A 473,335-nucleotide genomic window follows, 5' to 3' on the forward strand; every position below is an offset into this window, starting at 1 on the left:
CCCCCTTGGCAACCACAAATCTGTTCTCTATGTCTGTGAGTCTGTTTCTGTTTTGTAGATATGTTCATTTGTGTCATATTTTAGATTCCACATACAAGTGATATTATATGGTATTTGTCTTTCTCTTTCTGACTTACTTTACTTAGTATGATGATCTCAAAAGGCATTTTTAAATGCATAAGTTTAATCTGTGACATATCTATAGTTATTGGCTACCAGTTTCTTGAGACCCAGTGGAAACTCCCCAAGCCCTGATGGAGCTTGCCCAGCCTGGTGCCACTGGCTCTGAGCCATGTCTCCAGGTGGCCCCTAATCTCTGCCAGGGGAAAGCTGCATTTGAGGAAAGACCTTGATTTCCTTTAGATCAAGAACATTTCTGGGCTTCCCTGGTGGCACAGTTGTTGAGAGTCCGCCTGCCGATGCAGGGGACACGGGTTCGTGCCCCGGTCCACGAAGATCCCACATGCCGCGGAGTGGCTGGGCCCGTAAGCCATGGCCGCTGGGCTTGCGCGTCCAGAGCCGGTGCTCCGCAACGAGAGAGGCCGCAGCAGTGAGAGGCCCGCGTACCACAAAAAAAAGAAAATTTCTGATTGTACGAGGTTATCTCCTGCTTTATGCTTCTGGGCTTATCGCGTCTTGAGGATCTTAGAAGCAAACAGGTGATGCTTGCGGGATCTTAGTTCCCCGACCAGGGGTCGAACCCGGGCCCCAGGCAGTGAGAGTGCTGAGTCCTAACCACTGGACAGCCAGGGAATTCCCAGGATGGTGTTTTGATATAGGAAATTCTTTGTAGAAAAGGCAAAAACCTGTTAGAAGTATAACTCAGCCTTACACAATTCGCAGCGTCTTACAGCACTATGTATAAACAACTTTTTTGTTGATTAGCCTAATTTGAGACTATTTTTCTACACATCCATATTTCCTCTTCATCTTTTATGCACAGTAGTTCTGAAATATCATAAGCTTCTCTTGCTTTCATGGTTTAAATATTCTCTTCCAAATTCCAACACTTTTAATTGATTTGTAAAAAGACCATGAAGAATTCAAAATTGGCTTCCTTTCCCATTTAAGAAGCACCTATAACCTTTGTGGAAGACCTACTTTGTGTGAGGCATTTTACATATCAAGTTCCTTTTATTTCTCACAACAGCACTGTGAAATATTTACCATTAACCCCATTACACAAATGAGAAAACTGAGGCACAGGGAGATTTAAAGATTGGTCCCATAACCAGTCAGTGGAAGGGCTGGGGGGCTGAACCCCAAACCTGTCGGCCTCCACACTCATGCTTGTCTCATAAGGTTTTTCCACATCAGCACTGCTAACACTTTGGGCTGGATAATTCTTTGTTGGCAGGGCTAGGGGTGGGGGCAGTGTGGTCGTTATCCTGGTTACAGCAGGATGTTTAACAGCACTGCTGGCCTCTACCCACTAGATGCCAGCAACGCCCCTCTCCCGACTTGTGCCAACCAACAATGTCTGCAACATTGTCAAATGGCCTCTGGGAGGCAAAGCTGTCACCAGTTGAGAACCACTGATGAACTAGAGGCTTTGGCTGGGCTTCTGGGTGCTGCCCTATAGCAGGGAGACAGGGCTCTGCCAGGTGCTGGCTGTCCGAGAGTCCTGCTCTGGCCGCCTTCCAGCTGCTGCCCTCCCCACAGGGTAAGGAGTCCACGGAGCCAAGGAGACATGCCCCCCTGGAGCAACCCCACCCTTCTGGACCATGTTCTATTCTCCAGGGCGCATGAGGACTTACTTCTAGTTCTCCCGGCAGATGGAGTGTGCAAGCCTACCCCCGAGAGGTGGCCCAGCATGTCGGCTGAGTGGGGAGCAAGGCATCCTAGACGTGCAAACTGTGTGTTTTGGACACAAACATGCACACAAGGCTCCTCCGATGAAGGATGGTGGTGGAGGTGGGAGGAGAAGGGTGGTGGGCTATGGGCAGGGGCCTCCCCTGGAATCTTGTGCAATCAGCCTGCAGATGTTCGGGTGGCCTCTCCAGACCCCAGCTGCTGGTGTAGCTGGCGGGCGGTGTGGTCGTAGGTCACACAGTTTTGACCCATCAGCTTGAAGACCTCAGAATCACCATGTTTGCCAACAGAAAAGGGCTCTTAGGCTCCAGCCTTTCTCCTGAATTACATTTTCTGTAGAGAAATTTTCACTATATTTCTTCCTCACTTGGTGGTCACTTCTCACCAAGAAACAGCGTTTTTCTCCTGTAAAAGCAGAAAGGAGTCAAACCAACAAAGACACACAGAGAGGTGGGGCTCAGCTGGGCTGTCTCACCCACAGCAGGCTCCTAGGGGGTACAGCCAGCTCTGCAGAGGAGAGATGATGGCTTGGAATGATGGCCCTGCCCCAGTTCCCCCAAAATGGATCTATCTTGAGGAATTCACACTGAGATGACCTCCAGGTATACTTGGTCACAATTAATACAGGGGTGGGAATGTGTTAACTCATTTGGAATTACTTAAAGTACAAAGCCTACCTATAATCCCCATTAATGGATATTTATAATGTTTTCAATTAAATTTTTTTATTGAGATATAATTGACATGCATTATATTAGTTTTAGGCATACAACACGATATTTGTGTATATTGTGAAATGATCATCGCAATAAGTCTTGTTAACGTCTGTCACCATACATAGTTACAGAATTTCTTTTTCTTGTGATGAGAACTTTTAAGATTTATTTTCTTAACAAGTTTCAAATATGCAATACAGTGTTATTAACTATGGTCACCATGCTGTACATTACATCCCCATGACTTATTTTATAACTAGAAGTTTGTACCTTTTGACCCCTTTCACCCATTTTTCCCACTTCCCACCCCCCAACTCTGGCAACCACCAGTCTGTTCTCTGTATCTATGAGCTGTTTTCAGTGCTTTGAACATTATAAATAATACATGTCTGTCAGTGGAGGACTGGTTATTCATTTATAGTATATCCACAGGCTGGAAACCAAGGCAACCATTACAACCAGTGACAAGGTTTAAAAGACCAGCTGAGATTCATGTCTTCATTTACCCATGTAACAGATATTCTGAGCACATAGCATGTGTTGGTGCTGGGTTAAGCACTAAATAATAAAGAAATACATGTTTTAACTTGCAAAGATGTCCATAATAGAAGAGTAAATTAAAAAACTCCAGCTCACAGTGTATAATAAAATCACATATATGCTATCATGTATTTGTATAACCATAATAGTAACCATTTACTGAATGCTGGGATCCATTATGCCTGAAATACTAGGCTAAGAACTCAGACATGATAATTACATTTAATCCTCATATGGATGAGGACTGTATTATCCTATCTATTTTACAAAAGAGATAGCTGAGGCTTTAGAAGTTTAAGTAACATGGCTAAGGTCCTCCGTACAACCTTAAGCTGTAGAGTTGGGATCAGTTCTGACTAAAGAGCCTGAAACCTCTGCCACTGTGCTTTACAGCTTTCTCAGAAATGTATACACACGTAAGATGATCCAGTAAGACCGTGGAAAGAAGTAATCTGTGCTGTTTAGGATCATGGGCAAATTGCAGATTACACTTCCTTTCTATATTTAAATGAATTATATAATAAATTTGTCAAGTTCCAGAAAGAAATTTGGGATTTGGCTTAAGATTGCATTTAATCTATAGAATACTGTGGATAGAATTACCATATATAACAGTCAGAATTCCTATCTAGGATTATGGTGAACTCTCCCATCTATATTCAAGTTATTTCTGCCCTACACTTAAATTAGGTGTGATAATTTAAAATGCCTGGACCTCACATCTTTCCTGTTAAGTTTAATCCTAGGTAATTCATGGTTTCTGTTGCTGCTTTAAAATGGACTTTCCCTCCAGTTTCCTTTTCTAACTGGGTATTTCTGTTCTATGTCAGGGTAACTGATTCTTAGGTGTTAATTTTCCATTCAGCCACTGTATCGAAACATCTTATTTTTTAAATTGATGTGAAATTCATATAAAATTAACCATTTTAAAGTGAACAATTCAGTGACATTTAGCACATTTACAGTGTTGTGCAACGCCCACTTCTGTCTAGTTCCAAAACATTTAATCACCCTGAAATCAACCCCCATGCCCATTAAGCTATTATTCCCCATGAACCATATTATTTTTTTGAATTGATTTTTAGGAACTGGGCTGTGAAACCCATGGATGTCCTAGGCTACGTGTCATTGCCACCTGGTGGAGGTGGTAGTGATGGTGCTGTGACGAGAGAGGCTGTGGATCTCCTTGTCTCCTAAAGTGTGCAAAACCCCACAGATGTGGAATTTTTTCCATTACAGAATCTCACTCGGATTCCAACCTTCCCTCCTTACAGCTGGCCCTCCCCAGTGCCAAGATAAAGCTGAGGCCCTGCTGATCTGCTTCCTGGGCTCTGCACTGCCTCTCCTGTTAGGACTAACTCCTCAAACTCCATGGAAAGCCCTGGACATGTGGTTTGGGATGAGCCAGGTCAGGAAATGAAACGGACCTAACGTTTCTCCAAGTCTTAGACTAAGCTCTAGGCCCATTCTAAGTCTGCTTGAAAATAAATTGCTCAAGAGATTCACACTGAAATGACCCTCAGACCTCCTTTGGCCAGTCACAAGCCTGGGTCTTGCTGCCAAGGATAATCAGTGCTTCCGCACGGCTGGAGCTGAGCTACGTGCTGCCAGGCTGGCCAAGAAGCCCTGGGGGCTTGGTGAAGGTGGAGGTTTGGGAGTGAGGGCAAATGCCTGGAAAGCCTGTTCAGTTTGTGATTGTCAACACTCAAGGAATATTTGCATGATGTCTCATTTGTATAAACTGAAATTTATTCTCAGTTAAATCTCCCACATTCTTTAAAAAAATTATGTTTAATGACACAAATAATACATGAAAACCTTCCAATGTTTTTACTGTTATTGTAAGTCTGTTTCCTATTCGACTTTTCATCCATCACTGGGTCCAGGTTGCTCTGTGTGTGTGTGTGTGTGTGTGTGTGTGTGTGTGTGTGTATTGATCTGGGTGCCATGCCCTGTGCTAGGCTGAAGATATTAAGACAATGTTTTTAATGAGCTTCTTTTGGGAGGACTAGATTCCCAACTCCCTTGGCTTCCACCTCCATCCCATGTGACTTTTCTCTCTTTCTTCACATGCAGCCACAGCTGAGGTTGTGGGACTGGATTAATTACATCGAGCAGAGATGAGGTATGAGGTGAAGTAGGCTCACAAATGAAGAAGCAGCTCCCAGTGGATCCCAGTAGTGCCGGGAAACTTGTGACTCTTAGTGAGTGTGTGGAGACCCTGCGCTCTCTCAGCCCCTGCCTTGGGGTTTGGTGTCTGTTACAGACTGAATGTCTGTGTCACCCCCAAATTCATATGCTGAAACCCTACCTACCCCCAAAGTGATGATATTAGGAAGAGGGGCCTTTGGGAGGTGATTAGAATTAGATGCGGTCATGAGGATGGAGCCTCATGAATGGGATTAGTGCCCTTTAAGAGTCATTAGAGAGACGGTTTCCTGTCCCTGCTTTCCACCGTGTGAGGATACAAAGAGAAGCTGGCAGTCTGTAAGCCAGGGGAGGACTTTCACCAGAACTCAGCTGTGATCTCAGACTTCCAGCCTCCAGAACTGTGAGAAATACATTTCTGCTGTTTATAAGCTGCCCAGTCTACAGTATTTCTGTGTTCATAGCTCAAATGGACTAGGACGGTATCTAATGCTGGTATTCCAGCAGTACCATGGGCTTGCATCTAGGCAGCAGTGGGTGAAGACCCCTTCTGGGTGGGGCAGGAGACTGATCCTAGAAGACCTTCTAGATTACGCCTGGACTGGCTGGTTCAGTTTTCCTTTCCATCCCCTTCCTGGAGCAACCTCAGAGTCTATGCTGATGGCCCCTCTACCTGCTGGTCTCACAATTCCTACCTTACCTCTCCCATCCCCTCACTTGCTCTCTTTTTCAGTTGTGTATTTTCTTCATGGATAATTTAACTTAAATTTTCTGAGAGATTTAATGTGTTGAGTAAATTAAGCATTCAATAATTTGCCAATGATCTTACTGTATTGAGGAAATAAATATCAATGGTAAAGTTTTCGGTCATAGAAAATAGACTGAAACAAGGTTTAAAGTGGAATCAAGCAACAGAGAGCTGCCACGGAGGCAAAATGATCCACAAAGGTGAGCATTGGAACCCAGGACTCAGGTCATGAGATCTCAGTTACACCTGTTACCTCCTATGTTATGTCTAGAGTTCTACCTATATGTAAGTCAACAGAAAAATTTTGTGCCGGCCTTTGTAACTACCATGGCCAGTAGAGTATGGTGGAAAAGATGCTATGTGACATCTGAGGCTGGTTCTTGAAAATGCCATGAACTTTTATTGGTATGTTTCTTTATATTTTTCTTGCAAATGTTATAGTTTCTTCCTTATGAATGTGGTTGTTGTATATTAATAACTTTATATCTTCATGGTGAATTATAGGCTTTAGCATCATACAATGCTCCTCTTTGTCCCTTTTAATGTCACTCCTCTTGTTTTTTACATTTATGTATTCCCTGCATACCTTTGTCCATTTAAAAATTGTTAACCCATCTGAATTTCTTTGTTTTAGGTGTGTCCTTTGCACATAGCGTCCGTAGGTTTTCATTTTGCTTTGCTGGCCAATCTAAAAATCTTTTTCTTTTCACATGTGAGTTAAAAGGAAAATGATATGATCAATATGTTTGGCTCATTTCTGTCATATTATTATGACATATGTCATATATCTCTTTTATCTTTCATATGTTTTGTCATATAACTTTCACTATGCGAACTTTTACATTCTTTCTCTCTTTTTTTTTTTTTTGCGGTACGCGGGCCTCTCACTGCCGTGGCCTCTCCCGCTGCGGGGGACAGGCTCCGGACTCGCAGGCTCAGCGGCCATGGCTCACGGGCCCAGCCGCTCCGCGGCATGTGGGATCTTCCCGGACCGGGGCACGAACCCGTGTCCCCTAGCATCGGCAGGCGGACTCTCAACCACTGCGCCACCAGGGAAGCCCCCAAATAGTACTCATAAGGCAATCAGCATGCTTATTCAACTTTTCATACCCACTCTCCATTCTTATCCAGTTTATGATAGTTGCATTTTATTTACATTGTCAGAGCATGTAAGCATCACATGCTATCCTGTCTCACTTATAACCATCATTTGGTCTTAATTTTACAGATAAATATACATTTAGTGCCTACCACCAGTGCTCGTGTGGGTATCTTTTCAGTCTTTTTGTTTGTTTGTTTGTTTTCTAAAACTAATTTTCTAGTAGATCCTTAGGAAAGGATCATGGGAAAATATTCCTGAGTTCTTGCATGTTATCAAAAGTTTTACCTGTGGCCTTTATACTTGAAGGTCAGTTTGGCTGGATATAAAATCCACAGCTCACACTTTCTTTTCTTGAGTGTCTTAAATATGTTAGTCCATTGTATTTTGGTAAAAAGCATCACTGTCAGAAGGTCTGATGACAACCTCATTTTCTTTCCCTTGTAAGTGATTTGGTCTTTTCGCCTGGATGTTCAAACAATCCTCTTTTTTTTTTGTGGGGGGCTTGTCATGTGACTTGCAGGATCTTAGTTCCCCAACCAGGGATTGAACTTGTGCCCTTGGCAGTGAAAGCACTGAGTCCTAACCACTGAACCACCAAGGAATTCCCAAACAATCCTTTTCTGTTACTACTATTTTTTTTTTTAAAGTGAATTGAGTATTTTTGGAGAAAATGTTGAGTCAAAAGAGTTTTGTAGCTTCTTGGTTCTAGAGCTCCTTCTTCTGTTGTTCTTGCAAAGTGATAAAAAATATGGTCTGGCATTTTCTGACGTTTCCTCTACTTCACTCTCCTACTTTTATCTGACTTTATCCTTTGCTCCTATTGTCCAGTCCTGTTCTATTTGGATACTATTTCCAGCACCTCCTCTTCAGTGTGGGGCTTCCTCTGGAAAGAAGTTTTGGCTTGTTAGTTTTGAGAGTTCACAGGGCCCAGCCTGCTCTAGCACCACCAGCCAACACTGCATTGTGGTGCCCTTGTCCTGACCTGTGAATGGGTCCTGCAGAAGACCCTCTAGGTTTCAGCTACTCATCTAAGATCGACTTGCTTCATTTTCCAGTGAACTTTTAGGATTTGGGGGTACTTAGTGGTTTGGGGGGGTACCTTGTCACTTAATACTGTTGTAGATGTTGTCTGGGGCCTCTGACTTTGCTCTCCTGAAAACTCCATCTGTGTATGGGAGATTAAAAAACTGTGCCCCTGCCACTGTTTTCTCTGAATCCATTCTTACCCCCACTTTTTAATAATAAACTGTATATTTGAAGACAGTTTTAGATTTACAAAAATATTGTAAAGATAGTACAGAGAGTTCCCATATATTCTGCCTCTGGGTTTTTCCTCTTATTAACATCTTACATTAGTATAGTACATTCATTATAATTAATGAACCAATATTGATGCATTATTATTCATTGAAGTCCATATTTTATTCAGATTTCCTCACTTTTTACTAACGTCGTCTCCTGTCCCAGGACCCCATCTAGGACACCACATTACCTTTAGTCGTCACGCCTCTTCACGCTTCCCTTGGCTGTGGTGGTGTCTCAGACTTTCCTTGTTTTTGAGGAATATCGGTCAGGTATTTTGTAGAATGTCCCTCAAGTGGATTTGTCTGATGTTTTTTCTCATGATTAGACTGAGTTTACGGGTTTGGGGAGGAAGACCCCAGAGGTAACATGCCATTCTCTTCCCATAGTAGCAAGGGTACAGGCTGCCTCAGTTTCCTCGCTCGTTCTGATTCCTCGGCCCAGCTTAGAGAATACAAGATTTATTAAAATTGCATAATATCCCAGAGGTAGAAAGTGGCAGAATCCAGGAATCCAACCCAAACTCAGCCTGCTTTACCTTGGAGCCTGTACCCTTAACCACTCTGCCATGCTGGTTCTAGGAATTAAGTCATTAACTTAGCAAAGGCCTCACACCACCGTCTCCTTTCTAGTTCCTGCACTGTGCCCTCTCCCCAGAGCCCCTCTCATCCAGGGGACATGCCTCCCCTCCTATCCTTGCTTTATTCCACTCTTCCTCCCTACCCAGGGGCCAGGCCATTTCTCCCTTGCCCACCTCCCCCCATCAAGCTGCCAAGAGGCCCAGTGATGAATGGGAAGGGAAAGCGGAAGGGGAGGGAGGGGGGGAGGAGGAAGAGGGGGAGGAGGGGGTGCGGAGCAGGCAGAGTGGGATGGAGGGGGGGCCAGAGTGGCAGAGCCACAAACTCTAATTTAATCACAGGGCCCATGCTCAATTTAACAGACACAAGGGCTCAGAATGGGGTCCCTGTGTGACGGAGGGGCAATCAGCCCGCTGCGGTTCCTGGGAAAGCATTAATTGCGGATGACAATGTGTAAACAGTGGGGATGAATGGAGCGTGCAGGTGTGAGCGGCTGGGGCCAGCGGGGTTGTTTTCACACGAGCTGCAGCCCCTCCACTGCTGACCTGCTCCCCAGAACAGGATTAGTGGCAGCAGTTGGGGACCGTTGAGAGTGCTGGAGTTTGGCACAGAGCAAGTGGCTGAGAGCAGAGGGGAAGCGGGGGAGGGTCTGGGAGGGCAGAGGCCTGGGACGCGCGCGTGCGCGCGCGCGCACACACATGCACACACGCCTGACCTACCCCCCAGCCAAGCCACCGGCTCTCTGCAAAGCAAGGCTGACCTTTAAGTAACAGCTGAAGGTGTCAGGGCCCGTCCACCGGGCCTGGGAAGCTGGAGAGAGGCCCCTGAGGTCTTGAGGCCTGAGGGTCTGAGGGCCCAGAGGTGTCTTGGGGAAGACCAGGCAGTGCTGGGGCCCCGGAGCAGCTGGGCCCTCCTGAACCAGCATGAAGACGCCCAGAACATCTGGGTGGGAAAGCAGGGGTGCTGTGTGGAATTGGAGAGTTGCTGAGAAACAAGTCCAGAAAAGCCTTGATATTCAAACATCTTTCATCTCAGGATCCCAGAGCTCCTTTCCAAAGCTGTCTCCACTTGACAAAGGTAAAAAAACGTAAATTCCCAGAGTGTGCAGGATGGGGGTGGGTTCTCTGTCTGGCCACAACTGGCTCCTGGAATCTGCCTGCTCCACGTAGAGCAAGCACCTCAAGATTTTGACTCATAATATCCTATAACAATAATAGCGCTCTTTGTTACTATTACGGATTCTGCTTAGTGAGCTATGCACCAGACCTTCTGCTAAACACTACTTCTATAAACCTCTGGGTCTGCTTCATGGACAGCTTCCGATGTGTCTCTGGTCTTCCCAGTTCTGTTGTGACTTTCTGGGGACAAAAGCAATGCCCCCCATTTCTCTCATCTCTCCCACAATTTCTAGAACTCAGCTGGGCTCTCAGGAATCCCAGGAGTGCTTCAGCCTTTACCCGGTAGGCACTGGACGTCCATGGCCTGTTTCGGGTAATTGTCATTGGGTTTCGGATGACCCTGGCCACCGTGATGACTGAGAGGATGGAGGAATGACTTGGAGGTAGACAGGATGCAACAATTATTTTGTGAAGAAACTGTGGGCCCAGTTCCACCAGGAGCTTCTGCAGCCTCCACAAGGGTGTCTATCCAGAGAAAACTATAATTCGAAAAGATACACGCACCCCAATGTTCATCGCAGCACTATTTACAACAGCCAAGACATGGAAGCAACCTAAATGCCCATTGACAGTTGAATGGATAAAGAAGATGTGGTGTATATATACAATGGAATATTACTCAGCCATAAAAAGGAACAAAGTTGAGTTATTTGAATGTGATGGATGGACCTAGAGTCTGTCATACAGAGTGAAGTAAGTCAAAAAGAGAAAAACAAATACTGTATGCTAATGCATATACATGGAATCTAAAAAAACAGTACTGATGAACCTAGTGGCAGGGCAGGAATAAAGACACAGACATAGAGAACGGACTTGAGGACACAGGAAGGGAAGTGTAAGCTGGGACGAAGTGAGAGAGTGGCATGGACATATATACACTACCGAATATAAAATAGATAGCTAGTGGGGAGCAGCCGCATAGCACAGGGAGATCAGCTCGGTGCTTTGTGACCACCTAGAGGGGTGGGATAGGGAGGGTGGGAGGGAGACGCAAGAGGGAGGAGATATGGGGATATATGTATACATGTAGCTGGTTCACTTTGTTGTACGGCAGAAACTAACACAACATTGTAAAGCAATTATACTCCAATAAAGATGTGGAAAAAAAAAAAAAACCCAACACAGTGAGATACGACTACATACCTACTAGAATGGCCAAATTTTTTTAAAAAAGATGATACAAGTAGTGGTGAGACAGTGGAGTAACAGCAACTCTCATACATTGCTGATGGGATAGCACAAGGGCACAAGTCATCTTGAAAAACACTTCAGCAATTTCTTAAAAAGTTAAAGATACACTTATCATTCAGCCCAACAATCCTACTCCCAAGAGAATTTAAAGTATTTACCCAAGAGAATTAAAATATATGTCCAAACAAAAGTCTGTAAGTGAACGTTCAAAGCAGCGTTATTTGTAATAGCCAAAAACTGGACACCCAAATGTCCATCCACCGGTAAATGGATAAACAAATTACAGTACATCCATCCATACAATGGAATGTTCCTTAGCAATATAAAGGAATGAACTCTTGATACATGCAGCAACATGTATGAGTCTCAAAAGCATGATGCTAAGAGAAATAAGGCAAGCTCAAAAGGCTACATATGGCATAATTACAATACATTATATGACATTCTAGAAAAAAGAAGACTGTAAGGGCCGAAATCAGATCAGTAGCTGTCAGGAGATGGGGGTGGGAGAAGGGGCTTGACTACAGAGCAGCACAAGGGAACTTTTTGGAGTGATTAAAATATTCTATATTTTGATGAGGATGGTGGTTACATGACTGTGTGCATTTGTCAAAATTCATCAAACTGCGTCCCTATAAAGAGCAAATTTTACTGTGAATAAATTATTGTACCTCAATAAATCTGCATTTAAAAGAACAAAAAAAGATGTGGTACATATATACAATGTATATAAAAAAGAATGAAGTAATGCCATTTGCAACAACATGGAAGACCCGGAGATTATCACACTAAGTGAAGTGAGCCAGACAGAGACGAATATCATATGACGTCACTTATACGTGGAACACCCTCACTCCACACATGATGTACGTGAACTTATTTACAAAACAGAAATAGACCCATAGACATAGAAACAAACTTACAGTTATCAAAGGGGAAAGGGGGTGAATAAATTAGGAGCTTGGGATTAAGATATACACACTACTATATATAAAATAGATAACCAACAAGGACCTACTGTATAGCACAGGAATCTCTACTCAGTATTTTGTAATAACCTATAAGGGGAAAGAATCTGAAAAAGAATATATATATATATATAGATGGGAATCACTGTGCTCTGCACCTGAAGCTAACATTTACATTTACGCGACATTGTAAATCAACTACACTTCAGTAAAAACAAAGGAGTTGCAACAAACCAGATGAGGGGTGAGGACAAGTGAGGCAGTGGCATTGTGGAGGAGCAGGCAGCATTGACGGACATGGAGGAAATGAATTCCCAGGACTCCAGAGCTGGTTGACTATGGGGTGTGACAGCCCAGGGCGCTGGTTTGAGTGACTGGCAGGGCATACAGACTGAAGTGTGGGTTCATAGTGCAAGATAATGAGTTGGGTGTAGAATGACTTCCTTTCTGATGATTACTGTGGACTCAAGGTGAGTGAGCATGAACTGAAAGCCAAAAAAGAGTCCCATGGGCATTTCCTGGAGGACAGTCAGCATGCTGGGTCCCCACATCTCCTTTCAGTCGAGAGCCCTGGAGCAGGCTGAGTCCCCAGCAGGAAGGTTTCCTGCCTGGGAATGCCAACCTCATTCTGAACACCTGCTGGGTGGCAGCCAGTAACTGGGGAGCCAGAGCAGGGTGAATTGATTATACAAACTGACGACAGGCCAGAAGAGGAAAAGAAAATCAAGCTGGCTCTAAAATATCTCATGTATAACCGAAGGAATAACACACGCAGATGTGAATTGAGTTCAGGACCTTGAACCTGCGCTTTTTTCAGGTAGACTGTGCCCTCCCTCCCCACCTGTTTGTTTTTATTTCCTTTTTTAGAGAAAGAGATGAATTATTTTTTTCCCCTGCAAGGCACCTGAAGTAAAGTGACTTTCCAGCCAAAGGAAGGTCACTGGTAATCCAGGCCTAAAATACTGAGTGTGAGAAGCTGGATACTGAGCCCTATCTGTATTTTGGGGTCATTTTCCTATTTTAGTTTTTAAATAATGGTTTCTGGTATAGTGGTTCTGGAGTCAGAGCTGGGATCAGATCCCAGCTCTATCACTTGCCAGCTGTGTGATTTTGGGCAAGACTTAAGCACTCTCTGCCTTAGTTTCCCCACCTATAAAATAGGAATAGTAATACCTACTGCATGGCCCTACCGTGAGGACCACGGGAGTTCATGCACATACTTGCTGAGGAGCGTGTCTGGCTCATCCTAAGTATTACTAAATATTATTATGACAACGGGGGGTTTCTCAGCTTTTCCTGCTTCAGCCCAAGGAGGACTCTTCTCGGGGACCCTTCTGGCTTTTCTGCTCCATCGGTCCCTGTACAGATGGTGCATCAGCTTCTGGGGCCCTCAAGATGAAGTCCTAAAAGGAGGTCAGGGCGGTCTAGTAATTCATCATTCCCACTCTCATCTGAGATGGTTTAGCTCCGTGGGCCAGACTTGAACAGTGGTTCCTCCATGTTGAGATTTATTAAATCAGATTTTAAAATAAAAACTGATAGATGGATATAGAGTATTAACTATTTGGGGAAGTGGGAATATTAAAGAAAGAATAATCATCATTTCATGCAGGGACATTTTAGCCCCGAAAATGTTGAAAGGGAACTTTGGACATTGATGAGTTTTGACCACCAAGCATCCATTTACCTGCTTTAGGTAACAGCCCCTATTTTGGTATGTCCATCTCTCCCCAACAATCAGCCCCTGACTCAGAGCTGAAGCCTGGGACAGGTGTAAGCCCATCAGGGCTTCTCTCACCTCGGGCCCCAGCAATGCGGCTCAACCAGATGCAGTGAGGCACAGAGACTGACCAGCATTCTGGGGAAGAAGCAGCTGCTCCTTTCTGCTGAGCTCTGACCTGAGAGTACCCAGCGTGGAGGTGGTGCCGCCATATTGCTAGCTTGGGAGCCTGAGGCCAACAGGCAGGAAGGCAGAGTCAAAAGGTGAGCATGTTATTGGAGCTCCAAGTCCAGCCACACCTGAAGCCTCTGGATTTTTGTTTGAATATAACCTTTTTGATTTTAAAATAGTTTTAGATTTACAGAAGCATTGTGAAAACAGTACAGAGAATTCCCATAGATGCCATACCCAGTTTCTCGTATTATTAACATCTTACATTAGTGTGGCACATTTACCTCAATTAATGAACTGATATTGGTACATTATTATTGAATGAAGTCCATATTTTATTCACGTTTTCTTAGTCTTCCCCTAATGCCCTTTTCTGTTTCAGGGGCCTTACTTAAGGAATGGTTATATTTATTCTTTAAACACTCTTTCAAAAAATCTTAAGGATGCCTCACTTTACAATGGCTGGACACTGTCAAATTATTCTTTTATCGCCCTTTCCATACTGTTCCTTTTAGAAGGAAGTCAGTATGTGCAGCCCATGCTTAAGGAGTGGGGATTTGTGTTGCTTCTTTTTGAGGATGGAATATCTACATAAATTATTGGGAATTCTTCTGTATGGGAGATTTCTCTTCTCCCCCATTTATGTATTCATCATTTATTTATATAAGTATGGACTCTTGCATATTCATATTATACTTTGGGATAGAATCCAGTGCTACTTTATTTGTTTTGTTGCTCAGACTACTCCAGCTTTGAGCACTGGGAGGGTCTCTCAGTTGGCTTCCATCATTGTGGTCACCTGGGCTTTTCAGTGACACGAGCTATCAATTTCTATTTAGTCTAAGTCTTTTTAGTCTTTTTATACTTTTTAAGTCAGTTTAAGTGAAGGTTTCTGTCGCTTATAACCACAAGATTCTTTTTTTTTCCCCACTCAGAACCTTGATATGTTTATTTAATTAATTTATTTATTTATTGGGGTATAGTTGCTTTACGTGCTGTATCAGTTTCTGCTGTACAGCAAAGTGAATCAGCCATACATATGCATATATGCCCTCTCTTTTGGATTTCCTTCCTATTTAGGTCACCACAGAGCACCGAGTAGAGTTCCCTGTGCTATACAGTAGGTTCTCATTAGTTATCTATTTTATACACAGTAGTGTGTATATGCCAATCCCAATCTCAATCTCACAGTTCATCGCCCCCCTTCCCCTTGGTATCCATACGTTTGTTCTCTACGTCTAGCGTCTCTATTTCTGCTTTGCAAATAAGATCATCTATAACCACCAGATTCTTCACAAATCTTAAGAGAGAGTGCTTAGGTTGTATTACTTGTTGAACATTTCACATGTTGCCAGTCTTTCTCTTATGTCAATGTAGCTGAATGACCATTTTACCCTGGAAAGAACCAGTTCTCCCTTGGGCTGTGGCGACCACTTCGCTGAGCACTGTGATAATAGCAGGAGGCTTGGGAGACCGGGGCCACGTGTGGTTCAAGTTTCAGCCTCGTGCTCATAGACAAGTCACGTAACCTCTGAGTTAGAAGAGGGGCACAGAGATGAGAGGGGATTAAGCGACATCACACCGTTGTGGTGTCATCTGGAGGCCAAGACTGTACCCCTCATCTGCTGAACTGGCTGCTGGGGAGTATGAATGAGGCTCCCCCAAACTAGGTTGCCAGATGAAATACAGGACACCCTGCCAGCTGTGAATTTCAGACAAGTAATGAAGAAGTTTTAGTACAAGTATGTCCCCAATATTGCGCAAGTATATTGTGTATAAGCACAATATAGTTATACTAAAAAAACTATTCACTGTTTATCTGAAATTCAAAGTTAATTGCGTGTCCTGGGCCCCTGCCCCAAATGCCCTCCCATGTTTAGACTCCTCAGGGCGTGTACTCCAGGAAGGTAACTCTGCAACTTCAACTTGACCACATGGCTCAAGCTATGTGGTGTCCTGGGAAGTGTAAGACTTTGTCAGACTCTTATGAGTTCAAATCTCACTACCCCCTGCTTTGAGCAAGCTGCTTGACAATTCTGAGCTCAGTTTCCATACTCCATTGTGCAATGGGCTGATACTTCATGGATGCCGTTATAACACTTTATAGGGTTTCTTTTTCTCTTTATATATATATATTTAATTAATTAATTAATTTATTTTTGGTGCGTTGGGTCTTCGTTGTTGCACATGGGCTTTCTCTAGTTGCGGCGAGCAGGGGCTACTCTTCGTTGTGGTGCGCGGGCTTCTCATTGCGGTGGCTTCTCTTGTTGTGGAGCACAGGCTGCAGGCGTGCGGGCTTCAGTAATTGTGGCATGTGGGCTCAGTAGTTGTGGCTTGCGGGCTCTAGAGCACAGGCTCAGTAGTTGCGGCGCACGGGCTTAGTGGCTCCACGGCATGTGAGATCTTCCCGGACCAGGGATTGAACCTGTGTCCTCTGCATTGGCAGGTGGATTCTTAACCACTGCACCACTGGGGAAGTCCCTTTATAGGGTTTCTGTGTGGATTAAATGGTCTGACATTTAGTGGGCACTCAGTCAATGGTGACTGCTATTGATGTTACTCTCATCTGGACAAGCGAACAGAAAGTCCTGAGAAGGCAAGAGAGGAGATTCAAGGTCATGGCAAGTCAGCCTCCTCACTCCTAACCTGTCCCCCTTCTCTGAGCCAGAGGGCATGCCGAATCCCAGAGGCAGAGGCTAGGGGTGCAGATGCGGTGAGGCTGCTCTGTGAGAACTTCTCTGGGGCCTGGGCTCTGTGCTGGAGCTCTGCATCCCATCGGGGTCCAGCTTTCCAAGACATTGGGATCCTCCAGGTGGTGCTGGGCTTGAGGCTGAAGGCAGGAGTCTGTGTTGATAGGGTTTGCAAGGGGCTAGTCCTGGGGGACAAAAGAGGAAACTGCTTCCTGGGGAAAGCTGAACTTTCTTTTCATAAGCAGGGCAGGTACACAATAATGAGGATAGCTAAATTTACTGAGCACTTAGTATGTGCCAGGTACTGTTTTAGGCACTTTTCTTTCCAGTTCTTTTTTTTTATCAGCTTTGAAATTTATTTTTAAAGGTGTTTTGCAGTATGCTGTATTATGATTATTTCCAATTTTTTTGAATTTTATTTTATTTTTTTAATATACCAGGTTATTATTAGCTATCTTTTTTTTTTATTAAAGAAGATGTTGGGGGTAGGAGTTTATTAGTTAATTTATTTATTTTTGCTGTGTTGGGTCTTCGTTTCTGTGCGAGGGCTTTCTCTAGTTGTGGCAAGCAGGGGCCACTCTTCATCGCGGTGCGCGGGCCTCTCACTATCGCGGCCTCTCTTGTTTCGGAGCACAGGCTCCAGACGCGCAGGCTCAGTAGTTGTGGCTCACGGGACTAGTTGCTCCACTGCATGTGGGACCTTCCCAGACCAAGGCTCGAACCCGTGTCCCCTGCATTAGCAGGCAGATTCTCAACCACTGCGCCACCAGGGAAGCCCTTAGCTATCTATTTTATACATATTAGTGTATATATGTCAATCAGAATCTCCCAATTCATCACCCTCACCCCACTTGCCCCCTTGGTGTCCATACGATTGTTCTCTACATCTGTGTCTCTATTTCTGCCTTGCAAACTGGTTCATCTGTACCATTTTTCTAGATTCCACATATATGTGTTAATACAGGATATTTGTTCTTCTCTTTCTGACTAACTTCACTCTGTATGACAGTCTCTAGGTCCATCCACATCTCTAAAAATGACCCAGTTTCGTTCCTTTTTATGGCTGAGTAATATTTCATTGTATATATGTACCACATCTTCTTTATCCATTTGTCTGTCGATGGGCATTTAGGTTGCTTCCATGACCTGGCTATTGTAAATAGAGCTGCAGTGAACATTGGGGTGCATGTGTCTGTTTGAATTATGGTTTTCTCAGGGTATATGTTCAGTAGTGGGATTGCTGGGTCATATGGTAATTCTATTTTTAGTTTTTTTAAGGAATCTCCATACGGTTCTCCATAGTGGCTGTATCAATTTACATTCCCACCAACAGTGCAAGAGGGTTCCCTTTTCTCCACACCCTCTCCAGCATTTGTTGTTTGTAGATTTTCTGATGATGGCCATTCTGACCAGTGTGAGGTGATACTTCATTGTAGTTTTGATTTGCATTTCTCTAATAATTTGTGATGTTGAGCAGCTTTTCATGTGTTTCTTGGCCATCTGTATGTCTTCTTTGGTCTATTTAGATCTTCTGCCCATTTTTCAACTGGTTTTTTTTTTTTTTTAATATTGAGCTGCACAAGCTGTTTATATATTTTGGAGATTAATCCTTTGTCCATTGATTCGTTTGCAAATATTTTCTCCCATTCTGAGGGTTGTCTTTTTGCTTTGTTTATAGTTTCCCTGGCTGTCAAAAGCTTTGAAGTTTCATTAGGTCCCATTTGTTTATTTTTGTTTTTATTTCCATTACTCTAGGAGCTGGGTCAAAAAAGATCTTGCTGTGCTTTATGCCAGGGTGTTCTTTCTATGTTTCCTTCTAAGAGTTTTATAGTGTCTGGCTTTACAGTCTTTAATCCATTTTGAGTTTATTTTTGTGTGTGGTGTTAAGGAGTGCTCTAATTTCATTCTTTTACATGTAGCTGTCCAGTTTTCCCAGTACCACTTATTGAAGAGACTGTCTTTTCTCTATTGTATATCCTTGCCTCCTTTGTCATAGATTAGTTGACCATAGGTGCATGGGTTTGTCTCTGGGCTTTCTATGCTGTTCCATTGATCTATATTTCTGTTTTTGTGCCAGTACCATATTGTCTTGATTACTGTAGCTTTGTAGTGTAGTCTGAAGTCAGGAAATCTGATTCCTCCAGTTCTGTTTATTTCCCTTGGCTATTTGTGGTCTTTTGTGTCTCCATACAAATTTTATGATTTTTTGTTCTAGTTCTGTAAAAAATGCCATTGGTAATTTGATAGGGATTGCGTTGAATCTGTAGATTGCTTTGGGTAGTAGAGTCATTTTCACAATATTGATTCTTCCAATCCAAGAACATGGTATATCTCTCCATCTGTTTGTGTCATCTTTGATTTCTTTCATCAGTGTCTTATAGTTTTCTGCATACAGGTTTTTTTGTCTCCCTAGGCAGGTTTATTCCTAGGTATTTTATTCTTTTTGTTGCAATGGTGAATGGGATTGTTTCCTTAATTTCTCATTCTGATCTTTCATTGTTAGTGTATAGGAAGGCAAGAGATTTCTGTGCATTAATTTTGTAACCTGCAACTTTACCAAATTCATTTTTTAGCTCTAGTATTTTTCTGGTAGCATCTTTAGGATTCTCTATGTATAGTATCATGTCATCTGCAAACAGTGACAGTTTTACTTCTTCTTTACCAATTTGTATTCCTTTTATTTCTTTTTCTTCTCTGATTGCCAAGGCTAAAACTTCCAAAACCATGTTGAATAATAGTGGTGAGAGTGGACATCCTTGTCTTGTTCCTGATCTTAGAGGAAATGCTTTCAGTTTTTCACCATTGAGAATGATGTTGCTGTGGGTTTGTCATATATGACCTTTATTATGTTGAGGTAGGTTCCCTCTATGCCCACTTTCTAGAGAGTTTTTATCATAAATGATTGGGTGTTGAATTTTGTCAAAAGCTTTTTCTGCATCTATTGAGATGATCATATGGTTTTTATTCTTCAATTTGTTAATATGGTGTATCACATTGATTGATTTGCATATACTGAAGAATCCTTGCATCCCTGGGATAAATCCCACTTGATCATGGTGTATGATCCTTTTGATGTGCTGTTGGATTCTTTTTGCTAGTGTTTTGTTGAGGACTTTTGTATCTATATTCATCAGTGATATTGGTCTGTAATTTTCTTTTTTTGCAGTAACTTTATCTGGTTTTGGTATCAGGGTGATGGTGGCCTCAGAGAATGAGTTTGGGAGTGTTCCTTCCTCTGCAATTTTTTGGAAAAGTTTGAGAAGTATGGGTGTTAGCTCTTCTCTAAATGTTTCATAGAATTCACCTGTGAAGCCATCTGGTCCTGGACTTTTGTTTATTGGGAGATTTTTAATCACAGTTTTAATTTCATTACTTGTGATTAGTCTGTTCATATTTTCAATTTCTTCCTGGTTCAGTCTTGGAAGGTTATACCTTTCTAAGAATTTGTCCACTTCTTCCAGGTTATCCATTTTATTGGCATAGAGTTGCCTGTAGTCAACTCTTAGGATGCTTTATACTCTGTGGTGTCCGCTGTAACTTCTCCTTTTTCATTTCTAATTTTATTGAGTCCTCTCCCTCTTTTTCTTGATGAGTCTGGCTAAAGTTTTATCAATTTTATTTATCTTCTCAAAGAACCAGTTTTTAGTTTTCTTCATCTTTGCTATTGTTTTCTTTGTTTCTATTTCATTTATTTGTGCTCTGATCTTTATGATTTCTTTCCTTCTACTAACTGTGGGTTTTGTTTGTTCTTCTTTCTCTAGTTCCTTTAGGTGTAAGGTTAGAGTGTTTATTTGAGATTTTTCTTGTTTCTTGAGGTAGGATTGTGTTGCTATAAACTTCCCTCTTAGACCTGCTTTTGCTGCATCCCATAGGTTTTGGATGGTCGTGTTTTCATTGTCATTTGTCTCTAATTAGTTTTTGATTTCCTCTTTGATTTCTTCAGTGATCTCTTGGTTATTTAGTAATGTATTATTTAGCCTCCATGTGTTTGTGTTTTTTCCTTTTTTTCCCCTGTAATTGACTTCTAATCTCATAGTGTTGTGGTCGGAAAAGATGCTTGATATGATTTCTATTTTCTTAAATTTACCAAGTTTGATTTGTGACTCAAGATGTGATCTATCCTGGAGAATGTTCCATGTGCACTTGAGAAGAAATTGTAATCTGCTGTTTTTGGATGGAATTCCTATAAATATCAATGAAATCTATCTGGTCTATTGTGTCATTTAAAGTTTGTGTTTCCTTATTAATTTTCTGTCTGGATGATCTGTCCATTGGTGTAAGTGAGGAGTTAAAGTCCCCCACTATTACTCTGTTACTGTTGATTTCCTTTTTTATAGCTGTTAGCAGTTGCCTTATGTATTGAGGGGCTCCTATGTTGGGTACATATATATTTATAATTGTTATATCTTCTTCTTGCATTGATCCCTTGATCATTAAGTAGTGTCCTTCCTTGTCTCTTGTAACAGTCTTTATTTTAAAGTCTATTTTATCTGACATGAGTATTGCTACTCCAGCTTTCCTTTGATTTCCATTTGCATGGAAAATCTTTTCCCTTCCCCTCACTTTCAGTCTGTATGTGTCCCTAGGTCTGAAGCGGGTCTCTTGTAGACAGCATATATATGGGTCTTGTTTTTGTATCCATTCAGTAAGCCTGTGTCTTTTGGTTGGAGCATTTAATCCATTCACATTTAAGGTAATTATCGATATGTATGTTCCTATTATCATTTTCTTAATTTTTATGGGTTTGTTTTTGTAGGTCCTTTTCTTCTCTTGTGTTTCCCACTTAGAGAAGTTCCTTTAGCATTTGTTGTAGAGCTGGTTTGGTGGTGCTGAATTCTCTTAGCTTTTGCTTGTCTGTAAAGCTTTTGATTTCTCCATTGAATCTAAATGAGATCCTTACCGGGTAGAGTAATCTTGGCTGTACGTTCTTCCCTTTCATCCCTTTAATATGTCATGCCACTCCCTTCTGGCTTGTAGAGTTTCTGCTGAGAAATCAGCTGTTAACCTTATGGGAGTTCCCTTTTATGTTGTCGTTTTTCCTTTGTTGCTTTTAATAATTTTTCTTTGTCTTTAATTTTTGTCAGTTTGATTACTATGTGTCTCAGCGTGTTTCTCCTTGGTTTTATCCTGCCTGGGACTTTCTACGCTTCCTGGACTTGGGTGGCTATTTCCTTTCCCATGTTAGGGACGTTTTTGACTATAACCTCTTCAAATATTTTCTCAGGTCCTTTTCCTCTCTCTTCTCCTTCTGGAACCTCTATAATGTAAACGGTGTTGTGTTTAATGTTGTCCCAGAGGTCTCTTAGGCTGTCTTCATTTCTTTTCATTCTTTTTTCTTTATTCTCTTCCATGGCAGTGTATTCCATCAGTCTGTCTTCCAGGTCACTTATCTGCCTCATTTATTCCGATATTGATTCCTTCTAGTGTATTTTTCATTTCAGTTATTTTATTGTTCATCTCTGTTTGTTTGTTCTTTAATTCTTCTAGGTGTTTGCTCTTCAATTCTTCTAGGTCTTTGTTAAACATTTCTTGCATCTTCTCGATCTTTGCCTCCATTCTTTTTCTGAGGTCCTGGATCATCTTCACTATTATTATTCTGAATTGTTTTTCTGGAAGGTTTCCTATCTCCACTTCATTTAGTTGTTTTTCTGGGGTTTTACCTTGTTCCTTCATCTAGTACATAGTCCTCTGCCTTTTCATTTTGTCTGTCTTTCTGTGAATATGGTTTTCGTTCCACAGACTGCAGGATTGTCGTTCTTCTTGCTGTCTGCCCTCTGGCTGATGAGGCTATCTAAGAGGCTTGTTTATCTAAGCTTCCTGATGGGAGGGACTGGTGGTGGGTAGAGCTAAGTGTTGCTCTGGTGGGTAGAGCTCAGTAAAACTTCAATCTCCTTGTCTACTGTTGGGTGAGGTTGAGTTCCCTCCCTGTTGGTTGTTTGGCCTGAGGTGACCAAGCACTGGAGGCTACAGGCTGTTTGGTGGGGCTAATGGCAGACTCTGGGAGGGCTCATGCTAAGGAGTACTTCCCAGAACTTCTGCTGCCAGTGTCCTTGTCCCTGTGGTGAGCCACAGCCATCCCCTGCCTCTGCAGGAGACCCTCCAACACTAGCAGGTAGGTCTGGTTCAGTCTACTATGGGGTGACTGCTCCTTCCCCCTGGGTCCTGATGTGCATACTACTTTGTTTGTGCCCTCCAAGAGTGGAGTCTTTGTTTCCTCCAGTGCTGTCGAAGTCCTGCAATGAAATCCCTCTAGCCTTCAAAGTCTGATTCTCTGGGATTTCCCCCTCCCGTTGCTGGACCCCCAGGTTGGGAAGCCTGACGTGGGGCCCAGAACCTTCACTCCAGTGGGTGGACTTCTGGGGTATAATTATTCTCCAGTTTGTGAGTCACCCATCCAGCAGTTATGGGATTTGATTTTATTGTGATTTCGCCCCTCCTACTGTCTCACTACAGCTTCTCCTTTGTCTTTGGATGTGGGGTATCTTTTTTGGTGAGTTCCAGTGTCTTCCTGTTGATGACTGTTCAGCAGTTAGTTGTGATTTTGCTGTTCTCACAAGAGGGAGTGAGAGCACATCCTTCTACCCCGCCATCTTGAACCAATCCCGATTTCCCTGTTTTACTGAGATATAATTGACATAATATTGTACTCGTCCAAGCTGTACTACATAATGATTTAATAATTGTATCTATTTCAAAATGAGCACCACAGTAAGTTCAGTTAACATCCATCACCTCCCAGTTACTATTTTTTTTTCTTGTGATGAGAACTTTTGATATTTATTCTCTTAGCAACTTTCAAATCTACAACACAGTGTTGTTAACTAGAGTCACCATGCTGTCCATTACGTCCCCAGAACTTATTCATCTTATAACTGGAGTTTATACCTTTTGATTTGTTTCACCCATTTTACCCACCCCCTACCTCTGGTAACCACCAATTTCTCCTCTTATCTATGAGTTTCTTTGTTTGTTTTTAGATTCCACAAATAAGTGAAATCATATTTGTATTTGTCTTTCTCTGTCTGATTTATTTCAGTTAACATAATACCCTCAAGGTCCATCCATGTTGTTGAAAATGACAAGATTTCATTCTTTTTTACGGCTGAATAACATTCCATAGTAAAGGTTGTTTTCATGTCTTGGCTATTGTAAATAATGCTGCAATAAACATGGGAGGGCATATAACATTATCCTGTTCTTATCTTCCTTTGGGTATATACCCAAAAGTGGGATTCTTGGATCACAGGGTAGTTTTAATTTTTTTAAGGAACCGCCATATTGTTTTCCATAGTGGCTGCACCAATTTACATTCCCACAACGGTGTGCAAGGGTTTCCTTTTCTCCACACCCTCACTAGAATGTGTTATCGGTTGTCTTTTTGATAATAGCTATTCTAACAGATGTGAGGTGTTATGTACTTTTTATGTATGACTTCATTTAATCCTCACAACTTCCTATTTTATTGGTGGAGAAACTGAGGCACAAAAGAATTAGGAAACTTGCCCAAGGTTACACACTTAGTAAATGGGACAGCCTGGCAGCTGTGTCCTAGCCACACTCTGTGCCCTGTAAGCCACAGGGTGAAGCTTGCCCTACATTCCCCTGCCAGCCCCACTAGCTTGGTGGGAGCTGGGCCTCAGTTAACAAGGAGGGATGTCTAGGTGCTAGCCATCCGGGAAGCCGGTTGCATATCTTGTTTCATTTAGTTCTCACAACTGCCCTCTGAGGTCAGTAGGATTGTATCTTTATTGTGTAACTGAGGACTCTGTGGTTTATACAACTTTCTTGGGGCCATGACTTCACACGTGAATTTCCAACTTGGAGATGTCAGGGAGGGGAGGAGGAGGCCAGTGATGACCTTTCCCCTTCGCGCCAGCCCTCAGAAGAGGTGGAAGAACGTTCCTTATGCCTTTGATTTAGAGTGGGGCATGGGGTTTCGTTCCACTGTCAACTTAGGAAGCCACTTGAAGATTCTATTAAAAGAAAATTGCCTTGTAATTTATAATAGTGTGTGTGTGGGGGAAAGAAACCAAAAGACAAACCCCAAGCAAAGAGGAAAACAATTTAAATGATCAACAATGGGGGAACCCCTTCACTCAATTATGGTACAAGCCCTTGATGGTGTATTTTGCAGCCATTTAAAAATATTTTCAAACACTATTAACATAGGAAAATGCTCCAGATAAAGTAAAAGCAGGAGATAAAAACTTTCTACCACATACCTGAGTAAACGATGATAAAGTTATATGTGACTTATTTTTTTTTCTGATACATTTACTTCTAATCTTTTTTTTTACATTTTATTTTTTTAATTTATTTTTTTACATCTTTATTAGACTATAATTGCTTTACAATGGTGTGTTAGTTTCTGCTTTATAACAAAGTGAATCAGTTATACATATACATATGTCCCCATATCTCTTCCCTCTTGCGTCTCCCTCCCACCCTCCCTATCCCACCGCTCCAGGCGGTCACAAAGCACCGAGCTGATCTCCCTGTGCTATGCGGCTGCTTCCCACTAGCTATCTATTTTACGTTTGGTAGTGTAAATATGTCCATGCCTCTTATATGTGACTTATTACACACAGAAAAAGGCCAGGAGAAAAGACTCTGTAATATCGATAGTGGTTCTCTCTCCGCTGTGAAATTAGCAGCAATTAAAAATCTTTAAATTATATTCTTATGTACTTGCCACATATTTTACAACACAGAGACCACTGGAGTTGAAAGGCATCCAGGTGGCATCCAACCACGGCATTTTAAAGGTGGGGAAACTGAGGCCCGAGCCTGGGAAGGTGGTTCAGGCTGGCGGGGAAGCCAGGCTCCTTGCCCTGAGGCCCTGCCCGGAGGGGGTCAGCCTGCACCTCCAACTCGCCGGATGGGGGCGACTGCGTGGGGCGCCCCCTCCAAGGGGGAGGGATGGAGCACAGGGGAGGGGAGGAGGGAGGGGAGAAGGTGGGTGGGGGCCCGCTGGAAGCGAAGATGGGGGACCTTTCAAAAAATGGAAACCAGATGAGCCGTTCAAAGGGGAGCACATTCTCCACGGCGCGCTCCTTTGTTGAGAGCGTGTGAGGCGGTGGCAGCTGCGCGCCTCACCCCCGGCCCACGGCCCGATGGGGCGGACACGGATAACTGCATTAGATGCACTCAGCTCTTTTCAATAAAACGCTCTTGTTGGCGGCACAATAGGGGGAACGAGGCAGCAACCCCAGGCCGGGCCCGGGGTGCCCTGCCCTCCCCGCGGAGAGCCCAGAGAGCTCTCATTTTTCAGGGCTCTGCTAATTGACGTTTGGTCGCTGTGGGTTCAAAAGAAAAGGCCGAACTCAAGTCCACTTCCACCGGAAATGAGGCCGCCCTCCCCGCCCCCCCCTTGGGTCAGTCTCTGGGGGCGCAGCTGGGGGCCACAGTGCAGCTGGCCACAGGCGGCGTGGGAGACGCGCACCCTGCAGAATCCTTTCCCCAGTGTTGCTTTGATCGGAAGATCAGGTGTCCAGAAGGTGTCTCCCCAAGGGCTTGGGCGCCCCGCCTTCTAGTTTCTGTGGGAGAAATACATTGGAGAAGGGGGCTGGTGACAGCTGCGAGTGTAAAAGACAGTTTCGAGGCTGGAAGACTTCATTAGAGTTCACCAAATGCCACATTCTTTTAGTGATTCTAATAAAGATAGCCCAGAACATTCTTTATAAGTTTAAAAAAAAAAAAAACGGAAAGAATGAGTACAATGCTTTATCTAGGAGTGAGGTATTTACCATCCCTGTTTTACAGATGTGGAAACCAAGAGGTTATTGACTTGCTAAAATTGCAATTAGGAAATGGCCGAGCTGGAGTTTGAACCCAGGTCTGTTGACTTTAAGGCAGCGTTTCTCAACCCTGGCACTATTGACATTTCGGCCTTGATAGCTCTTTGTTGGGGGACTGTCCAGTGCACTGCAGGATGTATGGCAGCACCCCTGGCCTCCACCTTCTAGATGCCAGTAGCACCCCTTCCTGGTCATGGCAACCAAAATGTCTCCAGACATTGCCAAATATCACCTAGGGGGCAAATTCACCCCCTGTTGAGGGGCAATGTCTTAAAGCAACCCCTGCGTGCTGCACATCCTGGTATGCTGGTTTACATTGGGCTCAGTATTTCGTCTTTTGGGGAAACCGATTGGACCAGCAATGTGGGATTCTCTTCATAAAGATCAGCTGTGTGGTTTGCAGATGGTATGGCAGAAGAAGAGTTGGCTGAATCAGACAAAGGCCAAACTGTCTGGACACCAGAACCCAAAGCTATGTTGAGTGCTGGGGGTATTTTGAATTGGGTGTCTGTCTGTCTGTCTGTCTGGAGTGGCCCTCAGACCCTTCAACTGTTCTCTCCATTTTTCTCTGCCAAGACAGTTCCACAGAGGGTGAGCCAACCTCCCGCCTCCATTCACTCTGTCAAAGAGCAAACGTAGCCTTGTCCACTAGAAGGGCTAAAATTTTAGGGAATGCAGTCTGTGAAGGCAGCATGGAGGAAGGTGACATTACCCGTGCAACACAGAGCCTGAGCTTTACTGTGAAATAAGAGGACCTTGTTGTGGGCAGCCAGCTGCTCTGTTGGCTCACGATGATGGGAAGGGGCTTGAATCTGACTTTCGTAAGTAAGTGCTCACAACATTTCTAGCTGCAACTTACGTGTGACCCTTCCTCCACTTCCTCGTCCTGCTGTGGCCCGCTGCTCCTTTAGCTTACTCAGTGGTTCCACTCCCCAGTCCCCAGAGCTGCTTGGGTCACTCCAAAGCCAACCCCAGGCTCTAGGGCCATACTGAACTGAGGCCTGTTTCAGTCCAACTGCCTCCTTCTCACTTAAAGTTGATTGATAACTGAGCTCCATCATATTTGTTTTTCCAGTTCTGACCTTCCTACCACCCAAATGGCTGTGTTGACATTTTACTGGAAATGCCATTTACAAAAGACCCTCTGGGAGGAGTGTCAGGTCCACAGGGAAGTCAGAGACATCAGGGCCTACCAGCCTTTACCCTTGTCCCCAGTACCCTCCCGGGCTGCAGTTCATGGGGGGGCGGGGGTCGGGTGGCTCAGAGACTCGGGGATGGGGTCTTATCTTTTTTGATGGAGCCCTGTCAAGAAAGCATAGAGGATAAGGACTCAGAAGAGTTAAAAAAGAACAGACATCTGGATAGAAAGGAAGTGGAAGATTGGGATAGTAACGAGCAATCAACATTTCAGATAATGAAGGGTTAGTACTTTCAATAATTGAAGTTTGTATCTTGCTCTTCCTCTAACATGCCCATATGCCTTTGGGGCAAGCATAAAAACGTGTAAGCTGTCCCTCAGGATTGGTTCCAGGACACCCCCCCACCACACCAAAATCCACAGATGCTCTAGTCCCCTATAGAAAGTGGTGTACTATTTGCATGCAACTATTCACATCTTCCCATACACTTTATACTTTAAACCATCTCTAGATTACTTATAATACCTAATACAATGTAAATGCTACGTACATAGTTGCCAGTGCAGCAAATTCAAGTTTTGCTTTTTGGACTTTTCTGGAATTAAAAAAATATATAGATTGCGCTCGGCGGTTCCCCGGATCTGTCTCTTGCTTCAACAGTGTTTGGACGGAACAGACCCAGGGTCGCCCTTTCTTCCAGCCTCCGACCACCCTCCAACCTTCGGAGTCAGCCACTCATCTATCCACCCTCCAACCTTCGGAGTCAGCCACTCAGCTGTCCTCGGTCACCGGGACCAGCCAACACCATTTTTTGAGCCGAACTCCTTATTACCGATCAACCATGAGCTCCCAGATTCGTCAGAATTATTCCACCGAGGTGGAGGCCGCCGTCAATCGCCTGGTCAACATGCATCTGCGGGCCTCCTACACCTACCTCTCTCTGGGCTTCTATTTCGACCGCGACGATGTGGCTCTGGAGGGCGTGCGCCACTTTTTCCGCGAATTGGCCGAAGAGAAGCACGAGGGCGCCAAGCGTCTCTTGAAAATGCAAAACCAACGCGGCGGCCGCGCCCTCTTCCAGGACGTGCAGAAGCCATCTCAAGATGAGTGGGGTAAAACTCAGGACGCTATGGAAGCTGCCATTAAAATGGAGAAGAACCTGAACGAGGCCCTTCTGGATCTGCATGCCCTGGCTTGTGCCCGCGCAGACCCCCACCTCTGCGACTTCCTGGAGAGCCACTTCCTAGATGAGGAGGTGAAACTCATCAAGAAGATGGGTGACCACCTGATCAACCTCCGCAGGCTGGCTGGTCCCCAGGCTGGGCTGGGCGAGTATCTCTTCGAAAGGCTCACCCTCAAGCACGATTAGGAGCCTCCGTAGCCCAGTGGCCTTTGAGGAGCCCCTCTGGTGTCAGGGCTTCTGCCCGAAGCCCCTCTCTGCAGCCAGTAGGCAGCTTGTTAACCACACTGGAGCCCTCTCCCAAGCCTTGGACCAAATGGAAACAATAAAGCTTTTTGCAGTAAAGTAAAAAAAAAAAAAATATATATATATATATATATATTTTTGATCTGCAGTTGGTGGACTCTGGATACAGAGGGGGCAGACTGTGTGTGCATCTCACACACACACACACACACACACACACACACACACACACACATCCTTAGTTTAGTTTGGCCCAGGACTCACATCTTTTCTGTTTCCCCTCTTAGCCAATAATACAGATTCGGTGGCCACAATTTCCTTCTAAAAGGACCATGTTGAAGAAGGAAGACACGAAAATGAGTGTCTGTGCGCCTCCACCATATGTAACTGCTTTTCGCTGCTCATTCCCCCTCCCCTGGGTGGCTCACACTGGCCGCCCTTTTGCTGAGATAATTTGCACTCTCCACCTTCATTAGTTGCAACCCCATCCTGCCTGGGACAAAAAATAGGGCCAAACTGTTCAAAAGAACACATGGAGACCCCATTAATGCGGGCCCTAATTGTGCCAATTCAACCCCCTCAAGAACTCTAATTAAAACCTGTCTTGTGCGGGGCACTGAATGGCTACACAGCTGTTATTTCAGACAATCCCATGACAGAGCTATGAAAAAAAAAGGGCTGTAGATGCAAATTTTGGGTGGTGGTTGTTATGCAAAGGGTCAGTGGAAGAGGATTAAGACAGGGGTGCAGTGGGTCTGGGGACCTTGAAAAAGTCTTCTCTGTCAGGTCACAGTTTGAAATCCAAAGACCTTTAGCTTTTCCCGCTGGCTTCCCCCTCCTTTTTCTCCCCCCGGGGCAGGAACACCTGCACACTGACTAGAAGGGGCCATGACCACCAGACACATGGATGCCACAAGTTGACTGAAACATATGAAAGAAAAGGAAAAAAACAAAAAACCAAAAACCCAGCCAACAAAGTCGCACACCCAAACCCCAGAAAGAGCTTTTTTCTCTGCTTCCACCCTTGTCTGTTAGGACCCAGCTGCACTTTGCTGGGCACCGTAAATAACTCTGTAATTACATTAATTGGTTGCATATTTGTTGACACTGAAGGAGCAGCCCTTGAGGTTGGGGGAGGTGGGTTCTGGCTGTCACTTAACACTCTCCGCCTCCGCCCTCCCTCCAGGTCTGATCTCCAGCCACCCCGTTGGGTTTTTCTGGATGGAGGGAAGCAGTGGCTGCCAGGCCCATTTCTGAACGAGCTTTGACAGCCCCCAGTCACCCTTATCTGCTGGCTGTCCCTGGATCTGTTTGTCAATCCACTGGGTTTAGAAGTTACATCCCACTGTGGGAGAACTGAGAGATGGGTTCCTGGCAACACTCGACAGGGTTTAATTCCCTTTGGGGGCAGGGGGTGTGGTGGGCTTATTGTTTGGATCAAATGAGAACTGGCTAGACCTTTGTCTGAATCCCCAAACCCATCTTGGATGCTTCCAACGGCTTGGCCCACCCTATGGAGTCTCTTGAATTCCATTCCTTGGGAAGCAACAGAATCTTAGTTACCTCATTCACTCTACCTCAGTCAGTGCGCAAGAGCAGGAGAGTTTTGATTTTGATTTGAAAACCAGCTCTCTGTTATCAGGGAGGATTTCACAGAGTGCGGAGGAGAGCAAGGTACTGAGCCCCAGCTAGCAGTTCAAAGTTGGCTGCGGACCAGAAACTCGGGACTCATTCTCCTTCTGCCAGAACCAGAATGGGAGGAATTCCTCTGGGGTCCTGGCCTGGGGCTGGAGGGTGGGTGAGAGTACATGTGACACCCTGAGGATGTGTGTCTTGGAAGTGGCCCTGCTGAGTGATTGGAGCCATCCTTGGAAGGAGAGACTGTGTCTGTCTTATTCATCATTGTATCCCTACAGTGGCCAGCGTGAGCCCAGCACACAGGAGGCTCTCAGCTAACACTGGATGGATGGATGAAGATCTGAAGTCTGGTTTCCTGGTGCTCTGTGCTCTTAAGAAGGAGGGAATTACATCAGTCTGAAGTCATATGGTTTACTTTTACATGGCATGACGGAAAGCGCATAGGCTTTCGAGCCAGCAGACCGTAACTTTAAAATCCCCACTTTTCAGAGACATTGTAAGGATAAATAAGGTCAGGTAAGTAAACACAACAAAAATTACTTCCTTTTCCTCTCTCTGTGAAACCAGCGAGCAGAAGAACTTTCTGAATCGAGGTCTCTGATTTCCTCACTGTAAAATAAGGATAATGTGGTCCTGAAAATTAGCAAAAGGGAAATCAGGCTTGAGAACCTGAAAGGCAGGCCGACCTGGTCTCCAGGCACACTCTCACCATTAGGTCTTTGTATTTGCCATTCTCTCCCCCCGGAATGCTCTTCCCCCAGATCTCTGCAGGGCTCTGCCCCTCACTCCTTCAGGCCTCTGCTCAAATGTCACCCATTCAGAGTGGTCTCCCTCTAACACCCTACCCAAAATAGCACCCCTCTTGCCCGTCACTCTCTAGCTCCCTTACTGCTTTATTTTTCCTTGTGGTGCTTATCACCCCTGTCATATTACATATTAGTTGTTTTGTTTGTTTTCAATCTTCTCATTACATTCTTAGTTTTATGAGAATAAGAACTTGTTTTGTTCATTGCTGTATCCATGGTACTTAGAACAGTGCCTGGCACCTAGTAGGTGCTCAGTTAGTCTTTATTGAATGAATGGATGAGGGGATGGTGACAGTCTCTGATCACCTACCAGGAAGAAAATACTTGGCCCTAAATATTTGCTGGGTCAAGTTATTTCATGAGAAATGCATCGTAAGAAGGTGGTGCTTCTCTCTTTGGTTTCCAATCTGGAGTTCCTAGAGCAGTGGTAAGGTCACGGCCTTTGGAGTCAGGTAGCTCTGCATTCAAATCTTGGCTCCAACCCTCAACAGTAATTCGAACCTGGGATATCACCCAGCACCTCTGAGTCTCAGTTTCCTCCTCTGAAGATAGTAATAATAGTCCCATAGGGCTGTGGGGTGAATTGAGATAATGTTTGAAAGTGTTTATGACGATTCTTGGCACAAAGTATGTGTACAACATATGGGGTACCATTGTCGTCATGGTCATCTTCATTATCTTGACGCTGAGATGCTTCATAACTGAGAGTGGGGCTGGTCTAAGGCCTGGCGATACCGTGCGGGGAGTGACGAAAGGCAGTGTAGACTGCTATTTCGAAATCCTCTCCCCCACTAGTCACACTTAGGAGGACGCACCAGGCCGTGTTTTGTTGCCTCTATTCCTCTGTTCTCTTATTTTTAAAACTTGCACTTGGTTGCCAGTCACTCAGTCACGTAGATGCAGAGGGACCATAAATTCCTCCCCGAGTTTGTTCCCTCCAGCTTGGACAGCTGGTGCAGAAGGTCCCAAATGGTATTTGGGCCATTATCACCTTGACAAGAAATTTGATTCCTCTTCAAACAAGAACAGTTTTCTATCCAAGGCTGGAGTAAATGCCCATCCCTCCAAAGAGGCCAAACAGATGAGTCAGAAGCAGACAAATCTGTTATTTTTCAGTGTCCCTGGGAGGTTATGAGTGGGCATACCCTCATTCCTTACCGGCCACCAAGAGCTGGTCTCAGGTGTGGGCCGAGGAGAGGGTCTGCTCCAGGGGCTGTCAACCTGTCAGTCCGTGTTTGGACCTATGGCTTTTCTGGGACATGTCAGCATTTCCCTACTCAGTTCCTTATGTACCCATTCACTCTGTATTCAACTATACTGCACGAATAGATATGTACGTTTACGTGCACATAAGGAAACACACGTTATACATGCAAACCCTAGTCACTCCCTTCTTTTGGAGAGCTGGGAACAGTGTGGGTTTTGGAATTATCTAGACCTCAACTTCAAATCCTAGCTTTGCCATATAGTAGATTTGTGACCCAGGTCAAGTCACTTACTCTCCCTAGAAGCGGAACTGGTTGAAAGGTCCTAGATGGAAAATCCAATGCAGTTCCACCTGTGTGAACACTTTATACATTAAAAGGAGCTCTCCTTATTTCTCCTGGCAGGAGAGGTGGGGCTGCAAAATCTAAGCAAAAACTGGGTTCCTGGGGAGGGGAAGAGGGGAGGGGAAGGGGACAAGTACTGTGGAGAAGGGAGCGACCTACTGGGTGTGGAGAGTGGGGATGAAAGAGCAGTGGAGAATCATTCCCCAGAGCAAGACTCCGCCCCCACTCCGGCTCACCCTGTGAGGCTGGGGTCGGCGGCCCAGCTGTGCCCAAGGGCACTAAGTGCTGCTCACCCCAGACAGCATGGCCCTTCGTGGTGTGCAGACCCCAGTGCAAGACATGACCTTGGCTCAGCTCTCAAGCAGGGCGCGCTGAGCAGCAGCAAGTGGATTGAGGAGCAGAGAAAGATTCCTATTACGGAGACACTGGAGCATCAAAGAACTTTATTGATAAGGAGATTGCAGTTGTTGCTCAAAGGTGGCCCCAAGACAGTTTTCTGGACAGTCGGAAGAGAAGAGTAGAACTTCTATTTGTAGTCTTCCTAAAGACAAGAAACCCAAGTCCTTATTAATGTTCAATCACAGAGTGGCTCTTATTCCCTCCATCAGTCCATACATCAGATGCTTTGCGCCATGCCGGCTGTGTGAGTGGAAAGCTATGTATCAGGAGGGAGTGCCCTCATCCTTTTCCATGCTTCTAGCATGCTGTGATATATCATAGTATGCTTGAGCCTGTTAATAATCATTTACGAAGTATAATATTCAGCTTGAACTAATAGCTACCCTCACAAAGTAGACAGTCAGCCTTAAAAGATTCCTGCAAAAGAAAACTATTTTAAAGATAATATTAATAATCTAATATGGTTTTGCAAGCAAAAACAAACAATGACAATGGCGGAGCTGAGACTTCTCTAGCTTTTCTTATAAATTCCTCTTTTCAGCCACATTACGAGGTAAAAACAATGATCTGGCAAGAAATCAGTGACAAAAAACAAATGGAAATTATCTTAAGTCTACTTGAAAAATGGATTTAAGCAACAGTGAAGAGTCTTGTCCTAAGAAAATATTTTGCCTTGAAATATTAGTGAGTGATAAATTGAAGCCATTATGGTTAATAAAACATAAGAATACCATCGATTTCACATTTATTTTATCGTTTAAAATTCTCTGTATGTTGTGTCTGGAATATATCAGTACAAACAGTACAGTACAACTAGAAATACGTATAGTGGGAATGAATGCTCAAAATGTTTTTACTGAGAGAGGCATACAATAAAAAAAGTTTGGAGCCCACCCATCCAGACTGCCCTTCTGGTTGTAGAGATGAAGTAATTGAGGGGAAAGAAATCAAGCCATGTGTTCAGACTCTCACTGTAAGCTAGTCCTGGGTACCACGTAGGCACTCGGTCTCTGGTGAGTGCCTGTCTAGAGCTTTTTAGCTGTATGGGATTTTGTTGTTCTTAAGGATATAGCACCTCACAGCTACTTACTATGCAATCGTGGAAAGAGTGTAGGGTGTTTTGTTCTCTCTGCAGTTCAGCTACATCTATAAAAATGAGGTGGTGCCACTGACCAGATTGTGTCCAGAAAATGTCACCTCAAGAATAAGGACCTTTAATGGTAACACGTGCACGCTCATAACCAATATACAACTTATATTTAATTCATATCTATTAAAGACTTTGAGTGCCGTTGTCCTGTAACTCTTGGTAGGTAGTGTATATTCTATTTATTTATTTATTTTTGGCTGCGTTGGGTCTTCATTGCTGCGCGCGGGCTTTCTCTAGTTGCGGCGAGCGGGGGCTGCTCTTCGTTGTGGTGCGCGGGCTTCTCATTGCGATGCCTTCCGCACGGGCTCTAGGCATGCGGGCTTCCATAGTTGTGGCACGCCGGCTTCCATAGTTGTGGCGCACGGGCTTAGTTGCTCCGCGGCATGTGGGATCTTCCCAGACCAGCGTTCGAACCCATGTCCCCTGCACTGGCAGGCAGATTCTTAACCACTGAGCCACCAGGGAAGCCCAGGTAGTGTGTATTCTAGAATGCAATAAAATCGAATTTCTTTAGACACTTTCCATTCACCAAGTATTTGGAAATATTCCATTCATCAGGGTTTTGAGTGATGGGACTGCTGTTCCTCCTTTGGGGAAGAAAGAGAAAATTTTACTGGAGCTCAGAAAAGTGCTGGGCACTGAGGGGAAGAGGCTGCTGCGAGTGAGCTGGACAGAAGGTATGAAAGGGAGGTGTGGGTGGCAGCACAGCATGGAGGGAGAGAGAAGAGTGAGTCTAGGAAGAGAGAGCTGAGCATGGTGGAGGAGCAAGGTGGAGAGGGGCCGGGAAAGGGTGGGGAGGGGGACCCTGGGGAGGGAGGGCCACTGTAGTGGGCTCACTACACTCCCGGCTTCTATTAATCCAATTAAAGTGTTGAAAATCAGATCACATGTGAAGCTTTTAACATGTCATTATGTCATAGGAGGGGGTGTGTGGAGGAGGGAAGTAGGAAGCACCAAAAATCGTCACATGGGGATGGGAAGGCCTCCTATCCTCTCGAGGACACTCAAGCCTGTGTGACGCTGGGCCTCTGGTCTCCTCCCTCAGGTACCTCTGCCCTCTCTTCCTTTCCTTTAACCTCTGACCGCCCCATTCTGTGGGTAGGGCGCTTGGCAGAAATGGTATTGGTGTTGCTGATGACGACACTGGGTCCCAAAGGCAAAGGAGAAAGGAGTAAGATACCGATGCCTGATACCATATATTGAACCCCCATCTGCTTCAGGACTTGGTGTGAGAAAAATAGCTCAGGAACCCCAAGCACGCAGAAATGTCCCTTCTGATCCTGGGAAAACATCACAGGAAAGAGAAAAGGTTCACTCAGGTGGGAAGGGCAGCTCTCCTTTCCCTCGGCGGCTCCCCTACCATACTTTATGCAGGCGACTAAAAAACATGTACAGGCCAGACTTGACGCCTGGCACTGTGCTGGCTGCCGGGGCTCCAGCCCTGAGCTTGCAGCATCCTGTTGGGTGAGACAGACTGTGACCAAGTGAGCAGACACGTTCCTTCAGATTGTCCTGCGTGGGACGAAGGAAATAACCCAATCACACATCTCACTGGTTTCCGGTCTTGCTTCATGGCCTCCCTAGTTGGAGAGCAGGCAGAGGGCCAAGCTGGGGTAGTGGTCCCAGGTCACCCAGTGAGCTGGTGGAGCCTGGATGAGAACCCAAACTATGCCTCCTTTAGGTTCCCCCTCGGACCCTGGATTTCCCTCCAAATTAAGTTTGTTGTGTGGTAAATAAATCTGGTAAATTAAAAACAAGTCGAGAGGGAAGTCACATCTGGCCACGTTCAGTGTGGTGCCCTGATCTTTCCAGGGAACTGGCCTCTGCGCCCTCCCGGGTCTGATGGAGGGATGGAGCAGGGCCGTGGTGAGGTGAACGAGACCCTGGTCACTGGGTGGGCTCTTCCCCTTGAACTCCCTGCTCCAGGCTCCCTTCCCCTTCTGTGTGAGGGTGGGGCACCCTCCCCGCCGCATGGGGTTTAATCTCCGCCAGGCCTCCGAACGCTGGGCCTGCTGCTGTGTGGTCTTCCACACTGATGTGCCCCTGCAGCTGGAACTAGTGAGGAGGGAGGGGATCGTGAGCTTAAAACCCTGGCGCTTCTCAAAACAAAATGAATGACTCCAGCTTTTAATCAGTTTAGGGCTGAGGCCGGGGAATTGCATTTGGTTTTACATCGACAAAGCCCTTTTTTAGGTCTCTGCTGAAACTTCAGAGGAATCTTCAACTGCCTTTTCTGCAAGTGGCCACAGCAGCCTGGGCAGGAGATGCTGGGGCTGGTTCAAGCTGGCCCTGTGGGGAGGAGGCCAGACCCTGGGGCCCAGGGTGGTGATTTGGCCTTTATCAATGGGGCCCCTCTGTCTGCAGTGCCCTCTGGTATGCGTGATCGCCCCTCCTGATCTCCGAAGCCAGGAGAAGCACAGTTTTTGGGACCGTGGCTGTCACTTTGACAGGTGGGCGCCTTCAAAAGTGGGGCTGTACATTTAAGTTTTTTTGTGTGTGTGTGGTACGCGGGCCTCTCACTGCTGTGGCCTCTCCCGTTGCGGAGCACAGGCTCCGGACGCGCAGGCTCAGCGGCCATGGCTCACGGGCCCAGCCGCTCCGCGGCATGTGGGATCTTCCCGGACCGGGGCACGAACCCATGTCCCCTGCATCGGCAGGCGGACTCTCAACCACTGCGCCACCAGGGAAGCCCCTGTACATTTAAGTTTTAAAAACGAATTTCTATGTTAAGACTGTTAGAAGAGCTTGCTATTTATCAGAACTCAGCTGTGAAAGAATATATTTGTAAAACAAAGAATCCTGTTCCATTCTCTGCTCTCCCACCCGCGGCCCTGTCCAGATTTTTAGATACCAGGATGTTCTAGGATCTGTAATCGTGGTAAACTGACTTAGTGTAAAGTAGTGAAGGATGAGTGGTACCCCTGGCCTAGGGTTGCTACATTTAGCAAATAAAAATACAGGAAGCTCAGTTGAATTTGAATGTCTGCTAAACAATGAGTAAATTTTTAGTATTAGTATGTCCCTTGCAATAAAACACGGTTATACAGTATTTGGGACATACTTATTGCGTTGTTTATCTGACATTCACGTTTAACAGGGCAGCTTGTATTTTTCTGGCAGCTCTGGTCTGGTCCTCTTTCACATGAAGCCCTGCAGAGCTTTTTCCCTCCTGATCTCTTCTAGGGCCTCTTCTTTATATCCTGTGGTGCTTCTGGGACTTCGGCCTCCCTGGGGCCCTGTTGTCCCTCTACCTTTTGGTGTGGTTGTAATCCCCTCACGTCTTAGTCTGGGGTTTCTCTACTCATCTCCTCCTTGTTCAGTCCTACTTGTAGGCATTGGGCTGGTCAAGATTCAGTCACGGGTCTTGAGGACTAAAACCAGTAATGCCAATTTAGTAACCCCGTACTATGTGCCGGCACTGTCAGCTGTTTTATCAATGTTAATCCCTTTAGCCCTCACAATAAAACTACAAGGAAGGCATTCGTGTGTGTGCGCATGTGTGTGTGGTAACAAATATATATAACATAAACTTTTCCTTTTTAAAGAAATTGAGGTATAATGGGCACACAGCATTGTATTAGTTTCAGGTGTATAACATAATGATTTGATATTTGTGTGTGTTGTGAAATGATCACTACAGCAAGTCTAGTTAACGTCTGTCACCATACATAGCTATGGAATATTTTCTTCTTGGGATGAGAACTTTTAAGATCTACTCTCTTAGCAACTTTCAAATATACAGTACAGTATTATTAACGATAGTTGCCTTGCTGTACCTTACATCCTCATGACTTATTTATTTTCTAAATGGAGGTTTTTATCTTTTGACTCCTTTTACCCATTTACCCACGCCCAACCACCCATCCCTGGCAACCACCCATCTGTTCTCTGAATCTATAAGCTTGACTTTGTTCTTGTTGTTGTTTTAGATTCCGCATATAAGTGAGATCATATGGTAAGTCAGTTTTTGCATCTGACTTATTTCACTTAGCATAATGCCCTCAAGGTCCATCCATGTTGTCCCCATATGTCAAGATTTCATTCTTTTTTATGGCTGCGTAGTATTCCACTGTATATAAAATTTACCATTTTGACCATTTTTAGGCATATAGTTCAGTGGCATTAAGTATATTCACCTTGCTGTGTACCCATTACCATCATTTATCTCCCAAACTTTTTCATCTTCTCAAACTGAAACTGTGTACCCACTAAACAGTACTTCCCATTTCCCCTTCCGCCAGCCCCTATTTTCTGTCCATGAATTTGACTATTCTAGGTACCTCATATAAGTGGAATCATCCAATATGTGTCCTTTTGTGTCCCACTTATTTCACTTAGCACAATGTCTTTAAGATACACCCATATTGTAGCTTGTGTCAGAATCTCTTACCTTTTTCAAGTAGAATAATCTTCCACTGTATGTACACATACCACACTTTGTTTATCCATTCATTTGTCGACGGACCTTAGGCTATTACACCTTTTGGCTATTGTAAATCAGGCTTCTCTGAACACGGGTGTACAAATATCTGTTCAAGTCCTTGCTTTTGCTTCTTTGGGGTATATGCCCAGAAGTGGAATTGCTGAGTCATATGGTAATTCTATGTTTAATTTTTTGAGGAACCGCCATACTGTTTCACACAGCAGTTGCATCATTGTACATTCCTAGCAGCAATGCACAGGGTACCAGTTTCTCCACGTCATTCCCAATGCTTATTTTCTGTCTTTTTTTAATAAAATAATGGCCATCCTGATGGGTGTCAACAAGGAAGGCACTTTTAATTACAATATCACAAATGAGGAAACTGAGGCTCAGAGAGGTAGAATGACTTGTCTGTGGTCAACCAGCAAGTCACAGAGATGGAATTTGAACCAAGGTTTGTCTAACTCCCAAATTGGGACTCTTAACTGTTATATTTCCTACCTCTAATACATGCTTCCAAATGCAAGTTTTTCTGTCTTTGTGCAGATGTCTAATTGTGCAAGACATCTGGTAAAAGCACAAACGTAGGAATGAAATACGTCCAAGGAGTTTTTACATGTTCTTATTGGAAATACACCTCTCACTTGGGAAAACGGTAATAGCAAATAACTTCTCCTTAATCTGCATTTCATTCTAGTCAATTTTCAAATTATTTATTCAATTTGGCCGCCCCATAGCCCTTTACCTCAATGTCATGTGGCCATTTAACAGGTGTGATTGAGCATGGATTTTGACTTTGGGGGGGGTAAGGTGGAGAAGCCAGAAAATAGAAGATACGGACTCCAACCTCGAGATGTTTGTGATCTAACTGGCCAGAGAGATGCGGCCACCTGAGAGGCATTATCCAGCAGCACAGACACAGGGCCACAGGAAGTGGTGGGCTGCTGGGAGGATGAAATTCGGGAGGGCTGGGGCTGATTGCAGTGACCTTGTGGACAGTCAGGGAGTGCTCCTGGCCGAAGGCAGGCTGCCTCCTTGGCTGGGTGCAAAGCCTGGCAGACAGTTCATACTACAGAAGGTGGCTATGGTTGGTGTTGCCCTACTTTTCTAGACCCTTCCTGAGTGTACAGAGGCCATCACTCCCAGATTGCACCATTAGCTTTGAACCTAGGTCCCATGGAGACTACATGGCTCCTGCCTCTGGCGCCAGCCGGGCTGTTCGACTGCCTCATAGGAAAAGCTCCATCTGGTTTTCCAGTTCTTCCAACGCAGGCTAGTGGTGATGAGCATGGGCTTTGGGGTCAGACATGTTCAGGTTGAAAACAACTCTGCCACTGTAGCTGTGTAACCACAGGAAAATGTCTCAGCCTCTCTGAGTTTCAGTTCCCTCCTCTGAAACATGGGAATTATATCAGGGATAGTAATGTTGTCATGAAGATGAAATGAGATGTTTGTAAATTGCTTGGTATATCGTAAAAGTCATTAAAATGCATATACATGTAAAGTGGAAAAAACCCACTAGATTTATATTTATTTCTCCCTGTTGTTGGACAGTTTTGTCACTTTAGCTACATCATCACGGCCAACCTCAGTGGGAGGAAGAGGCCAGCTGACTTGTGGAAGAGGAGAGAAGATGGTCTAGGTGAGGATGGAGGCTGACTTCTCTTCTGATCTTGCTGCTGGTGCAGGTGCTGAGATGGGCTGCTGCCTTCTCCCCGCCCCTAGCCACACACAAGCCACTGGGCCTCCCCTAAGACCTGAGCCCTGGGGCCCAGCTCTCTGCCTGTCCTGGTTCTCTCACACAGACACCCCAGGGTGGGAACAGCTCCAGGAGTTTTGTGAGTCAGAAAGGCCCCAGCCCTGTCACTGCCCAGACACAGAACCGGGGTCCCTCTACTTCTCCAGTGGCCAAATTCCTCTAAAGGAGCAAAGCTGCTTATAGCACGAAAAAGGGCTTGCTATTCTCTTTTTCCCAGGACACGATGCCTACTGACCCTTCATTTACGTGACTAGAGGGGACTGGAGTGACTCTTCGGAAACAAGGCTATCTATTTTGAGGTGGGCGCCTGCACCCCAAGCTAGCTGGCAAATTACCTTGCTAAAGAAGACGAAAACCACAGAGCATTCTACTACAGTGCACGATTTTATTTATTACTCCCAGCAGCTCTGTGAAGACTTTACGATCCCTCTTTGGTAGAGATGGAAATTGAACTCCCAGGGGCCTGGATTGGAATCCAAGTGCTCCGTCTCCACCCTCAGGACTATTCCACTGCCCTAGGCAGTTTCTTAAATGAGATCAGACTGTCCCTCTGCCACCCCGGGAGCCCATTCCAACTTTCTGTTAAACGGAGAAAGCATTTCTGATGGTTTTAGACAGCTCCTTATTCTAAAGACCTCTAAAAGCATTCTTTCTCCTAAACTGCAGTCTACCGTCATTAACTAGTCTCCTCTCTGGCTTGCTGGCATCAGCCCACTCTGCTGTTCTGCGCGAGGCCTCCAGGTAGAGCAAGAAGAGCCCTGAGATTGATGTCTGGAGCTGCAGTTACTTTATCGTGATGCGGTTTCAACTTGTGTTTTGGTTTAGAGTCTCCAAATGGCATATTCTTTTTTGCTTCTCCCCAATAGCAGATTCTAAAACAAGGAATTTCAGTGCAAGTAGTTTATGTGGAGGGGATCCAAGGGAGCACGGTAAGGCAGTGGGGAAGTACAACAGGGAAAGGAAAAAGGACAATTAATGGTTCATTAATGAGAGGGCTGCTGCTGTGGGCAACTAGGGCTTAATCCTGTTGGGGGCCCACTGACAGACTGTGGGACACACCTCAGAAGGACACACCTTGCTGGGGGCGGTGAGGAAGTTGGGGAATTTACCCACTAATTCTGGTTCCGCATTGGTTGAGGGTTGCACCTGGGGGGTGGGTGGGTGGCTATTATCTTCCAGACACTTCCAGCTGCTCTCTACAAAGGATGAGCTGGTACCTATAGCCAAAGGAAACCCTCAGGCAGAAGTCAAGGGGATGTGGGTCGGACATGAATAGTATCTGCTTCAGGTCCTGTCACTGGTGCCACTTCTCCCAAATCTACTGGGTTAGTTATATTAATACCATCCAGGTTCCACTGGATCCAATTTTGTTGATTTTCTTAAAGCACTTGTATCTTTTATAAAGCATTTCTTGTAAGTATCTTTTCTTGACTTTTATTCTTTTAAAGATATCTTCCAAAGCACAAAGATAAAATTAACTTATTTTTAAAAGATAGAATAAAACTCATTCTATCTTGCAATTATGATATGGGTACATGGGAACTCTTTTATAAATGTAAGATACATTATGAGATCTTAGTGATCTTATTTTTTCTTATGTTGTGAAACATTTTGCTATTTTATCACCCTAGGACTTATCTTACCATTACTCATCAGTTATTCCCAACTATGCTGAAAAAGACTAAAAATAATACGAAAACTGAAGAATGATGGAATTACCTAGAAGAATAGTGCAATAGTGTCATAAATCATCAGTATTTTATCATCCTTCAGGTTTCTTAATTCACTACCTAAAGTATTACATCATCTTCCAAGAAGATGTAAAAGACTGGAGACACCATCTTTGTGGTCTGCACTTACCTTTCATTGGAAACAACTGAAAATTCTGACTTTTCATTTTCTACTTATACAGGCAACAAGAAAAAAATTGATAGAGGAAGAGGCTTCAAAATTATTACATAAATCAAAAGATGAATGCAAAGAGACAGTAGCGTTCTAGAATATAAGCAAATGATAGTGAAATTGATTATGTAAGAGAAATCTTAGCCTCTGAATCTTTAGATGATAATATCCTAGATGATTTTTCTCAAACTCAATTATCAGTGAATTAAGAATATATTTTAAGGACAAAAAGGAAATATGGTACTTTCATCCATTTATTCACTCAATAAGATAGACTTAATTACACAATATTTTATGACAAGAGCCTGAACCTTCCTATTTTGCAAAAACGACGTATGATGATATTCATTAATCTTCTAGATTTTTGTGCACCAAGATTTACTTGTAGTGTTTTTTTAAATGGACAAATGTTGAAGGCAGGTGTCTATGCAAAGAATAAACAGATGATGTAGGAATGAAAATGTTAATTGGATTGAAGATTTTAAATTATGTTTCTGAACCTGGAAATGAAAATGTTTTGCAATTATGGAGCAAAGAAGATGGCCATACTCTCTTCAACAAAATTATGAGCCACCAAAACTTTCAAAAGTACTGTTTTGATGATGCAAATGCAGACAGAGGAGCCATAAGGAATGATAAGCTAGACCAATTAGAGATACATTTGAAATCTGGAATCAGTATTTACAAGATGAATATGTTCCAGGCTGGTGACATTTGATGGTTTCAGTCAAAATTTGTTGTCTACTTCAGGTATGTTACCTTCAAAACTAGGAATATATGGAATACAATTTTGGGTTTATTATATTTAAATTCTTGTTAACAGTTCTGACAGAGTTGTTTTTCACTATCTGTGGTCATCAGTCTCCAAGACGGCTCCCACTGAGCCCCGCCTCCTGGCATTTACACCCCTAAAGTCCCTTCCACATTGTACCAGGTTGGCCTGTGTGACCAATAGAATATGGCAGAAGTGATGGTATGGCACTCTGGAGATTAGGTTATCAAAGCCTGTGGCTTCCATCTTGGGCTCTCTCTCTTGCTCTGGGGAGAAGCCAGCTATCTTGTGAGGACCCATGTGGAGAAAAATGGAGGTATCATGCCAATAGCCAGTGAGGAACTGAGGCCTGCTAACAACTGTGGGAGTGAACTTGGAGGTGGGTCTTCCAGCCTTAGATGACTGTAACACTGGCTGCTAGGTTAACTGAAACAAGAACCAGCTACATAATTGATGGGGTCCAGTGTAAAATGAAAATGGGAGTTCCTTGTTAAAAACTTATTATAAATTCAGCAACCACAGAATATTAAGCTAAATGTGGAACCTTTTTTTTTTTTTTTTTTGTCCGTACGCGGGCCTCTCACTGCTGTGGCCTCTCCCGTTGCGGAGCACAGGCTCCGGACGCGCAGGCTCAGCGGCCATGGCTCACGGGCCCAGCCGCTCCGCGGCATGTGGGATCCTCCCAGACTGGGGCACGAACCCGTCTCCCCTGCATCGGCAGGCGGACTCTCAACCACTGCGCCACCAGGGAAGCCCTAAATGTGGAACTTTTTATGACTGCACAGCTTGCACGCTTATGACGCTGGCCCTGGCTGTGACCTCAGAGACCCTGAGCCAGAACTACCCAGCTGAGTCCCTCCCAGACTCCTGACCCATAGAAACTACGAGATAATGTTTGTTGTTTTAAACTAAGTTTCGGGGGTAAGTTGTTACATAGCAATAGATAGCTAATACACTATCCCTTTATTCCTACCTCTGTAAATTATTTGTAAAATGACTTAAAAATATAAAACGTAAAATGAGTCCATCAGACTCAGATGGTGAGTGGTGGTAACTATCTTTTCTGGGATACTGAGAGTTAAAGGGATAAGAGTGACCAAGTTAGTTGAAAATTTACTGCTATGTTTTCTCTTGCCTCTGTGCCTTTGCGCATGCTGTTTGCTATGCCCAGAATGCTCCCCTCCCCCAATCTTTGTACAGCTTAAAACCATACATCCTTTAAATCTAAACTTAAACATCACGACCGCAGGAAAGTTGACTCTCCAGACTGAGTTAGGTGCCTTTTTTTTTTTTTTTTTTTTGCGGTACGCGGGCCTCTCACTGTTGTGTCCTTTCCCATTGCGGAGCACAGGCTCCGGACGCGCAGGCTCAGCGGCCATGGCTTACGGGCCCAGCCGCTCTGTGGCATGTGGGATCTTCCCGGACCGGGGCACGAACCCGCGTCCCCTGCATCGGCAGGCGGACTCTCAACCACTGTGCCACCAGGGAAGCCCTAGGATGCCAAAACTTTTGATGTGCAAGCCAAATTTCAAGACTACCCTTGGTAAAGTAATCTACGTGGTTAAGCCTCAGTCCTTCATCTGCACAACGGGACTAATAATACTGACTTCATATGCTGAGCCTGAGGGATGAGATCATGTAGGGAAAGTGCTTAGCAAAAAATTCAGCTCTTGATGGAATAGGGTGGATTGGGCTCAAGTTCCGATTCTGCTATTTGTTTCTGGCTGAGTTACATAACCTCCCCAAGTTTCTGTTTCTTCATTAACAAAACGGGGGAAATGATGGTACCTACCTTGTAGAGTAAATGCAAGAGTGTGTGTTAAAGTCTTTGTGTTACTGCTGTATTAGTGATTTTGAAACCAGGTCACAGAAAAGTAACCAGGTGAAAAGAGAGATTTCCCTATAGGTGGATGAGGGAGGGAAAGAAACAGAAACAGAAGAATACAGACCACAACCAAGAATATTTTCACAAAGATAGCATTATTCCCGATGGTCCTAATTGACTGCTGGTCTCTTCAGGGGGCTTCTTTCTTGCCACCCTGACACTACGTGGCTTGAGCTTCATCCAAGTATGTTCTCAGATCCTCCCACTTGAAGGTGCCTAAGAGAGGGAAATACCAGAAGTAAATTTTTGTGGCATCAAGAGTCTGCATGTCTGGCCCTAAGGTTATTAATGTTTTGAGCATGAGGGAGCTAGATGTGCAGAGCTAGAGGAAAGCCACAACTAAACACTCTGGACTGCATTGCATTGTCCATGGTTCCTTCGCTTGGCAGCTCAAGATATGTTAATGATGATCATGATGTTGATGATGTTATGTTAACAAGGATGGCCCCTACTGCCAGATGGCCCCAGGATTTTCTCCTTCCTTGGTAACATAAACCCGGATTTTCAGCTGGATACATCTGGCCACCTTGAATTAAGAATACAATTTTTTTTTTTTTTTTTGCGGTACGCGGGCCTCTCACTGTTGTGGCCTCTCCCGTTGCGGAGCACAGGCTCCGGACGCGCAGGCCCAGTGGCCATGGCTCACGGGCCCAGCCGCTCCGCGGTATGTGGGATCTTCCCGGACCGGGGCACAAACCTGTGTCCCCTGCATTGGCAGGCGGACCCTCAACCACTGCGCCACCAGGGAAGCCCAAGAATACAATTTTTTTAGCCTTATTTGTAGCTAGATGTGGTCATGTCACTAAGTTCTAACCAATGAGATATAGTGAAATGTGACTGCTGGGAGTTATCCTTAAAGAGAGGGGCATGCTATTCTTTTCCCCTTTTTCCTCCCTGCGGGCTGGAAAACAGATGTGATGGATAGAGCTTGAGCAGCCATCTTGGACTATGAGGGAGAAGCTGCTTATTAAGAATGACAGACTGATACTAGAAGGAGCCTAGGTTAGAGAGCGCTATCCTAGACTTTGAAGGGAGTTTGTGTGCAAAAGAGATAAATAATCTTCTAAATTGTTTGTCATTCTAATTATTTTTGTCTTGTATATATATATATATATATTTTCAGCTTTATTGAGGTATAACTGACAAAATTGTAAGATATTTAAAGTGTACAATATAATATATATACATTATGAAAGGATTCCCCCCAACGAGTTAATTAACACATCCATCACCTCACATATTTACTTTTGTTTGTGTATCAGTTGTCATGTATATTTAAAGTGTAAGGACTGACCTTACACAATCTCACCTGCATAATGGGACTAATAATAACTACCTCAGCCCAATGTTGGTGTTACAGCAAGTTGTCATAAATTCAGAAACAGACCCCAGGATTCTTGATGTCCCAGGCTTCTGAGCTCAGTAGGATACTTGAAAAGAGTCCTGAACTTTAGACATCACTCACCTTTCTCTGTCCGTAGTGGTGTCACAGGTGAAGCAAGTATGAATCAAGGTATGTTTATATTATAGAAGCACTTTTTTCCGAAGCACTATTAAAGACCTACCTTCCTGAAACCTTCCCTGCCCATTAGGTTTATAGTGGGTCCCTGCTCTCTGAGTCCCCAAAACACACTGCAGTCTTTGTTCTTAAATACGGTCTCCAGGTATCTGTTTGCTGTGTCTTAAATTAGATTATAACCTCTCAGAGGGCAGGGTGTACATCCGAAGATCTCATAATAATGAGCATTGTGCTGGGCACAGAAGGGGATTCATCAAAATGCTTGTTAAAATGAATAGAAAGATTCGACTCTGAATATGAGACAAGACTCCTGGAGTGGGGCTTCCCTGGTGATGCAGTGGCTGAGAGTCCACCTGCAGATGCAGGGGACACGGGTTCGTGCCCCGGTCCGGGAAGATCCCACATGCCGCGGAGCGGCTGGGCCCGTGAGCCATGGCCGCTGAGCCTGCGAGTCCGGAGCCTGTGCTCCGCAGCGGGAGAGGCCACAGCAGTGAGAGGCCCGCGTACCGCAAAAAAAAAAAAAGACTCCTGGACTATACAAAACATATATTGAAATGGGCGTTCCTAGCTAGTACTAAATATTTGAGGCCCTCAGACTTCAGTATGGGATATAAAGTATTATTTTTCTTCACTGAAATATCCCCTTGCAAACAGAAGTCCCACAGGACAAGGAGCATGGCTGAAACTGGACAGACCAGATGCCAGGAGAGCTAGATTTATTTTTGGACCATAAGCTTGGCCTCCAGGGAAAGAAGGAACTTGTCAATTTCACTTTTTTGCTTGGATCAGACGATTGAGCCTGGCAGAGAGACACTCTTTGGGACTAGTAGTTCTCTGGAATTTCTAAACTTCTCTGGGCTTGGGAGGAGTTGGGAGAAGAAAATGCATCATTTGAATGATGGCCATGGTTACGGCAGGCCTCGCATGCCAACCAGAGGGAAAGAAAATACTTGCTGAGCAAAGTAACTGGAAAGCAGTTACTCATATTTTAAACTAGGCTACATGGTTGAAATCCAGAATAATGTAGACTTTTGGACCAGCGACTACTTGGAAATAAGCTTTCTGGCTGGAGAGCAGCCTCTGGTGTTGTGGATGGAAAGGACTATTGCACTGTCTTTTCCCTCGGTGCTTTGTGCTGCCAGATGCTGGGGGGGGGGGGGCGGCATGTCAAGCATTTACTTACTCCAGTAGATGTCTCAATAATTCCAGCAACAGAAAGGAGTTGACCACTTTGATGGGGGTGCATGTGGCCATGTGGTAGAGTCAGGACAAACCCGTCAGACTGCTGAGCCTGAGAGTGACATTTTCATCCCTCCAAGATCCTGGTGGAGGAGCACTTAGGCGGACACAGGGAAATTGATGTAAGTGCTTCACAAGGCACAGGCGAAATGGACAAGTCCAGCTGGGCAAATTCCCAGGATGCCAGATCATAAGGGCTGTTTCCAGGAAGGGCTGACCCTTGCTGGAAGGGCTGACCCTTGCTTTTCCCTGAAGCTCAGTGATGCTAAGAATCTCAGCTCCCTTGCAGGCCACTGAAAAAATTCCCAGTAAGCCCACAGGAACTGTTGAACCCTACAGCATTTGCGATTGCAATTATCAGATGATGGAGGAAGAATTAGACTCTGAAAATCTGGGCTTGAATCTTCCCTGTCATTTACCAGCCAAATGAGGCCAGGCAAGTCCCAATCGCATGGAGTATCCGTTTACTTACCTGTAAAGTTGGATCTCTCTGTCTACTTCACAGGATCGTTCTGAGGATAAAATGAGATGAGGCATTTGTCCTGCCCTCTTCATATGCCAGATGGTGATATTTATAACTTAGTCATCCTAAGGGCTTTATATACTCCATCTCCTTCAATCCTGAGAACACCTCATAAGGTGGACACTATTTTTATCCCCATTTTACAGACAGGAAAACTGGATCCCAGATTAAGTAAAGCGACTGATGCAAGGTTACACCACTAGGTGGCAGACCCAGGATTTGAACCCATCCTGACTGGCTCCAGAGAGCATGTCAGACTGTTGCACTATTTCCCAGCAGAGGAAGACAAGCGATTCTCTTAGAGCAGTTCTTCATTTTTGTTTGGAGAACAACCAGTACTTTGTTATTGTTTCAGCATCCAGTCAGGGCTTTCTGATCTGAGGGCTCTGGGGAAAGTTGAAGCCTTTTAAGCTTCAGGTCTGCTTTTTAGAAGGATGGCTAGCTGCCTGGTGGAGGCTGGATGGCAGACAAGGGGAGTGGGCAAAAGTGAGTGCAGGAGTTGGGGGAGAAGCTTGTTTCTACAATCCAGGAGAGCAGCAGTAAGGGAAAGGAGTTAACCTTTGTCTGGACCTCTCAAGCCCACAGGGAGAGGAGTTAAATTCTGCCACTGCTTCCAGGCTGGCTGGAGAAAAGTATCCCTCCCCTTGAAGTGAGTGGTCCATAGCAATGAAAATAAACACTAAGGGCTGTATTCCACATAAGAAGGTAAACCATGGTTCTCTTGGGTTGAATGCAGCGGACCACCTGGTTCCGTTGAGAAGCTGGTGTGATGTGTCTGTGACCATTCCCAAGATGAACCCCTGGGGAGTGCCCTGGGCAGAGCCTTTCAACATCCTACGGGCACTCAGGAGAGGTCTCCCTCCCTCCTCTGACCCATCTCTGGGGTCTTTGCACCCACAGACTACCCCTCCTACCAATGTTTTTTCCTCTCTCTCCCCCCACCAGCAAACCAGCTCCCCTCTAACCTCTCCTCCCAGGGCTCCTAGGCCACAGAGAGGCTGCCTGTTGGCCTTCCAGTTCCAGGCAGGGAGCCAGGACGCTTGGGTTCTAATCCCAGATCCACCACAGGGCCACGGGTCGGCATCATCCCATACCCACAGGGGCCCTCTCCAGCAAGGAGATGCCCAGCACGTGCTTTCTCTCTCTTCTCGACTCTGCTCCCGGGGCAGCCGCTGTAGGACCTAAGTGTGTCACCCGCTGGAATCTTGTTTGCAAGCAGCGAATGCGCCTAATCCCCACGCCGAACCCCGGTCACAGCCAGCGCTCTGTGCAGATGACCTGGCGACTTCCCAGTTGTTCTTGGTGTTGTTGCAGCCAGGAGGCAGATTTCTGAACCCCTCTGCGCCCTAGTACCCTCATCTGAAAAAACGAGGCGAGGAGTGTTTTCCCTGCCTATTTCATCCGGCCGACAAGTCACGTACTCGTGCAGAAAACTGTACATGCTTAAGGTGTTATCATTAGCCGGGCGGGCATTCTGGTAGGTTCAGGCGGCTGGAGCTCTCGGAGGCTTCACCAGACCCAAGGGCCAAGAGGAAGTTCCTCTTTATCCCGCTCTCTCCTGGAGCCCACTTCGGCCAAGCCACCGAGAGTCGTTCCTCAGTGGGGACGACCGCGAGCCGCCCCTCTTTCCTCTCTCCCATTGGCTTTCACCTGCCAGAGGGGCGGCTGCCACGGGCCTCTCTGCCCGTCAGTCAGGGCCGTCGGGCTCCGCCCCACCCCTCCCGGGGGTTTATAACGGGAATTCCCATGGCCCAGCTCTGGCGTCCAACCTGCTGCCGCCGCGGCCCGGCCGAGCGGAGAGCACCACACGCAGAGCACACGCTCGCGCTCAGCTCCCCTCCGGGGCGGTTCATGAGCGCGCGCTCCGACCGCAGCCTCCGCGAGCCCGCGCCGCACCGCCGCGGCCCGCCGTCGCCAGGGCCGCCCGGGGGAAGGAAGGCAGGAAGGCCGGCGCGGCCGTGCGCCCCGTGGAGCCCGCCACCCCTGTCCGCAGCCGGCTGCCCGGCCCGTCTGGCACCATGCTGCCCGCGCGCTGCGCCCGCCTGCTCGCGCCCCACTTGCTGCTCGTGCTGGTGCAGCTGTCCCCGGCTCGCGGCCACCGCACCACGGGCCCCAGGGTAAGTGAGCCCCCAGCCGCGCGCCCACCTGCGGAAGGAGACCCAGGTCGCTGACCCTCCTCCTGGTGGTGTGGTGGGGGGAGGTGGCGGAGAGGGGGAAGGGAGGCGTCAGACCTCGTCCCCCTCCTCACCTACTACCCAGTCCCCCGTGGGCTTCTCGGCGAAGTTGCTGAAATAAAAATTTCTCCCATTGTTCCCCCCGCCCCCCACCCACCCATTCTTTCTTGCAGCACCGATTCTGCCCGCTCCCTCCTGCCCTCCTCCCCCGCTGTCACTGGTGCGTTCTCTCTCCCAGTCCCTTCTCCCAGGGCCTTTTGCTCCAAGACCCTTAGAGGTGCCTTCCGCCTCCGAGGTGCCTCATGCTGCTCGCGGTCCCGTAGCGCTGGTGCTCTTGGCAGGCGGCGGTGGGGGGCAGCTCTGCCTCCAGGGTTTTAGGTTACCCGAGAGCCACACAAGGACCTTGTGTTGTTGCTGTTTTAAAAAGCGATCGCTGCTCGTAAAACCCGCAGCAGATAATTTTAATGCTCCCTTCCGCTAGGCACAGCGGCGGAGGAGGGGTAGAGGTGGAGGCTGGGGAGAGCTGGTGGAGAGGAGCTGGCAGTGTTCAAGGGTCTCTTCCCCTGCGTTCGGGCGCGGGAGGTTGAACTACTTGTTGAACCTTGGTCTGATTGGAGTTCCTGAACGATGTGAAACGTGCCAATTCTGTGCACAGGACAGGCTGTTCAAGGCATTCTAAAACCTCCCGGAACCGACAGCATTGTGTGCATTGCTGGGCTAGGTTATTGCTCCCATGCGCCCAATCGGTCTAATGAAGGATTCCACTGGCTTGAAAAGTGTCCTCTTAAACCACTTAGGTGTTCATTTGATCAAATTTATCCAGACAATCTCTGGCCGAGGATTAACGTATGTCAGGGCAGTTGTCTATGGAGATAGCTGCTTGCCTTCGCCAGGCAGTGGGAGAGTCCATGTGGAAGTAGCTGGGATCTTTGTGAACAGGTGGGCTCCTTAACCAACTCACGCTTTCCTGGGTATTGTTCGGCCTAGCCTGTTGCCACCTGTTCTGACTACAGGTTCTTTATTCATAGCTCTTGCTACCACGAGAGTCATCTTTATAGCTGTCGTGTGTGTGTGGGAAAAGCCTTGCCAAGCTTGATGAGCCGTAATGACCGCCCAGGTGCTGGCTGATTACATCGGAGCCCGGCTATCACTGTGAGATCAGATTTGCAGCCACTTAGGAAAGAAAAGTGTTTGTCCCCGTGTTGGGCCGGCCCTTGCTTTTATGACCAGATGTGCAACAGCAGCAGTTAAAGTGCGGCCGATTAGATCCAGGGCGTGTCATAAATCCTCGACAGCAGGCGTTCCCAAAGCTGGGGCAAGTCAGGGCTCCAGGAGTGACTTTTATGAATGCAGATGAGCGTGCCTTTTAAATGAAGCTGCTTGGTTTGATATTAGGACTCACAGCTCTTAAACTCTGAGGTCAGGAGAGCCACGGCGTTCCCTTCAATAATTAGGAACAGTCAAGACAAGAGACGCAGACCAGAGCACCCCAACTGAAATCTGGATGCCCGCCCACATGAGAGGCCCGGAGACAAATGGCGGGGGGCTCATTTGCTGCCGGGCGGGCCTAGCGTCTCAAGCCATATGGCTCTCCTTCCTTGCCTCCTGAATCTGGGGGAAGCAGCTCTTAGGGGAAAGCTAGGGACTTCAGGGGAAAATAGAGACATTGGTTCGTTTTCCCTCCAGCTTCTTTAGTTCATTAATTTGACAGAAATGGTGGAACACAAACAGGAACTGTAAATAGGCTTGTGTGTCCCAGCTGCATTTCCTCTCTCTCTCTCCTTTCCTCTCTCTTTCACACACACACACACACACACACACACACACACACACACTTAGAAAGCACCAAGAGGAAGCTACCGTCTTGAGTGTGTGGTTACCTGGATGCATTTATAGGCCCCATTGAAAGCCACCACTTATGAGTTCTTGAGCTGGGCACTTTCCATGATCACTTATGTTTATAAGAACAAGAAGATGGGTCTTTTTAGTGTCATTTTGCAAGTGAGACTTAGGGAGGCTAAAAGCCTTGCTTGAAACACTCATGGTGCAGCCACAGCAGTGGGAGCCAAATCCCAGTTTATACGGCTGTGCAGGTCGTGTGCTTTCCATACCACCCAGAAGCCGCGGGGAGCGTTCATCCGACTAGTCATGCCGTTCCTGTTAAATGGGCATCAGGCGAGTCTGTAGGAAAGCATTACTGATACTTTTGGGTGTCTGTATCACTAAAGGGTGATGTCTTTGAGTTTCAACCTATTCCAGAAGACTGCAGTTCTCTTCTCTGTCTTCTTGGTGGCCTCAGAAATGTGGCCCTGGTTGTGAATGGCAGTGTCACAGGAGGAGCAGAAACATCTGGCTGTTGCAGTATTCCCTTGGGCATCCCTGGGTCTCTTCTGCTAATCTTTTGAGTGACAGAGGCTTAAGGATTGGCATCTTTTCCAGCTGGCTTTCTAGGAAACCGAGAGCATGCCCTTTCGGTTTAACTATCTGGCTCACTAATTGAGCTCCCCCGAGGCCTAGACCCCAATCCTTGCCCCTTTATTTGTTTCCTGCCTTCATAAAATGCCTGACATTTGTTTGACTCTGGAAACCAGCAGCTATCAAGTATCAGATTGGAGGCTATTATGTAGGAAGCACCTGATTTCTTGGCCTCTCGGCTCTGAGCAGCCGCGTGGCTACCTGGGATGCTGGCCAGGAGCCTTTTAATTACGGAGGAGACAGCCATTTCTTTAATCCTGCACACTTTACTGAAAATCTTTCTGGGGAGGATTGAATGGGGGAGGGGCTCTGCCAGGCTGATGGAGTCTGACTAATGCCTGTCTTTGTCTAAACCTCTGTCTGCCCGGCAGACTGGGAGCTGGGCGAGGGCAGGAATCGTGCCCGTCTTGTCCATCGGTGTATCCCCAGAGCTCAGCACAGGGCCTGGCACTTGTGAAATGAACAAATAAATGCAGATAATGCATGTTTAACAGTGATTCACAGGTTCCACCTTCCTGGTGCAGGACTGGAGGCAGGAAAGCGCGTCCAGAGCCTGTGCTCCGCAACGGGAGAGGCCACAACAGTGAGAGGCCCGCGTACCATAAAAAAAAAAAAAAAAAAAAAAGTTTGAGAAATAGGAGAAAAGGTCAAGAAGTCTAAGAAATTTTATTTCTTAATTGTTTTAGCTATATTCTTTAACTGTCCTCTCTCCTCTCACATACTTGATTCATCCTTTAAAACCTAGTTCTAGCATCACTCTCTGGGAACTTTCCGGCAAAAAGCCATTTTGCTTAGAATCAATCACTCTCACCTTTGTACAACTTCGGTATCTCTTTCACTTGTCTTCCAGCTTTTGCTAATTCTTCTACAGTGAGCATCTTGAGATCAGACCAGCATCTTCATCTTCTCAGCTCTAACTTGCCCCTTCGGCACTCCACGCATCATTCTGTCTTGTTAAGTGAACAAGCTCACAACCTCTTGAGGGCAGAATAGAGATGTTATTTGTCAGTGTGCTGGTCACACTGCAAAGTGTTCTGTAAATATTTATTGAAATGAATTCGACTGTACTGTGATGTCCATGCTGGACTCCCTGCTCTCATTTGAATGTGAAATTGGTTACTTAACAAACTATTATTTTTTTTCCATTTTAGGCTTTTGTTCCTTGTTTAAAAATAAGCATGTGGAGGGGTGGAGGAGGAGAGACTGAGCAAGCGGACTTGGATGGGCGAACAGGCTTTGACTCCACCTAAACCCTTTTTAAAAAATCTTGCGTTTGCCAAATGTGAAGCAGCTTGTAGACAGTTCCCTTCTATTTTACTAACCTGTCTCAGTGTCTGGACCAGGGTGTGTCCTTGTGTCTGCAGAGATGCCTTTCTTATTGTCTGTGTTCAGGACAGAAACCTTTTTTTTCCACATGGGGGTTTTAGCTGAGGGGCTACTCAAGGTGTTAGACCAAGAATTTCATTTAAATATTTTGATAGAGCTGACATGTGAAATTTAAAGAAATAAAACTGAGGAAGACAGGAAGAGGAGACAATCATCTTAGAAACTCTAGGAAATTCAATCAAATGGAAAACACTTTGATATTATCTCCTTATCTCCTAAAGTTGAACATTCACTTTTTTTTTTTTTTTGGCTGCCCCTCTTGGCTTGTGGGATCTTAATTCCCCGACCAGGGGTCGAACCTGAGCTCTTGGCAGAGAAAGCACGGAGTCTTAACCACTGGACCGTCAGGAAATTCCCCGAACATTCATATTTCTTACAGCCCAGGGATTCCACTCCTAGGTGTATATGCCCAAGAGAAACTCATGTCCAGAAGGAGACATATGCAACCGTGTTCACACTATCACAAGCCTGGAAAGAGCTCAAATACCCATCAGTAGGAGGGTAGATAATAAATTGTGATGTATTCACACAATGGAGAATTATAGTCAGTCAAAACAAATGAACAACAGTGACATGCAAAAATATGGACGCATCTGGGTAATATGATATTAAGTAAAAGAAATGCACTGAAAGATGCAGCGTGACATCTTTTATAAATTTATAAATAGCTAAAATTAAATAAAAACACTTTTAGGAATACATATAGCTGCAAGAAAACTATATGAAAAGAAAAACAAGGTACACAGGATCGGGGGAGGTTAGGGTGAAGCAGAGGGTTGGATTGGCCAGGAAAATCATATGGTTAGTGTAAGTTAGTATCAATACTTTACCTTCTTTTTTTGGGGGGGCGTGAGTTTGAAAGTATTTGTCCATTGGTAAAGATCAATAGCTTATTTAATAAAAAATAAGAGTGGCTCCTGCTTAGACCAATGTTGAGTGTGTCACGAGCCAAAGATTATGTTTAATTCCATTCTTTGCACCTGAGGTCAGGCAAACACAAATTCCCTTTGTAGAGACTCCTTTCTTGCCTCCTCTGCTCCCTCCTCCCCCTTTCCAGATGTGCATCTTAGAAAACACCACGTTGGGGAGTGATGATTGGTTTTTCTTTGAATTCTTGGCTGGTTAGACCAGGGGCCCCAACCCCTGGCGGAGGAGGACTGGTAGGGGTCCGTGGCCTGTTAGGAACCTGGCCGCACAGCAGGAGGTGAGCGGCGAGTGAGCGAGTGACGCTTATCTGCCACTCCCCATTGCTCCCCGTCGCTCGCCTTACCGCCTGACCCATCCCCGCCCCCCATCCGTCCGTGCAAAAATTGTCTTCCACGAAACCGGTCCCTGGTCCCAAAAAGCTTGGGGACCGCTGGGTTATACCCAGAGCCGGCCCAGGCTCCGGCGTAAATATCTACATCAGCTGGCCAATGAGCTCATTTGTAAAGCTGAGCCCGCGGTAGGCAGTCTTCTCTCTCCCTTGCTCAGGGGGATCAACCCTGTACATCTGAGTCCCCAGCCCTGCAGAGTAGAAAAGTTCACCAGCTGACGCTTGGGCCAGAAGCCTTATTTGCCAGCGGGGGTGAGGGAGGCGTGTTTCGGGCTGATCGCTGCCTTCATTCCAACCTCCTCCCTCGCCTGCCTTGGCAGAGGCTGGGGAGGGAGCATGGCCCCGCTTAGCAGGTACAGGGCACCCTTTCTCTCCCGACCACATAGAGATCTATTGTTTAAGCAGCCAAGTTCCTGGCATTGCTGGGGGGTGGGTATGTCCATGTGGAGGGCCCCTTCCTCCTGAGCTTGTCACCGCGGAGCAGTTTGGGAGAGGACAAGGGTTAAGCTGCGGATGGGAAATCGATCGGAGCTGCTTGTGAGGCATGCCAAACAGGGTTAGCATTGTACATATGTGCCGTGCAGGAACCCTGAGTCACTGAGGGGATAGGAGAACTGGATCTCCACCACCACTCCCAACGGCCTCACAGAGACGCCAAAGCGACATAGGTCAGTATAGCAATTAATTGGATTTCCTTCTGCACCTGACGTCATTCTAAACTCAATCGCTAGATCACAAATTAATCTTACCTTTGTCAGACATCTAAGCACGTTAGGTGTGGAGCTCTATGTACTTCCCAGCCGTTGCCTTGATTGATTTCGGCCTCCTTTTTCTGGAGCCAAAGTAGGGCAGCCTCTACAAAGCAGGAAAGGCCACTCAGAAGAGCTGGAGCCTCAGAAGAGCCCCTGCCACCATCACGGAGGACCGGGATGGAGCCAGGTTCTGGGAGATAATGTGTCAGGTGCTTTGAAACCTGACAAGTACTCTGCAAATGTGAGCGACTGTGTCCCTTCCCCTAAAAACCATTTCTCACTGCAGCATTGATCTGATTCCATTAGATAAGGGCCAAATGTTTTTTGTTTGTTTGTTTTCAAGTATTGGCAGTGGAGAAAAACTGGACCCACTTCCCAGAATGGTTCATTTTTAGGACTAGATAACACCTCTAAGACAGTACTGGGAGTTAAAAATATTTTGGGGGCATGTTTATCATGCATCTCTTCTTGAAAAATTCTGCAAAGGCCCAGGGGAGAGGACACAAAAGCAGTAACAAGTAAGAGGGTGAGGTGGGCAGTGTTATAAAAGGACATTGAGCCTGCTTTCACGTGCACAGTGCCCCTGACTGGCTCAAAAACAATGACTCCAACGACTCCCCTTCGTCAGTGGTGCTGTCCGATAGACCTTTTCGCTAGGATGGAAATGTTCTACATCTGCACTGTCCAATATTAGACACATGTGGCTATTGAAGGGTTTTTTGTGGGTTTGTTTCTTTGTTTTTGTGGGGTTTTTTGCTATTGAATTTTAAATGTGGTAAGTAAAACTGAGGAACTGACTTTTGAACTTAATTTGATTTCAATTAAGGGTAAATGTTAATAGCCACGTGTAGCTAGTGGCTGTCATACTGGACAGTGTCGGTCTCTCACTGAGGTGCCCAGCCTTACCTCTCACTGTATATCCCCACCCTCATGTGCCCCAGACTTTGGTTGCACTGAACTGCATTGCATTTCCTGACCTCTCCTTCCCTCCTCATCTCTGTCTGTCCGAATCCCGCTCATCATTCAAAAGCCTCCACACAGTCCTCCCAGCCTCGCCCCAGGAAGGGTTCTCTCACCCACTGTGCTTTGCTTACTTACCCCTAGGGTAGTGCGTGTCCCCATCTGCCCTGTGTTCTAGCTGACCGTAGAGGGAGGGTAGTGGGGCAGCCTCAGCACAGGCTTTGGAGGTAGACAGATCCAAGTTTGAGTCTGTCTCTGCCACTGTGAGCCTGGGCTAATAACTTAACCTGTTGGGTCCTCGGTTCCCTAGTTTGTCCAATGGAAGGCATAGCATCTATGTTCCAGGGTGGAGGAGGATGAAGTGGGAAGTCTTAGCTTCCTATTCCTGTTGTAACACATAGCACGAACCTAGTGGCTTAAGCAACACAAATTTTTGGAGGTCTGAAGTCCAAGACAGATGTCACTGGGTTAAATAATCAGCAGAGCTGAGTTCCCTTCTGGAGGCTTCAGGGGAGAATCCATTTTCGTGCCTTTTCCAGCATCTAGAAACTGCCTGCATGCCTTGGCTTGTAGCCCCTGTTCACCTTCAAAGCCAGCAATAGCTGGTCAAGTCTTTTTCATGCTTCCATCTCTCTGGTTCTGACTCTTCTGCTTCTCTCTTCTCCACTTAAGGACCTTGTGATTTCTGACCCCTGGGCTACCAGGAGAGCCCAGACTGTTCTCCTTATTTTAAGGTCAGCTGATTAGCAACCTTAATTCCTCCTTGCCATATACTGTAGCACTACTAGGATTAGGACATGGGCATCATTCGGGAGGCCATTATTTTGCCTACCACATTCATTAAGGGTCTGATACAGTGCCTGGCTCATAGAGGGTGCTTGATAAGTGGGGGCCATTATTATGACCTTCATCTATGAGTTTCTTTCGTTTTAGCCTGGGAGTCTTGCAATGGTGGTGTTGCTTAATTTTCTTTATAGACTCCATCCTGTTCAAGAACAGATGCTTAGTAAATATTTATTGAATAACAGAATTTTTGGTAAATGTAGATTATTTCTTTCCTTGTAAAGAAATATTACGCAGTAAAAAGAAGTAAAATGCAACCCAAAATACATAATCCCCTTTGTGCAAAAAAAAAAAAAAAGTTGGCTTATGATTTTTTACGGAACTAGAACAAAAAAATCTTAAAATTTGTATGAAGACACAAAAGACCCCGAATATCCAAAGCAGTCTTGAGGGAAAAAAACGGAGCTGGAGGAATCAGACTCCTTGACTTCAGACTATACTACAAAGCTACAGTAATCAAGACAATATGGTACTGGCACAAAACCAGAAACATAAATCAATGGAACAAGATAGAAAGCCCAGACATAAACCCATGCACCTATGGTCAACAAATCTATGACAAAGGCAGCAAGGATATACAATGGAGAAAAGACAGTCTCTTCAATAAGTGGTGCTGGGAAAACTGGACAGCTACATGTAAAAGAATGAAATTAGAACACTCCCTAACGCCATACACAAAAATAAACTCAAAATGGATTACAGACCTAAATGTAAGACCAGACACTATAAAACTCTTAGAGGAAAACATAGGAAGAACACTCTTTGACATAAATCACAGCAAGATCTTTTTTGATTCACTTCCTAGAGTAATGGTAATAAACACAAAAATAAACAAATGGGACCTAATGAAACTTAAAAGTTTTTGCACAGCAAAGGAAACCATAAACAAGACAAAAAGACAACCTTCAGAATGGGAGAAAATATTTGCAAATGAATCAATGAACAAAGGATTAATCTCCAAAATATATAAACAGCTCATGCAGCTCAATATTAAAAAAAAAACAACCCAATCGAAAACTGGGCAGAAGACCTAAATAGACATTTCTCCAAAGAAGATATACAGATGGCCAAGAAACACATGAAAAGCTGCTCAACATCACTAATTATTAGAGAAATGCAAATCAAAACTACAATGAGGTATCACCTCACACCAGTTAGAATGGGCATCATCAGAAAATCTACAAACAACAAATGCTAGAGAGGGTGTGGAGAAAAGGGAACCCTCTTGCACTGTTGGTGGGAATGTAAATTGATACAGCCACTATGGAGAACCGTATGGAGGTTCCTTAAAAAAATAAAAATAGAATTACCATATGATCCAGCAATCCCACTACTGGGCATATACTCAGAGAAAACCATAATTCAAAAAGACACATGCACCCCAATGTTCATTGCAGCACTATTTACAATAGCCAGGTCATGGAAGCAGCCTAAAGGCCCATCACCAGATGAATGGATAAAGAAGATGTGGTACATATATACAATGGGATATTAGCCATAAAAAGGAACGAAATTGGGTCATTTGTTGAGACGTGGATGGATCTAGAGACTGTCATACAGAGTGAAGTAAGTCAGAAAGAGGAAAACAAATATTGTATATTAACGCATATATGTGGAACCTAGAAAAATGATACAGATGAACTGGTTTGCAGTGCAGAAATTGAGACACAGATGTAGAGAACAAACGTATGGACACCAAGGCGGGGAAGTGGTGCGGGGTTGAAGGTGGTGGTGTGATGAGTTGGGCGATTGGGATTGACATGTATACACCGATGTGTATAAAATTGATGACTAATAAGAACCTGCTGTATAAAAAAATAAATAAAATTAATTAAAAAATAAAAAAACTAATACTAAACTTTCTTTGGGTTATTTGTATGGAAATATGTTAATATAAATGTTTCAGATATTACATGAAATTCCTAAAAATCTTATATGTTCTGGTATAATGTTATAAGTCATAATTCTAGTTATTATTTTAAAATGTATATCTCAGAAATAACTAAATTTCTTGTCAATTGCATTATTATGAACTTTCATCAAATCTTTAACCGTGGTCATTTTAAAGTCTTTTGTCATTTACAGACAGTTCTGGGTGTACTCTGATGCTTTTGCAAAAATGTTCCTATAAAAGGGTTTCATCTTCAAGGAATTCATGGAAAAGACTCTGACAAGTACACGTTTCTGGTAACTGACTATACTGCTGAACTGAATGAATAAGCATTTTCAGAACTCTAATGGAAAACTGATGAATTCATAAAAGTGCTAACAAAAGATCAAGATGAAAAAAAAATTAATTACATGGGACTGAGTGAACTGATGAGGATGATTATAATTTTTGTGACTTTCTGTTTGAATAAAAAAAATTGATGACTAATAAGAACCTGCTGTATAAAAAAATAAATAAAATAAAATTAAAAAAAGTTGGCTTATGTATAGAAAAATTGTGTGGATTATATGTCATGCTGTTAATGGTGTTCATCGGGGGATATTCCATTTCTATGCGATGCGTCTTAGTAATTAAAATAATTTTGTTTACAATGAGCATATTTTAATCTTAGAGGAAAATAATGAAGATTAAAACATGCATGATTTAAAGAAATCCCCAAAGCTGTCTCAATCCAGCCCAATCCCCATCTACATAAGACACAGCCAGCTCGTGTTCGTGTTGGGTTGATTTTTAGGGTTAGTAACTATTAGTACCAGGCCTCCGACTCAATTTCTGCATGCTTTGAACTCAGTCTGCTTTAAAGGAGAGTTTTCAATTAACCTCAGCAGGATGTAACTGTAAAAAATGCATTTATTGATGCTGGTGGGAATATAAATCAGTCCAATCACTTTGTAGAATTACAGTTGAAGTTGCACACACTCTTTGAGCTTGTAATTCCACTCCAGCATATACTCTAGAGTAACGCACTGACATGTATACTAAGAGACATGTTTAAGGATGTTCACAGCAGCAATTTTTGGTAGTAGCAAACATTGTAAACCAGCTAACTGTCCGTCAACAGGAGATGAGAAATAGAAATTTTGGTATATTCAAATAATAGAATATTACACAGTGCTGAAACTGACTAATATAAAGCACCACTCATTATTATGGATCAATTTCATAATCAAAATGCGGGGTGAAAAAAGGCAAATTGTAGAATACATATGTTATGCTGCTATTTATATGAAGGATGAAAGCATGTGACAACTATACGTATTTTATTTAGGGGTGCAAACATATGTAAAAAATGTATGAAGGGGCTTCCCTGGTGGCGCAGTGCTTGAGAGTCCGCCTGCCGATGCAGGGGACACGGCTTCGTGCCCCGGTCCGGGAAGATCCCACATGCCGCGGAGTGGCTGGGCCCGTGAGCCATGGCCGTTGAGCCTGCGCGTCCGGAGCCTGTGCTCCGCAACGGGAGAGGCCACAAGCAGTGAGAGGCCTGCGTACCGCAAAAAAAAAAAAAAAAAGTATGAAAATTGAGGGCGATGGTAACTCTGAAGCTCAGGTTATAGTGGTTACCTAGGGTGCGAGGGCAGGAGGGAGAGAAACATCGGTTGGTAATGTTTTATGTTTTTAAAATGGAAGGTGAGTGCACAGATATTTAAATTCCTTTTTGTATGTATTACATAATACATCATAAAATTTTCCATAAAAGATAAAAATGCATTTGGATAGATCACAGCAAAGTTTTAAGAGCAAATAATAAAAGTGTTGCTTCTGCACGGGGTCCTCTGCTCCAAGCCGCTGTTCATATTTTTCCTTTCCCCTGAAGACAATGCTCAGGGCCATTCAACCAAACTTGTGACCCCATTGCCTCAAGTGCTGGCTACCTCCCTCCTGCCCTCATGAGGCCCTAAGGTCATGCCTCCTCCCCTGAGCTCCAGGTGGGCCAGGTGGGTGCAGGTGCAGTGTCCTTCTTCCACCCCTGCCTGGTGGGACCTCTGCTCTTTTTGCTGTATTTGCTCTCCCTTGATAATTAGAGCTGAGGTTGATCATTTTCTCAAATTTATTGGCCATTAGTTAGGGTTGCCAGAGTTGGCAGATGAAAAGTAGGATTGCCTAAATTGTAAATTGCGTAAATTGGAATTTAGATAAACAACAAGTAGTGTTTTAGAATAGTATGGCCCAAATTATTTGTTACTTATCAGAAATTCAAATTTAACTGGGTATCCTATATTGTATCTGGCAGTCCTACATTAGTTCCTTTTCTTCTGGGAATCATCTGTCCCGAATTTTTGCTGATTTTTCAAACAGGAGTGGTAGTTTTTTTTTTTTTTCACCTCACAGACTGACTTGGGAAGAGGTTTTTTGTTTTTTTAAATACTAAGATATTAATCTGTTTTGCTCTCATGTCTGGCAAATGCCTTTCATTATGAAAAGACACTGGTTTCAATCTTCTAAATTTTACATCTTTGTCTAACTAATCTGTCATTATGGTTTCTGTCTTTGGTGTCAGGATGAGAAAGGTCTCTCCCTGCTAAGGTTATGGAAATTAAGGTGAATAAGTTTATGAAGGCTCAGATTGCACAAGCAGCAACAAGTACAATACACAGGTCAAACATTGATTTAATGTTTGATATGAATTTATATAGTATTTTCTGTGAATTAAACTTCTTAATGTAACCCTGTGGGAGGAGTGCTTGTCCTGTGTTTCAGAAATTCTCAATAACATTTGGAAAGAAGATGTGTCAACCAGAAGTATTCTGCAAGGTAATTACTTGGGGAAATTTATATAGAAAGTGTTACTTTGAGTGAACAGGCTTTCTTGGAAATGACACTAGGACTTTGGCAAAGAGCTTAGACTCTCCTTCATCTTTGGGTCCTTTCCCTTCATTAAAAAAAACATTTCTTTGTTATGAAAACTTCCAAATAGATACAAAGAAGCAGAGACTAGCATTAGTGAATTCTTATGGAACCCTCACACAGCTCCAACAGCTCGATTCTTCCCCCCGTCCTCTAGTCCTCTGATCATATTATTTTGAAGCAAGTTCAGACATTATATCTTATCATCCATAAATATTTTCATATATATCTCTAAAAGAAAAAGACATTAAAAAACACCTAACCACAAAACCACATCACAACCAAAGAATATTAACAACCATCCCTTAATATAGGGATTACAATGTAGAATTCAATCAACAGTCAAATCTCCCTGATTATGTCTCAGATCAAGATCCAATTAAGGTCCACGTATTGGCTTCTCTGTATCTTAATCCTCTTTTAATCCACGAGTTTCCTCTCCACCTCCTTTTAACTTTGTAATTTATTTGTTGAATAAACAGGTGTTCTAGGGTTTTCCACACTAGCTTTGGCTGATTACATTTCCATAGAGTTGTGTAACATGTTCCTGTATCCTTTATATTTCCTGGAAAATGATAGTGAGATCCAGAGGCTTGATCAGATGTAGTTTTCATATTTTTTCGGGCAAGTATGTTTCATGGCAGTTGGTGTGTACTTCCATCAGGAGGCACATAACATTTGTGATATTAGCACCCAGCGATGGTCATTTTGGGACCCATTAATTTGTTAGCTGTTGTCACTGATTTTTTTTTTTTTTTTTTTTTTTTTTGTGGTACGCGGGCCTCTCACTGTTGTGGCCTCTCCCGTTGCGGAGCACAGGCTCCGGATGCGCAGGCTCAGCGGCCATGGCTCACGGGCCCAGCCGCTCCGCGGCATGTGGGATCTTCCCGGACCGGGGCACGAAGCCGTGTCCCCTGCATCGGCAGGCGGACTCTCAAGCACTGCGCCACCAGGGGAGCCCTGTCACTGATTTTTAAACAAGTAACAGGTGATACTGAAAAGCACTTCTACCTTTTGTGTGGCATTGCCGTCTTTCGGTCTCTGTGTTGGCATGGAGGGGTACAGAGGAAGGGGGCCTGGGGGCCAATGTTCCCTTCTCAGCATTGGCCTCCCAGTGGGGAGGCTGCACGTGACCCCAGCACTGTGAGAGAAACTCTGCCTGAATTTTTGGTTGGTGGCCTAGGAAGGGAGTCTCCTTGGTTTCTGGTGGAAATAGTTAAGAGCATGAGGGAGCTGGTTTTACTCTCTGGTGCTAATCGGGAGGCCTTTGAAGTGTAACTGTAGATCAGCTTTGTGTGTGATCTTTGGTACGTACACATTAGTTGGGAATTTATCTTGTAAGAAACAGATACCATGTTTTGAACTGGCTTATCCAATGAAGGGGATTCATTGGCTCAAGTAATAGAAGGTACAGATACAAAGTAGGTTTCAAGATTGGTTTGATTTGGTGACTTAACGGTGTTATCAAACACTCAGAGCATTTATGTCTCTTCCCTCCGCCTTTTTGTGGTGTCTGTTTAATCTGAAGCCTAGCTTTTCCTGGTGGCAGAATTGCTGCAGTGGTTCCACGCTTCATAGCTAAACATCACACTTTCTAGGGGAGGGAAGAGAGAATTGCCTTCCAGTCACCCTTTCCTAGATACTCTCAGAAAACTTTGGCTCTTAGCTTATTGATCTAAGTTGAATCAAATGCCCATTTTTAACCAACCCCTTTGGCCAGGAGAGTGCCATGCTGTGAGTGACGTAGGCCTAGATTCCTTAGACTGATCTCTGTGCAGGGTAGGAAAGAAGATACACATTTCTGGAGCTGGCAGTCAGGTTATTTTTCCTACTTCCTCCTGACCACATGGCTGTATAAGGTGGAAGGGTGGAAAGGATGCTGGGCAACAAGCACAGTATCCATCTGGGGATCTGTCACATTCGTAGCCCAGCAGAGTGGTGGGTGGGACGTGTGGTGAGAAGTGTGCAGACATTCATGGTCAGAGCCCAGAGAGGGAGATCTCCTGTTACTGTGTGACCAGTTCCCTCATCATTACAGGAAGAATAAGTGACCTCCAAGGTGACCACCAGTGCAGACATCCCAAGGTTAGGAGCTGATAAGAAAAAGCGAAGGTAGGAAAAGTTTGGATACTTTCAGAGTAGAATCGGCCAAATGAAGATGATTCCAGAGGGCCCCCAACATGAAGAGAACATGACCACATAGTCCCATAATTAGAAGGAATCTCAGGGGTCCTTCATTTTACATTAGGTAAGGACTGTCCTGAGTCCACACAGCTAACTGGTGGCAGAGCCGGAGCCAGAACCCAGGTCTCCACTCTCCATTGCTCTGTCCCTGACTTTTCCATTCAAAGATGTCCTGGAGAACTTGGGAAAGTGGCAAAAATCTGGCCAAGGGGAGGAAATAGCCTGAATTTTAGGAGAAGATTATATTTCTGAGTTGCCTTTGGCCAATTCACCAATGTACAGTGGTTGGAACATGTGGCCAAAAAACTCAGGACATGCAGAGTCTTCACCATCCATGTTATTATACCTTCCATTTCATAGGGTTCTGGTTTCTCAGTCCCTAAAAGACATGGATTCCGGTTTCTGCAAATTCTGAAGGTTTCAGTTAAGAAATGTGCAGCTGAGCAAGTAGAACAAGTAACCCGCGATAGATACAGTTTGAAGTGAAGGTAGATCTTGGCGTAAGACTCTCCATGCTTGTCAATAGCAATGCAATCAGTGCAGACGTGCCCAAATTAAATGGCAAGTGGTCTAGAGCACAGGGAATGTGTTTTTTGGTTGGCACAATATTTTCCTGGGAGACCTTTTCAAATCAATACTCAATTTGAGGGTTGAAGTGGAAACCCTTTATGTTTGTTGAAGAGCGTCTGAAAATGTCCAGGGCTCTCCTCTGTGGATGGTTTTTCCCTGCCTCTTGGGGCAGATTCACATCTGCACTGGCCCAGGCAGCCTGAAGTCAGGAGCTACACAGAGGACAAGATGCATCATTTCCATCCTTCTCATCTTTTCCTTTGCTTTGAGGATCACGTGCCCTCTCCTAGTGGGTGTGTTATTGTACTTTCTTCTCCCGTCAAGAGAGAGGCTTAGAAAAAGACTGGGCCCACATCTGTTGCTGATTTGCAGTTTGTATCTTTTCTTTCATTAAAGCTGCATTTACCTGGAGAATGAAATGCACCTTCCGTCTCACTGTTGGGTGACGGGAGAAGTCTGAGCTGCTACCATTTGAGGCTTTCTTGCCCATCCAGAGTCAGTGCAGAGTAGTGGTGTGGGGGCCAGAGAGGCCTAAGATTAAGCTACTTTCTGCGGGCTCTGCTGCTTTCTAGCTGTTGTGTCCTTGGGCAAATTAACTAACCTCTAAGCTTCAGCTTCCTTATCTGTAATTTGAAGATATTATGTACCTCATTGGGTCATTGTGGAGCTTAAATGAAGTAATGGCAGGAGGCTCAGTAAATGTTAACTATTCATAAAAAGAACAGAGGTAACAAGAAAGATGACTCCTATGAGAACCAAACTTTTTTTCCTATAGTTTTCCCCCTTGGAATTAAAGCTCAAAAGCTCATCAATATGTGGAAGATGTCTAATTTGTGGTTCTGTTTCCTTTTGTTTAAAACAAAGCTAGTTTTTTTTTGTGCAATAAATCAAATATCTCCCTCCTCTTATGCCTTTACCATGAGGTCAGGAGGACCCCCTCATGGAAACGTGTGGAGGAAAGGTGCTCTTCGGCGAGGTCTTCCTCCATATGCCATGTGGCCATGTCTTCTCCAGACAACTGTACACTGTCTCCTTCCTGAAGTCTTCTTTCATTTTCTTTCTTTCCTGGCATGGTAGGTTGCTGGTAAGAGGTGACCAGAAGGCCCTCCTCATTATTTCTGAGCTCAGGGTCGTAAGGGTCAGGCTGCCCAGTGACTGCCCAGTACGTGCCCAGATCTGGTCCCCAGGCAAATTCCATGGAGCTAGAGGAGCAGCGCCTGGTTTTTCTAGGCCTCCTCCTCCGCTCACTGGATGCCTAGCTTTCCCTTACCTGGAGTTGGAAAGCCAGTCCCATCAGAGCCTGTGGGTGGGCCTGCATCTGATCTCCAGGCTGCTTTTAGAGCATTTCAGAAACAAAAATCCTTGCTGTTAGCATGACTTCCTGGAGGGCTATTTCCAGATAAGGTGGCTTGTGCCAACCACATGCACTTTTTTCCATCTAAATACTTTTAATTGCTGTATTTAGACCATTGACATTTAAAGTGATTATTGATATCTTTGAATTAATATCTCCCATATTTGCTACTGTTTTCTATTTGTTGTTCATGTTCTTTGTTCCTATTTTTGTCTTCTACTTTTTCTTCTGCTCTTGTGTTTTTAATTGAGCATTTTACATGATTTCATTTTCTCTCCTTTCTTAGAATATCAACTCTCTCTCTCTGTCTGTATATATATATATATATATATTTTTTTTTTTTAACTTTTTTTGTAGGTGCACTAGAATTTGCAATATACGTTTACAACTAATTCAAGTCCACTTTCAAATAACACCATACTGCTTCATGGGTGGTGCAAGTACCTTATATAATAACAAAGTATTCCTAATTCCTCCCTCCTGTCCCTTGTATCATTGCTGTCATTCATTTCACTTATACATAAGCTATCATCATTGAATACATTGTTGCTATTATTATTTTGAACAAATTGTTATCTGTTAGAGCAAATAAGAATAAGAAAAATAAAAATTTTTATTACTTCTTTAATGCTACTCCTTTCTTTATGTAGATCCAAGTTTCTGACTTAAGTAATCTTCTTTCTCTCTGAAGACCTTCTGTTATCATTTCTTATAAGGCAACAAATTCCCTCAGTTTTTGTCTGAGAAAGCCTACTTCTTCTTCATTTTTGAAGGATAATTTTGTAGGATACAGAATTCTAGGTTGATTTTTTTTTTTCCTCTCAACACTTTAAATATTTCATTTCACTGTCTTCTCACTTGGATGGTTTCTGAGGAGAACCCCAATGTAATTGTTATCTTCGCTTTTTTATAGGTGAGGTGTTTATTTCTTCTGACTTTTTAGAAGATTTTTTTCTTTATCTTTGATTTTCTGCACTCTGAATATGAACTGCTTAGGTGTAGTTTTTTGGAATTTATCTTGCTTGGTGTCCTCTGAGCTTCCTAGACCTGTGGTTTGGTGTCTGATGTTTATTTGGGGAAAATTCTCAATTTTTGTTTCTTCAAATATTTCTTCTGTTCTGTCTTTTTTCTCCTTCTGATATTCCCATTACATGCATGTTATGCCTTTTGTAGTTGTCCAATAATTCTTGGATATTATGTTCTTTTTTCTTTTTTTAGTCTTTTTTTTCTTTGCTTTTCAGTTTTCTGTTTGAAGTTTCTATTGCTATATCCTCAAGCTCAGAGATTCTTTCCTCAGTTGTGTCCAGGCCATTAATAATCCCATCAAAGGTGTTCTTAATTTCTGTTACAGTGTTTATCTCTAGCATTTCTTTGGGATTCTTTCTTAGAAGTTCCATTTCTCTCCTTACATTACCCATCTATTCTTGCATATTGTCTGCTTCTTCCATTAGAGCCCTTAGCATACTAATCATAGTTTTTAAAAAGTTCCTGATCTGATAATTCGAACATCTCTGCCATATCTGAGTCTGGTTCCAGTGGTTGCTCTGTCTCTTCAAATCATGCTTTTTCCGTTTCAGTAAGCCTTGTAATTTTTAATTGAAAGTCAGACCTGATGTACTGGGTAGAAATGACTGTAAATAAATAGACCTTTAGTGGTATGGTGGTGAGGTGCAGGGGCCAGGGAAGTGTTCTACAGTCCTATGATTAGGGCTCAGTCTTTTAGTGAGCCTGGGCCTCTGGACTGTGAACTTCACAAGTGCTTCTCAGTGTGTTCCTCTCCTTAGGTGGGTAGGATGGCTAGAAGGGGCTGGAATTGGGAATTTCTCTTCCCCCAGGTTGGTTAGGCTCTGATAAAACCCCAATGAGTTAGGCCCTGGTAAAATAGTTTCTCTGGAGGGCCGGCCTCGTTCACAGCATGAACAGAATGCTCTGGCTCTTTCCAAAAGGCTGCTTCTCCTCCTGCCGGAAGCATGAAGGGATTTTTCTCTGATGTTTGTTGTGAGACCCTGGGACATATTCTTGCCTGTCCCCAACACCCAAAGGCTCTCCCCTTGTATTACCTGTGAAAAACCTGATAACCAGGTATTCCCCAGAGCTAAAGCAAGTCAGTTGTGCATCACAGTGTAGATTGCTTGCCCATACCTGTCCTAACCAAGGCTGGTTGAGCTCATGACCATATAACCCCAATAGCTTGGTCCAACTCATGGAGCGTTTAATTTTGCCAGTTCTGAGGAGCTGAGACCCAGCAGATAAGAATCTTGTTACATCCTGTAGATGTGCAGTTCTTAAAGAGTATATTTCCTAAAGTATAGTCTGTAGCTCACCTGAGATGCTGCAGGGTCCAGGAATCTGCATTTCTAAAAAGTACCACAGGTGATTCTCATGCATACTCTAGTTTGAGGCTTCTTTAGGCTAAAATTTTAGAAAGGAATAAATGGACTGGAATCCATGGCCTAGGCAACCTGTGACTTAAAAGAACATAAACAAATGTAAATTCCATTTGCTCTTGCCAGTAGTTACTTACATATATCAAGACAAGCTCCCTGGAAGGAAGGGAGCTTCTTGAAGTCTCTGGCCTCTACACTTCCAAGTGTTATGTTCATGTTTGAGGGTAGAGGAGCATCTTGTTTGGGGTTTGGAGCCATTCCTGTACTGGCATGAACTTGAGAATCTTATGTGGGCAGCAGTTCTAAAAGGTTAGTGTCCCATTCCGTGGAAGACAAGTCTTAAGGGCCACATGCAACTGCCTTACCACGTGATAAAATTTAAAACGAAGATTGCTTTTTCCAGTTCCTTGTCCCGTACTCAGGAGAAGTCCATGAAGATGAGAAGATGAAAGCTCCAGGGTAGATTAGTACAGCAGAGTCCAAGAGCTTCCAGAGAGACAGACTGGTTGGATTTCTCCATGACCATCTTTGCTCCCTGTACCCGAGGGCTTTGGATCTGAGCACAGCTGTAGTTAGGGAGGGGTATTTTGATTCATCCTCTCATTCATTTATTCATTCATGAGTTGGCCCTTGATGGGACCGTGGGAGGCAAAGGGGAGATTGTGTTTGCATCTGATCCAGAAAAACCACTGAGTTAAAAGACAAAGCATTCTGCTTCCTACTAGGGAGGGGCATCTTTGGGAGCAATGTGACAAATGCCCAAGAAAGGACATCTTTTGCCAGATGGAAGAATTGTGCAAGTGCATGGCGCCAAAGGCTGTGTCTGACGTCTTTGTTTTTCAGATGTGCAACAAGTCATTCAGTGGTTCACATACTACCCCACTGGGAAACGGGCACTTTTCAGCTGGCCTCGTTGCATGATGCATTGGGAGAGAGCCATTCACTGCATTCTGTGGGGACTCTGCCCTGTGACCTACTGAGAAGCCTATTGTAGTAAACATCTGAGGTTTTGGTCTGCTTACTATCTACTCGCTCTTTCCTGGTAATAGAATCTCTACCTTCTTCTGGGAGAAACCTCTCCCTTACTCTCAGTCCCCATCATCGAAGTGCACTGATCCCCCCTCCCAGTTGCCGGGTGCGGGTGTGACCTGGGCTTGGTCAATGAGTGTGTGCTCTCTCTCGGGTCAGGGATGGTCACGAGACCCAAGCTGGGCCCATGAATTCAATTCTGGGACTTTTTGTTGCAACTGTTGGGGAAGAGAAACTCTTGGTTGGGCTGGGACACTGTGAGGACGTAGGCCTAGAGTGGTTGGTGGTCACTTGGTCCTGACGAATGAACAGCTTGCCGGAGAATAAAGCCAGCACAGAGCAAAACAAACCTGAGAGAGGAAAGAGACAGATTTCTGATAATATGTTGTGAGCATCTGGATACAGCTAGGCTTAAAGCTCCCCTGTTTCTCCCATTTATATGTGCCAATAACTTTCTGTGGTGGCTAAAGCATGGCCACAGTTTTTTTGTGGCTCCTTCCATTAAGAGGTGGAGCCTATGACCCCACCTCTTGCATCTGGGCTGGCCTGTGTCTTGCCTTGACTCATAGAATGTGTTGAGAGCAACCCTGTGTGAGCTCTGGAGACTGGGCCTCAAGGGGCCTTGCGGCTTCTGCCTTCACCCTCTTGGACTTTTGCCCTGAGGCCACCATGTAAGAAAGTCAGTCTTTCTTACATGAGCGGCCATGTGCAGGAGAACAGGAGTGCTCCAGCCAACTGCTGGTACCAATTGCCCACCATGTCAGGAAGGCCAGCTTGGACCTTCCAGCCTAATGGGCATGCCAGCTGAATACAGCTGCATGAGTGAAACTAGCAGAGGAAGATCCCAGTCAGCCCACAGAAGCATAAATTATTTCAAGCCACTAAATCTTGGAGTGGTTTGTTATACATCAATAAATAGCTCATATACTTTTTTGGCTTAAGTCAGTTTGATGTTAGTTGCTGTCATTTTCAACAGAGACTGATTTGCAACAGTTCTGACTGATGTAGTTATGTCATAAACTAAGCTCTACAAGAAATGAACCTTTGTGGAACTTCTTCCCACCTCTGCCGTCGAGGCAGTGAAATCAGCTGTCTCCGTCTAGATCTTCACTTGTTGGGTGTGTGCATGAACTCACTTGTTGGTGGAATGCATTTCTTGCTCGTGTTAGGAAACTTATCTGAATGATAAGTGCCACTGTCTCCAAAAGGACAGATTTCTCCAGCACATGCACCTGAGGGGAGACCACTCAACAACTCTTTGAGTCCTTCATGGAACAGAGAAAAACTATCCCCACTGTGCCGTTTCTGGATTCCTGACCCACAGAATCTGTGAGCATGGCAAAATTGTTGCTTTAAGTTACTGAGTTTTAGAGTGTTATGGATTGAATGTTTGTGCCCCCCCCCACATTCATATGTTGAAATCCTAACCCCTCAATGTGATGGTATTAGGAGGCAGGGTGGCATTTGGGAAGTGATTAGGTCATGAGGGTGGAGCCCTCATGAATGGGATTAGTGCCCTGATAAAAGAGACCCCAGTGAGCTCTCTTGCCCCTTCTGCTCTGTGGGAACATAGTGAGAAGATGCCATCTCGGAGGCAGGAGTTGGGTCCTCACCAGACACAGAATCTGCCGGTAAGGACAATGTGCCACTAATTCAGTGACAGTCAGTAAAAATGAGGGTGGATAAGACAGAAACAGAAGAGAAGAGTTAAGAATGAACCTAAATAGAAAGTAGGTAAGTTGTGGCATAGACCTGTGGCACAATCTATAAAAATTGTGCTTTGTTTTTGACATGGATAAGTTCACAATGGATTTAGTGTGGGAAAAAATGGAGGTCCATACATGGTATATAGTATTGTAGAGTCCCATTTTGTAAATGATAAGTATGCACAGAAAAAGAATACACATTAAAATGTTGATAGTTTCCTCTGAGTGGGGGGGTCATGGAGATTTTCGTTTTCCTTGTTTAAAAGGAAGTTGCAGTTCTTGTGTATAAAAACAGTTAATAGAAATGGAGCCGCCACTGAAGCTGCATGTCTGTTCATTGCCAATGTGAATGTTGACCGATAGGATTGCACAGTTATCTACAGGCAGGAAGGTAAGGGCTGGCTGTCGCCTTTCTTGACGTTTTGTCCCCTCGCATGAAGCCACGTTACACCTTCTTGCTGGCTGCTGCTCAGAGGATGGTGGGAACCAGGACAGACTGGCACCAGGACAGGCTGTGTTTAAATGCAGAGAAGGAAAGAACACAGCTAGACCCCTGAGAGTTTGCTAGCCAGACTGGGAGGGCCTGGGCCTCAGCATCCTTTCTGCCCTCTGTCTCATCTGGCCTTTCTCCCGGTTCTTTGAAAAATATGTGTATCTTGGCTGCTTCTCTAACTCTGACGGTGCCTTGGGTTCTGCGGGTGGCATGCTGGCCTTCCAGTGCCCTCCGACATTCTTCCTGTTAGAGTTGGGGGCTGGAAGAGGGGACCATTTTGGTCTATTGCAGTAACCTCCTCAGGTACAGTTAGGACTTGGGGCGGGCTGGGCTTGAAACGGTGCAGGGGAGTGGTTTTTCGGTTTTCTTTCTCTTTCCTTCCCCCTTTTCTCCTGTTCATCTGAGGTATTGGTGTGTGTGTGTGTGTGTGTGTGTGTGTGTGTGTGTATTTTGTGGGAGAATTTTATTTGGGAGAATCCAACTCTGCAGACTGTTTCTTTGAAGTGCCCCTCTCTTCTACCTCTCTGTCCCCCAGCACTTTACACACTCACCTCTGCTGAAGCCCTCGATGGTGACGGATCGGTCTGTTTGCTGTAATTTGTCTTTTTGCCTCACTAGACTGTGGGCTCCTTGAGGGCAGGAACCCCATTCCCAACTATGTCAAAAGAACTCAGAAGACAAGAGACCTGTCTTCAGTTTCTATATTTCCAGGCTCAACATTGTATCGGGTGCTGAATAACCACCTATCGGTAACGGTACCAACCAGCATTTCATCCTAAGTGTGTGAGTTTCTTGTAAGTCTGAATCACAGTGCATGTTTACTCTGTATGCTGCGTAATTTAACTAGTGTGTGAAACATTACCTTATGATCTGAACAGGTAATAAACTCCATCCGATAGCAGGGATTGGGTCATGCCCTTCTCTATTTGTTGGAAACTTCTCTAAGCAAATGCATCTCTGTTGGACTTCACATTGATTTTATAGACTGATACATTGAATTCCAACTTAGGAAATTCCCCTTGCTGTGTCTAGGTGGTGGAAAGTGTGCCTGGGGAGAAAGACAGCTTTCATTTCAGAGTGTAGCATTGGGGTAACATGATTTCTGGTGAGGGTTTGTGTAAGTTTTTCAAAATTGTGACTGTATCTTTCATGAATGTTCATTCTCTTATTTTTGTGAAGAGCTATTTTCCATTGGAAAACAATTTTGGGTTTTAAGTTATGCTGTGTAAAAGGTTTCCAGAAAATGTCAGGGCATTTTCCAAGAGTACCCTAGGAGGTAGGAGCAGTTAAAATACATTTAAAAATCTGTGTTCTCATGGACCTTGGCCATTTAATTTGTTTTTCATTGATTCTTGGGCCAAAAAGAATTCCACCTGGGTGTGAATGAGGATGGGGGGATCGAGAGACCAGAGGTTTATTGGTCTAACACTCCCTAGGAAGGGACCCACGTGATTATTAGTCAAGGTGACACATCACTAATTATTAGAGAAATGCAAATCAAAACTACAATGAGGTACCACCTCACGCTGGTAAGGATGGACATCATTAAAAACAAATACTGGAGAGGGTGTGGAGAAAAGGGAACCCTCCAACACTGTTGGTGGGAATGTAAGTTGGTGCAGCCACTGTGGAAAACAGTATGGAGGTGTCTCAGAAAACTAAAAATAGAGTTGCCATATGATCTAGAAATCCCACTCCTGGGCATATATCCAGACAAAACTATAACTCAAAGAGATACATGCACCCCTATGTTCATAGCAGCATGAGTTACAATAGCCAGGACATGGAGACAGCCTAAGTGTCCATCGACAGATGAATGGATAAAGAAGATGTGGCACATATGTACAATGGAATACTACTCAACCATAAAAAAGAACGAAATAATGCCATTTGCAGCAACATGGATGCAAATAGAGATTATCATTACTAAGTTAAGTAAGTCAGAAAGAGAAAGGCAAATACCATATTATATCACTTATATGTGGAATCTAAAATGAACCTATCTATGAAACAGACACATAATCACGGATGTAGAGAATAGACTTGTGGTTACCAAAGGGGATGGGGGTGGGAGAGGGATGGATTGGGAGTCTGGGCTTAGCAGATGCAAACTGGTATATATAGAATGGATAAACAACAAGGTCCTACTGTATAGCACAGGGAACTATATTCAATATCCTGTGATAAACCATAATGGAAAAGAATATGGAAAAGAATGTATATATATGTATAACTGAGTCACTTTGCTGTACAGTAGTAATTAACACAACATTGTAAGTCAACTATACTTCAATTTAAAAAAAAAGGGGACACAACTGGAGACCAAGTTTCTTTTTCTTCCCTCACATATCAGTTACCCCTTTGAACTGGGTTCCCTGACTTGGAGCAGATGGTTTGCTCCTGGCCTCTGATCATTTGCCTCTGCTTTCTGTGTTAGCGATGTTTTCAGGTTGACGTGGGTTAATTCCAGATAGAGGCAATTACCTGGGGGAAAGGATTCTTAAGTGTGATGAGCACGTTTTATGAGTCAAGTCTATGTTAGATGTTTTACATAGACTCTCATTTATTTCTGTCAACAGTCCTGCAGAGGGGACCAGTTATCCCCACTGATAAGTGCACAAGCTAAGGTTTGAGAAAAGTGCTCCGGCCCTAGGAAGAGACTGGACTTGAATCCAAGTCTGTCTATTTATTACCAAGCCCTTGTGTTTTCCAACACACGACTCTGCCTTCATAGCACATCAGAGTGGGCTTCAGGTTACCAAGCATAGGTGGGTGGAAAGAAACAGTTGGGAAGAAATCTTTCTGTGAAGGTTTTGACTGTATTTCAAGCATGTAGGGTGGAGTTTATGATGGCCAGGCAGGAGGCCTGAAGCTGGCGAGCTACTCTGGCACCTTTTGCCCACAAGACAGGCTCTGTTTATTTCATGCCAGCTAATGTGGAGGGCGCCATAAATGATTTATGTTCGAAGGGTTTTTTTTTTGGTTGACAAAAGTTCCCCTATTGCAATAAGTCTCGGATACTCAATTTTTAGTAAACCAGGCTTAGTAGCTCCATAAGGTTAAGAGAGACACACTGTGTTTATACAGAGGAGGTGTCTAGTCAAGTGCGCCCCTGGTCGGAATCCCTCCTTAGCTGATGGATTTTCCATGGCTTGACTCTCACGGATTAACCCTGGACATTCAAAGTTTTAGGGTACAGTGTCCTCTGGGAGGTCATCAAGGAAAACTGTTAGGAAGCCTGAAGCTGGGGGACTCCAGTGGGAGTGGGTCTGTTGTCTGTATTATTACCAGGGGGTTTCCAAGGATTGAGACCGTTATGAGCTATAGATTTAACTGACATATTGAACTGTATCCAGACTCCACGTTACCCTGGGCAGATCCTCAAGTCCTGGCAGTTGGGCAGCTGCAAAGGCCAGTAGCTGGGAGTCACCATGGAACTTGTTGCTAATGTTTATGCAGTGGCTTGTATGGGGCCGCATACAATATGGCTATTGTTCTGAGTTTCAGGGGTGCCAGTTAGTGGCTGGTGTTAAAATGTGTCCAGGATTTGGCAGAAAATCCTCTCTGCCTACCACTGTATTAGATGCGGGGGAGGGGATGTCCAGACGGTGTCTGGGGTGGGGACTGGGGATAGAATAGATTGGGGCGGACGTTGAGGCTGGAGCTAAGGAGAACATCCCAGGAAAGCCATGCCCAGACCTATTTCCCTGAAGGGCATTCATTTAAATTTTTTAAAGATTTATTTTAAAATTTACATAGAGTAAATGAAACGCTTTTTGGTGTACAGTTCTATGACTTTTTGGCAAATGCACAGAGTTGTGTAACCACCACAATAAAGATACAGAGCAGTGCTACCACCCCCCAGAATTCTCTCATGTTGCTCCTTTTAATCGACCCATCCTCCTTTAACCTTTGACAACCGCTGATCTGTTTTCTGTCCCTGTAGTTTTGCCTTTTCCAGAATATCCTGTAAATGGAATGATGTGGTCTTTTGAGCCTGGCTTCTTTCATGTATTATTATAGTGCATTTGAGATTCATCCATGTTATTGCATGTATCAATAGTTTGTTCCTTTTTATTGCTGAGTATATATCACGGTTTGTTTATCCACTCACTACTTGAAGGACATTTGGGTTGTTTCCAGTTTGGGGCCATTTTGAACAAAGCTGCTAGAAACATCCACGTACAGGTTTTTGTATGCACATGAGTTTTCACTTCTAAGAGTGGGATTGCTGGGTCATAGGGTAAGTGTATATCTTACTTTATGAGAAGCTGTCAAACATTTTTCCAGAGTGGCTGCACCATTTTGTATTCCCGTCATCAGTGTATGAGGGTTGTAGTTGCTCTGTGTCCCCGTCAGCACTTGGTATTGTCATGATTTTTTATCTATCTATATTTGTTTTCAGCATTCTAGTAGGTATGTGGCATCTCCTTGTGGTTTTAACTTGCATTTCTATTTAAATGTTTTGGATATTGCTTCCAAATGAGGTTACAATTTTCAGGATTGAAAGAGGTAAATAGCACAATTATAGTAAATTGCATTTTATGTGTGGAAAAAGCCCATTCATTTGTCAAGTGTATATATTTAAAATGTAATACAATTTTGGTAACCTTGTTTCAGTATATCTTTATATTTTGATATACCCTGAGCCTCTAGTGTTTAGGAGTGGTGTCTGGCTGCAATTAACAGAGACTCAACTATTGTCAAGGCTTCTTTCTATCTGGATTTATTCACTCACATAAAGGAACTCCAGATGTTTGGTGGTTCTACGTGGTTCGACATCATTAGGGACCCAGGTTCTTCTGTCTTTCTGTACCATCATCCTTACACTGTGGCTTCCTTTCGCAAGGTCGCAAGATGGTTTCTAGAGTTCTGGCTGTAGCCTTACCTTCTAGGCAGAAGAGTAGGAATGGGAAAAGGCTCTCTCAGCTTTTTCTCCTTGACTTATCCCTTCCCTGTTAAGAGAATTGAAAAAAAAAAGAGTTGTGTGTCTTTTTCTCGAATAACTGTTTTTACAGTTGAACCTAAAGTTAGAACAGAAAAGCTCAAGTTTACTACAGAGTCATGAATAAGATCTTCATGAGATGAGCACAGTAGACCAATGTGGACATATTCAGGGTTTTTTCTAAACTAGTGGTTCCCAAAGTGTGGTCCCTGAACCAGCAGCACCAGTATCACCTGGGACCTTGTGAGAAATGTAAACTTGGGCCCCACCGCAGACCTATTGAATCAGATACTCTCAGTGCTGGGCCCAGTAATCTGTTTTTTTTTTTTAAAGATTTAATTTTTTATTTATTTTTGGCTGCGTTGGGTCTTCGTTGCTGCACACAGGCTTTCTCTAGTCGTGGCGAGCAGGGGCTACTCTTCATTGCGGTGCATGGGCTTCTCATTGCAGTGGCTTCTCTTGTTGCGGAGCACGGGCTCTAGGCACACAGCTTCAGTAGTTGTGGCTCACGGGCTTAGTTGCTCTGCGGCATGTGGGATCTTCCGGACCAGGGCTCGAACCTGTGTCCCCTGCCCTGGCAGGTGCATTCTTAACCACTGCGCCACCAGGGAAATCCCCCAGTAATCTGTTTTTAACAAGTCCCAGAAGAGGTTGTGATGCATGGTAAAGTTTGCAAACCATTGCTCTAAATCAGAGGTAGGCAAACTTTTGGGTAAAGGACCAGATAGTAACTATTTTAGGCTTGCGGGCCACAGGGTCTCTGCTACTCAGCTCTGCTAATTGTAGTGTGAGAGCAGCTACAGACAGTAAGTCAAAGAGTGGGTGTGGCTGTGTTATAAAGTCAATACAGCTTTGCATTCACAAAAGCAGGGAGCTGGACCAGATGTGTGGAGTAGTTTGCTGACCTCTGCAAAAACTACGACGCCTTCAGGGTAGTCAGCCTTGCTGTTCCTTGCCTCTTCTATGCATTGACAGATGTGAAATGCTCCTAAACAGGCAGTCAGAAGTGGGAGGCACCAAAGGAAGAAGGAAGAAAAAACAAACCAGGGCTGCCTGGGTCTGGTGAAGTAGCTGCTGTCATAAGACAAGGCTCCCTCTTGAGGGGCCCAGTGACTAGAATGTCTTGGTCCATCTGTAAGTCTTACCCTGCTTCCAACTGGAATGCTCACTGATGAGACCCTTCTGACTGTTCTCACTGAAATTTGTTCCTATTTATCCCAAGGGCTACCTGGCAGTCCTGTTCTGTGTCTCTAGCCCATTCAATCTCCCTTTGTTCTAGAAGACTAGTGCACACTTCTCCTCAAGGACACACATTCTCCCCTCAACCTGCAGCACATCCACCTCCCTCCTCATCCTCAGGTCATGGCCTTGCTTCTTCTTTCACTGAGAAAATACAGGCAAGAGAAAAGAACCTCTGCAGTCTGCCATTCCTACGTCTCCAGACCTAGAGGCCATGCCCATCCCCAGAGGCTCCATCTGTCCTCCCATCACGGCGGGTGAACTGCCCTTGCATCTCTCCCAGGCAGGCCCTCCGCTCTGGCACTAGATCTCATCTCCCTGCACTTATGAGGACATCATTTTAGCGTTTGCCTCCCTGCGTTCTGTATCACTATTTCTCCCCCTCTCTACCGGACCATTTCCTCCATGTCCACCCTGCTATAATTTCTCCCATGTGTCCTTCTTGCTACTACCCTGTTTCTCTGCTGCCCTTGACAGCAAAACTCTCTGGAAGGGTTGTCTATTCACACTTTCCCCAAGTCCTTGCCTCTGTCTTCATTTTGAACTCACACCTATCAAGCTTCCCTCTTCACCTCTTCTTTGAGACTTGTCAATGTCACATTGACCTCCAGGCTGGCTAATTCCACGGTCAGTTCAGTCCCCATCTTACTGGGCTTTCAGCAGCACTTGACACACCTGTTCTCTGCCTCCTTCATGATACACTCAGTTCTCATCTTACCTTCCCGGATGTTCCCCATCCGTCTCATCTCCAGCTCTTCCTCATCCCCTGGTTCCGCCTCTGAGTACTGGAGCTCCTCAGGGCTCGGTCCTTGGAACGCCTCTGTATCTGTACTCGTTCCTTTGCCGATCTCATCTAATTGGATAGTTTAAACAGCATCCGTATGCAGAGCGATCTCAAACCTATGTCTCTAGTCTGGATACAGCCATACACCCACGTCCTACTCAACGAATCTCCACGTGGATGTCTAACAGGCATCTGAAACTAATAGTGACCAAAACCAAATTCCAGATTTTTCCCACCACCCCACCAAACAAACCCATTTACCCTGTCCTCTTCCAAACTCAATCAGTGACAAAGCCATCTTCACACTTGTGACAAAACCATTGAAGTCATCCTTGATCTTTCTCTTTCTCTCACCCCCCAATATCCGTCAGCAGATTTTATTGACTCTAAAGTGTGTCCAGAATCCACCCACTTCTTACCTCCTCTGCCACTTTACCCCGGTGCACGCCTATTACTCTTAACAGGATGACTGCGATAGCTGCCATGGGGTCTCCTTTCTTCAGCCTTTGCCCCTCTTCACTGTCAACACAGCAGCAGAGTGAGCCTTCTGTGACCAGAATCGGCTCAGTCACTGCTCTGCTTCCCATCTTCCCATCTTACAGCGGCTTCCAAAGCCCCGTGGGATTTGCTCTCTGCTGCCTCTCTGATCTGACCTCCTGGTGCTGCCCCTTTGCTCCAGCTGCTACGGCCTCCTCGCTGCTCCCTGAGTACTCCAGGTACACTCCCTCCTCAGGGCCTTTGCACTTGCCATGCCCTCTGTGTGAAATGGTCTCCTCCCAGAAAACCGCAGGCCTCGCTCATTCAGTTTCTTCGGGCCTCTGCTCATGTGTCACCTTCTCAGAGATTCTTCCCTGACCAACCTGTGGCTAAGAACTGACATCCTGTGTCTGGCTTTGTTTTTCTCCCTAGCAACCTCCATACCTGTTAGATTAGAGATTTACTTGTTTATTAGCTATGTCCTTCCACTAGAATGAAAGCCCAATGAGGGCAGCGACCCAGTGCCTAGAACAGTGCCTGAGATCTAGAACATGCTGGCAGCATGTGGAATGAATGGTTTCACTTCTCAGACTTAAACTGCATTATCATAGGGCAGTGACCTTCAAACTTTTAAAAAGCAAGATAATTCTTCTTCCAAAAATTTTGGAAGGAACTTCAATCTGCAGGACAGATATCAGTGATATTTGATTGGTTCGAAGTTATCTGATTTTTATCTTGTTTTTGTTGTCTTTTTGTAAAGTGTTGAGAAAATTTGGATTTACATTGCAGTAGCAGAATGCTTTTGAGTTAAACTGACCCAGAAGTATGAAGGAAGGATAGTAAGATACTTTTTATTTCAAATTACTAGTAGCATTTAACAGCTGTTCATTCTCCCCCCTCCCCCCATACGTCAGCCAGGGAAGAAGTATCCAGGTTTATAATAGAGTCTCAAACTGTCAACAGCGGGCTGTTATTATGACGTGTTAAGTTACCCATTCATGGGTTCTCAAGCAATTGACCCAAACGCTTTGAGGAGAATACTTGCTGAGTATACGTGCCTGCGCATTTGACCTAGTGCACATGTGCTGATGGAGTGACCTTTACTTGTTTCTAGAATTTCACATGAACAGACATGTGCAGCCTGAATGAAAACAAAACACAGACCCATAGTGTCTTAATCAATGAATGACACATTTAGGAAGCATCTAAATATTGCACAGCAATAACCTGGGAGAAGTTCTGTGACTGAGTGTTGAGCAAAAGCCTCGTGTACAGCATGAGACAGCACGTTTGCAGTCTTCTGTGTGTTAACATTTGGACTGCAACACATCAGCCCGTTTAAAGAATGGCTTAACACAGCTGTACTCTTCTGACTTATTCTCTTTCTTAACCCTCTTTTTTAAAACGGCAAACACTGTTTTTCTGGTTTCTACATGAACAAAATCCTCTGAGCAAAGTGCAGTAGGCCAGTGAACTTGGATGTCTTTTCCAAAGGGCTTTTAGGGACGATTCCAAAGTCTAAGCACACAGTAGACGCTCAGTTAATGAACGTTAGATGTTGAATGAACACAACGGAAGTCAGAAGGAGAGACAACATGAAGTGTCCTCTTTAAAAGACAAAACCTTACCTCACCTTCCTTCATGCCCGTAGGATGTGGCTTTGACCATGAACCCTAGCGTCAGACTGGTTGGATTCCATTCCTGGCTCCATCACTTACCAGCTGATGACCTTGGCCAGCGAACAGAACTTCTCTGTGCCTCAGTTTCTTCAACTTTAAATTCTGTAAAAAAATACCTGTTCCACAGGACTGTTTTGAGGGTTAAATGAATTAACACATTAAATACCTAGAACGATGCCTGGCAATAAAAAATGTTTGTTTTTATTATTATTACTATTATTATTCTGAGAGGTAACACTTTTCATAGCTGCCCAGCTGGCAAAGACCGTGGGATATTGAGAACAAAGTTTCTCTGTCCCTTCCGACATGTAGCATTTTGTGGTGCCTTGGGTAATTCTCAGGGCACCAAACACACCCAGGCAAATGATACAGGGATGAGGACACGTCCTCTTTCCATTAACGTGGATATCAAGGGGTGGTGATTGTGGTACCCTTGATTCCTGCTTCTCTAGGGTTTAAGCTGTATGTTTTCTTTGCTGCTGCCTCTGGGGGCCCACACCCTTGAGGTGGAGCAGTGCTGACTTAGGGCTATTTTTATAGAAGGGGGTAGAATCTTTTTTCTCATGGAGCCGGCTTCCCATTGGGAAACCCTGTTGCTGCCTGGTACAGCCAGGTCAGGCCCATGGGAAGAACGGAACTAAGCAACTCTCTCCCATCCTGGGGCAGAGTGGACGCTCAGAAACCCATGTGTTCCTACGGGCTGAAGAGTCACACCCAGCCCCCTGGTGTGGCCCTCCCAGCCCCTTCCTCCCATGTTGGACTCTGCCTCCCAGCATTTCATGTCCCTTGTCCAGCTTGTGTTCCAGCCCCCGGGGGGAGTCACTGTTCCCCACACATACCCTGAAAGCTTTGCATTATGTACTTTCAAAAATGATAATGATTATTATTTCAACCACAGCAGTTATTACTGCTAATACTTACAGAGACCTAGGAGGTGCCGGGCACATGCAGTATCCTCGCAGACCTATGATGGACATACAGAGGAAACTGGGGTCCTAAACTTGACCTAAACCCAAGAGCACTTGGCTTGTGAATGTGAAACTGGCCTTCAAGCTCTTATGGCAACTTCAGATTTCATGCTCTTAACCCACCATTGTCAGACTGAAGTTGGGCTCGGATGGACCTAAGACCCACAGGGAGTTCTACTTCATGCCGTCTCCTGGCTTTGAGGAAATCAGTGGAAACCTGCCAGAAGTAGATTTGTCAAAAAGTATGTTTTTATTATATAATTATTCAACATAAATTTGGAGGATTAGCCAATATAGAATTAACACAACCATCTGGACTCAACTGTCCTATTAAGACAACACACAGACACACACAGACACACAGACACACACACACACACTCCTGGAGTGGAGGTAAGAAGCAAACATCATACCTTAAGACCAGCGTGGGCGCCTGCCGTACTCACCGTCTCCTGGGCGGTGTGGGTGGGCTTCCCCTCTCCGCAGTGGCTGCCGACGCTGTGGCTGTAGAATGGATGCATTCTGAAGGATCTCATCAGAGCGAGGCCCAGAGCCCTGATATTCTGTTGTGGGAAACTCCTTTCATGACTGGTGTCTCCAGGGCTTTGCTGTGATTGACTCTTTGTTAATGAATGAACCCTAATGTGCTGATGAGATTAGTGCCCAGGCCGGCTCTGTCCTTGCCACCCACCTGGCTGTAGGTTTTACCAATATGCAAATTAGGCAGGTGCCGATGAGAAGGGGGGTCCTTCCCTGGGAGCCTGCGGCCCCCGTGTTAAACATTGGTTCATTGATTGAACCAATGATTGACAGCTGTTGCCACAACTGGGTCTTAGAGTCATAACTCAGATGCTCGTGCATCATGGCCTCTTCCTGCCGTATCAAACTATTTGCTCCACCCCAAACGCCATTACTCTGTCCTTCCAACCTTATTCTAACGTTCGTCCAGCACATTCACTTCTGCTCTGTGCCAGGCTCAGCCCCAGGTGGGGATGCAATGATGATGGTGAAACAGACGTGGCCCTTGGTCGTGGAGTTGGTGTCTAAGTCAGGGATGCAATAGAATAATCACAGAAACAAAATACAACTTGCGCGTGGTGAGAGCTACAGAGGAGAGCTGCTTGGCCCCAGAGCTGTGACCCTATCTGGAGGGTCAGAGGGGCAGGAGGGCTTCCCTGAGGATGCGCTGCTCCAGGGGAGGTCTGGAGGGGGAGGTGGACTTGCTCAGTGAGGGGAGGGGAGGGGAGCGCTCTAGGCCAAGGGCAGGCGTGGGGAAAGGCTTGGAGGCTGGAGGTGGCCTGTTGCAATTCCACCCACCCTTTAAGCCAGTTCACAGTCACGGAGCAGATGGGGAGCCCTGCTCTGTGCTTTTTAACACTGGGTTCCTTAGGGTGTTCGACACACCCTAGGTCCTTTGAGACAATTCCTAGGGGCTGAGAGCCCACACTTCGTTGCTGGGAATGGGCCCTGAGCTACCCCTTTCACACCAGCTTCCTGCCGCAGGGCTGGCCAGATGCCTCCTGAGCTCTGCTTCCAGCCTGAGTCACAGCTTGGGGAGGCCAGGGGCAGGGGGGAAGTGAGCTTGACTCTGCGGCCCGCAGCGCCACAGCCTTCTGCCTTGGTCACTCCATCGTGGGTGAGATCTTGCAGGCTTGGGGGGAGAAGGAGTGGCCTGAACAGCCCCTCGCATCTCACGCAGTGTGCCTGGACTTTCCCAGGGCACGAGGCTCACAGCCCGCCCTGTTTTCCATTTCCACTTACTCACCGCAAAATTTAGAGCGATGCGTTCTTCTCTGTTCTGGGCCAAGTTTCCCAGTAGAGCAGAAGGAGACATCAATTCATTCAACAAACATTTATTGCACACCCCTGATGCGTCATGTTCCGGGTCTCTGGGCTCTGGGTCCCGAGGCCTCAGAGGTGAACAGGCTCCACCCGCTGTCCTCTGGGTCTCCCATCCTGGTGACAGTGCCAAAACCCTCCCCCTCTCTGGACTTGTCTGCGAGGTGGGTGAATGAAATCCCATGTCTTTGCAGGGCTTTGTATTCTGGGAAGGGAGACGGCTGACATAAATCCCAGGAGAATCTTATTAGTTTTCTGTTTCCAACGAAAGAGCATTCCCAGGGGCTGGGCTGGGGCCCTAACTTGGGTGGTCTCACTGCGTCGTCTAGCTGGAAAGTGAACCAATGCTTCTCATGTGTTTCTTTCCTTTTATAAAACGCTCCGTCAGTCTTGAAGCCTCCAGTACTTTGTGGTGAAAACCAGAAACATCGGGCTAGGCATCAGAATGGGGAAAAACGGGGGCCGAGGGAAGAAGGCCTCCTCTCTACCCCAGGATCCCTGAAGTGCGCCTGGTGAATTGGGCTGGTCGTGGTCATGGGATGCCCCACCAGGCATACTGCTCCTATCTGCCCGACCCCCTCCCTCCCGGGACCCAGTGCTCTGTTGCAGAATCAGGCAGTGCCCAGCGCAGAGCGACTCCATTAGCTCCACTAGCTCATCAGATGTCAGGACGCAGAGTGCAGGCTTCCGGGTGGGACTCCCTTTGTACCGGCTGTGCTGTCCTGGATGAGTAATTTAACCTCTGCAGCGTTCGTAAGATATAAGTGCAAATACGACAAGCTGTACAAATAGACTGAAAAAGGCACTTCATGTCCTTCGCACGGGCCTGGCATAAAGTCAGCGAACTCGATAGACAGAGGTGGATGTGGCTACCTGCTTCTTTTACTCTTCCTGTCATGCTTCAGGCTGTCAAGATTCTGCACATCACCGTGTGCTCAGGCACTGTACGTGCTGTTGCTGGAAATGCTGGAGTAGGGCCCGCGGTTAGCTGAGCCCTGCCTGCTGCAGGAACAGGCTTTTCTGGGGAAAATCATGGCGCAGGTTGACCTCCTGCTGTTGCCTTGGACCCTTGCTGTTGGGTGGAATGTGTTCTCTGCACCCTTGATGCTCAAAGTGTGGTCCCCAGCCAGCATCACTGGCATCCCCTAGAGGCTTATTAGAAATGCAGCATTCTGGGTCCCCTCCAGACCCACTCAATGAGAATCTGCATGTTTATTGGCTCCCAGGTGATGCATATCCCTTAAAGGTCGAGAAGCACTGCTCGACATTGTTTCAGCTCATGGGCATAGAGGGCTCACTCTGTTTTGGGTGTGTGGAGGAGAGGGTACCTCTGAGAAGAGGAGGGGAGTGGAACGAGCAGATGAGATAACTGAAAGCCAACAGAACTTGACCCATGACTTTCTGCATCCCCTCAGTTGTCACACTGAACCTCGCTTACCTGCTGACTCTCTCCTCCCCTAGGTGAGCTCCCGGGGCAGGGTCTGTAGTCTTTTTTTTTTTTTTTTTTGCGGTACGCAGACCTCTCACCGCGTCCCATGCATCAGCAGGCAGACTCTCCACCACTGCGCCACCAGGGAAGCCCAGGGTCTGTAGTCTTTACACCCGCCACACTGGCTCACTGCCTGGCTCACTGTGGGATTCAGTAAATGTTTGAGTGAACACAGCAATTCTATTTCCGCGGAAATGTAGTTTCCTCTCCTTGGTTCTGAAACCTGGGTGCAGATGGTGGGTGTGGTGGAAGCGTATGGGGACTTAGTGTGTACTAGAAGGAGCGAGAGACTTGCTGGCCCTCCTGTGAACTCGCTGGGTTTTCCTTGTCAGTCTCCGTGGCTGCCTCCTCCCACCCTGCCCCTTCTCGGTGTGGGGTTGCCCCAGGCCTTGGTCCTGGACCCTCTGTCTCCAGCTATATTCTTTCCCCCGATGATCTCATCGAAGCCCATGGCTTTACATCTGTGCCCTGATGACTCTCAAGTTTCCATCTCTAGCCCTCACCCCCAGACTCCTATGGGACATCTTTGTTTAGGCCTTGTCTTAGTTGTGTTCGCTGGTTTCAGACAGAGCCTGAGATAGGGATTCTGGTGCAGGATTTATTGAGAACATGCTCTCTGAGGAAAGGGAGTGAGGGAAGCAGGATAGGGCCGGGAAGAGGCTAAGCAAGGACGTGGTGCCACTCCCTTACACGTGGAATCTGAGAAAGTCAAACTCATAGGAACAGAGAGAAGAATGGTGGTGGGGTTGGGGGAGGGTGGGGAAGGTGGGGAGAGGTTGATCAAAGGGTACAAACTTCCAGTTACAGGAGGAATAAATTCTAGGGATCTACTGTACAGTATGGTGACTATAGTTAATAATAATGTACTGCATACTTGAAAGCTGTTGGGAGAGTAGATCTTAAGTGTTCTCACCACACAAAAAAGGTAACTACGTGAGGTGATGGATGTGTTAATTACCTTGATTGTAGTAATCATTCCACAATATATATCTTTTCCAAAACGTCATGTAGTATACCTTAAATATATACAATTTTTGTCAATAATACTTCAATAAAGCTGGGAAAAACTGATATGGTGCCAGGAGATATCTGGCTTTGGCCTGAACTACTGGATGGGTTTTTTCTTAACCACCCACATCTGGTTCATCAGCAAATCCTGTTGCACTGCATCCCATCTGCAATGACTTCTTGCTCTCTCCACGTACACCATCCTGCTCTGAACTGATAACCCCATCTCTTGGGCCTGGATACCCTCAATAACCTCACTATTTTTTTTTTTTTTTTGCAGTACATGGGCCTCTCACTGCTGCGGCCTCTCCCGTTGCGGAGCACAGGCTCCGGACGCGCAGGCTCAGTGGCCGTGGCTCACGGGCCCAGCCGCTCCGCGGCACGTGGGATCTTCCCGGACCAGGGCACGAACCCGTGTCCCCTGCATCGGCAGGCGGACTCTCAGCCACTGCGCCACCAGGGAAGCCCGATAACCTCGCTATTGATCCCCTTGCTTCTTATCCTTCTTCACATAGCAGCTGGGGTGAATCTTTTAAAAATTTTTTTAAAGACTATTTTTTAGAGCAGTTTTAGATTTTCAGCAAAATTAGAAGGAAGATACAGAGATTTCCCATATACTCCCTGCCCTGACCTACGCACAGCCTCCCCTATTATCAGTTTCCCCCACCAGAGTGGGACATTTATTACAGTTGATGAATGGACATTGACGCATCATTACTACCCAAGGTCTGTTGTTTATATCAAGGTTCACTCTTGGTGTTGTACTTTGGGTTTGGACAAATGTTTAATGGCATGTGTCCATTATCATATTTTGATATGAAGTATTTTCACTGCCCCCAAAATCCTCTGTCCTCTGCCCATTCATCCCTGTCCTGCAACTCCTGGCAACCACTGATCCTTTTTCTGTCTCCATCGTTTTGCCTTTTCCAGAATGTCCTATAGTTGGAATCATACAGTGTGTGGCCTTTTCAGATCGGCTTCTTTTACTTGGTAACATGCATTTATGTTTCTTCCATGTCTTTTCATGATACCTCATTTCTCTTTAATGGTGAATAATATTCCATTCTCTGGATGTACCACAGTTTATTTATCCATTCACCTACTGTTTCCAAGTTTGGGCAATGATGAATACAGCTGCTACAAACATCCATGTGCAGGTTTTTGTGTGGACGTAAGTTTTCATCTCCTGTGGGTAAATACCAAGGAGCATGAGTGCTGTATTGTATAGTAAGAATATACTTAGTTTTGTTAGAAATCACCAGAATGTCTTCCAAAGTGACTGTACCATTTGCATTCTCACCAGCAGCCGGCAAGAGTTCCTGTTGCTCCACATCCTCACCAGCATTTGATGTCAGTGTTCCAAGTTTTGGCCATTCTAATGGCACGTAGTTGTATCTCATTGTCGTTTTAATTTGCATTTTCCTGATGATGTGGAGCATCTTTTCATGTACTTATTTGCCATCTGTATATCTTCTTTGGTGAGATGTCTGTTAAGGTCTTTGGTCTACTTTTTTTTTTTTTTTTTTTTTTTGCGGTACGCAGGCCTCTCACTGTTGTGGCCTCTCCCGTTGCGGAGCACAGGCTTCGGACGCACAGGCTCAGCGGCCATGGCTCACGGGCCCAGATGCTCCGCGGCATGTGGGATCTTCCCGGACCGGGGCACGAACCCGCGTCCCCTGCATTGGCAGGCGGACTCCCAACCACTGTGCCACCAGGGAAGCCCTGGTCTACTTTTTAATTGGATTGCTTTGTTTTCTTATTAGGGGTGAATCTTTTAAAAAAAAGTTTATCAAATCACATCATCTCCTTGTGTAAAACCTTTCAATGCCTTTCTACGGCACTTGGGATGAAATTCAAACTCCTCAACCTGGGCTGTGTTGAGTCCTACATAATCTGACTGTTGCCCCCCTCTCCCCTCCCCCACCATCTCCCACCTCCTGCATCAGCTATAGGATATGGTAAGGTAGGTAAGGTGGGATGTGTCTCCTGTGTTTGTGCATCTTTTCTCCTCTACTAGACTGGGAGGCTCTTGAGGGGAGGAGCCCTGGTCTTCCCCGGATTTTGTGCGGGCAGCACATTCTTGACATGTAAGTCTGTGCTCAAATGTCATCCACCCTCCAGTCTTGCCTTGACCACGTGACCCAGTCACTTGCTGTACCATCAGCTGTTTTATTTTCTGCAGAGAACAAATTCCTGGCTGAAAGAGTATGTCCATTGCTTAGTGTACGTGTCTGTCTGTCTCAGCCCGCTAAGAGGTGAAGCCCATGAGAGCAGGGGCCTGCTGTGTATTTTGCCCACCACCGTATCCTCAGCACTAACAACAGTGCTGGGCACACACTAGGTTCAAGTATGTGTTGACTGAATGACTGAACACTGGGAGGAGTGAACCAAGAGACATGAGGGCTGCGAGCTCTCTGGGAATCTATCTCCAGGGGCCCATTTAAGGTCAGGCAGCTCTATCCAGAAAGTTCATTGTAGGTTAGAAGTTGTTCTTTTTCCAGCTTTCTTCTTATCAAAATAAGCAGAGAAGGGAACGCAACCCAGTTTCCTGCTTATACCTCAGACCACCAGGAAAGACAGATGGATCTGGAAAGAATCTGAGCACACACAGAAAGGGTGTCCCGGCTCCTCCCAAGTGAAGACACACCTCCCCAGGGATGGCTCAAAGGGGCTTGTCTCAGGGACCCTCTGGCACTGAGGCCTAGGAGGTGGTTAATATCACAGCCTTTTTGAATTTTTTTTCCATCTCCCGACTTGGTATTACCAAAACCCTGACAACGTCTGGAAGTCGCACGTCCAGAGAACAAACACACATGAACTACGTTCTCCAAATGCCAGCTTTGTTTGAAGAGCAAGAAACAGGACTTTTCTGATGGGAGAGCCTTAGGGTCGTAATGAAGCTAAGCCGGCCAGGCCTCTGAATTGTGTTCTGAGGAGAAGTTCCAGAAGGAGAGGCCTCGGTCCTAGGACCAGTCAAGCCCCTGCAGACTAGGTTGGATTTCAGTATTGGATTTTGTGCCAGGGGCTCAGGGAGGACTGAGCCAGCCTCCCTGCTTCAAGCCGCGGGTCAGGCCCTGGGGCAAGAAAGGTCCTTTTTCCTCTGAGAGCATGGGGAAGGGGAAGTGGAAAAAATAGGGCTCCAGTGGCCGGGCAGCGGATGCAGGAGAGATGTGGAGTCCTCCTCTTGCTGTATCTCTCTCTCGTGACCTCCAGTCCTAGAGGCTCTGCCGGGGACAGATGGCTTTTTCTTTTGAGGCAGCTGAGCCCCGCTCTGTCCCCCAGCCGCACCTCTGACCAAGCCTGTCCAACTGCCCCCAAACCAGCGTGCTCTCTTCACACGTTCTGCTCCTCCAGGGGGCGTAGTCGGGGACCACGTCTGCCTTGCTAACTATTGTAGCCCCTTGAGCGGAATGGCGCATAGGCGTCAAGCATTCCTGGATGTTGAATGGTGGGAAATATGTTGGAGGAAGGAGACCTCACTGAAAGCTCTGTTCTAGCCCTTCTTTCCGTGGTGACCTTGAGGAAGTTGCTTGACCTCTCTGAATCTCCGTTAATCTCTGCCAGGTTGCTGTGAGAGCCTGAAGGTGGTTATGGTGGTGACAAGAACAATGGTGAACATTTACTGAGAGCTGTCTGACGCCAGGCATGATTTTACATGTCTTCACTCGCATTTTTTTTTTTTTTTTTTGTGGTACGCGGGCCTCTCACTGTTGTGGCCTCTCCCGTTGTGGAGCACAGGCTCTGGACGCGCAGGCTCAGTGGCCATGGCTCACGGGTCCAGCCGCTCCGCGGCATGTGGGATCCTCTCAGACCAGGGCACGAACCCGTGTCCCCTGCATCGGCAGGCGGACTCTCAACCACTGCGCCACCAGGGAAGCCCTTCACTCGCATTTTATTTTGCTTAAGAAGTATCCTGATGTGGTGGTTCTATTATCACGTGCATTTTACAGATGTGGACTACGGCACAGGTACCTTAAACACCATGTCCAAGGCCACAGACCAGAGCTAGGGATTGAACCCACGCCTGTATTTCACACGACCAGTTGAGGTAGTACGTGCAGGACGTGCTTTGGCAAGTGCTGGCCAACTTCCGGTTGCTTTGGTATTACGTATCCAAGGAGGCCTCGCAGGGTCCAGGCCTTGGGTTTGGTCTTGGAGGTCATAGACAGCTGAGCATGTGCCGTGTGTGTGCTGGGCCTGATAAACGCCAGGCAGGAAGGGCTCTGCAATCACTTGAGAGTGAGAGGGGGCCGGCAGGATAAGGAGCTGGACTCAGTAAGGTGGTAAGCGGAAACCTCTTCCCCGTGCCAGCGAACCTCAGGGGAGGTGCAGGATTGCTCGGGGCCAGGCTGCTTCTACAGCCATTGCTCTGGTTTTCTGGACGGAGGCTGGAAGGGCCTGGTCCTTCTTGCTCGCAGCTGAACCAAGCAGTTGGCAGGACTGCTCAGCCAGCAGGACCTGCAAGCCACCTCGGCCAGGGGGAGTGGAGCAGAGTTCCTTTCTGTCCTGTAACATGAGGTTAAGAGAGAGCCCTTGATGAAACGAGAAGGGGATTAAACAGAGGCAGGGGTGAGTGTGGGGAAGAGAAGGTGACCGGGAACCGGACAGTGAAGTCAAGGAGGGCTGCCGGGCCTGGTGCAGTGGGATTCCTGCCAAAGAGGAGAGATGCCTTGAGTAAATGCAGGAGGCTTCAGACCCGAGACCCAGATGGGAGAAGAGACTTACCCAGGGCCAGGCCTGGAGGAATGTCTGTGGCTGGCACCCAGGTCGGGAAGCAGGAGGTCAGGTTGACCTCGAATAGGCCTCCTCTCCGGGAAGCAGGCTTTATCGTGCCCGTGTGCAGCGCTGATTCTTTTCGAGATGTTCCTCGTCTGTATCAGAGATGATTTTTCTTGGCAAGCTGCAACTTTTTCAGAAAGCAAGACTGCAGTCTCCTCATAGCCTGGGTCAGGGTAATCCCCTGTTTCTGCAGGCTCAGTGTGTTTGAGGCCAGAGCCAGAGCCAGCCAGGGGTGAGGGTCCAGCCCAGGCCAGACAGCTTTCTAGCTGGATTTACAAACTCCAGGGCGGCCCCAGCTCTGGATCCTTCTGATCTTTGGTGCACGTAGTCTGGCTGGGTCTTGGGTTTTCTATGTGCCCTACTTTGTGGTGCTCCTTGGTGGGCCCTTTTTCTGCTTCCTGGGACCTTTATTTCAGAGTGCAAGTGAAATAAGAACCTGCCTCACGTAACACCTTGGGAGGAGAATCTAGATTAATTCATTTTGCCCAATTCATGTGTGCATCTGGGTAGAGTGATTTACATTACATATATTCAGAGCCCAAATAGTTAAACCACGCATATAGATGCATCCTATGCTTGCATTTATTCTTGTTTTCCACCTTTATCATAAACTCTCCAAGAGCGAGTCAGGAAACATAGCTCTTGAACCAACAAGTGGTAGATGGTGTGAGTGCTGGGATACTTGACGAGGACAGAAGCGTTTCTGGACAGGGAACCATCCTCTGGAAGTCCCTCTACACTGGAGCAACAACTCTCTGGAGGGTCTGGATCTCTCAGGAAGACCTCTTTCAGGGACAGGAGCCTCTTCAGGAGAGACAGGTTCTCAATGATCACAGGAAGAGGCCTTTTTGGGGCCAGCATCCGCCACCTCTGAGGTTCCTGGAGGCTCTATGCTGACCCTTAGCAGAGGAAGAGGAAGGAGCCAGCTGGAGCCACCCATGTGCTGCAGTCTTTCTTTTCCATTCCCTACTCCCTATGCCTCCCCGGTCCTGTTTTGGTCTGAGGGCAGTGGGGTGGTCCTAATAGGCATAGCTACTGTTTATCAAGTGTCTACAGTGTGCCAGGCATGTGCTGAGTGCTTTATACGCATCATTTCACAGGTCCTTGTGACAAATCCATGGAAGGGTGTTATTCTTATTTTACAGATGAAGCAGCTGAGGATCAGCGAGGTTAAGTGACTGTGCCAAGGTCACACAGCAAGTGAGTGGTGGAGCTGGGTTTTGAAATTCTGCTCTGCCTGATTCTAAAGGCCATGCTCTTAAATATTGTGCTGCACTGGCCACAGAAATGCCTGAGAAACGGAGTGCCTTCTGGGATATTGGGGTGAGTGTTTTAGAGAGATGTTCTGGAAGCCATTTGAGAGTTAAGTCTGGGACACAGGGTACTGAATCTTGGAGCCTTCTTTAGGAACCTTAGCTCCCAGAGAGGGAGGGCTGAGAGAAGTGGTCTCCAGGGGAAACTACAAGCCAATCAAGAGCTTCTTGGGTCTGGATTAAACACAGGTGGGACTTCTTAGTAGTACTAATCGGGAATTTGGCTAGACTCTGTGGGGCTTGTTTCTCAGTGTGGACACGGAAGGTGACAGGCCCAGGGGTGTTGGGCGGGTGAAGGAGGAGAAAAGTCTTTTTACGAGGAAACCTCTTTGAGGTATCTGGACCGAGCTGGACACAGTCTGTCTTTTGGAGGTTCGACCAGGGTCTGGTGCAGAACTTGACAAGGGCCCACTCAGCTCCGCACCCACAGTGATCCTCCTCTAAGGAGGTCGGTGGGCGTGGGGTGGGTGGCCAGGGGATGTCGCAGGCCCTGAGAGAGGACCCCGACTCCCAAGTCCACCTTAGAGACTGGGCTGCGACATCCACACATGCTTCTGCTGCCCTTGCTTCTGGATCGTTCCTGGCTCTGTTCTATCTTCTCCCTCCCACCTCCCCTTGGCCCCTGGCGACCGACACCCCTGGCGGAACCCTTCCCACCTCTGCAAGTCTCCAGTGGGTCCCGAGAGGCAGCTGCTGGGCCGCCTCACTCAAGAAGCGCGTGTCGCACTGGCCTTGTACCGAGGACATTTCTGAGAGCAGACGGATGTGTCCTTGGGGCGAGGGTCAGGGGATACCCAGTCGTCTTTTGTGGGACATTAAATTGCCTGAACCAAACTGCGGCTTTGGGGAAGGTGTCTTTTTCCCTTTGGTGGCCGACAGGGTGCAGAGTAACACCACCCAGCCACTTCCAAAGACTTCAGGGTGGGAGCCAGCAGCTGGGTCCCCGGGCTAGCGTTTGGAGGGCCTGAGGTCTGACGAGGGTCCCCCAGGACACTAGAGAATGAGTCAAGGGCCGGAGTTGCTGGCCTCCGGGGTTGGGCTTTGGAACGGTAACTCTGGAGTTACCGTTCTGCGGTTTGGGGGAGGGGGTTAGGGTTTTTTTTTTTTTGTTTCTTTTCTTTTTTTTCTTTGCTTTGCGTTAGGATGCTCTGATCTGGCTTATTTTTGTTTTTGTTTTTGTTTTTGGGGTTTTTTTTTGCGATACGCTAGCCTCTCACTGTTGTGGCCTCTCCCGTTGCAGAGCACAGGCTCCGGACGCGCAGGCTCAGCGGCCATGGCTGACGGGCCCAGCCGCTCTGCAGCATGTGGGATCTTCCCGGACCAGGGCATGAACCCGTGTCCCCATCGACAGGCGGACTCTCAACCACTGCGCCACCAGGGAAGCCCTGATCTGACTTTTTTGATATGAACACAAAGTGCTAGATGCTCTTGTTGACTTCCAGCAAATGGGATGGGGGAAATATAGCAGTTCTTGGTAAATTCCTTTATAATAATAGTTTGATTTTTTTATTTCGAGAGAATCTTCTTTTCCAATGTATGCTTTTTTCCTTTTTGCCCGGGCGGCCCTGGAGGGACCGTTCCAAGAGGAGCCTGGCTGGAGAGAGGGCACTTGTGAAGCTTGCTCCTGACAAGCTTACACATCCTCCAGCGCCTGAAGCAGCTCTTGGCCTGGAGCGGGGAAGGCAGGAGGTGACCCAGTTGCATCGCATTTACTGAAGTGGGCTGGAAGCAGCAGATGGTGATAGCCATTTCCAGAATCTTGCTCTACACCGTCTCCCTAACTGATTCTTTCTTTCCATCCCCCTTGCCACTGGGTAGCCCAGATCCCTGTCAGCACCTCGGGTCTGGTTTTCTGCCAGTGCCTCTTAACGGTCCATTTTGCATTTATTCTCTTTCCCCTTAAGTCTCTTCTACCCACAATGGCCAGAATGGCTAGCTGAAAATACCATTTTTATGAAGTGACTTTCCTGCCCAAGCCTCCCAGGGTTCCTTCCGGCCCGTAGGACCGAGGGAGCCCGCCCCGTCCTCACACAGACATTCTGCTGCAGCCGCTTTGGTGTCTCCTCTGTCCCCTGCACATGCCTGGTCATTTTGCTCAAGGTGCTCTGCCTTCCTTCTCTCAGCCGTGAGCACAGATCACATCTGCCCTCCAAGGAGGTGCCCACGTCCTCTGCTCTGTGTGCAGAGTCCCCTCAGCTGCCCAGCTTGTACTTCTCCTCACCCTGTAGCCCGCTTGCCATCACTGGTCTTGGCAGTTAGGGGATGAGGCAGGCAGGGTCTGGTGCCTTCCTGTTTGTCCATCTTTTCTCCTCAACCAGAGCACTGGCTTCTGGAAGGGAGGAGCCAGATCAGGTTCTCTTGTAGCCTGGGGTGGCCCTGGGTCAGGCCTCTAAGGGCGTACTCGAGAAATACTTGTTGGATTAATCAATAAGAAATATTAACCAATAAGAAATATTGCAGTTTAAAAAGCTTAAACTGCAGTGTGAGGGATTTATTTATTTATTTTTAATATTTGTTTTTTTTAAATTTATTTATCTATTTGGTCGCGCCAGGTCTTAGGTGCAACCGCAGGCTTCTTAGTTGCAGCATGCATGCGGAATCTACTTCCCTGACCAGGGATCGAACCCAGGCCCCCCGCGTCAGGAGCACAGCGTCTTAACCACTGCGCCACCAAGGGAAGTCCTGTGAGGGATTTAGATTAGACTTAAGGAAGGCTTTCTAGACGGCAGTTAGATGTTTCAGATGTTTCGAAACGATGACTGGGGAAGGCTGTAGCAGTACTAGGTCTTATAACGTTTACGAAAAATAAGAGAAAATTCTCCTGCGAAATGCCGTCAGGGTATGTGGGGGCAGTAGTGGCAGCAGCAAAAGGGGATGAGGAAGAACACGGCCATGTCCGGTCGTAAGCCTCCTGTTTACAGAGGCTCTCTGCCTCTTCACTGCCCGCTTCTTGTCATCGGCTCAGGGCTTTCTTGGCTTTTCCCTCTTGTTACCCAGCCTTGGTGTGGCCGTAAGTGAATTGGATTCAAGGGGTGGGGAGAGAAGGGGAGAGGAGGCCGGTGGGGGGCAAAACCTGGCCAGGGCCAAAGCCTCAGAGCCATTTGCATGTTCTGGGCGTCCCCAACCAAACAGTGGCTTTGCCATCCTCTCCCCTGAAACGTGAGCTCTTCATCAGCCAGCAGCCAGGTGTGCAGCCGTTGGAAGGTGCTGGCATGCTCAAAGGAATGGAAACACCACTCTTCACCACTATCCCCGCATTTCCCCAAACTCAAGTTGGCCATCAGGGAAGTGGGAGGGCTTTGGTTTGCCAGAGATGTGTGGAACCATGGGTTTAGCTCGACAGTCAGAGCCTCTCAAAGGGCCTATTTGAGGAGTAGGTGTGACGTATTTTGCAGTAGAATGCATGCCTGCCAATCTAGAATAGGCTGTGCCCCAGGGGTGACCTTCCTCTGCTGTTCGGGCTGCTTTCGGAGCACACTTTCAGACTACTGCCTGCTCCCCCTGTCCCCAACCCCGTGCTCCCCTGTCGCCCCACGGGTGGGCTGGGGGGCACTGAGGGAAGGGAGTGGGAGACGGGAGAAACAAAGGAGTCAGGAGGAAAGGGGTAGTGGAGCCAGAGGAGCCTTTCGGTACCCATTTGGGTTGTAGACGTAGCATTGTTCACGTGGGTGCAGCCCTTTTTCCCTGCTCGCAACGGCCAGATTAGGTGCGTCCAGTGGGCCTCTGCTGCTCTGTTCATTCAAAGGCCGTTCTGTGGGTCTGGGAACTGATCCTTCTGCTTTGGGAACCCCTGGGCCTGAAGATGAGAGATGCTGGCTGGCAGGGCCGTGTCGGTTGTCTCCTGGTGACCGCAGGAGCTGGGATGGGGAGGATGGAGGGAGGGGGCAAAGGTGCTCTGTCAGGCGGGGCTGAAAGATTTGGGGAGACGGGGATATTGGTTCTCCTACTGTCACCTTCTGTTCACCCCACAAGGAGTTCTGAGCGATTGTGAGATGAGCCACATAAGACCAGACCAGCCTAGGGCAGCAGTTCTGAGACTTCTTGGATACATGGCACTCTTACATTAAGTCAAACCATATTTTAGTGTGTATAGGGGGACACACATTATGATGTACAAAGCGAGACTTTAGAAGTGATATGCTTCTCTGACATTCATGTTGCCACAAAGCTGTACCCTCTGCGCAAGCAAAAAAGGATACAGTTTTGTTGCAACATGAATGTTTACGTTTTTATCGTACTCTTCAAGCCAGTGACCCTTACTGGAAAGAGTGAGGTCTAAATAGTGTTTGGAGGAGTAGTATTTACTTATTGTGGGAGTCAGATGGCAATTGTGGGTTTGTAGTAATATTATTCTCCCATTGAAAACTATTCATTGTTGCCCTCTCCATAAAGACATTTTGATTATAGTTAGTAATTGTGGCACTGTTCTTTAACTTGAAACTTTTTGGAACTTAAATATTTTCCACTTCTTTTTGCCGTGGTTCTGGATGATACTGCTGTGAGTTGAAAATCACTGTACTATAAAATTAGAAAGAAATGCACTCACACAAATGGAAAATACAAAGAAAATGGGCAATTTCACAAAATATCCAAAGTTTACCTTTGTTTGCCGAACAGTCCCCAAGGGTCTTTAGTGAGAACATGTGAAACTCAGAATGCAGTTTGGACAACCCTGATTTAGTTGATAATAGAAGTAATAATATAGTAGTAGCTAAGATTTATCAAGAACTTTTAAGATACCAACCTACTTTTTTTTTTTTTGCGGTACGCAGGCCTCGCACTGCTGTGGCCTCTCCCGTTGCGGAGCACAGGCTCCGGACGCGCAGGCTCAGCGGCCATGGCTCACGGGCCCAGCCGCTCCGCGGCATGTGCGATCTTCCCGGACCGGGTCACGAACCCGTGTCCCCTGCATCGGCAGGCGGACTCTCAACCACTGCGCCACCAGGGAAGCCTACCAACCTACTCTTTTATTCTCAGTTCTACTTTTTATAGAACTGCTACATTTCCAGTCTTAACAGATGAGGAAACTGAGACTCATTGAGTATCTTGACCGAAGTCCACAGTCCAGGGACTGGATCCCGGGACTCAAAGTCTCTGCCTTTAACACCTGCATTTTCTGCCGGGTACAGAGCACTTTCCAAATAGAACCTTCTTTGCTGTGTCCTGTGAAAGGCTCAGATCTGGTTGCTATTACAAATGTCACAGCTGCCTGACAGTTGGGGTATTGAGTTAGTTTGTCATCCATCTTCCCCCCGACTCATAAAGAAGGACAACCCCCTTTCCCCACATCAGAAATAGAATGGCATTGACTCTGAACTTCACCTCCGTTATTTTCACCTGACTGTGTCAGAGAGCAGCTCCCCGAGAGAGACAGAGCAGCCCCCAATCCAGCTGGAGGAGCTGGGAAGATGGGACTGAGCTAGACCACAGGGGTGGGAAGTGTGGGGTACTGGGAAAAGTGCCTCTGGGGACCAGCTGTTGCGGCCTGTGAAGGATCCAGAGTCTTTGTTTAGTCCTACTCTTCCTCACTGCCCTCCTGTCCCATCCTTTTATAAGGGGGTGGGTGGGACGCAGTGAGACTGTGGTGACAGGGTATTAGAAGTCTACGTCTTCTTTACTCAGTTATCTGTGAGGACATAGCCACGTCAGATTGCATTTTTCGGATTGCTGAACATTTATGTAGACCAAGGTTAGATCAGGTAACTCTTGTGGGTCCTCAAACGGTTCTCTGGTCCTTGCTGGCTGTGACATTATGGAGTCATATCTGTGGGCTTGGATTCTGACTGTGTAACCTTGAGCAGCTGCTTAACTTCTCCGAGCCTCAGTTTCCTCACCTGCCAAGTAGGATGCGAAGTATTATCTCTTGGGTTGTCAGGGTCACTGAAAATAATTTACGCAAGATGCCTTGCACTGTGCCTCGCACATAGAAGTCAATACAACAGATGAGAACCCCCTCTCTCTTTTTCCCTGCAAGTTATTTCTGTTATGGCCCCATCCCCTCCAACTTTCCCTTAGAGTGCTTTGAAATTTTAGCTGTGCAATTAGGAGTTTTATAGCCTAGGTTAGATAAATATAGTCTTCTTTTTTGGAACTTCCACACTAAAATATAGGGTTTTTAGGCAGTTTTCTGGTGGATACTGAGACCCCAACAGATTTACATCTGGCATGGAGAATCTATTTAAAGTAAAGATGCTTCGACTTTAAGCATCTTCTTCAGAAATGTTTTTTAAATGCGTTAAGACTTGGGAGGACACACTCTATTCAGGTAAAAAGGGGCAGTTGGGAAATTGTCTTTTTCTGCTTTCCCTACGAAGAACAGTTTCCTCAAGTGCTCCAGCACGTTACCTTAGCCCTGTCTTTTTGGAGACCAGGCTGGGAGGCAGTCCCCCCTGGATCTTGACACTGTCTGACCCTGAGCAACGTCAGGACTTGGTCTGGGGGCCTCATGAGTCCCTCTAATAGCCAGTTTTCTGGGCTCTCTTTAGGCCCGATCTGTTTCTCTGGATAAGCTCAGGAATGGCACTGTCTTCTGTGTGTGGGATCAGCCGTATTAGGGTTCAGACCAAGAAGAACCTTCCCCGAGGAGTCTGTTACGTATGGGTGGCATGTCCTACTTTGGCTTATTCCGACTCTGAAACCTGTGCCTGAGTCTCGACTCTGTAGGGCTTGGGGGTACCTAGGATCTAGAAGAACATTATCTGTATGTGAACTGTGAGCAGGAGGGTTGTGGAGACTCAGCACAGCCCTCGAGGGCAGGGACCATGTCACTGTGGCCCTCACTGCACCCAGTGCCCAGCACCAAGCCGGGTCCATAGAAAGGTTAGTAAATATTTATCCCATGAATGAATGCGGCAATTTGTGGAGCCAGCATACAGAACTACTTTGCAAGTTTTGATTCATTTTGCAAGGAAGGAAATGCAAGGACATTTTTGTTCTAAAAGGCATCTTGCAGGAATGATGGGAGAGCAGATGGCCCTCTCTTTCCCTCCCATACCTGAAGCCACAGCTGCTTGTCCCCCCAAGGCCTCATTTTTAGCCATGGATTTTCACTCCTCCCCCATCCCCACAGATGACAGCATACTCACCACCCGTCATCACCCTGCAGTGTGATGGTTGATGCCAGCTACGTGTGTGCCTTTGGAAGGCTGCTGAAGGCTGCTGGCAAACCCTGTCACTGCATCACTTTGGACTGGAAGATTAGAGTTCATTCCGATGGGTGAGATTCAGTGTTCCTTCAGTCGGGAAGGCTGGAGACTGGCTGGGCCACCTGAGCTGAAGCAGGAGATGACGTGGTGACAAGGCTGTTGCCTGGAGGGATGCTGCTCTGGGATCATCCGGCCCAGCATGACTCCCCGTGGAAAGGATGCTGAGTTGTTCTGTGTCTTCTTTACGAGAGCTGTGTGTGTGGTGCAGGACAGGAAATCTGATCAGACGCCAGGAGATAAAGAAGCCCAGAGGAAGGCACCCTGCCCTCCCACTCCCAGCTAGGGCAAGTTTCTCCCAGTGCCTGGCCTGGGTGGACCTCTGGCTCTCAGGCTTTGATGATCCTGAGGTGACACCAGAGCTTGGGCTAGAGTTTTGAAGGCAACTTTGCTTAAGGGGCAGGCCTGGGTCAGTGGAGTTTTGTGTGTGCTTCCCTTTCAAACTCCCTTGAAGCAAGCATATTGTAGGAACCTTGGAAAATAAAGAAAAGTGAAAAGGAAAATACCAATCAAACACATCTATATTCCCAGCATTCGGAGATAGCCACTGTTAACATTTTGGTGTATTTCCTTCTATCTTTTGTCCTCTCTCTTTCTCTCTGTCTCTCTGGAGTGGAAGGAAGATATACCTAAGTACACTTGTGTACATGTATGTATTATGTATATGCATGTATGTATGTATATATACATGCACGTTTATCTATCTCTCTAGTATTATCTGTCTGCACACACATATATATGTTTGATATTCTACTTTGGTTTTATTTCACTTTATATTGTGAGCATTTCCTTGGCCTTGAGACCGCCCTTGGGGCCTGGATTAACAGTCTTTAGTGCGCAGTCTTTGTGGGCACTGTACCTCACAGCACAAAGGAGGAGTCCCATTCCCTGGGAGTGGGCGGGCTTGCTCTGTGGGCCCTGCAGGCTCTGCTGAGTAAATCTAGCCTGCCCCTTGCTGCCTCGTTTCCACAGGATTGCTTACCTGATGGGATCTGCTAAGTACAAAGGTAGATGTCCTCTCAATCAGGTCACCTCATCCAACATTTGAGGGAGATCTGAACTTAAGGGTTATAAATGTCTGGACTAAAAGAAAAAGGTCCTCACAAGTCAAATACAAGTTTTTATCCTTAAAAGAAAGACTTTCTCTGTGCCCGAGACCTAAAAGGGTTGGAAAACGGAAGAACCATTCTTTCGGTCTCTCTCTCTCAGGAATGGGCTTGTTCTGGGTTTCCACTCAAGACCATCCCTGCCTGTAGAATTTGACATGGTTTTATTGACTTTTCCTTGGCCCAGTTTGGGCAGGATTTCTCTCCTGCCCAGAACAGCCTCAGACTTGTGTGAAGTAAGATGTGAGGCCGGGCTCTGGACAGCAGTAATTAATCCTTGTCTGAGCTACGCAGTGGGGATTTTCAGCCCGAGACAATGTGACAGCATCAGGTTTAACGTGGCACATGGCAGTCCCACATGGGCCCACCTCTTTCTTCTCTTTTGTCTGTGAGTGACTTTAAAGGCATTGGGTGTGTGCGTCTATGCTTGTGCGTTTGGTGTTTGGTGATCTGGAGGCCAGCATACTGCAGCAGGATCTCAAGATGACAGTGGAAAGAGCAATAAAAGGAAACACACAGTTTAAGCACACACAGCCCCGACATAATTCGATGACATAGCAAGACTGGGATTTCCTCTTCTGTTTGTTTTAGTCTGTACTTGCTCAGCTCTCATCCCCAGGGCTTAGTGCTGTAAGGGAGTGGATTTCCTCAAGTGCTGTGGATAAAACGTTTCTTCCTCTGTTATCTCCCTTGTCAATATAAATTGCTCCACTGTGTAAGTAGAGACGAAGATGCGCCTGTGTGTATATGCCACAGTATCTGGCCCAAGCGAAATGGGCATTAAAATGACATTTTCCTCCGCGATAATCCCGTGACATTGAAAGTATACCAGTTTCTCCATTTAGTTATCGTGGAGCCATGGAATAATTCCCAGGGGCTGGGAGGGTGTAATACTCCTGCCTCTCCTTCCCGTTATGTTTATACTTTGTGTGGAAGCCTTTTATCTTGGGTGGGCTGTGGTGAGGCTCTTTGGGGCCCTTTTGTGGTGATAAGGGGAGCAGTAAGTGGAAAAGGCTGGAGGACTCACTGCAGAATAGGCAAGTGGACAAATATCTTCTAAGGGCAGAAAACTAACAGCAGCAGCATCAAGAATCCCAAGTGGCGGATGGTGAGGGCTAAAGGTGGCCCTCTAGCAAGATGAGGAAGGGAACACGGCCAAGACGAGGGTCTGTTTTTCAGGTTAAGGGGTTCAGTCCCGAAGGGGGCTTTGGGGCCTCTCCACCACACAGGATGCTGCGGGCTCTCGGTGTGAGGGGTGTGGACAGGAAGCATGCTGGTTGGGGATCTCACCTGCACAACTCACCCATTGTCAGGGGGAGGGGACCAGATCGTGACCTCTCTGGGTGCAGGAGTGTCTGATCGTGACCTCTCTGGGTGCTGTGGGGTTCAGTAAACAGTGTCCATTCCCCTCCTATGGGGAACATTTGGTGGTGTTGAAGGACTTACAGCTGACAGCACAGAGCAAATCCACAAGGAGAGGAAAACAAAGACTTCCAGAGTCATTGTTTTTGCACGTAACTTAGCTAGCAGCTTTCTCCCCTAATGTTCTTCACTCTGCACTCTCGAACCAGAGGTGGTAATTGCGCCCCGCAAAAGATTACTTGCTAAGGGCTCTTAGTAAGTGTGCGAGTGTGTGCACACACATGTGCGTGTGTCCGTACAGTGGACACACTCAGGTCTTAGCTCACGAACAGGTTCAGCTGCCCAGCCCTTTCATTTGGGGGACTACCCGACTCCCACCCCTCTGTTCTGGGCTGCGTGTTAGTCACTTTATTTTAGCCACATAATGAGGTACTGAGGCATTTTGTTGACCAGCCTGGGAGCCTGACAACCATATCCAGTGTTGCCATTTTGGAAACTGGATTTCTGGATGCTCAGCTGGCCTTTGCAAATTCTCCTTAAGTTCAGGCTGCTTGTTTTGACTTCTGCAGCCTGCTAAGTGGGCCTGCACTCCTTCTAGCGTCTTTCTTAGAACTGGTATTTCCAGGTCTCTTCTGTCTGTTGAGGACAAAATGGTGACACATTGACCTTTACTCCCAAGTTGCAATGACTACAAGACCCTCATCTACTCAAACGGCAATTCCTCTCAGTCCCTTCTTTGGGGTGCTTTACATATTTCCACAAACTAGTCATAATTTTACCCTTTGCCCAGAGGAACCTCATTGCTGGCAGTGCCCATAATGAGAACGCCCGAGTCTGTGGCAGTGGAACTATCTCCAGCAGCTGCCAGAGCTGTTGGTTCAGTTGCCAGAGCAGGGCTGGGTTTCAGGCAGAGATGGGGAAAGGTCCTGCCTCATTTCTGGGTCTCTTTGTCACCTAGGCCCTGAACTAGCTCTGTGTATGCCTAGAATCTCTCAAAGTGACCTGGAACCTCTTGAACACACCCTTTTCAGATTCTGCGTCTCCTACTTTTCCCAGAATCTCACCCAGCCTCCTGTGAAAACAGTTCTGTTTGTGGACCTTGTCCTTCCAGCCAGAGGGTCTCAGTCACTGCCCAGCACCCAGCTGGATCAGGACCAAGCCCAGTCATCTCTCACCATAGTCATTACCCCCAATCCTGACCAGTCTCCTTACTCATTCCCCTGGTTATAAACCAAATGTCACACATCACAAGGCATAAAATGCTACTAGTGAGGGTGGGACTGAGGATGGTGGGGCAGGGCCAGGATGTGCAGGGGTCGTGTCTGGGCCCCATCGCCACTAGCCAGGATGCTCAGTGATGTGTGAGATAGTTCCGTTCTTAGTAATACCTGCTGGAAACTTGAAGCATGTCCCTGGGCAGAGCCTGTGGGAGTGTCCAAGGATAACCTTGTAAGGAACCACTAGCCTTGGTGGAATAAATTGCTCTTGCCAGGTAGAGAGATAGTGCTAATTTAGCAAACGCTGACTGCCAGACGTGTGTGTCATTGAGATGAATTGGCACTTAGAGCAAAACAGGTACTTAGGAACACCTTCGCTGTCCTCTTTGCTTTGCATCCCAAGTCTGAGTTCTCTTGTAATCCACCATCTCTTGGATGTACCCTGAGTACAAGACCACTTTGTTGTTCCTTGTTAATATCATCAACGTAACCTTTATTTTTTTCCGGGGCTAATGGGCTGAGAGAACTGAAAAAAAAAAATCTGGGTCCTGGAGAGCACTCTGTTTATTTGATTTGGAGAGCAAGGTGTTTTTATTTACACTGGTGGCAGAGTTTGAGGGATGCGGGGTGGGGGGATGGGCCAGTGACTTTCTCTATGCCCTCGCTTCCTGAGTTCCATTGGCTAGAATTTAGTGACTGGGGTCTTGCAAGCGGGAAACAAAAATAAATGCTTTGTGCCTCTGATCAGAAGGCTTGTCGCCCTGTCGGTGAGAGGAGGGCTAAAACCTAAACGGTTTTTAAGCTAAGGGATTCCGCTCGTTCAAAGAAATGTTTTCATCTCTACCTGTTCTCCGTGTCTCCTTCTTCCTTGCCGACACGTGTGCTTGTGGCATCCCCCTGCCCCGACCCCCCGGCCTTTCCCTTCCTAGCCTCGCGGAAGTCCCTCCGGGCTGTGATGGAGAACACAGAGCATCTCCACCGGGCCGCAATCCCACTCCCCACAGACAGCTGTTTGGTTCTTGGTGCTTTTATCTCACCCAGTTGTCTCACTCAGCCACTTCCTTGGCTCATGTAGGCCCCCTCTTCTCGAAATTCCTCCTGCCTTTATGTTCAGCTATAGTAACCCCCTAATCAGTCTCTCTGTTGTCTTTCACATCCCTGCCAGAGGTTTCTAAAGCTCACGTCTGATCTTGTCTTTTACTTTTTTCACTGGCTTCCAATTCTTTAAGGAAACAAAAGGCAAATGGGAGTTTTAAGACCCTCCATGATCTCACCCCAAACCTGGCCCTAAAGCCTTATGGCTTCCATAAATGGTCATTTCAAAACTATCTTTCGAATTTGCTTCTTTACTTTTGTGTACCTGTTGCTGTTGCTTAGAATGCCCTTAACAACCCTTCCTGCTTGTCGAAATCCTTTACCACCCAGTCACGGCCCCTTTTCTGAGAAATCCTCCTGCATCCTTGCAGTCTGCATTAACCTCTCGCTCTGACCCCTCAGAACATGGGGCCAGCTGCTCTGTCCCCAACACTCAGCATAGGTGCTCAGTCATTCTTTGCTGAATGGATGCCTCTTTTTCCTTCCTCTCCTCTCTCTCTTAAAGAGTTAGCCATCTTACATCTTGGACTTCCTGGCATCCCATTTTCAAATAGTCTATCCTTTTGTCTGTTTGTGACTTAGGCTTTGATTCCTGGTTGCTGGTTTTGAAAATGATGTCCTGATGGAGTTAGCTGTACACATGTCCGTCTTGGCAACCGGATCCACTTTTGGGGGCAGGGCCTTTGCTCTTGTTTATTTTCATAACCCCCAATGCACCTAGCCTGATGCCTGGTCATTGAAGGGGGTGGGAGGAGAAATCTCCAGAAACCTCTTTGTGTACCTATGGGAGGTCTGATGTTTTTCTTTAGTTTTGTGCTTTTCTCTTTTTTGTTTATTGAGATACGATTTATACACAGTACACTTCACCTTTTTTTTTTTTTTTTGCGGTACGCGGGCCTCTCACTGTCGTGGCCTCTCCCGTTGCGGAGCACAGGCTCCAGACGCGCAGGCTCAGCGGCCATGGCTCACGGGCCCAGCTGCTCCGCGGCATGTGGGATCCTCCCGGACCGGGGCACGAACCCGTGTCCCCTGCATCGGCAGGCGGACCCTCAACCACTGCGCCACCAGGGAAGCCCCACTTCACCTTTTTAAGGTGTACACTTTGATGGTTTTTAACAAATTTTTGTAGTTCCATCACCACCATCATACTCAAGATAGAGACTACTGCCACCTCTCCCATTCTCTCATACTTCTCCCCCTACCTCCAATCCCCGGCAATCACAGACCTGATTTCTATCCGTATAGTTTTGCCTTTTCCAGATTGTCACATAAATGGACCCAGACAGTATGTAGCTTTTTGAGTCTGGCTCCTTTCACTTGGAAGAATGCTTCATATTTTGGAAATCTGATGACCTGGGCCCTAACCCACACTTGATCTGTGCCCGCCTTTCTAATAGGCTGGCATGGGGCATGGTTTGGGGGTGTGGACAGGGTCTGTGTGAGTTAGAAGCTTTACCTTTGCAGCCTTGTTAGTGCCTCTTTCCATCCAGGGTCCCAGCTGCTATGTCAAACCCACTGACCCTCCCCCACCCCTCCCCCACAACGGCACCTGATGTAAGACAGCCTTGTCCCCTGGGTCCTGCTCCATCATTCCTGTACTGTGGGGGGCGCAGTGGAGGAGGGAAACTGGGTGGACAGGCTGGGGTGACCACGAAATTCCTCCCTTGGGGAGGGGGTGGGGCTGGGGTGACAGGGGTCAGGCCTCTCCTGGCTAAAGCAACAGAAGTGGTTCCAGCTGCCAAACAGCTGGAGGGGGACGTCTGCTTTCCCTCAGCAGCGTGAAAAGCCCTTTAATCGGGCGTGCTGTTGTCAGGCCTCGCTCGTGGAGGTGTGGAGAAGAAGAGCAGACGCCGCTGATACTGCAGACCTCCCCTTCCCTTTGACCTCCCTTATCTCCCCTCCTCCATCTCCGGGAGCCCCACTCTGAGGCCGGCCCTGATCGAGGCCCTCCTTTGCACCTGTGTAAATGCCGTGGCTCTGGGGTCAGGGAAGGGTGAGAGCGAGCTGGCAGAAATGGGGATGTGGATTTTCAGGGCAGATGATGGATTAGATAGAGGGTGGGTGAGTGATGTTCTCATGTGAAACGGCTCCTTGTTCCCAAAGACGCGGTCCTTGGAGAAAAAGGCCAAAGTCTGGTTGTGAGGATGGTGAATCCGGTGACGGGAGGCGGACAGTGCCTGATTGGAGAGTGAGCGGCCGAGCTGCATGCAGCTAGACGTCTGGAACGTGGTTCTCGATTTTTTTTTTTTTTTTTTTTTTGCGGTACGCGGGCCTCTCACTGCTTTGGCCTCTCCCGTTGCGGAGCACAAGCTCCGGACGCGCAGGCTCAGTGGCCATGGCTCACGGGCACAGCCGCTCCGCGGCATGTGGGATCTTCCCGGACCGGGGCACGAACCCGTGTCCCCTGCATCGGCAGGCGGACTCTCAACCACTGCACCACCAGGGAAGCCCCTGGTTCTCGACTTTTTGTTCCAGGCACTGCTATTCCCCCTTTCAAGAGCAGACGTACCTCCCAGAAACGCTATTTAGTGCCTGAGGTCTAAAAACTTGAGCTGGACTTGGACTTACAAACATAACGGGGAAAAAAAAATCCCTCTTTGTGGAAAGCTCCCTTTGCTTGCCGAGTCCTCCTCCTCTGCTGTCCACCAGAGGGGCCGCCGCTAAGACCCCAGCCACTGATGCCAGAGCTAACAACAGACAGCCCCCAGCTCCACCCTCTGGGGCTCAGCGCTCGCCATCCTGCCTTGAAGGAGGCAGTGAGGTGTAGCAGAAAGAATCTGGGCCACTGAGTCAGACTGAGAGGCGTGGTCTACCACTTACTAGCTCAACCTGGCCAAGCCTCAGTTTACTCTTCATTTATTCACTCAATAGATATTTATTGCATCTATTGGGCGAGGCCCCTGCTGGGCACTGGGGATCCAGAAGGGTGACACCCAGCAGATTGTGGTTCCTGCCTGCAGGGAGCTTTCAGCTTAGTGGGGAGGAGGGGCAAGGAACATATAATTAAATAGTTGGTTATTTAATTACAATCGTGACCCAGGCCACAGTGGAAAGTGCAGGGTGTGTGGAGGCTTATCACAGGGTCCTGACTTAGCAGAGAAGTCAGATGCCCTGAGGAAGCAGCATCTGCACTGAGATTGAAGGATGAATAGGAGTTTATGAGGTGGAAGCACAGTCCAGGGAAAAGGGCCCACACGTGCCAAATCCCGAGGCAGGAAGGAACAGCACGAGGGGGCCAAGGATTTCCACCCAGTTTGGGGGGCTGGCACTGGGGGCCTTGACCGTGCCCGTTACCTACTCAGCAGGCACACGGGGTAGGGCTCCTCCTTCTCTTCCTTCCAAGTAGACATTAGCAGATTGGGTTGGGACACTCACCATTATTTATAACATTGATTCTATGGAAAAAATAAATTCAGGGTGTCAAAAATATGATTAATAAATGAATCAGGCTGTTGTTCTTACTCAAGTACGTGCATATGGTAGCTCAGAAAAACCAGAGTGCTAATCACATTGGCTGTTAAATTGTCAGAGTTTCCTGCCTTAACATAACTCACTTCAGGCTTCGCAACCTTGGGCATCTCAGATGACTGCCAGACTTATGGGTGACATGACTTATCTGCAGGGTGGTGGAAAGCCTTCCAAGGCTTTGTGAGGAAAATTCTCAGGCTAAGGCCAGTTTCACTGGGAATGAATTCTAGGGACAATTACTGATGATATCTTATGATGATACTGTGGGTATATGGTTACTGTCTCAGCCGCTCAGCTACATTCTCTTCAGTGACTCAGGGATGTTTTTTTCCTTTCCTTAAATTCAAGGGGAAAATCCAATGGTTAATGTATGGCTTTCTTTATCTGATAGATTTTTCTTAAAAGAAAAAAAAAAGGGACCCAACAGCTTCCATTATTCTATGCATTTGAGAGTGTTAAGCTTTTGGCGGTGGTCGGACAAAGAATATCTCTTTTTATAGTAAGTGATAGAAAAAGGATATCTTTTAGGTAAGGTTTGATATTCACCCATTCATTCTTCAAACATGTATTGAACAACTGCATTGGATCAGGCACTGGGTTAGGCCCTGTGTATATAAAGAAGAATAAGACACAGTCTTTTCTAGACATGTACCTACATAAATGATAATGAAGTATATCAAGGGTTTTGATAGGCATATGAACACAAGGCAGCAGGAGCTCCAAGGAAGTTAACAGTAGTGTTTAAAACATGAAAGCATTTGCTTCTTAGGATGATGACTTCAGTGGCGGTGTGGAATTGGAACTTGGGAGAAAGTTTGGTGGCAAAAAGTCAAACATCTATACATGAGATTTAGGATTGAAAGAAGTCATCATGGATAATAGAAGAAAACCTGCTGGAGAGAGAGGCCCAGCCAGGCTCCCTGCCACTTCAGGCACTCCAACTAGGCACCAGTGCCTGAAGTCACAGTGTATGCTCCAGGCCCCAGCCATGCTCCCAGATGAATGCAGCCTGGTTGTTATCTCAGCTGAAACCATGTGGATCAGAAGAACCTCCCAGCTGAGCCCAGCCAACCCATAGAATTGGGAGAAACGATGAATAGTTTGAAGCCACTAAGTATGGGGGTGGTTTGTTTTCCAGCAATTGATGAGTGAAACAAAAAAGTTAAAAGCGAGTAGCCGAAGCTGTGTTACGAATGAATTTATTTTAAAAAAACCCCTCAAATTATTTGAGTTTGGCCTGTGATTTTTAGTCTGATATCATAAAGGGAATGCCACTGGCTCCTCCAACTTGTGGACCTCACACTTCCAAACCATTGCCCTGGTTGTAGAGTACAGTTCCTGCCCCCTCTTCTATACCTGGGAAAAATATAGATATAGGCATGTTTCCAGCAAGATGCCTTTTTAGAATTTTAGATGCTGGTGAAATCAGCATGGTACAGGTGGAAGTTAAGGCTGTGAAACCAACTCCCTATTATAAAGAATTGAACATCTCCTCCCAGATGGAACTTTAGGCTGCCTCTGTTGTTCCCTCTATTGTCATGGAAACTTGGCAGTCTGTCAAACCTAACACAGCTTGTGGTACTGGAATGGTCTCCCTGAACAAAAGCTGTGGCAGGGTTTACATTCTACTCTTCTGGAACCTGAGGGCAAGGATCAACGTGTGCGCATTTCAGACAGAAGGGACTGTAGGTCTAACATTGATTTCATTTACCCCCATCTCTTCTCTGGTGAACACAGCCCCCATCGGCAGCTTACTTTTCCAGTAGGAAGGATGGATTGTTTTTATGTATTTCAAGTGCTTGTCCTACTTTACAAATGTGAGCAGAACACAAAATGCTGTGTGTTTGCTTTGGAATCGCTCACTCCCCAAGGAGAGAGGGAGGGAATAGGAACCGTCTGCAAATGCACAATTGTCCCGGCCCCTTTTGTTTGGTTTCTGTATTACACAATCATACTTAACATAATTATTTTGTTTTTGTTGTCTTTTGGTGAGGAAGAAGGAAGGGAATGGATGTGAGGATTTTTATGAAAATACTATTTCCTCCCCAGAGGGAAATGGTTTAGCGTCTGCCTCGTCGGGGAGACAGCTTGCCTCTGCCCAGCACCAAAAATTTCCACCAACTCTGATTGCTCTTGAGCCCACAACAGACTTCTGTGGCCCGGGGGTTCAGTTCCAGCAGGGTGACTCAGACCCTTCAAGCTTTGTCTGTGGGCCGAGAGAAATGACCCAGTCATGGGAGGTCCTGGGTACTTGCAGCCTGTCCCTCTTGTCTCCAGAAGAGAAGAAAAATCTGTCTTTGTGACTGCAGGTGGACTGTGTTGAACTCCTGGGATGTTCTGCTGTTGAAACCCATAATAACGAATTCATGATTTCATGTCCAGTTTCCAAATGCAGATATTATCGCAGGATCTGCTTCTTGGTCCAGTCTGTCGTAGCTTGGCTCAACTAGGAGAAACTCCAGTGAGGGTGAGCCATTCTCTCCCCACCCCCCCGCCCCTCCCCACAATAGCTGTGCTCGTCAATCTGGCAGCCACTAGCCACATATGGCTATGCAAAGTTAAGTTAACTAAATGCAACCAAAGATTTAGTCCTTCAGTTGCATTAGCTACGATTTAGTGCTTCATAGCCACACGTGGCTTGTGGCTTCCACACTGGATGGCACAGATATAGAACATGTCCATCACTGCAGAAAGTTCTTTTGGACTCTGTGGCTTTATAGCATTGCTGAGTCCCAAGAATGAAATCTTCTCTTGGTCCTGTGGTATCCTGTTCCCTTGCTGCACGATCAGTGTCAGGTTGCTTGTTCTCTCCACCCTAGAGTGCAAGCTCGTTGAGGGCAGGACTATGCTGGCTGTGTTCTGCTTCCCATGCCTTGCATGCAGGGGGCATCGTAGTGCTTGCTTGTTAAGTATAAAAGTGGATCAGTGGATGGCTGAACAAGCAGTGTTTGTGGACCCAAGTAATGCCCTAGGGTCCCTGGAGGTTTGGGTGAACCTATTAGGGCATAGTCATTAATGGACAAAGAAGATGTGGTGTATATATATATATATATATATATATATATATACACATACATATATATAATGGAATACTACTCAGCCATAAAAAAGAATGAGATGTTGCCACTTGCAACAGCATGGATGGACTTGGAGGGTATTACACTTAGTGAAATAAGTCCGGCAGAGAAAGACAAATACTGTATGACATCACTTATATGTGGAATCTAAAAAATACAACAGACTAGTGAATATAACAAAAAAGAAACAGACTCACAGATATAGAGAACAAACTAGTGGTTACCAGTGGGGAGAGGGAGGGGGAGAGGGGTAAGATAGGGGTAAAGGATTAAGAGGTAAAGACAGCTATGTATAAAATAAATAAGCTGCACAATATAGCCTTATAAATAAGGCTATATTGTACAGCACAGGGAATATAGACAATATTTTGTGATAACTATAAATGGAGTATAATCTTTAAAAATTGTGTATCACTGATGGTACACCAGAAGCTTATTCAAAATGGTAAATCAACTATACCTCAAAAAAAAAAAAAAACAAACCTCCATTTTATAGAACTCATTGTCTTTTTTGGTTCCTAAAATAGATAAAAATTAGTCACCACAGATGATTGGAGATGGTCTTTAGCAACGGTCCTGGACTGTTTCAGAACTTTTTCCCTTGGCCTTGGGGGACAGTCATTTCTAGATGGACCCTTTTGGGAGCTCTTCTGAAGCTGGAAGGATCTCCATGTGTGGAGACAGGTGGGGCTTCTTCTGAAGCTGCCTTTAACCTGTCTGTCTCCACGCAGTGTTCCCCTAGTTATGAAGCTGGTCTCGGCAGAGCTGCCATGGCATCTCTGTTGGCCCAGGGCAAACCATTTCCAAACCAAATTTATGGCCTGTTCTTCAACACCACAGGGATGCCTGCAGCTCCCCTCTCCCATGAGCTGTGAAGAGACAACAGGGCAACCTCTTTGAGTTTGAAAAGAAACCGTGTCTTCCACAATTCCTCTTTTTTGAAGGTGAACAAAGCTGTATGAGGAGCTTCTCACAGTAGGTTTAAAGTGCCTGGAGGGCAGGGCTGTCTTATCTGGATCTTCAGCAGTTGGTGTCTCACATGGAGTAGGCTCTTGGTAAACAGTTTTTGACTTGGGAATCCAGTTGTTCGTTTGTTTGTTGTTTTTCCATTATAGTTTATTACAAGATATTGAATATAGTTCCCTGTGCTATACAGTAGGACCTTGTTTTTTTACTTTTTATATAGTAGTTCGTATCTGCTATCCCAAACTGAATCCAATTTTGCCATTGGGCCAGAGTTTCCGTTTGCAGTGTTACTCTGTAATAATTCAAGGCAGTTCAGTGTAGTGGTTAGGAGCATGGCTCTGGAGCCAGGCCCTGGGTGTCAAGTTCAGCACTGACGCACACTTAGCGTACCCTGCCTCATAGGGCTATTGGGAAGGTTAAATTAGTTAACGTATCGTAAGTGAGGTATGATTATCAGCACTTACTATTATCACTCTTCAGACTTAAGGTGTGGCAACCAGATCCCTCTGTGACCAAGGATGAGTTCCTTGATTTTCCCAGGTGTTAGAAGATACGGATATTTCTCTCCTTGTGTGATCGTGAGAACAAAGGGCATGCTGTTCCCTGGCTCCTGGGGATTGACATGGCAAAATAACTAACAAATAGGTCTTAAAAGCAGGGTCTGACTTCATGTAAGTAGCCCTGACTTCCACGGACCAGGAGAGAGTAGCGTGACAGCAGTGTTTGATCTGTTCTTGGACAACTTTGAGGCTACTGGTTGGCCTGCAAGCCAGAGTGTGAGAACACTGATCCCAGCCTCTGGCCGGCGCCTGCTGCTCACCAGGCAGAACTACAGAGCCAGGTCTGGCTGCATTTCTAGGCTGCAGACAGATGAGGAATGAGTCTGAGGGAAGAAGAGAGACTTCTAGTCCAGCTTTGCTGGTTGCAGCCACCTGGGTCCTGTGCGCATCCAGATGCCCACAGCCAGGGCTTCCAAGCCTACATCATTCAGCTGGACCTTTGGGTCCCAAGTTTTCCCTGGTGCCCAGTGGGTCGGAGGCTTAGAGGGCTGTAGTGGCAGAGGGGCCTGGGTTGGGGATGGAGAGAGAAGAGACCCACCTCTCAGCCTCAGAGAAACTTATGTTCTGAAGTGGAGCTAGGGCAAGAAGCTGTGGCCCACCTCTGCCCACCATGTAATGTGAGAGGGAGGGGAAAAGCTTAGAAAGGGAGATGGGGGGTGGGGTAGGGGAGTGGCCCAGTGATCCCCGGGGGTGGCAGGAGCCTGGGAGACCAGGCCTGTCACGTCACACCAGCTGGTTTGGAGGTAGATGCTGTGTGGGAAAGGCTGCTTCAGGGATGCGTTCATCCCACAAATAATCAAGTACTCCAGCATTGTGCTGGATGCTGGAGATGTATTCACAGACAGAAGAGACAGAATCCTTGTCTTCTTGGAGCTCAGAGTGGGGGATTCCATTGCTAATCAAATCACACAAATCAATTCATCATCAAACTGTGTTACGAGCCCTGAAGGAAAAGTGTGGGGTGGGTGAGAGGTTATTAGAGGGAGACCTGTCCTCACCTGTGAGAGTCAGGGAGAACGTCCCAGATGAACCCAAATCTGAGTAGGGGTGGGAGGAAAGGGAGAAGGAACAGTGTGTCTAAAGGCCCAGGGGTAGGAGCAAATGTAGCCCATTTGGGAACTGGAAAGTAGGCCAGTGTGCCCGACCAGCAGGGAGCAAGGTGGGGACAGAACAGGAAGAGCTGAGGCCAGAGAAGGGGCCCCAGTGTCAGATCTGCCAGGCCAGGAGACCATGTGAAGGTCCCCAGGGACAGAGGGGCACACTCAAGGGTTTTAAGCAGGGGCAGCCTGAGGGAAGTTGATCCTGTGCAGGGGTGAGTTGTGGATTGTATTGTCCAGTTATTGTTTTCCAGCTGTATTCTGCAGTTGTTAACAGAGGTTCACTGGGAAAGGGGTTCATGGTCAAATAAGTTTGGGAGATACATAATCACATATGCTCTTGATCTGGTTATCTATTGCTGTGTAACAAACCACTCGAAACTTAATGCCTTGCTGTACACCTGAAACATTATAAATCAACTGTACTTCAATAGAAAAAAAATTTTTTAACTTAATGGCTTAAAACAACAACTTATTAACTCTCACGGTTCTGGCGAGTTGACTGGGCTCAGCTGGGCGGGTCTTGCTCAGGGTCTCTCAAGCAGTTACTCCTTTTCATCTCTGTTAGTTGCAGTCAGATGATTGCTGAGGTTAGACTCATCTGAAGGCTTCCTCACTCACATGTCTCTGTGCCCGTGTTGGTTGGGCATTTCTCTCTCCACTTGGTTTCGCCTCATGTTAGCTTGGGCTTCCTCCTAGCATGGCAGTCTCAGTGTTGTTGGGCTTCTTACATGGTGGCTGGTTTCCCCCAGAGTGAGTGTTGCAAGAGGCCCGGGAAGAAACTGCAAGGCTTCATGTAACCTTGCTCAAAAGTCCCAGAACATCACTGCCACAGCATTTTATTGGTCAAGCAAGTTACTGAGGCTGGCGCAGATTCAAAGGAGGGGAATTAGACTCCACAGCTCAACAGGAAGAGTAGCAAATACTTTGCAGTATCTTTGGTATCTTGGTATCTTGATATCTTTGGTATCTTTAATCTGCTCTACCTCTTGGAGATTCATAATGCGTACGAATGTACCAAAGGCGTCTGGGAAGTTCTGCAGTAAAGAAAACTGTTTAACTCCACATTTCACAATCTGATGATGATGATATATTAAATCAGGAAATTCCTTTCTCATAGAAAATTGCTTAACTTGTATTCTGCCAGAGAGCAGTGGGCAGAATGGAAAGGTGATAGATCTGGGGGCTCAGTACTACTTTCTAATCAATAAAACTTTCCAGAGATGGAAAGTAGAGATTGCTAGCGAGTTCCTGGTTTGGGGAGGTACCCAAATAGAGCCAAGTGCAGAGACCATCAGCATGGACCAGGAGACCAACTGTCCCAATGGTGAAAGCTTGGATTTGACCTCTGACCAATCTAGGTTCAAATTCACCACTTAGAGCTGTGTAAAACCCGGCAAGTTACCTCTCTCTAGCCTTCAGTTGCCTTATCTACAAAATAGGTAGTTCCTATTCCATAGGGTTGTGAGGATTAATGAGATCCTGTATGTGAATTACTGAGCACAGGATGCCTTCCTTGGTTAGAGTTTGTGGCTGCTAGTTTCCTACCACTTCTAGGGCTTAATAACTTTCGGTTTATTCTGGACTTGCTTCCCCAGGGCAAACTAGTATTGTAAGTCATAGACTCATCCTTACTTTTCTTGCAAAAGTAACCTCTGTACCCTTTCACTTTTTTTCCAACCTAGTTTCTCATAAGTGACCGTGACCCTCAGTGCAACCTCCACTGCTCCAGGACTCAACCCAAACCTATCTGTGCCTCTGACGGCAGGTCCTACGAGTCCATGTGTGAGTACCAGCGAGCCAAGTGCAGAGACCCAACCCTGGGTGTGGTACATCGAGGTAGATGCAAAGGTGAGTGTGCACGTGCCCAGCAGAGGAGAGATACCTGAGCACCATGCTCCCTGCATGGGGCACTCCCCATAGGGAGAGCTCAGAATGAGTCTATATTCATTTCACTTGCCAACCTCTCCCCATGTCCCTTCCACCGGGCAATGTGGGAAGGAGGACTGGCCCAGTGAAGGATGAGTACTTTTCTGGCTTTTAAACACCGCCACCAGGGCTTAGAGAGATGTGCTATTTGGCTAGTGCTTTTATTTTTTATTATTATTATTTTTTTTGTAGAGGTGCTTAAAATGGCAAGACATTGTGGCTGGCTCCTAAATAAGGATTCCACATTGTTGGCCAACAGATGTATTTTGTTTGGTCTGCTTGCATGTTTAAAAATATTTAAAACATTTGAGACAGCATTTAAAAGTTGGGAAATTCAACCTAAAAGTCTGGATTTTTGTACTTCCCATAAAAAATTGGAAGCTCTGGTGATGTTAGGTCTGAGTTCCCTCCTTCAAGGCAAACATGTGGCTGGAGCTGAGTAGTAGCTACGTCCTCCCGTTTTCCAGTTTGCCACAGTCCTCAGCACTCCCTATGGTGTTGCCAAGCTGAATGCCGTTCTTCACACGCCCAGCCCCTTCTCTAATTTATATCACTTTCCTACGCCCTGTAGGTATTTGAGTTTGTGACCCCTGGACTGATCAGAGCTATTATAGGAATTGTGGGAGGCTAAGCCAGCTGCTCTCGAATTCTGATTTCCCAAAGAAAGTGCTTGCCGTTCTTGAACTACAAAACATCTTTGAGACTCCTTGGGCTTGCGTGTTTTTGAATAAACCCAGTGAAAAATAATAGAAGCAGAACATTTTTTTCCCTAGGAGGGCCTGGGGATACTTGGGAGAAAAAGAATAAACAGACCTTCGTATAAGTATGACCACCCCCCACCCAACTTTTCTGAGTACCACTAAGAGGAAGGTGAGGCCACGTGGCACTCACCAGCCCCTGCCCTTGTGCCCTTGGAACAGCCAGCTGGCTGTGTGTGGGCCCCCTGCACGGCAGAGTGCTTTTCCCCCAGCATTTCTAGAACCAGCAGCTGCTTTGTCCACGGCTCCTGTGTGGGATCCAAGTGAATCTCAAATGCACTCCTCCCTCTTTTAGACGCTGGCCAGAGCAAGTGTCGCCTGGAGCGGGCTCAGGCCCTCGAGCAAGCCAAGAAGCCCCAGGAGGCGGTGTTTGTCCCAGAGTGCAGCGAGGATGGCTCCTTTACCCAGGTAGGCCTTGGCCACGTCTCTCAGGCCTGGGTCCTGGGCTGAGGCTGGGGGGAAGGGCCTGGGAGCAGGAGGGCCCTGAGAGCCTCGCTTTCTGGAAACAGCTGAGGACTCTCTGACACCCTCCATGTTGCTTTCTGGGGCCGGCCTCCCCATCCTGGGCCCCATGCCACCCCTTGCCAGCTGGCAGTGGGTCCTGAAAGGCTCATGCAGGTACGAGCCAGGAAACTGGCATTGCTTGGTCCCCATCCTCCCTGCTGGCCGTCTTCATTTTTCTCTTCTGTCAAATGTAGGCTGATTATTTTTTCTTATCCTCGCCAGTTTCCATGGGCAACCCCCGTATTCCCTTCACTGTTTATTACTACCCGTTTTATATGCCCCTCCTTCCCACCCCCAAACCTCTAACAAAGCTCTGCTCCCTTTGAGTGTAAAGTGTCTGGGGGTTGTGGAGTGTGAGTGCATGTGTGGGTGTGTGGTATCTGTGTGTGTGTGTGTGTGTATCTGTGTGTGCGTATGGTGTATGTTGTGTGATATTGTGTGCATGTGTTGTGTGGTTTCTGTGTGTGTGTGAGGGTTGTCTGTGTGTGTGTGCGTGTGTGCGGTGTATGTGTGTGTTGTGTGGTATCTGTGCATGTGTGTCTGTGTTGTGTGGTTTCCGTGTGTGGGCGGGGTTGTCTGTGTATGTGAGTGCCTGTGTATGTGTGTGTGGTATATGCGTGTGATGTGTGGTATGTGGTATCTGTGTGTGTGTGTGGTGTCCGCATGTGTGTGCATGTACACTCGTGTGTGCATACACTCAGATTCTAAAATTTCCTTTCAGGCAGTCCTACCTCTGATCCTGTATGATCTGCTGGCTAGAGCTTGTGTAAAAGTAATGCCGGCTATGTTGAAGTTGGCACAGACTGAAACACGGGCAGCATGGGACAAGGGGTGGTGAAGCTTTCAGGCTGCAGGTGGGGACACAGTCTAGGGGCGGAGGTGTCTAAGAAAGTGGGGAGGACCACTGCTCAAGGGTGGGTCAGCACTTGCTTGGGACGGGCCTGGTGCCCAGACTCCCTCTGTGGAGTGGAGTAGCGTCCGGGGACCTACTACCTGAGGGCTGCAAGCAGAGGCCTCCGGACTTACACAGCTTCCCAGTAATCCCGAGTCTTGGGGCAAAGGCTGTAGGCTGGCCTCTGGTCCACTGGGTTTCAGGTTTCATTTCGGGGCTGGGCCCAGGGGATTGCTGATTTCAGACCGAGGGCAGGTGGAAGTGGAAATGGGAGGGGTGGTGAGGTCAGGACTCCGTATTTTTTAAAGTTTCCCCGCTGATTCAAGTGTTCAGCCAGTTAGCCATAAAAAGAAACGAAACTGAGTTATTTGTAGTGAGGTGGATGGACCTAGAGTCTGTCATACAGAGTGAAGTAAGTCAGAAAGAAAAAAACAAATACCGTATGCTAACACATATATATGGAATCTAAAAAAAAGTCATGAAGAACCTAGGGGCAGGATGGGAATAAAGACGCAGACCTACTGGAGAATGGACTTGAGGATATGGGGAGGGGGAAGGTGTAAGCTGGCACAAAGTGAGAGAGTGGCATGGACATATATACACTACCAAACGTAAGGTAGATAGCTAGTGGGAAGCAGCCGCATAGCACAGGGAGATCAGCTTGGTGCTTTGTGACCACCTGGAGGGGTGGGATAAGGAGGGTGGGAGGGAGGGAGACGCAAGAGGGAAGAGATATGAAAACATATGTATATGTATAACTGATTCACTTTGTTATAAAGCAGAAACTAACACACCATTGTAAAGCAATTATGCTCCAATAAAGATGTTTAAAAATAATAATCCATAAATAAAATTAAAAGACAACCAATAAAGTAGAGTTTTAAAAAAGAAAAAAAAAAAAGTGTTCAGCCAGGATCGAGAACCACAGGGTTAAGCTGACCTTGGCTGCCCGCCCTGTGAGAGGTGCTTTTATTCATTTTCTCACTTAAGTCTCACCACAAGCCTGCCAGGTAGGTGTTAGCGTCCTCATTTACAGAAGATGCAATCACAGCGGGTCGCAGAGTGGCCAGGGAGCTGGGAGTCCAACTCAGATCCCTCCAGCTCCAAATCCCTCAATACTCTTGCTGTTCTCTGAACTGGCAGCTTTAAAGGAGGCTCTGAGTGCTCGCTTCGGCAGCACGTGTACTAAAATCGGAACGATACAGAGAAGACGAGCATGGCCAGGGGTGACACGCAAATTCGTGAAGCGTCCCATGTTTTATCGTGACTCCACCCCGTCTCAAAATTCTCCCAGAAATGTGACTCTTTAATGTGTAGCTATCATAATAAATAAAATAAACGTATGGTGCAAAATTTTAGATGAAATGTATAAAAATATTAAAATTCATATCTATATAAAAAACAAATATGTACTAAAATTCCATTCTGAGAGGTTTAATCAAGTTCTCTCCTTTAACTTGAATATTATACTGGTTTGTTTCTTTTCTATAGAAATAAAAATGCCTATTAAAAAAAAAAACAAAGGAGGCTCTGAGGTGGAGACTGGAGGAAGGCAGTCTAGTGCGGTAGTTAGCACGCTGCTCCTGGAGCTAGGTGGCCTGGGCATGAATGCTCGCACCACCTCAGGCGCGTCGCTGAACTTCCCTGGGTCACAGTACCCTTATGTGAAACATGGAGACTGTGATCTCCATTATCGTCCTATGTGGTAATAATTATTATTATATTATATGTGTTACATGTTACTATTATTATTACTATTATTGAGTATTACTGTAGCTTACCTCATAGGGTTGTGATGAGGATTAAATGAGTTAACACATGTAAAATCTTTGGAACACATAAATGCTATATGAATATCTGTCATTATCATCATCATTATCCCCATCTCTACTCTGGTTCTACTGCTCAAATCTTCCCAAGATGTTATAGATGATGTCACCTAAGGAAAAGAAAGTCTTTTGTCGAACCTTCCCCCCCATCAATTCTTTATCATTTTTTCTAGTGAAAAGAGTGCAGGTGATCTTTGTGCTGAGAATTCATGTATGCGGGAGAAAATCAAACCCCTCACAGCTGAGTTTGGGGCTGAGACGGGGGTAATAAGGAGGAGGCGGAATCCTTTCTTCTCCCTTTCTCTAGACCTCTGTAATTCTGAGTGTGTTACTTATGAGAACGGTTGACCCCTGCCCCCTTGGTTCTGAAGCGTTTGCTGCCTCGTGACAGACAGCCGCTGGCCAGCTTTTGTTTCGGTGAGGCCAGGCTGGACCAGGTGGTGTTTGCCGGGGAGGGGAACTTCCAGATTAGTCCAGGCAGAATTGCTAAGTGAGGGGGCCCCTGAAGTGCAGCAAAGGGTGGATAGACAGTCAAGAGCCCCCTCATTTGTTTGACACACTAAGCACTGCCATGTGTCTGCAGGCTCGAGGCTGGATCACCCCGGTGGGCAGCCAGGAAGCCAGACAGCTGGTCAGTCCCCGTTACAGGGATTGAAATGGATGTGCCTTTTCCCTTGATCAAAGACACTGCAATAACTTCACAAAATGAGTCTGCCTCTTTGAGTGTGCTTCAGTTGTACTGACAGGCTGCCAAAAGGCTAGGAGAAAAAAAATGCTTTTCTCCCTCCTCCAGCCTCCACTGGCTCTTAGCTGGACTTCTTTGTTTTTGTTTCTTTTTTAAGACCAAAACCCAGAGAGCAGATACATTGTTTTAATATTGTTTAGAATATTGACATGCATGCATCCTGGTGTTAATAACATATTTTAGTCCTGTGAATTATTACTCAGTAACCTGCTCTTGAAGTTTACGGAGGGAGTGAGAGGACCCTAATGGGACTGGGTTTGTCTGGCATGGGACACAGCTTGGGACCACATGACTGGGTTGCCTTTAATGGGGTTCATGTGGGATGCAATGGTCTCTGTTCTCTAATTTGTTTCCCCTTGACCTCTTCCCTCGATACCCCCCAGCCCAACTCACACAGCAGAGTGGTAAACATTACAACATTAGGTTTTTAAAAACCTTGATATCTAGTCCACATCTCAGACCATTAAATCAAATTCTGGGAGAGGCACCCAGACATGATTATTATTTCAAGCTCCCAGGTGATGCCAGGGTTCGGTCCAAGTTGGGAATGACCTGCTGTTGTAAGGGCTTCATCACTCCTGTTCTTGGTTGTGTCACTGGAATGTGGAGTTAAGGCTTTTTGCTGACCTGTTGAGTAAGGTTGGAAGCTACTGGTTTTGTCCTTTGATGTGGTCCTATCTGTTTTCCCCCCTGGGTATCAGGAATGTAACTCCTGACATCTGGTCTACCGAGTCCTCTGCCAAGCTGTTTTCTGCTGCCCAATATGCTGAACTGAAGTCAGAGCCGTAGTAGCGATTTCAGCAGTGAAGGGTATGGGATCACCACCACCAGGATGTTGGCTAGAGCTTGTCAAGCTTATGCAGCACTGAATAATAATGATGGCAACTCTTTATTGAGTGCTATTTGGTACCAGGCACTGAGTTTTACACCCATTAATCTTTACTAGGACCTTTTGAGGTAGTCATTGATACCCTTATTTATACTGGAAAACTGAGTTTCAGAGGGGTTGAATAACATGTTCAAGGTCACTAAGGATTTGTGCCTAATTTCAAGGCCTGTGCTCTTGACTTTTTTATGCTACAGAAGTGTCCTTGATGCATATGTAATTCATTTTCATTACCATTGTTATTCCAGAAGTCCCCTCTCTGATGCTGTTGACCAATCAATCAAGCAGACATAAAAAAAAAACTCCTTTTGCTTATGGAAAATTTCAAACATACAAAAAAGTAGAAATAATAGTATAATGAACTCCATGTACCTACCTGTAACCCAGATTCAACAATGATTAACATGTGGCTGACTCTGTTTCATCTTTACCCTATTTTCATCTCCCACCCCACACTGGATTGCTTCAAAGCAGGTCCCAGACACAATATTTTTTCATCTCAGACATTTTGGAGCTCTGCTACGTTCTGGGTTGTGAGCTGGTTGGCTATGGTGGAGTCAAGAAATGTCACGGTCTGTGCCTTCAAGGAGCTTACATGCAGGAAAGATATGAGAACATATTGAAGTAGCTAGTTAGTATACAAGACCCTGTATGTACAACGGGGTATATTTCAAATGCCCACTTACAGTTCAGTAATTTGGAATTCTGAGTGATTTTATTGTTGAGAAAATATATACAACTTAAAAATTTCTGAACATAAAAATTGCCTTAAACAAAGCAAAAAAGGCAAATGACGTATTTTAGCCTTAATGACAAAAGGCTAATATTAGACAAAAAACTCTTACAAACCAGGAAGAAAAAGATCCTAGTAGAAAAGTGGGCAAGAGATATCAATAAGCAGGTCACACAATAATAACAAATAGACAATAAGTGGCTATGAATGATATTTTCCTTAGTAATTAAAGAAATACAAATAAAAATAACGATGTGTCATTATGCTTACCAAATTGTTCACACTTGGAAAAGAGATAGTAATATTCAGGCCTGGGTGAAGGGAAAAGGCTACCTCCACACTGTACTTGAAAAGGTAAATTGGCACTGACATCTTATGAGATAATTTTGCAATATGGGTCAAAAGTCCTTAATTGTGCCCACATCTTGAGCCTGAAATTTCACTTCTAGGAATATATTCTAAAGAAATAATTAAAGATACGTGCAGATATTTAGCCACAAGGATTTCCATCTAAGATCTGCTTATAGTTGCAAAAATTTGGAAGCAATCTAAGTATCCACAGTAGAGAAGCACTTAAACAAATTACGGCATAGCCATACTTTGCAGCTAGTAGAGTGACGTGTTGTAGGTGCTTATTTTACATAGTGTGTGTATATATGTATATTAGAGACTTAATCAAATAATCAAAAGAGAAATATTTTCATTTTTTTCTAAATAGAAAAGCTATATACACTTTGTAAAAAAAATTCCAACAATACAGATGTACGTAGGTAGAAAGGTAAAGTCAGTGATTTCATCTCTTTGAAGTAGTAACAATTAAGTCTATAACCCACTAGTTTTTTTTTTTCTTTGTGTACTTATCATTATTTAGGACAAAAATGATAAAATGTCATATATCGTTATCTAATGCTTTCTTATACTAATTATATTGTGAACTTATTTCCAGGTTAATTACACATAACTCTACCTCATTTTTTTTTAAATGGCTGCATTATATTCCATTGTATGAATGTACCATGAATTCTGGAAATTTGGGGATTAAATTTATGGAAGTTGAATACGGGGTCAAAAGGACATGCACTTTTTAAGGCATTTGATACATACTCCCAAATTGCCTTCTAGTGTTGAGCAATAATGTGGTTGATTAGCGGTTGTTACCAAATACATTCCCAATCCATTTTAATTTTTTTGTGTAGATGGATTGTAGTTCTAATAATATTGTACAATATAAAACACCATTCATAATGTTACTGCTACATGAAAAAATGTACTATGTTTCCCACTTTGAGCCCCATGTTCCAGGAACAGCCTTTCTTGATATAGCTCTGTTTGGCACCCACACTTTCCCCATTTTTCCTCATTCTTTTTTTTTTTTTAACATCTTTATTGGAGTATAATTGCTTTACAGTGGTGTGTTAGTTTCTGCTTTATAACAAAGTGAATCATTTATACATATACATGTTTCCATATCTCTTCCCTCTTGCGTCTCCCTCCCTCCCACCCTCCCTATCCCACTCCTCCAGGCAGTCACAAAGCACCGAGCTGATCTCCCTGTGCTATGCGGCTGCTTCCCACTAGCTATCTACCTTACGTTTGGTAGTGTATATATGTCCATGCCTCTCTCTCGCTTTGTCACAGCTTACCCTTCCTTCTCCCCATATCCTCAAGTCCATTCTCTAGTAGGTCTGTGTCTTTTTTCCTGTCTTACCCCTAGGTTCTTCATGACATTTTTTTTTCTTTCCATATATATGTGTTAACATACGGTATTTGTCTTTCTCTTTCTGACTTACTTCACTCTGTATGACAGACTCTGGGTCTATCCACCTCATTACAAATAGCTCAATTTCGTTTCTTTTTATGGCTGAGTAATATTCCATTGTATATATGTGCCACATCTTCTTTATCCATTCATCCGATGATGGACACTTAGGTTGTTTCCATCTCCGGGCTATTGTAAATAGAGCTGCAATGAACATTTTGGTACATGACTCTTTTTGAATTATGGTTTTCTCAGGGTATATGCCCAGTAGTGGGATTGCTGGGTCATATGGTAGTTCTATTTGTAGTATTTTAAGGAACCTCCATACTGTTCTCCATAGTGGCTGTACCAATTCACATTCCCACCAGCAGTGCAAGAGTGTTCCCTTTTCTCCACACCCTCTCCAGCATTTATTGTTTCTAGATTTCTTGATGATGGCCATTCTGACTGGTGTGAGATGATATCTCATAGTAGTTTTGATTTGCGTTTCTCTAATGATTAATGATATTGAGCATTCTTTCATGTGTTTGTTGGCAGTCTGTATATCTTCTTTGGAGAAATGTCTATTTAGGTCTTCTGCCCATTTTTGGATTGGGTTGTTTGTTTTTTTTGATATTGAGCTGCATGAGCTGCTTATAAATTTTGGAGATTAATCCTTTGTCAGTTGCTTCATTTGCAAATATTTTCTCCCATTCTGAGGGTTGTCTTTTGGTCTTGTTTATGGTTTCCTTTGCTGTGCAAAAGCTTTGAAGTTTCATTAGGTCCCATTTGTTTATTTTTGTTTTTATTTCCATTTCTCTAGGAGGTGGGTCAAAAAGGATCTTGCTGTGATTTATGTCATAGAGTGTTCTGCCTATGTTTTCCTCTAAGAGTTTGATAGTTTCTGGCCTTACATTTAGGTCATTAATCCATTTTGAGCTTATTTTTGTGTATGGTGTTAGGGAGTGATCTAATCTCATACTTTTACATGTAACTGTCCAGTGTCCCCAGCACCACTTATTGAAGAGGCTGTCCTTTCTCCACTGTACATTCCTGCCTCCTTTGTCAAAGATAAGGTGACCATATGTGCGTGGCTTTATCTCTGGGCTTTCTATCCTGTTCCATTGATCTATATTTCTGTTTTTGTGCCAGTACCATACTGTCTTGATTACTGTAGCTTTGTAGTATAGTCTAAAGTCAGGGAGCATGATTCCTCCAGCTCTGTTTTTCATTCTCAAGATTGCTTTGGCTATTCGGGGTCTGATCATCTCAATAGATGCAGAGAAAGCTCTTGACAAAATTCAACACCCATTTATGATAAAAACCCTGCAGAAAGTAGGCATAGAGGGAACTTTCCTCAACATAATAAAGGCCATATATGACAGACCCACAGCCAACATCATTCTCAATGGTGAAAAACTGAAACCATTTCCACTAAGATCAGGAACAAGACAAGGTTGCCCACTCTCACCAATCTTATTCAACATAGTTTTGGAATTTTTAGCCACAGCAATCAGAGAAGAAAAGGAAATAAAAGGAATCCAAATCAGAAAAGAAGAAGTAAAGCTGTCACTGTTTGCAGATGACATGATACTATACATAGAGAATCCTAAAGATGCTACCAGAAAACTACTAGAGCTAATCAATGAATTTGGTAAAGTAGCAGGATACAAAATTAATGCACAGAAATCTCTGGCATTCCTATATACTAATGATGAAAAATCTGAAAGTGAAATCAAGAAAACACGCCCATTTACCACTGCAACAAAAAGAATAAAATATCTAGGAATAAACCTACCTAAGGAGACAAAAGACCTGTATGCAGAAAATTATAAGACACTGGTGAAAGAAATTAAAGATGATACAAATAGATGGAGAGATATGCCATGTTCTTGGGTTGGAAGAATGAACATTGTGAAAATGACTCTACTACCCAAAGCAATCTACAGATTCAATGCAATCCCTGTCAAACTACCACTGGCATTTTTCACAGAACTAGAACAAAAAATTTCACAATTTGTATGGAAGCACAGTTTTCCTCATTCTAATCACTCTTCCCCACACCAACACACATGTATATATGCTTTTTCATTTCCCGAGGTCTTTTTTTTTTTTTTTTTTTTTTTGCCATAGGGATCTGGGGAGCTGTATTTTCTTCTTGATGATGCTTTGTTCAGAAGTTGGAAGTGCAAAGAGAAAGTTCTGTGGTTTTTTGGCAAAGACAGTGGGTCCCCCTCGTCAGCATTTTTATAGCTCTTTATTGTTGCATTTTCTAAAACCTGGGGAACTGCAGCTTGTTTCCTAAGTACTGGTGCCTGAGCTGTGAAGCAGGTCTTGAGGTTCCTTTTTAGCACCTCCTCTCCCCACCCCCATAGTACAGAATTGCACGTCCTGAAATCACCCCTGCGGGCTGAGTTGTGTGACTAGCTTGCCTTGGAAACACCTGGGTTTACCATCTGGGTCTCCCTCTTCCAGGTTCTCAGCAAGTACTGAAGGTAGGGATGTTTTTCATCAATAGTGAACCTTTGCTGACCTCAGCTGATGAAACGTTGGTAGGCTGGAGCGCTGAGCATCATCTTAGGGGAAAGGATTTGTCCCATCTTTGATGAGTCCAAGGGCTACGTCTTTTTGTCATGTGGAACTATCTTACCTAGAGCAATAGTGTGGATGTCTCTTCAGACAGTGCAGAGGGCTCTCTAGGTAAAGTACTAAGAGCCTGGCTGCATCCGTAGCTGGAATGTTCTGAGCTTCTCCAGCCATAACCAGTTCCTTTGGATGTCTCCAAACACAGCCAGTTCTGTATGTCTTAGTGGACTGTGCCAACTTTTTTTTTTCTTTTTTTCAAAGGAGTCACACTGTTAAATATTTAAGTCCATCCTTTATACAGATGGCATAATGGCCAAGAGACCCACTGTTGGGTCAGCTGTTGCTTTTCTTTGTCCTTTTCTGTTAAGGGACAATTTGAACATCTACTGTGCCCAGGGCATCTTACTACTTGTTTTACATGTGTTTTTCATTGAATTGCTTTTGTTCCAAACAACCAGATGTTGCGTATGATAATTTACATGAAAATGCCCATAACACAGCACATACTTGCTGTTCAGCAAGTGTTAGTTTTCTTCCTCTTTGGTCTCATTTTGCTCAACCGTAAAATGGGAGCGCTAGTTGGGCTCTTCCAGAGGTCGGCAAACGGTGGCCTGTGGGCTGGCCACCTGGTTTTGTTATTTAAAATAGCAACTCTATTAAGATAGAATTCACGTGCCATAAAATTTATCCCTTTAAATGTATGATTCAGTGGTTTTTAGTGTATTTACAGAGTTGTGTAACCATCACCACTGTCTAATGACAGAATATTTTCATCACCCAAGAACAAATCCTTGTACCCACTGGGGGTCATATGAAAGTAAATGTTTAATTTTGTAAATGAGGGCAGGGACAGGGCCTGATGCCTCCACGTGCAGGAAGGACTTGTCTGGTAAGTGACTCATCTGATCTCTCACACGTGGTGAGAGCCACCACTGTCAACTTTTCAGTGAGAGAACTGGCACCCCCTGGGTCACCCACAGGTGCAGAGGAGGGCAAGATGAGGGTGGATGGAGCTCCAACACTGTATCCATTGTGTTCTGTGGTGACTTGCCTACCCCAACCACTGCTCCAATGGCCTATGGCCACTGAGCATCTTCTCTCAGATTGGCTGGCATCATTTGCTTTGGAGCAAGTTGCAGGGTCTGGGTGCTCCCAGCTGAGCATCGGACCTCTGCATAGCCTCTGGTGAGTCTGTCCCTACAGTCTATTGTGGAAATGAAAGGAGCAAGCTCTGGGTGGTATCTGCAGCTGCTCTTCTGCAGAGGGTTGTACTTGGGAGGGAGGGAGGGAAGGATGGAGGCCTGCTTCTCTGGCCTTCCTGCTGCTTATGGAAAAGGGGAGACTCAGTGAAGGATGTTTCAGTCACCCTCTCTGCTGTTCTTTTCTTTTTCAGATAATCACACCACCACCTGTATAGCACTTACTATGTGCAAAGGTGTTTTATAAGTGGCTGACACACATTAACTTATTCCATCCTCACTATGACCTATGAGTAGACACTATTATATTCTTATTTTATAGCTAAGGAATCTGAGCTACAGAGAAGTTGAGTAGCTTGCCCGGGGTCATGCAGCTTGCAAGTGGCAGAGTCAGGATTCAAACCCAAGCAGCCTGGCACCAGGGTTCTTGGTCCTAACCACTACTCTGTACTGCCTCTTAAAGGAGACTGCCATAAAGGAGATTGCCAACTTTCATAATGATATTGCCAAACTGGAGCATATCCAGGAGGATAACTAAGGTGAGAAGGTTAGGAAATTATGTCACATGAGGAATATTCAAAGGAGACAGAGGTTGGTTTCAAGATAAGAAGAACCAAAGGGTGAATGGGAAAGAGGTGACCACAGGGCTGCATGAGAGTTGTTTCAAACTTTGTGGATGACAATAGCTTTATCTTGAACAGTCCCACAGAGCCAACCCAGGCTCACTGAGTAAAATATTTGATGACTCAGATTCTGACTCAAACTACGAAACTATTTTCAAGAGGAGGAAACCATAGATGGACTATTTTACTCAAACAGAACTTAACTTTCCATCCCAGGAAGAGGGCAGGCAGGACTGAATGGGCATCCAGCAGGGCTGCTGTGGGGCAAGGGGGTTAAACTGATGACCTCTGGGAATAACCTCCACACTTTTTAGAGTTTATGTTATGAGACTAATGTTCAATCCGGTGGTTAGGCACATAGTAGGCCCACAGCAAACACTTATTCAGGAACCTTTTCAGGCAGAGCCATGAATACACACACATTCAGGGCTAGTGCCACTCCGCTATGGATGCATATGACACGCTAGGAGGTGACCCTGCAGGTCAGTCAACTAAACTCTTCTCAAAAATGAACAGGATCAGAATTTTTTTTTTCCCTGTCAAAGTAGGGAAAAGTAAAAGGAACATGGAAGCGAGGTATGAAGGCAGAAAATTTTAACTAAAAGTGAAGTCAGATATGGGAAACAAGAAAGAGCCCCCACTCCTGTAGGCCACTTTTGTCCCACCACTGGCCAGATTGTCACAGTTCTGATGTGAACAAAGCTCCTACACAAGAGGGACTTTTTAATTGGATATATTTTTAAACATCTTTGTTGGAGTATAATTGCTTTACAATGGCGTGTTAGTTTCTGCTGTATAACAAAGTGAATCAGCTATACATATACACGTATCCCCATGTCTCCTCCCTCTTGCGTCTCCCTCCCAACCTCCCTATCCCACCCCTCTAGGTGGACACAAAGCACCGAGCTGATCTCCCTGTGCTATGCGGCTGCTTCCCTCTAGCTCTCTATTTTACGTTTGGTAGTGTATATATGTCCATGCCACTCTCTCACTTTGTCACAGCTTACCCTTCGCCCTCCCCGTATCCTCAAGTCCATTGTCTAGTAGGTCTGTGTCTTTATTCCTGTCTTACCCCTAGGTTCTTCATGACATTTTTTTTCTTAGATTCCATATATATGTATTAGCATATGGTATTTGTGTTTCTCCTTCTGACTTACTTCACTCTGTATGACAGACTCTAGGTCTATCCACCTCACTACAAATAACTCAATTTCATTTCTTTTTATGCCGAGTAACATTCCATTGTATATATGTGCCACATCTTCTTTATCCATTCATCCGATGATGAACACTTAGGTTCTTTCCATCTCCGGGCTATTGTAAATAGAGCTGCAATGAACATTTTGGTACATGACTCTTTTTGAATTATGGTTTTCTCAGTGTATATGCCCAGTAGTGGGAATGCTGGGTCGTATGGTAGTTCTATTTGTAGTTTTCTAAGGAAGCTCCATACTGTTCTCCATAGTGGCTGTACCAATTCACATTCCCACCAGCAGTGCAAGAGTGTTCCGTTTTCTCCACACCCTCTCCAGCATTTATTATTTGTAGATTTTTTTGATGATGGCCATTCTGACTTGTGTGAAATGATATCTCATTGTAGGTTTGTTTGCATTTCTCTAATGATTAATGATGTTGAGCATTCTTTCATGTGTTTGTTGGCAATCTGTATATCTTCTTTGGAGAAATGTCTATTTAGGTCTTCTGCCCATTTTTGGATTGGGTTGTTTGTTTTTTTGATATTCAGCTGCATGAGCTGCTTATAAATTTTGGAGCCTTATCCTTTGTCAGTTGCTTCGTTTGCAAATATTTTCTCCCATTCTGAGGGTTGTCCTTTCGTCTTGTTTATGGTTTCCTTTGCTGTGCAAAAGCTTTTAAGTGTCATTAGGTCCCATTTGTTTATTTTTACTTCCATTTCTCTAGGAGGTGGGTCAAAAAGGATCTTGCTGTGACTTATGTCATAGAGTGTTCTTCCTATGTTTTCCTCTAAGAGTTTTATGGTGTCTGGCCTTACATTTAGGTCTTTAATCCATTTTGAGTTTATTTTTGTGTATGGTGTTAGGGAGTGTTCTAACTTCATTCTTTTACATGTAGCTGTCCAGCTTTCCCAGCACCACTTATCGAAGAGGCTGTCTTTTCTCCATTGTATATTCTTGCCCCCTTTATCAAAGGTAAGGTGACCATATGTGTGTGGGTTTATATCTGGGCTTTCTATCCTCTTCCATTTATATATATTTCTGTTTTTGTGCCAGTACCATACTGTCTTGATTACTGTAGCTTTGTAATATAATCTGAAGTCAGGGAGCATGATTCCTCCAGCTCCGTTTTTCTTTCTCAAGATTGCTTTGGCTATTCGGGGTCTTTTGTGTTTCCATACAAATTGTGAAATTTTTTGTTCCAGTTCTGTGAAAAATGCCATTGGTAGTTTGATAGGGATTGCATTGAATCTGTAGTTTGCTTTGGGTAGTATAGTCGTTTTCACAATGTTCATTCTTTCAACCCAAGAACATGGTATATCTCTCCATCTGTTTGTATCATCTTTAATTTCTTTCATCAGTGTCTTATAATTTTCTGCATACAGGTTTTTGTCTCCTTAGGTAGGTTTATTCCTAGGTAATTTATTCTTTTTGTTGCAATGGTAAATGGGAGTGTTTCCTTAATTTCTCTTTCAGATTTTTCATTAGTGTATAGGAATGCAAGAGATTTCTGTGCATTAATTTTGTATCCTGCTACTACTTTACCAAATTCATTCATTAGCTCTAGTAGTTTTCTGGTGGCATCTTTATGTATAGTATCATGTCATCTGCAAACAGTGACAGTTTACCTCTTCTTCTGGTTTGGATTCATTTTATTTCTTTTTCATCTGTAAATGCTGTGGATAAAACTTCCAAAACTGTGTTGAATAATAGTGGTGAGAGTGGGTAACCTTGTCTTGTTCCTGATCTTAGTGGAAATGGTTTCAGTTTTTCACCTTTGAGAATGATGTTGGCTGTGGGTTTGTCATATATGGCCTTTATTATGTTGAAGTAAGTTCCCTTTATGCCCACTTCTGGAGGGCTTTTATCATAAATGGGTGTTGAATTTTGTCAAAAACATTTTTTGCATCTATTGAGATGATCATATGGTTTTTATCGTTCAATTTGTTAATATGGTGTATCACACTGATTGATTTGCATATATTGCAGAATCCCTGCATTCCTGGGATAAACCCCACTTGATCATGGTGTATGATCCTTCTAATGTGCTGTTGGATTCTGTTTGCTAGTATTTTCTTGAGGATTTTGCATTGATGTTCATCAGTGATAATGGCCTGTAGTTCTCTTTTTTCTGACATCTTTGTCTGCTTTTGGTATCAGGGTGATGGTGGCCTCATAGAATGAATTTGGGAGTGTTAACCCCTCTGCTGTATTTTGGAAGAGTTTGACAAGGATAGGTGTTAGCTCTTCTCTAAATGTTTGATAGAAGTCGCTTGTGAAGCCATCTGGTCCTGGGCTTTTGTTTGTTGGAAGATTTTTAATCATAGTTTCAATTTCAGTGCTTGTGATTGGTCTGTTTATATTTTCTATTTCTTCCTGGTTCAGTCTCAGATGGTTGTGCTTTTTTAAGAATTTGTCCATCTCCTCCAGGTTTCCATTTTATTGGCATATAGTTGCTTATAGTATAATCTCTTATGATCCTTTGTATTTCTGCAGTGTCAGTTGTTACTTCTCCTTTTTCATTTCTAATTCTATTGATTTGAGTCTTCTCCCTTTTTTTCTTGATGAGTCTGGCTAATGGTCTATCAATTTTGTTTATCTTCTCAAAGAACCAACTTTTAGTTTTATTGATCTTTGCTATCATTTCCTGCATTTCTTTTCCATTTATTTCTGTTTTGTGTGTGTGTGTGTGTGTGTGTGTGTGTGTGTGTGGTACGCGGGCCTCTCACTGCCATGGCCCCTCCCATTGTCGAGCACAGGCTCCGGACGTGCAGGCTCAGCAGCCATAGCCCACTGGCCCAGCCGCTCCGCGGCACTTGGAATCCCCCCAGACCGCGGCACGAAACCACTTCCCCCACATCGGCAGGTGGACTCTCAACCACTGCGCTACCAGGGAAGCCCTCCATTTATTTCTGATCTGATCTTTATGGTTTCTTTCCTTCTGCTACCTTTGGGGTTTTTTTGTTCTTTCTCTAATTGCTTTAGGTGTAAGGTTAGGTTGTTTATTTGAGATGTTTCTTGTTTCATAAGGAAGGATTGTATTGCTATAAACTTACCTCGTAGAACTACTTGTGTTGCATCCCATAGGTTTTGGGTCATCGTCTTTTCATTGTCATTTGTTTCTAGGTATTTTTTGATTTCCTCTTTGATTTCTTCAGTGATCTCTTGGTTATTTAGTAATGTATTATTTAGCCTCCACGTGTTTGTATTTTTTAAAGTTTTATTCCTGTAATTGATATCTAGTCTCATAGAGTTGTAGTTGGAAAAGATACTTGATACGATTTCAATTTTCTTAAATTTATCAAGGCTTGATTTGTGACCCAGGATATGGTATATCCTGAAGAATGTTCCATGAGCACTTAAAAAGAAAGTGTATCCTGTTGTTTTGGGATGGAATGTCCTATAAATATCAGTTAAGTCCATCTTGTTCAATGTATCACCTAAAGCTTGTGTTTCCTTATTTATTTTCATTTTGGAGGATCTGCCCATTGGTGAAAGTGGGGTGTTAAAGTCCCCTACTATGATTGTATTACTGTCGATTTCCCCTTTTATGGCTGTTAGCATTTGCCTTATGTATTGCAGTGCTCCTTTGTTGGGGGCATAATTATTTACAATTGTTATATCTTCTTCTTGGATTGATCCCTTGATAATTATGTAGTGTCCTTCTCTGTCTCTTGTAATAGTCTTTGTTTTAAAGTCCATTTTGTCTGATATGAGAATTGCTACACCAGCATTATTTTGATTTCCATTTGCATGGAATATCTTTTTCCATCCCCTCACTTTCAGTTTGTATGTGTCCCTAGGTCTGAAGTGGATCTCTTGTAGAGAGCATATATATGGGCCTTGTTTTTGTATCCCTTCAGCCAGTCTATGTCTTTTGGCTGGAGCATCTAATCCATTTACATTTAAGGTAGTTATTGATATGTATGTTCCCATTAATACTTTCTTTTCCTTTTTTTTTTTTTTTTTTTTTTTTTTTTTTGCGGTACGCGGGCCTCTCACTGCTGTGGCCTCTCCCGCTGCGGAGCACAGGCTCCAGATGCGCAGGCTCAGCGGCCATGGCTCACGGGCCCAGCCGCTCCGTGGCATGTGGGATCTTCCTGGTCCAGGGCACGAACCCGTGTCCCCTGCATCGGTAGGCGGACTCTCAACCACTGTGCCACCAGGGAAGCCCTCTTTTTTTTTTTTAACATCTTTATTGGAGTATAATTGCTTTATAATGGTGTGTTAGTTTCTGCTTTATAGCAAAGTGAATCAGTTTTACATATACATGTATCCCCATATCTCTTCCCTCTTGCATCTCCCTCACTCCAATCCTACCCATCCCACACTTCTAGGTGGTCACAAAGCACAGAGCTGATCTCCCTGTGCTATGCGGTTGCTTCCCACTAGCTATCTATTTTATATTTGGTAGTATATATATATCTATACCACTCTCTGACTTTTTCCCACCTTACTCTTCCCATTCCCCGCGTCCTCAAGTCCATTCTCTAGTAGCTCTGTGTCATTATTCCCATCTTGCTCCTAGGTTCTTCATGACCTTTTTTTTTTTTTTTTTAAGATTCCATATATACATGTTAGCGTACGGTATTTGTTTTTCTCTTTCTGACTTACTTCACTCTGTATGACAGACTCTAGATCCTTCCACCTCACTACAAATAACTCTATTTTGTTTCTTTTTATGGCTGGGTAATATTCCATTGTATATATGTGCCGCGTGTTCTTTATCCATTCATCTATCGATGGACACTTAGGTTGCTTCCATGTCCTGGCTATTGTAAATAGAGCTGCAATGAACATTGTGGTACATGACTCTTTTTGAATTATGGTTTTCTCAGGGTGTATGCCCAGTAGTGGGATTCCTGTGTCGTATGGTAGTTCTATTTGTAGTTTTTTAAGGAAGCTCCATACTGTTCTCCATAGTGGCTGTATCAATTTACAATCTCACCAACAGTGGAAGAGGGTTCCCTTTTCTCCACACCCTCTCCAGCATTTATTATTTGTAGATTTTTTGATGTTGACCATTCTGACTTGTGTGAAATGATATCTCACTGTAGGTTTGTTTGCGTTTCTCTAATGATTAATGATGTTGAGCATTCTTTCATGTGTTTGTTGGCAATCTGTATATCTTCTTTGGAGAAATGTCTATTTAGGTCTTCTGCCCATTTTTGGATTGGGTTGTTTGTTTTTGTGATATTGAGCTGCATGAGCTGCTTGTAAATTTTGGAGATTAATCCGTTGTCAGTTGCTTCATTTGCAAATATTTTCTCCCATTCTGAAGGCTGTCTTTTCGTCTTGTTTATGGTTTCCTTTGCTGTGCAAAAGCTTTTAAGTTTCATTAGGTCCCATTTGTTTATTTTTGTTTTTATTTCCATTTCTCTAGGAGGTGGGTCAAAAAGGATCTTGCTGTGATTTATATCATAGAGTATTCTGCCTATGTTTTCCTCTAAGAGTTTTATGGTGTCTGGCCTTACATTTAGGTCTTTAATCCATTTTGAGTTTATTTTTGTGTATGGTGTTAGGGAGTGTTCTAATTTCATTCTTTTACATGTAGCTGTCCAACTTTCCCAGCACCACTTATTGAAGAGGCTGTCTTTTCTCCATTGTATATTCTTGCCTCCTTTATCAAAGATAAGGTGACTGTATGTGTGTGGGTTTATATCTGGGCGTTCTGTCCTCTTCCATTGATATATATTTCTGTTTTTGTGCCAAGTACCATACTGTCTTGATTACTTTAGCTTTGTAGTATAATCTGAAGTCAGGGAGCATGATTCCTCTAGCTCCGTTTTTCTTTCTCTGTATTGCTTTGGCTATTTGGGGTCTTTTGTGTTTCCATACAAATTGTGAAATTTTTTATTCTAGTTCTGTGAAATATGCCATTGGTAGTTTGATAGGGATTGCATTGAATCTGTAGATTGCTTTGGGTAGTATAGTCATTTTCACAATGTTCATTCTTTCAGCCCAAGAACATGGTATATCTCTCCATCTGTTTGTATCATCTTTAATTTCTTTCATCAGTGTCTTATAATTTTCTGCATACAGGTCTTTTGTCTTCTTAGGTAGGTTTATTCCTAGGTATTTTATTCTTTTTGTTGCAGTGGTAAATGGGAGTGTTTCCTTAATTTCACTTTCAGATTTTTCATAATTAGTGTATAGGAATGCAAGAAATTTCTGTGCATTAATTTTGTATCCTGCTACTTTACCAAATTCATTCATTAGCTGTAGTAGTTGTCTGGTAACATCTTTAGGATTCTCTGTGTATAGTATCATGTCATCTGCAAACAGTGACAGCTTTACTTTTTCTTTTCTGATTTGGATTCGTTTTATTTCTTTTTCTTCTCTGATTGCTGTGGCTAAAACCTCCAACACTATGTTGAATAATAGTACTGAGAGTGGGCAACCTTGTCTTGTTCCTGATCTTAGTGGAAATGGCTTCAGTTTTTCAGCATTGAGTATGATGTTGGCTGTGGGTTTGTCATATATGGCCTTTATTATGTTGAGGTAAGTTCCCTCTATGCCTACTTTCTGGAAGGTTTTTATCATAAATGGGTGTTGAATTTTGTTGAAAGCTTTCTCTGCATCTATTGAGATGATCATATGGTTTTTATCCTTCAATTTGTTAATATGGCGTATCACATTGATTGATTTGCATATATTGCAGAATCCCTGCATTCCTGGGATAAACCCCACTTGATCATGGTGTATGATCCTTTTAATGTGCTGTTGGATTCTGTTTGCTAGTATTTTGTTGAGGATTTTTGCATCTATGTTCACCAGTGATATTGGCCTGTAGTTTTCTTTCTTTGTGACATCTTTGTCTGCTTTTGGCATCAGGGTGATGGTGGCCTCATCGAATGAGTTTGGGGGTGTTCCTCCCTCTGCTCTATTTTGGAAGAGTTTGAGAAGGATAGGTGTTAGCTCTTCTCTAGATGTTTGATAGAATTCACCTGTGAAGCCATCTGGTCCTGGACTTCTGTTTGTTGGAGGATTTTTAATCACAGTTTCAATTTCAGTGCTTGTGATTGGTGTGTTCATATTTTCTATTTCTTCCTGGTTCAATCTTGGAAGGTTGTGCATTTCTAAGGATTTGTCCATTCCTTCCTGGTTGTCCATTTTATTGGCATATTGTTGCTTGTAGTAATCTCTCATGATCCTTTGTATTTCTGCAGTGTCGGTTGTTACTTCTCCTTTTTCATTTCTAATTCTATTGATTTGAGTCTTCTCCCTTTTTCTCTTGATGAGTCTGGCTAATGGTTTATCAATTTTTTGTATCTTTTCAAAGAGCCAGCTTTTAGTTTTAGTGATCTTTGCTATCGTTTCCTTCACTTGTTTTTCATTTATTTCTGATCTGATCTTTATGATTTCTTTCCTTCTGCTAACTTTGGGGTTTCTTTGTTCTTCTTTCTCTAATTGCTTTAGGTGTAAGGGTAGGTTGTTTATTTGAGATGTTTCTTGTTTCTTAAGGTATGATTGTATTGCTATAAACTTCCCTCTTAGAACTGCTCTTTTTGCATCCCATAAGTTTTGGATCATCGTGTTTTCATTCTCATTTGTTTGTAGGTATTTTTTGATTTCCTGTTTGATTTCTTCAGTGATCTCTTGGTTATATAGTAGTGTATTGTTTAGTCTCCATGTGTTTGTATTTTTTTACAGATTTTTTCCTGTAATTGATATCTAGTCTCATAGCAATATCTAGTCTCATAGCATTGTGGTCAGAAAAGATACTTGATACGATTTCAATTTTCTTAAATTTACCAAGGCTTGATTTGTGACCCAGGATATGATCTATCCTGGAGAATGTTCCATGAATGAGCACTTGAGAATGTTCCTGGAGAATGTTCCAAGAATGAGCACTTGAGAAGAAAGTGTATTCTGTTGTTTTTGGATGGAATGTCCTATAAATATCAATTAAGTCTATCTTGTTTAATGTATCATTTAAAGCTTGTGTTTCCTTATTTATTTTCATTTTGGATGATCTGTCCATTGGTGAAAGTGTGGTGTTAAAGTCCCCTACTATGATTGTGTTACTGTCGATTTCCCCTTTTATGGCTGTTAGTATTTGCCTTATGTATTGAGGTGCTCCTATGTTGGGTGCATTAATATTTACAATTGTTATATCTTCTTCTTGGATTGATCCCTTGATCATTATGTAGTGTTCTTCTTTATCTCTTGTAATAGTCTTTGTTTTAAAGTCCATTTTGTCTGATACAAGAATGGCTACTCCAGCATTATTTTGATTTCCATTTGCATGGAATATCTTTTTCCATCCCCTCACTTTCAGTTTGTATGTGTCCTGAGGTGTGAGGTGGGTCTCTTGTAGACAGCATACATACGGGTCTTGTTTTTGTGTCCATTCAGCCAGTCTATGTCTTTTGGTTGGAGCATTTAATCCACTTACATTCAAGGTAGTTATCGATATGTATGTTCCTATTACCATTTTGCTAATTGTTTTGGGATTGTTATTGTAGGTCTTTTCCTTCTCTTGTGTTTCCTGCCTAGAGAAGTTCCTTTAGCATTTGTTGTAAAGCTGGTTTGGTGGTGCTGAATTTTCTTAGCTTTCGCTTGTCTGTAAAGGTTTTAATTTCTCTGTCGAATCTGAATGAGGTTCTTACTGGGTAGTGTAATCTTGGTTGTAGGTTTTTCCCTTTCATCACTTTAAATATGTCCTGTCACTGCCTTTTGGCTTGTAGAGTTTCTGCTGAAAGATCAGCTGTTAACCTTATGGGGATTCCCTTGTGTGTTATTTGTTGTTTTTCCCTTGCTGCTTTTAATATTTTTTCTTTGTATTTAATTTTTGATAGTTTGATTAATATGTGTCTTGGTTTGTTTCTCCTTGGATTTATCCTGTATGGGACTCTCTGCGCTTCCTGGACTTGATTGACCATTTCCTTTCCCATATTAGGCAAGTTTTCAACTATAATCTCTTCAAATGTTTTCTCAGTCCCTTTCTCTTTCTCTTCTTCTTCTGGTACCCCTATAATTCGAATGTTGGTGTGTTTAATGCTGTCCTAGAGGTCTCTGAGACTGTCCTCAATTCTTTTCATTCTTTTTTGTTGTTGTTTTTTGCCATTTAATATAATGTGTTTTATTTATTTTATTTTATAATAAAAAGTTTGGTTTTTATTTTTAAACCACCATAAGCAAAGTTAAAAGACAAACTGGGAAAAACAATTTACATCTCGTATTATGAACAGAAAACTAACATCCACCAAATGTAACAATTAGCTCCTAGAAACTGCTAAAATTATCAAGAAGCCAGTAGGAAAATGAATTGCCACAGAGTTCCTGGCCCTTCAACAAATTAGAAGACTCACTCTTGGAAAGATAATGGCAGGTTTTATAAACCTGAATGGTCTCTTGAAAGATTTCCCTTGAAAATCTAGGTCCGATCCTTTTTACTTTCTGGCTTAAAACCTGCCAAGTGCTGCCCATCTACTCAGGTGTGTGTGTGTGTGTTTTATCGATGAGTTATCATTCTGTCCTGATCTGTTAGCTGTGTATGGTTTTTTCCTCCATCAAAATCACTTGTAAGGATATAGTGAAACTGAAGCACCTACCTCTTGTCCTTCCCTGCCACTAGCTGTGCAATATTTCATCCTTTAATGAAAAACCACAGCTGATTTATGCATCAGGTTGTTACAGTTGTTCAGTGATATGAACTAACCTAACAGGTTTGTGCCTTCCTGACATGAATACGTCCTGAGACAACACAACTCTAGAAGTGGTTTCATAGTAGTGACTTTCAACATTACTCACTTTGCCTCTTCAAACTTCCCCACCTAACAAAGTTGGAAACATGCAGACCAGAGAAGTATTAAGGAGGGAGGAACAGCTGGGGTGGGGGGCAATCTGTGAAGGAAGAAGGCCTGAGATAATGCAGCCACATCAAAGAACAGCTGTGCTCACTGCCTTGCTTCTGTGGTGGCAGGTCAGGGAGCCCCGGGCTCCACTGCTTGAGTTTCTCCTGCAGCCCCTGGAGCTGGCTTCGACCCCAGTCGATGCGGATCTGAAGGCTGGCCATGTCTGCAGCCAGCTGCAGACCCTCCCAGAAGCTGGCTTGAGCTTGCTGTAGACTGTGAGGAGCCAGGATTCTAAACCAGTTCAGAGGGTCCTGGGGAGCTGGGGAGCGGTCTGGCTCTGGGGTCCTCGTGAGGCCCTTGCGCCTGTGCAGAACTGCCTTGTGGGGTCCCACGTCCTCTGGAGTCTGGGTGCCGGCTCTCACATTCAGAACCTCTGGAGTCCGTCCTGGGCCTCGCTGGTGCAGACGTGGACCTGGGGCTCCATGTGGGAGGCATACTGCAGAGGCCTTACCGACTTGGCACCCATGGTGCAGCGAGCTTTGGAGAGTGAGAGCCAGCCCTCCACCCGGGCATTCAGTGCCGCCCGCTTTGCCTCCAGTTCCTCCAGGTCCCTGAGCAGCTGCAGGAGAAGCGAGTCCAGCTCGGCTCGCAGATACCGCGCCACCGTGGGCTCTGCACACATTCCTCTTTTCATTCTTTTTTCTTTATTCTGCTCTGTGGTAGTTACTTCCACTATTTTATCTTCCAGGTCACTTATCTGTTCTTCTGCCTCAGTTATTCTTCCATTAATTCCTTCTAGAGAATTTTTAATTTCATTTATTGTGTTGTTCATCATTTTTTGTTTCCTCTTTAGTTCTTCTAGGTCCTTATTAAACGTTTCTTGTTTTTTCTCCATTCTATTTCCAAGATTTTGGATCATCTTGACTATCATTACTCTGAATTCTTTTTCAGGTAGACTGCCTATTTCCCCCTCATTTGTTTGGTCTGATGGGTTTTACCTTGCTCCTTCATCTGCTGTGTGTTTCTGTCTTTGTATTTTGTTTAACTTACTGTGTTTGGGGTCTCCTTTTCACAGGCTGCACGTTCGTGGTTCCCGTTGTTTTTGGTGTCTGTCCCCAGTGGCTAAGGTTGTTTCAGTGGGTTGTGTAGGCTTCCTGGTGGAGGGGACTGCTGCCTGTGTTCTGGTGGATGAGGCTGGATCTTGTCTTTCTGGTGGGCAGGACCGAGTCCAGTGGTGTGTTTTGGGGTGTCTGTGAACTTACTATGATTTTAGGCAGCCTCTCTGCTAATGGGTGGGGTTGTGTTCCTGTCTTGCTAGTTGTTTGGCATAAGGTGTCCAGCACTATAGCCTGCTGGTTGTTGAGTCAAGCTGGGTCTTAGTGTTGAGATGGAGATCTCTGGGAAAGCTTTTGCCATTTGATATTACATGGAGCTGGGAGGTCTCTGGTGGACCAATGTCCTGATCTCGGCTCTCCCACCTCAGAGGCTCAGGACTGACACCCAGCCGGAGCACCAAGGCCCTGTCAGCCACACGGCTCAGAAGAAAAGGGAGAAAAAGAAAAAGAAAGAAAAAATAAATACATAAATAAAATAAAGTTATTCAAATAAAAAATTATTATTAAAAATTAAAAAGTAATACAAAAAAAAGAAGAAGAAAACAATTAAACCAAAAAACCAGTCCACCAATAATAACAAGCGCTAAAAACTATACTGAAGAAAAAGGAAGCTGCCGTTTCTTGGTGGCTGCAGCAGCAGCCTTAGCATTTCATGCCCGTCTCTGGGGTCTTTGCTGATAGCCACAGCTTGCGCTCGTCTCTGGAGCTTTTTAGGTGGTGCTCTGAATCCCCTCTCCTCGCGCACCGCAAAACAAGGGTCTCTTGCCTCTTAGGCAGTTCCAGACTTTTTCCTGGACTCCCTCCCAGCTAGCTGTGGTGCACTAGCCCCCTTCAGGCTGTGTTCACGCTGCCAACCTCAGTCCTCTCCCTGGGATCCGACCGAAGCCCGAGCCTCAGCTCCCAGCCCCGACCTGTCCCGGCGGGTGAGCAGACAAGCTTCTCGGGCTGGTGAGTGCTGGTCGGCACCGATCCTCTGTGCGTGAATCTCTCCGCTTTGCCCTCCGCACCCCTGTTGCTGTGCTCTCCTCCGCGGCTCCGAGGCTCCCCGCCTTTGCCACCCGCAGTCTCCACCCGCGAAGGGGCTTCCTAGTGTGTGGAAACCTTTCCTCCTTCACAGCTCCCTCCCAGAGGTGCAGGTCCCGTCCCTATTCTTCTGTCTCTGTTTATTCTTTTTTCTTTTGCCCTACACAGGTACGTGGGGGAGTTTCTTGCCTTTTGGGAAGTCTGAGGTCTTCTGCCAGCGTTCAGTAGGTGTTCTGTAGGAGTTGTTCCACGTGTAGATGTATTTCTGATGTATTTGTGAGGAGGAAGGTGATCTTCACATCTTACTCCTCCGCCATCTTGAGGGTACCCCCATTGGATATTTTTAAAAAGTAAAAACGTATTTGATATCTTCCCCCTGAAATGGAAATAGAAGTGAATGAACAAGAGGTGTCATATTTGCTGTTTACAAAACCTGGGCCATTTTAGGCACCAAATCGGAGGGCAGAAGTCAAGAAAGTAAAGTTTTTTGTGTCTCTGAAGCCCTAACACTAAGATTTTAAAAAATACTTTTATGTGTGTGGTGGAGGGGATGGTGTTCGCACTTTTTGGAAAATACAAAAAATGTTTTTCATCATGTATTTGGAAAAATGGTCCTAACACTGACAATTAGGTACCAGTTCATAAATTTCCACCTTACTTTTAACCAGCGAAAGTTCAACTTAGGGCACAGTCGTAAAATCACAGAACTTTTGGGTCACAGGGGACCTCAGATGTATCTGGTTCATCTCCTTCCTCTCCCTGACCCACCACATCCAGGGACAATCTCTCACCAAGCAGTCATCTATCTTCTGCTTGATTGCCACCAAAGACAGGAAACTTATTACCACCAATGACAACATAATGCATTTTGGGACAATTTAGTTGGAAATTCCTTCCGTACATTGACTTGAAAGTTGTAATTTCCAACAGCTGACCCCCATTCTAGCTAAGGAACTTACAGATTCCATAGAAATCACACTTCCACAGAAAGATCTGAAGACAGGCACCATTATGTCCTTGTGAAATCCTGTCTTATAGCCAACAAATATTTCTTTTCACCCTGGCAAAGATCTTTAGTTCTATCGCTCATTCCCATATCACAGGGTTTTATGTCTCTCTTTCCTCCTGGCCTCTTTCCTCTTAATTCAGTTTGCTAAGGTGCCCCTTATAGAGTGTCCTTCCCCAAACTGGACACAGTATTTCAGATGTGGTCATAAATAGCTTGGGGAAGAATGGGATTATCTCTTGTTCTAAACACACTACTGCTTGACTAATATCACGTTGGCAACCACATTACACCATCGACTCATAAAAAACATAGTCAACAAGGACTCCCACATTTAGGAGGATTTGAAATTGAGGGATTATCTTCCTTCCTTGCATCTTCTCCATTAAAATCTGGAGGACGAGGCAAATACTCTAAAAGGAAAATCCCTCATTCCCCAGCAGACAGTCCTCCCTAGACTTGGCATAGAGCAGGAGACAGTGTCTACAGCCAGCAAGAATAGCAGTGCTTTTAAGTTACAACCTACATCCTCTCTGTAAAACGGAAGGGGAAAGGGATGAAATCTGCTTGTGCTGAGTACATACTCTACACATGACACTATTTTAGATGCTTTGTATATCTTGTCTCATTTTGTCTTCTCAGTAACCTTCAAGGTAGGCACCATTAGCCTTATTTCATAAATAGGCTCAGAGAGGTTAAGTGACTTTGCCAAAGTTACACAGAGATGGTATTTAAACCCAGCTAATTTTGACTCCAAAGCCATGGTTTTTTTCTTCTGCATCCTGTTGCTTCTCAGCCAGACCTGACTAAAGATGAGGGGGAAGTTTGTGGGATAACCTCTTCTAAACAGAGGGAGAAACAGCTCATGCTAGCCAGACCAAAAGGATTACACCATCCCTCCTGTCTCCCCTGCTCGTCTCACTGCAATGAAACTTTCTTCCATGTGTGAAATCACCCAGAAGATTTAATGCCACGAATCACTAGACCCATGAATTAAAAGACCACATGTCATCAGAACAATGGGAACAGAAAAACTTTGGAGAGAAGTATTGTCCCAAGGCCCCTTGCTCCCAAATTCCCACCTAGAAAAGTATTTGTTTCTTGAGTAGTTCATGATAAATGCCAGAAAGGATAGAGTGACGAAGTGTCTTTTAAAACACTGGTTCTTGGAGTGTGGTCCCCGAACCAGCAGCAGCATCCCTTGGGGACTTCTTAGAAATGCATGTCACCCAGATGACCCCAGAACTAATGAATCCAGAAATTCTGTGGGTGGGGCCCAGGAATCTGTTTTCATAAGCCCTCCAGGTAAATCTTACTGTGAATGCAATAAACAATGTTCTCCTGCAGCTTCTGATGGAGAGAGAGGTTCTAGGGGGATGAGTGGCAACCTCAGATGGCCCAGGGACTCAGTCATCCAGCCAGGGTACATGGCACCCATGGAAAAACAATTTCTTAGAGGTCCTATAGAGTATGCAGACAAAAGGAAAATGTGCCTGCTAAAAATACTGCCCTGAAACAAAGTTATTGGGTGGATCTACCGCAAGATGCTTAACTATCACTGTGCATTAGCTTAATCCAAAAAACCTACTAACTGATTTGGAGCAACTGGAAGATTATAAAGAAAAAAAAAAAAAAAGGTCTCATACTCCCACTGCCAAGGAGAGTTAGAGAAATAGCCACATGCCTTCTGCTTTTAGTTTAACTTTTTCCCACTAGGAGATGTTCCGGTACATGATAGTAGTCATTTCATTACAAGTTTGGTAGTTGCTAGAAGAATGCTGAATCAAGCCTGTCCCTTTGCATATGGTTCACATTTTTCTATTTTACAAAAGAAGTGCAAAGAAAAGGGGTGGGAATGGGGTGATGTAGCCGCAGGGTAGAGGTGCCTTGGAGGGGATCCCAGTTGTCAATGAAGGTCTAAGGCAATTCAGGATGGATTTCTTAATAGATAGGGCATGAGAAAGCATTACAGAAAAGGAGGTGGGGATTTGCCAGAGGAAAATTGTTTCAAAAAAGAGTAAACTAAATGAAAGCCTGATACCTGGATAGTGAGAAAGTATGACTGGGAAAAGCAGAGAAATATAGCAAGGCCCTGCACTTCATTATACTGCTTTTTGTTTTCTTTTTCTTTCTTTTTTTTTTGAAAAAAATCATGTTTCAGAAAACACTAGTACTACCATGGAATGCTCCCTGTGTTACCAAACCAAACTTGGGTCCATTTGCCCTCACCCATGTGCAGCAAAGCCAATCCACTGATACCAGGTTATGGTGAAGGAAAGTAGAGCATTTATTGCAGGGTGCCAAGCAAAGAGAATGGGCAGCTCACGCTCAAAAGACCTGAACTCCCTGACAGCTTTCAAGGAAGGGTTTTTAAAGGCAACATTTGGGGTGAGGCTTGCAGCTCATGGACTTTCTTCTCATTGGTTGGTGGTGAGGTAACAGGGTGATGTTTCAGGATCTTAATCAGCAACTTTCTGGTTCCAACCAGTCTGGGGTCCACATGCTTCTATTCAGCTTGTAGTCACCATCCTCTGCAGAACAACTCAAAGACTTGTGTCAGATTGTTATGTATATCCCTTGAGGAGGAACTAGGACTCTGTTTTACTATCACTGAAGTATTGTTTAAGCTATCATTACTTTTCTTGCCTGACTGCTTTTCCCTTATTTCTGTACTCTCTCACTTCCCTAATTAGTAACTGCTTGAGTCTGCTCTTTGGAACTCAGGGAAGGCCTAGGAGACTAAAGCCTTTAGTTTAGTGTAGTTTTCTACAAATAAGAAATGGGGCTTTGGTACCTGGAAGGGCCCCGCAGGGTCCTGCTTGGTTTCCCCCTTTTCTTTGATACTCCTCAATCCTGAGGGGAACAAGGGTGGGACAAGAAAGGGAATAACGCTTTAGATAGAGAGGTTAAAAATAATAAACTCAGTGTTAGGGGGATTCGGTTTCACCCACACAAAGTTAAGGGAGGGTCCCACAGTTAATTGAGTTATGGATTGCTGCAAATGATATCTTCCTCTCAGAGCTGAATCATGAACTGATTTAAGGCTCTGAGAAGTTCTGCAGTCAAGAAATCTTTTAATTTTATTTGACCCAATATTCCAAAATTATTTCGGTAGAGAACCCTTTCATCTCCAATAATTCCTAGTCACACCCAATAGGACACCAACTGTATTCATCACTGTATCAAAGTGACAGACGTAAAGGTGGAGGAAGAGCAGCTTCACATTCCAGGAGAAGGGAAGGAAGTGGGCACACGCAAGGAAGACCATTCTCCTAGGGAAGCTGGTAGGAAAACCAGCAAAAGTCCAACAACAAAGAAGCTACTTTAGGATGCAAGATCCGACCCCTGTCTGAGACGCCCCCCAAGAACAGCCAGAAGAAAGCAGGCTGGCCGGGGGGCACAGCAGAGGCCCCCATGCTATTGTCCGAACTACTCCAGATATGGCCTCTCACTCAAACTGGAGCAAAAGACTCTTGATTTGAATATTTATCTTACCTCCTCTCCCTCTCCCCCAAGAGAGTTCCATCTGCCAGAGAATTACAGGGCACAAAGACAGTTCCCTCAGACACCAGCACTGGGACCCAGGCCTTTCTTCATCTCCCTTCTAGGTCTGGGGGGTACTTCTGTCTGCCAGGACTAGGTTCTGGCCATGATGCTACCTCTCTTGTCTCTGGGTCTCAGTTTCCTCATTTGTAAAGCGTTTGGATGAGACTGGTGATCCCTAAGGCTTTTTCCAGCTCTGTCAATTCTGAAATGTTATGAGAGCTTGGAGATCGGTATCTGAATTCCTGTGCTGTTATGAACTAGCTGTAACATTTGAACAAGTAACCTCTGCTCCCTGTACCTCTCCTAGGAAAGATTGCACACTGGGTGACCTTGAGACCCAAAAGAGATAATGTGTCTGTCATGGTGGTGATTGGAAAGTCACTGTAAATGTAGAAGGTGTTGTTTTCCATTTGGGGCGTGGCACCTGAGTGATCCTTGTCTCTGTACATGGTCCATTGTCTCCCTTTTTCCTCCAAAGCCCCATTGGCTTTGCCCTGTGAGCTGGTGTTTGCTCTGTTCTCCTCTGCTCATCAGTCACTCAACTGCACTCACTGGGAGTGCTAGCCTCCCACGTTCTTCCAGGTGTCTACAAGTTGACCTAATGTAACAGGCTTAAAATAATTTCAGATTTGCCTTAATTTGGACAGAAAGGTTGACCTGAAGTACACCGCTGGGCTGTTTTTGCAAAGGGCTTCTTGCCCAAAATATTTAAGTATATGAGTCAGACATGAAATTTACCTACCTAAGAACACACTGTTTTTAAAGCACCTTTAGGAGTACCAGATATATATGCACAGCGTAGTTACAGTACAACCAGAGAGTAACCTCACTTAGGTTGATGTAAAAACACTTTTTGTCTCTTAAGGAAGACCCATCAATTTACCTTTTAGCCTTCCCAGAATATTCCAGAGTGGGGTAGGCACAAATGCCATGGTTTGTATCTGTACCTTTGTGGCTAGAACACCCCTGAGATTTGAACACTGCACTAGATGCTAGACACTAGAAATAGTCAGCTGCCTTGTCAGCTCCTCTTGGCCCATAGATTAAGTCTGAGAGTTGATTAATTTGAGGCTGGTGTGTGGGCTGCAGGACAGAGATAGAGCAAAGGGGATTACTTACTAATTTAAAAGAATAAATACATTTGCAAGGGAGAAGGTGAAACTAGGTAGGATTTACCTCTTGGTCATGTATATATAAACCATCGATTCCATAGAATTTACATCCTGATTGCTTTTCTGCAAGAAACCTGACTTCTCTCATCTGACAGTAACAGAACTATTTCTATATGAAAACAAGCTTCCCCTTCCTTTACTCAAACTTGTTCACACTTTTTGCTGATTTCAGATCACCCCTTCCCTTGGGGCTGGTCAGAATAGAATGTTCTTTAGTTTCTACCAGAGAATCTGTGCTTTTTTTGAGTGTACAGAGAGTTGGCTAAAAAATAACATAATTATAATAAAAATAAATAGCTAAGTTTAACTGGGCACTTACCATGTGAACTGAGTGCTTTATTTACATTATGTAGTTTAATCCTCCCAGCAACTGAGTGAGGGAGGTATTATTATCTCCCCCTTTTTAAATAGTCATGGACAGGCCGAAGCTCGGTTTGACTGTGAACCTTTCCAAAGCTGCAGAGGGCTGGAAAGTTCAGTGGTTCAGTTAAAATGAAGCGGCAGAGCTGGTCAGTTAAGGAAGGTGGGCTGCAGTCTGACTCCGTGACCATTGCTTTCCGTCTCCTTGTAACTTCTTTTTCTTCAAGAAGACATCTTGGAAACTCCCCAAGACAACTTACAAACAACCTCTCAATTGAGAACCATGGGTCCATTCACTCAGCGCTCCTTCAGCAAAGGGAAGTGACCTTGCTGGGCACTCCCAGTGCTTCCTGCAGGCAGAGACCCTGCCTGCCTCCTCTGGGTCTTCTTTTGTTCACTGTTGTTCCTTCTCCTGCAGCACACCTGGGGCAGGTGTGCCCATAACGGTGGATTCCAAGCCTCAGAGGAACATGGCAACAATTCCTCATTCAATTCCGGTTATAAAATGCTGAAGGACTTGGAAGCAGCTTTCAGCCTGAGGATTTTGTCATCTGGAGTCTGTTCCTTGGAGCCTGGCCTGAGGAAAATGCCGAGGGCCCTGGGGAGAAAGGGCCCGTGTTTGGGCCTGTGGGCCTGGCTGGGGGCTGGGAGGCAGTGGCCCCGAGCCCATACGGATGCAGTGGGCACTGTCAGTGAGCATGTGGCCCTTGGGACCTTCTGAGCTGCGAGGTCAGATTAAATCCGCCAAAACAAAGCTTTGGTCTCAGTCTCTTCCGCAGGCATGTGCTCTGTCCCCAGCAGCCTCGGCTGGGACTCTGCAGGCCCAGGAGGAGGGGCGCTCCGTGCAGCCTCGGAGCTGGACTTGGGTGGGGTACCATCCTCACGGAAAGGGAGGCTGGCCTTGGCCGTGGGAGCCAAGGGGCCCGGGGGTGAGTCGGCGTGGCCACCTGGCCCCAGAGACAGGCTTCCCCAGAGGTGATTATTGGCCAAGGAGGAAGAAGCAGCAAGCCAGGCCCCATTAAAAGGCTGCCACTGGCAAGGAGTCATCCCTCAGAGCCATCCCCTGTGGGCTGGACAGAATCTGAAGGGGCGAGCTCCAAGTTTCCAGCAGTACTTCCCACCTGGACCTCTGGGGGTTCCCAGGGGAGCTCTGGCCCGCTAGGAGGCCGGCTTGCCAGGTGTTTCTGACACAGCTGAGAGCAATCATTGCCGCAGCCACCGGCCACCGGCCGTGCCAGGCACTGGACTCACACTGTTTTCATTGTCAGAGCCCTTCAGGTTTGGCGCTGGTATCCCCATTTTATAGATGGGGCTCAGAGAGCTAAGTAACATGCCAGCTCGTAACTGGCTGGATCAGGATTCAAACCCAGGTCTGTCTGGGTTTCTTTCCACTCCACCCTTAGGCTTCCTCAGAAGGTAGCACTAACCTGCCTTAGGACATTGACCTTGGGTGAGAATCTGGGGTAGGAACCATGGCCACGGGGTTAGGGATTGGCTCCACGAGAGGAAGCAGGAGTGAAACATGGTCCTGGGGTAAAGGCATTGACTACAGTTTCCCTGCATGGACAGTAGAGGTAAATAAAAATGCTCATTTTTTACTGGTAGGAACAAGATGCCCTACATCTTGTTCTTATCCTGATTTCTATGGGTAGGTCTCAATGAAGCAACTAGTTTTGGGGGAAGCTGCGATGTTTGGTACCCACACGAGAGCAGAAGCCTTTTCTGTAGCTTTTCTGTCTTGCTGATGACTTCTGGATTTTACCCAGGCTGTCAAATCTCTCCTTTACCCCTGTACCCCTTGTATCCCTCACCACTTGGTTTGTATGCTGTTATTGTCTATCCTCAATTCTAATGTGTCCTTGATCCCAAGAGGCACCTTTTCCGCACAATTTAATGCCTGTACAATTGGCACACATCTTGTAATTGAGGTCTACATTAATGTGGCAGGGCTGTTTAAATTGTTGTTATATTTTTAGAATGGATGGAGACCAAGAATTTAGGAAATATGGTAATTCATGCATTTATTCAACTCATCAAATGCCTACAATAAACGTCAGGCATTGCGCTAGATGCTTGGAATATAGAAATAGCCAGTATTCAGTCCCTTGCCTTAGGGAGGTCACAGTCTAATGGGGGAGATAGACTAGACAGATCAGCAGTTAAGCTCATTGTAATAAGGGCTCTGAATTTGGGGAACCAGGGTGTGTGGAGGGTCGGAGGAACGAGGGAGAGGAGGTGGGGAGGCTGGGGGCACCTCAAGGAGAAGGTGCATCATGAATGGGGTGGGAAGACAGAGGGTTTGGGAGTGTGCTGGGATGGGTTGGGGAATGGTATTCTGGGCAGATTGACCAGTTGGAGCAAACAAAAGTTCAGAATCATGAGACACTAGGATGTGTTTGTGAGCCTCAGAGGCTCATTCCAGCTTGTGGCTGGAATGGTGGGTGTGGAGACCTGGGAGTAGAATGAGGCTGTGGGGATAGGCAGGGGGCAGATCATGGGGGCCCTCAAGCTCGTGCAAATCGGCATCATCTCCATCCTGAGTACAATGGCCAGTCATCGAGGGGTTTTACGCAGGGGGATGATGCCCTGATTTGTGTAGAAAGTGGGTGGGAAAAGGATGGTGGGGCGGGGTGGAGGACGTGGACAGAATGACAGCTATTGAGAGAGAAAGGAGAGTTACTCCGAATAAAGCCACAAGCCTCATTCCTATTTACTGTTCCCAGGCAGCGTGGACCTGGTCACGGAGACTTGAGGAAGATCACACAGTGGTGCAGCAGGGCATCTAGAATCTGCAGGCACAAGTGGCCTTGTTTTCACCTTAACCCCATCACATGTGCCCTTTTCTCAGGAAAGCCATGTGATCAATAGGCAGGCTGACTGTAGGAACGGATGCTGGGAAAAGCTAGAAAAAGAAGAAAAGCTTTTCCCTTGTCTCTGCTTCTTACAGAAGGGTCATATCAACCCACAGTGGTGACATTCCAACTTGTACTTGCCAAATTAGTTCACCAATCAATTTTTTACAAATGGATGGAATACGCAGCGGACGTATCCGAGTACGGTATAAGAGATTAAGCATTAAATGTCGTAAGGAAACAGTAAATTGCTATGGTTGCTCCTGGGGGGGTCACACAGAAAATGTAATCAATGTTGTCTGGCCAGCCTTCTAGGGACACTCGGGGGAGGGATGCTGGGTGAGAGGTAGAAGGAGTTCTCTGCTATGCTGGGGATGCTTTGAAGGAGGTGGGAGGTGATTGTGGATACTGTGACCCAAGACTTACGGTTCTTTTCCCCTTCCCACTTCCCCGAACAGGTGCAGTGCCACACTTACACGGGGTACTGCTGGTGTGTCACCCCAGATGGGAAGCCCATCAGTGGCTCTTCTGTGCAGAATAAAACTCCTGTATGTTCAGGTACCGTAGGGAAGGGCGGGAAGAAAGAAAAGGGTGGGAGAGGGACCCCTTGGATGGTCTCCTGAATCTTGTGGGTGCACTTTTGAAAGATTGGTGGTGGTTATGAGCCCTCTTCCAGGTCAGGGAGGAGTCTACCCAAACATGCTTGCTCTGTTGTCAGCTGGGTGATAGGGTCAGTGTATGTCTGTGTGTATGTATTTATTTTGAGTTTAAGTTTCTGGTTCAATGCTCTTTTCTCAAGCATCGGCCATAACCTCTAGAGAGCATGGCATATAAGTTTGTACCTTGTGTGCTCTTGGTTGGTAGTGGCCCTGGGTGCACACTTTATTGAGATAAATTTCAAGACTGCATTGGAGTTCAACATCAAAGGCTGTGACAACCAATTAGGGATGTCTTTCACGGGTGCAGGAGAGGAGAGTGGTGGTCTACGTTGCCATATGTTTGCAACCCCTGAACAATGTAACGTATGGTGATGGAAAACATTCATAACCGCGGCCCTCAAATCTGGCTGTCATCGGCAGTGCCTAGGGAATTCAAAAAGAACCAGGTGTGGAGGCTTCTCCTTCCGTGTTCGGATCCAGTGGTCATGGAGACTTGGAGTCCACATGTTTAGGAAGCTTCTCAGGTGGTTCTCATGATGAGACAAGTTAGGGAACCACTGCTTTGTAACAACCCTCTGGGTGAGTCCGTAGGAAAAATTAAGTCCTTTTTATTTCCAACTTTATAGGCATAGAGAAATTTTGTTCTTAGTTTTGTGGGATTGTGCATTACGGATTTAGGCAAGCTTCCCACTTCCCACTTCCATTCAGATGGGAAGGGACTTCAAGACGCTCCCTTAATTCACTATGCAGCTCAGCCCACGTTAACAAAAAAAAGGCCTATCCCATCCACCAGCTGCTTCCTATTTCTCTGTAATCTGTGTATATGAGATTTTATTTATTTACTTATTTTTAATTTTTAAGTGCAAGCAAAGTATAAAACATTATTCTAAAACCTCTGGGAAATTCCAAAGGCAGTCCTGCTGTCCTAACGTTTTCCTTTTTTCCCCAAATTTATTCATTTTTCAACCAGCCCTGCTATATAAGGGGAAAAGTGAGTGGAAAGGGCAGTAAGTATCTACATTAGGAAACCAAAATGTGCAGGCCAAAAAGGAAAGTTTACTTTATTTGTGGTTTACATGGAAACTGGAAACCTTAATTGAGCTTGGTGTGGGGAGGGGGAGGAACCAGGCCTCCTTGCAAATGACCTGGAAAGTTTCATTTAAAGCAAACAAATGTGCTAGAAACAAGTCATGCAGGGAAATATAATTGAATTCGCACAAAGCTAGTATACGGAGAAGGGGTTGGATACGGATTGCGATGTGTTTCTCCTCTTTTGTCGCGGGGACTTCCACAGATGCCCTGGCGTGCCTCGGCTGGCTGTGCCCCGCATGTGCGGGGTTGGGTGTCATGGGAAAGGCAGGTGCAACAGGGTCAGGACCCTCGGATGGCGGCACAGGGCATCCGAGCACGTGCAGGGCAAAGCGTTTGGCCAGCCCCCCAGACTGCCCCCTCCTTGAGGAACACGCTGCATCTAGAAAATTGTTTCCATGCCTCAGACTATTTTGGCCCATTCATTACAATTGGGCCGACAATTTTCTACTTAATGCAGATGGAAAATCGCCGATTTCCTGCCCTAACCAGCAAGGGATGTCAGTCATTGCGTTTGCAGTGAGAGGGGTTTTCTTTGCCGTTGGCCCCCCTGGCTGGATAGGGCTCAGAACATGGAGTTGGTGGGAAGTGGAGGTGAGGGGCAGTCCGTGGAATGTTCAACAAAGGAGTTATGTGGTTGTGGAATTTTGTAAAAATCTGGTCAAGACTATTGCCAGGGAGCCTGGAAATCATTGTTCATCTCAACAGTGCTGTGATATCAGTGACATTGATGTTAAACAAACGCCAGTCGCATGTGTGTATGTACTCACTTTGTATATAATGTTCCTAGATGTGTATACAATATATATGTATACATAACCACATGCTCATAACATCAGGCTTTACCAACTCTTTGAAAGAAACCAATCGCGACGCATTCTGAATGTCTGTGTTTTTGTTTCCCCTCTCACCCAAGGTTCAGTCACCGATAAGCCCGTGAGCCAGGTTAACTCAGGAAGGAAAGGTGAGTGGAGTTTCACGCTTTATCTGAATGTTTGCTTCTAAAGCCAGTCCAAGCAGGCATTCTTAGACAAGATGGAAGGAGCCTGGGGTGAAAGCTAAAAGTGCCCTGCAGAAAATTCCCATTCTTATTCTGTGTTTCCTCCCAGAAGCCCGGAGGTAAGTAAGGCTCGTACGGCGGTGGGGACCAAGCTCCCAGAATTTCTGAGAGAGGTGAGCAAGTGCAGTGCACAGAGCTGGCAGGGACCCTGAGACTCTTGGTTCCTGGGAAGTTCAGTCAATAAGCTACCAGTGTAGCCAGCATTAAACAGAAAAGCACAACGAAGGCAGGGATGCCCAAGTCTGCCCTGACTCTTTTATTTTGGAAACCCATCTGAACATTTTCTCCTCCTTGATTTTCCTTGATAATTGTCCCAGCACATCCAGATTCTTTGCACTAAGACTAGATGCTTCATGGGCAGGTGACTTATGCAGCTGTTATCTTGAAATTCTTAATTATTTTCCTTTGAACTTGGGTTTTGTAAGTATAGTCCAGTGGGACAAAGAAGTGTGTGTGTGAGCAGAAGAGACACGTGTACTATGCCTACCTGCTGCAGCCTCATTGGCAGAGGGCTCTTGTGATGCAGGCTACAGGGCTTCCATAGTACGCTTAGAATTTTCATTTTTCATTACCTAGAACAATGCTAAATAGCAAATTAAGAAACATCGTGACAAGTCAGGAGAGAGACTGTGGAAGAGAGGATAAGGCTTGATATTTTAGTGTCTTTTGTGGCACCTTTTCCCCTGCTTTTTGAACAAAAGGCTTTGCATTTTCACTTGGCACTGGGCCCTACAAATTGTGCAGCTGGCCCGACTAGGGCATTTGTCTGAGCGCTGTTCAGTGGACCAGCCGACATGAGGAATAGGTCCTTGGGATGTGCCGACCATACTTTCCAGTGTGCTGACACTAGGCTTCACCGCTTCTTACTTCTAGGACAGCATACACACTGGTAGTTGCATGGAAAACAGGTATCAGTTTTAGTGTCCATGCAAGCACTTCAGAAGCCCCATTTTGTGTCCTCGGGTGAAACTCAGACCGGAGGTGTCGACTGAGTTTGAGCCCTCCCACCTGAACCTGGGCCTTGGGCACTTCAGGCTCGTAAGAACCCGTGTGGAGAGTTGGGCACGCAAGGATCAGTGTGGGATGTACAGGCTTATCCTCCACCGCGGTCACAGGGAGACCAAGGCCAAGCCTTGGACCTTGCCCCAAGTGCTTATTCCTTGGGGACCAGAACAGGAGGCAGAGTCCCACTGCCTGAACGCAGGAGCCGAGAGTCTGGAGAACATGCTGTCGCTGCATGCTGTCCCTCCAAGAAGACATGGAAGTGGAGCTTGGTGATACCACCACCCACTAGAAACCACGGACCAAGCGACCCGATGGGCTGCTCCCTTCCAGCGAGCAGGAACGAGTAAGTGGGTGAAAGGAGGGAGCAAGCACCTTTCCAGGTCCTTCCAAGCACAGGGGGAGACAGCCTCAAGTGTGGGTAGTTCCCTCCTAGGAGGGAAAGGAGGAGAGCGAATGAACGTTTCTTTCTGCAAAGATCTGAAATCATCAACACTGTGAGTGGCGTGTCTGCCTGTAATTTATTGGGGTTGGAAAAGGGAGCTGCCTTCAGTTTTGCTTGTTGCAACTGAAGTCTTCAGGAGCATAGCCTTTATTCCTGGGCATGAGGTCCTGGTGGTAGGGAAAAAAAAGAGCAATCGTGCAAAACGGACCACCCAGACTTTCCCCACCAAAGGGAACGGAGTGCACGATGCTGAATGAGGCACCTGCAGCAAGAAGGGCCAACCAGAGGGTTTTGGTTCTTCAACTGCACAGAGAAGTACTTCCCGCTTGTCCTTTCCAGTTGGTTGTGGCTTTGTACCCTGCGGATAACAGTAAGAACCAGACCTGTGGTCACGGCGGGCTCTTGCTGATCCAGTTGGAAGAAGGCGGGGGAATCCAATACCTCCAAGGATGATGTAGGGAACAGGGGGGTAGAGTCTGAAGCCTCGTGTCAGGGGGATAAGTTTCCAGCAGTTTCTAGCTCTTTGCTCCCTTACCCCGGTGGGTTCCTCCCTCCTAGATGGTTGTGTGGAGGCTTCCTTTTTGGTGCAAAGGGCTGGCAGAGGGGTGGGGGAGATGCTAGGGCTGACTCGCCCCTGGACACTTGACTTCCGCCCAGTGGCCTCTCTTTCCTTCTACTTCAGAGGGTCCACAGAGGTGTTGAATCTCTTCTGTTTGTCTGCCATGGGCAGTGCAGTGAAAAGCAGGTTCGGGCCACCTGTAGGAAGGGCCACCTGAAGCCACACCTGTCCAGGAAGCTGGGGTTTGAATGGGAACAGGGTTCGAGAGGGCATTTATAATATCCTGTGTCGGCCCCGCCGAGGTCCCTTTTTCAGCTGCCGCTTAAGAATGGAATGTGCTCCGGAGGGCAGCAGGTGGGAGGACACAAAGGGCCGTTGTCTGAGCTCATGCCCACATGTGGGGTCTCCTAGAAGGCATCTCCCTGGAGCCGGAGCTTGCAGCCCAAGACCTGCCCAGAAGGATGCTAGGCCCGGAGGATGGCCAGAAAGGGGGCGAGGCCGGGGGTCTGGGTGTGTGTGTTGGGGGGTTGGTGGTGGTGGGGAGGAACGGACCCAGCTCCTTCTTTCCCCACCCTCTTGCCTTTTTGAACATGCTCCACGGATGGGGCTTGGAGGGATCAGTTCTCTCCACCGGGGAGGAATGAAAAGGCGTATTGTGCGATGGAGGGTCTGGTTGCCAGCCAGGAATCAGTCCTCCAAAGGAGAGGAGGAGAAAAAGGAGAAAGGCAGAGCGGGAGGAGGCTGGGGGAAGAGGCCCAGGGAGATAGCGGGAGGCAGGGGAGAGGGAGAGAGGCCAGGCGGTAGCAGGGCACAGCCGTCTGGCTCGCAAGGAGGTCTGGGTCGCTCCTGATCCTGGGTCCACAGGTGTGGGCCTGAGGGGAGAAGTGGGGGACGGAGGGAGGGAGGTCCGGTTATCTTACCCAGATGCATGTGCTCCGGGAGGGGAGGAGGGTCAGAACTTCAGACTATTTACTTAATCCCTTGGAATGTCCTTGCCTCGCTCTGTTCTTTGGGCCCCTTGTGTTTCACAGACTCCTTTATGGGCACATGTGTGGTAATTAACACGTGCAGGGTAGGTCCCGGGCCATGTGTTTGAGTTTCAAATATCCATTGATCTGGGGCACTCCCATCCTGCTGCCCCTCCCTTCTCCGTCGATCCTCGCCCTTGGAGAGAGATGGAAGGAGTATGTGTGTGTTTTGGGGGGTGGAGGGCACACGTGCATCCACATGTGTTTTATTGATGCTACAGAGGAATATCAGAAGAGAGGAAAGGACCCCCAGCAGCCCCTTGAGCTCTGACGATCTGCTGCTAAAACAGTCGAAAGCTGCAGAAGTTGAGAGACAGAAAGGAATTTTGGGTTTCCATTGAAGCAGGAAAGTGGATGGGAAGCAAAATATGTTTAGAGATGGTGGTTTTACCCTGAGAAGCTTTTCCTGGCCCCCCAAGGCTTGTGGATTTTCCTGAGGTGCCTCTTTTAGGGGTCTTGATGCTAACAAGTGTGGGTGAGTTGGGGGGTTTCCAGGATAACCAAACACAAAGTCAGGGACTGGTCCCGAGCTTCATTACTTATGAGGTGTGGAAGGAAGTTCTCAGCCTCCAGTGGGGTGTCGGTGGGGCGGGTGAAGAATGATTAAATGGGAGAATAGCGGGAGAGCACCTGGGCAATGATTTCTGGCAGTTCTCTGGGAACTTTTTCTCCCGAGCGCCCAGGACCTTATAGATCCCAGGGTGATGCTTCGATAGATGGCAAATGAAAATTTAGGGTTATTGGGAGTTTTCTGCAATTTTCTCTTTTCCTGCTTCTTAGAGGTCTGGGAGTGAGCAGTGTAAGGAAAATGAGAGAAGAATAAAAACAATAGCAAACTGCTTACACTTTCTGCATGGGCTTCTGTGTTTGTCAAACCAATCTTGGAGAGAAGTGAAACTTCCAGAATCCAGCCTACCTTTAATTTGCTGAAACTTCTTTTATTCCCCCACTGGCTACTCCGTGGTCTGTGTTCCAAGTCAAGAGTGAGTCACAGTTATTTCTCCAAGGTCCCTCTCTGGGTCTCAGTTTTTAGAATCTCTCCTGACATCTGGTCTACAGGTTGGTGCCAACGTGAAGACCTTTGTCACTCAAGTGACGGAGCTAGCGGCACTCTCACTCAGGGCTGAGGGAGGTGCTTAGGGCAGGGATGGTGGACGGTGGGTCTCCCAGATGAAGAGGACCAAGCAGCCTCTAGCCTCCACCCTCATGGTGGTTAAGCACACCTACAGAAGGTTTACTTCATTGCCTCAAGCCTGGCTGAGGTGTGCCAGGGTGGCTATCTCAGAGCATTCTACACGTGGAGCGTCACCCCTGTTCACGTGAATTTAACCTCTTCCCAGCTCCTCTTTTTTCTCTTCCCCCAGCACAGAGGGGGAGGCTGGATCCATAACTGATCTGTCAGCCTTGCCATCAGATAGCTCAAGTCCGATTACCTACCAGCCTGGGCTGGATTTATTTTCTTTCTTTTTTTTTTAATATATATATATATATATATATATATATATATGTGTATATATATATATATATATGTGTGTGTATATATATATATATATACACACATATATATATATACACACACACATATATATATATATATATTTGACATCTTTATTGGATATAATTGCTTTACAATGGTGTGTTGGTTTCTGCTGTATAACAAAGTGAATCAGCTATACATATACATAGATCCCCGTATCTCTTCCCTCTTGCGTCTCCCTCCCTCCCACCCTCCCTATCCCACCCTTCTAGGTGGTCACAAAGCACCGAGCTGATCTCCCCGTGCTATGTGGCTGCTTCTGGGCTGGATTTGAATGGAGCTGGGCAGCTAATGACCTCTGTGGGTTGGCCTCGGCTCACATGGGAATTCCCTGTGGAGAAGCATTCATTCTGATACGTGCCTACTACAAACTGTGCCTAAGCAGCTCCAGGCCCATGAGAGGTGGCTCTTTTCCTCTCTGCATGCACGTTACTGCTGCTTTCTGGCGTCTGAGCCACCCTGGGCCAAGCCTGGCTTATCACTATATCAGCTTTGAAGAGATGGGTTGTAGAAGGAGTGTGCGCGAGGGTGCTTGAGTGTTCATGCATGTACCGTATCTCCCTCTACCCACGCTTAATTACTGCCCCAGCAGGGCTCCGTCTACGCATCCCCCGCCCTCCATCTCAGCCCCTATTGTGTGGTCTCCAAAAGAAAGTTTATGCATGGAGAATGCTAAACGAAGAGTGTGGATCCTTGCCGTATCCTGATTTCCAAGGACTAGAGAGGAGATGGGGTTTAGTGACCTGGAAAAGCCTTCTAGCCATGGATTCTAATGAGTCCCTGGCGTTGTTAGTAACCATTAGTGTTTTCGTACTTGGCTCTTTTATTCTTTCATTCAACACATTTTCATTGAGACCTTACTAAGTGCCAGCTTTGGTAGTTACTGAGGATCCAGTGACAAGTGAAACGATAAGAGCCCTCGCCCCGTGGAGCTCACGTTCTAATGGTTCTTAGCCTCTTCTTGTAGAGGGTGTCTTCGGGTGGAGGTGAAGCCTCCCAGAGGGGCACAGACCTCTAGATGCTGGGATGCTTGGAAGCAGGGGAGGGAAGGCAGGTGGCGCCTGCAAACTCCCTGGTCGGCAGCTCCCACGGCCAGAGCATCTAAGGAAAGACCCTTGAGGAGGCTGCCTGGGATGAGCATGGCCCACCGGCAAGTTCTTGATTCCTATGCCTGGTCCCTTTGTGGTGCCCCCAAAGTCCAGGTGAGACAGCCCAGAGCTTGGCAGGCCACTGAGAGTATGTCCATTTGCTCACTGTTCCTTGGATGAATGAGTTCACTTCCAGCTGTGGCCCAGCCAGCTGGAGGGAGCCAGCGATTGCAGCCTGTGGGTGGACAGGCCTCACGGCCACATCCGAACTACTTCTCCAGCTCTAAGCGCCACGTAGCTCCTGTGGTCAAGGCCGAGGAATTGTCACTCTTCGGTCCTGTTGCACCCGTTGAAAGAAAGCCATGAGTTTCAAGGGCTGTTTATTCTAAAATTGATGTGGAAAGGCAATGGAACTAGAGGAGCTAAAACAATTTTCAAAAAGAAAAAGAAAGTGGGAGGAATCACTCTATGTGATTTTTTTTAAACCAAGAGATCTTTAGTGTTTTATTCCCTTCATGACCCTTTATGAATTTTCAATCCATGCTTCCGTTTGATCATCTGAACAAATGTGGTGACTCCACATCTTTTTCAATGTTTATTTTATTTCTTTTTGTTTTTTAATGACTTAGTTTTAAATTTAAGAAGAAGGTACAGAAATTTTCCATATACCCCCTGCTGCCACACATGTGCAGCCTCCCTCACCATCAATATCCGCCCCCAGAGTGAGTACATTTGTTACAACTGATCAACCTAAATTGACACATCATTATAACCCAAAGTTCACAGTTTATATTAGGATTCACTCTGGGTGTTGTACACTCTGTGGGAACAGACACATGTGTAGTGATATCCACCATTATAGTATCATACAGAGTATTTTCACTGTCCTATTGACCTAGAGATCAACGGAACAGAAAAGAGAACCCAGAAGTAGGCCTACACAAGCATGGCAAACAGATTTTTGACAAAGGTGCAAAAGAAATTCAGCGGAGGAAGGATAGTCCTTTCAACAAATGGTGCTGTAGCAATTGGGCTTCCACAGACAAAAACAAAAATGACTCCCCGAGACCTTCCCTAAATCCCACACCTTATACACAAACCAACTCAAAGTGGATCTTGGACTTAAATGTAAAATCTAAAGCTATTAAAACTTTTAGAAGAAAACATAGGAGAAAATCTTCAGAACTTACAGCTAGGTGAACCTTGAGCTTGGGTGTCTGAGAACGTCAAACACGTGATGCAAAAATTTTAAAAATTGATAAATTGGACTTAATCAAAATTAAAAACTTGCTCTTGAAAAGATCTTGTTAAGAGAATTAAAAAACTACAGACTGGGAGAAAATACTTACAAACCACCTATCTGACATAGGACGTGTGTAGAAGATACAGAGAATGCTAAAAAACTTAACAGTTGAAAAACAATTTAATTTAAACATGGCAAAATAAATGAATAGGCATCTCACCAAAGCACATGTGCAGAGGGCAAATAAATACACAAAAAGTTGTTCAACATCATCAGCTATAAGAAAGTGCAAATTAACCAACAAGGGCCTACTATATAGCACAGGGAACTATACCCAATATGATGTAATAACCTATAAGGGAAAAGAATCTGAGAAAGAATATATATATATATATATATATGTACACACATATATACATATATAAAAAACTGAATTGTGCTGTACACCTGAAACTTACATGATATTGTAAATCACTATACTTCAACAAAAAAATTTTTTAAGTGCAAATTAAGACCATGATAAGATATCACTACATACCTATTAGAAGAGCTAAAATAAAAATAATGACAATACCAAATGTTAATGAGGCTGCAGACGAACTGGATCTTTCATACATTGTTGGTAAGAATGTAATATGATACAGCCACTCTGAAAAATACTTTGGAAGTTTCTTAAAAAACTAAACAACAAAACATATGCTTACCATATACTCTAGCAATTGCACTCCTGAGCACTTATTCCAGAGAAATGAAAACTTATGTCCACACAAAAACCTGTACACAGATAGTCACAGCAGCTTTATCTGTAATGGCCAAGGGTGGAAACAACCCAAATGTCCTTCAGTGGGTGAAACAAACTGAGGTGCGTCCATACCATGGAATACTACTCGGTAATGAAAAGGAACACACCATTGACACATGCAGCAACAACTGGGTGGATTTCAAGGGCATTATGCAAAGTGAAAAAGTTCGACCTCCAAAGGTTGTATACTGCATGATTCCATTTATATAACATTGCAGAAATGACAAAATTATAGAGATGGAGAAAGGATTAGTGGTTGCCAGGGGTGAAAGACGGGGTGGAGGAGAGGAAGTGTGATTATAAAAGGGTAGCACTTGGGAGATCTTTGTAGTGATGGGCTAGTTCTATATTTTGATGGTGGTGGTGGTTGCATGAATCTGCACATGGATAGAATTGCATAGAACGACACACCACCCACCCACCCACCCACAGACAAATAAGTACATGCAAAAACTGGTGGAATGTGCATAAGGTCCCTGGATTATACCAATATCAATTTCCTGATTCTGATATTATACTATTATGATGTTATCCGTATCACTGGGGGACACTGGGTGAAGGGTACATGGGGCCTCTTTGTTTGCAACTACCTGTTGCAAAATCATTTGTATAATCATTTCAAAATAAAGAGTTTTTAAAAAATTAGCCCCGTCTCTGGGTGAACCCAGCCCTGAACCAAGTCTGCTGCTGCCAGTGCCACCTCTCCCCTACTTCTCCACTTTGTCACCACGCCCCCTTCTTCCATCTCTGGTCTACCTTTTTCACCAGCCTCTTGTTTCCATTCTTACACAAGAAAATGTGGAGCTTGACGGTGTGGGCAACTGCTTGCAAAAAGACAGCTTTAAGCTTTTTTCGGGAAGGAGTGTGCAAGTGGGTAGATGGAATGTAAAAGATTCATCTCTTGCTCTGGAAAGGACCCGAAGTACCCAGATAACTTGTGTTCTCCAAGGTCAGGATCAAGACAGCTCACAGTATATTTCTGAGCCTCGCTGGTCATGGGACATGCATCTCAGGAAAGGTTGAGGTTAACTAACATCCCATCCTCCTCCTGGTATGATTCAGGCCAGGTTCTTAAGGGACATTTTTGCAAACAGGCACCACTGTCTCCCTGTGAGGCCCAGAATAAGTCATCTTGACTTTCACACTGGGTCCCTGAGTCGCATGCTGAGGGGGATGTGGCTCTGGCATAAATGTGGTCCCTTCAAAAGCAAGAACCTTCCAGCACTTCTACCAGGCTGAAGCGTATCTCCATGTCTTGGTAAAAGACGGCCAATGGCAGCCTAAATGAATACCAGAGGGAGGGTGGCCGGTGATGGACATGGTTTGGGCAGAGCCCAAGAATTAAAGGGGACTTGGGATCATTGAGAGACCTTCCGAGTCTCAGGACGGGGGTGGTGATTTCTTTTTCTGTCATTCTCCAATGTTCCTCAGTCTCAGAGACCCCAAGAGATGCCATTAATACAGATTCCTCCTCTGGCCCCTTTGACACATTTGCTTTTGAAGGACCTGGAAGAGAAAGCTCTTTGTATGTGGTCAGAATAAACTCATTGTACACCCAAACAATTAACTCCTCAATGGACTTGCCAGCCCCTTGAAAGGCCCGGCCCTGCTTCCTTGGACCTCTTGGGCTCTATTCAGTCCCATAAGCACACCAATGTTTTGGGGGTTTTGTTTTGTTTTGTTTGTTATTCTGAAAAGTCTTTCCCTGAGAATAGTCAGAGCCGGTCAACATTGTCCTCAGCCCCGCATTTATCTCCACTCGCCAGCGAATGTCAATCAGGAATCAAAAAGCCAAACAGAGGAGGCTTTGAACGGTGTCATCAGGGGTCGAAGTGACTTCCAGCTGTCTGTGCGTGGGCCAGGCCTTCTCGCAGGGCAAAGAATTGTGCTGTCACACAAACCCACTGTCTGGATAGGCTCGAAGAGCCCGTGCGGGGGCTGCGGCTTTCTGGGGCTGCACCTGCAAGGAGAGGCGTGGTTGGGGGCTGGGGGATCTCGTGCGGCCAGATGCCCCGCTCTGGGCCTGGGTGGTTTCCAGCGCCGCTTGCTCACTGCCTCTGGAGCCTTGAGCAAATCACTTTCTTGCGCTGAAACTCAATCTCTTTTTATCTGCCTGGTGACTTCCTCTGCCCTGGCCGGTGGTGAGAATAGATGAAGAAAGCCACCTGCCAGAAACTCTGAGTGTTGCAAAATGTGGTAACAATTATTATAGTTGATCTTGACATCATCCTTGAGAAATTCTCTCAGATTTGCCTTTTTTTTTTTTAATGTTTCCTAATTTACTTTTTTCTCCCTGTAAAAGAAATGGTCATCTTTGAATCGGGTTTTTTCAGTATTCTATGTTCTTCTCGGTCTGAAAGAGTATTATGGTATCAAAGAGAAAGAAAGTCTTACTATTTGAGGTCTAAAAGAATCACCAAGATTAAATATACACACACATGAAATCATCATATGCACTCATGTAAATTGAGATTCAGATATAGTTTTCTTTAAGATATACAGGAGAGTCTCCCCCCAAATTAAAGATTGCTCAGATAATCTAGCTACTGCCACCTGACGATTTACCTGTGATGACTTTGGTACTCCATCCCCGCTTTGTTTTAAAAACTTTATTAAGGTATAATCACATACCATAAAATTTACCCATTGTAAATGTACAAGTTAATGAATTTGGTACCGTTATAGAGACGTGCGGTCATTACCAGAGAACGTTTCCATCACCCCCAAAGAAACTTTGTACCCATTTATAGTTATACCCCACTCCCTCCTCCAGGCAACCATGTATCTGCTTTCTGTCTCTATAGATTTATCTTTACTAGGCATTTCATATGAATGGAATCAAACAATATGTAGTATTTGCACATGGCTTCTTTCATTTAGTAAAATGTTTTTGAAGTTCAGCTATATTATTACGCATATCAGTAATTCATTCCTTTTAATTGCTAAGTAATATTCCATTGTATGGGTATATCACAATTTGGTTATCTCTTCACCAGTAGACGAACATTTGGATTATTTCCAGTTCAAGGGTATTACGAATCATGCTGCTATCAGTATTTGTATACATGTCTTTGGGTGGATATGTCTTTATTTTTCTTAGATAGAGTCCCAGGAGTGGAATTTCTGGATTGAATGGTAAGTTTGTGTTTAACTTTTTAAAGAATTTGCCAGACTCTTTTCCATCATGGCTACCAGTTTTACATTCCCATCAGCAAGGAATGAGGGTTTGAGTTTCTCCACATCCTTGTCTCTTGATAGTGTCTATTTAAAAAATTTTAGCCATTCTAGTAGGTATGTGGTGGTATCTCACTGTGGTTTTAATTTGTGGTTTCCTAACAACTAATGACATTGAGCATCTTTTCATGTATTTATTAGCTGTCCGTGCGTCTTTGAAATGTCTATTAAAATATTTTACCCATTTTAAAATCAGGCTGTTTGTCTTCTTATTGAGCTGTAAGGTTTACTTTACTTTTTATTTTTAAAACTTTATAGAATTTTAATTCTACAAATCCAGTTTTAAAAGCAAGCAGTTGGATAAGATGATTTAACACTCGATGATTTAATACCTTCTTTAAGAGGCCTTTAGAGTCTTTTACAGCTACCCAGTGTCCTGAGGCTAGGAGTGCAGCCATCCTTCACTTTTAGAAGAGGATATCACTGCCCAGAGAAGAAAAGTGAGGGGTTCAGGTTACCCAACTTAGTTGGTTGCAAAGCCGGTATCTGCACTGTGACCCCACTGGAGACCGGGAGGCCAGGGGCACATGCGGAAGCTTTTCTCTCTCCCCCGGGCCCAGTGTAGGTACTGGTGTCGCCCCAGGGCTTGCCAGGAAGCAGGCCTGATGTGGACCTTGGACCCAGGCCTTGGACCTGTGTTTGGTAGAAGGGTGCGCTTGTTTGCTGGGTTGGATGCCAGGTGCCCAGGTGCCCGGAGATGATGGTCAGAGGGTCCTATTGGCTTTGGCTTGGCTGCCCATCCTTGGGGCATGCTGGATTTCACAGGTGGCTCTCCTGGCAGCAGGGCACTTTGTCTCTTCTCACTTCATAAAGATTTCCAGCTAGGGCCTCCATGGTGGCAGTGCAGCTGTATGTCTTCACCCTCGGTGACCCTACCCTGCAGGAAGATTCACTCCCTGCACGTGGCTTCACGCTATGTGGGCTTCTGGGCCTGCATCTGGGCAATTGTGGAGGTCCTCGACTTCCCCGGGGAGACTGGAAACCCTCCTTCCTCTCCTTGAGCAGCAGATTTCTTTACTGATTGCTGGACCAGATGGGCAGTCCCAGACTCTCATGTGGACGATGGGAGAAGTAAACAGAGTATATTCTGTCGTCCTGCTCCAGAGGGAGATACAGCTCTTGGAGTACGGGAGGATCTCAATTGAATATTAAAATATCTCATAAGCCATTTTTCACTTGGCTTGTCATCGCCGTCCCTCTGAGAATGTTTGATTTCTCACTTTCCCTTTGTTCCCTTTAAGACTCCTGACATGAAGCCGCCCTGTGTGGAGGGGCTGAGCACACTGTGCAGGTCTATTTAGACTGTGAACTCTGCATCCGGCAGCAGCAACCAAATGTGCATTGCAGCTGCCAAAAAACTTCATTCAGTGGTTCACTGAATTCAATGGAAAGAGGTGTTAATAGAGTCAGGGAAGTGATGCCATTTTTAAAAATGACACTGTGTGGCTCTGCTCTGTGTTTCTTCTCCCTCAATGACTTCCAGATCAAAAGTACACAGTTTGGCATCAAAAGATGGCTGTCCTGGATCCCAGTTTGAGGCAAATAAGATATTCAGCCTCATTACTCCTCTCCTCCTGCCACGTCTCACGTCTGCGGGTGATTGTCGGATAGGTCAGGATCACCCTGGCCGCTGCGGGAGTTGGGTCTTACGTTGGCACATGAGAATTATAGCAGGGTCAGGTGTCACACAACTGCCAGGTTGCTGGCCTCAGCCTCAAGCGAGGGTTAGGGTCTCCATAGCTATTGAATCTTAAGATCCCAGAGGTGGGGTGTTGGCGTAAGAAAGGGATCAGGACTCTGTTCTTTCTCTCTCCCATGATAAGATGCAGGGAACTCTGCCGAGAGTTCTGGGAGCTCCAAATGGTGAAGGCTGTCATTATCGATGATCTGACTGGCGTTGCAGGCTATATGAGAACTTGCATTCTCCATAGTTAATGCTTGGAGAATAGAGCGTTCAGTCCTAAAAGATCTCTGGGGGTCTTGGGAAGAAGGGATTGTGTAACCATGGTGTCCGAGACCACGGTGCTCTTCTTCCCTCCCCCTCCCAAGGGAGAAAACAGAAAAATCTCGGAAGTATGTGTTCTCAACACAGGTAAAGATGCCTGCTCCCAGCTTTCACCAAGGAGGTGGAAATTGGTTCTTAGGGCACAAAAGAGCACTTGCTCTTTTTCCATATAAAGCACAGATATACATACAGTACACAAACAGGTATGCAATGTATCTTTGTTATTAACATTTCACTAGGAAATTAATTAGGAGAAAAAGTCTAAAAATACTCTTTAGATGGGCAATAAAAAAAAAAAGTTGAGAAACACTGTTCAAAATTAAGCTTTTGGAATCTTGATGAACATAATTCAGAGTCCTGAAAGGTAAATAAAGTCTGAACTTACTCTGATCCGTAGAGGTTTTTGGTCTACAGAGAGAGCTGCCAACACTACTAGGACCATAAGTATTAGAACTTTGTTACTGAGAACTCCCTGCTCCTATCATCTGTGTTAGAAATTTCAAAGCAAACCCAGGGTGCAATTACTCATGTTTTCTCCCATTTTGTTTGCCCCCACCTCTCTTTGGGAATTGGGGTGCATGCTGTTTCAAGAGTTCAAAGTGTTCTAAGGATTCCCCATTCTTTGTAGTTCAGCATGCTGGAGAGAGAAATGTCCTTCTTACCTTCACTTTGCTTTTAGATGAGGATGGAGAAATAGCTGGGACTTCGGGAGGAAATGGCACCATGTTGTCTTGTTTTCCTTAAGCTCTTCAGTGAAGGCCACTAAAAAGGTACCGGCTAGTACCTTTCGCAAGAGGGCAGGAAGGAGCTGGGGACATCAGAATTTGATGCCACAAGTGTGCCAACATCTCCTAACACTTCTGGCCAAAACTCAGGGCTGCTGGTGAAGATAGCCCTCCCAGCTCTCCTGAGGAAAGAGCAAGGGCTGACGGAGTCACGCTGGTACAGAGTTATGAGAAGGGGCCCTCCAGAGCCATGACAACTTGGGTCCCTTCCCTGGAATGGCAAGCACACACCTGGATTGTCTTACTGTTGGTGTCTGTCTGTGATTCTCTTTTCCTTCTTGTTCTTTTCTTCTTTCTTTTCCTTGTCTTTGGTCTGTTCACTGGGACTTGGCCGGGCCATGTGCAAACCCCAACCATTCAATAGTGCTGGAGAGTAGATAGTATTTACCTCAATAATGGTAGTCTCTTTTCGATTCTTTTTAACCCTCAATTCAGATGATGGGTCTAAGCCGACACCCACGATGGAGACCCAGCCGGTGTTCGATGGAGACGGTAAGCTCTTGTATTACTTCAGATTCGAATTCTCCCACCCGTTTTCAGATTTGGGGAGGTCTTTCCTTCGGTTGTTTGTTTAAGCTTTACTATTATTGTTTTTTTCTTTTTTAATTTGAATTTTTCCCAGTTTAAGCCAGGTTGTTTTAACCTTTAAAAAAATGCAAACCCTCCCAGGAACTAGTACACCCTCCACTTCTGGAAAGGCCCTCTCTTCTTGCCAGGCTTCCTGCCTGGCTCTAACGTCCAATAATAACACAGCCTGGATGGACCCCGCGGGCTGCCAAGACCAAGGAGCCGGGGCTGAGAAAGACAGGCCGGCAGCATCCCTTTTCTAAATGAATCAGCACTTAACAAGTTCCTGTAGTGCTCTGTGCCCAGCATTGTGGGAGGCCTCTGGGGGACAAAGGAGAAGTAGATGAGATGGAAGCCCTTGCTCTCAAGAGATCGGCAACTATAGGAGAACTTTCTGTATGGAACTCTATGGTCTCAGTTGTTTGTTTGTTTTCTGTAATAGACACGTATGGAAGAAAGAGATCACAGTGGTATGGGAAAAGATTCTGTGAAGAGAGGGAACGTGAGCTGGATTTTGGAAATGTGGGAGAGGAATCAGGGTGTTCCAGGCAGGGGCACTGGCGTGGGCAAAGGAGAGAATATGGTGGAGATGGGATACAGTGAGGAAAGTAGCAGGAAAGAGACTGATGTATGGAGCTGGTCTGGCTGAGTCGTAGGGACCTTGAGAGTTGAGTCGAGACATTTGGGAGAGGAGAAATTCTAGGTCAAGAGAAATAGTGGTGGTTGGTGGCAAAATAGAGGTTGGATATCTCTGGAGGTATGAGGAACGGACAGGAGGAGCTTGGGTGCAGAAGACTGGCTTTGATTTGAGTTTGAGCTGCTCAGGGCCTACATTCTTCCGTGTACTTTGCTAAGTACTCCAGGCTCCCATGAGGAGGGGCAGGAAACTCGGCAGAGTGCGGTTTCTAGAAAGTCTGACAATGAGATGTGGAGCTCAGTGCAATATATGGCAACCTTTCAGCAGCTTTCAGCCGAGTATATCCAGGCTTGGATCCTAAGACTGGACAGTGAGACAGAGGAATAAAAAGAAATGATGCCACTGGTTGGTTCTGCGACTAAGGATGTCTCTAGCCCAGGCTCAGCTTTAGATAGAAACGTGAAATATCCTTTGCAACTGGTCATGGAGTGGAACATATGTGTGTGTTCATGCCTAGAAGTTAAAATGTTTCTGTGATCCACAAATGTCCTAGATCATTGGTAAGTCTGGGACCCTGGAGGATTGACTGGGGAGGGGGGAGTGGAATGGAGACCATGTCAGCTTGGAAGACCTTCCCAACACACTCATGGAAGATCTCGTCACTCTACAGTGTGTTCAGGGTCATCCTCAGACTTCCATGGCACCTGTCCACTGGGTGACCCCACCCCTGGAGAGCCTGGAGGCACGCTGGAACTCTCTGGATGGAGGAATTCAGCCTCTGTTCGATGAGAAACTATTATAAAGGGGATTGAAGCACACATTAGACCCATTACTTTCTTCCCCATGTGAAGCAGAATCTCAGCAAGTTAAAACCTGCTGCGGCTCAGCTGTTTCCTCTAAAATGGTCTCTGTGGTTTCTTTGGCATTCGTTTGTTGATTTACCCCCTTTAAATCTTCTTCCAGGGAAGCAGCTGAGAAAGGCTTGGCTTGGCGCGTGTTCCTCACCTCCTGGGATAATATTTTTATTCCTGGATGGAGTGGCTCAGTGCCTCTGGACTCTGACCACTCGGCTTCCCAGCACAGGAGGCCCTGGTTGGCTCCTATGAGCTGATGGGGAGATGATCTTCCATAGAAAGGAAGCAAGAGGGTGTTGGGACAAAGTGGATATGGGATGAGGGAGATGGCTCAAGCCTTGATGCCTCAGGCTTTTAGAAAAGCTGTTAAAAAGTCTGGGGGTTACACTCCAAGTTACATACTCTCTTTGCCCAGACATTATTTTCTCTCTCCTTCTTTTTTCAGAAATCACAGCTCCCACTCTCTGGATTAAGCACTTGGTAATCAAGGACTCCAAACTGAACAATACCAATGTAAGAAATTCAGGTAAATAATCTGCCTTGGATTATGTATTGATATGTACTTGATCTGTCCACGGGTGCTGTATGGTTGCTTCATGACTATCACTGTGTGGGCTTGGGCAAGTCATTTAACAAGTTTGGCCTTCAGTTTTTTCCACAGCTGTAAAATGCGGAGATGAGATGGGATTATTCCCTTCCAACTTTGTCTTCAATTAATAGTTTAGGGATCGTCTTTCATGAGTAGCTGATCCTTTTAGCTAAAAAAAAGTTTGATGGTATGTTTTAATATTTTAATTGACTTTCTATATGCCATGCAGAAGAATTTGAAAGAAGAATGGCTGGGCATAGAGAAGTTGGACTTCAAACCTTAAGAGCCTTGGATCTATGTGTTTTTAAGGCTCTAAATAGCTGCCTCCAATCTTATCTTTCCTGGTTTGATCTTTTGAGGGTCTTGTGAGTGTTCAGGTTTTGGTACTGGCTGAACCCTTGTAGAAAGGTGGTAATTTCTGAAGAGTGGTCAGATTAGAGTTCATTTACCATCAATGAAGACCAAAGTTGATAAAGTTCATTTACCATCAAAAAAGACCAGATGTCCATCGACAGGAAAATGTATTAACAGATCCAATCTGTATCTCTGTCCGGGGTGGGGATCATCCTTCTTTCAGCCTCAGACTTCGTTGTGAGAAACGCTACTTGGCATATTTACGCCTGGTTGTTGAATTTAGCCATATCATCATTTCCTGATAGATAGCAAGGACCGTAAACTAAAGATACATCCCTTTCGCCTGGCAGGCAGGGTTTTGCATGACCATTAATGAACGAGTGTGCTGTCCTTGCCCCCCTTTTGGTTTATCTATATAGTATGCCAGCCTTGTCCTAAAGGTCATGGGGACTGGAGTGCACGGAATGGTTTAGACCATGAGGTGAAGTCACATAGCCCTGGGTGATTTTTTCTGCTGAGTACCTCGGCATGTGTCTGGTTCCCTGCTTGATAGAAGCTGGAGGAGGTGTGGGATGCTGGGGTGGGAAGGAGCCCATGTGACGTCCCGTGGGCCAGAGTCTTTGACAGAACAGTGCCATGGTTAAAACACAGGCTTTGGAATCAGCAAACGGGTTCTCGTTCTGGCTCCAACACTTGGTAAGTGACCCAGTCAAGTTAAATGCCTGCCCCACCCCTGCCCCGGCCACGCCCACAGAGCCTCAGTTCTCAGCCAGGATCATAATCTCTCCCTTAAAGGACGGTGAGTAAAGATTAACTGAGTTAGTCTGTATGGTACTTAACCAATGTCTGGCTAAGTGATAAATAGTATGTGCATGATAAATTGTAGGTACAATTGTATTTATTATTATCATCATCATTGGTAGGGAAAATGGGACTATTAACGAGACTTCTTCTAGTGAGAATTCTTCAATCGAAAAAGCATTTGTGATTGTCACCTTAAGCAAAAACATCTATTAGGAAGCTTCTTAGATCCTTCCTCCACTCCCCCTTCACTGTTAGGCAAATATGATAAGTCAAAGAGAAGTGGTTTTGGTGCCTGTGGTATCTGGAAGTGGTATCTGCAAAAGGTCCCCGCATTCCCTGAGCCCCCAGCAGGTCTGCAGAGCCCCAGTAAGAGGCTCAATTCTCATACGGTGACCAAGAGGTAGGTAAGAGGGAGAGCTCTCTCTGAAATTACACAGCACCTTTTGCCTGAAGCATTCGTTTGACATTTAGCAACTGCTTCCATGATTTTTTTCCGCCTACCAGTGGTTAATTTCTCTACCCAAGTTATACCCTGTGAAGGCAAGGGCTTTACTGCCTGTCTGTTGTATCTATTAGCGAATCTAGCTCAACGCGTTTGCTTTGGAGAAGGATGAGGAGAAAAGATCATCATCAGTAAAGTCAGAATCATCAGTGTCCTCATAGCTAGTCCATATCAGTTATGTGTTATCTCATTTGAGTGTCACCATAACCCTATAAGTATTGTTATTATGCCCATTTTACAGATGAAGAGTCAAAGGATGAGAGAGAGGAAGTAACTTGTCCTGGGTCACAGCTAGTAAGTGGTGGGGCTGGAGAAAATGATTTATCTTTGGGAATAGAGCGCCTATCTTCTTGGGCTGCATTCTCTGTGTATAGTAAAGCGGCAGTGTCAAGTTTGGTGATGTTTCTTCCGCTCAAGTCCTTCCCCTTCCCACTCATTCTTCCCCTGTGTAGTTTCCAATTGCATGAGCATGGGATCATATTGAAAAATGGTTTCCAGGCAGGTACAATCCCCTTCCTTTTGTGAGAGGCACCCAGCCACCTTTAGTTTTTCCTGGTTTGCCCCAGTTATGTCTGTAAGTTTAGCATATAGGACAGGATAGTTGGAGGAGAGCTAAAGGTTCCCTGGGAGTAACTGAGACCAGCAATCATTATCAGAGGTTGATACCATAGGCATTTTCTAATAAACTAGGGACACTCTCCATCATGATCAGGTGGTAAAAGTGACTGAGTGCCTGTCAACCTTTTTGATGTAATTAGGTGTGAGGGACACTGTGTCACATAGGCATGTAACAGGTTGGCAAATGGCCGCTTGCCTGATTTTGCAAACAAAGTTGTCTTGGAACACAGCCATGTCCATTTCTTTACATACTGTCTATGGCTGTTTCCGTGCTGCGACCATCGAGTTGAAGAGTTGTGACAGAGACCGTCTGGCCTGCAAAGCCTAAAATATGATCTGATCCTTTACAGAAAAAAAGTTTGCTGGCCCCGTTATATAAGATTGAAGTAGAAGCATTTGGATGGGAGCGTGTGTAGGGGGGTGTGTCTTTCTCAGGTTTTGGGGCCCCTTTCCTAGAAGTAGGGACTGTGCCTCCTGAGATGTTTCCTGACATGCCTGGGGAAGCCTGCATCAGCGCAAAACTCTTTAGGCAGCTCACGTTGCACTCTCTGCTCTCACGTGAGCTTTAACATCCTGTCCTGTGTGTGCTCTCACAAGTGGGTTGCCCAGGAAGCATCCTGAGGCTTGGCCTTCACAGGTGGGGGGTAGGGAATCTTTCGTACGTAGATGAGATCAACCACGTAATGGTCGAAGCCTGGGCTTTGGTATCAGGCAAACCTGTAGACCTGGCTTCTGATGCTTGCTCCCCACTGAGAGGCTGGGTTACCTTGAGAAAGTTAATTAACTACCCCGAGCTTTGATTTCCTTACTTATTAGTTAAAATCATTAATGCCTTGCAGGATTTTTCTGAGAATTTAATGTATCTAAAATGCCTGGCACATAGTAGGTGTACGTGAATTATTGAAAACAAACTCAATGGAATATCCTGATGTATTGTGCTAGCCACTTTTCACATGATCTCACTTGGTCTGATGAGAAGTCAGTAGACTTGTATGTTAACTTGGGTCCGGGCGGCTGGTTCTGGTATGGACTAGAGCCTCTGAGTCAGGCCCCTGGGACACTTTCCCATTAGAGTTTAATGAAAGATTCTGGGTCCAGGAGAGCTTCTGCCCTTGCCTCTGGGGAGGTTGGAGTGGGACTCTGAGAGCCAGCTGAGTGAGAGCTCTTCTTCTCAGCTTTCTCTCTCTCAGAGGCAAAAAGGCATCCCAGTTTCTTTTACACCCCAAACATCCTTCTTTCACACTCAGACCCTGTGACGCCAGGTTTGTCTTCTGGCCTGGGGACTGTTGATGTTGGAAAGGTTCCACTGGGCAGCTGAAGTGTTGCAATAACATGACACACATGCCTGCAGACTTATCCTGTCTCCTTCCCTCCTCCTGGAGGTTTTGGCCCTCGTTTTTAAGGCTTTGTCATGTGTTCATCATGGTCAGTGTCTCCTTCTGAGTATGTGGCAGGGTCAGCGGCAGCAGGTTTGCCTGTTGGACTTCTGTTTGATCCTCGCCTCCATTGTACCAGGACTTCTTCTTGCAACCTGGCAGACAGCACACCTGGCGGCGAACATCCTAGAATTTGAGAGACAGCATCTTCTCCTATGCAAGCTGGCCAGAGACTCTGTTCTGCTTTTATAAGAAAACAGGAACTCTTGCTGAGTTTTTGGTATCAGGGGCTAGTGACGAAGGCATTTCTCAATATAACTAGAATTTCAAAACATTGTAATCATCTATAATACATCTTAGAGAAGAGAGTAAAGAGATTAAGGAAATGACAATAATTAGGCTTCATTTCATCCTTCATCCGTATCTTACTGCTTTGGATTTTACTACATGCCGGCACCTTCCCACAGCTGTGATTGATAGAAGTCTTGTTTTTTCTCTCTTTCTGTATGACAAAACTCTGTGCTTTCTCCTCTGGGAAAAGGCCATCTCCCAGGAAATGTGGTCGCGTGAGCCTTCACTCTTTTCTTATCGCAAACCATGCCCTCAAGGCATGTACGAAGGCCCCTTGCCTCTGTCTCCGCCTGGTTCCCTCCTGTGGCCACCCTGAGGTCACTGGACTTCCCTTCTTCCCCCCCATTTCTTTCTTTCCTTTCTCTCCATCTTTTCTAGTTCACTTCCTTCACGATCTGATCTGGGACTCCAAGAAGCCCTAGAACCTGGCCCTGTGGGTTAAATCCAAAAGGACCACGGCTTTCCTTCCTTACCTCCTTGCCCAGCAGACCCTCCTTCTGTAGATCTGTGAATGCAGCGGCTGGTGGTAACTCTGCTCCCTGCAAACAAGCCATCAGCGGGGACACAAGGTGGAAATGCATTTCTTATAAGTTCTGCCATGACAGTGACCCCTGTCCCCCTGGTAAGTGAGAGTGTTTGCCTCTCTCACCATCTACATCACAAGGAAGCTGTTTACAGGCTCCTGTCCTGACCTGCCAGGCTCGGATCGGTGCTCTTCTAGGCCTGCTTTCTGGGCCCATTGGTCACATTTTGTATGCTCCTCCCTCACCTGGAAGCTCCTGCTGGATTAGCTGCTGCTAGGACTGGGATTTGGGGTCACAGAGGCAACAGCACCTCCTGGCTGGATCCCCCACCCCCCAAACCAGTGCTCTTGGCCTGCCCAGAAACCGCGGGGTGATGTAATAACCTTAGGCCTGGAAAAATAAACAGTTCTCAGGGAAACCAGCGGTAGCTGTTGTAAGCAAATACCTCACAGCCACCTGGAGCCTCACACACAACGTGGCTGGAAGGAAGAACGAGTCATCCACGAACGTTAGCCGCCGCGGATGGGGCTGGGCTCGTGTGCATTTAAAATACCTGTATAAAAACAGATCCTTGGTGTTTATGTCTATCACTGGCCTTCTGGACGTCTGCCCATCTATCTTATGCAGGTGTCTTGGTCCACCAGGACCAGTAGAATAGAGTCGGGGACAGGCGTGGGTGGCCATCCCTATGGCTTTCTCCCTGGCAACAAAGGCCTTTCTCAAGTTCTCCCTTTGCCAGGAGGAGCTGAAACACGTCTGGAGGCCTCAGAGAGCCTGGCTCCACAGTCCATCTTAACCTGGTTTTAAAATTAGTTTTCCCTGTGGCCTTGCTCCTGCACCCCATGTTGTCTGCTTGGAACACAGAGGTGCAGTGGTGGCTGGAGGGGTCTGGAACTTGCTCCACCAGCAAAGATTTTATTGAGTATGTATGCTTTGTGGCGTTAAGGGCAAACCCACCACATCCCAATGTTCTCCTTTGGCCTCTGCTGCTAAAAAGACCTAACTGAAGGCCCTGCCGAGGTATTGTAATCGGCTTCTGCCACTTTGCTAGAAGGCAACTACTATCGCTGCTTTGGTCCGAGGGTCCTCATTCTGTGTTTATTTGTAAAATGGCTTTGGAAGTAAACAGGGTATATATCTTACTAACACACTCACATGTGCAACATTATTGTTTGGGGGATGAAGTGTGAAGTTATGATACTTTATTTGACACATTAAAATATATCTCTTCCATCTCCCCGCCTTGGCCCGTGACCCCTCCTTCCTTCTCGCCTGAATTTTTATTTGCTAGCTCTTGTCCTTAAAGGACAGAGCTTATCAGGTCAAGGTCAACAAAGTTACTGAGAAAAACTAGAAAGACGCCAGCTTGCCACTTCTCAGTACTTGTCCCTGAGAAACCACTCTGAAGCGTTTCGTATTCATTTTGGTGGAAGGGTCATATGAGCTCACTTAATGGCATGAGTCAGTAGAGGTGGAGCCTTTTCTAAAATTTGAGTGGATGTGAGTCAGTGATGCTTTGGGGGAAAAGTTTGAAAAAAAATGCCTATATACTATATTGGGACAATCCATCCTAGAAGAAATATCTTGTTTTCCTCCACTTCTCTGTTTCTGTCTGTGTGGGAAGGACGAGGTCACTGCTTCAGACAACAGTGAACAGTGCATGGCCATTTTAGGTGCCCCAGGGAGAAATTATTTAGACAGGCTGGTTGGTTTGTAATTGTCCCTTACACCCCCTCACCCACTACACTTCATCCCAACACTGTGCCCTATTTACAGAGCCCCCTGCAAACGTTCCTGTGAGTGGGTGCTTCGGGGACGTGGGGCAGGCGTTGTTAGTTTTGTTCTGGGGGGAGCCTCTGAGCCACAGACGGCTGGACACAGTATGACCGTGGAGAGGGGTGCCAGGCATGGGGGCGAATCTGAAGGCCCCCAGCAGCCTTGCGCCTCACTCAGCCACTTGCTGGTGCTTGGGCTCCCCTGGGGTGGGGGAGGCTGAGCTGGATCCCCCTCTGAGCCGTGGGGAAGCTCTGGGCTATGGGAACCGTAGCCTCTAGTACCACCGCTTCATTTTATTTTTTACATCTTATTTTTACATTTTATTTTTTACATCTTTATTGGAGTGTAATTGCTTTACAATGGTGTGTTAGTTTCTGCTTCATAACAAAGTGAATCAGCTATACGTATACATATATCCCCATATCCCCTCCCTCTTGCGTCTCCCTCCTACCCTCCCTATCCCACCCCTCTAATTGGCCACAAAGCACCGAGCTGATCTCCCTGTGCTATGCGGCTGCTTCCCACTAGCTATCTATTTTATATGTCCACGCCACTCTCTCGCTTCGTCCCAGCTTACCCTTCCCCCTCCCCGTGTCCTCAAGTCCATTCTCTATGTCTGCGTCTTTATTCCTGTCCTGCCCCTAGGTTCGTCAGAACCATTTTTTCTTTTTTTTTAGATTCCATATATATGTGTTAGCATACGGTATTTGTTTTTCTCTTTCTGACTTACTTCACTCTCTATGACTGACTCTAGGTCCATCCACCTCACTACAAATAACTCAATTTCGTTTCCTTTTATGGCTGAGTAATATTCCATTGTATATATGTGCCCCATCTTCTTTATCCATTCATCTGTCGATGGACACTTAGGTTGCTTCCATGTCCTGGCTATTGTAAATAGTGCTGCAATGAACATTGTGGTACATGACTCTTTTTGAATTATGGTTTTCTCAGGGTATATGCCCAGTAGTGGGATTGCTGGGTCATATGGTAGTTCTATTTTTAGTTTTTTTAAGGAACCTCCATACTGTTCTCCATAGTGGCTGTATCAATTTACATTGCCACCAACAGTGCAAGAGGGTTCCCTTTTCTCCACACCCTCTCCAGCATTTATTGTTTGTAGATTTTTTGATGCTGGCCATTCTGACCGGTGTGAGGTGATAGCTCATTGTAGTTTTGATTTGCATTTCTCTAATGATTAGTGATGTTGAGCATCCTTTCGTGTGTTTGTTGGCAATCTGTATATCTTCTTTGGAGAAATGTCTATTTAGATCTTCTGCCCATTTTTGGATTGTGTTGTCTGTTTTTTTAATATTGAGCTGCATGAGCTGCTTGTATATTTTGGAGATTAATCCTTTGTCAGTTGCTTTATTTGCAAATATTTTCTCCCATTCTGAGGGTTGTCTTTTCGTCTAGTTTATGCTTTCCTTTGCTGTGCAGAAGCTTTTAAGTTTCATTAGGTCCCATTTGTTTATTTTTGTTTTTATTTCCATTTCTCTACAAGGTGGGTCAAAAAGGATCTTGCTGTGATTTATGTCATAGAGTGTTCTTCCTATGTTTTCCTCTAAGAGTTTTATGGTGTCTGACCTTACATTTAGGTCTTTAATCCATTTTGAGTTTATTTTTGTGTATGGTGTTAGGAATTGTTCTAATTTCATTCTTTTACATGTAGCTGTCCAGTTTTCCCAGCACTACTTATTGAAGGGGCTGTCTTTTCTCCATCGTATATTCTTGCGTCCTTTGTCAAAGGTGAGGTGACCATATGTGCCACCACTTCATTTTAAATGAGGAAAAGGAGCCGGGACTAGCAAGGACCTTGCCCAGGGCCACAGGCCCATCAATAGCTCTCGTGTGCCAAGGCCTCTACTTGGTGCTAAGGGGGCCAAGGAAAGAAACAGAAGGAGCATCTAAGGAAGGAGCTGACCATCAGGCAGTGGTGTGTCAAAGACAGGGGCGGAGGCGCTGTCCACCCCAGAGGGGAGGGATATTCTCTCACAGACATTGTTTTGAGTTGCTGACATAGTGATCTTTGAAAGTAGACTGGTTCTTAGTTATGTTATTATTTTTTTAGGTAAACTAAAGACAGTGTGCCCCTCATTGCCTGTACCTAGAGCAGGTCATCCCTGCAGTCCACCTGAGAGACTGGTCATTCACGGGGATGGGTCAGGAAGGCCGGGTTTGCTGTACATTGACTGAGGACACTGCTACCCTAGACCAGCTAATAACCTACCACTTATCAACTACCTGTGGCCCTGGGTTCAATGCTTTACATATACTATTGTGTTTCATCCTCACAATGGCCCTGTGAGGCCTGTGCTGTGGTTACCCTACCTTTACAGGGACTTGAGAGCTAAAGTAAACAGAGCTAACAAGTGGTGGAGGCTGATCCATCTGGCCCCAAGCCCGCGCTCTTGATCACCGAGCTCTTCTGCCTCTATTCTGATCGTTGTTGACTTCCGTGAGCAGTGACAGAAACTCCCACGTGCCAGGCCTGGGCTGGAGTGTGCAGGGACAGGAGTGCTAGGCGCTTACTCTTGTTCTCAGCCTTGGCGAGGAAGCCCAGGTATCCCCATCTCACCCTGACTCCTGTTCCTAGAAGCTCTTCCCTCTGACGGCTGGAGTTCCCCCTGGTGTTTGGGAACAGCCATCTGACTGAGCTTTCACACCATCCTCATTTCTCCCATGACCAGAGCTGAACAGCATCTCTTCACTTGGCCAGTGAGTTCATCAGAAGGGGTGCCCTTCTCCAGACATGTGGTCCAAGGTCCCTTTGTAGGTTAAGATTGGGTGATGATGTTATCTTTTTCACATCATTTGCCTGCCTACTCTATGGGGAAAAGGGCCTTCAGATTAAATTAAATGGAGAAACCCATTCCAGTGGAAGAGGTGACATTTTAAATTTGTGCATATTCTGTTTCTGTTCTCACTCCCTCCGCCCCTACTTGATGCACACCTGAGCACAATTTCAAGGACTGACTTTGTTCTGTTTATCAGGGAGTCTGCCTCTTCCCTGCCCTGACAGGACCTCTGTTTTCTTGACCGTTGTCTGTTCCAAAGGGAGCCCTGAGGAATGGTTCTTTGAGGTCCCCTCCTCTTCAGGGTTTTCTCAGAGTCCCTGGAGGACTCTGAGACTTGGGGATTGGTGATGGCCAAGGGGCAGCTTGGTGCCAGACATGACGGGAGGGCAGAAAAGCAGTGTTCCAGGGGATGGGTGCTGAACCCCGTGTGGCCAAATGAACAGAAAGGGCTGTTCAGTGATGTCCTGTGAATCACTCCCCAAGATCATGCACTCTGCAGCATCTCCTCCTTGGAGACCACGTGTCCAGTCCCTGGGCCAAGCCCTCAAAAAGAGGGGAGTCAGTGCCTTCAGGCTGGGTCCCCCTGGTCCCTCCTTTTGCTCCTGCAGTCTCCTCTTCGGCCAGATTCTCTGCAACTGTCCCGACAGCGCACGCCGCTCACGCCGAGCCAGAGGCTCCCGAGGCAGGAGCCGTGTGATTTCTTACGCCTCTGGAATTTCATGTTGTGATTCAGGAAAAGTTGTTTTTAACAGAAGCCTTGTTATTTTGGGTTATCCTTCAGCATTTCATTCATTTTTGATAAGAGGCTAAGTGGGTGTGAGGTATTTGAAGGGGCTTCAGGGTAACTGTAGCCGACACAACGCTAGTGTTTCCCTTAATATTCTTGGCCCAGTGGGATGATTCCTTTTGCAACGAAACACAGATAAGCCCCTCTTGTTTTTCAGGCGGGTAACTGTGTATCGATTTTTCCCTTAAGAAAATCTAGTGCCGGATGGTCTGAGGATTGAATGTGGCATTTCCCAGGATGAGTCAAAGGGACACATTTTCTTTTTCTGGCCTCTGTGGTCTCATCCCCCATGACTTGGCCTTGACTCAGAGGTGGGTGGTCCCACCCTGAAGTGTCAGAGGCTAGAACAGAATCCTGTGGCTCGAGATGGAACAGCAGAGATTCAGCAATAGAGGGGTTCTTGGGCTAAATACTCTGTGGATCCTTTATACCCAAGACCCTGTGGTTCTCCTATGAGTGAGGCGCCGCAGGTCAGGGATGGGTGTGGGGAAGGATCAGGAAGTATGCGATAGCTTGCAGTCTTGTTAAGTCCTGGTGCTAAGGGTGAGGGGTCCAGGAGGGGAACAGATACTCAGACTCAGCAGAGAGAGGCTTTGCTCTAGGTGGGACCCCCAGGGAAAGCTTTGGGGATGGAGGAGGCCCGGAATGAGGGTAAGTTAAGATCTTGTGGTTAGTTCTTTCTTCTTGCTACGTCTGACAAAACTTTTCTGACCTCTCCAGAGCCTGCCATGGTACCAGCGTACACCCAGTACCAGCCTGTGTGAGAGCCTGGGGCCAGGAAGGCCCCTGACCCCCTCTGCATCCTCTCTGTTGGCCTTATCTCCTCTGTTACTCAGGATCCCACGTTAGATCTGAGACGCCAGGAGTACCATCCTCTCTCAGGACATTGCCCTCAGCCCTGTCAGCATCCCACTTCCCTTGTCTGTAGTATAGGCAATGCTTAGTCAGGGCAGCCCGAGAAGCTGCCCTTAATTAGCAACTGAGCCGCCACTCAGAGAAGAGCCTCTGGTTCTTTCTCTGGGAAGATGGCATCATTCATCAAGGCATCTTCCCAATTCATGTCTCTATGACCTATGACTCTTCTCAGCTTCTCTGTGTATGGTTTTCTGTAAGATTGGGCTTTTTTCTTCGTCTCATTTTTCATAGGGACCTAGTGATGGTTAATTTTAGGGGCCAACTTGGCTGGGCCACAGTAGCCAGTTTGGTCAAACACTAGTGTAGACGTTGCTGCAAAGGTATTATTTTAGATGTGATTAACATTTATAATCAATTGACTTGAAGTAAAGCAGATGACCCTCTGTGATGTGGGTGGGCCACATCCAATCAGCTGAAGGCCTTAAGAGCAAAACCTGAGATTTCTTGAAGAAGGAATTCTGCCTCCAGACTGTAACATAGAAATCCTGCCTGAGTTTCTAGCCTGCTGGCTTGACCTGTTGATTTTGGACTTGAGACTGCCCCATCACTCTTACCTGAATTTCCAGCTTGCCAGCCTGGAGCCAATTCCTTAAAATAAATCTCTCGCTCTCTCTCTCTTTTTTTTTTTTTTGCTCTACGCGGGCCTCTCACTGTTGTGGCCTCTCCCGTTGCGGAGCACAGGCTCCGGACGCTCAGGCTCAGCAGCCACGGCTCACGGGCCCAGCCACTCCGCGGCTGGATCTTCCCGGACAGGGGCACGAACCCGTGTCCCCTGCATCGGCAGGCGGACTCTCAACCACTGCGCCACCAGGGAAGCCCTCTCTCTCTCTCCATATACATCCATACCCATATATATATATTTTAAATCTATCTACCATCTATCTATCTATCTATCATCTATCTATCTATCTATCATCTATCTATTTTTTTCTGTTGGTTCAGTTTCTCTGGAGAACCCTGACTGCTAGTGATCCTCTCTGACTACTGCCTTTTCTCTCCTCCCGTCTCCCCTGGCCTCCATCACCATAAGGTTCCGCTGCTCTTTCTCCCAAGAGTTCAAGATATGACTGGCTCACCAGGACCTGCTCACTCAGGTGTTGGGTTACCCAGCATCCCAGCTTTTTTGTCTGCTCCTTCCTGCAGCAGCTCCTCCTCTGGAAGGCCGCAGCCAGAAAGAAAGACCAGTCCAAGGACCTGAAACTCAAATCTTTTAATGTTTATGTTTGTTGGACATTTTTTTTTCTTAAGTGAAGAAGAAAAAAGAAACAGATGATAAAGTAGAAAAAGTTCCAGAAACAAAGGATAAACTGTGGGCTAAAATCAAAATTGGGGATTAGCTGAGGGTTGAGGTTGTCCACGCTCTCCTTTGCTCCTAATTACCACAGGTCACTGAGGGCACAGAGGCAGGGGCTGGCCGTAGCAGACGGGGCTGTCCTCCACGCTCCTCCTGTCTTGGCTGGACACCTGAGAACCCGGGCCCTGGGCCTGCACACAGGGTTTGTGTTGTCTGGCTCAGCCCGGTCTCCCTCTCCCCGGTCCCCCTCCCTGCCCACTCCCACCCGGACTTAGCCCTGCTTTGCTCGGCTGCCGTGTGATTGTTGGGATAGAGGGCTGTGTGCTTTCCGGTGGCAAGGGCTGGACCACGTTCTCATTCCTTCCACAGGCTACTTTTCTGTTGTGTTTCTTCTCTCGGGCAGTCAGAGATTGGTGAGTGAGATTTAAACCATCCACTGCCAGGTGGGGAGTGAACCGGCTCTCACTGGTTCTGGGAACAGGATTAGAGGGGCTGGGTGTGCATGGGTGTGTAAGAATGTGTGGCTAGGTATTCCCGTGTCGCCCTGGGCAGCCCTGATATTTCCCTGTCCCCCCGCTGTGTATGTCTTCCAAGTATTTACAGATGGTCCCGGGCCATTCTCATAGTTATCAGGCCAGACCTTCTAATCTTGTCATCTTCCCCTGAACTTCCCTGAGCAGAGGCTGAATGTTTTAGAACAGTGAGTATCCACTTCTGAGGAGCTTCCTCTCTGAACCAGTGGTCATGAAGAGGCCCTTGAAATAGATCCCCTGGCTTGCATTCTGGAAGGTGCCTTCTTGGTATCTGGAAAATCTGATAGTTGTGAATTTTAAGATTCATTTGGGAGGTGACTGAGAAGGGCAGAGGGTGACAGTGGCCCTAAGGATGGGGCTGGCTTCTGGGTCCTCAGATACAGAATAAGCTTATGCCCCCTGGTATGTACCGATTAGTATTCGCATGAGGTCTGGAGAAGCACTGAAGGAATAATTGGTCGATTGATTGATTGATTGGCTGAAGGGTCTGAGAGGGCTGCAGAAATACTTACGGGGTAAATTGATAAAGAGTTGAGCAAGTCTAAGTGTCTCGGTTATCTATTGCTGCGTAACAGACCACCCAGAAATATAGTGGCTCACAACAAGAATAATTTATTCTTTCTAATGTGTCTGTGGATTGGCTGGGTGGTTCCTTGACTGATTCTACCTGCACTGACTCCTGGACTTGTCCAGCTGGAGGGTCAGCTGGGCTGGGGTGTCCAAGATGACTTCACGCACACGCCCGGAAGTTGGTGCTGGCAGTGGGCTGAGCCGCTCTGGTTTTCTTCCATGTGGCCTTTCATCCTCCTGGAGGCTGGACTGACTTTCTTATGTGGTGGTCTCAGGGTGGATTCCAAGAAAGGGAAAGTGGAAGCTATAAGGCCTCTTCAGGCCGAGGTCTGGAAACCACACAGTGTCACCCCCATCCTTTCCATTGGTCAAAGCAAATCAGAGTCAGCAGGGAGGGGTTTACCCTGAATACAGGGAGGTGCAATTCACTGGTACCATTTTGTAACGATCTACCACACCAAGTAAAAGAAAAACATAGGTTAGATTAAAAATCAGGTTAGCACATGGCAGTGAGAGCTGATATTAAAGAGAGGTAAAGACCATGGCCTGGGAGCAGACTGCCTGGGCTGGAATCCAGGCTCTGCCACTTCCTAGTTGTTGACCTTGAGGAAATCACACAGCCGGTCTGCTCAGTGAGGATAATAATAACACTTTTCTTAGAGGCCTGTGATGAGTTTGAAGTGAGCTAGTGGAAGTGCCCAGTACAGAGCTGGGCACACCATAAATGCTCAGGTAGCTGTTAGCCATTATTATTCATGTGACTGTCTGTAAATGGTGGGTGAGTTACAAACCTGGCCTTAGGTGTTCCAGTTCCGAGGCAAAGAGGGAAAAATACGAGGGTACAAGGTTTGGAGTGTGCTTAGGCTGAGAAAGTCGTTGGTTCAGAAGAAGCAGTGCTGTTTCACATGGATAAGTACATGTTTTTACACATCTGCTTTCAAATGCAGCAGATCTGGGGCGTCTACAAAGCGACTGGCCTGGCGGATCTTCACGCCATAAAAATAAATGTATTTTTCCCCGAAAGCAAATAATTAGAGACAGTAACCTCTGTCTAGAGTTCAGCAAGACAGGCTTGACCGTCAGAAGCCCTTGACTGGGGCCCCAGCCCTCCTGTCTCCGGGGTGAGTGAACTTGGGAAAATTCATGAATCCCTCCACGACTCAGCTTCCTTGTCTACAAAATGGGCATAATAACGGTGCCTACTTCACACGGACAAAGAGATTCGGCAAGTAAAGCCCCTAGTCTGTCGCCTGCCTGGCTCCTGCTCCTCCATGAATATTTGCTTCAACTATTAGTAGTATAAAGAGGCTCTTAGGGGAGATTTTTGTCTCTGTCGGAAGACAAACTCTCTGTGTTTTCTTCACAAACAGTTGGTGCTATGATTATAAACCTTTCCTGTCTCTTTCTTAGAGGAGCACTTGAACTTGCAGGGATCGTCATAAAGTAATAAGCAGGGAGATAAAGACAAGAAACCCTGCATTTCACCTTCTCTCGAATTCCACGCTAACCCCCAGTTTTTCCAAATTATCGAGCGTCACCGTTTGTATGGTTTGTAGTATCCTCCGTGGAACTCCGTGCAACCTCTATGGAAGCGGGCTACAAACCTTTCAGAACAGCCTTCAAGGACTTCCAGAAATCTGTCGACAGTCCCCAAACCACAGGTTCCCACCTCTCCTCTGCTGGCTGGTCTCCACATGCCCGCAGTTTCAGGATCCCCAACGCTGTGAAGTCAGGTCCATCATTTGCTCTGTCCCTGGGGAAGCTTTCTCCACCTCTGTTCGCATCTCGCTTTCTATCTGATTTATGGCTTTAGAATGTTGGCCTGGAAGATCTTAATTTAAAGCCTCTGTCAGACATTGTTACACGAACGCGGTGCCGGTAAAAAGCTGTTTTCCTTTGGTTTTTCTCCTCTGTCACTTTTTCTGTGGCATGAGCTATGAGGTAGGAAAAGAAAGTTACCAACTTGGGGTTGGGAGAGCTATTGAAAAACTCTTGCGTAATCCCCTGGAAGGTGCCAGGCTCCATTCCAGCCAGGGGCCGAACTCAAAATTCTGGGTCTTCAGGCCAGGTCTCCCCATGGCCCCCCTCTTCCAATCAGTTTATGTCTCTTTCCTAAGCTGCCTCTTAGGGGCAGTTCTGGTGGTAGTTATTATTGGGCTCAGAATCTCGAGTCTAGTGCCTGTCAACTGTTTTAAACTGCTGTTCCTCTAGCTAAGGAGATTCTGTTTAGTTTCACTGTGTTTGCGTTATGAAAACAATAGTTCTTTTCTTTTTTCATTTTCCAGATCAGTATTATATTTTAATAGCAAATGTACTATTCATACCTGTCCCCTGACTCTCAGATATTTTTATGCGCTTAAGGGAATATTCCCTCACCCTGCAATGAGAATTTTTTCAGCATTTTTCCTCAGAGTGAGACAAAAATCATTTCCCATCATCTGACTTCCCTCTAAGACAGCATGGAGCTGCCATGCGTCTCTGTGTGCACCTACAGTCTGCTTCAACATCTGTCCGGTTCATATGTGTATCATTACCAGAGTCATTATTTCAAAGGGTTTGGCTCCTTCAGGGTTGAGCTTCTGTATTTTCATCATTTGTGCTGTTGTTCAGTGAGGAGGATGAATCTCCACATTGCTGATACCAAATTCCTGGCTCTCGGAATGGTATTTTTGTAAAACACTGTGAAAATATCATGGGATACCCAAGACGATTCCTGTCATCTTCTTCAAGGGGAAAGTTGCGGAATATTGTTCATGAAAGAAATAAAGTGATAATAAAGTAAATAAATAAAGAGATAAATAAGTAGATCAAAAAAGTGATAGTACAGGTATATGATGTGGTCCCTTTTATTGTTATAAAACCCCCAGTGGGCTTCCCTGGTGGCGCAGTGGTTGAGAGTCCGCCTGCCGATGCAGGGGATGTGGGTTCGTGCCCCGGTCTGGGAAGATCCCACATGCCGCGGAGCGGCTGGGCCCGTGAGCCACGGCCGCAGAGCCCGCGCGTCCAGAGCCCGTGCTCCGCAACGGGAGAGGCCGCAACAATGAGAGGCCCGCCTACCGCCAAAAAAAACCCAAAAAAACAAAAAACAGTAGATGTGTGCATATGTATTTATGTATGTGTACATGGAAAAGAAGAGGTCCAGGGCAAGTAGTGTTTAACTTTGGTGGGATTAGGGTTTTTTCAAATTTTTCTTTATAACAAGAAAAGGAACCTAATGCTATTTATTTATTTTAATGCTATTTATTTTTAATAGCTAAAAAGAAAAAAGAAAAAAGAATCCCCACAGAATCAACAAAAAAACAAGAAAGGGAAGTCAGGCAGGTTGACTGGTCAGGGGTCGTGTGGGTCTGAGGCCCCCAGGCCTGGCACAGGACACCATGCACTGCCTCAGCCTGGGCCTGACTCTGGAGAAACCAGGTTTGGCTGTTCAGAGACGTTGACGTAGTTCGTGAGACCGCTGAGTACAGACACCTTCCCGCGGGCCTGTTTCTCTCTCGCACTGGATGGAAGCAGTGTTGTGTAATCAGCTCAGCTCCATTCAGCCTGCTGGAGGCCTGGAAGGGAGTGGGTTTGGGCCTTGTTTCTGCTCCTCTTGGGTGCCGAGCACCAGAGCATCTCCCTGCCCTGAGGACAGTGGCCTGGCCCTGTCCTGCTGCGTCTGGGCTTGGGAGAGTGTCCACACACACGGGCATTCCTGCATCAGCTGTCAGCTCGCAGGGCAGCCAGGCTCCTGCCCCCGCCTCTAGGGGGCCGCAGGGAGGTTCTGGGCTTCCAGCCCCTCACTAAGGGCTGATGTGGGAGACACAGCTCCCCTTGGTGATTCACCAGCCAGCCATCAGTTCCCTAGGGCCAGGCCAGGTCCTGGCAGGGAAGGCACAGGAGTGGGAATCACCACAGGCTGTGTCTTCTCTTGCAGAGAAAGTTCACTCTTGTGACCAGGAGAGACAGAGCGCCCTGGAAGAGGCCCGGCAGAATCCCCGCGAGGGCATTGTCATCCCGGAGTGTGCCCCAGGGGGGCTCTATAAACCAGTGCAGTGCCACCAATCCACTGGCTACTGCTGGTGTGTGCTGGTGGACACGGGGCGTCCGCTGCCCGGGACCTCCACACGGTAAGTCCCCCAGAGCCCGTCCTGCCCCTCACCCCTCAGGTGAAGCCTGGGGTAGGAGAGCCAGCTTCCTGTTACGCTGTCACCTCACATCTCCTGGCTTTATTGTCCTGGCCTGGTGGGAGTCGAGGCACTAGGGGAGCAGCATCTCTGCTCGTGGGCAGATTAGGTCCCAGTATCCTGGATTCTGGTCACAGGTCTGGCCTTTCCTAGCTGGGCAACCTTGGGAAAGTAGGTAACCTCTCTGAACCTCAGTTCACCAGTGAGAAGGTGATTGTCCTGCCTGAGTCACTAGGTTCTATGGATCAAAAAGATCCTGTGTGCAGACATAAGGTAACAGCGCTCTACTAGACTGACTAAGATGACGTGCCTGAACATGTCTCTGTGGGAACACCGACACTGGGATTGCCTTGTAGCTGCTGGACAGTCCAGGAGATATTCTGCTGCCAGCTTTGGGAGATCTAGGCTTCGAGACCACACAGATCATTGCTGGGAGTAGGAGCTGAAATCAGCTCAGTTTCCAGCCCCTCCTCACCCCCTGCGTCTCTCTCTTCTCAGCTACGTGATGCCCCGTTGTGAGAGCGACGCCAGGGCCAAGAGTGCGGAGGTGGACGACCCCTTCAAGGACAGGGAGCTGCCAGGTGGGAGACGACACTACCCCTTGCTGGTGCCTTCACCTCTTGCTGTTCCTCCAGCCCCTCATCATGCAGAAGCAGCGCCCTCCTCTGGGTCTGCTTCCCCATCCGTAAGGTGGAGCGGGGACACTGGGCAGGGGCGTCGCAGGAGCCATGGGATCTGCATCCAGTCTGGGATGTGTTCCTAATTAGTCCTGTGCTCTTGAGCACACTGTTTCTCCTCCTTGCTTTTACCTTTTTATCTTTAAAATGTAGTCACTGGGTTAAAATCTTACCCTTAAAAGCTCTACAGTTCTTTCTCTAAGGGTGACTGGGAAAATGATCTGGGGGCTGTGGACCCTTTTCCCCAGGGCTGCAAAGAGAAGATAGCTCACAGGGAAAGGCTGTCCTGAGGGGCAATGATTCCTGGTGGCCCAGAACTGTCACTGGGGTATGACACAAGGCTCACAGGCAGGGACCCAGAACCTCTAAATGGCTGCTGGGTTGGGTTTGTCTTATAGTGTTCTCTGACAGTGAGTTACAATAAGAGTACTAAATATTGATGGCCCAGAACACTGTAGTCTTAATCAGCACAGATGCAGGTCAGTGCTGGTGGGAGCTGGGCCTACTATTCCCCATCAGGACTCCGAAGGAGGACTGAAAACAGAGGCTCCTGAAAGTCTAGGGGTTCCCAAGTGAGGTTTGTAGGTCACTCTGTCATGAGAATGGAGTCGTAGAGACCAGGGTCCCTCCTTCTATCCATCTCTTCAACAAATGTCCATTGAGATTCCCCTATGTGCCAGGCGCTGGGTTCATCTAATGATCAAAACCGAAGTGAAGCTTGTCTAGTGGGGGAGACAGTATACAAATAAATGAATCCAAACACAGATAAAAGGTGGTGACAGGTACTCTGAAGGGAAAGAGTGAGGTGCTGGGAGAAGGACAGGAAGAATCTGTGGTTTCTCTGAGAAGGTAGCATTTAACCGGAGACCTAGGGGATTTGCAGAGAGCAGAGAATGAAATACTTGCTGCGGAGAGGAGGATCATAGGCAGTGTTGAGGGCCCGTTTGGGGCTGGTAGTCATGAATTTGCAGGAAAACCGTCTCTCCAGTTGCGTGGTGGTGTTTGCGCTAGCACTCTTCAGCTATGGGGGTGTAGACTTGGAGAAGGCATATCGGTGAGAAGGTTCATCCACGCTTGGGGTTTTGCTGGAATCACACAGTGCGGAATAGAGAAACAAAGGGTTGAGAGTACTTATAAGGGAGGGTTGATAATTATAATCTAAGCTGGTTGAGGAGAGATGTGAAAAAAGGAGGAGGTTCTTGGATAGGTAAACAGGTAGATCTACTTGAGGCCACTTTGACCTTGGAGTTCTCTGCATTCCTTGTGCCCCTTCAGCACCTGGTCCTTGCTGCTAGAGTCGCTCCGTCCTCCTGTACCAGAACTAGCTTGAGTTCCCCAGTAGACTATGAACTTTACGAGGGGAAGAACCGTGTGTATAATATCCCTAACATTTAGCATAGTGCCTGAGTTGATACTCAGCAAAAGATTTGAGGAATGGAAGAACATGGAGAACATTATTATCCGTTTGGTCGATTGGTCCCTTGCGGGCTGTGGGTAGAGGAACTATGGAGGTTTACGAAAATCATCTGAGCTGTGGACAATTCCCAAAGTGGATTTAGCTGGACAGGAAGGACTTGGAGAGGTTGAGGAAACAGTGGTAGTTGAGGAAGCTGTTTACTTGATCATTTACCTGGCATCTGCCTTCAAGTCTCACTTTGTCTTTCAGGCTGTCCAGAAGGGAAGAAAATGGAATTTATCACCAGCCTACTGGATGCTCTCACCACTGATATGGTGCAGGCCATTAACTCAGCAGCACCCACTGGAGGTGGGAGGTGAGAATGCGAGCGGGACTCAGGCCCAGTGGGGCCACGGGGCCCCTGACTTTTCAGATGCTGCGGGTCCCTGGGAGAGTGGGGAGGGGTGGGTAGAACAAGAGCTGGAAGTTGATCCTCTTCCTGAAACCGCGTAGCTGTGACTTTGTCTCACCTGCCACCCAAAATCTCGCCGCCCCCTCCCCTTTCTAGTCTTTGGGAGTTGCTTTTCTCTAGCTTGTAGTTACCTGATTATAGGCAAGTCCGGGAGTGTCTGGAGACTTCCAGCGCTTCAGTCTCAGAAATGGATGCATTGGAGTGAGTCCAGAATGGCAGGAAGGGGGATGGGCATACGATGGGAACAGGGATGGCAGGGAGGGAGTCCAGAGCATTTGGTGGTTTTCTTCTTTTCTGAGAAGGCAGGAGCCGCGTGCCAGTTTGGCTTCCTGAGAATCCCAAGGGACTCTGGGCAGTGGGATTGGACACTGCCAGAGCCAAGTCCAGCTTAGTTCAGGAGCTGATATGCTGACCAAGGCAGTCCTGACCCGAGGCCGAAACGTATGCGCTCCCCAGCGACCAGCATCGCCGGCGCTCACTAATTTGGACCCATTGGGTCAGTTGATTGGAGCACGCATGCATTCATCTGTCCTCTGCTCAGAACTATTGAACGTGCGTGGCACGCCAAGCACTGGGCTAAGGATTGGGAATCCAAGGATGCGAGGCATGTCCCTGCCTTCAAAGAATGCAGCCTAATGGGGATACTAGGCTGTAGAAAGATACAAACTGTGTGGTAAGTGCTAGAACCGAGGTGAAAGAACAGAGAAGCGTTTGCTAATTTAGTCTGGAGGAGTCAGAGAAGGCTTCCCGGAGGAGGTGATACTGAGTTTTGAAGGCTAGGTAGGACTCAGCTAGTAAAAGAAGGAAAACCATTCCAGGAAAAAGGAAAGAACATTGTGACCCCAGGAAAGTGCACGTCCGAAGTTCAGTATGGCTGAGCTGGGGTGGATGGAGGAGGGGGTGGAGGAGATGACAGTGGTGGTAGATGACACAGAGGATGCAGGTCCCAAAGGGCCTGTGAGATGTGCTTCCCATTATGAAGCCAGAGCGGGAGGCACGACAGGAGTAGGGAGAGTTCTGGCTCCTTAGCAACGGGAAGTACCATGTGCTTGGCAGGGCTGGGCAGCCTGACTCTCAGCTTACGTGGCTCACCAAGGAGGGAGCGCTAGTCCCTCCGCATCTCCCCAGAGGCAGAGCTGTCAGAGGGCAAGGAGTGCCACCACGAGACAGGCCCAGGCCCCCAGGCTGGTGGAAGGGCCCCAGCGTGACTGCATCAGCACAACAGCAGGGCGTGTATCTGGGGTGGGCACCAGGACTCCCAACACAGCTGTCAGTGGTTCTGTGTCCCAAGGCAGACAAGGGCAGCGATCCTGAAAACCCACTTTTATGTCACATCACAGTGAGTGCAGTGGCCGCCTTGTGGGTTGCCACTCTAGGAAACTGCTTGTCCAGGGAGCTTGCTCTCAGCAACCCCCATGGTCCTGTGAGCTCTGAGGCTGGTTTCTGGCCCTGCTCTGTTTTGCTCACCCTGTGGAAGGGTCCAGGCCTCCCCTGGGAGGAGCACAGCAATAAGTCTGAAAAGATGGAGACAGGGTCTGACAGGTTGGCAGATGAGAACTGCCCAGAGGCAGCCCATGGTGCTCAGCAACTGGAAGTCTAAAATCGAGAGGGCTGTGTCCGAACCTCCAGGAAGAGGGAGAGGAAATTATGAAAAGGCATATTCAGTATTATATGCCTTTTTGTTATTTATGCTTGGAATGTGAAAACATACCTGTTGTTTCATGCAGAAATGGGTATGAGCTATTTATGGTTTTTAGAAGAGAGGGAAAAAAGAAACGAGAAAGGGGCATGGCCTTAACAATTCCAGGTCTGGGTGCTTTCCACCCACAAATCCCCAGGGCTGCTGGCTCTGACCCACTGCTCAGGGAGCCTGCCTGGTGCTTCTACTTGGATTCTAAGGAGACAGGACTTCACCCTCCATCCCATTTGCTTCTGCGGGAGCGCAGCCCTTGAGCCCGGCCTGGCCTCGGATCCAGGCAGCCTTCAGTGCCAGGGAAAGTACCAAACCCAGCTAGGTCCTGGGCCGGGAGGCCAAAATCACAGGTGGGCCCGCTGCCAGGGCAAGTTCGGATGGACACTTGACCCTCAGATAGCAGGCTGAAGGCATTTTTACAGAAAATAAAAACGAAGAAGTTCGTAAATGCTTTTAATCCCAGTGTGTCATTAGGGAAGGGAGTTTTTGTTGCTGTGGTTTCCAAAAACCTCTTTTAGGTATGATATAATGTTGGGAGAAATTTAAAAAAAAATTCTTTCCTAAACATGTTTTTCATTTCAAGCTCATGTGAGCCTGACCATGTTTGGTTTTGATGAGAATGAAAGGTTTGAACTGCATTTGGTAATTGTGTTACCTGGAGGGTAGACTTGTAATCAAAAGACAGACAAGATGTATCAAGAAATAGTTTAGAAATCAAGGAAGTGGGAGTGGGCCTGCAGAGAGAAGGAGAAAGAATCAGTTGTGCAGGGAGGTGGCTGGCCAGGGTTACCGGTTTTACTGAGTTTAAATCCCTCTCAGGTCTCCCTAATATATTTTGAAAAAGCAAAAAGCCCGAACTCTGACCACGAACTGGCCGTGCAGGATGGTCTTGCTGGCGCTCACCCTTCTCTCATATGCTGCTCCCTCCTGTCATTATGTCCCAGCCACTGGTCCTTCTCAGGTCCTCAAACAGGCCAAGCTCTTGCCTGCCCCAGGGCCTCCCTGCCAGGTGCTCCTTCAGCCTGGAATGTGAGTCTCCCATCCTCCCGTGACTGGCCCCACTGCTCCATTTAAATATCATCTTCTCAATGACCATCCAAACTAAAGGAGCAGCCCTGTCACCCTCTATCACAACACCACTTTTTTTTTTTTTTTGCGGTACGCAGGCCTCTCACTGCTGTGGCCTCTCCCGTTGCGGAGCACAGGCTCCGGACGCGCAGGCTCAGCGGCCATGGCTCACGGGCCCAGCCGCTCCGCGGCATGTGGGATCTTCCCGGACCGGGGCACGAACCCGTGTCCCCTGCATCGGCAGGCAGACTCTCAACCACTGCGCCACCAGGGAAGCCCACAACACCGCTTTTTAATTCTCAGCCTAGTGCTTATCCCTATCTGATGTTTTGCTGGTTTGTTTATTTGTATCTGTCTCCGCTACCCAATGAAAATTGAACTCAACGAGGGAAGGAGCGTTTTCTGCCTTCTTCCCTGCTGTATTCCTAGAACTCAGGATAGTGCCTGGCACACAGTAGGTGCTCAGTAAATATTTGTTAAATGAATAAATAGCCAGAAGGATGGGTGGATAGATGGATGGATCCCTGTTAGATACAGAGAGGGATGTCTCAATAAGGCCTCTTTTTCTTGGCACACGTCAGAGGCTCCAGCAACGACTTCAAGACTAATTATGAGGCCAGATCTAGCCCTGAAGTTCACTGTAATGCTTCTTTGTCACCAGGGCCTTACAGCGCCCTGGCTGGGACCAAGGGACTTGGGCACCCTGTGGACAGCCCCTGGTCAGGCAGCCTTCTACAGTGGGAGAGCCAAGGCACAGGGCAGCACATCTGGAGCAGGGCTGGCGAAGAGAATTATGGAATCCAGGGTCCCTGGGTTTGGGCCTTGGCTGTGGATTCAGGTAGAATTGAGGTTGCAAGCGCAAGGTCAAAGAAGCCACAGCTGATCCCTCCTGCGTCCTCTCAGGGTGTGGCAGTTAACGCTGGACACCAGCTGGGGCCAGCGGGAAACAGTCCCATTTGGGGACAGTGGGAAGAAGGGACCGGGAGGATGTTTGGGCTGAGCAGAAAAGAGGGTGTCTTCCCCCCAAACCACCGCCTGTCAGGCTTGGAGATTTTAGCTTTGCACAAACTCTTACATCTTACCCATGGCGTAAGCTCTGTGCTGGGTTCTGGGGACATACAGGGATGAGCGCATGGTTCCGGGCTGGAGGAGCTCCTGGGAGAAGAGCTATGTAATCACGTGAGTGCGCTGTAAAGCCAATGTGACAACAGAGGCAGATGAAGTCCTGCAGGGACTCAGGGGAGAGAGGGCGTGTGAGAGAAGGCTTTCCACAGGAGGTGACATTTAAGCCACATCTTCACTTACGAGTGAGAAAATGCCACGACCTAGACGGACCAGGAATAAGGGTATCCCAGCAGAGGGACCCTAGGGGTAGCGAGGTACGAACGAGGTAGGGTCTGTGGAAGGAATTGTGAGGAGTAAGGTTTAAGCTTGGGAGGCAGGCTGTGGACAGGTGGGAGACGAGGCTGTAGGGCTGGGCAGAGCCCAGATCATGCTGGGTCTTGTGATTTGCGCCAGAGAGGGCCACAGGGAGGCGTGTGACTAGATGGGCATTCCTACGGAAGCCAGACGGGGGGAGGGGAGCTAAATGGGGCAGGAAGGTTACAGCCCACACCAGAGGGAACGGTGGTGAGAATGTGGACTAAAGCTGTGGCAGATGGGATGATTTACTGAAGCTTTAGTAATGAAATCAATAGGATTTGAAGACTTGCTGGATGTAGGGAGTGGAAGAGGGAGATATCTACTTCCTTTTCTGGTCTTCTAGCCTGATTTAGGGGGAAAGCAGTGCTGCCCAAATCTAAAAATAGGCAAAGTAGAATGGGGTATCCATGGAAACATCTGTGGCTAGTGCCTGGGAGGGGGTGGCCTGCAGGTATCATTAGATGAGAGCTGTTCTCAGTGAAGGTTGCTAGATCATTGAATTATGCTCTTTTTTTTTTTTTTTTTTTTTTTGCGGTACGCGGGCCTCTCACTGCTTTGGCCTCTCCCGTTGCGGAGCACAGGCTCCGGACGCGCAGGCCCAGCGGCCATGGCTCAGGGGCCCAGCCGCTCTGCGGCATGTGGGATCCTCCCGGACCGGGGCACGAACCCGCGTCCCCTGCATCGGCAGGCGGACCCTCAACCACTGCGCCACCAGGGAAGCCCTGAATTATGCTCTTGGTCCTTCCCACTCCAGAAGGCAGAGTTCCGCCCCCGGCCCCTCACCCCACTGGCTACATCAGCCTCCCCATCAGCATTTATCAGTCCCAAAGGGGGAGTTCTGAGAGCCTAGCTGGCAGAGCCTTCTAGAGCAGGGGAACCCTCTCCTTTCTCCACTCCACCCTAGAAAAAGTCAACGTTGAGAGGAGCTGGGCTGGGCCGCGTGAGCCTCGCTGCCCCTCCCGTGGTCCTGCAAGAAGAGACCGTGGGTCTTGAGGCTTCCTCCTTCCTGCCCAGTGTGGTGACTTGTTGATGTTCTCACAAGGAGGAGGCTGGAATGCGGCTGACTTGGCGTTTCCCAGCTCCACCCCCCAGCACAGCTGGCAGGGCCCAGACCCCGCTCCAGATGGCGCTCAGTTGGCCTGCTTGGCTTGGCCCGTGCCTCCAGGCCAGCCCACCTCACCTTGTTTAAAACTGCTTGGGACAGCGGAATTGGGCCCAAGATCTTGGCCAGCGCCAGTTTCCTTGTGGTAAAAGGGGCTGACTCTCCAGCTGTGCGTTGCAGCCCAGGCCCGGTGGGCTGAGGCTGCAGGAGCGACACCGAGAGGGCTGCGGGGGAAGGGTGGCACCTGCCGCCTCTTAATTTGGGAGAAGACTCGGCGGGGCCCGGCCAGTCCAGGGAGGGACCTGGCTCTAGTGGTTTTCCTCATCCCTGGAGACGGGAGGCAACAGGACGGCCACCAAAACAGCCCAGAGGCGGGGCTGACGCCAGCCTTGCACTGCGTCTCTCCACACCATATCCGAGGAAACCTGGATCCTCTACACACCCAATAAGCCCTTTTAATGCAAGCGGAATTGTGCCCATAGGGAGGCCCGTAGCAAGGACCTGGGCATCACTGTTAAGTGATCCCAAAGAACCGTCACACTCTCTAACGTAGGGTCCCCAGCCCTGGCCTGATGAGCAGCTCTGAATTCCAGCGGTTCTGATCCCAGTTCTGTGAGCATATGTGAGAGAGAGGCCGGGAGTCTGATGCCAGTGTAACCCTAGAACTGGGAGGGCAAGTTGCCAGTGTTTTTAAAGGATCCTGCTAGAAAGCTGTCAGAGCTGGAGGGCTCGGTGGGCTGTGGCTTTGAGGTCAGGGGTAAATTGTGAGGAGTCCAGCTGTGATGGAAAGGACTCCAGCACAGCCTGCTTGAGAGGTTCCTGGAGACTCAGGGAGGCTCTCTTGCCCCACCCCATCCAGCGCTCCCCTGGGAAAACCTTAGCTTCTCCTTGGTTAACAGACTTCTCGTGTCTTCTTTCACACGTGCCCACCACTGGTTTGGCTAAATCGGGACTCCTGATAGATGTCAGGCTGAACTAGTTCTTGCGTGAAGCATGGTAGTTTGGGGACTTGAGGCCGCTGTGAAGCCAGAAACCTCATCTTCAGCGTTTTGAGCCAGACGCCTTCAGTACTTTTCTTTTTTCTAGTGTGCTTTGTTGGAAGCATGAAAACTAGCCCCAAGCCCCTCCCAGTGACTGTCTTTTGTCTCACCCGATCTTCTTCCAGAAGGTTCAGACTTATTCTTCTGGGGTCATGGCTGGAGTCTCCTTCCCTCTAGATGAGGGTTCTTAACTTGAGTCCGTGACCTTGGATGAGGTTTAGGGAGTCCATTAAACCCCTAAAATCTGCAGAGTTCTGGGTGCATGTGCATCTTAGAGAGAGGGGCTATGGCTTTGTTTACGTTTTCTGAGGGTCCATGATCCCACCCCACTGCCCCGCACCCTCGCTAAGAAATTCTTGCCTTAAATGTACTTGGCGCTTGGCCTAGACAAAGCCTTGGCTTCCAAAATAGGACCCTAGCGCTGCCTAGCTACACATGTGGAGCCTGGCTCTGATGTTTGGGGAGGGGGTAGCATGGGATTCTGGAAGTCAAAGGATTTCAGAAGCAGAGTGCCTTACGCCAGCTGGGGACGGGGGCGGGGAGAGGCAGGCCCCTCAGGGCAGGCTGCCGGTTGGGGAAGTGCTACAGGGAGGCAGAGGCACTGCTTGCAGGGCCCTCGGGGGACGTCTCCTGGGACGTGTCCTCGGCTGCGGGGTATGGGGGACATACGGGGGGTAGCAGGCAGAAAGCATGGGCGCTCTGGGCTGGGGAGCGCCTGCTGGGAGTGAGGACGGCAGGAACACGGTTCTCCAGACAAGGAGGCAGGGAAGGGAGGAAAAACGGAGCAGCCCCCAAATGACAGTCACTCTCTGGCATAAGAGGAAACACTTAGAGGTTGTAGCGCGGGAGAAGAGCTGCTTCTTGCTGCAGCCTAGCCCAAGGAAAGGTGCGGGGAGCTCCAGCAACAGAGTCGCTGAGAACTGGGCGGGCAGGCGGGAGCCCAGGAACACGTGTTGGAGGCAGCAGGCCTCTCCTGGCTGGGCGTCTAGGCGGGATGACCTCATCCCTTCCCGTCTCAGCGAGTGAGGTTTTATTATTCCAGCCTCTAGGTAGACATTACGCTATGCTGAGCCTAAAGGTTAAAGGAGGAGCTGCCTTCGCGGGGGCGTTCTCGTGGCCCCCTCACGGGAGGGGCCGAGGGGGAAGGCCCTCCCCTGGCCGCCTTAGAAAGCCTGGGTGGGAATAGCTGGAGTGTCTCCCCTGGGTCCCTCCCGGTTCTCCTCCCGCAGCTGGGTCCTCCCTCGCGTGTAGGAGAAGGCGAGGGCAGGCAGGGTGCCCTGCGAGGGAGCTGGCCACCCTCCCTGCTGCTCCACGAGCATCCTGATAGAGAATTTTCTGGGGCCCGCCTGGTATACCCTGCAGGCTCGAGAGTGAATGTTGCAGTGCAAGTAGAGGAAGCTTAAAACCACCAAAGAACCATGTACTGGCAGAGACAACAGTCTGAGCCATGCCTGTTTGAAAGCCCTTCCAAGCCTGGTTTCTATGACAGACCTAGCAGACTCCCCAAGGGCCAGAAGCAGACGGTCCCTCACACCTTCCCCAGGTGCTCCCTGCGCCAGACCTGTCAAGATGAGGTCCTGCTGGCAGATCCACTAATTGTGCTTTCTTGGAATTGGTCCAGGGTGCCCAGGGGGACCTGCCCAAGACTGCAATCCACTTAATTAGGAGTGGGCACTCAACAGGGCTGCTTGGCTTCTTTTTGGTAATGAAACATCTTTTTCCCTAAATGGTGAGGCCACTTGGGGGTTGGGGCAGCAGAGGGAGTTTGCTGGCTCATTCACAGCGAAGGTGTCAGGGATGGTCCCCTCCCTCCCGGAAAACTCGGCAAACCCTAGAGAAGAACCCCAAGGCACTGGGAAGTGCCTTGAATATTTTTCTTGCCGGGTACAGCTTCAGAGTGTGCTGGCAGGCACTGAATCCCTGGTGTAGGATCCCTGTGTGACAGCGAGCCCCTCTGCCCATGCTTCTCACCCATGGTCGTCAGGTAGTCTGTCCCAGTGCCCTGCAGACTAAGTATTTGAACGTGTGGACCTCCCAACCTCAGCCTTAGTCCCCCAACCAAGGGAAAGTTACCCAGGGCTTTAAACAAAAGGGCCTTGACCACATTCACTCCGTGCCAAGCCCCGGCAGCAGGAACCATGGGACTCGTGTGACTCTGTTCTCCTGGCCAGAGACCCCAGTCACCCCCTCTAGAAGAGACGCATCATTGGCTTCAAAAGTTTCAGCTAGCACCCTGAATCCTTTTTGGGAAGAGATGAGGCATGAGTAAATGAAATTGATGGGTGGGCCTTGTGTACATTACATGTGTAGGCATTGCTCCTGTCACGTTACGGTCGCCACACATACGTGGGCTGTGTTAGATGCGGTCACCGCTGTGCATCTCGACACCGGGAAGCTTTCTTGGTTACTGTAGCCCAGTGCTTCTTAGCAGAATCCCCTGGGGGTTGTAGTTAACATGTGGCTTCCTGGGTCCACCCTGGGCCTCCTGTCTTAAAACCTCTATGTGGACAGACTCACCCTTAGTAGGTCTGGACTTGCCAGCTGTAGAACCTCTGTTTGCGTCCATCTCAATTGCCTTCTTTCCTCAATTCTTACCGCACTCGATACCTGGTAGGGACGGCCCACGGGAACTTCACACTGACCTGTTGCTGCTCGGTTTCACTTTTTTGGCTCTGTTTCGCGAAGACAGCAGTTTGAAGCCAGGGGCTCTGCCTCCTGCTTTGGAAGCCCTCCCAGGACCTGGACTGGCACTGGGTGGGTGGTTCAGGCTCTGAGCACCCTTTCCCATAGTCATGTTCATTTGGATGCCAAGTTCATGTGTAACGGGCAGCTTGTGCGGCAGCAACACTAGGCTGGGAGAAGGACAGTTTGGATCCCTGTGGTTTCTCAGGTGAATTATATCCAGCCGATATGTCTGGAGCATCCGTCTTGTATGAGAACGTTGCTGGCTGTGGCGGAGGGGGTGGCGGGCTCACCTACCTGGGGACCCCGAAGAACGAAGTGTCCAGTCTTGCGGCTCAAAGTTGGAAAGGATGGCTTGATTCGGCTGCAGGCTCATGGGGGCTGGGAGGGCTTGGGCTCGGATAAGCCGTTTCTGCCCGGCTGCCGGCAGCCCTGGCATCTGAGCACGTGGGAGGGAACTGAGGCTGGGCTGGTGGCTCCTGCAGGATCCTGAGCGGTGTGCTTGGGGATGGGGGTGTCTGCCCGTGGCCCAGGTTCTCAGAGCCAGACCCCAGCCACACCCTGGAGGAGCGAGTGGTGCACTGGTACTTCAGCCAGCTGGACAGCAACAGCAGCGACGACATTAACAAGAGGGAAATGAAGCCCTTCAAGCGCTACGTGAAGAAGAAAGCCAAGCCCAAGAAATGTGCCCGGCGTTTCACTGACTACTGTGACCTGAACAAGGACAAGGTCATCTCACTTGCCGAGCTGAAGGGCTGCCTGGGTGTCAGCAAAGAAGGTGAGTGCTCGCCTATGCTCCTGGCCCACTAGGACTTGCCCCGCCCGGGCCCGGGGGCCGAGGGCTCCCCCAGTAGATGAGGTCCCAGGTGCATGTTTATTCAGCTACTTATTGGGAGTGTGTTATGCTTCACGCTAGACGCCTGATATAGTGGAGGAATGGATGGATAAGGTCCCTATCCTTCCACAGTCTATGGAGGAGACATACTAAAGTACTTACATACCTTGTGGTAAGCGCTATGAGGGTGTATTAGGAGAGGCCAGGCTGCAGTGACAAGTAGAGCCACACATGTAATGGCTCAGCTCAGCACAGTGAGTATTAGTTCATCTTGCCCGTATAGTAGTTCACCACGATTCCAGGTCCTAGGGGTGTGTGTGTGTGTATGGTGTATGCAGGGGAAGGAATAGGAGTGGGGATTGCTTCGTGTGCAGTCACTGAGATTCAGGCTGAGAACGACTCTGCCATCTTTATTACGTGGCATCCAGGGTCACCCTGGGGGTCTTCTCCCTTCCCAGCCAGCCAGATGGCGTAAAGCCTGGAGCAGTGCCTGTGGTGGGGGGTTGACGGGCCAGTCCTGGAAGTGACACACATCACCTCTCCTATTTCACTGGCTTGAACTCAGTCACTAGACCACACCCCACAGTAAGGAAGGCTGGGAACCCAAGAAGAGGAGGAGAGCGTGAATTCTGGTGGACACCTAATGATCTCTGTCACAGTGGAGCAAGTGCAGAGTATTGTAGGAACCTACGTAGGGCACCCCCATCAGCTCAGGGGCAGACGGGCTTGGAAAACTTTGGGAAGGAGGTGATGTCTAGACCAGGGGTCAGCCAACTGTGGCCCATGGGCCCAATCTAGTCCACGGCCTGTTTGTGTACAGCCTGTGAGCTGAGTGGTTTTTCTATTTTTAAAGGGATGTAATTTTCAAAAATGAAGCATATACAACCGAGACTATTGTATATTGTACATGACCACCAAAGCTAAAATACTTACCAGCTAGTCCTTTACAGATAAGTTTTCTGCCCCTGCTCTACAGCAATCCCTGAGCAATGAGTAAGAGGTGGCCAAGCAGAAAGATCAGGGGAGGGAAGGGTGTTCTGAGCTGAGGCAAATGAAGAGTGAAGCTGCAGAGGTGAGGGAGGAGAGTTCTAGAGGAGCTGAAGGAGGTCAGTGTGACTGAGATGCGTGTTTGAAGATGGAAGGGGAGGGGAAGGGGTAGGAGGCAAGGTGAGAGAGTTTCAGCTATACAAGGACAATGGGGAAGCCGTTGAAGGGATTCAGTCAGAGAAACAAGAGCGTCAGTTTTGCTTAAAAAATATTCTGGTGCAGTGTGGGAAATGGATTGGGGATAAGCAAGGCAGAGCCCCCAGTAGGAGGCTGTGGCTGTCCAGGCAGGAGGTGATGGAGGCCTGAGTTATGAAAAACCCCGTAGGGGATGCAGAGTAGTGGGTAGAGGTGACTAGGTAGACCTGCAGGCCCTGGTGACTGAATGCATAGAGGGATGAAGGTTGGTTTGGGCAACTGGACAGTGGGTCCATTCACTGAGCTGGGCAACGTGGGAGGAAGAGCCGAGCGGGTGCAGGGGGACAGGGAAGGTGACGAGGATGGCTTGGATGTGTCAAGTTGGATGCACGCAAAGAATTAGAGGGTCTGTAGTGCCAGTGAAAGGTCTGGGCTGAAGATACCAATTCGGGTGGTGCTGACTTATTTGAAACGGAAGCTTGGGAAATGCTGAGATTGCCTTGGAGGAAACACGAGGGCTTTTCCTCGTTCTAACCCTTGTTTGACAGTGTAAACCCAAAAGGTAGCTGGAGAAGTGGCTGAGTTACCATGAGGTACCCAGTCTCGGGACCTGCCCGCTCCATCACTGGGTTCTGGCCTTTGTTCTGGGGCGTGTGGCCCTGGGTGAGTGACCTCATCACTCTGGGCACCCCTCTGATGAGGATGCCTCTCTGTGTTCCCACGACTCTGAGTGCCCAGGACCCTGCCTCGGCCACAGACTAGTTCTTTCACCCAAGTACAAACTACTCAGCCATCCCGGGTTTCAGTGTTTTCATCGGGAAGATGGAAATAATCATAATATCCACCTCATAGGGCTGTTGTGCTGATTCACTGGGACAGTGAGTCAAAGCAGTTGTCATAGTGCCTGAGACATTGAAGGAACTCCGTGGACGTTCAATATTACTATTCTCCTTCGTAAGATTATTGCCGCTGTCAGAAGCCTTATCACACTGCATTTGCAGTTCACGTTCCTGATTCTCCCCTGCAGCTCCCCTGTAGCTGTGGGTGTGCCTTCTCAATTTCTAACCTCAGGCAGAGTGCATGGCGCCCAGTAACAGTGCATTAGATCCTTGTCAAATGATGAAGGGATAGGAGAGGGATTGTCCTGTATGGTGACATTACGCTTTGGCATTTGGAATCTGTGCCCATTTCTCAGAGCACAGCCTGAGGGCCAGTATTGGAAAGAGACTACCCAGTGTTAGTATAGACCCCAGGCCCACCCAGGAGCACTTCTGGGCTCAGTGGGGTTGGAATCACAGAGCTCTGTAGCCCCTCTGCCCTCAGCCCCCTTCCTGTGCTGGTAGTTCAGGTCCGTGCAGCACACAGCGGCCAAGGGGAGGCTGAGTGTGGTGACCTCGGGTCCACCGAGCTCAAGGAGGCCTCCCGGCTGTCCTCTGACGCTTTGTGGGGCACCACGTGCACAGAACCCAAAGGAAGCATCCAGGCCTGACACTTCCTAGCTCTGTAATCTTTAGCAAGCTACCCAAACTCTCTGAGCCTCAATTTCCTCATCTGCAAAATGGAGATGATAGCGTCTGCCTCACAGAGTCGGTGTGGTTTAACAAGCTGGTGCCTGTGAAGGACTTAGCTCAGTACGTGGTTAGTGGTGAATGCACAAAAGAAATTAGGAGTAGTAGAGTAACGCACCCCCAGGCTGCCGGCAGCTTCGCAGGGTCCCTCTCCTCTGCGGAGCAGCAGGAAAGCCACTTGGGTAGATGGTATGTAGGGAATGGAGCAGATGTTGGTCATCTGGTGTTGTGCAGCGCCCTCTGGTGGGCTGAAAGGGGCTTGCACACCAAGTTGGGGGCAGAAGTCGGGTGTGGGGAGGACAGAGTTTGGGGGTGAATGTAGCTTTGGGTGTGAGGGACTGAATTTTTGGGAAATGCCCCATGAACACAGGCATTTTTACCAACCGGATTCCTCACTGGGGAGCTAAATTCTCTGCACAGTGTTCTCAGGGCTGGTCTTTCTAAACTGGCCCTTCCCAGCATATAAAGCACCATCATCAGGATTACTGTCACCACCCTTTGAAGCAGGCAGGCTGGAGCCGAGTTCTTCCATTGAAAAAGGTTGCCAGCTCTCCCGATGAATTGCCCAAGGATGGACCTGCTCCGGGCTCGGACCTTTTCTCTCCCCTGCCTTCCTTGGTAGTTAAGAGCATGATTCTGGAAGCAGACAGGTCTGAGTTTGCTTCACCACGTAAAAGCTACGCCATCTCCAAGCCTCAGTTTCATCCTCATAAAATGGGGATAATTTGATTGTTTTATTAGAACCATATACAGTTGCTCTGAGGATGAAGCGATATTTTGGTGAAGGGATTAGTGCGGTAAGCCTTCAGGGTGAGAGCTGGTTACCGCTGGCTGTATGTTTTCTCTCCTGAGTCTCAGCCTGGTGGGCGGGACTATCTGAGGTCCTCTGTACGTGTAGATCCTGTCAGCCCTGAGAGAAGCAGCTGCTGGCTGGAGCAGATGAAAGATGGGATTCAGGGCCTGGCAACCTGGCTCACCTCCCACCCGCCTGCCTTCGGCTTGTCCCGCTATCTTTCCAAGTTTGTTTTCTCATCCGTGACATTGGATATACCGGTATCTACCCCTCACCCTACCCCACCCTGTGTTCTGTCTTTTTTCTCAGGTCTTAAGGAATGTTAGTGTCAGTTGGGGGCGGTTGAGCTGAGGGTGGGCGTGTATCCCCACAGCACGTTACACTCCTCCAAGCCCTTTCTCCGTGGATTCAGTTGATCCTCCCTGTGAGAGGCACAGCAGAAGCAGCGCAGCTGTGGTCCTAATTCCTGCTCCACAGTCTGACCCAGAGGGGTTAAGGGCTGTGCACAAAATCACACAGCCTCCAGGGCCCACGTGGAGCTGGCCCAGCTCTTGGTGTGCCTGCCTTGCAGCTCCCCGCTCCTCCCTTAGGAGACCTAGGCCCTGCAGAGCCTCCAAAACCGATCAGCACTCCATGGGATGGAGTGGGTGTTCGCAGAACAAGCCTTGGACCTCCGATAAGCTCCTCAGCTGCTCTGAGCATCAGTTTCTGGATTTGTTAAGTGAAGGGGCTGGACCAGATGATGGCTAAGATTCCTTCCACCTGACCTTCTGCGACTGGGAGAGCCAGGACCCAAGAAGGTTATGCAAATGTCCATCAGCACTAAAGCCCCTCTCCGCTAATGAGGGGGCCCTGGCCTTAGGGAAGAAGGACTGTGTTTAAAGGTGTTGGCTAACAAGGGGTATACCCGGGTAGAACAGGAAGCCTGGCCACACAATCTCTGGCTCTTCCCCAAGTGCCCTCTTCATTCTGGGCACTAGAGGGGCCAGGGGCCCAGGTATAGAAGAAGCCCTACCAGTTCTCTGGGTCAAGGCCACTCAAGCATCCTAAGTTCCTGTTTTGGCATCTTCCCCCAGGGAAAATGATCAGGCAAAAACCCATTCAGTAAGTTGCCTTCTTTCTGGGGTCCTTTCTATGGGCCCCCTGATGCAGCTTCGGTAGTGCAGCGGAGTGTTGGGATTGGCCAAGTTACTTGCACTCCCATGTTCGATTTGTTTGCTGAGGACACAAGAGAAAGATTAGTTAGTGCTACAAGGATCCTACCATTCCCACCTATAAACGAGCACCTACCACTTCCGCCCCAGCCCCAGGTTGAAAGGCTGGCATCTGGGAGTAGGATGGTTTGTACAGAGTGCACGCCCCCCAACTGTGTTTACTGGGCAAAACCTAGTTCTCTGGAATGGCAGCCTCATTTTGTTGCCACTGTGATGCCTCGTGGTGGCAAAGATGGGCTGGTGAAACATGGGCTTGTCTGCAAGTCCAGGTTACCTGTGTCCCACCCAGCCCCGTGTTTAACAGCAGGTAGAAAAGCCTGCTCCGGTGAGGAAATGGACATGTGTAGCTGGATTGCTCGTAAACCCAACCCTAACTTCTCACTTATACCTCCCTTCTCAGTAGGACGCCTCATCTAAGGAGCAGAAAACCAAAGGGCAGGTGGAGAGACCAGGGAGGCAGGATGGATCACCAGACACCTGACCTTGGACGCTGCCCACAGCCCAGCCACATCCCATGTAACATGAGTGGTGCCCACCGTGTTTGCACTTTTAATAACTCTTACTTGTGTGTTTTCTTTTTGGTTTCATTTTTAAACACCAATATCTAATACCACGGTGGGAAAAGGAAAGGGAAGAAAGACTGTTTGTTCTCTTTTATTGTTAAGGTTTTGGATCTGCTACTGACAACGTTTAGGGTTCTGAGGGGGTGAGGGTCTTGTTGGGACTGAGAAGAAAGAGATTTATATACTGTATATAAATATATATGTAAATTGTATAGTTCTTTTGTACAGCCATTGGCACTGCTGTCTGTTTATTCCCCTCCCTGTTCCTGCTCTGGGCTGTGAGGGCTCTGGACCCACGGGCCAGCTTTCTGGAACCCAGAACTCCATCCCCAGCCCGCTTGGATTCTGCTTGGAGAACAACCCCTGTGGTTAGAGCGCAGACTCCATTAGTTCTTTTCTAGTGGGAGGAGGGCACCGCCTCTTGCTGTGTCTGTCAGAGCTGGCAAGTCACTTGGCGGTTGACCCTCTCAAGGGAGGCTGGGTGTGGGACAATGTGAGGGGCCCCTGAAGGGAGGGCTCCCGTGCCCATGTGTTCCTGCCATCCGGATCCCCAGGTGGCCCTGACCCCGTGGGTGCACAGTGTCCTGGTGGCCCACTGAGCAAATTGTCCTCCAAGGATTTGCGTTAGGGTCAGTTGAAACATTTCCACCCATGTTTAGCATCTCCTCCACGTAAAGCATGAGAAGGGAGCCAAAGAAGGAAAAGACACACAGAGGGGCCTTTTATTTAGTAGCTGTTTCGTATCTGAGCAGCGGAGGGAAGAGGACAGAAGGCCTGCCCTGGTGAGTGCAGTCCCCACAGGAGGCTTCTCACCTCCTGCAAACCCACGAATGAGGCTTCCCGAGACGGCTCCCAGGGCCAAGGTCAGACTAGGCTTTTACTTCCACTCTCCTCTATCTCCCCTTGCCATCCTCTGGTCATCATAAGCCTGAGGGAAGAGTTGTGTTGGTCACCTTGTTGGAAACTCAGCCTTTTTTTTTCCAAAACTCAGTACTGAGGTTCTTCCTGTTCCCTTAAATGCTCTTAAAGGCTTCCAGGCTTGAGGCCAATTCCAGAGCAGAGCTCATCTCGGGCCTCCCACTTCTGCCCTCGCCTAGAAGTGCAGAGATAATAACCCAGCTATGGGGAAGTCCAGGCCTAGCTTTCCACAGACATTTTACTGTGATTCCAGTGTGGAATCCAATGTGCTGGGCAGCCTTCGGGTCAGATGCCAGCTTCTTCTGCCCGGGTGACCATGCCTATCTGACAGTCATCAAAGAGCAACACGTGGCACTTAGCACCCCTTCCATGAGCAGGCGTGGCAGCAGTGAGGGAGGCTGGGTAGTAGCCCAGGACTGGTGCCCCTATGGATTGCTTTTGGAAATCTGGCCACATCTCCTGCATCTCGTACCCCATCCCGGTATCCCATCCTCTGACTGGAGAAGGTTCTGGCTGTCTGGGTGAAAGTCCCAGAGGTTGTGTTAGGGTGACTGGAGGCCCCATCCCAGCACGGTAAGGTGGAAGGGGAGCCCTAGCCCATTAGTTTGGACCAGAAAGCTCAGCGTGCTGGAACCGGATGGACTTTCCAGGAGACCCCAGTCCCCTACTCTGGCCAGGAGGAAGCACCTCCTTGTAGAACATCAGACTCTCCCCTGGGCATCTTCTCTCTCACACATATGTGGAGGCTGTGTTCTGTGGTTTTCCTTTGTGAGGAGGGAGGGAGACTATTTGTAGCTTGTTTTATAAAAAATAAAAATGAGTCAATCTTGGTGGCTGTTGCCTCTTTCTTTGGGTGGCTTCCTCTGATGGAAAGGTTTCATTTCCTTAAAAGGCTAGTTGTTTTCTGTGGCCCGGGTGCCCTCCACTCTGACCTTGGGAAGTCTGAGGTGCTAGATGGGAAAGGAACCCCAAAGTGGCCGATAGGTGGCGCACACTTTGCGGTTAGGACGTCGATGCCCTGGGCCCTCACCTGCAGTGTTGGTGCCCTCTTTGTAATTCTCCCTCTTGCCCTCACAAGGAAGGTAGGGGATGTTGGTGGTGGTGCTTTTGGGGCAGGGCTGGGGGTAGCCCATTCTGTGGCTTCAGGCTGGTGGGAGTGGGCGTTGTGGCCATCATCCTATCACAAGACCCCAGGCTGGAAAGCAGCCGTAGACAGGGAGCAGGCCCCCAATGAGGGTCACACCGTCCGTGCCCCACTTTTGTGGGACGCATGTTCAGGTCACGTATTCAGGTCGAGGCTGCTGGCCTGCCTGGCATTGCTGGAGGCCTTCAGCGTGGACATCGCAGCAGAGATGAGGCTCTAGATTGTGTCTGGTGTTATGGGGCGTCTTTTCCCTTTGTATCCCACCCCTGCCCACACGCAGCTGTCCCCGGATGTGGCTTCCTCACCAGTCTCTTTTTGTCACCTCTGTTCCCTTGTCCTTTGCAGGTGAACAGAAGATAACGCCCCTGAGAAATTCTCCCCTAGCCTCCTTCAGCTTTTTCCCGGGAAAGGATGTCAGCCTTTGAATGGGGTCATATAGGTCCCCCTTCTCTAGTGCTGACACTGAGCTGCTCTGTCCACGGGCCCTGAAATACTTAATACTCACCCCAGCCCAGTGCTACTGGCGTCATCAATCCCATTTCACAGGTGTGGACGCAGACTTGGGAGCTCGGTGACTTGCTGGGTTACACCCAGCTGGGAAAGGCAGAGCTGGGTGTCACCCTAAGATCTTCCTCTCCAGGCCTGGAGCTCTGCCCACTGCCCAGATGCCTTCCTGGAGGGGCTAGAACAACAGCCTTCTCCCTCCTTAACCCTGGGTGGCTGCATTCAGCTGTGAGTACACTTTTTTCTCTGCATAGTTTAGAGTCTTATTAAAAACCACTAATTTGTAGAGGTCTCTCATGGGCTTCAGGGATTTGGGGAAGAGAAATAAGGGAGGTATTTGCCCATGCAGCACCTCATTGGGAGACTTGGGGTTGACCTAGCCTCTGCAGAGAGATCCAGGCTGATGTGGGAAGGGGGCAGAGCCAGCCTGCAGCCCCGCTCAGCCTTCCTCTGCTTTCTCCAGAGACAGGAGGGCCATTCCCAGCAGCGGTCAAGGAGAAGTGAACGGTAGGTCCATCCTGTTTCTTCCTTCACCAAAAGTCTCCTGAGGCATGCTTGGCCTCTGTGGGGAGGGGAAGACTGGGGACGTTGTCAAGAGATGACTTGGGACTTCCCTGGCGGTCCAGTGGTTAAGACTCTGCAGTTCCAATGCAGGAGGCGCAGGTTTGACCCCTGGTCAGGGAACTAAGATCCCAAATGCCGTACAGCACGACCAGAAAGAAAGAAAAAAAAAAAAAAAGAGGTGACTGCTGCTGGGGCCAGGCATCTTGCCAGGGCCCCTCAGATGCCATGAGAGGAGGGGCTTCCAGGCTGGTACTCACCCCTGGTTCCCCAGGGGATCTGGGTGGGATGGGAAGCTGGCAGCACCAGAGCCCTTGTAGAAAAAACCCAGAGAGAGAGCCAGCCTGCTCATCCGGCCATTTACTCCGAAGTTCCTGAATGACCCACAGGGCCACAGGTGTGCCCACGAAGGAGGCTGAGGAGCTTCCTGGCAACCTGATCTTCTGGTCTGTGGCATTTGACTTTTTTTTTTTTTACTTGTACAAGGGGTGACAGGTGAAACTTGACCTTTTTCATGCAGTACCACCAACTCAAGCCCTCATTCCTATGGCCTGGATCACGACTCTCCTTTCTGTGACTTTCCTGAATTAATACAGGGAAGGGTCATGACCTTGGTTATATACCTGCCAATGAATGCCTGTGCTAGGTGTGTGACACAGGTCTGGCTCATCCCTTATACTCTTCTATGTCACCCCAGCCAACACCTCATCGGTGTAGCCTCATCCCTCCCACTGTCTGCATTGCTTCCCTTCTTCCCTCAGCTGCTCTGTGAAGGTCCTCTTGCCTGGGGTCTTCGTAGCAAAGCTTTGTACTACAGCTAATGGTGCACCATCCTGTGTGTGACACACCCAACCAGGGCAACCTTGCTCATCCACACGCTTGGTGGCGGAGGGGCACTGAATACTTGGATGTGGTGTTTTCACTGGATGATGGGCACATTGGTGAATTACCCATAAGAATCAGGAGAGACCAGGATGAGATGCAGTAACATACATCCCCCGCACCCTTAAATCACAAAGCTATTCTTCTCCCTCCTGGAACATATCCATCATACGTCAGCAGGGGGCGCTGCTCTTCATCAGGGACCCAGGTTGAGGGCGGCTCCATTCTCCATGCTCTCGGAGGCAAAAAAAAAAAAAAAAAAAAAGCGGGAGGGGGCGGGGGGACATGCTAAATTGTACCCTTGTTCTTAAAGCTTCCATCTGGAAGTGATGTCACTTTGTTCACATCTCAATGACTACAGCAAGTCGCATGGTCCCATCTAGCTCAAAGGCAGTTGGTGAGCGGCCAGAAGGAGAATTAGAAATATTTGGTGAACAGCTCTGGTGACTATCACAATGTAGATTATCTTTGTGTTTTCCATATTGAAAAAAGCTGCAATTTTTACGTTGTCCAAGAATAAAAAGACTTGCTTTTCACAGTTTACATGGTGCATTTTACGTCTATTATTTCTGACAGATCTATCCCATTTACGGTAATTACCGTTCTCCCCGTCGTTGGTAAAGCAGAGGGTGAATGCACCTTCCCTCCTGTGAGCTCCCCCCACCCCACCTGGGAGCTAAGTCTCAGGTAACTGAGGCCCTGGAGTAACTAGCCATGCCCCCAGTGCTTGAGAACTTGGTGGGGCGTCAAGTAACGCCGGGTGAAAGCAGTTGGGGAATAGCAGTACCCTGGGGTACAGATGTGAAACTTTCCCTCTGCAGTCACAGCTTTCACTGTGCTCCTCTGCATAGCCTCCTTCCTCCGTGTAGGGGATCCCTTAGGACAACTTGGGCAGTTCCCATAACTTCCTGGTTACTTCAGGTATTTACAAGCTCAGTTCCAGCCAATGACAAAGCTTCAATCTCCAGCTTGATTTAGATAGTCCTCCCCTCCTTGCCCTGGCACAGTCGTTAACTGGCTTGGAAGAGAGAGCAGTGGGACTTTGGTCAGGCTCTGAGACAATGCGTCCTCCACTTTATCCTGATGCAGCTCTCCTGAGATGATGGGGTAGGGAAGAGGGAAAGGAACACCGTGGCGGCCTCCTAACAGACAACAGTTGTGGTCCTCTCCATTCATTGTAGCAGCTTCTCAGGTTAGCGCTACTTGCCCTCTCTGTAGCAGATGCTCAAATACTGGTCCTCGTATGGAGCCCACGCCGGGTCTGGGTAGGGCCCCCCGCTGCACAGGGCCTTTATGTGGGAAGTCCAGCTCTGGCTTGACCTTTTCCACACTTCCCTACAGCAATATACCCCGTGTCCACTTTGCTCCGAGGACCCTGCCTTGGGTTTTGTACCTGAATTATGGCTCGCACCTGGCTCCCTTCTGGGGTGTCCATTCACCCGTGGGAGACTTACACATCCTTCCTGTACCAGTTGATGGGGTGCAGGTCGACCCTCAATGGCTCCTCTCTCGGCTCTGTATCTCTCCCTCTTCTCCCCTCCCTGCTTCACTAGGTAGAGGGGACTGATCAGCAAATCTGCTGCGTCACAGATGCCCAGTTGGGAAAGGAGATGTCAGGCCAGCAGCCAGCTTAAATCCCCACGGACAATTCTCTCAGAGCCTCCCCGATTTTTCAGCTTCAAGGAGGGGAGGAAGCCACCCAGAGTTTCTTGTCTCTCTCCTTCCGCTCTCTCCCCCCAACCTTCTTTTATAGAATGGGATGGGGAAGGGTGGTTAGTTACAAAGCTATTTCAAGTATCATGCCCTCTTTGGGGAGGGTATCAGGCCCTAGCTGTTGTTCTTTATGATATGGGATACTGTGCATCTCTTTTTTCTTCACTTTGGGTCCTTATCACCAATTCCGGCAAAGTAGAAAATGTTCTCCCCTCAAAGTCCTATTATGGTGGGTTTAGTGATAGATTCAAGGGAAGATGATCCCAGAGAGAATCTCCCAGTAGCTCCAACTCCAGGCCCAGGGACCTTCCGGCTCCCACCATCTCAGAGCCCTAATGGGCCTGCCGTCCTAGACAACTTTGCCCTCGGGGCGTCGACCCCAGGACCAGGTAAGACTCCAGGTGACCCACTCACCTCCACTCCTCCCACAGACCTCTGTGCTGTATAAATACATCTCCTAAATTCCCATGAGCGGCCCATTTCTGTTATCCTTTAACCCCCTGTGATACTGGCCCAGAGGAAGGAGTTGGAGCTTTTTAAGGGGAGTACTTTTAGACATGTGCTATGTAGCTGCAAACAGAAACCCCAGGTTTTTCAGTCCCCCATCCTTTCCACCGCCCAGTGTTTAGCAACTCTCTTCTCTAAGCATCCCTCCTCCCCATTAAAGACGCGATCTCTGATTTCTGAGGGGTCACCCTTGAGACCCAGGTCGAGCCATGCGGGGCAGAGCTGACTCCAGAGTATTTAATTTGACCCCATTGAACCTAGGTCCCTTTAAAATCCTTGACCGGGTGTGGAATGGCCTGGTGGAGACCAGGACCCAGCAGAGCTCAGTGACCAGAGGAGGTCTACTGACTTGAGGCAGGAGGTTTGGGAAAGCTTTGCAGCATTCTCCTTAGGGAGGGTAGTGGGGAGTCAGCGGGAGATGGTAGGGAGGACCCCTGGGAGGCAGCAGGAGCCCAGCTGAGGTGAGATGTCAGGGTCTGTGTAGACCCTAGTGCACCTGCTGTTGTAAATTTCCCAGGGTCCTGGACTTAGAGTCAGAAGGTCAGCTTTTCATCCTGGTTCAGCCATTGGGCTACCTTTGGCTTCAGGTAACTCCCTTCACTTTTCACAGACAGATCCTTTCTGTCTGGGCTCTTTGCTCTTCTGTGCACAGCTAAACAGGTCCTGCACTACAGGAGGTTTGTGCGTTCCAGAGGATGAGGAAGCACACCAAATGGGAAGACACGCTGAGGGTCCAGAGCGTGAAGCGGGGCTGGTGCAGAATGGGGAGATGAAACAAATGCACCTTTAGGGAGTGGGACAGGAGTTAGAAAGCCTCCTTGAAGGGGATCCACATTATGGGGCTGTGATTGGCAGCAAAGGAAGAAAAACTATGAGAAGATGTGTATGCTTTAGAGAGGAAAGAAAATGCAGACAGACCAAGAGGTAAAGCGATGTGCAGGGGGAGGGGGAAGAGAGGCAAGAAGGAAATCAGGAGCGGCTGAGAGAGCCGTGGGGAAAGGTCAAGGCTCATAAACAGCCTCTTCAATAAGTGGTGCTGGGGACACTGGACAGCTACATGTAAGAGTATGAGATTAGAGCACTCCCTAACACCACACACAAAAATAAGCTCAAAATGGATTAGAGACCTAAATGTAAGGCCAGACACTATCAAACTCTTAGAGGAAAACATAGGCAGGACACTCTATGACATAAATCACAGCAAGATCCTTTTCGACCCACCTCCTAGAGAAATGGAAATAAAAACAAAAATAAACAAATGGGACCTAATGAAACTTCAAAGCTTTTGCACAGCAAAGGAAACCATAAACAAGACCAAAAGACAACCCTCAGAATGGGAGAAAATATTTGCAAATGAAGCAACTGACAAAGGATTAATCTCCAAAATTTATAAGCAGCTCATGCAGCTCAATAACAAAAGAACAAACAACCCAATCCAAAAATGGGCAGAAGACCTAAACAGACATTTCTCCAAAGAAGATATACAGACTGCCAACAAACACATGAAAGAATGCTCAACATCATTAATCATCAGAGAAATGCAAATCAAAACTACAATGAGATATCATCTCACACCAGTCAGAATGGCCATCATCAAAAAATCTACAAACAATAAATGCTGGAGAAGGTGTGGAGGAAAGGGAACACTCTTGCACTGCTGGTGGGAATGTGAATTGGTACAGCCACTATGCAGAACAGTATGGAGGTTCCTTAAAAAACTAAAAATAGAACTACCATATGACCCAGCAACCCCACTACTGGGCATATACCCTGAGAAAACCATAATTCAAAAAGAGTCATGTACCAAAATGTTCATTGCAGCTCTATTTACAATAGCCCAGAGATGGAAACAACCTAAGTGTCCATAATTGGATGAATGGATAAAGAAGATGTGGCACATATATACAATGGAATATTACTCAGCCATAAAAAGAAATGAAATTGAGCTATTTGTAATGAGGTGGCTAGACCTAGAGTCTGTCATACAGAGTGAAGTAAGTCAGAAAGAGAAAGACACATACTGTATACTAACAAATATATATGGAATTTAAGAAAAAAAATGTCATGAAGAACCTAGGGGTAAGACAGGAATAAAGACACAGACCTACTAGAGAATGGACTTGAGGATATGGGGAGGGGGAAGGGTAAGCTGTGACAAAGCGAGAGGGAGGCATGGACATATGTACACTACCAAACGTAAGGTAGATAGCTAGTGGGAAGCAGCCGCATAGCACAGGGAGATCAGCTCGGTGCTTTGTGACCACCTAGAGGGGTGGGATAGGGAGGGTGGGAGGGAGGGAGACACAAGAGGGAAGAGATATGGGAACATATGTATGTGTATAACTGATTCACTTTGTTATAAAGCAGAAACTAACACACCATTGTAAAGCAATTATACTCCAATAAAGATGTTAAAAAGAAAAAAAAGAGCCAAGATAGGTTGAGTTCGGGGGGGGGGGGGGGAGGGGGGAACTATGGTCGGGGAGGGGACGTGTGAGAGGAATGAAAGGCCTGGGGGAGGGGTGGAGGAAGATGGGTTGGGAAGAATGAGACACCTCAAACTGGAAAAACAAACTAGAAGTTGTCTGAGGTGTCTCTGCTGGGTTGCTGGTGTTTGAGGTTTTCACACTGGTAACTAAGGAGGGCTGCAGGGCAGCGTGTGGCTATTTTAAGTAATTTCAGAATAGACTCTCAGGAGAATGGCAACTGCTCTGGAAATCTGCTAGAGAGATTGTTCCAGACTCAGCTCAGGTCTCTGCTGAATCCAGGCTCCTGGACACTTCCACTTGGGTGTCCCACAAGCCCCGAAAACTCAATATAACTAAAACTGGGCACGCCATCTCCACCCACCTCTCCTCAGTGCCAGGCACACCAGCCAGCCACTCCCCCAAGCCTGGGACCCCAGAGCCCTGCTTGCTTCCTCCCTACAATGTCCTCCCTTCCTTGTCCATCCAGTCCATTGCCGTGTCCTGTGAACTCCCCCTCTTAATTCTCTCTCCCCTGGGACCTCCTTTCCAACCCCCCCCCCCCCGCCCCACTGCCACCATTCCATCTGCTTCCTTCAGTGGTCGATAGTTGTAAATGGTCTCTGGTCTCCCCTCCATCCACTCCCCACCTCAACCATCCTCCACAATGCAGACAGCTCAGACTGAGCTAATGAAAAGGCAAATCAGATCATGTTACCCTCCTGCTCAAAGTCCCTCAGTGGGGGGATACTGAATTGTGTCTCATCCACTAATTCATACGTTGAAGCCCTAACTTCCAATGTGACTATATTTGGAGATGGGCCCTTTAAGGAGGTAATCAAGGTTAGAAGAGGTCATAAGGGTGAGGCCCTGATCCAATAGGACTGGTGTCCTCATAAGAAGAGGAAGAGATACCGGAGATCTCTCTCTGTGCCCAGAGAAAAGGTCATTTGAAGACACAGTGAGAAGGTGACCGTCTGCAAGTCAGGAAGAGACACCGCCCCAGAAACCAACCCTGTCAGCACCTTGATCATGGACTTCTAACTTCCAGAACTGTGAGAAAATAAATTTCTGTTGTTTAAGCCACCCAGTCTGTGTTATTTTGTTATGGCAGCCTGAGCAGACTAATACAATAGATTTGGAGATGAATATAGTTGCCTTAGTTTAGCCCACAAAGCTAAATTTCTTGATCTGGTTGTGATCTTCAACCACTCCTCCCATACACACTCTCCTGAAAATTGTGCACATCTCATTGTTGTGATGCTGGCACGACACACTGGTGTACGTCCAGTTAAGCCCTGCTGCTTTCACATTCAGTCCACTCTTCAATCGTGTACATTACACCACTCCGTGCCCCACGCTGTTCAGTGCCTTCACTTCTCATGTCTTCTCCTGGGGCAACGATATCAATAATAACATAAATAATGAGAAATCTACTAGGCAGTGAGATGCATAAATTATATCAGTTATATATTTTAATCCCCCAAACTCTAGAGGAGGTAAAAGTACCTTAATTATGTAATGGACTGAAAAACATGAGACTTCAGCACCTTAGATGACATAGCCAGGGTCACTCTGCTGGTGATATGACAGCAGAACTTGAACCCAGGTCTCCACAAATAAGCCACCGTCTTCTCTCCATCACTTCTCCATACAGCGTTGCCAAACTGCCCGGGATGTGTGTCCTCACCTGTCTTCCTTGTATAGCTAATTATGTCTTGTCCTAAACTTGGCTCACCCAGTCTGACTCTTGGTGCTTCCTCCTGAATTCTCCTAAACTACCCTGATCATACCCTAGCTATGCCCCGAGCTTTCAGGAGGAATACAGTGAAAATTGCAGTCACTATTTTAGCATCTTTTCTTAATTTGTCACTGGGGAGTGGTCAGTGAAAATCCTTGAGTTGGTGAAAAGATTTTGCTTGTTTGATATTTTAAAATTACAATGAGGTATTACCTCACATTGATCAGAATGGCCATCATCAAAAAGTCTATGAATAATAAATGCTGGAGAGGGTGTGGAGAAAAGGGAACCCTCCTACCCTGTTAGTGGGAATTAAATTGGTGCAGCCACTATGGAGAACAGTATGGCGGTTCCTTAAAAAACTGAAGATAGAGTTATCGTATGATCCAGCGATCCCACTCCTGGGCATATGTCTGGACAAAACTATAATTTGAAAAGACACACGAACCCCTATGTTCATAGCAGCACTATTTACAATAGCCAAGACATGGAAGCAACCTAAGTATCCATTGACAGATGAATGGGTAGAGATGATGTGGTATGTATACACAATGGAATATTACTCAGCCATAAAAAAGAATGAAATAATGCCATTTGCAGCAACGTGGATGGACCTAGAGATTATCCTACTAAGTGCAGTAAGTCAGACAAAGACAAATATCATACGCTATCACTTATATGTGGAATCTTAAAAAATGATACAAATGAACTTATTTACAAAACAGAAATAGACTCACAGACATAGAAAACAAGCTTAAGGGATTTGGCCATAGTGTTTCTGCTAACATCTTTCACGGACTCAGAGTGCCTTATCTATTGCCATGATATCTTTTTAACACAGCCTTTCATCAGAGGCACTGGTCTTAGCACATTTCTTATCACTCAAATGTGGCTGTCTTGACATAATATTGGAATGACCTCTTGCAGGCTCAATTGTAGCACCAGTTAGGAGATAATACCTTGTGAGGTTGGGATGCTATCCCACCGAATGCAGCGTATGCTTTAAATTGGGGGCCAGTATACAGTGCTGACTTCTTCTAGACAGGATGCATAGGTCTGAGGATCAAGGAGTAGAGGTGGGGTGACCCCTCTCATCATTATGCCCAATAATCTTCTTGAAGAATTTTACTTTTTGCCCCTACAACCTTGGGCTCAGTAGGTCTGGAGGTCGTAATGCCTAACGGAGAAATGCCTCCACCAGGGAACACAGTTATGGTTCTGATGATTTAGAAGCTGAACATACTCTCTAGCCATTTCGGATTATTTATGCCAAGAAGCTAACAGGCAGAAGAGATCACTGAGCTGGGTTGGGTGATTATCCCAGTTACTTAGGGGGGAACTGGGCTGCTACACAATGAGAGTAAGAAGGACTATGTTTGGAACCTCGGGATTCATTGGGGGTGCCTTTTCATACTCCATTTCCTGAGGGTACTGATCAATGAAAAACTGGAGCAATACACCAAGAATTCAAATTCTGTGGGATGAAGTTTTGAGTTTTCACACCAGGTATTCACACCACTTCATCCAGCTGAAGTGCTAGCTGAGAGTAATGGGACATGGAATGTTTGGGAAAAGATGACAGCATGACATAGTAGAAGGTGTGTGTGCAGCGACTACCATTTACTAGTAGTAGCAATTCTGTACTAAGTCTTACTCTGTAAGACAGTTGTGATATTTTTTGGTAACCAACCATCCCTATTTCCCAGGACTGAGGGGTTTCCTAAAATATGTGAATTCCAGTACTAAACCCAGGAAAGTCCTGGAGAAACCAAGACAAGTCATCCTATTTATGCTCCTAACTCTCTTCTTCAACACTATGAAAGTAAACAATGCTGGTCTTACACACCCAACAGGTGCATATTCAGTTAATAAGCAGTGACTTTGAAATCTGGTGGACCTATGTAGTTAAGTCCTGCTCTGCCACTCACTTGCAGGATAACCTTGGCCAGACTACGTGGCTTCTCCCAAGGCTTCACCTCCTTCTGCAAGCCCTCAGGTATTTCTGTCCACCGTGACCCACTTTACTATTAGCATGAAAGACTCTATATGGGCTGTTGTCCCTTTCTTTGTCACTCTTTCTTTGATGCCAGACGTATCTGCCCCACTTCTCCAATGTTCCAAGGGGCTTGCTTGACCTGGGGGTCTTGGTGCCCCTTGGCCATCCCTCTAAATCTTAACCTCTGTGCCCCATGCAGTCTGAGGAGCTAGAGACCTGCTCCTGCTACAGAAGCAAGACCATGGAGAGCTTCTCTCCACTTCCGTGGAGCCTGCCTGGACCAACATATAGAGGGACGGTATGTTGGATGAAGTGGCCTGAGGCCATCCATCACCACCACCCCACCCCGAACACTGACAGTCCCCTGGAACATGTCAGACCCTGATAGCACCAGCTGTAAGGGATTTTACCACAAACCATTAATGTGAGATGAAAGGAATATTTCCAGAGTACATGCTAGGTATAGGGCACTATGATAACTGCTTTGAAAAATCGTTCATTTAACCTTTGCAACAGCCGTATGTCTGGATTGGAGAAACTGAGGCTAAGGGAGGTTAAAGTACTTGTTTAAAAATCCCACGAACGGTAAAAGTGGTATAACTGGGATTCAAACCTCACAGAATACTGGAGGTTAGCACCAACACGTGGAAGGCCAAAATGCAAAACCCAGACCTTGACCCCATAGCAGGTGTCACATGCATAAATGGCTCCAGGGACCAGGAGGTCCTGTGAATGAAAGTGGCAGGCTGGGTAGGGACTTTGGTGAATCGAGAACATAAAGCCTGTCTACATGGGGTGACCACTGATCAGCTCCATTGGAGTGTTGCCATGAGGGAAAGCCCACGCAGTGTGGCCAGAGAAGCCCAAATCCAGAATTTTACACAAAATGTTTGTTTTAAAACACTGACAAGCCTGCTGCCTCGTGTAGAAGAAAGCCACCTGCTGACTGGGACCATTCTCACTGGATTATTACGCGAGTGAGAAATGCACTTTTCATTTTGCTCAGCCCTGACATACTGGGGTTTCTTTATTATAGCAGCTAACATTGCTCTAAGTAATAAGTGAGTCGAGGGGATGGGAACGCTGCAGCTATGCCAGGAAAAAAATGCTGAAAATGACATGTGCACCACGGCTGGCCGTGTCTTTTTCACACTAATAGACAGGCCGTGGAGCCAATGGATTGCAAATGGACATCTGCTGTGTTCCGTCTGATGAGGTTGACGGGCAGTTTGATTACACACACACACACACACACACACACACACACACACACACACCCTGCTCTTGTATATATATTCTAGAATCTCAGTGTTAAAGGTAGAAGTAATGGGCTTCAGAGGCCATCTATTAAAACCTTATTTGTAGTTCAGGAAGCTGAGAGGAGGTGGCCTGGCTCAAGTCCACAGAACGAGTCAGGGGTGGCATCTCGACTAGTACCGGGTCCTCAGATTCCTCTTCCTCATTCTCTGTGGTTCATCCCAGCTTCTCTCTTGACAAAGCCTAACATCTGGATAACCCAGAAATGACCCACAAAAGGGGAAAGATGGGGCGGAATCGATTTCTTGATTCTGTGTCTACCGTTTCATCGGCTGAAGGGCGTTTTTCATGATCAACTGTGTGGCTGGCAAAAAATTGACTCTTCCAGCCAAGTCCTTCTCCGGGACTGCTTTTTTGGTGTTGTTTTGTGTCCTTTGGGACGCTATCCTCTAGCCGTGACAACTCTTGTTAACCCATGACCCCACCAGCCCCTGATTCGCCCCTGTGCCTTCGAGCATGCTGTTTGTTCTCGAATGTTCTTCACCACCAAGCCCCCTCAACAAGTTAAATCACTACTTATTCTCCCTTCAAGATCCTACCTAACTGTCCCATTCTCTGTGAAGCCTTCTTCAATTCTTGCAGGCTGAGTCAGTGTTTCTTTCTGTCATGTCCCTGTGATGCCCTGTCTATGCCATTCTTTGACCACTCATGGCACAGAACCGTAATTTTTCTTCACACCTTGATGGCTCACGTGCTTCATAGCCTTCTTCCCGTCACTTAGCTTTCGGAAAGGGTGACAGTACGTACAACGTGGTCGCCACCCTCCTCTCCTTACCTGAGTTGTTCGGACCAGGAGTGGACACAAGACACAAAGTAATCAGGCCGCGGCACCCCAACCCCTTTGACACGGCCTTCTACAAGGGTTCTGCCTTTGGGGACTGGCCCTTTGGGGATGGAAAATTGGCCACATTTTCTCCATTGAACCCGCACTCAGATTTAAAAAGGGACGCTCTAGTTCGTTGTGGGGAACAGAGCTGTGAGGTCATGGCAGAGTGTCAGGGCTGGTGGCAGTGCCGGCCACGTGCAAGACAAACAAAGCAAGAGCACGTTGGGAGGGGGAGGACGTGGACAGGCCTGACAGGCAGAAGGAGGAAAGATGGGGGACACCTTGCGGTTTCGGGGAGGTGGAACGTGGCCTTGCTTCCTGAGGGCTTTCAGGCCCCCGTGGCCTGCCGTGCTCCTGCCTTGGGTTCCGCAGTATCGCCCCCGCCCCCTTCATTTCTTGAACTAGCTTAATGGGTTTCTTCTTCTTGTAACCAAAAGAGCCTTGGTTAAAAGAAGTTCTACCGGCCTCTCTGGACTGTGAGTTTCTTGAGGTCAGGAACTCTGTCTTACTCTTCACGGTAGCACCAAAATGTAGCTCAAGGCACACAGGGTGCTCAAAACACATTTGCTGAAAGAGTCATGAATAAATGAATGAATGAATGTGCCTATTGGGAATTAATACAGGGCGCTGTTTGTCCAGCTGGAATCTTGCCCTACCAGGCCTTTCTAATACAAAACGCTCTTTCCCCTTTAATCATCACAGCTCCACCTCTTACGTCCTCCAGCGTCTTAAAGTCCAGACTTTGACAGGTCGCATTGTCCTGAAGCATTTTTTGCTTTAAAAATCCTGGGTCTGGCACATTGGCATCTGAGGACCTGACGGACACAAATAGGAGACACAAACAGGAGAAGACACTTTCACCTCAACCCCTTCAGCTCCAGAAGGAACCCAAGGTGACCCCCTAGACCTTTTCCTGAGGCAACATGGGGAGAAGCAAGCTGTCTTTAGAGAGATATAAGTATAGCTTTTATTTTTTTTTTTTAAACCAACCCAACATTTCCACTGGCAACTGTCAACATAGCTTATGACATGAACACTGTTTCTTTTTCAGCTATTTTTTCTTAAAAAATGTGTTTAAAATTAAACAGGTGTTTTTTAATTTCTTCTTTTCCCTTAAAAAATGTATTTATGTCAATGCAGAAAGCCTAAAGGTCTGTGGGCAGTCTTTTGGTGATTTCATATGTGTGGTTATTTGTGTGTGTGTGCACGCACGTGTGTAAATGTGTGCGTGTGTGTTTGTGTTTTAAAGCCAGGTCCTTTCAAAATTTGTTGGGAAAAGGTCTGTAGGGCACGCCAATCTCTCTATAAACCCAGGCTCCATGGGGTTACGGCAGCTTAGGTTCCTCCTACTGGGGCAAGAAATAGCCCACAGCCTGGAAAAAGAGCTTCAAGAGGTTTAAAAACAAGCAGGAAGGTGGGAGAGATGAGGAATTCCAGTTCCTGTCTTGTGAAAATACTTTCAAATGTGACCAGAGAGTCCAGGAGAGGTGGAAGGAGGCCCTCATTTTCTTATAAAACTCTAAGTTTTTGCATTAAATCAAGAGACACAGTCAGAGCTCTTAGTCTGGTGCATTAGGAAGTGAGGGTGTGGTAAAGCTGACATTTCTCAGAAGCACTGACATTTTACATATAATCTTTTCCCTTAAAGATCTCACTAGGTGGACATCGCATCTCTCCTGCCTCAGATATGAAGCCAAAGATGTTCTAGAAGGCATATAGCCCTTCTGTTCCCCTAGCTGCCCTATGTCGTCACATCCCATTCCTATTTTTGTCCCCTATCTCCCGTTTGGTGGGTCTTCCTGCAGAAGGGTAAACATATAGACATTGACACAACGAGACAGAATTGGAAAGGCTCGGGCAGGGAAGAGAAAAATGACTTCTTGTTTTAAACTGGATTTCGACAGAAGCTTGATAGAAAGCTGTGCTCCAGCCACAGCCCCAGTTCTTCAGCGCGCTGCCTGGGTGTGCAAACTTACTGCCACCCAAATGCCACCAGTCCATTCAAGAATGAAGAGAATAAAAGGAGAGGGGGAAAAGGACCTCGATGGAGCAAGAGACGGCTGTTACCCAGTGCGAGTGGGAAAGGGTGTGTCTGAAAGTTCGTGCTTCTACCCATCGGCTCAGACCCTGCGTTCCTTCACAGCACCGTTGTCACTAACCTCAGAGAGAAAAGACAAGATGAACAAACAAATGATGAGCGAAGCCTGATGGGAAAATGAAAGCCACCACGATAATGACGGCAATGAAAAGGGAACCCCAAGCCAGCCACGTGGATAGGACTCACTTTCGAGCCTCGCCAGTGGAGTGAGAGAATGGTGATGTATCAGATTGGACAGACAGGAGAAGCCCTGCCCCCGAGGAAAGCAGAAGCAAAGGAATAATCAGAAGAAGGTGGTATCGAAGGTGGCAAAAGGGTCTGACTATGTGATGGGTCAGGGACATCGCGGGAAGATGGGCTGGAGTTGGATTTGTCGCCATTGTTGGTTTGTATTGAATTAAATACTTTGTAAAATGGGTGTCTCCTCCGTTCTGTTGGATTGCTTAAGACTCTGCCCTTTCAGTTCACTGCCAGGGCCTAGGCGGGGGAAGTTCCTGGGGCTCGGGTCCTGACGCTGCCTCTCCAGGGCTGCTGCGGCTCAGAACCCCTTGATGTAGCAGTAGGCCTCCAGCGTGGCGAAGAGTATGTAGAGAAGCCACAGGCTCACAAACAGCGAAGTCGTGGCCAGCTTGCAGCCACGAGGGCCGCCCAGCTCCCCGCCCAGGTGGGGCCGCCGGCGGTACAGGAGCACGCTGACGCACACAAACGCGAAGATGGTGAAGAGGGTGACAGAGAAGGCCAGCGTGCCCGCGGACACGTGGAACTCCTGTCCCTGCAGGGCCCAGTAGATGGCGGCCACGGACCAGGCCAGGCCGATGCCCAGGAAGACGTTGACGGCGTTGCTGCCCGTGACATTGCCAATGGAGGCATCCGCGTACACGTCCTGGACGGCGGCTGCTTTGCTGGCAAACGTATCTGAAAAGAGGCAGACAGACAAGAGCTGGTGGGAGGCTGAGGCGCGGAGGGCCTGCCTTTGAGGGTGTCCAGGAAGGCAGCTGGGGCCATCAGGCCGAGCCTGGGAATGACAGGTGGGGGGCTGGGGGCTACCCCCAGCTCTGCCATTAATAAGCTGTGAGGCCTTGGATGGGTCACCTTACTTCTCTGGGCTACCCGTTCCTCATCTGCCTGCGTCTGAAAGATTCCCAAGGTTTTTTTTTTCTGGTCCTGGTATTTACTGAATGGGTTTATTGTTCTCCTTTGACTACTTTTGCAGTAAGGGGAGTTTGCTTTCCTATAATATCTCCCCAGGGAACCTTGACATCCAGGGAAGCTTCTTACAGTTAAGTGCCTGACTGCACCTGTCACACGGGGCATTTACTTACGTAACAGACTGTGAGTGAGCCCATGGGCTTAGCATTGCGCTAGGTGCTGGATTTATGGGGACAGAGGACATGCTGGGGAACCATGATGGGGAGATACAAGGGCAGCTGTGGACTCAAGGAAGACAGGGCTCTGCCTTCACAGTTAATATACAGAGCACAGGGCCTTGCAGGCTCTTTGACATCCCTTTAGATGTCAGCATGAACTGTAAGCACTGGAAGGACTGCCAGCCACCCTTTTATCTGACAAGTTAGGAAAAATAAAGTTCAAGGAATCTACTCAAGGTAAGTTATCAGGAGATTTGACCTGAAAACCCTCATGTTAAGAGCCCTTTCCATAGCGTCACCCTACATCCAAGGAGCTTCAGCCAAAGCCACACACCAGCTGAGTGGCCCACAGGATAACCTTCAAGCCCCTCATGCTGCCAGCTGTTCTCTGGACGCATTGCAAGGACTTGGATGTGCCCCAAACGCTCCCTTGCCCGGCTTATCCTGGCTTGCCTCCTTGTTGCCAATTTTCTCCCAGAGAAAACCTCTTGCCTTTTCTTGCCTATGACCTTGCTTTAAAATTTTTTTTTAACCTCTGATTCTCTGCAATTTCTTCCCACATCTGTTCCTTTTACCCACATCTGCTCCATCCCCTCTGACAGCTCCAGTCCCTCGAGGCCCTGGAGCACAGAAATAAATCGCACGTGGAGATTTATAAACTCCACATGGAGAGGGAAGCATGTCTGTCTTGTTTCCCATTATTGTCCCAGCAACCAGCACAAGACTGTATCAGGCTCAGTAAACATTTGTCTAATGAATAAATAAAGGCATGCTTGTTCCTCTTCATCTTTAGGTGTTTATAAGAAAAAAAAAGAATATGTAATTCATCAGATGAAAGGACAAGAGCTTGCAAAGCTCCCTCACCTGTCCTGCTGGGAGACACTTTGTACTCACAGGCGTCCTAAGCAGAGGAGGCTGCTGGGCATTTCTCCGGCACATCTTCAAGCAGGCTAACCTGCAGCCAGAGGGGAGTGGCCTATTCATCTGACGTGGAGGTTAAGAAACTGGCCACTTAACTTAAGCAGGTAACTTAACCTCTGGGGCCCCACTTGACAGACGAGGATAATGACACTCCTTATTGAATAAGGTTTGGGTGAGCATTACAGGGCTAAAACAGGTGAGCTGCTTAGCACACACACGTCCTGGCACATCAAAAGTGCTCAAGAAATGTTAGCTATCATTCTTAATAGTGGCAGTGACCCCTTTGACCGACTTCTGTGCACCTAAGGGGCAGAGGCTCTGTTAAGCTCAGATCTGAGATGGTAAGGAAGATAATGAGGCAAAGTGTGTAGGGGTCACCTGAACCAGGTAATATCCTCTTCGCAAATGCAAGCACCCCTCACTCTCACCTGGCACAGAGGTGCCGAACGCCACAAAGACAACAGCCGTGACCGAGTCCTTGAGGCCAATGGTGCAGCCGAAGTGGGAGGCCAGGTCCCCGATGATGGCTGTGAGCATGCCGATGATGAGAATGGAGACGACAAAGCAGGCCCAGCCGTGGCAGTACTCTGTGGGGGGCACGCAGGCAAAAAGCACCTTCCAGAAGACCGTTAGGAAGTGCATGACGTAGTCAAAGCAGGAGGGCAGCCTCTCCTCACCTGACTCATCCTCGTCTTCGTCCCCTGCTGCAGGCGAGACAAACAGGCCCGGGAAAGGACAGCGGGGTCAGATCCCCATTCATGAGAAAGTCCAGTCCAACCCCCATCGTAAGCATCACTGGCTGCACGGAGACTCCAGCTCTCTCCTGGGCAGCTGGCGCGGGCACCAGAAATCGGGCGGGAAATTGAAAACGAGTTGGGGTGCCCCCCTGGTCAGTTTGAATGCAGGGCACCCAGGGAGAGTGGGTGAGAGAGGACAGGGGAGTAGGAAAGGGAAGAGAAAGAGATGAAGAGAAAGGATGAGAGAACCTGAGAGGGACAGGGCAGTGGGGGAGAGAGGGAGGAGGATGGAGCAGGCACGGGGTTGCCTAGGTGAAGGAGAGTGAAATCAGCTGGGTTTCCACTCTTCACTGGATACCCGTGGGGCTCCTCTAATCTTCCTGACGTGACTGCTGCAATAACCTCGTGGTTCTGGTCATTTTCCACCCCCAGCAGGACAGCTTTCATTCCAGATCATGTGGGCATCCCGGGGAGACAGTGCCATCCTCCAAATATCCCGTGGGATGGAGCAGGGATGGGCCTGGTTTGTCCTTGCCAGGAAATGTGGGCAGAGTTGCCCATTCAGCAGTCCAGGAGGAGAGGACGTGCTGGCGCCCCGTCAAACGCAACCTCTGTCATGTTTTGACATAACCGGTGGCAGCAGGAGTCAGGACACTTGGGTTCCAACTGCAGCTGCGCTCTGAAGAGAATCTGGAACCTGGGGTCAATCATCTTTGGTTTCTGAATCTCGGCTCCCTCATTTGAAAAAGGAGGGCGTTAGATTATGTGCCTGATATTCCGCGTCTCTATAGGGGCAAAAGAAAGGTCCTCAGAGGTGGGACTGGGAGTATCTGAAGCAGGTGATAGGAAAAGAGGGGCAGCAAACGCAGCAGCAGTGGCCCTCTCTTCCTGGCTGTACTTTGGCTCTGGTGCTGGGACCTCAGGGATGTGACCCCGTGGGTTGCTATGACAACAAAGCTTCATGAAAAGAGACAAGGCCAGGAGTGCGGGGCAGTCCAGGAGGCCTCCGTGGTGCTAAGAGGCAATGCTGTGAGTGCTGGCAAGACCCCTCCCATCCCCATGCCAACCCGCATGCAGGCCTCTGGGATGCTAGCCTGTGCTGTGGGTCCCCACTGAGGAAACCTGTCACTCACTGCCGAGGAGAGGTCTGAAATCATCCAGGGCAGGGGTCTGTCAGTCAATGCAAGGTTTTTACAAACCCCAGACCCCCACATCTCTAAATCAGAATAGTCCCGCATTTTACAGAAAAGGAAGACCAAATTGATGAGGACGGAGTGATGAAAAAGAATTTCTTAAGTTCCCGTTCAGTAGCAGACTGTGCCGCTTTCTACTCTCTTTGCTGAGAAAGGTGGCAATAGTTCCCTTTTGGATGAGGAAGTCGAAGTACAGAGAGGATAGCTTGTCCCAGTTCACACAGTAGAACCAGGCTTTGAAACCAGAGGTAGCCATGCTCTTCTAGTTACCCCATAGTTCTCTTCCAAAGTGACTCAGTGAAAAGGCAAACATCTAGGGTTAGAGCTGGGAAGACTGGCCACAGGGCCCTCCCAGAGAATGGTGAGTTGTTGACATGGCTGTGTTCTTGCTTCCCTGGAGCCGCCTGTGCCCATCTGGTGACCCTCTTACCTGCACTGACAGTGATGGCCTCCATGAACTGGTCCCTCCAGGAATGGGTCCCCACAACCAAGGCCAGGTTTGTCTTCCTGATCAGCTTGTCCACGGTAGTCTGTCGGGAAGATTAAAACTTGGAACCGTGAGGTTAGAATGCTCAGAACCATTGTAGAGTCTGGTACTTCATGGGAATGAAAGATACCCTGTACTCCAGGGGGCTCCACGTGAGTTCTGAAAGTTATGCATGGAATGGCCTTAGGGGGTATCTTCTGGCACAGTGCTTTTCTTCAGTTGTGACTGCTGACATTGGATATTTAGAGCAATACAACAGAGAATAACACTAATGATGTCGGTAAACCTAGCCTGGAGTAGTGAATTTTAGTATATTTGTTTTAAAAATACAATTAACTAGTGATGATACATTTAGGAGCTTTATAGCTCATTTATTCCATAGGCTATGTTATGTTTCCTCACAATATTCCTAAGATACACATGGCCAGCACTGTTTGCTCCACTTTACAAATGGGAAAACTGAGCCTGGGATAAGTGAGTTGTTCAGTTTCAACTTCACGTATTCAGTGGTGACATTGGAACAAGACTCCAGGTCTTCTACCTCCCACCTCATTACTTTATTATTCAATTACATCTCACTTATGGCCTGACCTTGAATTCATAGGACTCTTCAATGATGACCTCTAGTTTGGGGTGTTCACCCAATATTGGCTTTCCCATTTCTGCTATCCTCTTGGCTTCCTCTTCCTCCACAGTCAGCTTCCTGTCTGTCACCTCTGCAACAAAGCAAAATCAGACTAGCTTTAGCTCATTTGCCATTCCCTGGAAGTCTAAAGCTCAGGGTATTAGGCATGGGCAGTGGGCATACATCAAATAGCTCTTGAGGATGAGGACTTTGTGTACTTTTTAGTGCCTTTTTCTATAAGGTGCTGAACACTTTATGATCATCAGACCATGAGAGTGTTCCTTGCAGGCCTGGGCTAAACGTTCCTCTTTTGATTTGATACCTGGGTGGGCAATCTGACCCAAGGATCTTCTGAGAAATAACACCAAGTGAGGTCCCAAGACGTTTGGTGAGATATCGAAGAGCTGGGAACCAAAGCCAAATCTCTTTAACAATTTTGAACTGTTGGGCATGACTGGTCAACTACTTCATATAAGAGTTCTTGGGGGTCAGAAGCACATTTTCACCCAAAGGGAATGTCCACTGGTTCCCATTAACATCTGTCTCCAACACTCTTGGGAGTGTTCTCCTCTATAAAGGAGGAAGAAGGGATATTTCCAGGAATATCTACATTTCATACTAGTGACTATTATCCTCACCATGAGAAACTTGGAAGATTTCCCCCCAAACTGCATGATTTCCAAATGAAAGATCCCCAGGATTTCTAAGGAACCAGGCACATTTCTTCTGAAACACAAATACTTGTTCAAAAACAAAACAAAAGGAAGCTCTTCCTCTATTTCCTTTTGAGGCATCCCCTGTCACCCCTCAGCATCTTAACTCAATCACCGGTGGTCCCTTCTCATGCTGAACAGTTAGACATTTTTTGCACTTCAGCTGGTGAGTCCATTTTAAGACCACTTCACCATGAAGACGCGTTTTCTAGATTAAAGTGGAATAGAGATTGTCTTTTTATTCCCCCTTGATTATAAAATTGCTCTTGGCGTCCTGTTTCTTTCAGAGCTCGTTTAAACATCTTTCCAGCCGAGTCCACATTCTTACATGCAATTAATTCTTTTATTTGGCTCTTTAATTGCTTTCATTCCACACAGTGAATCTCCTGGGGGGAATTCTCTAGTCCTTGAAGAATCTCAAGGACAAAATGGGTCAGAGGCCAAGAAGGTCTTCTCTTCTTTTTATCTTGGGAATTTGTGAAGCATGGGGAGGGGTGAGACTTGAGCTCTCGAGGTTGCAAGGAAAAGAATTCACTGGAAAGATGATAAGCCAAGCAGAGAGTCTGTTTTCTATATGAATTTCTGAGTTGTCTTGAATGAAACTGGTAAGAGAGTATGCGGAGGATTCCTGAGCTGGCTCTTCTACTCAGTGCCTCTGGCACCAAACACAGAAGGCAATCCCAAAACGCTGGGGAGCTGTCCGTGGTGCTGTCCTCCCTTTCGTGTTGGTGACCCCTTTAGGAAACAATTATTTCTCAACGATCAATGTCCTCCTGTACATTTCTATGCAGACACCTCCTAGCAGCCTGACTTCATTTAGTCCATATGAGCCTCTTATTAGTTAATTCTGAATGTAAGTCTGGCTATGAAGTCAGTGATCCTAGAAGCCAGACTGCAAGCCACTCTGAATAAAAGTCTTTGGAAAAAGATGTATACGTAGATTCTTTAAAAGCATGGGTACGCTTTTCCTCTACTTGTAGCTTTCGGCACCATATCGCAATGCCTATCCTAGTAGTGACAGTATTATTCCACTCCTCCCTCCCCGACTCTCCCTTGTCATATTTTACATGTGCCACAAGAACTTTATACCGATGTAATGAGCTCTCCAGTGACTTATAAATGTACCTGTCTAACCCCTTGTCTAGCTATCAGTCTAGCACTATATCCATCTGGCAGGATATTGATCTAGCCACTGACCTGTCTACCCCTGTGGTGACAGTCAGTTTTTCCTTCTAGATCTCTGCAGAAATCTCTTTGACAAATAACGAATCCTCTATCTTTCGATCTCCCACAGCCCCACAGTACCCCACAGAGGTACTCTCTCTCTGTCTCTCTCTCTCTCTCTCTCTATATATATATATATATATATATCTGTTAATTGATTGATTCACATGCCTTTAAATCAACTCTGATTTAGTATCTGGATTTGGTATCAATTCCTGCCTTTTTCTACTTCTGTAATTATCATTCCTTTACATTCAAATAGTTAATTTCTTGAGAGAGTCATAAGTCTCAAACCTAAAAGACCATAATTATTCTGATCACTTGTTTATGTAACTCCTCTGAATTTCAAGTGTAGAGAATAAATGACAGGTGATATCTTGATATTCAGACTGACTAAACAAACTCTTGGGTCTAGGAGAAGGAGGAGGAAGGGGAAAAAGAGAGAATGAGACTATTAATAGGATGGAAGATTAAACAGATATTGGAAGAGGAAAGAGCTTGCCAGGTAAGACTGGAATAGATTGCCATGAATGTTCTACAGACATCCTCAGAAGGAAATGGGGCGATGCAGCCAGTGCTCTAACTCCCAGGTCCCTGAGCTTGGTGATGTAGTTCAGATTGAACATATTTTCTCTCCGTCTTTCATCACCAGGCATTGTGAATCATGTTTGCTTGGCCACCTGGGAAAATCCAAACAAGGAGTTGAGATTTCCAGTGAATTTAAAGTCTAACCAAGGGCTCCTAAACTGCAGGTGTACAGATTGAAAGATCTAGGAACTGACACCTTCTTTTCCTGTTTTAGCTTCTACTGGTATCTGTGCCAATGTGTTAAAAGTATAATGAAGCTTAAATTAAATCACAACCTTTGGTATGTGCATATGTGTGTGGCTGGTGGAGGGGTAGAGGCAAGCATTGGAACAAAAAAGCCCAAATGTTTCCTCGGGCGAGAAGATGAGCGAAGTGGAGAACACCCAACGCTCTGACATTGAAACCCTGGGAGAAGAGTGGAATATATGGGGTTGGAGATAGTCATTATCCTATTGATATAAGAGGAAGCAAGAGGCCAGGGAAGCTGGAGTAATTTTTTTCCATAAAGGGAAAATGTAGGGGTTTACCTACATATATCTTTTATTTTGGTTTGAGACTCCAAGGAGGTAAATGTCCTTACTATGTACACTGCCCCTTCCTCAAACTCAGTGTACAGCCAGCCTATGGTGACTGAGTACCAATGAATTCTGTAAGATGGTTTGCCTCTCAAATGACCTTAAAATTTTTATACATTCAAAGAACTAATGAAGTATAAAATGTTATTTTAACATATGTTGAGACATCTTGTATAGCTCACTCTGCCTGCACCAAGAGTTACAGTATTGCCGATATGCTGGAAATGCATTCCTAACTGCTCACAAAGTTGGACATTGTCTATGATTTGATTCCACTGATGCAAGCATACTCTCAAAGTAGATGTGTTTCCTACAACAGGCTCTAGACTCTGCGTGAGAATATCTCCAACATAAATTCCCCCGAATTTCTATATACAATCAGATCATTGCCCACCCCCACCCCGCCATAACATTCTAATTCTTCTTGTTGTTCATGGCACATGTGACTTCAAGGATCAATGACTAAAGAACCAAAGTTCTACAGATTTAGGTCTCTGCTGTGATGAAATGGAAGATCTTCAGGATCAATAAAATACCAGATTCCTTAAAAATTGCTTTTCATGTTCTCACAGCAGCTCCTGATTATTTCTCCCTGGACCCCTTAAGATCAAAGTATTTTCTTTCTCATCCCATCATGATCCTATTAGGAGAGTCAGCTCTGACTCTCATCCTCTCTTGCCCCACAGCATGAGACGACAGAGGAATTAAGGCTCAGGAGAAGTCTATGACCCACCATTTCTTTGGTAAGTTTCAATTCTCTTCCTGGTCTCAGAGAGGACCAGCTATGCCTTTACTCACATCCACTAAAATGGTGCTCAAGGAATTGTCTACCTCCTCACAATTACTTCAGGTAGGGAAATATGTCCAAGTCCTTAGGAGAACTTGTTAGGTGGAGTTGGGCCCCCAGTTCCTAGTAAATAAATCAAAGGACATTGGTCTTAAACTAAATAATGGCACTGGCAAGAAGCAGAAAAAGGGGGGAAGACTCCCCTTACCTGGAGACAACAGGAGCGCTGTTTGCAAATGGGTACCAGACAGGGGAAGAAAGAAAAGGAAAGAGCATTAAGGTCCCATCTTAAAAGTGTCCCCAGGCTTTGTGGTTGCAGTAGCACAAGGAAAGCAGTGAGCTTAGTAGATGAGAACTTTGCAGCCACATGCAAAAGGCAGCAATTGGAGCATGCACAGCAGCAGCAACTGCAGCAAGGGGCGTGAACTACTAGAGAGACTGCTGAGCACCAGGAGCCTGCAGCTTCAAACTTTCCCCACACCTTCCCTGCAGCTCTGAGGGCCAGGGATAGAGGCATGAGGATGGGGGAACCAAGCGGGTGGAGAAGAGACAGAGTTGGTCATTTGTGGTCTTCTATGGGATCAGGTTATCACATCCATTCTGTAAAGGAGTGAGAATCCAGTTATCTTGAAAACTGTATAGGTTGCAACCCTGACCCAGCTCTGAGTACCCCTAAAAGAATGACCTTGTGAAAAGGTAAATCCTGCAAAATGTTTTCCTTGAATAGTGTGTTATTTTAGAGAGATAGCCTGGAGGTTGGAGGCCATGGACTCCTCCCATTTTGTATCACCTGTGCCTACAAAGTCACTGCAAAGTCCTTGTAATTAGTAGATGCTCATTAGAGATTTACTGTTGGTCACCTATTATGGCAAATGTATTTTTCATAGATCCTGTGGAGCTGCATCTCTGGATGGTGTTTTGTTTCAGAAAGGACACGCTAAGTCAGAGGCCAGATATTCTGGACCAGGGAGACTGTCATACTGAAAGCTATTGGTAGATGGAGATGACAAATACAAGGTCCCTGCATGGCCTGGGAACCATGGTTTGGTTAAAGATGTACCCAGCACAGGTCATCCCTAGCCCCTGAGTTTTCACTTATGCTAAACTCTCTTAGATTTCAAGATCCAAAAATTAAAACTTTCTTGTAACATACCACATTTTCACCTTGACGGTGTCTTAGTGCGGCACCTCACTCCCTGGTTCTTGGCAAATAAAAGCCTGGGAACATCCTGTTACATACTCCTTGTGCAGCTGGCGACTGAGGGAGATTGCTGAGGAAGGAGTGGGGCAGGGGGTGGGGGAAAGTGTCTGTAGATTGTTTTTTCTAAAAATCTCTAAGAATGCCACTCAGGTCTGTAATCCCATATTCACAGCCACTGAAAACACATATGGATCCAGAATCTTTATGGTCCATAAGCAGGGAGAACAGCAGTTGACTTTTTCTGGTTTCTCCCATATGGAATTCCAAGGGGTAATGGATCAGTGGATCTCCTTACTACACTGAGATGATAGATAGATAGATAATAGATAGATGATAGATAGATAGATAGATAGCAAGAGAGCTTGTTCATTCTGCTCCTTCTATGAATCTGGACAGAAGAACCCCTCCTGCCCCCCAGGTTCCAGTGGAAACTAGAGATCCAAACACATTAGTGTATCCAGGGAGGCCAAGGGGCAGCTCTTCCAGAAAGATCCCTGCTGCCCTGGTTTTTACTCAGACATCCCTCCCAACACCAGGATCATCTTTAGCACTATGAGAGGGCTTTAAGTCAGCTGACCTGCACCATTTGCTGGTCATGTCTACACGAATCTGAGACTTTCCACTTAGCAGTTACGGATGGGTCAGTGAGATCCAGGTAGACCAACTCTGAGTGACATGATATCTCCAGGGTGTTTTTCCTACTGTTGCTGATGAGAGAAGCTGGAGCTGAACTTTCCCCTGCATTGATCCCCAGGGTCAGGTGAGAGTCATTTATCCCTGCTCAGACATCCCAGAGACAAGAAGGAAACAGCATAGCTCTGAGTATTGGGAAGCATTTGGGCAGCTCGTTAGGGTGAGGCCATGGATGTGGTAAGAGGGGGAGCAAACAGGCCTCATTCCTGGCGGAGAGAGCTTTCCTTTCCCACCTGAGGCTTCCAATGTCCAGACCCAGGCCTCACATCCTTGACCATGCTGCTCAGAGTTGCTCTCAGCTGTCCACTGCTAGACCCCAGGGCTCCCTCTATTGCAAGGCAACTGTGTTTCCTATTCATCCTCCCTTATTCCCTCCCCCAACTTGTCCAGAGCATTTAATCTCACCTCTGAAGTCTGTTTTGTTTGCCAAGAATAGAATCTCCTATTTCAAATATAGTCCTTTACTTCTTTTTGTAATGCAGTTGTCATTTTGACCATGCACACACTATACTATGTTGTACTGAATGCCTAAGACTCTCCCATGTAGCAGTGATAATGAAAAGCAATTTCCGCTGTGTAGTTTCTCACTCTGAGAACAGCAGGACATTCTGGAAATCAGGATGGGGTTTCATTTGACTCTGAATCTAGACAATCAAGTTTTATGACCTTTCAACTTGTGCTCTAATGCCAAAATATGAGGAGATCTGAAGAAACTGAAAATGAACACTATAGACAATAGAAACTGACAGAAGACTGACACCTTTCCTATTGGCACCTTTCATCTTGGCATCTTGGTCACTGGGAAGATCTGGAGTCATATCACACTGATAGCTCGATAAAATCCTTATTTTCTCACCTACTCCCTCCCCCAGGACTGGGCTCCACCAGGACTCTGCTGACATCTCCTTGGACAGAAAATCCAATGCAGTAAAATGGGGTCCTCAAATGAGGAGTAGCCACAGGCATTCATGTTTGGCCAAGTCTCTTGAAGACCGCAAGGTTTATCTTAGGTCACTCTCTGTCCAGCTGTTGAATGGGGTTTATTGGCGAGGCAGAAAAGAAGAGTCTCTTTACTGGTAGAATAAAGTCATGGATGGACTTCCAACCCATTCTTCTTGCCTGGAGAAGACTGCCTTCTTTTTAGCTACCCGGTGCGATCCTTTGTCCTGCTTTCATTTGCACATAAGTAGCTGGGACTGTGGAAATTGATGACACTAGTTTACAATGGCCTTAGGTGTCTGCTACGTCCATCCAATCATGAAGATGTGCATTAAATGCACAAGGGAGATGAGAATGAAGTAGGGCAGGTGTTGAGACAATTTCTGAAAATATTCTGGGTGGCAGGAGCACAATCTGGGAAGCAAGGGAACTGGAGATTTTCTCTTTTCTTCCAGCACTCTTTGGCAGTCAGACTCATGGCAACATCTTCTTAGGTGGCCAACAAGAGGATGAATAATGGAAGGCAGAGAGGGCTTCTGCCTCTCCAACAGCAGGTGTAAAACCAGTGTGGGCACAGAACTGGTCAGGTCTGCAGAGAGAGTCCCCAGAAGACAAGGGGAACTGAACAATCATTCGTGTCTGAGAAGAAGACCTGGGCATGAGCCTTTGGGAGCATAGTTGCCGAATCTCTTAGATTTGTCCTTGAGTGAAAGGCTTCATGCTGCTCTTTGCCACGTGACTATGAAGTAGCTGCAGAATCATCACCTTTTTTGACAAACAAGTAGGTCTCACCATTCTATCCTTCATGAGGTTCCAGCAGCACATCTCTCCTGAAGGGGAGTATGAATGACCGCCTCTTGATATTTCCCAAGAGGACTCTTACCCACATATATTCCTCCAACACTTTCAAAGTCGTAGCTTCTAATCATTTTCTCCAAGGGAAGAAATCTTTCCTTACTACTACCTTGGTTGCAATGTAATCGGTCCCTTAGGCAGGTATCCCAAGATGCAGGGCCTCAAGAAAGGAGGAGAGGAGGCCACGTCTGTGGTGTGGGGTGAGGGTTATCTCAAGACCTGGGTGATACGCTCATTTGCAGATGTCAAGCCAAGGCAGACTTCTGTGAACCGTCCAACACCTGTTTCTCAGAGATCAACAACAAGCAAGCCCTTCTACTGGAGTCCCTTCCATTGGAAAACCTGTAAGACCATACTCTGGGCCTGCCCAATGTCAATCCTTTTCCAGGACCCTCCGGCTAAGGAGATTTCCATACCTGGAGTTAACTACTTTCCTTTTGCAGACTCAATTTTCTGCTTTCGGGACTGCATTATCCTAAAGCAGTCTGAATAAAGTACCCTACCTTAGGCTAGAACAGAGGTAGAGTGGGATGGGGTGGGATGTCAAGGGAAGGATGAACAGCTCAGGATTCCAGATTGCACGACTAGCTCAGAAGGCAGCTTTCTCTCAGAGAGCTCTCAGAAGTGTGGCCTCTGACAATTGGTATACCTTTCCATGTTTTGCTCTACCCAACTGTGAAATAGCCAGATAAAACACTTACCTCCATGAAGGACAAAGGGGCCCATGGGCCACTCTGCAAGTGAATAACCTGCCAAGCACTCAACGGAGGTTGGGAGATGCAGCAGAAGACTCAAAGCATCATGGCAAGACGGGCTCCAGCCCCCATCCCAGACCCTCCCCCATTCAATCCGGGCTAGAGAGTGAGGGGTGGAAGGGGAACAAGGCAGGGAAGGGGCAGAGGCATGCATCGCATTACATTCCTTTCTTTATCTTCTCCTCCCCACCCACCAAGGAGTTTGCACATTTACAGGTGACTCTATGTATATGGTAGGGGGCTGTGAGGATGGGGAGTGCAGGGGACATTGGTAATCAGGTAATTGGAGCACAAGGCAGAAGTAACTCATTAGGGTCATGAGGGGTTGAGGCTGCAGTGTGTCCAAAAGGTGAAAAAGGAGAATGTGGAAATAAGCTATGGCTAAGAAGGCAGAGATGATACCGAAACAGGGTAAGAGCGAGAATACAGGAGGGAAAAGAATAAAACAAGTCCATTGGTCAAAAGGAGGAAGGAGGAAAAGGAAAGAAAAGGGGGGAGAAAAAAACATAGTTTCTTTTTGTTGTTGTTGCTTTTCAACTTGTTTAAATTTTTTCTTTCTTTTTGTTGTTTTATTTTGTTTTGTTTTGTTTTTAAGAATCTCACACCTGATAGTCCACGTTCCATCCATTTCGGTTCACCAAGGACAATGAAGAAATTCTCTTGCCTTTCGTATTCCTCCTCATCTACTATTTTAACCCTTACGGTTTTCCTGTAGGGACAACAAGAGAGAGAGTGTCGACTGGGTCGGTAGATTGGTTGGTCACCCGGAGCCCAGCCTTTAAAATCATTCCCCATCACTCCTGGCACATGCAGCTCAGTGCTGCCATGGTGGCTTTTGACAGGACTTGGTGGATTGAATTGCTCTTGTGTCAAAAATGGTCTTAGCTTTTCTTATCTCCTTGGTCATAGTTGTCCTTACAGGTGAGAGGGAAAGGGAGCCAGGAGGCAAGGAAAAGTTGGCAAAGGAAGGGATCCAGAAGGACAGGAGGGAAATGGGAAGGAAAAAGGGGGCTGAAGGTGGGGAGGAGTCATTTTCGATCCTGCTGACGGTTAGTAGGAAGTGAGTTGGGCAGCACATTCCACTGGGTGTCACATGGTAATTGGCATTTCTTTGGGCAGTAGGTGAACTGCTGGCCCATCGGGGGTGACCCAGGGCTCTTCTACAACAGGAAATATGTCAACAGTATCTATCTAGGGTTTTTTTCCCCTTCCTTGTGTCTATTCCCACTTGTTATGTGGGCCTCAGAAAGAAAATCTTAAAAGGAAAGTATTTATGAGGTAGGGAAACCAGAGAGAGAGAGAGAGAGAGAGAGAGAGAAGGGAAGGAAAGAAGGCAGAATTCTATTATCCTTCTCATTCTTTATCTCACAGGGCTTCAGTGGTGGGAAGTAAAATAAATATGTATTAACCACGATAGGATGTAGTATTCCTTTAATATTTACAGCTGATGCACTCCTGAAAAATGTGGTAAAAATGATGTAACTCATCAATTCTAAATCATCTTTGGGCTTCTATCATATAGCGGTGATGTGTACCAAGGCCGGCTTAAATGCTGATTACCAAGGGTCTGGTGGACATGATAATGGAGGTTTCTGTTCATTTCTGGGTATCTCAACAAAGCACAGTGTCTTTTAATAAAACCAAATCATACGGGGAAGCAAAGTTTTCTTGAAAATCACTTCCTTCCAGAGACTGGCCTGAGGCTGGCTCAGGTCCGTTGTCTTTGGCAAAGTTACCATGTGGGCCTGGGTCTCCCTGTGTGGCTTCTCCTGTTCCTTCAGGGAACCACAGTGGTGTCAACGGGTCCTAAGAGCGAGCCCTAATTGTTATTTTCTGCTTTTTTTTTTTGGTTTTGTTTGTTTTATTTTTGTGGGGGGTTTTCTTTACTTTTTCTCTTTCTCTCTCTCTCTCTCTCTTTTTTTTCTTCTTTTTTTGGCCTGGGATCTAAATGCTCTCTAAAGGGCAAAAAAGTGCTAACAAACATAGCCTAAAAAGTCTCATCAGAGCCTCTGATGTTCCTGTTCCATTCTGAAGACAGGCTCAGCTTTGTGCATTTGTGGTGTGTGTGTGTGTGTGTGTGTGACCTTCTGGGCACTTTTTGGACACCTTTCCACACCTTGCTCATTGGACAAAAGACAAAGCTCACTGATTGTCGAGAAGCATTTTCTGGGAATCTCTCTTGCCCTAGATATGGTTCTCTAGGGCTGTCTAAGGGATATGATCCTGGCCTGTCTTTCCACTGCAGGGACTCTGCTGTGCGATGGGAAGGGGGTGCTTGCTCTGTGACCATGGGCATGGTCTGGAGGAGCACGATCGACAGCTCCCCCTTCCACAGTATGATCCATCCAGAAGAGGATTTTCTGACCGTCTATTGGAGGCTGGGGTGTATGGGGCCATTCAAATCAAAGGCAAAAGCTGCGACTGAGAAGTCCTGTGACTTCTTGGGGAAGCCTCACCTCAGGTCAGAATCCTCTCTCCCACTCTTCTAACTGCCTTGACACCTAGATGCCCTGCAGAGGGAAGACAGAAGACGGCAGGTAGCCCTCTGACCTAGACCTAGAACTCAAACCTGTACTTTCAGCTCAGTCAAGGTCAGGGAGAGAAAAACACACTTGCTAGCAGGGATTCCTAAAGCCTGTCTTGGGGAATGGGATGAACCACAAACAGAACCCCAATACAAATACATTGATTGTCAACATCCAGAGACTATCAGCTTAGCCCTGAGAAGAGCTGCGCCACAGATCTCTGTGCTGAGAGCTGGGCCAGTTTCCCAGGGCTGCCCTTCTGCCTGGGATTGCACTATCTTTTTCTTCCTTGTATCCTAAACCACTCAGGAGGAGCAGAGAGCCTCATATATGATACTCTCAGGGCTGTGGCTGGTGGTTTTTTCTCTCTCGCTTTCTCTCTCTTGCATTTTTTCCCCCATATCCATCTCCCCATCCCACAAAAAACTGCCATGGGGTCTTGAGCATTCCCCTTCCAATACCATGTGACAGGCTGGCAGGTGCTAGGACAGAGCTGGGTGCAGAGAGGATAGAGGGAGAGGGAGGGGGGAAAGAGAGAAACAGAAAAGAAACAAGGGACAGTGAACCAGACAGGCAGAAGAAAGGGGAAGAGAAGGAGACAAATGGATTGGAGAAAGGAGGAAACAGAAGAGGAGAGGAGAGTGTTAACGTTAGTGTGCAGGACAGGGTGCTACACCTTTCTGAAAACTCATATCCACCACGTGGGGGCCCATCATCTCAATGAAGTAATTCTTGTTTTTCTCATGCGCCTCATGATCAATTACCTTGATGTGAATTATTTTGCTGTGGATGGAAAAATAAGTATCATAAACAAGGAGCAGAGTGGGGGGCCAGCTAGCCAGGATAAGAAACGGAAAGAGAAAGAAACAGTGAAAAGATCTAGAAAAGTCAAAGTCTGCCCCAACACCGTAGGGACACGGAGGAGAGTGGCCACCCCAGGTCCCCTTCCAGCCCCACTGGGCTCCTCCTGGGCTTCGTGTGGCTTTATGGCATGATCAGACTGGAGCTCAGGCTTTGAAGTCAATGGATCTAGGTTCTAATCCTGGATATGCTAGGTGATCTTGGACGAATCATTTCCCTGAGACACAAAGGGGTTCAATAATGTGTAAATTACACCATCTCAGGGCAGTCGTGAGAGCTACGAAATAATATACGTAAAAAGGCTCAGGCATTCAGGTTCTCCTAAAGTATTTGCTTCCTTACTCTCTCTTGCTTCTGGGGCAAGGGGGAATTTAAAACAATTTTTTTTTCTTTTGAAATTAGCTGATACCGACTTGAAAGTTTTATTTTATAGAAAGGGCAACGTGGGGGGGGGGGGGCTGCAGTTGGAGCTTGTCCCTTTCTCTGTGGTGGTGGCTATCACAGGGAAGCCAGGAGGGCCATTTGGCTCAAGTCACACCTTCTGGTAATTCACAGCAGGCATCGAACACTACCGACCTGATCTCCAAATGAGCTTCTGCACTCAGAGGAACACACTGGCTGGATCACAGGAACTCTAGGGCTCTCTGAATTATGATTAGTTCATAAATCCTACAATGATCTTGTGACTAGCACCATTATGTTTTTTCTTTGTGTTAAAAGGAGTTGTTTTGTTAATTTAAACATTGAAAATTATAAACCAAGCCAGGAACCCTGTTTTGCATTTCTTTACTTTAGAAAAATGTATTACTAGGAGCTTTAAAAACAGAGGTGGACCTGAGCTTCTCCCAGCCTTTGCTAGATGAGGGGGACATTTCCGGATCAGACCCCAGACAAGATGGTTAAAGGTCTCTCCCAGAGGGTGTGAGACAGTGCCGGACGGGGGTGGGCATGGAGCTGAGGCTCCCCTCAGCGGTGGGAAAGAAGGGGCCACGCAGAAGCCCTGCTCAGCTGCCCACGGGCACGCACCCTTTCGCACACGGATGCCCCGAGCGAGGCCTGCCCTTTGTTGAGAAGACCAAGGCCTTCCGCTCCAGCCTTTATTCTTTTGTATAAAGTAGGAATATTGCTACATTCTGACTTGGAACAAACTCTCAGCTCTCCCGTGTTTCCCAAGTCACCATTAGAGCTTTGCATGTCGACAGAGATTCTGTCGGCCACACTGTCGATCCTGTAGAACAAGATGTGGGTCCGTCGCTCCTGAAGTGAATGTAAGAGCAGTTACTAACCCACCCAGCTCCCGCCACCCCAGTGCTTCAGAAACAGACTCCAAACCCTCCTCACTTGCTACACCCACCCCCAGTCACAGGAAAACCTGGCTGGTCACCAGAGATCGTGTGAGTGTCCCGCCTCTGGAAGGCCACAATACTTTGGCCTTCCCTCCTCCAGGGCCAGGGCATTGGGATGGGAGACTGCGACCTGGGATCAAACCCAGCCCCCTCCTGGGCCTCAGGCAGCATGCTAAAGCTCGCCAAGTCTCATTTGTAAAGTGGAATACTAATACCTCTTCATAGTGTTCTTAATTGAGAAAATGCATGCAAAGCACTTGGCAAGGTGTACGTTTCCTCGTAAATATTTAATAAATAGCAACTATCATTACTAAGAGTAATATGACCGCAGTCTGGTGGTTTGAGAGTAACAGGTAAGGAAATCTTTTCATCTCCAGTCACTGAGTCAGAGAATAAAAGGAAATCAAGCAATAGAACTGGTGACCCAAGAGGTGGTACAGGCTGGAAATAGATGTCAGGTCAAGAAAGAATTGGATAAACCAGGATGGGAGATCCCAAATGGGTTCTTAGAGGGGCTTGGCATGTTAAAGGTGGTAGCATGGAGACAGACGCTTATATTCTCCCCAAATCTGGTTTTGTGCCCCTGTCAGTGACAAGCTCTGGGTTGGACACACCCCACGTCAGACACAGCACGGCTTGTGCTTGTTTGATTTTTAGTGAACAGATAAACAGAAGGAGAGAAGCCACTGACAACTTGGTTGAAGACAGGGAAATGAGGCCAGGCATTAAGCAGTGGCAAGAGAAACTTAGGTGAGCTAGGTGGAACCCCCAGCTGGAGGGCATCATGCGTGGGGGAGGCGCGGTGTGAGCCTCCCTCCCTGAGGTGGCTCGTGCGGAAGGCACCACATCTGTTTGGGCTTAGGGTGTTACCTTGCCCGGAGAAACCCGAGAAAGTTCGCGGTTCTGCTCAAGCCACACGTGAGGCCACAAGAACATTTAAATTTATTAAGAGTCACCAGCCAGTTCTTGCGTTCTCTTTCCAAACTTGTTCTCCCCCATTTCAGTCGATGACACCATCATCTATCCAAACCCAGAATCACCCAAATCCTTCCTCTCCCTCATCCCTCCCCATCACCAGCCTGACGCCCATCTCTGACCCTAAAACATTTAATGCGCCCATTCTGCTATCAAGACCTAGATCAAAGCACCATTACCTCTCCCTTGGACTTTACAACAGCCTCCTAAGAGGTTTTCCTGCTCCTGACTCTGCCCTCTTCCTTAAATCCCTTCCCTAAATGACAACCAGGGTTATCTATTGAAAATAAAATCCAGGTCCTATCACTCCTCATTAATTGGAATAAATACAAAGTCTTTACCACTGCTTATTGGATCTTGTATAACCCAACTTAATTCATCACGTGGTCCATGCTTATCCTCGTCCTTTTGGTTGTCTCATAAACATTCCTTCCTCGGTGTGGCCTTCCACGGCCACGTTATCTCTTTGGGTCTCCCTCCCCACCATGCCCACATCTCCAACCTGGGTCACCTTCTATCATGTTCCATCATGTTATTTCCTCAGCTCATTCCCTTCACTGCACCGATCACAGCCCAAAGTCAGCTGGGTAGGTTATTAACTTACTTGTTTACAGCCTATCTGTCCACATTACAGTGTAAGCTCCCTGAGGACAGGAGCATGTCTTTCTTACTTGCCACTATAGTCCTAGTGCCTGGTGTAGAGGAGGCCCTCAATCATATCTTCCCAAGTGACTTGCTAGTGGCGAATTTCTAACGCCTTAGAAATTCACAAAATTTCTAATTTCATGAAATGAATCTGAAATTCATGAAATTAATCATGAAGCAGGAGCTTCATGAAATAACTCCACTCTGCCTTTTCACAGTAAAAATGTAACTCATTAGGAACAAAAAATATACTGAAGGCTACTTCGATGGAATGACTAAGCATTCTCAGTGGCACAAAGAGGCCAGAAGCCCAAATGTCATTGAACTACACCCTCAGCGTACTTAACCTACTCTATTTGTCCAGTCTTCAGGAGCTCTCTCCAACAGCAAGCCGGGATCTAACTCATGGGTTTAGGCTAGGGCTTTTGAGCCCCATATCTCTCCTATTCCCAATTCCTCCTTCTGCCCAGTGGCAGTTACTAAATGGTCATAGGGTCAGATCTTCCCAAGCAGCTGCTCCTAAGAGCCAGTAATGCTTTCAGAGGCTCTAGGCCTGCACCTGCCTCTCCTCCGAGCCTTCTGTGGAAGGAGGTTCCAAAGCATGCAGCGTTCCCAGCTAAGACCTAACTGTGCTGCCTGGAAAAGATGCCCTCAGGGGCTCGCCCACCAGCAACCTGGAAGGGATTAGGAAACACGTTTCTGGGCTTCCTGGCTGGCCTCTCAGAACATTCCTTTCTACAAGGACACCCAATTCCAAATCAGGACTTGTGAATTTCACTTTACACAAGGAAGGAATCTAATGTAATATATGCATTTACGTTGCCTTCAGCACCATGAGAACCTTCTTATTTCATCCTTACTTCAGCCACGTAAACTAGGTATTATTCCTTCCACTTTAAATAGGAGAAAACAGAAACTAACACACCATTGTAAAGCAATTATACCACAATAAAGATGTTTAAAATAAATAAATAAATAAAGATGAGAAAACAGATGCTCAGAGAGGTTAAGTAACTTTCCCAGAGTCACACAGCTAGTAAACAGCAGAGTTGGGATTTTGGCATATGTCCCCTATTATTCCTATAGCTTATTTTGTACAAGCGGGTGGCTAAACTCTGGCTGCCATTCCCAAGCTGTGGCCACAGTAAGAACCCTAGAATTCTCCCATTTAAACTCAGGCAGCATAGGCAGGTAATAAAGGGATCTGCCTCTGCTTTGCGACGTGAGTAGCTGGCTTCTTAACCCTTTGGCCCTTCCTTGCTGGAAATAATCTCTAAAGAATCTCTGACTTGGTGACCTCTTCCCTCCTGATTTCCACTAAATTACTCTTCACCTCATCAACAAAGGTTCCTTTTCATCATTTCTAAATTTATCCCGAGTGTTCCAGGCCACCTAATGCTCACAAAGCTTCCTTGACCTGGGGCTGCAGGACGGAGCTGGCAGCAGAACTGTCAGCCTTTCTGTGGGAGCTTCCAGAAGGCTCACATCCGTGTTGGGTTCTTCTTTTAGTCCTTTTTATCTCCCTAGTTGGTGCCAGCAGCCCCCATCTCTTTCTCTGTCAAGTTTCTGGCTTTGAACCAGGGCTGAAAAAGCCCTTCCACCTCCAATGGCAGCCTGACAACCCAACACTGACACTCCCCCGACCCCGACCAAGGTCTGGGGGAAAAGCTCCACGTCTCACGAGAAGGCTTAGGGTGCTTGCGCTGATTTTTCTCTTGAACATAGGTGTGGCATAGGGTCCCCGAAAACAGCGCTTCACAAACTTTGGTGTGCCTATGTTTTCCCTGGGAATCTTGTTAAAATGCAAATTCTGATTAGGTAGGTCTGGTGTGGGGCCTGAGAGTCTGCATTTCTAACAAGTAACTTGGGTATTCCTATGCTGCTGGTCAAGGGCCCAATACTTTTGGGGAAATTCTCTCTGACTCTACTAAAAACTTAGGGAAAAGGAGGCAGCTACTCAAAAACGACTGCCAGTCAGGGAGAGGGGGGCTGGAATCAAAATGTAGCATTTCAGCCAAAGACTGGAGTTAGGTCCACTCTGACACTACATTTTGAGAGGGAAATTGGAGAGCACCCAGAACAGGGAGACTAAGATGATGAAGAGTCTAGAAACCATGTTTCAAATTAATTGACTAATATTTATATCTTTTTTTTTTTTTTTTTTGTGGTACGCGGGCCTCTCACCGTTGTGGCCTCTCCCGTTGCGGAGCACAGGCTCCGGACGCGCAGGCTCAGCGGCCATGGCTCACGGGCCCAGCCGCTCCGCGGCATGTGGGATCTTCCCGGACCGGGGCACGAACCCGTGTCCCCCGCATCGGCAGGTGGACGCTCAACCATTGTGCCACCAGGGAAGCCCTATCTGACTGATATAGTGCTTCCTTTATGCCAGGCACTGTTCTATTCTGGCACTTTAGTTATATTAAACAATTCAATCTTCACAACAAACCCATAAGGTAGGTACAGATCAGGCAAGGTGCATACATCACCTCATTTAGTTAGTCTTCTCCGTAACCCATGTAGGTAGGTACTGTTTTTATCCCCATTTTATAGATGAGGAACCAGAGGCTCAGAAAAGTTGAGACTAGCCCAAGGTCACAGGTAAATGAGCGGCAGAGCTGGAATTTGAACTCAGACAGTGTGGCTCTAAAGACTGAGCTTCTAACTGGGATGTGATATGTGAATCCGGAGGAGAGATGTCTCCTGAGGGAGACGGCGCCCACTCCAAATGGTTCTGGGGCTGTCACAAGTGGTTCGTCCAAAGGAAGGGGAGGCAGAATTCAACTCTACCACATACCATTACATCAAAGAGATGAACTGATTTAAAAGGGAGTTATCTCCCCTTTCCTGGTGGCTAGGGTGATGACCATGCATGAAAAAGGCTGTGGAAAGGATTCTGCGTGCTACAGGAGATCAAGGAGATGACCTGTAAAGAAAGGTCGACACCCAGTGGTATGCTGGTAAACGTGCTCATTGGAAAAAAAAAAAAAGGAGCCCTGATTTGGGGTGATGCCTTCCATGGTGTAAATACTGCCACTATAGTCAATTTTAAGGTACTAATAGTTTGAACAACCAGCTTGCAAAAATCTTCAACACTTAACAATCAGGTCTCATGAACTGGTAGGAGCCAGTTCCAGCTGACCACTGACAGTGTCAGCTTCTGCCAACATGTTCGAGAGAGGTGTTGAGAAAAGGTAGTTCTGATCAATTTACAAATTATTTTACCACATGCTAGTGTTTGCTCAAAATGGGTAGCTATCTGAATGAGCTTATTCAAACAGGCCTTTGGGGGAAAGAAAAAGGCTCAAAGATTTGGCTTTTAAAAGGAATGTGGGTGGGTGACGAGGCTGTGGTAGATTGAATTTCTAAAATGTCCCCTCTTAGGTGGAGCCACTGCCAGTGGCTGTGGACTGCGCCCTCGGCTCCACTTGCATGATGGTCCTTGTTGTGGTTTGGTTTTATTTTGAGGAAAATATCCTGGGGTAAATTTTAGTCGACTGCAGCTAATTTATTTTAGAGGAATTTTGTTGAAAAGAAAAGGATCATTCTGAACTTTGCAATGACCCCTTATACATTTTCTGAAATCGAAAATGATCAGCCATGTGAAAAGATTTCTCAAGGAGGATGTCTGCATTTTATGAAAAGCCAGAAGTTATTACAGGAAAGCAGTTGTTGAATCTTTCAAATATACTTGATCATGCACAAACTAAGTATTTTTTCTCTTAAACCGGAAATAAATCTATATCTGGGGCTTCCCTGGTGGCGCAGTGGTTGAGAGTCCGCCTGCCGACGCAGGGGACATGGATTCGTGCCCCGGTCCGGGAAGATCCCACATGCCGCGGAGCGGCTGGGCCCTTGAGCCATGGCTGTTGAGCCTGCGCGTCCGGAGCCTGTGCTCCGCAACGGGAGAGGCCACAACAGTGAGAGGCCCGCATACCGAAAAAAAAAAAAAAATCTATATCTGTTAGAAACAATGTAGCCAAAAGATGTGAATCTGAAAAATTTTGTTGCCGATACTTTATAGCAAGTATAGGAACCAGAGTGATTTGAGTTTGTAAAAGTGCAAAATAGTATGAACAAAATTTGCACTATACCAGATTTGAACATCTAGTGAGATTCACATTCATACTAAGTTTTTAGCATTGTGTTCTTCTGCATTCATTTTTTACTTTTATTATAGGTTCAAAACCAATAAAAAAAAAGTCCCATCTTACACAACATTGTAAATCAACTATACTTCAATGAAAAAATAAATAAAATAAAATGTCCCATCAAAGATGTTCTGCCCTAATCCCTGGAGCCTGTGAATATGCTACCACCTCCATAATGTTATGTGATATGTTATGTTATACGATACAGTTGACCTTAAAATAGGGAGATTATCCAGGTGGGCCTGACCTAATCACAGGGGTCCTTAAAAGCAGAGAGCTTTTTTTCTGGCTGAAGAAGAGGAAGCCAGAGGGATTCATGCATGAATCCCTTTGAAGCATGAGAAGGACTCAATGTGCTGTTTCTGGTTTCAAGATGGAGGGCATCACATGAGGAGGAATGCAGGCAGCCTCAAGGAGCAGAGTGGTCCCTGGATGACAGACAGCAAGGATGGGGGCCCTTAGACCCAAAGCCAAAAGAAATTGGATTCTGCCAACGCCCTGAATGAGCTTGGAAGCAGACACTTCCCCAGTTTCCAGATAAGAGCCCAGCCACCCAAACTTTGATTTCAGCCTCGCGAGACCCTGAGCAGAGAACTCAGCCATGGCCATGCCTGGACTTCTGAGCTATAGAACTGTGAGATAGGTATTGTGTTACATCTCTAAGTTTATGACACATTGTTTCACAGCAATAGGCAACTAATATGAAAGGTTTTTAAAATTTTATAAAGTCAGGAACTGAGCCAGATAATCTCTTAGAACTGTCTTGCAGTGTCTATTTTGTAATCAGACTATGTCGTCCTGATGGCGGGGCCACTGTTAGGCTCTAAGGCGCCTTTGTGAAAAACTGAGAAAAGATACAGCCCTGGAGATACACAGCTTGGTGAGGAGAGAGCGCCTTCCTCCGGCTTGCAGAGCAGCATGTCAGGGCACTGGGCTTGGTGTGGAGAGTGCTGGCTAGATTTTCAGCCTCCACTTAAGGGTCTTTATGCAGTGCACAACCTGCACCACTGTACATGGCAGTCCTGCTTGGCAGACTTTTGCCTGATTCATTAAGCCACACACGTGCCTGAACCAACAAGAATGTGGGACAGGTGGAGGCAGAGACATGGATTTCATTGAAGAACTTTCTGCAACCTGGGGGAGTGGCCAGGGAGGTACAGAGTGGGAGGGAAGGATATCTGGGTCTGTAAGGAGGAGCGTGCACAAATGACCTTTGCTGCTTTGGCATCTATTCTGGACCTTTCTGATGAGCCCGCTGCTGCTTGCAACTTCTCCATACCTATGACTAGCTGTGCCGATCAGGGAAAACCCACAAGGATGTGGCTTCCCCTAGGCAAAATGCAGGAACATTCTGTCTCCACTGACAATTAAGACCCGACAGCTGGGCAAGTCGAGGGGTGCGCACCCACATATCTGAGGACTTGACGTGCATTCTGTCCATTTGGGAATGTCTGGGCTCATCATTGGGCACTGTAACTCATGACCGATTCCTTTGCTCTCCTAATCGCCACTTTTCCCACACCCGAAGAGCGAGCCTCTTACCCGTGGCTAAAGGGTAAAGGACATCTGAAATGACTGTATGATTATGAACCTAAGGCTTCAGGGTATGGTCAGAGGCAAAATGGTGCCAAAAATCCCAAAGGGACCACTCATTCTGTTTCCCAAAGTTCAGGGCAAAATGAGGAAAAATTTTAATTTCTTAGGTCTTCTGAATAGGCACCCTTTCTTTTGAAGGCTGTCATGCCTCACAGAGCAGCTCTACAGGGTAGAAAAGATTTGAAATCACAAATTTTTATCTCTCTACCTTTTCATAGAGGATAAAGACTGGACCCTTCATTCCAGGAATTAGATGCTCTCTGTAATGTCCATCCATACATCCACCCACCCACCCACTCATTATTGATCAAAAGCCTGTTCCCACTCTCATGGAGCTTATAGTCTAGTGGTATGGACATTTACAGAAAGTACCCTTTTGCCCCTGACCTTTGCTCTTATGGCATTTCCGTGGCATAGGAGGCAATATTAAGAAATGTAGTGTCTCAGTGGAGGGCATCAGCTTACATTCCTCAGGCAGCTCAAGTCCGTCTTGCTTTGAGTATACCGCAAACCTCAGGGAGGCTCCTAAGCTTGACTATTTCTCACGGCCACCATGCAAAGATAAAAGTCTCTTGTGTGCACTTGCTCACACACATGGGAAAGAGTGTGTTCCTCCATCGCCTAACTACAATGTCTCTGCTAGGAGAAGAGTGCTCTTCAAATCACAATAAAGATTTCTCCCCCTCTTTGCTGCCCTGTGGTGGGGAGTGCTTCATATTCCTGATTGTGTGTGTGTGCATATGAGTGGGGCTATGACGGGGAGGGGTGAGGGTAAGGAACGTTCCACTGTACACTAGAGGGAGAATCTGGCCTTCTTGAAAGTAATCTCTGTAGGGGCCTTGCTTAGTTATCCTCAAAGGGGAATTAAATTTCCAATCCCCGTGGCAGTGGACATGTGTGGGTCTCAGTTCCATACGTGACTCAGTTACCTACAGGCCTATTTGGGTTCCAAGTGTGCCCTGCCTCACCCCAAGAGAGTGGGGTGGAGAGAGAGGATGATTCACAGCTCCAATTCTCTTCCTCTTCTAAGTCAACAGGGGGAGTAACAAAAAAAGAAACCCACCGATGATCTGGGAATAAACCACTTCTGCGTCTTGAAATTGATAAATTTCAAGGTAGTGAGAATAATCTAGAAAATAAATTTCAAGGTAGTGAGAATAATCTAGAAAATCATTTTTTTAACAGTGTGTCTGCTCCAGGTCCGAAGAGAACAAGTGACTGGTTATCCGATTCGTGGCTTTGGAGATACTGGGTCTCACTGTCTTGTTTTCTCTCTCTGCTGGGGATCTCATTTTTTCAGAATGATTTTGATCCAAGCAGAAAGGAGAGAAGTTTGTACCGTAAAGATGTGAAAATTCAGGTCCAAGAAAAAGCTTCTAAAAATTAGAAAGAGCGAAGAGCTGGCTCCTCAGGACCTGAGTCAAACCCAGTCAAAGTTCCGCCTTCCACCTCACATCCCTGTGCACTCGAGCGCTTATAAAGCCCATCCTTCCGGTGGATAATTTCTAGAGATCCCAGTGAATAGCAAGTCCAGGAAAGATGACTGTCCCAGGTCTGGGTAGAGAAACTCCTCCAATTAGTGACTTAACTACATGGAAGATGAGCTGATTCTACAAGTGTTTTGTTGACTGAATCAATCCAGTACCAAGCTAAGGCAGAGCTGCAGCATTCCATCCTTTCACGTAGAGAGCCACAGGAATGCTGGCCCTGGGGCTGTGCGATGCAGTGGCCCTGGATGAGAGGAGAGCATCCAGGTTACCTGTCAACCATTGTCACCATTTTTGGTGCATTGCGTTGTGCGTCCCAAAAGGGTTGTCAGAAATTTCTGCCTATAAGACTGTTTTAAAAAAAAGACTAGTTGACTTTATTTTATTTTATTTTGGCCGTGCAGCATGCAGGATCTCAGTTCCCCTATGAGGGATCGAACCCGTGCCCCCTGCAGTGGAAGTGCAGAGTCCTAACCACTGGACAACCTGGGAATTCCCTGCCTGTGAGATGTCTAAATGACCTGTTTTCCAGTTCAGGGTTCTTCCCTTCTTCTACCTGCCAAAAAGCAAATTCTTGTTTTGCACCATCTAGAAAGAAGGTGGGGCCCAGGCTCTCAAAGGGTTGGAGTTGGCAGGGCTGAGTCCTGGCCCCAGCTCAGGGCAGCAGTGCTGAGCACTGTACCCTCCACTCCAACGTGAGGACCTAGCCTATTGCTAACTGGTGATCTTGGCAGGAACATAGTAGGCAAACTTCTCGAGGAATAGAGTCTAAAATCTGCAGGTGAGCTTTTCCCAAGGGTGAGGGGAATGGAAATCCTATTTGCTTTGTGTTAAAGGTCTGAAGTGCTGCTAATGGTCAATACAAGAGGCTGATACAGAATCGTGTAACAGATCCAGGGCTAGAACTGGGATGAGGCAAGCAAGGGAGAGGTGCAAAAGTTAAGGGTCCACCAGGCAACTCAGTAATCAAGATAAGTAATATTTTATTGCAACATTTTAAAAAAGTAAGAATTAATGTAAAAAATCCATAATGAACAAAATACCAAAATTATAAATAAAGACAGGACCCACCCTGTACTTGCATGAATCACCTCACCCTAATCCTAATTCATTCCAGGGGTCATTTGGTGCCTTGTGGGATAACGGAGAGGGTGTTAGGCTTGGAAGCAAACGACGGGAGTTTGAATTCTGCTGCTGCTTCTTATTTGCTGTCTTCTCCTAAGGCATTCACCCTCTCTGCGCCTATACAGGAGGCCTTATTTCTCTCTTGGGATTTTTGTGGATAATGACATGAGCAAAAAAGCACAACCCTTGCTTTTGGAAACTACAGGTCTCACTCAAATGTGTGTGCATGTGTGTGTGTGTGTGTGTGTGTGTGTGTGTGTGTGTAATGTGTAGGGCTCCTACTTCACCCTCTGGAACTACCCACTTAGGCCTCTCGGGAAGCCACCCAACTTCCTCAGCCTTTCAGAGTCCATCCTTCATCACTGCTCCCCCATCACCTGTGTCTATGCACCAGAGGAAGCCCCTGTCCTCTTGAGACAGGCCTGATCTCTGCTTTGAACTCCCTAATCTTAGGCAAAAGGGAGGAGACTGGGAGGGCAGAATGTCTTCTCTGAAGACACTGCTTTTGAACCGTCCTCTGGACAGTGGCAGCCAGTTCTCTGTGGTCCTAGCTTCTGCCCCCTGCCCTTGTCAGGCATGGTCCAGCTCTCCCTGCTGCCACACACACCGCTCAAACCACTGTCACCATTGGCCAGGACCCTTGCAATAGCCACCTAACCCAAACTGGCTCCCTGCTTCCATTCCTCTTGCCAAATTAGAGTCCATTCTCTGCTCAACAGCAACGGGGCTTTTAAAAAATTTTTAAAGAAAATCATAACATGCCACTCCTCTGTACTTAAACCCTTAGTGGGTTCCCAGTGCACTTAGAATAAAATTAAACCTGCATAATCGAGCCCTGAGTTCTAAAACCTCCGCATACTCAGAATCATCAAGAGGGCTTGACGAAACACAGAATGCTGGGCCCCATCCCCATTGTTTCCGATTCAAGAGGTCTCGCGGTAGTGCCCGAGAATTTGCATTTCGAACAAGTTTCCGGCGACACTGACGCTGCAGGCTCCAGAACCACCCTGAGGACCTTAAGGGGTCTGCAGAGCTCAGCCTGGCTTGCCCCCAGCTTACCTCCTACCACTCTTCATCCACTCTGCCCAAGCTGTGCTCACCTCCTTTCCATTTTCTCAAATGCATCAACCTCATTCCTGCTTCAGTGCCTTTGCACTGTTTCCTCCGGCTAGGACTTTCCTCCTCCTTCACCAGGGCCTTTTTAATTTTTTTTATTATTTTTTTTAGCTTGAATTTAAAAAAAAGTTTTATTGGAGTATAGTTGATTTACAATGTTGTGTTAGTTTCTGCTGTACAGCAAAGTGAATCAGTTATACATATATCCACTCTTTATTAGATTCTTTTCCATTTAGGTCATTTCAGAGTATTGAGTAGAGTTCACTGGGCTATATAGTAGGTACTTATTAGTTATCTATTTTATTTTTAACATCTTTATTGGAGTATAATTGCTTTACAATGGTGTGTTAGTTTCTGCTTTATAACAAAGTAAATCAGCTATACATATACATATATCCCCATATCCCCTCCCTCTGGCATCTCCCTCCCACCCTCCCTATCCCACCCCTCTAGGTGGACACAAAGCACCGAGCTGATCTCCCTGTGCTACGCGGCTGCTTCCCACTAGCTCTCTATTTTACATTTGGAGGTGTATATATGTCAATGTCCAGGGCCTTTTTAAATGTCTCAGTTTACCTGTTACTTCTTTGTTCACCCAATCAGATCGGCTCTGCAACTACTCTCCATCCAATCACCCTGTTTCGTTTTTATCTTCTTTACATATTTGTTTTATCTGTGTACAGTCCGTTTTCCCCAGCAGAGCATAAGCTCCATGAGAGCAGAAACCATGACTGTCTCATTTACCAGTGCCTGAACAGTCTCTGGCACATAGGAGGTACCCCCCATATATATTTGTTCAAGGAATGAATGAATGATTAATGAAAACTACTGAGTGGCGGAGCGAGGATTTGAGCTGGGGACTGACTGCAGAGCCTGCACTTAACTCTTAACAAGTGATTATACTGGAAGCAATGCCGGGGCAGACCGGTGCTGGCCTCCCTGACTCCATTCCTGCCCATATTACTCCCTTCAGAGCATTGTTATTGGGCTACACTTATGAAAAGATCACTTTAATCGCTCCCCTTTCCCTTCCCAAACCAATCTAAACTCCTTTGGCCTTCAAAACATGCATGAATGGAGTCCCCTTTGGCTGGAACCTGACTCTGCTGTCACTTCAGTAATTCAGTCATGACTTTAGTGAAGTGTTAATATGCTCCATTGTTCCTTCCTGTGACCCATGCCAGGAAAACAATTTTCTGTTCCATCATTTAGTGGTTAAGAGCATGAGCCCTAGGGTCAGAGATACCTGGACTCAGTCCTTAAGAGTTTTAGGACTTTTCTCCCAAGGCAATAGAAATAAAAGCAAAAATAAACAAATGGGACCTAATCAAATTTATAAGCTTTTGCACAGCAAAGGAAACTATAAACAAAATGAAAAGACGACCTATGGACTGAGAGAAAATATTTTCAAATGATGGGACCGACAAGGGCTTAATTTCCAAAATATACTAACAGCTCATACAACTCAATAACCAAAAAACAAACAACCCAATCAAAAAATGGGCAGAAGACTTAAATAGACATTTCTCCAAAGAAGACATACAGATGGCCAATGCGCACATGAAAAGACGCTCAACATCGCTAATTATCAGAGAAATGCAAATCAAAACAACAATGAGGTACCATTTCACACTGGTAAGAATGGCCATCATTAAAAAAGTCTACAAACAATAAATGCCGAAGAGGGTGTGGAGAAAAGGGAACCATCCTACACTGTTGGTGAGAATGTAAATTGGTGCAGCCACTATGCAAAGCAATACGGAGATTTCTCAAAAAACTAAAAATAGAGTTGTCATATGATCCACCAATCCCATCCCTGGGCATATATCCAGACAAAACTATAATTCAAAAAGATACATGCAGGGACTTCCCCGGTGGTCCAGTGGGTAAGACTCCTCGCCCCCAATGCAGGGGGCCGGCGTTTGATCCCTGGTGGAGGGACTAGATCCTGCATGCATGCCGCAACTAAGAAGTCCGCATGCGGCAACTAAGACCTGGCGCAACCTAAATAAATAAATAAATATTCAAAGATACATGCAGGCGAATGTTCATAGCAGCACTATTTACAAGAGCCAAGACACAGAAGCAATCCAAATGTCCATCGACAGACGAATCGATAAAGAAGATGTGGTGCATATATACAATGGAATATTACTCAGCATTAAAAAGAAAAAAATAATGCCATTTGCAGCAACATGGATGGACCTAGAGATTATCATACTAAGTGAAGTCAGTCAGAAAGAGAAAGATATATACCATATGATATCACATATATAGAATCTAAAATATGACACAAATGAACTTATTTATGAAACAGAAACAGACTCATAGACATAGAAAACAAAGGTGGTAAGGGAGGGATAAATTAGGAGTTTGGGATGAGTGGATACAAACTATTATATACAAAATAGATAAACAACAAGGTCCTACTGTATATAGCAAAGGCAACTATATTCAATATCCTGTAATAAATCATAATGGAAAAAATATGAAAAAGAACATATATACACATGTATATATGTCTGTACATATGTCTATGTCTCTGTCTCTATGTATCTGAATCACTTTGCTGTACACCAGAAACTAACACAACATTGTAAATAGACTATACTTTAATAAAAATTAAAAAATATATAATTAAAATAAATAAGATAAAGCAAAGTTAACATATGGGAGAAAAAGAGATTTAGGACTTTTGGCAAATGGCTTAATCTCTGTGAGCTTTGGTTTCCTTATCTGAAGACGGGTGCAGTAATAAAATCTACCTCATAGGGGTTCTGAGAGGAGTAAATGGGGCGATGCAAGTAAAACTCATAGTATAGTCATTGGCATGTGATAAGCAGCCAGAAATTTCGCTTAATTTGATGATGGTCTATTGTTATGACTCGAGCAACCAGTGAAGGGATTATTCCTTCCCTAGTTTCCAGGATAGGGTCAGAAGAGGGTGAGATGACTGGGAGTTTGACAAGTGTTGGTTTCGCTCCAGGCGGAGCATTTTCTGAACCCCATGGTCTGGCCTGAGGAAGAATTACAAAGGGGTGTGTATGCCTGGAGAGGGCTTGTGTTTCCTCAACATCATTCCTCACTTTCCTATCACCGCATATGGACCTTAGCCTGTCTTAGGAAGTCTGTTTGGAAACGAGGATCATCTTTCCTCTGCACTTGCCGCCCCAATTTTAGCCGCATGCCTGTCAGAATGTAACCTTCCCTATTATCCAACCCTGCTCTTGGTTCTCTCCTGGGACAGGAGAGTGATTGGGAGAGTGATTGCAGAGGTGGTTCATTTGCATATTTTAATCCCATTGGTTAGAGAAGGGCCTTGAGGGGTCCTGTTTGATGTCCACGGGGGAATGTTAGGAAGAAGCAATGATACCAGTTTGTCCTACTGAAGGTTTCTTGACCTTGGAGGAGGAGAAGTTCTCCATGGGAGGTCAAGTAGCTGGAGGCAGCATTTGAATTCACTTCCTTCCAGCCCAATCCTAGCTGCTCCTGTTGACAGATAAGCCCCCCCAAGTCTCCACTCATCCACACCTTTTTCTGTTCCCAGAGACGCAAGAATCTGATTTCATGGTTTCAATTAGTGCCAATTCCTCGAGCTCCTTTCCCGGCCTGGCCCCACTTCCGTGACTTCTCCTGAGCTGTGCTCCCTTTCTCTGTTGGCCTAACTGGGTGAGGTGGGGGAAGAGAGTCTGTTACCCTTTCCTGACACATCTATCTGCCCTTCCTCCAACTGCCACCTCTCCCCCCTGTTCGGGACCAGAAGGTTTGCAGGCAATACTCATTTCCAGCATGACATATGCATCCTCCTGTCCTAGTGGTGGAAATAAAATGAGCTTGGGAGAACCTGGGTTCACAGAGGGAGAGGAGCAGTGGGCAGGAGTCAGCCCTGCACGGCCCTGGAGCCCTCAGTTAAAAGCATGTTTGTTTGGGCTTCTTTGGCGGCGCAGTGGTTGAGAGTCCGCCTGCCGATGCAGGGGACGTGGGTTCGTGCCCCGGTCCGGGAAGATCCCACATGCCATGGAGCCGCTAGGCCCGTGAGCCATGGCCGCTGAGCCTGCGCATCCGGAGCCTGAGCTCCACAACGGGAGAAGCCACAACAGTGAGAGGCCCGCGTACCGCAAAAAACAAACAAACAAAAAAACATGTTTGTTTGTACTGCACATCTGTGGGCTGCTGACTTTCTGATGACATTCAGGGTGCGCAAGTCAGGCGGAGTCGTTCACCTGAAACGGAAGGCGGTGACACTCCGGGGTGATAGAAGAAAACCTAACGACAATGACAGTAATGTAATACATTTGAAATTCTACAGCTGCCCGGAGGGCCTTTAATCAAGGTTTCAAAGCACATTTCCCAGATCTTGCCCATTCATCTGTACCACATTCCTGGGAAAGAGCTGGCAGGTAGGTAGCAGAGCGCTATAAATAAAGTACTGTATCATTACCTTTGATGCGAGCACTACATATTTAGACAGCATTACTCTGAAGAGCTAAAGGGCTCCGCACACATTATATTATCTAATTCTAACTCATTCATACAGCATCCCCCATATTTGCTGCCTTGCAGGTAGTTTGGAAAAGCTTTGGATCCACAGAAACTTACAACTCTCTAAAGCCTCCTCCCTCCTCTCCCGTTCCTGCTTAATTCAAGGCACTTCCCAATGCTGCCCCTGGCAGCCCTAAGGAGCCAATAGCACAGCCTGACTCACCTTGTTTACAGTAACACACACTTGGTTTCATGTAAGTGATGCCGCGGGTTGGAAGAAGAAGAAATAATCCATTGCCTTACTGTCAGATTTCAACCGGGTCTTGGTTGCTGGGTTTTGAAAGCCGCATCTGTCTGGCTGTCAGATGGACCTCATGATCATTATGAAGAGACAGGGCAGGGAATGGGTCTGCAGGGTACACTGGTCACATGGGCTCATGGTTGAAGCTAAGTTATTAGTGCCTCACCTTGAAAACGGACATCCTCTTGAAGACTGATTAAGTGGATTTCTTTCGTTTGTAACAGCATCTGTATTTCCCTTACACTGATACCAGGAGGGGGCCGATGTACTTCTGTTCTGTACTTATACATGTCACAGCTGTAAAGAATCACTCAAGTGTGTAATTATTTCCTGATTTGTCTTTTCCCCTGTCCTAAGCTCTATGAGGGCTGGGGCTGTATTTTTTCTAATCGTCTCCATATCTCCAGAGCTGAGCACATGTCAGATGCTTCATAAAAATATTTCTTGAATGAACGGAGGAGTGATGGCATAAATCACAGTGAGCATTCTTTGGTTTAGGGCTTCTAATCATGCCCTTTTTTACAGGCTTACTTTCCTTTTAGGGCATCAGAACAGCTTCCGCACCCACGCCACATCATCATGCACCCTGGGACACTCTCACCAACACTCCCCTCTTCATTCTCCCCTGTCTTCAAGGAACACACAGGGACTGCTTAGGTAGAAGGCATATATTTGCTCTCTTCTCCTTATCCCTCACCCTACTAGGCTGAATCTCATCCATTGACTTAGTTGAACTCTAGCCTCACCTTATTTATATGATCATCTCAAAAAGCCCGAGTCCCCAGCAAAATCTCTCGCCTGCATCTAATATATGGTATGGTGGGGAAAACACATAAACTTTGGGGTCTCAAAGACATGAGTGAAAATCTGAGCTCTAATGCTTACAGCTGTGTGACCTTGGCCAAGTTCCTAACCTCTCTGAGCTTCTGTGTCTTCAGCAGTAACATGGAGGTGATACCGTCCACATCAGGGGGTGTGGGTCAAATGAGAAGACACAGGCAGCAGCCTCAGTGGATGGCTGTTCCCTTTCCTTCCCTTCTATCCTCCACCCTTCCTTGACTTATCCTCCCTCCTGGCTGCCGCTTATCCTTCGGATGCTTCTGGTTGTCACCCCCTCCGTTTCAGGCTCCGTGCTAGGGGTGCTGGGACTCCGACTATATTTATATGCCTTAGCTCTTTTATTTTTTACACCACTGTGTTGCTATGGTGATGGTGAGGCAGGAAGCAAGGAGGACAGCCCGAAAGGAAAGATGAAGCTTAGCCACGAAGATCGGTGGCTCTGGTTGGGGATTTCTCCCGGTGAGCTGATGCTCTCCAGGACCCCTACCTGTGCATTCCATCAGGAGGTGCTGCAAGGAGACGAGAGGAGTCTCTGCCTAGGAAAGGTCTTAAGAAAAGAGGAGATAAAGAGGAATAACTGCTGAAAACTGCTCACCCCGCTGGCCCAGCCACAGCCTCAGCTCCTGGAGCCTTCCTCAAATGATTTCTCTATCAATCGAGTCAGGAGGCAGCAGATGGGGTTGGTGGAGGAGTGACATCAGTGATGTTGGAGTTCGGAAGATGCTCAGACCAGACTCCTTCCCAAGAAGAAAGTCCCCTCTCTTATTGCTGAACCTGGGGAAACTCTTGTCCTCAGCTCTGAGGGTTTGGAGGAAGAAACAGCAGAATCCAGAGAGCCACAGCATGGCCCAGGCTCATACACCATGGACGAAGTACTTAAGGAAAACTAAAGTCAAACAAGGGCAGAAAGGAAGAGAAATTTCTTTTATTCATGTGAAGAACTCCATATATCTACTGGATTTGAATGTGGGCATGGTAGGCTCCAAGATGATGGAAAAAAACCTGCAATGTAGAACAATCCAGTGTTCCTAAAGCTGTTACTCATACGTGATATCACTGGATCCTCAAAATGGCCTGATGAGGTAGGATTATCTTTTTATGAGGAAAGGACACAGAGAGGTTGGCAACTTGCCCAATGTCACACAGCTGGTAAATGGCAGAGCAGGGATTTGAATTGAGGCCACCTGGACTCCAGCCAGTTGGTGAACCCTGGGTTCTAGCCTATGAATTTGTCATCAGGGTCCAGATGAGGCCACAGCCATTGTCTGACCTTGGTGGGGTCACCATTGTGTTTAACAGAGCGGAAGGCCACCCAAGGAAGTTCTGGGTGGGGCAGAGGAGAAGGGTACCGTACTCAAGAGCACATGAGAGAGGTTGATCTGGGGAAAAATCCTAAAGAAGTATGTAAGAGTTGGGCTGAAGATACATTTATTGGCCAAGCACAAAGTCTGGAGAAATATACAGGGAAATAATGCTCGACTGCTCAGTCATTGAAGCATTGAGAGAATTACATGACAAAGGACGGAGGTTCTGATGATGCTGTTGAGGGGGCAGTCAGTGTTGGATTAAGATTTTTAGTTCTCCTCCATTCTGAAGACCTTATGATGCCCCCTCCCGTATAAGTAACAGCTTCCTCTGGGCCAGACACCGTGCTTTATACAAATAACTCATTAATCCTTCCCAGAGTCCTATGAGGTACACACTATTAGCATTTCTAGTTTACGGGTGAGGAAACTGAAACTGTTTGGAGTTAGGTAATTTTGCACAAGGTTAGCCAGCTAGTAAGTGGTCTGATGCTAGGGTCTATGTGTACTCTAACCCCAAACTAACCCATAAAATAAATATAAGAAGTTCAATTATGTTCCCATAAGATTTTTCTTTTTTTTTGTATTTTTTTCTTTTCTGTTTTTTTTTCTTTATTTATTTAGTGTGATAAGATTTTTTTAAATCTCAAATTATTTCATTTTTTTCCTAATTTTTTTGGGGATGACTCTACTTAGCTGATGCTTTTGGGTGATTCAGTATTGGGTAAATGAAGGAATATCTCCAAGAGGGTTCTTTTCCCAATTTTCTCCCTTGCTGTTTCCTGCGCTTTCAGCAGATTGCATTGTAAAGTTGTCTCTACAAAAATTTATTTAAAAAAAACCCAACACCAAAGACTGCAACACATTTATTATGTAAGTCCTACCTCTAAGGTAGAGCCGAGGTTCCATCTCCTCCAGAAACCTTCCCCAGTGACTCAGCCTGCAGGGCCTCTCCCTCCTCAAATCTGGTCCCATGTCCACTCCGTAGCAACCATTTGGCACCCAGCACCTACACAACCTCTGCCTTCTCACGTCCTTACTGTCCTGTGAGCCTCATGGGGGGCACAGCCATGTTGTATCCCTCTGCTTCTCCAGCATTTGGCGGAGTGAGGCTACCCTGAACCATGGAGCATTCATACAGGAGCAGAAAGTTGAACCAGAGGGAAACCAGAATTGAAGGAGGCCAAGGAATTGTGGGCACAGAGGGAGGTGAGAATGGGCAGCCTGAATTCACCTCCTGTGCAATTACAATATGGGTAGAAACGCTCTTGAATACATTCCTCCCTTTTCCCTTTGTATACTTCCATTGGATCATAACCTGCTCTGCTTATCACTTGTCCTGGGGTCATGGAGAATAGGTAGGGAGGGAGAGGGGAACAGGGGCAGGAAGGGGACATGATCTAGCCATAACTCGTGATGCCAGCCCATGGTCCAAAGGAAGTTGGCTGATCTGGTTCTAAAGCTTTCATAAATTCAGATTTGACATGACTAGTTTCCTCTGTTCCATTTTGGAGACTGACCTGGGTCCTCTCCCCAGCATCTCCCTCAGATTCTGGCCACATGTAGAGTAAATGGTTTTCTCCAAGAATCCATCCATCAAGCATGGGGCCCTCTGATTGAGATTTCTTCTCTCTGGATAGCCCTTTACAGTTTATGAAATGCTCTCCCACACATGACCATTCAAAAGTTTGCCAAACACACTGGGGGTGTGGGCGGGGCAGTTATCAGGGACCCCATTCTGTTTATTGTTGAGAATGGAATTATGGGGTTAGCTATTGGGCATCTTGGTCTATTTCCTCTTTTCCAAAGGAAAAAAAAATCCTATTGGAAAGGCAGCTGGCAAACATCTAAAGTTTTTGAGAAGAAAGAGAAAGAGGAACCATAATTAATTATAGCGCCAGTCAGCAGAAAACTGACCATGTTCTGTGCTCCTAGTTGCCTAGTACTAGCTTCTAATACCTGAAAGTAGGGAATGCCCGTACCCTTTGTATTTGCATTGGGCATTTCGGTTTAGAGAGTTATTTTATTTTAGCCTCACAACAGCCCAGGGAAGTCCATGCAGTTATAATCACACATTTGAGGGGTGTGGCTACTGAGACCTGGGGCAGAGATAGGATCTGCCTGAGGTCACACAGCTGGTAAATGATACTGCCTGGGTTAGGTTCGCATCTTCAGAAACAAGGTCAATCCTCTTTTCAATACTCTATTCTGCCTCCCAGCCTGTGAGTTTTACTCAATCCACACTTAGGCATTCTGAAGGTAATGGAAGCAGTGTACGAAGAGGGTCCATTTCCATGGACTGGGCATATCACAATATAGGAAAGAAGAGCAGAGATCTTGCAGTTAGACTGACCTAAGTTTGAATCACACCTCTGCCACTTATAGCCAGATAACAGTGGGGAAATCACCCGTTTAAAGGTGATTTTCTTGTCTGTAAAAGGACAGCATGAGGATTAAGTGAAACCTCCTCCTGCAAATTGCTTAGCACAGATTCCTCAATATATACTCACTGCTGCTGTGATTGTTGACGGCCAACAGTGACATTAATCACTGGATCTGTTTTAACTAAATGATCCTGAATAAGATCATATCATAGTGGTTATTTTCCAAGATGGCGGTGTGATCCCACATGCTTAGGCATCTTCTCTATTTCACAAAATTCCCTATCACGTTTTGCAAAAGTGGTTATAAAGTTGCTTTTTTTTTTTTTTTTTTTTTTTAACCAAACCCTCCATTAAGAGTAGTTTCAATGCTGTTGTCAACCTTCTGGGTCTTGAGGATAGAAATCCGGTGGGTGGGTGGTTAGCTTATCTTTTCACCCTGATGGTCATTATTCAGCCAAGCTTAACACACTTCTGCCTTTTCATTTTTCCCTCACACTCTTATCTAGTCAAGTTTCTGAAGAGGCAAACTTGTCACTGAAGTGATCAGACAGAACACTTAGCATTTTTCTCACACACATGCTTTCAAAGTACTTTTCCATTTCTCTCCAGCATTCAGTGTCTAGAGGGGAAGTGGTGTCCAGGAGCGTGGCATTAAGAGAGGAGAACACGGAATATTTCTGGAATTGCTAATGCCTCACGGGGACTCAGAAAATATTCACTGAGGAAGCGGAGAAATAGAGTCGGGGAGAGAAATTAGGAACCTGCCTCAGGTCATGAAACTGGATTGCAGGACTTCCCTGGTGGAGCAATGGTTAAGAATCCACCTGCCAATGCAGGGGACACAGGTTCGAGCCCTGGTCCGGGAAGATCCCACATGTCACAGAGCAACTAAGCCCGTGTGCCAGAACCACTGAGCCTGCACTCTAGAGCCTGCGAGCCACAACTACTGAGCCCACGTGTCACAACTACTGAAGCCTGCGCGCCTACAGCCCGTGCTCCGCAACAAGAGAAGCCACCGCAATGAGAAGCCCGTGCACTACAACGAAGAGTAGCCCCCGTTCACTGCAACTAGAGAAAGCCCACGTGCAGCAACGAAGACCCAATGCAGCCAAAAATAAATAAATTTACATAAAAAAACCAAAATCTGGATTTCAGGGTCTGAAGAGCCTTAAGTCTCCTGATTTCTAGAATTCTGTTTCCCAAAGGGCACTTGAAATTCTTGACACGAGAGACACAGGGCAGTGGAGCTGTCAAGTACAATGATGGAGGAAGAAGATGCCAAGGATATCATCACGTGCCGTTTACAAGGTGTGAGGGAAGGGAAGAGAAGGATAGACAAAGTGTATCATACACGAGGGATGGGAAAATATGAGTGCCTTCCTGGACTTCAGAAATTCAATGCCATTTCTAATAGTTATTGAGTGTCTATGGGCAAAGTATGTGACAGGCATTAGGGGCTGAAGGAGTTACAAACATGAGTAAGATGTTTTTTACTTCAAGGAGCTTGGCATGACACAGATTACAAATGTTGAGAACTAGTGACCTAGAAACTCTCATGGCCAAATTCCCAGCTTACAGATTCATGTCTGTGGCAATGTCTCCTGAGCTGTAGTCTTGGGAAGGGGAGTGGATTGGCATCTCATTTTCCACGCACACCAAAACAAAACACACAGCACATATGTAAAACCATATAGTGATAATAATGATAATATTAAAACATGTACAAGCAAATCATCAGTTTCTCTCCTACGTATTCTCCTCAGGCTCTTTCGGTGTTGACACTGAAGGTGAAATACTGATCTGATTTCTCCTGTATAACAACGTTTGCAGTTTATGTTGATGACTATTTAGTGTGTATGATGCTCCTGAAGCCCTTCTCTCACCTTTAACCTACCCACCGCCCCGGCTGCACCGACCCACATTGACTGAGGCCCTACAACGTTCTCAGTACTGTGGTCGACACCTCGAAAACATCAGGCATCATCGTAAGATGCTATGCTACACGGAGATGAATAAAACTGTTTCTCTGATCTTCAAGAATTCACAGTTCAATGGGGAAGGCAGACACATAAGCAGATATTTACACTTCAAACTCAGTCTGATTTATGAAACTGGGAAACACCTCAAAGACTTTGGAGTTCTTATTTATTATCGCCTTTTAGAGACAATAAAACTCAGGCACAGGGAGGTTAAGTCACTTGCCTAAGGTCACACAGCTTAAACGACAGGTAGAATTTGAACTGAGGTAGTCTAGGCCTACAGTCCTTGCCCTTAACCACCAGGCTATACCGACTGTCAAATGAGATGGTAAAAATTGCTTTTCAGTGAAACAGAAGAGATTATGAGCTCTGTCATCCACGGTCACCTTTGGGTCTCTCTGGTAACTCTCAACCAGCATTTATCAATTTCTTGAGTGCTCCTTATGTTCCAGACACTGTGCTAAGTGCTTTCAACACATCTCATTTAACCCTCATTACAGCTCAATGAGCCAGGTACTAGCGCTATGCCCTGTTATGGACTGAATGTTTGTGTCCCCCTAAAATTCTGGAGTTTCAAGAAAGTAGGATAAGTTTTTCGAGTTCCCTCAGCCTAAGATCAGCCATGCCAAGCCCTTCACTCTGGGAACGTGCGTGTGTCCACCTCTTGCTGAGAGAATCGGATTCCATAAACCAGACCCCCTACTACATAGAGCCAGTGCCAAAGTACGAGTACTGGAGGGAAGAGTCAGGGGGATCAGTAGATGAACCCCTTGCAGTTCCAAAGGTCCTCACTGACTAGAGTCTGGGGGTTACCAATGACATCACCTTCCATAGGGACCATTATCCAAAGCACAGTCCTCACTATCTTTGACAATTATTCAAGAAAACAGAAATTCTCCAAGGATCTCTAGCCATCTAACAAGTTTTTAAAATCATTACCTAAACGGAAGAATAATTCAGGATCATTCCTATCTCCAGATGTCCCGGCTAAAGTCCAGGCTAGAGTATCATTAGGATAACCATCATTAAAATGAGAAAAGGAAGACAGTTTAATGTGAAGAATGAAGAATAGGCAGATGGTGCTCTGAAGGGGCACTGCCATCCTAAGAAAGCGCTTGGGTTGCTGTGCAATTTCCATTCATCTCCTTAAACTTCCTGGAATACTGGTCACTGATGTACATCTATCAATGGCCCAGCAGCCATATTAAACCCTGTCCATTAATGGCCACAGGGGTTTGTGTCCAACAGGTTTAGATACTTGCTACTTGACCTCATTTATTTTCATTTTTTATTGCTCTGCTATAACATTTTTTTTTTGAGCACTTACAATGTCCTCTTTTTCCTGTCTTAAGCAGTTACTCTCTGTCAAGTACTCAATTTCATTTTCTGGATGTACAGACAAATCACTTGAACTGCCATTCACAATCCCAGCTCTCAGGCAAATCAAACACATCCAAAACAATTGCTACAAAAGCTAAAAGGAAACAAAGAATTCAGTGCCATCCCTTATAGGCTTTTGCTTCATGGAATTTGAGCTCCATGTACTGTCTGTCATTCTTACTTCATACACGAAACACAGGGGCCAGAACTTTGCAACGCGTGTAACTTCCAAGTAGGAAGTTAACTAACCAGTCTTCTAAATATTCAGGGTGCATCTAAGCATACAGGCAATTGTGCTAGAAACTGACAAAGTATAAGTTGGATTCTGGTCCACCAAGAGGTTGCAATACATGTGCCTAATAGGTAGTATTCTGTGGTATAGTGTGTTACAGAATATTGAGTAGAGTTCCCTGTGCTATACAGTAGGTCCTTGTTGATTATTTATTTTATATATAGTAGTGTGCATATGCTAATCCTAAACTCCTAATTTATCCCTCCTCCCCACGTTTCCCCTTGGGTAACCATAAGTTTGTTTTTGAAGTCTGTGAGTCTCTTTCTGTTTTGGAAATAAGTTCTTTTGTATGATATTTTTAAAATTAATTTATTTATTTTTGGCTGTGTTGGGTCTTCGTTTCTGTGAGAGTGCTTTCTCTAGTTGTGGCGAGCGGGGGCCCCTTTTCATCGCGGTGTGCGGGCCTCTCACTATCGCGGCCTCTCTTGTTGCGGAGCACAGGCTCCAGACGCGCAGTAGTTGTGGCTCATGGGCCCAGTTGCTCTGCGGTATGTGGGATCCTCCCAGACCAGGGCTCGAACCCGTGTCCCTTGCATTAGCAGGCAGATTCTCAACCACTGCGCCACCAGGGAAGCCCGTGTATGATACTTTTTTAGATTCCATATATAAGTGATATCATATGGTTTTTCCCTTTCTCTGACTTACTTCACTTAGTATGATAATCTCTAGGTCCATCTATGGTGCTGCAAATGGCATTATAAAACTCTTATTCATTGGCCTCCATCACCTCTGGCCCAGATTCCAGTAACAGTCTCCTAACTCATTTCCCTGACCCCGCTTCACGCCCACTCAATTTCGTTCTCCCAACACAGCTGGGGCCGCCTGTTCAAGTTGCCAATCTCACTAGGCCCCTCCTTCCCTTTTTTTTTTTTTTTTTTTGCAGTACGCGGGCCTCTCACTGCTGTCGCCTCTCCCGTTGCGGAGCACAGGCTCCAGATGCGCAGGCTCAGCGGCCATGGCTCACGGGCCCAGCCGCTCCGCGGCATGTGGGATCCTACCGGACCGGGGGCACGAACCCGCGTCCCCTGCACCGGCAGGCGGACTCTCAACCACTGCGCCACCAGGGAAGCCCCCTCCTTCCCTTTTTAATGGTTCTTCACTGTCCTCCAAACTTCTTAGCATGCTGTAAATGGCCCTTCTGGAACGCTGTTGCTTGCCCTCTTTCTTGCTCAGTTCCCACACATCCTCCAGACCTCAGACATCACCTTCTCCAAGAAGCTTTTCCCAACCTCTCTGAACTGGTTTGGTAAGTCTCTCCTGTCCTGTCCCACAGTACTCTGCTTGCCTGTGTGATGACACTTATCACACTCAACTGAAATCTCTTTTTCACAAGACCGTCTCCAGCAGGAAACACAGTTTCCAGAACATCGCAGGAGCTCAGAAATGCTTGTGAAATGAACAAACGAATGCGTGAGGGAATGAACGAATGAAGGGATGTATGAGGAAAACATTGTGAATGCAGAAATGGGAGGTACGGCAAAGTATTAAAAGATAAACGTAAGGTTTCACACCTGATGAAGGAGGTAGGGATGATGGGGCAATGGACAGAAAGAGGGACTTCCAGAAGGAGTTGTTTTTGGTGAACGTAAATGATGCTTTCAATTCGGGCAGGCTGACTGGGAAATGACGGCTAGACAAAGCCCAGGAGACACAGATTTGCGATTTATACACAAAGAGGACCTCTTTGAAGCCATCTCCATGGAAGATGTCTTCAATACAGAATTTACAGAGAGAAGAGCAGAGGACAGAGGCTGCTTCACGTAAGAAGCTTTACCAATTATCCAGATAATTCAGGTCTAAGTGCGGCTTCTTAATTTTCCGAATAGTTATCTCCATTGTTTCTGACTTGGAAGATCTGCTGTTCTGCTTTTGTTTTCTTTCTTCGTAACTACTCTTACTCTTTTTTTTTTTTTTTTTTTGAGCATATTTTGCGAACTCCAGCTGTTAATTGCCTCATTACACAATCAGGCCATTGTGGTTTATGTTGCCTGTTTTTTGCAGTATGATGCTTAGTTTTCAGTTGTATTCTACTGTTTTCTCCCCAAATATAATTTCTTTGATCAACATATTGGCTGCTATTGATTCATCCGAGTTTTATCAGAAATAGTCTTGCTTACTCTTCCTCTTGCCTCCTCTAAGTTGATTTTCCATAAGAAATTCTGTGTTTTGAATTTTATTCTCCTCAATTTCAAGTGAACATTTGTGAGTCCTTAAACATATCACATAATATGGGCACAGCGTTATGCCTACCTGTCAATTACAAAAGTCCTGTTAGTGAAAGTACAATGCATTGGCACATCATAGGCTACAGTTTACCCCTAGAAGCCAAAATCAGCCAACATTTTCCTAATTGAAATATAAAGGTTTTATTTAGTGAAACCACAATTATTTTTCAGGGTTGAAATATAAATATAAGAGCATTGCATGAATCTGATATGTTCTTTCCTGCCAAGGGCAGAATCTTTCGTCTTTTGAAAGAATTTGTACATAGCGGTCCTTACTCTAAATATATTCAATACGCTAAATTTCTGATTCTTATAGAATTACTACAACATGTCCTTGACGAATTTCTACAGCTGGAAATAGACCTGCTTTTGAAGTGTGAAACTGCATCCCAGTTGTGTGAGCTGCCCTGGTCAAATCTGGAAGTCTCTAAGTGCAGCAAAAACTCTCTTTATTCTAGGGAATGGTTCTTAATCTTTTGGGTGGTCATGAACTGTTTTGATAATTCAGATGCCTTTTACCAGAAAAATGTACACACTCACACACAACATTTTGTTTGTAATTTCAGAGGGTTCAGAGACCCCATGAAAAACCAGTCACTGATCCCCTAAATGTCCCTGGGCTCCTCCGGGTTAATAACTCCTAGACTAAGGGCTAAAGATCAATTGTTGATGGGTGATGGATTTCAGTAACCTCAGAATGAAGAGAAAACAGCTGCAAAGAAAATGTGAACTGCTGGACAGTAGCTACAACTCCCAGCAGGAGATGCATGGCTTGTGTACAATCATGCCCAGCCAGCATGGCACTGAGTGGGCTGCCATCTTTCCTTCTGCATGATGTCGAGTTTTCTATTTATCCTATTATGAGATTTTATTTTATGGCAGGAGAGCTCTGATTCTATGATGGAAGTCAGCTCCTCTTTTTAAACAAAAATTGGCCCTATAGTCATTTCAGCTAAAACAAACCCACTTTTTAGCAAGAGGGAGGAGACGGGAGGAAGAGGCTTCTGTGTAGAAAGAGCTGCAATTTTTGCCACTCCTCCCTCCCTTCCTACAAAAACCCTAGCTCCTCGCTTTCTCTAATACCTTACACTCCCTTGACTTCTACTTGCCTTTCTTAGGTCTCATTTCATTTTCTTGAAGCTGGCGCCTGAAAATCCTACATCAGTTCCAATCTTTCGAATGTCTGGTGTTTACTTATCTTATTCCATATTGCTTTGCACGTATCTGATTTCTGAGCTGTACACTATTCCCTTGAATCCTAAGGGCAGCTTGGTGCTTTAGATCATTTGTATCACCAACCCCTACGTTCCTTTTTAACTCAAGGCAACCTAACCCCCTCCTTCAAAGTTTTTTTACAAACGTAACTGACCTTTAATTTTTGAAAACCATGTTAAAAGCATGACCTGAAGGATAAGCCAACTTAGTAACCGCTAATTACAAACTGCACTGTTTTGCCTGTCTCACCATCGTCCCCATAATCATATTTCCTAAGATTTTATATGTATAGGGAAACATCAATTACTCAGACAATTTGAGATTTTCCCCTCTCTTCCCAAAGGAAAATCCTCTAAAACACCATCACGTTACAGATATGGTTTTCAAGCCAACATTCCTCACCACGTTACTTGCTATCCAATACCTTCCAGCCTATATACTATTTCAGGTTGTTCTTTGATCCTCTTCTAAACAAATCCTTTCAGGGTTCGTAAGAGCCTAACTCTACAAATATGTTCGAAACCTTTATTCTTCTATCCTTGACATCAGGACCTTACCACCCTCCCTTTCGTACCTTGGCCTCCAGCAATGCTGAGTCACTTGCCTTTCCCAAGTGCTCACACCCTTCTGGATTTTTGCTAATGTGGTTGTGTCTGGCTGGAATGCCCTTCCTCTCTTGTACACCTAGATGATTCTAGTCATCACGTGTCCCTCAGCTCTGTGTAATGCTTTCCGGATGACCCTTCTCACCCCAGTGCAGACCCACAGGGATGCCCGTCCTCTGGCTTTCATGGCTCTTGTGTCGTAGAGCTTACGGGACTGCGTTACAGCTGCTGACGCTCTAGTAGATCTACACCCACAATCCCCACTAGACTGAAAGGCCCTTCAGGTCAGGGCCTGGGTATTGTTGGTCACCTAGAGTGTCCTTCCTCCAAGCCCCTGCTTTGGGGTATGTCTACTCCTCTAATTCTGACCATGTGGTTGAAACGGGAGCTACCATCTTCTTACATATTCTACCCGCCTGGCACAGTGAATGGTGTAAGTGGTGTCTGACACCAGAGGGACAGTCACCTCCAATGTTTAAGCTTAAGCTGTGAGTCTGATGGCTGCTTGCAGCTATGTCTCCAGCCCGGTGAGGGGAGCCATTCCGGGCGAAGAAATCTGGCATGACAGGAGAAGACAGAAAGCATCCTGAGGCTGTGGTCATCCCTGGGACTGCCCTTCTCATGCTTTGCTTATAAGAGCCAATGCAGCCTTTCTCCAAAGCAAATGCAACTTGGGTTTCTGCTGTTTGCAACCAAAGAATCCTCTCAAGTGAGACTGACCGACTTCTTCATGTTTCTACCCCCAGTCGCTGACTGAGGGCTTGGCACTCACTAGAGGCTCTGTAAACGAAGCCTGAAAGCATGTTTGTTGTAATGTGGAATCAGGGACCGAGGTGAGAGTGTGAACACACGTCACACTATGATAGGTGTATGAGGGCCACACCTCAACGCTGTAGAGTGAAGTAGTGATTCCATGCACATTCCGAGCATCTCTTTGGGTCTGAGTTTGTTCTGTGTATTTGCTCAACCCTCCTGCAGAAGTGTTGGCTGATCTGATTATTTCTTGTCTAACCAAGAATAATGAGCTCTTCCTGAAAGACACAGTGAGGGAGAACTGTAACATGCGTACATACTCCATATGGCTTCCTGGTTGGCTTTTATTTGCACCGTGCACAGATGTGGGAGAGAAGACAGCTGAGACGGACACTGTTTACCAGCTGTGTGGCTCTGGAAAAGCAACTTAACTTCTCTGGGCCCTGCTTACCTCACAGGACTATTGAGAGGATGAGAAGAGAAAACACACAGGGTGGTACTTTGTTGTTGTGGTCAAATCCTTTCTAGGGCATCATATCGGGCCCTTCTCTAAACACAGAGGCCACTGCAGGGCTGACAGGGCTGCTCTGATAAACACGTGGCCAAAGGCAGGGTCACTGCTTCAAGAGCTGGCCCAACACACACACCTTCGTCAAGGAGCTGAGGTGAGCCTTCCCACGTCCAACACCTGCTTTCTTTCTTTCCTCTCCTCCTGGTTGGATGGTCAAACAAAGCTTCTGGCCACTTCCCACTCTGTCACTACTCAGAAAGCCTCTCAGCTCAGCCTTTGGTCATGAAAACGGATCCTGGATCTCCTGCTTCCCTGTTCGATCCCCTGGAACACGCCCCCAGGTACCTGCCCTAACTAACGAGTTGGGCTGAAGCTTGGTGAAACCTGACAGACTGTTGTGGCTTGTGCAATGTCCAGGATGCCTCTGTAGAACACAGCCAGCCTGGCCAGGCCCGGGTGATAACAGCTGGCCACACTGTGTGGGCCGGCACAGGCAAGCTGCCTGGGGGCCCAATCCAGCTCTGACTCTGTTTCCTTCCTTGCTGACCTTTGCATAAGTAGCTTCCAGCAGCTTCCCAGTCTGCTTGACTGGAAAGGAACATCTCTGACACCTATTCCACTGCCTCCCCTCCAATGGGAGGCAGTGGTAGAAAGACAGAGGCTTTGGAGACCTGGGTTCAAATCCCAGCCCTGCCATCACTGTGGAACTAGCCTGTGGAACACAACCTCGCTGGGTCATAGTCCCATCTGTAAAATGGGGCTGAATGAAGCCCGTATTACATTGCAAAGATAACCAACAGTCACAGTTGCCCAGTGTACAGCAGGTGCTCAGTAACCGATGTTTCCTTTCCCATCCCTCAATTGTTAAACAATCCCCATTATTGGGATATTCTACATCTCTGGCAGAAACTTGCAAGCGAACGGGAATCTACAAATGAAAATGTTTCAAAAATAAATTTGGAGGGGAAAATCTACGTCCTCATCTCTTCAACCTGCTGAGACCAAATTCTAGGTTTTGCGTTCTCCCAGCAACGAGGGAGGACACAGCATGAGCTACACTCCTTCCAGGCCTGGGGAGGTGGGAGGGGAGTGGGGCTCGCTTTGTCAGCCTCGCTCAGGGTGAAGACAGGCTCTCCCCCGCTGCTGTTGGTGGGGAGGAACCCGGGGCTGGGTAGAGCTCCGCGAAGCCCCGGGGGCTGGCGGTTAAGTGACAGCAACAAAAATAATTCCCATCTGCAGGGGCTGCTTGTTTTCAGAGCACTTTCTCTTCTTTTGTCTGTGTTTCCCTCTACAATATCCAAGTGAGATGGGCATTATCGTTCCCATCTGACAGACAAGGAAATGAAGCAGAGAGCGGAGGAGTATGGCAAGTGGCTCTCGGGAAACAGACAGGGCTGTGCTCACATCCCGGCTCAGCTGTGTGACCTTGAACTAGCTGCTTACCATCAGTGCCCCAACTGGCTCTCCTGGGATATGGGTCTGAAAGCACCCGTCCCGTGGGTTGTTGTGAGGTATATGAGGGTTTGTTACATGGTAGAAGGAACAGAAGCTTTGAAGACCTGTATTTAAATCCAGGAGTTCTAGGTATCAGCTCCATGAGAGCACCACATGACAGATTAGCGAAGAGCTGGTCCCAGGACCCAGGGGTCCTCATTCTGAGACAGGCTGGGACCTGGGACCCGGGTCCCTTTGCTGCAGTGCTTGCACCTGGACGAATGTCTCCTCAAGCAACAAAATACAGAGAAACTTTAAGAAACTAAAAGTAACTGCATGCATGCCAGTTGGGGAAAATTATGGAAAACAAGATACAAAAAACCAAAAACCCAACTGCCACTTCTGAAGAGCCGGGAGCAAAAGCAGGGTACTGCGCATGCCCCCTGCACACACCACCACCAGAGGGAGGGGCAGACCACCTAGGCCACGCCTCCGGCCCGACCCCTGGACCCGCCCCTACCCTCAGCCCATATAAGTAAACAGCTCTCCCTACCTCAGGGAACGAGTGAGCAAGGGAAATTGTTACTTGATTTCGCTCCCCACTGCTGCAGCAAGAGCCCCAATAAAGCCTTGCCTGAATTTCTTGTCTGGCCTCTTATCAATTTCTATTGATTAAGGAGGTCAAGAACCCTGGTGAGTAACAATTCCAGAGCCTGAGTTGTTCCAGAACTTCATTTTGCATGCTTTCTTTCCTGGGGGTCCTGAACTGAATTTATCCTAGGAAGGCCCCAGGACCCCCTGGTGGTGGAGAGACAAAGTAGAGAAACCTCACTTCCCCTCAGAATCAGATACCACGTCTGGTAGATCCAGTATAGACACAAAAGCCAGAGATCTGGATCCCCAGCCAGGCTCGTTCTGTGCCTCAGTTTCTCCATCTGTGAAAAGGATGTGACTTACTTCTGCCTTGACCTTTTAAACTACTCCTTGGACCACGACAACAGCTGCCTGCCCGGCCTCCCCGTTGCCCCTGGGCCTGGCAGCCGTGTCTTTTTCTCCATTTCACTGCCCTTCAGCCAGGCCCTTGACCCAAACTTTCTCCCTGGAATGTGGAGTTTTAAGGATACTACGGCTGCCCTGAATGAGAATCTGTGAACTTGGAAGTGCTGATGCAGGTTTTTCCACATGCATGATGAGGCAATAAAAGATAGTCAGAGGAGATGGAGAGAAATGAGGCAAAGATGTAGAGAGAAGCAGGTAAGAAACCATTGGGTTCCAGAGGAAAAGGCAGGGAGGCACCGGCAACATCCGTGTTCCTGCTTTCAGCACCTCAGAAGGCCTGTTTGCCCTAAACCAAACTCTGTAAGATACCTTATATCTTATACATTCAACTTAAAAAAATATATATAAGCTGGCTTTCGTGGGTTCCTGCTTCTTGTAACCAAAAGAGAGAGACACGGATTGTACATGTGTGCTCTTCCGACCTCGCCCTTAGATGGGCTACATCACTGATGAAATCATAGTCGTTGGTTTCTCTTGCTGGTGCCCAGCTGTCACAGCACCCAGGCAAGACCGTGAACTTCAGAGGCTATCGCTGAACACAAGGCCTTGGCAAAGAACAATCAGGCCAGTGTAGCTCCAGACAGCTGGCCTCTGCTTTATTGTGCAAGAAGATGACCGTCGATCCATCTCCAACTTTGCCTTGGCTGTTTTCAAGTAGGAGGCGAGATAGAATGCTGATTAAGGGCCCAGGCTCTGGAGCCAGACTGCCCTGTTTTTGCATCACGGTTCCAACTACTAGCCGTGTGACCTGGAGCAAGTTATTCCATCGCTGTGCGCCTCGGTTTACTCACCTGTAAAATGGAGAGTATCGTTGGTACTCGCCTCATAGGGATATTGTAAAGATTGAGCTGTGCGGTATAATAAATAAATCCCCAATACGCACGCCCTAGGATTTTCATGTCCTAAACAGAACACAGAAAGCATTTAGACAGGAGGCTAGCGGAGCTGTGAAAGGATTTTGGTTTCCTCTCCACTTTGGTTTTGAGGAGGGAAGCTGGTAACTTCAGAGAAAACCAAGGCCTTGAAGAGGGGCAGACTGAAAGAGAGGTCATCAGAGAGACGGACGGGCAAAGAAGGGAACGGCTTGCCAGGCTCAAGGAGGGCCTCAGGGCAATCGCTCGGGGACGCCACTGGAGAAATGAAACGCTGTCCCGAGGAAGAAGAAGCCGGACCGCGAGGCTGAACAAGGAGAGAAACTTGCTCTGCCTGAGAATAAGAAGGGGAGCGCACCCCGACACCAACACTGGGGAGCAACGGGGCTCAAGAGAGATGAGGCAACAAAAACCAGTCAGAAATGCGGGAAGAATGGCAATGCAGGAGAGTCAGAATGAAGCTCGCGAAAATCTTTCTTTTTTTTTTTAACATCTTTATTGGAGTATAACTGCTTTACAATGGTGTGTCAGTTTCTGCTGCATAACAAACTGAATCAGCTATATGTATACATAGATATGTAGATCTATGTATGTATCTATGTATACATAGATACATATATCCCCATATCTCCTCCCTCTTGCGTCTCCCTCCCACCCTCCCTATCCCACCCCTCTAGGTGGTCACAAAGCACCGAGCTGATCTCCCTGTGCTATGTGGCCGCTTCCCACTAGCTATCTATTTTACATTTGGTAGTGTATATATGTCCACGCCACTCTCTCACTTCGTCCCAGCTTACCCTCCCCCCTCCCCGTGTCCTCATGTCCATTCTCTACGTCTGCTCGCGAAAATCTTGATCGTAAAGATTTTTATGAATTTGGATACCACCCTCAGAACACCTTTGGGTAAAAGAACCGCACCACCTCTTTAAGGATGAATGAAATCCCAGCAGCACACATCTGCAGACTCCTTTCAGCTCATCAATCCAAAGTTACTATAAATGGTTCTGTGCAGAAAATCGTTTCAAATGTATGACAGGCCTATGCTAACGTTACTGATTTCAAACTGCAGATTCTCAAGTCAGGCTGCTTGGGTACAAAACCTGGCTCCACTGCTAATCAGCTCAGTGACCTTGAGTATGTTTCTTAACTTCTCTGTGCCTCAGTTTCCCTGTTTGTAGAATGGAGATGGTAAGCATCTAGTCCATAGAATTAGGGAAAGGGAAAATGAGTTACCACGTATACAATGCCTAAAATGCTGTGTGGCCACCGGGAGGGCTCAGTGAACGTTAGCTATTCCCTCTGCCTGTGGTTTTTATATTTTTATGTGGTGTGATACATGGTCCTGCGCATGTATGGTACACACACACGCCAACAATTCCAATGCAAACAACCAACCAGGTTATCCAGAGCTCTCTCACATGCAAGGGCAGAGTGAGGGCACAGTCTGGCTGCAGGGCCAACGTGAAAGTTCCGAGAACCTCAGCAGCCAGGGGATGGCCTTGGTATCAGGTTCTGGCGCAATCACACAGCATGCCCTTTCTGACTCCCCAAATCCTGTCTCTGGGTATAAACCTCCGATGTGTTAAGACACCCTCTCTCCCCTGCTATCACCTTGTGGCCGTTAGAACCGCAGACCCTGAGAACCCCAGCCCTCAGCTTTGTTACTATTCCTTCCCTGCCCCCTCCCCACCCCGGGAGGGAAACCCACGAGCAGCGGCATCAGTCCACCACATTCCCTGGTTTAAGTGACACCCTGGCTGGGGCCACCTGAGCTCATGGAAAGGGAGATCAGAGGCTCCCCTGACACGTGACCAGGACAGTTGTCATGGCAAATGTCCACAGGCTTCCAGTAGGACGGAGCTAGCCAGGAGCAGCGGTCCTCACCACCCAAAAAGTGCTCCATCCTTCCCTCCTTCGGTGGGACCCTCTTCCTGAGGTTTTCCTTCCCTTCCTTCCTCTTTTTTTTAATCTTCTCTCTGTCCATACTGTCCCCTCTCCCTTCCCCAACTGCCATCTCATTACGCAACTGCATGGGCTAAAAATACTTCTGCCAGCCGTGATCAAACCCAAACTGAGCAAGATGCAGAGTTAATGAGGCTTCCATGGAAACACAGTTCCTTTTCCCAGGCAGAAGAATGTGTCTGCGCCAGGGAAAGGGGGCAGGCAGGGAGGTGTGTGGCGAGGAAACAGAGATGTTGGTTAGATGGGGGCAGTGGGGAGTCACAGGGAGCTTCTTGGCCCTCCAGCCTCTTCTGGAAGGGGACTTCACCTCCTAGAGATGGTCAGCTGTCCTGGTCAGCAGCAGCCTAAGAACCCCACTGTATGAGCTCAGCAAAGGGAACCTCGTTTCTTCCAGGAGGGAGATAAGTATTCACCACAGGAGTCCCTTAAACAGTCAAATACTTGGCAACTGAAAAGGGAAATAGATTAAAACATAAAAATAAAGAGCCCCTGACCCAAGGGTTCCTCATTGTGTTCTGATTACAACCAAGAGGGTGCAGAGGGGGAAGGTTGAGAAGGGGCAGGCAAATGTGAAGACAATTTCTGCCCTGCAGGTTCCCTGCTCCCACGAGGAGGCCTTTCCCTCCGGCCTTCTGGAGCCATGAGGTTCCTGACAGAACTGCAGAGGGAAAGCTGAACCCTTCCAGGCACAGCGGCCAGTGGTTAAGTGACCCCTGGCTCATCTCACCAGAGCAGGGATAGCACCTACTGTAATCCTGCTACCTCTCCCAGGCACTCACCATTTTTCTCACTGTTTTCCACTGGAAACACAGAGTTTCCACATCCTGAGAAACGTGTGTGCACCGATTAAAAGCAGAGGTCAGCAAACTACAGCCCACAGGCCAAATCCAGGCCATATCAGGCTCATACTCCGTTTTTGGGTGGGTGTGTGTGTGTGTGTGTGTGTGTGTGTGTGTGTGTGTGCGTTGTGATTTCAAAATGGCTTTCGCTTTTATAAAGGGTTGTAAAGAAGGAAAGAATATGTGACAGTGACCACATATTCCCTGCAAAGACTGAGATATTTACCATCTGCCCTTTACAGAAATAGTTTGCCAACCCCTAGTTAAGAGCAAAGACTACGGACTCAGACAGACATAACGAGGTTCAAATCCCAGGGCCTCCATGGACTAACTCAATGAATTTATGGAATTTACTTTTTCTCTTTGCCTCTCAGTTTTCCCAGTTGTAAAATTAGGCTAGGTATCTATCTCATAGAGAAGGAAGATAGCAGCTTAGCACGGTGTTCACTGCATAAATGCTCTACAAATGGTAGTTAGCACTACCATTGGGAAGGATGGAAAAGTACATTTGAAATATGGCAGGATAATGACCTAGATTCTCTTCCAGAATTATGTCAATGGCAAACATTCCGCCCCTCGGTTTGGATAAGCATCAGATACATCACCTCACCATTGGTTCAGGAATTAGAATTCCCAGAATTCAAAGGCATTCCATGGAGAAAGGGATTCTGGGCCACAAGGAGTCTGACAAAGGCTCTGGTGATGAACACCTAAAGGCAGGATTTGCTGCTCACCCAAATCACAACCATACAAGTCTCGTGCGATCATTAGTCCCGTTACGCACAAGACCTACTAAAACCGACATCGTCAGAACTGGAACAGCAGAAAAGTGGCAAAGAACATGTAGTGAGAAATCAGACAGCCCTTAATAGTACAAAACTACTCTGGCCTACCTTTTCTCCTCTTCAGCTTTTATAAAAGATTAAACAGATAAAGGAGACCCTGACACTGCATTTATTCATCCTTTGGAATAAATAACTGAACTGCTGAGCCAAAGTGGTGCTGAGAAGGTCGTGCTGATGAGCTCAAGGTTAAACCTGGATCAGCCATACGCCTTCGTGTGGTCAAAAATTCAGATGGTGTTCCCAGCCAGTTGTCCTGTGAATCTCCGCACTGGTTACAGAAGGGAGCTAGAGGGAGGGGATAGAGCTCAGAACATTCACGTTTACTTAGGGACAACAGCACACAGATGACTGCAGCCTTTCTAGACCGACGGCTGATTTTTGGCACAGTGTTCATTAGCTTAAAAAAAACAAAGAGGCATTAGAATGTTTGAGATGTAGTTCTTCAACAAAAAGGCCCAAGCATTTTAAAATTGTAACCAGATGGCAAAGAGCCCCACAGGGCCAAGAATGGAAATGGGGAAACCGCTCAGTGTGGGAACCGACAGGAGCAAAATGAGTGTAAACCCACGTAAAGTCTCCTCTGTGCTCACTGATATTTTTTAAGAGCCTAAAATGTCAACATGATCCCATTCTGAAAAACTAGAAACCTGTTTCAAAAAGAGGATTATACTGTGTACACATGTTTCCTTATAAGGGTAGAAAGAAGCCAAGAGAATGGGAGGCCAGGGGGTCTCAGGAAAGAATTCCTGATTAGATGCCAGGAGACTGTTCTAGCCATGTTTCTACTTCTGGTAGTATGAGCTTTGACACATTATCCAGCTTTTCTGTGTCTGAAAAATCTTTACCTGATAATAGGCACAAAGCTTCCTTACAGGGTTTTGTGAGGCTCAGAGGAGTTATGCAGGAAATCCCTCTTTGAAAAGTAAAGAAGACTATACAAATGTAAGATATTATATTTATTATCAATGATAAAGTGAGTAGAAGATCTAAAAGACAGAGGTAGATTCATTTATTCAACAAGTACATATTAACTACCTGCTGGATGCCAGGCACTAATAAATACTGGGCATGTGGAATAAATAAAGGGATAGGATCTCTGTGCTCCTGGATTGTGCATTCTAGAGGAGCAGAGGGATATGAAAAAAAATAACCACATAATTACAGTTTTAGTAAGTGCTTTGAAGGAAAAAATACAGGGTGAAACGAAAGCATACAACAGGCGATGGAACCTAAGACTGGCTGGGTCAGGAATGGCCATCCTCAAGAAATTACATCTTGGTTGAAACTTGAGGATGAGTGGCAGTGGATGAGGCAAGGAGATAGTGGAGCATTTTTAAGGTGGAAGGAATACCATGTGAGAAGCCCCCAGTGGGAGAAGTTCATGGAAGGTGAGAAGACTAACAAGAGGGTAGTGTATGAGGGGGAAGGTGGCACCATAAGGAACTAGAGAAGTACGCCCGAGTCCATGTCATATAGGGCCTTGAAGGCGATGTTACAGATCACCAACATACCCTAAGAGCAATGGAACGCTGCCAAAGGGTTTCAGGAAGGAAGAGATATGACCCAATCTGTATTTTAAAAAAGATACAAGTTGAACTTGAGTCTCTAGTCATGACAGAGTTAACTGGTACTAGACATGACCTCCCATTGAAAACAACCATAAAACTGAAAAAAAAAAATATTCGAAGAAACTGTCTTCAGGTATTGAATAACACTGAATAACACACAGGACAGAACTGTGATCTTTGAGAGAAAGAAAACACATGAATCAAGAGGCATAATCACTCCACAACTGCCCAGCCTTCCTTCCTGGAGATACTTTCCTTTTTCTTGTTGTGGAGCAGGAAGATGGAGCTGAAAGACAGTAGTAGTTTGGCTGAGCTGAGAAGGCAGATGTTAGAGCTCTGGATTGCTGGGATGGCTGAAATCTTCATAGTAGAGTCTCTGAGAAGAGGAAGCTATATAGGGGAGGGCCAGAAGTCTGCACAGAGGTTCCCTGCAGGTCTTCGGTGCAGGGTTGGACGGTAGAAGTGCAGAGAAGATTCCACAAGGCCCAGAAGAGATATCCTTCTGCAGGCCTGAGAGCTGAATGATGAAAATAGAGATCAGGCCATGATGGGAAATACTGCAGTTCCAGCCCAATCAGAGTAGTGAGATCTCACTGCGCATCTCAGGCATTAAGGATAAGCCTGGTAGAAGTAAGGACCATACCAGAGAGCAAGGGCTATGCTCTAGAACTGGTTAAAAGTAAAAATAGGCTTATCCTTACAAAGAATAAGACCAAGCTTGACAGGAACAAAAGTTACAGCAATGCAATTACTTTCTGAACAAAATTCAATACCCTTTAAAGGAAGATGACATTATTGAGACCTTTTACAATATTTCATCTCAATGTCTAGCAGACAATGAGTTATTACTAGACATATAAAGAAACAGGAAAATGTAGCCAACAGACAAGAGAAAAATCACTCAATAGAAAATAACTTCAAGATAACCCAGATGTTGAAATTAGCTGACAAGAACTTTAAAATAGCTATTACAAATATGTTTAAGAACTTAAAGGAAAATGTATCTTAATGAATGAGCAAATGAAGAATCTTAGCAGAGAAATGAAAACTATAAAAAAGAACCTAATAGAAATTCTATCAATAGATCTGGATGGCCTTAATATCAGATTGGAAATGGGACAAGAAAAGATAAATTAACTTTAAGATAGATCAAGATAAATTGTCCAATCTGAAGAACAAAGAGGAAAAAATTGAAAAAGAAAGGAAGAAAGAAAGCAGAACCTCAGTGACCTGTGGGATAACATCAAGCAGTATAACCTATGTGTAACTGGAGTGCCAGGAAGAGAGGAGAGAGAACAGGAAAGAAGAAACATAAAATAATGTTTTAAAATTCCCCAAATTTGCTGAAAAACTTAACTTACATAGCCTAGCAGCTCAGTGAACACCAAGTGGGATGAATATAAAAAAACAACACTTAGGCATATCGTATTCAAAGTGTTGATAACCATAGATAAAGAGAAAAATCTTAAAAGCAGCCAAAGAAAAAGAACATATTCCATACAGGGAAGCAACAAATAATGGATAACTTCTTTTCATAAACAACAGATGCCAGAAGACAACAGAACCCAAGAGAAAGGGAAAAAGAACCTGTCAACCTAGATTTCTATGTCCAATAAAAATATATTTCAAAAACGAAGGCAAAATAAACACCTTTTAAGAGAAATGAAAACAGAGAATATGTTTCCAGCAGTCCTGCACTAGAAATGCTAATGGAAGTTTTCAGACTGAAAGAAATAATACCAATGGAGACAGGTCTACGGATAATAATTAAAAACAGTAGAATTGGTAAATACGTAAGTAAGAACACAATACTATATATATATTTTTTACTCATAAAATTGTTATAACTCACATGAGGGTTTTAAGCAAAAGTTATAACACTGTACTGTGGGTATATATATATAACGTATGTAGCTATCATATGTATGGTAACAATAACACAAAGCATGGATGAGTGTAAAGAGGCATAGATTGCTGCAAAGTTCTTTACTTTATGTAAAGTAGTATAATATTAACTCTAAGTTGACTATAAGTCAAAGATGCATATTGTTATCCCTAGAGCAATCAATAAAAAATAATGCAAAGAATTATAGCTTTAAAACCAATAGAGGAATTAAAATGGAATATTAAGGAACAACAACAAAAGAAGATGGGAGATGCAACAAATAACAAAATGGTAGACTTAAATCCAACTATACTAGTAAACATATTAAATGAAAAGGAAGAAATTGTCAGATAGGAGTAAAAATAATCAAGATACAATAAACTACATACTGTCTATAAGACATGCACTTTAAATATAAAGACAGAGAATGAAAGTAAAATAATAGAAAAAAATATAAATTATGCTTAGTAAGCATAAGAAAGATGAAGCGGCTATATTAATATCAGGAAAAGACTTCAAGGCAAGGGATGTTACCTGAGATAAAGAAAATTTCATAAATGATTTTTAAAAAGTGTCAATTCATCAGGAAGCTACAGCTATCGTAAATATATATGTGTCTAATAAGAGTTTTAAATTACATGAAACAAAACTGACAACACTAAGGAGAGAAACTGTCAAATCCACAATCATAGATACAGATTTTTAACTCCCTTGTCTTAGTTATTCATGAAACAATTAAAATTCAGTGAAGATATAGATGATCTAAACAACATTATCAATCACCCCATTCTACACCCAATAATTACAGAATATACTTTCTTTTCAAGTGCACATAAAATGTTCACCAAGATAAACCATCTGCTAGGTCAAAAACCAATTCTCAATACATTTCAGAAGGCTAAAACCTTGTAGAGTATGTACTCTGACCCCACAGAATTAAATTAGAAATCAACAATAATAAGATATATTTGAAAGACCCCAAATAGTTGGAAATTACAGCATATTTCTAAATAGCCCATGGGTCAAACAAGAAATCCTAAGGAAAATTAGAATATTTTGAATTTAATGATTATAAAAACACAATATCAAAATCTGTAAGACATGGCTAAAGCAGTGCTTAAAGGGTAACATAAGTTTAAATGCACATATTAGAAAAGGAGAAAGTTTCAAAATCAATAATGTTAGCTTCCATCTCAAGAAGCCAGAAAAAAATGAACAAATTAAAACCCAAAGTAAGTAGAAGAAAGAAAATAATAAAGATAAGAACAGAAATCAGTCTAATGTAAAATAGACATACAAGAGGGAAAATAAACAAAACCAAAAGGTAGTTCTTTGAAAAGATTCATAAAACTGATAAACCTCTAGCAAGCATTCTTGAAAAAAAATGAAGGGACAACATTACAGATCCTACAGACATTCAAAGACTATTATGGACAATTTTATAGTAATAAATTTACAACATAGATGACATGGAAAAATTCCTTGAAAAACACAGTTCGCCAAAACTGTCACAAGATGATACAGAAAATATAAGTGCTATATTTTAGAGCAATTGCATTCTTTATCAAAAAGTTTCCCACAGGAAACTGTTAAGTCCAAATGGTTTCACTGGTATATTCTACTGACCATCTAAGGAAGAAATAATTCAAATGCCACACAAATTCTTTCAGAAAAATTAAGAAGGAGAGAGTACTTCACAACTCATTTTGTGAGACCTCATAACCTTGATACCCTAAACTCTTGCAAAAACTTTACAAGAAAAAACTGCAGACTAATTTCCATCATGAAAGTAGACACATGCACAAAAATTCTTAACAGAATATTATTAGTTTGAATCCTTCAGTATATAAAAGGGACCTAGTACAATTTATGCCAGTAATATAAGGCTGATTTACATTTGAAAATTGATCAATGTAATTAAACCATATTAACAGCTTTAAAAGTAAAACCATATGATTATCTAAAGAGACACAGGAAAAACATTGACAAAATTCAAAACCCATTCATGGTAAAAAAACAAATAAAAAATTAACAGGGAACAGAAATAGAAGGAAATTCTTCAATTTAATAAATGGCATCAATGAAAAAGTTATAGATATAATATTGAAGAAGACTGGGAACAAAGTAAGAATGCCTATTCTTTCCATTCCTATTCAACATTACACTAACCAGTGCAATAAAACAAGAAAAAAGAAATAACAAGCATAGAGAAAGAAGTAAAAACTGTAGATAACAAGATTTTTTTATTAAAAACCCTAAGAAAAACATAAATCAACGATTAGTTGCTAATAAGTTAATTTAGCAAGGTCATAGGACAGAGGCTAATATACAAAACTCAATTGCATTTCTGTACACTAGCAGCAAACAATTGGAAATGAAATTTTGAAAAATATTTTAAAAATTCACTTAGCATCAAAAACAAAAAGATACTTTGAGATAAATTTAAGGAATTATATGGAAGACATCTACACTGAACACTATAAAACATTCCTGAGAAAAGTTAAAGATTAAACAAATGGAAAGATATATCATGTTCATGGATTGTTCATGGATTGGAAGTCTCGATAGTATATGGATTTCAACTCTCTCCAAATTGACCTATACATTCAATACTACATTTCTAATTATAATCACAACTAGTTTTTTATAATTAATAAGCTGATTCTAGCATGTAAATGGAGATACAAAGGAACTAGAATAATATTTGAACAAGAAGAACAAAGTTGGGGAACTCACACTACTTACCAAAGTGCCACAATAATTAAGCCAGTATGGCATTGACAATGTAACAGAACAGTGAGTTTCTAATTTCCATGGAAGATAAATTGATAGATAAGAAATTATGCCTACAAATTTTTAAAGAAAATTAGGTTACCTAAGTACAAGAAGAATACCTCTAATACAGGGTATTTGAGCAACTGGTACTCTGTCCAATAATTGCAACTCTAAGTACTACAAACAACAGGCACGTTGATTAGAGATATATCAATGTGATGAATATGACAATGATCATCACTGTTCCCATTCTCAAAGCATGTGCGTCTTATTTTATATCTGACTAAAAATTTATTTTGCAACTCCTTTGTGCTAATACTCTCACATGCATTTTTATTTTATTTTATGAAATAAATATTCTTTTAAAAATGGACTATGTTCAATACCTGTAAATTGAATGTAAGTTTTATTGTAGCAGGAATCTTGGTATTTAGAGCTGCCTTCAGAAAATGAAGAGGGACTTCCCTGGTGGCGCAGTGGTTGGGAATCCACCTGCCAGTGCAGGGGACGCTGGTTCGATCCCTGGCCCAGGAAGATCCCACAGGCCACAGAACGAATGAGCCTGTGTGCCACAACTACTGAGCCGGCATGCCACAACTATTGAGGCTCACACACCTAGAGCCCATGCTCTGCAACAAGAGAGGCCACCGCAATGAGAATCCCAAGCACCGCAACGAAGAGTAGTCCCCGCTCGCCGCAACTAGAGAAAGCCTGCACGCAGCAACGAAGACCCAACACAGCCAAAAATAAATAAATAAAAATAAATAAATGTATTAAAAAAAAGAAAATGAAGAATCATCCTTATAATATGAAGAATCATCCTTATAATATGAAGAATCATCCCATACATTGTTGATTTGGAAAGTTCACGTATTGTTAACTCTGTTTTTATAATTTTATGGTTATCAGGTTGCTGCTGATTGTGATGAGAATGGTGATCACCTTTATAGGAAGGAGGCTAATGTACTCAGAAGAGTGCCAGGATGAGACTGTGATATCGCTAGAGCAAACTGGTAATTTCATGATGACGGAAGAGCTCAGAATTGGGGCTCATGTTCCACCTGATTTGATTTAATTCTTTAGTTTGTGTCTCTTTTTATGTCTTTGTTACAGGAAGTTTACACATGGTGTATTTATTGGTGTTCGCCTCCCCACCAGGTTATGAGGACTTGAGGGCACAGACATACATTACTTGACTTCGTATCTCCCATGCTAAACACAGGACCTGACCTATGGGAACGCAGAGGAAAGGAGCTCTCCAGCAGGGCAGGAAGAATTTTCAGAGACACAGATTTCAGCTGGGTCACGAAGGATGAGAGAAAACTCCCCTGAAGCTTTCCTGGCAAAATGACCAGACTGAATAAAGGTGACAAGTTCAGGATCCCACAAGTAGTTTAGTTTGGAGGAGCAAGAGTAACAAAGAATAGGTAGGAGCTGAGACTGGAAAGGTAGGTTAGGACCGATTGTTCTGACGTCAGTAGAATATGCTTTAATGTGATTGGTTTATGTCTCTTACTACAGAAAACCAAATAACCACACCTTCATAACTAAGAAGGGAGAGCGTTCGGGAGCAACTTCCTGCTCAACTCCCAGACTAAAAGTCGTGTGGAAATAGGAAATAAGGTAACTAATCAGCCACAGTGAAGCCAGGTTCCTTATACATCTACCATGACTGATAACTTTTATCAGAATCCATGAATAGGATAGCACATGTCACACCCGAGTTGTAATAAATGTTGCCAGCAGCCACTGAGTGCTTGTAGACATGCATCTGTACATCAGATCTTATCAGCAAGGGTACCCAAGACATTTTCAATCTCAGTATGGGGAGACGTTTGGCTTGCCCTGTGCCTTGAAACATTTCCAAAAGTCACAACTTGATTTGTAGAGGTACTGCAGTAGATTAATTCATACCAATGCCGTTCAGTGGGGTCCTAACATTATCACAGCAGTCCAAAGGGCCATAGCACATCCTTTTATATAAGCTGCTTTCTACGATAGGGATGAAATATGGGGAAGTCTGCAAAGTCAGTCCAGAAGTCTTCATTTCTGCACATTTACTTAACCAAGAAATGACTCCAGCAGGAGCTCCTGACCATCTTTTCAAGCTTGGGACTGGGGTAGAAAAGGATTAGAGAGAGGGTGAGGCAGTACAGCAGACAAATTCTGCCACCCGGGGAATTTCCCTTGTCCTTCCTCTCTATTTTCCTTTCCAAAAACCTCCTTTTATCATTCAGGTCAGGTCTTAAAATTCCTCTCTCTTGCCTCTGATAGATGTTTGGCATGAATGGATGTGTTTGCCCTTCGCCTTCCTTCTCTTGTATGTGCTTACAATGACTTCCTAAAGGGTTGCTTCCCACCCCATTGTATCCACTGCTGTATAGGCCCTCTGATGGCAAGAGCTTTGCCTGTCCAGTTTATTGTCATATCCACAGTTGCTGGTACAGCCTGGCACATAATAGAGGCTCAAAACAATTCATTGAGCAACTGGATGAGCAACCTGCGTTATTTCTGAGATTCTCTTCCAAGTTCTCTCCAGCTATTGAATGAAAACACTGAAGACAGGCTCCTCTGTGTATCCAACTGAAGGCTGTGGATTAGGGAAAAGGGCTCAGGGTCTCCACTTCTCTTCTCATCCTTACAAATCTCTATCCCAACAGATTGTCTTCCCTTGCTGACTTGTCTTCTCTGAGACTCAGGTACTTCCCTAGGCAGATTGCTAAGTTCCTCCCAGAGAAAAATGTCACCTTTGTGAATCACAGCCCTGTCCCACACAGTGTTTGGCAGGAGGACCTACCCTGAATTAGAACAGCTGTCACTCCTGGTGGTGTAGTCCAAGTATATGAGAGTTTATTGAAGAAGCTGCCATCCTTAGATAAATTACCTCTTAAACAGCAATCATATTATTTTAGAATGCAAAAGTACCTTCTAACTTCCCACAGTTTCCTAGTGCATTGAGAAGAAAATCGAAACTACTTACTTACTGTGGCCTGTGGGGCCCTGTCTAGCTCTGTACCGTAACCGTGGTCCTGCCATACTGGCCTTCCTTGATTTTCATTTCTTCTCCAGGCTCTTCTCCACCTCAGGGCCTTTGCGGTTGATGCTTCCTCTGCCTGGATTGCTCTTTCCTCAATATCTGCCTGTTTTACTTCTGCACCTTAAATGCTGCTTTCAAGGGGTCTTCTCAATACAAAGTATACACATTATTTTCATCTTAGCTTATTTTCATCTTAGCACCTTTTTATTTTCTTTATAGCACTGTCACAAGTTGTAATTTTTAAAAAATTTATTTATTTTGATTTTTATTTATTTATGGCTGTGTTGGGTCTTCGTTGCTGTGTGTGGACTTTCTCTAGTTGCGGTGAGTGGGAGCTACTCTTCATTGAGGTGCGTGGGCTTCTCATTGCGGTGGCTTCTCTTGTTGCAGAGCACGGGCTCTAGGCACGCGGGCTTTAGTAGCTGTGGCACACGGACTCAGTAGTTGTGGCTCACGGGCTCTAGAGCACAGGCTCAGTAGTTGTGGCACACGGGCTTAGCTGATCTGTGGCATGTGGGATCTTCCCGGACCAGGGATCGAACCGTGTCCCCGGCACTGGCAGGCGGATTCTTAACCACTGCGCCACCAGGGAAGCCCTGTAATTTTTATATTTATTTATTTATTACTTAAACTAGTCTTTCCCAGTGGGCTGAAAATTCCTCAAGGGAAAGGATTTTGTTTTGAATTACGACGGCACCCTCATCACCAAGCACAGCTACTGGCACAGGGATGATTCTTAATAAATATTTTTTATATAAAGAATCTATCTTATCACTTATATGTGGAATCTAAAAAATGATGCAAATGAACTTATATACAAAACAGAAACAGACTCACAGACATAAAAAGCAAACTTATGATTACCACAGGGGATAGGGGCAGGGGAGGGATAAATTAAGAATTTCGGATTAGCAGATACAAAGTACTGTATATAAAATAGATAAACAACAAGGTCCTACTGTATAGCACAGGGAACTATATTCAATATCTTGCAATAAATTCTAATGGAAGAAACTGAAAAAGTATATATATACATATATAAAACTGAATCACTTTGCTGTACAGCAGAAACTAACAAAACATTGTAAATCAACTATTCTTCAATTTTTTAAATAATTTCTTAATAGGGTTTCCCTGGTGGCGCAGTGGTTGAGAGTCCGCCTGCCGATGCAGGGGACACGGGTTCGTCCCCCGGTCCGGGAAGATCCCACATGCCACGGAGCGGCTGGGCTCGCAAGCCATGGCCGCTGAGTCTGCGTGTCCGGAGCCTGTGCTCCGCAGGAGAGGCCTCAACAGTGAGAGGCCCGCGTACCGAAAAAAAAAAAAAAATTTCTTAATAAAGAAAGAAAGACTCTATCCTACCTGGCCATCTCCCCTCCTTCTTCTCAATGCAGAAATGACCTCGGTAATATGCCTGACACAGAGATAAAGAGCTCACTACATCTTGTGACAGTTTCAGTGTTAGGCTGCTCCAAGTGTTATAAAGTTGCTTTTACATCAAGCCCATGATGCCCTTCCTCTAAAGTCTACTGACCAGTTTTAATTTTACAATATGAGGACACATATATTGTCACCTCTTGCTCTTCCATGGTCAGATTTTCGAGTACTAGACTTTCAAGCTGTCATGGCAATCCACAAATACTGCATTCATCCTACAGATGAGGACCTGTACCAACTACTTATAAAAAGGAAATTTGGCCCAAGTAACAAACTTGTATGTTAAAATGGGGGTAATCATTCTTAACTGATGACTATTTTGAGGATTAAGGACCATGCTTAATTTGAAAGCAGCATTTTGCAAACCATCAAGTGTAATATAAAAGTAAACCATTCTGGGCTGCCCTGGTGGCGCAGTGGTTGAGAGTCCGCCTCCCGATGCAGGAGACACGGGTTCGTGCCCCGGTCCGGGAAGATCCCACATGCTGTGGAGCGTCTGGGCCCGTGAGCCATGGCCGCTGAGACTGCACGTCCGGAGCCTGTGCTCCGCAACGGGAGAGGCCACAGCAGTGAGAGGTCTGCGTACCGCAAAAAAAAAAAAAAAGTAAACCATTCTTACTACTGTTTGCTATCATAAATGATATGAAACATAGAATGAAAGGTATGATTAGAGTAGAAATAATCCTAATAGGAGGAAAAATATGATGGGAGACAAGAGAAATATAAAGAGAAGCTTCCAAACAGTGACATATTAGCTAGCAATTTACCTTTTCTGATCTGTTTCCACACTGGTCAAAAGAATAATAAATATTTACCCTCCTGAGCTATAGGGATTTTGTTAGGCTCAATTGAGAAAACGCAGGTGAAGACATTTTGTAAACTGTGAAATCCTATTCAAACATAAGGTGATGGTGATGATAATGGCAATGATGATTTGGGATAGATGTTAAAGTGTGTCCTGGATTTTGATGGGTAGTGCTTGACGGTGAGAGGGTGGGGTGGAATGGAATCATTCCGATGGAGGGTGTGGCACTCAGAGCCAGGACACAGAGGCTTAAAAGCACCAGAGAATCCCAAGCAAGAGAGTAAGTACAGGAAGTGGTGAGAGATATAAACAAAACCACATGGCGCAGGTATTTGGAGGTCAGCTTAAGTCTCTGCCACGGAAGAATTTTTTGTAGTAGGGTGGAGTCAGGCTCCCTCCAACTCAGACCTCAAACAATACTTTGGGCATTTTTTTTTTCTTTCAGTATTTAAGTTGGCGTTGGCTCATGGAGAAACCTGGGTCATGAGGACTAGTCAGTAATCCGCTGCAATGGTCCAGATGAAATGTAATGAGAGCCTCATTGGGGGTACTAGGGATGGAGGGAAAAAAACAAGAAGCAGCAAATTTTGCAGGACAACCCAGAGGATTAGACCACTGATTAGATTTGAGAAGCAACTGGAGATGATAGACTCCGTAATGACTTCAGAGAAAGTAGTGGTACCATGGACAGAAGCAGGGGGCACAGAAGGAGTAGGGTAGCAGTGGAGATGGAAGAGGGGGAGCCCTAAGATAGCTCCCAGCTGCTCAGGAGAGTGGCAGCGTGGATGAAGATGCCATGTGCAGAGAGAAAAAGCACAGAAAAACAGCGTTTGGGAAAAGTTAATGAGTTCAGCTTTAGATGTGTTGAAAATGAGGTGTCTGTGAGACATCAAGACAGAGCTGCCTTGCAGGAAGTTGAAGAAAGGTCTGGAGATCAGTGAGAGGTCTGGGCTGAGGATAGGAAATTGTGAACCCTTGGCATGCAGGTGGCCATTGAAATTATAGGAGTAATGAGATTATTCATGGAAAGCTTGTAGACTGAGGAACGAAAGTGGGTAGAGGAAGAGGACCCAGAAAAAGATACTGAGAAGGAACAGTTGGAGAGGTAGGAAGAAACCAGGGACCAAGTGAGTTGTGAGCTTCAAGAAGAGAGTGGCCACAGTGAGAAATGCTGCAGAGGGCATACGAACCATGTTAACACATAAAAATATATGTGTGTGAAAGGAAAACTGCAAAAACAAAACATTTTGTTTCAGTGTGAGACTATGTGTGATGCTTTAAAAATGAATAGTTGAGATGACTTTAATGTTAACAGAGAGATGACCATTTGATTTATTGATTTGGAAAGTCCCTAGTGGCTTCATGTTAGAGGGTGAGGCCAGGAGTCTGTCTACAAGAGTTTGATGAAATGGAAGGGGTGACTATTAATACCTCCATAAAGGAACTTGAAGGAAAAGATCAAGTAGTCGTCTGAGGAATGTATTTGTTTGTTGGTTTGGTTTGGTTTTATTAAGAGAGACCTAGGGCGCTTCCCTGGTGACGCAGTGGTTGAGAGTCCGCCTGCCGATGCAGGGGACACGGGTTCGTGCCCCGGTCTGGGAAGATCCCACATGCCGCGGAGCGGCTGGGCCCGTGAGCCATGGCCACTGAGCCTGCGCGTCCGGAGCCTGTGCTCCGCAACGGGAGAGGCCACAACAGTGAGAGGCCCGCGTACTGCAAAAAAAAAAAAAAAAAGAGAGATACCTAGTCCTGTTTGTAGAAAAGCATTGAGCATGGGGAAGGAGCGGAGCACCAGAGAGGGAGAGATTGAAACCAGCAGCTAGGCTTGGATGCTGGAGTACAGACCCTGAAGTTGCCAGAGAGGGCTGGGGTCAAGAGCACAGGTGACTCACACTGCTACCGTGGTTTTGGCTGCTCTTGAGCCCCAACCTCAGTCCAATAAAACCTGTAAAGATGGAACTGTACAACACTGCTATATTTAAAATAGATAACCAGGGACTTCCCTGGCGGTCCAGTGGTTAAGACTTCGCCTTCCAATGCAGGGGGTGTGGATTCGATCTCTCGTCAGGGATCTAAGATCCCACGTGCCTTGCAGCCAAAAAACCAAAACATAAAACAGAAGCAATATTGTAACAGATTCAATAAAGATTTTTAAAATGGTCCACATCACCCCCCCCCCAAAAAAAACAAACTAGATAACCAGCAAGGAACTACTGTATAGCTCAGGGAACTCTGCTCAATATTCTGTAATAACCTAAATGGGAAAAGAATTTGAAAAATACATATATATGTATAACTGAATCACTTTGCTGTACACCTGAAACTAACACAACACTGTTAATCAATGATACTCCAATATAAACTAAAAACTAAAGAAAAAAAAAAAAGAATGGAACTGTACAAAGGCATACTGACTGTCTCTGTGGACCCCTGGCTGTCCAATACACTTATGTCTATGTGTACCCTAATTATCCTAACACAGTGATCTCTCCCAACATCCCAGGAGCCCTTTATCCACCCCCAGAAGGTCATCTATGTTCTATAAAATGCTTAGGCATGCTATTTTCCACAGGTCAGTTGGGTGTGGTTTCCCCAAGATCATTCCACCCTAGGCATATGAAAGCACCACATGAAAACCAAACTGGACTTCCCTGGTGGCACAGTGGTTAAGAATGCAGCCGCCAATGCAGGGGACACAAGTTAGAACCCTGGTCGGGGAAGATCCCACATGCCGCGGAGCAACTAAGCCTGTGTGCCACAACTTCTGAGCCTGTGCTCTAGAGCCTGTGAGCCACAACTACTGAAGCCCACATGCCTAGAGCCCATGCTCTGCAACAAGAGAAGCCAACACAATGAGAAGCCCGCGCACTGCAATGAAGAGTAACCCCCACTCGCCACAACTAGAGTAAAGCCCGTGCACAGCAAGAAAGACCCAATGCAGCCAAATATAAATAAATTAATTTTTTTAAAAAAGAAAACCAAACTGGTTAACTTATGATTCTTGACTGTCATATGCATTTGAAGCATTTATTTATATATATATTTTTATATTGAACATAAAATTTCTACATATAATGTTAAATACATATACCCTATTTCGAACTTTACATATTTTATTTGCTTTGAGTCTGTACAGGGGCAGACTTTTAAAGAATCTCTTTCCCAAACCTGCATTTGTCATGAACAGTAAGTTGTTCTTGCAGAAGTTTGATGATTCAACACATTAAGCAACGAATCTGAGAAAAATTAGAGTGTTCGTTGTGTTTACAAATAAAATATATGAATAAATAAAATGCTAATACTTTTAATAACTAAAAAAGAAAAAAGAGCACAGGTGAAGAGAGTCTCCTTAGCAAGCAAGAAGTACACACCTCCCTTCAGATGTAGGACGCAGAGAGGGGTTCTGAGGTGAGGCGTGAAGTGAAGAGTGTTCTCATCACTGTCTCAGGGTAAATCATCCATTGAGGGTGAGGCAGGTGGGGTGGGTTTGGAGACTTGAGAAACACAAGAAAGGTTTGGACTGGTCACTGAGGGGATGGGACAGGCAGCCGGCAAGAGAGGGAAGAAAGGCTGGCTACGCGGCCATGGTGGTCTGGATGGGACAAGAGAGCAGGACCCACAGGGAGACCATCAGCAAGTCTCACAACTTCCTGCCATCCCAAAGCCTGGAAACAGGAATGAAGGCAACGGGCAGTGGACAAGGCTGGGGGGTTTCTGGCTCCTACAAATTTGTTCTCCTGTGGCTCCCAGACGCCTCTCCAGCCTGGTTGCGTTAGTTTCCTAGGGCTGCCGTAATAAAGTACTACACACGGGGTGGATTGAAACAACAGAAATGCATTGCCTGACCGTTCGAGAGGCTACAGGTGTGAAATAAAGGTACCAGCAGGGCCATGCTCCTCTGATGCTCCCTGTCTCTGTTGGCTCCAGGGAAGGACACTTCCTTAGCTCCTCCCAGTTTCTGACGGTTGCCAGCAATCCCTGATTTTCCCTGGCTCGCAGAAGCGTCACTCCCGTCTCTGCCTCTGTCATCACTTGAGCTTCTCCCCATCTGTCTGCGTATCTGGGTCTGTTCTCTTCTTCTTGTAAGGACGTAAGTCATGTTGGATTAGGAACCACCCCACTCCAGTACGATCTCATCTTATTACATCGGCAAAAACCCTATTTCTAAATAAGGTTACATTGGGAGGCGGACATGAAATTTTGGGGAACACATGATTCAGCTAAGTACACTGGTCTTTGTGCCCAGTGGAGACTCGAGCATGGGGATGGTCTTGAAAGAGAGTGTCTAGAACTGAACTCAATGCCATGCCTGGCCTGGCTAGTGCACAGGGGAGGGGGCCTACGGCGTTTGCCAACTGCAATAGCGCTAAGAACTCTTCCTACGTCTTCCTTTTATATTCCTTTATTTATAAAGTCATTTGTATTCCAGAAAGGGTTATTTAGCCCTTCTTACCTCAATGTTAATCCCTTAAGACAGAGAAAATGATCCTGCTAAAGGGAAAGGGAGATTAAAAATGAGGTGAATTACTAAACTTAGGAATACAACCACAGCTAAATCAACAGGCACAGATTGAGCCAGGATTGCTTAAAATTGGTTCAGAAATCCACCTCTGTGCTAAAAGAATGCTAAAGCATTCCATCAGGTCACTTGTCTATATTGTTCAGTTAAGTTCAGTTCAAGTTCAAGGTCAAATCAGAATTCAGCAGCCTAACCTGACTGTGGCAGAGGGGACTTTTATTTTTTTACTGACATTGCTAGGTGTTGGTGGAAATTTCTTCTCTGATTTGATACTAAGCCTCATGAACTTCCAGTGCTGGAATAAATAACTCAATTTATGCTCTTCCTAGATGGTGTTCAGAACCCAGAGAAGCCTTTTTACCTTCTTCCCCAAGAAAGCTTATAAAATAAAGCCCTGGGTCCTTGGACACTTAGGAGGACAGGCAAGGTTGCATCAATAAAGGTAAGTGAGAAGTCTTGGGTGGAGGAAAGAATTTAAGCAGAAAGAATCTAACCCCTCGTGGATCACATGACATCTCACAGCTCTGGGGCTTTAGCACTGCTGACGTCTGTGGATCATCTAGGATTTTAGAGTTGGAAGGGACATGAGAATCTTTTCAGTTCAGCCTTCTCGTTTTGCAGATGAAGCAACTGATAGGAGAAGTAACCAGCTCAAGGACACATGAAGGGCTTTTAACTCATCTGGGAATGGACTCAGGTCTCTTGACTCTCAGCCCAGTATCTTTCCACTACATGCAACAGCATTCAAAAGAAAAATGTAGGTGCAGGAAAGTGAACCCTGCTCTCACATACATCTGCTATGATCTAATCTACACTCCCCAATCCCTTCCACCCCGAAAATTCAGGTTCAGAAATGCAAAGGCTAAAATTTGGGGAGATGTATTAGCTTTCAAAAGCATTCTGTAGGGTTTCCCTGGTGGCGCAGTGGTTGAGAGTCCGCCTGCCGATGCAGGGGACACGGGTTCGTGCCCCGGTCCGGGAAGATCCCACGTGCCGCGGAGCGGCTGGGCCCTTTGGCAATTCCATTAAAAATAGCTTTGACTTGAAATTGGTCTGGAGATCATCATTGACTCTGCAATTATATAAGCCCTCAACTGAACGCATCATCATACCAAGCAAAACCCAGGTGACTACGGTGGGGCTGTGCTACCTGACAGCTCCAGGCCTTTAAGGTAGACAGGCACAGTACCCACTTCATCCCTGATTCTCAGGTACACTGGTAAGTCTGTGATCTACAGGGACTGGAAGGTAAAAGAAAAAGCCATGGTGTGCCTTCATCTGTGGCTCTCAAAACAAATAATTTCCACTAACTCTTCCTCTCCCCAAAGGGCACTCCAGCCATGCTTACTGGCAGGGTTGGTTCTTCCCCACTTCAAAGAGAAAGCTAGCACTTCCATGTAAGACCCAGAGGGGCACCAGGTAAACTACCATCTTTAAAAACAAATCCATGCACATGGCAGGTGCTCATAAATATTTGGTGAATGAAAAACTGAATAAGTGAATGATATAAACTGATTTTAAGTGATAGCTAACAAAAAATATGCAGTTGAGTTCTGATACACAAATTCTAGAATAGCTGGTTATAGATCTAATTGAGTATTCTTTATAGTTTTAAATCTTATGTTTCATAAAGAGAATATCATTTTCTACTCATTATTATTATGATGCCAGTGTTTTATTTTATTTTGTTGTTTTGGCTGTGCTGTGTGGCATGTGGGATCTTAGTTCCCTGACCAGGGTTTGAACCCATGCCCACTGCAGTGGAAGTGCAAAGTCTTAACCACTGGACCGCCGGGGAAGTCCCTATGCCAGTGTTCAGAAACATTCTGATGTCATTTGCTTGTGAGAAGTGAAGGGTTTGAAATACTGAAATATTTCCTATGGGGAAAAGTTCTCTTGGAGAAATAAAATACGAAAGTCTTGGAGAAATAAATTATTATTAACAAGTTTGAAAAAAAAATCCATGAGGAAGAAAATGCCTTGGGTTAGATTCTCCTTATGGGATTTTTAGCAATGGTACCACTATACCACAAGCATACCAATAGGTAAGTTTTACCTGAGCGGTATCATCAGCAAAACCTGAGGATTATTCTCAGCTTTTTCAACATGAATAAGCCAGTTTAGTTTGGTGACTTCCCCTCAGCAGCAAATTGAGATGTCTCACCACATAGCTTCAGACACATAGCTTGATTTAAAATAAAATATGACCTCTATCTTCCAGGGGATTCCTGCCCAGAAACCCCCAGCCTATTTTTGAGATAGATTGTCTATCCTAACTCTAATGGATGCCCAGGTGTGCCACCCAGATTCCCCTTCAGTACCAAGGTATTCCCTCCTCTGGCTGCTGGGGTGTTGGTGGCTGAACCCCCACTAGAGTGACCTGTATACAGAAAGCTCACTCATTTAAGACCACACCCCTCTGAGGGCATGATGCGGAGCCTGCACCCAGTGACTGGTCTGACCCCTTGTCCCAATTCAGGACATCTCTGTAGGGCCCTCTGAGCTCCAGAGCTCCCCGTGGACCAGGATCGCCAAGGTCTTTGTGTGACTGGCATCACAGCCCAATTTCTCCTCTGCTCAGTTATGCTCCCTTCACTTCCTCCACAAGTATGGAGCCTTAGAGCTGTCCACATTCAACTTCCTCACATACATCCCCACATAAAAATAGAAATCCTGTTGGGCATCTCTTTGCTCCTTAACAACCTGTCCAACATGTCACCAAAAAAAGCCTTCAAAAGACATTGTAAGAGGCCTTTGGAGCTTCTCCTACCTCCAAGTTTGGGAATCTCCAGAAGCTTAGGATGCTGTGGGTGGGAGCATCAGAGGATGGAGGTAGAAAAGACACATGAAGGTGTACACAAACAGAACCACACACACAAGCATAAAATTGGTCTCCTCCATACACAGTGAAATATAGCTTTGCTGTACACAGCCATTCAAAGATGGTCCTTTCCTTAAATATTTGGACCTGGAATGAGTTTGGAACTCACTCCACGACTATATGAGATCTCTAAGGAGAAGTCATTCTGAATAATTCATCCATCTCGAACCCTTCAAGAGCATGCCAATGCAGGGGTCCTACAGGACCCTGCTCAATAAAGTCCTGCAGCTTCACAATTGCATTTAAATGCAAGTATTTTTTTATTGAGAATGATTTGTGCCCATGTGACATCTTTTAATTTCAGGAAATCAGCATTTTGGGTGCAGAAGTAGTGTTTTTTCCCTCACTCTAATGACAAGAGCAGTAGATAAAAAGTCCTATTTTCAAGGATACCCCTAAGTCACTCTGAGACCTTGTGGGAAAAAGCACTCCTTTTTCAGTATATTAATTATTTTTACTAGAGAAAGGGGAATAATTTGACCTGTTTTCCCCTATGTGGACACTGTGAGGTTTCATGTTTCTAAAGGGAATTAGGAAACCTTTAGAAGGGCCTTGTTATAGTCAAGCAACCATGGGGATCTTATTGTAATGGAATGAATTATGTCACCTCTCAAAATTCATATGTTGAAGCCCTAACTCCAAACGTGATGGTATTAGTAAGTGAGAGGTTGGTAAACAGGTTTATATGAGGTCATGAGGGTGGAGCCCGCATGATGGGATTAGTGCCCTTATAAGAAAAGGAGGAAACACCAGAGTTTTCTCTCTCCACCAAGTGAGGGTATAGTGAGAAGATAGCTGTCTGCAACTTGGGAAACAGACCGTCTCCAGATACACATCTGTCAGCACCTTGATCTTGGACTTCCCAGCCTCCAGAAATGTGAAAAATAAATGTCTGTTGTTTAAGCACCGAGCCTATGGTATTTTGTTATATCAGCCCAAGATCACTGAGACACACACATCTGATCTGTTCACCCCAAGAACCATATAATGTCCCAGCTGTCATGCTAGCTCAGATCTCATCCAGCTTAACATTCTCAGTTTACAGAGAATAAACCCAAGGTACAGAGGGGAAAAGTAAACTGCTGAAGCCTACATAGGCTACTTAGTGGCTGATGTAGTTTCTCAGCCCAGAGTCTCAAAAGGATGTAATGGAGCAGTTATGACCCTGGGCTCTGGAGTTAAGGCTTGAATTTTGGATTTGCCACCAACTACTTAACCTTGTATTAGTTATGTTATATCTCTACAAGCAGTTACTTTTTTTTTTTAACACCCTTATTGGAGTATAATTGCTTTACATTGGTGTGTTAGTTTCTGCTTTATAACAAAGTGAATCAGCTATACATATACATATATCCCCATATCTCCTCCCTCTTGCGTCTCCCTCCCACCCTCCCTACCCCACCCTCCCTATCCCACCCCTCTAGGTGGTCACAAAGGACCGAGCTGATCTCCTTGTGCTATGCAGCTGCTTCCCACTAGCTATCTATTTTACACTTGGTAGTATTTATAAGTCCATGCCACTCTCTCACTTAGTCCCAGTTTACCCTTCCCCCTCCCCGTGTCCTCAAGTCTATTCTCTACATCTGCGTCTTTATTCCTGTCCTGCCCCTAGGTTCTTCAGAACCTTTTTTTTTTTTTAAGATTTCATATATATGTGTTAGCATATGGTATTTGTTTTTCTCTTTCTGACTTACTTCACTCTGTATGACAGGCTCTAGGTTCATCCACCTCACTACAAATAACTCAGTCTCATTTCTTGAGTAATATTCCACTGTATATATGTGCCACATCTTCTTTATCCATTCATCTGTCAATGGACACTTAGGTTGCTTCCAAGTCCTGGCTATTGTAAATAGAGCTGCAATGAACATTGTGGTACATGACTCTTTTTGAATTATGGTTTTCTCAGGGTATATGCCCAGTAGTGGGATTGCTGGGTCATATGGTAGTTCTATTTTTAGTTTTCTAAGGAACCTCCATACTGTTCTCCATAGTGGCTGTACCAATTCACATTCCCACCAGCAGTGCAAGAGGGTTCCCTTTTCTCCACACCCACTCCAGCATTTATTATTTGTAGATTTTTTGATGATGGCCATTCTGATCAGTGTGAGGTGATACCTCATTGTACTTTTGATTTGCATTTCTCTAATAATTAGTGATGTTTGGCAGTCTTTCATGTGTTTGTTGGTAATCTGTATATCTTCTTTGGAGAAATGTCTATTTAGGTCTTCTGCCCATTTTTGGATTGGGTTGTTTGTTTTTTTGATATTGAGTTGCATGAACTGCTTGTAAATTTTGGAGATTAATCCTTTGTCAGTTGCTTCATTTGCAAATATTTTCTCCCATTCTGAGGGTTGTCTTTTGGTCTTGTTTATGGTTTCCTTTGCTGTGCAAAAGCTTTTACGTTTCATTAGGTCCCATTTGTTTATTTTTGTTTTTATTTCCATTTCTCTAGGAGGTGGGTCAAAAAGGATCTTGCTGTGATTTATGTCATGGAGTGTTCTGCCTATGTTTTCCTCTAAGAGTTTGATAGTTTCTGGCCTTACATTTAGGTCTTTCATCCATTTTGAGTTTATTTTTGTGTGTGGTGTCAGGGAGTGTTCTAATTTCATTCTTTTACATGTAGCTGTCCAGTTTTCCCAGCACCACTTATTGAAGAGACTGTCTTTTCTCCATTGTATATCCTTGTCTCCTTTGTCATAGATTAGTTGACCATAGGTGTGTGGGTTTATCTCTGGACTTTCTATCCTGTTCCATTGATCTATATTTCTGGTTTTGTGCCAGTACCATACTGTCTTGATTACTGTAGCTTTGTAGTATAGTCTGAAGTCAGGGAGCCTGCTTCCTCCAGCTCCGCTTTTTCCCTCAAGACCACATTGGCTATTCGGGGTCTTTTGTGTTTCCATACAAATTTTAAGATTTTTTGTTCTAGTTCTGTAAAAAAATGCCATTGGTAATTTGATAGGGATTGCATTGGATCTGTAGTTTTCTTTGGGTAGTATAGTCATTTTCACAATATTGATTCTTCCAATCCAAGAACATGGTATATCTCTCCATCTGTTTGTATCATCTTTAATTTCTTTCATCAGTGTCTTATAGTTTTCTGCATACAGGTCTTTTGTCTCCTTAGGTAGGTTTATTCCTAGGTATTTTATTCTTTTTGTTGCAATGGTAAATGGGAGTGTTTCCTTAATTTCTCTTACATATTTTTGATCATTAGTGTATAGGAATGCAAGAGATCTCTGTGCATTAATTTTGTATCCTGCTACTTTACCAAATTCACTGATTAGCTCTAGTAGTTTTCTGGTACCATCTTTAGGATTCTCTATGTATAGTATGTCATCTGCAAACAGTGACAGCTTTACTTTTTCTTTTCCTGTTTGGATTCCTTGTATTTCTTTTTCTTCTCTGATTGCTGTGGCTAAATCTTCCGAAACTATGTTGAATAAGAGTGGTGAGAGTGGACAATCTTGTCTTGCTCCTGATCTTAGCTGAAATGGTTTCAGTTTTACACCACTGAGAATGATGTTGGCTGTGGGTTTGTCATATATGGCCATTATTATGTTGAGGTAAATTCCCTCTATGCCTACTTTCTGGAGGGTTTTTATCATAAATCGGTGTTGAATTTTGTCAAAAGTACAAGCAGTTTTTTCATCTGTACACTGAGGGATAATAACCTTGTAGGGGTGTTGTGAAGATTAAATGAAATAATACCTAGCACACTGCCTGACAAATAATTAGTATTGCTTAAATTCTAGCTCCTTGTGGTGGAGACCAATACAGATCTGGGCTCCTCTTCCACAATGTAGAGTTGAGTTGTCACTGGGACATGGCTGACCAGACTGGGGCTACATTTCTCAGTCCCCCTTGCATCTAGGTAGGGTCACATGAGTGAGTGCTCACCAGGGAAGTGCAAGTACAGTGATGTGTGCTGCTGCTGGACCAAGGTGGTTAAGTAACAGGTACAAAATTTGCCCTCTTCTGTTGATCGGATTTTGCCAGAGCAACGCTGCAGCCCCAAACTGGTGGAGCTGCAAGGTGGAAGCAGCCTGCATCCTTGAGTAATGGCTTGGAGGAGAAATGCCTGTCCAGGACATTAGACTTTGCAAGAGTAAGAAGTAAACTTTTATCGCAGAACCCAATGACATCTGGGGGTTGTTAGGAGAGCTAGCATGAAGTACCCTAACTAATACGCTATTGCTGTTATTACTAAAGTAGGACGTATGTTGAGAAAATGAAAGGGAAAATTGGAGTGTTTAGCTGGTATGACCTTTAGCTACAACTTCTGGGTTTGAAGGTAGGAAAGGTATGTATTTGCAGCATCCCTACTTAAACTAATCCTCATGCTCAAAAGCCTACATTGTCCTGCTATTAAAGAGCAGAGGGCAAAGAGGCAGAGCCCGGGCTAGCTCTGTCCTCCCTAGAGGCTGACATAGCTTTCCTGATGAATGGTAAGAGGATTCTAAACGATTTCAGCCCTGGCCCTAAAATCCCTTGCAAGAATGGTAAAAGAATTAGAAACGTTGCAGGAAGGGTGGCAGTGCAGTGTTGAGACAGCCTGGGCCTGGTCTTCCCTCCGCCTTTAGCTTGCTGCATAACCTTGGCCAAGCCAAATAATGTCTTAAACCTTAGTTTCCTCATCTATGAAATGAGGGACTGAAGGAGCTTAAAGGGTCCTTCCAGCTCTAATGATCTGGGCTTTTTACAAGTTTTTCCATTCAACAGACATTTATTGAGCACTGTGCTGGGTGCTGGAGGGACAAAGATCTTTAAGTTATGGTCTCTCTGGGCTTCCCTGGTGGCACAGTGGTTGAGAGTCCGCCTGCCGATGCAGAGGACACTGCATCCGGGAGGATCCCACATGCCGCGGAGCGGCTGGGCCCGTGAGCCATGGCCGCTGAGCCTGCGCATCCGGAGCCTGTGCTCCGCAACGGGAGAGGCCACAACAGTGAGAGGCCCGCGTACCGCAAAAAAAAAAAAGAAAGATATGGTCTCTGGCCTTAAGGTGCTCACAGTCTAGAGGGGATTTGTCTGTCCTGGACTCAGGCATGATGGAGGCGGTCTGCACGCAGTGTTCTCTTCCTACATGGCCACTTATAGGACTCATATACCTTGATGCATAATATAGGACCAAGGAGGTAAGGACTACTTTACAAAGGCAAATACCCTAAGCAAGGTGTTCATTCTGGAACACTTCAGAATACATGGCAGCAATTCAGAAAAGTCTCTTATTTTCCCCCCCAGCAACTCAAATCACTGCATTTTGGACCCAAAAGGAGCCTGTTATCTCATATGCCCTCATTTTACAAGTGAAACTAAGGTCCAGAGAGACTAGATAGCTCATCTGAGGTCACTTACCTGAAGTGACCCAGGTCAGGCCCAGGTCCTCTATGCCAGTCATCTTGACTCACGGCCTTGGAAAGGAAGGGAAATTTGAAAAATCATCCCATTCTATGCCCCAAAGAGTGGCCAGGTCAGTGTTTCCCACTGCAACGCCACCTAGATTCCTTGCTTTGAAACTTCTAGATTTCTTTAGCAGATGCTTTTGAAGTAACTGAAGTCTCTTTGTGACACGCCTGCAGATTCTGGTGAGTGTTGCTCTAATCAGGTCTAACATCCACAGCTCTAACATTCAGTTGCTGAGAAACTTCTAGACTAGTTGCCTCCTTAAGCCTTTCAGCCTCAGTTTCCACATGTTATACCTGTTTTAATTATGTTTAAAACTCCATAACTGCAAAACTAGTCATGCAGCCAAAAATGGGTAGAGGGTGGAGTGTGGATTGTGGGGAAGAGTCAACAGCCAACCTTCTGTTTGAAAGGATTCAACCTTCTGCAGGAAACAAAAAGCCCCTTCCTCTGTTGCCATGGGAACAGCTCAAGCGCTGCTATGGATGCTCTGCAGGAGGCTGCCTTAGAGCAGAACTGGGGAGAGGGCTTTCTTTCCAATAAGGCAGGAAAGCTGTTTGTGGAAAAACAATCCCGTCAGCCCTTCTGATTCCTGAGGGGGCTGGGAGTGATTCCCCGGCCTCTAGCCCTAAGGCATCTTTTTTCATAGCACTGCCCAGCTGGCAAGGAAACAGGCTATGGCCCAAGGCTCACTCCAAATGACGATGGAGTAGGGTTCTCTGTTTAAAGATTCAGACTCACCGAGGAGGAGAGCTTTCCTCATCTCCACTGGTACAGCCACATCCCTGCCCCATGAGGACAGTATGACTGGGCATCCCTTGTCTAAAGAAGCCAGAGAGAGCCAGGAGAGAGCCACAGCAGAGATTTGGCAGGGGGCAGGTGTGTGAATGGAGAGAGTGAGTGGCCACACGTCACCTCTAAGTGACTCTGGAAACCTTTACGGCCCCCACTCCCACACCACATGTTCCCACAAAGACTGACAACAATTACTGTCTCCTGACCTGTTTTGTCTTTTACTCTGTTTCACAGAAGACTCATTTCTCAGCCCACTCCCAGCTGTTTCTGACTCAGACACGCCCCCGGGGGCCATGTCGCGCACTCATCCCTTATGAAGAGCTCCAGCTTTACCAGGCTAAGGACAGTGAGGAGGGCTCTGCTGGCACAGCAGTTAAAAGCATGCCCTCCAACACCAGACAGGTCTGGCTCTGTGACCTCGATCAGGATACTAGGACTCAGTCTCAGTTTCCTCATCTGTAAAATGGATAGTAATACTATCTGCCTCATAGGATTACTGGGAATATTATGTGATATAGTGCATGAATACCATTTAGCTAAGGGCCTGGATCCTAATGTGTATTTAATGGATGAAGACTTAACAACAACAAAAAAAATAGTTTAGATTAAATGACTTTTACAGTTTTCCCAATTATAAGAGTATGTGATTTTTATCCCCACTTCTCAAAAAAAATTTATTATGACTATTCTCCATGGTTAGAATTATTTCAACCATTTTTAATGTCATATTCACTTTATCCTTTTCTTATTCTCCTTTATAAATAATTGTTTATGCTAAACACAAAGAACATGGAAGAAAGAAATACAATAAAATGTGAACAATGTGTGTGGTGGCAGGAGACCATGTGGAGTGATTTTTTCTCTCTTACGATAGAAATAAAATAGAATATTTTAAAAAGTGGTATTATCCAACATTCTGTGTGACCTCTATTCTCTTTTTGACATCTATTTAATGGGTCTTAAACATTGCCTAATTTTAATTGTCTTTTCCACAGAAGGTACTTCCAAGTCTCCATCTCTGGGCCTGGCCTCCCTCCCAGACTCTGGTCCCTCTGGGCCAGCATACATCCATGTGGATGAGCCAGAAGAATCCATCATTATTCAATTGCTCAGGGTTTATTACTGTTTACACAGCCCTGCCACACTTGTCTTACTTAATCTGCAAAATAACCCTGTGATATGATTATGAATATCATCACCCCCATTTTACAGAAGAAACAACTGAGGCACATTAAAAGGCATTACCTATTCCATGTACACTTCAGTCCGTAGATAAATGGTGGAACTAGGAATTTGAACCCAGTATGCTGATGCCACTTCAGAGCAGGCTTCCCCAAGGGTAAAATGTCTGGACACCCCAGGTTGATCATCCCTCCACTGAATCTAGTGACTCTTCCAGCCTCTCTCTTTTCAGTAATGGCATCATCATCTCCTCCCTCAACCAGTGCCCAGACCTGGCAGGAATCTGACTTCTCTCACTCTCTTCTCCACCACTTTATCAATCATGAAGTCCTGTCAACTCTTCTCTTTCAATGTCTCTTCTATCGCCCCTTTTTCTCAGTTTCCACAATGACCCCTAATGTTCAGGCCCTTGTTGCCTCCTATATATACCGATGACTCAACTATGCAATTGCCTTCCAATTAGACTCACTAACTCCAACCCCTTTGTCCTTCAAGGTAACCAGGTTAATCTCATTTATAGTCTCTTGTGCAATAGCTTTTGATTTCCTACTAATAAAGTTCAAGATCACTGCCTGACAGTCAAAACCCTTCTCTATCTCCTGAACCTTTAATCCTTGCTTTAATTCTTATTACTCCTCTACTTAGTCACTCAGCTCTAGCCATATATGACCTGTCCAAGAAGAGTAAATGAGTCTCTTCCCAGGTGCCGAGAGATCAAAAGGTGATGCCTGCCTAGAGCCCAGGTCTGAAAGGCTTATGAGGCCATATTCGGGTCAGAGATAAAGGGTGCCAAAATCAATTAGCTCTATCTTCCATTGTCAAAAGGATGGGGAGGAGGGGCGGGAGAAGCGGGCACTTCATGATCACTTGTCTTTTCTATTAGTGTAAAGCTCATCTAGGCCATGATCTTGCTTTTCTTCCCCAGGAGAATTTCTCTATAGCCATTTAACACAGTGCCTTGCACTCAGTAGATACTCAGTAAATATTTTTATATTGATCCGTAGCTTTTTTGTTTGTTTGTTTTATGGTACGTGGGCCTCTCACTATTGTGGCCTCTCCCGTTGCGGAGCACAGGCTCTGGACGCACAGGCTCAGCGGCCATGGCTCATGGGCCCAGCCGCTCCGCGGCATGTGGGATCCTCCCAGACCGGGGCACGAACCCGTGTCCCCTGCATCGGCAGGCGGACTCTCAACCACTGCGCCACCAGGGAAGCCCAATCCATAACTTTTTCTAAACTCATTTTGAGCTACAATAAAGCAGAAGCCCATAGTATAGAGCACTGGCTCTCAACCCTGGGGAACTTAAAAAAAATGCTGATGTCTGGGCCTCATCCCCATGGGTTCTGATTTAATTAGTCTGGGAAGGATCCAGCACTAGCAGTTTTTTAAAGCACTCTATGGTCAAGAACCGCTGGTTTAAGAGAAGGGCAGTGGATCTCAGAAGTCCTGATTTTACTGAATAGCTGTGTGATCATGAACAAATCACTTTACTTCACTGGGGCTCCATCTTACCTGTTAGAAAATAGTGTTTTGCTGCATTAGATCCAAGGTGCATTAAGTTCTAACAATTTTCTCTTCTATTTCCTAAAGAGTTTCTCTACCAGCAGAGTCTGGCTCTTACATTGAGGGATCTAAAGGCCTTCATCAGACGATCCCAGAATTGGAAGAAATGAAAAGCTTCCAATTTACATTCTTCCAATGTACATTCTTCTTTTGTCTTCTTTTTATTACAGCCTGCTCTAGCCATTGGAAACATTACTCCTTAAATCAGTCAATCAACCAATCAATCGACTGATGATGGTAAGGGTAATTTAGGGGTCATTAAGCCCCACCCATTCTTAGATATGCACAATTGACACTTTCTCACATGCAAAATGCGCTTTAAGAAGAGTTCCTAAACCTCTGTTGCAACCAGGTTGTTGCCTCTAAGCCACCTCTTATGTAGAAAATTTGGAGCTGCCTAAAATCAGGACTTGAATGAGTCCTTATTGTTGTTTAGAACGATGCAAGGGACTGTGTCGAGAATACAAAGAAACACAAAATCTTGTTCTGGGAAACTTAGACTATAACTGAGGAAAGAAAATTCACACACACACACACACACACGCGCACAATTTAGAACTAAATACAGGACCCTGACAGTAAGTGTTCAGGTAGCACTCAGGGAAGGGAAAGATCCGTATTCTTCCCATCAGTTCCAGCTAGGTCTTTTTAACCTTAAAGTGCTGGTATCATCCTGACCCTACTTTCAGCCTTATTCATGCCATGACCAATTCCTGGCCATGGGGAGGGGCTCCCAGGATGCCATATAATTGCTGAGCATAGCAGGAAGTAGCAAGAAACATCTTCCACACTTCCCATCATCCCTGCCTTCTATTCCCCTAGTAATGGCTCCCAAATTCATACCCAAGTAATTTACAAGCAATTTAGACTAGAAAGAGGCTGAAAGGATGGGGGTGGGGAGAGAAAGTAAAGTGAATCCCAAACACCTACAATTGAGAACCAAACGTTCTGTTCCTTGGAAACAGTCCGGATGGTGCCGAGACCAGGTTCATCCAGAGAACGTGGTGAATGTGCACTCGGTAAAGGTCAGACACCTGGGCACTGTGTGCTGAGCAAGCAGACTTTCTGAACCTACCCAGGCATCATAGCACTTTATCAACAGGTCTTGCAGACCAGTGTTCTCTGGTCATCTCCCGGGGGTTAACTCTCAATTCTAACAGTTTCTCTCCTTGTGAGTGTGATCAGTGGTAGCTGAAGGCTTCTGACAGTGATGGCAATGGGTTCAACTGAGTCCCGACTTCCTGGGACCAGCACCAGAAACTGTCTTCCCTGTGCTAGACTTCCTCTGCTCAGTTCGGCCTCAGAATGGCCTTCTCTGGTGGCAGCCAGTTTGCTACATTCTCTTTAAATTTGGCTTCACAGAATGTGAATCATCTAATCCAACCCCTGATTTTACAGATGAGGAAATCGATCCCTTCTAGAGAAGGGACTTGCCCATGGTCACCCACGAGGCGGTGTGAGCATCGTGATCCTCTGACGGTCCGAAGGGTACATGAAAAGAAAAGGCAGAGTTAGCCTTTGGCCTCTTATCATTCTAAATTCTCCCCATTCAGTGATCTCATCTACCCCCATGACTTCAATCTCACCTCCATTCTCATGACCTTCTCTCTGAAACTATCCTGAACGCCAGGTCCATATTTCTACTGGACCCAAAAGTTTTTCCATGGGTGCCCCATTACTGTCTCAAAACCAACATGCCCCAAATAGGACTCATCACTGGCCCCCAAATACCTTACAAACTTGATCCCCACTTTTAGATTCTCCATCTTATTTAAAGGCAATTCCATCCATTCTGCTCTGCTAGATTAAACTAGGTCGTCAGCTTTGACCCTGCCCTCTTATTTCCTTCCACTCAGTGCCACGCAGGCTCCAGGTCTCCTGATTCTCATCATAGAGTGCCTTCTTACCCATTTCCTGTCTATTTCAATAGACATAACCTAGGCCCGCCATCACCCCTCACCTGCATTTCTGTGATATTTCCTTAATCGGTGGCCCTCTTTCTGGATTCTCCCCATCTGCCCCTTATTCATCCTCAATATTGCTGCCAGATTAGCTTTTCTAAAACAAAGATCTGTTATGTCATTCTCTTACTCAAAATGAGCTTCTGTGGTTGCTTTGCTTTCTACAGAGTATTGTCCAAACTCTCCAGTTGTTGCCAAGACTATCTACAATTCGGTCATGCTCTGAAGTTCTTTCACTCTGCACCTGATCTAGCCACGTTTCACTACTCATTGTTTCTTCAATAGGCCCTGCAATTCCTTCTCTTGACCAGAGATGTCCTTCCTTCCATATTACTTTGACAAAGCCCTATTTCTTCTTTAAGACTCACTTCTTTAATGAAGTCATCTCCCATCCTACACATGGTCCCAGAGTGGTGACTTTTAGCATTTTAAAGTTAATTTGGTGACATGCTGGTTATTGAGACTGTGATAAGAATATGTTAGAAGAAGTAGTACAAAAGCAAAACCATGAGAAACCCAGAGAAGGTGGCCATACTGTGGCCTCTTTTAATGTGTTCTCTTTCTCCCGATTAATGGGTCAGGCCTCAGGCTGTTAAAATTCTCCTACCCTGCCACTGTACTTTGTACCTTTATTTTAGCTCTTACCACCTGCCTTTCATGATAGGTGTACGTATAAAAGTTTTGCTTCCTTACTGGTTTAAAAGCTCATGTAGAACACCAGGGGAGTCTGAAACGATGGTGCCTTGACATTTGTCAATGTTATCACAAGGTTAATTAGCCTCTGTTGTAGTTATGAGTACAAGTAGGAGGTGATGGTTGTGAGAGTGGGGGGTGGCTGCACGTATGAAGTGGTTCCCATTATTGGCTTGGGCTCTGGGCCAAAATACCTACTTATAACTGCATTAGGCCAGACAAACCTTGGGAAGGCACATTTTCCTATATGGGGTAGATCTAAATATAAATTCCCTCTACACTCAAGCCCTTCTCAGATCAAGCTTGGAAAGGCCACACTCAGTGCTTGTGAGTGGGGAAAGAGAGTTCAACAGAGCATAGCGTGAACCCAAATCACCTTATTTATACTCCTAGGGAAGAACCTACAGAAAATGTGGGGTCCTGGAATTTGGCCACTGTGATCTGGATTTCTGGATGTAAAGGAGCGGTAAGTAATGCTGAGAAGACTTGTCCTAGAAGCTACCATTACATAGTGACTAATATTACCATGCTAAGAGGCTTATACACATCATCTCACCCTCCTAGCAATTCTGTGTGGGTATTAATATTATTATGCTTATTTTAAAGAGAAGAAAACGTTTAGAGAGCTTTGGGTTTTGTGACTCCTAAAACAGAGAATTTAGTGAGCTTTATTAATGTTTTAATGCATTTATTGAGCATTTTACTCCAGCTACTGTGCTAGACATTGTGGGAGATTCAAGGATCAATCAGATATGCTCCCTGACCCAGGATGCCACGGGCCAGTGGAGGAGACAGTTAAGTATTCGAGTAAGCCGGATTTTGTTATAGAAAGAGAGAGGGTGGTATTGACTCAGTGGTCTTACTTAAAGAAAAGGATTTGGGCCAGTGGCACTGCAAGGTAGACCAGACTTCCAAAGGCAGAGTTAGGAAGGCATGTGTTTTCTGGGAAACTAAACTGGAAACCCCTTTAGGGCAGAATCAAATCCTTTATGCATAGTTCAATTCAAGAGGTTTTTATCATGGACAGCCTAGAAGAAATGGAAAAATTCTTAGAAAGGTGCAATCTCCCAGAACTGAACCAGGAAGAAATAGAAAATATGAACAGACCAATTACAAGTACTGAAATTGAATCAAACAAACTCCCAACAAACAAAAGTCCAGGACCAGATAGAGGGCTTCACAGGTGAATTCTACCAAACATTTAGAGGAGACTTAACACCTATCATTCTGAAACTATTCCAAATAACTGGAGAGGAGGGAACACTTCCGAACTTATTCTATGAGGCCAGCATCACCCTGATACCAAAACCAAACAAAGATAACACAAAAAATTACAGGCCAATCACTGACAAACATAGATGTAAAAATCCTCAACAAAATACTAGCAAACCAAATCCAACAACACATTAAAAGTATCATACACCGCGAGGAAGCGGGATTTATCCCAGGGATGCAAGGATTTTTCAATATCTGCAAATCAATCAGAGTGATACACCACATTAACAAATTGAAGTATAAAAATCATATGATCATCTCAATAGATGCAAGAGGTTTTCATCAAGCATCTTCTATGTACCTGCCAGGGTACTGTGCGTATGAGGAGGGGAGGGGTATAAAGATAAACAAGACAGAGTTGTTGCCCTCAGGCCTCTGGACAAACTCCTTCCTCAGTCACTAGCAGTATCTCCTCCTCCAGCCGCCCAAGGAAGCGCCTCCCTCTCTCTCCCTCAATGAATACTTGATGGACTCGTTGACTTGACTGCCCCCTGCTTCGTGTAGGTCAGAGTTTGACCTGCTGTCAAGAACAGCAGCTAGGGCTGGGATTCTGGGACTGCAAGACCATGGGAAAGAGTTTCACACCCTAAGACATCTGCAGGTCACTCTCTGAGCCCATCTATGAACATATTTCAGAGGAGGTTTGCTAACCTTCCTTAATAACTCACCTAAAGTTCATCTGCTGATCCACACGTTCTCACCCTTAATGGAGGTACAACAGAGATGCTGGGTTCCCTGTGTTTGCTTGTGTCCTGTGTACACACGTGTGAGAGCTCGTGTGTGTGTGTGTGTGTGTGTGTGTGTGTGTTAGCACATGTAAGAACAAGTGATACTTCTCAGGATCACCAACCACATTGGAGGAACCCACATCTGGTTTCCTGCAGTCCTCTGAAAGGATGTTACCTATATCCAGGAAACCACACCAAGCCTGGCTAATTGACCTGAATGTCAAGGCACATCCTCTGGGAATCTCTAAGGGCTTGTCTGAGAAGAGCTGTAAACATTCATAATAACAAAGGGAGAAAAAATAACAACAGTCCATCTTAGCGCCCTGGCTGTAAATGGCTCATTTACTCTGGCAAGACGAATGGAGTTTTAATGACAAATTGTAATGTCACACAGCAGGTTTCGTTGTGTGCTGTAAATTTTTTTTTTTTTTTTAAACTAATTTATTTATTTATTTATTTTTGGCTGTGTTGGGTCTTCGTTTCCATGCAAGGGCTTTCTCTAGTTGCGGCGAGCGGGGGCCACTCCTCATGGCGGTGTGCAGGCCTCTCACTGTTGTGTCCTCTCATGTTGCGGAGCACAGGCTCCAGATGCGCAGGCTCAGTAGTTGTGGCTCACGGGCCTAGTTGCTCCACGGCATGTGGGATCTTCCCAGACCAGGGCTCGGACCTGTGTCCCCTGCATTGGCAGGCAGATTCTCAACCACTGCGCCGCCAGGGAAGCCCTGTAAATTAGTTTGAAAGAGGCACTATGCCTTAATAATAAGAGGATCGCTCTCTGCTGCAGAGTCTGGACTCAGCCGTGGAGTGAGGGCAACTGGAGTCCCCCATCCTCACTTCCACTCCCCTCCCAAAGCTTCCCTGATCCATCTCCAGGTCTACTCTCTCCTGACTCTCGGTCAATGAAGACAAGGCAGTACCTTTCAGAGGTGAGTTTCACAGACTGCATTTTCTCTCCTGGGAGTGAGAAAGATCAAGTTGAATTTCACAAGACCCAGAGCCAGAGGGCACAGGGTTCAAAAGGCATCGGCTAACTTGTCCTGTTGAGAACTTTCTGGTCTCTCTTCTACACAGGAGGAAGGAGCCCTGAGAACTGTGTTGGAAAGATTGAGAGGCATGCCAGGAGACCTCCAAGCTCATACCTTCCACATCTTTTATCAGCCATTGGGGATGAGAAGTAGATGCCACTGAAGCGCTGTGGCAGAGCTGGCGCTCACTCAATTCCACGCCCTCCACTAAACTTCCCAGCCTCCCTTGCCATTGGATGGGGCCACGTGACCAGTTTGGGCCAAAAGACTATAGTTGAAAGTGAAATGTATCACGTCAAGGTCAAGGCAAGTTAAGAGCCTGTGTGCCTCCCCCCATCTCTTTCCCTCTCTACCCCTCCATGGTGTTCTTGGAGGCCATCCATTCCTGGTGGAGTAGCCATGAGATGAAGGAAGGCAGTGTGTTCTACATTGGGCTCCGTGTTCTAGTGAACAAGAAATAAAACTGTTATATTAAGCTAGAGAGATTTCAGGGTCTCTTTGTTACTGCAGTACACTCAAGCCTACCCTGACCAATGAAACCACCTCCTCGTACTTGTGTTTCCTGGTACTGGGCAGCACGTCGCCATTCTGCCCCCACGCATTGGCCCTGTCTGCCTTGAGGGCTGACTGTGGAGCAAGGTCGATGCAATGAGACAGGCCTGCATTCCAGGCCAGCTCTGCCACTCACTAGGCAATTTCAGAAGGTTGCTTAGTCGTTCTGAGTCTCACTTTCTCCATCTGTGAAACAGGAGCATCTACTTGTCAGGCTGTTGTGACAAGTCAGGCGATCTTTGCAAAACCCCTGATGTGGTTCTTGACACTTAACAGGTGCTCAAAAATAGCAATTCTTACCGTCTCTTTCCCTTTCTTCCCACTCAAGATACAACGTGGTTCTGAATGAAGTGAGGCTAACTGGCCCATGAGAACGTGGCCTGCAGAATTGGTCTCATCAACACTTAATGCTATTTAAACATTTGAATATCTATGTGTGCCACTTACTGGTTATGTTTCCTTGGGAAAGCTACATAATCTCTCTGTATCTCAGTTTCCTTATCTGCAAAATGGGGGAGTAAAGGGACCTCACTCATCTGGTTGTTGTGGGGATTAAACAAATGATATTAACTATATAACATGCTTGGAACAGTGCCTGGCACACGTAACCACACTAGATATAAAGGTTATCTCCTATTGTTACTATTCTCTGACCCTTGGCTAATCTCACTTTGAAAAAGTTGTATCCCAGGGAGTGTCTCATCTGTTTATACATGAATTGGAGAAAACCTAAAATTCAGAAATGTCACTCGCATAGTCCGGAAATCAGGTGACATATTTTCCCACGCCCTAATGTGTTTTAAAGCACTCTTCATCTCTAGATTGTATGGTCCAGTCAAGTGTTTTGGTTAATTAGAATGAGAGACTAAATATTTGGAAGAGAGAGGAAAAGGAAACTATGTCCAGATATCTAAGCTTAAGATTTGCTCTGCACTTGACACACCCACTCATTTATCCTCTAAACATTCACCTAGTGTCTGCTGTGTTCCAGGCATCAGGTCAGCCACTGTAGGTGAATCAGCCATTATCCTCACACTCTGATGGGGATGACAAACACATGAACAGATAGTTCTGACATAGTATGGGTGGGAGGATGAAGGTCTGTACAAAGTAGTTGAGGGAAAACTAAGAAAGGATACCCAAAGCAGCCTGGGGTATGTGGAGTGTGTGTGTGTGTGTGTGTGTGTGTGTGTGTGTGTGTGTGTGTGTGTGTGTGTGTGTGTGTGTGTGTGTGAAGACTTCCCAGAGGAGGTGACCTACATCTGAGTTTTATAGGGTAGGTAGGGGTTTATGGGCAAAAAATGGGATGAGGGTATTTGAAGCAAAAAGACACAGAGACCATTTATACTATTGCACTATAAAAAGATGGAGATGACGAAGGCTTGATAGAGAGGTAGGTGGTAGATGGAAAGGAGATGAGTCCATCCTGAGATATGTCTGTAAGAAACAGTTGTTAGGGAGAAGGACGTGGTATTTAATTGGATGCAGAGCAAATCAAGGGTGGCTTGCAAGAATCCCAGGTTGCTCTAGCTCCAGTGACGAGGTGAGGGATGATGCTACCAACTGAGGAAGAGGCAGTCCTGTGGGGATCGTAGCTGTGATGAACGTCTGTGAGACCTTCACAGGGAGAGATGTCCCACAGGCAATGGAATATATGGCTAAAGGTGGAGATTTGGGTCACAGAAGTTGTGGACAAAACCTGAGTGGATGAATAGATCAAGTAGACTGACAAGCAAAGTGAAACCCTGAGGAACATCAATATTGATGTATGATGGAGAAAAAGCTACCAGTGAAAGAGACAGAGACAGAAAGAGAAGAGCTAGGAGGATGCTCTGTTCTGGAGTACATGGGAGTGAGGGCTTCCAAAGGCCAGTGATCAGCCTGGCAAACACACCAGAGAAGCCCTGATGACCTCAGAGAAGTCAGATTGCAGGGGGCAGAGGAGTGGCAGGAAGTGGGACACAGAGACAGGGAGATGTTTGAGAAGTCTGGATGGGAAGTGAAGGTGGGAAAGGGAAGGAGTTGAAACGATGTTGGCGGGGGAGCTTCTGCAATGTTTTGGGGTCCACCAGGGCTTAGTGAGACACTCAGCTTCCATACAACTGTGTGGCCTGGAGTGGATATAACAAGCCCATTTCTTCATCAGTAAGGTGAACATAATAAAAGCTAGACCACAGGGTTCACAGGGTGATAGGGATCCAGGGGGCAATCTAGCTGCAGAGCTACCCTGGGTGGGTCCATCTCTTCCTGGAGACCACCTAATTCAATCGGTGGAGCTGGAGGATGACACAGGGTCATAGGAGAGGTTTTTAAAAGACAGGTAGGGCTTCCCTGGTGGCGCAGTGGGTGAGAGTCCGCCTGCCGATGCAGGGGACACGGGTTCGTGCCCCGGTCCGGGAAGATCCCACATGCCGCGGAGCGGCTGGGCCCTTGAGCCATGGCCGCTGAGCCTGCGCGTCCGGAGCCTGTGCTCCACAATGGGAGAGGCCACAACAGTGAGAGGCCCGCGTACCGCAAAAAAAAAAAAAGACAGGTAGAACAGATGTGATAGGTAAAGACAGGCACATTCAGACATTGGCCCTCATAATGGCAAACTGTAATTCAAGTGCTGCTGATTTTTCTTGCTGAAACTGGGAGAAATTGTGGGTTTCCGAGATCATTGCCCTTGATGCCGGGAAATGTGTCAGTTACCGAATGTGACAAAGCCTGTGATAGTTTAGGAAGGCACTGTGTCTGTGTGAAAATCAGGTTGAAGTTCAGGGACAGTCGAAGGTAAAGATCACAATGACAGTTCAGAAGTGATAAGTACAGTGAGAGAACAAGCAAAGAAATGGAAATGAGGTTGCAGAGGAAACAAGGTCACAGAGAAGGAAGGAGGGGGGTGGGTCAAGGGCTGTCTTTTTAAAAAAATTTTATTTTATATTGGAAAACAGTTGATTAACAATGTTGTGCTAGTTTCAGGGACACAGCAAAGTGATTCAGTTATACATATACAAGTATCTATTCTTCAAATTCTTTTCCCAGAATATTGAGCAGCGTTCCCTGTGCTACATAGTAGGTCCTTGTTGGTTATCTAGTTTAAATACAGCAGTGTGTACGTGCCAATCCCAAACTCCCAATCTATCCTTCCCCCGCACACATCCTTCCTGGCTGTGGTTCCCAATCTATCCTTCCCCCGCACACGTCCCCCCTGGCTGTGGTACATATATACAATGGAATATTTCTCAGCCATTAAAAAGAATGAAATGATGCCATTTGTGGCAACATGGATGGTCCTGGAGATTATCCTACTATGTGAAGTAAGTCAAACAGAGAAAGATAAATATCATATGACATCGCTTATATGCAGAATCTGAAAAAAAAAATGATACAAACGAACTTATTTACAAAATAGAAAAAGGGCTGTCTTTAAATAGAAGGAGGGACAGGAGGCCTCAGGGGAAAGTTTCCAAGAGAGCAAATTCTCATCCTGGCGGGGGAAGGAGCAGTTAGCAATCATCCAGATTGCCCGTTCATCAGGCAACGGCAGAGCTGGAGCCGGACCAGCTGGTTTACAGAAATTACACACACAGTTAACAGCAGATTCGGGGCTAGAACCTGGATGCCCTGGCTCTTTCAGTGGCGTTTGTTTGCTTGAAAGGAATTAAAATGCAACAGTTAGCTTGCCTTGTTTTGGTGATCACTTCTTGTTGGATTGGGATGGGAAGGAGGAAACCAAGCTAAGAAACTAAGAAAACCCTCCATCTAAGAAAGTAGCAAATTCAGGAAATGCTGCAGGCTTCACTGTAATACGTAGGGGCTCGGCCCCTTGCCTTATATACTATTTGAGTTGATTAGTGAAAATCCTAGTATGGTTGTGCTAAAACAAAACAAAACAAAAAACAGTTATGGAAGAGCCGACTCGTTTTACAGATGAAGGAAAGAGTTTGCCAAGCACACAGGGAACTGAGGCCGAGCTGAGACTGGAACTGAGGTGTTCAGACTTCCAGCCACAGGAACACCCTTGTATGTGTGCAGTGTGGGCAAGCAAGTGGGGCTCTGGTGGCTTTGCCTTGCTACTATAAGTAGCTCAGGAGGCAAATGTGGAGGAAACAGGAGGCCCTTTGTCCCATCCTCCAGCTGCATCTCAGGGCAGCCTTTGGAAGCAGTGATTCTAGCAATGTGATGTACAGAGAGGGCCATCTAGATGGACCGGATAAATTCAGCTCTCTGCTTTGATGCTGAATACCTGGCTCTGTGAGCAAACGTGTGTTGCTTGTCAGTCCCAGGGGAGGCGGGACGAGACAGTGCAGGCAGGAGCTCAGGTAACCACAGTCCTTCCTCAGGCATCTGGGGATTCACCACACAACAGAATGAGCCCTTCACATCCCTTTCTTGGGGCCAGCCAGCAAGGCACCTCTCTCCGCTGCCTGCCTCTTGTATCACCCTTGGCCCCTCTGCTTATCACTGACTGCTATCTTCTGCTTCTAACTTACTGCCAAGGTTGACACTCAGGAAAAGCCAAGAAAACACGAGGATGAAAATCTTTCCTTCCTCCAGAAGCAGCCCCTCCTCCCATCTCCCAAACCAAACAGATGTCTTCTGAAGTTATACAACATAAAGGGGAGCTTCCTTCCCCACTAGCACGGCAATAAAACCAAGGCAAGGTTCATCTGGTACCTGCAGTGAATAGCCTTTGCCATTTGTTTAAGCCAAAAAGTGAGGTCTTGAAGGAAGACAAAAGAGACAATAGGATATAAGTGATGATTAAACTCTCTTGTGTTCCCAGCTCGGGCAGAATGACCTCCACTCAACAGGTTGGATGAGTGGTCCTGATGCCAAGCTGGGAGGTGGTCTGTCCAAAGATGGTAGATCTGTGGCCACTCCTTTCTTCACTGTCTCCTAGAAAAAGCTACAAGAGGGCCAGGGACCCCTTCCAGCATAGGCAACTAATACTCTCCTCTTCAGAGCAAGGTGCAGTGACGCTGGAGAGGAGCTCACACTGAGCATGTTTTTGGCAAAAGCCATGCACAGTGGGGAGAACTCAGGACAGGGTGACAGTACACAATCGGTGGGGACCAATGAGGTCACACTATGTCAAGTACCAAAGCCAGAATGCCACTCTTGATGGTGATCATTCCAAATGCCCACATTCAACTGATCTGACAGGAATTCAAACAAAAAAGGTAATGGAGATATAAGCTTAAGTGGACGCTGTGATGAAAACCTGGCTCTGGTAGAAGCAAAACTCTGGGGTTTGGACGAGCTATTGCTGGGAATGCAGAAGGGGTATCAAAATGACTGCGTCAAGAGAAAGCCATGGTGATGGTTAGTCGAGCTCAGGGAACAGTTCTCTTTTAAAAGCCTGGATTTTAGCTCACTTTTTACTTCAAGCCCTGTTTCTGTTTTCTGTGCTTCTCTTACTTCATGCCCCAACCTACCCCTAAAATTCCCCTCTATCTTCCTTTCTTCCAGCTGGTCCCTGTGGAGGGAACTTGTTATCCCCCAATCCCATTTTGCTAGCACTTTTGGCTCTTTGCTTTTGGGTCCTGGTCCAGCTTGAGCAGTGCGATAGAAGTAAATTAAGCGCACACACTTACAGCCAGTCTAAGGAAAAACTGTGACACCAGGCACTTTGCCTTCGAGCGTCATGGCTCTTCCTTTCCTGACGCTTTCTTCTGGTGTCTTGTTTGCTGCTTTGTCTGATCTCCCAATCAACAACTGCTTTTGGGAAAAGTCCTCTGACGGATCGTGTTTCCTCTCCAGGGATGTTTCATTTTAACAGGGGACTGAGCTTTCTGACAATTTTTTTTGTTTATGATATTTCAGACAAAAGCAAGATAGCGGTGATTAGAAAAGAGTGGGCTTTCTAATTCTCATCCCCTGCATTTTTACCATTCCTTGATCCCCACCTAAACCACTTCCAGCCCCAAATCTGGTCTTCTCCAAGTCTGTAAATGGTACCATGGTAAATGGTACCATCATCCCCTCACAATTAAAGTAAAAGACTGGATACCATCCCCAAGTCCTTCCTTTCCCTCATCCCACATCCAGTCCATACACGTTTTGTCATTCGTCCTGTTCTTTGGTATTTAAACTCCACTCAGTTCTCCAACTTCCACAATCATCTTAATCCATGCCACCTTCACCTCTCACCTGGACCAGCCCTTTACAAGTGATTTACTAGTCATCTACTTCTATCCTCACCACCCTTCCTCAAACACCACCAGTCCATCCTTATATAGGAGCCTTTAGAACATATATCACATCATGCCATCCACCTGCTTAAGATCTCTCTGGAATTGTATGCAGAATCATGGTAACCTCCTCACCATGGGGTTATGAGTTGAATTGTGTGCCACTAAAATTTACGTGTTGTAGTCCTAACCCCTTAGTACCACTGCATGTGACCTTATTTGGAAGTAGGGTTGCTGCAGATGTAATTAGTTAGGCTAAGATGAGGTCACAGTGGAGTAGGATGGGCCCCGAATCCAATGTGATTGGTGTCCTTAGAAGATGGCCAAGTGAAGACACAGACACACAGGGAGAATGCCATGTGATGATGGAGGGAGGTTGGAGTGACGCAGCTGCAAGTCAGGGGATGCCAAAGACTGCCAGCAACCCACCAGAAGCTAGAAAGGGGCAAAGAAGGATTCCCCTACAGTGGGATCGTGGCTCTGCTGACACCTTAATTTTAGACTGCTAGCCTCTGCAACTGTGAAAACAATAAATTTTGGCCGCTCGAAGCCATCTGGCTTATGGTACTTTGTTACGGCAGTCCCAGGATGCTAATACACATAGCTCCTAAGAACCTGTACGGTGAGGTTTCTGCCTACTTCACTAAACTCCTTTTATGCCATCTCACCCGTACTCCGGTAAGGCATTTTCTTCATGTTCTAGAACACACGTTCTAGAACACAGTAAGCTGTTATTGCCTGTAAGGCCTTTTCCATTTAACTTTGTTCCTCCAGCTCTTCATGTAATTGGCATCTCCTTAACTTTTTGGTTTCGCTTTAGATGTCATCACTTCAGAGGAACCTTCCCAGACCACCTTATCTACATAGGTGTGAAGCACCCTGCTTCTTTCCTTCACAGCACCCATCTCAACCTAAGACTGCTTAATTTTTCTAGCCATTTGTTTACTTTATTCTGCCACTGGACTACAAGCCGCGTGAGGGCATGGACCATTAATGGAGCTGCTGTTCTAAGCTGAGCTTCACGGTCAGTGTCTCGAAAGAGTTTGTTCATTAATATAGCCTTGGCATTCTGCACAGGACTCAGCACACATAAAGCACTCAGTGAATTTTCTGAATGCATAAATGAATGAATACTACATTTAAGGCTCGTCCTGCTATGTCTCTCTTTATTGAAGGAAGGAACACCTGCCATGAAGCATGGAAGGGCTGGTCAATGGAGGTAATAGCATGCTTTTGTTGGAGTCAGAAATAAAATGGAAACCAGGCCTCCAAGACCTGTAACTCAAGCTTTTTCTACCAGCTCGTGCTGAGAATATCATGAAAATCTGTTTCTATTTCAAATTTTTAGAAATTAAGTCATATTTTAAAGCGGTGAGGGAGCTGGTCACCTAAAAGGAATCCTGAGGTAAACCAATTTGTAAAATGAGTGACAATTTCCTAACTCCTAACTTGTGAAAATTCATCTTTGTGGTTACTGAGGTAGTTGGTATCGAGGCACGACCGCGATTCCTGCCTCTGAAAACACAATGACGCTGATTTGTACCACCTGCTCTGAGGTGTATGACTTTTTTTTTTCTTACCTCGTTAATAATTCATTTTTTTTCAGGGGAGAGAGGCCACTAAAAACTTCGCAGGATTTTTTTTTTGAATTTTAGAATTTTATTTATTTTTTATACAGCAGGTTCTTATTAGTCATCCATTTTATACACATCAGTGTATACATGTCAATCCCAATCGCCCAATTCATCACACCCCCCCACCCCCCACCGCTTTCCCCGCTTGGTGTCCATACGTTTGTTCTCTACATCTGTGTCTCAATTTCTGCAAACTGGTTCATCTGTACCATTTTCCTAGGTTCCACATATATGCGTTAATATGCGATATTTGTTTTTCTCTTTCTGACTTACTTCACTCTGTGTGACAGTCTCTAGATCCACTGAAGTGGATGACTTTTCATTACAAACTCCTTGCCTTCAGCCCCATTGCAGCGTCGGATGCCAAGTACAATGAGCTAGTCGACGAAACCACCCACCAGTCTATCTCATTTGAGAGCTGGTGGTGACTTTTTTATCTTTCTGCTAATTTGGAAATCTCCCAGAACCTTGTTAATTTGACTCTCTGGGGAAAATGGGATCTTCAGTTCACCTCTGTTGGGGAGAAGGATGGATGACTTGGCATGACCTGTCCTTTAAGCAAGTCTCCTCACTCTCCATGCTGGGCAATGATTCACGTCCACCGTGCCTCGGTCCCTCACCCCTCTCAGTTCCTTCATACACCTTTCCTGGCGCTCTTCAGGAAGGAGAAAGGATGGCATGTTCCCCGAGATCTTGCCTTCAGGAGAGGGGAGGCAGCAGGGTAGGGGGTGGCCCTGCTCACACTGCCAGCGGTTGCAGGCCCTGCCCTTGAGGGGGTAGGTGGATGGCAGAACTTCCTGAGGGCCTACGTGACTCTAGGGAGCTATCAGCCTCAGGACTGCAGGAGCCCAGGCTGTGCTTTCTCAAATAAAGAGAGAGGCCACTGAAAAAGAGGCTTTCACCTCTACACTGTAAGTTCCAAGGGGCAGGGATCTTACCTATTTTGTTCACTGCAGCATCTTCAGTACCTAGACCACTGCCTGGCCCATAGTAGGGACTCAGACATCTTTGTCGACTGAAGGAAAGAAAGGATGAATGACCATGTATGCTTCCACCAGCCATATAAAGCAGCTTAGATGTGACAGACCCTTCTTTGAACCAGTGCTGTCCTTCTGCTCTAAGCCCATAGCTCTGCCCACTGTACCACCCATCTAGATCCAGCAGATCGAATTCTGGCTCAAACCTCTCCCATCACCGCACCAGCTGTAAGCTCCTGGAAGGCAGGGGACTTACAATAACCATCTCCTCCCTTGTTCTCCATGCTTGAAGTTATCCAACTTGCCAACTGGCCCCGATGTGGAGCTCAGAAAAGATGGTCTTTCTGGCCCAGTCCAGTGCTTTGCATAGAGCAGTTTCCAATAAACATTTGTGAAATGAGCATGTTCCAGACTCCCAGGTGGGATGAGGACACACGGCAAAGAGTACCATGGTCTCAGTGCTCTGTTTATCTGGCTACGTGTGGACAAACAAATGGTCTTAGCTACCTCGGAGGTTAAGCAAAGAGGAAAATAATATAGTAGGTCTCCCGCTGGCCCTCACTTAGAAAACACCTGCCCGGTGCCAGGTACTGTGCTAATATGCATTAAATATTTAACAGGATGTCAGACTCACTGTCCCAGTGTTGGCAGCTGGAGTACAGAGATGAGGCAAAGAGGCCTTAAGTCTCCCCAGTCTTAAAGAGAGCAGCCAACACTTGAGGCCAGACACCTTCCTCAGGACTCTGTAAAAGGCCGCTGAACTGGCTCTGCTCGCCCTGTCCCCCTACTATCACTCTAGCAACCCTCTTCCCAGCCTATGAAACAGAGACGGAGAAGAGGAGGGGGTGCCTGAGTTGCTGACTAATGGGGAGATTTTGGGCTCCTTCCTCTCCTTTTGGGAAGGAAAGGAGAGAAGTGCTCTCTCTCACTCCCACCAAGCCAAGTGAAGGCGGCACAAAGAAAAGTGTCCAGAATATTCGAGATGCCTCTGGAAGGTGACACTGATACTTCACTCCCAGCTGATAATCTATCTGCATGCCCTCTTCGGTGCTGCCATTAAAATGAGCAAAGCAGAGTACTGAGAGTTCTTCAGAGAGCTGGGGTGAGATCCCAAGAGGTTGCAGAGATTCACGCCTGCTGCTTCTTGCCCCGCAGGAGGCCTGCTGGACCAGTGGAGCCACTGTAATGTCCTAATGTCCCTCCTCTTCCTCCAGTTCCCTCTGGTCTCAGAGGGTATGAAAGAGGAGGCTAGAGGTTCCCATGCCTCCACAAAGCAGAGTGTAAAGGCTAGAAGGTCAAGAGGAGCTGTGAGGCTGCCCCGGCAGCTGCCGGATCAAGCCAGGGGGTGCCGCCACACGAGAGGGGTTGGGGGAAGGGCCTGACCTACGGGAAGTATAGTTGTCCCACTCTTAGAGAGTCCACGGTGACTTGGGACTAAGGTGAAGCTGAACTCTGTCCTCAAATAGCCTCTATGTCAATAGGGGGCGGAAGCAAGAGTGAGTGACAACCCCAGATATTTCTCTTACTCCCCGTCCCTGATTCAAAACAAGAGAGGAGCTCGAGCCTAGAAGGGGGCCAGGGTGGAGGCTTCCCAGCGGCACACCACACAGCCCCAGTACCACTCCAAGGACCAGGGGAAAGGGAGGAATCTTGTGGTGGATCACACTTGAAGTCCCCCTCGAGTCATGAACCTGGGGGAGGGAGCTTCACGTTAGATTTGAGATTGCTTTAAACAAGATGGACGGAATAATTTTAACAACAGGAGTTGCCAGGAAATCGTGGATGCTGTCCAAGACATCAGTCAGGTATGAGCTTAAGGTACCTGCCCAGAGACGGAGGGCAACTCAACGTAAGGCTTTTGGAGACCATGACTGGGGGAAAATAAAACTGGCCCATGTTACACGTTCTGAGTTCAGACTAATAAACTAGTTACACATACATGATACCACTGCATACTTACAGCAACCATGTAAGGTGTGATCGATCATACAATCCTCATGGAATGGATGAGGAACTGAGGGCTACGGAGGTAAAAAAACAACTTGCCCAAAGTAGGTATCAGTTCTCTGAACTTTCACATGACATTGCCTCCCTGATTCCTCCCTGTGGACTGAGCTCCAGATCTGTTCACAGGCAGATGCTATGGGGGATCTAGAACATGGATTAGGGGCAAGGTCCCAATGGATTTGTGTCATGGCGCTGCCACCTCACACCTTGGCATTCTGAGGAAATGACTAAAGGAGTCTGAACCTTACCTTCCTCCTCTATAAAATGGGTATAGTACCTACCATCAAGATATTGTGAGGATTTGATCAGGACACGTTTGCATAGGGCCTGGCAGGTAATACAGATGTACATTAACAACTAATTCTTTCAGCCCTTTTCTAAAGAATTGAAGTATAGTTGATGTACAATGTTATATAAGTTATAGGTGTACAATATAGTGATTCACAATTTTTAAAGGTTATACTCCATTTACAGTTATTATAAAATATTGGCTATATTCCCTGTGTTGTACAATATATCCTTGTAGCTTATTTTGTACCTAATAGTTTGTACCTTTTAACCCCCTACCCTTATGTTTCCCCTCCCCCTTTCCCTCTCCCCACTGGTAACCACTGGTTTGTTCTCTATATCTGAGTCTGTTTCTTTCTTGTTATATCCACTAGTTTGTTACATTTTTTAGATTCCCCTTATAGGTGATATCAATATAGTATTTGTCTTTCCCTGCATGATTTTATTTCACTTAGCATAATGCCCTCCAAGTCCATGCATGTTTCTGCAAATGGCAAAATCTCAGTCTTCTTTATGGCTGAGTAGTATTCCATTTATATATATATATATATATATATATATATATATATATATATAATAGATGTAGTATAGATAGATAGATAGATCTTCTTTATCCACTCATCTGCTGATGGACCCTTAGGTTGCTTCCACATCTTGGCAACTGTACATAATGCTGCTATGAACATTGCTTTCAGCCCTTTTCCTGAAAGCCTAGTTTAAGGTGCACCCTTCTCCCTTGATGTCTTATAGCATCAGTTAGATCTTCTCACTGAACCCTTTACCAGCAGCACTCGGCACGTCCTATAAACTCCTTTGCATATGACTTATTTCCTTTCCATCTGATTACATCTCTTCCTAATTACACTATAAGCTACTTAAGGTGGGGGAGGGGACCAAATTCACACTTCTCTGTCTGCACCTCTTTTTTAGGGCATCTAGGCACACACACAGCAGGGGCTCAGTTAAATCCATGCTTCGACTGAACTATTACTCTGTGAAAAAGCTGGGAAAACCTGAGGCCTATGGAAGAGAAAGAGGATGATGATGACAATACTGACAATAAGAACAACTAATTTATTGAGCACTGACCCTGTGTCAGGCATGGTACAAGGGTGCTTTGAATGTCTTATGGACTCCTTCCACCAACCCTGGCTACAAGGTTTTACTTATTGGTAGGTCAGTTGGTTGGCTTTAGCTAACACTTATCAAGAGCTTACCATATGCATAGACACTGTTCAAAGTGTATTATCCCACTTAGACCTTACTGAAAAGCTGTATGATAGATACTAGTATGCCCATTTTATAGGTAGAAAAATAGAGGTACAGACAGGTTAAATAGATTGCTCAAAGTCACGTAGCTAGAAAATGAAAGATTTAAGATTCAAGTCCTTGAAACATGTCTCCAAAGCACAGACTTAACCCCTGTGCTATCGTGCTAATAGGATAGGTGACTTGCCAAAGTATATGCAGGTAATAAAGGAGAGTCTGGAGATGTGAACCCCCTGGTTCTAGAACTCAGTGAGTTCAAAGTAAGGTAGCAGAAGCAACACTCCGAAGCAGCAGTTCGTAAATGCAGCATTTGTTTGTTTCAATCTGTGGCCCTCCTCCACAGGACAAAAGAGTTCATGGGTCCCTCTTCTAACCACTTGTACTTGTCAACAGAACAAGCTCTCCTCAGACTTAAATAATGAGGCTTGGGGTGAGACAAGGAAAAACCCCCTAGTTTCAATGGGTCATAAATCAATTAATATATACCACCAGAAGCTAGATGCTGTAATTTTAGAGGTATTACCTTGTAGAGACCCATCCCTGATACCCTCCTCTTATACCCCCAAGGACTTGGTACCTTTCTCGGATCAGCTCTCTTACTCCCTGGCTTACCTCACAGTGTGACTTCTTTCACCTTGTAATCCATTCTTTGCTCTGAAAAGGTGCCCACCTAGCTGCTACCCCTGCGGCTTGGAGATCCATCCCAATGGCCCCAATGGCCTCTGCCTCAACAATGCCAAGAGTCCTGCCATAGAACCCAGCTCCACAGAGTCCAGCTCAGCACCTAATGGTCGACGCAGCCCCTCATGAGCCAGGAGAGAAAAATCGGAAGCACTAGTCACCAGGGTTGGGCTGACTCAAAGAAGGTCTGATATGTAGGGTGATATTTCAACCGATTCACATTACCATGATCAGATAGCCTTCCAACCTCTCAACCCTGGGCTTGCTATAGGAGATGTTGTACCCTGTTCTTGCAGAGCCCAGAGAAGAAGCTAGTAACCTTCAGAAACTCGGACTGACTGACCATTCAGATTGGCGTAAAAGTAGGATGGGGCAGATGAGGGCAGCGGTGCATCTGATCGTTAGTTTATCTGAAAGATTCTTTATTTGACCACAGGGCTCCTCAAAATATGATTGAGCTTCCATACAAATATTCACAGATATGCATAAAATAAGGCGTCGAGTAGTTCTCTGCTAGAATTAGTATAAGGCTGCATTCTTGGACTCAATCTTGCATAGGGTGGTTGATTTCTCTCAAAGACAAACACAGGAATGACATTAGATATTCTCTTGGGAATCATACTTAAGTCCAGTATTGCCTTCTGATGATTGAACTAGATAGAAATCCATTCTTTTATGAGTGGAAACTTCACTCCAGGAGACCTCACTCAAAAGCAGTTATCTGTTAGCATTTCGGTGGAAGGTCCTTTTGTTTTCTCTCATTTGACTTTTTTCCCATCAAGTCGAGAGGGCAACACTCTGTCCTATGCATTGACTTGGATTAAATATAATCTAGATTCTTCTCCTCCCTTCAAAGAAGTCACAGTTCTAGAATTGTTCCTCAATGGATGCAAAATTAACTCATTGCCTTTGCTTCACCAGCAAAGTTTTAGTCCCGTTTTAGCTGTCCTCGTTTATGTCATCGTTGAGCATCGTTAAGAGTGGCATTCAAGTGCCACTCATTTCCTGAGCTTCATCCTGTTCCCAGCCACTCCCAGGTCACCCCGTGGGGCTCATTCCTCCCTCTACAATCCACACGTCCCCTGAATGCAAGCTGTTGGAGACAGGTTTTTACTTCGGAACAGCAGTCACAGATTTTTGATTTGGTGGCATAAGTCCCTGTGGTTTGAAACATTAAGTGTTGAGGGTCTAGCCCATGGGACCTCTGTGAGTGCTTATTTATGAGCTGGGAATTATTCCATGTAAACCTCACAATAATCCTAGGAGGAGGAACTAGCATGGTTCCCATTTTACAAATTAAGAATTTGTGAAGCTTAGGCTGTTTAGTGACTTGCCTAAGGTCACTAAGTGGTGGCGTCAAGTCTTACACCCACGTGCGCTTGGTTCCAGAGCCTTGGCCAGAACTCTCTCCATTTGCTGCGACAAAAAGCCTGTTAACTCACGGAGACATGGGCCTGGGAGCACCTCTGGAGTGCAGATAGCTAATCTAGAGCAGAGGCTCAAACCCTAGCTGTGTATTAGAATCATCTGGGATGCTTTTAAAATATACTGATGCCCAGGCCCCACCCGAGCCCAATGAAATCAGAATCTCTGAAGGTAGGACCCAGGCATCGGTATTTTTTAAGCTCCCTGGGTAACTCTTAACAAGAAGCCAGGCTGAGAACCACTCATCCACAGGAAGGAACTGAACTCATGCCCAAAAGAGTGCTTGGATTCCAGATCCCAGAGCCGAGCTGAGCTCTAACAGTTTCAATAACAGTTTTGCTACTGCTGTTCTAGAATCTCACGCCCCGTATTCCCACTGTGTGATGCAGCACTTGGCACAGAAGATGGATTCAAGCAACACTGGTTGAAAGAATACATTCAGACCCGAAGAGCTAGATCCTGGTATCAGCAAACTCTTTAGAGAAATCTTTTTCCTTCTGTTGTCACAACCTCTCCTTCCACTCACCTCCATTTGACACAAAGACTTTTTTTTATAGGAAGCAAAAAACAAAAGTAATTGACCCTTCAAGATTTGGCTCAAAACTTGCCTCCAAAGGAAGTCTCTTGGATTTTCCCCAGTTCATGATGACCTCTTTCAGTGAATTTCTATAGTCATTACAGTCTGTATAATTCAGTTGTCAATTGCATTCTTCCGTTACTGTCTCCAGTGGTTGGTTTGTTTTTTTTTTTTTTTTTTTTGCGGTATGCGGGCCTCTCACTGCTGCGGCCTCTCCTGCCGCAGAGCACGGGCTCCAGGTGCGCAGGCCCAGCCGCTCCACGGCACGTGGGATCCTCCCGGACCGGGGCACAAACCCGTGTCCCCTGCATTGGCAGGCGGACCCTCAACCACTGCTCCACCAGGGAAACCCAGTGGTTGTTTTTTGAATGCTCACACGTTTATGTTTTACTTTCCTTGTAAAAGTGTAAACTCTATGAATTTGGGGACTATCTCTAAGATGGTAGATCATTCTGTTGGCTCACTTGTTTGATGTCCCCTGACAAACTGTCAGCTCCTTGAGGCCTGACACTCCCTGACATTACTCTTTACATGGCAGCACCTGGCACAGTGCTGGCACAACTTAGGAGCTCAGCAGGACTTTGTTAAGTGAAGACATCTGGTAACCCCTCTTAGCCCAGTGCCCTGAACTCGCTAGATACCCACTAATCATATTTGCTGACTGGGCGTGAAATGAAAAAACACATAATTCTTATTATATAAGATGTGGTACGTATGAGGCACAGAAATTCCCAGATTCATCCTATTTCAATTTCTCTTTTACTTTTTGTAAATGCCTGGTTGTTTGGCTCCAAAATTGAATGAGAAGTATCAGGAGGAATCCCTCATCCCCTTCCAAACCCCTTATATATCAATTTTATACAAAGCCCCTAAACCTTCAGTTCAAATCACTCTGGATTTCGTACATCTCCATTATTAAATTCAACAAGTCACTGCAGAGAAAAGACAGTGGTACCAGCTGTGTCGACTGGTGCCCGCATGCCACACTTGCACCTAAGTGCGATTTCTAAATATGGAATCAGGTCTGCTATTTCATTCTTAATGAAGCAAACAGATGCCCCGGCCCCCTCAGTGGAGAGGTTGCCCTGCTTCACCAGCTACAAAACACAGGGTTCTGCTCTGTTTTGCTGACTGATGATGCAGAAGTGTTCCCCGCAGATGGCAGGCTTGGTATCCATGACAGCCACGTTGCCAGATCATTGCTTTCTGTTTTCTTTTGGTGCAGTAAAAGTGTGTGTTGGGGGAGGCGGGTGGGGAAGGGAGAGAAAGGGGACAAAAGAAACAAATAAGCTCACCTGCCCCAGAAAATCACTGCACCACCCTGTTGCCCAACACCAAATCCCCAGCCCCATTTTTGGCCTCACAGCTGCTGCTGCCCAGCACACACAGCTGTTGCTACTGAGTTCTAATGAGTTGCAGTTAGCAGGGTAGGAAGGGAAGGGTTCTGATGTCACTAATGAGGAGTCACAAAGACAAGAGCTCAACGAAGACAAGAGCTCAGCGAAGCCGGTTTTAAAGCAGATGAGTCTAAGGAAGGAAGGTAGAGCTGGAAGACAGTGTGTACGACAGCATCAGAATTAGAGACTCGGTGTTAAGGTGTCTTCTGGAACGTTGAGAGTGTGTCTCAAAGCCACCACCCGCTGGAGTTGGCTGCAATCTGTCACCACAGGCAGAAGAGAGAAAGGAAGAGGCATCTCATTCGGCCAACTCACACCCAGCTCTAGCCACTGGGGCATCAGCCCTTCAGCGTTCTTTGAAATACAATGCCTGCTGTGGCTGTCTTCCCCACTCTGCACAGCAGGAGATCTGTCACGTCCACAAGGCCACGGCCGGGAAGTTCAAACCAAAGTACCTTTAGCAGGAATCTGGGTCTGCAATGAGGCCATGGGGGCTGAGGCCCTGTCTTCAGAAGGCGCCCCTAGAACATTTCACCTCTTAGTACGGAGTGATGGGCAAATGGGCTTTTTTTTTTTTTTTTTTTGGCGGTACACGGGCCTCTCACTGTTGTGGCCTCTCCCGTTGCGGAGCACAGGTTCCGCGGCCATGGCTCACAGGCCCAGCCGCTCCGCGGCATGTGGGATCCTCCCGGACCGGAGCAGGAACCCGTGTCCTCTGCATCGGCAGGCGGACTCTCAACCACTGCGCCACCAGGGAAGCCCCTTTTTTTAAATCAGTATTGACTCGGTTTCTCTTTTTTAATGCTGCCTTAGAAGAGTTGTAAAATGTACTGAGGAAATGAATCCTCTCCAAAGAGGCCCAGCAAGGGAAAAGGAAGGAGGGTCCTTGCTTCTGACCCTCACTCCAGCTCCTGCCTCCAGTCATTGAAAAAACACTAGAAAAAGATTTGGGGAAAAAAATAACCTACCTGTGTTATGTACGGAGGTTCCTCAGAAAACTAAAAATAGGGCTTCCCTGGTGGCGCAGTGGTTGAGAGTCTGCCTGCCGATGCAGGGGACGCGGGTTCGTGCCCCGGTCCGGGAGGATCCCACATGCCGCAGAGCGGCTGGGCCCGTGAGCCATGGCCGCTGGGCCTGCGCATCCGGAGCCTGTGCTCTGCAACGGGAGAGGCCACAACAGTGAGAGGCCCGCGTACGGCAAAAAAACCCCTAAAAATAGAGTTGCCATATGATCCAGCAGTCCCACTCCTGAGCATATATCCAGACAAAACTATAATTCGAAAAGATACATGCTCACCTATGTTCATAGCAGCACTATTTACAATAGCCAAGACACAGAAGCAAGCTAAATGTCCATCGACAGATGAATGGATAAAGAAGATGTGGTGCATATATACAATGGAATATTACTCAGCCATAAAAAAGAATGAAATAATGCCATTTGCAGCAACATGGTTGGACCTAGAGATTGTCATACTGAGAGAATTAAGTCAGAAAGAGAAAGACAAATACCATATGATGTTTATATGTGGAATCTAAAATATGACACAAATGAACATATCAATGAAACAGAAACAGACTCACAGACATAGAGAACAGACTTGTGGCTGCCAAGGGGGAAGATAGGTGAGGGAGAGAAGGATTGGGAGTTTGGGATTAGCAGGTATAAATTAGTATATATAGATTGGATAAACAACAAGGTCCTACTGTATAGCACAGGGAACTATACTCAATATCCTGTGATAAATCATAATGGAAAAGAATAGGAAAAAGAATGTATATATATGTATAACTGAAACACTTTGCTGTACAGCAGAAATGAACACAACATTGTAAATCAACTAAACTTCAATAAAAGTGAAAAAATAACCTGCCTGTTTTATATGTATATATATATATATTTAATATTTATACAAAATGTTATATAATATTTGGGTCACCTGACTTCATGCTCCCAGGTGAGGTCCAACAAGGTGATGCTCTGCCTCCTTGTTTCATCTCAAGCCATAAACAAGTGTCCTTTCTGCAGTCTGTTTGGTGCCACTTTTGTTTTACATTTTTGTGGGGTTTTGTTGGCGTTTTCTCTTTTAAATGGCCCCCAGCCTAGTGCTGAAGTGCTGTCCAGTGTTCCTAGGTGCAGGAAGGCTATATACACCTTATGGAGGAAATACCTGTATTGGATAAGCTTCCTTCAGGCACGAGTTATAGTGCTGTTGCCTTTGAGTTTAATGTTAAGGAAGGAACAGCATACATTAAATAAGCATATATTAAACAGAAACACATGAAACAAGATAACGTATGGGTCAGTTGGTGAAAATGTGATCAGGGGCTCACGGGAACCTAACTCTGCATTACCCCATGAGCAATGCTTCAGTATTCACTAATTCATTGTTTGCAGCAACTTTATGGAACATTACTACAAATAATGAGAATGAACATACTTTTTGGTACAATTTTGACTACTTGGAATCGTTTTCCTTGGTATTTCAAATCACAGAGACTGAAGGATAGATGAACAACTAAAGGGAGGGTAAGTAGGAAATTATGTACTTGTGTCTACTGTCTGCCACTCTTTTCTTTTTTCTTTTTAAATTTTAGAATTTATTTTTTTATACAGCAGGTTCTTATTAGTCATCAATTTTGTACACATCAGTGTATACATGTCAATCCCAATCGCCCAATTCATCATGTGCCCCCCCCACCCCTGCCACTTTCCCCCCTTGGTGTCCATACGCTTGTTCTCTATATGTGTGTCTCTATTTCTGCCCTGCAAACCGGTTCATCTGTACCATTTTTCTAGGTTCCACATATATGCGTTAATATACAATATCTGTTTTTCTCTTTCTGACTTTTCAACATAATATGTCTCTTTAGTCTTTGTAATAACTCTATATGGCTGCTTTTATTGCCCCTTTTTTCCAGGTAAGAAAACTGAATCTTAAAGAGATTAGGCAATTTACCTGAGGTCACGTAGCATGGTAGGCAGAATTCTAATGTGGCCCTAAGATTCTTTCCCCTCCCTACTGTACATGCCCTATATAATGCCATCCCTAAAATGTAATGGGACCCGTGAACATGGCAATGATTAGATGCCATGATTATGTTATAAGGCAGAGGTGAAGGGATTTTGCAGATATAATTAGGGTCCCTGATTAGTTGACTTTTAAGTCATGACTTCAAAGGAAATTATCCTGGTGTGCACCTCCTAAACAGATGAGTCCTTTAAAGAGTGAATCTCTCTCCTGCCGGCCTTGAAGAAAGAAGCCATGAGTTCTACAGCCGCATGGAAATGAACTCTGCTAACAACCACCTGAACTTGGAAGAGAACCCTGAGCCTCAGATAAGACGGCAGTCCCAGCTGACACCCTGACTGCAGCTAACTTGTGCCCAGACTCTCGATCCACGGAAACTGAGCAATAATAAATCAGTGTTGTTCGTGGTAATGAGTTACACAGCAAAAGAAAACTAATACACACAGCTGAGGAGTGGCAGAGTCAGGGTTGAAACACAGGTCCACCTGCCTCCAAAGCGGATGTTTTTGTCCTTTATACTGTGTAACACCACACTGGGTTTGGATTTTGTTTTCTTGCTTGTTTGGTTGCCATGGGGGGATGACAATGGCAGAAGGAGATATGAGAGACGTTCAGATCCAATGGCTAAGGTCTGAGACTTAACGCAAAGGGAGTCTCTTCAGCCTCAGGTAGTGGCAGTAACTGTGACCAGTAAAAAAGTGAGGAGCCTCTTAGTGTTGGGAGTGGGCAAGCAGTTTATCTCCTCTTTCTCAGGAAACAGGTAAAGGTAATTGGGGGTAGCAGCGTTCGCATAGGGGCAAGCGAAGAACGCCGGGTCCCTAGTGTTGGATGAACCACATGAAAAGGCCAATGTGATTGTTTTTGATATCCTCAAATGGCGATTACATGTGATTCAACCAGTAGTTAGGAAATGCCAGGTCAGAGACCAGAAGCAAGAAAGAAGCCAGGAGTTCTGCGGGGAAGGACTTCTTGAGTGGGAAGAGATGTGAATGCGGACACTGTCAAAGCAAGAATCGAACAGCTTGGTTTTCGGAGTCGGGAGGAACGAGGTCAGGGACCACACTCATGCCTCAACCATGGAGATTTCAGCTAAGGGCGCTGCACAACTGTGGGAAGGGTGAACATCTACAAAACCCAAGCTTAATCTTCAAATCTCTGACTTTGATCCAGTGATGTGCTGTGCTATAAAAGGGGAAGCACAGGGCAGAGTGGCCAGGGCAGGGATGGGGTTATATGCCATTGCAGAATTAGTGTAAGGATCATAAGAACACACGTCACACACCTGACGTAGTACCTGCCACGCGGTAAGTACCAAATAAATGGCAACATCAGTATTTGCCACTTCATTAGATGACAGAAAACTGCCTTGCTTATTATGTAAGATGAAGGTAAGGGCGAGTCATCTCTAAATACAAGGACAAAAATGAAAGGTAGGAGGCCCTGACTGGGAGCACCGGAATCAGGCTGGAAAATATTTAATTCTTTAGTCACTGAAATTCCTCTTGTGGGGTGGCGTGAGGGAAGGGACAGCACCTGGGCCAGCACTTCGGCAGAACTGCTTTCTTGCTCCAGACACGTGGCCATCAATCGTAGGGCTCTCGGGCTTCCTGGTGGCGCAGTGGTTGAGAGTCTGCCTGCCGATGCAGGGGACACGGGTTCGTGCCCCGGTCCGGGAGGATCCCACATGCCGCGGAGCGGCTGGGCCCGTGAGCCATGGCCGCTGAGCCTGCGCATCCGGAGCCTGTGCTCCGCAACGGGTGAGGCCACAGCAGTGAGAGGCCCGCGTACCGCAAAACAAAAACAAAAACAAAAACAAAACAAAACAAAACAAAAATAGTAGCGCTCTCCATCTGAAGGCATCCAGGATGGAGAGATTTGTGGTTTTCATCACACGAGCACATAGACGGGACTCCGTTCTGAAACAGTAACTGTTCTGTTTAAGCTTCCTGATCAGAGGAAGGCTCTAAGGGGGACGGTGTACCGTGTGGCCTGGGAAGCAGGTCGAACTAGAGAAATCTCAACACCGCCTACTTGCTGCTCCGAGACGTGCCCAAGAGCCCTCGGGAACCCGTACAATAATTCTAGAGTTGTGCCAGCCCAGAGCGCCACCAGCAGGTGATTTCCTATGTAATTATCCTCCAGAGAACATGCATCCTCCTCCAAGCCCTTCTTCCTCCCTTCCTCTCTCTCTTTTTATTTTCATTCTCTCTCCATATTCCTTCTTTCTTTCTCTTCATCTCCCAAACAAATTCACTAAAGTCCACATCAGGATGCAGAGGAACCCACCCCAAGGTCACTTTCTACCCCAGCCTGGGGCTGCTCTCTCCCTGGAGAGAACCCTGTCATGTTCCCTGACATCGTCAAAGAAAGCCCTGATAACGAAATTTTCCTCCACCTTCCTCCAGACAAAACTCTTTGACTTTCTATCTTTAGATCAACTGTCTCTTCCCAAAAGCTCACCTTGGGCTCGGGTGGGGAATAGAATTACTGATGGGGGAAGCTGCCTGAGCAAAACGCTGGCCCACGGGTCAACATGGCTTTGATAACAGCAGAGATTCTTTAACTCCTTAACAAGTGACTGGCACGTAATACATCGGATGAGTAACTGAGACTCAGCACCATGTTAAATGTTTTATAGTCCTATTCAATCCTCACGACAACCCTAGGAGGTAGGTGCCATTACGATGCACATAATATAGATGAGTGAAGTGAAAGGCCAGGTAACCTTCCCTAGATCCCATCGCCAATAAACAGCCACGCTGGGATTCCAGTTTGGTCCGCGTGACGCCTTGTCCACGCATTTCATCACCCTGCTCTGTCACCCGCCCCCACGTCTATATGGGCTTCTACCTACATCGCTGCTCTCCCACTTCTGTCACTGGCAATTCACGGTGCAAACAACAAACGAAAATTCTGTCTTCAGCTCCTTGACACTCATTCAGCGCCCCCTTCTCTCCTATCAGGGCTGCCTTCCTTTCATCACAGACAGGCATGGCTCACTCGCTCTTAGGTTGCCCATGGCATTTCCATTTGTTCCCCCCAAGCCAGGCCCCCCTTGCTTTGCAGAGGGAAGCAGGTAACATCTGCATTTCAGGACAAGCAGGTAACACTCCTGGATCTCAGGACCAGCTGCAAAGCATCAGGGAACACCAATGGGAAAGAGGGCCTGGGGAACGGGGACTTCTTTTGCCTCCCCAGTCACAAGATGAGCGACTCTTAACAACACGGTGGGGCACTGTTTTCAATGGCCCAGAGGTAAGCCATTGGAAGGGTGGAAAAGGAGAAATGGGCATGCAGTGCATGGAGCACTAGCTGGAACCTCCAGGCTGTTGTTTAAGAACCATCAGTGGAGGTTCATTAGAAAACTAAAAATAGGATTGCCGTAGGATCCAGCAATCCCACTACTGGGCATATATCCAGATAAAACTCTAATTCAAAAAGATACATGCACCCCATGTTCATAGCAGCACTATTCACAATAGCCAAGACATGGAAACAACCTAAATGTCCATCGACAGATGAATGGATAAAAAAGAGGTGGTACGTATATACAATGGAATACTACTCAGCCACAAAAAAGAATGAAATAATGCCATTTGCAGCAACACGGATGGACCTAGAGATTATCCTACCAAAGTGAAGTAAAGCAGACAGAGATAGAAAAATACCATACCATATCACTTACATGTGGAATCTAAAATACACACAAATGAACATATCAATGAAATGGAAACAGACTCACAGAGATAGAGAGCAGACTTGTGGTTGCCAAGAGGGAGGAGGGCTGGGGGAGGGAAGGATTGGGAGTTTGGGATTAGCATATCCAAGCTATTATATACAGAATGGATAAACAACAAGTTTCTACTGTGTAGCACAAAGAATTATATTCAATATCCTATGATAAACCATAATGGAAAAGAATATATTAAAAAAGAATGTATATATAGGTATAACTGAATCACTTTGCTGTACAGCAGAAATTAACACAACTTTTTTTTTTTTTTTTTGCAGTACGCGGGCCTCTCACTGTTGTGGCCTCTCCCTTTGCGGAGCACAGGCTCCGGATGCGCAGGCTCAGCGGCCATGGCTCACGGGTCTAGCCACTCTGCGGCATGTAGGATCTTCCCAGACCGGGGCACGAACCCGTGTCCCCTGCAACAGCAGGCAGACTCTCAACCACTGCACCACCAGGGAAGCCCCACACATTTTTAATCAACTATACTTAAATTAAAAATATTGACAGTGGAAAAATATATATATTTTTATACATATATAAAAGAACCATCAATGGACCAGGGCTAAGGAGATTGGAAGATAAAAGAGGAGGCCATTAAAATAGCTGTCATAAAGTAACTAAACTGATAAGGGAGTGTGGCGTAGAGAAAGTGGCCAGATTATTTTTTTAAAACCTTCATCTAACCTGCAAACAGGAATGGAAAGGCTTACAATTACAGTCCATATATAACAAAGCTGTTACATGAGCTCTGGCCTCCTTCCACCTCAGAAGCTGTGGGTCAGTGTCCTGAGGGCAGTCAACCCCATGGGCAATGCTCTTCTCACCACCAGTCCTTTGACCATGTTACTGAAATCCAGAGCAGGCATTACGCAAGGCTTGGGTATTAGTGTCCTGCAGCTGCTGTAACAAATTACCACCAACTTGATGGCTTAAAACAACAGAAATGTATTCTTTCACAGGTCTGGAAGCTAGAAGCCTGAAATCAAGGGGTCAGCAGAGTTGATTCCTTCCTCAGAGGTTCTGAAGGGAATCTATTCCATGCTTCTCTCCTAGCTTCTGGTGTTTGCCAGCAATTCTTGGCATCCCCAGGCCTGTAGCTGCATCACTCTGCAACTTCACCTCTGTTGTCACATGGCCTCCTTATGCTGACGCTAGTCACAGGCTCTAAGGCCCACCCTAACTGAGTATAACCTCACTGCAACTCATTAAATCTGCAAAGACCCTGTTTCCAAATAAGGTCATGTTCAGAGGCTGTGGGTGGACATGGATTTGGGAGTGGGGAGTGGGGGCACTCTATTCAACCCCACACAGCTTGCCAGTGGCATTTTTGGCCGATCTCACATAAGAGCAAAGAGAGGATTTGGGTTCCTCAAGAGAAAGGCTCAGGTAAACCTCAACGCCGGTGGGGAGGTAGAGGGGAGAAACCACCCTGAGCAGCGTCCATGTCAGACTGAGGCAGCACCCGTGCATCTAAAACACTTCACAGAAACCAAGTCCAATGGAGCAAAGAAAGTCATGCAGAGAACTAAGGTAACTTCCCCCGTAGCTCAGAACAGACGAGGCCCCTTCCCCCTCCAAGTACAACAATAGAATTATCCAGGTAGGATGCCAGGTGACCCCCTCTCCCCAAGCTGACGTGGAAAACAGGCAAATTCCCTCAATCTCCTTTCCTCTCCCCTCTAACCCCCAGGGGGGCTGTGGGACACCCAGGGGCTCTGGCTGAGAGGGGAATGGAGCTCTCTAAGACGCCCACTCAGCCGAAAACAATCCCGGGGGTGGGGGGTGGCTCATGGCAACGAGCAGAGCAGAACAGAGCGAACCCTCAGGTTCCCCTAAGGAAGCCCTTTCTGCTAGTGGGGACTCATTTCTAAGGCCTTCAGGGAGGTACTGTGCAGAACTGCATCCAATCTGGGCTAAGCAGATTAGTTCCCTCCCAGGGAAAGGTTCTGGGCAGCTGAGCAGGGCAGCTCCCTGCGCGGTAGCAAGGGGCTGTCATTACAAGGCCCAGATAGGACATAATGACATGCTCCCCGGAGGGAGCTCCTAAATGAATTACAGGGTGTCTCCTGAGCATCAAAGGCAGCCTGTGCTCAGAGGTAGCCGAGCAGTCCAGGAACAGACCTTCTGCAGAGCTGGTGTAGGGCAGGGGTCAGGCTGGGGAGGCGCTCGGATGCCTGAAGCCAGAGGGCTCTGTGGATGTCGCTGACACTGGGAGAGAAGAGGAGGAAAGCATGGGGAATGGGGGATGGTGGGCACCCCGGACCTCATACCTAAGAGATGTGTTCAAATCCCATATCCTCCGAGCTTGCTGCAGCCGGGAGGTAGTACAGAGCCAGAGGACAGGCCAAGAATTCACTCTGTTCATTCATTCATTCATTCACTCATTCAACAGGCATCTCTTGTGTCCCTATGATGTGTGATGGAAATGAACCAAGTGCTGCTCTGATCTGAGGATGCACCCTACCTGGGGACCGTTTACTCCTGAGGTCAACTTCTACTTCTAGCCGTGCATGTCTCACAAGCTGAAGCCAACCAGCCCTCCTTCTAACAAGTCCTTCTGAGTTGACTGGAGGAGGGGGTGTGCAAGCCACCTTTAATCACTCCAAACCGAATCCCAGCAAAAGGCAGGAGGGAGTGGCTGAGGCTCGGCGATCCCTCTTTCATAGCAACTCTCACACGCACTCCCCCGTCAGCCTGGGAACGTCCTGAAGACAGGGACAGTGCCTCTTCTCACTGTGCTCAGCCCACAGAATGAGCTCCATGAATGTCTGCTGACTGTACCCTGAGAGACTGGCCCCTGCTTTCCCACCTCCTCTCTGGAGGGAGGGCTCTCATAGGCTCTCTGGGGGTTGCAGGCAGAACCCACCTGCACTCTCTTACCACCCTCCTCCGCTAACCCTTGGTCCGGGATGTCCTCAGACACCAGGGTCACAGCCGCAAAGGAGGCCCCTCGATCTGAACACATGGTCCTGAGCCAGCCTTGCCCTGTTCCCCAGGCAACAGGCCAAAGCATTATCTGTTGATAGTTCCTGATGGTGAAGTGACACAAACAAGGCCCCTCTGTGTACCGGCCTGGGCAAGGGTGTGTCTGAGCCAGCAGTCAAGAGTGATGAGTCCAGACTTCTGAGCTGGGCATTAAGGAGTCTATTTGGCCCTTGCCAAATTCCTTGGGCCCAGCTGCCCCTGAATTAAAGGACAGCCCACTCTTGCTGTTAAGGAAGAGATGTCCTCTTAACTCCTTCCATATGAGAAGAAAGCCTGCTGCTTTCAGCTTCGTGACCTTATTCTGAGGCTAAAATATGTAACATACTTGAAAGAATATGTGATTTATAAGCAGAAGATCTAGGTTTGGATACTGACCCTTAAAAGCTCTGTGTTCTAAGGTAAATTAATATTTCTTACTTTCAGTTACCTCATCTGAAGACGGTGATAATATTAACTCTAGAGGTATGACAAATCCTTTACTTTTAAAAGTTGAATTTTATATTTTCATACAAATATTAGAAGTTTTATTATGTAAGAAGAAAAACAACAATAGTAATCTTTCTCCAAGGTCTAAACAATGCTGAAGGCTCGATAACCAATACTGTGTCCTATATTCTGATATATTCTCCGGAATTTCTGGATCTCCCCAGGAGGTCACCCTCTTCAAAACAACTTTAAACAATTAGTGCCTAACATTTTCAAAGCATTTTACATCAGTTCGTTCTTTGAAAGTCAGCCCGTGGCTGTGTTTATTCTACTCTCTCCCCAACCCCCAAAATAGAAAGTATGTATTCTTACAACAGTCCACACAGCTTAATTAAAATGTCACTTCTGTCTACTTTGGCTAGAACTATATTAACTCATTGTTGTAACACTAGTTATCTTTTGCTATATTTTATGAGAAAAGGGAAATCGAATTAATTTTCAGCTAAGAATCTTCTAGCACCTGGGATACATGAGAAGGAATAGATAATTAAAATGGCCTTTGATGGGGAGCTGGTTGGGAACCACTGGTCTAGTTTATGAAGCCCGCTAGGTTAGCAAGGTTTCTGGAAGATTCTGGTCTGATAAGAAAGTTATGTGCATCATGCGTCCAATGGGGATTTACGTCCCTGTGGATTCATCCTGAGATTAGAAGAAAGTTCCGAGTTATGCAGGATGAAGAAGGCAGTGATCCAATGAGGCTTTTCGCATTAGGACCGGCCCGGTATTGGAGAGATAGTGGCAACTTCATGCTAGTGCACCCCAGTGAAATGAAGACTCCTACTTTCTCTATCCCATGAAGATATCCCTACTTTATCCCTTCTTTATCCCTACTTTCTTTATCCCTTTCTTTCCATCTGTCATCCCAGGACTAGAGTTGACAGATAGTTGGTTTTTCTTCTCACATCCACAGCTGAGTCCAGATACAGCCTCAAAAATCCTTTCCAAGATGGCTGCCTGGACAGCCACGATGGACTGACTGGAACTGACACCGAAAGAGTCCTATTTTACACCCAGCCCTGTGTCCTGGGACGTGGACACTTGACAGAGTCACATACTGTGCCACCTGGAGGTGAGAACACTCTGGCTTCCGGGGAGTTCCTGGAAAGGCATCAAATTACAGCTGCAAAGATAAGGGGGGGCGGCGCGGTGCCTGCTGGCTCCGGTTAAGTCCAGCAGACCAGCTGTCTAGCAGGGGAGGGGTGGGGAGGGAAAGGCTGTCATTCTATCTCCGGCAAGCATGAGTGGCAGGGAAGCTTTCCGTCCTGGTTGGGAACACAGGCTGCTCTGGAAACCCAAATCCACGAAGAGGCTTTGACAGTGACTCAGTACCCAAATAGTGCACCTGAAAATGACGACAGATTATCTTCTGACGTTAGTCTTCTGGAGAGGACGGACCAGAAGAGGGCAAAGGAGGAGGATGAACCTAGTAACCTTGAGATTTGTGTCACTGAGCATCACCCGCTGGGAATGTTTTCTGTTGATCTGGGCAGAGGCCATGTGAACCTTGGCTGCTGGTCTGTGGCCAGCTTGATGAATACGGTAGGGCTGAGGGCTCCAGAGGCGGCAGTGTCTCCCATTCTCTAGCCTACCGCCCCAGCACTGACCACTGTAACATCAGCACTCTCTCAGAGGCACTGCAAACCTTATATACTGTGTCAGTTTGGAGGTGACAGATGACTGTCTCACTTGGGACTTCCTTCTAAGCGACACTGTCCACCACTTAGAGACACAACTGCTTAGGTAGCTTACCATGGGAACCCCTGGGCAACTTTGTTTTCCCACCCCACCACCCAATTATGGCAGATTAACTGTCAAGTTGGGGGTGGGTGGAAACCTGGTTTGACACAGGGCAACCAATACGTATTGGGCCAGTGGCCTTTGACAGAGTTAAGGTGGAAAAAAAGGCGGGGTTGGGGGGAGGGGGCAACAGAGTTCCTCCCTTGAGAATCTGAGCTAGAAGAATAGAAGGATCTTTCCAAGTAGGAGATAGGACTGTTGGGCTGTGAGGTATCATCAAAGCAACAAGGGAGAAGGCCACAGAGAGAAGCAGAGATGCCAGGAGACAGAGACCCCATGGCCTAGAGAGACAGCGTCAGAAAGAGAAGGTGGTCCCTAGGGCTCCCGCAGCCTCTGATGCCTTTCCAATACCAGTTCCAGTCTATGCTGGATCCTTACAATTCAACCTTCTTGTCTTAACAGTCAAACACTTTGCGGTGAAGGGAAAAAAAGAGCACCAGGATAAGTGGTTTGTTTCCTGGGAGATATCAGTCTTCTTGGTATTATCGTGAGGCTAGTTCTTTCTGTCCAAATGCCGGGCTGTCTTAAGGGATACCCACAGTACACTCCTGGTCACCCAAAGAAATCATAGATCAGACAGCAGAGAGAAGGCAATCCAAATACAGATGCCAACAGTGTGAAGGAACGGGACGTAGGGAACAGGATAAGAGTAAGAGAGGAGACGGGACTAAAGGATGTGGGAGGAAGGCACTGAGCTCGAGCAGAAGTAGAAACCACGGCGTGAGTGTCAGCAGCGCCTGGAGCACACACGGTAGAGAAAGAAAAGATGCAGCCGAGGACATTTAGAAGAGAGAGCAAGTGTCAGCAAAGGGCATCCACACAGAAAGGAAGGTACAGGAGGGGAAATAAAGTGAACACATAGAAGACTTGCAGCCAGGGCCAGGGCTTGCTCTAGGGACGGTTGCAGGGTACACTCTCCATCACCACAGCTCAGAAAGAGAGGGTCGGGTGGTAGTGGGGGTCCCGAGGAGAAATCACATGGGATACATGAGGAGGAAACCAAAAGGGAGACAAATCAAGACCAAGAGCTCTGAAAAAAGATGGACTACTACAGAGAAATGGCAGAATTACTCACCTGTAATCCATAACTTGTTCCACAGCCATATTCTAAGTAGGAAGTTACTATCAAGATGTCACTCATTTTGAAAGCACCAACTAAAGAGTCTAGAATGTTGTCTGTATCCTAACTAACTGGTCTTCGTGAACCCTTGCCACGAAGTGGTAAGTGAACTGGGCTCAGGCAGGGGCAGGTTAACAAGGCTGTGTCCGTGCACGCTGGCCCTTCGCTAGAGAGGGTCAGGTTGGTGCCACACTGATAACTAAACTCAAATACATGCGCACACCTAGTGATGGCTCAATTTTAGAAAAACAAATTTTTCCATAGTGGATAACTTTTACTTTCAATTTTATCTTCTTCTGTACTCACCCAGATAACTTCCTACTTGGGTGCGTGGTGGGCGGCAGGGGTGGGAATGTAATTCCTATGAACGATCATTATCACTCCACCTGAGTATGTTTACCTAGTGCTTTCCTTCATGGCCTTTTAGCAAAATTCTCAACACATGTGATTCCTGCAAGAGTTTCTGGACGGTGCAGAATTTAAATACGGGGACTTTGCTCTGTTCGCAGGTCAAGGAGTTCTCTCTCTCCAACTATCAGTTACACACTACTGGCTCTATGCCAGGACTTCTGATTGGGTTCTGGAAGCACAGGTTAGTTTTTCTTTTAAAAAGACAGCAAGAAGGGCTTCCCTGGTGGCGCAGTGGTTGAGAGTCCGCCTGCCGATGCAGGGGACACGGGTTCGTGCCCCGGTCTGGGAAGATCCCACATGCCGCGGAGCGGCTGGGCCCGTAAGCCATGGCCACTGAGCCTGCGCGTCTGGAGCCTGTGCTCCGCAACGGGAGAGGCCACAGCAGTGAGAGGCCCGCGTACCGCAAAAAAAAAAAAAAAAAAAAAAACAATAAAAAGACAGCAAGAAAACAACGTCTTGAATAAACCGAAGACTGTAGCTCTTTGAATTCTACTCCATTCCTCGTGGAGTTGACAGGGGCACAGCTAAAGGATGGGGAAGGAATAAGTGCTCATGTATGACCCAAATACACCTGGGAAGTTGATAAAAGTTGGACAAAAAGGAAGAGTCCTCCCCACTCAGCCACCTCACTTTGCCCAAGTATCCCTTTCCATCATGCTTGTGAGTGAATGAGGAAACTTCGAAGAGTCGAGACAAACGAAGCAAGGTTCATAGCAGGATCTCCACTGTCATTCCTTTCTTATTGCCTGACGCCCCAACTAGTATCATTCCAAGCAGTGCACAGGAGACCCTGCTTTGAGGCTGAGACTGTTTCACCTTCTGATTGGCTGGTCATGTGATCATCTCCAATGGCAGTGCGTCTCTCTCCTCAAACCCAAACTGACATTCTTCCTGGCAGAATCTCTAACCCTGCACCCTGAACTTTCTCATACCAGATGGCAGACCAAAGTGAGAAGACCCAGGCCAGGCACACTGAACGCTCTGCTGTATATGGTCCCTGACCAGGTCAAGTAGAGGGAGTGTTGCCTGATCCAGTATTGCCAGGAATGTTGTACCCTTAGACCCTACAACAAATTAACCAGGAAGGCTCTGGACTTCCTGGAGATCTTTCCAGACATGTACGGTTTAAGTATACTTGGGGTGCTTTATGAATCCTGAAGTTGGAATATGTCACCCTTTGACATATTCTTCGGCAATTTCAGTAATTAAGAAGAAAAGAAAAAAATTAGCAGGACCTGGGGCCTTTCAGGGAACAACAACCAAAGCTTCTGCTAAAGAGTCCACATAGCCTCTCATCACTCCTTTGGGCCCCAGAGAGACAGAATTGTAGTTGAACAACCCTCGCTGAAATGTTCCACTGTACTGTTAAGTCCCCCCATTAAACAACTGGCTTAGACACGGATTCCCTTCTTCAGGACAACTCTGAACCAAGCACACAGCTCCACTGTGAGTTCCATGGAGCCGTGGCCCGGGTGACCGACTGTTTACCTAAAGCCACAAAGACAGCTTGTTACTGGAAATCAGGTACTGCAGGCAGGAGAGAGGAGAAAGGGAGGGATGCCAGCTAAGGGGGAAATACATCTACCTCCACTGCACTCCCACCCTCACTAAGCGTGCAGCTTGTGACTTTTCTCAAGCGCAGAAAGGGCATTCTAGAGGCAAATCATCTTCCTCCGTGGCCAGATAGACTATCCTATCACCCTGCTGAGCCAAAGAAAAAGAGAAAAGTCCACTGTGTTTCAGTCAACTTGGAGAATGTAAAAATTGTGTCCTGGATAACTCCAGATTTGTATAGGTTTTGATGGGAAGATGCCTTGGGCTGAAACTTTATAGAGAAAGCACCCCTGGAAGAGAATGGCCTGCATCATTCTGAAAAAAAAAAAAAAACAAAAAAAAACCCCTGCATTATTTCATGCAACAAGGTCTAGCCTGAAGTTAACCATCACTAAAAGATGTCTCAGCTACACATGTCTCCCTCAGCAAGAGATCACTAAGACAAAGCTTTTTAAAACTTTTCTATGGGCTCACTATTTTCCTTCAACAGTTTCAAGGTGAACCAAGAGATTAAAAATAGTCCATAATATATTATTATTCTTAGTTAAGACATTAGTCACATAACACTCCTGGATGCGCACTTCCAGAGCATCTGTCACCCAAGAATTTCCATATTCTTTCCGAAGTTGAGATTTTGATGGATAAAAATAAAATGGAAAGGTCCAAATCGGGAGGGGGAGACATTAAATCAGTAGCATCTAAAAACTCCTTTCTATCTAAAAGTCTAACTTTCTATCATATCTACCCGTGTGATCCTGGACAAGTCACTTTGCATCTCTGATTCTCAACTTCATGATGTGTAAAATTGGGAGGTCAGATAGCTTCCAGTTTTAACGTCCTGAGTTGCTTGGGAAATGCACGGCACAGCTAATACTCGATTCTTCTTTGAAGGAGGCCTATGTTATTTAATTATAGTAGATCTTGACATCTGTGGCTTTGACCCCAAAGGTCAATGAGTCGCAATAATCTTATTTTTGCAGAGGTACACTGTGAGCCTGGGATACAGGAGCCAGCCACACGCTCAGTGAGTGAGATGAACGTGCTGGCAAGCACCCGTATCTCGGTGAGCCTTTATTATTATCTGCAGGAGGCTCAGAGGCTATTATTATTCCCAGGATGTGCTGCAGTGGTAATCACAAGGGTATGGATTCTTCTGGAGCACGAAGATGTCAGTAGTATCCCTCTCAAAGATCACGAGTTTATTGTAACGTGGGTTTAAAGTAATCATGTTTCCACCCACCCCCCGCCCCTCTTCATCTACTTCACTACTACATCCTTAATGAAGGTGACTTTAAAAACTTTAGTCAGACTTCCCTGGTGGCGCAGTGGTTAAGAATCCACCTGCCAAGGCAGGGGACATAGGTTCGAGCCCTGGTCCAGGAAGATCCCACATGCCGTGGAGCAACTAAGCCTGTGCGCCACAACTACTGAGCCTGCGCTCTAGAGCCCATGAGCCACAGCTACTGAAGCCCACTTGCCTAGGGCCCATGCTCTACAACAAGAGAAGCCACCGCAATGAGAAGCCCGCGCACCGCAACGAAGAGTAGCCCCCGTTCGCCGCAACTAGAGAAAGCCTGCGCGCAGCAACGAAGACCCAACGCAGCGAAAAATAAGTAAATAAATAAATTAAAAACCAAAAATCTTCAGTGATGTCACACACACAATTAGGAGTTTCATTCCCCTCTTATTGAGCTTATCTCAACCATACTTCTCCCATGTGTTTTGATTTGTGTGTACACCTTGTGTCCACTCCACTGGAGAATAAGATCCTTGGGAGCTGAAATGCCAGCTTATCTTAATCACTTATTTCTCTCCGGTACCTAGTAATGTACCTAGGATGTAGCAGATATTTAATAACTGTCTGCTGAATGAATGAGCACCTTTGATGAGCAGGCACTGTGCTAAAGGTGCATTTTCTTCATATTTGTATGTAGTACTTATCACAATCCTGAAGAATAGATGTTATTGTTCCTATCATTCCAACAAAATATCTGGGGCTCAGACAGCTGAAGTGACTCATTACAAGTTACACAGCTGGTGAGTGATGGATTCACACCTGTTTGTCAGACGCCAAGGTTCATGTTTTTTCATCCTACCACGGTGCTAAGGACACCTTTGAAGAAGTAAAGCACAAAACCAAATGAGTGAATTCACGGACCTAATATTATTGATAGAGCATAGGCCTGGCTTCATCCTGAATAGATTCAGAGGAGTATGGTGAGGGCAAAAGTGACAGTGCTACCAGGATTGGTGGGCAAAAAAAGCTACACAAAGAGAGAAGGATTAGAAAGTAAAATCGTTCCAGGTGTCACACAGCTTCTGTCTAAGTCCTCCTGAGGGTTTTAATTTCAGTTTCCAAATCGGTATTGCGATTAGCAGGGTCTCAGGGTAAGAGCTAGATTCTAGATAAGATGAAGTTGAACATTGGACCTGGAAAGCAAGCATTCATGATCCAATCATGACAGTCATCTGAAAAGCCACTTTCCTTCCTGGGTTTCATGGTTTCGGCAAGAGCTTTAGAGCCTTTCACCTCTAACTTGGCACCAGGAGCATCAAGAGCTTGTTAGAAATGCAGAATCTCAAGCTCTACCCTAGACCTTTGGAATAATAATCTGCATTTTAGCAAGATCCCTGAGTGGCCCATGAGCACATTAAAATTTGAGAAGCACTACTCTATGATACCTGGAAGATATTCTGAGGTCCCTTCTGGCTCCAGTATTTTATGAGTTTAGATTAGTAATCTTCATGGTAACCAAAAAACTTGCAAGCTTATTAATTAGGGTCACACAGAGATCCAATCAGGTAACCTGATTGGATCAATGGTGTCTTCTGAAGAATATTGTTAATTCATTGATATTACTATTAATGGCCTTGCTTACTGAGCACATACCATGTACAAGGAACACTGCATATAATATCTTGAATCATTATAACAGCCCTGCATGAGAGACATTATTATCCCCATTTTTTCAATGAGGAAATAATCTAAGTTAATAAAATTTCTCCAAACTACATAGTTACATCAGTAGTAGAGCCAGAATCCTAACCCAGAGTACTATACTTAGAGCCCATGGGTTTTTTTGGCTGTATCATACTGCCTCTAGATGTAAAATTACAATTTAAAGTATCAAAGGTAGGGCTCCTTTTGTGAGAAGAGACTAGTAGGCTTTGGACTCATTCTTCTGCAATGAAGAAGGCCAAGAGGGTAGTCTAAAGTCTACTGAAGTCTAAAAACTAATGCAAAGGAATCGATGGGAAACCCTACAATACCCTGGACCAGCATCTCAAACGTGTGGAACTGCACATACGTTTAGAACAAATATCACCCAGAAGCGATCATTCATGAGGCTCCTTTACACCAAGACAGTAATCAAGCTGGAAATACACACAGGTCTGAGGCAGGCTGAGTCATATTTAGAGATCCTAGGTGCACAATTGATTATTAATGAGGTGAAGAAATTGGGAGCTCAACTTCTGATCTCTCAAAAACTACCCTTCAGTTCCCTCGGTAGACAAGCACTGAATAGGAGGAACCCCAAGTCTGTCCAGTTATGGCCAGTGCTGTGGTCTTGATGTCATTTAATGCCTGACAATAACTTCTTATCTACTGACATTGCCATAAATACGTGTGAAATTTCATGGAGTTTTTCCTCCCAGCGAGGGCCTTCAGTTGTATGTATATAAATGGATAGTATTCTCTAGAAGGCACAGGTTTTTACTTAGGTTAACAAGTTATTATCCTTCCCAGCAAAATGACTACACAGAGCTCCAATAAATCAATTTGTCAATGGCCATTTCATTTCAGAAGACAGTATCCCTTGTTCCATCTTTGGCTGCTGTGGGTATGAGAGCCTAGGTCTATAGTTCAGAAAATCCTACAGCTGGGAGGAACTGCAAAAAGAGACGAGCCCAGCCTTGAGGCAAGGAAAGTATTGTTATTCCCACTTTACAGATGAGAGTTTTCATTTCCCATTGAAAGCGGTTTTAGCAGGTTCTTGGAGCAGTTTGACATCTCCCACTGTCTATAAATGCCCCTTTTGTTCTTCACACCTTCCCCTCTACTGCTTATTGCTTGTGGATGTGAGCAGGAATTCTGAGACCAATGTTCCCCCTTCTCATCCCCTTTCTTCTTGGCCACCTTGGAAAGTCTGCCCTCTCATAAGCTGCAAATCCTGGGGAGATTCGGTCTGCTATCTTCTTTAAAGATATCCATCCGAGAACAGGACTGAATACCCAGTACAGGATGTTTCAATGGGGAGAGGCCTCAGAGTGACAAAGGCAATAGAAGTGCAAGACCCAGTGTCTGAAGGACTAAATGGGGCAGTAACCTGAGAAGTATTTTAGGAGAACTCTGGACTATGAAAAGAGATGACCACACAGAAGATGTATTTTTCCCCCACAATTCCTAAGAGGCTTCTCCTCCACCACTTAGCCAGATTTTGGAGCTTAGACCTGTGACTGAAGACAGGTGGCCGCTGCCCTGGGAGCTCTGCTTCTCCAAGATACCTCCAGGACCCAAGCCATACTGATTCATCTCACCTAAACTGGGCAAGCCTCGCACCATAAAATAGTCTATTGGTGTTTAAAGAGACTGCTAAGTTTCAATCAATTTTGCAATTTCCAAATTGAAGGAGAGGTGCCTGAAATCTGCTTATACAATACAGTTGCAATGTGGTGCTGGAAAAAAAAAGCCAATGCCACTCACTTTCTTGAGGATGTCCTGATTGGGCTACCACCGTCTCAGAATGGAAAGGATTGGCTTCAAAGCTCATGTAAGCCCTTGGCCTGAGAAAAGGAGGAAGGAGAGACCCAAGCAGTCTCCTAGCTCTTGCTAGGAGAATTCACAAGAATCCCCCCAAATCTGATATCAGAACTTCTGTCATCCCACACCTCCACCAGCCATCATTTTGAGTTTCAGTGGACAAAATGTTCTACGTCCTTAGATCCTGCCACAGGACTCCTTGCCCGTAAACAATTTAAAGTGAGAAAGTTGAAGGAGATTTTGGAAGCAGAACCTGGCAGGAGGGTCTGCTGATCCTGCATACCTGTGATGGAACCAAAGTTTGACATTAACACAAATACAAGAAAAAGTTTTAAAATGTGGTGCAGGAGAGAAGGGGGTGGCAAGGGACGGAGGCAGATGGACTGTGGAAAGGTTACTTACACAGTTTCATCATTCTTGAACTCCATCTCCCCATATGTGTCTTCAAAATCCTCACCACCACCCTTGGCGGCCCCTTCTACTGTCCTAAAGGGTACGATGACTGTGCCCCGGGCACCTGATGTCCGCAGAACCTTGACCTCCATGACACCAATACTTTCACTGACATGAACAGTGTCACATTCAAAAGTGAAGATACCCGCATGATCATCATCCAAGATGGTGACTGTGGCCACACAAGGGGACACCAGGACAGCCCGAGGCAAGGGAAGACTATTGAGTACTCTGGGAGGCATCCCCTCCCCTGGCTGCTCCTCCTCTATGCGAACGTTGCTCAACCTCACAAAGAAGTGTTCATCCTCCTCAAAAATGTCATCATCGATGATGCCCACAGAGAACTCCTTCTGGGTCTCTCCTGGTTTCAGAACCACAGTGCCCTCTGTGAACTCATAGTCAGCCCCCGCATTGGCAGAACCATCCTCTGTTTTGTAATCCACATACAGGGTCTTGGACATGTCCCCCCCTTTCCTCACCACTGTCAGGAGCACAGCCCCACAGTTCTCCAGGCACTGGTAAGAGCACGGGTCAAAGAAGACCTTGGAGACAAAGTCCTCCGGCTCATCAGTGTGCACCTCGCTCATGCTAGAGGCCTTTTTGGCTTGTTCTGCTGCGTGCTTCTTCAGGATATTGCCTGCGCCAGTCATCATACGGGTGGCCTGGATCCGGTAGAAGGCGCGGCTCTTCTGTTGATGGGAGAGAGCATAGTAATTGGCCATCTCTACTAGCTGATCTAAGTCCTTCTCTGGGTGTTTTTGCTTCAGATCCTTGAGAATCCGGATCATCTCCCTGCGGGACTCATCCACTTCCTTCCCTTCCAGGGGCACCAGATGCCCATCTAGGAAGTGGGAATTCATCATTTTCCCATCCATCTCGATGCCCTTGGGGTGGCCACCCTCTGTCTCTATGATAATTCCTCGGTGTTTATCTGTGCGGTACTTTTTGTGCATGTATTTGTAGAAGAGCAGTCGCCTATCTGCCACCCAGGCCAGAAGGACACACACTGGAAAGAAGAAGAGAGTGAGGAGGCCTTCCCAAACCTGGACCACACCAGGAGAGAAGACGGCCAGGATCATATAGAGCCAGATGTAGGCAAAGATGCTCCAAGCAGCAGTGACAAAGAAGACTCGGAGGTGCTTTATCTTGCGAGTCTCTCCATCGGGGATCACGTAGACGCAGATACCAATGATAATGAACATGTTGAAGGCTGCGCTGCCTACAATGGTAGAAGGTCCCAGATCACCAGCAATGAACCCATGACCACACACCTCAATTAAAGAGAGGAGGATCTCAGGAGCAGAGGAACCCAGGGCCATAAGGGTCAGATTGGAGACAGTTTCGTTCCAGACCCTAATCGTGGTTGTGCTGGTCTCTCCATTGGGCTTTTTGATAGTCACCTCTCTCTCTTGAGAAGTGATGACTTCAATAGATGCCATGAAGCGATCAGCAATGATGGACACCCCGAGAAACATGTATATCAGGGCCACAAAATAGACAATGACCCTGGCAATCTTGTCTCCAAGGGAAGGGTTCTCCGGGTACCAGATTGGCAGGATGACACCCTCCTTGCAGTCCGACGACCCTGTACAGGACTCATTGTTCTGCCCTGTGCTGGGCACATCCCCTGAGCCACCAGCCTCTGCCCGAAGACCATTCAGGAAGAGCACAAAGGTAATCAGCCCAAAATGGAGGAAGGCAGAGGTAAGAGGCTGCAACCTTAACCACGCCATACACAAGACTTAGCCGCTGGCTTCCACTGCAGCACCAATGGTCCACCTGACAGTCCAGAGACCTAGAAGAGATCAGAGGGGCAGAAAAAGGCATGAAGAAAAGGAGGACAGCAAAGGGCAGGTTCCCACCAATTCAAACTGACGCTTCACCTTGACTGACGTATTGCACTAACACATTGGGCAGTCTCTCACTTGGAAAAATAGATGTCACTGGGAGGTACAAATAGCTGCTCTGTCCTCAGGACCCTCTGGTAGACTCTGTTGAAATATGGCTTAAAATAGCTGGGAATATTGGTATTGGAAACTTAAGTGGTACCCTTTTAGTCCTGTCTTCCAACCCCTTTGTTATCTGTGAGAGTTCTCAACAATCAACTTAAAATTGACCAAGTATAACATGAATATTCATCCTCACTTCTACTGTTTCTAGAGTTTTCAGCCTTCCTTACCACACTGTCATCATACTTAAGATACTCAAGAATCTTGCATAACATAGGTTTGCAGGAGTACATATTGAACTTTTTTCCTGGGCTACTCCCCCCAGATAGAACACCTTGCTCTGTGTGCAGTTGAGCCTGGTTGGGAAAAACTCCTTCCCCATATGAAAAATTTAGGGAGGCAAGCTGTAATTCTGAGATCACTTGGGAAATCAAGAGATGTTCTGTAGTGAATATTACCTGCCATATAGCTAAACTGAGGCCCTGTAAGCTGTGCCCAAGACCAGTCCACGGCAGTCCTTAGCCCTCCAGCAAAACATGCTTATGAAAGAGTTTAGGTATCCAGTTACAGGAAGGTGAAGATCAGTCAGCCACTCAAATTCCAAACCCAAACACTGAAAGGAACAGGTGGTAGAAAGCACTATAAATAACATGCAAGTGGCTCTCAAATAAGTTTCTTTTCATCTGTAGGCAAGATTTTGTGGGTGAAATGCAGCCTCCTCTGCTGGTCTCAAAGCACTAAAAGCACTAAAAGGTGAGCATGAGTTCAGAAGAATGGAAGAAACTCAGCTGAAACTACAGACTTCTCTTTCTACTCATTGCCTCATTCAGATGGAATGAGGAAGCAAATATTCAATACCTGAAAATAAGCAATTTGCCCATTTTTCCACCTCTGCTATAACCATGTAGGGGTATTGTTAGTAATGGAGGAATGCTGCTATTCCCTACCTGCTCCTCCTCCTTCTCCGCTGTTTCCCATTTCACGAAATAGCACTTCCATTCACCCGGTTTCTCATGCTCAAAAATCGCTGCCTGTCTGCAAGCCTTTCTTTCTCCAGTCCAGCACTAAACCCTACCAACTCTCCCCACAACTCTCTCACCACCATCACAGCCCAAGGCCCCTTACTCCTCACCAGATGAATCTACTACAGTCACCTCCTTACTGAACTCACTCCAACTCTGACCATTCTCTATTCCATCTTCTCATATAGCCACAGTCATCTTTTTTTTAAAAAACCCAAACCTATGCTCTCACTCCCCCATTTGAAGTCCTTCAGTATTTTCCCCTCGCTCTTAATATAGAGACCAGGATCCTTACCATGACCCGCCAAGCCTCGCACGAGCTACTTTCTTCCTCCTCTTCCCCCTCAGCTCTTGCCACTGTCCCTCTCACTGAATTTCTGCAGTAACAGCCATATCAGGTCCTAGAGTACATCAACTTATTTTCCACCTCGGGACCTTTGCCCATAACATCACCCACGACCAAAATGACTGCTCCTTCTTCGTACCCCCACTGTTAACAATGCTTTAGATCTCAGCTTGAGTGTCACTCTCTCAGAAAAACTTATGTTCACCCTAGAAATGGTCAACTCCCTCTTTAATTTTCCTTCGTGGCACTTATAACATTTTGAAATCACATGGGTATTTGTAGGATTATATGATTAATGACTAACTCATCCATTAAACTATGAATGACATAAACGCAAAGATTATGTCTATTCTGTTTATCACAGTATCCTAAGTAGTTAGTTAGATGCTCAGTAAACGTATGTTTGGGAATAAATAAATGTGACCCTGATGGAAGCTTCCTCAGTGCTATGGACTGAATTGTGCCCTTCCCCAAATTCCTGTGTTGAAACCCTAATCCACACTGTGGCTTTATTTGGAGATAGGACTTCTAGGAGGTAATTTAGGTGAAATGAAGTCATAAGGGTGGGGTTCTAATTCAGTAGGATTGGTGGCCTTATAAGAAGACAAAAGAGAGAGAGAGAGAGAGAGAGCTGTCCATTTTGTGAGGACATAGGGAGAGAGTGGTCATCTGCAAGCCAGGAAGAGACCTCTATCCAGAAACCAAATTGGCCAGTATCTTGATCTTGGAATCCCAGCCTCCCGATAAATTTCTACTGCTTAACCCACTCAGTCTATGGTATTTTGTTATGGTAGCCTGAGAAGACTAATAAACTCAGAAATCAGCCTTCTTTAAAGTTATTTTACAATCTGAATTATAGTCATTTGTTTTAGGAAAAAAAAAAATCTCATAGACAAATCTGGACTAGATTTTAGAGGCTATGTAGGACCTGTTTAAATTCCCAAGGCTTGTACTCAAAGGGAAATTCCCTTTGGGACACAGTACACCCTGGTGCATACTGTAATCCTGAAGGCCCTCCTCCCAAAGGGCTCTGTGGATTAACTTGGTTTCGTTAATCCACAGAGCCAACTGCTGAGGACCACATTCCCCATTAGTCCAGGTACTGGGGGTCATCCCAGAAGGTGCTTGGAGCTTTGACCTCACTCAGAGGAGAAGAGGCTATGACAATGACCATGGAGGAGTAGAGAGGTTGAAGGTGTTCGACATCCATATTCAAAGCCCTCATAATCTGTGATGCACACAGTGACCCTATTCATAGGTTTGGCACTCACCTAGCCAGAGAAATGTGGACAGAGACAGATCTTGGCTCCTCGCCTTGACCTCTGAAAACACAACACTCTGTGAATTCTGATAAGCCCCAGACATGAGGAGACAGAAGGTGGGCACAGCTGGAGCAGCTCTTTGATCAAGAGCCAATATGGTGACAGGCGGTGGCAGCTGCATGGCTGGCCAAGCCCACAGGGGTGGGCTATCCACAGGTTAGGGAAGAGGGCTGGCCTGCTGCAGTCAGGGGACATGTAACATTGAGATAGTAGAGTTATCCTGATCAAAGGGGGACGAGGATTCCTACTGATCTTACCTACCTGGATAATTAAGCAGGATCATGGCCTTTATTTCCCTTGGTCCTACAGACACACGTGGCAATAGGTTTTTATGGGGACTATGCTATCATGTGGTCAGAATCAGGCTGTTCCCTGACCAAAACAAATGAATTGAAGGAAAGGATAAAAGAAAACAAGGCAAGAAGGTGGCTAAGAATTGCCTGCATCGAGTTTTTGGAACTGAAGGTGGAAAACGAGCCGTGGATGCCCAGTTGTTCTTTCCGGCCCTACCGGGAGATGGTTTCTGCCTGAGAAGTTAGAGGGAGAGGGGACGTCTCTGATGAACAAGCGAACAGTCATCTTTTTGTGCCATTGCCCCAGCCCCAGACACCAACTGAGACAGATCCCAACCTCCTGGGGGGTCCACACAGTCCCTCAGAGACCCAAGTGATATTTGGTGGCTCCAGAAGGCTTTTTATCAGCCCTAAGTCAGGGAGGTGACTCAGCTTGAGAGCCCCAAGAACCACCCCAAATAAGGAAGATATTAATGATTGTAACTAACACTTAAAAGTGCTTATTGTGTGCATAAAGTATGATCCCATTTCATCTTCAGAACAACCCTATGAGATTAGTACTATTTTTATCCCTCTTTTACATTTTGGGAAACTGAGTCTTAGTTAAGTCATTTGAGTCATTTACTCAAAGCATAAAGCAAAGAAGTAGCAGAGCCAGAGCCCACACACAGATGACATAAAATTTATGGTCTTAACCACTCCACTTTACTAGGATGTCCCAATTTGTTGCAGAATGTCCACGAGCCCCCATCAGCTTCCAGTCTTCTGTGGACTTAGAAGCAATATGACTGCCTCACGTACCCTCACAGGAGAGACCAACCATTTGGTAGAGTTGCCCGGTCCCCAGGTTTCCTGGGGGTGTCCTGGTTGCCCGAGGCCATCTCCCACCCGAATATTCTCCTTCCCATCAGTTCAGTTTGACAAACATTAACAAACGCCTATGATTCTCCAGGCCTGGTACTAGATGCCAGTGGGCAAAATAAAAAATGATACAGGGTTTGCCCTCGAAGGTACCATCTAGCAGGGGTGGAGAGCTGCACATATAGGCACTTCCACCTTCGTCAGTGAAGGTATGGGCAGAATGCTGCCGCACGCGAGGAGGGCACTGAGCCAGCTTGGGGATTCAGGAGGCGTTCTGAAGAAAGTGATCCCTGAAATGAGGCTTCGAGCATGAGTGAGCTTTAGTTTAAAAAAAAAAAGAAGAAGATGAAGAAAGAAAGAAAAAGAAAGAAAGTGGGAAGGGCACTTGAGTCAAAGAGAACAGCCCAAGCAAAGACACGAAGCCATGGCAAAGCCTGCTGTGTGCACGGGATTACAAGGAATTCAGTGCGAGGCAGAAGGGGCAGAAGATGAGGCTGGTCACGGAGGGAGGACCCAATTCATGGCAAGTCTTATATGCCAGGCTGAGAAGATGGGATTTTTTTATCCTAAGGGCAGTGAAAAGCCAATGATAGGATTCTGAACAGGAGAATGACATGGTCTGATCTGTATTTCAGAAAAACCAATTTGGCTAAAGCGTTTAGGATGGCTGTAGGAGGAAGAACACCAAAGCAGGAAGATCAGTTTGAAATCTATTGGAAACAGAACGGATACAGACAAAGAGGGTGGGCCTAGGGTATATTCTGCCTATGATGACCCTCTGTCCCCTCAGCTCAGCCCACAGGCTCTCATCTTTTTCCTGAATTATTTTCCTAACGCCCCCAGGGGCCGTCTGCAAGGTGTCTGTGTCCTCAGCAGTGGCTCCTGACATCTTTTAATATCACTGGCATATTTAATGAAAATCACTGTTCCTCTGCTCTTCCAGATCATTAATAAAACAGTGCCACCAGGCCAGACTGAGCAAATTCTCCCTCCTGCTACGCCCTCCACTTTCTCCAATGGGGAACACTGCTCCGGGCTTGTCACCAGCCTGGGTAGACTCATCCTGCTCTGCTTCTAAATCTGGGCCCCTGCACAGGCGTCACAGCCAATTTACATAAAGTTTTAGGTGCAGCCAGGCTGCACTGGATCTGAAGTGTCACCCGAGTCCAGGAACACCGCATCGTCTGTACTTCCTCTGCCTACAGGGGATAAGCATCTGCAGAGTCCTCTCTGTGGCAGTGCTCTCCCAGAAACACAGGAACGAAATTCCCGGCGCTCTCAAAGAGTAGGAAAGACGTGACCTCTGCTGCTTAGGTAGTTTGTCTGCCACAGTTGGAACTTGGATCCAAGGAGGAAACTACGATGATGCTGTTTTTCGTGCGTTATGATCTCTTTGAATCTTCAGAGTGAAAAAGTTAATATTATCATCACGCCTATTTTACAGAAAAGCAAATTGGAGTTCATGAAGGTTAAAGAATTTGCTCAAATCACAGTAAGAAGAAAAATAAGCTCTTGGATTCTGGCAGCCTGACTCCAGAGCACATGGTGTTAACCACGGTGCCGGGTAGATACCCTACGTCTGGGTTCCCCCTTTGAAAAGCAAGGGCCTGGGGAGGGGATGGTGAGTCTTTCTGGTTATGGAGCCCTTGCTACGAGCTTGGAGGCTCTACATACTCCGAGGCAGCCCGGAGCAGTGGCAGAGCCCCAAATTTGAAAGCAGGAGGCAAGAACTTTCTTCCCAGCTCTGCCTCAACAAGCTATGAGACTTTGAAGAGTCAGTGAACCTCTTATGGCATCAGCTTCCTCATCCAGAAAATCTGTGCTGGGTTGGATAATCTCCATAGTTCCCCTGAGTCAAAAATGCTTTGATGGCAGGCAGGGCCGTCTCTCACGAAACGCAAAGAAGCGAAGGCACACATTTAAGTTAGGTTGTGGCCCAAGCAGACCTCAGAGGATAAGAGATTAAGTTAAGGGAGGGTGGTAGGAAAAGGGGGCCCCAAAAAGGCAAGGAGAGCCGACATTCTGGATTTACCAAAAGCACCTTGGATCAAACCCATTTTTTAAACAACTGCTCTTTGAATGCCCATTTTGGACCAAGCACTGTCCTAGGGATTGGGCGTACTGCCATGAACGAGCTACACCACATCCCCAAATTTATAGCGTTTACCTTCTGATGAGGAATAGAGACAAACCAGGAATTATGGGCATAAGTGTCTATGATGATGTCATGGGAAGTACTGTCTTTTTCTTGTTCTGCTCTAAGCTCTCAAGTTGGTCGCTGCAGAGCTGCTTCTAACCTTGCGGACAGTGGGTGCAATGCAGCACGGCTTTATAACACCAAGAACCTTGCAGTAGCACATGATATGGCTGGTATTTTACTGTTCTTCCTTCTCTGATCTCATGCAATTGTCATATTCTGCCTTCCTTGAAGCCCCCAAACCCTTAATGACATCCAAGCCATATGATAACTTCATAAAACCCTACTGGCTCTCTCCCAGGCACTACCACACAAGAAGAAGAAGCGGGGCTTCCCTGGTGGCACAGTGGTTGAGAGTCCGCCTGTCGATGCAGGGGACACGGGTTTGTGCCCCGGTCCGGGAAGATCCCACATGCCGCGGAGCGGCTGGGCCCGTGAGCCATGGCCGCTGAGCCTGCGCATCCGGAGCCTGTGCTCCACAAGGGGAGAGGCCACAACAGTGAGAAGCCCGCGTACCGCACAAAAAAAAAAAAAAAAAAGAAGAGGAAGAACCAGCAGGCCTCCTTCTCATGCTGTGTATAAACCAAAGACTCTAAAAATGACGACAACAAAAACAATCATCACATCTATTCACTGAGTACTTACTCTATGGCTGGCGCTGCATTAGGTACTTTTACAGCTGCTGCTTAATACCTAAGGATCCCACAATGATTCAGGTAGTATTACCCGTTTTAGAAATGAGGAGACTTGGGCCCGAAGATTAATAATTCACCCAAGGTCCACTAGCTGAGCAAGTGGCACAGCTGAGCTATGAAACTTGGTATGTCAAATGCCAAAATCTAAAAGGGATGGTGGAATAACAGGGTAGGAATCTGGAGCCCTTAGGTCAAGGATCTACAGCCCTAGGAACCTCTACCTCCTCTGGGAAGCCTTCCCTGATAATGCCCTCTTCCTCTACCTTCCAAATGAGTCATTTTCTCCCCCGCCTTCCTCTAGCACTTTGATGACCACTGAAGCACTTGTCACACATTGTCACGTTAATCTGGGCTTATCTGTCTACATGTCCATCTCCTACACTCTTAGAGAAATTCCCTGAGGGATTCTCTAAGGGACTTTTTTTTTTTTAGCAAGTGATCACACTCAGCTGATAGGGCTAAGAGGTTGGACCTGATCTCTAATATCCTCTCTGCCTCTAAAATTCTATGATTCCAAGGCTTGTTGATTCTATTCGAAGGTTTACCAGACTCTGAGGAAGCCAGAGGACTTTGCCCTCCATAAGTCCTTGACAGACCTGGAGAGTCACAAACCATGAGAGGGGGCCAGAGAGAAAGGAAGAGACAGGGCTTTGCCCACCTAATTAAAGTTCTGCTTCTCCTGCTGCTGGACCTACATCTGCATGTAAGTCATTCCCCACGTTGGAGGCAATAATGGAACTAGGATCACGTGCTAGACAGGGCTGTGCTTTAGAATAACTTTGGAGCTCTCAAAAATACAGATATCTGGATCCTACTCTGGACCTAAGTTTTGGACTCTCTGCGAGTGGAGTCTAGATACTTAGCCTTTTTAAAAGTTCCTTAGTTGATTTTGAGGTACAGCCAAGGGAGAGAAGAAAAGGAACATAGCCTGACTAAGACATTTGCATCTCAGGGATTCCAACCATTAGGGACTTTCTTTGGACCAAAAAAAAGGACTCTTAGTGTATCATGAGTTGACTCATAAATGGGTACCACAAAGCCTTTCTATACACTGGACAAACATCCCACCCTCCTGGACTCTCACTTCTTTTCATACTTTGCCAAGGAGAGTCAGCATCAACTCCCTACTCATATAAGTAGATTTTCCCTTTGTCTCCCCCTAAACTTGCTGTCTGATTAATTTACTCTTTTACTAAAGAAACAGAAAAGACCCAGAGTTCCCTTACCTACATAGGAAAATGATGCTACTCATCTATTTTCAGCAAACATGTTTCTAAGTATTTTCCCTTTTTCCTCACACTATCTTTGTTTGTTTAGTGATTCGTGTATTCATTTATACATGCACGCACTTGTATGAAATCCAGTCCACGTGGCACAGGTCAACGTTCACAGAACTATGATGAGGAGGTTACTCCGCTTCGTATCCAACTCTTTTTTTTTTTTTTTTTTTTGGCACATTCAAAAAAATTAGAATGAAAGTTCCTAGAGGGTAGACATTTTTATCTCTTTGGTATTTCTGTATCCCCAGTGTCTATATCAGTGCCTGGCATAGAGTGGGTGTTCAGTATATACTTAGTGAATGAATAGCTCCATGAATAAATATGCAAAAATAGAAGGCATAATAGCCAGTGATTTCTCCCACTCTTGGCAGTGCTCACACGGAGCATCCCATCTGTCAGGGATGCTGTGAGCAAGGTTTTTCCAATTTGAGTTATACGAACAAAATGTAATCCCCCCTGAGGAGCACACACTTCACTGGAGAACAGTGACAGAAAACCAAATTACAACAAAATGAGTCCTAGATTTGGAAGCATGTGGAATGTGCCAAGAGAGTACAGAGGAAGGAAGGTCAAGGGCTGCCTGGGATCATCAGGGCCGGCTTCATGGACCAGGCAACTTTAGATCTAGGATGTGAAGAATGAACAGGAGTTAACTGGGTCGAAGCCGGTGCACCTCAAACAAAGGTAAGAGAAAGCCACGCTAAAGAACACGTCAGCCCAAACAAGCAGTGTCTGTTTAAAGAACAGTGAACAGGGTGTCTGAAGGACAGGGCACTTGAGAGAAGCTGCAGAAATAAGTGAGGAATCGTTTGTAAGAGGCCTTGTACGCCCAGCCAAGGGAGTGGGGCATTATCTGGGAGGTAATAAGGAACCACTGAAAGTTTTTTAATCACAGGAGGGACAAGATCATTGTTTTCCCTTTGTACGGAGCCCTAGACTGACAACAATGCAGAAACTGGATAAGTGAACGAAAGTGGGGCAAGACTCGGGGCAGAAGACCGGTTCAGAGACTCTTGAGGTATGTGAGTGAGACACAATCAGAACCTGAGCACAGGCAATGAGCACAGGCCCGCTGAGGAGAGGCAGGGGTTTAGAATTTTTTCAAAAGTAGAATCCATACATGTTGAGGACTCATTGAAAATAGAAGATGATGGCGAAAAAGGGATGAAGAGCCCCAGGCAGGACCAAACCACATCGGGCACCTTTGTCATCCCACTGGTCCCGCAAGGGTTCTCCTGATTCAGGGATCTCCAGGCCCAAAGAAATGGGAGCTGAAAAATTCAACACAAATCCGTCGAACTTAGATACCTGTTTAGCTTTAGGGATGTCCTGTGACTGTGAGACGAATGAGGCCAGGAGAGTTCTGGGCTCTCCAGGAAGAAGGCCCCAGAGCTCCACCAAGGCACCAGAATGCTCCTCAGTCTAGTCAAGGTAATAACCATATGTTGGCTCAACAGTCCTGACTGTGATAAGTTCAGGGGACACGGTGATGAGACAGGTCTGGTCCCAGCTGTGGAGAAGTGCACAGAAAGGTACACAAGATCGGTTTCCATATGTAAACATAGGGTTTTAGGAATTACCAGCACTGACTGAGAATATCCATCCCACCACCCCACACGGCCCTGGAAGTGGTGGAGGCAGATTTCTCACATCTTTTTCAAAGAAGAATGCAGATTTACACAGAAGGAAATGAACTCATAAAATGCACTGCCCCTCCGAAATACTACCAGCTAGAAAACTAAAAAGTATTTTTAAAAGATCCAAAATATCGAGATGAACTCAAATCCTAGCGTGGGTTACAAGAAATCCTGATTCTCCTCATTCATTCACGAAAAAATTTATCAAGCATTTACTATGTGCCCATCACAGCTGTAGGTTCTTTGAAGATCATTTCTACCTCGATGCGTTCTCAAGTTTATTGGGTGCCAAATGCGTGTCACACTCTTTCTAGCTACTGGAGGTTCAATATTACCTCACCTGGACTACTGCAAAGCTGCCAGTCTTGCCACATCTCTTACAGTCTACGCTCCAGAAAAACAGCCACCGTGTCTTTTTAAAATGTAAATCAGGGCTTCCCTGGTGGCGCAGTGGTTGAGAGTCTGCCTGCCGAAGCAGGGGACACGGGTTCGTGCCCTGGTCCAGGAAGATCCCACATGCCGTGGAGCGGCTGGGCCCGTGAGCCATGGCCGCTGAGCCTGCGCGTCCGGAGCCTGTGCTCCGCAACGGGAGAGGCCACAACAGTGAGAGGCCCGCGTACCGCAAAAAAAAAAAAAAAAAAAAAAAAGTAAATCAGATACAGTAAGTCCCCAACATATGAATCAGTTCCGTTCCGAGAGTGCGTTCCTAAGTCCAATTTGTTCGTAAGTCCAACAAAGTTAGCCTAGGTACCTAACTGACCCAGTCAGCTATATAGTACTGTACTGTAAGAAGTTCATAATACTTTTCACACAAATAATGCATAAAAAACAAACAACACAAAAAATAAAGAACACATTTTTAATCTTACAGTGCAGTACCTTGAAAAGTACAGTAGTACAGCACAACAGTTGGCATACAGGGGCTGCCATCAAGTGAACAGGCTAGAAGAATTACTGACTGGAGGAGGGAGAGGAGGTGGGAGATGGTAGAGCTGAAGGATCGTCAGCAACAGGAGACAAGCTGCAATTTCACTCACGTGTGACACTGATGGAACGCATGTTCGAATCTTTGAAAGTTCGCAACTTGAAGGTGCATATGTAGGGGACTTACTGTAGATCATGCCATTCTTTGCAACCTTCTCTTTCTGCAGAACTCCCCACCCCCTACTGACTTCTAACTTCCCACCCTCACCTCCCATCACTTCGTTTTGCTGCCGCTATACTCCACTCCAGCTATGGTGGAGTTCCCTGAAGTTTCTAGAACACATCAAGCATGTACCTGCCCTAGGACCTTTGCATTTACTGTTACTTCTGCTGGCAACACCTCTACCCTAAAGATCTCTATAGATCACTTTTTGATCTCATTCAGGTCTCAGGTGCCGCCTTCTCAGAGGCTTCCTGCCCTCATCTTAACTAAATATGATCCTATCCTTCCCTCTCAGCACTCTGTCACACCACTTTTCCTTTCTTTTTTTTTTTTTGTGGGGGGGCGCACCGAGTGGCATGCAGGATCTTGGCTCCCCAACCAGGATCAAACCCGTGCCCCCTGAAGTGGAAGCGTGGAATCTTAACCACTGGACCGCCAGGGAAGTCCCACTCTTCCTTTAGAGCACACACAGTGACTGAAATCATCATTGTTTTTCTGTTTGTTCACTGGTTTATCATAGAACATAAACTCCATGGGAGCAGAAAACTTGGTCCCAGTATTCTCAGGGCCTTGACTAGAGCCTGGCAGAGGGAGTGTCAGTATTTCTTGAGGAGATCAATGCTCACTCTGCAGGAACAAGCGTTTTTGGAAAGATGCACCTGTGAGGGGAGATGTCAAGCTTCCTGGGAAGCCTTGGGGTAGAAAGGTAAATGGTTAAAGCCAATGACCTCAGAGAACAGCCAGTTTTGTTCATGTGAAAGCACCAGCAGGACCACAGTAGTATTTGGAGGGTGGTTGTGAGGACGTTTCTAAGCACATTTCATTCTCTCCACCTTAGCCCTCTCATGGGCACCTTACTTTTCCTCCAGAGTGTGTGGCCTCATGATAACCAACATTCATAGTACACTATTCACTCAACAAATCTCCAGTGATAGTCTGTACCAACAATTGACAAAGGCCTTCTCACTCACATGATCTCATTTAATCCTCATGAGGTTGTTCATACACATGAAGAAACAGAGGCTCAGTTCACTGCTTAGAGTTTCCAAGCCAAGAAATAATGAAGCCAGAACTGAACCTTGGTCCTCTGGCTGCCAGGGGTCTCCTTCCGCCAAGCCTGAAAAAGTATCATGTCAGGCAAGACCAAGAGACAACATCCCCCTGTCATTGAAAGGAAAATCAGGGCTGGGCCAGGGGCCCAGGACAGCCTGAGGGGGCATTGTTTCCGCCCCTCCCTGTTCCCCAGAGAAAACCACTTGGGCTCTATCTTTTGGAATTATCCACAGAGAGAGAGGGCTGACATCCCTCTGCCCTGTTGCCTACCCATCAAGGGGAAGCTGGTGATTAGCTGCTTTTATGTACCTTTTCCTCAGCACATCCTCCAGGAGGCTGATTTATTTTAATGCCATTTAATTTCTCTTAATTTTTAAATGTTAAAATATGGGATTAGGTCATATCGTTGCCCAAATGAAGAGCAAATGGACTCGGGCAAGCACTCAAAGTACTCTCTCTGACACGTGGCTGCGGGATTTTCTTGTACACTCAACTCCAGGAGTGTTCTGGGGCCTCCTTTCATAAGAGGGTGCTGGGAGCAGACTCCTGGGACTCCCAGCAGATCCAGATGCTGTCTTGACAGCTGTGCTCTCTCCCCACCCCTCTAATGATTCTCCTCGAAGTTGACTCCCCCATTAGTTCCTTCTGAGAGGCTGGAAGGCACAGACTCAAGATGATTCTTCCCGAATCCTAGGGGAGAGAGTACAGTGGTATGGTAGGCCCTGAGCAGAGCCTCTGGAAAGCCGCTGGACAAAGTGATTCCACGTAGGCTCTCACCAGAGTCTACACGGATTGAAATACATCCTTCCTGGATGGAAAAGGAAAAGCAGAAGCACAGGAATCGAGACAGAATTGTCTGGCGCATTTGGGGGCCGAGCACTACTAGTCATTCTGAGAATGCCCCAGAGTGTCGCAGTGGGAAGGGACTCCACACAGGAGTGCCAGCCTCGGGCCATCAGGGCCCTTAACCAGCTCAGGATGTCTTGTAGGCCAGACATCCAGAGAGTTGGGTTGGCTGCTCATTTGACCTCTAGAGACCCAATGTGATAACAAATTGGGGGCTTCAGATTGCAGCTGGAAGGTTCTGGAACAAAAGATGCGGTCAGCATGAATAATATTCTTGGTAGGAGGTGATCTCTAGGCTGTGGAATGAGACCCACAGAACACAGAATTGTCAGGTCAGGGAGGTAGCTTAAAATCAGCACATCTAACATAGTCTTTTTTTTAAGCATAACGAATGCAAGGCCCAGAGAGCAGAAGTGGGTCTTGCCTGTAGCTGTCAGAAGCGATAATAACTAGAATATAATGTTCTTGCCACCCGTTCAACGCATCTTCTGTGATACCACATTGCCCGCTCCTGGTTTGATTTTTTGACTCCATCACTGGCTCCTTTTATGATAAATAGGACAGATTCCTTTCTTGACCTTGTTTCACGTGCCTCAAAAGTGAGGCAGATTATTCAGTTCTTCACTTCTTCATTTTTCATTGAACACCCACTGTGTTTCAGGCATCATGCAACAAGGACTGGGACAGAGAAAAAGGACTTGGTCCCGGAAGGAAAGTAAGTCACAAGACAAAAAAAAAATTTTTTTAAATAATTTAAAAAATCAGCATTTCAATAAATATAAGGGTCTCATGAAAAACAGATGCTGTGTTATATTCAGAATAAGAGACTGCTTCTCCACAAAGCCTTCCCATCAGAAAGAGGTATTTGAACTGAACACTGAAGAACGGGTAGGATTCTTAGTGAAAGGCAAACCATGAACAAAGGCACAGAAGAAGAAAGGACAAGTGTACTTATGTGCCTACATGGGAACTGTAAAAAGTGAGACTATACGCGGAGTGGTGAACCAGGCCACGGAGGCCCTTGAATACCAGGAGTTGGACTGCTGCAAAAACTGGGAGGCCCTTCAGGATTTTTTTGTGTGGGAAAATGACAAGCGTAGAATGGTGTTTTAGGAGGGGAATCTCGTAACGTTCGCTAAAGTGAATTGAAGGACCGGGAGAATGAAGTTGGGAAGATGTTAGAAAGTTATTGTTTAGAGTATCATAGTAATAGTTACTTCATACAGGTATGGTAAGGATTGAATGGGAAAAATCAATGTTAGGCACCTTGCAACAGATTCTGTTGCAAACATACAGATATTGGCTGCTATCATAATAATTATTATTATCATTATTATTATGTAAGAGGTTATCAACTCTGTACTGAGGTAGTGGTAGTAGGAATGGAGAAGAGAGGAATGGACTCAACAGACATTAGCAATACGATAGTCCCCCTTCATCTCTGTGGGATAAATTCCAAGACCCCCAGTGGATGCCTGAAACTGTAAATAGTACTTAACTCTACATAGAGTACGTTTTTTTCCTGTACATACATGCTTATAGTTGACTTTACAAATTAGGCCCAGTACGAGATTAACAATAACTAATAATAAAATAGAACAATTATAACAATACACTTTAATAAAAGCTATGTGAATGTAGTCTTTTTCTCTCTCACTCAAAATATAGTACAAATTTAATGCTTTTTCCATCTTAATAAAGCACTTTATCACGCACTGTGGCTGTAACTTTTGTAGTGTGACAGAGGTGCGACAGCAAAACTAGCATGAATTTCTTTTTCCTTCCCAATTTCATGGTTCTTACCATAGATCTTAGCAACCTCAGCATAGGATTTTTTCTTTCCTTATTAAATGGTGAACTTGCGCTTTTTCACTTAAAGGAAGCACTTTGCGGCTTCTCTTTGGCACATCCGAATTGCCAGCATCACCATTCTTGTGTCTTGGGGCCACGATTAAGTAAAATAAGGGTCCCTTGAACACAAGCACTGCGATTCCGAGACAGTCGATCTGATAACTGAGCCGGCTACAAAGTGACTAATGGGCGGGGATACGCTGGACAAAGTGATGGTTCACATCCGGGGCGGGATGGCCCGTGATGGCATCACATTTCATCTCGCAAAACAATGCACAATTTAAGACTTATGAATTGTTTATTTCTGGAATTTTCCATTAAATATTTTCGGACCAAAGTTGACCACGGTAACTGAAACCGCAAAGAGTGAAAGTGTGGTTAAGGGAGGGCTACTGTCCTCGGATCACAAGGGGGCAGAGTCATAGGTAAATTTGGGGACTTCCAGCCAGGGTGACGGGAAGTTGTGTGATGCCATCAGTAGAACGCGGGAAGTTAGGAAGAGCAACTCCTCAGGACAAAGATGTCAGTTTAGTAAAGATTCAGTCTGAGGGGCTGACAGGACATCCTGCGGGAGATGTTGTGCAAGTGGCTGGAAACAAGCTGCTGGGCTTGGAGAGCTGGAGTCCTTGACTGAGAACTCTCCACGCAGGAGTGACAGCACAAACCACTAAGGAAGATGCTGAGGGATAAGGTAGAAGGGGAAAACTGGGAGGGAGGAGAGGATCTTGGAGAGGAGGTGGAAGAGGGACCACCTAGAGAGTACGTGGAGAGTTCAGTGTGATAGAAGCCAAGAGGGGGAAGTTTCAAGGAGCTAGTGATCATTCTTATCTGACGGGGGCTGGGGGGAATCAGGAATAAGTTATTATATTTGGGAGAATGAGAAGTGCTTGGTGGGTGATAGTTGGGCAGGAGGTAGAAAAAAGTGAGAAAGCAAGGGGCTAAGTGAATGAATGAGTGATGGGGAAATAGAGACAGATGTCTGCTCTAAAATTTCAGGGGTCTGTTGAAAGCGAGATGGGAAGAGAAAATGACGGGAGAGGAAGTGAACAAAGTGATATTCTTGTCAGGATGGGGTTTGTTGAGCCTGTTTACAGTTAGAAGGAGGAGATTCGATGCTGAAAAAGAACGAGCTCAGGGCAAGTTTATTAAGGCAGGGCAGGAGGGGCACTGTGCAGAAAGGGGAGGGAGAGCTTTTTTTTACTGTGACACCAGTGACAAGTAAGGATGAGGGACAAAGTTGGGAGATCAGGGTGCAAAGGGAGAGTGTTGACCGAGCTCACACTATTTGGCTTCATTCTCTAGGATGAACAAAGCAGTGCATGACTGGGAGGTCCTCTCCTCAAGTGACTTGGAAATTGCCACGTGCGAGCCAGGGCAGGAAAACAGTTTCCAGTCCCACTTCTACATGACCCAGTGTTCCTGTATACAACCAGGAAAGCACTATTTGTCATTCAGCTATCAAGGCAGTAAATGCTACCTGGCCCATTCCAAGAGCTGTTTTCTTAATAGACACAACTCTGTATACCACATCTGAATACACGTGATTCGGGAATTAGCCTTTATTCCCTCTCCATATTATAAAAAATATACATACACATGCGATTCTTCCTATCTAGATGTCTTGTTCGATAGTCTCTATGGACTTCGATATGGCTCTAAATCCATTACCCTCCTGCTTGAGACCTTCCCCAGCCCCCAGAGACCTCAGATCTTTGGGGGTCTGCCTTGCTGGGCAGCTCAGTTGACCAGGAAGTGTGTCTTACACCTGCTGGAGCCATTTTTCCTTTCCCCTGAGGCGCCCTGCCCAGTGTTGGGTTTAGAGTGCCATCCAAAACACAAACAGATAACCAAACATAAACCAAACTCATTAAAGAAAACAGGGAAACTTCTTCCTAGAAGGACAGCTCTGGTTTGTACGTTAAAACAGAAAGAGGACCCCCTAACCCTCCCTCACAGGCCACCAGGATGACAATGCACTTGGGTTTCTACAACAGCCCCCTAACTCCCTACCTCCCTCTCTCTACATTCTGGTCTCAACATACTATCTAAAATGCAAATCTGACCACACACTACAGTACTAAAAACCTTCCTAAACCCCCTGGAAACTCAGTGGAAATCCTTAGCATCGAGTATAAGCCTTTCAAGGTTTGGCCCCTGGAGCTTCTCTAAACTCATCTCCCCGAATTTTACTCTGTCTTCAGTCATTTGGAAGAGCTCTTGTCCACTTGAGGCCTTTGCATACCGATCCCTTCACTCAAAGCGCTTTCTCCACCACGTCCCCCCTCCCTGCTTTCACCAAAGCCAACTCCTCTCTATCCTGTCTTTCTGGAATTAACTGTCCCTAGAAGTTCTCCTAGGGACTGAACCTGGGGTTTAGCCTCCACTGAAAGGAATCACTTTATATGTTAATTATGTGTTCACGACTTGGTTATCCCTGCTGGAATGAATGTGTGTTTACGAGGAAAGGGACCATTCTATTTTATTTGCCTCAGTACCTAGCAAATGCCTGGCAGAGTAGGTTGCTGAATATTTATTGAATAAATAACTGATTGAATGAATAAATGAAGGCTTTCTCTTTTGGATTCTTATGTATTTCTGAACCTCATCAAATGTTTGAACTTCTAAGCAAAGCAGCCAGTCTTGAACGCAAAGGGAGTTATTCTCTCTTCTTATCTGACCTTGGTGGCTTGAAGAGAAGACAAAATGTGTGACACATTCCCCCCAAATCCATACTGTGGGCAGTGACTGGACCATGCAGGCTGAGGAACAATGCCCACAATGACTACCCATGGACAATAGGAGCAACTATGCCAGGGACTGTACAAGGAACCGCCTTGCACAGGGACAGGGCAGGGCTGGGGCAAAAGGACACTCCCTCGGCTTCAGGGTCCCAGCTCAGGGAGAAGCCCAGGGGAAGGGCGTGTTTTCTACAGGGTCAGTTTGCTAACCCTGTTCTTCCTTCTCTGACCAGGAGACTCTGGGGTGCAGTGCAAGAGATGCCCAAGTAGAGGTCAGAGGAACGGGAGCAGAGAGGAGAGGTAACTTATTCCTCCAAGTCCGTTCATTCACCCAACGTTGACTGAGTAGCTCCTCTATGCCAGGCACAGTGCCAGGCCCTGGGGATACAATGTGAATAAACACCAGCTATCTTTCCTCCCTTCATGCAGCTTTCTGTCCAGAGGCGTGGCTGGCATTACTCAATCACATAAATAAATTGAATGTGCATCTTTAAATTACTTCAAAATATTAGGTTCCAGTTTTGAGTGTGTAAAAAAAGGGGACCTGGCCTAGTCAGGGAAGGTATGGAAGGCTTCCTCGAGAAAGTCACCAATGAATTAAGGGCTGAAGGACGGATAGGAGTACATTAGATAAGGATGGAGGTGGAATTCAGGAGTGCTGGAAGAGCAAAAAAGCATTCCAGGTAGAGGAAACCGCATGAACAGCCTTCCCATCTTCATTAAGTTCGAGAACCACTTCAACTAAGTTCAGTTCTACAGTTCCCACCTTCTTCTTTTCAACCCCATATCTGTATTTTATTTAAAGTAAAAGGAAGCTGTGGAGTGGCCCTGTACGTGCAGACTGCAGACAGGAATTGCAGATTGCAGGGACGGGTTGGTGGGCCACACCTCGTCACCCCCAGCTCTGATGCTCAACCATCCTCACGTGGAGAGCTGCAAGGCATGAAGGGGCAGGTTCCTCTCAAACTTGGATCCAGTGAGGCCGGCAAGAAGGGCTGGCAGGTGCACAGGCGCCCAGACAGAGTGAGCTGATCACCTCTGTCAGGGAGAGCAGGGCGCAGCAGCTATATTTGAAAATCGAGGTAAACAAGAGCTCAGCTCAAGTGGACAGGGCACAACAGCTGCGGAGATTAATCACACACGGCTGCGAGGCACCAGGTCGCCCCAAGGCCCAGAGGCTTCCCCTTCGTGAACCACCAGGAGGCCGGATATGCTCCTATCACTTACCCACAACTCCCTCCGCTTGGGGTGTTTCTCCACCACCTAAGAGCTTGGAGCCTTGCTCCCAGCTGCGGCCTGCCTTTCTGCTAAACTAGCCCCAGTTTCAGTCTTTCTGCCCAGGGGACCAAACCACCAAACCTTCTGGGTTTGTCTTTTAATCACCAGGAGACAGAGAGCCAGAGGGTGAGAGACAGGCGGCAGGCAGGCGGGAAGGGAGCGGGGAAATTTATGGCACTCCATTAAAGGCGTCTGTTCTATTTAAAGCCCCCACCCCCTCCCTCCACGGTTAAAAATAAAACGCACTGAATAAAGAGGAAAGATAGCTTCTCCCACCCCCGGAACAAATTGCTTTCTTCATCTCCTCCAATGGGTCGGGTCCTCGGGGCAGGTCAGGCACGGTCTGCAGGAGCAGGCTAGCCTCTGAATGAGGGCCTGTGGCTGTGTGCGTGCGTGCATGCGTGCGTGTGTGTGGTGGTGAGGGGTGTGTAGGCGGGGAGACGGGGGTACAGGTTAGCGAGAGGTAGTTACACACTTCACCGCTCTCCACCCGGCCCCGGCCCGCCCAGACCACCGCGTACCAGAGAACAGAGGCCGGGAGAAACACTCCTTCTCCCCGCCCCCTTGGCCGCCGCGGGCGGGTGCGCTGGGGCTGCAGTTCCCGACCCGCGGCGGTGGAGTCCAGAGGTTGGGTGCGCGCGTGCGTTTGCACCCGCGGGCGCGCGCCGAGCGGGTAACGCGCTCCCCTCCTGGCCCACAAACCCGGCGGGCGCTCACCACCCGGGAGCACAGCACGCCCTGGCGCAGCCCGCACACACATGCACACATTCACACATTCATCCAGCATGCAGCACAGCACTCAGCCTTCCTGACGCGCCCCCGCCGGTAACCCCACAAACCCGCGACCCGACTGCACGCACAAGCCCAAGCATCTCTTTCTGCGCAGCCCCCCGCACCCCCCGGTAGACGCTCACTCCGCCAGAACGCCACCCCCCCGCCCCCAGCACCGCAGGCAGCCCAGTGCACTTTCCGGGGCACCCTCCCCCCAACCTCTTCTGACACTCAACCCGCAGGAGGGCAGTTCATAGGAATGATCTTGAGAAAGAACTTAATTAACACCATTATTCACAAGCACGAACCCTCACGGGGATATCCCCAACCCCCCGACTTCTGCCTCCCGGCCTCGGCCGCCCGTTGAGGGGGAAGGGCAGGAGGCTCACCCCGTCACTCACCGTTTCCTCTCGATCTCCCGGGCGGGGTGGGCAAGTGAGGGGGTTGAGGAAGGTGCGCGAGGCCCCCGCCGCCGGGCTCCTCACCGGCCGCAGTGGCTCATCGCCCCCGCAGGCTGCCCGCCGGCCGCAGCCGCGTCCGGGGCATGTCAGTCTGCCGCCGCCGCCCACCGGTGGGCTAGCGGCTTTCAGGGAGCTGCGGGGCAGCGCATCCGGAGTGCGAGGGCTGGGGCCAGAGCAGGGGGCCTGGGGAGAGGTCCTTCGGCGCTGTTTTAAGGAGCAGGGAGAACCGCTCCGAAGACCCCCCCGGAAAACCCCGACTCGGGGGCGGACTCGGGACTAAGCCCCGAAGAGGCTCGGAGTCCCGGCCGCAGGCAGCGAGGGGATCCCTGCCGGGAGGGGCAAGAAGGCGAGCGGCCAGGCGCGCCCTGGCGGCTCCGAGGGCCCAGGGCTTGTAGTCGCGTCGCCGGGGCTTTCCCGGGGCTGGGAGCGCGCTGGCTCACCGCCTTGCACGCCGTCACCGCGGGACTCGTCTCGGCCTCGTCGCGCGGAGGGGACGCGCGGAGGGTCTGGTTTCTGGGCGAGCCGAGAGCTTTGCCCATTAAGCTGCGGGAAGAAGCCAAATCAAAAAGCCAATCTCCAAGCCTCCAAACCCAACGTCACCCTATCAGCTGGGAGCGAGAGAGCTGCACGGAATCACAAGCCGCGCATATTTATCCTCGCGCGCCGATGGGGGTAATTTTCAGAGAGCTTCCCGACCAGCAGCGAGGAAGCCGAGTCCGCCTCTCGCGTCCAGAGAGCCCCAAGGACCGAGTGCAGACGGAACCCGTAGGCTGCGGCCACCCACCCAATCTTGGGAGCCTGGCGCCCGGCGCCTACCGGCCAGGGGCAGTTCCAGGACGGCGGCGCGTCCTGACCTGGATTCCGTGGAGTCCAGAGTTCCGGGCAGCGGCGGGGAGGGCGGGCAGGCGGGCGCGCAGCACCGGCTTTCCCCTTGTCCTCAGGAGACGCCGCCTGCAATCCCGAAATTAAGTCTCTACCGAACACATCTGTGGTTTTTAAATATAGCAGGGGACGATTACCCAGGCAGGGTCCACCCAGGCCTAGGGGAGGAGTTGAGGGGGTATGGAGGGTGGCAGTGGAGGGGAAATAGAACTCCCTTTTTCCCCTCTTTTTTTTGTTTTTCATCTGTACTTGGTGCAGAACTCAGTCTGTCATTTTCTCAACCCAAATCAAACAACAGCTGTGACAGACGCTTGGGTGAGCGCTGGTATGTTGGTTTTGGGGTTTTTAAAGCTAAAAATAAGAGGGGGCTGTCTCCCAAATTGCTGATTCCTCTGGGCCTGGAGTCTGGAAGAGAGATAGTCCTTTGATGCAGCGACAGAACTAGGGTTTGGGGCTTGGCCCACGCAAAGTGTACACACGTAGCCTTAAATCAGATGCCTATAATTTCTGCTATATTTGTCAGGCTTGGTCCTGGAGGCACGCGGGGTGGGCAGGCCTCTCCTAAGAATGGGGTTTCACATCCCTAGTGTATGGATGGCATTAGGCAGATCTAAAATAAGCATGGTGGCTGGCCTTTTGTAGAGACACTAGTGCAGATTCTGGGACAGAACATACAGGAGAGAAGTTGTTGCTCTCAGGCCTTTGCTGCCTGAAGCCGAATATGATGGGCCAACAAGTGAGGATAATATACTTAGCAAGTGTCAGCACCTCCTTAGGGCCCGGCGCCCTGCTAATGAATTTGATCGCCGAATTTCATGTCATCCTCACAAAACTCTATGAGATAGGTACAATTACAAACTCCATTTTCTCTTGAGGAAATTGAGCCTTAGAGAGGTTGAATAACCATCCCAAGGCCACAAGCAGCAGAACCAAGGATTGGAATAAAGTGGAATCAACTGGAGTTTCACTGATAACTGCAACAGTATGTGCAAATTCCCAGATCCTTGGCTCTCCTGAGAACTGCTCTGGAACAAGGTTTGGTCCAAAGAGATTAAGTGGGCATAGGAGTTAGAGAGTGTCTGAGTTTGGAATGGTGTGTGAGTTCTTTCCTGGTCCCCTGAACAATGCTACTTCAGCAAATCATGTGGTGGTTTCAGTCCTGAGTTTGAGTCCTGGATATCCTCAGTCCTAACTGAGCGCTGTGATCTCAGATCCCTGAGCATTTTGGGGCCTTGAATCCAGTTAAGGGCTGAGACACTGACTCTGTAAGACTTCAAGAACTCCTAAGATTGTGGGATTTCAGCTTATGTCAATTGGTGGGATTTACCTTGTGTCTGTTTCTGTGGAGACCCATGATGCTGACAGGTCTATAGTCAAGACCAAGAGGTGGCTGGTGGGCCCATAAATTGATATGGCTTTTAGGGAGGGCAGTTTTGAAAGACATATCAAATTCCTAAAAAAATGTGAACCTCTTTTGCCTCAGTAATTTTACTGGTAAAAATTTATGCTGTGGCAATAATTAAGGATGTGCTCAAATATTAGTTACAAGGATATTCATGGTAGTGAAATTTATAAGAGTAAAAAATTGGAAGCATCTTAATTTTCCAACAGGGAGAATTGGTTGAGTAGATCATGTTACACTGTCGTAATGGTGTATTCTACCACCATAAAAATGCTGAAGCAGTATTCTGTGCACTGACGTGGAAAGATTTTCATGATATGTTACTGAGAGAAAATAAAACAGAACATAGAGTGTGATACTGTGTGTGTGTGAGTGCGTGTGTGTGTGTGTGTGTGTGTGTGCGTGCATATGCATGCCCTGGCAGCAGAAACATACCAAAATGGTAATGATGGTTATCTTTGGATGGTGAGATTACTGGTGATTTCTTTTTCTCTTGAAATCAACTTTACGAGGCATAATTACATAAAATAAAATTCACCTGTTTTAAATATACAGGTTGATGAGTTTTGACAAAAGTATGTACAAATGTAACAACAACCCAAATCAAGGTACAGAACATTTTCATCTCTCCCCAAAGTTCTCGGGCCCCTTGGCAGTTTTCCCCCACCTCCCCTCAAGTAACCATTGATCTGCTTTCTGTCACTATAGATTCGTTTTTGCTTGTTCTAGAATTTTCTTCTTTTTGCCATTTATATCTGTTGACATTTCTTCAGTGAACATCACCCATTCACTAAAACAACATCGGAAACAATAAAAATAGAATTGGTCTTGTCATTTTTTTTAGAACTATCCAGAAACCAACAGGAGCTTCATCACCTTGTCACCTGGAGCAGGGCACTGCTGGGTAGGAAGCGGGGAGGTGAGGGAGGTGCCGAAGCACGTTCAACCATTGCTATAGCAGAGTGACATGTGCGGGTTCTCTGAGTTCTAGGTAGACTGAAATAACAAAACCCAGATCTGCATTCTGAGCCTCCATGCCCTCACCGGTAAAATGGAATTAATATTAATAACAATAATATTCTTCTCATGGGATTGTTGAGGATTCAGTGAGATTACAGTTTCTGGTATAGAGTAAAGCTTAATTCTCTTTCTTTCTCCCTCCAGCCCTGCTTCTCTCCCGCTGTAAGTTCTGCAACCAAATTTCTCCTTTAACACTGGACAGAGTTTCACTTTTTCTCTCTCTCTCTACTACATGCATACTGGGTTGGAAAAGGGTAAATCTGATGACAACCTGCCTTTAATTTCTGCCATTGTTTCTTCCTTTATTTCTGGTTGTGCTAGAACTCAAGGGGCTTTTCACAGGAAAAACTGCAGGTCAGCGATCTCTTGTCAGTATTAGCAGCAAGAGCCACAGATTTTGTTTTCAAGTTGGGAGGAAACTGAGGCCCAAAGAAGTGAGGGGATTCGACCCAATCACAGAGCTCAGCAAGGAATAGATAGCATCTGCTCTGGGGGGGATGGTGTGACCCGCCCCCAAAGGCATATGTTGAGGTGGTGACCTCTAGGACCTCACAATGTGACTGCAAAGAGGTAATTAGGTTAAAATGGGGTCATTAGGGTGGGCCTTAGTGGAATCACTGGTAACCTTATAAGAAGAGGACAAAGACAGACAGAGGGAAGACCCCACGAAGGCACAGCAAGAAGGCTGCCATCTGCAAGCTCAGGAGAGAGGCTTCACAAGAAACCAAACTTGCTGACCAGACTCCAGACTGTAAGAAAATAAATGTCTTTTGTCTAAGCCAGCCAGCCTGTGGTATTTCGTTATGGCAGCCCAAGCAAACTAATACAGAATCCAAGTATTCTGGCTGACTCTATGAGTCCTTGCTATATCCCAACTTCGAGGAGTCACCTGGGGTCATTTGGAACCTTGAAACATCCTGGATTTTACAATTTAACAAAAAGTAAGGAAACCAGCTTTTACTTAAATATCTGCTATGACACTGTGCTATGAATTTTTATATGTATTATTTCACTCAGTAAAACTTGTGGAACACCTTCTATGTACCAGATACTCTTATAAGGGCTGGGCATACAGCTGTGAGCAATGAAGACAAAAGTCCCTGCTCTCATGGAACCTACATTGTAAAGGAAGAGATAGATGATAAAAAAAAAAAAAGGGAAAAAATACATAGAGCATGTCAAATGGTAGGTGCTGTGGGAGAAAAATATAGCAAGGGAGGGGGTAAGGGGCACAGGGACTGCTGAGAGAGGGAGGGAAATTGCTAGACTCTAACTGAAGAGCGTCCTGGAAGCTTCACTGAGAAAGTGACAGTTGAGTAAGAACCTGAAGGCAGTGGGAGAGGAAGCCATGCTGATGCCTGAGGGAAGAAGTTTCCAGAACGGCAAACGCCAAGGCCGTGAATGAAGTAGGAGTGTATCAGACTTGTTCGGGGAAAGTTACTTTATTTAGACCTCAACTCCACCTTGAGAGATACTGTCCCTTTATCTAGGGAAGAAGAAATCTCAGGTGAACTGACTCCCCTCAAGGTCACATACACAAAGCAAGTACTGCCCTTCTTTCTCCAGAGGCTGGCAACACGATAGGGCAGAAGGGATGAATAGTAAGAAGGGGACATGTGGCTTCTCAGTAATGCCGCATCCTTTACCATTATGCCCCAGGACTCCACAAGTCGGGGCCTCTTGGTGCCTCTCCAAACGTGGGGCCTCAGGTACTTCACAAGGAGCAGCCCTGCCTGCCTTGGCTGCCATTAGCTCTCCATCACACAAGCCATAGCGTTGTTGTCACAGGCCCCGCTGTTGTCACAGGCCCCGCTGGTACCCAGGTACCAGCGTTCCGCAGCCCTAGGATTGTACAGTCTAGGAGAGTCAGAAGCAGACAACCAAGTCGAAGTTTCAAATAAGTTCTGGAGCAGCCCCGTAGGGGGGATAAAAATTTAATCAGCAATATTTGATAATGGGGTAGTATAGTAATAACAAACTCCTTCCTATAGTCATAATTCTCCCCTATGGGTTATGTAATTTTTAACCTTCTTATAACTTGTATTTCCAAAATTTGTCACAATTTTTTTTCCTTGAATAATTTTTTTAAATTTTTTGAGGTATAGTCGATTTACAATGTGTTAATTCTGCTGTACAGCAAAGCAACTCAGTTATACATATATATTCTTTTTCATATTCTTTTCCATTATGATTTATCACAGGATATTGAGTGTAGATCCCTGTGCTGTACAGTAGGACCTTGTTGTTTATTCATCCTATATATACTAATTTGCATCTGCTAATCCCAAACACCCAATCCTTCCCTTCCCCACTCCCCTTGCCCCTTGGCAACCACAAGGGGGTTGTCTGTGAGTCTGTTTCTGTTTCATCAATATGTTCATTTGTGTTGTATTTTAGATTCCACATGTATGTGCTATCATATGAAATTGTCTTTTTCTTTCTGACTTATTTCGCTTAGTATGATAATCTCTAGGTCCATCCACATTGCTGCAAATGGCATTATTTCATGCTTTTTTATGGCTGAGTAATATTCCATTGTATATATATGCCACATCTTCTTTATCCATTCATCTGTTGATGGACATATAGGTTGCTTCCATGTCTTGGCTATTGTAAATAGTGCTGCTATGAACATAGGGGTGCACGTATCTTTTTGAATTATATATGGGTATATGCCCAGGAGTGGGATTGCTGGATCATATGGTAGTTCTATTTTTAGTTTTCTGGGGAGCCTCCATACTGTTTTCCACAGTGGTTGCACCAATTTACATTCCCACCAACAGTGTAAGAGGGTTCCCTTTTCTCCACACCCTCTCCAGCATTTATTATTTATAGACTTTTTCATGATGGCCATTCTGACCAGTGTGAAATGGTACCTCATTATAGTTTTGACTTGCATTTCTCTGATAATTAGCAATGTTGAGCATCTTTTCATGTGTCCACTGGCTATCTGTATGTCTTCTTTGAAGAAATGTCTATTCTGCCCATTTTTTGATTGGGTTTTTTTTTTTTTTGGTTTTTGAGTTGTATGAGCTGTTTGTATATTTTGGAAATTAAGCCCTTTTGGTCACATCATTTGCAAATATTTTCTCCTAGTAAGTAGGTTGTCTTTTCATTTTGTTTACAGTTCCCTTTGCTGTGCAAAATCATAAGTTTGATTAGGTCCCATTTGTTTATTTTTGCTTTTATTTTTATTGCCTTGGGAGACTGACCTAAAAAATTGGTACAATTTATGTCAGAGAATGTTTTGCCTATGTTCTCTTCTAAGAGTTTTATGGTATCATGTCTTATATTTAAGTCTATAAGCCATTTTGAGTTTATTTTTGTGTATGGTGTGAGGGAGCGTTCTAATTTCATTGATTTACCTGTGGCTGTCCAACTTTCCCAACACCACTTGCTAAAGAGACTGTCTTTTCCCCATTGTATATTCTTGCCTCCTTTGTCGAAGATTAATTGTCAGTAGGTGTGTGGGTTTACTTCTGGGATCTCTATTCTCTTCCATTGATCCATATATCTGTTTTTGTGCCAATACCACACTGTTTTGATTACTGTAGCTTTGTAGTATTGTCTGAAGTCTGGGAGGGTTATGCTTCCTGCTTTTTTTTTTTTCCTAAGGATTGCTTTGGCAATTCTGGGTCTTTTATGGTTCCATATAAATTTTAGGATTATTCGTCCTAGTTCTATGAAAAACATCATGGGTAATTTGTCTTTCCCTAATTTCTTGAGATAGATACATTACCACTGAATTTCCATCTTTCTTCTTTTTGAGTCCATGCTTGTAGAGCTTTAAATTTCACTCTAAGCAGTTTTAGCTTTATTTCATAACATTTTATAGGTTGCAATTTTATTTATCATTCAGTTTAAAACATTTTATAATTTCCACTGTGATTTTTTTTTCTTTAACCCATGGGTTATTTTGGAGTGTACTTTTAAATGTCTAATATCTAGTAATTTTATCTTCTTGTTGTTGATATCAAACTTAATTCCACTGTGTTTAAAAAAACATTCTCTGTGTGACTTAAGTCTTTCAAATGTATTGAAACTTGCTTTATAACCCAGCACATGGTCATATGTTCCATATGCCTTTGGGGAAAAAATACGTATTCTGCAACTACTGGATACAGTGTTCTATGTTTCAATTAGGTCAAGTTTGTTAATTTTCAGATTGTTCAAATCTATTTTCTATTTACGTTTAATCTGCATGTTCTATTAGCTTCTAAGAGAAATATGTTCAAATCTTTCACTAAGATTGTGGGTGAGGTCTGACAATTTGTGCATTGTATGTTTTTAAGACTATACTATAAAATGTACCCATATTTAGAATTGCTATTATCTTCCCTTTTATTGCTAGTAATGCTCCTTCCTTTTAAAGTGTTTGTCTAATATTACTGTAGCTATATCTTTCATCTGTTGGTTAGTGTTTTTATGGTCTTTTTAATGGGACTACTTTTTTTTTTTTGTCAACCAAAAAGAATACCAGAAACCTAACAGCTCCTCTACAGAAAGAAATGTATAATAGAAGAAAGGACCCTGAGCTGAAACTCAGAGGCTGCGGGTTCTGGTCCCAACACTCCTACTATAATATCCCCATAAGTAAATCGCTTAATCATTTATGGACCTCTGTTTCCTTATCTGTCAAATATTAAGGTGATCATATCTATGGGTATCATTAAAAATCATGAATGCTATATAAATGTCAAATAATTATATATGTTCTAAGGAAAATCACACAAAATCAGAAAGCAGTTTGTCTCCATTTTGGAACAATGAAAAGGTTTGCCTTTTCACAAATTCGTTCACAAAAATTTTTTTTCACAAACTTGTTTTTTCACATACACACAAAATATATAGTATATTCTTGGTCACTAGGTTCCCTATTCATCCAGGTTCCTTTGTCTCAAGTTCAGCCCTCACATCCTCTCCCTTCCCTCTCTGTGCACCTTGAGAATACTCAAAGGGATAGAACTTTGTTCATCTGCTATGGAAGCAAACAGGTCTCTTTAAGAGAAGCCCTTGAATTTCATGCCTTTGAAGACTCTCTCCTTGTTGTGTTCTTCCAACCCAAATGGGCCTCCCTACATGTCTATGGGAGACTTCAGCTAGGTGGAAAGGGCTGCTCTTGGAGTCTGTGTTTCTGCCGATGGCAGGTAGATGATGACTGTCATGGAAGAAAAGAATGAATGGCATGTCAGTATTAAAGCATCCTCTTGGCCCTCTCACATACAGTTTCTTTTCTCACCATAAACTGCAATCATTTTATTGATATTTAGTGATCTTCTTTAATAGATATAAGCCCCTTCACCTAACATTCAGCACATCCTTTTCCCTCTCACACAATTTCTACATTGGTTTATGAGGATTTTTGTCACTAGACTGTGAGTTCTTTGAGGGAAACTCTTTCCACAGTAGAATAACCCAATCTGTTTGCTGATGGCTGAACGATGAGGGAGAAGGATCAGTCTGGCATGACTTCCAGGTGTCTGGCTTGAGAAACTCAAGGGATGGCAGCACTGACTTAGGAAACATGGGAGGAAAAACATGTTTGGAGAACAAGGAGGGAAGGGTCATTTTGGACCTGATGAACCTGCGTGATGTTCAAATGGGCAATCTCAGAGGCAGTTGGAGATGGGTGTCTCAAGCTCAGGAGACAGGTTTGGCTGCAGACACAGATTTGGGAACCATCAGCATATAGGTGGTCACTCACGCCATGGGAACAGATGAGACCCCCAGAAAGAGTGTGTAGAGTTAGTTGCACACTCTTTTACTCCATTTTTAGTGCTTATCCCAGAGCAGGGATTAGCAAACTATGGCCTGTGGCTGTTTTTGTAAGTAAAATTTTATTGGCGCACAGCCACACCTGCCTGTTTGTTTGTGTCTTGTCTGTGATCGCTTCACATCACAACAGCAGAGTCTAGTAGCTGCAGCAGAGACCGTATGACCTACAAAGTAGGAAATATTTACTATCTAGCCTCTTACAGAAAAGTCTGCTGACCTAGAGACCACAACATGCACCCTTGCTTTATCATATGTAATACAAATGAGGCCATTGAGAATCCAGTCGTAAGTTTATTGCTGCCCTTTTGCAGTAAATGGATCTCCTTGTTGCTCTTAAGTTTTTCTGTCTTTGGTTCCTAAAAGTTTTACTGTGATGTGCCTTACAGTAAAACTGGGTGTGCCTGGGTGTAGCTTTCACTGAATTTATCTTATTTGGATTTTATAGAACTTCTTGAATTGAATGTCTTTAAATGATCTTGGAGAATGTTTAGTTATTATCCTCTTAATACTTCTGTCCTATTGTCTCTCTTCTCTTCTTTCAGAAGTCCAATTACAGGTGTGTTAAACTTTTTCAGTATGCCCCATATTTCTCCTATACTCTTTTCTGGATTTTCTGTTTTTTTATCTCTATGTTTTAGTCTAGATATTTTATACTGATTTATCTTTCAATTAAGTTTCCATTTTTTATAGATTCCATCTTATTATCTATTAATCACAGCTATTTTAAAGTCTTTGTATGATATCTGCAACACCTAGATTCCTTCTAAGTCTATTTCTAGATTTTGCTCCTCTCTCTCTCTCTCTGTATATATATAGAGAGAATGAGATATCTATATGTACATGTATATATAGATATACACATAGATATAGATATATAGACATATATATCAGTTTTTCTTGTCTCCTGGTATGCTTGACTGAATGCTAACATTATATGTGAAAAATTATAGAGTTAAGGTGAGTCTCTGGATTATGTTAGCTTTTTGAGAGAGGTATCACTTTTTTTGAGGGGGAGGGTGTGGGTAGGCTGTTAGGATCATGATGAATCATCTCAATCCAGTTTGTATTTGAGTTTAGTTGAGACTGAGTTCCATACTGCATAAGGATTCGTCTATTTCTGGTCACTTTTATTGCTCAAGGGTCACTTCCATGGTGAGCCAGGGACTTTGCAGTTTTTGTCTCCACATGGGTTAGACTGCTCAGAATTCTCCTTCATCTCTCAGTCCTGTAGTTGTCACATTCTGTTTAGCTTTTCAGTAGACCACACTTTGTGGTTATGCAGAGCCTCAGGAAGAAAAGCACTATAGAATTTCAGCTCTCTTCTCAGTGTCTCCCTTCCCTCATGTTTTTTTGACTCTTCATGTCCTTAATGCCTTAGTAGCTCTCTATGATCTTCAAATCATAGCTAGAAGTGGAAATCACATTTTTTTAATACAAAAGAAATGTATGCTGGCTCTATCAAATCAAATAATATATATAAGGAAGAGTTTAATAATTCCCCTTCCCCAATATGTCTCCTTTATTGACGTAACTAATGTTAAAGTCTAATAAGTATCCTTCCATTTCTTTATGCTCATATATGTAAATGTAGAGATTACTGAAGACAATTAGTTTGGGTTCGTTTTAAAAAATGGAATCACACATATACGTGATGTTGCAATTTGCAACAATTTTTTACCAATGCATAAAAATGTATTTAAAAATAACTGCCTAATATTCCACATATATGTCATATTTATTAAATCATTCCCCTGTTGATAGACATTCAAATTGTTTCTTTTTCCAGCCACATAAATACTGCAGGTTATTACTACTTTCTCAATTCTTGCCAATCTAATAGGTGGAAAATGGTATTTCAATTTACCCCAAAATATTTAAAGAATTAAAAAATATATGTTTATTGAGTATTTGCATATACTCTTTTGAAAATTCTTGCACATACTCCTTTGAAAATTCTCGTTTATATCCTTTGTCCATTTTCCGTTTCTAATGTTATCGATTTGTAGGAGTTTTCAATATAATTCATGATAGGAACCCTTCATTTGCCACATGTGTTGTAAATACTTTTCCAAAGTCTATTTGCCTTTTAAGATGTTACTTATGGTATCTTTTCTCATGTAAACATTTTATATGCATAAAATGCCCATTTTTCATGATGACTTCTGGATTCTGTGTTTTGCTTTAAGGCTTTCTCACTTCAAGCTTATAAAAATGTTTTCCTAAAATTGATTTCCTAAAATTTTATATTTTACATTTATATATTTAATTTATCTAGTTTTTGTTTTTTTTTTTGTATGTGGTATGATACATGGGGTCTAACTTGTTTGCCTTCAGATGCTAACTTCATCAACATAATTTACTAAATAAACTACCCTTTCCCACTTTGTCAAAAATTAAGACTCATATTCTACTTGAACCAATTTTGGATTCTGTTTCATTGATCTATTTGTCTATTATTGTGCCAAGCCCATAGCCAAGGCTTTCATCTTTCTGTAAAAATTTACTTGACTATTCTCAGCTCTTCCTCCATTGACCTTTAAAATCATCATATCCAGTGTAAAAAATATCAAACTAGGATTCTGGTTGAAATTTCATTAAATATATAAATTCCTTTGGGAAGGGTAGATATTGTTATGACATTATCTCATTCTATCTTAGGAAGTTGTCACTCCATTTGGATATCTTTTTTCACATTTTAATAAGTTTGTTTTTTTTTTTTTTTTTTGCCGTATGCGGGCCTCTCACTGTTGTGGCCTCTCCCGTTGCGGAGCACAGGCTCAGGACGCGCAGGCTCAGCGGCCATGGCTCACGGGCCCAGCCGCTCTGTGGCATGTGGGATCCTCCCGGACCGGGGCACGAATCCGTGTCCCCTGCATCGGCAGAAGGACTCTCAATCACTGCGCCACCAGGGAAGCCCTTTAATAAGATTTTTATAGTTCTACTTATTTAGGTCTTTTGCTTTTCTTGTGAACTTTATTTCTAGGTATTTTATAGTTTGAGGTTTTATTAAAAATGGGATTTCTTCCCCCAGAAATTTAAATTTCTGTTTATTAAAACTATTAACTTTTGTATTTTAATTTTGTATCCAGTCACTTTATTCAATTATTTTAAAAACAATAACTAACAATTATGGAGAACTAACTATGGGCTACACATTGTTTCAAGCATTTTAGTGCGTTAACTCATTTAATCCTCATAATATCTCTATACGGTAGATACTATTATATCAGTTCTATAGATGAGGAAACTGAGACATAAAGTAGAATTTCTTAGTCTTTCTTGGAAAACAATCTTCTAATCTGAAAATGAAAATTCTACTATTTAGCCATATTTCTGATAATTTTTTGATCTTATTGTATTGGCTAAAACTTGAAAAACAATGTTGAATAACAGGAGAAATAATACACATTTTTGTCTTTTTTCTTATTTTAATAGAACTATTATAAATAGAAATTATAGGTAAACCCAAATGTACCCTGGTAATTTGATAAGGAACTATATGTTTTCAAATAATGATATAATAATGATTATTATTATTATTATTAGGGAGCAAAGAAAAAATAAAGGGATTTATATGTGCAAGTATCTTCCATTTGTGAAAGTATCTTCCATCCTTAAAGAAATCCTTGCTCAATCCCACAGCCCTGTTAAGATTTCTTCCCTCTGTAAGTAATAGAGTGCCCAACCAAGAGCGGTTTAAACCATAAGAAGAAGTCAAAAGGAAAGTGATTTCAGGGTAATTCAGCAGCTCAGTAATATCATCAAGGATGCAAGACCTTTCTGTAATTTCCACTTAACTGTGATAGGGAAGAGAAATCTGACTCCATACTGGGTCTGTTTCTTTTACTTTAACCTTTGTATTCTATTGCTTTTGCTACAAGTTAAGAATGTTGCCTATAGTCTGAAATATACAAGATAGCCCATTCTCAAGTCTCTGACCTCTGAGGGTACACCACTTTCCCATTTATATAGAAAGAAAAATTTGCAGAACAGAAAATAACATTTGTCTTGTTGGAGGTTTACGGGAACATTGTGACCCAACCTACCTGGACGGCTGCAAGAACAAAGGATTTGGACACCAAGAAGTTTGCAACAACCAACCACACCCCATCCCTTTTTCATATAAAAAAGTCTGAATTCTAACTTGTGTAAAATGGTTCTTTGGGACACTAGTGCACCATCTTCTTGGTCTGCTGGCTTTCCGAATAAAATTGCTATATTTTGACCCAACACCTCATCTCTCGACTTGTTGGCCTGTCCTGCAGTGAGCAGTACGAGCTTGGTCTTGGTAACAAATTTTGGCAAAGGTAGCCAGCAGCCTTGCTGCTCATGGCCAGCTGGCTGGCCTGGTTGAGGAATTTTCGGGTAAGGCCCTAGCAGCTGCTGGGAGCACTTGTCCTGAAGATCTTCCCTTCAAAATTCCCTGAAGTGACGCCAGCTGCCCCAGCGCTTGGCAGTTGGAGCAAGGAATCGAAATCTGGGAGCCGACTGACTCAATACAGTAGGGCAAGTCGCTTTGGTGTGGAGAGCCAGAAATTTTATTCCTTTCCATTTGGGTTTTTTTCCTCCAGAATAAACCAGTTTATTTTGTATTTGAGCGGGTACCTTGTTGGAGAGAGGAAATAGTTGCTGAACTTTTACCCGATTTGTGAACTAGTTCGTTTGTTTCTTTGAATGCTAACATTTGTGTGCCATTTGTGTTTTGTCTTGTTTTTCTGTCTTTAAAAACTGCAGAATGTTTCAACTATCCCTAAAGAAAGTCCTCTCGGGTGCATTTTGGATAAGTGGTCTGATTATAGCTATGAACCCATGATTAAGAGAAAGATACTATTTTATTGTAACAATGTGGTGGCCACAGTACCTGTTAGGATCTCCACAAAGGGCTTATGCAGGGTTATCTTGGGACCCTGTGTACCATGTACTATCACCCTTGCTTTGTTAATTACATCGTTGTTTGCAGTTTCCTGTGTCATTGGTCTAGCCAGGGAGTCACATTGCATGGAGGTTGAATTGATGGTTCTTGTGATATGTAAAACCACAAGACCAAACTTGAGGGTTTGTTCTTTGGGTTTTTCACTTCAGTTTGTTTTGGTACCATTTCTCCATTTACCGCCAAATCAGTTTTGTGCTATTTAAAACTTTTACTGATGTCAAATGGAGGAAAGGAACAGAAAAAACAAACACACACGCACACACACACACAAAATGCTGTCTGTTCTTGTCTGAGAGTGGGACATTTCCAGGGAGAAGGAAAAGGTTGCACTTGGTTCCTAAAATCACCAGAAGCCCCAGCCCAGAATTCAGCTGGGTTGGTTGATGCCAGGATAAAATGGTTAGAGAGGATCAGTTGCTAGTTACGGTTTTACAATAAAACGCTGAGGAATGGTGGTCTTCAAATGGCTCTATATAATCCTACCATTTCACAGAGCTATTCTGTGAAAAAGTGGGGAAGAATGATGAAATCCCCTTTGTGCAAGCATTTGCACTATAACATCAGGGAAAACAAGAAAAGCAAGGGAACAAGAGTGACGATATATTGCTTCAAACCTTAACTCCTCTGGCTGACAGCCACTCGGCCACTATGCTAATGTATCCACCCCTTCCACCACTTCCTGCTTCTATATAGTCCACCCTACTCCCAATGCTGGGGCTCGGGAAGTGGTGGGACTGGCTCCCCTTCCTTATAAGGATCAATTGGAAAATCCTGTGTTAGTTCCTGGGGCACAGGGACCTGGTTTGGTATTGCCATCTAAGACCTGACAGGACACCCAGTTCAGACCAGGAGCCACTCCCTTTGCAGGGCAATTTCCCCTATGCCACTATTCCATGGGGGCCTAAATGCAAACAGCCAGCAGGCTGGGTTTAACAAAATTCAAGAAATTCAGCAAAAAACAAATGAAGACCCCTCTGAATTTCTGGAAAGGATTTATCAGGTCTACAGCAGATCCCAAGCCCCCTGAAAATACTACAATGGTAAATATGAGGAAATTGCAAAAATTAGATGGTGCATTTGGAACAAACCCTTCTCAATCGGTAGATGTTGCTTTTAAAGTGTTCAACAATGGGGAAAAATGACAGAAGATGCAAAATGGAACGCCAATCTTCTGGCATGGCATTGGATGCCCAGAGTAACCCAAAAAGAGGTAAGCCACCATTAAGGGAGGAACAATGAGCTACTGTAAGGAGGAGGGGCATTGGAAATAAGATTGTCCTAGGCTAAAACATAAGAAGCAAAACCATAAAAGAAAGATGGGAGCCTCTCATATGGTAGACAGAGAGCAACATTCTGATGATAAATGAAGAGGCCCAGAGGCTCCCTAGGACTTGAGGCACCCAATTCCAATTTCACCACAGGAGCCCCGTAACGGTGGGGAATGAGCTGATTGACTTTCTGATAGTACAGGTGCAACATACTCTGTGGTAAACACCAAGGTGGCACAGAAACCATCTCAATCCATCCCAGTCACGGAAGTCTCTGGAGAAGTACAAAATCGTTTGTTCTTGCAACCTCTAAAATGCCAACTAGGGGACCTCACCCTGAAACATAGTTTCTTACATATGCCAGAGTGTCCAATCCCTCTTCTGGGTGGATATCTCCCTTGTAAAGTTAAATGCTCAAGTAACTTTTTTTTTTTTGTCAGAACAGCTTAACATCAGAGTCCCACCAGAACACACTTTAAACCTACAGATGACGCTCATAGAAACCGCAGATAAGGAGACAGAGCTCTTTCCCCACCGAGGTCTATGGAAAGGTAAGACCAAAAGGGTGGGCAGACAGCACCCCGGGGAAGGCCAAAAATGCATGGCCAATACAGATCCCATTAAAAAGGGATGATGGGACACCAAATCTAAAACAATATCCTCTGAGGCAAGAGGCCCAAAAGGAAATTCAGCCAATTCTCAAAAAGTTTTTGAAAACAGGACTGATTAAACCCTGCAGGTCCCCATACAAAACCCCTATTCTCCTGGTCAAAAAGTCAAACTCAGCAGAGTATCGCTTTGTCCAAGACTTGGGGGCTATTAATGAAGTAGTCCAAGATTTGCACCCTGTGTATGCTCTGCTCACAACTATTCTGGAAGAATACAGCTGTTTCTCAATTTTCGGACTTAAAAGATACTTTTTTTCTGCATTCCTATTTGCAGAAGAATCACAGCACCTATTTGCTTTTGAATGGCAGGACCCAGAAACACAGGTGGTCCAACAGTATTGTTGGACGGTCCTGCCTCGAGGATTTAAAAATTCCCCTACCTTGTTTGGGGAAATGTTGGCTAGGGACCTTAGAAACTTAATATTGGGTGAAGGACTTTTACTCAATTTGTGGACACTTCGTTAGGGCGATTATCAAGCCATGATAGGATTACTTCTCCAACAGATTGACTTGTCAGGATACCAGCCATTGTATTCAGAAAGGGACAAAGAAAGGGCCAAAGAGTAGGGTTTCACTCTTGATCGCCTGGCTGGAAATGTAGTGCACGAGGAATTGTTTTGATCCCTGAGGCACTCCTGGACACTGTGCTGCAGCACATTCATAACAGAAACCATGATGGGAGAGATGCTACCTTACATGGATTCAGAAGTATATAATGGGGCCTAACCTACAAAAAACCATCCAGCGAGTCACTCAGAACTGCTTAATTTGTGCTAAAAATAACCCAAAGACTGCTGTTAGACCTCTCCAGATGGGGCCTCAACACAGAGGAACCTGCCCCACCAAGAACTGGCAAATAGACTTCACTCAAATTCCTCGAGCTGCAGGAAATTTCAGATACCTGATAGGGCCGGTGGACACTTTTTCAGGATGGCTGGAAGCATATCCCACCCAGGCAGCAAAAAGCTTCTAAAATGGTTAAAGCCCTCCTTAAGGAAATTATCCTCCAATTTGGATGGTCTAGCACCCTTCAAAGTGATAACAGGCCTGCTTTTGTCTCTAGCATAACCCAACCAGTGTCTAAAACACTGCACTTTAATTGGAAACTGTCTTCATCCTGGAGACCACAATCACAGGAAAAACCAAAAAAATGAATCATGCATTAAAAAGGAGCATTGCTAAAGTATGTCAAGAGACTAATTTAACTTGAGATAACCTGCTATGGATTAGTGTGGCTCCTAGAAGCAAGCTTAAATTAAACCCTTTTGAAATATTGTACGGTAGGACATTCCAGGTGTCTGTCTGGGCAGGAGAATCTGTAGATGTCTTAAAGGACTTGACAGTCACCAACGATGTTAAGACTTTAGCACTATACTAACTTCCATTCATGAGTTTGCTTCCAATAGGTCTGCCTACCCAAACGAGGAAGTCCTGCACCCCTTCCTGCCTGGGGACTGAGTCTTCCTCAAAACCTGGAGAAAACAAGGACCTGAACATCAATTTGCCACTAAGTGGAGAGGACCATACAAGGTGCTGCTGAACACTGACTCCTCTTTAAATTAGTGGGGATAAGACCATGGATTCACCACACCTGAGTATTACTCACTTTTCCAGAAACTGGATGGAATGAAGAAAAGCAGACTTGGTCTTATGAGCCATTAGAAGGGCTTAAGTTACTATTTTGAGCCAAGCTTCCTATCAGATAAGTAATGATGACTTTTGCTCTGCTCTCTTGTTTCATTACACTGGTAACAGCCTCTTGTTGGAAAGGACCAAAGAGGGGAAATAGCTCTACCCCTTCTATTAAATGCTTGGCAGGATCTAAAGATAACACAGAGCAGAGCATGCTGGATATCCTTATTCCAAGTGCTGGAATGTATGTATATGTTCAAGTGCTTGTCTAAGTATTGTGACAGGGCCATAAAAAGGGGAATCATGTATGCCCAACCAGGGACTCAGGAATACTTCCAGTCCCAAGTTGCTCAATTCCATCCCACGATCACCCCCTCACTGCCCCCATTCAGCAGGAAGTAGCCAGGGCAGTTGTCACCCCTTTTCCCACAAGATTGTCAAATGGACATTTACAGTGGGAAATTGTAATAGGGAAGAACAAACCTGACTCCATATTGGGTCTGTTTCTTTTACTTTTACCTTTGTATTCTCTTGCTTTTGCTACAAGTTAATCACTAAAGGGAAGTTGCCTATAGCTTAAAGTATACATGATGGCCCATCTCCTGGAACCCTGCCTCCCACGCCTACCTGTTAAGCTAAAATACCTTTGTTTAAACTCACAGGAAACATCCTGACCAGGCCTACCCGTAAGTGGCTGCAGGGAAAAAGAAATGAACACATCCCTTCTGAGTCTGGCTGGAACCAGGGAATATTTGCAACCACTTGATCACCTTTTTCACTTTACCTACTCACCTCGCCCTCTTTGTTGTATGAAAGAAACTAGCATCCAAACCAGGGCAAGATGGTTCTTTGGGACAGTAGTCCACCATCTTCTGCTGGCTTTCTGAATAAAGTCACTATTCCTTGTCCCAACACCTCATCTCTTGATTTACTGGTCTATCTTGTGGCGAGTAGTTGAGATCTAAAAAAGTTGAACTCACAGAACCAGAAAGTAGAATGATGGTTGCAGGGGTTGGGGCTGGGGTAAATGGAGAGATGTTGGTCAAACAGTACAATGCCTCCTACCTCCTTGTTTGGCTGCCCTGCAATAAAGCCTGTTTCTGTCTGTAAAAGACCATTGCCTCAGTATTTGGTCTTTCCATTGTGGAGCAGGTCACAAGCCCACTTGCTCAGTTTCACTTCTACTTATAAGGTATAAGTTCTGGGAACCTAATGTACAGCACAGTGACCATAGTTACTAATACTGTATTGTACACTTGAAATTTGTTAAAAGGGAAGATCTTACGTGTCCTCACCACACACTCAAAAATGTATATATATTAAATCATCATGTTGTACACCTTAAAAAACATCATGTAAACCTAAATATTTACAATTTTTATTTGTCAGTCAAACCTCAATAAAGCTGGCAAAAAAACCCCAAACAAAACAAGAGCACAAGGAAGATACCCAGAAAAAGGCTGAGGCTCTAGAGGGACTCCCCAGAAGAAAGGTTGAGGGAATGAACTAGACATGAATAAAAGTAAAAGAAAGTGAGGTAAGCAAGAGGGCTGTGTTCTTGGGCAGTGATCATGGTGATGACAGACAGATACAAAAGGGAAATGTATTCCACACTAGACTGAGTTATCACCCCTTAGTGAGGGGTAGTAAAACTACCACAAAATCACCTTCAAAAGTGGGGTGAGGGGGATGATTTGTTCATTGGTTCATGGATGACACAGTTACTTACTGAAAACTGACTGTCTATGGAGAGTCCTGGTATGAAGATGTACCAGTCAACAAGACAAAGTTCCTGCTCTCATGGTGCAGGAGAAGGGGGATAATCAGCAAATAAACTAGAGTGCATTTTTACGAAACTTCAGATGAAAATAAGTGGTATGAAGAAAACTCAGGCCAGGTGAAAGGTTAGAGACCGGCTGTGGTGAGGATATTTTGGTGGCAATTTAGACTGAATGCTCAGAGAAGGTCTCTCAGGAAAGGTCACGTTTGAGCAGCAGCTTCAGTGAAGTGAAGGAGCGAGGCATGTGCAGATCTGGGGGCAGATGACCAGTGCTGTGTTTGAGGAGTAGGCGGCATCCACTAGAGCCTAGTGAATGATGGGGGGTGGGGGAGGGAGCAGGAGACAGCGAGAGACTTGCAGCTCTGGCTGCTGCTGAAGTCAGGCAGCCTGAAATCTCTGAGGTTTTTAGCTTGATTTCCTCACCCCTAAATTCTTTCTACATAAGATATCATATCATTCTCCCTCATGGCGTACGTAGTTCTCTTCCTAATGGAGGGCTGTTTCCCATCTGCATGGCTTGGCTGTCCATCTACAAGGTACTTTGTCTATTGTATGTCTATATGCTACAGTTTAGAAGTCAACAGAGCTAAAAATAAAAGAGTCTCGCTGGAGCGCAGTGATGAATCTGCTAAATTCTGCAGAGAGCCAGAGGCAACAGGGAACCAGACAGCACAAGCTCCAAGCACCCTGGGCAGTCTCTTCCCTGAGAAATCATCACAAAACTTCTAGTCTTGATCTATTGATGAGTCTCCCTTTCACCAGTGAGAAATGCACTTCTTGATGAAAAGAAAACAGCTCTTGAAAGGTTTGCTTCTTCCCGAGGCGGTGAACAGCACCAGCTGTTGTAACAGTATCTTACTCTGTGATGCTGATTTTAAAGAGAGAAAGAAAGAAAACAATAATATTTACCTAATTATGAAGCAATGCATATTTATTGTTGGGAAATTAGACGTGCAGAGAAGTATAAAGAAAAATCATCCAAATATCACCACCTGATGTAAGTATTATAACATATGTAATTTCATACAATTACACACTTAATATGTATTTGAATATAACTGAGCATTTGGTAGCTACAATTTTGTACCTTAATTTTTTTTTTTTTTTTTTTTGCGGTACGTGGGCCTCTCACTGTTGTGGCCTCTCCCGTTGCGGAGCACAGGCTCCGGACGTGCAGGCTCAGCGGCCATGGCTCACGGGCCCAGCCGCTCTGCGGCATGTGGGATCTTCCCGGACCGGGGCACGAACCCGTGTCCCCTGCATCGGCAGGTGGACTCTCAACCACTGCGCCACCAGGGAAGCCCTGTATCTTAATTTTAAATTAGGCATTATTTAGTAATTAGCTTTCCATTGATACTGCCTTTTAATTCCACAAACTGGGCTCTAGGCTCTAGCAATACCAAGGGAACTAGGGCAGGGAGAGGTTGGGGTTGGTGAAAGCCAAGATTACGTCCCATGTGGTTGTTTTCTGAGGTAAACATCATTGTGTTGCAACATTGGCAGCTCCTTGACTCTCCTCTCCAATTCATACGTGTGTATTATACAAAGAGGATAGAGGAGACTCAGAGACGTGGGGACTGGTTTTTATTTAGCCAATTATTTTATTTAGTGTGTAGCTGTCAATAAGACTCATTTCAATGCACAGTACACTGCTAAGGAACATACACATACACACCCACACAAATGGCATTATAGTTTTTTTTGACTGCCCCTACCATGGCACACACATCCTGACCTTTACCCTAAAAAGTGGGCCTTTCTAACCAGGGAAATTGGCTTATTCTTAGTCTTAAGAGATAAGGGGAGCTGTCTTCAGCGGGGCTACTATCAGAGATTAACCGCTCTCTGCCTGACTTGCAAATAACAGTTGCCTCCTTATTTTTGGCCCAGCTGAGCCTCTTAATGGTATGTAGAATGAGTTCAGCCTACGGAAGATGTTTTTAAATTAAAGTATAGTTGATTTACAATATTGTGTTAGTTTCAGGTATATAGCAAAGTGATTCAGTTATACATATATATATTTTTTCAGATTCTTTTCCATTATAGGTTATTATAAGACATTAAATATAGTTCCCTGTGCTATACAGTAACGCCTTGTTGTTTACCTAGTTTGTATATAGTGGTGTGTATCTGTTAATCCCATACCCCTAATTCAGCCTCTGGAAGATTTTAGCTGGTTTTTGTATTCCTACAATTTTGGTGTCTTTCTTATCTTTTATATTCTGATTGTGGCCAAGGCTAAAGCAGGAGCCAAACATAAACCAAACCCACTTCTTGACCAGCTCTACTCATAGCATATAGGTAACTTTATTGTCCTTTCTTATCAGAGCACAGAGGATCCCATGACACATTACATCACATGAGCAGCAGCCACGATTAGCTCATTTCCCCTTTCTTCAGCCTTGGCCACAATGAGAGTGAAAGATCAAAAAACACACTGAAGAGGTAGGAATAGAAAGGCTAAATAAGCATGAAATCGTGACTGGTCTAAGCCAATCAGGGGACTCTTAAACCCCTTTGCCAGATACTCACTTTTCAGCCTGTGTTGCAGTCAGAGATGGCTGTGTGATCCAGTTCCCATCATGGGCATAGGAGAAAATCTGGAAAATATTTCCTTCTTGATGAACAGAAAAAGTGTTTTTCCTTTGCCCCCTTTTCTCATCTTTGAATGTCGTGTGAAGACCTAACGCCTGGAGCTTCGGTAGCCACCTTGTGACGGTGAGGTGACAAGCATGAGGCAGCGTGCACAGGATGCTGAAACTCAAGGATGAAAAGTGGCTGGATCCCTGATGACATGTTTGAGTTGCTAGTCACCCCTGGAACTGCCCACTTTGGAAATTTTTCTTAAGAAACAAGAAAATGTCTTATGGTTTAAGACACTTTCCTTGAAAGTGAACCTATCCTAATTGATACAAAGAATGGTCAAAGAGTGAGAGGTTAAGCTTTTCTGAAGGGCACCCTTAATATTGCAGTAACTGCAAACTACAAGCCAACAAATTCAATTTCAGTTTCAGGAGTTGACCAGCTGGGTGAACAGGGTGCATTTGTCTTTTAACTGGTGGAAGCTGATCTTTACAAACGATGGGCAGATTTAGATCAGCCAGTGGGCAAAAAGGAACCAACCAGAATCTATATCCCACAAAACTCTGAGTACAGGTATGTGGCATATTCTTTAAACATGCTCTCTGTTAAGCTAAAACATGTTGTCATTAGTACGTATGTTTTTGACAACTCCTAACAGAGAAAAGTTAATCTATATGGTATAATAAAAGGGAGTTAAGTGTCGTGAATAGAGACCTCTCAAAGAGCTCTGTAGGGCACTAAGGAAGAGAGTTTAGCTGGCACGTGCATCCATCTCAGAGCAGATGGTACTAATTATGTGTTTTCAGAGCAAAAGGGAAATTAGAAATACCTCTTGATTTCAGCTACCTTATAACTAAACATTTTAATTTCCATCAATTTTTAGTGAGTGGTTATTTGTTTTGCAAATCATTACTGACAGCTTTAAATGGTCATCTTCCTCACAGTATCTAAAATGTTGTTGGATCTATTTAAAAACTGAATTATGGAATCTCTTCAGGAACATACTATTAAGGAACGTTCCTTAACTTTGAAGTTAGACCAACAAGTATTAAAATTTCCTGCTATTAATTAGCTGTGACCTTGGACATATTACTTTATGTCTTTGAGCCTCATTTCTTAACTGAGGATAATAATGCCCATCACAAAAGACTACTGGGTGGTTTAAGTAAAGAATGTAAAGTATTGGACACATAGTAGATATTGATAAGTAATAGCTTCTGTGTCAATTAAGGTCTAACAGGAAATAGAATATTCAAATTAGGATATTTTAAGGGTTTTTTCCCCTTAAAAATGGATTATTTCCAAAGGTGGGCAGGACTTAGGGGAACCACCTCTAAGGAGAAATCCAAGGGTAAACAAATAAATCTGCTCTCCAAATTTAATTTACAGGAGTGTTTATCACAACATTGTTGTCTTGGGTACCATCAGGAAACAATCCAGATATCCAAGTACAGGAAATTATTACATCCATAGAGCTGAATACCAAAAAGCTACTAAACATAATATTGTAAAAGTAAATGTATTTACATCAAATATTTTAGTAATGTACTACTAAATGAAAAGAGCAGATTTTAAGATATTATGGAGAGTAGAATCTATTTTGCTAAAATTATGTGTATATTATATGTATAATCTAAAGTTATATCTAGATATAATTATTTAAAGCCAGACCCTTAAGATTCTTCTGGGATCTTTTAAAATCGCCAGCTTTTTTCAGTCCTGAAAGAGGTAGAGAGCTGATTTCAGCTTTTGGGGGGCGGGAGTCACCTTTAACCCGATTCAGATGATTTATACTGAGTGGCCAGAATTGTTTGGTAATGAGCTTTCTCAAGTGTGTTTTAATCAGAGCTGTCTCTGAGGCTCTGTAACTTCTTTGGGATAGCGTTCAACGTGAAGGTGGAAAAAATGCTCTTGCTTGCCTGTGAATTTAGAGAGCACTGACTTGCCAAGTGTTGCTTGTTCTTTTTTGGTTAATGATGTGCGGGATATCTGAAGCTGGGAAACTGAAAACTGCATGAAGGATGGGAAGCAGTATATTCCCTTTAGAATAGAGACTATAAAAAGTAATTGGACGGGCCATGGTTTAGCTCAACATGGGCTGGGTGACTGAAGTCCATGTGTGGAATTACTTAGGACAGAATAACCCAGAAAGCACAGCTGCTGGACCGTTGTGGTCTGAGCTCATCGTCTGGCTACAGCCATACCTCTGAGGGTGAAGAGGTGGAGTTTCGTCTACAACAGGGGATGCAAACTGAAGTGCTTACACTGTGACAGGTAGTGATGATACTCATAGGGAACACTTATACACGCTAAAGAATGTTCTAAGGGTTATACTTGAATTATTACCCTAAATCCTCAAAAAGGCCTGTGAAGAAGATACTCTTATTAGTTCAATTTTACAAACTGAAGAAACCTATATACAGAGAGGTTAAGTAACTTGTCCAAAGTTATAGAGCCAGTAAGTATCAGAGATGGGATCTGAACTCCAGTCTGGCAGCAGAGCCTGATTCTTAACATTATGTTCTGCTACCTCTGTGGTAAGCCTAATGTCCTTGAGTGAAGCTGGCAGGATGTAAAGGAAAGGGAGAAGGGGGAGTTGGGCAAACTAGAGATGAATGTCCTGACTAAAGAAACAGCTATTAGCAAGCAACTGCTGTTGTGGAGGAATATAAGCCCAGCGTTTCCAGATCATCTGAGTTTTCAAGAGAAAACAGAAATCTGGATTTTTATGTGAAATTCCTAATTTAAAAATACACTGCTGACCAAAGCACACACATACATGCACACACACACACAAACACTACCATGAATGACTAATTTCTGAACCCTATATTAAAAAGAATGGACATTTTGGGACTTCCCTGGCGGTCCAGCGGTTAAGACTCCACGCTTCCACTGCAGTGGGCTCAGGTTCAATCCCTGGTCAGGGAACTAAGATCCTGCACACCGCCTGATGCAGCCAAAAAAAAGAAGGGGGGGGGCATTTCTATGTTCAATTGTCCTAAAAAGTGGTGATAACCTAGTAGATGAACCTTAGATGGAAGGGAGGAAAAAACTCCATTGCTTTTTTTTTTTTAAATAAATTTATTTATTTATTTAGGCTGTGTTGGGTCTTCATTTCTGTGTGAGGGCTTTCTCTAGTTGCGGCGAGCGGAGGCCACTCTTCATCGCGGTGCGCGGGCCTCTCACTGTCGTGGCCTCTCGTGTTGCGGAGCACAAGCTCCAGACACGCAGGCTCAGTAGCTGTGGCTCACGGGCCCAGTTGCTCCAAGGCATGTGGGATCCTCCCAGGCCAGGGCCCAAACCCGTGTCCCCTGCATTGGCAGGCAGATTCTCAACAACTGCGCCACCAGGGAAGCCCTCCATTGTTTATGTTGTGGTTTAAGCAAGTTAATGTCTCTGAACCTCTTTTTTTCTCATCTATAAATTGGTGGGGATAATAGTATTATCACATAAGGCTTATGTGGGGTTAACTCAGGCAACCAACTTTTTAAAGTGTCAACTTGGAACACAGCCATACCAGACTAAAACATAAATAATAAATAAATATACAATGTTGTAGGTATGTAATATATTTATTATATACCATTTATAATTATAATTAACGTAATTATGTTTTATTACTTTAAGAAATATATGAAAAATAAGTGTTTATTGGAATTATATATAATTCTGTATTATTATGTTACATAAATGTTATTGTTTAAACACTACAACCATAGGACTAGTTGATAGTGAGAATTTGTAATAATAGTAGAACCAATTAAACCATATGTCTAAGAAAAACACAACAATATTTTATAATTGTTTCTAATTGTTTCTTTCTGCCTTCTGATATAGGCAATTTGTTTTAACTCTTTCTAAAACTCTGTATGGCATATTTAAATTTTGTAAGCTATATTCTCGTACATCCTTTGTAAGATAACTTTATTGAGATATAATTCACATACTACACAATTCACCAATTTAAAGTCTATAATTCAATGATTTTTAGTATGTTCACAGATATGATGTGTAATTATCACCATAGCCAATCTTAAAACATTTTCAACATCTCAGGAAGAAACTCCATATCCTTTAGCTATTACCCCTTATGCCTTCCCCCCACAGGGACATGAATGAAAAACTTGAACAACTTGAATTCCTAGAATGTTTCACGTTTTTACGGTTATATGATAAAGTTATTCTGAAAGTCATCTAGAAGGAAAAATAATGGTGAAAACAGTCAAAAATTTCTGCAAAGAAAAATGATAATGATGAATAAGTGCATGGAGGGGGTACTTCCAGTATCATATATGAGAATATATTAAAAGTTTACAATATTGAAATCAGAATGAAACTCATATCAAAAATACACACACACGTGTGCTCACTCACAGAGTTCAGGTAGTGACATAAGTGTGAATTAGAAGTTGCTCTGAGTAGAATAAACGGGATTTTTTTTTTTTTTCAGAGCCAATATGTGGCATCCATTCCTTTTATGGCCCTGCCTGGGGGTTGTGCTGACTACTGCCTCAATGAATCTTTCAAGTTTTTCTGTTATTTGTTAGCCAAGAGCTCCATCCAGCCCCCACTGACTCCATTTTTATTTAACAATAGGGAGAAACCATATGCTTAAACTTGGGAGAAGCATGTTCAGTGTCCTGATCTGGGTAGTGGTTACATAGGTATTTACCCACGTAAAAATCCATCAGGACATACCTCAAAGAAAGCATTAAAAAAAGAAAAAGAAAAAAATAGAGTTACTTTTGAGTATTTATAACAGGGTAATCTGATTAACCTTGGATAATCAAGGAAGGCTTTTCTGAGGATGTAACATATAATCTGGAATCTGAAGGGTGAGTCACAGTTAAGCAGACCGAGGGCATAGTGGACTATTCTGGACAGAAGGACCAGCCTGTATGAAGACTCAGGAGTGAGAGGAGTGTCTTGTAAAGGCACACGTCTATACTGTCTTCTAGAACTTTTATAGAGTTTTCTCTGACATTTATTAGATTCTTAGCCCACCTGATATTAATTTTTATGTATGCTAGGTATGGGTATAATTTCATTTACCCCATATAACCAATTATCCCAGCCCTATATATTGAGAAATGTATCATTTTTCTACTGATCTGCTATGCCAACTCTATTGTATATCAAGTTTCAATATTGGTGTGAATCTCTTTCCAGGAGAAAAGGGACTTTCATTCTATTTTATTAGACTGTTTGTCTACATCTCTACCAACAGCAGCACACCATCCTTAATTATTGGAGCTGTATAAAGACTCTTCATGGACTTTCCTGGTGGCGCAGTGGTTAAGAATCTGCCTGCCAATGCAGGCGACACGGGTTCGAATCCTGGTCCGGGAAGATCCCACATGCCATGGAGCAACTAAGCCTGTGTGCCACAACTACTGAGCCTCTGTGCCACAACTACTGAAGCCCACGAGCCAAGAGCCCATGCTTCACAACAAGAGAAGCCACCACAAAGAGAAGCCTGTGCGTCGCAACAAAGAGTAGCCTCCGCTCGTCGCAACTAGAAAAAGCCACAAACAGCAACAAAGACCCAATGCAGCAAAAAATAAATAAATAAATAAATTTATAAAAAAAGAAAAAGACTCTTCATATCTGGTAGGTATGCCTCCCCATCGTGAAGTTTTTCTTTAAGTGTCCTGGCTATTCTTGGCCCTTTGCTCTTCCATAAACATCTTAGAGTTAGCTTTTGAGATCAGCAAAACATTTATTAGAATTTTGATTGGAATTACATTGAATAAATACATCAATTTGGGAGAGAACTGACATCTATTTTGATATTGTCTTCCAATCCATGAACATGGTGTATCTCTTCTTTTATTTGGGTAACTTTAATTCATTAGAGATTTGTAATTTCCTCAGTAAAGGTGTCGTGTGTATTTTGTTAACTTTTCTTAAGTATTTATATTTTTGAAGTTTTTGTAAATATTATTTTTATTTTATAATTTCTACTGTTTCTTCTTAATAAATAAAAATGTAATTATTTTGTGTAATTACATTTTATCTAAGACTTGTTAAGTGCATTTAATCTAGTAATTTATTTTGGATTTTTTATAAAAATTATGTCATTTATGAATTATAACAGTTTTATTTACTTCTTTCCAATACTTACACACTTCTTTCTTTCATTGCCTTACTGTGCTGGCCTGGGACTTGAGAACAACGATTAATGGAAGCGGTCATAGATAACCTGTGACTTGTAATAAAACTTAAGGAGAAGTCTTCCTTGTTTTGGAGGTAAGTATGATGTTTGTTGTAAGTTTATTTTTGTTATAGAAGGAAATTTCTTTCTATTTTTATTTGCTAACAGTGTTTTTTTTTTAAAGTCATGAATGGGTGTTGAATTTAAACCAAGTTACTATAGAACTTGACCTGGTTACATGGTCTTTCTTCTTTAATCTGTTAATGTAGTGAATTCTATCAATTATTTTCAAATGTTGAACCAATGCTGCTTTACTGGAATAAATTCAACTTGGTCATAACATACTATCTTTTTTATATGTTGCTAAATTTAGTTTGTTAATATTTTGTTTAGGATTTTAAAATCCATGCTCATTATTGAACATTACCTATAATTTTCTTTCCTGTATTCTCCTTTTTAGGTTTAAGTATTATGATTATACCAATCTCTTAAGCTAAATTGGAGAGTGTTCTCTCTTCTGTTAGTTTCTGGAAAAATTCGGTAAAGATTGGGAGTATTTACTTCTTTTTTTTATTGAAGTAGAGTTGATTTACAATATTGTGTTATTTTCTTATATGTGGACTCTAAAAAATAATACAAATGAATCTATATACAAAACAGAAACATACCCACAAACATAGAAAACAAATTTATGGTTCCCAAAGGGATGAGGGAGAGGGGAGGGACAAATTAGGAGTATAGGATTAACAGATACAAACTACTATGCATAAAATAGGTACGCAACGAGGATTTACTCTACAGCATAGGGAATTCTGCCCAATATCTTATTTATTTCTTGATTGCTTGGTTGAATTCAACACAACCAATCAATAGGGTCTTGTTGATTTTCTGTCTAGTAGTTCTATTAGTTGCCAAGAGGGGGGTGTTGACGTCCGCAACTGTAATCTGGTTTGTTATTTCTCCTTTCAGCTAGATCAGTTTTGCTTCATGTAATTTGAGGCTCTGTTGTTGAGTACATACACATTTAGGATAATTATATCTTAAGCTAAGATTTCTCTAGATTGTGCCTCCGGGCGGCGGGGGGGAAGGATGTTGTAATTCTAACCCTGGTACCTGTGTATGTGACCTCATTTGGAAATAGATGCAATCGGAAGGTAATGAGGTCATGCTGGATTAGGGTGGGCCTTACAAGAAGAGATAAATTTGGACATAGACAGACACAGGGAAAAGATAGCCATGTGATGACAGAGGTAGAGATTGGAGTGATGCATCTACAGGCCAAGGAACACCAAAGATTGTTGGCAAACACCAGAAGCTAGAAGAAGAAAGCAAGGATTCTCCCCTACAGTTTTCAGAGGGAGCGTAGTCCTGATGACACCTTAATTTCCGTCTTCCACCCTCCAGAACTGTGAGATAATTTACATTGTTTTAAGCCACCAGTTTGTGGTACTTTGTTACTGCCATCCCAGGAAACTAATACATCTTACTAGTGAATTGATCCTTTATTACTGTGTAATGTTCCTCTTTGTCTCTAGTAATATTATTTTCTTTGAAATCTACTTTATCAGACATTAATGTAGCACTCCTGGTGTCTGATCAATGTTTGCATGGTTAATCTTTTCCAATCTTTTTATTTTCAAACTATTTCATTGGATTTGAAGTAAGTTTCCTGTACACAGCATATTTTTGAGTCATGTTTATTCACTCTGCTTATCTCTGTCTTTTAATTGGTATATTTAGGTCATTTACTTTTAAGGTGATTATTGTTATTGCTTAAATCTGCCATTTTATTATTTGTTTCTGTTTTTTTTCCTCTAGTTCTCATTCATGTGTTTCCTTTTTTTGCCTTTCTGTGCATTATTTGAACATTTTTAAGGATTCTATCTTACTTATATAAAGTGTTTTTGAGTAAATATCTTTGTATAATTTTCATAGTGGTTGCTCTAAGTATTACAAGTATAAATATGTGACATTATATTTTACTGGTATCAACATTTTAGCACTTTTAGTGAAATTTAAAAACCTTACTGCTATTTAGGTCCTTTTGCCTTCCCCACTTTTAAATATCATTTTCTTGAGTATCACATGGTGCTAGTTCTTATTTCAATCATCAAATACTATTTCTAAAACTCATGAAGAGAAGGATAGTCTATTGTATGTATCCATATTTCTGTTCTTTCCATAGTTCTTTCTTCCTTCCTGATGCTCCAAGATTCCTTCTTTTATCATTTCTTTTCTCTTTGAGAATTTCTTTTAGCTAATCTTTAAGGGCAGATCTGCTAGAGACAAATTCTTGGTTTTCCTTCTTTTGGGAATGTTTCACAGGGCATAGAATTGATGGTTGACAGTTCTTCCACCACTTGAAAAATGTGCCACTTCCTTCTGGCTTGTATGTTTTCTATGAAAAATCTTCTGTCATTAGAATTTGTGTCCTTTATAGGTAATACATCATTTCCCTCTGGTTGTTTTCAAGATTTCTTTTCTTTTTATTTAGTTTTCAGAAGTTTAATTATGTTGTGTGTTGGAGTAGACTTCTTTAGGTTTGTCCTGTTTGAGTTTTCTCAGCTTCTTGAGTAAGTAGGTTTGTGTCTTTCACCAAGTTATGGACATTTTCAGCTATTATTTCTTTGAATACTCTGTCAGTTCCACTTTCCCATTCTTCTGAGACTCTGATAATATAAATGTTTGCATTGTCCCACAGGTACGAGTCCCTGAGGCTTTTTTTTTCCTTGTCTATTTCACCTCTGTTGTTTATGCTGGGTAAATACTATTGATTTGTGTTAAATTTCACTGATTCCAACTTCTGTCATCTCCTTTCTGCTGTTGAATCCATCCAGCAATTTACAAGAATTCTTTTACTGTATTTTTCAGTTCTATAATTTCAATTTGGTTCTTTTTTATAACTTCTATTTCTTTGCTGAGATTTTTTGGGTTTTTTTCTTTTGTTTGAAGAGAATTTGTAATAATTGTTAAAGCATTTTTGATGGCTCCTTTAAAAATCCTTGTCAGATAATTCCAACATCTGATTCATTTCCATGCTGGCATTAGATGATCTACTTTTCTCACTCAAGTTGTGATTTTCTTGGTTCTTGGTATTATGGATGACTTTTTATTATATCTTGGATATTTTGTCTATTATGTTAGGAGACTCTGGGCTCTATTTATTTATCTACTTTATTTTAGCAGGCATTTACCTTGTTTAGGTTTATAAAGCATGCAAGTCCTGGCCAACTTTTGTGGACTGTATTTCCAACAACAGTTTAATTTTCTCTTTCTGGCATTATTTTGGTCTGCTAGATTTATCTGGTGGCACTGAGATTCCCACTTGTTCCTGCTATTGCTGCCTGAGGGACCAGAAGGATTTCTGCAGACTGGCCCATCCAGTGTCGCCCAGTGAAGAGGGGAATCTTAGGTCTGCAAGGACATTGAAACTTCCCTAGCTGGGCAGCTTGTTGTCGTGGGGTCCCTCTTGTTGATCACATCTCTCCCTACCCTCTACCCTGGCCACCCTAGTGTCTCTGGATGGGGAAGGGAAATCTCAGGCCCATGGAGACAAAGTGGCCTGCCATGCCTTGCTGGTGTTGTGGTGGTGTATGGTGTCTTGTTCACATCATGTGATCACCCTATGGTCTCTCAGTAGAAGGGAGTCTCAGGCCCATGAGGACAGAGACTTTCCTGTCTGAGATGCTTATTGTGGTGGGGGCCAGTGGTCCAGTGCTGCCCGGCAGTCTCAGTATCTCTTGGTGGGGGAAGTGGATCTTAGGCCTAGAAAAATGCTATTCCTACCCACTAATCATTAGCAGTTCTCCTTGCCAGTAGTGCCAGGCTCCTCCGGTGGATTCTTCCTGTTTGATGGGGGGGAGGGGGAAGGGAAGTAAGCCTGACCTTCTGTTGCTAGCTTGGGGGTTAGAAAACACTGGATCTGAGTTGCCTTCTTTTGTTGGGTGAGATGTTATGTAAAGTACCCTGCTGTTGTGTATTGGGATCCCAAACCAGTCTGCCTTCTTTCTACAACCTTTCAGAGTTCTCCTTTCCTTGTCTCTTTTGTTATTTCCAAGGTATACATTTGTATTAGTGTGGAGACACAGGGAGAAACAAGTCTAATCATCTTCTCTGAATTGGAAGTTATTTACTCATTCAGTTTTATTATCATTTGTGGGACTATTCAGGTTTTCTCTTTATTCTTCAGTCAGTTTTGGTAACTTAAATTTTCTAGGAATTTATTAGTTTCATCTAAGTTTTCAAATTTGTTGTCAAAAATTTTTCATTTTATTGTCTTTTTCATCCCTGTAGTTATAACTCATACTTCTTAATTTGTTTATTCTCTTTTTCCCTTGGTAATCTTTGCTAGAGTTAACCTATTTTACAAGTCTTTTTGAATAACTTTCACCTTTGATGAGTCTCAGTTTTATATTCATTTATTAACTTCCTCCATTCTGCCTTTCTTTGGGCTTGTTCTGCAATTTTTTCATAACATCTTAAATTATACTTAGCTTATTAATTTTCAGCCTTTTTTCCAATATATGCATTTATTTAAGACTATAAACATCCCTGTAAGCTAGCAATACTAAAATAGAAAGTTTTGATATGTAACATTGTGGCCCCCACAGAGGAGGGATGCAACCCTCATCCAAATTTTGGTTTGGATATTAAGACATGACATCACATGTGCACCAAGAAAGTATGAAGAGGTTTATTACTCACATAATGAGCCTTTCTGGGGAGTAAGACAAGCTTCAAAGCAACTCCAAAGATGGCTGGAGAGAGTAGAAAGGGGCAACCAGCTTGGGATTTTACAGTGGTTAGGGGGTAGGACTCAGGTTAGGGTTCCCTCTTGTAGGCTGGGGCTTGTATGGTTTGAACTTCTCACCAGCACCAGAGGAGGAAGGGAGCAGCCAAGCTTTCTTATCAGCTTGCCCAGGAGCAGGGAAGAAGGGGGAGAAAGAGTGGTGGGGCCTGAAAGTTGTCAGCAGTCAAATATAAAAAATGGGCTCTTTATTGCACATAATACTATTATTATAGCTTATTTCTAAATACATATATTTTTACCATTATGCCTTCTTCTTTGACTAATGAGTTGTTTAGAAGTATGTGTATATTTTCAAATACCTAAATATATGGGTTTTTTTTTTTTTTGCTATGTTTAAAAACTTCTAACTAGGGCTTCCCTGGTGGAGCAGTGGTTGAGAGTCCGCCTGCTGATGCAGGGGACACGGGTTCGTGCCCCGGTCCGGGAAGATCCCACATGCCGCGGAGCGGCTGGGCCTGTGAGCCATGGCCGTTGAGCCTGCGCATCCGGAGCCTGTGCTCCGCAACGGGAGAGGCCACAACAGGGAGAGGCCCGCGTACCACAAAACAACAACAACAACAACAAAACTTCTAACTAAATTGTATTGTGGTTAGGGAATGTGCAGTATGGCTAATTTTCATCTAAGTTCATGTGAACTTGAAAGGAATTTGAATTCTCCAAATTTGAGTGCAATGGTTGATACATGTCCTTGAGATCAAATATTTGAGTTGCTTCTCTCTGCTTGTTATAAAGCTTATCTCTTTGTTGTCTACAATTTCACCATGACTTGTCAAGGTATAAATTTTCTTTTATTTATTCTATTTGTAATGTATTGGGCTTTGTGTTTCTCATAAAATCTGGAAAATTCTCTGCCATTAGCTCTTTGAAGATTGCCTCTTCCCCATTTTCTCTGTTATTTCTGTTTTAGACTGAATAGATGTTTGTTAGGACTTGTCATTCTATCCTCCTTGTCTCTTAATGTTTCCTTCATTTTTCTATTTTCTGGATAATTTGCATTCTGGGTAATTTTTTGGAATGTATTGTTCAATGCACTAATTTTGTCCCAACTGTTCTAACTTGCTCCATTGAGTTTTATCATTTACATTTTTCATTTCTAGAAGTTCTAGCTGATTATTTTCTAAATCTTAGAGGTTTCTCTTCAAATTCTTTTATTCTTTGAACATGTTTTAAGCTTCTAAAAATTTATTTAAATATATTAATTATGTTATTTTATAATCTGTGTCTGATAATTTGAATATTTTAAGTCTTTTTGTTCCCGATATTGCTGTGTTTCTTTGGCTCTCACTTATGGTGCCTTATTTCTGCTCTGTAATTTGTTTTCCTGGAGCTGTTTATTTTCTTTGGAACCTTTGGGATTGCTTTGGGATTTGGTTGAATTTGCATTCCTGCAAAGAAGACTTTGCTTTTGCTTCTACTAGTTGCCTAAGGGCACTACCAACCTAGATGACTTTAAATTCTCCATAGAAAGTTTTTGGGTCACATAGATTGTGTGACTTTGATCTCAAACCTGCTGTGGGGATGCCTGTTGTTATAATTTCTCGTGGGAGATTACCCACCTCTCCTTTGTGCCAAGTTTGAGGCAAGTTATAATTTTCCCCACTCTCTTCCTTTTTGTAGCAGGTTTGTTTCTCATTTTCCTTCTGGGGTTCCAGCTCTATAAAGAGGTCTTCTGTCAGACTTCTAAGGTCCAGACTTCTAAGGACTTTACCTCCTGTTCCCCTGCATAATATAGGCAATCAGGTCCCCAAAAATCAGTCTCCAGGGATCAGGAGAAACCATTAGGGAGAAAGCAGACTTGGGTGCTCTCTTACTTCTTGGAGTTTCTCCTATAGTATTGCTTTTGGCCTCTGTGGATCCTATCATTTAACTGTGGATCCTATCAGAAAGACTTTAAACAAAATTGTTTTAATAGACTTTATTTAAAATTTTTATTTTTACTTTTTAGAGCAGTTTTAGATTCATGGTAAAATTGAACATAAAGTACAGAGAGTTCCCATATACCCTCTGCTCCACCCCCACTCCCAACACACACACAGCTTCCCCACTATGGATATCTGGCTCCAGGGTAGTATAATTGTTACATCAATGAACCTACATTGGCACATCATTACTACACAAAGACCACAGTTTATATTAGGGTTCACTCTTGGTATTGTACACTCTGTGGGCTTTGACAAATGTGAAATGACATGTTTCCACCTTAGAGTGCCATATAGAATAGTTTCACTACCTAAAAATCCTCTGCCTTCCACCTATTCATCCCTCCCTCTCTCCTAGCCCCCAGCAATCACTAATCATTTTACTGTCTTTACAGATTTGCCCTTTCCAGATGTCATAAAGTTGGATTAATATGATATGTAGCCTTTGTGGATTGGCTTTTTTCACTTAGTAATAGGCATTTAAATTTCCTCCATGTTTTTTCATGGCTTGATAGCTCTGTATGTTCTATACTGAACATAATTCCGTTGTCTGGATACACCACAGTTTATTTATCCATTCACCTACTGAAGAACATCTTGTTTGCTTCCATATTTTGGCAATTATGAATAAAGCTGCTATAAACATTCATTGGCAGTTGTTTTAATGAACAGAAGTTTTCAACTCCTTTGGGTAAATACAAGGAGTGTGATTGCTGAGTTGTACAGTAAGACAATGTTTAGTTTCGTAAGAAACTGCCAAACTGTCTTCCACCATGGCTGTACCATCCTGAACTCCCACAGTGAATGAGAGTTCCTGTTGCTCCACGTCCTTGCTACCATTTGGTGTTGTCAGTGTTTTGGATTTTGGCCATTCTAGTAGGTGTGTAGTGGTATTTTATTGTTGTTTTAACTTGCAATTCCCTAATGGCCTGTAATGTTGAACATCTTTTCATATGCTTATTTACCATCTGTATATCGTCCTTGGTATGGTGTCTGTTCAGGTCTTTTGCCAAATTTTTAATTGGGTTGTTTATTTTCTTATTGTTAAGAGTTCTTTGTATATTTTGGATAATAGTCATTTATCAGAAACGTCCTTTGAAAATATTTTCTCCCTGTCTATGCTTTGTCTTCTCATTATCTTGACAGTGTCTTTCACATAGCAAAGATTTTTAATTTTAAATAAGTCCAGCTTATTATTTTTTTTCATGGATCATACCTTTTCTATTGTATATACAAGGTCATCTAGATTTTCACCTGTTATCTTCTAGAAGATTTATAATTTGGGGTTTTACATTTAGGTCTATGATCTATTTTGAGTTAATTTTTGTGAAGGGTGTAAGGTCTGCATCTAAATTCATTTGTTTTTGTTTTGCATGTGGAGGTTCCGTTGTTCCAACAGCACTGTTAAAAAGATTAGCTTTTATCCTGTGTTAGAGATCAGTTGACTATATTTATATGTTTCTATTTCTGGGTTCTCTGTTCTATTGTATTGATGTATTTGTTTATTCTTTCACAATACCACACTGTTTTGAATAGTGTAGCTTCAGAGTAATTCTTAAAGTTGAGTAGTGTCAGTCCTCTAATTTTGTTCTTCTCCTTCAATTTTGAGTCTTTTGCTTCTCCATATGAACTTTAAAATCAGTTTGTTGATATCCACAAAATAACATGCTAGGATTTTGACTGAGGCTGCATTGAAACTACAGATTGTCAGTTGGGAAGAACTGACATCTTGACAATATTGAGTCTTCCTAACCATGAACATGGAATATATCTTCATTCATTTAGTTCTTGTTTGATTTCTTTCATCAGAGTTTTGTAGTTTTCATATATATCTTGTCCATATTTTTTAGATTTACACCTAAGCATTTCATTGGAGGAGGAGGGGTGCTAATGTAAATGGTATTATTTTAAATTTCAAATTCCACTTGTTCATTCCTGGTATCTAGGATATAGGGTTGACTTTTGTATATTAAAGTGTATGCTGTAGCCTTACTATAATCACTTATTAGTTTCAGAGGGTTTGGGGTATTTTTGCCAATTTTTTTTTCAGATTTTCCACACAATCATGTCATCAGAACAAAGACAGTTTTCTTTCTTTCTTCCCAATCTGAGTATCTTTTACTTCCCTTTCTAGGACTTCGAGTATGGTGTTTAGAAGGAGTGATGAGAGGGGATATCCTTTCCTTTTTCTTGATCTTGGTGGGAAAGCTTCTAGTTCCTCATCATTAAACATGATATTAGCTGTAGGCTTTTTTGCAGATGTCCTTTATCAGGTTGAGGAAGTGTCCCTCCATTTCTAGTTCATCGAGAGTTTTATTATGAATCGTTGTTAAGAATTTGTCAAATGCTTTTTCTGCATCTATTGACATGATCATGTGATTTTTCTTCTTTAGCCTGTTGATGTGATGGATTACATTAATTGATTATTAATGTATGAATATATGTGTATTCTGCTGTTGTTGGATGAACTTGCCTATAGATATCAATTATATCCAGTTGATTGATGATGCTGTTGGGTTCAACTATGTCCTTACTTATTATCTGACTGCTAGATCTGTCCCTTTCTGATAGAAGGGTGTTGAAGTCTCCAACTGTGAACTGTGATAGTGAATTCATCTATTTCTCCTTGCAGTTTTATCAGTTTTTGTCTCACATGTTTTGACAGTCTTTTGTTAGGGCATACATATTAAGGATTGTTTTGTCTTCTTGGAGAATTGAGCCTTTTATCATTATGCAATTATTCTCTTTATCCCTGATAATTTTCCTTGCTCTGAAGTCTGCTTGGTCTGAAATTAATATAGCTACTCCAGCTTTCTTTTGATAAGTATTAGCATGGATATCTTTTTCCATTTGTTTACTTTTAATCTATATGTGTCTTTATAATTAAAGTTGATTTCTTATAGACAGCATATAGTTGGGTCATGTTTGATTCACTGTCATCATAGCCTTTGATTCATCTCTGTCTTTTAATTGGTATGTTTAGAGCACTGACATTTAGTTATTATTGATATAGATGTATTAATAGCTACAATATTTGTTACTGTTTTCTATTCATTGCTCTTATTAATTTTTTTTCTATTTTTGTGTTCACTCTTTTTCTGCCTTCTGCAGTTTTAATTGAGCATTTATGATTCCATTTTCTCTCCTTTTTAAAAATATCAATTATGCTTCTTTGATTTTTAACTTCTTTTAGTGGGTGCCCTAGAGTTTTTAATATACATTTGCAATCAATCCAAGTCCACTTTCAAATAACTCTATACTGCTTCATGGGTTGTGCAAGTACCTTATAATAATAAAGGATTCCTAATTCCTTCCTCCTGTCTATTGTATCATCACTGTCATCCATTTCACTTATACATAAATTGTAATGATTGAATATATTGTTGCTATTATTTTGAAAAAACTTATCTGTTTTTTCAAGAATAGGAAAAATAAAAGTTGTTATTTTACCTTCACTTATTCCTTCTCTAATGCTCTTCCTTTCTTTATGTAGAGCAGAGATTCTGGCCTATATGATTTTCCTTCTCTCTAAAGAACTTTTAACGTTTCTTGCAAGGCAGGCCCACTGGCAACAAATTCTTTCAATTTTTGTTTGTTGGACAAAATTCTTTTTTTTTTTTTTTTGCAGTACGCGGGCCTCTCACTGTTGTGGCCTCTCCCGTTGTGGAGCACAGGCTCCAGATGCGCAGGCCCAGCGGCCATGGCCCACGGGCCCAGCCGCTCCGCGGCACATGGGACCCTCCCGGACCGGGGCACGAAACCGCGTCCCCCGCATTGGCAGGCGGACTCTCAACCACTGCGCCACCAGGGAAGCCCCAAAGTTCATTTTTAAAGGATAATTTTGGAGGATATAGAGTTTTAGGTGGTGGGGTGTTTTTTCACTTAATACTATTTTTTGTTTAAATATTTATTTATTTTTTTTATATTTGGCTGCATCAGATCTTAGTTGCGACATGCGGGATCTACGTTGGGATCTTCGTTGCAGCATGCAGGATCCTCAGTTATGATGCGTGGGCTCCTCATTGCAGCACGTGGGCTTCTCTCTAGTTGTGGTGCATAGATTCAGTAGTTGTGGTGCACAGGCTCTCTAGTTGTGGCCCATGTGCTCAGTAGTTGCGGCACATGGGATCTTAGTTCCCTGACCAGGGATTGAACCTGCGTCCCCTGCATTGGAAGGCAGACTCTTAACCAGGGAAGTCCTTCATTCAACACTTTAAATATTTAATTCCACTCTCTTCTTGCTTGCATTGTTCTTGAGAAGTCTGATACAATTCTTTTATCTTTGCTCCTCTATATGTAAGGTGGTTTTTTCCTCTAGCTTTTAAAAATATTTTTAATCTTTTATTTTCTGCAGTTTGCATATGATCTGCCTAACTGTAGTTTTCCGCTTCGTGTTCTCAGAGCTTCCTAAATCTTTAGTTTAGTGACTGACATTAATTTTGGGAAATTCTCCGTCATTATTACTTCAAATATTTCTTCTCTCCCTTTCTCACTTTTCCTTCTGGTACCCCTATTACTTGTATGTTATACCTTTTGTTGTTGTCCCACAGTTCTTGAATATTTTGTTCCATTCTTTTCAGTCTTTATTTCTGTTGATTTTTGGTTTTGGAAGTTTCTATGGACATATCCTCAAGCTCAGAGATTATTTCCTCCACCATATTCAGTTTACTAATGAGCCCATCAAGGCATTCTTCATTTCTGTAACAGTGTTTTTGATCTCTGGCATTTCTTTTTGATTCTTTCTTAAAATTCCTATATCTCTTACTTCATTATTTGTCCATTCTTGCATGTTGACTACTTTTTTCCATTAGAGCCCTTAGCATATGAATTATAGTTGTTTTAAATTCCTAATCTGATAATTCCAACATCTCTGCCACATCTGAGTCTAGTTCTGATGCTTGCTCTGTCTCTTCAAACTGTGGTTTTTGTTTTGTTTTGTTTTTGCCTTGTAGAATGCCTTGTAGTTTGTTGTTGTTGTTGAAAGCCAGACATGATGCACTGGGTAAAAGGAATTCTGGTAAGTAGGCCTTTAGTAATATGATGGTAAGGTGTGGTGGGAGGGGAAGTGTTCTATAGTTCTATGATTAGTGAGCTGGGGCCCTTGAGGTGTGAGCTTCACAAATACTTCTCAGTTTCCCACCCCGCTTAGGTGGGACCAGATGGCTAGAATGGGCTAGATTTGATAAATCTGATAAAACCCCAATAAGTAAGGCTCTGGTAAACCAACTTCTCTTGAGGGAAGGCTTTGCTAAGAAGAATAGGATATTCTGGTGTATTTCAAAATGTTTTTTTCCCCAGCTCTTGGATGCACTAGGGGATTTTTCTCTGATATTCATGTGGTAGAACTCCTGGAAGTAAACTCACAAAAAAATGTGAGGGCTCCCTATCACTTGCAAACCACTTCAGTGCCTGGGAGATTTTAACTATCTGACTTGTCCAAAATGACCTCCAGCAATTGGTCAATTACAGGTCAGGCTTTCCTATCCCAACACCTGTTCCCATGGAGGTTGCCGCTTCAGAGTTTTTACTTTTCCAAGTTTGATTCCCTGTATCTCTTAAATTTGGGGGCAGTAGTTTGTCCGTGATCTCACTTCTCTGATGGATCTAAGAAAAGTTTTTGATTTTTGTGTTTGTTCAGCTTTTTCCTTGTGGTTTGGACAAAGTGATAACTCCCAAGCTCCTTACATGCTGGACCAGAAACCAGAAATTTTTCTTCTCTTTTTATGGCTTCCTAGTGGTCTCCCCACATCTACTGTAACAATTTAATTATATATTATATATATTATTATAAATATATATAAAATAATGTTAATATATCTATTAAATATATATATTTTCAGTGTAAAAGGGTTATTCCAGGTATCTCCTTGGCCAAATTGTCCAAAATGGGAATCTCTCATATTATTTTCTCTTGAGTTTGGAATTTATCAATTTATACTGCAACTACCAGTTTGAGAGTTCCTGTTTCTCTACATGCTGACCAACTTTAGGCATATCTGGGATAATCATAGAGTCTGAGCATTTTTTCATGTATTTCTTGCTTATTTGTATCTCATCTTTATCTAATTGCCTATTTTTATTGGGACATAGTCACTATTTCATTGATTCGTAAGAGTTTATTACGTAAACCTTCTTTGCTACATCTTGTCTGTCACATCTTTTTCCCAGGTACTTGTGGTCTTTTAAACTTAAATGTGGTGTGTTTCATATCCCTAAGCTCTAACCCCAAAGATTCTAATTCACCAGGTCTGGAGTAAGCTCTAGGAATATGTATTTTAAAGAAATACTCAGTTGTTTCTGTGGACCACATCCTACAAAAACATTAACACATACTATTGGTCTCATAGATCATTAGGCAAATCAGATAAAGGTATTGTCACTCCAACTCTGGTATTCTTCAAGGTATGGAGTCATACCTTTCTGACTCCATTTTGGTTCTTGCTTCCTCCTTTCTCCATCCAGTTATCATAAGCACCTACTCATTACTACAAACATGAAATTCCTGTGGCAGATAAGAGAAGTATAGGTTGCTTTTCTTGTAGACATGTAGTCATTAAGATTACATACTTTGGCATTAGACAGATGTGGGTTCAAGTCCTAAATTGCTGGATTATTTTCCAGCTGCTGTGTAATCTTGGCTATGTTATTTAACCTTTTTATGCCTCAGTCACCTCATTAATAAAATGTATATAATCAAGATACTTAACCTTATAGGGTTAGAGTAGGGATTAATGAAGTAATATTAGGAAAGCATAGCCTTTGAAACATAGCAAGTGACCAATCACTAAACTGTAGCTTTTTTGTGTTACTATTTTATGCTGAGCTTATGAGAATGTGCTCTAATTTTTGTACCAAGGTCAGGGCTGCAGGTTTGCCCCAGATGCAGGGAAGTAAAGGGATACATTATCTATAGAGAATTTTTAAAAAACTGAGTGAAAGTCGGCCTGCTTTTTATTATTACTATGAACTGGTAATTCTAAACAAAGTCAGTGATAAATACTCCTCCCCGAATACTTTCTTTGTTGGATTAGGTTCTAAATAATTGCCATGGCTACTGTTCAGTTTTATTATTTATATACGTGACCTTCAAATTAGCATTTTTGTTGCTTTTTATTTAATAAACATTGCATTCTACATGGAGGTTAATAAGGAGAGCCCTGGCCCATGCAGACTTAGCTACATGCATTTGTTTTGAGAGTAAATTTGTAAAGGTCCATAATTATTCAAGCTAACTTTGGATGCAGTTTGAGTCTCCAATTCTTATGATAGCACACATTCCAGTGTTTAAACAAAAGATACAAATAAACAATGATAGCACAGTGGTTATAAAAACAAAGAAACAAAACTTGAGTTCCTTCAATTCTGTCATTATGTGTGATACGATGAAGTTTTTTATTTGTTCAAAATTTAAGATTGTAGAGATATTTGCAAGTTGCTAGAATGGATCCTGAAGAAATAAAGACATGTGCAGTTTTGCAATTTTGGATTTTGTTGTGAAATTGGATTCTTATGAATCTCTGCTTACCTTTTTTCATAAAAACTTTTCTTAACTAGCTTACTACCTTGCTACATGTTAACAAAACTTTTGAAGTTAAAATTAATAAAAAAATAATCTGGCTATACCGTCCATTAAACATGAGTATGTGGAGCTCCGTTTTGACCAAGTCATTGACAAATCTGCATAAGTTAAGGTTCAAACAAACTGTAATGTTATTCATTACTATGATAGGCCAATATGAAGGTTTAAGTTTTACCATACTTTTTCAAATACGTATACATATATACACATATTCACAGTAATGTTTTTAAAAAGTGTTAATCTACTACCTTTTCTCTTTTGTACTTCTCTATTTTTGAAACTGTTTTTAAAAACACTTTCTCACTTGTATAATTATACACGTGTCAACTACAAGTCAGCTCTTGCCATTGGCACTGCCATCTCCCTCTACAAGGATTAAATCATGAGCTGCTGCAGCTACTGACTTTCAACACCCTGAGAGGAGTTTGGGGTGGAGATCAGAAATGAGGCACTCTGTTCTCTGGGAAAAACTGGCAGAAAAGGTCTTGAGATAGTTAGATATTTTCAGGAGATGATTTTATGAGCCCAATTCTTGTATCTCCTCATATCTAAAAAAGCACTGAAATCCTTCATGGTGACGTCTGCTCCTCGTGACTAGCAGTGACCTTCACGAGACTAGCAGAAACCTTCTGCAAAAAATATGTGCTTGATTGCATGTACTCCCCCTTCACCAAAATCACATATATACTAACCTTCCCCCCCTACCTCTTTGGAGCAGTTTCTCAGAGCTATCTGAAATGCTGTTTCCCAGGCTAGAGTCCTCATTTTGCCCCAAATAAAACTTAACTCACAACTCTCATGTTGTGCTTTTTTTTTTAAATCAGCATATGGAAAGTTCAATAAAATTAAAATTTCACTCTCTTTTCCTTTTTTGAAATGCAAATTTATTTTCATTTATTTATTTTTACTGACATGATTGTATTATGAGGTTCAATAAAGGAAAATGTTCACTGCCTAAATTTTTTCTGGCCATTATTATTATTTATTTCATTTCTTGATTATTGCTAAAAATAACTTTGTCATATAGAGGAAGAAATGTTAAAAAATAGTCTACTCCAGCAGTCAAATACTGGGTTTGATCCAAAAGTAAGTGGTGTCTACTTCCAGGGTAGTCCAGTTAAATTTTTCCCCTCAAGCATCAGGGTTCCCACCTCACCTTCCTCTCTTTTTCTTCTCACTCTTCTTTCTCTTGTCTTCATCCTCACTGCCTCACCCAACTCCGAAGTGCTATTTTAATATGATAGATCCACTGATAGTGAAAGTGAGTCTGAGCTGAATTCATCAGAATGGGTTGCACAGGAAACTAACTGAATGAAAGGTTGTGCATCACAAACAGGGGACCAGGAAAGGTTAAAAAAAAAGGATGCTTTATCAGGTGGTCACCTTTTGGTAGCAGAGTGCTGGGTACAATTTCCTGTTGTGAGGACTCTGAGGACTCTGAATGGGGCTGATCAGGATGTCTACACAAACTCTTTATAGGAGCAGCCATGTAATTTGGAAACTGTTGGAGTGGAGGTGGCTGTATTTAATGAGGTGAAAGAGGAAAAGAGAACTTAAACAAAATGCACCATAATGAAGGGAAGTGCTTTTTCAAAAACACAATGATACAAATTCCTCTTTGCTAATGCTTTCTTGACCTGGGAGTTGGCAAGGGTTATCCAAACAGAACCAAAATTACTCAGAAAAAGTGGTTTTGGATCAAGCATACTCATGGAAAATTCAAGAAAGAAATTTAAAAAGCAACAAATATGTGAATAAAATAATAAATGTTATAATATTATAATAATATGATAATTCTAATAAAATAATATATGCAATATCATTACAATTTAAGAAATATGAATAAACAGAGAATCAGCTTGGCAAAGATTTAAAAAGTCACCAAGTATTAGCATGGTAAAGACAGAGAAATAAGTAATATGTTGTTTGTGGAGTAAACATTAGTACACACTTCTTGGCAAACTTAGCAATATTTACCCTTAAAAATCTATATTCATTTGAACCCAGCATTTCCATCTATAGTAATTTGGTCAGAGGAAATAACTATGACTTTTGGTAAAGATTTAACCCTATGTAAGTTAATTACAGTTAATTATTTTATAACTTAGAAAGTCTGGAAATACCTCAACTATCCAAAAATAGTGGTCTGATTAGATATATTACAGTAGACTTTGACTGGAAATTTATCCAGTGATTAAAAATTATGTACTATCAAATATTTAAGGACATGGAAATATACCCTTAACTAAAAAACAAATTACTAAACAATATTACATTATCCTTTATGCTTAGAAAAGTAACTGGAAAATGTATATTGAAATAGAAAGAAATGTCTTTTTTTTTTTTTTTTGCGGTACACGGGCCTCTCACCATTGCGGCCTCTCCCGTTGTGGAGCACAGGCTCGGGACGCGCAGGCTCAGCGGCCATGGCTCATGGGCACAGCCCGCAGCATGTGGGACCCTCCCGGACCGGGACACAAACCCGTGTCCCCTGCATCGGCAGACGGACTCTCAACCACTGCGCCACCAGGGAAGCCCAAGAAAGAAATATCTTCATTCCCTTATTTCATTCTCCCTTTTTGCTCTTCCCTAATCCATCCCAATCCTGAGGAATCGCTAATATTTTGTCAAATTCTGGCATACTGTTTGGGCCACAGTTACAGACTGGCAGCCACTGTTCATTAAAAGGGCAAGTGTGTAGCTCCCTCTCTCTTGTTTCCTACTGCCCCCATGTGGTAGGATTGGTAAACTGAATCAAGGTTTTCTTGGACTAATCAACTTGCTGCTTCACCTGGTTTCTCTTCTGTAGACTCATCATTGCTTAGGCCTCCTGTACCTTATGGTGAGTTAGAGAATAGAATATCCCAAGAAATGTAATTGGGCTTGGGAAGGAGTAGAAACTGTTAAGTTTATAGGGAACTGGTGCCGAAGCTACGCGTCAGGTACTGAAGGTCAAGGTCTAGGCTGGCTGCCTAAACCACAAAGGAGGGGAGGGGATTAATAGAGATGCAATCATTAATTAAATTAATAAATTAATAGAGATGCAACCAAAAATATTAAAGAAACCTAATATACTGGGAAATATATTGGTTGGGGGAAATTAGATTTAAAGTTTTCTAATGTCTTTATATTATTTTAGAAGAGGCTTAAGGTATAAGCTTTGTATTTTGTTGTAGAAATTAATGCTACTCTTTAGTATTTATCGTTCTACTCTCCTTTGGGGAACTTTTGGGGCCTGGACCTCCTTGCCTATTGGAAGTTAGCCTTGGCCACAAAAGTAGCTTTGATCAATGAAATATGAATGAAGGTATCACTTCCAAGAGGAAGTATTTAAGAATTAGTTTGAGTACCCATTCTCTCTTTCCTGTGTCACTGTGACAAGTCACTAGTACTATCCCTGTTGAACCTTCAACAAGCTATAACCCAGAGTGAGGATGAAATCTTGCTTCTTTCTGAAGATTTTCTTACACAACGTTGTCTGTATAATAGTATAAATTATTTTATCCCAACAGAAACAAGCACTGGTATTGGAAGCAGTAGGGAAATGCATATTGAAGATGAGAAAGATGTAACGTCAAAATATTTGGTAAAATGCCATCCTCCATAAGTTGTGAGACATATCATAAAACATAAAGTTAAATGTAGCTCTAGGGGAGGAAGTTGGAAAACAAAACTTTACCAGTGAGTGTTGGTAATAGCTGCATTTGACCATTTCCTGAGTTCAGGAAAGCATTTGTATGTTCCCAAACAAGAATAAAATGTCCATCAGCAAAGGAATGGATAAAGATGTGGTACATATATACAATGGAATATTACTCAGACACAAAGAACAATGGGGGAAAAAAAAAGTCCTTCCACTCTCTCAGGAGTAAATTTAATCAAGGAACATGTCCCACCCCAAAGACAGAGGGCTTTACTAATATTTGCCTACTACAATTTCAAAATTGCTTCTTTTCCAAGAAGAAGTACTTTTCTGGTTATGCTGTGCCTGTCTCATCATTGTATATTGGGAACATGTAATTAACACAATTTGTCTTTTTGGCTCCAAGGGCTTATATCAAGAGTAACAACATCAAGATCTGTTTGTAGCGATTGCTGTGCATCCACCCTACCCCATAACATAGAGGAAACCTGACTCTGAGGTAAACTTTCTAACTCTGAGACAAGTTTTTGAGTTGTCTCCTTTCAGGTGGAAGTTAAGTGTAATCTACATGGAAAAAAGAGTGACCCAAATATTTGGTGAGCAGAGGGCAACCTGTAGTAGACATTATATCTCCTCACCAATATTTCAAATTTTTCTCTCCTTCCCCTCTCACAGGAGGATTGTACTTCCCTGTTCCCACGAATTTGGGTATGGTAATGTGACCGTTGTCCAACGGAATATGAGAAGTGATCCAAGGTGCATTTAAGCACCACTGCAAACTATCCATTTCCTTGCCTTGTTACTACAACTGATGTTCCCAAATGCTGGATTCTCTGTCAGCCTACATTGCAGAGGAAGCATGAAAATATTTATTGTTCTAAGCCACTGAGAATTTGGAATTGTTAATTCCTACTACATAATATAGTCTATCTTAATGGATACTGATGTATAAAATATATACAGACATAATGTAAAAGAATATAATTCCAAGCTGTTAAGGGAGAAAAGGAATGAAAAAATTTTAAAATCAATCAAGAAGAAAGCACAATAGGAAAGAAAAAAGGAATGGAGAGAGAGCAACAGTGGGCAAAAATAATATGGTAGAAATAAATTTAAATGTATTAATCAGATCTTGTAAGGTTATCCTGCATTAATAAGTCATCCCCAAATCTCAGTGACTTACAGAATCTAAGGTTTATTTCTCACTCGCATTATATGCCAGTCTTCAGAAGTCTTTAGCTATACAATCTGGGACCCAGACTGAAGGAAAAGCTTCACTCTGAAACACCACATGTATTATGGCAGAGAAAAACTCAGAACAACATGGTGGCTCTAAAACCTTCTACTCAGAAGTGGCACATTTACTTCTACTCACTTTTAACTGGTATAAATAAATAAGTAAATAAATAAAATCACACGGAGGAGATTGGTTCAAGATGGCAGAGTAGAAGGACATGTGCTCACTCCCTCATGCGAGAGCACCGGAATCACAACTAATTGCTGAAACATCATGAACAGGAAGATACTGGAACTCACCAAAGAAGATACCCCACATCCAAAGACAAAGGAGAAGCCACAATGAGACAGTAGGAGGGGTGCAATCACAATAAAATCAAATCCCATAACTGCTGGGTGGGTGACTCATAAACTGGAGAACACTTATACCACAGAAGTCCACCCAATGGAGTGAAGGTTCTGAGCCCCACGTCAGGCTTCCAAGCCTGGGGGTCCGGCAACGGGAGGAGGAATTCCCAAAGAATCAGACTTTGAAGGCAAGGGGGATTTGACTACAGGACTTCGAAAGGACTGGGGGAAACAGACACTCCACTCTTGGAGGGCACACAAAAAGTAGTGTGTGTATCAGGACTGAGGAGGAAGGAGCAGTGACCCCACAGGAGGCTGAACCAGACCCACCTCCTGAACCAGACCTACCTCCTAGAGTTGCAGGGTCTCCTGCAGAGGCAGAGGGTGGCTGTGGCTCACTGCATGGACAAGGACACTGGCAGGAGAAGTTCTGGGAAGTACTCCTTGGCATGAGCCCTGCCAGAAGTCCTACATGAGCCCCACCAAAGAGCCTGTAGGCTCCAGTGCTGGATCGCCTCAGGGCAAACAACCAACAGGCCGGGAACTCAGCCCCACCCATCAGCAGACAAGCAGATTAAAGTTTTACTGAGCTCTGCCCACCAGAGCAACACCCAGCTCTACCCACCACCATTCCCTCCCATCAGGAAGCTAGCACAAGCCTCTTAGATAGCCTCATCCACCAGAGGGCAGACAGCAGAAGCAAGAATTACAATCCTGCAGCCTGTGGAGCAAAAAACACATTCAGAAAAAGATAGACAAAATGAAAAGGCAGAGGGCTATGTACCAGATGAAGGAACAAGATAATACCCCAGAAGAACAACTAAATGAAGTGGAGATAGGCAATCTCCCTGAAAAAGAATTCAGAATGATAGTGAAGATGATCCAGGACCTTGGGAAAAGAATGGAGGCAAAGATCGAGAAGATGCAAGAAATGTTTAACAAACACCTAGAAGAATTAAAGAACAAACAAACAGAGATGAACATACAATAACTGAAATGAAAAATACACTGGAAGGAATCAACAGCAGAGTAACTGAGGCAGAAAGCACGGATAACTGACCTGGAAGACAGAATGGTGAAATTCACAGCCATGGAATAGAATAAAGAAAAAAGAATGAAATGAAATGAAGACAGCCTATGAGACCTCTGGGACAAAAGTAAATGCAACAACATTCGCATTATAGGGGTCCCAGAAGAACAAGAGAGAAAGGAACTGAGAAAATATTTGATGAGATTATAGTTGAAAACTTCCCTAACATGGGAAAGGAAACAGCCACCCAAGTCCAGGAAGTGCAGAGAGTTCCAGGTAGGATAAACCCAAGGAGAAACATGCCGAGACACAGAGTAATCAAATTGATGAAAATTAAAGACAAAGAAAAATTATTAAAAGCAACAAGGGAAAAATGACAACATACAAGGGAACTCCCATAAGGTTAACAGCTGATTTATCAGCAGAAACTCTACAAGCCAGAAGGGAGTGCCATGATATATTTAAAGTGATGAAAGGGAAGAACCTACAACCAAGATTACCCTACCCAGCAAGGATCTCATTCAGATTCTATGGAGAATTCAAAAGCTTTACAGACAATCAAAAGCTAAGAGAATTCAGCACCACCAAACCAGCTCTACAACAAATGCTAAAGGAACTTTTCTATGTGGGAAACACAAGAGAAGAAAAGGACCTACAAAAACAACACAAAACAATTAAGAAAATAGTAATAGGAACATACATATCGATAATTACCTTAAATGTGAATGGATTAAATGCTCCAACCAAAAGACACAGGCTCACTGAATGGATACAAAAACAAGACCCATCTATATGCTGTCGACAAGAGACCCACTTCAGATCTGGGGACACATACAGACTGAAAGTGAGGGGATGGAGAAAGATTTTCCATGCAAATGGAAATCAAAAGAAAGCTGGAGTAGCAATACTCATATCAGATAAAACAGACTTTAAAATAAAGACTGTTACAAGAGACAAGGAAGGACACTACATAATGATCAAGGGATCAATCCAAGAAGAAGATATAACAATTGTAAATATATATGCACCCAACATAGGAGCACATAAGGCAAATGCTAACAGCTATAAAAGAGGAAATTGACAGTAATACAGTAATAGTGGGGGACTTTAACACCTCACTTACACCAATGGACAGATCATCCAGACAGAAAATTAATAAGGAAACACAAACTTTAAATGACACAATAGACCAGAGAGATTTAATTGATATTTATAGGACATTCCATACAAAAAACAGCAGATTACACTTTCTTCTCAAGTGCACATGGAACATTCTCCAGGATAGATCACATCTTGGGTCACAAATCAACCCTGGGTAAATTTAGGAAAATTGAAATCATATCAAGCATCTTTTTCAACCACAATGCTATGAGATTAGAAATAAATTACATGGGAAAAAACTGTAAAAAACATAAACACATGGAGGCTGAACAATACGTTACTAAATAACCAAGAGATCAATGAAGTAACCAAAGAGGAAATCAATAACTAGTGGGAAGCAACCGCATAGCACAGGGAGATCAGCTCGGTGCTTTGTGACTGCCTGGAGGAGTGGGATAGGGAGGGTGGGAGGGAGGGAGACGCAAGAGGGAAGAGATATGGGAACATATGTATATGTATAACGGATTCACTTTGTTATAAAGCAGAAACTAACACACCATTGTAAAGCAATTATACTCTAATAAAGATGTTAAAAAAAAAAAAACTACAATGAGGTATCACCTCACACCAGTTAGAAAGGGCATCATCAGAAAATCTACAAACAACAAATGCTGGAGAGGGTGTGGAGAAAAGGGAACCCTCTTGCACTGTTGGTGGCAATGTAAATTGATACAGCCACTATGCAGAACAGTATGGAGGTTTCGTAAAAAACTAAAAATAGAATTATCATATGACCCAGCAATTCGACTACTGGGCATATACCTAGAGAAAACCATAATTCAGAAAGACACATGCACCCCAATGTTCATTGCAGCACTATTTACCATAGTCAGGTCATGGAAGCAACCTAAATGCCCATCCACAGAAGAAAGGATAAAGAAGATGTGGTACATATATACAACGGAGGGCTTCCCTGGTGGCGCAGTGGTTGAGAGTCCACCTGCTGATGCAGGGGACACGGGTTCGTGTCCCAGTCTGGGAAGATCCCACATGCTGCGGAGTGGTTAGGCCCGTGAGCCATGGCCGCTGACCCTGGGTGTCCGGAGCCTGTGCTCCGCAACAGGAGAGGCCACAACAGTGAGAGGCCCGCGTACAGCAAAAAAATAAAAATAAAAGAAAAAGAAAAAAAAAGTAAAAGGATCATACACCATGATCAAGTGGGATTTATCCCAGGGATGCAAGGATTCTTCAATATATGCAAATCAATCAATGTGATACACCATATTAACAAATTGAAGAATAAAAACCATATAATCATCTCAATAGATGCAGAAAAAGCTTTTGACAAAATTCACCACCCATTTATGATAAAAACTCTCCAGAAAGTAGGCACAGAGGGAACCTACCTCAACATAATAAAGGCCATATACGACAAACCCACAGCAAACATCATTCTCAATGATGAAAAACTGAAAGCATTTCCTCTAAGATCAGGAACAAGACAAGGATGTCCACTCTCGCCACTATTATTCCACATAGTTTTGGAAGTCCTAGCCATGGCAATCAGAGAAGAAAAAGAAATAAAAGGAATACAAATTGGAAAAGAAGAAGTAAAACTGTCACTGTTTGCAGATGACATGATACTATACATAGATAATCCTAAAGATGCCACCAGAAAACTAGTAGAGTTAATGAATGAATGTGGTAAAGTTTCAGGACACAAAATTAATGCACAGAAATCTCTTGCATTCCTATACTAACAATGAAAGATCAGAAAGAGAAATTAAGGAAACAATCCCATTCACCATTGCAACAAAAAGAATAAAATACCTAGGAATAAACCTACATAAGGAGGTAAAAGACCTGTACTCAGAAAAGTATAAGACACTGATGAAAGAAATCAAAGATGACACGAACAGATGGAGAGATATAACATGTTCTTGGATTGGAAGAATCAATATTGTGAAAGTGACTACACTACCCAAAGCAATCTACAGATTCAGTGCAATCCCTGTCAAATTACCAACTACATTTTTTACAGAAGTAGAACAAAACATCTTAAAATTTGTATGGAGACACAAAAGACCCCGAATAGCCAAAGCAGTCTTGAGGGAAAAAAATGGAGCTGGAGAAATCAGACTCCCTGTCTTCAGACTTTATTACAAAGCTACAGTAATCAAGACAATATGGTGCTGGAGCAAAAACAGAAATATAGATCGATAGAACAGGATAGAAAGCCCAGAGATAAACCCACACACCTATGGTCAACTAATCTATGACAAAGGAGGCAAAGATATACAATGGAGAAAAGACAGTCTCTTCAATAAGTGGTGCTGGGAAAACTGGACAGCTACATGTAAATGAATGAAATTAGAACACTCCCTAACACCATGCACAAAAATAAACTCAAAATGGATTAAAGACTGTAAAGCCAGACACTATAAAACTCTTAGAGGGAAACAGAAAGAACACCCTGGCGTAAAGCACAGCAAGATCTTTTTTGACCCACCTCCTAGAGTAACTGAAATTAAAACAAAAATAAACAAATGGGACCTAAAAGCTTTTGCACAGCCAAGGAAACTATAAACAACATGAAAAGACAACCCTCAGAATGGGAGAAAATATCTGCAAACGAATCAACGGACAAAGGATTAATCTCCAAAATACATAAACAGCTCATGCAGCTCAATATTTAAAAAAACAAACAACCCAATCCAAAACTGAGCAGAAGACCTAAAGAGACATTTTTCCAATGAAGACATACAGATGCCCAAGAGGCACATGAAAAGCTGCTCAACATCACTAATTATTACAAAAATGAAATCAAAACTACAATGAGGAGACAGGGCCCGAACCATGTCGGAAAAGACTCAAAAAAGTGTGAAGATTGCACCTGGAGCAGTTGTGTGTGTAGAGAGTGAAATCAGGGGTGATGTAACTATAGGACCCAGGACAGTGATCCACCCTAAAGCACAAATCATTGCGGAAGCCGGGCCCATAGTGATTGGCGAAGGTAACGTAATGGAAGAACAGGCGCTCATCATAAATGCTCACTCTGATGCAGCAGATTCAGAGCCCAAACCTATGATCATTGGCACAAATAATGTGTTTGAAGTTGGCTGTTATTCCCAAGCCATGAAAATAGGAGATAATAGTATTATTGAATCAAATGCGTATGTAGGCAGAAACGTAATATTGACAAGTGGTTGCATCATTGGGGCCTGTTGCAACCTGAACACATTTGAAGTCATCCCTGAGAACACAGTGATTTATGGTGCAGGCTGTCTTCATCGGGTACAGACTGAGCACCCACAGCCCCAGACACTACAACTGGATTTCCTGTTGAAAATCTTGCCAAACTACTATCACCTGAAGAAGACTATGAAAGGAAGCTCAACTCCAGTTAAGAACTAAGAACAATATATGTCATCAAGGTAACATTTGTCTTTGACCACTGTCTTCTGAAAAATCCACACTGTTTATGCACTCTTAGCAGTGCGCAGAATAATATGTGTTGACTTTATCTTGTAAAATTCAGTTAGAGAGGAAAATAATGGGTTTTCATTGTAACTGTCCTCTATAATTTATATAAAATGCATTATTTTCTGATGTCCTTGCCCCATTTCTGATAATTTACAGATTTTTCTTCTGTGTTGTTTTGTTATGTAAAATGTTGGCCATGAAATTGAGTTATATAAAAGACTACCCATGAGGGCTTCCCTGGTGACGCAGTGGTTGAGAGTCCACCTGCCGATGCAGGGGACACGGGTTCGTGCCCCGGTCCGGGAGGATCCCATGTGCCACGGAGCGGCTAGGCCTGTGAGACGTGGCCGCTGAGCCTGCGCGTCCGGAGCCTGTGCTCCGCAACAGGAGAGGCCACAACAGTGAGAGGCCCGTGTACCACAAAAAAAAAAAAAAAAGACTACCCATGATAAGACAGAACATATTGTTATGTATTTATATTCTAGCATTTACTAAACTAAATAAAAATGTTGATGACAGGACTTTCAGTGAATATACTTTAATCAATTTTTCTCCTTGCATCAACTTTCCCAAAATAGCCCCTTTAATTTTTATTGTGTACTAGCTATATATTAAAGATAATGTGGATTTCTAGCTGTTTAAAATTTCAGGTGAAATTTCAGCAGCTATTGAATTAATTTAGACTTCATTTTGTTTCCAAGAAAACGATTTTATTTTTCTTTTCAGTAAAACAAAAGTAATCGGGGAAAGATGTATTCAGTAGAATACAAAATCAAAAAGAATGGTGTCTGATGAAAATGACAAGTAAAATGATGATTGAGTGGTATTCTTAGGTTTCTGAGGACAATTAAACTAGAAGAGATTTTGATATATTTATAAATGTATGAAATTATTTTGGCATATTACTAATCACTAATTATTGACCTTGTCATAATTCTATTTACCTAATTACATAATGGGCAAAATATTGAGTATTTTATTGTAATTCCAAGCGTTTTTTTTAATAATTCAAGTGCATACATTTAATGGGACATACTTTTTAACTTTTGAATCAGTAGATGTTGATTAATACTAAGACATTAAATGCTAAAATATTTTCTCTTGAAACTTACTATTTTTTCATTGAGGTGTGGTTGATTTACAATGTTGTGTTAGTTTCAGGTGTATAGCAAGGTGATTCAGTTATATGTATATATGTATCCTTTTTCAGATTCTTTTCCAGTATAAATTATTACAAGATTAATTTTTAATTGTGGATAGTAAAAGGCCATTTTTGAATTTCTGAAAAAAAAAAAACTACAATGAGGTATCACCTCACACCAGTTAGAATGGGCATCATCAGAAAATCTACAAACAACAAATGCTGGAGAGGGTGTGGAGAAAAGGGAACCCGCTTGCACTGTTGGTGGGAATGTAAATTGATACAGCCACTATGGAGAACAGTATGGAGGTTCCTTAAAAAACTAAAAATAGAATTACCATATGACTCAGCAATCCCACTACTGGGCATATCCCCAGAGAAAACCGTAATTCAGAAAGACACGTGCACCCCAATATTCATTGAAGCACTATTTACAATAGCAAGGTCATGGAAGCAACCTAAATGCCCATCCACAGAAGAAAGGATAAAGAAGTTGTGGTACATATATACAATGGAATATTACTGAGCCATAAAAAGGAATGAAATTGGGTCATTTGTAGCAATGTGGATGGACCTAGAGACTGTCATACAGAGTGAAGTAAGTCGGAAAGACAAAAACAAATATCATATATTAATGCATATATGTGGAATCTAGAAAAATGGTACAGATGAACTGGTTTGCAAGGCAGAAATAGAGACACAGATGCAGAGAACAAACATATCAACACCAAGGGGGGAAACGGGGGGGACGGTTTGTGATGGGATGAATTGGGAGATTGGGATCGACATATATACGCTAATATGTATAAAATGGATAACTAATAAGAACCTGCTGTATAAAAAAAAATTAAATTAAAATAAATACATAAAATCACATGGTCAAGCCCGTTAATGGGCTTAGATGTTAATAGCCTCAGAAGTATAATACTTTAACAGGGATAGGCCTGGAAGAGAGGGGCCTTGTAAGGAGGAGCTGTTAGGAAGGGTCGGTGAATATTTTGATAATAAAATAATCTACCATACCAAATATAAAACTGATTCAGGGCTTCCCTGGTGGCACAGTGGTTAAGAATCTGCCTGCCAATGGAGGGGACACAAGTTCAATCCCTGGTCCGGGAAGATCCCACATGCCACGGAGCAACTAAGCCCGTGTGCCACAACTACTGAGCCTGCACTCTAGAGCCCGCGAGCCACAACTACTGAGCCCGTGTGCCACAGCTACTGAAGCCCGCGTGCCTAGACCCTGTGCTCTGCAGCAAGAGAAGCCAGCACAATGAGAAGCCCGCATGCAGCAACGAAGACCCAATGCAGCCAAAAATAAATAAATTAAAAAAAAACTGATTCCAATGAATGGAAATTGTCTAAACTACGCAATTAGTAGTCAAATATTGTCAGACTACAACAAAAACAATCCAACTCTATGCTCTTCATAAGTGCCTCATCTAAAACATAGGGGCAGAGAAAGTCAAAGTGTAGGGAAAATACTACACAAATAAATCTGGTATAAAAAAGAAAGAAAGAAATCTGATGGAGCCACACTGATATTATACAAAATAGACTTCAAAGCAAAAAGCATTTCTAGAAATAAAGATCGTCAATACATAATGATAAAAGCTTCGATCCATCAGGAAAATATAATAATTCTAAACTTTATGCACTTGATAACATAGCCTCAAAATCTATGGACAAATTCACCAGCAAAAAGGAGGATTTTAACTAATTTTTCAGAGTAAATTAAACAGACCAAAAAAGGGGGGATATAAAAACTCTGAGTGACACAATTAACAAGCTCAGTGAAAAGGACATATACAGGACACTGCAGTCAACAGCTACAGAATATACGTTCTTTTCAAGCTCAAAATCTTTATGATACTGCATAAAACAGGTCCCCTGAAATTTCAAAAAACTGGTATACAGAATACTTACTTAACAACCATAAAATTAAGTTAAAAATCAATAACAAAAAGACAAATAGAAATACTTCCATGTGTTTAGAAATTTAAAAATGTATTTGCAGGCCAAAAAAGTCATAATAGAAATCAGAAAATTTCTAAAATTTCTTAGAACTGAATGATAAAGAATTTCATATTCAATACTTGTGAGATACTGCTAAAGTCTTACTTTGAGGGAAACAGATAATTGTATATTCCTAACTAAGCACAAAAGAGGCTCAAAATTAATGAACTAAGCGTTCCAACTTTAGACATTGGGGGAAAAATACAGAATAAATTTTACAAAAGCAGAAAGGAGATAATCAAGTTTTTTATTAGGGGAGAAATTACAGAACTACACGAGAAATCTTGGGCCAAGTACCTCCTGGCAAGCCCTTCCTGGGAAAAACTGTAATAGTTTCTTAAAGGATGCTGAAGAAGACTTCTGTAAATGAGGAGTTATGCTATGTGCATATATAGGTAGACTCAATACTGCAAACACGTCGGTTCTCCACAAATTGATTCATAGATTCAATTCAATCCTCAAAAGCCTAATAAGTTTTGTTTGTTGTGTTCTGGTTGGTGGCTCAATAAGCTGTTTCTAAAATTTCTATGTAAGAACAAAGGAGCAAGAATAGTTAGGAAACTCCTGAATAAAAAGAATAAAGTGGGAGTCTTGTTCTATTAGATATCAAGGCTTACGACTAAGCTATATTCATAAGCCCAAATTATACAGAAACAGACAAAAAGAGACTAATAAATAGATCCGAATAGAGATCTCAGAAACAGACAACTTATATATGCAAACTTGATTTATGACAGAGGTGACAATATGGATCAGTGGGTTAAGAACCTTCCAATAAATGCTGCTGGGAAAATTGTTTATCCAAATAGTTATATTTGGAGATTGAACGAAAATTTGAATGTAAATTTTTACAGCCACTTTGGAAATCAATTTGTCATCCTCAAACAGAGTTAAAACTGGATATTGTATGACCCAGACATTCCACTCCTGGGCATACATGCTGCAGAAACTCTTGCACATTTTTACCAGAGCTTATGTACAAGAATGTTCACAGCAATATTACATATAAGTTCAAAAAATAGGGGAAAAATCCGAATGTCCACTGAAAGAAGAATCCATAAATCACTTGTAATATAGTCATACAATGGACATGCAGTATAGTAGAGAAAATTAATGCATGCCGCTACTTGAATCAATATAAATAAAACTTTCAAATATAATATTGAGGAAAAAAATACCCAAATTGTATATACAGTATGACTTTGTCTATATTGAGTAGATAAACATGTAAAACAAAAATACGTAATTTAGGAATACTTGTATCTGTGGATAAAATGTAAAAATAAAATAAGGGGAGTGGTAAACTATCAAATACCCGGGGTAATTAATACCCTGGTGAGTTGGGGTGGGGATTGGTTTATAGAGCGTGAGGCATGAAATCAAATAAAAGCATTTCAAATATATGGGTAATGTTCTATTTTTGAGGTTAAATGACAGGTCTAGAACTTTTTAAAATTGCTGCTTTGATACTTTAAACATATAAATATTCTCTCGTATGCATTAAATATTTAATAAAATTGCTGCACAGACACTGTAGGGGTAGGATGGACACCTATTCAAAGTCTGGTTTGGACGTACACACACACACACACACACACACACACACGCTCACACACCCCAAGAAAGTATGAGAAGATTGATTACTCATAAAATGAGACTTTCTGGGGAGAGCAGGGTGGCCCCCAAGCAGGCCCCAAAATGGCTTGAGAGAGCAGGGAAAGAAGACTGACTTGGGGCTTTTATGGTGACTAGGGATGATACTGACCAGAGTTCCTGGCCTTCCCCAATCAACAGAAATCGATCAGAGGCCAGATAAATTCAGGCAAGGCTCGAAAATAAGTAACAGGTTCCCTTGCTCACTCCCTGGTGGGGGGAGGGGGAGGCACGAGTTGGTTCCTTGTATGGGGTGAGGGTAGGAATGTGCCCAGGGGTCAGGCCAGAGGCTGGCCCACCCCCTTTGTGGTGTTGAGTGCAGGGGGCTTGTGCGGTACCCTGCTTTTGCTCCTGACACCCTGTTTTTGCTTCCAGCTCTTCAGAAGTGGCAGTTGGGTTTTTCTGGTCCTTTTGTATCTTGTTGTCCATAATTTGCCCCAACTGCACATGCATGCAGTTATTTTTAGTCCCTTATAGTTTCTTTGTATTTTGTAGCTTGAGGAGATGTCTGTCCACCTGCAAGCATTGCAATACTGCAGCAAAGGGTCCCAGGCCCAGCCTGCTTCAGGGAGGGTGTCTAGAGCAAGGGTTCCTGTGCATGATTTGAACTGTCACAGGCACAAAAGAAAGACTACCTGGGCTTTCTTATCAGCTTGTCCATATATGGGACAGAGAGGAAAGAGAGAGGTGGATCTTAAAAGATATCAGTCAAACATAAAAAAAAAAGTCACTGAATTTATTACAAATATACTTTAAACAAAATTGTATAGGAAACAGAAGGAATATCTGTCTTTTGGAAGACAATATGTATGTACAGAAAAGAATGTCACCTCTCCCTTTTATTTTTTTATTATTATTATTTTTTAATAGTACAGTTACTTTATTTTATTTATTTATTTATTTATTTATTTATTTATTTATTTACTTTTGGCTGTGTTGGGTCTTTGTTTCTGCGCGAGGGCTTTCTCTAGTTGTGGCAAGCGAGGGCCACTCTTCATCGCGGTGCGCGGGCCTCTCACTATTGCGGCCTCTCTTGTTGCGGAGCACAGGCTCCAGACGCGCAGGCTCAGTAGTTGTGGCTCACGGGCCTAGTTGCTCCGCGGCATGTGGGATCTTCCCAGACCACGGCTCAAACCTGTGTCCCCTGCATTAGCAGGCAGATTCTCAACCACTGTGCCACCAGGGAAGCCCTCACCTCTCCCTCTTAGAAACCACTTCTCCCAATTCTTTCTTCTGCTAGGAATATCCCACTAGAGGAATAACTGTGATCAAACTGTTAAATTTGGTAGCAATTTAAAATTATTTACTATTCCACAGAAGAAACAGAATACCAAGAGGAATTATTGCAATAACAGAAAGTTAGATGTCAAGTTCTGTGGAGTGAGGAGAATGGGAATTACTCATGGTGTTTAAAAGATCCTGGGATTATGCCATGCAATAAATATCATTTGGGTCTCTTTGGTACCTAGCTAAGCCCATTTGCTTTACCATGACGGTAGAGAAGAAATGCCGCAACTTTACACCCAGTAACTGCAATACCAGGCTTGAAGCCTTCTCCCAGAAGAAGGTATTTCATTCCTACTGAAAAGATATAGACAATGAATTACAAGTGTCCATCAATTTTTGAGCCACCTCTTGGTGTTTGCTGCAGATAAAAAGATGACAGCTTCAATCTCTGCTCTCTAGGGGCTCAGAATCTCTTGTATTAGTTTTGCAGCCTGACGTGTGAAAATGTAGATTTACAGAAAACCTACAGCCCCACTGTTGCCTCAAATGATAAAATAGTGAATCAGATTGCTTTCAACATACTTCAATATCTAAGAATTCATGAGAACCATTAGAAACTGTATCTACTGCCTGATATATGCTTATAGAAGAAGGAAATACTCATGCTTAAGAAAATTCTTGATAAACAGGTTGAGGGTGGATGAGGAGACCCTGAGGGCATAGGTCAGTAGAGCTAAAGATGAAAAAACAGATAGCAAAAATTACTCACATTCATTAAGATTAGAAATGTGGGATGAGTGGAGACAGAGTACTAACATCGAACTGGAGATGTGTGAGGACCTTAGAGAAGCAGAATTGTATACTCTGAACTTGTAAGCTATTGGTTTGTAAGTTCTTACAAATGAAATGCAAATTCCTTCATCTCCCCAGTCTTTTGTAAAGTCTTCTGCACACGCATGCATGCACACAACATTTTGAGTGAGGCTGTTTTGGGTGAAAATAAAGAAGAGACCCTGAGCTCAAAATCTGGTTTGATGCCTAATATCAGGTCAGCATAATTACAATATTGTAAAAATGCTTATCGTATCCAAGTGGTGTTCTAAGCTCTTTACGTACATTAATGTATTTACGTGTTTTATGGTAATTCATTAATTTAATAAACTCAAGGCAAACCGATAAGCAGTAGTGTTTTCACCATTTTGTAAGTGAGGCATCAAAAGCACAGAGAGCTTAAGTAATTTGTCCAAAGTCATGTGGCAGCTAAGAGGCAAAACCGAATTCCAGCTTAGGCAGTTGGTAAACAGGGTGTGGAGAAGATCTATAAAATGAATGCATTCAGTGGAAGTAGAAGTGTGGTCAGTGGGGGTCCTGGGAGACACACACCCTTCTAGCAATTTACAGAAATCTTAGGGAGTGATTTAGAATTTCCACAACTAGATATGGTGCTTTTTACCTGTCTTAGCCATATCTTAAAGGATGGGATCACCCCAGCTTGTTCAGCTTGTCCCCCGCCCCCCCTCTCTCTTTCTCTCTCTCTCTCTCTCTCTCTCTCACACACACACACACACACACACACACACACAAAACTGGTCCAATTTTGAATTTCTTGATCTTCATCCCTCTGAGGGTTAATAAATACAAAGCTGAGTGTCTGTACTTTATAACACTTCTCCATTCTACCTAGAGCTCTGACTGTATCCATCTTCCTCCTGCTAAGTAAGCTCCAGATGAGTCTATTTGATGCTGTTTTACATACTGATGCTTTTTGCTCAGTCTCTGCCTCATAGGGTCTCTTGCTGTCTGCCATAGACATCAGCCCACCTTTTGAAGACCTCATTACTCCCACCACACCATGACCATGTGCACAAAGCAACCTTGCAGATAAAGTCAAAATGGAGATGGAGATCTCAAACAGGTCAATCCTAGGCTCTAAGCATTCAACTTTCCCCTGCCTCTCCTCCTCAATGTCCCTTGCTTTCTCTTTCCTGGTTAAGAGGAGTACAGAATCTTCCTGTAGGCAGCAGTCACACTCTGGGCTTCCAGGAAGAGAAAACTAATGAAAGAAAGGAGAGGCAGTAACTGGGAACATTTTCACTTAAACTCCACTTTCGCTTCTGTAAGTCTCCTCCAATTGAAGTGGCTATGCATGTACGTAAATGGTTGATACGTAAACATGTGATTATACACACACCCCTTATCTGGATCAGAGCTGAGATGCCAGCTGTGAATGAGATGCACGATTCTAAGGGCGTTATCTATATTTACATTTTTCACCCTCCCAGATAAGGAAAATGAGACCCAGACTGGTTAAGTAACTTGCCCTAGGTAGAAACTAGTGTCAAGTTAGAGGAGACTTCCCAACAAAGCTTCCTTTATTGTCATTGAATAGATGAGGATACATAACACCGGCTTAAACACATCCTTGGCTTCATGTGTAGCTTAAAGATCTATAGGAAATAACTTTATTGGGGTTTCTACTTGGAGTTGGGATATAGCCATACCTACCTAATGGTTGGGGTAGCCAAGCCATTGGGAGGGAAAGAAGGACCCCATAAGTGATGAAGGAACCAGACACCCTGCGTTGGAGTCAGCAGCGATGCCTGAATGGCAATGGCAATGAGTCTACCCTTGAACGTGCCTTCAGCCAGCACCCCCCACTCCTTTAAGCAAGCATGTGTAAACCCAGGGGGAAGAGTGGACACTACATTAAAGCGCTGTGCCACCAGAGCCTAAGCAGCTCCCCTTCCAAAACAGTTGAATACAAAAGGAAGCGCCTCCTTACCAACAGCTGATTCAGAGGTGAGTGGCTCCGGGTGGCAGCAAGATGGAGAGCAGGTACCCAAATCCTAACCGGAGTTGGAGCACAGCAAGGTAGCACCACCACACTGGGAGTGTCAGGAGAGCTGGTCAACCCAGGATGGTAGATGTGCAGAGGACAGCGAGTGAGAGCTGAGAGACTCAAGATGACCACAGAACAGAAATGCAGAAGAGGCCCTAGGAACCCAGCTTCTAAGCTGACACCCTCCAGAGCAGACGGCGAGTTCTGATGATGTGTACCATGGCCCTGCCCTTTGGGGAACACCTAAGAGACGCGACTGAGGAAAGCCTACGATCCTGCCATTTGCCAGACGGGGGCTGTTGAAGACCAAGGAGCCAACTGCTCATATGATCGTATCCAGGACCCCTCACTGGGATGTCCTCAGGTGTATTTATGTTCTGGATGCACAAATACATACATGTATGTGTGTACATATAATTTCTTTCCGTGTAAGATATAGGCTTTAACGCCTTCCTTTCTTGGGTCTCAGTTTCTTCTTCTTTAAAGTCAAATCATACTTTGATTCCTTTCAGCTCTACTGTTTTGTCTGAGCAAAGATCACTATTCTTCTATAACAGCCCTCATTTGTTTGGTAATTCCCATCCTGCTGGCCACCCCCCAGGTTCATATCTTTACCCCCTTATTCCTGGACTATCTGCTCACTGGTCTCTCAATTTCACCCCTCCCTCAAGTCATTACTGCCACATTCCTCTTTTCAACCCTACAATGTCAACGAATTTTCTGATTCTGAAATCTTCAGGGGCTCCCACTGCCAATGTGAAAAATGTTCTCCACAGTATGACTTTAGCCAACTTAGTCTTCTCTCTCCAGTTACCACTCCATGTCTCTACCTCCCTCAACTGCAAAATATTCCTCAGAAGTTTTCTGTATTAGCTGTTTTCACTTCCTTGCCATTCTCTCTTCACTCCACTCCAGTTTGGCTTTATCCCTACTCCTCCTCTGAAATGACTTTCATGGATGAACTCCATGTCGCCAAACTCAAGAATCAGTTCTCTATTCTCACACAAAGTCTCAAGCATTTAACACACGTGGACACTCTCTCCTTCTTGCAAAATATTCTTCCCTTAACTCCCATGTACGATGTCATTCCATGACAAAACCTGTCTGTGTGGGTTTGGGGTTTTGTTTTTGTTTTTACTTTGATTTGCTTTGATTTTGCTCCTCTGGAGCACCTATTCACTTTTCTTATATCTTCTTCAGACTATCTTCATCTTAAGAATAGCTATTAATTTTGCCTTATATATGAACATGGTCAGCTGCTTACTAATACAGCCATGTAAACAGCAAGGTCTCAGAAAGTTTCCCCTAACACAACAGACCTTTTTTGGCTCTGTAGCTTGGTTCAAGCTGTTGCTTCTCCTGAATATCTGCTCAATAGTCCTTCTAAAAGTAACATCCCTTTTCAGAAATGAATCCCAAGAGAATGGACCACTTCCTCCTCTGTGCTCCCTATGCCATGTCTTTATGTCTCTCAAAGCCCCAAACCCTCCATTTCACTCACTGGCTTATATATCTGTCTTTTTACAAGATTGAGAGTTCCTTGAGGGCATAGAATGTGTCTGACTTTTTCTGATCTGACACCAATCTCAACGTCCACCACTTAGTAGCCATCCAAGTAATACATGGGAAACAGACGAGTGAAGGCTTGAATGGACTAGGCCAGGAGGAGCTGCAAGAGAAGCTGATGGTGGCTGCTACTGAAGCCAACCATGGAAAGGGAAAGCTGGTGTTGGGCTGCACCCTGCAGGCCTGCAAGCCTGGTACTTGCCCAGCCTCAAGACCAAAGAGAGGGCCCAGCGTCGGCAACAGACACATCAATGGTTTAATAGATGAGGGATCTTACGTGTCTGAAGCAAGGTCCTGGAGCAACACTCCACCATGCGAGGCAGACAGAAGGCAGGACGTGGCAGCAGTCTTTGCTCCCAGGGGAAGAGGGAGATTACCAGTTACAGAGGGAATTGACATCAGGTTAGCTCATGGGTTACCAGGGAAACCAGCAGAGGAGCATGTCCCTCATGGCCCCTTTGGTAAACTGTCATAGTAGAGATAGTTCTGATCTAAAGATTAGAACAATCAGTAGCTGGGGCCAGGGGCAAGCATTAATACATAGGCATTTACTGATTAGGCTCTATGATTAAGAGAGAAGGTCATTCAGGTGAGTAGGGTGTAGGTGAGGCAGGGACTGGTCAAGCAGGGGAGGTACAGAGAACAAGAGAACAGCCACCTTGGGTGACCTGATCATACAGCTGGCTAGTGGGCACTGCCTGTCAGCTACCCTGTAACCCTGGCTTGGAACACAGCTTGTTCCTGTGTTTTATTTTGAGTCAAGGTCATGTCTCAAATCTGAGAGGCAAAGTAAAGATTACCTGCTGAATGTGTTAAGATCCAAACTGAGCAAGACGTGAGGGACAGACTGAGATAAGTTCAGGACAGCACCAGTGAACACAGAAATAGAAGAAGGCAAAAATGGCTTTTAAATGAGCTTGGCATATGCTGCAGGGGCCTACTGAAATTGCTCCTTTCCCGGCAACACAACAGACTTCTAGCTGCCTTTTCCCCCCTCAGGTCTCGTCCTCTTCCTACTCATCCTCTGTACTGTTGCCAAAATCATCTTAATATTTTATTTTGCAAGTTTGAGTTTTTCACATCTCTGCTTGATGCCCTTTAGTCACCACCTCTGCAAAGTCAGTTCTAAAGCTGTAATCATGACATCCCCTATCATTTGTTGTCAAGATCCCAGCTACCTCCTCAGCCTCATTTCTTAGCACTCTTCCCATGCCACCTCACCAAACTATATCTGTGCTCCCAAATGTGCCCTCTTCTCTCACACCTCTTGCCTTCGCACATGTTGGTGCCTGTGCTGCTAATGTCCTTCTCCATTTCAGGCAGCTGGGACAATCTTATTCGTGTTTCCTGACTCAGATTCAAGATCACTTACTCTGACACTCCTTATACTCTCACACCTCAAGAGTCCTGACCCCCTTGCTGGCTTCCAGTGATTTGTTAATGTTTGCATTAGAACAATTACTACATTCCACTGCTTATCTTTTTAACTTAAAAATTGTAATACATATATAAAATACAAGCAGAAAACCATAAAGCTCAATGAACACACTCATGGAACAATCACCCAGAGCGAAGTTTAGCAAACTTTTTGTGTAGAGGGCCAGATGTAAACGTTTCAGGCTTTGCAGACATATGGACCATATGGACTCTGTCACAACTACTTAAAATCTGTTGTAGTGAAAGCACTGATAAACAACTGTAAACAAAAGGATATGGATGTGTTCTAATAAAACTTTATGGACAAAAACAGAAGGAAGCTGAATTTGGCCTCTAGGCTGTGATGTACGGACCCCTGACCTAGATCAATTCCCATATAACCCATAGTTAATGACTATCTCCTACCTCTCCCAAAAGATAAACACTATGGTGACATATATAGTAATTGCTATTCTTCTTCATAATTTTATCACTTAAGCATGAATCCCTAAACAGAGGAGTTCAATTTCTTATTTTTGATATTTATATAAATGGAAGTCTATACTATGTATTCTTTTATATTTGACTTCTTTCACTCAATATGACATTTGTGAAATTCATCCACGTTACTGCATATGGCTGTCGTTTGATTTTCATTGTTGTAGAGTATTCCATTGTATGAATTTTTTTTTTCATTCTAGTACTGAGAATGGATACTTTGGTTGATTTCAGTTTTTCACTGCTATGAATTATGCTATTACCTGGCTATGAAAAATCTTATGCATGTATCTTAACGCACAGGCACACATTTCTGTTTCCGAATTAATTGTACCAATTTGTACCCCACCAGCAGTGTGTGAGATTTATTGTTCCACATCCTTGCCAATTCCTGATATTCTTCTCCTTCTCCTTCTTTTTTTTTATTTTAATTTCAGTCATTCTGCTAGATATGCAACAGTATCTCATTGTGGTTTAATTTTTGCATTTCCTTATCCCATTAATGAAGCTGAGCCCTTGTCACATTTGTATTAGCCATTTTGATATCCTCCATTGTGAAGGCTTTGCCCTTTTACTTACTGATTTATAAGAAGTTCGTTTTATATTTTGGACACAAGCTCTTCATTATCTGTGGCAAATATCTACTCCTAGTTTAAAGCCTGTCTTTTCTCTTTCTTAATGTTATCTTAATGTGAACATAGGTTCTTAATTTTAATACTGTCCAACTTATCCATATTTTCCTTTATTTGATGGTTTTTTATGTCCCACCTAAGAATTATTTTTCTGCTCTGAATTATCTAAAATGATAAAAAGTATTTTACATGTAGACGTACAGCTAATGGAATATTGATTTTGTATGTGTGGGATAGGAGTCAAGATTTCATTTTTTTGCCATGTGAATATTTCTTTGTCCCAGCACTACATATTTATCAGGTCTTCATTTACCTTGTGCTCTATGCCTTTTTATTTTATTTATTTATTTTTTTTGGGGGGGGGGTAAATTAGGTGTTGATCTCTATAGGTCTTTTTTTCTGGACTTTCTATTATTTAAAATTTTGGCTATTATCCTTGCACACATACCTTAATTATGGTCTTGGGCAAATCTTGGCCCTTAAAATTCCAACATAAACTTTAGAATCATCTCCAGTTTCACAAAACAGCTGTTGGAATTTTGATTGGATTGTGTTAAATTTTTACACCATGCAGGAGGATATCTTTGTGATTTTGAATCCTCTAACCCGTGACATGGATTATCATTACGTTTATTTTTGGTCACTCTTTCACCTCAGTAATATTTTTTATTTTTCTGTGAAATATTCTTGAATACCTTTATTCAATGTAACATATTGGGTACTTTTATGCTATTATAAATGGTATTGTTTCTGAAACTTTCAATTTTTTTACCCTGGTATAGAGAAATACAACTAACTGAGTTTTGTCTATTGATCTTATGTCTTGCAAACTTGTTAAACTAATTTATTAATTCTGGTAACTCATCTGTGAAGCTTTTTGGATTTTTCAGACAAACAATCACATTCAAAAAATGACATGTAAAATTTTCTTCCCAATCTTTCACCAATTGTTTTCACTTTCTTGCCTTACTGGATTGGCTAGGGTTTCTAGTACACTGTTGAATAGAAGTAGTAATAGTGAGAATACTGTGGGAATCCTTAATCTGATCTCAAAGGGAATGATTTCAACATTTCACCTTCAAGCCTGACAGTTTTTTGTAGGTTTTCTATAGATAATCTTGAATCAGAATAAAAAATTTCCCCTCCATTTTTAGTACTATTGCTATGCTAGATGACCTAAAAAACTTCCCCGTGACTGCTTTCATGTTTATTTTCCTTGTCATTGGTTTCTGGCAGATTTTCTATGACGTGCATTTATTGTTGTTGTTGTTGTTGTTGTCGTTGTTGTTATTACTACTGCTACGGCTATTCTGCATGATTTGTAACATTTCTTGAATTTGCAGGTTGTTATCTTTCATGAGATTTGGCAAATTCTCACCTTTGTTTTGTTCAAATGTTTTTTCTGTTCCATTCATTTTTTTATCTGTGTTCTAGAACTTCAATTATATGCAGCTTAGATCTTCTCACAGCATCTTCTTTTAATTTTACCCTCTCATCACTGTTTTTAATCCTTTCATGTCTCCATGTTTTATTCTGGATTTTTTTTTCAGAGCTTTCTTTCAGTACAGTAATTCTCTATTCAGTTGTGTTTCATTTCTTATTATTTTTACCTACTGAGTTTTAAACACTGGTTATTATATTTTTCATATTGGAATTCTATTTGGTTCTTTTTCAAACTTACTATGTCTTTTATAGTTTCTAGACCTTTGCCAAAACTAAAAATCTTGTCTTTTATCATCATAAATCTATTAAGCACAGTTTTCTAAGTCTGTGATTGATAACTCCAATAGCTGGAGTCCTCATGGATCTAATATTTGTTGTTTCTGCTGGTTCTTGTTTATGTTATCTTATTTCTTTGTGTGCCTAGCCATTTTAAAAGTTTTTGTTTAACACTGTATTTGCAAAATCAGAATTAATTTGTGGCCCAAGAGGACATTTTCATTCTCCAGAGAGGATTTCACTTTTTTTCTTCTGCCAGTGCCCAGAGGCAAGAGCAACCCAAAATACCCTGATCCAAATTCAGGGATTGACATAACTGGATTTTTTAAAAACAGTGAGATAGAATTACATGCCATAAAATTCACTTGTTTAAAGTGTACATATAATTCAAGAGCCTTTAGCATACTCATAGAGTTCTGCAACCTTCACCATAATCTAATTTTAGAACAATCTTATCATGCCAAAAAGAAACCCTATACCAATTAGTACTCACTATTCATTCCCTGCCCAACTCTAGGGAACAACTAATCCACTTTTGTTTTCCATAGCTTTGCTTTTTCTCGACATTTCATAAAAAGAATCACACAGTATGTGGTCTTTTGTGACTAGATTCTTTCATTTAGCATAATGTTTTCAAGGTTCATCCATGTTGTAGCATGTGTCAGTACTTCCTTCTTTCTTATTGCTGAAGAATATTCCATTGAATGGATATACCACTTTTGTTCATCCATTCATCAGTTGACGGGCATTTGGATTACTTCCACTTTTTGGTTATTATAAATATTGCTGCTATGAATATGTGCATACTAGGTTTTATGTGGATTTTTAAATTTCTCTTGGGTATATGAATTGCTAGGCCATATGGCAACTCTATGTTTAATATTTTAAGGAACTACCAACGTGTTTTTGAAGTGAATGTATTCTGGGCTGAAGCTCCTGTAAGTGTCAGTCAGTGCAGCTCTCTGGCTTTCCAATCCAAAGCCATGAGAGTTTACTAGGTTCTCCTTTCGGTGGGCCCTGGATTTCAACGTTTTTGTTCTTATACAATACCTGCAACAATGTCATATGTGCTGCTTACTCTCTCAGCATCTCAGCCATCACTTTCAAAACTGGAAATTGATTTAGTCCATTCTGGTTGCTATAACAGAATACCATACACTGGGTGGCTTATTCATAACAGTAGTTTATTTCTCACAGTTCTGGGCTAAGAAGTCCAAGATCATAGTGCCAACAGATTCAGTGTCTGGTAAGAGCCCAATTCCCGGCTCACCGAGTCTTCTGGCTATAAACTCACATGGCAAGAAGAAGCAAGAGGGCTCTCTTGGGCCTCATTTACAAAGGCACTAATCCCATTCATGAGGGCTCTACCTTCATGACCAATCAACTCCCAAAGCCACCTCCAAATACCATAACAATGGAGATTAGGTTTCAACAAGAATTCAGGGGAGATGCAAACATTAAGCCTATAACAGAAACACTCCCAAGGGAAAAATAACACCAAATACCATGCTTGACTCTCTGGATTTCTTCCTTCTCTCGGTTCTCAACCTGATAATTATTCTCTATCTTGTTACATCTTTTATGCCTTCAAGTAGATTTCTTATTATACATTTTACCTAGATGGTCTAGCTTTCTCAGAGTTTGATCTGAATTACCTAGTCTATCACTATTGATAGTAGAAGTCCTCTGGTTATTTCTTTAGTTGTCAGTTTTCCCTAACTCTACTGTGAATTCCTTGAGGAGGAGGACTGTGTCTTGTTCATTTCTGCAGCACCAGACCCTGCCACCTAGTAGTTGTTTTACAAATGTTATGAAAGTCTAAGTTCTTACTTTCAAGTATGGAACTGATGCAAAGTAATTAAAGCTGCTCACAGAATCTGGGAAAGCCAGAGAGCCAACCACAGTAATTATAAAGCTAGAGCAAACCTAGCTCCACAGACAGCAGGCCCACATACTGCACTTGTATTACTGATACCAACAAAGCTAGATCCTGGGCACTGATGCTAGATATACTCCTGAGCAAAGTAGAGCTATTGCTACTGCTATACAGGAAGACCAACAGGAAAAGGGATGGACTAGGGAAGAGCAGGGAATGCTGAGGAAGAGAGGGCAAGAAAGGGCCTGGTAAGTTTTGGAGAAACCTGATCTTGTGAAGGAATTGACAAGGGAATTCAGTCTATTTTCAGTATTTCAAAAATTGAAGTAGATATCCTATAGAACTAGAAAGTAGGTTTCTTGAACCCCAGAGTCATTCCAAAGTGATTTATTACACTTCCAAGGATTAAGTAGATGATACAAGTGAATAAAATGATCCGGGAAGACAGATTCTACTGTGGATCACGCCCTTTCGTCCTTGCCCTGGCATGCCCTGCTTGAGAAGACTATGATCCATCCCACATATTTTTCTTTTCTAAAATTCCCATATTCCTTCCCTGTCATCATTCTCCAAGCCATTTAAATTCCATTGCTTTGCAAAAGGATTTCCTCAGTAGCTGCTATGTAATCCACATGTCCCAGTAACCTCTATGTAAATGTCTTTCAGGTAGAACAAGTGACTTCTTAATAAAAATGATTATATTTCTCACCCATTTACATAGATGTAATTTTTATAATAAGAATGTTTCTTCAGAAGCATGGGACTCCTCAAGGAATATCATCTGGTTTTTAGCCATTCTGCCCACAAGTATATCAACTCCAAAACTAAGGAGTAACTCTGTAAAATCCTGGGATAATCTGACTTTGCCATAAAAGACTTTGTTTTGTTTTTAAATACATGTTACTACTTACTAAAAGATTTGGATGCAATGGAAAATGAAGGAAATACCCATTATCCAGAAGCAGGTGACTACTTCATCTCACTTTTTTTACATAAAGTCTCTAAGCAGTCTGTCATCTTCTTCCCACTTTTTAGAGTCTTCCTATATTTGATTGTTGTATTATGTAAGGGTGAGACCTCAGACTTCCCAAAAGGCAAGAAAATCCCCACGTACCTGGGTAGGGCAAAAGAAAAAAGAGAGACAAAAGAATAGGGACAGGATCTGCACCTCGGGGAGGGAGCTGTGAGGAAGGAAAAGTTTCCACACACTGGGAACCCCCTTCACTGGCAGAGATGGGAGGTGGGCAGGGGGGAAGCTTCGGAGCCATGGAGGAGAGCGCAGCAACAGGGGTGCAGAGGGCAAAGTGGAGAGATTCCCACACAGAGGATCAGTGCCGACCAGCACTCACCAGCCTGAGAAGCTTGTCTGCTCACCTGATGAGACACGTGGGGGCTGGGAGCTGAGGCTCGGGCTTCGGAGGTCAGACCCCAGGGAGAGGACTGGGGTTGGCTGCGTGAACACAGCCTGAAGGGGGCTAGTGTGCCAAATCTAGCCAGGAGGGAGTCCGGGAAAAAGTCTGGACCTGCCTAAGAGGCAAGAGACCATTGTTTTGGGGTGCGTGAGGAGAGGGGATTCAGAGCACCACCTAAAAGAGCTCCAGAGACGGGCGCGAGCTGCGGCTATCAGCGCAGACAACAGAGACGGGCATGAGATGCAAAGGCTGCTGCTGCAGCCACCAAGAATCCTCTGTGCGAGCACAGGTCACTATCCACACCCCACCGGGAGCCTGTGCAGCCCGCCACTGCCAGGGTCCCATGATCGACGGACAACTTCCCTGGGAGAACACACGGTGTGCCTCAGTCTGTTGCAAGGTCACATCAGCCTCTGCCTCTGCAGGCTCACCCCACATCGCAATTATAACTACCGTACCCCTCCCGCCCCCCCAGCATGAGTGAGCAAGGGCTCCCTAATCAATGCTGCTTTAACCCCATCCTGTCTGGGTGAGAACAGATGCGTGAGGGCGACCTACACGCAGAGGTGGGGCCAAAACCAAAGCTGAAGCCCAGGAGCTGTGCGAACAAAGAAGAGAAAGGGAAATCTCTCCCAGCAGCCTCAGGAGCAGCAGATTAAATCCCCACAATCAACTTGATGTACCCTGCATCTGTGGAATACATGAACAGACAACGAATAATCCCAAATTTGAGGTTGTGGACTTTGGGAGCAACTGTAGACTTGGGGTTTGCAGTCTGCGACTGATTTGTTTCTAATTTTTATGTTTATCTTAGTATACTTTTTAGTGCTTGTTATCATTGGTGGATTTCTTTATTGGTTTGGTTGCTCTCTTTTTTTAATTAATATTTTAAAAATTTTAAATTTTATTTTATTTATTATTTGTTTTCTTTCTTTTTTTCTCCCTTTTCTTCTAAGCCACGTGACTGACAGTGTCTTCGTGCTCCAGCTGGGTGTCAAGCCTGAGCCTCTCAGGTAGGAGAGCTGAGTTCAGGGCATTGGACTACTAGAGACCTCCCAGCCCCACGTAATATCAATCAGCAAGAGCTCTCCCAGAAATCTCTGTCTCAATGCTAAGACCCAGCTCCACCCAATGGTCAGCAAGCTCCAGGGCTGGACACCCCAGGCCAAACAACTAGCAAGACTGGAACACAACCCCACCCATCATCAGAGAGGCTACCTAAAATCATACTAAGTTCACAGACACCCCAAAACACACCACTGGATGCAGCCCTGCCCACCAGAAAGACAAGATCCAGTCCCACCCACCAGAACACAGGCACCATCCCCTCCACCAGGAAGCCTACACAAGCCACTGAACCAACCTCACCCATTGGGGGCAGACACCAAAAACAACAACTATGAACCTGCCACCTGTGAAAAGGTGACCCCAAACACAGTAGTTAAAAAAATGAGAAGACAGAGAAATATGCAGCAGATGAAAGAGCAAGGTAAAAATTCACCAGACCAAACAAATGAAGAGAAAATACGCAGTCTACCTGAAAAAGAATTAAGAGTAATGATAACAAAGATGATACAAAATCTTGGAAATAGAATGGAGAAAATACAAGAAATGTTTAACAAGGACATAGAAGAACTAAAGAGCAAACAAACAATCATGAACAACACAATAAATGAAATTAAAAATTCTCTAGAAGGAATCAATAGCATAATAACTGAGGCAGAAGAACGGATAAGGTAAAACAGTGAAGAACCTGGAAGGTAAAACAGTGGAAATAACTACCACAGAGCAGAATAAAGAAACAAGAATGAAAAGAATCGAGGACAGTCCAGAGACCTCTGGGACAACATTAAACGTGCCAACATTTGAATTATACAGGTCCCAGTAGATGAAGAGAAAAAGAAAGGGACTGAGAAAATATTTGAAGAGATTATAGTTGAAAACTTCCCTAACGTGGAAAAGGAAATACCACCCAAATCCATGAAGTGCACAGAATCCCCTACAGGATAAATCCAAGGAGAAACACTCCAAGACACATATTAATCAAACTATCAAAAATGAGATACAAAGAAAAAATATTTTTAATATTTTCAAGGGAAAAGCAAAAAATAACATACAAGGGAATCCCAATAAGGATAACAGCTGACCTTTCAGCAGAAACTCAGAAGGCTAAAAGGGAGTAGCAGGATATATTTGAAGTGATCAAAGGGAAAAACCTACAACCAAGATTACTCTACCCAGCAAGGATCTCATTCAGATTCAATGGAGAAATTAAAATCTTTACAGACAAGCAAAAGTTAAGAGAATTCAGCACCACCAAACCAGCTTTACAACAAAGGCTAAAGGAACACCTCTAGGCAGGAAACAAAAGAGAAGGAAAAGACCCACAATAACCAACCCCAAACAATTAAGAAAATAGTAATAGGAACATACATATCGATAATTACCTTAAATGTAAATGGATTAAATGCTCCATCAAAAGATATTGAATGGATACAAAAACAAGACCCATATATATGCTGTGTAAAAGAGACCCACTTCAGACCTAGGGACACATACAGACTGAAAGTGAGGGGATGGAAAAAGATATTCCATGCAAATGCAAATCAAAAGAAGGGTGGAGTAGCAATTCTCATATCAGACAAAATAGACTTTAAAATAAAGACTATTACAAGAGACAAAGAAGGACACTACACAATGATCAAGGGATCAATCCAAGAAGATATAACAATTGTAAATATTTATGCACCCAACATAGGAGCAACTCAATACATAAGGCAAATGCTAACAGCCATAAAAGGGGAAATCGACAGTAACACAATAATAGTAGGGGATTTTAACACACCACTTTCACCAATGGACAGATCATCCAAAATGAAAAGAAATAAGGAAACACAAGCTTTAAATGACACATTAAACAAGATGAACTTAATTGATATTTATAGAACATTCCATCCAAAAACAACAGAATACACTTTCCTCTCAAGTGCTCATGGAACATTCTCAAGCATAGATCATATCTTGGGTCACAAATCAAGCCTTAGTATATTTATGAAACATGAAATCATATCAAGTACCTTTTCTGACCACAATGCTATGAGACTAGACATCAATTACAGGGAAAAAAAACTGTAAAAAATACAAACAAAAGGAGGCTAAACAATACACTACTGAGTAACCAAGAGATCACTGAAGAAATCAAAGGGGAAATCAAAAAATACCTAGAAAAAAATGAGAATGAAAACACGACAACCTGTGAGATGCAGCAAAAGCAGTTCAAAGAGGGAAGTTTATAGCAATACAATCCTACCTCAAGAAACAAGAAACACCTCAAATGAACAACCTAACCTTACACCTAAAGCAATTAGAGAAAGAAGAACAAAAAAACCCCAAAGTTAGCAGAAAGAAAGAAATCATAAAGATCAGATCAGATATAAATGAAAAAGAAATGAAGGAAACAATAGCAAAGATCAATAAAACTAAAAGCTGGTTCTTTCAGAAGAAAAACAAAATTGATAAACCATTAGCCAGACTCATTAAGAAAAAAAGGGAGAAGACTCAAATCAATAGAATTAGAAATGAAAAAGGAGAAGTAACAACTGACACTGCAGAAATACAAAGGATCATGAGAGATTACTACAATTACATGCCAATAAAGTGGACAACCTGGAAGAAATGGAAAAATTCTTAGAAAAGGACAACCTTCCGAGACTGAACCAGAAAGAAATAGAAAATATAAACAGACCAATCACAAGCACTGAAACTGAAACTGTGATTAAAAATCTTCCAACAAACAAAAGCCCAGGACCAGATGGCTTCACAGGCAAATTCTATCAAACATTTAGAGAAGAGCTAACATCCATCTTTCCCAAACTCTTCCAAAATACAGCAGATGGAAGAACACTCCCAAACTCATTCTATCAGGCCACCATCACCCTGATACCAAAACTACACAAAGATGTCACAAAAGAGAAAACTACAGGCCAATATTACTGATGAACATCGATGCAAAAATCCTCAACAAAATACTAGCAAGCAGAATCCAACAGCACATTAAAAGGATCATATACCATGATCAAATGGGATTTAGCCCAGAGATGCAAGGATTCTTCAATATATGCAAATCAATCAATGTGATAAACCATATTAACAAATTGAAGGAGAAAAACCATATGATCATCTCAATAGATGCAGAACAGGTTTTTGATAAAATTCAACACCAATTTATGATAAAAACTCTCCAGAAAGTGGGCATAGAGGGAACCTACCTCAACACAATAAAGCCCATATATGACTAACCCACAGGCAACATCATTCTCAATGGTGAAAAACTGAAAGCATTTCCTCTAAGATCAGGAACAAGACAAGGTTGCCCACTCTCAGCACTATTATTCAACATAGTTTTGGAAGTTTTAGCCACAGCAATCAGAGAAGAAAAGGAAATAAAAGGAATCCAAATTGGAAAAGAAGAAGTAAAACTGTCACTGTTTGCAGATGACATGATACTATACATAGAGAATCCTAAAGATGTTACCAGAAAACTACTAGAGCTAATCAATGAATTTGGTAAAGTAGCAGGATACAAAATTGATGCACATAAATCTCCTGCATTCCTATACACTAATGATGAATAATCTGAAAAAGAAATTAAGTAAACATTCCCATTTACAATTGCAACAAAAAGAATAAAATACCTATGAATAAACCTACCTAGGGAGACAAAAGACCTGTATGCACAAAATTATAAGACACTGATGAAAGAAATTAAAGATGATACAAACAGATGGAGTGAAATACCACGTTCTTGGACTGGGAGAATCAAATTGTGAAAATGACCATACTAAGCAAAGCAATCTACAGGTTCAGTGCAATCCGTATCAAACTACCAATGGCAGTTTTCACAGAAATAGAACAAAAAACCTCACAATTTGTATGGAAACAGAAAAGACCCCGAATAGCAAAAGCAATCTTGAGAAAGAAAAACGGATCTGCAGGAATCAGGTTCCCTGACTTCAGACTATACTACAAAGATACAGTAATCAAGACAGTATGGTACTGGCACAAAAATAGAAATATAGATAAATGGAACAGGCTAGAAAGCCCAGAGATAAACCCATGCACATATGGTCACCTTATCTTTGATAAAAGAGGCAAGAATATACAATGGAGAAAAGCCTCTTCAATAAGTTGTGCTGAGAAAACTGGACAGCTACCTGTTAAAGAATGAAATTAGAAGACTCCCTAACACTGTATACAAAAATAAACTCAAAATGGATTAAAGACCTAAATGTGAGGGCAGACACTATAAAACTCTAGAGGAAAATATAGGCAGAACACTCTATGACATAAACCACACCAAAATCCTTTTTGACCCACCTCCTAGAAAAATGGAAATAAAACAAAAATAAACAAATGGGACCTAATGAAATTTAAAACCTTTTGCATAGAAAAGGAAACCATAAAAATATGAAAAGACCACCCTCAACATAGAAAATATTTGCAAACGAATCAATGGACAAAGGATTAATCTCGAAAATATAAGCAGCTCATGCAGCTCAATATCCAAAAAGCAAACAACACAATCCAGAAATGGGCCAAAGACCTAAATAGACATCTCTCCAAAGAAGATATACAGATTGCCAACAAACACATGAAAGGATGCTCAACATCACTAATCATTAGAGAAATGCAAATCAAAACTACAATGAGGTATCACCTCACACCAGTCAGAATGGCAAGCATCAAAAAATCTACAAACAATAAATGCTGGAGAGGGTGTGGAGAAAAGGGGACCCTCTTGCACTGTTGGTGGGAATGTAAATTGATACAGTCACTGTGGAGAACAGTATGGAGGTTCGTTAAAAAATTAAAAATAGAACTACCATATGACCCAGCAATCACACTTCTGGGTACCTGAGAAAACCATAATTCAAAAAGAGTCATGTACCACAACGTTCACTGAAGCCCTATTTACAATAGCCAGGTCATGGCAGCAACCTAAGTGTCCATCAACAGATGAATGGATAAAGAAGATGTGGCACATATATACAATGGAATATTACTCAGCCATAAAAGGAAACGAAACTGAGTTATTTGTAGTGGGATGGATAGACCAAGAGACTGTCATACAGAGTGAAGTAAGTCAGAAAGAGAAAAACAAATACCGTATGCTAACACATACATATGGATTCTAAAAGAAAAAAAAAAGGTTCTGAGGAACCTAGGGGCAGGACAGGAATAAAGACGCAGATGTAGAGAATGGACTTGAGGCCATGGGGAGGGGGAAGAGTAAGCTGGGACGAAGTGAGAGAGTAGCATTGACATATATACGCTACCAAATGTAAGGTAGATAGCTAGTGGGAAGCCGCCGCATAGCACAGGGAGATCAGCTCCGTGCTTTGTGTCCACCTAGTGGGGTGGTATAGGGAGGGTGGGAGGGAGACACAAGAGGGAGGAGAAATGGGGATACATGTATATGTAAAGCTGATTCACTTTGTTATACAGCAGAAACTAACACACCATTGTAAAGCAATTATACTCCAATAAAGATGTTAAAAAATAAGAAAGATTTCACTGATTCATATTTCTTTGGATGTTATTAAGGCTGAAAAGATTTTAAGTGTTAAGTGGTGACCTGTAGATAGCTTTATATCATTAAGTATTTTAGTGAATTGATATACATCAATTGTATATCATTTACATTTCAAATATGGTTAAGATGTCTTATTTCTTAATGGAAGATTGTGATGATGATGTTATTTCTGAGATATTTCCACCTTTTTCCTATCATATGGGTGATAAGACTTCTCAGATAGGACTTCTCCAAAATAACAAAACTCTCCTTGTGGTAGGCAAAATAATACCTCCTCCAGTGCTGTGCCACCTGCCCCCCCAGCAAGAGATGTCCACGTTCTAATTACTGGAAACTGTGAATATGTTATCTTATGTGGCAAAAAGGAATTAAGGTTGCAGATGGAATTTAGATAGCTAACAGTTGACCTCAAAATAGGAAAATTATCCTGGATGATCTGGTGGTCCTAATGTAATCACCAGGGCCCTTAAAAATAGAAAAGGAATGCAGAAGAAAAGGCCAGAGTGACACAATGAGATGTGAGAAGGATTAACCTCCATTGCTGGCTTTGCAGATAAAGGAAGTGGCTAAAAGCCAATGAATGCGGGCGGCCTCTAGAAGCCAGGAAAGGCAAGGAAACAGATTCTCCCCTAGGGCCTCCAGAAAGGAACACAGCCATGAGACCACCCTGATCTTAGTCCAGTGAGACCCACATCAGATTCAGAACTGTAAAATGAAAAATTTGTACTGTTTTTAAGCCACTAACTTTGTGGTAATTTGTTACCACAACAATAGAAAACTAATATAGATAGTAAATTGGTACACAGATATTACCAAAAAATGTGGAAGTGGGACACAGAGTTTGGGAAGCACTGTATGCTAAAAGAATACTGAGGGACACACGTGTGTCTAGAGTTGTAATTGGCAAGTAGAAAGCAGGGTTACCTTGGAGGTGGACAAAATTAGGAATTTCAATCTTTTTGTTTCTTTGAATTTTATTTATTTTTTTATACAGCAGGTTCTTATTACTTATCCATTTTATACATACTAGTGTATATATGTCAATCCCAATATCCCAATTTATCACACACACACCCGGCCACTTTCCCCCCTTGATGTCCATATGTTTGCTCTCTACATCTGTGTCTCTATTTCTGCCCTGCCAACAGGTTCATCTATACCATTATTCTAGGTTCCACATATATGTGTTAATATGTACTTGTTTTTCTCTTTCTGCCTTACTTCACTCTGTATGACAGTCTCTAGATCCATCCACGTCTCTACATATGACCCACTTTTGTTCCTTTTCATGGCTGAGTAATATTCCATTGTATATATGTACCACATCTTCTTTATCCATTTGTCTGTCGATGGGCATTTAGGTTGCTTCCATGACCTGGCTATTGTAAACAGTGCTGCAATGAATGTTGGGGTGCATGTGTCTTTTTGAATTATAGTTTTCTCTGGGTATATGCACAGTAGTGGGATTGCTGTGTCATATGGTAATTCTATTTTTAGTTTTTTAAGGAACCTCCATACTGTTCTCCATAGTGGCTGTATCAATTTACATTCCCACCAACAGTGCAAGAGGGTTCCCTTTTCTCCACATCCTCTCCAGCATTTGTTTATAGATTTTCTGATGATGCCCATTCTAACTGGTGTGAGGTGATACCTCATTGTAGTTTCGCTTTGCATTTCTCTAATAATTAGTGATATTCAGCAGCTTTTCATGTGCTTCTTGGCCACCTGTATATCTTCTTTGGAGAAATGTCTATTTAAGTCTTCTGCCCATTTTTTGATTGGGTTGTTTGTTTTTTTAATATTGAGCTGCATGAGCTGTTTATATATTTTGGAGATTAATCCTTTGCCATTAATTCATTTGCAAATATTTTTTCCCATTCTGAGGGTTGACTTTTCATCTTGTTTGTAGTTTCCTTTGCTGTGCAAAAGCTTTTAAGTTTCATTAGGTCCCATTTGTTTATTTTTGTTTTTATTTACATTACTCTAGAAGGTGGATCAAAAAAGATCTTGCTGTGATTTATGTCAGAGTGTTCTTCCTATGTTTTCCTCTAAGAGTTTTCTAGTGTCCAGTCTTACATTTAGATCTCTAATCCATTTTAGGTTTATTTTTGTGTATGGTGCTAGGGGTGTTCTAATTTCATTCTTTTACATGTAGCAGTCCAGTTTTCCCAGCACCACTTATTGAAGAGACTGTCTTCTCTCCATTGTATATCCTTGCCTCCCTTGTCATAGATTAGTTGACCAATGGTGTGTGGGTTTATCTCTGGGCTTTCTATCCTGTTCCACTGATCTATATTTATGTTTTTGTGCCAGTACCATACTGTCTTGATTACTGTAGCTTTGTAGTATAGTCTGAAGTCAGGGAGTCTGATTCCTCCTGCTCCGTTTTTTTTCCTCAAGACCACATTGGCTATTCGGGGTCTTTTGTGTCTCCATACAAATTTTAAGATTTTTTGTTCTAGTTCTGTAAAAAATGCCATTGGTAATTTGATAGGGATTGCACTGAATCTGTAGTTTGCTTTGGGTAGTATAGTCATTTTCACAATATTGATTCTTCCTATCAAAGAACATGGTATATCTCTCTATCTGTTTGTATCATCTTTAATTTCTTTCATCAGTGTCTTATAGTTTTGTGCATACAGGTCTTTTGTCTCCCTAGGTAAGTTTATTCCTAGGTATTTTATTCTTCTTGTTGCAATGGTAAATGGGAGTGTTTCCTTAATTTCTTTTTCAGATATTTCATCATTAGTGTATAGGAATGCAAGAGATTTCTGTGCATTAATTTTGTATCCTGCAACTTTACCAAATTCATTGATTGGCTCTAGTAGTTTTCGGGTCGCATCTTTAGGATTCTCTATGTATAGTACCATGTCATCTGCAAACATGACAGTTTTACTTCTTCTTTTCCAATTTGTATTCCTTTTATTTCTTTTTCTTCTCTGACTGCCATGGCTAGGCCTTCCAAAACCATGTTGAATAACAGTGGCAAGAGTGGACATGCTTGTTTTGTACCTGATCTTAGTGGAAATGCTTTCAGTTTTTCACCATTGAGAATGATGTTTGCTGTGGGCTTGTTGTATATGGCCTTTATTATTATGTGGAGGTAGATTCCCTCTATGCCCACTATCTGGAGTGTCTTTATCATAAATCGGTGGTGAATTTTGTCAAACGCTTTTTCTGCATCTATTGAGATGATCATATGGTTTTTATTCTTCAATTTGTTAATATGGTGTATCACATTGATTGATTTGCATATATTGAAGAATCCTTGCATCCCTGGGATAAATCCCACTTGATCATGGTGTATGATCCTTTTAATGTGCTGTTGGATTCTGTTTGCTAGTATTCAGTTGAGGATTTTTGCATTTATATTCATCAGTGATATTGGTCTGTAATTTTCTTTTTTTGTAGTGTCTTTGTCTGGTTTTGGTATCAGAGTGATGGTGGCCTCACAGAATGAGTTTGGGAGTGTTCCTTCTTCTGCAATTTTTTGGAAGAGTTTGAGAAGGATGGGTGTTAGCTCTTCTCTGGATGTTTGATAGAATTCACCTGTGAAGCCATCCGGTCCCAGACTTCTGTTTGTTGGAAGATTTTTAATCACAGTTTCAATTTCATTACTTGTGATTGGTCTGTTCATGTTGTCTATTTCTTCCTCATTCAGTCTTGGAAGGTTTTGCCTTTCTAAGAATTTGTCCATTTCTTCCAGGTTGTCCATTTTATTGGCATAGAGTTGCTTGTAGTAGTCTCTTAGGACGCGCTGTATTTCTGCGGTGTCTGCTGTAACTTCTTTTTCATTTCTAATTTTGTTGATTTGAGTCCCCTCCCTCTTTTTCTTGATGAGTCTGGCTAATGGTTTATCAGTTTTTTTTATCTTCTCAAAGAACCAGCTTTTAGTTTTATTGATCTTTGCTATTGTTTTTTTTGTTTCTATTTCATTTATTTGTGCTCTAATCTTTATGATTTCTTTCCTTCTGTTAACTTTCGGTTTTGTTTGTTCTTCTTTCTCTAGGTTCTTTAGGTGTAAGGTTAGATTGTTTATTTGAGATTTTTCTTGTTTCTTGAGGTAGGCTTGTATTGCTATAAACTTCCCTCTTTGAACTGCTTTTGCTGCATCCCATAAGTTTTGGATCATCTTGTTTTCATTGTCATTTGTCTCTAGGTATTTTTTGATTTCCTCTTTGATTTCTGCAGTGCTCTCTTGGTTATTTAGTAACATATTGTTTAGCCTCCATGTGTTTGTGTTTTTTACGTTTTTTTCCATGTAATTGATTTCTAATCTCATAGTGCTGTGGTCAGAAAAGATGCTTGATATGATTTCAATTTTGTTAAGTTTACTGAGGCTTGATTTGTGACCCAAGATGTGATATATCCTGGAGAATGTTCTGTGCGCACTTGAGAAGAAAGTGTAATCTGCTGGTTTTGGATGGAATGTCCTGTAAATATCAATGAAATCTATCTGGTCTATTGTGTCATTAAAAGCTTCTGTTTCCTTATTAATTTTCTGTTTGGATAATCTGTCCAACGGTTTAAGTGAGGTGTTTAATTCCCCCCCCCTTTTATTGTATTACTGTCGATTTCCTCTTTTATAGCTGTTAGCAGTTGCCTTATGCATTGAGGTGTTCCTATGTTGGGTATATATATATTTATAATTGTTATACCTTCTTGGATTGATTCCTTGACCATTATGTAGTGTCCTTCCTTGTCTCTTGCAACATTCTTTCTTTTAAAGTCTATTTTATCTGATATGAGTATTTCTACTCCAGCTTTCTTTTGATTTCCATTTGCATGGAATATCTTTCTCCAACCCCTCACTTTCAGTCTGTATGTGTCCCTACGTCTGAAGTGGGTCTCTTTTCGACAGCATATAGATGGGTCTTGTTTTTGTATCCATTCAGCAAGCCTGTGTCTTTTGGCTGGAGCATTTAATCCATTCATGTTTAAGGTAATTATTGTTATGTATGTTCTTATTACCATTTTCTTAATTGTTATGGGTTTGTTTTTGTAGGTCCTTTTCTTCTCTTGTGTTTCCCACCTAGAGAAGTTTGTTTAGCATTTGTTTTAGAGCTGGTTTGGTGGTGCTGAATTCTCTTAGCTTTTGCTTGTCTGTAAAGCTTTTGATTTCTCCATCGAATCAAATGAGATCCTTGCTGGGTAAGGTAATGTTGGTTGTAGGTTCTTCCCTTTCATCACTTTAAATATTTCATACCACTCCTTTCTGGCTTGTAGACTTTCTGCTGAGAAATCAGCTGTTAACCTTAAGGGATTTCCCTTGTATGTTATTTGTTGTTTTTCTCTTGTTGCTTTCAATAATTTTTCTTTGTCTTTAATTTTGCCAATTTGATTATGTGTCTCAGCAGGTTTCTCCTTGTGTTTATCCTGCCTGGCACTCTCTGCACTTCCTGGACTTGGGTGGCTATTTCCTTTCCCATGTTAGGGAAGTTTTCGACTATAATCTCTTCAAATATTTTCTCTGGTCCTTTCTCTCTCTCTTCTTCTTCTTGGAGCCCTATAATGCAAGTGTTGTTGCGTTTAATGTTGTCCCAGAGGTCTCTTAGGCTGTCTTCATTTCTTTTCATTCATTTTTCTTTATTCTGTTCCGCAGCAGTGAATTCCACCATTCTGTCTTCCAGGTCACTTATCCATTCTTCTGCCTCAGTTATTCTGCTATTGATTCCTTCTAGTGTAGTTTTCATTTCAGTTATTGTATTGTTCATCTCTGTTTGTTTGTTCTTTAATTATTCTAAGTTTTTGTTCTCTAAATCTTCTAGATCTTTGTTAAACATTTCTTGCATCTTCTTGATCTCTGCCTCCATTCTTTTTCTAAGGTTCTGGATCATCTTCACTATAATTATTCTGATTTCTTTTTCTGGAAGGTTGCCTATCTCCACTTCATTTAGTTGTTTTTCTGGGGTTTTTACTTGTTCCTTCATCTGGTACATAGCTCTCTGCCTTTTCATCTTGTCTATCTTTCTGTGAATGTGGTTTTTGTTCCACAGGCTGCAGGATTGTAGTTCTTCCTGCTTCTGCTGTCTTCCCTCTCAGGAATTTCACCCTTTGGCTGAAACTTTCTGTTAACCTAACTACATTAGAGCAAACTGAGGTTAACCACAGTATGAGGCACCTTCTCTCTCTAGCCTTTGACTACATTGAGAACAACCACCACGGCAATTCCAAAGTCTTTGTGTTACATTCAAAATTGCACCTGGCTATCTACTAATATAATTTCAAGCATACAACATGATGCTCCTCCAATAGCAAAAAGCAACATGGGAGTGGTAAAAAAAAAGTTATTAGCTGCAGTTCAGGAAAAAGGGCACTATAAAAAGGATTGGTAATCTGCTACAGGGCTCTAGTAAAACCCCAGTAAACTGAGATCACATATAACATCTAAATTATAGGGAAGATCCTCTATTCTCTATTTTTTGATTAGCTATGTACGTTGAGAAGCCAAACTACTCTCCTCTTTATAAAAGTTCACTTACTAAGGTAAGGAAGTGGTAGACTTGCCATTTTGCCTGAAGCAGTTACCTGATCTAAGGATATGTTTTTGTGTATAGTAGTCATCTGTGCTACTAAAAAAATAATGGGGAGAGGAGAAGGAAGTAACACTGATAGGGGAAAAACCTTGATTCCTACAAAAGAACAGAAAAAGAGTTGAGACTAATTTACTAATGTTTTTCTTTTGGGGAAAACCTATCTCTCTTTGTGTATACACATAGACACACACAAATATATACATATATATTACATATATTTGACAGATAATATTTTCCAAAGATATCTCCCAACCCACATTCTCTTACGCTAGGTGACCTTGCCATTCTGCCATTAAGAGATGGAGTCTTGTGACATCAGCAGCATGGCCAAGTGACACAGTCTCTCCCCTTCAATCTACAACCAGTAAAACAGCCACAGCTCAACAAAGGTGCCTCTACCCAACATACCAGGGTGCCAAAGAATTCCACACACCTGTTCATCTAAAGGTGCATGGAGTGGAACACACAGAGGAGGTGGAAATAGGGGAATCTTGGAGGTGGTGCCTGCAATCCTGGCATTCCAGAGAACGCAGTAGTTGCAGGGGAGGTGGTGCATACAACTCCAGCCTCCTGGCCACAGTAGCACCTGTGGCCACAGGTAACTGGGCAGCAGTGGCAGTGGGGTCTGGGACCCCGACACTCCAACCACTGAGGTGCCCACGATGCCAGCCCCTTTCCTCTAATCCTGCAGCAGCAGAGCCCATGGAGCTTAAAACACCAGACACAGCAGAGGCTCCCATGCATCCTGACTCCCATCCTCTAGCCTCCCTCTCTCCCTGCAGCAGCAGAACCTGACACTCAGGGGAACCTGCACACAGCAGAAGAGCCCACCATCCTGGTGCCCCAGGCAGCAACACCAGTGATACTGACAGTAGCACAGCACCAATGACCCTAGAGGCAGAAGAAGCCATAACAAGGGCTCAGGGCAACACCTCCGAGAGGCAGTGGAGGGCATAAAGGGCCAACTCTCAATTCTAACCAGAGGCAGCTCAGGTAAGAGAAAACAAAAACCTGTGCTATAGTGCCACCTACTGGAATACAGAAGAAAAGCCTTTAATTTCTAACCTGTTGAATCATTAGAATCAAGTAGAATGGTGTTTGCTACTTCAAATGCATCAGTAGATAAACAACTAACTCATCAAGCACCATGAATACCCACCACAGTAACACAAAGTACCACAAAGAGAAAATGACAGTTCTCCAGAATCCAAACTTAAAGTCATGGAATACTGCAATCTAACTGATAGAGAATGCAAAATAGCTGCCATGGGGCTTCCCTGGTGGCGCAGTGGTTGAGAGTCCGCCTGCCGATGCAGGGGACACGGGTTTGTGCCCCGGTCCGGGAGGATCCCACATGCCATGGAGCGGCTGGGCCCGTGAGCCATGGCCGCTGAGCCTGCGCGTCCGGAGCCTGTGCTCCGCAACGGGAGAGGCCACAACAGTGAGAGGCCCGCGTACCACAAAAAACAAAAACAAAATAGCTGCCATGAAGAAACTCAATGAGATACAAGAAAACTCAAAAACACAGTTCAGTGAACTCAAAAATAAAATTAATGAACAGAATACTTTACCAAAGATATTGAAACTCTAAAAAAGAAACAAACAGAAATTTGGGAGTTGAAGAACTCAATATATGAGATGAAGAATGCATTAGAAATCACTGGAAATAGGGCAGACCATAGGGAAGAGAGAATTAGTGAGCTCAAAGATAGAAGTGTAGAAGTGATACCAGTAGAAGAAAGAGAAGTGTATACTTAAAAAATGAGGAAATTCTGTGAGCGCTATCTGACTTTTTTAGGAAGGGCAACAGAGTAATGGGTATCCCAGGAGAAGAAAGAGAGAGAAGGGAGCGAAGAGTGTATTTAAAGAAACAATAGCTGAGAACTTTCGAAACCTGGGGAAGGAGCTGGATATACAAGTCCATGAGGCAAAGAGAACACTTAATTAGCCCAACGCAAAAAGACCTCTTCCAAGACACACTGTATTAAAACTGTCAAAAGTCAATGACGAAGAATTTTAATGGCAGCCAGGGAAAAAAGGATGGTAACTTACCATCCAGTAGGCTATCGGCAGATTCCTCAACAGAAACTCTACAGGCCAGGAGGGAGTAAAACAACACTCTCAAAATACTGAAAGATAAAAATTATCACCCTCAAATACTCTATCCAGCAAAGTTCCATGCAGATATAAGGAGAAATAAAGACTTTACCAGACAAACAAAAGCTAAGGGAGTTCATTAACAGTAGACCTGACTTACAGGAAATGCTACAAGCAGCTCTTCCACAAGAAACAAAAAGGCAAGAGTACACAAAAATTTGAGTAAGGTAATAAATAGACAGGCACAAGCAGAAAATCTCAACTCTTTATCAGAATAGGTTTTTATTTTTTATTCTTTTTGGCCGTGCCACGTGGCCTGCAGGATCTTAGTTTCCCAACCAGGGATTGAACCCAGGCCCTCTGTAGTGAAAGCACAGAGTGCTCACCACTGGACCACCAGGGAATTCCCCAGAATAGGTTTTTAAACACTTTATTATAGCATAAAGTTTAAAGCAGAGGGGAAGAAGAAAAATGACTTCAGCTACTTCAATTTGGTAATAAACTTGCAATATAAAAAGGGATAATTTGAGATGACAAAAACACAAAAGGCAAGGGGAAAAGGATGAAACCCATATAGGTAAATAAAGATAAGATGCTATCAGCAGAAAAAGGACTATTTCCAAGAGAAAGCTTATACAACCTCATGGTAACCACAAAACATAAATCTAGAGCACAGACATGAAATAAAATATTTAAAAAGAGTAAACGGAGAAAAACATCATAGAAAACCTCAAACCAAAATGGCAGATGGAAACACAAGGAAAAAGAAACAATGGAGATATAGAGCAACTAGAAAACAAAAGATAAATTGGCAATACCAAGTTCTCATCTATCAGTAACTACTCTATGTTTAAACGGATTGAGGGAACCAATCAAAAGACAGAGAGTGCTTCAATGGATTAAAAAACAAGACCCAATGATATGCCACCTCCAGGAGACTCACCTGAGCTCTAAGGACAAATATAGGCTCAAAGTGAAGAGATGTTATATGATACTCCAAGCAAATGGGAACCAAAAGAAAGCAAATGTAGCCATACTCATATCAGACAAAGTAGACTTGAAGCCAAAAAAAAAGGTAACAAGAGACAAAGATGAACAGTATATAATGATAAAGGAGATAATTAATTGAGAAGACATAATAGTTATTAATATGTATACAACTAACATAGGAGCACCAAAATATATAAAACAATTATTAACAGACCTAAAGGGAGAAATTGACAGCAACACAGTAATAGTAGGGGACTTTAACACCCCACTTACATCAATGGATAGATCATCCAGATGGAAAGTCAACAAGGAAACAACAGCCTTAAATAAAGCATTATACAAAATGGATTAGATAGATTTGTACAGAACATTCCATCCAAATGCAGCAGAATATACATTCTTCTCAAGTGCAGATGGAACTTTTTCAAGGATAGACCATATGTTGGGGACAAAACAAACCTCAAGAAATTTAAGAAGACTGAAATCATATCAAACATCTTTTCCAATCACAATGGTATGAAACTAGAAATCAACTACAAGAAGAAAGCTGGATCAGTCACAAACATGAAGACTGAACAACATGCTGCAGAACAACTATCAGGTCAACAAAGACATCAAAGGAGAAATAAAAAATTACCTGGGGCTTCCCTGGTGGCGCAGTGGTTGAGAGTCCACCTGCCGATGCAGGGGACACGGATTCGTGCCCCGGTCCGGGAAGATCCCACATGCCGCGGAGCGGCTAGGCCTGTGAGCCATGGCCGCTGAGCCTGAGCGTCCAGAGCCTGTGCTCCCCAACGGGAGAGGCCACAACAGTGAGAGGCCCGGGTACTGCAAAAAAAAGAAAAAAAAAAATTACCTGAAGACATATGAAAATAAAAATATGATATACCAAAACCTGTGGGATGCAGCAAAAGCAGTATTAAGAGGGAAGTTTATAGTAATACAGGCCTACCTCAAGAAACAAGAAAAATCTCAAATAAACAATCTAATATACACTTAAAGGAACTAGAAAAAGAAGAACAAGTGAAGCCAAAAATCAACAGAAGGAAGGAAATAATAAAGATCAGAGCAAAAATAAGTGAAATACAGTCTAAAAAGACAATAGAAAAATCAATGAAACTAAAAGCTGGTTCTCTGAAATGATAAACAAAATTGATAAACCTGTAGCTAGACTCACTAAGAAAAAGAGAACGTTCTGATAAGTAAAATCATAAATGAAAGAGGAGAAATAACGATGGATATCACAGAAATACAAAGGATTATAAAAGAGTATTACGAACAGCTATATGCTAACAAACTGGACACCCTAGAAGACGTGGACAAATCTTCCAAGACTCACTCACAAAGAAATGGAAAATCTGAATAGACTAATCACTAGTACAGAGATTGAAACAGTAATCAAAAACCTCCCCTAAAATATAAGTCCAGAACCAAGTGGATTCACAGGCAAAAATTCAAAGAAGACTTAATACCTATCCTTCTCAAACTCTTCCAAAAATCTGACGTGGAGGGAACACTTCCTAACTCATTCTATGAGGGCAACATCACCCTGGTACCAAAACCACACAGACACAACACACAAAAAAAGAAAATTACAGGCCAGTATCTCTGATGAACAGATGCAAAAATCCTCAACAAAATATCAGCAAACTGAATTCAACAATACATTATAAAGATCATATACCATGATCAAGTGGGATTTATTCCAGGGATGCAAGGATGGTTGAACATCTGCAAATCAACATGATACACCACATAAACAAAACGAAGGATAAAAACTATATGATCATCACAACAGATGCAGAAGAAAAAAAAAAAACATGTGGCAAGATTCAACACTCATTTACAATAAAAACTCTCAAAGTGGGTACAGAAGGAATGTACCTCAACATAATAAGGGACATATATGATAAACCCATAGTTAACACATACTCAATAGTGAAAAACTGAAAGCTCGCTCTCTAAACTCAGGAACAAAAAAGGATGCCCACTCTCACCACATAGTATTAGAAGTCCTAGCAAGAGCAATTAGACAAGAAAAAAATAAGTCATCCAAATTGGAAAGGAAGAAGCAAACCTGTCACTATTTGCAGATGACATGATATTATATATTGAAAACCCTAAAGACTTCACCAAAAACCCTTTGGAACTAATACATGAATTCAGTAAAGTTGCAGGATACAAAATCAATATATAAAAATATACTGCAGTTCTATACACTAATAATGAATCATCAGATAGAGAAATAAAGATAACAATCCCATTTACAATTGCATCAAACAGAATAAAATACCTAGGAATAAATTTAACCAAGGAGGTAAAAGACCCGTACACTGAAAACTATAAGACACTGTTGAAAGGAAATGAAGGAAACACAAATAAATGGAAAGATATACTGTGTTCATAGATTGAAAAAATTAATATTACCAGAATGTCCGTATTACCTAAAGAAATCTACAGATTCAGTGCAATTCCAATAAAAAAAAAACAAGGACATTTTTCACAAAAATTGAACAAAAATTTCTACAACTTATATGGAATAACAAAAGACCCAGAATAGCCAAAGCAATCCTGAGAAAAAAGAACAAAGCTGAAGGTATCACACTCCCTGATTTCAAACTATATTACAAAGACACAGTAATCAGAAGAGCATGGTGTTGGCAGAAAAACAGATACATAGATCAATGGAACAGAATTGAGAGCCCAGAAATAAACCCACACATATATGGACAAATAATTTATGACAAAGGAACAAAGAATATACAATGGAGAAAGGATAGTCTCTTCAATAAACAGTGTTGTGAAAACTGGACAGCCACATGCAAAAATACTAAACTAGAGCACTATCTCTCACCATACTCAAAAATAAACTCAAAATGGAGTAAAGACTTGAATATAAGACCTGAAACCATAAAACTCCTAGAAGAAAACATAGACAGTATGCTCTTTGACATCAGTCTTAGCCACATTTTTCTAGATATGTCTCCTCAAGCAAAGGAAACAAAAGCAAAAATAAACAAATTAGACTACATCAAATTAAAAAGCTTATGCACAGCAAAGGAAACCATCAACAAAACAAAAAGACAACCTACCAAATGGGAGAAGATACTTGTAAATCATATATCCAATAAGGGGTTAATATCCAAAATATACAAAGAACTCATATAACTTAACACTAAAAAAAACCCAAACAATCCAATTAAAAAATGGGCAGAGGAGCTGAATAGACATTTTTCCAAAGGAGACATACAGATGGCCAACAGGCACATGAAAAAATGTTAAACATCACAAATTATTAGGAAAATACAAATCAAAACTACAATGAGATGTTATTACCATATGATCCAGCCAGCCCACTTCTGGGTATTTATCAAAAGAATATGAAAACACTAATTTGAAAAGATACCTGCATCTTTATGTTCTTCGAGGCATTATTTACAATAACCAAGATATGGAAACAACCCACCAAGAGATGTATGCATAAAGAAGATGTGAGATATGTACATATACATACACAATGGAATACTACTCAGCCATAAAAAAGATGAAATCTTGCCATTTCCGACATCATGGTTGGACCTTGAGGGTATTATGTTAAAGTAAAATAAATCAGATGGAGAAAGACAAAAACCATATGATTTCACTCATATGTGGAATATAAAAAAAAGAAAACAACAAACAAAATAAATGAACAAACCAAACCACACAAAAATGTAGATACATAGAACAGAGAAGTGGTTACTAGAGGGGAAGGGGCAGGGGGGAGGGCAAAATGGGTAAAGGTGGATCAACTATATGGTGAAGGATAGAAACTAAAATTTTGATGGTGAGCACCCTGTAGTGTATACAGAAGTAGAATATAAGGTTGTATGCATGAAACGTATAATGTTACAAATAAAATCTACCTCAATCAAAAATAAACTTTAAAAAAATCAGGAAATTCCCTGGCAGTCCAGCGGTTAGGACTCAGTGCTTTCATTGCCAAGGGCCTGGGTTCAATCCCTGGTCAGGGAACTAAGATCCCACAAACCAAGCAGGATGGCCAAAAAATAACCAAAAAACAAAACAACAAAAGATAAGTCTTTTAACATTTTTTTTAATTTTAAAATCTTTTTCTCTCTCTCTTTTATTTTTCTAAAACACTTTATTTTTTATAAAATTTTTAAAGGTTACTTTCCATTTACAGTTATTACAAATTATTAGCTATATTCCCTGTATCTTATACCCAATAGTTTGTACCTCCCACTCCTCCAGCCCAATATTGCCACTCCCCTCTCCTCCTCAGTGGTAACCACTAGTTTGTTCCCCATATTTAAGTCAGCTTCTTTTTTTTTTTATTCACTAGTTTGCTGTATTTTTTAGATTCCACATAGAAGTGATATCACACAGTGAGAGAGAGATGGAGTTTTAATTCCTCTCCTCTCCCCTTGAATCTGGGTTCAGCTGGCCTGAACAGGTACATGGTTTGCATGTACCTAACAGAATGCAACAGAGATGAACATGGGTTACTTTCAAGTCTAGATTTTTTTAAAAAAAAGTAATAGTTTCCACCTGGTTCACTTGGAACTCAGTCTCCAGATATTCCCTTTCAGAAGGTTCCCTTTGGGAATCCAGTACCATACTATGAGAAGCATGGAGGGTCACATGGAGGAACCATGAGTAGGTACCACAAAAATCGTTCCAGCCTAGGAAATAAATATGTGTATGAAGAAGCCTCAAAATATCCTAGTCCCCAGTCATTCAAATTTCCTTCCCATTGAGTAGGAAATGTGAGACTCCGAGTAGAAATATAAGACAAAACTGAGGACCAAGAAAGTGGGTAAAGTAAACAGGTGATAGAATAAAGAGACATTAAAGACACAAACTGAATAAGACCTTGGGGAACTCTGGTAGTGGTGGCTGAAGGAAGGTGAAGAGTGAAGAACAAAGCTTGGAAAAGAAATCAAATTTGGTTTTGAACATATGGAATTATAAATGCCTAGGATGGAATACTGAAAAATACAGATTAATGAAAAGACCAAAGAAAACCATGAAGAAAAGTAAGAAAGAACTGCAAGCTAGAAAAAAAAAGAAGAAGAAGAAGAAGAAGAAGAAGCAGCAGCATAATGGGTTTATGTAAGACAACAGGGTTTTTGAAAAGCATGAAGTCAGCACTGGTAGCATATACTATATAAAAGAGGGTATATAAAGTTGAGAAAGTATTGGATTTAGAAATTAGTGAATCACTGATGATACCAGTAAATGGGTAAGGAAGAAGCTGAAGCAACAAATTCATTATTTTTTTTTCAAGAGGTTCATAAGAGAAGGAAAAGAGGAAATTATTGGTGTATACCCGGTACTTTAAAACCCTTTTCTGTATGTTGTACCATAAAGATTACTAACATTTATCAGAGGATACAGTCCACTTTGAAGTTATTATAGTAATTATGGGAAATATACAATAATATGCTGTTCTTTACATAATATTCCTACAAGGAAAAGAGAACGTATAATATTTACTTAAGTTCATTCCAGTAGTTTTGTTGGGTTTAAGAGTATTGATTCCAGTATTTTCTGTCCGCTTGACTCCAACTGTGCCAACAGGTCAATTAGTATATTTGACAGGCCACCAGGGATAAGGCTTATAACCCTTCCCAAACACAGACTATTTTGTGTTTTAAATTAAGTGGCCTTTTTCCTTGGCCTCATTAGTATAATTAACTCAGATTGGAAGGCCTACCTCTGTTCCAAACCTTTATCCAAATTATGCTGCTTATGGACAAGACTGAGGATTGCAAAAGCAAACAAAGTGCCCAAGGTCACAAAGCAATTAAAGAAACTTATCTGGATTCCAGCTGGGGTATAACTAATTCTAAGACCTAATCCTTCCACAGTTATACCAGTGTCTACTTGCATTCCCTTGAGCAATGGAACAAGACCCCATACTCAGGACACTCAGTGTAGAACAGGGCACAAATACATAAGGAACACAACTTAATGTCATATATGCAGTGATACACAAAGCGTACGTAAAAAGAGCTGTAGAAACACAAAGGATAACTCATTGTAGTTTTGATTTGGATTTCTCTAATAATTAGTGATGTTGAGCATCTTTTCATGTGCTTTTTGGCCATCTGTACATCTTTTCTGGAGAAGTGTCTATTTAGATCTTCTGCCCATTTTTTGACTTAAAAAAATTTTTTTTATTGAGCTGCATGAACTGTTTGTATTTTGGAGATTAATCCCTTGTCAGTCACTTTATTTGCAAATATTTTCTCCCATTCTCTGGGTTGTCTTTTCATTTTGTTTATGGTTTCCTATCACCTCACACCAGTCAGAATGATCATCATTAAAAAGTCTACAAACAATAAATGCTGGAGAGAGTGTGGAAAAAATGGAAGCCCCCTGCACTGTGGGTGGGAATGTAAATTGGTACACTGTTATGGAGAACAGTATAGAGGTTCCTTAAAAAACTAAACATACAACTACCATATGATCCAGCAATCCCAGTCCTGGGCATATATCTGGAGAAAACCATAATTCAAAAACATACATGCATGCCAATGTTCACTGCAGCACTATTTACAATAGCCAAGACATGGAAGCAACCTAAATGTCCATCAACAGAGGAATGGATAAAGAAGATGTGATACATATATACAATGGAATAGTATTCAGTCATAAAAAAGAATGAAATAATGCCATCTGCAGCAACATGGATGGACCTAGAGATTATCATACTATGTGTAGTAAGCCAGAGAGAAAGACAAATAGCATATGACATCACTTACATGTGGAATCTAAAAAAATGACACAAATGAACTTATTTACAAAACAGAAACAGACTTACAGACTTTGAAAACAAACCTGTCTTACCAAATGGAAAGGTTGGAGGAGGGATAAATTACGAGTTTGGGATTAACATATATACACTACTATATATAAAATAGATAATCAACAAGGACCTACTGTATAGCACAGGGAACTCTACTCAATATTCTGTAATAACCTATATGGGAAAAGAATCTGAAAAAGAATGGATATATGTATATGTATAACTGAATCACCGTGCTGTACACCTGAAACTAACACAACATTGTAAATCAACTATACTCTAATATAAAACAAAAATTAAATTAAAAAAAAAAAGAATCATCTGAAGGTCTTGTTAAAATACTGGTTCCTGGCCCCTTTCCCCAGAGATTCGGATTCAGAAGATATGAGGCGGGACCTAAAATTTGCACTTTTAACAAGTTTGCAAGAGATGCCGTTGATGCAGGTCCAAGGACCACCCTTTGAGACGTACTGCTCTACTTCAGTGCTTCTCAAACTTTCCTGTGGGAATGCCACTGAGAGCAGTGAAGGGGGAACTAGACCCCTGGGAGACGTGGGGCATGGGATAAACAGACTCATTAAAAACTCAGAATTCCTTTGGGAAAAAAAAAGAAACACAAACAACACAGCTACCACTTTGCGAGTCCCTACCCTTTGGCAGACAGGGTGCTAAACACTGTATATGTCCTTACAACAACTACGTGAAATACGAACTAGGCCCATTTCACAAGCTAGGAAACTCACTCCTGGAGATGCCGAAAATTGTACAATTATTAAGTAACTAGATTTAATCCCAGAGGTCCTGAGAAGAGTCATGGTGTAGTAAGTAGAAGAATACAGGCTTTGTAATCACTCAGACTTAGGTTAAAATCTGCCTCTGATATGTTAATTTTGTTGCCTCCGGCAAGCCTCTTACCCTAGAAAAGACTAAAAACTCCCAATCCACGGACTGCGGCGTCCCAGTCTTCTGGCCTCTCGCATTGCAGATTCCCTGCAGTCTCCATCCGGCCAAGCCGGAGGCCCCACCCCTTCCGGAATCCCGCTGGACACTTCTTCCTCCAGACTCTTACTCTCACCTCTTCAATTCCATCACCACCATGCGGACTCTGAAGCGAAGGGGTCTCGTTCTTGAGTAAGGCGCCCATCACCACATGGGCGAACATGATGCCCTGCCAGACAAGCCCTTCGAGGCCTCCCGAATCCCAGAAGTTCAGAGTCCCTCCCAACAAGGACATCACAGAATCCTGGCCTTAAGGCAGCCTCGTTGTTCGTGGCCCTCATCTGATACGCCTCCATCAGGGAAAAGCAATCAGTCGGTCATCACGTACTCATACATCTGCCCTGAAACTGCAGCGTCCCCAGTTCAGTTCCAGCATGTGGGCTTGCAGTTGGGATTTAGAGGCTCATATTAGGTTCGCCCTCACCATCAAACTGATAGGGAAACTGGTAACTCCCACGTTCCAAGTCTTGACCAACCTCTTCTCAAAACACTCCCTAGCACATAGCTGCTAGATAAAATCAGCCAAGAGAAAAAGCTAGTATGTTAGCCAGTATGTTAGCCTCTATGACTATGCGTGGGATGGATAGTTTATCAGATTAATTAAAAAAAAAGTGCTATGAGAGTTTAGGTTGCATGGTAATTGGTGTAATGTCTTGGTATCGGTGAACCTTTAATGCTGGTGCTTTTACTGCCAGATAGCCTGTAATCTTCAGTCATTTATAAATGTCTAGTTTCCTCTCATTCAACAACCACCCAGCACACTTTTCTGTGGGTCATTAGAAGGCTCGAGGAACACAGAGATGAAAAGCTGATCCCTGCCTTACAGAGGCAATCTAATGGGCAATGCAAAGGAACGTGTGCCTGGGGTACATCCGTAGCTTGGGAAACAGCCCCACGAGTGCGATTTGCCAGGGTGAGTCAGAGAAAACCTCACCTATCAAGGGCTGTTTGAGATGACATAATAGTAGAGTGCAGGTGACAGGCTCACATTTCCCATGCTATCACTGAAATCCTTCCATCTGTTCCTGCCTCTCTATTGCCACCGAAACATTCCTGGCTTAATCCCTCATCATCTTTCCACCAATTAAAGTCGCCCCTAAGTGGTCTCCAGAGAAGAAACTCCGGATCTCCCTCCTGCCTTTACACTGATCTAATAATAGCCATGTCAACAGAACTACAGTGTCAAATATGGAGGAAAAAAAGAAAAGAAACTTATGATTTTCAAGTCTATCTTTGACACTGCCGAAAGTTACCTAAAAGATATAAATGATGATAGGATACTCCTGCTTTTGCCTTCAGTGTTCATTCTGATTTTCTTAGCAGGGGATATCAGGCTTCTTGTAATATGACTTTGACCCGACTTCCTGCCACTACCCGCTATTCACTCCATAACTCCATCCTGGAGGAGACACCATTCCTCGAGTATTCCATGAACTTCCGCTACTTCAAAATGCAGTTCCAAGGGAACCAGGATCATGAAACCTCCCCTTCTCTGCAGGTGGTGTAAGTTAATCCTTCCTCAGAAACCTGGACTCATATATATCACAAGGCACATATCATAGTCTGCTTATTTTTAATGTATAAAGTCGGTGACTTCACGATGCATTGATATAAGCAACATGAAAAGAGGAAAGAGCCTTACTGTTCAATCCCCAGCATCTAGAAAAGTCCCTAGGATATGGCAGGTGCTTAATAAATGTTCACTGAATGAATAATGATGTAGTTGATTTCATTAAGTCTTCTATGTTAGTGCCTTGATCAAGTGGGTGCTGTGAAGGAGCTGTGAGGCACACTTTGTTTGAAGGCAACTTCTTCCCTGTTTTGGAAAAAACACAGCTGGAATGAGCCAGGGTAGGTGAGTTGAGGTTTTAAGGCCTCTGGTTCTATACTGCCCATTAGAAGGGCCTGAACTATACCAAGTGGGGCCTGTTTGACATCCTTGGAGTTGCACACTTGGACTAAGCACACTCTCTAGGACACAAAAATGGACAGCCACTGCAAAAAGGCTTAATACATGTTGGGAAATGTTTCTGAAATTTTAGCACAGGATTGTTCAAAACAATCCTCTTCATAGCTGACTCCCTAGCTGCCTTTAATTTTACTTCTTTTGCTGCCCATGTGCCACATTCTACATTTCATCTGCCTGTTCTTTCTTTAGATGTGAAATGTAAGAACATCTGCAGGAAGGCTTTGGCTCCAATCAGATGCATGCCTCAGCCCAGCAGGCAGAGAGATACTTGTATGTAAGTCAGATCATGTCATTCTTCTGCTCAGAACCCTCCAACAGCTCACCATTACCTTTAGAGAAAAGCCAAAGACTTTAAAATAGCCAGAAAGCCTATGATCTGTCCCTTCTTCCCCCCTTTACCTCTCACTTCATCTCTCCTGGTCCTCTCCCTCTGAATCACTTGGCTTCAGTACTACTTACCTCCTGTGTTTCTCCAATCACACTCCCAATTCAGGACCTTTGCACTGGCTGTTTCCTCTGCTTGGAATCCACTTAACCCAGATATGCACATGACCAATTTCCTTACTTACTTCAGATGTTTATTCAAATGTCATGTTCTCAATGAGGCCTACCCTGAGCAGCCTATTTAAAATTTTAACCTGCTGTCCCTCCCCTTACAGATTCCCAAATTCTGTCATCTTTCTTTACTTTTTTCCCTATAACACTCATCAGTTTCTAACATACCATAGAATTTAGTTATTTACATGTTTATTATGTCTACATCTTATCAGGTCCATGAGAGCAGGGATCTTTTTCTGTTGTTAACATTGTTGTATTCGAAATGGGAGAAATTCGAAATGTGGCCTGGCTCATAGTAGTCACTCAAAGAATAGTTGTCACATTAATTAATCTTTGTCATCTCTTCTCTGCTGGCATTTGTCCGTAGTAGAAGCCCCCGATCTGCCTGACTGGTGACTTCCTAACATTTTATTCAGTCAAGGATCTCTAATGTTTTTGCTGCCAATAAAGCGTTTTGTGCCTTCCCTTAACCTCATACAGTGACACAAAGAAAAACTGATCAGCAATTGCTTTGCAAAATTCCCACAGTTGGGGACCGCATTTAAGTCAGCCTCATCCTGACCAGGCTCAGATGAAATATTTCCATTCCTAGCATATTTTTTCTTCATAGAACTTATTTTCACACTGCAACCATTGTGCCTATCAGGAATGTAATCCCTAGTACCCAGGTGTACTTCTGTGCATCGCAATGTACCATAAAACTGATTTGAGCAAAGAGGCTGGAACCTGAATTTAAATCTGATATCCATTAGTGGATGAGATCGAAGTGAACTTAAATGAGCCCATTCCCCGGCAAAAATTCAATGAAAATCATGGTGAGTCAGGGTGTATAACCTTTTAATTCATCTGATTTTTATGTTGCAGAGATTGGAATTAAGCTCAGGCTAATCCTCATTTCTAGAGAAACAAATTATACTTCGGCTCAGCACCAGGGATGCCCTCCAGTCATGGTATTACAGTTCCCTGTGCTAGGGATCACAGACCCAGCTGAAGCAGCTAAGCCTGCTCACAGATGTTGGAGGCAGGCAGCAGAGTTCGCCCAGCAAGCCTTCCGAGACTTCCTCTCCTCTAACTGACTTGTCAAGTGCCAGGAGCTAGTCTCCAAAAGAGAACTGTTCTACGCTGGTACTCTTTTTCCAGCCCCCTCCCCTATGCCTCGCTGTCTACCTGATGCGGCATCACTGGAGCTTTGGGGCAGATATAGCCATGAGTGACGGTGGGTGGTCTGGGAATGGCAGTGTGAGATGTAATTTAAGAAACCAGCTCCATTGGGGCGGGGGTACATTTTCCATAACAGGTAAAAGAATAAATAGTCACAGGACTTTGATTTCACTGGATATGGACTGGAATATGAAATGAAGTAAATGGGGCTTGGGATTTGGAAGTGGAACCAGATGGGTTGGAGGTTGAGAGGTAGAAATGCTCATTTTCTACCCATTACAAGTTCCAGCAAGACACCCACCTACCCACGCACACACACACAAACACACAAAACAGCACAGTGTCACAAGACCACAAGACATGTCAGTGAAATGAAATCCATTCCCTCCTTGAGGTCTGTGATCTGACACAGATCTGGGACAGTCCCTAGAGATCTAATCTAGTCACTTAATGTTCAGGAAGATAATGAAATGGAGCCCAAGGAGGTTAAGGCTAATCCTGGGTCACACACTGGACCCTCTGCACACCTGGTGCTTACAGACATCACTTATACACAGATACGCTCTCCCTCACCCAGGCTTTGTGCCCAGGGGACAAACACACTCCCTAACATTTATGTGTCCCTGACTTGTCTGTTTTTGTGGAGTCATAGATAATATTGTACGTATGGCCACAGCCTGTCTCCTTGTTCACACACATCCATCCATTCATTCGATAAACATTCTTAGCACATGTTCACCTAGCATTGTTACAAATGCCAAAAGCACTGTACCAGCTCTCAGAGGCTTGTTTCCTCACCTACATTCACAAATAGAGACATGCAGACTTTATCATCTTTGGGAAAAACATAATGCTTCCCACTCAACCCTTTAAACTGAGGGTGAACAGAAGGACTGTCTTCTACTGGTAGTCAGGGTAACTGAATTTCAGTCCAGAATCTTCCACTAACCAGCTGTGTGACCTTGGGCACGTCGCCTTTCTTCTGTGGCCTCATCTCTCTCTTTTGTAAAGTGAGGATCTGTGTCAAAGATGGGTGATCTTAAGCTTCTTTCTCAATTTCACCTTCTCTAACTCTCTGACACTTTAATAAATGTAAATGACACTTTAATAAATAAATGTAACAACTGTACCAGTTGTCAGAAAAGCTGAAGTTATTAGCTGGGGGAGATTGATGAAGAACCTGGAATTTTTTTTTTTCTTTAGTGGACTGTAGGAGATAGTATTTTCTGAGGCTGCATCAGAAACAGTGGCCTGAGCCTGTGGGATGGTATAGCTTGGCTATCTGTAAGGCCTCTCTGGTCTTCACATACTGCAACTTCAGAGAAAGTTCACGGTAAAAGCAATTAACAGAGCATAGCAAAGGGAAGAAGGGGAAAAGGGTGACAACTGTGGCGGCTTCTTGTCCTTCTTTGATGGGGAAGGATGAGGGAGGCAGCAGGTAGGGGAGCGAAGGGTGCCCTTGAGGCCTTCACAGTCTTGTAAAATCCAAGGAACTGGTTAAGACTAGACACCTTTACAAGGGTTTTGTCAAGATTTTTTCCTGTGTGTTTGAAAAGTCTCATACTCCAGTATAAGTAGTCTGCTCACTCAGGCCCCCTCCCATAAAAAAATCACCAAATAAGCCTTACAGAACCTCACTGCTGAACCTTTGCTAGTGAAGTGCTGGAATTTCTGCAAGTTGGGCATCTTCTCCCAGACAGTGTCCAATGAAGGGTTTGCAGCTTCTTATCTTGTTCTCCCAGTGCCTGAGGAAAACTTTGATTTGCCCAAAAGAGATTCCCCAGGTCAAGGGAAATGCTATATGCAAGGACACTGTCTCTCCAGTGCACAGGAGTGAACACACCACTGGGTCTATGAAACAGACTGGTAACATATACTGAGGGCAGGCCTCAGAGCTAACTCCCAGGGCTGCTGCCCCAGATGGCCTCTTCCCACTCAGGCACCCACTGGGGGGGATTGGCTGGTGTGCTTGTGTGTGCGTGCATGTGTCTATATGTGTGTCAGTATGTTTGCGGAGCAGCAGGTTCAACGACCAGCAGGAAGATTTGATTATGACCTCCTAGAGGCATCTGAGGTAAAGGAGCCCTGGTTTCTTGTGGTTAATTCACCTTGGCAAGGGGAGGGGAGCCAAGAAGGAATAGGAGAAAGGTGAGCACGAAGTGTGAAGGCAGAAGGATATAGATGAAGACAGAGAGTAGAGCCCAGCTCAGGCAGAGGTGGTTGGCGCCTCCTAGAAGCACCAGATGTGGAAGACGTTCTCATCTGTAGTTTCGTTGTGGAACCCAGGGTATATGTGGCTCTCCTGGGCTGCAGGCATCAGCCACTCTTTGGAGAGGCAGCTCCACACAGGAGGATGCAGTAGCTGAGGTAGCCAAGGCAATTCACCCAGTCTGGAGTCTCCTAGTCTCACAGTAGGTAAAGGGACAATGCAGAGAGAGAGAACAAGGCAGAACTGATGACTATGGGACCCCTGTGGAGAGTGCACCCTGCACCAGAGCTGGACTTTACTTAAGAGGTGGACCCCCAAATTCAGTGCTGTGCTTAGCACACCCTCCAGTGGTGATGGCAGTGACTCCAAAGCTTTCCCACACCAGGATGATTTCTGTTGGGAACACTACAGACTACTTATGCCTCTCAACACTTTCACCCTCAAATTCTAGTCTCCACTTTCCCGGTCTAGAGGAAATCGAAAATCCCATTTCAGAAACCTTTTGTCCACCTTCCTTCTATCCTTTGGTGATGCTTCCAGCCGGTTAAATATTGTTTAAGAGTCAAAAGGCAGAAAACAAACCAGAGAACTATTTTAGAAACAATTACCGGAAGCAGTGATTTAGGACAGAATATCTATCATCTGTAAACAGACTATTTTTCATCCACTGGTCAATAATAATAGCCACTCTTTTATCACCTATGTTCCCTTTCCTGAGTCCCTTACATAGCTCACTTAGGTTAACTGACATCAACAACTACAAAACTCCAATTCACAGACAAGGTAACTGAGACTCAAGTGGGTTATGTAATCTGTATAAGATTTGTACACAGTTTGTAATCTGACAAACTGACAAGGCCAAGATTCCAGTTCAGGTCTATCAGTTTGCATGCTTTCCCACTGAACTGTGCTGTCTACAGAAGGGACAAGATTATTAAGGTAGATCTTTCCTTTTTTTCTTTTAAATTTTCCTTCTAAACCTTTATTTCAACAATCAATTTTAATATAAAAAGCATTTATCATATAAAACAAGTTTTGAGAAAAAACACAGAAACATAAGTTTGTTATTAATTTAATAGACTACTGAGCAATGCCGTTAAAATACTATCCTTGATGTGACATTTTGATGAGAATTTTTGTTGTTACTATAATTCCTTCCTAACATCTGTAGAGAGCTTTCTCTATGCATAATTATTGGCATCATTAGCTTGACATCAATTAGCTCCCATCAACTCTATGATGTCTCTACTGTGATTATTATTCCCATTTTCCACATGAGGAAACTGAGGCACCAAGTAGATCTTCTTTCCAAGATAATACTTGTGTATTTAATTTATAGAATATAACATTCTTCACTATGATTCCTCACTGGTCCCCTGTGGCAGAATTCTGGGGATGGGTGTTCTGGTTTGCAGGAGCTGGGGAAAAGCAAACTTGCTGTGCACGTGAGAGTAATGAGTTTGAAGTGGGATGGGGAGAAGGGAATGAGCTGGGAGGCAGAGCAAAAGAAGATCCAGAAGGAGAAAAGATAGGCTCCATCAAGGCTGGGCCCTACAGAGGGAAATGACTAAGTGAGAAGAGGATATGGTACCCATGACGGACTCTGTGGGAACCAGAAATTTAGTAAGTGTATTTTTTGTTACTCTTTTATTACTCTTTTGTTACTCTTTATTTTATGGTATGCAGTGTAAACATTCTCTTCTTTATGAAATCTTCAGTAAATTTTACATTGGTTACTAATACTTTGTGTCAGAAAGCTGAGTTTTCTTTAGGGTGGAGAACTCAAAGACGATGATAGAACATAACCAATCAACTATAAATTGAAATGCTCCCATGGATTCTCAAAGGCGTACTGTCTTCAATTGGTATATTCATTCCTTACCAGGAGCTTGGCAAGACCTTACAAGGAAAAAGAACTTGCACATCAGGTCAGCTCTGAAAGCACTGCCTTTGGTATTGTGGTGGAGAGAGGAGAGAGAAGAGGAGGTCGGGCAGGACACTTAAATATTCTCTGGTCTTGAGGTTTACAGTCTTACCAAATCCTAATGCCACCCTAGAAGTGTCCTATACTCATATGAGTGCTGAACTCATTTATTAGTTACAATAATTTTTAGTGAATGCCTTAAAATGCTCTATATACAAGATCATGTCATCTGCAAACAGAGATAGCTTTACTTCTTCCTTTCCAATCTGGATGCTTTTTACCTTATTTTTTCCCCTCCTAATTGTCCTGGCTAAAACCTACAGCTCAGTGTTGAATAGCAGTGGTGACAGCATACATTCTTGTCTTCTTTCTGATCTTTGGGGGAAAGCACTCATTCTTTGCTATTAAACATGTTAGCCGTGAGGGGTTTTTCTGCTTTGTTTTGTTTTTATTTGTTTGGTTTTTTTGTAGATGCCTTTTGTGAGTCTGAAGATGTTTCTTTCTATTCCTAGTTTGCTGAGTATTTTTTTTATCATAAAGAGGTGTTGAATTCTGTCAAGTGTTTTTCTGCA

At 44.5% G+C, this 473,335-nt stretch overlaps 4 protein-coding genes and 2 pseudogenes across 10 annotated transcripts; 4 read left to right on the forward strand and 2 right to left on the reverse strand.

The window, feature by feature from the left end:
* The first annotated feature begins 28,415 nt into the window (after positions 1-28,415).
* Positions 28,416-29,310, forward strand: LOC101288608 (ferritin light chain). Its single transcript, XM_004262172.4, has one exon. The coding sequence runs from the start codon at positions 28,642-28,644 to the stop codon at positions 29,167-29,169; it is 528 nt and encodes a 175-aa protein (XP_004262220.1). The 5' UTR covers positions 28,416-28,641; the 3' UTR covers positions 29,170-29,310.
* Positions 29,311-50,434: 21,124 nt separating this feature from the next.
* On the forward strand, positions 50,435-207,379 carry SMOC1 (SPARC related modular calcium binding 1). 4 transcript variants are annotated; one of them, XM_033422261.2, is made up of 12 exons: positions 50,435-50,908; positions 116,570-116,735; positions 117,867-117,979; positions 151,832-151,931; positions 154,038-154,085; positions 168,312-168,401; positions 170,413-170,493; positions 187,675-187,867; positions 188,423-188,505; positions 190,268-190,373; positions 200,010-200,254; positions 205,469-207,379. In XM_033422261.2, the coding sequence occupies exons 1-12, from the start codon at positions 50,810-50,812 to the stop codon at positions 205,483-205,485; spliced, it is 1,341 nt and encodes a 446-aa protein (XP_033278152.1). In that variant the 5' UTR covers positions 50,435-50,809; the 3' UTR covers positions 205,486-207,379. The 4 variants fall into 4 exon arrangements, with proteins under 4 accessions (XP_033278152.1, XP_033278161.1, XP_012390470.1 ...); XM_033422270.2 differs by having other exon boundaries at positions 205,472-207,379; XM_012535016.3 differs by having other exon boundaries at positions 50,436-50,908; positions 168,345-168,401.
* LOC117200304 (uncharacterized) lies at positions 120,129-120,228 on the forward strand (annotated as a pseudogene).
* On the reverse strand, positions 139,644-140,981 carry LOC105748176 (coiled-coil domain-containing protein 115-like; annotated as a pseudogene).
* An 11,967-nt stretch (positions 207,380-219,346) lies between the features above and the next one.
* Positions 219,347-370,485, reverse strand: SLC8A3 (solute carrier family 8 member A3). 4 transcript variants are annotated; one of them, XM_049706212.1, is made up of 8 exons: positions 369,611-370,485; positions 347,873-349,718; positions 236,569-236,672; positions 231,729-231,746; positions 227,600-227,724; positions 226,952-227,051; positions 225,020-225,295; positions 219,347-223,218 (listed from the first exon to the last, which is right to left on the reverse strand). In XM_049706212.1, the coding sequence occupies exons 2-8, from the start codon at positions 349,654-349,656 to the stop codon at positions 222,842-222,844; spliced, it is 2,784 nt and encodes a 927-aa protein (XP_049562169.1). In that variant the 5' UTR covers positions 349,657-349,718; positions 369,611-370,485; the 3' UTR covers positions 219,347-222,841. The 4 variants fall into 4 exon arrangements, with proteins under 4 accessions (XP_049562169.1, XP_049562170.1, XP_004262225.1 ...); XM_049706213.1 differs by lacking the exons at positions 347,873-349,718; positions 369,611-370,485 and adding an exon at positions 239,165-239,271; XM_004262177.3 differs by lacking the exon at positions 231,729-231,746 and having other exon boundaries at positions 219,348-223,218; positions 369,611-370,481.
* Positions 370,486-422,287: 51,802 nt separating this feature from the next.
* On the forward strand, positions 422,288-422,856 carry LOC101289845 (dynactin subunit 6-like). The gene has a single exon (XM_033422314.2). The coding sequence runs from the start codon at positions 422,293-422,295 to the stop codon at positions 422,848-422,850; it is 558 nt and encodes a 185-aa protein (XP_033278205.1). The 5' UTR covers positions 422,288-422,292; the 3' UTR covers positions 422,851-422,856.
* Positions 422,857-473,335: the final 50,479 nt, after the last annotated feature.

Source organism: Orcinus orca, chromosome 2 (genome assembly GCF_937001465.1).
Source record: "Orcinus orca chromosome 2, mOrcOrc1.1, whole genome shotgun sequence".
NCBI lineage: Eukaryota > Metazoa > Chordata > Mammalia > Artiodactyla > Delphinidae > Orcinus > Orcinus orca.

Excerpts from the sequence above, each read along its gene's own strand:
- LOC101288608 (XM_004262172.4), top strand. The coding sequence starts at position 28,642 with ATGAGCTCCCAGATTCGTCAGAATTATTCCACCGAGGTGGAGGCCGCC.
- SMOC1 (XM_033422261.2), top strand. The coding sequence starts at position 50,810 with ATGCTGCCCGCGCGCTGCGCCCGCCTGCTCGCGCCCCACTTGCTGCTC. Across the intron at positions 50,909-116,569 it reads ACCGCACCACGGGCCCCAGG|TTTCTCATAAGTGACCGTGA; the intron begins GTAAGTGAGCCC and ends TTTCCAACCTAG. Across the intron at positions 170,494-187,674 it reads TACCAATGTAAGAAATTCAG|AGAAAGTTCACTCTTGTGAC; the intron begins GTAAATAATCTG and ends CTTCTCTTGCAG.
- SLC8A3 (XM_049706212.1), bottom strand. The coding sequence starts at position 349,656 with ATGGCGTGGTTAAGGTTGCAGCCTCTTACCTCTGCCTTCCTCCATTTT. Across the intron at positions 227,052-227,599 it reads AAGAGTCCTATGAATTCAAG|ACTACCGTGGACAAGCTGAT; the intron begins GTCAGGCCATAA and ends TCTTCCCGACAG. Across the intron at positions 223,219-225,019 it reads GTTCGGCACCTCTGTGCCAG|ATACGTTTGCCAGCAAAGCA; the intron begins GTGAGAGTGAGG and ends GCCTCTTTTCAG.
- LOC101289845 (XM_033422314.2), top strand. The coding sequence starts at position 422,293 with ATGTCGGAAAAGACTCAAAAAAGTGTGAAGATTGCACCTGGAGCAGTT.